Source organism: Culex pipiens, chromosome 3 (assembly GCF_016801865.2).
Source record: "Culex pipiens pallens isolate TS chromosome 3, TS_CPP_V2, whole genome shotgun sequence".
Classification (NCBI taxonomy): domain Eukaryota; kingdom Metazoa; phylum Arthropoda; class Insecta; order Diptera; family Culicidae; genus Culex; species Culex pipiens.
Window position 1 is genome coordinate 138,612,208 of NC_068939.1, and position 576,716 is coordinate 139,188,923.

At 36.9% G+C, this 576,716-nt stretch overlaps 19 protein-coding genes, 1 long non-coding RNA gene and 3 pseudogenes across 29 annotated transcripts in view; 15 read left to right on the plus strand and 8 right to left on the minus strand.

The window, feature by feature from the left end:
- Window positions 1-272: 272 nt before the first annotated feature.
- Window positions 273-3,522, plus strand: LOC120417346 (uncharacterized; annotated as a pseudogene).
- A 2,957-nt stretch (window positions 3,523-6,479) lies between these two features.
- LOC120417337 (leucine-rich repeat-containing protein 20) lies at window positions 6,480-33,744 on the plus strand. 2 transcript variants are annotated; one of them, XM_039579339.2, is made up of 3 exons: window positions 6,480-7,122; window positions 29,526-29,669; window positions 32,619-33,744. In XM_039579339.2, exons 1-3 carry the CDS (start codon window positions 6,858-6,860, stop codon window positions 32,951-32,953), a joined length of 744 nt encoding a protein of 247 aa, XP_039435273.1. In that variant the 5' UTR covers window positions 6,480-6,857; the 3' UTR covers window positions 32,954-33,744. The 2 variants fall into 2 exon arrangements, with proteins under 2 accessions (XP_039435273.1, XP_039435274.1); XM_039579340.2 differs by lacking the exon at window positions 6,480-7,122 and adding an exon at window positions 29,005-29,402.
- A 13,383-nt stretch (window positions 33,745-47,127) lies between these two features.
- LOC120417316 (GTPase-activating Rap/Ran-GAP domain-like protein 3) lies at window positions 47,128-339,698 on the minus strand. 7 transcript variants are annotated; one of them, XM_039579280.2, is made up of 13 exons: window positions 339,200-339,698; window positions 126,508-126,577; window positions 104,785-104,871; window positions 103,395-103,476; window positions 103,161-103,279; window positions 98,880-99,111; window positions 97,858-97,956; window positions 93,854-93,957; window positions 93,083-93,197; window positions 75,564-75,673; window positions 75,172-75,324; window positions 49,054-49,969; window positions 47,128-48,951 (listed from the first exon to the last, which is right to left on the minus strand). In XM_039579280.2, the coding sequence occupies exons 1-13, from the start codon at window positions 339,679-339,681 to the stop codon at window positions 47,741-47,743; spliced, it is 3,780 nt and encodes a 1,259-aa protein (XP_039435214.1). In that variant the 5' UTR covers window positions 339,682-339,698; the 3' UTR covers window positions 47,128-47,740. The 7 variants fall into 7 exon arrangements, with proteins under 7 accessions (XP_039435214.1, XP_052567253.1, XP_039435217.1 ...); XM_052711293.1 differs by lacking the exon at window positions 339,200-339,698 and adding an exon at window positions 318,684-319,479 and having other exon boundaries at window positions 47,140-48,951; XM_039579283.2 differs by lacking the exon at window positions 339,200-339,698 and adding an exon at window positions 149,058-149,445 and having other exon boundaries at window positions 47,140-48,951.
- On the plus strand, window positions 58,287-58,829 carry LOC120417320 (cecropin-B1). The gene is made up of 2 exons (XM_039579286.2): window positions 58,287-58,465; window positions 58,658-58,829. Exons 1-2 carry the CDS (start codon window positions 58,367-58,369, stop codon window positions 58,736-58,738), a joined length of 180 nt encoding a protein of 59 aa, XP_039435220.1. The 5' UTR covers window positions 58,287-58,366; the 3' UTR covers window positions 58,739-58,829.
- LOC128093664 (uncharacterized) lies at window positions 61,904-63,527 on the plus strand. Its single transcript, XM_052711297.1, has 2 exons — window positions 61,904-63,046; window positions 63,282-63,527. The coding sequence occupies exons 1-2, from the start codon at window positions 62,207-62,209 to the stop codon at window positions 63,486-63,488; spliced, it is 1,047 nt and encodes a 348-aa protein (XP_052567257.1). The 5' UTR covers window positions 61,904-62,206; the 3' UTR covers window positions 63,489-63,527.
- On the plus strand, window positions 66,215-67,264 carry LOC128093665 (uncharacterized). Its single transcript, XM_052711298.1, has 2 exons — window positions 66,215-66,946; window positions 67,151-67,264. Exons 1-2 carry the CDS (start codon window positions 66,215-66,217, stop codon window positions 67,262-67,264), a joined length of 846 nt encoding a protein of 281 aa, XP_052567258.1.
- LOC128093663 (odorant receptor 67d-like) lies at window positions 68,593-70,316 on the plus strand. Its single transcript, XM_052711296.1, has 3 exons — window positions 68,593-69,598; window positions 69,654-69,809; window positions 70,065-70,316. The coding sequence occupies exons 1-3, from the start codon at window positions 68,627-68,629 to the stop codon at window positions 70,116-70,118; spliced, it is 1,182 nt and encodes a 393-aa protein (XP_052567256.1). The 5' UTR covers window positions 68,593-68,626; the 3' UTR covers window positions 70,119-70,316.
- LOC120417319 (uncharacterized) lies at window positions 85,742-87,307 on the minus strand. Its single transcript, XM_039579285.2, has 2 exons — window positions 86,771-87,307; window positions 85,742-86,700 (listed from the first exon to the last, which is right to left on the minus strand). The coding sequence occupies exons 1-2, from the start codon at window positions 86,844-86,846 to the stop codon at window positions 86,312-86,314; spliced, it is 465 nt and encodes a 154-aa protein (XP_039435219.1). The 5' UTR covers window positions 86,847-87,307; the 3' UTR covers window positions 85,742-86,311.
- Window positions 120,744-122,054, plus strand: LOC128093666 (uncharacterized). Its single transcript, XM_052711299.1, has 2 exons — window positions 120,744-120,995; window positions 121,053-122,054. The coding sequence occupies exons 1-2, from the start codon at window positions 120,864-120,866 to the stop codon at window positions 121,296-121,298; spliced, it is 378 nt and encodes a 125-aa protein (XP_052567259.1). The 5' UTR covers window positions 120,744-120,863; the 3' UTR covers window positions 121,299-122,054.
- On the plus strand, window positions 133,180-134,519 carry LOC120417317 (uncharacterized). Its single transcript, XM_039579284.2, has one exon. It carries the CDS (start codon window positions 133,443-133,445, stop codon window positions 134,373-134,375), a length of 933 nt encoding a protein of 310 aa, XP_039435218.1. The 5' UTR covers window positions 133,180-133,442; the 3' UTR covers window positions 134,376-134,519.
- Window positions 246,730-248,525, minus strand: LOC120417318 (60S ribosomal protein L7a-like; annotated as a pseudogene).
- Window positions 274,469-281,020, minus strand: LOC120417321 (uncharacterized; annotated as a pseudogene).
- A 56,954-nt stretch (window positions 339,699-396,652) lies between the features above and the next one.
- LOC120417339 (adenosine 3'-phospho 5'-phosphosulfate transporter 1) lies at window positions 396,653-398,699 on the minus strand. Its single transcript, XM_039579341.2, has 4 exons — window positions 398,515-398,699; window positions 398,370-398,442; window positions 398,187-398,311; window positions 396,653-398,131 (listed from the first exon to the last, which is right to left on the minus strand). The coding sequence occupies exons 3-4, from the start codon at window positions 398,216-398,218 to the stop codon at window positions 396,730-396,732; spliced, it is 1,434 nt and encodes a 477-aa protein (XP_039435275.1). The 5' UTR covers window positions 398,219-398,311; window positions 398,370-398,442; window positions 398,515-398,699; the 3' UTR covers window positions 396,653-396,729.
- Window positions 398,700-399,797: 1,098 nt separating this feature from the next.
- On the plus strand, window positions 399,798-404,260 carry LOC120417334 (uncharacterized). Its single transcript, XM_039579335.2, has 4 exons — window positions 399,798-399,823; window positions 401,875-403,007; window positions 403,082-403,333; window positions 403,386-404,260. Exons 1-4 carry the CDS (start codon window positions 399,798-399,800, stop codon window positions 404,258-404,260), a joined length of 2,286 nt encoding a protein of 761 aa, XP_039435269.2.
- Window positions 404,261-404,325: 65 nt separating this feature from the next.
- Window positions 404,326-411,187, plus strand: LOC120417342 (uncharacterized). Its single transcript, XM_052710648.1, has one exon. The coding sequence runs from the start codon at window positions 404,326-404,328 to the stop codon at window positions 405,103-405,105; it is 780 nt and encodes a 259-aa protein (XP_052566608.1). The 3' UTR covers window positions 405,106-411,187.
- A 1,040-nt stretch (window positions 411,188-412,227) lies between these two features.
- LOC120417335 (probable glutamate--tRNA ligase, mitochondrial) lies at window positions 412,228-414,059 on the plus strand. The gene is made up of 2 exons (XM_039579336.2): window positions 412,228-412,453; window positions 412,510-414,059. Exons 1-2 carry the CDS (start codon window positions 412,309-412,311, stop codon window positions 413,937-413,939), a joined length of 1,575 nt encoding a protein of 524 aa, XP_039435270.1. The 5' UTR covers window positions 412,228-412,308; the 3' UTR covers window positions 413,940-414,059.
- A 2,719-nt stretch (window positions 414,060-416,778) lies between these two features.
- LOC120417336 (serine incorporator 1) lies at window positions 416,779-422,175 on the minus strand. 2 transcript variants are annotated; one of them, XM_039579337.2, is made up of 4 exons: window positions 421,993-422,175; window positions 420,318-421,332; window positions 417,038-417,203; window positions 416,779-416,976 (listed from the first exon to the last, which is right to left on the minus strand). In XM_039579337.2, the coding sequence occupies exons 1-4, from the start codon at window positions 422,026-422,028 to the stop codon at window positions 416,838-416,840; spliced, it is 1,356 nt and encodes a 451-aa protein (XP_039435271.1). In that variant the 5' UTR covers window positions 422,029-422,175; the 3' UTR covers window positions 416,779-416,837. The 2 variants fall into 2 exon arrangements, with proteins under 2 accessions (XP_039435271.1, XP_039435272.1); XM_039579338.2 differs by having other exon boundaries at window positions 417,038-417,194; window positions 421,993-422,173.
- Window positions 422,176-425,225: 3,050 nt separating this feature from the next.
- On the plus strand, window positions 425,226-426,772 carry LOC120417329 (probable N-acetyltransferase san). The gene is made up of 2 exons (XM_039579316.2): window positions 425,226-425,442; window positions 425,747-426,772. The coding sequence occupies exons 1-2, from the start codon at window positions 425,435-425,437 to the stop codon at window positions 426,375-426,377; spliced, it is 639 nt and encodes a 212-aa protein (XP_039435250.1). The 5' UTR covers window positions 425,226-425,434; the 3' UTR covers window positions 426,378-426,772.
- A 3,697-nt stretch (window positions 426,773-430,469) lies between these two features.
- On the minus strand, window positions 430,470-435,688 carry LOC120417328 (hormone-sensitive lipase). Of its 2 annotated transcripts, none has more exons than XM_039579315.2 (6): window positions 433,204-435,688; window positions 432,861-433,138; window positions 432,662-432,799; window positions 432,368-432,605; window positions 432,180-432,305; window positions 430,470-431,905 (listed from the first exon to the last, which is right to left on the minus strand). In XM_039579315.2, the coding sequence occupies exons 1-6, from the start codon at window positions 434,941-434,943 to the stop codon at window positions 431,792-431,794; spliced, it is 2,634 nt and encodes an 877-aa protein (XP_039435249.1). In that variant the 5' UTR covers window positions 434,944-435,688; the 3' UTR covers window positions 430,470-431,791. The 2 variants fall into 2 exon arrangements, with proteins under 2 accessions (XP_039435249.1, XP_039435248.1); XM_039579314.2 differs by having other exon boundaries at window positions 432,861-433,141; window positions 433,204-435,685.
- A 4,143-nt stretch (window positions 435,689-439,831) lies between these two features.
- Window positions 439,832-440,364, plus strand: LOC120417331 (uncharacterized). Its single transcript, XM_039579317.1, has 2 exons — window positions 439,832-439,948; window positions 440,020-440,364. Exons 1-2 carry the CDS (start codon window positions 439,942-439,944, stop codon window positions 440,304-440,306), a joined length of 294 nt encoding a protein of 97 aa, XP_039435251.1. The 5' UTR covers window positions 439,832-439,941; the 3' UTR covers window positions 440,307-440,364.
- A 36,599-nt stretch (window positions 440,365-476,963) lies between these two features.
- On the plus strand, window positions 476,964-477,938 carry LOC120417340 (uncharacterized). The gene has a single exon (XM_039579343.1). The coding sequence runs from the start codon at window positions 476,964-476,966 to the stop codon at window positions 477,936-477,938; it is 975 nt and encodes a 324-aa protein (XP_039435277.1).
- Window positions 477,939-518,100: 40,162 nt separating this feature from the next.
- LOC120417343 (uncharacterized) overlaps window positions 518,101-576,716 on the minus strand; it is a 226,774-nt gene continuing 168,158 nt past the window's right edge. Inside the window, exon 4 of the mRNA XM_052711044.1 lies at window positions 518,101-522,260. Within this exon, the coding sequence (XP_052567004.1) occupies window positions 518,537-520,951 (2,415 nt within the window). The 5' untranslated portion in view covers window positions 520,952-522,260 and the 3' untranslated portion in view covers window positions 518,101-518,536. The remainder of the gene's footprint in view (window positions 522,261-576,716) is intronic.
- LOC120417345 (uncharacterized) lies at window positions 526,545-527,515 on the plus strand. The gene is made up of 4 exons (XR_008212624.1): window positions 526,545-526,684; window positions 526,739-526,822; window positions 526,882-526,952; window positions 527,017-527,515. It is a non-coding gene; the product is annotated as an uncharacterized LOC120417345 (long non-coding RNA).

The window sequence follows — 576,716 nt, forward strand, 5'->3', positions numbered from 1 at the left end:
GTTCCAGTGCTTACAAAGATCATAAAATGCAACAAAGTTGTAGCTTTTGTAGTATCCATTTGAAGGATAGAGTAGTTATTAATGCATGTAATTAATTAATAATCAATGCATACATTATCCAGAAATTAACTCTTTTCAATAATTAATCAACTGAAAGTAAAGCCATTTAAACCAAAGTGCCAACTCATTACCATCCCATCATTCAAACCTTTGCTCTCATCCAGCACACAGAGGTGCTTTTAAAACCTTGACGTTCAGTGCGCTTATCCGAAATGTCTCTTCAAGAACAGTGGCATGCCCACAACTTCGTCATCATTTGCCGTCTGCTCGAGGTCATTGGAATAAATGCACTCACCGGCAGTTTTCGTCCCAACTGGTGGACCGTCTACACCGGATTAATGATCTCTCTAGCTATGGTCCAAATTCTGTACCTGCTATGGTGCGAACGTTCGAACCTGTTGAGTTTCTTGATAGTTTTACAGAACTTGCTGTTTGCATTCCAGGGACTGTTCAAATTGATGCTCAAATTTGCGAAAATCTGACAAGTTGCTCTCACTGCGTTCAAAGCAGGGTTGCGAATGAGCGAGCGAGCCAGAATCCGTGCTCGCTCATTCATGAGCATGAGGACTTAACAGGTAGCTCGTGCTCGCTCATGCTCAACGCATGCGCTCGCGCTCAATGAGCGCTCATCAGCAAATCAGGTAGATTTTTAGTATTGTTTATGAATCTGGCACAGGCCAATTGGATTGCCACTTTTGAAGATAATTTCATCGCGAAAAAGGGACATGAACTCATCAAAGTTGCATTGGTAATTTAATTTTGGGTAACCGCGGTAAATTCATCAAATTATTCGTTGGCGTCGAACTGTCAAAAATTGATCGCGGTGGATTGCGGGGGATACTTTTCTACCCCAGTTTTTTGTGTGATCAATGTGGTAATGGTAAATTTATGAAACTTTAATGTTGTCAGCCTATATATTTTTTTCAGAGTTTGATAATTTAGAAAACTAGTTTTGATTAATTTCCCGATAAATGAAAAATGGCTGACACGCAAGTAAAGTGTCTTAATTTGCTAAGAAGCTGTAAATAGGATGGTAATCGATTTTTTTTTATATTAAAACATGTTTTTACTTGTGAGCACGCTCATTTCTCATTTATTTATTTGGATCGAATCAGCATATAAATAAGATAATTGATGTGAAAATTATCTAAGACACAGATTTGACATTTCGTCAGCTGTGTGCTATCTTGTGACAACGACCATTTAGTACTATTCGAGAAAATCGATTTTTAAAGTATGAAGATAAATATTTTCGAAACTATGAATGGTAGAGCCAAACTTTTTGAAGCAATCGGTTTGTATACTATCGCTTAACAAACGCTCCAAGTTTCAATTAATTTGGTTACACCAGTTAAAAGATATAGTAAATTATGTAATAAAAAATCTGAAAAGCACGTGTCACAAGTGTGTTTCGAAAGTAAAATTGTACTACGTGTCACAAGTGTGCACAGAATTCCCATACAAACTAAAATATGCTTAAATCAATAGATTAACCGACTTAATCAGTATATTTTCAAAAACAAAAGATTGCATTGCCTTCAGAAAATGTGTATCAACATAAATTTGTGAAAAACAAGAATTTTTTTCCACATTTTCCAACAACATGTATGACGTGTCACAAGTGTGCACGATCATTTTGATGATAAATTGGTCTATGTCACAAGTGTGTATTGCGATATCCGGGAAACGGAAGCGAGTTTCCAAAATCGGGTTAAAGCATATTGTAGTGTTTGTTAAGTATAGCAAAACGCCATCATTAACTCATTTTCGACCAAAATGGTCAATGTCACAAGATAGCACACAGCTGACGATTTGTTATGCAAAATTATTTACAAATAATTGACTAAACAAGATGAGGTGCCCAGGAATTAAAACATGACTAAACGTATTACCAAGAAAACATATTTGTGTTCCTTAAAAGATACTTTTCAGCTTTATTAAATAGTTCACTTTCACGTGTCACTCTATAATATTTTTTTTTTATTAATCGAATAATTTCTACACAGTAAAAAAGTGTACATTTGGAAGTTGTAATTTTGTAAGTTTGAATATTACCTCTTGAATGTTAAAATTTTACCTCGATTTAGACTGAAAAAGTTGCATTACACCAGATAAGTTGCAAAATTACACATTTTCAGAAGTAAAATTACGCATTTTTCTAACATAAAAGGCGTACTTCCCAGATGTAATATTTCTATGTTTTTTTTTACTGTGTACAGATCTTAATGTAACACCTTAACCCCTTAACTCTGACTCCAAAACAAGTTTCAAAACAAAAAAAAATATGACAAATAACTTCATCCAATATTATTAAGATTAGCCTATTCAAGCCTCCATTAAAAAAACAACCTCGAAGCTCTGCTGAAAAAAATGTTACTATCGTTTACCCGCTACAGGTAAAAAAATACCGCTCATTTTGCTCAATGAGCAAAATGAGCGCGAGCGCGAGCAATGAGCATTTTCGCTCATAAAATAAATGAGCAAACACGAGCACGAGCAAACGTGAGCTAGCTCGCGTCACGCTCCTCCTCACGAATGAGCGAAAAATGCTCGCTCATGAGCGGATGAGCGCTCAAAATCGCAACACTGGTTCAAAGCTATCCGAAATTCAGCAGATGTTGAGCGAAAATGAGAGTAATAGCTCGATCATCTGTGACGTGCTGAAAATGTCGTACTTTCTACAAAAAATAATATTCATGTTTTACTTATCATCGGTGTTGCTTGTTATTTTAATGCCATTTGTGTTGTGGCTAGTTTTGGGGAAAAAGATGCTCATGTTTGTGTTTTTTGTGCCTGGAACCGACGCCAGTACTAACGAAGGATTTTTACTTTGTATGGCCATGCATGCCCTTTTGATGCCTGCAGCATTTTTCGGTTATACGAGCCATGAATGTATGTTCCTAGGGTTCGTCATGCCTGTTGGAGCTTACGTGGACGCAATTGCAAACGAGGTCCAAGAATTAAACTCGGTCATGACGCATCCAAAACCTGATCAAACTGCCATCCGAGATCATCTGAACCGGATCGTGAAGCTGCATCAACTGTTGAACGAGTACGAAGCCATGCTGGAAGATCTGTATAACGTCTTGATCCTGGGAAAAGTTGGACTCAACTTTTTCGGGATTATCATTACAATCGTTGTAATCTCAAAGTCCAACGATCGCATGGCGTACATTTTCGGACAATCGTCACGGTTAAGGTGAGAACGTTGTGGTACTTTAGACATTTTATACCAATTAGCCATAATTCAAGAACGAACAACTTTTAGGTCATATTTATGACATCAACTGGTATCTACTTCCGGCTGACCAGATGAAACATGTTGGAGTCATGCTGCATCAGGCGCAGAATCCCACTAGCGTTACAATCGGAAAGTACGCACCACTGAACGTTGAAAGTTATATGACCTTGTTGCGGTCGATCTTTTCATATGTGATGGTTCTGGTCACATTTTTCGAGTGAGAATGACGTGAATTACACAGCTAAAAATACTCAACATGATCTAGTCAAATATAGTTATAATATACTAGATGCCACACACACATGAACCACACCACGAAACCACATTCGACCCGTTCATGTTAAGCGTAGTAGATTTCATTTATCCTAAACCCTCTCGTTGGGAGCTGATGGATTATCCGCTTACAAAGCGTTTCCAGTCGAGAAGGGCAGCTCTTCAATTGTATCTTGACATACCCTGGAAATGCAACAACTGGCCAAAGGGATTTCAGGTCAGAACATGTTTGACACACGTACACGCCCGACTACCGTAAACATTAGTTACTAAAACTCGGGACTCCGGCAACCAAATTCATCCAAACTTCGGCACAATGCACAGAATAGCCAACCAAATAAAACGTGTTTGTTATTGTTTACATTGCGGTTTTCTTTTTTTGTTGATTCAAGGTCAAACGTCGTCGGTCAAACACTGAACGCGTTTCTTTCTTGGAAAGTCGAAAAGCAACTTGCGACAAGATAGCACGACAGCGTCGAAATGAATGGTGATGTGACATTCGGCATATTCTTGACGCATTTATTTTACAAAAATAGCTGCGCCATCTACACTGCCGTTTTAGGGTGAGTTTTAGGGAGTCCTTGGATGACCCAGGACATCTCAACACATCTGGAAAGTAGTCTACCATACTCACTGAAGCTATGCGGGTACGTTCCGGGGTCAAAAACCGTCGACCTCTGGTTTGTTACGGCGGTAGACCTGCAGATCTTAACTCCAGGGAGTCCTTGGATGACCCAGAACATCTCAACACATCTGGAAAGTAGTCTACCATATTCACTGAAGCTATGCGGGTATGTTCCGGGGTCAAAAACCGTCGACCTCTGGCTTGTTACGGTGGTAGACCGGCAGATCTTAACTCCAGGGAGTCCTTGGATGACCCAGGACATCTCAACACATCTGGAAAGTAGTCTACCATACTCACTGAAGCTATGCGGGTATGTTCCGGGGTCAAAAACCGTCGGCCTCTGGCTTGTTACGGCGGTAGACGCACAGGTCAAAACTCCAGGGAGTCCTTGGATGACCCAGATCATCCCAATAAGTTGTTGCAACCATGTACTGTAGCCTACCGCAATCACTGAAGCAGTCTGGGTAGGATCCGTTGTCAAAGTTTTGAAGTTTCGACTAGTTTCTTTGGTAAGCCAGTTGCACAAAATTCCCGGAAGTTTCGGATGGACTAGAACATCCCAGGTGTTCCAAAACCATGCTAAAATGTTTTAATAACATAACTAAATAAAATACAATTGATACATTTTGAAAATACTCCGACAAATTACGAAATCCCAAAGATTCTTGATTTAAGTCAGATTCTCAATTTAAGTCATGGACATTCTCATTTTAAGTCATGACTTAAAAAAAGTTGTGTAAATCGAGAATCGTTTAAAAAAAGGTGACTTAAAAAAAGAATATGGTGTGTACATTGAGAATTGATAGAAGTCAAATTGTTGATTTGAGGTGTTGGGACCAAATCAAGACTGGGCAATATTTTATTACATTATTTCGATTTAATTCTTAAGGGGACGTCCATTAGGCGTCATCCATAAAGTACGTCACGTTCTGAGAGAAGAGGGGGGTTTTGAGCAAGCGTGACATTGCGTGTTAAAAGCATAGGGAAATCGTGACGAGGGGGGTGGAGTAAATTTTGGCTGATTTTAATGCGACGTACTTAATGGATGACACCTTATCCACATCCACGTAGGCACTTTTTTGAAAATTCTAAACCCATCCACCTCCCTTGCGGACAATTGTTAATGCAAATGTGTTTATGGAGCGTAGACAATCGCTAAGGCAGCGTTCTTTTATTACGTAACGCAAAAAATCGGATTTTTAGAATCCCTCCCACCTCGTAACAAAATTTCCATACAAATTTTAAAAAAAAATTTATGGAGCGTAACGCCTCCGATTCCCCCCCCCCCCAACTGCGTTACGTAATAAAAGAACCCTCCCTAATACCCTCCCCCCCTTAAAGTATCCACGTGGACAATGCACTAAGGGATCCGCTCAGCTGTCAAAATAGCTGGCACAAAAAATATATCCTGCTTTGATCGAGCAATGTATACATACATCATTGGGAAGGAAAAATAGTGATTTTTTATTGCAATTTTTCGGCCAATTGATTTTTGTGGTTTAAAATCGTAGAGAATAGGAAAAAACAAGAAATTTTGTAGGGGCCACATTTTTATTGTACTTTTTAACAGTTTCTACAGAGCAGACCTAAAATTAGTCATTTTAAATTGAAAAAATTAACAAAACCAGAAAATCGTGTCTACAGCAAAATCACCTCAATGGCGTATACATCATATCGCCGTAAAACGGCAGTACAGGTAAATCACTGAAACAGTAGGCTTTCTCATTTTGAAAATTTTTCCCTTACAAACTTCAAGCGATTAGAGGGACGGGTTCCCGTGGTCAGAATCAGCTCAAATTTGAAATTTAGCCTAGTTATGGGATAATCTTTGATTTCAGGGGGTAGCCCAGAGGAAGCCGTGATTTAGACCATCCTAATGTTTACTTAGCAGAAAATGAAAAAAAAACCTAGTGAATTGCTGTTCTATAAAGGAGATATTTTTTTCAATTGCTCTTAAAAGCTATCTATTCATAACGTAATTTAAGCTATCCACTTATTGACTGCTTTCCCTTATCTGATGAAAACAGGGCATACATACTTCGCGGTCTTCGCGACGACCCATTAAGGTATACACACATACACGTGGTAGACGGGGTACGACCAAACGGATGGTTCCTGGTCGACTCAAGTGCAGGCTGCTTACTACACAAAGCACCGATCAGACGTTGTAGTCGAGTTGCATTAGTATTCTACGAGGTACTACTACATGCTGCTCTTACAACAGCGTCGCGACGCCGTCTCCGTCGTGCTGCTTGAAGAACGTGAACGAAGAACGGTTTGGAGCAGGGGCAAAACTTGCTGCCAGCGCAACGGCGTGCCAACCAACGAGCAGTCATTCGCTGGTCAACGGTGAAGCAGTGAAAACAACCTTTCCGCGGTTTTCCCCCCTTTGCGAGGAGTGATCGGAGTGCTCGGAGTATCTGGAAAAACTGTCTAGTTTTCGGTGGAAAAGTTTTCCAGATCCAGAGTTGTTACGGAAAAGCGCGATCGTGAAGTTTTGAAAAAATTTCTTTGTTTCACAAAGATTTTTGAAAGGAAAAAAAACAAGCAAAACAGTGCGAAAACCGGAAGTGCTCAAAGTTTGTCGGAGTGAATTTATCAAACTTTAACTGTGCAACTTAAAGTGTGACCAAAAGCAATCCCCAACCCAAACCCAAAATGAGGCCTCCATCGCACTTTGGCAACGACATCACCAACACCGCCGCCAACGACGGAAATAACAACAGCAGCAACAACAACAACAACAATAACAACTCCGGAAGTGGTGGTGGAGATGACAATAACAACAACAACAACAACCGGAACACGATCGTGGCCCGGCTCACGGAGATGGGCGCGACGATGATGTTCCCCAAGATTGCAGGTCGCGGAATCATCCGGGTCGTGGAGCGGTGCGACGACGCCAAAGAGAATAGTAATTTAGGTAATTTGGGGGTGAAGTGATGAGCAGTGTCTTTTGAAGCAGATAAAAGTGGACTGACTGACTGTAGTCAGAGCCGTACCTTGGGTCTACGGCGCCCTTGGCAAAACATCAATTTGGCGCCCCTCCCAAATTTACAAGCATTTGGATAAATTGATATTAATTTTCAATGATTGCTTCAATATGAGTTTTGATTTTATAATTGCAATTGGAGACCTAAATATGGTCAAATTCATAAACACAGTTATTTTATGTTTTATTTTTCAGATAATATAAGATTGGTTGAATTGAAATTTTATTATAGGAGTTAAGTTGGCTGAATATTTTCTCAGATTTCATAAAATCGATAATGATAGCAGGTTTTTGTTTTTTTTTATTTATTTTTCCAGACAAATTCACAGAATTAAATGCTCAATAATGATAAATTTTGTTATAACTTGTCAACTAAATTTAAATATCTAAGCCTGCATAATTTGATCTGATCTAGTATTTGATTGTATAAGCAAAGAACTTTCCCGGATTCGTAAAATAATTAGCTGATTTAGCTTTGGATTTTATTTTGTTAATTACAACGAAAAAAGAAAAAAATCCTTCTTCAAATTTGGAAAAAAAATAATAACTCGATGCCCGTGAGCTATCTTGTTCTATCTAGATAGGAATCCCAGCAAGCTTAGTTCATCGAAGTATAAAATTTCGTCAAAATCAATTTAGGCCTTCGCAATTTTTTTTTTAAATTTATGGTCCTCAAGAAAATAAAAAAGTAAAAAAATTGAAATTACAAGCTACGGTTCCAACATTTGAATTAAAAAATGTGTTTTAAAATGCATTATGCACCTGTCCAGTTGTTTTGTAATTAGAAGTTTCCAAAATTTCTAAGGATTGACGAGTAATTTGTCCGCATTTCATAATTTTATTTTTTTAAATTATGTTTTGCATTGATCTTTTTTTCATCAGTATTCATTGATTAATTTTTAATTCGTAAAATTAAATTTTTTATTTCAGAAAAATATGTTTTGCGCAAAACTATACAAATGTTTTTAAACCTCGATAAATATTATTTTTTTGTTTTTACATTTGCCGCGCCAACAACTCGCCACAACTCGCTCTGAACAAATAATGTTGGTCTTATCGGTGAAAATTTACAGCAGTTTTCCACATTAAAAACTCTAGCTTTTTGAAAAAGAGTTTGTAAATTTCTATGCACGAAGTTTATTAAAAAAGGGGAAATCGAGCTCAAAATATTTCAAAGGCCATTTTTTACTCGAGAACAAGGGTCCTGATTTTCAGTTCAATGAACAGAAACCACTCACTCATCGCCTATCCATTCGTCGCCTATTCTAACCAACTAGCATTCATGAGCGAATGATACTCGCAAGCAGCCAGCGAGTGGCCCGAACTGTTCACTCAGCGAACAAATACATCGTGAATACATTTTTGCCTACTCCGTCGCTCGACGACACTCACACATTACCATTCTCACAAAATGCCAGCTCGGCAGTCTTTTTGTCTTCACGCCCTCAGTTTGCCATCAATTTGATTTTTTCTTGGTGGAAGTTTCTTTGAAAGGTGTCTATAATGTTATGAAATCAAAATGAATGCACAATTTAACTTATAACATTGATTTTAGGCAACCCAAATCAATGAGTATAACGCAGCTCATCAGAGAAAAAATGTTTTCAGTTCAGAGTGATCGGTGACGTTCGAACTGCCTGAGCCGTTCGGAGACTGAGCCGATCAGAGAGAGAAAGAGAGTAGAAGAGAGAGTGTACGGGAGCGAATGGTGTGAAAGTGACAAACAGTAGGAATTCATCAGGGCAGTATCGCGTCGCCTGCTATTTGTGCTCGCGAATGGAGTGGTTGATTTTGAGCAATCAGGACCCTTGCTCGAGAGCGTAAAAATTTCAAAAGAAAGGTATATATTTTAAGGTTAAAATAATTCCTATTTAAAAGAAGCTCAAAATATGACCTAATTTTTACTCAATTTGGCTGATTGTGATTCACTGCCAAATTAACGTGAAAATAACGTATAGTTGGACATTTTTTTAGTCTGGAAGGTATGATTATACAACGGTCCAAACTTAAACGTGTATTTATTTTGAGAAGCTCTAGGTACTAGAACATCTTTAACTTTCTGCCACTTGAGCGCCCCTTCTTTGATGAAAAAATAAATATAGGTATGAATTTTCAAAAAACATTTCGATAGAAATATTCATACAATTGATTTTGGCGCCCCTAAATATTTTTTTTTTATATTTTAAACCAAATTATCTAGTTATTTGTAATTCTATTTCATAATTCGGCGCCCTTTCTGTTTCAAATATCTAATGAGGATGTTATAGTTGACATGAAAATTTTGTACAATCATCGATTTCGGCGCCCCCAAGGGCTGGCGCCCTTGGCGGTCGCCAACCGCGCCAACCCCTAGGTACGGCGCTGACTGTAGTAAAATAATCTGGATTTCAAAAGTTGCATTTCGGTTCGGATCGGTGAATTTTTGAAATCTTGTTTCAAGACTTGATTAAGATCATTTTTTGAAAATAGTTTTGGTAGTCACCAACTGTTATCAAGTCTCAATCATTGAAGGTTGTTGTTTATATCATCTATACTTTAAACAAAATTTGGTCATTCGTCACCGAACATTTAATGATTTGTTGACATAAAAACATGGTCTTAAAGCAATTTGTAAGAAAAGAAAACCCACATAATTTCTCCATGCTTCCTTTAAAAATTACATGATGCCAAAATACACCTTTTATTCAAAGCCTATAATTTTATAAATAGCTTGTAAATTTTGACTGTCTTAAATTTTAATATTTAAGTAAGTGAAAAAGGTTTTGGGGTTTTTGCGTATAAATATTGTGCAATTTATGTATTTTCACATTTTTGATCGTTCAAATTACAATTGTTCATATTTTCATGGTTTATTTGATGGAATCACTTCACAGATGACCAGTGAACATACCTTTTGCAAAACTTTGAAAAAAATATTTATACAAGTCGGCCCGCGGGCCGGATCAATTTTGCTTTCCTCACTGAGGTAAAGCTATAATCCTGCTCTAAAAATGAACTTTTTTATTACAAGCTCGAAGACAAATCTATTTTGTTTATTTCATAATATATTTAAACTTTGTTTAACCCTCTACAGCCCTAATTTTTTTTCGATTTTTTTTATTTTTCCCTTGTTCAGGAGGTCATTTTGAGCAAATTTTGTTCTACGAAAAACTTTACTTCTCTTGTTTCATTTTTAGTATTTTAATTTACATTTATCTTGTTTAGTTTATGTTTGTTTTTGGTAGTATTTGGCCTATTCCATCACCTCCTGTCATTACATTTTGCCTATCTATTTTTATCATGTTTTTAAAGCCACTTTTTTTTTGCTTGATTTTCACATTTTCTGCTGTAAAATGGCACCCTTATTATTAAACTTGGAAAAAAATGCGTAGAGGCATAGTCTGGGACAAAAATACTGTATACTTCTTTTTACTTAAAATATTGGAAATGTTAGTAAAAACACAGCCAAAGTTGACCCCTAAAAAAACATTTTTAAAAACATTGGCAAAGTCACAAAAAACACGTAAAACTTCCAACCCATAAATTTTCTAAATTTTTAGAATTCTTCTTTCCAATGCTTTTTAAAGATCAAAAATTGGTTGAAAATTGGATTTTTTTTGCGATTTTTTTTTAAATCGAAGCCCTTTTGTGGCCTAGACTTTTCTATTAACTTTAATTTCATTGAATGCTCAATTCATTGTTCCAATTCTTCTAGCAGAAGTTTAATTCGGATGTACATTGACATCATTCAAAATATCATCAAATTTAGATTAATGGATAAATAGCAAAGAAAAAAAAAACTAAAAAAAACTTGGTTTTGGTCTGGGCAGAAAGAGTCAAAACGGATTTCTCCGCTTAACCTTCCGTATAAACACCACAACGAACCCTGGCACACGCAATGCCCAACCAAACCGTTCCATTTCACACTACAAATCTTAGCAGCACAACAACAACACTTCACCGGCTCAGATCATTGACATTGGCAAGCCACGGCATGACACACAAAGAGTTTACAACAACAAAAAAAGTGCATCCCCCCCTGAAGGGTCACTTTTGTACCACCATTTCTAGTGACCTTCGCGCCCCAAGTGATTGCTCCTCCCTCTCCACCTTAATTACCGATTTTCAGTTCTCCAAATATCTGCGCTTGTTCGAAAGAGACGCGGCGCTTCGAGTGTTTTCGACGCGCAAGTTCGAAATCGTCGTCGTCGTCGCCGGTGACCTCGGCAATCCACCGACTGCGTGTTTTTCGTGGTTTTCACAACACACCAGACACGGCGAAGGCGCACGAGGTTCTGCAACATGAATGCTCTTGGTTGTTGTTGGTTGAGCGCTATGCCGGTTCGAGATTAACCAGTTTTTGGAGAACTCGATGGTTCGAAAATTTTGCACAATTTAGTGCTTTTTGAGTTTCAGCTCATACACAGCAAAAAATCCGATGGTAAAATCGCATGCAAAAGCATACACACATGTACAATTTTTGCAAACACAAAAATAAGTTGCAACCGGCGGGATTCAAACCCAGCACCAACAGTATGGACTTGCGCCTTAGCCCACTCGGCCATCAGACCGATGTAAAGATGTAAGGATAAACGCATCTATGAGGTTGACATTTCGGTCAAGTAGGTTTCCCATACTGATGGGCTACATATTTCAGGGAATAACATTGCATTAAATAATGCAATATTTATTTTACACCTAGGCCTTTTACACGCAGCTGGATTATTACTTTTTTAGCTGTATACAACTTGCTATGCTAGAAGAATTTTAGTTCAACTTGAATGTTTTTGAAATGTGATTGGATTTTGTTTGAGAATATTCTTAAAAATTTCATAAATTCTTCATTTAATTTGAAGATGTTTTGTAGATATCTTCACAAAAGCAAATCATTGTTTTATGAAAATCAACCATAGCTTACAATAATTAGTATTTTTTTTCTCAGCGTCATCTTCAATCAAATTAAATCAAATAATTCGCTCAAAAGCATTGCCTTGGCGTTCTCGAGTGCGAGATTCCGTCTCGAAACTAGGTGTCCGAAGGCTTGATTGTTAAGGCAATTGCAAACCTCTTTTTACACCTTAGCTTCCATCCACCCCGGGATTCGAACTGGTGACCTTTGGATTGTGAGTCCAACTGCCTACCAGCGACTCCACCGAGACAGGACCCAGGGTGACGACCTAACCTCTAGGATAGATCGGGGCCAACATTTACTTCCCCATCCGACGGAAGGCGTGATCAGACAAATCTCGTCTTGAAAAATGCCACCGGGACCGGGATCGAACCCAGGCCGACTGGGTGAGAGGCAATCGGCCCCAAAGTCAGGCCCAAAATCAGACATACGTAATTATCGCGGAATTGCCCTTTTGTCTTGCATTCCAAAACTTTTCGAATCTATTATAAATGAAAAAATCTTTCAGCAAGTAAAAAACCGCATTACATGTAAACAGAACGGCTTTTTTAAAGGCCGCTCTACTAGCACCAACCTTTTAGAATTTGTTAATTTTACACTGAATGCAATGCATAATCGCAATTTCGTAGAAGCAATTTACACAGACTTTAGTAAGGCATTTGACAGAATCGACATACCATTATTAATCTTCAAACTGCAGAAAATTGGAATTCAACCGAATCTTTTGGAATGGCTTAAGTCATATTTGACTAAGCGCGAACAAATTGTTCGCTTCCAAAATGTACTATCGGAATCAATTCACGTCACCTCTGGGGTTCCGCAAGGATCCCATCTAGGACCTCTTCTTTTCATCTTGTATGTAAACGACATTTCCTTCATTCTTAACAAAATTAACGTACTTGTATATGCAGACGACATGAAATTGTAAATGGAAATAGGAAATGCCAATGACAGTCATGTATTCCAAAACGAAATTAATCTTTTCTACACATGGTGTAGTAAAAGCCTACTCCAATTGAATGTAAAGAAATGTAATTCCATTGCCTTCAGCAGAAAACATGAAACACCAAACATAACAGTATTATTAGGAAACCAACCAGTAGAAAAATGCAAAGTAGTACGTGATCTAGGTGTCATCCTAGACTCACAACTAACTTTTGTAGAACACTATAACACAATAATAAACAAGGCAAAAAGTACATTAGGCTTTATAAAGCGCTTTGCATTCAACTTCCAGGACCCGTATACTATTAAATTACTCTATATAACGTATGTCAGGCCACTCTTGGAATACTGTAGTATCGTCTGGAATCCATACTATGCCGTACACCAAGCACGAATTGAATCTGTCCAAAAACAATTCTTACTGTACGCACTACGTAAACTTAACTGGACTGCATTTCCTCTCCCATCGTATGAAGCACGCTGCATGCTCATAAACATACAATCATTACAAGAACGTCGTAAATTTGCCATGCTCTCTTTCATCAACGACATTATTTCTCAACGCATACAGTCAGCAGCATTATTTTCAGTAATACGCAATAGTATTCATGAACCAAGCCGTACTCTTAGACATTCACAACTTTTTAGAATAACTGCATACACGACAAATTATTTAAAAAATTCGCCATTAAATCAAATGATGCGCTTTAATAATGAAAATTCACAATACATACATTTCGACATGTCTAAACCGGAACTACGAAAAAATCTGTACAATAGAAATAATATCTAGTATGTAAGAAAATTGTAAGTAGTCTACATAAGCTTGACGAATAAACAATAAACAATTTGATGAATCACGCTTACCTCTACACCATCCTTATTAGCTTTAATTTTCAACTCGCGTTATCTTGGAAACTCTTGGTTACGTTTTCAATACTCTTTTCTAAAAAAAAATGTTCAGAAATTGTTGAATCAAGATTAATGTATTGAAAGGGCTATAGCACTCATTATGGACATTTTCAATTACGTATTGGAGAAATTCAACTTTTTAATGAAAGAATATCGTTTTCATGGAATTTCTGAAGTTTTTGGAACAAATATGTTTTGTGCTACCTAAGTTTTCGAGCCAATATCGAAGAAGGACAATATAATCCTTGAAAATATTTTGCTGTGGAAAAAAAATATTAAAAAAAAAATACAAAAAGCACTTAAAATTTTACCAGTTCCAGATTCAGAAAAATTACTTTTTGGTAGCTAAAAACAGCCTTGAAAGATTCGTACGAATCGGAACTAGTGCAAAGTTGGACTGGTCGATTTTTAGATGACTCAAAATTAATGATGATTCTTTTCAAATCAATTTTTCTAGTAGCTTGTTGAATTTATTAAAGCGGGTAACCACGTTTTAAAAAAATTAAAAGGATACAACATGTAAAAACAAAAAGGCGAGGCGATTTTCATGACTTGTATGGGACCATCCATAAACCACGTGGAGTGTGGCAATTCGCCAGGCCCCCACCTCCTAATGTGTCTACGTGGTTTATGGATGACCCCTATGCTCGAATCCTCAATAGCACCAGTATCAACGCACAACATCATCATTTCGTTGACCCGCAGCGTAAATACTGTTTGTTTGCTGCCTTTGGGTGTACCTACTAAGAGTACCTCGAGCCGACTAGGCAGAGCATTACCCATAAATGGCAAACCGTGGAGGACGTCCACAGGTGATTCGCGGGCTTCCTGTACTGCCTCAAAGGCACGATGCCTGGCTTCATGGCGCCATCACAATCGGGTGGCAGAGTCAACGTCTTTAAGGCACCCCGACAAATCGTTTGCAAATAGCCCCAACGAGCTTTCGACTTGATGTCGTAATATTTCAGCACAAATAAACTTTTTATTTCTGTTGAAAGGGAAATTTTGTCCTCATTGACACCCTAAACAATGGGACCACCCTAACGAGAAAGGGGTTGGGAGCCCGTCACAACATAAATTAATATGTTCAGTTATAATTCTGCTGCCTTTTAAGGGAGCCGGAGAGTGATGTATGTGCTGAGTTTGCTTTGGCTGGATGCTGGCTCTACCTCCCTTGATAGACACTAAATGAGCCGTTTTGGAAACCAGGAAATTGCTTGGCCATGCCATGGTAAACACACACAAAGTGACACGCGAGACGTAGATTTTGCTGGTTTGAAGTTGAGAGTGATTTGCACACCAGAATAGAAGAAAATTTAGAAAACGTGACTGAAATTGAAATCCACTCAGCTGTGAACTAAATCTGTCATGAGATTTGCGCGTTTCATGTCTTAAAAAAAATGCGGTCCAATTTTAAAAATAATCTTGTGTTTGGAGCGAGTTGCTTTCCACTCTTTCAACGTTTTTTTTTTATTTTTTAATCAGGATAATCTTCACATATTATTGTGTTTTTTCTTGTTTCTGCTTTTATTGATTTAATACATAACGTTCAAAAATTGTTATTTTCAGCTTTAGAAATCACTCACTTAAAATTTTGAATCCGCTTTGCTTTAAAATTTAAAATTGATAAATAAGTTGCAACTAATTGTCATAAAATTAAGCTTCTGCTTAAACTAGCTGTTGGAACGTTGAATAGGAAACTGAATTCCAAAATAAAACAAATCTGCCGAATCAGGTTTAAAGATAGTGAATGAAGGTCCGTTGAAGTCCATGATATTTATGATAATTCTTTTTTAAAACCCACATTTCGACGCTGTCGTGCTATCTTGTCGCACCCGCCATTTCGACGTTCCGAGAAAAACGCAACTAAATATTTGACCTTGAATAAACACAAACTAGAGCACGCAATGTAAACAATAACAAACACGTTTTGTTTGGTTTACTATTCTGTGCACTATCCCGAAGTTTGGTTGAAGTTTGTTGCTGGAGTCCCGAGTTATAATTACAAATGTTTACGGTAGTCGGGCTTGTACGTGTGTCAAACGTGTTCTGATCTGAAATCCCTTTAGCCAATTGTCACACTTACATCAATTTTCAGGATGTGACAAGATAGCACGACAAGATTGAAACTTCTTTCATATGAAAAGTGACAACAATGCACGGAGTTTTTTCGGTTTTTATTGAATATCTCAGGATTGAAATCGAATTTTGGGGATCTGTGAAGGTCAAAAGGTGAGGCATTGTTAGCTGCACAATATGACGTTCTTAACTCAATTTGGCCCAAAATGCACGTGCGACAAGTTAGCACGACGGCGACGATTTGCAGCAATTCAGAAAATATGAAAAAAGTGGAATTAAAAAAATCCAAGATTGGGAAAACTTGCAAGAACCTTGATACTACCTTTAATTCTAGGCAGTTCAAGATTTATAAAAAAAATCGTGATATTAGTTTAAACAAATTATATTTGGTCAATCATAATCGTCTGCATCCGCATGAGGGTTGATTTTTTAAGTATACAAGGAGTTATTTAGTTGAATATTTGTAGCTTACTGTTTTCAAATTATATTTTTAAAGATTTATTATTGCATAGAAAAATGATCATAATCTTATATTCTTTTTTATTTTGTAGATAAAATTCTGATATAACAATAAAATTTCATTTGATATAAAAAAATAGGAAAAATTGTTTCAGATTTAGAAAATCTGTCATTCATTAAAAAAATTATAACACTTTAAAAGAAAAGTTCAGGACTGAGACTCAGAAAAAAAGTACAACTTTCTGCAATTAACTAAGCATGAATGGTCCGATTCGAAAGCGTCATTGGCTGCTTGCTCGGGTGCTTGCCAAATCCCAATAGTCGATCACACCAGTTCGATTGCTGAAATCATTTTGCCATTACTCATCGCAGTAGTGTTTGAAGCACATTAATAGCCCGTGGAACCAGTTTTAAAATACGTGCCAAAAGCTCTTTGCCCCGTTAATTTGTGGCGAGGAATTACAGTAAACGTAGTTGATTTGTTTGGTTATACTTTTATTTAAAACCTCGATGATGCTTCAAAATATTTTTTTTTAAATAATTAGTAATTTTGATATTAATATTAGCTTTGAACAAATAACTTAATGGATAAAAGGTAAAACAAATGATTGTTGAATTAATTTTTAATTAAAAGTTTAAAGAATCCAATAAATAATACTAGATATTTTTATGCAACGCTCATAAAAATTCTCCAACATTGTTAAGACACCATACTAACAAGAAGGTTGACTGTACCAACAAACCCCCAAAGGTTGTGGCCATTGACCCACCAGAAATGGTGCCGGCAGACAGGCCAGCACATGTCGTTCCGAAATCGTGAGTAGTGTTGTTATCAAGTTTTGTTAAGCTTTTGCAGCTTTGACGTACTTCACAAGACTGCGATATATTTAGCGAAACCTGTACAGTGACACAATCTCATCCATGACAGCAACATTGTATTTTTGACTAGCTGATTTGACATTGTTTGCGGGGCATGTGTTTTCAGAAATTGTTTTCAAAATTGTGATTATATAGAACTAATGCATTTTGACTTTTTTTGTTTTTTTTTTCTATTATCTCCAAAACAGGGTTTGTTGTTTTCGACAACTACAAAAACATCAAGTTTCAATTAATTTAAAACAAATCTCACTTTTATTTTCACACCTCACGTGCCATTCGTCACGCGACCAGGGGTGTCGGATTTCCCCACACGACACGACCTGGGTCGTGCTCCGACGTCCTTCGTTGTGACAGATTACTGCCATCACCGACAAATGACAAATTGTCCCCACTTTACATTTAATCCCTTTCCCTTGTTTTCAATAAAGGGTAGGTAGCGGCGGAAAGTGGCACAATGTAGCGGAAAATTCATAAATTAAATTTAGTTTGAAAGTGTGCCAATTTTCCGCCACCAACGAGCCAACAACAAATACAACTCAACCAGAGAGAACGAGAAGGCACACGTTTGTTGACGTTTTGTCTCGTTTTTTTTTTTGCGCAGCAGCTCTAGAAGGATCGTGCGCGCGGAAAACTGCGCACTACGCTAAGCTGCGTCAACGCTGACGATGACCCGCTTTGGTCCAGTCAACAAAAAGTACGCAAATTCACGCGCCGGTCGGAAAATACGTTGACTCGATTTTCCGCAGAAAATCTTTGTTTGTTTACCTTCCGAGAGTTTACGCGAGGCGGTTTACAAGAGTGGTGGCGATGATGGCAAAAAGACCGAGGCTGTGAAAACAAGGAAGCAAAAACGGGGAAAATGAGGAAAACAATATTTGCCGGTTGGAAAAATGCCATGCGGGAAAATTTTATGGTGGAAATTGACGGCGTAAAAAGAGCGTAGGGTCAGGAATCACTTGTTGGTCTTTCGACTTTAGAACATTTGAAATTTTTCGAAAAAATGATCAATTTTTTTTCTTTATATGGATTAAAAAAATTATGTTAAAGAAATAAACAAATTTCTGACAACAAGTCACTTGACCTGACACTATAAGAAACGTGACAGACACCCAATGAGGGTGTGTTTACAGTCTAAAGCAGTAAAACGATTTCCATTGCACCACAAAGCTTGCGGCAAAAGGATGGCATCATGATGCACGTGTGGAAATAACTGCGTTGAAGGTCATGGTGAAGAATTTCCCCCCACTGTCTGCGGTGCAGCTCAGAGTTCTTTGTGAGGAAAGAAAGAAAAATTCTAGCGGAAAACGTTAGTCAACTTTGTGTTTACATTTGAAGCAAACATAGTTCTTGATCGGTATAATAAGCAAAACACAAAAATCTACTTATTTAATGAAAATAACATGAAGCAATTCAGTACGAAATCGGCTGATTTTGCCCATTTTTATTTTTATAAATTTTATATTTTGCTCAAACCTTATGGTGCCCTCCCTATGACCAACTATTTTTGTCGTTGGTTCACCCATATATATCTCCCTAGAATTTTGGCTACTGTTCATACAAACATAGTACGAAAGTATTATTTAATTTGTATTTGTTGAAGAAATTTTCTAATCGATTTGAAATACTAAATATAATGTCCTTTTAAAATGTAACTCTTGATTCCAATATTTTCAAAATATTTTTTCGAATAGATCATAATTTTTTACAAATGTTTAATTTTTTTCATAGAAAATTGGACCAATGGTTGAGATATTTTTCGAAAAAAATAACCTAAAAATGTCTTAAAATTGGAAACGGTACACTTTGTCAATAAAAATGTTATGGTCATTTACGATTGCTAATCTGATTTTATAATAATATTTTTTTTTAATAAATTTGCTCTGACCATATGTTTAATATTTTCCAAAATTTATCTAAAACTAAAGCATCAAAGTTGTATTTTTTGGACTCATAAAACATTTAAAGCAAAATCGGGCGAGTTGGACCAACTGTGGTCTTAACCTTACCCCCCAAAGGAAAAAAAAAGCAAAATCGAAAATTAACCATTTGTTTAGTCTAGTTCAAAACCTTAAACTGTACATCATCAAAACGATCAGAAAATTATTTTTCTAGATACATTTTTCATATTCATTTCTCATTTTTGTATGACCATCCTTTTATACAAACTTGGATGCGAAAACTTATGATGCAAAATGGATTTTTTTGACATATCGTCGCTTGTGTGCAATCTTGTGACACGTCTGCTGTAGATATATAGGACGTGTCACAAAATAGCACACAAGTGACTATATGGAATGCATAGAACAAGCCTTATCCAACTAAATAAATCAATATTTAAAATTTTAAATTTCAAAATTTCGCATAAAAATATAGTTTTAAATCATGTGTTTTGCTTGGCTTGGTAACGTTTTCAACTGTCACTCATGCTTATGCACTATGGTTAACAATTCGTAAGAAAAATGTGTTTTGGTGCATTTTTAGATTTTGTACAAACATTTTTTTGTGCAGATCGTGGAAAATCGCAACCCACCCTTCCCTTAAAGTAATGGACCCTTGGAAACGGCCATAAAGAAAATTCGATTGCGTGAATTTCAAAATTCAAAATTTACATATTTAAAGAGGTATTTGCAAAAAAAATTCGATGATCTCAAAAAAAATTTAAGATCTATCAACCCTTTCCTAAATTGTGAGCCTTTAAATGATATTTATAGAATTTTTTGTGACCATGTGAAGGCTGGATCTTCAAATATGTTAATAAAACAAAATATATATCATGTGACCTTTCGTTCCATCAGTTATCGGAAACCTTCGCGATATGTCATTATATGTTTAGATCAGAAAACCTTATTCAAAGTTATGGGTACTTAAGTAAACCTTTAAGAACATTTCGTCACCGTCGTGCTAACTTGTCGCACGTGCATCTTGGGCCATTTTGTGCAGCTAACAATGCCTCACCTTTTGACCTTCACAGATCCCCAAAATTCGATATCAATCCAGAGATATTCAATAAAAACCGAAAAAACTCCGTGCATTGTTGTCACTTTTCATATGAAAGAAGTTTCAATCATGTCGTGCTATCTTGTCACTCCCTGAAAATTGATGTAAGTGCGACAACTGGCCAAAGGGATTTCAGGTCAGAACGCGTTTGACGCACGTACTAGTTTTTTTTTTGCCACTGCGACCAATTATAGGAATATTGTGGACTGCCGTAAACATTTGAAATTATAACTCGGGACTCCAGCAATCAACTTCTACCAAACTTCGGGACAATGCACAAAATGGTCAGCCAAAAAAACGTGTTTGTTATTGTTTACATTGTGTGCTCTAGTTTTTGTTTATCCAAGGTCAAACATTTAAACGCGTTTTTCTCGGAACGTCGAAATGGCGGGTGCGACAAGATAGCACGACAGCGTCGATTTGAACGGTAGATGTTGTTATTTTGGATCAAGTGTAAATGAGGAGGTCCAAATTTCTTCAGAGTGGATCAAGTAAAACTGAAAGGTACATTTTGTATTGACTCAAATGCGTTTAAAATTTAAAAAAAAAATCGAGACCTTTTGTTCTGTTTGCCCTGTTTCTTGAAGATTGCATGTTTTTAATATTACCAGCACCATTGCATTGTATAAATTTTATTACATTAGTTGGCAACTCCAAATCCGACATCGTCTGGTAAACGGAGCGATTTGCCGCACAATGCAATACGTGATCGGTGCAATTAACCGTGGCGAGTGCGGTGATGTACATCATCATAATGGTGGGAAGTATTGCACCGTTGCACTGCACGATGAAAAGCTACAACTTCATATCGATTGCAACTTTCCCACGAAAATTAGTGTTACCATTTTGTTCGCCGCGCTCTTCAACCGGATTAGGACTTCGTTTTCATCCGAAGAGATGAACCACTTCTGCGATTAAGCTCATTCGCTTAAGATTTTGCACGTACGACGACATCAAGCTTTACGACTTGCTGGCGGTGCTACTTTTCACGCAACGCATTTATTGTTGCCAGTGTGCCGGTTTCGCAAAAACAAGTCGAAACCGCCGTGGAGCAAAAACAACGCCGCGGTGCAACATCGGGCTGGCAAATTGGCAACCACCCCAAGAAAGTGTTGTGGACTCGACTTTCGGTTTCGCCACGCCAAGTTGTCGAAGAAGTTGCTGGGCCTTCCAATTAGCGGCGACTACAAATTGACGATCAAATGTTGATGAGTCAAACTTGACTTTCAAGCCCGAAAAAAAAAGCCGTTGGAAAAGTTTCAACCAAGTGTCGACGGGGGTAAATCAAGCGAAAAACTTTGCTCGTCAATCGAGAAATCGGGCAATTACCCGGTTCGGCTGGCAGCCCAGCCGCGATCTGGCCTTTAAATGTTGCGTCACGATGAACCGCGAGGTCTTATCGCGGCTCAAAGTCGGTGAAGAAAGACTTCACAGCTGGTTAGATGTTGGGATAGGTCGCGGAACCGTGTTGCTCAGATAAAGAGGAGATTTTTTTTTGACGCCGTTTATTTTTCTCTTTCTCTTGCGTGAAATGCCTTTTGGCAACGAAGCAGAAAGTTTTTATTTTGTTCGAATGACCTTGAAGTTGGTGTGATGGAGTGCAATTGACCACCCGGCATGATTCAGCGATTTGCTGCAAGATGGTGTCAAGGAGATTGAAGAAGTCGTTGAACTTAACGAGCAGCTTTGAGAAATCGATTAGATTTGTTTTTAAAATGATTTAAAATGTGCTGTTTCGGGTAACTTATACCATATTAGTTATATTAGTTAGTTATAAACCTATACAACCAAACCTAGGTATATAGTAAATCTCATTAAAAGTTTTTTTAGATTACTTTTTTCTTACTTTTCTTTATGACCAAAGAGGTGTCTATACAAATCTCATTAAAACTGGAGCTGCTGAGCAAACTTATCAAGCTATCAAAATATTGAAGTTTTCTCATAGATTTGATGTATTTGGCAATAGTTCGGAACGGGTGCTGAAAAGTAGAAATTTTCAGCACTTTTGTCGAAAAGTAACATATTTCAATATTTTATTGTTTTGAAAGGTTGAATCACTTAACACACGGATGTTTGATTTAAAATTCAATTCAATAAGCTTTTTCCATATTTGCAAAAAAGCTGTAAGCAACTCGTAGCAAACTTTACATTTTCAGCACGCGTTTTCTCGACAAACCTCGTTGCATAAATGTACGACTCGTGCTGAAAGATCAATTTGTGCAACTAATTATCTGTAACAAAATTTAGCCATTTTAAAAAATAATTCTAGTTGAAAAGAAGTTATTTTTTTTAATTTAAATTATAACTTAGCTTAGTAATTTTTCACGCTCATAAATTACAAGTTACGAGGGGTCCTTAATTTCAAAACACAAAATTTCACGGAAATTTTGTGGAACGAGCCTAATTTTAAAATAACTCAGCTAAACTTGTGTTAAAAAATACAGAAAATACTTTTTATGCTTCATTTTATTTTATTTTTCAATTAGGCCGTTGCAAATATTTTTTGAAGTTTATGTCCCTCGACTCTGACCAAAGTCGAGGGGGGGGGAGAAGGGCAAAAAAATAAAAAAAGTATACAAATTGAAATAACGAGCCATGGTTTCAAAATTTAAATGAAAAAAGTGTTTTAAAATGCATTATACACCTGTCCAGTTGTTTTGTCATCATTAGTTTCCAAAATATCTAAGATTTTATTTTTGGCGAAAAAAAAAAATTTGCCGGTGCTGTACATTGGAATTTCATAAAAAGAAAAATCATTTTTAAACAAGCCCAAATATGCTAAAAATGATTATCAATGCAGAAAAATGCAGTTTTGTTTTCAGTTGATTAGACTTCTTTTTTCGTGGAGATTTTGAAGTTTTTTTTCGGAAAAATATATTTTTTGCCCCCTGGTTTTTCAGACCAATTTTTAAGGGGGGGGGGCGACATAAACTTTGAAAAAATATTTGCAATGGCCTGAACTTGAAAACAAAAAAAACAAAGTTTTCGTAATTTAAAAAAAAATACCTGGTTTATCTATACATTTTGAAACGAACTGTAAGGCATTTCATTTCATGCTTATTTATTGAACTATTTTTTATATTCGACTAATTTTGCTGAAAAGTTTTCGCTGATTTGCTTCTATTTTATCTTTTAACATTATATTGAATTTCATAACAAAGCAAGACTTAACAATCTTGTCCAGCCATAATGATTTAAAAAAACTTGCATTTATTTTTAAAGGTTGTCTTCTCATTTCTCGAAAACAAGATTATTAGGCAAAGATAATTTAATATCTTTTGATTTTTATGCAAACTCAAAACTCATATCAAAAAGGTTTTTTTTAAATCCACGGGAATTATCCACCCAAATTATCAAACATCGTGAAAATTATACAGGACTCAGAAAAAAAAATCTGAAATTATCTTAAAAGGTGGCTGAAAAGATCAAAAATACCATTTATGAAATCTTGAATAAACCAAGCTTGTATCTATTAATTTCTTAGATATAATGTTAAAATAAATTAATAGATTCAAACTTTCAAGCCTTTCAATTAAAATAGGAGTCAAATTATAGCAAATGTAAATATTACTAAAGTTAATTAGTTTATTAAAGAAAACTGTTAAATGGAATGGAATTCAATTTTACATTCTGTATTCTTTTAGCTTGCTCCCCCGGTCAATAATAATTGACTCAGGGAAAGACGACTGTGTCTACTGAATGTTACTTTAACATGAATGCTTGGTTTTAATTGATTTCTGAAGATAAATCAATTCAATTTAAAAAAAAATCAGTGCAATCGTTCAAAAATTAATCTCAATAAACATGTTCAATAGGGTGACAAGAAAAAATGAAAGTGTTTGAAAATCGTAAGAGATATCTAGCTCGATTCTTTAGGTTAAAATAAGTAACTGTTTCAATTTTGAGCCAAATCGGATAAGGGTTAAGGGTCGCTTTTTATCGTTAAAGTTTGTATGGGAAAATTCGAAAAAATTTAGGGGAAAAAGCTAAAATTTCAAAATTCCGCCAAAAGGTGGCGTTAAATGCGTCAGATCATTGTCAGAGTGGGATTCTTTCATGACAAACAACTTTGTCCGAGTTAACCCTGACGAGTTATTAACTATTCAAAGAAGACATTTAGGATTTTGTTTCACCTAATTCAACGATAAAAAGCGACCCTTAACCGATTGCGCAAAATTTTCAATTTCTTTTTTTTTGCCAAAGAAATCGTTATCCCTGATTTCGATATTTTTAATTGTCACCCTACTGTATAGTAAATTTTAACATGTTTTGGTTGAAAAAGCAATAACTTGCTAAAAAAATGTGAATCACTGTAGTCAAATGAGTAATGATATCATCCTGGTGACTTGATGATTCCTAGAATATGTTTTATAGTTGACTGTTTTTTGTTAACATTATTTAATACGCAGCAATCACTTCGAATTAAATGCTGAAAATGTATGTTTAACTAACAATAATTCTTCAAATTGTTCATATCACGCTTTTCAAAAATCAAAAACTAATAAAATTTACTTCTAAAGTCTTTATGAATGAAATATTTATAATGATGTTATTTCAAAGAAATGAATTGAGAAAATTGATAAATTTCACGAGATTTCTCGGAAATCTTCAAATTTAACGAATTTCACGCTTTCCACGAAATCGTAAAAATCACTAATCGTATTTATAACTTAAAACTTCACCGAAGACATTAAACTAATCATAAAATTTATTTTTAGATATAGATTTACGGAGATTAACAACTCAAGCCAAGCTTGCAAAATTGTATGGAGACTTATACGAAAAACGTATGATGTAAAATTCTTCTACTGAATGTATGATAAATTTCATAACAAAACTAAACTAAACTAAAAAAAATATATTTTTACAATTCCGTCGTAGAACTACTTACTTTTCCTGTCATTTTTGAACGAAGAAATAGCCTACTTTTCTGTACCAAAAATAACAGATTCAAATAGCAACACTTTTCAAAATAATTGCTGAAAAGTTCTACTTTTCAGCACTTGTTTCGAAAAGTAACAATTATCAAATTTTTTTTTTATTTAAACGATTTATTGACAGAATACATGAAAATTTGACTTAAAATTTCACTCAATGGGTGTTTTTCGAAATTGCAAAAAAATGTTGTATGGAACTGGTTGCAAAACATGATTTTTTCAGCACTCTTCTTATTTATCCAACTCGGTGAAACTCGTGCTGAAAAAATCCTCTTTTTGCAACACCCCCTCAAAAAAACATTTTTCAACAGTTACAGCCATCTTCTTTACAACAGCATTAAGCCACCCTAAAGTACACTATCCAATCAATAAATTTGCCACCAAAACGTTGCAATATGTTTTGATTCAAACCGATTACAGTGAGACAATCAACACACCCTGAAGTATCGCAACCTTTGCAGCGCAATTTTTTCTCCAAACCCAAACAAAAACAATCAATGACTCAATCGAAATTGCCACAATCAATGATAGCGACTACGGACCAGCAATAGGTCAAGATAACATTTGTTTGGTTTGTTTTTTTGCGACTGTTGAGACTTTTCCTTGTTGCGACTGCGCTTATGAGGTCAAGTGGTCTGATCAAATCTGAAACAGTTGCCCAATATAAAATTTAAAATGCATTTGTTTATCTGCTATTAACTAGTTTCAAGCTTTTCTACTAAATAAATTTATTGCAAGCAATGAAATAATTATAGGGCAAAAATAAGCGAAAGTGATGGGGCGGTTTTCCGTGACCATTTTCCCCCCAACCCAACTCAACGGTCGTCGTGAGTCGTGGCCAAGGCTGAATTCACCAGCAGAGATTAACGATCTTCGAGAGGATGGACGCGGCGGCGATGTTTACTTTGGATAAAATTGCGGAAATTATGCACCATTGCTGCTGTGTGGTAGCATAAAAGAGTGGTAAAATTAAATTGTATACAACAACCACGAAAAAAAAAAAACAGAACACAAAGTTCGCGAGGAGGTTCAGGAAGAAAAACAGTTTTCTTCGTGGAGTTTTTAAGGGTGGAAAAGGGGGAGTCGGGAAAGTGGTACGTGATTAGATAATGTCTTTGCCACTGTGCCGTTGGCCGTTGTCAACGGGTTTTTTTTTCTGGTTGGGAGTGTTCAAGTGATGAAACTTGAATAGTGAGGGGAAGGAGGCAGGCAGTGGTGAACCGAGGGTTAATTGCAGGTCTTTGCTGGCTGCTGGTGTCACTTATCATGTAATTCGTTTTTACATAAACACAAGTTCGGCTTCAGTGCATGCCATAATTGTGAAATAGATGGTTATGGTTTAATGTAAATTTAATTGAAATTCATAAATTTAAACAACAGTATGTTGTTTCTTACCTGTGCTATCAATAATTTACAAAAAATCTCTAATTTGTTAAAAGAAACACTTTTAAAATATCAACCAGAGAAATTGAAAAATTACCATACTTTATTATGCATTACATTTAGCATTCTAAAGTATTTTTAAAAAATATTATGGATTTAGGTTTTATTTTGAGGAAATTCTGGAAGGAAAATGAAAGCAAAAACTTTAAAAACACCGTAAACCGAGAATGACTTTGACCTCAAGCCTCAACCTATTGAGATTGAGATAATGATTCAAATTTTGAAAATGGAATGCATTTATGAATTCTTTGGACAATTTTCATCTAGAAGAAAAAATAATTCTACATGTTTTTTTTTAATATAACCAAAATCATAGACATTTTCAGTAGTTCAAATTTCATTTAAAATGTTAACAATTTTGATTTGTGTTTCGTATTCAGGTTACAATGCAGTTTTAAGGAATTGTAGGCAAAATTCTAACTTTTCATCATTTATTTCTAAAATTTGTATGAATTTTACTAAAAAAATAGAAGGCTGGTACAAATATCTTTAAAACTTTGTGTGGCCTACCCCAGTACATATTTTTTAAATTATAACTTGAGACAAATTTTGCCAGTTGAAATAAATTTTTCGTACACCAATTTATCAATAATAAATTAAAAACTCATCAATGAAACCCCGGTTTACGGTATTTGAAAAGGCGATACATTACCGTATAAATTTTAAAAACTTTGGAAACTTGTGTTTATTTATTTGAACATACAAAATAAAGTTTTTACTTATTTGTTCTATTATTAATTGTCATTATTACAGTGTATCAAAAAATTGTCCGTACAGCCCTGTACGGAAACATTATTCGCTGTTATAATCCGTAATTTTTTAGTAAAGTTTCAAATCTTATATATCGATCGACGCGGGAGATTACGACCCTGACATTGATTTGCTAAAAAAATGTAATGAAAAAATTACAAAAATAATATACTAATAAAAGTCCTAAATTTAGGCCAAAAATTTGTCCGTACACCTCATTAATCTACTAAGTTTTATTGAATTTGATAAAGCAACTAATTAAATATTGTTAGTTTGTCATTTTAAAGTGCCTCCAACATACTTGAAGCGATTTTGAACTTTTGATAACTTGTTAGGTAAGTTTATATGAAAATATAGTATAAATTTCCTTATTTATGTAAAACTTTACGAAACATAAGTATTTCAAACCACTATTTTTAGAAAATTGTTTTTTAGTGTTAAAAGAACAGCAACTAAACATTTTCTATCAAAAACCGTCGAAAAAAAATATTGTTTACACATGTTTTATTGTCATTTTGAAGTAAAAAATAGCGTAAAAAAACGGTCGGATAATCCGGATCGGTCCGGAACCAGAATGGCCGCTCGGGGGACACTTACCTATGGTCAAATAGAGAATAAAAATACCTTTCTTTTGCACTTTGAAGCGTCCCAATCCGTCCACTACAGCCCGATTTAGACAGATTTTTTTGCCAAAATTTGAGACTTTAATTAGTAAATTATTTTTGTAATTTTTTCATTACAATTTTCTAGCAAATCAATGTCAGGGTCGTAATGAGGACATTCTTCCGCGTCGATCGATATATAAAAGTTGGAACTTTACTTAAAAAAATGGGATTATAACAGCGAATAATGTTTCCGTACAGGGCTGCACGGACATTTTTTTGATACACTATATAATATAATGTTTCATGAATTAATTTAAAATGTGTTTTTTTTTCCTTGACTGAAAAATACCTGTGGATAAAACTTAGTAATACTTGTATGACGACATTTAGTCTTCCCAATTTAAATTTTCTTTGAATTTTGGGTTTTTAATGTAGCTCAAAAACGAAAACAAAATAGTACAATCATGAATGTGCGGAGGACAGCTACCCGCTTGGATCGAGAATAACCCTGTCAGAAAGTGGGCAATCAGCTGTTGACCAGTCAATTTACCTGCATAACTTGTAGTGTATTAGTGGCAACCTACCGGGTAAACAAACGATGGCAACGGTGTCACGTCGCATTTCTGCTTGTTTCACATACACTAGAAAGCATGCGACAAATAAATGTTGCGAAAAATGTTTCAATTGTTCACAAAACTATGTTAATTAACTTTTAAAATACGAATCAATTCTACTTTTCAAATTTTGTTTTTTAATTTACACGAAAAAATGTTTCGTCAATTTTAACTGTGCACCTACTGTAGCATTTCTCTACACCCCATGCGACGCAACACTTTTCGTGTCACGCTACAAGCTAGTCGCAAGCAACTTTTTTATTTTTAAAACTTTCGCGAGCAAGTGACGCGCGAGCGCTGGTGGTGGTCGACTCAGTCTGTACGGTACCTTTAGGAATCTGGGCAATTTTCTTCCGGCGATTCCCGTAGATTTTTTTTTCTTCAGTGGTGAAAGAAAATTCGAATCACAATTGCGAGCTAAACAAATCGATACATTGTTTCGTTTGATTGACCCGCGTGAACTCGAGAAAAGTTGCCAAACTTGCGTCTTTGAGTAGTGTCCAACAACGCAAAGGTGTCATCGCGCTTAGTCATCTCTATAATTAGCCGCTGTACGATAGTCGGTGTTTTAGCGTACGCAACAGCTGCTGTTTGACCAGTACGCCAGAGAGACTGACGAGTTGAACTCCGCTGTGCGTAATGGCTTCGTTCGTCGCCAGGGTTGTGAACCGCTGCGAAGAGGCGAACGAAACTAAAAACTTGAGTAAGCTCTCCGGTGACCTCCGTTTAGAAGGCTGAACGCTGAAATCTAGTTTCAAATTTGAAGATGATACTGTAATTAAATTAATTTAAACCTAATCGTATTCTTCCATCTTTCCATTTGCAGATCTCTCCGAGTGCGAGCTGATTCAGGTTCCAGATGCGGTCTACCATCTGATGAGACACACTGAGCTGAAGACGTGCGACCTCAGCGGCAATGTCATCACGAAAATCTCGCCCAAGTTTGCGGTCAAGTTCAGCTTGATCACCGGTAAGTACAATGATGAAGAAAGATACCTTTGATGTTTGAATATTTTTTTCTTTTCGTTTGAAGTAGGATAATTTTGTTTATCATATTAGTGAGGATGAACCACATGATGATTCAACAGAGCAATACAGTTGGCAACTTATAAGTATTAATTCCTACTGGTTTTTGTTGGAAACATTTCCAGCAAGTATAAATAAAAATTCCAAAGCATGACTGTAAAAATACTTTAAGACCTGTTGCAACATTGTGTATTTGATTAAAAAAATCTATTCTTGAAAAACAAGTCCACGAGACAAAAGAATTAGCTTATTTTCAGGGACGTCGTTATAACCACACCAATTTGTCTGATTGATTTTCAGTTTATTTTTGTATATATGTAGCAAAATATAAGAAAACATGGTGACCTAATTTTGCAGATCCAAAACCGAAAAAAAAACTCAACACTTCTGTTATTTAAATTTTTGTTTTAAAACGAGAAGACCGTAATTCTGAACATTCGAATAGTTGGATGGGGCAAGCACCCAAACTTAAATCTAGAGTTTTGGAGAAAATTACTATTAATTTTACAAAATTGCGTTTATTTCTGCTAAAATTAAACAAATTTTATTATGAGAAAATGTTCTGTGAACTCTTTTCTACATTCTTACTTAATCGTATTTAATCAAAAAGTCTATAAATGCCTATGTTAAATTGGGCAAGAGGAGTTAGGATATGGTTATTTAGTAGTTTTTCAGCAAAATTGCCAAGTGAAGTACGGTATGCAGATCGGAAGGAACGCGGTCAAGAAACGATGCGTGTTCTATTCGTTAGGAAATTTAGATATTAGGAAATTTGGAAATTAGGAAATTAGGAAATTCTCGGATTAGTTTTCAAAAAGCCGTAAAAACCATTGGTAAACAAAGTCCTTTTTCATCGGTATTCGACCTACTTATGAAAAACCAATATCAAAAATGCTTGAGATTGTTGATCTACACGTCCTTCAAGCGCCCCAAACTAAAGATGAATGAAATTTTGTTTCATTTTGGAGAAAAACGAAAACTAGTGTCAGAGGTCACAGTGGCTCTTACGGCTTTTTGAAAACTCACCCGAGAATTAGAAAATTAAGATCTTAGGAAATATGGAAATTAGGTAATGAAGAAATTAGGAAGCCAGGAAATAAGAAAATATGGTAATTAGGAAATTAGGAAACAATGATATTATGTAATAATGAAATAAAGAAATCATGAAATAATGAAATTAAGAAATTAAGAAATTTGGATGTTACAAAATTGAGAAATTTTAAAATTAGAAAATTAGGATGTTAGGAAATCAGATAATTAGGAAATTAGGAAATTTGGTAATCAGGAAATAAGGAAATTAAGAAATTAAGAAATTAAAAAAGAAGGAAATTAGGAAATAAGGAAATAAGGAAATCAGGAAGTGAGGAAATTTGAAAATTAGTAAATGAGGAAGTTAGGAAACTTGGAAATTAGGATTTTATAAAATAAGTCTGGTACAAATGTTTCAAAGTTTTTCTTAAATCCTTAAACTCTAACATTCTTAAATTGCTAAATTCTTAAATTCTTAACTTTAAAATTTCTAAATTTTATTGTCTTTTGTTATTTTTAAATTCTTAAATTTTAAAATTTCTGAACTCCCCATTTTTAATTCTGGAATTTTGAGTTCTTTAAATTTCTGAAAAATTGGAGTTTTTGAATGTTAGAATTTCGGGTTTTTCGTAAATATGTGTTTTTAAATTGCTATATTTTAGGTTTTTTAAACCTTTGACTTGTAATTTCTGAAATTTCTCAGGTTTCGAATTTTTAATTTTTTACGCTATTGAATTTATAAATTCTTTAATCTCGACTTTAATATTTTTTTTTTTCAATTCTCCATAATTTTTATTTTGAATCTTCAAAATAAAGATTTTAAAAATGGTTGGAACTTCCCTCATATATTTTTTTTTTTGTTATTTGATATTTCTGAAATGTTTGTTTTTCCATATTTTCGAATTTTTCAGTAAGATAATAGATATTTGTATGATTATTGTCAAGTTTATTTTCACTCCGGTTATTTCATTTCGGTCTCGCCAGGATAGATTAATCGGACAGTGCAGTGAACTCACAATCCAAAGGTTGCCGGTTGGTACTAAAATAGTTGGCGACATGTGGGCCAACAGCAATAAAAACAGCTTCTTACTCCGTTTCGACCAAAAAACTAAATCGATCTGCCCTTTTAATTCATGATTCTGCGTTTTGAGATTCGCCGGTATTTTCTATTATTCTCACGAATATATAATTATTAAAACGTTTGTAACTTTCAGTCCCATTCAAAAAGTAAAATTCAAATTCTTTGATTTTTTCATCAAAAAATATTACAAACAAGCACCGCGCGAAGAAAAGTCAAACTCCACTTTCCGTTTCTGTTCCTTTTCAGCTGCGTACCGCTTAAGACAAATCTTTTCGTGACCCTTTCCTTGACCGTTTCTTGAGCGTTTTTTTATATGGAGTGTTGCGTTCCTTCCGATCTGCATATCAGTCTTGAAGCATTTTGAAATGCTCAAACTTGTTCTCTGATAATTCTTTAATGTGTCTGATCAGTTGAGCCACGAATTTTTTTTATTGTGTTTAGAAAATCATTCACATTTGAAGTAATTTGAGAACATAAAAAAGTTCACCGTGTACACAATTCGTTTGCTCTTTTTAGTTAACCGGTTCTTTGAGCGGCTCGCTCTTTTTTTGCTCACCTCTACGGTGTACTAATGTTGCTTTTCTGTTCTAGTTTTAACCGATATCAATTGAAAATATCAAAACATTGTGCAAAAAAAAAAGATTGGGAAAACTGGGAAAAAAATAAAAATTCCGGGAATCAGAAAATCCCGCAAAATTCTGAAAATGTAACCAAGGGTTCTATCATTGTTGACCTAAGCCTGTTTGCAATTTAATAAAAAAAAAATCTCCCTCTCCTCCCCAGAGCTCAACCTGTCGCACAACCAGATGGCCAAGCTGCCGGACGAGCTGGCCGACCTGCACTCGCTGCAGCAGCTGGACATCTCGCACAACTCCTTCATCACGCTGCCCGCCGTCGTGTTCAAGATGCCGAAGCTGCGCGAACTGCGCGCCCACAACAACGCCATCATCGACATCGACCGGGACGAGATCATCACGTCGGACTCGCTCGAGCTGGTCGACCTGCGGCACAACCCGCTCACGCCAATGTGCCACGAGCTGCTCCGGAACGCGAACGTCTCGTTCCGGATCGAGCTGTCCGAGCGGGAAAAGGAAGAGTGGGAGGACCTGACGATCTGATCGGAGTGTTTGGAGCGCAATGATCTTCCTGCCCGCGGGTCGTCTCGCCAGTTGCCCGCCAAGTTAGCTTTTAGTTAGTTTATACGGTTTACAAAGATCGTACCAGAAACTCTCTGTTTAGCGTTAAGACACTCTGTTCAGAACTCCTTGTGTATTCTTTTGTGTATTCAGCGCATCAGCACGCGCCAACAGTTATACTTAATTTAGTTTGAGACTTGAGAGTGTTTATTGATTAGGACGTGAGCAGTGAAAACGCAACTCTATTAGCCAAGTAAGACACGCATACGTATAAAGAGGAATGCAAACTTGTATTTAGTGACTAACCCGTACTTACCGTGTATTATACAAAACGAGAAACAATGTAAATCTACTGTAAAAAAATGAGAATTGCTTGCGAGATTGTAAAAAAAAGAGAAAATTTTGATCTAGTCATTCAGAGAGCAACTTAAAGGAAAAAGTACAGAGTAAATGCAAGTGAGGCATGTGAAGTTGATCAAAATTTTATACGCACAAACACACGCACTAAAGAAAAAAGATGTTGCATCCGACCGATTATGCGTAATTTATGTAAAATAATGCGAGTGATATTACCTACTAGAGGAGTAAGTCAATATAGTTAATATATTATATACAGTGTTTTTGTCTTTCCGGAATGGTAACCGATTAGAGCAAAGTTTGTGTGTTTTTGTCGAGGGAAACAAAAATAACGATGTGATGTGCAATAGCAGCGTTTGTACGAGATTTCGAACAAAATTTACCCAGAATGATGCAATAAAACTATGTTGAAGGAACTTGGTTGAATGACTTTTTGTTGGTGAAAATCGCTGCCCTACCTAAAACCTTAAAAAAGTCTTCAACATCTTGGTCTTAAGGTGAAATGGGACGCCAGTTTTTGAACAACTTCTGTTAAACTTAAATCAATTTCTGAACTCGACAGATTGCTTACTAACGCAATCTCCCAGAGTCTCCATAAACATATAGGGAGAGAGGAGGTAATATGCACCCCCGGGGCAAAATGCACCCCCAGCATTTCTCGATGCCGGGAAGAATTTTCCGGGGAAAAAATCATAGAAATTGGATGCTTAACATTGTAAAACTAGGGGAAATATACCCATTTTAATCACTCTAAGCCGTTCGACCAATTCTCATCACTTTTGCCGTTTTCCGCTATTAAACAACTTTTTCAAGTGTATCAACAATGGAGAGTTGTTTGCTCACTTTTATTTGAGCTATTTATTACTTTGGACCAGTCAAAAACACTTTATGAAAGCTCTAATTCATGAGCAAAGTGCTGATAGGCCGATAATAGAAATAGGCTGAAAAAGGGTATAGTTCCCCTATGCTGGAAAAGTTTGAGCATGGTAGGATAAAAACAGCCAAAGTTATTTGCAAAACTTAAAAATGTTGTGTTTTGATTTAATTTTTATTGAATTTCCAATATGATTTTTGGACAATACAGGGGAAATATACCCTTTCTAATCAAACACCTATCTTCGTCATATGAAGAGTTTGATGCTCGATTAAAGCTCCAAAAAATACTATTTAGGCTATAAACATACCAGCAACAGCAACGCCTCAAGTAAGCACGCAAATTTATGCCATTTACTGGCCAAAAAGATCAAATTTAATGCACTTTTGATCATAATTTATATTTTGCGAGACCATTTCTCATCATTTTGGTGGCACACACATCCACACGCAAGATCAGAGGTTAACTGCTTAACGAAAGTCGCCATCAATATCTTTTTACTTGCGCTAACGTTTTCAAAACGCTTAAGATAGGAAAATGCGTCCAACTACCGGCAACATGTTCTTTTGCACATTAGTTAGTCACTCAATTAAAAAATAATCCCGAAACATGTCAATAATTAGCAAGCGCCATAAAAAAACAAACGCGCCAAGTCTTTTGACGTTTGACTTTAGACGACCCATTCCAATCGGAGGCTGAAGAAAACCCAGCGAGAAGCGAAGGCAAATAAAGAACAAAGGGTGGCCACCAACACCACCAGCAGCGCCTGTTGGAGTGAGCCAGTGATGCCAGGAAATTTTCTCTGTAAATGCTATTTTTCGTGAGTTTCCGCTTAAAATTTTATCAATTTTGGCAGCACTAAGCAGACCCAAAAGAGCGCTGGAGGAAAAAAAAGAACTAAGCTGAAAATAGGAAAATGGGCGTGGCCCAATGCACTCGACTGATTAGAATGCATTTGGGAAATATTTTTTTGAATGCTTGTACAAGGAATAGCATAACTTTTAATAAAAGTGAAAATAAACAGAAATGTTCACAAAAAGTTGCTCTACTCGTTGGTGTACTTGGTTTTAGTATATTTCAAGGAACACTCCAGATTATCCAGCATCATTCAAACACGACCGCTTATTAGGCTTAAAATGGGTATATTTTCCCTAAAAAGGATTTATTGATATTGTAAGTGCTGATTTATATTGTTAGTTACGGAAATTGCTTTCCGCATAGTTGATCGACGCCACCAACATCGTCAGCACTGCCAACAACAGTTATCAAAACTGCGAACAAAGCTAAACTTCATTTACCTCGCCGTGATTAAAGCAAGAAGCTCGATTAATGCTCAATAAGCAAAACCTCAGTACCTCATGTGTGAGGCTCTGGGGGACTTTTCGATTACAATAAAATCAGAACGTTTTGGACAGTCAAACTAATCGCGTCGGCGTATTTAATTTCGTGAAATCTCCCCTTCGATCATGGAAGTTCCATAACTAGTTTTTGCCAAAATCTTCATTATTCTATAGATGGATGAGTTCAAAAACATTAAAAAATGTATTTTTAATTGAATTTTATGTAATAAGCGTGGTCGGGGCAAAATGCACCGCTGCACAGAGGGGAATAATCGAAATTTCACGCAATAAATTAATAACTTCTCGGGAACATTTTTGGGAATTTTGGTGTCTTCTGCAAAGTTGCTCCTATCAATGGTGCGCATCTTTTGGTGCTAATTTTTAGTTCCAAACTCCACCGCATAGGTGGCGCTGGAATCTAACTTTTTACAGGAGGGTTGTAGAGCTTTGGTTTCTTGAACAAAGTTGTGTAATTTTTTATTCTGAGCAACTTTGTAGAACATTTCAAAATTCCCAAAAATATTGGTAAAAAGTTACAGCACTTTAGAAAAAAATATCCATGAAAAAAACGTTTTTTGTACTAGAACCATCTCAAAACGTATTTATTCATTATTCCAATCATGATAGTTGGTGGAAAATAAATATTGAAGAAGTTTCTGCCATATCTCAAAAAGTTTTGATGTCTTATTCTACAAATTATGGTAAAAATCATTGAAAATATGGTAATTTTGGAAACAACGGTACTAAAAAAGGCGCAAATATGCGCAAACTTTTTCAAATGGGTTTGAAAGAACAGGTTTTGCTGAATAAGAGCCAGCAAAAGGATTTGCTCGGAACTGCTCGGAGAAGTTTTGCCGAGCATATTGCGAAGAAAAAAAATGCTTCAACATTCCAACGCCCAATGCCCAAAAAATGTTGGAACGGTAACTTCAACTCAATGTTTCTCGGGCATAACTCAACCAATCAAGATGATTCTTCTTTCCAGCGATTTGTTAGGATGTCTAGATGATTCTAGAACTTTGCAGAACTTAATTTAATCAAATCTGGAATTTTTGCGATCAAAAACATCGTTCCAACTTTTTTTTTCACATGTATAAAAATTCAACGAAAATTTCGCGGAGCCAGTCGTTTTTAAAAAGGTGGAACGATGTTTTCGGTCGCAGAAATTGCAGATTTGTTCAAATAAATTTCTGCATTTTACGATCATCTAGACATTCTCACAAATCACTGGAAAGTATCAGTTTTAGTTCAATATAAGCAGAGATTTGCCCAATTTCCTGAAATAATTAGGGTCTTTCTCCAAAATTTTTAATTATTTACCTTTTACATGATGGGTACTGTCTATGGTGTTTTATAATGAATGCTAAAGAATAAAATTCATGAATTTCGTCAAAACTTGTTATAATTTGTATGTTTCAATAAAATATTATCATCATAAAATATATCTTAGTAGGCAGTACCCATCACGTAAAAGGTAAATAATTAAAAATTTTGGAGAAAGACCCTATTTATTTCAGGAAATTGGGCAAATCTCTGCTTATATTGAACTAAAACTGATACTTCAATTCAATTTGTATTTATTAGTTGTGCTTATCAGTTTACAAATGTGGTATTTAGTTTACAAATTATAGTGATATGGGATTCCTTGCAGCTATGGCTAAGTACTTTAGAATCTATGGATGTTGTTAGAAGGAAAAAAGGTGAAGCGGAAGCAGGAAAAACTAGCAAAAAAACCTACTGATATAACTTGAGGATGGGGATAGGGAGAGGAAAAACTTAATTCTAATTTACAAAGCTTGTCAGGTTGCTTCTGACGTCGAAGGTCCACGATGAATACTTAGGATGTTCCAATGTATTTAATAATAAGTTCCCCAAGGGCCAAGAATTGCTGTTCCTTGTTCTGGCAAGCTCGGAAACGAGTGAACATTTCCCTTGCCAGCGAAAGAAACTCCGAAAGAGTGAAAAGATCACCACCACCATCAGCAACTGCGTTGGAGCTCGAGGCTGGATCGCCTGACGATGCTGTCACGCTAGCGTAAGTACGACCCCATCCAGGCGGATGAGTCGTAACCGGAGACGTCGGAGACGGGGATTTTGCAGGTTGTCGGCTCGCTGGTTTCTTCCGCTGCTTCTCCAGCACCTCGAGGTAGGTCTTCCGGGCGGAGCACCCGCGAAAATTTGCTGTGTGGTTCCCTTGGCAGTTAACACACTTGATCCTAGCTTTGTTCCGCTCAGCATTGTTGTTTTCCCCCAGGGTTGACTTCCGGGGCAGCGAACACTGGTCCGTGGGGTGAGTTTCCCCGCATTTCACACACTTGGGAGGAAGTGTGCAATTGCGGGAACCATGGCCAAAGCGTTGACACCGGTGGCATTGAGCTGCATCAGACGGCCGCTTGACAAAGTAACGCCAACTAACCACGAAACCGTCCAATGTTTTTATTCGGCAAAACTGATACTTTTTCAGGAACTTGTTCAGAAAACTGTTTTCTACAATGTGATTGATTCTTAAATGATTTTAAATGTAATTGTGTAATGTGGCAGAGGATTGAAAAAATAATGTTCGGAACCCAAAGGGTAATTTCATGACAAATTGTACAAAAATGAGATTTACTTTCAGTCGTATCGGGGTTTCCAGCTTGGATATTGAGGTAATTTCAAATAATTCTAGAAATCTGGTAAATTTGGTTCGATTTTTTTTGGGGGAGGTCAAATATAGTTGGTTAGAGTCCCCAAGGCATATTCACAAGAAATTTGAGTGATATCAACATGAATGAACCGATTTTCTGTGATTTTTTTTAACGAATATCCCATGTATGCATAAAATCGAAAAATAATCTTTGAAAAAAAAAGTTGCTCTAGACCCCCGACGAAATATTTCGGTAAACCCCGCAAAATGTCGGGAAAGAGCCCTTCTCTCACGGTGCCAAATATCAGACATACCGATTTTTTTATCATTAGTTTGTTCTTAAAAATACACCGTGCGGTAACTTCAACTCGCTGGTTCTCGGACATTACTCAACCAATCGGGACGATTCTTGTTTCCAGTGATTTGTAAGAATGTCTAGATGATCGTAAAATGCAGAAATTTATTTGAACAAATCTGCAATTTCTGCGACCGAAAACATCGTTCCACCTTTTTAAAAACGACTGGCTCCGCGAAATTTTCGTTGAATTTTTATACATGTGAAAAAAAAAGTTGGAACGATGTTTTTGATCGCAAAAATTCCAGATTTGATTAAATTAAGTTCTGCAAAGTTCTAGAATCATCTAGACATCCTAACAAATCGCTGGAAAGAAGAATCATCTTGATTGGTTGAGTTATGCCCGAGAAACATTGAGTTGAAGTTACCGTTCCAACATTTTTTGGGCATTGGGCGTTGGAATGTTGAAGCATTTTTTTTCTTCGCAATATGCTCGGCAAAACTTCTCCGAGCAGTTCCGAGCAAATCCTTTTGCTGGCTCTTATTCAGCAAAACCTGTTCTTTCAAACCCATTTGAAAAAGTTTGCGCATATTTGCGCCTTTTTTAGTACCGTTGTTTCCAAAATTACCATATTTTCAATGATTTTTACCATAATTTGTAGAATAAGACATCAAAACTTTTTGAGATATGGCAGAAACTTCTTCAATATTTATTTTCCACCAACTATCATGATTGGAATAATGAATAAATACGTTTTGAGATGGTTCTAGTACAAAAAACGTTTTTTTCATGGATATTTTTTTCTAAAGTGCTGTAACTTTTTACCAATATTTTTGGGAATTTTGAAATGTTCTACAAAGTTGCTCAGAATAAAAAATTACACAACTTTGTTCAAGAAACCAAAGCTCTACAACCCTCCTGTAAAAAGTTAGATTCCAGCGCCACCTATGCGGTGGAGTTTGGAACTAAAAATTAGCACCAAAAGATGCGCACCATTGATAGGAGCAACTTTGCAGAAGACACCAAAATTCCCAAAAATGTTCCCGAGAAGTTATTAATTTATTGCGTGAAATTTCGATTATTCCCCTCTGTGCGCTGTGACGCTCCTTTGTAAAATCAGCGGTGTCATCTATAGATCTATAGATCTATAGTAGTGACTAGTGAAAACTGTTTTACCCGGTGCATTTTGTCCCATTGTTGTGGTGCATTTTGCTCCGCATGATTGTTTTTGATTGAATCAAAAATATTTTTAGAAACTTGCATTTTTAAGCAATTTTGAAGGTTTTTTAAGATTTTTTACACATGGGTGACGAAGAATAATAGTTGTTTTAGAACATCTAACAAAATTCTTCCACAGAATTGATGTTATGGTTGAGAAATCACAGTTTTCCCCTGGGTGATGAATAGAGAGAATGCGCAACGTGATTTTCGAATGATCCCAATTTGTTTACATCTACAAAGTAGCAGACTGTTCTAGCACAAGCATGACTTTTTTCTTTCTAGTGAATGAGCTGTTTTATTATCAATAGCATGTTTTTTATTTTGTCTAGTTTTTTAATTTTTTTGCTGGAAAATTGTGTGTTTTCAACTAGGTTTTCAAGTTTTGATCGGCTATAAGAGGTTTTTCTTTTTACGGGTGACGAAGAACTGCGGCGAGAGTGTCATTCTGCAATGTCGCAGATAAATTCCCTGGCTGATTCTGGAACCCTGCAGCTCTTCCTGGTTCAGCGAAAAAGCTGATCCAACAAGCAGAGAAGATTTTCACTAAACCAGTAGGGTTTCAAACGGAATCAAACAATAAAGACAACTTCTGGATCGATACAACCGTATCGACTCCATAAACAACTTTTATTAATAATTATAAAAAAATAATGGTTCCACTTTGACAGTTCGAAATTGAGGCCGTTTTGCGAACCACTATTCAGCACCCAGGTTTTCCCTTAGGGGGTGCATATTACTCCCTCTCCCCCTACATAAGCATACACAGGAAATAATATTCCTGTAAATTTTCATTATTTATCATGTACCAAAGAGTATCATGATAAATGATGAATTAGATTCATTGGAAAATTATATTAGTTTTGTTGGAATATTTCAAATCAACTAATTCTAACTGGCAAATGGGAATTAGAAACTCGACTTGGATTGTAACATGAAAAGGGTGTGGCATATGTTCTATTTTAAAATTATTGAAGCGGGCAGCAAAAGGAAATTCTTATTTAAAAAAGATGTTTCACGGGTAGGGCTAGCTTTCTCGTCGATGGCCAAGTGGAAATATGCTGGACTGGAATTGAACGGACGACGGGTAGGATGTTCGGTGTATTTGCTGCTACAGTAATTACGTGCTGTGTAAATTTACATGTTTTTCTGTGTAGGCTTGCTACTCCGTTACTGACCAGGACCTCCAGAAGTTGCATCCACGAGCCGTGGAAGATGAGTGGGAGCTATCTTTCCTCTTTTCGCTCACATCCCAAAGGCCCCTATCATGCTGATTAATACCGGCGCCGGCTACTACCAGAGGCAGAGTCACTGGGAAGTGGATGGGAAGAAAATACCTGCAGAAAAGTACGGGAACAGTTTTGCTGCTACTTCTGCTTCTCTTTTTGCATTTTTTTTGTGGAAGTGATAAACGGTAGGGAACGGTCAGAGCAGTTTTCGTCGCGTTCGATTTGTGATCGCGAGTGAATGAGTCTTTTTCAAGCAATCAAGACCCTTGGCTCAAACCCTAATAACATTTTTAAACTTGCAGGTTTTATTATGGCTCGGAAAACTAACATACAACTTATAAAGGCTTTTTTTATGGCTTACTTAAAACCTAAAATGTTACTAGGGAAGTATTAAAGAACAAATTAATTTTCGAAAAAAAAACGTTACTTAATCTACCTTTAGGTGGTTGCTGCCTTCCTCACATTCAGAAAGTCAATAACGAAAACGAAGTTGACTTTATAGCTGTCGGCCACTATTGCTAGTACCAACCACTAGTGTCTTCCTTTTCATTACAAGGACTTCGCCGCCCTGGGCTCCTAAGTGTTTGAGTACGGCACGGAGCGACGGCGCCGGATACCCATATTTACACTTAGAATTTTAGAGCACCCGCCGCGGGATTCGAACCAGCAACCTCTGGATTGAGAGTCCAGTGCGCGGTCCGATTGATCCACACGGGCGGGCAGAAAGTCAATACATTCAGTAAAAATAGCAACATTCTCCCATAACATGTTTAACAAATCAATTTTATTACTCATTTCTTTTGATAGGGTTCGCAGACCTTCAAAACCTATCCAACGATAGTTCGCATGGAAGATTCAGACAATATTTCTATCACAATATCTTCAATCCGGCCTCCAAAAAGTGTATAAATAACACTTAAGTGCTAATTACTTTTGATAGGATTATCAGATCTTCAATGTTTTGGGCTCATTGGAAAGGTCTTTTCGATACCTTTCTGAAAATGTATAACATGACTTCTTGCAAAAACCACCCTTTTTACAATCTTCCGAACAAACGCCAATATCGATTTTTTAGCAAAACTTTTGAAGTACTTAACTAAACTTGCTGATTTTAAATAGAGACCTATTATATGGGACCCCAAGACGGATCGAATAAGACTAATACGGTCAAAATCCGTTCATCCAGTCCGGAGATAATCGAGTGACAATTTTTTTGTCCACCCACCTACACACATCCACACAGCAATTTGCACAAAACATGATTCTGAGTCGATATGTATACGTGAATGTGGGTCTAGGAGGTCTAACTAATAAGTTCATTTTTCGAGTGATTTTATAGCCTTTCCTCAGTAAGGTGAGGAAGGCAAAACCCATTTTTTTTGGGGTAATTCACAAAATATTGTTGAATTAACTGAAACATGTTGAAAATGATTATTTATTTTAAACTTTAAATTGTTTTCAGCTGATTGCACTAAAATTATATTGAAATTTTGATGTTATCTGAAAAAATATTTTTTTGCTGCCTGATTTTTCTGATCGTTTTTGAAGGGGGGAGACAAAAACTTTGAAACATATTTGCAGCGGCCTAATCGTGTATAAAAAATCATTTTGAGTCTTATGACTCCCAAAAATGCTCCAATATTCTTTGCACTTTTTAGCTCCAAAATGGCGGTCAATAATTAATGCAATAGGAGTAAATATTTTGAAAAGGCTCTGTCATCATGGAAACAACGTTTTAATAATATAAAATATAAAAACACCAGTAAAGAAAACTCCATCCCTTAGATTCAACAAAACCTTTATTTTTCTCAAGTCCTTAAAGTTTTATACAGTTTCACAATTCAACGCTATAGAGTAACTGTACACACACGCACTGCTCGGTGAGGCGCGCCAGTGTTAGGTAAAATTGTTCCTCGCAGAGACGATATACTTTCGTGACCGTTTTAGATTTTGCCAGTCACTCAAAGATGATATATTTTAGTTTTTTTTGTTGCTTTGTTCAGCGGGTTCTTGTAAAATTCCAATAGTAACAATAGTTTGCTAAACAGTTTCAAACTGTGTGTGTGTGTGTTTGTGTGTGTGTGTTTGTTTGTTTGTTTGTTTGTTTATGCTCGAATACTACTGGTAAATATGGTTCATATTTTTTGCTACTAGTTTGTTTTTTGTCTTTTTTATGTTCAATTTATGTTTAACACTTAGGTCTTAAATGCTCTGTGTTTTCTGCTATAATACTACTTTTGAATAATGAACGATGCTGCTTTGGTATATCGCTAATGATATTGTAAAATTCACAGTTAGTGAGGAAACGACCAACTTTTCCGTACCGAACATGGCGCAATACTCGTGGGACTATTTGGAGATAAGTGTTTAGAGAAAGCAAAAAAAAAAAAATGTCTGAGAAGAACAGGAAAACCTTTTCAAGATTTTATCAACGCTAAGGGGCTCACTTGATTGATAAGGGGAACGACGCGCGTGTATGGGCGGTTCGATAAAGGTTTAGCTTTCTTCACGTTTGAGTTTGATCTGACAAATAGTGCACCCATCGAGTATTGCGCTTTTGAGTTGAACTGCTCTTGGTGCTTTCTTGTTGTTTTGCCATTTGGTTGCACTTTGTTAATTGATTAATTTACTTAGAAATCAATTTAAATTTCTAACAGAATCGGTGATTTCAAAAGAATGTTTTGTAACAAACATTTCAAATTGGACTTCAGCTACATGATATGTAAACACTTCAATCAATAACAATTCTTGGAAATGCAATTTTCCATGATCACGACGCTTCAAACTACAATCTATCTTTATGCATCCTTCCTCAATCTAAAAACAGTGCACAGACTCCGGGATAAATTACAGCTAATGAACTCAGCGTAAATCATCAACAAGAGCCATGATGCTTTCAAAAACAGCGAAAGTAATTTCTCCAATCTGCAAAACTCTCTTCCCCCTTTCTCCTTGGGGTGACATCAACAAAGTGCATCCTGGGCGCAACACACTCCTCCTCTTCGTCATCACCATCACCGTCAGATTCACAGCAGTACATCGAGTTGCTCGTTGTTTCCTCGAGTTTTATTTTATTCTTCTTTTTTTGTGTTAAATTCCCTGTCTCCGACATCTCTCTCGAACTTGAAACTCAATCATCTACCCCACCCTTAAACCACCCACACTCTATACGCAACTTCAACAACATCGACGCTAAAACGATACTTTTTCTGCAATTTAAATCCTGGCCAGGAGGCTTCCAAAAGGATGAAACGGGCGAAGATGCGTTCCGATACACTTTGTTTCTTTCGTCGCGATCGGTGTTGGGCTGATCCAGGGCAATTTGCAAATCGATTTTTTGCTTAGGTCCTAATTTTCAATTATTGAAATAAAATATTAAGGTTCGCTCTAGAACATTATGTAAAACGAAACTTTTTTTTGAGTTTTAACAACAAGGTAAAAAAAACTGGAGAGTAATTCTCTACAAAATTTTATTTTTTTTTTATTTTGGATGAAACTTTGTCCATATGGCCATGAATTCCCAATTTAAAAAAAAAAAACATTTTGCATCATAAGTTTTTCCATACAATTTTGGGGGCTGGTCATACAAAATGGGAATGTAAAACTAAATGTATGAAATTATGTATCTTGAGAACGGATTTTCTGATCGATTTGGTGTCATCGGCAAAGTTGTAGGTTATGATCAGGACTTTCCGGAAAAAATAAGTACACGGAAAGAAAAAATCCTTTATTTTTATTTTACTTTTTGCCACTGAAAGTAAAATTCCCAAAACATGTATATTTTAATTTTAAAAATTTGTTGATATGTTTTAGCAAACAAAAAAGGTTGTTCTCGTTTTTTTTTGCATTTAAAAATACTTCTTGAAGGAAAGCCAACCCTGAGAATTTTCTACAATTTCTCTCTGGAACTTTGAAAACCGGGCAAATAAATTCAGAGTGCCTTATAAAGAATTTGAATCGATGACAATAAATTTCACCTAATCAGCCTATAATATTCAGTTGACGATATTTCGGAAACTATTGGTCCGATTTCAATGTTAAAAAATGAATCTTGAATGAAAAGAAATTTTCTGATCTTTTCAGTAAACATATTTAAACAAAAATTGAGTACTAGTAGAGCAATTAACTACGAAATCGGTAATTTTTTTAAGAATTTTAATTTTTGTATTTTTTAATCCAACTGAAACTTTTTTGGTGCCTTCGGTATGCCCAAAGAAGCCATTTTGCATAATTAGTTTTTTCATATTATTTTCCATACAAATTGGGCAGCTGTCCATACAAAAATGATGTATGAAAATTCAAAAATCTGTATATTTTGAAGGAATTTTTGATCGATTTTGTGTCTTCGGCAAAATTGTAGGTATGGATACGGACTTCACTGACAAAAATGATACACGGTAAAAAAAATTTGGTGATTTTTTATTTAACTTTTTGTCACTAAAACTTGATTTGCAAAAAAACACTATTTTTATCAATACTGATTTTTTCAAAAAATCGAATTATTGGTCGCAACAATTTTTAAACTTCATTTTTCGATGTAAAATCAAATTTGCAATCAAAAAGTACTAAAGTGAAATTTTGATAAAGTGCACCGTTTTCAAGTTTGGGCCATTTTTAGGTGACTTTTTTGAAAATATTCGCAGTTTTTCATTTCTTTTAAATTAGTGTACATATTTACCCACTTCGGAAAAAAATATTTGTGAAAAGCTGAGAAAATTCTCTATATTTTGCTTTTTTGAAATTGTTGATACGACCCTTAGTTGCTGAGATATTGGCATGCAAGTGTTTAAAAACAGGAAAATTGATGTTTTCTATGTCTCACCCAAACAACCCAGCATTTTCTAATGTCGATGTCTCAGCAAATAATGGTCCGATTTTCAATGTTAAAATATGAAACATTTATGAAATTTTCCGATTTTTCGAAAACAATATTTAAAAAAAATCAAGATCAACATTTCAAAAGGGCTAAACATTCAATATTACGCCCTTTTAAAATGTTAGTCTAGGTTTAAAAAAATTCAAAAAAAATCGAAAAGATCGAAAAATTTCACGAATGTTTCATGTTTTCGCATTGTAAATCGGACCATAAGTTGCTGAGATATCGACATTAGAAAATGGTGGGTTGTTTGGGTGAGACTTTGAAAACATCAATTTTCCTGTTTTTAAACACTTGCATGGCAATACCTCAGCAACTAAGGGTCAACAAAGTTCAAAAAAGCAAAATATAGAGAACTTTCTCAGTTTTTCAATAATATTCTTTAAAAAGTGGGCAAACACTCAACTCTTGCTGAAATTCGAGATACTTGCATGTTTTGATATTCGATAGCCGAAAAAGACGATTTCGAATTTGTTCGATTTTGTGTAAAGTTGGGGTGAAATCATTTTCATTTTCAGTTGTAATTTTCATCTCAGCAGTGAATGGTAGAACTTAACATGTTTTTGAGAAAGTTCGAAACTATGAAGCTAAATTTGTGTAGTGAAGTGGTGCAGTGTAGTGGCATTGATCAACCTAGTTAATCAAAAAAGTCAACAGTTTCTGTAGGGGAACTCTGCTTCAATTTTTTTTCAAAACACAATTATTGTTTATGTCACGAAATTAAAAAACAAAATTAACCTTGCCCTGTCCAATTTTTTAAAATTTTAGGTGTTCTGCTTTCCAATGCTTTTTAAAGATCTAAAATTGGTTGAAAAATTGATTTTTGGCAAATTTTTAGATCAAAGCACGTTTAGAGGCGGGTTTGGGTTGTAGAAGGTTAAAAGATTTCGCCACTAAACCAATAAACCAACAAGAAAGTCCCCAGAAACAGTACAGTTATGGCTTGGAACCAGCACAAGTAAAAAATCTGACAGTTCATCATCAACTGCGCAGAAAAAGCGATTAAATCAAGTGGACCAGCGGGTTGTCCACCGTAACTAGCAGACAAATCATCTAGTTGGGTTGGAAAATAGTAGTTTAGGCAACAAGTTGCAAAAAGAGGATTTTTTCAGCACGAGTCGTACATTTATCCAACGAGGTTCACCGAGTTGGATAAATACGAAGAGTGCTGAAAAAATCAAGTTTTGCAACGAGTTCCATACAACATTTTTTGCAATCCCGAAAAACACCCATTGAGTGGAATTTTAAGTAAAATTTTCATGTATTTTGTCAATAAATCGTTTAAATCAAAAAAGTGCTGAAAAGTTCAACTTTTCAGCACCCATTTCAGTGCTGAAAAGTAGAACTTTTCAGCATTTATTTTGAAAAGTGTTGCTATTCGATTCTGTTATTTTTGGTACAGAAAAGTAGGCTATTTCGTCGTTCAAGAATGACAGGAAAAGTAAGTAGTTTCACGACGGAATTGCAAAAAGAATGTTTTAATGAACCAAGTACTGATTGATCACATTCGGTTCTTAAGCTCTTTTTAAAACGAAGTTTGAATGTGTTTTAGTAAATAAATACAAGTCACAAACAGAAACCTTTTTCGCAAATTGCTTTGGATCAGCTTTGCAGTTAAGGAACCATCACCCCAATCGCAGTATCGTGTAAACTTGGCCGACGACGCAAAATTGAAAATGGATATTTTCGCCTGTAGCAGAAAAAGTGTGCGAAGCGCCGCGTTCCGTCCCTTTAACATTTTGGTTCATTTGGCCTAACTTTTGAAACCTTGTTGCGCTCTGATCAACGAAGATTTTTTTTTCTTACGCGTTTTATTTTCCGCCCTCCTCCCGATATAGAATCTCTTCTTTAAAGTACTAAATAGCCTAGAGTAACAACGTGAAAATGCTTTCCTGTGTCCTGTTTTGGATGGCCTTGCAACGGTTTTTTTTTTTTGAGCGATTCAACGTCTCCTTAAAGTGGGGTCAGCACCGAACTCAGCAGGTCACCCTGCTGCTGTTGCTGCGACGTTCCGTCCACTTTGTCCTTCAAGCTCAGCTCCTGCAGATCTTGCTGGATCTGGTCGAAGATGCTCATCTTTTGCACGGGTGCCTCGCCGGAACTGGCCGCGTCCTCGTCTTCTTCGCGCGACGAACTCAGCGCAGGTTTGGCGTCGTTCGTCGAGGGTTTTGTCGTCGTCGCCGGAGTTGGTTGCGTCTGCATTTTGGTGGCGATTGCCGTGGGCTTTTTCGCCGATCCGTCCGCACTTGGGTAGTGATAGTGGTGGGACTGGACGTGCGTTCCGGTGAGATTCGTCAGCGGAATTCGGTAGATTCGCAACGGCTTGGTGTTGCCATTCGAGGGGGACGTTTCGCCTTCGTTTTGCTGTGAGTTGCTCAACTTTAGCGTAGGCTGCCGAATGAAGGACTTTCGGGTGGGCGAACTGGGCGAGCTACCCTTGGCCATCGTGTTGTTTTGGGGTGAATTCGGTGGCACTGAGGCTTCGCCAAAGTGCTTGCACAGGTTTTTGGTGTTCGGCTGAGGCTGTGCGCCAAAGTGCTTCGCCAAGTCCTTGCTGCACGTGGTGGTCGGTATCGTAAACGAAGATCCACCTTCGCCGTACGAATTGCTCTTTGACATCGATCGCTTCAGGTCGTCCACCGTCAGCACGCTGTCCTTGGCCCGTTCGCCCTGTCCCTCCGGCTTTGAGTTCTGTAAAGACTTGGCACGCTGAATCTGTGGCGTCACCGCCAACCCGGAACTCTCCTCAACCCCCGTACTCCCACCACCGTTGTCCTCGTCCGAACTCAACCTGCTCCGTCCAGCGGAACCGTCCCCCCGTCCCTCCTCCTCCTCTGGCGCAACCTTACTCTCCTCGATGCGAGGCTTGACCAGCTCGTGGTCCTCCGAGTCGGGACCACGCAGTTTGGCACCTTTCGGGATGAACTCGGGCGCAGTCGTCACGAAGTAAATGTCCTTCTTCGACGTGACCAGCTGCAGCTCGGCCATCATGACCGTGTGCACCAGGTTCCCGTTCACCAGCAGCCGGATCTCCATCGAGTCGGGCGTGAACGCGATGATGTACGGGAAGGCGCACACCACCGAGCTGGGCGGGGTGTTGAACTGAAAGTCGAACTCGGTGCTGCTGTTGCACTCGTCCGACAGCTTCTGGAAGTGGCAGGTGTCTGAAGAACGAGAAGAAAGTTTCAGTTAGGAATCAATGCATAGAGGAAACACTTAAATAATGAGAAACCTTATTAAATCAGTATCAGTCCCCTCAAACTTACGATTATAGCATAACAGCAGCTCCGTGTCCTGTCCGTCGTACAAATCCAGCGCCGCCACCAGGTGAATCCCGGCCTGCTTCTTAGTGTCCGCTTCGTGCAGCTTCGTCGAGTGTCCCGTCGATTCCGACACCACCTCGAACGTGTGCTTGAACCCTACGCAAATCAGCAGTCCCGCGTTCGGACACGAACCCTCCAAAATCGTCATAATCGACGGCAGATCGTGCAGTGTAATTTCCTTCAGAAAGATGAACCCCTCGACGGTGTCGTTGTCACTGTTTGGACACCACGAGGTCCACGCGGCCGTATGTTTCCACTGGAATATCAACAACTTCCGGCCAACGGCCACGGCCATCCTCAGATGAGCCTCCCCGGCTCGTGAAATCGCGTACAAGTGACAACCTCGGGTCTTATCTATCCGACGATCCTTGACGTCGATCCGCGACCGCTGGCCCAACCGATCGTCGCTGAACTCGCTCAGTCTAAACACGTGCACCCGGTGGCCATCCTTCTGCATCGCTGACCCACCCCTCACCAGCATGATCCCGTGATCCTCGACGACGCTCAGCTGCTTCACGCACAACGTCCGGTCGAACACAACCCGGTGCGTTTGGTCCTCCTTGATCAGATATGTTCCCTCGTCCGAGGCCAGAAACAGCTGGTCCGGGCCCCAGCTGTCACCGACCAGGTCGTTCCGCGGTGAAAACGTCGGAAAGAAGCACTGCGGCTCCCAGGGTGGCCGCTTGAACACGGTCCCCGCCGACGCTATGCTCGTGGGGGCGTCCCCCCGCACGATGGCCTCCAGCTTGAGGGCCTGGCCGATGCGCACAAACTCCACCTGGCGGGCGTCCTCCTTCAGCTTCGAGGTTCGCGGCGCGTCGTACAGCACCTCGGAGAAGGCGCGCCGGTTCAGCATGTTCTGGGAAAGGGAAAAAGTAACCTTAAATTAGATTATATGTATCATTCAAATGTGTAAATTCATGAATATTCGAACGCATTATAGAGTAGAGGATCCAGTTTTCGCCCACTTACTGGTTCTCATCTGTATTTAACTAACTTATACTACTTTTTGCTTCAATTAATTAGGCAGATATACATATTTTTTCATATCTAACACTTATTGAAACTTTACTACACTCAACCCCCGGTGGTTGGTCACTTTTTCGTTTGATACTTTTTTAGTTTGTTGGTCAAAGTCAAACTAAAAAGTGACGAACTGTCACTTTTTACACGGCGCTAATGCACACTATCAAAACAAACGTTTGGTAGTGTGTCTGAACTCCGTGTAAAAGGGGTGTCAAACTAAAAAGTGACCTCGCTTAACAATTTTTATCAGCACTTGAAAAATAGCCTCTTTACAGCTGCCATATTTTTGTCAAACTCGACCAAAGCGGGTTATAATGTCAATGTGGCAAAACGCCCGAAAAAAAAATATAAATAATTCAGTGCTTCACTTCATGTCTTAACCCTCTACTGCCCAAATTTTTTTTTCGAAAATTTTTATTTTTCCCGTGTTTAGAAGTTCATTTTGAGCAACTTTTGTTCTACGAAAAACTTTACTTCTCTTGTTTTATGTTTTTCTTGTTTCATTTTTAGTATTTTAATTTGCATTTATCTTGTTTAGTTAATGTTTGTTTTTGATAGTATTTGGCCTATTCTACAACCTCCTATCATTACATTTTGCCTATCTAATTTTTTCATGTTTTTACACCCACTTTTTCAATTTTTTGCTTGTTTTTCACATTTTCTGCTATAGATTGGCACCATTATCATTTAAATTGTAAAACAATGCGTAGAGGCATAGTCTGGGACACTACAAAAATTACTGCATACTTCTTTTTACTTAAAATTTAAGAAATGTTAGTAAAAAACACAGCCAAAGTTGACCCCTAAAAAAATGACATTTTTTAAAACATTGGCAAAGTCACATAAAACAAGTAAAACTTCCAACCCATAAATTTTCTAAAATTTTAAGAGTTCTTCTTTCCAATGCTTTTTAAAGATCAAAAATTGGTTGAAAAATGGATTTTTGGCGATTTTTTAAATCGAAGCCCGTCTAGAGGCGGGGTTTGGTTGTAGAGGGTTAATTTGAAAACCAACCAACCAATTTGACACAACCAACTTTTCCAAAACATTTTTTTCGTAAAATAGCGATAACTCGTGATGGTTATAAGCAAACCCAAAAACTTATCAAAATTTTTGTAATTGTCTAATCTACAACTTTGTATCACATTGTTACACTCTAAAGAAAACCCTGCAAAGTTAGAAAAAAACACGAAATTTCAATATGAAAAAATGACCCTTCTGGGTTAATGTAGATTCGAAAAGAACATTAAATTTCCCTTAAAATGACATGTTCCAAAACCTTTTACAGTTGATTAACGAAAAATGACAGACCTTTTAAAACTTTTTAAAGTGATTTTTTCGATGAAAAATCCGTTTTTTTTTTGAATTTTGAGAACGCCATCGAATCGAGCGTCCAATTTTACATAAAAGTCCTTTTGACACCGAATTTCCATCTCATCACCATTTCTGGCTGCAAATTATTGAAAAACACCTCTTTTTAAGCATGATCAAAAATTCAACGGGTCATACCGCCCCTCCGTCACGAGTTATCGAAAAACGGACATCGGATTCGTGATCAGGGACAAAGGTTACCCCTTAGGACAAAGTTTACGCAAATCGACGAGGGGTCGAGGCAAATTTTTCCGATTTCGTGTGAGTTGGTAGAGAATTACCCGCTTGGATTTTTATTTTGTAGAATGTTGTAGTGATATAAATTATAGTCAATAGCTATTTTTTTTAATTCTGATGATTTAAGCATAACAAATTTATTATCAAAACTTTGTTTCTTAAAGCCTTGCATCGTGTTTGATTTAAGAGTAATGTTTATCAAACATTGAACTGGGTCGTGACGTTTTGAAATTTTTCTCCGCGGATTTTTTATGTCTCATTTTAATATTTTTAGTATTTTTAGTGAAATTTTAGTTAAAAATGTAGATAGTCCGGGAAGTGGAGAGTCGGTTTTTGAATGCTGGATTGAAGAGGCACTAGGCGACGGAATATCAAATTGGTGGTGGAGAAAAGTGTAGTTTCCGACTGATGAGCGTCGTCTTTGGCGTTGGAATTACGGTGGCAGCTTTGGACATATCTTCGGGTTTCGGCTCGGAGTGTTTCTGGGGCTCAGGGTTTCTGTGCTGGAACACATCTAGGTTCCATAAAAGTGGAAATTGTGATTTTGTGAATTAGAGTTCTTTGATGAAGCTCAACGCAAAGAAAACAGAAGAAAAGGACCTCTACTAAGAAGCAGAGCCTTTAGAAGCTGTTGGTGGAAATTCCGGAGCGGTAGAACGGCTGTTTTGATTCCTGTTGTCCTATCCCGGTGAGCTCTTTCCATTTTGGGTCCTTATTAAGTGTTAATTACATAAATGAAAAAAAATATTTGAAGTTGTTGTTATCAATGTCATGGCAACGTTCTTTTTCCCGAAACTTATAATTTCATGGCTACATTGTTATTCATTGAAATAATTATTTCACTTTTCACTGATTTTTTATTTTCCCTAATTTGTGCAAGAAATAGCTTAAGTTTGGTTATTATTTTTTTTCATAGCCTGATGGATGTTTTGAAGTTCTTTTTCGTTTTTTAGTTTTAGTTTGAGATCAATACTTCTTCTTTTTACTAAATACTTCTAAACAGTTTATTTTATGGGTTTTTCAACATATATGTTGTCACACAATGGTGTGAACAAAACATTTTTAAAACTTTCACTTCTGTTTTCTATAATCTATTTAAAAATTGAATTCAACAGTTTTTGGGTCCATCTGCTGTCCATACAAATATTCTCTGGAGCTTTGTTTAGTTTTAGATATAAATCATAACATTAAATTTCAGCCCCGCTTTTGGAACTATCTGGGAGATTACAAAAAAATAAATAAAGATATATCCAAGATATATCTGTTGTTATTTTCCAATTTTGGCATCAATAACGTTTTTGCTAAGTTGTTGTTGTTTATTGATTTTATTTGAGAAACATTAACCCATTCATTCGCTTCCGTTTTTTTAGTGTTCCAAAATTAAACTAGCACATTAAATGTATAGCGCTTTTAAAACATTTTTTTTTTCAATTTTTATTCAATCTTTCTTTTTGTAAATTCAAAGTTAATGCTGCCAAGATCGGGACGGATTATAACATTATATTGAAATTAGGTCTTGACAACTGCCCCGATTGAAAAAAAAACTATTATTTTTGTTTAATAATCCATTTAACCATTTAACCTTTCATTTGTGGCTAAATTTTAATGTATTTTATAAATAATCTTGGACAAGTAACAGGAAATGATGTTTGCATTGATTTTCAGGAATACTTTCGGAACCATCTGAAAGACTTTAAAAATAAAATATTTAAGTAGTTATTTCTTGCAATCTCTTGGTTTTGGAATCACTAATATTTTTGGATAGTATTTTCCAAGATATAATAAATCAATTGGATAAATTACCCTTTTTAAGCTTTTTTGATAGTTCTGTATTTTGTCTAGTTTTTTTGTAATATTATTTTTGTTTTGAATGCCAATATAAAATTAGTGTTTCCAAAATTAAGGCAGTTGTTTAAAGTTTAAACCCTAGGCCTTGACAGCTGTTTCGAAGCTTTTGTCATCTAGCCCCCATTACCATCAGTTTTTTTTTTGATTATTGTGTTCCACGATCATCAAAATTTTGTTCTTTTTATATTTTGGTATTATGAATTGATTTAAGTTTTCTTCCCAAAATAAACTTTTCCATATAATTATGTTGATTTTTTAAACTTCTTTCTCCGAATTAAACAGATAGAAGCTTCGAAACAACTTGTTAAGTTCTTATTTATTTTGTTGATATTTGAACTATTACTTGTTTTACATTATATGGGAGCGGCCGTGGCTGACTGGTTACGGTGTTCGCTTTCTAAGCGAATGGTCCTGGGTTCGATTCCCATCTGCTCCCAATGAGAAATTATAGGAAATATTAATGTTGAAACTCTGAACATAAAAACGAAAAGTCGCCCGAGTCGGGGTTCGATCCCCCGTCCTTTGGATTGGTAAGCAAAAATGCGAACCACTACGCCATCACAGCTTGGTGAGCGATGACTGGAATTAGGAATACTGTTACTATCAACTATATACGCGCTGGGTCCTTGTCCATTTGACAAGGGTTCGGAAGTTCTAAATAACGTTTGAACCCGATTGGTACAAACGTTCTTCAGGGCGGGGCTTGTCGATAAAAGCTGAAGTACCTCGCGCTCGGCTAGCCAGCGTAGAAATGGGTCACCGAAGCTCGACAGAGCTAACACCTTCCAAATGCCTATGCGAGTTATTTGCATGTATAGAATGAAGATCTAAAAATACATGGAAACAACTCAATTTGTAAGAAGTGACCGCGTGGTCCCGTTTGGTTGGTTGCACACACACACACACACATGTTTATCAAACATTGAACTGAAGTTTCAGTATTCAAGAAATAGTCTAGCGTGACGTACTTTATGGATGGCGCCCTACAAGCTAGCAGGTGCAACAGCCGGTCAAACTTTCCGGCTCGCATGATGATAGTCGAGCTTAAGTATGATACCTAAACTCCTCCAAAGAGACAAAATAAAAAAAAATGCATTTTTCAATTTAATTGGCAATGACACATTCTCCGGGCAAGTATACCAGAGGGAAAATATCGGGTTTTCAGGCACCTCAATCAGCAAAAAAACCACCTCAAAACTACCTCCGGAAACCCGAAATATCTCCGGTGGTCAGAAACTATTTTTCCCGTCGAATGCAACTGGGTAGATCGAAATTTAGCAATTTTTCGCAGAGATATAGCATCTAGAATTTCCGTGACGTTACAACTAGAGCGTCCAATTTCCCGTCCCTGGAAAAAATTTCCCGGGAATTCCCGGGATTTCCCAGAAAAAAATATTTCTCGTTTCCCGGGAAATTTGTAAATTTCCCGGGAATTCCCGAAATACAAGCGGAAATTTACATTTTCTTACCTTTTTGGCACCAATGTTTTGAAGTCATGCAAAAAATAATAATTAGAGAATCTGATTTGATTTTATCCACTTCAATCTACTGTTCATATTGAACTAATCAGCTTGTCTGTGAATTTCATGTCAAGGTTTAATTCTGATATTTTTTTATTCATGAAGCATTCACAACTAAGAATATTGTTTGCTTATATTTTGGGCAACAAAAATTACGCTATTATCGAATGAATATTACCTATTTTATTTTCGACAACCTATTTAATCGTTTTTTTTTTGTTATATCATTTGAAAATAAGATATCCACCATTTGTGTTTACCTTGACCAAATTTGATGAAAATTTAATCTATATAATTATTTTTTTCAAAAAAGGTTGTTCGAGAAGAATTTGTTCAAAAGTATTCGAGAAATAACTGTTTGAAGTTATAAATTTTAAATATGAAACTATATCGCTAAATTTCAACCACTTTTACACTATGAAAATTATTTTAATCTAATTAATTTATTAGGCCATATAACCATATAACTAAAATCATACCATGAATGGAACCATGAAAATCATTAAAAAACAACTTCGTATCATATAAAATTTACCAAAAGAATGCAACCATATTTCAAAAACTTACTTCAAATATTGTAAAACTTTGAAATGTGATTTCATGAATTAGTGTTTCAAGTTAAATAGCGCTTGAAATTAGATGTTTAGGGCAGGTTCAATGATTATCTATTTATTCACAAGTTGAAAATAGTTGTTCTGAAATAAGTAATTTGCCATGAAAAACATTATTTCTGCATGATTTTTTCCCATTTCACCTTTATGATCACTGAGACAAATGTAAAAGCAATTTTGTTTTTGTGGAGCATAGATTTTCACTGTCCAAACACTTTGATTAAAAAAATACTTCTCAACAAAAATACTAATAATATTTTATTTTGATTTGGTACGATTTGAAAGACAGCATAAAAAATTAGAAAATTTATAATATTTTCTCAAAGTTGCATGATTTTTTACAAGCTTTCAAGCCATTAATTGATCCTTACACTCATTTTGACCATTAAAGTTGCTGTTCTGTACAATTCTGTTGCAAAATATTAATCAGAAACAGGATGAGAATAATTTTTGTTAAATTTAAAATTTCCCGGGAATTCCCGGGATTTCCCGGGAAATTTGTTGAAAATTTCCCGTTTCCCGGGAATTTTGTAACCCCGGGAAATTGGACGCTCTAGTTACAACGCAAGCAGAACACCATTTTTGTAAAAGTATGCATTGTAACGTAACGAAATGTGTTGGTATTCGATTCAGCAGTCAAGTTTAAGTTTAAAAACAAAAAAAAAATTTAGTTTATGTTGATTATCAGAGCAGAATCAAAGCCTTTTCTGAAAAATATTGAGGGAACAAAATTCTCCATCGTTGTAACGTCACGCTACAAATTCGCTCTTAAAACAGCAACCAAACCGTTAAATCATTAGCTCATTGTTGATTATTTTGGCAAAATACCATACTTTCAGGAAACCTGTAAAAATATTGATGTGTTTTCTTTGAAATTTCCTAGTTAAAGCAAAACAAAAACTGAAAGAAGAAACGTCAAACCGTTGTAACTCCACTGCAGAATGTGTCCAATCCACCGTTCAAATTTGACTAAAATGGGGTCGCAGAGCTCGAATTTGATGTTAAAAATAAAAAAGACACGAAAAAAAAAATTTGTGCATGATTCGAATTTTTGAGGTCCTAAACCTTCGGTTAATCGAACTTTGGATCACTAGCGTGCCCAGCTCTTTGAGGAAGGTGGGGCAATAATGGACGTTTTGAAAAATACGTCATTTGTGGACACCCCCTGACCAAATTTAAAACAAATTTCTGAGGATGGTGGGGCAGTTGCCCCATGTTGTTCCACCCTGTGCACGCTAGTGCTTCGGATACTCAAAACTGCGGGTAATCGAGTCTTCGGATAATCGAGTTTGAACTTTACCAATAGTTTAATTTATCATTTTCATTGAATTTAAAGCTAAGCTCTCTGAAACCAGTAAAAAACAATTAGCTCGTCTGGAATCGGTTCCGGATAACCTGGAAAAGGACAAAATTTCCTTTATTCGAAAATATAATAACGCAAATAAAAGTATGTTACCCAAAAAATTTTAATTGATTTTTTTTTCTTTATTCTTTTCATTTTAATAGGTTGCTTTAAAAATTACATTGGTGCAGTTGTTATCCTGAGCTGAGATATGGACTACCTTTCAACAGCTGATTTGTTCGAAATGGGGAGGGAGTTTACTGGTACTAAGGAGAACAAATTGGACAGAGAAGGAAAAAGGCATTACTTATTCTAATATCACAGCTCAAGGGGACAACCTGTTTAATTGAATTTAAAAACATAAGATGCATTATTACAAAAAATGCTTCATTCGCCTTTAAGCTGACGGTTTGTCTTAGCATCACACTAATGGCATTGCAGATTCGCTCTGAGGAAGCAACTTGAGCAATAGCACACACATAATACACAACGGTCAAAGCCCTGCAGCAGAACTTACAGCTTATGCTCGTGCCACCGAGCCGTTTTGTAGTTTACTTTCGAGACAACCTTTGCTACTCATTTTAAAAACTAATAAATGATAAAATAAGTTTTTTTATTTTTCCCACAAATATTTGGGAATTTTCGTAAACATAGCTACTTTTTCATGAAAAAGATTATATGTTTGAAATTGTGACTTTTCTAGCAATCTTAGTGCATTGAGGGTTTACTCCGGAGTGAGTACAGTTTGTTCCAGCTTCCGGCCACAAATCCGGTTCTGAAGCCAAACCCAGCAGGACGGCAGCCACCATGACGACTTTATTTTGTTCGTGGTGTTGTTGTTGCAAATGAGTTTTCTAGGTTAGTGCGTATGTTGGAGAGAATGTCAACTTTTTGCAGATAAATTGTGCGGTATTATATGAGCTCATGTAGTCGCTTCCCATTCTAAGAAATTAAAATACAGTTGGTAAACACTATTAAGTTTCTTGCAAATTCAAATATCTTGCTAGACGAACTTATCTTCAGGAAACCGCATACTTGAAAGCTAACATTGAACCTCCGAATGACAAGCTATTATTTAACTCATTGTCTCGGTATCCACTTTCATTGACAAAGTACGTCCTATCGGAGGCAAACACGGTTGCCAAAGATAACAGCCCCGGGGATGTACCACTGCACGTGCTTTTTTATCGTGTTTGAAACGATAGGTATATAAAACAAGAGCAGTTCATTCAGAAATCAGCCAGTACCAAGCGAGTTGTAAGCATTAAGACAACCGGTGTAAGCCAACTGCATCCGCCATCATGAACTTTAACAAACTGTTTTTGATTGTCATTCTGGCAGCCCTGTTGCTGCTGGGCCAAACCGAAGCCGGAAGGTTGAAGAAACTTGGCAAGAAAATTGTAAGTTGTTTAAGAAATTTGTAAGCAAACCAAAACCATTGAAAATCTTATTCTCTCCAAATCATTCCATAACGTGTCACGACTAAGCGTCAGTTAAGCGCTCCAATAAACCATGAAATTGATCGCCCTGGTGGGATGTTTAAATATTGATTAGCATGGCTAACAATTTATGTTTCTGTCTCACACACACAGGAAAAGGCTGGCAAGCGAGTGTTCAACGCTGTCCAGAAAGGACTCCCGGTTGCAGCAGGAGTGCAGGCCCTCGGACGATAACGTTGCGCTGGTGTAAGTTGATTTGCTATTCAAAAAGCAAGAAACTTGTGCATTTTCATATTTCAAATAAACAATGTTTTGAAAAATTCAATCTTGATTTGCGTGAAACTTTGTCCTATGGGGGAGATATCACGAATCCGAGCTCCATTTTCCGATATCTTGTTACGGAGGGGTGGAACGACCCCTTCCATTTTTGAATATTTGAAAACAGACGTGTTTTTCAATAATTGTACCATTTTTCGTTACTCGACTTTATTTTTTTTTGCACATATTATTTTTGGAAAATTTAACGTAATTTTCGAAACTGCAATAACCCAGAAAGGTCATTTTTCCATTTAGAATAACATGTTTCATTATTCAAATTCAAATTTGGTTTTATTGGTGAATGATCAGATACAATAAGTTCTTTTGAGGTACAAAACAGAGTTTTGGAGTTCCTTTCAGCTGTGTTTTACATCATAATCCATTTTGGAACAGTTATTGCTTGTAAATAAAGGTAAGAGTAAGAAAAATTAAGAAAAAAAACTTACTAAACTTGCTAGGAAAAGGGGATAGAAAAAGAGAAAGCTTAAAACTAGAACATGTTTCATTATTTGTTGCTCGAAACAGTGACGAGTCGGAAGTTTAGTTCCAATTGATAATACGGGGAAAAAATGTTTCAAGAAAGCTAAACTAAATTAATTTAGAACCTGTTGTTCTTCAACAGTCTACATGGATACAAAACCTGTAAGCAAATCCGGTAACTCTGTGTTGTTGAATTCGAAAACATGGAAATGTTTCCAAAATAGTCAAAAAAAAAAAACCAATTTTGAACAACAATATTGTCGATTTTGAAAACATTTACAGCAAAATCGTGAAAAATTTTGACGATTTTGGAAAAATTTCCATGTTTTCGAATTCGACAACACAGAGTTACCGGATTAGCTTACAGGCAGGGTTGCCACATATACAGGTTTATCTGTATTTTACAGATTTTTGAACCAAACAAATTTGTTATAAAATGTCAATACAGATTGCAAATACAGATTTTTGTCCCCATGATACAGATATACAGATGTTTGACTCTCGAAAATACAGAATCAAATGTGGCAACCCTGCTTACAGGATTTCTATCCGTGTATTATCGATGAACCTCAAAACAGAGCAAAAATTCACTCGATATTTTTGACACTGGCTTAACGTGACGACAGCCATCAATGGCATGATTTTTTCCATTAAAAGTATAATTTATGTTTCCCTTGCAATATTGTGTCTAAAATCCTCCCTACAGGTTGTTTGGAATAGTAGCTTACTGCCCTACGTCGTGATACTTTTTTGGTGACGATAATCCCTTTTCCTTGTCAAGGTATGAAATCAATTATTATCTACTAGGACGTTGCATCACAGAATTATATAAATTTAGAGACACATTAACTTCAGAACAAAAATTCCTTCACTTTCCTTAAGATGGTTACAAACAGCACATTCTGATTCATTTTGGAGTGACTTTTCGTTATTCCGAATTAAATACCTACATATTTGAATGATTATCAGATTGCATTGAAAATGATTTACAGGTTTGTCCAGGGCTGCGGATTCGGGTAGCATTTAAATCTACTTAAAAATCTTAATATCGAATTATAAGCTAAATTTACAATATTTTAAAGAAAGCAGTATCAACATGTCCTTGTAACGAAGCTAGATTTATACTTCTGAGAAAAATATCAATAATTTCATGAAGATATTTTGTCCCTAAATGTTACGTCGACTTCTAATTTGTGATCTTAAAATTTAAAATTTGTAAAAAATCTTAATAATACTCAATTCGCTTTGAAACGAACAATGCATCACAGTAAAAAGTTGGGTAAATTTGGAAGGTGTAATTTTGCAAGCTTGAATATTCTCTATAATGATTTAATTTTATCTCAATTTATAGTAAAAAAATGAGATTACACCAGGAAAGTGATAAAATTACTCATTTTCAGAGGTTAAATTACAAATATTTCTGACATTACAGATGTACCCCTTCCCAGATGTAATATTACCATGATTTTTTATACTGTGATCACAAATTCCGGCAATTGGGGTGAATCGAGACACATGGGGCAAATCGGGTCAGCCGTTTCAACACTGTTTTTCCACAAAATTTTGACATATTTGTGAGATTTAGGCAGTAAGAGATACAGTGAAACAAATTTTATATTTCCAATTTTAAAGCATTTAACTGCCCATGTTCGCATAAATGTCCCATATGTAAAAACAGCAAGCTGAGAAAAACGCAATTGAAGTTTGTCCCATACATAAGGCTACGTAGTAAGTTTTCACGGAAAAACTGCATTTTCTCCTGATTTCTAGAACAAAGCACTGGATGTTATAGGCTTTTCGGAAAGAGCACACGATTTTGAACGAAACTGCATCAATAACTTAAAAGTGATGAAAATGCATATGGGACATTTATGCGATCAGGGGCAGTTAAGTTCTCCAAAACCAGCTGGTATTTACAGTCCAGACTCGATTATCCTCGCAAATATTTCACTTCGGATGATCGATTGTCAACGCTCCATACAAAAAATAATATTAGTATGGAAAATGTCCACGGGGGGAAATTGGGGGGGGGGGGGGGTGATATTTCCAAAAAAAGTGTCCACGTGGTTTGTGGATGGTCCCCTTCGGGTAATCGAGTCTGGACTGCATAGCATATCGTCGTGCTCGTGCTATCTTGCCGCATAGGCATTTTGGGCAAGACACTTCACAGATCCCCATATCTCGAAATCATTCCTGAGATATTCAACAAAACACATAAAACTCCGTGCAATGATGTGTATCTTCATGAGTAACTAGTTGCGATCTGTCCGTGCCAAAGAAAATTTTGTCCGACGACGATTTGTCACACGTGCTTGCGCATCTCTGGCAACTTAATTAACACTTATTTTTGACCATATCAAGTTTTACGGTTGATTAAAAAATGTTGCATTTTTCTAAATAAATTTTTTTCAGAGATGACATAACTTCTACAGGTAAAAAAGTCATGTTTTTAACACAAAAAAAAACAATAATTTGATGTGACTTTACTTGAAAACGGTGCACAATATCACATTTTATGCTAAGTACTCTTTTATGGAAATATTTTTTACAACAAAAAATAAAGTCAAAAAAGGTTATGACTTTTTTCAAAAAATATGAGAGTGTAACTTTTATTTTTTCTTTAAGAAGCCTTGTCTTCAGAACACCCGTACTCAAGATACATATTTTTGAATATTTCAAAATCGTATGAAGGCTTGTATTTATGAATTAATGATGCGAAATTACTTTGCACAAACTGTCAGAGAATTGCTGACCTGTATCTATTGTGTCTTACAGAACACAGTAAAAAAAATAGCCCCATATCAATATTTAATGCTGCCATATTTAACAGCTCCAACTGGTTAAATGTAAACCTTAACCGTACTGGCTTGCAATACTGATCATCAGTTTCACGGAAACCGTTAAATGGAACGTACCGCAATGCACAACGTGGTGAACGATTCAGCAGCCGCCAACGGAGGTTCCCTGCCGGAGTTCCGCAAATCGTTCGAGACGGTTCGCAAGGCTTCGTACTTGGTTGGCGTTGCTCTGTTCACCCGTGAGTCAGACCTGAACGTGCGCTTCTTCGGAACTTCGACCATAATCGCGTTAGTCTACGTTTTTTGTTTGTACTCGGGTTGGTTTTTGCGGTCGGATTGGAATCGGCTGCTGGAGTTGTCTGTTTGTCTCTTTCTAAACTTGCAAGGCACTAGCAAGCTGTGGACTGGATTCGTACATAAATTGCGCTACTGCAAACTGTTTCAAACTACAGAGCGAATTTATGAAAGCTTTGATGACGATGAAAGGAACAGGCCCATCCTGAGGGAGGTTGTCTCTAAGATGAATCTTTTTATTAAGTGGATTGTAATTGTGTATGTGAGTTGTGGAGTTATTATCGTGACTCTAGTTGTTCTGTACATATCACTTACTGGACAAAAATTTCTTGTCCTCACAATCTTCGTTCCATATGTGGATCATACAACTTTGGTTGGATACATCATACATAGCTTTCTTCATCTGTCAATGATTGTCTTTTGCGTTATTGGATACCTCGCATCTGATACTGCATTTATTGTCACCGTGGTTCCAATCATAGCCTACGGAAATTGTCTACAAAACGAAATAAGAAACCTCAATTTGATGCTTCAAATGCCCCAGAGAAACGAAAAGTTGATCACTGAAAAACTTTTACGGATCTGCAACCTGCATCAGATGATAGTCGAGTTTGAGCAAGATGCTGTTGAACACTTCAAGTACGGTTGCGCGGTTCAAATTCTTTTCCAAGCTGGCACTCTTCTGGTCACTATCTTTTTGAGCTACATTTGTGGTTACGTCCAAGCTGCTAGTATTTTTATGGCATTATTTTTTCAACTGACTCAATATTGTGCGCTGGGAACAATCGTGACCGCAAAGGTGAGGATATTTTTAAACTGTTTGTTCACATCCAAGGCCCTTTTAAAAAGTTTGTTTTGATATACTAAAGAAAATCTGTTTCACATAGAATGATCAAATGACGATCGACATCTACGGAATCGAGTGGTATCGGCTCGGCAATACACAGCAGCAAATTGTGGTGTTCATGCTTCATCGGGCCCAAACCGCAAAAGATTTATCCGTTGGAGGAATAGCCCCACTTAATGTGGAGACATATGTGAAGGTAAGAACAAATCAAGCAAAATGGGGATCAGCGTTTGAAAAACGTAAGTAACTTCTGACATATTTTAACAAATATTATTATTTTTCAGATCATGAAAACCACCTATTCTTTTCTTGCCTTGTTGATAACATTATTTAAATAAAAGGAAAAAATCAACATATTAACTTTAGTTGTTCATTTATTCCAGATACACAGTAAAAAATGTCTCAATTTGGAAGGTGTAATTTCGTAAGCTTAAATATTACCACTTTTATGATGTAATTTTACCACAAATTCGACTGAAAAATTACATTACACCAGAAAAGCGGTAAAATTCAAATTTTCAGAGGTAAACTTACACTTTATTTTCTGACATAAAAGATGTACCCCTTCCCAGATGTAATATAACACATGTTTTTTAACTGGTATAAGTCGTCGCTGTCGTGGTATCTTGTCGAACATTGCTTTTTGACGTTCCGAGAAAAAGCGTTTCGATGTTGTACCTTGAATAAACAAAAAATAGAGCCCGCAATGTAAACAATAAACATTAAAAAAAACTCATGGTAATTTTAATTTTTAATTTACCTCTTTTCTTTCTTTCACTTTTTCATGCTAAATTGAGGTTAAATTACAACATAAATGTTGTAATTCAATCTTCTTAATTTACACTACTTTTAACTTTTTTTAACTGTGTGTGTAACGAACATGATTTGTTTGGTTGGCCATGTCAATCAAAACTCGGTCAAAGATTTTTTGCCCATTCTGGAAATTTCTGAAAAGTTTGCATTTGATGTCCTCTAAAACATATAAAAAAATAGTGTTTTTTTGCAAATCAAGTTTTAGTGACAAAAAGTGGAATTAAAAATCACCAATTTTTTTTACCGTGTATCATTTTTTTCAGTGTAGTCCATATCCATACCTACAACTTTGCCGAAGACACCAAATCGATCAAAAAATTCTTCAAAAGATACAGATTTTTGAGTTTTCACGTATCATTTTTGTATGGACAGCTGCCAAATTTGTATGGAAAATTATATGAACGGACTAATGATGCAAAATGGCTTCTTTGGGCATACCGAAGGCACCAAAAAGGTGCAGGTGGTTATGTTCTTCATGACCAATATGACAAAGAACTTTGTACAAAACTCTAAAAATTATCTATTTTTTTGTATTTTTTAATTCTTTGCCAATTTATTTAATCATTAATAATTAATTCTAATTTAATGTTTTCAATCATTGGCACCTCTGTGGAAATAAGTTGCCAAAAAACGAAAATATTGCCAAAACGAGTATTTTTCGGAAAATGAATTTTTACACCCATATTGCCCCAATTTGTATGGTTCCGTAAATGTCCTCCCGGGAGAACCTTCCCCAGGGCAATGGCCACTCCGGGTGTGGCCAATCCTGTCAAAATGGCCATTTTCATTACCAGTATCAAAAACCATGAATTTTGATACCAATATTGCCCAAATTTGTATGGTTCCGTAAATGTCCTCCAGGTAGAACCTTCCCTCAGGGCACTGGCCACTCCGGGTGTGGCCGATATCCTACCAAATTGTTCCCAATCATTTCGGTATTCCGGTGACCGTTCTGGCAACCGTAAATAACTTCTTGGACCTCCTCTCAAGTTCGTGCACCACCTGTTTCTTTCAGCGTGTGCGTGTGTGTGTGTGCAATAAAATTCCCAACGTAAGGTCCGTCTTTGATGAAAGTCTGATGGACACTAAATCCTCCAGAGGCTAACTTTTAGCTTAAATAGTTGGCACGGCATCCACGCAACAAAAACAGAATGTCACGCCGAGGGCATGCGACGGTAACGCTACATTTTCGAAAATGTTTGCATTGACACCGCAGATAGAGCTTTAAGACAAAGTCCTTTGTCAAAAAGTTTCAGCCGGATTAAAAAATACAAAAAAATCGAATGACCGAAATCTCAGAGAATTGCTCGTGTGTCAAACGCGTTCTGACCTGAAATCCCTTTGGCCAGTTGTCGGCACGACCTTTTTTGATCTGAAGAGTGACAACAATGCAGTGAGTTTTTCAGTTTTCATTGAAGATCTCAAAATTGAAATCGAATTTTGGGGATCTGTGAAGGTCAAAAGGTGAGGCACTTAGAGCTGCACAAATGGCGTTCTTAACTCAATTTGGCCCAAAATGCACGTACGACAAGATAGCACGACAACGACGAAGTACTAAGGAGAACAAATACTTGATACTTGGTCTGATGTTCGGTAGAGTCACCTGTCGGTATTTGGACTCGTAATCTAAAGGGTGTCAGTTTGAATCCCGCAGTAAAAGGAGGATAACTTGTATGAGCGGTTTGGATTGCCACACCAATCAAGCCTTCTAAAGCCGGTTAGTGTTGGTGTAGATACTATTAAAATTTTCTGTTAGCTTGGATTAAGCAGATCAAAATTAAAACTAGACTTTAGTAAAGTACGCACTCCAGCATGTTTTAATTTTTTTTTTTAAAGGTATGTTAATAAATTATGCATTAATTAATCCAATATTAGTTCTAGGCATCACTAATGCATACACCATTTAATAATTGATAAAAAGAGTTAATTGTTACAAGTCATACAATAGGAGTCATATAAAATGCATATTTAATATTTCATTATTAAAGAAGCATAAATAGCCAACATGACTATCAGCATTGCATTGAAAGGATCGAGTTCCCAGAGAATCGTTGAATGGCAAGTTCCAACATGAAGTGTGAATCAAACAAACCAGCAACCAACGGAGGATCCATTTGCGAATTCCGCAAATCGTTCGAGACGGTTCGCAAGGCTTCGTACATGATTGGTATCGACACGTCCACCCCGGAACGAGGCACGAACATCCAAATCATTGGCTCCAACTTGTTTCTAATGGCACTTTACGTCATTTGTCTCTATTCTGGTTGGTTCCTTCGTGCGGACTGGTACAGCTTCCTGGAAATGTTTATTTGTCTCTTGCTGACTTTACAAGGCTCCAGCAAGATGTGGACCGCAGTCGTACGTAAACCGCGATATGTCCAGCTGTTCCAAACTACGGAACGAATCTATGAACGGTTCGACAGTGATGAAAGAAATCGACCCATTCTCAGAGATGTTATCGCTAAGATGAATCTTTTCATCAAAGGAATAGTGATCGTATATGTGAGCTCCGGGCTTTTGATTGTTGTCCTAGTTGTTCTATACGCATTAGTTACCAGGCAAAGGTTTCTCGCCTTTACAGCATTCATCCCGTTTGTGGGCCATACAACGTTAGTTGGATACTCGCTGCATAGTATGCTTCATCTCTCAATGATTGTAATCTGTGTTAATGGATATCTTGCAGCGGATGTAGCATTTATCATCACCGTAGTTCCAATCATAGCCTACGGAAATTGTCTTCGGAATGAGATAAGAAATCTTAACTTACTGCTACAAATGTCCCAGAGAAACAAAAAGTTGATCACTGAAAAACTAGTACGGATCTGCCAACTGCACCAGATCATTGTCGAGTTTGAGCAAGATGCTATCGAACTCTTTAAGTTTGGTTGCGCGGTACCAATTCTTTTCCAAGCTGGCACTTTTCTGGTCACCATCTTCTTGACCTACATCTGTGGTTACCTACAGGCTGCCTGCATTTTCATGGCTTTGTTTTTTCAACTAACTCAATATTGTGCGCTGGGAACAATTGTAACTTCGAAGGTAAGATCCTTTTTCTAGAAATTGATGAAAATTTATGTAACATTCCGTTCCAAATAGAATGATCAAATGATAATCGATATCTACGATATCGAATGGTATCTGCTGGACGAATTGTTTCCTTCATGCTTTTTTCGTCACAAACCGCAAAGGATTTATCCGTTGGAGGAGTAGCACCACTTAATGTGGAAACATATGTGAAGGTAAGTAGCAGTCTGCCATATTGTTTGGCATACTTTTACCAGGTTTGTCATTTTTACAAACACCACTCTTTTAGATTCTGAAAACAATATACTCTTATCTTGCAATGTTGATGACGTTTGTTGAGTAGGAAGATGCATTTTTTTTTAATAAAGGTTGCATAATATATGGGATCACGCTTGGCTGGAACAAATTCTCGAAGATTAATATGTAGAAAATTGTGCTTCACCAGCCTGTATCAGAATCTGTATAAATAAAAATATATAAACGAAGTTGACTTTATAGCTGTCGGCTACCATTGCTAGTACCAACCACTAGCAGGGATGGAATAATCGCAAAAAAATCAATTTCGCTTGCGAACTTACTTCACTCGCGAAAGAGAGAGGAGGCAAATCACGCAAAAGAAAATCGCTCCCGAACTTCTCCAAGAAAATCAATCTGCTGATGATTTTTTGTGAATTTCCTTGTCAGCACCACTTAAAAATAATTATTTTACTTTATTTACACACATTGTACGTCTACAAATAGTGACAAGTTATTTTTCGACGTGTGACGTTACACTTGCAAGTGTAGTAGTGAAAAAGATGTTCCGCCGAATAATCATGATGATGATTTTTTCAGCTTCCTGTTACCGATCTTTCGTGCGCGAAAGAGGAGAGCCATGCTCCCTTCAGATTTTTTTCTCTTGATGAACGTCCAATGATTTTCTTTTCATGATGATTAATCCATCGCTGACCACTAGTGTCTTCCTTTTTATCTACAAGGACTTCGCCGCCCTGGGCTCCTGAGTGTTTGAGTATGGCACGGAGCGACGGCACCGAATACCCATATTTACACAAAGAATTTTAGAGCGCCCGCCGTGGGATTCTAACCGGCGACCTCTGGATTGTGAGTCCAGAGCGCGGTCCGATTGATTCACACGGGCGGGAAAATAAAAAATTATTCTATCGGCGAAAATTGCATTTTCAAAAATTTATGATTTTTAATTATTTGTACAGATTTTTAACTGACCAAGCCTTATTGGTGAATCAGCCTCTGAAAAATATGTTCTATGAGAGATTTTTTTCTTTATTTTAAGGGGCACATTTTTGGTCGCCATCTTGTATTACACATAACAGGATCATTTTAGAGCAAATTTGGAGTCGATTATCCTGGAAATAAATCATCCGAAGTAAAATTTTGGCGACGACTTCAGGTAATTACAGATAGGTTGCAAAATTACACCTTCCAAATTTACACATTTTTTTACTGTGTTGAACGTCATGAATATAAGATCAACTGCAACCCACCGTAATCAACCAGTCTCCCCCGAACCTCCAAACCATTCGAATCATAATGGAATCCCCAGGTGTAAAACCTCCCAAAGCTAGTACATCGCTGCAAGAGTTCCGCAATTCGTTCGAAACGGTTCGCAAAGTTACGTACATGGTAGGTATCGATCCGTTCACCATGGAATCGGACCTAAATGTTCGCTTCTTTGGATCCACGATGTTCATGGCGTTGATCTACGTACTTTGCTTCTACACTGGCTGGGAACTGCGAGATGCGGAAGGGTACCGAATCTTGGAAATGGCAATGATTCTCGTTCTAAACGCGCAAGGTACCAACAAGATGTGGATTGGATTTGTGCACAAACCTCGGTATTGCCAACTGTTTCAGAGTTCGGAACAGATCTACGAAAGTTTCGATGGCGATGCAAGAAATCGTCCCATTTTGAGAAATCTCGTTGCCAAGATGAATCTTCTCCTAAAGTGGATCGTGATCGTTTACGCTAGTTCGGGAGTGCTAATCATGGTTCTGGTCGCACTCTACGCAATCGTAGCGAGAGAAAAGTTTCTCGCTTTAACAGTCATGGTTCCATTTGTGGACCATACGTCGTTAACGGGGTACTTGATCGTTTACTTAACCCACATGGCAATGGCTGCTTTCTGCGCGAATGGATATCTGGCCTCGGATACCGCATTCATAGTTACCGTCGTTCCGATCATTGCCTATGCCAACTCGCTCCAGAATGAGATTCGGAATTTCAACCTGCTGCTCCAGGCGCCGGAAAGAGATGAGGCTCTCATCGCGGAAAAGCTTCTGCGAATCTGCCAACTGCACCAGATGATAGACGAGTTCGAGCAGGAAGCCATCGCACACTTCAAAGGTGGCTGTCTGGTGCAGGTCGCACTACAAGCCGGCACCTTGCTTCTGACAATCTTCTTAGCCTACATTTGTGGCTATGTTCAAGCGTTGAGTATTTTCATGGCATTGATCTTTCAACTGACTCAATATTGCGCACTGGGAACGATCGTTACTGCAAAGGTAGACTTAGTTTGAGAAAAAAGTCAGCTCAGCTCATTTTCTCTTTTTTCGACAGAACGATCAAATGATTCACGACATTTACGAAATCGGATGGCACAGGCTGGACAAACCGCAACAGCAAATGGTAGCTTTCATGTTGCATCGAGCTCAAAACGCCAAGGAATTGTCCGTGGGAGGGGTGGCACCACTGAACTTGGTCACCTATGTGCAGGTTAGGGGTAGAAGTATACTGCCGTTCTACGCATAATTGTCGCATGTTTAAAAAAAGTGTAACTGAGAAAAACGCGATTGAATTTTTTCGACCGTTTTCCGTGTTTCTACGCATAATTGTCCCATATTCACCCCATAAGTCCCTTATCATCCCAGTTAGCAGTTTATCACTCTTGTTAGTAATCCTCTTGTTATACAATAGGTAGAACGGCAGTATAATTAAGGCAATTATACCAAAATTTGCTTCTTTTTTCAGATTATGAAAACAACGTACTCATTTTTGGCAATGTTGATAACACTTTTTGGTTAAAGTTTGGATCCAACAATAAACATTATGATATAGTAGAAAACATTATAGCGATGGAAGATCATACATCAAAAGCTTTACCTTGACACCAGCAGCGATAGAAATTGAAGAGATGAGCCGAGATTATCGGACAGCAATACGATTTCACCACTACATTTGAAGGGAAAACGTCACAAGTCAAAAAAGGCCTATCACTTTACGTAGATGGACAGTGTTTTTGGAAAAAAACGATGCTAAATTGATTATAGTGGTGGTTCAAATAAAACTTAAAGTTAATATTAACTGATTGATATTCTTTTGATGGTTACGGGCGACTTTCATCACCTGAACAAAAAATCAATGTTTGAGAAAATTATCTTACTGAGACATAATTTATTTGAGACATCTCTTCTCACCGTTTTGATTCTTGTGTGAGAACTAAGCTTTGTAATTGCATCTTTTTTGCCAAAACAAAAATCTAGACATTGACAGAAGGCGTTCCTGTCTCAAGTTATGACCAACTAACTGCCCATGTTGGCATAAATGTCCCATATGCATTTCCTGCAAGTTGAGAAAACGAGCTTAGAAGTTTGAAAAAATATTTGTCATGAATTTCATATATGCAATCATTTCCCTTAAAATTTTCTCAGCAGGGATCTCACACATGCTCTTGTGTATGATTTTGTTAAGAAAATTATTCTGATTTATTGCTATTGATTTGGAATAGTACAACAGGTGGGACATTTCTTTCATAGTTCATCAAAATGTTTGCAAACCATCCCGATCGAAGCATGCTGTAAAGGCAACCCCAGTTGTAAACAAAATTTTGAGTTGAACAGTTGTAAGGAAGTAAGGAAGTTCTGCCAATATTCACGAGACAGGGTTGTGAACATATTCATATTCTTCAAGGGTGTTCCCCTCAGGAACTGGGAAAGATTTACTTTTCGAATAATCGATTCTGAACTGTGTATAAAATTAAACCTTTTCTCATGCAAATATTTATTTAATTTTCCTCGAAATCGAATCGTCTGAAAAAAAAAATATTGCGAGTGGCAAAACAGCATAGTTTAGGTTTCAACGATTTAACTCGCCTCAATAGACTCACATTCGGACTCACTCTGGTAAATCGTAAAAGTTTAAATATTCAACGGCATAATAATTAAACAACTTTCTTGCAAAAAAAAAGGATAACAAACGTAACATTAATCAACGTCACATTAAAAATTTAAAAAATGATAATCAACACTTGTATTTAACAGTCACTTCCCTTCCAACGAGATTCATTATGCGAGGTGAAACGATTCGCAATGGAGGTCAAAAATAGCAAGTCAAGTAAGAAAAATAAAAAAGTTGCAACAGGAAGCTCTTTAGGCGAGTTTATCAAAGCCTTCGATACACTTAATAAGGCAGCTTACTACGTTGGTCTGGATTTCCAAACCCTCGAAATGGATCTAAACTTCCGAATGTTTGGATCAGCACTGTTCATGATCATCATCTACGTACTGTGCATCTTGACTGGCTGGAAGTTACGTGAAGATTGGCAAGGATTCTTGGAAACCTTGGTCATAATCGTACTGAATATCCAGGGTACAAATAAAATATGGATAGCCGTCGTGCATAAACCACGATATTGCAGACTTTTCCAAACTTCGCAGCAAATTTACGAAAGTTTTGATGCGGATGAACGGAACAGACCGATATTGAGAGATATGGTGGCTAAGATGATCTTCTTCCTCAAAGGAATGATTGTAGTTTACGCGACTGCCGGAGGAGTGATCATAGTATTTGTGTTTCTATATGTAGCATTTACAAGACAGAAATTCATGCCAATTTCAGTGCTCATACCTTACGTTGATCATTCGTCATGGATCGGATATATAATCACATTTGTGGCACACAGTCTAATGATTGTGTACTGTTGCAATGGCTATCTAACATCGGACACTGCCTTCGTGGCCACCGTTGTACCGATCATAGGGTATGCAAACTCGTTTCAAAATGAAATCTCGAATTTCAACCAACTACTGACGATGCCAAAAAGGGACGAAAAACTAATCGAAGAAAAGCTAGCTCGAATCAGCAAACTGCACCAGATGATAGTGGACTTTGAACTGGACGCCATCGAACATTACGCAGGTGGCTGTTTGGTGCAGATCTCAACCCAGGCCGGATCCGTTCTTCTATGTATCTTTTTGGGCTATATTTGTGGCTACGTTCAGGCCTTCAGCATTTCAATGGGCCTAGCTTTTCAAATCACACAGTATTGTGCTTTGGGAACGATTGTAACTGCCAAGGTATGTCATTAAAGCTGAATTCAAAATTACTGAAAAATTAATTTGTTACTACGCCGTAGAACGAACAAATCACTGCGGACATCTACGACATTGGGTGGAATTTGCTGCAGAAGCCACAGCAGCAGATGGTCGCGTTTATGTTGCATCGAGCTCAGATTGCCAGAGATTTGACCGTGGGTCAGGTGGCTCCACTAAATATGGTCACTTATGTTAAGGTAGGTAGAAAAGAGTACAGAGTCACTCGCAACAACTACAACTCTTGAACCATTTTGCAGATTATGAAAACCATGTACTCCTTCTTTACCATGCTGGTGACAGTAATGAGATAATTTATGATGTTCCTGGAAACGCTTCGTTACACACTATGAGATTCAACCTGCGGTCATGCATACGATTTGATAATTAAGTATTTGAATGTTTATACTTATAGATCGTTTATAACCATCTCTATCTATTCAGCTAAAACTCAAATTAAAAAAGAAGTGTTCTGTGGTAATATGAATGGCCACTTAGGACAATGGTCAATATCAAGACTTTTATGAAAAACCATAAGAAGAATTGAATTCTACAATCAATTTATAAAAATTTTGATGTGTAGACTACTTTTCATAAATAGATTTCATTGATGATTTATGTATTTTTAGGAGCTGTTGGAGCTGTATACCATCCTGCATTTTTTTTAGATTTGTTTCACTCATTCTACAACTAATTTAAAGCGCTTTTCTCTTAATCTTTCTAATACAATTAATATGACATTTCGAACAAGTATGATTCCATACTGATGGGCTACATATTTTTGGATTTTATAAAATAATGCAAAATAATGCAAAATGTTTTGAAATGTCTTTTTTTCTAATCGTGCGGCTTATTTCAATCATGTATAAGTTGTTTACCAACGAAAAAAAAGGCAAAAAAAGTCGTTTAAAAGGCTGTCCAGTTCTTTTTGTTGTTATTGGTTGCATCGTAGTAAATCCTCCAAATGTTTGATTTTTGCGAAAAATACTCAAATATTGTTTTTTTTAAAGCGTCCAAGGTAGCCCAAAACTGAACATAGTTTTCCAAAAAGTTCAGAAAAATTTCTTCAAAATTTGTCATAGAAACGCTGAAGATTGGACCTCTATTTGCAGAAATTCAGCCACAGAATCAAAAGATGCAGAATGAATTTGATGTTTTGGTATCACCCAAATGGAAAACAATTACCTGAGCAACACTGTTGATCCGATTTTCAATGTCAAAAAATGAATCATACGGGAAAAATGTTATCAAAATTTTAAACTTTAGACCATTTTTGCAAATTGAAAATTGGCGAAATTTAACATCTTAGGATGATACAATTTTTATTTAAAGTGTTTGTCAAAACCGTTAATAGAAATAGGCTGAGAAAGAGTATAGTTCCCCTACTTCAGCTTTTATCGACAAGCCCCACCCTGAAGCACGTTTTTATCAATCGGATTCAAACGTTTTTTAGAACTTTCGAACCCTTGCCAAATAGGAACGTGGCGTTACATCTTGCTGCCATCTGGTTTTTTTTAGTGCAAGAGTGGAAAAGTGCTGAGTCATCGTCTAAAAATAGACGGCGCCATCTCCCTATGGCGTCGCTTTTTTTAGACCACGTATTCCACTTTTTCTCCATCGAAACCAACTACTTTATCGACTTCATTTTGCTGGGCGAGATAGGACGCCGTCTATTTTTAGACGATGACTCAGCTCTTTCCACACTTGCACTTTAAAAAACCAGATGGCAGCACGATGTAACGCCACGTCCCTATCTCCCATGGACAAGGACCCAGCGCGTATATAGTTGGTAGTACAGTGAAACCTCTTTTTACGCGGTGCGTTTTGGCTCAGAAACATTCTTTAAAGTAATAAAATTATAATTATTGATGTTCCTGTAACAATTTGAACTATTCCAAATAACGTAACATGATGATTTTGTAATAATAATGCAATCGATGCTTCTCCACGTGTTCACCGTCTGACATGGGGCGTCGTAATTTTCAGCTAGCCGTCATAGCATACTAAGGACAATGCGTACATTTGAAGGGTGAATCGTTGATTCTGGAGACACCGGACGTCGATCCAATGCGCACCTTGGGGACAGAATGGACAACCCTAATACCTTCTGGAATTTGTTCATTGGACCATCCCCTACACACCCGTCCTTATTCCGAATGAATCCATGTTGTCCCCAGACCTGTAGCAACGATTGAACGAAAAACATAAAAATCTCATAGTAATTTACATTTAAACTTTGAACCGCTGGGGACAGGCCAATTCTCAACCAAATGGGCTGATATTTGGTATGAGAGTCCCTATGGGTATCCTCTACTAGGGGAACCTCGGTTTGCCTGATTCTGAGAACTTTTTTGTTTGGATGAAACACCCTAATGTTTATGCTACATAGAGCGCAAACGGCCCGAGATTTGACCATAGGCAAGGTGGCTTCCCTAAATATGATAACCTTCGTTAAGGTTAGATTTTGTTTATGCATGCGTGTTATTTAAAATCATGCTCTTCACAATTTTTTTTTTTCCTCAGATAATGAAAACTACGTATTCTTTCTTTGCCATGCTGGTAAAAGTAAAAGAGTAAATCAGCTGTGTGTTTCAAAAGCAAATTGGAACGAGACATAAAACTGTATTCAACTAGAAACTTTTTCAAAACTTTCATTTAATTCATTGCTAAATGTCAAAATCTTGCGTCAAATAAAAACAACTTTATTTTTTTCCTTGAGCTCAGAAAAATCTGTTTGTCTCAAACCCCATATTGCAATCTGTACTCACCATCTTATTGTCGTGCACGTACTCCTCGTACAGGTCCTTGATGAGCATCTCCAGCGTTCGCTCGCGCTTCCGGGAAAAGGTGGGCGTCTGGAAAGTGGCCTTCTCGCCGTTGATCAGCTTGACCAGCAAAAAGTCCCGGAACACGGCCGGGTCCTGCAACAAAAAAGAAGCAAACCAAACGTGGCATTGTGTTTGTCTTTTTTGGCAATATTTGGCACGTGTGTGACCTGTTTGTTGGGCCCAAAAACACCTGTCAATCAATGGTTTGAAGGGGACTTTTTTCGGTACGGCTTGAAAACGTGGTCATTTTTTTGGGTCAATTGAATCAAGCGGATTGGGCTTCAATCAAACTGTTTCGAAAGGTGACACACGCTGAACGTTTGTTCACTCACCTCAAATTCCGGTGGATTGGGCAGCGTAGGTCCAAACGGTGGTACAGTTTCATCACAGTATACCGCTAGCCGATATTTTCTACTTCGTCTAGTAACAACGGCGAAAACGTCTGGAAATAAGTAAAGGAAAATTGTCAGCAAATTGAAATCGAGCAGTCCCTCACGACCAATAAAACAAGTCCCAAAAATAAAAAGAAGAAATCAAAAATAACCAAACAGAGTACTATACCAAAATTTTGATAAAGTGCTCTGCTCACAATATAAATCAACGTTAAGTTTGATACATGAGAATATTTTGTTTTGTTGCTAAGATACTTTGAAGATTCAACCTTTGGTACATGGAATGTTACTACAGTAGTACATGAAAAATAGTTTTTATTTTTTTCATATTATGTAGGTCGATTTCCCGTTTCAAAAATGAACCATTAGTGAATTTTTTTGATCATTTCGATGAAATATTTCCTGAAATTTAAATTCCTAAGCCTTGAATTTGTAGTTATAATTTAAAAAAAAGTGTCATAAAAACCCTTTTCAAATGTCATATGTCCAAATTTTGATAATGTTTGGAAAGACATAGAAAATTGGCTGTGAAGTTGCTTAGCAAATTTATGCGTGAGTGATTACCAAAATCTCATCCTGTTTTTTTTTTTCATGTGGTTGTATTTCAACAACTCAGGGTCTAATATCAAAGTTTTACAGACAATTTTATAGAATCCTTGGGCACTTTCCAAATTTACTAAATAGATTTTTTTTCGCTTTATTAAAAATTTTGGCAAATACATTTCGATTAAAAATCCGTTTTTTTTTCTAGCTAACAAAGCTGCCAAATATGTTTTGTCATTTGTGATCCACTAAAATAAATCAAAAAATCAACATTATCAAAAATCGTCTTTTTGCACAAATTATTTTTGTTTGTTTGTTAAAATGATAAATATAAATAAAGAGTAAGTGCACCTTCTTTTCCTGAATTGTTTTTACCTTCACCTTGGCCAAAGACACAAAAAAAACGAAGTTGACTTTATAGCTGTCGGCCACCATTGCTAGTACCAACCACTAGTGTCTTCCTTTTTATCTACAAGGACTTCGCCGCCCTGGGCTCCTAAGTGTATGAAAGCATGGCACGGAGCGACGGCGCCGAATACCCATATTTACACAAAGAATTTTAAAGCGCCCGCTGCGGGATTCAAACCGGCGACCTCTGGATTGTGAGTTCAGTGCGCGGTCCGATTGATCCACACGGGCGGGACGAAGAAACCAACTTTATCAGAAATTCTTTTCTCAAAATACAGATTCTAGAATATTTATATATCAATATTGTAAAAACATAAAACAAAATATAAATATTGAAACAACATACCATGGTTTGAACATTTCACTTCTTACATTCAATTTAAAATTCGTTTTATACCTGTCCAGTTGTTCTGCAATCATCAGTTGAGCAATTCTCTACGAAATCGATCTTTTGACGTAGACTTACGTCTTTGTCGAAGGTACTGGGGTGTCACTCCAAAAAACCCGGGCCGAAGGCCCTGGATTACTGCGTCATCCGTCAAACGCTTATATCTTCCTTCCCTCTAATCGAATCGACACGATTTATGTGCCATTCGATTCGAAAATTATTCAGCAATTTGCTATAAAACTTTCATTGTTGGCAAAATAGTTTAACTATTGAAACAATTGAATGTTTTAAAATGTTTTCAAAATGCAGAGATTTTGCAAGCAAAATGAGCGCTTCCCACTCACGGACGGGAATGTCAAGTACCTATTTTGAGGGGAAAATCATCCGAGCAACGCGACCGAGTGTCGGTCGCGAAAAAGGAGGAGAAGTAGCGGGCCGAAATCATTTATAAGAACGCGCGCCAGAGCCCATTCCATCATTCACGTCTCAGACGTCGGACCGGCAGCAGCAGCAGCAGCAGCAGCAGCAGCAGCAGCAGCAGCAGGAGGAAAGCTCAGCCCAGAGCAGCAGCAGCAGGAGAGACCAGAGCAGCAGCAGCAGGAGAGAGCAGCAGCAGCAGGAGAGACCAGAGCAGCAGCAGCAGGAGAGAGGGACCAGAACTGGAAAAGAAGCGCGCATCGCCTTCTCGACGTCACCGTCAGCCAGTTGCCTCTCGATGGCCGGACCGTTTGGATCTTTCGTGGTTGCCGTGGTTCGGAGTTGCATCACTCCCCGTCCCTCGTCCCACCCGGGACGAGGCATCAACGAGATGAGGCGCGCGCCTGCTGCCTTCCGCTGAAGAGCCTCTCGTGGGTCAAGCCGTGGTTGTGAAACAACAACTAGCTCGTCGCATTCGCGGCGAGCGTTTCTGAAAGAATTGCGTCGTGTCCAATTCCAAACTGTTGAAAGAGTTGCCCTCATCCCTCGTTCCACCCGGGACGAGGCAGCGAGCTAATTTGTTTGAATTTAAATTTCAGGAACAAATTTTGGTCTGGGGGGGCGACGGAATGCACAGCTTTCTGAGGCTGCTCTCGCCCCCAACCCCTCCCCCCATTCGGCTCGCTAAAATTCCTTCGTCTCTTTTGACGTAGACTACGTCTTTGTCGAAGGTACTGGGTTGCCATTCCAAAAAACCCGGGCCGAAGGCCCTGGTTCCCACATAGAAAAATGGGCGGAAAACGGCCAAAAAGCGGGGACGTTTTGCGTGAAAGCGGGCCCGATTTTCAGCACGCTTTTTCCCCTCGTTGTGGCCCATTGCGTGCCAGAATGCAACATTTAGGCGGGCGTTACGCATTTTGGCCGCTGTGTTACGCCCGTCTGTGGCACGCTTTTGGGCCCGTTTTGACCACGATAACGGGCCTATAAACGGGGGACCGACGTGCCGGAAACCGGGGGGTTTCTCCTTCCTGTTTACTTCGGATTTCAAGTTAGGGCGATTAAATAAAATAGGGTGACAAAAAAACGACATTTTTTTATTTAAAAAAATATTGAATTAACAACAAAACTTAAACTAACTTAACCTAACTAGCTAAAAAAATATAAGTTGGGTTAGTAAGTTAACAGGACTTAAAATTGATTTTATTGGTAATTTTGTCAAATTTAGTTAAATTTTGTTAAATGTAGTTAAATTAGGTAAAATTTAGTTAAATTTATTAAGATTTAATTAAATTGAGGTGAATTTAGTTATATATAGTTAAATTTAGTTATATTTAGTAAAACTTAGTTTATTTTGGCTAAATTTAGTAAAATTTAGCTAATTTTAGTTAGATTTAGTAAAATTTATTTGAATTTAGTAAAATTTATTTGAATTTAGTCAAATTTAGCTAGACTTAATTAATTTAGTTAAACTTAGTTAAATTCAGTTAAATATATTAAGATTCAATTAGATTTTAGTGAATTTAGTTAGTTAAAATAAGTAAAATTTAGTTAGATTAAGTAAAATTTAATTAAGTTTCGTAAAACTTCGCTTCATTAATATCAATTTAGTTAACTTTGGCTAAATTAAGCTATATCAAGTTAAAATTAGTTAAACTAAGTTAAATTGACTAAAATTGAGTTATATATCGTTACATTTAGTTAAATTCAGTTAAACTCAGTCAATTTAGTTAAATTTGGCAAAGTTTAGTAAAATTTATTTAATTTTAGTTAGATTTAGTAAAATTCATTTGAGTTTAGTCAAATTTAATTAAGTTTAGTTAGACTTAATTAAATTTAGTTGAATTAAGTTAAATTTCGCTTAATCTATTTCAATTTTGTTCACATTGGCTAGTTATATTAAGATAAAATTAGTTAAATTAAATTGAGTTAAATTTAGTTAAACTTAGTTAAATTTAGTTTAATATATCAAGATTTAATTAAATTTAATGAATTTAGTTATATTTAGTCAAAATAAGTAAAATTTAGTTACATTAAGTAAAATTTTATTAAGTTTCGTAAAATTTCGCTTCATTTATTTCAATTTTTATAACTTTGGCTAAATTAAGTTATATCAAGTTAAAATTAGTTAAACTATGTAAAATTGACTAAAATTGAGTTAAATTTAGTTATATTTAGTTAAACTTAGTTCAATTTAGTTAAATTTAGTAAAATTTAGTAAAATTTAGTTAATTTTAGTTAGATTTAGTCAAATTTATTTGAATTTGGTTAAATTTAGTTAAATTTAGTTAGACTTAATCAAATTTAGTTGAATTAAATTACATTTCGTTTAATTTATTTCAATTTGGTTAACTTTGGCTAGTTATATTATGTTAAAATTAGTGAAATTAAGTTAAATTGACTTAAATTGAGTTAAACTTAGTTAAATTTTGTTAAATATATTAAGGTTTAACTAAATTTAGTTATATTTAGTTAATATAAGTAAAATTTAGTTAGTTTAAGATTTCATTAAATTTTGATGAATTTACTTATATTTAGTTAGAATAAGTAAAATTTAATTAAGTTTCGAAAAATTTCGCATCATTTATTTCAATTTAGTTAACATTGGCTAAATGTAGTTATATCAAGTTGAAATAAGTTAAACTAAGTTAAATTGACTAAAATTGAGTTATATATAGTTAAATTAAGTTATATTTAGTTAAACTTAGTTCAATTCAGTAAAATTTAGTAAAATTCAGTTAATTTTAGTTAGATTCAGTAAAATTTATTTGAATTTAGTAAAATTTAGTTAGACTTAATTCAATTTAGTTGAATTAAATTACATATCGCTTAATTTATTTCAATTTAGTAAACTTTGGCTAGTTACATTAAGTTAATATTAGTTAAATTAAGTTAAATTGACTTAAATTGAGTTAAACTTAGTTAAATTTTGTTAAATATATTAAGGTTTAACTAAATTTAGTTATATTTAGTTAATATAAGTAAAATTTAGTTAGTTTAAGTCAAATATAATAATGTTTCGTAAAATTTCGCTTAATTTATTTCAATTTCAGCTTTGGCTAAATTAAGTTTTATCAAATTAAAATTAGTTAAAAAAAATTATTTATATATAGTTAATTTAGTTATATATAGTTAAATTTAGTTAAATTTAGTTAAATAAAGATTTTTTGTAAAATTAAGTTAAATATAGTTAATTTCAATTAGATATGATGAAAAATAATGTTAAGTTAACTGAAATTGAGTTAAATTTTGTTAAACTTAGTTAAATTTACTTAAGTTTAGCTTAATTTAATTAATTTTAGTTAGATTTAATCAAATTTACTAATATTTAGTTAAATTTAATCAAATTTACAAAAAAATAGTTAAGATTACTAAAATTTAGTTAAATTTAGTTGGATTTAATTGAATTTAAATGAATTTAGTTACATTTAGTCAAAATAAGTAAAATTTAGTTAAATTAAGAAAAATTCAATAAGGTTTTGTAAAATTTCGCTTAATTTATTTCAATTTAGTTAAATTTAGTTATATTTAGTTTAACTTAGTTAAATTTAGGTAAATTGTGTTAAATTCAGTTGAATTTAGTTAGATTTAGTTAAATTTAATCAAATATGTAACAAATTAGTTAGAATAAATAGTCAAATTTTGCTAAATTTAGTTAAATTTCGCTAAATTTAGTAAAATTATGTAAAATTCGTTGAAGTAATTTGAATTTAGTTAAAATGAATAAAATTAAGTATAATTTAGTTAAATATGGCTGAATTTATTGAAATTACTTAAATATGGCTAAATTTAGTTAAAATACGTTAAATTAGGAAAACTTACAAACTTAAATTTAGTGACGTTTAGTAAATCTATGTTTAATTTTGTTAAATTCAGTTAAGTTTAATAGTTTTTAATAATCTTTGTGTAATTTAGTAAAATTAAGTAAAATTGGATTAAATTAAGATAAACTAAGTTAAAATTAGTAGAATCAAGTAAAATGAAGTCAAATTTAGTTAAATTATATTATATTTTGTAAGATTGAGTTAAATTTGGCAGAACTTAAGTCAATTAAATTAAATTTAGTTAAATTAAGTCAAATAGTTGAAAAAAGCTAAGTTAAGAAAAAAAATAGAAAAATTTAGTTTAATTTGGCTTCAATGAGTTAAATTTGGTTAAATTATGTAAAATTTGGTAAAAAAATGTAAAATTTATTTATGTTTAGTCAAATTTTGCTTAATTTAGTAAAGTTTGACTCAATAAAGTAGTATAAACCTTAATTAGCTGAATTCGCTTAGATTTAGTTAAATTGAGTTAAATTTTCTTAAATTTCGCTAAATTTAAATAAAATTAGTAAAATAGAGTTTAATCACTTTCAATTCAGTCAAATTAAATTAAATGTAGTAAACCTAAGTAGAATGTAGTTACATTAAGTAGAATTTAGTAAAATTAAGTTAAATTATGTTTAATTTAGCTAAATTTTGGTAAAATTTAGTTGAATTAGTCTAATTCTAGTTAAATTTGGCTAAATTTAGTTAAGCTTGGCAAATTTTTGTTTCAAAAAAAAATTTTTTTGTTTAATTCTGTTGAATTCAGTTAAGTTTAAAAAAAAATTAAACTTCGCAAATTTGATTTAAATTAGGTTAAATTGAGTTAAAATAAGTTAAATTGGGTTAAATTAAGATAAACTTAGTTAAAATTGGTAGAATCAAATGGAAAAAAGTTTAATTTCGTTGAATAAAGTTTTATTTAATAAAATTGAATCAAATTTGGTAGAATTTGATTAAATTAAGATAAATTCAGTTTAATTTAGTTAATTATGTTAAGTTTAGCAAAATTTTGTAAAATTTTGTTCAATTTGGCTAAAATGATTAACATTAAGTTAATTTAAGCTAAAAAAAAGCTCAAAATAGTAAAATTAAGTTAAATTTAATCAAATGAGGCTGAATATAGTTTAATTGAAATAATTTTGCCTTAATTTTAAATATTATGTTAAATTTTAATTGAATTTACTTAAATTAACCTTAATTCAGTTAAATTTAGTAAAATTTTAATAAATTCAGTAAAATTTAGTTAAACATAGTTAACTTTAGTTAAAATTATTTCATTGTTGTGTGTTTGTATATCTTTGAATTTGTTTGTTTTTTTTTGTGTTTGTATTTTTAAATACAAACATTTTTGTGTTTTGGTATTTTTGTATTTTGGTATTTTAGTATTTTAGAATTTTAGAACATTTTTTTTTTAGTATTTTAGTTTTTTAGTATTTTAATATTTCAATATTTTAGTATTTTAGTATTTTAGTATTTTAGTATTTTTGTGTTTTTGTATTTTTGTATTTTTGTATTTTTGTATTTTTGTATTTTTGTATTTTTGTATTTTTGTATTTTTGTATTTTTGTATTTTTGTATTTTTGTATTTTTGTATTTTTGTATTTTTGTATTTTTGTATTTTTGTATTTTTGTATTTTTGTATTTTTGTATTTTTGTATTTTTGTATTTTTGTATTTTTGTATTTTTGTATTTTTGTATTTTTGTATTTTTGTATTTTTGTATTTTTGTATTTTTGTATTTTTGTATTTTTGTATTTTTGTATTTTTGTATTTTTGTATTTTTGTATTTTTTTATTTTTGTATTTTTGTATTTTTGTATTTTTGTATTTTTGTATTTTTGTATTTTTGTATTTTTGTATTTTTGTATTTTTGTATTTTTGTATTTTTGTATTTTTGTATTTTTGTATTTTTGTATTTTTGTATTTTGTATTTTTGTATTTTTGTATTTTTGTATTTTTGTATTTTTGTATTTTTGTATTTTTGTATTTTTGTATTTTTGTATTTTTGTATTTTTGTATTTTAGTATTTTAGTATTTTAGTATTTTAGTATTTTAGTATTTTTGTTTTTTTTGTATTTTTGTATTTTTGTGTTTTTGTATTTTTGTATTTTTGTGTTTTTGTATTTTTGTATTTTTGTATTTTTGTATTTTTGTATTTTTGTATTTTTGTATTTTTGTATTTTTGTATATTTGTATTTTTGTATTTTTGTATTTTTGTATTTTTGTATTTTTGTATTTTTGTATTTTTGTATTTTTGTATTTTTGTATTTTGGTATTTTTGTATTTTTGTATTTTTGTATTTTAGTATTTAAGTATTTTTCTATTTTTGTATTTTTGTTTTTTTGTATTTCTGTATTTTTGTGTTTTTGTATTTTTGTATTTTTGTATTTTTGTATTTTTGTATTTTTGTATTTTTGTATTTTTGTATTTTTGTATTTTTGTATTTTTGTATTTTTGTATTTTTGAATTTTTGTATTTTTGTATTTTTGTATTTTTGTATTTTTGTATTTTTGTATTTTTGTATTTTTGTATTTTTGTATTTTTGTATTTTTGTATTTTTGTATTTTTGTATTTTTGTATTTTTGTATTTTTGTATTTTTGTATTTTTGTATTTTTGTATTTTTGTATTTTAGCATTTGAGTATTTTAGTATTTTAGTATTTTAGTATTTTGGTATTTTTGTATTTTAGTATTTTAGTATTTAAGTATTTTTGTATTTTTGTATTTTTGTATTTTTGTATTTTTGTATTTTTGTATTTTTGTATTTTTGTATTTTTGTATTTTTGTATTTTTGTATTTTTGAATTTTTGTATTTTTGTATTTTTGTATTTTTGTATTTTTGTATTTTTGTATTTTTGTATTTTTGTATTTTTGTATTTTTGTATTTTTGTATTTTTGTATTTTTGTATTTTTGTATTTTTGTATTTTTGTATTTTAGCATTTTAGTATTTTAGTATTTTAGTATTTTAGTATTTTGGTATTTTTGTATTTTAGTATTTTAGTATTTAAGTATTTTTGTATTTTTGTATTTTTGTATTTTTGTATTTTTGTATTTTTGTATTTTTGTATTTTTGTATTTTTGTATTTTTGTATTTTTGTATTTTTGTATTTTTGTATTTTTGTATTTTTGTATTTTTGTATTTTTGTATTTTTGTATTTTTGTATTTTTGTATTTTTGTATTTTTGTATTTTTGTATTTTTGTATTTTTGTATTTTTGTATTTTTGTATTTTTGTATTTTTGTATTTTTGTATTTTTGTATTTTTGTATTTTTGTATTTTTGTATTTTTGTATTTTTGTATTTTTGTATTTTTGTATTTTTGTATTTTTGTATTTTTGAATTTTTGTATTTTTTGTATTTTTGTATTTTTGTATTTTTGTATTTTTGTATTTTTGTATTTTTGTATTTTTGTATTTTTGTATTTTTGTATTTTTGTATTTTTGTATTTTTGTATTTTTGTATTTTTGTATTTTTGTATTTTTGTATTTTAGTATTTTAGTATTTTAGTATTTTGGTATTTTTGTATTTTTGTATTTTTGTATTTTTGTATTTTTGTATTTTTGTATTTTTGTATTTTTGTATTTTTGTATTTTTGTATTTTTGTATTTTTGTATTTTAGCATTTTAGTATTTTAGTATTTTAGTATTTTAGTATTTTGGTATTTTTGTATTTTAGTATTTTAGTATTTAAGTATTTTTGTATTTTTGTATTTTTGTATTTTTGTATTTTTGTATTTTTGTATTTTTGTATTTTTGTATTTTTGTATTTTAGTATTTTAGTATTTTAGTATTTTAGTATTTTAGTATTTTGGTATTTTTGTATTTTTGTATTTTAGTATTTAAGTATTTTTGTATTTTTGTATTTTTGTATTTTTGTATTTTTGTATTTTTGTATTTTTGTATTTTTGTATTTTTGTATTTTTGTATTTTTGTATTTTTGTATTTTTGTATTTTTGTATTTTTGTATTTTTGTATTTTTGTATTTTTGTATTTTTGTATTTTTGTATTTTTGTATTTTTGAATTTTTGTATTTTTGTATTTTTGTATTTTTGTATTTTTGTATTTTTGTATTTTTGTATTTTTGTATTTTTGTATTTTTGTATTTTTGTATTTTTGTATTTTTGTATTTTTGTATTTTTGTACTTTTGTATTTTTGTATTTTTGTATTTTTGTATTTTTGTATTTTTGTATTTTTGTATTTTTGTATTTTTGTATTTTTGTATTTTTGTATTTTTGTATTTTAGTATTTTAGTATTTTAGTATTTTAGTATTTTAGTATTTTAGTATTTTTGTTTTTTTGTATTTTTGTATTTTTGTGTTTTTGTGTTTTTGTATTTTTGTATTTTTGTATTTTTGTATTTTTGTATTTTTGTATTTTTGTATATTTGTATTTTTGTATTTTTGTATTTTTGTATTTTTGTATTTTTGTATTTTTGTATTTTTGTATTTTTGTATTTTTGTATTTTGGTATTTTTGTATTTTTGTATTTTAGTATTTAAGTATTTTTGTATTTTTGTATTTTTGTTTTTTTGTATTTCTGTATTTTTGTGTTTTTGTATTTTTGTATTTTTGTATTTTTGTATTTTTGTATTTTTGTATTTTTGTATTTTTGTATTTTTGTATTTTTGTATTTTTGTATTTTTGAATTTTTGTATTTTTGTATTTTTGTATTTTTGTATTTTTGTATTTTTGTATTTTTGTATTTTTGTATTTTTGTATTTTTGTATTTTTGTATTTTTGTATTTTTGTATTTTTGTATTTTTGTATTTTTGTATTTTTTTTTATTTTTTATCAGCAATTGAGAAATTTGAACAGAACAAGTAAAACTACTTTCCTGCAAGAAGTTAATTCTCTCTCTGAAAATGAAGGAAAAAAAAGGAACAAATTCGCAGCACTCTAAGCTGGTCAGTTGAGGTTCCAGGTGACGGACCGGCTCCGGCGGCATGACGTCCCAGGGGTTGCAAGAGATGCATCCTCTGCTGCAGCGAGTTGGACAGCTCGGCCGCGGTTGATCCGCCGGGGAACATTGGGTTAGCAGCCGACGGCGCGGTAAATTTGTTTGCTCCGGCGGTTGTTTGGATCTGCCTCGACAAAAGGACTGGATAAATTGGCAGCGGTCGGTTCGACGGCCTACTCGTACAGCATCCTGCGCTGGTCTTGCAGCAACACGTTCTGTGTGTTGCCTTGGATGTGGAACTGCAGCTCTTGCGGGATCGGAATGCGCGGCTGTTGACTTGCCAGCTGCTGTTGCAGTTGGTTTGTGTCGGCCTCAACGTTCTTCATGCGGTGCAAGATCTTGCTCTGCTGGTTCTTGTTGAGCAGCTGGCTCCGCAGATAGTTGCTGGCATGGTTTTGGGCCACTGTTTCGACCAGGCACTTGACGTTTGTTCTGCTGCTGGGGGAAGCGACTGTTGCTGGGGGGAGAAAGCTCACTCTTGTACAAATTCGCACCACGGCAGAACCATTTGCGGAAGCGCGATCCGGATAGAGCGCATCTGTTGCCGGTGCAGCAATCGGTCCTGAAAATCGAAACAAACCCGATTAACTCCTCAGGTTGCGTTCAAGTTTACCTCGTCCCGCTGGCCTAACCTCTGCTTCTCATCCTCCTTTGGCAGACATCCGCGCTGGATCCTCCTTGATGACCGTGCCCTGGAGGACGAACCATTATTCCTCCTTGGTTTGGCCAGGGCCACGGTGGCCGTTTGGGTCTTCGGGATGCGCCACTTGGAAGAGGTGGCGGAGGAGGAAGCGGCAAAGCCGTCCCCGGGGGTTGTTTCACAATCTGGGGAAATATACAAAACCTGTTGCCGGGAAATTAAGCTTAAATGGCTTGAATGATAAATTAATGTAATCACTTACCTTCAATTTCACTTGAATAATGTAGAACGAAAAAAAAAACGCGCTAACCAACGAACTATTTTTAAAACCTTTGTCAAAAGCAAACAAAAACGTTTGACAGTTTGCGCGTTACGATAATTGAGGCAGTGTGCGTGATGGCGAGCGCGATGATATTGGTGTGAGTGAGCAACACAAAAATTTAAATTTTTAAGGTGTGTGTCTTTGCTTAAGCGTCTTAACTGGCACTGGCGATGCCCGTTTCTCGCCCGCAGCCCCCCTAACGTTAGAGTGGGTTAACTACGTCATCCGTCAAACGCTTATATCTTCCTTCCCTCTAATCGAATCGACACGATTTATGTTCCATTCGATTCGAAAATTATTCAGCAATTTGCTATAAAACTTTCATTGTTGGCAAAATAGTTTAACTTTTGAAACAATTGAATGTTTTAAAATGTTTTCAAAATGCAGAGATTTTGCAAGCAAAATGAGCGCTTCCCACTCACGGACGGGAATGTCAAGTACCTATTTTGAGGGGAAAATCATCCGAGCAACGCGACCAGGGTTGCCAGGTTGCCAGATAAATCTGGGAATGCCAGATTTTTCAAGTGTCTGCCAGAATAAAGATTCGCCCTTCTCTGTGCCAGATATTGACAGATTTTGCCAGATTTTTCACTTTATGTCAACTTTGTACAACTTTTTGATTAAAATGAACGAATTTTATTGCAAATAAAATAAAATCGATTGTGTTTTACTTAAAGATATTGCAACTTATCATTTTTGTGGCCATACAACCAGTAAAACCATCTGAAATAATTCTACAAACTTTTGGATTGATTTATACCCTCCCTCTCCTTCACCATTCTGAATTGTTAGATTTCCGTCTGCCAGATTTTGCCAGATTTTCATTCGATACTTTGCCAGATTTTTCAAATTTTGACCTGGTAACCCTGAACGCGACCGAGTGTCGGTCGCGAAAAAGGAGGAGAAGTAGCGGGCCGAAATCATTTATAAGAACGCGCGCCAGAGCCCATTCCATCATTCACGTCTCAGACGTCGGACCGGCAGCAGCAGCAGCAGCAGCAGCAGCAGGAGGAAAGCTCAGCCCAGAGCAGCAGCAGCAGGATAGAGGGACCAGAACAGGAAAAGAAGTGCGCATCGCCTTCTCGTCGTCACCGTCAGCCAGTTGCCTCTCGATGGCCGGACCGTTTGGATCGTCCCACCCGGGACGAGGCAGCAACAAGATGGGGCGCGCGCTTGCTCCTTCTCGCCTAAAAGTTGCCTCTCGTGGGTCAAGCCATGGTTGTGAAACTTCCAAATTCTAGTTGTTAATCTTTCCAACTCTTCGGAGTTCCCTCACTTCCCGTCCCTCGTCCCACCCGGGGCGAGGCAGCGCAATGAATAATTCTAGATTAAATTTTCAAAACAACCTATCCCTCATGGGTTTCCTATGCAGATAGGGCCTTTTGAAAATTTAATCGAGAATTACAGTTTAAATTTCTGGAACAAATTTTGGTTTTCGGGGGCGACGGTCTGCACAGCTTTCTGAGGCTGCTCTCGCCTCCAACTCCTTAAAACTCGGGCCGAAGGCCCTGGAATACTGCGTCATCCGTCAAACGCTTATATCTTCCTTCCCTCTAATTGAATTGACACGATTGACTTCGGGGGTGACGGATTGCACAGCTTTCTGAGGCTGCTCTCGCCCCCAACCCCTCTCCCTCCCCCTCATTCTGCTACCAAACATTCATTCGGTTCACGAAAAAATCGTTTTTCGTTCTTCTCTTTCCTTCTTTCATTCGATGTTGTCTAGTCAAAGATTTATCAACACATTCAAAGTATGTTTACATGGTAGCTGCGGTTTTGTTCGCATTAGATTTGCCATCTCTTTCTAGTAAAAATCAACTCTATCGGAATTCAATTCGAATCGTATATAAATTCCGTTTCAACAACCGGTACGTGAATTTACTAGGTGTCGGGGGGTCCATCTCGCGTTCACGATCTTATTCCGTTAGTGTATTCCAAGTATCTAGCTAATTCATCAAAATTAAGAAATGGAAAACTCTGTGTCAACATATCAAAACTTTACGTAGTCTACGCCATTCCGGTTATGTCTGTGACATAACTACTTTGACTTTTTTTTTTTAATTTTAGTTTTTGTATTTTATAATCTGGCTGAAACTTTTATGATGCTTTCTGTATGCCCAAAGAAGCCATTTTGCATCAATAGTTTGTCCATATAATTTTCCATACAAATTTGGCAGCTGTTCATACAAAAATGATGTATGAAAATTCAAAAATCTGTATCTTTTGAAGGAATTTTTTGATCGATTTGGTGTCTTCGGAAAAGTTGTAGGTATGAATAAGGACTACACTGAAAAAAAATGATGCACGGTAAAAAAATTGTGATTTTTTATTTAACTTGTCACTAAAACATGATTTGCAAAAATAATCTATTTTTTTTTCTATTTTTTTATATGTTTAAGGAGACATCAAATGCCAACTTTTCAGAAATTTCCAGGTTGTGCAAAAAATTTTGACCGCGTTATGAATTTTTGAATCAATACTGATTTTAAAAAAAAATCGAAAATTGGTCGCAAAAATTTTTCAACTTCATTTTTCGATGTAAAATCAAATTTGCAATCAAAATGTACTTAAGTGAAATTTCATAAAGTGCACCGTTTTCAAGTTATAGACATTTTTAGGTGACTTTTTTGAAAATAGTCGCAGTTTTTTATTTTTTAAAATAAGTGCATATGCTTGCCCATTTTTGAAAAAAATATTTTTGAAAAGTTGAGAAACTTCTCTATATTTTGCTTTTTGAACTTTGTTGATACGACCCTTAGTTGCTGAGATATTGTCATGCAAAGGTTAAAAAACAGGAAAATTGTTGTTTTCTAAGTCTCGCCCAAACAACCCACCATTTTTTAACGTCGATATCTCAGCAACTAATGGTCCAATTTACAATGTTCAAATATAAAACATTCGTGAAATTTTCCGATCTTTTCGAAAACAATATTTTCAAATTTTTTAAACAAAGACTAACTTTTTGAAATGTTAGTCTTGATTTGAAAATTTTGAATATATTGTTTTCGAACAGATAGGAAAAATTCACGAATGTTTCATACTACTATTTTCACGATTATTTTCAAAAAAGTTACCTTAAAATGGCTATAACTTGAAAACGTTGCACTTTATGATAATTTCACTAGAGTACTTTTTGCTTGCAAATTTGATTTTACATTGAAAAATTAAGTTGAAAAGAATTTGCGACCAATATTTTAATTTTTTGAAAAAATCAGTATTGATTCAAAAATTCATAACTCGGTCAAAGATTTTTTGAACAACCTGGAAATTTCTGAAAAGTTGGCATTTGATGTCCCCTCAAACACATGAAAAAATAGCGTTATTTTATAAATCAAGTTTTAATGAGAAAAAGTTAAATAAAAAATCACCTTTTTTTTTAAACGTGTATCAGTTTTTTTCAGTGTAGCCCTTAACCGTACCTACAACTTTGTCGCAGACACCAAATCGATCAAAAAATTCCTTCAAAAAATCCAGATTTATTGAATTTTCACATATCATTTTTGTATGGACAGCTGCCAAATTTGTATGGAAAATTATATGGACAAACTAATGATGCAAAATGGCTTCTTTGGGCATAACGACGGCACCAAAAAAGTTTCAGCCGGATTAAAAAAAATACAAAAAAAATCGAATGACCGAAATCTGAGAGAATTGGTCAGTTTTCAAAAATTCTAAGTATCAACAATTTTGTTTTACGCAAACAATTTTTTGTAGAATTAAAATTATTATTTTTCTTGAAAAAAAAAACAATTTCCTTTCATCTGTTTTGGTTTAGGGGACAAAAACCCACAACTTTTAGAGCATAAGCAACTTCAACTGTGTTTTTTTTTTTTGGAAAAATATATTTTTTCCCTATATTATTATTGACTATGGATTTTATTGGAAAGTTGATTTTGCAATCGTATGTTAAAGAGTTTTTAAAGGTGCACAATTTTCGAGATATGGTCAGTTAAAGTTTGATTTCAATCAAAAAATTGCATTTTTTTAAATTTATAAGATAGTGCTCATCAGGGACCTTTTCTAAAAATCTTTTTTTTTTCAAAAAATTCGGGAAACTTCTGAAAATTTGGTCTTCTTTAAATATCGGATATTTAAAGTTTTTTAAGTCTTACAAAAAAGAGCACCCCATTTTCTAATGATTATGCCCCAGCAACTATCGGTCCAATTTTCAATGTTGATTTAGAGTCAGTTTTTGTAAATATTGCTCGGTTTGTTCTAGAGGTCATATCGAGGTGCTCCGATTTGGATGAAACTTTCAGCGTTTGTTTGTCTATACATGAGATAAACTCATGCCAAATATGTGCCCTCTACGACAAAGAGAAGTGGGGTAAAACGTGGGCTTTGAAGTTTGAGGTTCAAAAAACATAAAAAATCTTAAAATTGCTCGCCTTTCCGTAAAACTTCATCAATTCCAACTCTCTTAGATGCATTTGAAAGATCTTTTGAATCACTTTAAAATGGCAATACCCAATACTTCAAACTTCCGTGAAATTTTTCCGAGGATTTCGAATATGTCAAAATTGAGACCAAGAAGTCCCGCTATGGAGGTCTACAGGGTAAAAACTAACGTTGCAAAATGTTTGTTATAGAAAAATCGAAAAACAATGAGAAAAACTGCGATTTACCAAAAAGTTAATACCGTAGGCTTATAGTCCATGAAATTCCCTATCTTTTGATCTATAGGAGTATGGAGGTTGGAGGCTGTTGCAAAAAGATATTAAGGTTATAAAAAAATCCATTTTTAACAGTAATTTGCAAAAGCTGTGAGAAAAAGTTTAACAAATCCTGGATGTCTATGGCACGTTTTGAAGTGCATCAAAAGACCTTTCGAATGCATCTAAGAGAGTTGGAATTGATGAAGTTTTACGGAAATGCGAGCAATTTAAGGATTTTTAATGTTTTTTGGACCTCAAACTTCAAAGCTCGTTTTACCCCACTTCCCTTTGTTGTTGAGGGCTCACATTTGGCATGAGTTCATCTCATGTATAGACAAACAAACGCTGAAAGTTTCTTCCAAATCAGAGCACCTCGATACGACCTGTTACACATTGGTGAAAAACTCGCTCTTAACATTCCAACGCCCAAGGCTCCAAAAAAGTTGGAACGGTTACTTCAACTCAATAGTTCTCGGGCATAACTCAACCAATCAAGATGATTCTTCTTTCCAGTGATTTGTTAGGATTTCTAGATGATTCTGGAACTTTGCAGAACTTAATTTGATCAAATCTGTAATTTTTGCGATCAAAAACATCGTTCCAACTTTTTTTTTCGCGTGTAAAAAAAAATTCGCCAGAAATTCCGCGGAGGCAGTCGTTTTAAAAAAGGTGGAACAATGTTTTCGGTCGCAGAAATTACAGATTTGTTCAAATTAAGTTCTGCAAAGTTCTAGAATAATCTAGACATCCTAACAAATCCCTGGAAACAAGAATCGTCCCGATTGGTTGAGTAATGCCCGAGAACCAGCGAGTTGAAATTACCGTTCCACCTTTTTTGGGAGGCTTGGGCGTCCGTGTAAGTTGGACATGCGTTGGGCGTTCCAGTGTTAATGAAACATTTGTGAAAGTTTCTGATCTTTCCGATTAAAATATTTTGAAAATGTTTAAATTTTCCAAGGCCTGATATTGAGTATTTGATGCTTTTGATATTTTTAATAAGTTTCGGTTACAACAGATTCTGTCAAATGTGTAAATCGATCGTAGAATCGCGTGTAGACGATTTTTATTTTTTTAAATAACTTTTTTCTACTTTTTTGGCTAGTTTGGCATGCAAAATAAAATCATTAACCCTTCAAAAATTGCTTATGCTTTTAACAAGATCTAAATTTGATTGTGGAATTGAATTTTGGTGTTTTTTTTACATTAAAGCATAGAGCCAATCCCCCAGGAATCGCTCACAAAACAAATCGTAATGAACGATAATTAACTTTACCCTAGCGCTCAAAACGCAATCACCACACTGCACTATAACTACTGTTCCACTTACGTGTAAATTGACTTTTGATGTTGTTTGGGTTGAATTCCGTTTCCTCGCCGTTCGAGTCCTCGTCCACGAAGATAATGTTCACGATGTCGTTCCCGATGTGGCGTTTGCGTTCCACCTGTACCATAAAAAACAAAAAAGGATTTTGAATTGAAAAGTTTAATAAAATTGAAAAAGAATTGGAAAATTATGTTTCGGAATAATTTAGAGTGGAATTTAAAAATGTTTTTGGACAACTTTTTTGTGTGTGCCAACCCCAACGCAAGGTGGAAAATCCAGCAGGTACACGTGGGCTGTTTTCCACGGAAAAATACAGCGTTACCCACCGATAGGGAAAACATGCAATAGATAAACGGGGCCTGTTTTACGACGCTGTGGAAAATTCCAACCCCCAAGGTAAGGATATTTGAGGTATCTTGGAAGCACGTCATGGGAGCGATTGTGGGCAAGGTCTAACATGCCACTGGACACCCTACAGGTCATTAGAATCGACGGGGCCGGGTAGATAGGATTTGATTCACGGCAGCTCGGAGCTAATTAACCATTTGCACGATATGTTTTGAACATTAACCCTCAACAGAACGAAAATTAAATAAAAGAAGATTTTTAAACTTTTAGAGAATTACTGTTTAAAACAATCAACTTATCAAAATAATGCAAAACTTTAAGATTGACACAAAAGGTCCTGTTTATTCGAGGGTTAACGCTGAACTGAAACACCAAGTACGCCAACCTGTCCAAAGGGGAGGGGATCAATTTATCTTGGCCACTCACCTGCTGCCGGTTGTCACGGCTGAACGGGAGCATCGTCGATACGTGGAACATAATCTCGTGGCCTTCGTACAGCGTGTAGACCGAGTATTTCCCCGTCATGTCACCTGGAATCAGCGGCAAATGGGAAAAACAACTCTCAGTTGCGAGGAAAAGCAGTACGACGGTGAACTGCTTTCGGAAGTGGAAATGTATGCAGGATTCGTTTTGTTGGTGCGATCAAAAATTATAGAAAATATTGATTGCGACGAAGTGGAAGTTTTCTCTCCAAAATAAATACTTTTACTTCAACCAAGTTTACCGAACTCATACATCTGTTTCTGGCAAAATCGTTCTCGTAATTCTCGATGCAAATGCTTTTAACAAACTTAAACAATCCGTAACGAAAAATATTTTCCCAAGCCATAGAACCCACGCACACTTTTTTCAATTGAGCATACATTATGGTAACACGAGCCAACAAAAAAATAAATAAATAAATAATTGAAACTTTTTGGAGTCATTTCTTTAAAAATGCTCTGAATAAAATAAATGTAGAAACTCAACACTCAACAATTCAGTTTATTGTTAAGTTCATCAGATGACAAGAAAATTCGAAATCAATCTTTGTTTCTGATAATATTAGTAACTGAAGCATCAGGATGAAATATAAACTATTAAATGTTAGGTAAGCTTTTTAAAGAATAATTGGTGCTATTCTATTTTAAAAAAAAAAGATATTACCCACTTTCCACCAAAGCCAAACTGAGATTTTTTTTACCCCTCTGTTTACCATGATCAAATTATTTGAAAATTGAATTGGTATCATTCAATATTTCAGGTAGGTTTTTGCAAGAAGAATTACTTCAATAAGTTTAATACCTAGTATACAAGAAATTACAATTATAAGTACAAGAATGATGGAAGACTGATTCTGGAATGATGTTAATTTATCGTATAATTGAAATCATGTTTTTTGCTATGAAAACACTTCCAACCGAAGTCAATCCTAAATCGAAAATCATAAGTCATAATAAAACCATAATAAAATCATTGAAATATTTGAAAACATTGAGTTGTTTGAAGTAAAACAAATACGAGAAGATAGATTTTAAAATTGAAAATTACTAAGCTTTACCATTGTTTCAAGAGTTGAAACTAGTATTACTTGTTTTAGAAAAGTTTTTTGTCATTAAAAACATAATTTCTGCTTTTTTCGACATTTTAACTTTTTATATCAAACCACACTCCCAAGGATCAAACCAAGAATTTTTTTTTTTGATATTCTACAATTTGAGCTGCTTAAATTAGATAAAATTAAATATTTACTTGTAGTTGAATGATTTTTTACATGCAGTTAAGCTATTAATTAATCTTCTCAGTTATTTAAACCATAAAATTGGCTGTCATATACAGTTTTGTTGCAGAATATTAATAAGAGCACGGACCAGAAAATTTTTCAATCAATTTAAAAATTTCCGGGAATTCCCGGGAAATTGGTTGAGTATTCCCGTTTCCCGGGAAATTGGACGCTCTACTTAAGTGATTTCAACTTGAGAACTGGGTTGTCAGATCATCGACCTTTTGGAATCGTTTGAAAGGTCTCAACCATAACTTTCGAACTACTTATCGAAACTTAAATTTTGTTGGAACTCGATCTATGGAACGCTAAAACGAGTAAATTGCAAGCACAAAGACAGACATTTGTTCAGTTTTCGATTCCGAGTCGATAGGTATACGTGAAGGTGTGTATATGAGCCTTATGTAATAACTTGCCTCGGTGATGAAGGCAAAATAATACAATCAAAAATCCCGATTTTTCAATTTGACTTTTTATCATTAAAAATTAAATTCCCAGAAAAAAAAGAATTTATATTTTCAGTTTATATACGTTTAAGTAGACTTAAAAAAACATCTTTTGCGCTTGAAATTTCACATTTTGCAAAATCTAGAATGTTCTCAAACAAAATTTTGAAAATATGTTTTTATACTAACTAAGATTTGCAATCGAAAATTATTCAAATGACCGTTATTGAAATTTTCTGTGTTATTGTTTTCCTGTGAAACTTTCTGAAATTTCTTCAGTTTTTTTGCAATAAAAAAAACTCCAAGAAGCAAAACCACTCCTGCAAAACATATTTCAGAAGAGCTGGTAGAACTTCAAAAAAAATTGACTTAGATGATCGAGCCAGCAGGTTTGCCAAAATAACAGATCTATAGTTTTTTTTAATCAAAAGAAACTTTTTGAAAGCATGTGTCAAAAGGACATTTTTAAATGTTGGTCATCTTTCATATATATAAATTACAATTTTCGCTTTTCCCCACACAGCGATTCCATTTGAAATGGGCATAAACCGGAAAAAGTTTTCCGATCGGGTTCAAAAATTTTCTTGGTGTTCCTTACACGAAATAATTAGACCCGTATTTTTTGTTAAGCCATTAGGGTGACCTATGTCATGATAGGATGGTCCAAAAAATTGTAATTTTCGTCATTAAAAAAAAACACTTTAAAAAAAATCAAAGTTCCGCGCCAGGTTACCGAATTAAGCTGTCTTGGACGCAAATGAAAGGTATTATTTGGCATTTCAAGAAATCATAGTTTCGGGTCTCAAAAATCTAGCCTAATATTTGAAAGAATCGTATGAAAGCTTGAAATGACATTTTGACCGTGCCTGGACCAAAGAGCCTGCGCCTGAAAATATATTTAGGGGAAGGTGGGGCAAGACGACCATATGGGGCAAGAGGAACAATCGCTCCTAGGGCCGTAATTTTTACAATTTTGATTATTTCCAGTATGAGGAATTGTTGCTAGCAATGCAATTAGCTGATTCTACTACCACATAACCGCCAAAATGACGTAAACGCCACGGGGCATAAGATTTAATGAAGTTTTTTTCAAAACCTTTGTTTTCTTATAATATTTGGAAAGTACAAAATAAGGCTTAGGGTTCGTTTTAAGGCTCATTTTATCAAAATGCTATTTTTCCTAGATCAGTAGTGTCCCTACAAATGACATGCACCTATTACAAAGTACCTATGATTTAAATTTTGGTTATTTTTGTTGAGAGCTTTTAAAAAATCTTGTTCAGGTGGGGCAAGTGTACCATATGGATTTTTAGTATGGAAAAAATTACGAATTGCTGCAACAACATATTTTATTGGGAAATAAATACATGAAAGTACTTAAAAACTGGTAAACAATCGTTAAAAAAATTGTCCATACAAAGTATAGTGATATTATGAAAATTTACTATTTATCATCGAAGTAGTATTTTTTTCGTAAAAACGATAAAATTTTTAGTAAAATATTATTATTTAATCTAAAAATGGAAGAAACCATTCAAATACATTCTAATCTGATGTATCTAAGTGATAACAGCTCAATTGTTAGCAAATTAACATGTTTTTTCATGCATTGTTCCTCTTGCCCCAACGGGTTGTTCGTCTTGCCCCACTAGTTGAGTAGAACGTACGGAAAATCAAAAAAATTAAAATCAATTTTTTACATTAAAAAACAGGATTTTTTAAAAACTTGTTCTAACAAAGTCTTAGTCAAGACCTAGAATAAGATGATTATAATAAAATCCGACAGATTTTTTAACTTTTTAATGGGTTATAACGAGCATTTCCTTAGCTTGTTACACTTGCCCCACTTTCCCCTATTGGATTCCTCGGGAAATCATATGTAACATACTCAAAAATGGGAGGAGTTCAATAACAGGATTCCGAATTATGACTTTTTGAAAATAAGAACCAAGTTTTTCGACCTGTCATTGTAAAAACGAGAAAAATCTACTTTTTCAAAAACTTTATTGTTTTTAAAAAACCCATGGCGCATTGGTTCTTTTGAAGAAGTAGTCTAGAATTAAAAGAACCTTACACATAACCACGAAACCAATCATCTTATATAACCTTATTGCCGAAAAATCGACCTCAACTGGCTCTTTCGAAGAAAAAAAAAAAAAAAAGGTGGAAACTTCCCGGAAGGTTGCAAAATTGCAAAAAAGTAAAACTCTCAAAATACGCACCTTTTACGTCCAGCCCGCCCCGGTACCGCTCCCAGTCCTTGAGCCGAATCTTCTCGCCGAGCAGCGCCATAAACTCGTCAAAGTCCGCACTTCCGTCCTCTGCCGAAATAAAAGGAAGCATGTTACGAGAAAAGTTCAGCTTGAGCAAGGGAAAAAATTGAATATTGATTCCATCATCGATGGTCGGCCAATTTACCCAAAAACACCCACGCGCGAATACACCCAAACGAAGGAAGTTGAATGATTTAAAAATAGTAGTTTATGCAACAAGTTGCAAAAAGAGGTTTTTTTCAGCACGAGTCGTACATTTATCCAACGAGGTTCACCGAGTTGGATAAATACGAAGAGTGCTGAAAAAAAAAAGTTTTGCAACGAGTTCCATACAACATTTTTTGCAATTCCGAAAAACACCCATTGAGTGAAATTTTAAGTCAAATTTTCACGTATTTTGTCAATAAATCGTTGAAATCAGAAAAATGTTGAAAAGTGTTACTTTTCGAAACAAGTGCTAAAAAGTTCAACTTTTCAGCACCCATTTCAGTGCTGAAAAGTAGAACTTTTCAGCATTTATTTTGAAAAGTGTTGCTATTCGATTTTGTTATTTTTGGTGCAGAAAAGTAGGCTATTTCGTCGTTCAAGAATGACAGGAAAAGTAAGTAGTTTCACGACGGAATTGCAAAAAAGTTGTTATGCCTCATCCGAGAATCGGAAGAAAGCTCTTTGAAAGTTATTTTGTAGCTTTACCTCTACGCAACAATCGCTTGATGGAAATTAAAAGGCATAATGCAAATATGTTTTCTATGTCAGAAAAAATCCGTTTGGGTGTAGAAAAAAGTTGCAGAAATCGACGGAAAAGACCTGACCAATTGTTACACCTGAGTGGAGTTTCAAGAACGGTTCAGGATTAAATTTCGATCATCACGAATTCTGCCACGGAAGTCATACTCAACGGTTTCACATTTCACCGTGGCGTGGTGGTCAGGAGTAAAATTTTAATGAACACAGCCCAGACTTGAACTCACCATTGCTCAGCATCTCGTCGTCCATCTTCTGGCCGGCCTTCATGTAGACGACGCCGAACTTGAAGTTGACCGAGCCCTCCTGCTCCTCCAGCAGCAGCAGGTCCTTCTGGATGTCGGCCGAGAAGACCTCCTTCGGGGATTTGCTCGCGTCCATCAGGGCGAAATTCGGCAGAATCTGCTTCACCGTCAGCTTCTGCTGCGGGTTGTACGGCAGGGCCAGCTTTTGGGCGCCCTAAGGGTGGGTCGCGTGGGTGGTTGCAGGCATGGAATTAAACCAACAGATTATGCAATCATTAGCACAGCTGGGAATCCAAAACTCTGTGTGGGGGGTGGTAAATTGGATGATGTAACAGTTAACCGAAATATAACAACTTCCCGAAATCAGAAAGCATTACATCACGGTGGATAAAAAGGATAATCAAAAACTTAAATGAACTGGCTCTGGGAAGGTTCAGAGTTTTCATTTCAATGCCTGTTTTAAATGGGTTTGACAGCGATTTGGGAATTCTTTTGGTGCTGGGCAATCAACCGGCTCCGGTGTCGGTGGATTGTCTGCCTACGTAGTTCTAGGTTTATTAGACATTTAAACGAAAAGTCCATTCGATCTATCCAAACAGCTCATGTTATTCATTTTAGATTATTATATGATACTAGGTGCTCACTTCTTCAATGATAGATTATGATGCTAGGAAAATCGGCCCCAGCAAAAAATATAGGTGCCACACCTCGCGACGCCCGAGACGCTATTTGAATTTGTTGGGACTGAACTTTAAAGACCAGAACCAGATGTGAGCAGAAACCTTTTCGCGACGGAATTGCAAAAAAGGTATTTTAAGCATGGAGAGTTTTTTTTTAATGTTTATCAGGCTGGTACAATCTTTATTTAAACTTTTTGTCACCCCCCCCCCCCCCCCCTCTTTCTTAATCGGCTTAAAAATCAGGGGACAAAAAAAATATGTTCTCAAAAAAAACAATTTTTTTTATTGGGAATTCAAGAGCAATCAACTAAAATCAATTTGAAATGAATTCCCCTTCGTAATCCTTTTAAGCATGTTTGGGATAATTCATTTTTTTTTTGAAAAAAAAGGGGTTGACTTTATAGCTGTCGGCTACCATTGCTAGTACCAACCACTAGTGTCTTCCTTTTTATCTACAAGGACTTCGCCGCCCTGGGCTCCTAAGTGTATGAAAGTATGGCACGGAGCGACGGCGCCGAATACCCATATTTACACAAAGAATTTTAGGGATCCCGCCGTGGGATTCGAACCAGCGACCTCTGGATTGTGAGTCCGGTGGGCGGTCCGATTGATTCACACGGGCGGGACGAATTTTTGTGAATTTTCGTTGTAGAGTACCGCAAAAAGTTTTTTTCCCACAATTTTTGTTTTCGTCAAGTCTTAATTTTTTTGAAAATCAGAGCCGAGGGACAATTTTCAAAAATATTTGCATCGGCCTAATTATTGGATTTTTATAAATTACTTGATCAAAAATAATACTAAATACGAGAACATTCGCTAGCCAACCGTAGGTCTTGGCAGTCTCTCTATGTCAGGATTTCTACACAAACCTAAAGTTCGAATGTTTTGATGGGAAGGGCATCCAAACTTAAATGATGTTTGAGTAAGTTGTTATTAATTTTACGAAATTGCGTTTAATTTTGAAAACTAAACAAATGTTGATATTTCATAAATAAAAATAATTCCAAACTATTCTCTACATTCTGATTTCATTGTTAAAGTCTAGAAATGTCAGAGTATTTATTTTTTTCCAAAATCTTCCGGGCTATTTAGTAGTTTTTTCGGTGAAATTTTCATAGTTGAGCAACTCTCTGCGAAATCGGACGGTTTCGACCATTTTTATTTTTTTGTATTTTTTTATTTGGCTCAAATTTTGGATTTGGAGGCCTTCCCTATGACCAAATAAGCTATTTTGTGTCATTGATACACCCATACAAGTCTCCATACAATTTTGGCAGCTGTCAGTACAAAAATGGTATGTAAATATTCAAACAGCTGTAACTTTTGAGTGAATTTTCTGATCACCAATTCGGCAAAGTTGTAAATATTGTTGAGGACTATTGAGAAAGAAATAGGCACACGGAAAAAAAAATTTGCCAATATTTTAATCAATCTTGAAACCAGAGTCATTTATCAAAAAAATTGTAAAGTAGGGGAACAGCACCTAATTCCAGCGTGCCTCTAATGTTGGCAGGTCAGAACTTTGACATTCAATTAAAGCTAATTAAAAGCGTTTTCAACTGAAATCGAGTGATAAATAGCTCAATAAGAAGTGAGCAAGCAAGTTTCTATCAAAAGTTTTGCAAAATTAGTTGTTTAAATGGTGAAAATCAGCAAATTGGATGGAGTTAGGAACGAGTGCTTAACCTGCCAAACATACGAGAATTTCCCCTACTTTTCGATTGAAAATCCAATTTTACATTAAAACATGACGTCAAATTTGATTTTGCATAAAATTTCGATTTTTCCCAAAAATCACTATTTTTTCAAAAAGTCATAACTTGGCGGCAGATTTTTTGACCATGTTTCTCTATGGCTCAAAAGTTTCGGGTTTTTGTCGCATAAAACAAATCAAAAAATAAGTATTTTGGGAAATTGAGTTTTTGGAAAAAAGGTTGATTAAAAAATCTGCAATTTTTTTTTTTTCGTGTACCTATTTTTTTTCTCAATAGTCCTACTCAATAGCTACCAAAATTGTATGGAGACTTGTATGGGTGAACCAATGACGCAAAATAGCTTTTTTGGTCATATGGAAAATGCCTTTTAAAATTATTTAAAATTATTTTTACCAAATTTCGAATTAGGTATAAAACAGGTTTTCGCCTACTTGATACAGCTTTTGACGTATTGATCCCAGGGTAAACGAGATCTATATTTTTTTTTCAAAAATGTTTTATGTAATTATTTTTTAAATCAAATTTACAACTCCAATACTTTAAACTTACGTGGAATTTCCCGAGGATTCCGAATATGTCAAAATTGAGATCGAAAAGTGCCGTCTTTTTGGCCTACAGGGCAAAAACTAACGTTGTAAAATGTTTGTTATAGAACAATCCAAAAACTATGAGAAAAACTGCGATTGGCCAAAAAGTTAATACCGTAGGCTTATAGTCCATGAAATTCCCTAACTTTTGCTTTTGACCTATGGGAGTATGGGTGTTGGAGGCTGTTGCAAAAAGATATTAAGTTTTAAAATAGTAGTTTATGCAACAAGTTGCAAAAAGAGGACTTTTTCAGCACGAGTCGTACATTTATCCAACGAGGTCCACCGAGTTGGATAAATACGACGAGTGCTGAAAAAATCAAGTTTTGCAACGAGTTCCATACAACATTTTTTGCAATTCCGAAAAACACCCATTGAGTGAAATTTTATGTAAAATTTTCATGCATTTTGTCAATAAATCGTTTGAATCAAAAAAATGTTGAAAAGTGTTACTTTTCGAAACAAGTGCTGAAAAGTTCAACTTTTCAGCACCCATTTCAGTGCTGAAAAGTAGAACTTTTCAGCATTTATTTTGAAAAGTGTTGCTATTCGATTCTGTTATTGTTGGTACAGAAAAGTAGGCTATTTCGTCGTTCAAGAATGACAGGAAAAGTAAGTAGTTTCACGACGGAATTGCAAAAAATCCATTTATAACAGTATTTTGCAAAAAAAATAAACCAATCCTGGATGCGCATGGCGCATTTTGAAGTGCTTTAAAAGACCTTTTGAATGCATCTAAGAGAGTTGGAATTGTTGAAGTTTTACGGAAATGCGAGCAAGTTTAAGTTTTTTTTTATGTTTTTTGGACCTCAAACTTCAAAGCCCGTTTTACCCCACTTCCCTTTGTCGTAGAGGGCTCATATTTGGCATGAGTTCATCTCATGTATAGATAAACAAGCGCTGCAAGTTTCATCCAAATCGATCGCACCTCGATACGACCTGTTACACATTGGTGAAAAACTCGCTCTTAATTTTCAAAATTAAAAGCCTCCGCCGTAGGATGCAAATAAAGCTCACGCAAAGTTGTGAACTTGATTCATTTCGCAAATTGCCACCCCCAGAGCCCAATTCGTCCGACCTAAAGGTGTACCCCGTAATGGGCCCCAAGTAATCCCACATCAGTGCGTTCATTCGTGCGGCCGGTAACCCATCTTCGTTTAACCTCACCCACCCCACTGGGAGGGGGAGGGTCAATTCGGGCGGTGCTTTCATCACGGAACGCCGAACAAACAGCCCGTAAAATGATTCCTCCTGGGAGAGCGGGGTGGGTAGCGTACGTACCTGCTTGCGGAACAGCATCACCCGGTACAGCGGCATACACTTGCTGCCCGAGTCCTGCGAGACTATCGACATAAAGTACGGGTTTTTCTCCGAGTCGATTCCGACGTAGTTCTGGTGCACTGTGGGGAAAAGGGGAAATGAGGAGTGAAAATAGGTGAAAAGAAAACATTTACTGTCATCAGCCGGGAAAATTTGTTACGAGAAGGGGAAAAATAACACCGATTGTGTACTTACATTTTCCGAGGAAATATTTGAAATACCACCGCGTCTGGTGCTCGGGGTTTTCCAGGATGGGCATGCTGGGCGATCCGAAAACCTTTTGTTTTGGGAAGAAGAAAAATGCCAGTTAGTTTCGAAGAGGTGAAGCTTTCGATATTCATGGTATTCTAGTTTCATAAACTAGGAGGCTCTCATGCAATTTCTTGGTTTATGCAACTGCAACATGACAGGATATTTTAAGAAGTCATTTGTAATCTTTAAGAATCATTTTGTCTTCTTGTCTTCTTGTCTTGTTGTCTTGTTGTCTTGTTGTCTTGTTGTCTTGTTGTCTTGTTGTCTTGTTGTCTTGTTGTCTTGTTGTCTTGTTGTCTTGTTGTCTTGTTGTCTTGTTGTCTTGTTGTCTTGTTGTCTTGTTGTCTTGTTGTCTTGTTGTCTTGTTGTCTTGTTGTCTTGTTGTCTTGTTGTCTTGTTGTCTTGTTGTCTTGTTGTCTTGTTGTCTTGTTATCTTGTTGTCTTGTTGTCTTGTTGTCTTGTTGTCTTGTTATCTTGTTATCTTGTTGTCTTCTTGTCTTCTTGTCTTCTTGTCTTGTTGTCTTCTTGTCTTCTTGTTTACAATTCAAATATTTTTCTTCTCATCACTTCAAAACCATGCAAATCATCCGTCAACAATGCTATCAAACCCACCTTTTGCTTCCAAGTCGTTTAATGCATAATAATTTGCTCATCCCACGACACCGTCTCTCACTTACTGCTCACTGTTTTCACAGGCTAGCAATAACATTACACTTCCCAGCTGGTTGATTTCCCACACGTCCGCGGGGACAAATCCCGTGCCGATGGCGCTAAATTAGTATTTGCTTAGTCCGTGCTTGGTGCGCTAATCGCGTCAACAAAGTTTGTCGGAATTTTGCGAACCCTTGCAAAGCTTAGTTGGTAGTGTCATGTTGAGTAACTTTTCCTAATTACATGATATTGACGCTGAGACGACCTTTTGCCACTTTTTTTTTTATTCCGAAAGGGTGATTTGGAACAGTCCCGAGGTCAAACATGGGACGTGACTGTGAAAAGTTTCTCGGGTTGGCCCACGGCGAGGGAAATGAACTTGAACTGATTGCTGAACGGTGATGAGCTTTGGGAATAATGGACACATTTTTATGTTGAAAATCATTGAAAAATATTTATTTTTCAAAATGGGACAACGTAAAATGTTGTAAAAGTCTGCCTAAAAACTGCTGAGATGTAACATTTTCTGCTGACTAAGTGTTGAAGTCAACATTCTCCTCAGTGTTCAAACATTGCGACTATCAGCACATTTTCAAACAAAAACGTCATGCGCCTCCTACCAAATTTGCATTTCAAAGAAAACCTCAGGACCATCAAATAGTTCAGAAAGGAATCTGCTTACCTCATCTTTTTCCGCCAGTGATTCACCATTTTCCAGCCGAAACCGTCGACAGTTTGGATCCAGGCCGTCAATCTCCGACTGGGGCAGCTGAAAGCAGAGAAGGAGACACACACACAAAGTGAACAAAAATGTACTTGGAGACAACAATGTTTTGTGTCGTTATTTTCCGCGGCGAAACAATCAAAAGAGCATAATCTCGCAGTTAATGCCAGCAATTACAATACGGATCATCATTTGGAGTCTGGTGGTGGGGCCATCTCGTAGAAAAGCAAACCATGGTATAATGATAGCGCCAAGTAGCAGCTACTAACTAATGACTGAGAGGAAAATGTGAATAATTAAAAACGTGGTCGTAATTGTCCTTTCCACTTCTAGAATGTCGCTGGAACAATGAACAAACAGTGTACATCTGCGAGGAGCACACTTGTGGAGGAGGGCGAACGTTTTTCTTGCCAGAACTTGGCTTGATAGGCTCTGTTGAGCAAAGTGTTGTATTCGAAAGAAATCCATTCAATTTAATACAGTGGACTCTCTGGCTGTCGATCTTCTCGATACCAATATTTCTCCAGCTGTCAATAAATTTTTCAGTCCCTTCAAATAGATTGCTTTGATTTTTCGTTCCATAATTTGATAACTCCCGTTCTCGACGGTCCCTTCAATATTGACAACGAGAAAGTCCACTGTATTAAGCTTTCTCTATTTCTATCAGCTTAATGTTAACATGTTAAGGTTAATGTTAACATTCCATAGGTTGTCTTCCTAAGGTTTCTTGATAAGGTCCAGTTTGTAACGATACACTACCTTCCCTTTACTAAGCAATCAAATCCAGAAGGGAAAAGATCACCAGTTGTGTTGATCCGAGCCGGGATTTGAACCCCGAACCGCTTACGAGGCGGAAGCGTTACCACTGGGCTACGTGGCTTGGTCTTCTATCCCCTTTCCCTAGCAATTTTAGATTTTTTTTTTTTTCTAAATTTTTCTTAATCTTGGTAACCCCTTAGTTTCAAGCAATAATTGTTCCAAAATGAATTATGATGTAACACACAGCTGAAAGGACCTCCAAAACTCTGTTAATAAAGTACTCCAAAAGAACTTACTGTATCTTGATTATTCACCAATTCGGAATTGAATTGAATTGAATTGAAGTCCTTTAGAATCAAATGTACGATTGATGATTTTTTAAATCAGTATCTTGTGCCATTTAGTATTTTTCAAGAAAGTATATTTTTTAAATTTGATGTTTAATATTTTTACAAAAGAAGAATATAATTATTTATATGAAGGGATTGGTTATTTTATTACAAAAATACAGTGTAGAAAGTAAAGAAAAATCTATAAAGCAAATATTACATGTGATTGTAATTAATTAATTAATATTAATTAATCCTCATTTTCCATGATTTACTGGCTGACTTCATGATTGCTGGTAAAAATATAAGTAAAGGCTCTTTAAATCAAATAAATAAACATTCAAAAATAATAAAAAATGAAAACCATTGAAAACAATCAAACATTCTTTGAAAAAAAATTAAAAGTGGGAAAATTTAGGAATAAGCTTAAAACTCAATGGGTTTTCTGCTATTAAACAATGCAAATACAATAACCAGGGTTGTAATTTTATTTCATACTAGATACAAACCAGTAATAATTCTCTAAAAAGAAATTCAGAAAAAAATGCTTGGTTTAGAAATGACCAAAAATTTCCGCATATTTAATTTTTCAGAAAATGTGGAAGGTCGAAAAAAATATGAGACAAAGATTAAGAAATCAATGAAATGAATTTTTACAGTACTGTTGCGGTTAATCTAATCTAATCTAATCTAATCAGACCCTAGCGCAGCCAATCTTTCGAAGGGATCCTGGAGAGTGCCTTAGGTTAGATGACGCCTAGCACTCTTCTTGTCATTTATTAACATTTGTAGTGCGCCATTGCATCGGAATGCATTGAAACATCACAAGCGTTAAAGCGGCCAGGCCTACTGCGTAAAGCCGTATCGCAGAGATGACTCGTAATTGGGTTGAGTTTGAGCACTGAGTGTTCGAACAACAACACAATTCTGAATCGACAGGGGAGGAAGAAGCGTGGGGACACACCACCATACGCTCCGAGATTTTGGTTGTATTCGTTGGGAGCACCATGCTAAGAAGGTTTGGTACTCCGGGACCCTCTGGGATGGGACATTGTATTTCCACGAATGCCCTGGACACTATTTGCCGTGGTTATAGCGCCACAACTCGCTCTCTGTAACAGTGTTCCTAATTCCAGTCCAGTCGAAGTCGTCATGGCCCAGTGGTTAGCATTTTTGCTTACCAATCCAATGGACGGGGGATCGAACCCCGCCTCGAGCGACTTTGATTTTTCGTTCTTATTCATGATTTCAAATTTATGTGTTGAATCGATCCCAGAACCATTCGCTTATAAAGCGAACACCGTAACCAGTCAGCCACGGCCGCTCCCATCAGCCGTTAGCCACCTGTAAATAAAAACTTGTTTTGAACAATGGATTTTTTCGAAAAAATGCCCTAATTTGGAGAAATGATATCTCCCAAAATACATTACCAAACATCAAAAAGTTATATATCGTTGGAAAGGTAATCGCGAGGGCTTTCTATCGCACTTTGATAAACATTTCAAAAAATGTTTTTTCAGGGGTAATTTTAAGGGTTTTTGAGAAACTTACTCCTAATTTTGAATTTTGACCGTGTTCGCAACCACTTATCATTACGCAACCATTTTCATTGGAAAAATTGGATGATTTTGCATAAAATTAACTTGATAAAAGCAAGGGTCCTGATTTTCGGTTCAATGAACAGAAACCACTCACTCATCGCCTATCCATTCGTCGCCTTTTTCAACCCGCTAGCATTCATGAGCGAATGATACTCGCAAGCAGCCAGCGAGTGGCCCGAACTGCTCACTCAGTGAACAAATACATCGTGAAAAATTTTGCCTTCTCCGTCGCTCGACGAAACTCACACACTAACATGCTTAGCGAAGAGCCATTCTCACAAAATGCCAGCGCGGCAGTCTTTTTGTCTTCACGCCCTCAGTTTGCCATCAATTTGATTTTTTCTTGGTGGAAGTTTCTTTGAATGGTATTATGAAATCAAAATAAATGCACAATTGAATTGATAACATTGATTTTAGGCAACCCAAATCAATGAGTATAACGCAGCGCATCAGAGAAAAAATGATTGCAGTTCAGAGTGATCGGAGCCGGTCGGCCTGCCTGAGCCGTTTTGAGACTGAGCCGAGAGAGAAGAAGAGTAGAAGAGAGAGTGTTCGGGAGCGAATGGTGTGAAAGTGACAAACGGTAGGAATTCATCAGGGCAGTATCGCGTCGCCTGCTATTTGTGCTCGCGAGTGGAGTGGTTGATTTTGAGCAATCAGGACCCTTGGATAAAAGTAGTGTAATGAAATAGTTTTCGTATAGTTATTAGCGAATGAAAGAAATTGGTAAAATTTCAGTTAAAAATAACCAAATCTCAGACTTTAGAAATGAGCCTTATTTACAGTCAAAACAAAGCAGGATTGTATTTGAGCCGAATGTTCAGTCATCTGAGGCAAATCTGGACATATAGGATGAATAAGGACAGTTTTTTCAACAATGCTTTCACTCATCAGACCATATTTTTAAATTGTTTATGTAAAAACATACATAAACAAACAAGTTTCTAAATTTTATGCTTTTAAGTACTCTGAAAACTAATGTCCTTACTTAGAATGTAGTCTCGATTCGCCACATTTCACTGAAGTTATATTTTATGTACAGAATTTGTTTTGGGAAGGTCTGCTTTATTTGTATAACCTCAATCGTGCACAAAAAAGTGCTAAGTTGAAATCAATATTTTTTTATCAAGAAATCAAAATTTGTTTTTTGCATAAGAGTTTAAAAACAGTATATGTTATCATTACAAAATTTGATATTGGTCTGATATTGGTTGAAAGCCAAAACAACTTTGGAATAACATTTTTTGTTATGGAAGAATACCTCCAACTGTTGTTAGGATGATCGGATTAGTTGTTAAAATAACAAAAAATAATAAAGATTTGTTCGAAGAAAAACTAAAAGTGTTATTAGTCTGTTATTACAATAACAATCCAATAACAAAAGAATCATAACGACGAATAACATATCTTGTTATAAATAACATAAAATGTTATTGGCCTAGTATTTTCAAATATCAAAAAAATTTATTCCCAAGTGATTTCCGTCTGCTCGGGCCACTAATTTCAAATACTTTTGGTTGGGTTACTCTGCAGATACTTATACATATTTTTTCACCGAAGAGCAATTTGTCGTCTAAAGTAAAAACAAGCCACCAAAGCACGGCGTTGTTTGTGGTCTCGTTATTTTCATGCCTCATGGGCGCGGAACGCGCTCGAACAGCACAAATTTATAATTCACCAAGTGGTCCACGTCGCCGTCACCGAGGTCACATCTCATCTCTGCTCTGCTTCCGTTTGGCCGCCGTAAGAAAAAGTTTGAAGCCACGGCTCAGTACGATTATAATTCGTTTGAAAAGTGTGCCACCGAAATGTATGGCATAAAAAATGAGGATGAAAAAACAAGGCACTTTATTTTAATCATTTGCAGTCATTTTTTTTCGATGAAATTTTTAGATATTTCTTCTCAAAGTTCAAGGTAACCCCAGAGCTGCAATCCACGGCAAAACTAATCGGCCAGTTGACAACGCCAGTGAAGTCAACGCTTCCAGCCGCGGTACAACCTCACTTTGACATTTTTATTTTCGCCTTATTGTATCTAGCGGTTCCAATCTGCATGTGACAATGCATGCGGGAATCGTGGGACAATAGGGTAACCTTTCAATTGTTAAAATCCAGAGTTTTTTTTTTGAAAAGGACCAATAAACCATTGTCTTTCATATGTTTATAGGACCTAATCAAAAAAAGCTCTAGAAATATTGTTTGAAGTAATGCTTTTGTTTTCTTATAATAAGCATGAAAGAGGAGCAGGTCCTCAAACCTTTTCATTGTTTTATCTTTTGCAAACAAAAAAATACTGCCCGAAATTTAATAACAGTATGTTAAATTCCCCGTGCAGCAAAACAATAAGGCACATTCTAGCACGCAGAACGAGAGCGGGCTCCGTAAGAGAGGGTGACTTGTTGAGCATGCAATAAAGTGAAGTTTATAAACAATCAAAAACTGTCAAACGGCAACGAAACATTGTTGTTTGTGCAAACAACTGTTTGACACTCAAACAATTGTTTTGATAGTGTGCGTGGGCACCGTGTAAAAAGGGACAGTTCGTTACAGGAACTGTCTTTAATTTTTGAACTTTAATTTTTGTATTTTTTGGAATTTTCAATCAAAGCAGCTTATATGAAACACAAAAAAGAACATCAGGATCAAATCCTAGAGAAATGTGATGGATTGATGATTGGAACAGTTTTACCTGCGACCAAAGTGCTGGTGATGAAATATTGAATCCATAACCAAATTAGCAGAGAGATTTTCCTGGTTTGATTTTGCTAATATTTGCCAAATATTTCCCGAGACCAGCGAAATTTTACGTTTAAATCAGCAGCAGAGCAAAATTAAAATCAGTGACTTGGTTCTGCTGGTTTGATTTCGCATATTACTGGCAAAAATATCAGGGCAGACGGTAATAACAAAATTCATGCCATTTCAATAACAAATACTGTTAAAAAACAGAAAGTGTAATGGAATCTTCTTGAAAAATCTATTTTTGCATAACGGTTAAATAACAGTGTATGTTATCATAACACAATTTGTTATTGGTCTGATATTGATTGAAAACCAAAACAACTTGGGAATAACATTTTTTGTTATGGAAGAATACCTCCAACTGTTATTGGGATAATCGAATAAGGTGTTTAAATAATAAAAAAATGATAACAAAGATTTGTTCAAAGAATAACTAAAAATATTATAAGTCTGCTATTACAATAACAATCCTATAACAATCTGCTCGGATCGCGCTGCTTCTAATGACCATTTTCAGAATGGAAGAGATCCTGGGCATTGTCTGGCCCGCCTGAACTTTCTAAATCTTTAAACTTCCAATCCCATCAGGCAAAACAGGGATCTGCGCGTATAGTGGTTAATAAGTGGCATTTGTACAACATTTTTTTTTTCATCCTCCGATGAAGCTTGCAATCAAACTGATTCGAGGTCGGACCAACTCGTCGGATTTTTCTCCTTTTTTTCTTTTTTTTTCACCAGAGGACGCACAGGTTCAATCAGGCTTCACTGAAACCAAGATCTGGTATGTCGTAGAGCGGTTTTCGTGTCACCCAAGCACCCAAACCGAACTGTTTATTGTCACATCATAGCAACTGTACCGAAAGCACATTGGTACACCAAGATGCAACTCAACAGAATGGTTGATCCAAGTAAACCGGAGGCGACATTCTTTTCAAAAACCTACCATGGGATTTGAACACTTTGTTCGTGGTTCCCATATTCATGAACGCATGTTTACGATTTTGGGAACTCTTTTTTCTCCGTGTATTCATTGGTTTAATAAAGTCACTTTGCAAAAACTATATTTATTGTCAAAATTACTGATTATATATGTTCATTTTTTAAATAATTTCTTCGAACCTGTGACGCTTTAGTCAAAGGGTTAAAAAAAGATGCAGGTGGTTATGTTACACATGACCAGTATGACAAAGAACTTTGCAAGATGATTGTTGAAATTTTCGATTAGAATGTCCGGTCCAAATTTCCCCAAGATTCCCTTATAATTAACGGCCTATCGAACTAACGGGACGGAAATTGCAAGTGGAGCTGAAATAGAAATCGAGGTGAAATCAATTGACTTTTCTTCACCACTCGAAAGTTACCAAGATGCGGGAATGTTTTAGCATGGCTGTTGCAAGCAATCGGCGGCAGTACAGGAAATTTGAACAGCAGACATTAGAACTGCCCTTTACAGTGCTCTAATTAATTACGGGATAGTTATTCTAAATTTCCAGAAACAGATTTTCGCAGCGGCACAAAAAAAAAGTGCATCGCAGTAATCTATTTATTACTTCCTGCCTAATAAGCAATTTATTTTAACTGCTTAACTTCAGATAATGGCCAAATGCAACTTTTTATGTCCAGTTTACAAAATCATAACAATTTATTTTAACTGCTTAACTTCAGATAATGGCCAAATGCAACTTTTTATGTCCAGTTTACAAAATCATAAAGTTTGATACCCATATTGCCCCAATTCTTACGGTCCGGCAAATGTCCCCCCATCGGAACATCCGCGGGGCCTCCGGCCACTCCAGATTGTGGCCACTATTGCCGAAATGTCAAATTTCATGTCCATTATCAAAAACCATAAAGTTTGATACCCATATTGCCCCAATTCTTACGGTCCGGCAAATGTCCCCCCATCGGAACATCCGCGGGGCCTCCGGCCACTCCGGATTGTGGCCACTATTGCCGAAATGTCAAATTTCATGTCCAGTATCAAAAACCATAAAGTTTGATACCCATATTGCCCCAACTCTTACGGTCCGGCAAATGTCCCCCATCGGAACATCCGCGGGGCCTCCGGCCACTCCGGATTGTGACCACTACTGCCGAAATGTCAAATTTCATGTCCAGTATCAAAAACCATAAAGTTTGATACCCATATTGCCCCAATTCTTACGGTCCGGCAAATGTCCCCCCATCGGGACATCCGCGGGGCCTCCGGCCACTCCGGATTGTGACCACAACTGCCGAAATGTCAAATTTCATGTCCAGTATCAAAAACCATAAAGTTTGATACCCATATTGCCCCAACTCTTACGGTCCGGCAAATGTCCCCCATCGGAACATCCGCGGGGCCTCCGGCCACTCCGGATTGTGACCACTACTGCCAAAATGTCAAATTTCATGTCCAGTATCAAAAACCATAAAGTTTGATACCCATATTGCCCCAATTCTTACGGTCCGGCAAATGTCCCCCCATCGGAACATCCGCGGGGCCTCCGGCCACTCCAGATTGTGGCCACTATTGCCGAAATGTCAAATTTCATGTCCAGTATCAAAAACCATAAAGTTTGATACCCATATTGCCCCAATTCTTACGGTCCGGCAAATGTCCCCCCTTCGGAACATCCGCGGGGCCTCCGGCCGCTCCGGATTGTGGCCACTACTGCCGAAATGTCAAATTTCATGTCCAGTATCAAAAACCATAAAGTTTGATACCCATATTGCCCCAACTCTGACGGTCCGGCAAATGTCCCCCCTTCGGAACATCCGCGGGGCCTCCGGCCACTCCGGATTGTGACCACTATTGCCGAAATGTCAAATTTCATGTCCAGTATCAAAAACCATAAAGTTTGATACCCATATTGCCCCAACTCTTACGGTCCGGCAAATGTCCCCCCATCGGAACATCCGCGGGGCCTCCGGCCGCTCCAGATTGTGGCCACTATTGCCGAAATGTCAAATTTCATGTCCAGTATCAAAAACCATAAAGTTTGATACCCATATTGCCCCAATTCTTACGGTCCGGCAAATGTCCCCCCATCGGAACATCCGCGGGGCCTCCGGCTGCTCCGGATTGTGGCCACTACTGCCGAAATGTCAAATCTCATGTCCAGTATCAAAAACCATAAAGTTTGATACCCATATTGGCCCAACTCTTACGGTCCGGCAAATGTCCCCCCTTCGGAACATCCCCGGGGCATCCGGCCACTCCAGATCAGGTGGTGGCCAGTTCCAATGATCGACTCCCGCGACTGGCATGTCTTAGCTGGTCCTTGCCTCCAAGCCATCTGCTCCCGGACCTCCAGGCGGTCTGCTACCGGGCCACCAGGCCATCTGCTTCTGATGTGTTCTCGTCGACGTCCAGCAATAGAATGAATTTTCGGGACCGACCGAGCCGAGTTTTGTTGGCTCGTCGACGATCCGAAAATTATGAGGTGGAGTGGGGGTGATTTTAGATACATCAATCTCACGTCTCTCGATTGACTGATTGGGAAACGTTCGCTCATCCAACCAGCGTGCACCAAAAAGAGGGGAAATTTGCCGAGAGGGAAATTCGTCACGTAACGTTTTCGCTTCGCGAAAATTTTGGATTGACACCACGTATAGAAACCTTAGGACAAAGTTCTTTGTCAAAAGAATGATTTTTGCAGTGGAATAGAGAAAAATTCCTTTAATTATGCAAGCAACCCGAGCAGACGGAAATAACGTGGGAATAAATTTTTTTGATATTTCAAAATACTAGGCCAATAACATTTTATGTTATTTATAACAAGTTTTGTTATTCGTCGTTATGATTTTTTTTTTGTTATTGGATTGTTATTGTAATAACAGACTAATAACATTTTGAGTTATTCTTTGAACAAATCTTTGTTATTATTTTTTGTTATTTTAACAACTAATCCGATCATCCCAATAACAGTTTTAGTTATTTTTCCATAAAAAAAATGTTATTGCAAATTTAAGTTAAGTTAAGTTGTTTTGGCTTTCAACCAATATCAGACCAATAACAAATTTTGTTATGATAACATAAACTGTTATTACATTCTTATGCAAAAATGTATTTTGCAAGAATGTTCCATAACACTTTTTGTTATTTTAACAGTATTTCGTCAGCTGTGTGCTATCTTGTGACAACGACCATTTAGTACTTTTCGAGAAAATCGATTTTTAAAGTTTGTTGGTAAATAATTTCAAAACTATGAATGATAGAGTCAAACTTTTTGAAGCAATCGGTTCGTATACTATCGCTTAACAAACGCTCCAAGTTTCAACTAATTTGGTTACACCAGTTAAAAGATACAGTAAATAATGTAAACAAAAATCTGAAAAGCACGTGTCACAAGTGTGTTTCGAAAGTAAAATTGTACTACGTGTCACAAGTGTGCACAGAATTCCCATACAAACTAACATAAGCTCAAATCAATGGTATAATCGACTGAACCAGTATATTTTTATAAACAAAAGGTTGCATTGCCTTTAGAAAGTGTGCACAATCATTTTGATGATAAATTGGTCTATGTCACAAGTGTGTATTGCGATATCCGGGAAACGGAAGCGAATTTCCAAAATCGGGTTAAAGCATTTTGTAGTGTTTGTTAAGTATAGCAAAATTTCATCATTAACTCATTTTCGACCAAAATGGTCTATGTCACAAGATAGCACACAGCTGACGATTTGTTATTGAAATGGCATGAATTTTGTTATTACCGTCTGCCCGGGAAGTTTCAGTGGAAATGACTATTTCAGGATTATGTGCACGAGAAGTAAGAGATTTTCATTCCCCTGAAAAAATCTACACAGAAAAAAAATCAATTCCCGTAATCGTGAATTGGGTTCCCGGGCAGACGGTAATAACAAAATTCATGCCATTTCAATAACAAATATTGTTAAAATAACAGAAAATGTTTTTGAATCTTCTTGAAAAATCATTTTTTGCATAAGAGTTTAATAAGAGTTTATGTTATCATAACAAAATTTGTTATTGGTGTGATTTTGGTTGAAAGCCAAAACAACTTGTGCATAACATTTTTTGTTATGGAAGAATAACTCCAACTGAGCAATTCTCTGAGATCTCGGTCATTCGATTTTTTTTTTTTGTATTTTTTAATCCGGCTGAAACTTTTTTGGTGCCTTCGGTATGCCCAAAGAAGCCATTTTGCATCATTAGTTCGTTCATATAATTTTCCATACAAATTTGGCAGCTGTCCATACAAAAATGATATGTGAAAATTCAAAAATCTGTATCTTTTGAAGGAATTTTTCGATCGATTTGGTGTCTTCGGCAAAGTTGTAGGTATGGATATGAACTACACTGAAAAAAAATATACACGGTAAAAAAAATATTGGTGATTTTTAATTTCACTTTTTGTCACTAAAACTTGATTTGCAAAAAAACACTATTTTTATTTTTTTTATTTTTTGATATGTTTTAGAGGACATCAAATGCCAACTTTTCAGAAATTTCCAGAATGGGCAAAAAACTTCATTTTTCGATGTAAAATCGAATTTGCAATCAAAAAGTACTTTAGTGAATTTTTGATAAAGTGCACCGTTTTCAAGTTATAGCCATTTTTAGTTAAGTTTTTTGAAAATTGTCGCAGTTTTTAATTTTTTTAAATTAGTGCCCATGTTGCCCACCTCTGAAAAAAATATTTTTGAAAAGCTGAGAAAATTCTCTACATTTTGCTTTATTGAACTTTGTTGATACGACCCTTAGTTGCTGAGGTATTGCCAGGAAAATTGATGTTTCCTATGTCTCACCCAAACAACCCACCATTTTCGAATGTCGATATCTCAACTAATGGTCCGATTTACAATGTTAAAATATGAAACATTCGTAAAATTTTCCGATCTTTTCCAAAAAAATATTTTCAAAAATTTAAAATCAAGACTAACATTTCAAACGGGCCAAACATTCAATATCACGCCGTTTTAAAATGTTAGTCTTGATTGAAAAAAATTGAGAATATTTTTTTCGAAATGATCGGAAAATTTCACGAATGGTTCATAATTTTACATTGTAAATCGGACCATTAGTTGCTGAGATATCGACATTAGAAAATGGTGGGTTGTTTGGGTGAGACTTAGAAAACATCAATTTTCCTGTTTTTTAACCTTTGCTTGGCAATATCTCAGCAACTAAGGGTCGTATCAACAAAGTTCAAAATAGCAAAATATAGATATTAGATAATATTCTCAGCTCTTCAAAAATATTTTTTTCAGAAGTGAGCAAACATGTGCATTTATTTAAAAACATGAAAAACTGCGATTATTTTCGAAAAAGTTACCTAAAAATGGATTTAACTTGAAAACGGTGCACTTTACCAAAAATTCACATACGTACTTTTTGATTGCAAATTTGATTTCACATCGAAAAATGGAGTTGAAAAATTTTTGCGACCAATATTTTGATTTTTTGAAAAAATCAGTTTTGATTCTAAAAATTCATAACTCGGTCAAAGATTTTTTGCACATTCTGGAAAGTTCTGAATAGTTGGCATTTGATGTCCTCTAAAACATATATAAAAAACGTAACTTAATCCACCTTTAGGTGGTTGATGCCTTCCTCTCATTTATAGAGTGATTACAATCCCCTAAAGTGTCCACATGGTTTATGGATTTCCCCTAACGTGATCGCACCTAAGAGGTCCTAATAAAAATAAGTGACGAGTAAAAAAACAGATTTCCTACAGACTTTTTGTCAAGATTATACAGACACCGCCTTTCAGGAAAATGGCATCCCTATACAAGGCTTTTTTCGTGGCGACCAGACGGGACCATTTGAGGTTATGAAAATTCAGACCATTTTTTAAACTGCTTGTAATTTTAGATAGGTAAGTCAGATCTTGAAAATTCTTAATCCACACGAAAGGTCTTCTCATATGCTTTCTAAAAATATATAACATGTGAGGGTTTCATGAAAAAACCACCCTTTTTACCATAATTTTGATTTAATATGAAACAGTCTTTTAACATAACTTTTTAAATACATGAGAAAACTGCATGAATTTAAATAGCAACTAAGGGGACGTTAAGACGGATCGATTAAAACCATTCCGGCCAAAATCGGTTGAGCCTGTGAAAAGATATTCCAGTGACATTGATTTGGTACACATGTCTACATACAGCCAAACACACAGACATTTGCTCAGCTGGTGATTCTGAGTCGATTTGTACAAATGAAGGTAGGTCTAGGAGGTCTAACTAAAAAGTTCGTTTTTCGAGTGATTTTATAGCCTTTCCTCAGTAAAGTGAGGAAGGCAAAAAGGGTTTTTTTTGCAAATCAAGTTTTAGTGACAAAAAGTTAAAAAAAAATCACTAATTTTTTTTACCGTGTATCATTTTTTTCCAGTGTAGTCCGTATCCATACCTACAACTTTGCCGAAGACACCAAATCGATCAATAAATTCCTTCAAAAGATACAGATTTTTGAATTTTCATACATCATTTTTGTATGGCCAGCTGCCAAATTTGTATGGAAAATTATATGGACAAACTAATAATGTGAAATGGCTTCTTTGGGCATACCGAAGGCACCAAAAAAGTTTCAGCCAGATTAAAAAAAACAAAAATTAAAATTTAAGTAAAAAGACCGATTTCGTAGAGAATTGCTCATCTTATTCATGTAATATAAGCAAGCCTGCATATAGCAGCCTTTGAGAATACATCAAATTAAAAATGCGCTCGGCTTAGTAGGCCCAAAATAGGGACAAATATTCTACTTCGCACATTATTTTAAAAATTGGAGTGAATGGTCAAACACTTAACTTTGTGTAAAGATGGTTTATTCGAAATATTGTATATTTATTACAATCCAAAAAAATACAGTTATCATTCTGAATTTATAATTGGTTTTTTGTAAGGACATTGTGCTTAGACCACCGGCAAATTATATATTGCCAATTCATGCTTTTTTATTGTGCATTAAAGTTTTATTCGTAATTGTTTTTGAACTGAATAATACATTTCATGAACTTCGGATGTCCTTTATGTTTCATAGGAAATATACAATTAGTCGTCACAGTTACGATGCACTTTCTGGTAGCATTATAAATGGCTTCAATGAACTAATAAATTACAAGTCAATGGGAGGCAACAGCGCGAACATGATACGAAAAACTTCGCAGTATTTATTGCAATTAGTAGAATTCAATGCTGAATCAAACTATTTTTGTCTGGTTGATAGGCTTCACGTGCTTTTTGGTTGGTTTCTGTTCTGGCAAATACTCAAGAGTATAAATAAAACATATTTAAACATTTCAGGTCTCTCCATTCCCCCCTCGACCGGGCCGTTGGCTCGAAATGTTTGGCTAACAATCAAAATTCTCACTTTTCTTCAGTACACCCATCACATGGTTCAGCTTTTCCGGACCGCGTTCGACTCAACGGCTACCGCAGAAGAGTTCATAACGATCTTCAACATGTGCATTGTGCTAACTACAGCCCTCGGCCGAGCCGCCTGTCTAGCTTACCATCGGAGTACCATTTTGTCACTGAAGGGTTACATCAACTCGAAGAACTGCCTCCGGGACGATCCTTTGTCTTTCGAGCTGCGAAAGGCGACTTTCGTGAGAAATATAAAGTTGACCGCAATGTTCACATGCTACACCACGCTTAACGCTACGTACTATTACTTTACGGAGTTTCGCACGGCGTCCGTTTTTCGGATGCCCCTTCCTCCTGAGGTGTTCCCAGCTCGTCTGAGCTATTGTATCGAAACGCTAAGCTCGGTAGTTGGGATCAGCTGGAGTGTTGTTCTGTTTATAAGCCTGACTCAGTTTGGCACCTTGCTAAACAGCCTGTGCACGGAGTTGACTGTAATTGTGCAGCAGTTTGATGGAATGTTTGAACAAGTCGTTGCGAACTGCGCTCTGAATACCTTTGAACTGGCAGAATCAAATGAAAATGAACGAACCAAGTTTTGGAGCAGGTTGGATTCGACCTTTACGAACGCAATTTCGCACCATTCTTCGTTTGTTAGGTTGGTATACACAGAAAAAAAAACATGGTAATATTACATCTGGGAAGGGGTACATCTTTTATGTCAGAAAAAGGTGTAATTTTACCTCTTGAAATGTGTAATTTTACCACTTTTCTGGTGTAATGTCACTTTTTCAGTCTTAAGGGGTTACATACATGTAAATCGGCAAAAATGTCAGATGTCAGTTTGAGCACACAATTAAACTTTTTTCAAAATCTGTTTTCAGGGCATTAAAATATACATTTTTATCTATTAACAAAACAAATTTGAAGACATTTGGTTGTATCATAGCCGAGATATAGCTATTTAAAGTTAGCAGTTTCAGAAAACGGGTGCCACGATATCTCAACATTGCTTCGACCAAATCGGCTCAAAATTTTGGTGAAGACTCGTTAAACCGGTCTCGTGTGCATGACGAAGGCCGATTTTCAAAAAAAATATTTTAAAAAAAGATAAAAATATTTTTCAGTTTTTCATGTAAAAAATCGCCAATTTTTGATTTTTGTATTTTTATTAAATTCATAATTTCTTCTCGAACAAAAAGTGGTATAGAATGTCTTCGAATAGATCAATCCATTAGATGAGGATAAAAAGGTGCGGAAGGTCAAGTGCAACCTTAGCAACGTTGACTGTGTGCAGGTGTGTCTGCATGTGTTGCATGGTCAAGACGAGAACCGGAAACCTGAGCGCAGCACAGCGGCTTGCTGAGTGTATCATCTTTTAGGTGTATGGTCCGCCAACAAATGTTAGCAGCAGAGGATTATCTGGTGAGATCAAACCATAAAACATGCAGTACGAGACAGTTAAATTTGAAATAACTAAATACGCGCCGAATTGCAATCGGAAGTCAAAATATAACGTTTGAATCAAATTGGTACAAACGTTCTATTGGGACGGGGCTTGTCGGTTCAGCTGAGGTACCTCGCGCATGGCTAGCCTGCGTAGAAATGGGTCACCGAAGTTCGGCAGAGCTAACACCTACCAAATGCCTATGCAAGTTATTTGCATGTACAGTAAACAATAATACTGAGAACCATGGAAACAACTCAATTTGTAAGATGCGACCGCGTGGTCCCGTTTGGCTGGTTGCACACACACACACACACATTCATAATTTCAAAATCGGGTTTCGTCATGCACACGGGACATGTCTTGGGAGTCTTCACCCAAAATTTCAGCCAATTTGGTCCATCCCATCTCGAGATATCGTGGCACCCGTTAATTAACTCGGTGTTTCGAGAAAAAACGCTCAGAAAGTTTGACAGTCCGCTTTGCGCACGGCAAAATGTTGAGCTTAAAATCGTCTCTAACTCAGTTTAATCAATTAATATCTTCATGAAACTTTCAGGAGTGATTGAAAATCATCTTTTTAGTGGATTCAATAAATTTTCTGTAATATGAAATTTTGTGATTTTCTACATGTATGTAACCCCTTAATTGAGGTAAAATTACATCATAAAAGAGGTAATATTCAACCTTCCAAAATCACAGCTTCCAAATTTACATTATTTTTTACTGTGTAGTCCAAGGAGGTTGGATGCATAATTATGACCATTTTCCATTTCTAGCTACCACCAACGACTCAAACCCGTATCAAGTGCCAACTTTTTCATACTGTTGACCTCGGCCGCACTGATGATCACGGTGAATACTTTTATGTTTATCATAGAACCATCACTTGGCCGGCTGCCGCTGCAGGTGGTTGCGATTCAGTTTATTTTGGAAGTTTACGTGTGCTGCCACCTGTTTGATAAGTTGGAGAAAATGGTAACTGAAAGTAATTGAGTTATCTGTTGAGCAACGTGTACCTTTATTGCCTTTCAGAACAACAAAATTGCCCGCTACGTATACGTCATCGATTGGTTCAACGTTCTACCAAGGGATGAAGCCAACATGATACAGGGCAAATGTCGGAAGTCAATATTGCAAAATGCTCTGCTGCTACAACGCCAGGTTCATGGAGGATTCAAGGTTCGGGCTGGTGGAATGTTTGATCTTAATTTGGTCACATTTGCCAATTTAATTAATTTGGTTTACTCAATGCTAACGTTTTTGCTGAAAATGTACTAAATATGATGCTGTGTCAAACTTTATAACTAAAATAAGATGGAAAAATTACATTCACAATTAATTGAATAAAATGAAAACAAGCTTTACCAAGCTACCCAATGCATGATTTCTCCTTTGAATGGTTTGACCTCTGCTGACAAGTCTGCACTCATTCTCTGTCCCGCATCCCACTCGGCAACAGCACCAGCCGCTTCAGTCAACCGACCGTCAATTGAGTCCGCGCCCGAGTTATTAACGGTAATTGATTGAATCTTGATTTCCGCAGTGTGTATATAAGACGCTGCGCTTGACACAGACCGTCGCTAGTCCCGCGAAACATCGGCACCGTTCTGGTTGGTACGGATTCCTTCTGGCTGAGTGGACTGTGATATCCAGGTGAACCACGCACATTGAGTTCAGTTCAGTGAACACTTTGACCGCACATTTCCTGCACCTGACTGATTTGGGTTATGTTGTCTTAGTGCGTAACGACGTGGTTGAAGTGTAATGCTAGTGCTGAAAGGTCGTAGGAAGATTTGGGCTCACCAGAAGATGGCCAAGACCGGCGGAAGGGTTTCCCGGTACGGGCTGTGGACTGTGTACTCGCTGTTGCTGTTCAAGTGCACGTTTGGTCTGCTGCCGGGTAGTGACGGATACGATAGCAGCGATTCCAGCGCTTCCGTGGAGGAAACCGTTCTGAAGTACGATAACAACCTTAACGTATCGCAGCACTTCAAGTCGTTGAACGACAAGCAGCTTGGTGTGCATCGGCGGCACTACGATTCGGAGGATGATCTGAAGGCCACGTACAGTGGCCACTCCCGCTTTGAGCAGCACCAGTTTCACTGTCCAGCCTGCCAGTTCCGGAGTGTGTTCGCGAAGGCATCGCTGAAGTCCATTAAGGCGCACGTACTGCTCAAGCTTGGCTTCGAGTATCCACCCAATCAGACCAACTACCCGAAGGTACCGGAGGACATCCTGAAGAGCTTCAACGAGAAGATTGGCCACAGCCAGCACAACAGGATGAGGGATGCCGGTGATCAGCAGTACATGAGCGACGATCCCAACGCGCACGACCGGATGGACGAAGTCGAGGAGGACTTTGACTATTACCAGATAACGAACAAGATTTACATTCTGCCCAATCGTAAGTTGTTTTCGAGAAGGTTCTAATGAATGTTTTTGCTTTTGCTTTGTCTACTTCGCAGGGATCAAACCTTTGCTTCCACAATCTACGATATTTCGATTTTTCATTTTCTTAATAAATTTTAACTTTTCAGATTCACGACCAGTTATGAAGACTGTAAAACTAAAATAATAAATATTCTATAATTTCAGCAATTATTTTTTTTTCAGGATTTAAGTTATTAATGCTCACAAATAAATTAATTTTTGATCACCAGTTTTAGTATAATTTCAATCAATATCCGATAGTTGAATCCACCTCTGAAAATGTAAATCTCCCCTAATGTTCAAACAACAAAGCTGAATTTACGCTTGTCCGCATCTTGTTCACCTTCCCAAAAGTATCAGTTCACATTCCATCCCCCATTCAGACGAATTGTTTCAGCGTTAGAACACCCACACCCGAACATGGAGTTCAACATTGGCTGAAAACTAATAACACAACTTTTCCGTGGTTATCATCTCCAGGCGAGAAGTGGTTTGCCAAGTCGTTCAAATTCCTTCGTAGAAATTACAACACGAATATCTCGTCGACTTTCAGACACGCCAGGGAAACCACATTAAAATTCATGTCAACCAGATCATTCCGGAAAACTTGTCGTTATTTTGCACTTTCCCGAAATGGGGAACAAAGAAAGCGTCCAGCGTTTTTTTTTTTTGTTTCAGTCTTGCGTAACGCTCGCCTTAAATAGCTGCTGCTTCATTCATAGCCGATTATATCCGGACAATGATTACATAATTACAACGATTTTTGGGGCGAGTTTGCCTTTGCTTGCTGAACACAAAGAGAAAGAAAGCCTCAAATTATCGCGATGCCCCGGGGGATTGTACGGCTCCGCAGCGAAAGTCACGTGGTGTGTACTGAGCGACGATGACAGGTCCCTTACCAGAAACAGCACGGGCCAAATATCCGAGTCCGGAGCCCGGACCCAAAATGAACAAAGGAGAACGTTAATTTTAATTGTGTGCATATTTCGTTCTATGAATCTTAACAAACTGTTAAAAGTAGTAAATCCAACTTGAAATAGTAGTTTATGCAACCAGTTGCAAAAAGAAGTTTTTTTCAGCACGAACCGTCACCTTTTGACCTTCACAGATCTCGAAAAATCGAATTAAATCCCTGGGACATTCAATGCAAACCGATAAAACTCCGTGCATTTTTGTCACTTTTCAATCATGTCGTGCTGTCGACACAGCCTGAAAATTTATGTAAGCGTGACAACTGGCCAAAAGGAATTCAATCAGAACGCGTTTGACACACGTAATGTCATGATTCGAAATCCGGACACTTAGTAGCATATCATTTTTGTTATTGCTGGCAAAAAATCATGTAATAAGTAGGAAATGTAGAAACATCATCACGATGTATGTCTTTTCTAACAATTTTTCATAAGAATTTTAAAATTAAAATGACTTGTTGTGCTTCGAATCCCGGACACTGATAAAAGCTGATTCGAAATCCGGACACTTTTGCTTCGAATTCCGGACACTCGATTTTACTTATGAATCGCACAAATTTGGACTGAAATGTTAGTGAATGGCACTCTTTAGATCTCAAATAAGCTGTTAACATCAAAACAATCGATAATTTATATAAAAAATTGCTAGAATTTAAGGAAATCGAAACCATAAATTTCTGCTTTGCCTTCCCGGTGCTTCGAACGCCTATGAAATATTTCACGTGAAATGTTTCGCATTTTTGGTAAACTTATAATTTTATTGTATTTAATTGTTTTGGCATTAACTACAGCGTTCAAACAAACTTTAAATGAAAGTTCATGTTGAAATTCATCAAATATCACAGTTTTGACATTCATAATGCGAACTTATATCCAAATAATTGATAAATCAAGATGAAGTGTCCGGGTTTCGAAGCGTCCGGGAATTCGAATCATGACGTTACATGCTCGACTACAGTAACTAACCATTTGTAATTGTAATAAATTTCCCTTAAAATTAGATGTTCCAAATTTTTTTACAGTCGAGTAACGGAAAATGGCATAGTTTTTAAAACTTTTTTTGTGTTTTTTTCGATGAAAAATACGTTTTTTCGGAATTCTGAGTACGCCATCAAATCGGGCGTCTAATTTTACATAAAAGTCCCTTTGACACCAAATTTCTATCTCACCACCGTTTCAGGCTGCAAATTATTGAAAAACACCTCTTTTTTCGCATGTTCAAAAATGAAAGGGGTCGTACCGCCCCTCCGTCACGAGATATCAAAAAACGGACCTCGGATTCGTGATCAGGGACAAAAGTTACACCTTAGGACAAAGTTTCACGCAAATCGAAGAAAGGTCGGGTCAACTTTTCCCCATTAATTTTCAATACTGTTATTTTTGGTAGAGAAAAGAAGGCCATTTGGTCGTTCGAGAATGAAAGGAAAAGTAAGTTGATTCAAGACGGACTTGCAAAAAAATAATATTTCAGGTAAATAAATATCAATAACATTATTTAGGGAGATGAACTATACTGTGATAGTTTCTAAAACATGTTATGATACTTTTTTTTTTCTCTTCTTTGTTCTAGAAGTGCTCAAGTCCCGAGTGTACCGACAGCATTTATTCTCAGTGTACGCGTAAAGATTTTTGTTTTCATTTAAGGAAAACTGGGGTGATATTAATAGTTTTGAGTTATATTTTGCGAATTGTGAATTAAAAACGAAGAAAATGGTCTGATATTATATCATGCTTGGTAAAGAAGTGTTTAAAGAAGAAAGAAACTAAAAAAAAAATATTTTTTGCAATTTCGTCGTTAAACTTCTTACTTTTCCTGTCATTCTTAAACGACGAAATAGCCTACTTTTCTGTACCAAAAATAACAGAATCGAATAGCAACACTTTTCAAAATAAATGCTGAAAAGTTCTAGTTTTCAGCACTGAAATGGGTGCTGAAAAGTTGAACTTTTCAGCACTTGTTTCGAAAAGTAACACTTTTCAACATTTTTTTGATTTAAACGATTTATTGACAAAAAACATGAAAATTTAACTTAAAATTTCACTCAATGGGTGTTTTTCGGAATTGCAAAAAATGTTGTATGGAACTCGTTGCAAAACTTGTTTTTTTCAGCACTCTTCGTATTTATCCAACTCGGTGAACCTCGTTGGATAAATGTACGACTCGTGCTGAAAAAATCCTCTTTTTGCAACTTGTTGCATAAACTACTATTGACGTGCAATTACCGCTTCTGAAAAGCGTTTTCATCTGAAATAAAGTCGTCGTTTTCTGCTATCTTATCGCACGTGAATTTGGTGGTCAAATTGAATTAAGAACGACATTTTGTGTAGCTCTGAATGCGTCACCTTTTGACCATCACAGATCTCGAAAAATCGAATTAAATCCCTGGGATATTCAATGCAAACCGAAAAAACTCCGTTCATTTTTGTCACTTTTCAAAAATTTCAATCGTGTCGTGCATCTTGACACAGCCTGAAAATTTATGTAAGTTCGACAACTGGCCAAAAGGGCATGTAAGTTTTTCTCAAAAGTTTTACAAAAAGTTGTAGGAATTGTAATCGGTGAATTGGAAAGAATTAGGAACGAAACCAGTCTAACACATAGGAATTGCCACTTACTATATTTACGAAACTGTTTTTTGCTAAGAAAACAAGTTCAAATCGGAAAACGGTCTGCATTCTCGGATTCTTTGAAAATTATCGACAGAAGTTTGCACTAATTGTGCTGTTATCACCTTGTAAACCAAATAGAAGCATGGAGAAGTAATCCAATCAAATCCGATTAACAAACTGCTAATACTGTCTCACCTTGTGGGTGGCGTTATGGTAAACAAACAAACGAAATCATTGCTCTGCTTTTGGTTAAATAAATTACAGTTTTGAACAAGTTAATGGAACAAAAAGTTTTTTTTTTATTTAATTGAGCAACAGAACACCAACTCAAACAGGGACATTGTTACATTGTAAGTCCATTCTGGGCAAATCCCTTTCACTCAGTTACACCTGGAATAACAATGCAAGCTAATTAAGCTTTATGACATGGACGTTTGATCCATCTTCCTGTAACCTGGATGTTCAACCTAACCTACCTGATCCACTGAACCATAGTGACGCCGCGAGAAAACGCCTCTCCGCGAAATGAGCTCGGTGGCAGAGGTACTGGAAAAGAAATATTTGAAAAAAAGAAGAAAAAAACATAAAATTAGCATCTGCGCGTTTTGGAGTTTAAAGATAAGGGTTTTTTACGTTACAAATATTCTTCGACCACACAGGGCAACACCTTGAAAAAAAAAAAAGGAGCTAGATTTAAGGCAGTGATAAATGGGATGAATTTGCTCTCGTCTTCTTTTCCGCTTATCTTTGCGGGAAAACCAACTCGTGCTCCTTTTAATCTTTTTTTTTTTTGGATGGCGAATATAGACATAATTGCTGCTTTATCGCTATCAACTGTTGCTGCCCGCTGTTGAAGGAGGTTTTGGAAGGGTTGGCGTTTTATCTGTTTCAATTTTTGCGTAAAATAATCGAGTCTGTTTTTTGCACGTTTTTTCGGGTATTTCGGCACTGAATTTAAATCGTTATTTATGCAATTTGAACTAGACCACATTTTTAAAAACAATATACCCTAAGGATTAGATTAAGAATGAATTTAAATTTTAAATTTATACAACTAGTATGGACGTTGCCACTGCCTCACCGTTTCAAGCCTTCAGACCCCTAGTTTCAAGTAGGCATCTTATAGTAGAGACTGCCAAGGCCATGTTGTAGAGCGAACAATTTGATTTGAGAAAGAACCACCCACTGTTGCAAAATGACCCCACAAAGTTCTATCCAAATATAACAAATATAAAATAAAAATCGATGACAGAAGTTCTGAAGAATTGCTCAACTATATCGCTTATTCACAGTCGTTATTCATAGTTAGGCTCATTGGTTATTTTTTCCAAGATATCCTCCTTTACTATTTAACTAGTTCCGTTTCTAGTCTAGTCCTCAGCTCCATTATAGCGTCTATTCAACAAAGTTATGAATTAATAAGTTTTTCCCACGTTCAGGTCATGATTGTTTAACGAGAGATAACTGAGAACAAAATAGAAGCGATGATATTGATTATCCAATTTATTGACTATTGAAATTAATTTAACAGGGTGGCCACTCTAGTTGGGAAAAAGTCGGGAATTCGCCAAAATCCGCCTAAAATCGGGAAAACGTCGGGAATTTGTGATTTTTTGTCAATAAGTTGAGAAAAGTCGGGAATCCCAAGCATATCTGTTGGAAAATTATTTTCTAACTTTTGAATAATTTTGTAATATTTTGTATAAATTTCAAATTAAATTCACTTAATAAATTTTTAGTAACTTGCTTAAAATTTAAGCATTTCTTTTTGAGAATAAAGGCTATTTAAGACATTGAAAATCTTAAATAATATTGAATGCATTTGACACAGATCTGAAACAAAAGATTTTTTATTATTTTTTGTTTATGATTTTTTGTTTATCAAACATTACGTAGCATTAACTCAAAACAACAACAAAGGTAATGAAATACTTTTTTTAAAATAGAGCCTAATTTTAAAGATTATAGCCAGCGTAAAGTTATAAGTCTGCACAGTAATAAAAATCATGGCATGATTGAATTTTTGATAATTTTTTGAGTTTGGCAATGTTTCTTTTTGTAGTAAATATTTTTAATTGTTTAAGCCATTTCTTTTTTTTTCGAATGTTTTTCTAGAACTGTTTTTGTAAGTATGTGTGTATGAGTAATTATTTCATATAAAACTTGATTTTCAGTCATCGGAAAACTTAAATATGCGTTCGTTCTCGAAACATATTTTTACGATTTGAAAACATGAAAAAATTATTTAAATTGCAAAAAATAAATCCAAGAATTGTTGAGGTATTGCAAACATGTTTAAATTGTCTCTCCAAACATCTTGCATAAATTAAAAAATTAAAAGGGTTGCCAAATTTCATTTCAAAACTTTTTTAAACGATTTTTTTTAAATTCAGGTATTTTCAACATTCCATTTCTAGTTTAAACAAAGTAACAAAAACTATACGTTTGCCAATTTTAAAAAAAAAAAAAAAAAAAACATTGAAATAATAAGTTTTTTGAGTTTTTGAATATTTTTGAAAGACTTATTGTGCTTTCATTCTGGAAGTATTTTTGTTTTGAATTTGTTGTTATGTTTGTTTTTTTACGAAAATTGTTAAAAGTTTGATTTTTTCAAATTCTTTTAGATTTTATTCTATGGCCAGGGTTACCAGTTCAAAATTTGAAAAATCTGGCAAAGTTTCGATTAAAAATCTGGAAAAATCTGGCAGACGAAAATCTAACAATTCTGAATGATGAAGATAAAGGAGGATATAAAGTAATTCAAAAGTATGAAGAATTCAGATGTTTTAACTGATATCATGGCCTAAAAGATGTTGAATTTTCATTTACTTTAGGAAAAACTAATTCTAAATTTTCTGATTTTCAATTAAATTCGCTCATTTTAATCAAAAAGTTGTTCTAAATAAGCATTAAATGAAAATTCTGGCAAAATCTGTCAATATCTGGCACAGAGAAGGGTAAATCTTTATTCTGGCTGACACTTGAAAAATCTGGCATTCTCAGATTTATCTGGCAACCTGGCAACCCTGTCTATGGCTGATATTGACATTTTTTCATTAAGACTTTTTTGTTTGAAATCATTCTTTAGATAAAAAAATGCCTATTATTTGAGTTTCTGGAAAAGTCGGGAAAAAGTCGGGAATTTGAAAATAGGATTTGAGTGGTCACCCTGAATTTAATTTGATGGCCCAGGTGTAAACTACAAAAGCAAACAGTGTAACTTGGCACTCAAGGAGGTTAAGATACGGTTTGTTACAGCAATGGAACATTTTCAACGGTTCAAGCCACGGTTTCCCAAGTTTACCATCGATTCGGACTACTTTTGGTTGGTGAACAAAGTTCATGAGCTGTTCGGTAGGTGTTGTCCCGCAGAGTTGAACATTAATTTGGTTTAATTTGATGATATTTTCTATCATTTCAGAAATATCTGTTCCGATTACTACGAACCGCTATGTACGGCTTTTATGGTTAATGATTAAGATTTTTTCCTTTCTTCAGTACATCTATTTGATGATTCAGCTGTTTCGTCTAATCTCCCGTTCCTCCAGCAGCGTAGAGGAATTCATGGCCAGTTTTAATCTGTGCCTTACCCTGACGGCATCACTTGCTCGATTATTTTGCCTAGCTTTCCATCGTCAAACTATGCTGACACTGCAGCAGTACATCAACTCGAAAAATTGCCAACGTGACGACAGCTGGGCATTCGAACTTCGGAAAGCAACATATGAAAGAAATGTCAAGTTCTTCGCCAGATTTCAATTGTATGCCTTTTGTAACTCAGCCTTTTGGTGTTTCACCGAATTTCGCAAGGTTGAGGCGTTTCAGATTCCCTTCGTGCTGGATTGGATGCCGCCAACGCTCAAGCATTGCGTAGAGATATTCAATTCGTTTGTAGGAATCGTGTGGAGTTTTGTATGCTTTCTCAACTTTACCCAGTTTGCAACCATTTTGAACAGTCTCCGTACTGAGTTGGCGATTATCGTGAAACAGTTTGAAAACATATTTTTCCTATCCGTTTCAAAGTATGCCCTTGATCCAACAGAAATTGCCAACTTGAACCTGCAAGGGAAGGATCTTTTCTGGGAAGAATTGGATTCCGATTTGAAGCATGCAATATTCCATCACTCAAAGTTTGTCAAGTAAGTAATTAGGTCTGTCTTTTGCTAGATATTATATGACATACTATTTTCAGACATTATCAACAGCTCAGAGCAGTTTCAAGCGTCAACTTCTTCATACTTTTGTCATCAGCAACGGTGATGATCGCTGCCAACGTTTACTTGAACCTTATACAGCCATCCCTAGATAGAATTCCTCTGTTCATAGTCGCTGTCCAGTTCATGCTGGAAGTAGTCGTGTGCTGTACGATGTTCGAGAGGCTAGAACAAGAAGTACGTCACCTTAAAATACCTCCTCAAGTGCTTCAAATAATCTGACCCTGATCTTTTCAGAACGACAAAATTGCTCGCCACGTCTATGGCATCGATTGGCTGCACGAGGCGGGAAAAACAACAAGTGCTGCCCAGCGCAGACACCGCAAGTCGATATGGCAAAATGCTCTGCTGGTGCAACGCCAGGTTCACGGCGGCGGGCTGAAGGCAAAGGCAGGCGGAATGTTCGAGCTTAATCGGGAAACGTCGCTGAGGCTGATCAACCTGGTTTACTCCATGCTTACGTTTTTGCTGAAGGCGCACGGGAAGTAGAGTTAGTTTTAAGAGTAGCCGTAGTATAAGTGCTATTTTGCATACATCTTAAAATACATAAACTATGCGTTTCTGATATCCCATAATTAGATCACTTTCCCGTTGATTCCGAATCAATTCCAACTTTGCGTTAACCCCTTCCGACCCAGAGCAAAGTTAAGATTTTTTTAACGTTTTTCACTAGACGTTTGGCAGGCGTGACCGAATGGTAACGCTGTTAGCTAAGCGCATCTGCTCTTGCCTTCCATCGGATGGGGAAGTAAAACGTCGGTCCCGTCCTTAGCTTTTGTTAGGCCGTTAAGTCATTCCAGGTGTGGGTATAAGAACAACCATCACACCAAACCAAGCCGTTGGTGGAGTCGTTGGTCGGCGGTTCGACTCACAATCCAAAGGTCGTCGCTTCGAACCCTGGGGTGGAAGGTTCCTTGGAGTAGAAAGAGGTTTGGGTGCTCTCCCCATTCAAGCCTTCGGACTCCTAGGTTCGAGCAGAAACTTGCAATATAGACCACAAAAGACCCGGGGGTCGTTAATGTGGATGGTTTGTTTTTTTTTGAGGCGGGTATCAATGGGTTAATCTCAACCAATTTCGCTCAAAATTTGCATAGATGCTTAAAATGACCCAAAAATCGTTTTTCGCTTGTGGAGCAGGGGTTCATTTTTTCTGGGCACCCTACTCTGTACTCATTCATTATGCTGAGGTGTTCAATTGGTCATCCACTGATTCTATTTTGTTCCTGATGAGATGTTTTAAGTTGTCCAAAACTTCCGGAGGTCGGTGGTTTTTGACAAGGGACAGGGACTAGTCTACCGGTACAAAAAAAAAAGAAACATTAAAATTCTTAAAATTGCTCGTATTTTGCACAACTTGATGAAATCCAATTCGCTTGGTTGCATTTGAAAAGTCTTTTGAAGCACTTTTACCATCCTTTTTTCCATTAAAATGGTTGGCATGTAATGTCACATTTTCCATTGTTTTTGCACCAGGAACAATAATCCGATGAATAATCGCACTGCACGGACCGGTGGCCGAAGTACAGGCCAACGGAAGATTCGGATTTTTGAAAAAAAAAAGTGTCAGATTTATCCAATTGTGAACTGATAAGCTTTCTTCTACCATGAACAGTCACGCAAAACAATCCTAGAATAATATTAAATACCATAGGACCCATCGGAACCGGTTCCACCGATCTCCGGTGGCCAAATCCGGAACTGCATTAGGAAACAGCGGCAACTAGTCATGCGACGTATCAAACTTCTTGATTTTGGATGGAGAGTATCCTTAAAATGTATTTTTACCTCCGGTGACCGGTTCCCAGGTTATCCGGTGGTCACATCCGAAGATCATTTTTGGCAAATTCCTGAAACCACTCTTGCGACATATCAAACTTCTTGTTTTTTTAAGAGAGGAGTGTGTAACTCATGTCCCCATCCAAAATCAAGAAGTTTGATACGTCGCATGACTGGTTAACACTGTTTCCTAATGCGGTTCCGAATGTGGCCACCGGAGATCGGTGGAACCGGTTCCGATGGGTCCAATGGTATTTAATATTATTCTAGGATTGTTTTGCATGATTATTCATGGTAAAAACAGCTTATCAGTTCACAATTGGAACAATCTGACACTTTTTCCAAAAATCCTGATCTTCCAGAGGCCGTTACTCCGGCCACCGGTCCGTGCAGTGCGATTTTTCATCGGATTATTGTTCCTGGTGCAAAAACGAAGCTTTTGGTGTATAGCAATCGATGGTTTGCGCGAAATAATGTTGCGATAATTTTTTGGGCCCTTTTTTCCCACTGTGCAAAGGTCGTCAGTTCGAATCCCGGGGTGGATGGAAGCTTAGGTGTAAAAACAGGTTTGCAATTGCCTCAACAATCAAGCCTCCGGACACCTAGTATCGAGTAGGAATCTCGCTATCGAGATCGCCAAGGTAATGCTGTAGAGCGGACAATTTTTTTTTTAATTATCAATGTAAAAATATATTTTTGAAAACAACATGTAAGTTATTCTTTTTAAACTGAATATCTTTTTCTGAATAATCTGAATAATTTTACGAAAATTTATTCTACCACAAAAAACTTTGTTGGTTCAAAGAATTTTACGCTTTGTTTCATATTCATTGGCATTAGTATCTTTAAACGTCAAGAATAAAGATCAGACTTTAATCGTTTCCTATCAGGGCTAGAAGGGTTAAAAAAAACGTATGATAAATAATCAAGAAAATGACACGTGCCGTCGTTTCAGAAGAAAAAGTTTTCTTTCTCATGGCAATTATAAAATTGGAACTTTTGCTTAATTGGGAAACTTTCTTTATAAACCAATCATGAGACACTTCAGGTACATAAATAATTAACTGGATTTCAATTGATTCTGATCAGCTGAAACCACCGAAAAGCAACTTCACAAATGTTTCCCGACCATAGTATTGTACTATCAAGTCCAAGGAAAACATCTAGTGTTTGCAGTATGGAGATATTTCAATCTTTTTGGGATCGTTTTACGGTGTACGAAAGTGAAACCGACAATTTCCGCTACATCGATTTGATGCATCTGCTTTTCGGTAGGATAACAGTTTGTTAAACATAGTATTGGTATAAATCTTAAACTTTTTATTTGATTAGATCCAGGTGTACCCGAGTCGAAAAATCAAACCATTCGCGTAACTTGGGCGGTTTTGAAAAGTTTAATCGTTACGCAGTACTTTTTCCTCATGTACCAGCTGTTGAGAATTTGTTTCCTCCTACCAATCGACATCGATGCCTTCATGGCGGTGTTCAACATGGGATTCATATGGACCGTGGCACTTTCGAGAGGGATTTGCTTCGCCATCTATCGACGCGAGTTGAACCAGTTGAAGAAGTACGTAAATGCAAGAAGTTGCCAACGCGATAATCCTGTGGCAAACGAGTGTCGGAAGAACACCTACAGGCAGAACCTTAAGCTGGCGACAATCTTTCAACTTTACACTGTAATCAATGTGAGCATTTGGTGCTTTACCGAGTTTCGTACGAACGACAACTTTGATATACCACTACCGATGCATCTGCTTAACGATAAGCTTAGACTTTCAATTGAGTTCTTTTACATGTGCGTTTGCACAACTTGGAGCATCACCTGTTGGATCAACTTTTTGCAGTTTGGAATGATTTTGAACTGTCTGCGTACGGAGCTAAAAATCGTAGTTATGCAGTTCGAGGAATTGTTTCCTAAAATAAGAAATAAACTTGAGATTGATGATTTACGGAACTTGGAACCGATCAAAAGACGTCGTTTCTGGATAGAATTGGATGATGCCTTCATTAATGCATTGGCAGATCACGCAATGTTCTTAAAGTATGAACAAATCTTAAATTGCAAATTTCAAAGCCACTCAATATCTCAAAATTCCAGACACCACAAACAACTGAAGGCAGCATCCAGCACCAACTTCCTCATCGTATTTTCATCAGCAATGGTCCTCATCTCGATGAACATGTTTCTGTTCATAATCGACCCTTCCGTGAAACGAATCCCCCTTCTGGTAGTCTCGTGCCAATTTGCATTCGAAGTGTTCATCTGCTGCTATCTGTTCGACTCGCTGGAACAAGAGGTACTCGTGCATACTTTGATTAAATTCCAACTGATTAAAACCCCATCCAATTAAAGAACAACCACATCAAACACCACGTGTACGCCATCGATTGGATGACCAGAAGGGACAACGTCCTGCAACACAGACGGTTCCGGTCGATACGCCAAAATGCACTGTTTTTGCAGCTGCAAACCAACGCGGGCCTCAAAATCCGGGCCGGCGGCATGTTTGACCTGAATCTGGTGTCCTTCTCGACGCTGATTAACCTGGTGTACTCGATGCTGACCTTTCTGCTGCGGACGCGGCAGGTGGAGTTCTAATGGTTGGGAAAGTCCACATCAAACCGATGTATTGCTGTTGAAATTTACTGAGCAGAAAAGAAAAACTCATGAAGTTGATGTAATGTTTGTTTGAATAAATGGATTCAATTAGAGTGCACAAATAGAAACATTAAATGTGCTGGTAATATGCTCATAGTGCTGTTTTGCATTTTCCGAATAATGTAACAGATTTTCATTTGTTTTAAATAGAAAGGAAGGGATTTACTCTGGTTTACTTATTCAAATGATATGAAATTAAAATAAATTATTATTTTTTACGCTAAAAATATATTTGAGAATGAAAACAAAGTTGACTTTATCAAAGACTCGGAAATATTAAGTTGTGTTCTACACCTTTTTAATGTTAAAAATGAAGGCAGCGCTATATTGAAACCACGACTCCAATTTTGGAAGCACCTTTAAAAAATGCCACCGGGAACTTCTGGAATCGTACCCAGACCAACTGGGTGAGAGGCAACCACGCTTACCCCTACACCACCGGTCAAGGTCCCAGTTTATAACAACTGCCGTCCCAAAAACAACTCACCACGACTCAAGTTTTTGGAAGTACTTTTAAGGAAAATGCTTTAATTTGTCAGCCGTCTATGTGCTATCTTGTGACATAGACCATTTTGGTCGAAAATGAGTTAATTATGACGTTTTACTATACTTAACAAACACTACAAGATGCTTTAACCCGATTCTGGAAACTCGCTTCCGTTTCCCGGATATCGCAATACATACTTGTGACATAGACCAATTTACCATCAAAATGATCGTGCACACTTGTGACACGTCATACATGGTGTTGGAAAATGTGGAAAAATTTTCTTGTTTTTTCCCAATTTATGGTGATACAAACTTTCTAAAGGCAATGCAATCTTTTGTTTTTGAAAATATACTGATTAAGTCTGTTAAACTATTGATTTAAGTCTATTTTAGTTTGTATGGAAATTCTATGCACACTTGTGACACGTAGTACAATTTTGTGACACGTGCTTTTCAGATTTTTGATTACATAATTTACTGTATCTTTTAACTGGTGTTACCAAATTAGTTGAAACTTGGAGCGTTTGTTAAGCGATAGTATACGAACCGATTGCTTCAAAAAGTTTGGCTCTACCATTCATAGTTTTGAAAATATTTATCATCAAACTTTAAAAATCGATTTTCTCGAAAAGTACTAAATGGTCGTTGTCACAAGATAGCACACAGCTGACGAATAAACGAAGTTTTTTTTTGCAGACGTCAAATAGGTCGATAGCAAACAATCTGTCGAATTCAGAAATTGATTTAAGGGGTTACATACATGTAAATCGACAAAAAAAAGTCAGAGGTTGGTGTCAGCACACACTTAATTTTATTTAAAATCTGTTTTCAGTGCATTAAAAAATACATTTTTATCTATTATCAAAACAAACAAGAAGGCATTTGGTTGTATAATTGCCGAGATATAGCTATATGAAGTTAGCAGTTTCAAAAAACGGGTGCCACGATATCTTAACACTGCCTTGACCAAATCGGCTCAAAATTTTGGTGAAGACTCGTTAAACTGGTCCTGTGTGCATGACGAAGGCCGATTTTCAAAAAACTTATTTTAAAAAAAGATAAAAATATTTTTGTGTTTTTCATATAAAAAATCATCAGTTTTTGATTTTTGCATTTTTTTTAAAAAGCAAAATTTCAAAATCGGGCTTCGTCATGCACACGGGATATGTCTTGAGAGTCTTCACCCCGAATTTCAGCCAATTTGGTCCATCCCATCTCGAGATATCGTGGCACCCGTAAATCAACTCGGTGTTTCGAGAAAAAACGCTCAGAAAGTTTGACAGTCCGCTTTGCGCACGGCAAAATGTTGAGCTTAAAATCGTCTCTAACTCAGTTTAATCATGTAATATCTTCATGAAACTTTCAGGAGTGATTGAAAATCATCTTTTTAGTGGATTCAATAAATTTTCTGTAATATGAAATTTTGTGATTTTCTACATGTATGTAACCCCTTTAATAGATGCCACGAGTCAAAACGATATTTTTTATGATTTACGATTTATGATTTATGATTTATGATTTATGATTTATGATTTATGATTTATGATTTATGATTTATGATTTATGATTTATGATTTATGATTTATGATTTATGATTTATGATTTATGATTTATGATTTATGATTTATGATTTATGATTTATGATTTATGATTTATGATTTATGATTTATGATTTATGATTTATGATTTATGATTTATGATTTTTGATTTATGATTTATGATTTATGATTTATGATTTATGATTTATGATTTATGATGTATGATGTATGATTTATGATTTATGATTTATGATTTTTGATTTATGATTTATGATTTATGATTTATGATTTATGATTTATGATTTATGATTTATGATTTATGATTTATGATTTATGATTAATGATTTATGATTTATGATTTATGATTTATGATTTATGATTTATGATAAAACCCCTAAACCAAATAAGAGATTTCATAAATATTTGAACATTTAAGTTGCAATTAATTACTACCGTCATCTGGGGTGACATTAGGTCTGGGGGTGAGATTGGGTCATACAAAAATCCTAAAATTTTTAAGACTTATTCTCACCCCCAGACCCAATGTCACCCCTGATGACGGTACTCGAAGTTTCATTTGAAATTAATTACACAGTCTTTCATGAATGATTGAATATAATTTGCGACATGTGGTAAAGAGAACAATCAAATCGTTTATTTTAAACTATGATAGAGTTATCATCGTAATGAATTAAATATGACCAATTTTGCGCGAACTTCAACCCTCTATTATTCAGTCAATCGACCGCATATTACATCGATAACGGACCTCGGTGACTCCTGATCAGTTGTTACCAGCCTGTTGAAAGCAAACAATGCAAACCTTAAAGACATTCATCACGCAATTGCGTGAGTTCAACGTCAACTCGGACTATTTCTGTTTGGTCGACACGATTCACACTCTTTTCGGTAAGTATTGTAATTTTTTTAATTTTGCTTCAAAACAAAGCGAATTTTTCAGATCGTGGGCCACCGCTATCCAGGAAACGCATTGTAAGGATCCCTTGGGCAATCATCAATGTTTGTACAGTTCTTCAAGCTTGTTGCATGATTATTCAATTCATCAGTATATTAATCCAAGATTCGATTGACATCGATGAGTTTATGATGGTGTTCAATCAAACCTTCATACTGACCATTACGGTTTTCCGCGGAAGTTGCCTCGCATATCACCGTCACTCCATCCAGCATCTTAAAAAGTTCATCAACTCAAGGGTCTGCCTGTGGGATAATGTCGAGGCTTTTGAAATGCGTAAAGCTACCTATCGGCGTAACATCAAATACATGGCGATTTTTCAGCTAACTTGCATCCTCAACGCTATCGGTTGGATTTCAACCGAATTCTGGAAAGCTGAAGTACTGCAAATACCGTTTCTTCATGATAACATACCTGAAAGATTGGAATTTTGGATCAAACTCATGTACGCACTCATGTACCATTCGTGGTCCGTCTTGGTTTACGTTAGCGTGACACAATTTGGAACAATTTTGAACAGTCTGCGGACAGAGTTGATGATTATTGCGTTGCAGTTTGAAACTTTGTTTGAAAGTGTCGTCACGAATTACGTTGTTAGAAAAGAAGATTTAAGCAGTCTCAATCAAACTGAAGCCGATGCGTTCTGGAAAGAGCTGGCTATCACGTTCAAAAGTGCCATTTCACACCATGTGTCGTTTATCAGGTATTTTAAAATGGACTAATCTAAATCATATCTTATAATTTAAAAATTCCAGACAATACGAACTTCTCAAAAAGGTATCCAGGCTGAACTTTTTTATGCTGCTTGTTTCGGCTGCAGTCATCATCACAATCAACACCTTGATTTTCATAACAGATCGCTCGATAACACAAATTCCCTTGCAACTCACTGCTTGCCAGTTTATGTTTGAGACATATCTTTGCTGCTCCATGATGGACACTTTACAAACCGAGGTAACGAATCCAGCATTCAAATGGTGACCTTAATTTAAAAAACAAATCCCACTTCCTAGAACAAGCGGATCGCCGAGTATGTGTACGTCATCGATTGGCTGAGTGTTTGCCGAAGAACGTCCGACGGTCAGCGTAAATCGGCGAAATGCATTCGACAAAATGCGCTCCTTTTGCAGCTACAGATCCACGATGGGCTAAAGATTCGCGCAGGAAACATGTTTACTGTCGAACGGGAAACATTTGCGAACTTGATGCGAGTGGTTTACTCCCTGTTGACATTTATACTGGGGCAAACGGGTTAAGGCTGGTTGACATTAAATTTAACCAAAACCCATTCTAGTTTCTTTAACATATTTAAATACAGGAAATTAAAAAAAAATCATGTGTTCTTTTAAAATTGCACTTAAAAATAAATTAAATACTATGTAGTAACAGTAAATTACAGTTCAAAATGGTGATGAGCTTCCCGGGAAGACGGTAGTAACAAAATTCATGTAATTTCAATAACAAAAAGTGTTATAGAATATTCTTGCAAAATCCATTTTTGCATAAGAGTCTAATAACAGTTTATGTTATCATAACAAAGTTTGTTATTGGTCTGATATAAGTTGAAAGCCTAAACAACTTTAGAATAATTTTTTTTGTTATGGAAAAATAACTCGAACTGTTATTGGGATGATCGGATTAGTTATTAAAATAACAAAGATTTGTTCGAAGAATAACAAAAAATGTTTTAAATAACATAAAATGTTATTGGGCACCTCCGTGTACGCACGAGTGCAAGCAGCAGTCAAGTGCTCAGTGCTCCATCGTTTTTTCGAAATTTTTCGCCGTAATTTACCGTGATTAGCCGCGAGTTTGCTCCACCAGCATGCCAAGGGCCGGCCGTGGCCGTGGCAGTTCGAGTGCGGCCTCGAAAAATCCGCAAAGTTCGTCTGCCGGCCGAGTGCAAAAAGGTAAACAAAACAACGCCGCGTCGTCCGCCATTGCGCCGGGGAGTGTGTGCGCCAAAGGATTCGACCCGAAATTATTACACGCTAATTACCGCGTCCAGGATCGCAGCCCTATTAGGCTCCGTTCAGCTACTTCCGGCAATCCGTCGACGGATGGCGCTTCAACATCCGCCAAAATTCCCACCAGTAACAAGTTCGCGAGACTGAGTGACGAGGAAAGCAGCTACAACAACACCGACGGTAGCACTACCGACGACGACGATGGTCGTGCACGAAAGAAAGTGATTTCGCCAAAAAAAATTACTCCAAAGGAACGACGACCACCACCAATTTCCGTTTTGGACACGTTGGCGGACGATGTTGACGAGCAGCTGGAAGGCCTCGTGTACTGCCTCAAAATAGGTAAATCGTCAGTGCATGTGTTCACGTTTGACCAAAAGAATTTCGACCTGGTTGTGTAGAAATTGAAGCGTAAAAACTTCAAATTCTACACATTCGACCCCGTGCAGAAGACCGCTGTTAAGATCGTCTTGCGGGGTACCAAGACCGCCCGACCTCCGTCCTCAAGGAGCACCTCTCGGGTGTCGGAATAACGCCGCGAGACATAAAAGTCCTCTCGCGGAAGACAACCGTCACAGGTACACACACACTGTACCTGTTGTACTTCGACCGCGGCACCGTCAAAATTCAAGACCTGCGGCGGACTAAGGCGTTGGACGGTTTTTGGATAAACTGGCGGTTTTACTCAAAGAACCCGTCGGACGCAGCGCAATGCCACCGTTGCCAGAAATTTGGCCACGGCTCGCGGAACTGCAATCTCCGACCCCGCTGCATGAAGTGCTGTGAGTCACACCTCTCGGAGGCGTGCGCACTGCCACGAAAGGCGGACTTGGGGGAAAACGCAGAACAAACCAAGTCGCGCGTAAAGTGCGCGAACTGCGGCGGTAACCATACCGGTAATTACCGCGGATGCGTCGCGCGGAAGTCCTACCTCGAGGAGCAGGAAAAGAGGAAGAAGAAAGCAGCAGCGTCCCATCCTCCTCAGCGAAGTACGAGCGCAGCCGTTCCTGCAGCTGGCCAGCGTACGGTTCCAGCGGACAATTCAGCGTTCCCTCCTGGCTGGGGGCGATCGTTTGCAAGCGTGGTCGCTGCCGGAAGCGGCGATGCGGCCCAGCAAGGAGTCACCGGGGAAGATCTCTTTACCCTGCCGGAGTTCTTTGCTCTCGCGGGGGAGATGATGACGCGGTTTCGGAGCTGCCGTAACAAGGCGGAGCAATTTCTAGCCCTCGGGGAATTAATGATTAAGCACATCTATAAAGGATAAAAAACTGTGATCTAGTTTTAAGCTTTCTCTATTTCTATCCCCTTTTCCTAGCAAGTTTAGTAAGTTTTTTTTTCTCAATTTTTCTTACTCTTGGCAACACCTTTATTTACAAGCAATAACTGTTCCAAAATGGATTATGATGTAACACACAGCTGAAAGGAACTCCAAAACTCTGTTTTGTACCTCAAAAGAACTTATTGTATCTTGATTATTCACCAATAAAACCGAATTTGAAAAAAAAAATTTATTGGTCTAGTATTTTAAAATATAAAAAAATGTTATTCCCACGTTATTTCCTTCTGCTCGGGTTAAAAGAAATAAGTCACACAGCCCCACCGTCGTGAGATATCGAAAAATAGACCTTGTGGTCAGGGAACAACACTACAACCTTGAAAAAAAACTTTCAGAAAAGGTCGGGGCTCTTTCTTAAACACTTCTTTAAATTGATATATGATTTGAAAAATTAATGATTTTTTTTTCATTTTAACGGAATATTTTATGACTGCTAAGCAATTCTTTACGAAATCAACCGACCATTTTTTTTCACTCTAGCTTTGTGAGGAACTCCCCAAAGAAGCCATTTTGTGTAAGTGGTTCACCCATACAAGTCTCCATACAATTTTGGTATTCAGAAAAAATAGGAAATTTCGCCGACTTGTACACAGAAAAAAAGTGGTAATATTCATCAGGAAATGGTGACAGATTTTGTGTCAAAAAACATGATAAATTTTACCCCAGAATATGATTAATTTTCATCAGTTTTTGATGAATATTCATCAGGTTCACATTTTTACTTGTTTTTTATGTAATATTACTCAAGAAAAGAGGTAATATTCAATCTACCAAATTTTCAACATTCCAAAATTAAACTTTTTTTTTCTGTGTAGATAATGTTTTTCTCACGAAAAATTCAACTTCCAAAAATCCGAGCAAGGGCGAAATTTTATCCCGAGCAAACGGAACTTACTTGAGAATAACATTTTTTGATATTTGAAAAAAAAACTAGGCCAATTACATCTTATGTTATTGATAACAGGATTTGTTATTCGTCGTTATAATTTTTTTGTTATTGGACCGTTATTGTAATAACAGACTAATAACATTTTTAGTTATTCTTCGAACAAATCTTTGTTATTGTTTTTTGTTATTTTAACAACTAATCCGATCATCCCAAGTTGGAGGTTTTCTTCCATAACAAAAAATGTTATTCCAAAGTTGTTTTGGGTCTCAATCAATATCAGACCAATAAAAAAATTGTTACGATAACATTAACTGTTATTAAACTCTCATGCAACAATACTTTTTGTTATATAACAGTATTCGTTATTGAAATGGCATGAATTTTGTTATTACCGTCTGCCCGGGATATTACATATTGTTTATATACATGTTTTATTTTTTGTTGCTAAAAGATCGGCTTTAAGACTTATGATTTATCGATTTACGTTTTATGAATTATGATTCCTGATTTGGCTGAAATATATATTTCTTCAAAAAGATTAAAAACTTCTATGGAAAAAGACGTGCAATCAACTGAAAATAATTCAAAAAGAATTTTCTAGTGTTGACAATCATTGTTATGCATAATTTAACCATTTTAAAAACATTTCAATTCAGAATGATACGAACAATGTGTGCAAGTATGAATATAATTTAAGAGAAGTTCCTTTGATCTTCAAGGAAAATATGTTTTTTAAGCTTTTGGCATACAATGTTTTGACTTTAAACTAATTTTAAAAAAGTCAATCATAATTTACATTTGTAAAGCACTGCCTATTACTATTCTAATGATGCAGTGCTCACTGTATGTGTACAATAATATAATGTACAGTGCTGACTCGACGCGCCGATGTTTCGAAACCCGAAGCTATCCATAACAAAATCGGATAATCGAAGCAGGAAAAAAAATGGTTGAGCAAATTATTTTTTTTTTTGTACCTCGGCCAAAAAACCCACTAACTATGAAGACTTTCAAAATTAATGTATTATTTTTTATTCTAGATTGTTTGACCGCCATGTCATATCTGAGCTCATAAACAACCAGTTATTTTGTGATCGATTTTGATTCGATTACCCAAGGTGTTTGTTTTGCAAGGACTCCAGATATTCGAGTCTGGACTGTACACAAAAGTGGTAAGTAATTTGTAACGCGTGGTAAAGATAAAATGAAATCATTACTTTTTAAATGTGACTGAGTATTTTATCGCAATGAATTAAATATGACCATTGATGCGCGAGCTTCTACCCTCTATTATTCAATCAATCGACCGCTTTTTCCTCCATAAATACCGCACTACGACTTTTGATCAGTTGTCAGGCAGGTAGTGACAGCAAACAATGCAAAGCTTAAAGGCATTCTGCACGCAATTGCGTGATTTCGACGTCAACTCGAATTATTTCTGTTTGGTCGACACGATTCACACTCTTTTCGGTAAGTATTGTAACTTTTTTAATTTTGCTTCAAAACAAAGCGAATTTTTCAGATCGTGGGCCACCGCTATCCAGGAAACGCATTGTAAGGATCCCTTGGGCAATCATCAATGTTTGCACAGTTCTTCAAGTTCTTTGCTTGATTGTTCAATTCATCAGTACATTAATCCAAGATTCGATTGACATTGATGAGTTTATGATGGTGTGCAATCAAACCTTCATTCTGGTCATTTCGGTTTTCCGCGGAGGTTGCCTCGCATATCACCGTAACTCCATCCAGCAACTTAAAAAGTTCATCAACTCAAGGGTCTGCCTGTCGGATAATGTCGAGGCTTTTGAAATGCGTAAAGCTACCTTTCGGCGTAACATCAAATACATGGCGATTTTTCAGCTAACTTGCACCCTTAACTGTATCGTTTGGATTTCTACCGACTTCTGGAAAGCTGAAGTTCTGCAAATACCGTTTCTTTATGACCACATACCTGAAAGACTGGGATTTTGGATCAAACTCATGTACGCACTCATGTACCATTCGTGGTCCGTCATGGTTTACACTAGCGTGGCACAATTTGGAACAATATTGAACAGTCTTCGGACTGAGTTGAAGATTATTGCGTTGCAGTTTGAAACTTTGTTTGAAAGTGTCGTCACAAATTACGTTGTTAGAAAAGAAGATTTGAGCAATCTTGACCAAGCTGACGCTGATGCGTTCTGGAAAGAGCTGGCTATCACGTTCAAAAGTGCCATTTCACACCATGTGTCGTTTATCAGGTTTGTAATAATATAAGGATCTAAAATATTCTTAAACCTTCCACAATTTCTAGACACTATGAACTTCTCAAAAAGATATCCAGGTTATCCTTTTTTGTGCTGTTTATTTCGGCTGCAATCATCATCACTACCAACACCTTGCTGTTCATAACTGATCTCTCGATAGCACGAATTCCCTTGCAACTAGTGGCGATCCAGTTTATGTTTGAAACCTATCTTTGCTGCACCATGATGGACACTTTGCAAACCGAAGTAACGAAGCCAGTACTCAAATGGTGACCTTAATTTTAAAAACAAATCCCACTTCCTAGAACAAGCGGATCGCCGAGTATGTGTACGTCATCGATTGGCTGAGTGTTTGCCGAAGAACGTCCAACGTTCAGCGTAAATCGGCGAAATGCATACGGGAAAATGCGCTCCTTTTGCAGCAACAAATCCACGGAGGGCTGAAGATCCGTGCTGGAAACATGTTTGCTGTCAATCGAGAAACATTTGCAAACTTGATGCGAGTGGTTTACTCCCTGTTGACGTTTATACTGCGGCAAACGGGTTGAGGCAGGTAGAATATACTTTTACCGAAAATTTGCTAGTTTAAGCAGCATATAGTGCAAATTGCAATAAAAATAAGTAAAGTACAATGTAGCAACATGTTTATGAATAATTTATTGGAGCAGTTAATCATGGTTTAGCTGAGTACTTTGTAGTGCACAGAGCACATAGATTTTTAATCTAAATGAATTTAACGTTTGATTGGAATAACCTAGCAAGAAAAGGGAAGTTTTAGGGCAGGCCTGCCCAATAGCGTGGTTCACGTTTCTATGAAAAAGACAAAAGTTGTTATTTTGTCTTGCATCAACCGGAATTTCGTTCTTTTATGTCCCCAGAAGCACTCCTGAAAATTTGAGTCCATTTGGTAAGGTCTAGGAGCTCCAGTTTTAATTTGAAATTTATATGGGATTTTGATTTATTTTCCATGGGAAACTATCTTTTTTTACATTGTATTAGGATTTTTTTTTTATAAATCGATGAAATGACTTGATTCTTATAGTAGGAGATAGGTTTTGAACTGGGGAACAACTTTGTAGAACATACCAACATGCTAGGAAGTGACCCTTTAAAGATACAGATACTTTTAGATGGTGGCTGGCCCCTTCAAAAGCCATCATCTAAAAGTATCTGTATCTTTAAAGGGTCACTTCCTAGCATGTTGGTATGTTCTACAAAGTTGTTCCCCAGTTCAAAACCTATCTCCTACTATAAGAATCAAGTCATTTCATCGATTTATAAAAAAAATCCTAATACAATGTAAAAAAAGATAGTTTCCCATGGAAAATAAATCAAAATCCTATATAAATTTCAAATTAAAACTGGAGCTCCTAGACCTTACCAAATGGACTCAAATTTTCAGGAGTGCTTCTGGGGACATAAAAGAACGAAATTCCGGTTGATGCAAGACAAAATAACAACTTTTGTCTTTTTCATAGAAACGTGAACCACGCTACTGCCCAACCTTTTTCGCTCAATTTTCACATTTTTGATCGTCATAATTACATTTGTTCATTTTTTCATGGTTTATTTGATGGAATCGGTTCACAGATGTGAACAGTGAACATAACTTTGACAAACGTTTGAAAAAATATTTTTGCAAGTCGTTTTTATGTAAGTTTTAAGTGAAAAAATGGTTCGGCCCGCGGGCCGGATTGATTTTTGACGTAAAATGTAGATAAAAACGACTTGTATAAATATTTTTTCAAACTTTTGGAAAAGTTATGTCCACTGGTCATCTGTGAACCGATTCCATGAAATAAACCATGAAAAAAATAACAATTGTAATTTTGACGATCAAAAATGTGAAAATTGAGCCAAAAAGGTTGGGCAGGCCTGTTTTAGAGGAATAAACTTGTACTAGCACTCGTTTCTTACTCTTGTTAATTATGCACAACTTTGATATATCTAGATCAACTATACTAACAATTTCTTGAAACATGAACATGAAACATGAAAAAAACTCTGGTTCAATCTCATGACCTGGGTGTTGAATATTGGTTCGCACAGCGGCCTTTTGAGCTGTCAAAGTGGAACCAATTTACTGTTCGCCAAAGTATCAAGTATTGTAATCGATCATAAAATATAAATCGATTCTAAAAAAAAAATGTAAATTTCGTGGCATGCGAATCACTAAACATTTCAATGCAATTGCACGGTACCCAAATACTGTTTTGAAAGAACCCAAAAAATATGTTATTTCAACACTTTTATTTAAAGTTACACAACCCAATAACATTTCTGCACAGGCTCAACTCGAGGGGAAGCATGAACTTTCGGGTTCCCAGAAACACATGCACTTTGAGTTTTCAAAAATATCAGGCAGGGCCAAATGGTTTTTCTCCAAAGTTCTGAGAAATTTTGAAAAAAGTTTAACTTTTTTTGGATGGTACCATGCCAATTTGTAAATATGAATAAAAAAGATTTTTTTCTTCAAAATCAATTAAAAACGCTTCCGAAATAAGCAAATAAAACAAAGCACTGAGTAATTGAAGAGTTGTTGTAAATTTGATGTCTTGTATAGAAAGACAATGAAGTTTGATTCCCAAATTGCCCAAACTTGTTCGTATTGGACATAGATCTTCTTCATTTTTTTTTCATGTAACTCAATTACACCCTGATGGAGCGTGGACTGCCTAGAATGAAATTCTACTATTTTTGGATTTAATATGTAATTTTTCCCGGAGAATCCGATAAAAATACTTTCAGACAAACGCCTTCTGGTCCCGGCATCATAAGTCTTCACACGACATTTTCAAATGTAAGGCGTTTTTTGAAACTTTAACGTAGTTTTTTTTTTAATAAAAAAACCCTGAATGCTAAAACAGGTTAAAATTACGGGGAGTTCGAAGTATTGAAGAAAACAGTAATTTTGCTGGAAACGACAAAAAACGCAATTTTTAAAGGCACCGCTAACAATTTTAGGATCACCATAATGTTTCAATCAAGGAATCCAATCTTGAATCGGATCAGCGCACTTTTTTTCAAACTGCTGTTTTTGTGAGAAATTGCTGGTTGATTAAAAATTTCAAAATCCAAAACTACCCGAAATTTTGTTTGTGTTACTTTTTGATAGAACGATGATTTCGCTTTAAAATTTTTAGAATTTAATTTAAAAATTTAAAAGTGATTTTGTTTTTTTTTTACGTTGATTCAATCAACAATTTCGGGAATGCCTTGCATTAACCGTTGAATAAGTTGTTTGGCAATAAGAATTGGATTATCGTGCTGAACAAAAATTTAGGAGGAAAAAAATCTGTAAAAAAATATGACTCCATCAGTAACCCAAATCAGCTTAATGAATCTTATCCAATTAGGGCGTCCAAATTTCCCGGATTTTGAATTTCACGGGAAACGGGAAAAATATTTTTGGAATCCCGGGAATTCCCGGAATCCCGGGAAATTTTTTAAACAGTAATAAAACCTAAGTTTTCATTTTATTTGTTATGTTTTCAAGCATAAAATCATAGAATAAGCTCAATCATATAAATTGCTGATAATCTACACTTCAATCTTTACAAGGCCGACAGTTTTTAAAAAGCCTATATAAAATTAAAATAAGTTTTTTTGTTCTTTGTTGTGCTTTGGATTTAAAATGAACTACAATGTGATTCAAATTAAATAAACTTATACAAATATATTTCTTTTTTATTTGACACGATCAGAAAAGCTAGAAATTTTTTTTTGAAAATATCTTTTAAAAACAAGAGGCGACAACAAATTAAATGACACCAGCCAATGTAAAATTTAAGATAAGTTTTGAATTTCATGTTTTACATAGTAAAATTTTTTGCAACAAGTGGCAAAAAGAAGATTTTTCAGCACGAGTTGTACATTTATCGGATAAATCTCGATTACTTTTTCAAAAGGTACTATGTACATAGGAAACTCTTGGCGCATTTGTTGTTTTGAAAAAGTTATCTAGAAATACGACAAGTGCTGGAAAAATCAAGTTTTACAACAAGTTGCTTACAACATCTTTTGCAATCCCGAATAAACGCCTTTAGAATGAAATTTTTGCAAACATCCATGTGTTAAATTAATTCACCGTTAAAATTAAAAAAAAATTAAAATTTTACTTTTTGATACAAGTGCTAAAATGTTTAACTTTCACAAAAAAAAAGGTTTGCAAAAAACATATTTTACAAATTATTTTTAAGTTACTACCGCCAACTAGGAAAAAACACTCTAAATAGGTTAGGAGATTTTAGAACAATAAATTAAAAAATCGGTGTTCTGTGAAATTGTTTTGTTCTGTTCCTGTTTTAACCAAAGTAATTCAAAACATCATGCAAAAAAAAATACTAAATAGCTGTCTTAATTCGTTTCATTTGTCCTGATTTGCCCCACATACCAGTGCTTGATGAAACATAATTTGATTTGATTTTTTTTTCAACTTTTAAATCATAAATATAAGTAGATATATCAATCTTTTAAAAATATATAAAATCAAGTATGAACACACAAAAACACACAAATTATAATGCTTTAACATTATTATCGATTCTGAGGTATTCAACTGTTCATATATTTCCACAACCAAATCAGAATTTCCAGACCAAAATTTGTTTTTTTTTTTGGGAATTCCCGGGACAAATTATAAAAAAATCTTGGGATTCGGGAATTCCCGGGATGGACGCACTATATCCAATGCTGTTTTTTGATGAAATTATAATGATATTTGTATTACTAAATGTATTTTCGATCATTGTAATAAAATCTTGTTTTATTTCAAATGATTGAAAGGAAAGCAATAAGGCATCAGCAAACAATCGGAAAAAATCACCATTGAAAAATCGCAACAATAAAGCCAACCCACCAAGGTGCAGTTTGTTGCCGATTCACGGCTGACTCCCCCAAGTGCTGTTATACCGTTACACGGAAACCAACTTACATCACGCTGGACGCTCGCCGCTGCAGTCCCCGCAGGGCCCCAATGTCCCGGTGGGGTGCCCGGGGCGGGGGCGTGAACAGGCTCTGGCTGCGGTCCCGAACCGGGTCGGTCGACTCCGGCCGGTACGTCCGGAAGATGGTGGCTATTTTCAGGTTGAAGCACAACATGGCCACGACCGAGGCACCGCCACCGCCCTGCTTTGGCTTCTTCCTTGGCTGCCCTGGCTGGTGTTGGCTCCTTTGGGAAGCAATCCTGGCGGTTGGGGCAGTGTTTAACCAAAGGAAATCTTTACTCTGCTTCTTCTTTTTGCTTCTTCTTCTACTTATAGGGTGTGTCGTTGCACTGACGATGGAAAAGCGATTTTCCTCACTCTGGTGGCACCGTTTTCCTCATGTTGATTTTTGCACTTCACTGTATCACGGTTAATCTGTACTGTTTACATGATTTATAACTCATGGCTTAATCTAACGGAAGATTATGTTTTACTTCACTTTTTTCTCTTTGGAATTACTCACATCAGCAACAACAACAAAAAGTTTGCAATACACTTGACTTACGGAAATGGTATAAAATTATTCACAATAAATGTTAAATGAAAAGGATTGTAATTAATTATGTCCTCGTTAAGCGCTGCTTTATCGCATCAGAGCTTAGATAATCGAATTTATTAGTTTTCAACTCGACGTTCCCCCCTTCCCAAGGAGCGACATAATGCTTTGGCTTGACAACATTCATCAATCTGCCCCGGTGAACGTTACGACGACGACAGGGAATGGCGGTGGTAACGGCGTCGGTAATATCGTTTACCAATCACCCAACAGTTCGTACACTCCACCCCCACTCACCACCATACTCAACTCCGACAGTTTGTTATTGCCACAGGTATAAAAGAGCAAGTGGGAGCGTGTCACGTTTCCTTCGTGCGGGAGGAACGTCCTTGTGGTGCATTTCTGGGGTATTTGGCTTGTGTTGAGGTTTTGTACTTAGGATCTTTTATCATTTCCACTGACAAAAAATAGAATTTAACTGATTGTGACATGTTTTTATACACATTTTTACAACTATTTATTTGAAATTATATAATATTTTCAGTGTCTTGTCGATAATGTTTATGTTGTTTCGATCATATTTTTTTAATTGTTGGAAAATTTTGATTTTTAACTCTTTTGTTTGTTAAATCGAATGAAATTGATAGGAAGAAAAGGATAATACATGTTTCTTAACAATGCTAAAATCTTATAAGAATTATATAAAACAAACAGAATTGTGGTAAAATATTTGCAAGAAACAAGAAAATTTTATCGTTAACAATCAAAAAACTGTATAGCATGTATTTTATAAATCTAAAAAAAATAATTGATATAAATTAATGTTGGAAAATTTTAAGTTTCCTAAGTGTAATCCAAACTGCTCTTAGTTTTCATAAGTCGATTATTTAGGAACAAATGGACTGATTCTCAAAAAAAATAACCGTCGGTGATTTTTTTCTAATATGTCTAAATTTTTTTTAGTACTTGAAATTTTCAAAAGGGCTTGGTACAGGATTTTCGGCACTTTCAAATCGGAGTTTCTGGAATACCAGTTTCAAAACACTTCGTCAATACAGCTTTGTTGTTATTTCTAAGACTAATTTTTGCAAATTATATCAGCCTTTATTTTTTGCTGAATGAACAGTTCACAGTGACTGTTTTTGAAAATAAAAAATACTGATAACATTTCTACAAAATCTAACTTTTCAAAGATACAGCCGCTTAGTATCTTGAAAACGGTGGTTTTTTAATTTGTTTTGTAAATAGCTCTTTGATTGCAAATTCAAATTATTATTAAAAAAAATATTTAGAATCATTTGTTTGATAACTTTTTGCCTTCCTCACCTTAGTGAGGAAAGGCTATAAAATCAATCTAAAAATGAACGTCCTAATACGAGCTCCTAGACCCACCTTCACGTATACATATGGTATGGACACAGAATCAAAAACTGAACTAATGTCTGTGTGTGTGTTTGGATGTGGATTAGGGTGCCCAGAATATGAGACTTTTTTCAAAACCTCGCTCCACAAGCTGAATATTGATCCTTGACCTATTTTAGGCCAAATATGATCTAAATCGGTCATCATTTTCCCATTGATACTCGGAGGTAAAGTTTGTATGGAAAAAATCGAAAAAAGGTATGGAAAACTCAAGTTTCTTAGGAATTGGTCTGCCAGTGAGCTTCTTTCATCAAAATATTCCCAAAAGTGAGATTCTTTTTGAAAATGTAATGCTCTACAACTTTGAAGTTGTTTGAAAAGTTATTAGTGATTTAAGAAAGTCATTTTTGTATGAAAAACATTTTTTTCGCCAACTTTAGGTTCGGGTATCATTGGTGGTCTGGGACGCTAAGCAGTCGGCCATCAGAAGGCTTACACTCTAGCAGTGAAATGATCCGTAGTGTTGAAACATGTTATCTTCTCATATTAAATACGCGCTGATCCCTGATTTGCCTGATGGGATTGGAAGTCTAAATATAGATCGAGTTTCCTTCAGATGCTTGCTTCTATGTTCAGGCGGGGCCGAACAATGCCCAACGACCTCGGAATTGGACCGCAAGGAGCTCTGTCATTCTGAAATGGGTCGTTGGAAGCAGCGCGAGGGCTGTCACCACCTAATACCCGGGACTGAGATAAGCTGTATCAGCATTCGGCATATACACAGTCTGATACAAATTATACTTTCCCATAATTTCGCTACCGGTTAGCGGGTATTGGATTGGACTACACACACACCACACACACTTTAGGCTCGGGTATCAATGGGTCAATCTCAACCAATGTTGCTCAAAATTTAAACAGATGCTTAAAATAACCCAAAAAAAACGTTTTCCGCTCGCGGAGCAGGGGGTATTTTTTTCTGGGCACCCTAATGTGGATGTGTGCACTGAAAAATTGTCACTCAATTATCTCAGCACTGGCTGAACCGATTTGAATCGTTTTGGCGTCATTCGTTCCGTCTTGGGGTCCCATAAGTGCCTATTAAAAATTATGAAGTTAAGTTTAGTATTTCAAAAGTTATGCTAAAAAAACCATTTTGAGGAAAGTCCGGAAGATCGTAAAAGGGTGGTTTTTGTAAGAAAATGTTATACAAAGGTATACGAAAGGTATTTAAAAGACCTTTTCAACGAGCTCAAAACATTGAAGTTCTGTTAACCATATCAAAAGTTATGAGCACATAAGTGTTATTTATAAACTTTTTGGGACCGGATCTCAGATGTTTCGATGAAAATTGTGTCCGGGTCCATCAAGCGACCCATCGTTAGTTAGATAATTGAAAGACCTTTCAAATGAGTTTAAAACATTGAAGATCTGAATACCATATCAAAAGTTATGAGCACTTGAGTGTTATTCATACAATTTCTGGAGATTGGATCACATTTATTTCCATAAAAGCAATATCCAGATCGATATTGCGATCCATCGTTTGTTGGATAATTAAAAGGCCTTTCAACGGATACTATATGATTGAAAATCTGCCAACCCTATCATTTATAGGTTGAACATTTTCATTTTACGAAAAACAAAACTATACAAAACTTAACATGTTATTGTGAGAAAGGCATCGGTGGATTAAGTAACGGTTTTTTTTCTTCAAAATTCAATATTTTTTCAAAACTTTACATGGCTGTTATGTGACTTAAAAGTTGCCTTTTAAGATTATCTAAAATAACAGGTCGAGGGGAGGCATAAATAAAAAAAACAAAAACTTTGCAAAAAATTAGCAACAGCCTTATTGTTGTAAGAAACAGTCGTTATGCCGGGGAATGTTTTTTAAATCAGATTTCAAGCAAAACTTAAGAAATTTTTAAACAAAATGAATCTTCAAATGATTTTGCGCTGGGTTGAAAAAATTGCAAAAGTTGATTTTATGATTTTTATTGAATACTAAACATTGCAAAACAACTGGACTGGTGTAAAATGCATTTTAAAAGACTTTTTTTTTACATTTGTTTGACATAACGTTGCAAAACTACTTGATTTTATTGCCCTTCTCTAATTACGAATGGCCTATATTCATCGCATAAACAGTACTGAAAAGTACTTTTCAGCATTCATTTGAGTGCACTGGTATTGAAAAATAATGCTTTTCGATACTGATTTATAGTTTGACTGTCTTACTCGTGCTGAAAAAAAAATCATCTTTTTGAAATTTTAAGAAATTGATATGTTTTGCCCTCTGATTGGAGGGTGACGAGCGGGAATTCCCGGGAAATCGACCATTTTTGGACCTCTCGATTCCCGGAAAATTTGGTCGAGACTCCCGGGAAATTTTAATTTTATAAATATCGAAGCAAAATTATATAAACTAATCAGAAAAACATTTTAAAATTTCAAATTGTTTAGAACATTGTTAAATGTAAGATGTTCAAGTTCGAATGAACCAATGCTTCTCTTATCTTCTTATTCAGAAAGTGTAAATTTTAACTTATCAAAAATTCCAATAACTATTATTGAGAGAACTTAAAATAATGTGGACCCCAAAACCGGCTCCGTGGCTTAATGGTTACGGCTTCTGCCTCACAAGCAGAATGTTCAGGGATCAAATCCCGGTCGGTTCCTTTGAAATTTGGAATCATGAATTTGAATATGAATAAAAACTAAAATGAATCAGGTGGGATTCGAGAACTCACACCTTTGGATTGGTGGTCTGGGACGTTAAGTAGTCGGCCATCAGAAGGTTTACACTCTAGCAGTGAATTGATCCGTAGTGTTGAAACATGTTATCTTCTCATATTAAATACGCGCTGATCCCTGATTTGCCTGACGGGATTAGAAGTCTAAATATAGATCGAGTTTCCTTCAGATGCTTGCTTCTATGTTCAGGCGGGGCCGAACAATGCCCAGCGACCTCGGAATTGGACCGCAAGGAGCTCTGTCATTCTGAAACGGGTCGTTGGAAGCAGCGCAAGGGCTATCACCACCTAATACCCGGGACTGAGATAAGTTGTATCAGCATTCGGCATATACAAAGTCTGATACAAACTATACTTTCCCATAATATCGCTACCGGTTAGCGGGTATTGGATTGGACCACACACACACACAATTTAAAATAATGTGGACCCCAAAAGTTACCTTAAAGCATACTTAGCAGTTAGACCGTTAGATGTTTTTTTTAAATATTTTTTTAAATAAATTATTTCTTAGAGGGAGAAGTCTTTTCAAGATAAGTATAATTTCCATATTCTCAAACAAGCATAGCAATCCTAATAATCTAGTTTTTTTTAATTCTTTTTAGTTTAATTTCGCTGTATCAAGGTAATTTCCTTTTTTGATGTCAATAAGTCATTTTGTGTTTCGCTTCAACCTCAATATTAAATTATATTTTGGAATTAAGGTCCGCCAAATGTGAACATTCGGATTTTTCTGATTACTATTTCTTCAATGAAAATTTACAGTTAACCTTAAAAAAAACAACTTTAAATTGTTGTTTTGAGTCGCTAAACAGCAAAAAATCCGATGGTAAAATCGCATGCAAAAGCATGCACATCACCTTCGTCAAAAAAGACACTTAATATTACACGCTGCATGTACAATTTTGTAAAAAAAAATAAAAAATTGCAACCGACGGGACTCAAACCCAGCACCAACAGTAAGGACTGGTGCCTTAGCCCGCTCGGCCATCAGGCCGATGAAATATGGAAAGGATAAACGTATATGTCAGCTTGACATTTCGGTCAAGTAGGTTTCCCATACTGTTGGGCTACATATTTCAGGGTGTAATATTACACAGAATTTCATAAAATAATGCAAAACTTATTTTACACCCAGGCCTTTTACACGCAGCTGGATTACTACATTATTTGCTGTGTATTTATCATATTGCCAAAATCCCGTTACTGGGAAATTATATATTAGCTATTTTTTACTTCACAAAAATCTAGTAACAAGTTCATACAACAAGTTGTATTCAGAAAAAAAAAAATCAAAAGGTAGATCATAGTTTCCAAAAATAATGAGGCTACTAATTGACGTTTCATTGAACAAGTATAAATAAATCGTAACTGAATTCATTGAAAAGATACATATTTATAACTTTTCTTTATACATTGTTGGCACTATTGGCATAATTAAAAATACTCCCGGGTCCCGGGAATTCCCGGGAAATTTCCGAATCCAACTCTCGATTCCCGGAAAATTGAAAATCTCTGATTTTTTGAGAAAGAAATTGTAGAATTCGTGTCATACGTCGACTTCTAACCACTCCTTGGCCGAGGCAGTTGAGTCATTTGGGTTAGTCTGTCAAAGGTCTCTGGTTCGATTCCCGTTGTCGACACTTTTGGTTTTTTGTTTTGACGGATGAACTTTTTTTGCAAATGAACCTTCAGAGAATAATTCTCTCACCCAACTCGAGCTGTGTCCTCTGTGTCCGTAAATGGTGCCACTATTCTCTCGGCTCGAAGCCATTATTTTCTCGGACGATCGCTGCCCAATTTTGGGTGTAATTAATTAGCATACTTATTTCTAATAAAAAAATGTTTTTTGTCGACATGAATATGCCTCTTCTAAATACGAATTTTGTGCAAATAAACTGTAATTTTGACGGGTTAATGTGTTTTTTAAGGCTAGCTCTTCAGTTGGATTTGTCACCTGAGTCAACGTCTCAACACGCCAAATCATCGTATTTCACAAGCTGCTTGCTGGTCCCGTTATCTGACGCAATGCTACGTAATATTGATTCCCTTGAAGTCTCCCTTTAGTCTACTCTCTCCGTCCCATGAGTGAGTCTGCACTTGAAGGGATATACACATACCACAGCCTGTAAGTGGCATGATTTGGTTTCCCACGTGGAAAACTTCGGTGGCGTCGGTAACACGGCTGTGGAAACGTTACGTTGCTTTCAGCAGAATTTTTCACTCACTCGACGAAAGTCAAAGTTCTCGGAGGGGATTCCAGACGAGATGATGCCACCACGTTCTGGCACTGCTGCAGTCGAAGGTTTCGTTTTTTTTTTGTGTACCATCAGCATCGTTTGGGATAAAGAAAAGTGAGAGGCGGTAGAAGGGTGGCAGAAAACGATATTAAAATTTTCTTCGCCGAAGATTTCGCCTCACCTTTCATGTGATCGTGAAAGTTGCTCGGGTTGTTATGCAAGCAAGCGTGACCGGGGTTTACTCCGAAGGATGAGCAATACAGCACTTCTGACAGGGGCAGTAAAACCGACCGGATGTACATAAGTCCCGGACTTTTCCACCGAGTGGGAGAAAACTTGGCAAGACTTGTTCAAATCGAAAAGTGGCTATCAAATTGAATAATAAATTATGTCATGCTTGTGTTTCACGCTGGCAACGGCAACTTCAGTCCAGTTCCCAGAGGAAATTTGCCGGGAAAATCCAAGTCTGTCACGTGGAGCTTCGCTTGCGGAAAATTACCACCCTAGAAGAAATTTAGCTTCCAACTGATTAAATTACAATCAGAGTGGATACTTGCCAGTAACATTTTTCAATATTGTTTTTTATTCGAACGGTGAATTTACTCAACACGTGGAGGTTGGCCATAAATTCAATCTAACAAACGTTTTTGGGAATTGCTAAAAATGTAGTAGCAACTCGTTGCAAAACTTGATTTTCCCAGCACTCGTTGTATTTATTCAACCCGGTGAACCTCGTTGGATAAATGCAATACTAGTGCTGAAAAAATCTTCTCTTTGCAACTTGTTGCATAAACTATCAATTCAGTACTGTTATTATTGGCGATGGAAAGGCAGGAAAAGTATGTTTGGTAGTTAATTGAGGTAAATTAGTCAGGAACAGGTACATCTTTGTTTTTTTTTTTCTCGCAAAATGAAACACTTCCACAAAACCTTTGGGTAATTCTCTACCAACTAACACGAAATCGGGAAAAGTTGTCCGACCCCTCTTCGATTTGTGTGAAACTTTATCCTAAGCACAGAAAAAAAAATGATGGTATAATTCATCAGGAAATGGTGACAGATTTTGTGGCAAAATAAATGGTAAATTTTACCCCAGAAAATGATGAATTTTCATCAGTTTTTGATGAATATTCATCAGGTTCACATTTTTACACATTTTTTATGTAATATTACATAAATAAAGAGGTAATATTCAACCTACCAAATTTTCAACATTCCAAAATTCAACTTTTTTTTTCTGTGAGGGGTAACTTTTGGCGTTACGACCCCTTCCAATTTTGAACAATCGAAAAAGAAAACGAAGTTGACTTTATAGCTGTCGGCCACCATTGCTAGTACCAACCACTAGTGTCTTCCTTTTATCTACAAGGACTTCGCCACCCTGGGCTCCTAAGTGTATGAAAGTATGGGCACGGAGCGACGGCGCCGAATACCCATATTTACACAAAGAATTTTAGAGCGCCCGCCGCGGGATTCGAACCAGCGACCTCTGGATTGTGAGTCCAGTGCGCGGTCCGATTGATCCACACGGGCGGGACATCGAAAAAGACATGTGAGCAATTCTCTACCAAAACCGGAAATGGATTTTATTTGTATTTTTTGATTTGGCTCAAACTTTGTGGGGGCCTTCCCTAAAACCAAAGAAGCTATTTTGTGTCATTGGTTCACCCATACAAGTCTCCATACAATTTTGGCAGCTGTCCATACAAAAATGGTACGTAAATATTCAAACAGCTGTAACATTTAAGTGATTTTACTGATCAATTTGGTGTCTTCAGCAAAGTTGTATGTATTGATGAGGACTATTGAGAAAAAAATAGGTACACGGGAAAAAAATACAGATTTTTTAATCAACTTTTATTTTACAAAAACTCAATTTCCCAAAATAAATATTTTTTGATTTCCGAGATTTTTTTACTTGTTTAAGGGGACAAAATCCCGCAACATTTGAGCCATAGAGAAACATGGTCAAAAAATCTGCCGCCGAGTTATGAATTTTTGAATGAATAGGGGAACTATACCCTTTTTCAGCCTATTTCTACTATCGGCCTATCAGCACTTTGATCTTGAATTACAGCTTTCATAAAGTGTTTATGACTGTTCCAAAGTAACAAATAGTTTAAATAAAAATGAGCAAGCAACTCTCCATTGTTGATACATCTGAAAATGATGATTTAATAGCAGAAAACGGCAAAAGTGAAATTTCATGCAAAAACAAATTTGACGTTATTTTGCCTTCCTCACTGAGATAAGGCTATAATCCTGCTCTGAAAATGAACTTTTTATTAAAAGCTCCTAGACCCACCTTCATGTATACATATCGACTCAGAATCGAAAACTGAACAAATGTCTGTGTGTGTATGAGTGTGTGTATGTGTGTGTATGAATGATTAGGGTCCCATACATCGCTATTGAATTGTTTGAAGTTTCGATAAGTAGTTCAAAAGTTATGTATAAAAATGTGTTTTCACAAATATCCGGATCTCAATTATATGCATGTAAACGATGTCCGGATCCATCATCCGACCCATCGTTGGTTAGGTAATTGAAAGGCCTTTCCAATGAGTCCAAAACATTGAAGATCTGGCAACCCTGTCTCGAGTTATGACCACTTAAGTGATATTTATGTACAATTTTGAAGCCGGATCTCACTTAAATGTATGTAAACTATGTCCGGATCCATTATCTGACTCATCGTTGGTTAGGTAATTGAAAGGCCTTTCCAATGAGTCCAAAACATTGAAGATCTGGCAACCCTGTCGCGAGTTATGACCACTTAAGTGATATTTATGTACTTTTTTGAAGCCGGATCTCACTTAAATGTATGTAAACTATGTCCGGATCCATCATCCGACCCATCGTTGGTTAGGTAATTGAAAGGCCTTTCCAAAGAGTTCAAAACATTGAATATCTGGCAACCCTGTCTCGAGCTAAGACCACTTAAGTGATATTCATGTACTTTTTTGAAGTCATATCACACTTAAATGTATGTATACGATGTCCGGATCCATCATCCAACCCATCGTTAGTTAAGCAATCGAAAGAACTTTCTAACGAGTCCAAAACATTGAAGAACTGAAAACCCTGTATCGAGTTATTACCACATAAGTTATATCTGTGTTTTTTTTCTGGATCTAAAAAAAGCTGAAATGTGTGTCCAAACCACTCATATTACCCATTTTTGGTAAAAAGTGAGGAAGGCATCAACCACATAGGTGGATTCGGTTAGTTTTTTAATGTAAAATTGAATTTTCATTCGAATAGTTGGCCTAGAATTACGCGTATTTTTTTATTTGGCTCAAACTTTGTGGAAGCCTTATCTATGACCAAAGAAGCTATTTTGTGTCATTGGTTCATCCATACAAGTCTCCATACAATTTTTAATGTAAAATTGAATTTCCAATCGAAAAGTACTTTATAGATTTTTTGATAAAGGGTTCTGTTTTTAAGATATAGCCACTGAAAGTTTGATTTTAACGAAATATTTGTAGTTTTTCTTTATTTAAAACTAGTGACCATGAGTGACCATTTCTAAAAATATTGTTTTAAGGTTCAGAAAATTTGCTATAAAATTGTCTAAGAGACATTGAAGATTGGACCTCTGATTGCTGAGATACAGCGGTTTTAAGAAAAAAAAAAAAAAAAACACAGGAAAATTGAAGTTTTCTAAGTCTTACCGAAACAACCCAATCATTTTCTAATGTCGATATATAAGCAACTAATGGTCCGGTTTTGCAATGTTAAAACATGAAACATTCGTGAAATTTTCCGATCTTTTTGAAAAAAATATTTTGATTTTTTTTAAATTAGGAAAAAGTTTTACGTAAATCGAAGAGGGGTCGGAACAACTGCTGTTGGGGACCTGGTTGCCTTCGATGAGTGGTCCGTGGTTCCGTTGGTAGGTCCCAACATAGACCGATGGTAGATTGGGCGCAGATCCTTCTGCGCACACACACACTGGTTGAGGAGGTCCAATAAATCCGCGGGAACAACTCCCCGGGCTTCCAAATGACGGTTTCGTGGTCACCGTATTAAATAAAACACGCGAATTATCGTAAACTACACGAATTCTAAATTGAACGTTTATTTCTAGGACTGTACAAGTAATTTACAAGCGCCGCGCCGCGGGCGCGACGGTCACCCCGTGACCTTTCCCCTTTGGGGACCTTTTAACAACTTGAGTTTGGTTCTAATTTGTACGATCGCTGAACCTAGTGCGATGTTTTCATCTTCGGCTAGAGAGGAAGTTCTAGGAGAAAGTTCTCTCCGCTCTGTCTACCTAAACCCTCAACAAATGACCTTCGGTCATTGATGATCGTTCGTGTTTGGTCCAGTGGAAGTCAACCTGACTCTCCAACAACTGCTGTGTTAGTTATCGGAAAATTACATTTTTTTTATTATTAAGCATTTTATTGAGGAGCAGTTCTCTACGGAATCGGTCTTTTTTCTTTAATTTTAATTTTTGTATTTTTTTATCCGGCTGAAACTTTTTTGGTGCCTTCGGTATGCCCAAAGAAGCCATTTTGCATCATTAGTTCGTTCATATAATTTTCCATACAAATTTGGCAGCTGTCCATACAAAAATGATATGTGAAAATTCAAAAATCTGTATCTTTTGAAGGAATTTTTTGATCGATTTGATGTCTTCGGCAAAGTTGTAGGTATGGATATGGACTACACTGAAAAAAAATGATACACGGTAAAAAAAATTTTGGTGATTTTTTATTTAACTTTTTGTCACTAAAACTTGATTTGCAAAAAAACACTATTTTTAATTTTGTTTATTTTTTGATATGTGTTAGAGGACATAAAATGCCAACTTTTCAGAAATTTCCAGAATGGGCAAAAAATCTTTGACCGAGTTATGATTTTTTGAATCAATACAGATTTTTTCAAAAAATCGAAATATTGGTCGCAAAAATTTTTCAACTTCATTTTTCGATGTAAAATCGAATTTGCAATCAAAAAGTACTTGAGTGATTTTTTGATAAAGTGCACCGTTTTCAAGTTATAACCATTTTTAGGTGACTTTTTTGAAAATGGTCGCAGTTTTTCTTTTTTTTTTTAAATTAGTGCCCATGTTTGCCTACCTTTGAAAAAAATATTTTTGAAAAGCTGAGAAAATTCTCTATATTTTGCTTTCTTGAACTTTTTTGATACGACCCATAGTTGCTGAGATATTGCCATGCAAAGGTTAAAAAACAGGAAAATTGATGTTTTCTAAGTCTCACCCAAACAACCCACCATTTTCTAATGTCGATATCTCAGCAACTATTGGTCCGATTTACAATGTCAAAACATGAAACATTCGTAAAATTTTTCGATCTCTACGAAAAAAATATTTTCAAAAATTTAAAATCAAGACTAACATTTTAAACGGGCCAAACATTCAATATTACGCCCATTTGAAATGTTAGTCTTGATTTTAAATTTATTTGGAATGATCAGAAAATTTCACAAATGTTTCATATTTTAAATTGTAAATCGGACCATTAGTTGCTGAGATATCAACATTAGAAAATGGTGGGTTGTTTGGGTGAGACTTAGAAAACATCAATTTTCTTGTTTATAAACCTTTGCATGGCAATATCTCAGCAACTATGGGTCGTATCAAAAAAGTTCAAGAAAGCAAAATATAGAGAATTTTCTCAGCTTTTCAAAAATATTTTTTTCAAAGGTGGGCAAAAATGGGCACGAATTTTAAAAAATGAAAAACTGCGACTATTTTCGAAAAAGTTACCTAAAATTGATTATAACTTGAAAACGGTGCACTTTATCAAAATTTCACTAAGTACTTTTTGATTGCAAATTCGATTTTACACCGAAAAATGAAGTTGACAAATTTTTGCGACCAATATTTCGATTTTTTGAAAAAATCTGTATTGATTCAAAAAATCATAACTTGGTCAAAGATTTTTTGCCCATTCTGGAAATTTCTGAAAAGTTGGCATTTTATGTCCTCTAAAACATATCAAAAAATAAACAAAATTAAAAATAGTGTTTTTTTGCAAATCAAGTTTAAGTGACAAAAAGTTAAATAAAAAATCACCAAAATTTTTTTTACCGTGTATCATTTTTTTTCAGTGTAGTCCATATCCATACCTACAACTTTGCCGAAGACACCAAATCGATAAAAAAAATCCTTCAAAAGATACAGATTTTTGAATTTTCACATATCATTTTTGTATGGACAGCTGCCAAATTTGTATGGAAAATTAAATGGACAAACTAATGATGCAAAATGGCTTCTTTGGGCATACCGAAGGCACCAAAAAAGTTTCAGCCGGATTAAAAAATACAAAAAAAAAAAACGGATGACCGAAATCTCAGAGAATTGCTCTGAGGTCTAATCAAACTACAAATACAAATTACTTCCAACTCCCAACCACTTTACTTTAATTTACTGCACAGAAATTTTCGAATTCGTTTTCCTTCAAAAATCAATTAAAGTTTTTCTCGTGCCACTTTTATCTCGGTGAAATCAATTATGCTCGTGTCTTCAACCGAACCAATCTTCCCCGAAGCAGTCGGGCCAGGTTTTTCACCGTGGCGGGTGCCACTTTTCATTTTCCGCTCGGCTGGACTTCACTGCCCGGTGGGACTGGGTCAGTGTTCTCGAACGAATCTTTCCAGTTTGATCTAGCTTATAAAGTGATTCTCTGATTCCAGGTGGAAAATTACACTGAAAAGGTTTTTATTTGTTTTCTTTGATTTTTAGTTTTCATGAAAAATTCTGATTATTTTCAGATGCAAAACGCTGCAGAATAAACAACAAAATTTAGCTCAAACGAAAATGTTCCAACCTAATGAGCATAATTATGCAAAAAGCATAACTTTACGCTTCCCAAAGCTCGCAAAATTCCCCCCCTAGCATCAATTTCAATAACAAAAACCACCCTCCCCCCAAAAGCTAATCCGTTGGGACCGGATTCGCTAAAAACGTATCACTGATGCCAGGTTTTCCTTTTGCGTTTTTCCCCCTGACAGCTCAACCGGAGGAAAAACGGTGCCACTCTGTGCACGTTTCTCGGTGTGTATGTTGTATTCTCCGGAATGAAATTTGTGGCCATCACTCACACTCGCGGCAGCCACCGTCTCGTCACCGGATAATGGATTTGCGGTTAGGGTGTGTGTGTGTGTGAAAAACTTTTCAATTTTCAACACATTTTCCAGTAGGGGGTTTTCCCGAAGGGAAGTCACAAAATGAGTTTGGAAAGTGTTTTAAACTTTGAGCTTATAAGTTAACGATATCATTTGGAGACTGTTTACGGAGCAATGGAATAGTGCCATGTTATTACAAAACAGTGGCAAAACAATGATTTAAAAAAATCCTTACAGCGATAAGAGACCCTCTGATCTTTTCAAAAGTCTTGCTCGTTTTCTTAATTGTCAACACTGTCATTTTATTATTTTACAATCATGTCACATTTAACAAAAAAAGGTTAATGTAATTTCTAATAAAAATTAATAATTTTGTTATAAAGAGAAATAAAGAACTGGATCGAACGTCACAAAGTCATTGAAAGGTACAGAGTTTTCAATATGAACAATTCTCTGAGGTTTCGGTCATTTGATTTTTTACGTATTTTTTAATCCAACTGAAACTTTTTTTGTGCCTTCGGTATGCCCAAAGAAGCCATTTTGCATCATTAGTTTGTCCATATAATTTTCCATACAAATTTGGCCGCTGTCCATACAAAAATGATTTATGAAAATTCAAAAAATCTGTACCTATTGAATGAATTTTTTGATAAATTTGGTGTCTCCGACAAAGTTGTAGGTATGGGTAAGGACTACACTGAAAAAAAAGATACACGGTTAAAAAAATTGTTAATTTTTAATTTTACTTTTTGTAACTAAAACTTGATTTGCAATGATACACTATCTTTATTTTTTTCAGAAAATTCCAGAACGGGCAAAAAATCTTTAACCCAGTTATAAATTGATTTTTTCAAAAAATCGGAATATTTGTCGCACAAATTTTCAACTTCATTTTTCGATTTCAAATCGAATTTGCAATCCAAAATTGCTCTAGTGAAATTTTGTTAAAGTGCACCGTTTTAAGTTATAGCCATTTTTGGGTAACTTTTTTGAAAGTAGTCGCAGTTATTCATTTTTAAAAATAAGTGCCCAAGTTTTTCCACATTTGAAAAAAAATATTTCTGAAAAGCTGAGAAAATTCTCTATATTTTGCTTTTTTGAACATTGTTGATACGACCCATAGTTGCTGAGACATTGCCATGCAAAGATTTTAAAACAGGAAAATGATGTTTTCTTAGTCTCACTCAAACATCTCACCATTTTCTAATGTCGATATCTCAGCAACTAATGTTCCAATTTCAAATTAAAATATGAAACATTCGTGAAACGTTGCGATCTTTTCGAAAACAATATTTTCAATTTTTTAAATGTTTGGTTCTTTTGAAATGTTAGTTTTGAGTTAAAAAAATAAAAAAATTGAGGAGATCATAAAATTTTACAAATGTTTTATTTTTCACCATTGAAAATAGGACCATTAGTTGCTGAGATATTGATGCAGTATTTCAGCAACTAGAGGCCCAATACTCAATGTCTTTTAGACAATTTTAATGGAAATTTTCTGAAGTTTTCGAGAACAATTTCCGAAATTTATAACCATGGACAATATTTCAAAAATCGACAACGGGTATTTTTCAGTTAAAATTTAATCTGTAAAGTATTTTTTACGTTGAAAACTTATACAGTAAAAAATAATGAAACTTTTGGAAGGTTGAATATTACCTCCTTAATGTTGTAGTTTTACCTCAATTTACCTCAAAATTGGCATTACACCAATAAGTGTTAAAATTGCACAATTTCAGAGGTAAAATTAAAATATTTCTAACATATAAAATGTAATGATAGGGGAAATATGCCCATTTTAATCCTAATAAGCGGGCGTGTTTGAAAGATGCTGGAAAATTTTGATTGTTCCTTGAAATTCACTAATACCAAGTACACCAACGAGTAGAGCAACTTTTTGTGAACATTTCTGTTTATTTTCACTTTTATTAAAAGTTATGCTATTCCTTTTATAAGCATTTAAAAAAAATATTTCAAAAATGCATTCTAATCAGTCGAGTGCATTGGGCCACGCCCATTTTTCTATTTTCAGCTTAGTTCTTTTTTTTCTTCCAGCGCTCTTTTGGGTCTGCTTAGTGCTGCCAAAATTGATGAAATTTTAAGCGAACACTCACGAAAAGTAGCAAGTAGAAAGTTTCCTGGCAGGTTTTCTTCAGCCTTCGATTGGAATGGGTATTCGAAATTCAAACGTCAGAAGACTTTTTTTGATGGTGCTTGCTAATTATTTACATTTTTCGGGATTATTTTTCATGTGAGTGACTAACTAATGTGCAAAAGAACATGTTGCCGGTAGTTGAAAGCAATTTTATATCTTAAGCGCTTTGAAATCGTTAGCGCAAGTGAAAAGATATTGATTGCGGCTTTCGTTAAGCAGTTAACCTCTCATCTTGCGTGTGGATGTGTGTGCCACCAAAATGATGAGAAATGGTCTCGCAAAATAGAAATTATGATCAAAAGTGCATTTAATTTGATCTTTTTGGCCAGTAAATGGCATAAATTTGCGTGCTTACTCGAGGCGGTGCTGTTGCTGGTAAGTTTATAGCATCCCAAGTAGCAATCCAAATGCTCCTAAGTTTTATCAGTTTTTATAAAACATTTGAAAAAAGCTTCTTGCTTTTATAAAAGCTTTTATCAAGTCTTTTTGGGCTTAGCAAAATACTGTTCTAGAAATATCTTGGAAAAATCTTGAAATGTTCTCGTAGAACATGGAGCAAAGTTTTATTAATCTCTTTTTTATTTACTTACAGTTATCTTGAAGAAGTTATTCTCAGAGCAAATTGACTTCACCAAATCAGTATTAAACCCAAGTTGTTTAGGGAAAGCTTTATTCGAAATCTTTTTGTCTTGACCTTTCAAATGTCAAACTCAGTCTACTTTTAGCAGCAAGAAGATCGGACGTTTCCAATGTGCCGGGCAAGCTCTTTTATTTAATTTATTAAGCAAAAAGATCAAACTGCTTTCATAATTGTTATATGAGTTAGTGATTGAATTGTGTCAAATTAAGATTCGTGTGGTGATCAAACAAGTTAGTGTTGTGTTTCTTTCTGAGCTTCCTACATTGAAAATTGGAAGACGGTTCCGAATCATCAAGTGAAAAAAAGTGTCAAGTATTCTTTTCAGTTGTTATAAATAAATATAAATAAATAAAAACGGTGAATTGAACGTAACCCTAGTTTTATTCAAATATAACGAAAACTCGCTATTCATAATTCACAAAAATGACGAAAATGTGTCAACACATGTTTTTTTGGATCTACCTCCTGTGGGCTAAAACATGCATGCGCTACGGTCGCAGTATTGTGCATTTTACTCTGGGTTAAAACTATATCAAAGCTCACTTCAGTCTAGAACCCCTTGGTTAATCTTAAACAAGAGCTTTTCAAGAAAATTTATTCTTGATCAAGAGCATCTCCAGAAAAGATGTTTTTCAAATAGCTTTAAGTAAGAACAAATAGATTTAAAGAATTTCGCCATGTTTTTATGAAAAAATAGCGACCTAGATGGACGCCATGACGGTGTTTACAGCTAAACAAGAAAAGTTTGCTTCAATTTTATGAAAAATGAAAGTTATTCTGATAGAATATTGTATTCGGTGTCTATTTTTTCGAGGTATCTCTTGAAATTGATTGGTGTAATTTTAATGGCATGGATTTTCTCGATATGATTGGATCGATAATCAAACACTTATTTATATAATTATTATATTCTTGTCGCCGAATAAAGTTGACCATTTGTCGTGTAAAGTTTCAAAGAAAAGTTGGATAAAGTAAATCTTGCACCCATATTGTCTAGATAAAATATAATTTATCCCAATCAAGAATAAACAAGTTTAAATTATGTTTTATTGCGGCTACCAAGAGATCTTCAATAAAGCCATAAATTTGATTAGCTTTAGAGTAAGTTCTACTAGATCTCTTGAGAGTATCTGGAGAGTCCGTTAAAAATCAACAGCAATACTGTTTGGCTCTAGAACTCTCCTGAAATACGCTCTTGACAACCTCCTAAAATGGTCCATTTTACACTTAATGCTGCTTTAACTCTTCTTTATTGCTGCTTTCAGGATAAATCGGTTTTTTGCTCGAATCTTTACAGAGACTCTTGAAATATACTTCCAGAGTGAATTAAAACGTAAATTGTTACTTGGGATAAATAGTATTTTTGGAGCTTTAATCGAGCATCAAACTCTCCATATGACGAAGATAGGTGTTTGATTAGAAAGGGTATATTTCCCCTACCATGATTTTTTTACTTTGTATGTCAACAAATTTAAGAGACTAAAATTTTCTGTTTTTATTCTAAAAACACATTTTTTTTATCATATCTCGGCGGCAAGATTTTTGTCTATTCTTCTCTATGGCTTAAAACTTGTAATTATTTGTCCCCTTTAAACAGAAATTAAAAAAAAAAACTACTGATTTTGGGAAAATTTATTTTTTGTGATGGAAAAGTTAATTGCAAAATCGGTATTTTTATATCCTTGTAACTCAGGGTGCCCAGAACATGGGACTTTTTTTTAAAAAAAAATCTCGCTCCACAAGCTGAATTTTGTTCCTTGAGCTATTTTAGGACTCTGGGCCAAATATGAGCAAAATCAGTCAACATTTACCCATTTATACTCGAAGGTGAAGTTTGTCTGGGAAAAATCGAAAAAAAAATAATGAAAACCCCAAATTTCTTATGGTTTGGTCTGCGCGGTACGCTTCTTTCATCCAAATATTCCCAAAATCGAGATTTTAATTGGAAATTTAATGCTCTACAACTTTGTAGAACATACCACAGCTATTAAACTCGATCGTGAAAAGTTATTACCGATTAAAAAATGTCATTTATGCATAAAAAAAATGTTTCTGACTTCAGGCTCGCTTATCAATGGGATTATCTTAACCAATATCGCTCAAAATTGGCACTGATGTTTAGAATAAACCAAAAATTTGTTTTCCACTTGTGGAGAGTCATTTTTTTTTCTGGGCTCGTAAAATTTCTATGGGGGATGTAAACAAAGTATGATCATTCGAAAATTACGTTACGCATTCTCTCTTTTCATCACCCACATTTAAACCACAGAGTAACACAGAGTTACCACTGCTTTTTCTGCTATAAGCATGGCCCCTTATGGAGCCAAAACATGATATGACTTTTCTTCCGACTGTTCACTCCGAGTTACTCTGTGTTTAAACCATGTTAACCAACCAAACTGTTTTCGTTTAAAAATTGCAATATTTTACCCTAATCTATTTTTATTTCTCCTCAAACAAACATAAATTTAATGTTAAAATCTGACCTCCAACCGAATCGCCCCAACCGGGGCGGCCATCAATTTCCCGCGCCAACTAATTAATTGTCCCGGTCGCTTCCGGCGAGGCACAAAAAGAATTTCGGAATTAATATCACCTTATTGAGCAGGAAGCAGAAAAAAATCCTTCCTCTCTCCCTCCCCGAAATGGCACTTTTCTGGTCACAATCTTCATTTGTCTAATGGCCGTCCACTTGCCTCGGCATTTTGGTGCAGTTTGTCCGATGTTTACGGTGTTTGGTTCGGGAAAAAAGGCACCCAAGCCCTGCTAGTTGGGAATAGGTCAGCGGCTTAATATTGATCGAGAAAACGGGCGCTGTTGTTTTTTTGTTTCCCAAAATGTTGTTAATATTATTCAGTTCGTTTTTGTTTGAAAATCGCTGTTTATGTCCTTTTTTCCCCATGATGACCTGCAAACCTTTATGGTGACCTAATATGTTTCGGTTTGAAATACATTTTTATGCACGCTTTGTTCGATGTCCAATTTGGGTATAAAAAGTGAGTCTTGTGAACTAAAAAAGTATACCAAAAGAGCTCACCATCGGTGAACTCTGTAATTCGACATCTGACCGGCGTGTGCTAAAAATATTTACCCCAGCCCTAAGGCGACGTCGTGTACGCCAACTTAAATGCTGATTTATGACCACCAACCAGGTCACTGAAAATCGCTACCTTCCAGCTGTAATTTCTCATGGGGACGGACGCCCTTCTGCAGAGTATTGTCCTGGAAAACCCAGCGACGCTCGGTTAATTCAATATTCATAAACAACCGTCCGTGTCAAAGTTTCGCAGACTATATCTAGATGAACCCCTCTTACCAGTGGGGAAGAAAGTGCGTATTGTTCATGACCAAACAAGCGTAAGTTCAACATTTTCAGTATCGCGCACCGGAAAACTTAAGCAAACATATACTAGTTGGAACACTGAAGCTGTATTCTTTTTTTCACTCAATAAAAAGTAAAACATGATTGAAAAAAATTCTAACAACCATCAAAACATTGGTAGCAAATAACTTCCGATTCAATGACAAGCCATTTTTTACAAATCTAATTCACACTGAAAAGTCAAACTCAGATCCAATGGGTCTAATAAAATGCGTTTGGAGTAAAAATCACTTTCTTGTTTGTTTGACCCATGAAAGAAAAGTTTTGCGCGTGCTCAGTTGAAAGTTTGCTTAGTGTTGATTTTAGGGGAGATCAATAACTGTAGAAAATTTAAAGAGTTGTGAAGACCAACAATAAGACGGTATCAAAATTTTATTGTATTTAGTAATACTGTTTTTAATAGCGGTCACGGTGTATTTTTCACAGAAAAAAAAATGATGGTAATATTCATCAGGAAATGGTGACAGATATTGTGGCAAAAAAAATGATAAATTTTACCTTAGAAAATGATGAATTTTCATCAGAAAATGATGAAATTTACCTCAAATAATGATGAAATTTACCTAGAAAAATGATGAAATTTACTGCAAAAATGTTGAATTTTACGAAAGAATGTGTATTATTGCATTAAAAAATGTGTAATTTGTGGCTGAGAAAGTGGAAGGATAGGTATTGAACTGTCATCCATTTCAGAGAACGTAAATAAAACATATGATTCAAACGAATATTTTTTTCATGACTTTCAGGGTACTTTGTGGGTGGCAATCAGTTAGCGGCCAACTGCTTGATCGCTCTAAGGACCCGAGTTAGTTTTTTAGCAAATATTACTTTAAGGTTAGACGGAACGCCAGTTCTTGGACAACTTTTGTTCAACTTTAATAAATGTCTGAACTCGACAGGTTGCTCGCTATCGACCTATTTAGCGTCTGCAACAGACAGAACATGTTTAAGTTACGGTGTTTTCTTTAAAGGTGCTTCCAAAAATGCTAGTCGTGGTATCAATATGGCGCTGCTTTCCCGTTTTACCTTAAGGTATATCGTTGGAATTCAATAATTATTCAATTAATTATTTGTTTTTAAACATTGCACAAGATTGAAAATAATTTCAGCAGAGCTGCTAAGTCAGAGCCTTCGTAGGCGGAATCAAACCTTTTTCACGATTTGCAGTCGACAAATTTGGAGAAGCAGAAATCGGAAAATTATTTAAGCCAGAGTAAATAATTTTGCATAAATTGTACGACTTAGGATTGAGCCATTTCTTTAATAGTATACAAAAAGTGAAAGCACTGATATAACTAGATATTAAATTATGTGTTTGCTTAAAGCCAACTTCGCTTTAAAATTGTATGCATTACAACTGAATTGTTTTAACACTTAAAACAGAGAGAAGGGAACAATGTTGGACATAAATTTGTGCGATTGCAGGAAGTTTGATAGAAAATTCTGACAAATTTTGAACCGAATGTATAATACGTGCATTTTAGATTCGTCTGGACCGAAATATTAGCGTTTGAAATCTGAAGCACTATTCTCTGCGAAGTGGTACCCCAGCACCTTCGAGTAAGACGTTATTCATCGTCAGTACAATATTGAGTCCAAAAAGGAGGAGGATCCTGAATAATGAAAACAAGATACCATGCAATTTACACAGCAAAAAAAGTATTAATCTGACTGCGTGTAAAAAGCCTGGTTGTAAAATATATTTTGCATTATTTTATGAAATTTTATGTAATATTACACTCTGGCATATGTAGCCCATCAGTATGGGAAATCTACTTGACCGATATGTCAAGCTCATAGATTCGTTTATCCTTTTAATTCTTCATCTGTCTGATTGCGATCGGGCTAAGGCGCCAGTCCATACTGTTAATGTTGGGTTTGAATCCCATCGGTGGCACCTTTTTTGTGTTTCCAAAAATTGTACATGCAAAGTGTAATGATAAATTACTTTTTTCATAATGCTGATGTGCCTGCGATTTTACCATCGGATGTTTTTGCTGTGTACTTACAAAAAAATGCTGCAAGCAGTAGCTACCTTCCCACACGAAGTTTCACCAGTTGAAATCCTTGAGATATTATCCCACATGAAATATCCACCTGCAAAAAAACGATTTTTTTACAAAGTGTCATATTCTTAAGAAAACAAAACTTATCTAAAAGTGGAAATAGACGTCGACTAATGGTGATTAGATCCGAAAAAACAAATTCTGCACAGTTATGGCGGCTGCTTTTTCCACGTTGGCTTTGGCATTTCCCAAGAGTCGTTTGTTCTGAGAAGCTGTAAAGATAAGTTGATAATTATGTTTAATTGTGAAGAAAAAAAAATATGTTTAATGATATTTAAAATTGTCATTAGGACTCTTAACTGTTGCGGTGTCAATCCAGAAACCGAAAAGTGATGCGTGTTACGCGAGAGGGGCCATCAAAGAATGCTTCTCACCAAGCCAATTTGATAACACTCAGAGAAATAATTAAAAACAATATATTAGGAATTTATTAGTCCTGTTTTTACTTACAAAATGAACATGAGGTAATTTACTTCAAATTTAACGTTTGTTGAAAAATTCAATTTTTCATTATATTTTGGATGAATAAGTACAATAATCAAATCATCCCGACTAACCAACTATCCTGAAATAAATGGATCGTACATCAGATTCTTCGTGAACTGTTCAAACCCCAAAACTCGACAAGCAACTTCCTTCAAACTTAACCAAAAAAGCACCACTTTTCAAGGATTCTTGGATGCGCAAGTGGCCAAAACACCCGGACTCTTCTTCCAAACCAGTCCGGAAGAAGCACTAACACAAACTCACCAAAACAAACGTCGACGGCGGCACGGAATCAGCGACGATTCCTGGACGTAAACACCCGGCACCTTCCTCCAGACCGATCCGGAAGAAGCACCAACACAAACTCACCAAAATAAACGACGACGGCGGCGCGGAATCTGCGACGATTCCTGGACGTAAACACCCGGACGCACTGGCACCTTCCTCCAGACCGATCCGGAAGAAGCACCAACACAAACTCACCAAAATAAACGACGACGGCGGCGCGGAATCTGCGACGATTCCTGGACGTAAACACCCGGCACCTTCCTCCAGACCGATCCGGAAGAAGCACCAACACAAACTCACCAAAATAAACGACGACGGCGGCGCGGAATCTGCGACGATTCCTGGACGTAAACACCCGGACACACTGGCACCTTCCTCCAGACCGATCCGGAAGAAGCACCAACACAAACTCACCAAAATAAACGACGACGGCGGCGCGGAATCTGCGACGATTCCTGGACGTAAACACCCGGACGCACTGGCACCTTCCTCCAGACCGATCCGGAAGAAGCACCAACACAAACTCACCAAAATAAACGACGACGGCGGCGCGGAATCTGCGACGATTCCTGGACGTAAACACCCGGACACACTGGCACCTTCCTCCAGACCGATCCGGAAGAAGCACCAACACAAACTCACCAAAATAAACGACGACGGCGGCGCGGAATCTGCGACGATTCCTGGACGTAAACACCCGGACGCACTGGCACCTTCCTCCAGACCGATCCGGAAGAAGCACCAACACAAACTCACCAAAATAAACGACGACGGCGGCGCGGAATCTGCGACGATTCCTGGACGTAAACACCCGGACACACTGGCACCTTCCTCCAGACCGATCCGGAAGAAGCACCAACACAAACTCACCAAAATAAACGACGACGGCGGCGCGGAATCTGCGACGATTCCTGGACGTAAACACCCGGACACACTGGCACCTTCCTCCAGACCGATCCGGAAGAAGCACCAACACAAACTCACCAAAATAAACGACGACGGCGGCGCGGAATCTGCGACGATTCCTGGACGTAAACACCCGGACACACTGGCACCTTCCTCCAGACCGATCCGGAAGAAGCACCAACACAAACTCACCAAAATAAACGACGACGGCGGCGCGGAATCTGCGACGATTCCTGGACGTAAACACCCGGACGCACTGGCACCTTCCTCCAGACCGATCCGGAAGAAGCACCAACACAAACTCACCAAAATAAACGACGACGGCGGCGCGGAATCTGCGACGATTCCTGGACGTAAACACCCGGACACACTGGCACCTTCCTCCAGACCGATCCGGAAGAAGCACCAACACAAACTCACCAAAATAAACGACGACGGCGGCGCGGAATCTGCGACGATTCCTGGACGTAAACACCCGGACGCACTGGCACCTTCCTCCAGACCGATCCGGAAGAAGCACCAACACAAACTCACCAAAATAAACGACGACGGCGGCGCGGAATCTGCGACGATTCCTGGACGTAAACACCCGGACGCACTGGCACCTTCCTCCAGACCGATCCGGAAGAAGCACCAACACAAACTCACCAAAATAAACGACGACGGCGGCGCGGAATCTGCGACGATTCCTGGACGTAAACACCCGGACGCACTGGCACCTTCCTCCAGACCGATCCGGAAGAAGCACCAACACAAACTCACCAAAATAAACGACGACGGCGGCGCGGAATCTGCAACGATTCCTGGACGTAAACACCCGGACACACTGGCTCCTTTCTCCAAACCGATCCGGAAGAAGCACCAACACAAACTCACCAAAATAAACGACAACGGCGGCGCGGAATCTGCGACGATTCCTGGACGTAAACACCCGGACACACTGGCACCTTCCTCCAGACCGATCCGGAAGAAGCACCAACACAAACTCACCAAAATAAACGACGACGGCGGCGCGGAATCTGCGACGATTCCTGGACGTAAACACCCGGACACACTGGCACCTTCCTCCAGACCGATCCGGAAGAAGCACCAACACAAACTCACCAAAACACACAACGACGACGGCACAGAATCTGCAACGATTGTTTGACGCACGAGCGACCAAAACTCCCGGACACGCGACGATTGAATCACGATCCGACAGGCTTCTGCCAACCACTTTTCAAAACGTTGCGTTTGACAGTTGTCAAAGTCCCTGGGTCAAAAGATGGTTGAATATTGTACCTAAATTTGATGAATATTACTCAAGTATACGAGTAGCAAAAATAATGTTGAATATTCATCAAAAAATAGGTAATATTACACATTTTTTGTGTAAAACCTGTTTGACAAAAAATAATTTCGTTATTCAACAATTATAGAGGTAAAATTCATCATTCTTTTTTTCAACATTCTGTTTTCAACCTTCCATTTTTACATTATTTTTTGCTGTGTTTTCTTAATTCGGCAAGTCTGATTTTTTGCACCATGAAAGGAGGGCTTTTCCGGAATTTAGCTGGGTCAGGTGAAATATTTTTTCGGCGGTCTAAAGCAACTTCTTTTTTAAAGATTTTATAAGATTTTTCGTCAAAAAAGACAATGGAAATCGAGGGACTCATGTTCATATCCATCGAATTCCTTATAAACATGCCTCAAGAGACTCTTAATTACATATTTGACCTCCAATTAGAGCGTACAATTTCCCGTCCCGAGAAAAAATTTCCCGGGATTTCCCGAAAAAAAATTATTTCCCGTTTCCCGGGAAACATCTAAATTTCCCGGGAATCCCTGAATTTCAATCGCATTTTTATAATTTTTTAAATACATTTTTTCAAAGTTACAAAAAAAAAAAGAAACAACTCAATTTTATTTTATTAATTTCAATTTACTGTTCTTATTGAGCTTATCAGTTCGTCTGAAAATTTCATGTCAAAATTTATTTCAGATGATATTAATTTCTGAAGCATTCACAACTGGGAATATAAACATATGAAAGACAATGGCTTATAGGACCTTTTTATAAAAACTCTAGATATCTTGTTCATTTGTTGGGCTTGTTGCGATATTATGGAATGAAAATAAACTATTATAATTTTGGTAAGCTTTTTAAACGAAAATTCTTGTTATATAATTTGAAAATAAGTACTCTTCTAATTAGGTTAATTTGTTTAAAAGTGTTAAAGAAATTACAATTAAAAGTTGAAAATTTATAGAGCGCTAAAAGTTTAAGTATTAAATTACTAAACTACTTTTTTTTGGCAATGACAATTATTTTTACCGAAGTCATTTATTAGGCCAAATCATTAAAAAATCATTAAAAAACTACTTCGTATTAAATAAAAGGTGCCCGAAAAATGCAAACATATTTCAAATACTCGCTCCAAACATTTGAAAATTTTGAGTTGTGATTACATAAAAATGGTATTTCAAGTAAATAGCAGATTTTTAAAGTAAATTCAATGCTTTCAAATCTATTTATTAATGAACTCAAATCAGTAAGATTAGTTTTAGATAAAAAAAATTGCCATGAAAAACATATTTTCTATAATATTTTTGTTTCATTTCAATGTTTTGCCATGGAAAATATATTTGCTGCATGATTTTTTTTTATTTCAACTAAATCATTCTGTATCATATTCTCTCAAACTGGTCACCGAGACGTATCCAAAAGCAATTTTGTCGTTTTGGAGCATGGATTCATTTTACTCACTTTCCAAACACTGTGATTAAAAAAATAATACCTAGCTACTTCTTATCAAAACAAAATACTTATAATATTTTTTTGATATTTTGAACGAATTGAAAGACAGCTTATATATTTAGAAAATTTATATATTTTCTTGAAGTTGTATGTTTTTTTACAAGCAGCCAAGGCATTAATTGAACCTTACATTTATTTTGACCATTATAGTTGCTATTCTATACAATTTTGTTGCAAAATATTAATCAAAAACCAAGATCAGAACAATTTTCGATAAATTTCAAATTTCCCGGGAATTCCCGGGATTTCCCGGGAAATTTGTTGAAAATTTCCCGTTTCCCGGGAATTTTGTAACCCCGGGAAATTGGACGCTCTACCTCCAATACAAAGTTTTCAAACCAAACATACCAGATTTCTAGCTTTCTTTAGAATGATTTTAAAATTCAAACTGGAAACCTCATTACGTCCGAATCTATGACATTTTAACACATTTTCTTTCTGATTTTCTGAACAATTTTCATTAAAAAAGTATCAATTTTGGTTCAACAACTCAATGTCGTTAAATAAAAAGTGACTTTCTCCAAATTTTTTGAACTTAATTCACATTCAAACGATGACCCCTAACTAAGTTTACCGAGTTGGATAAATACGACGATTGCTGAAAAAATCTAGTTTTTTAACGAATTGAATGCAACTTTTTTACAATTTCTGAAAACCTTGCATTGGATTTTTCTTAGTCAAACGTTTGATTCTCCGCTTGAATGTTATTTGCCATCAAACTCAAGTTTCAAACTCCAAAACAGTTTCGAAAAGTGAATTATTCTCCGCCAACTCACACGAAATCGGTAAAGTTGCCCCGACCCCTCTCCGATTTGCGTGAATCTTTGTCCTAAGGGGTAATTTTTGTCTCCGATCACGAATCCAAGCTCCATTTTTCGATATCTCGAGACGTCTGGGCGGTATGACCCCTTTCATTTTTAAAAACGAAACTATTGGCACTACGCCCCCCGGGGCATGGCCTTCCTCTAACGTGGGATTTCTGCTCCAGCGCCTCTGACGAGACAGGAGAAACCGGGACCGACGTTTTACTTCACCATCCGATAGAAGCTCAGTGGATAAGGCGGGAATCGAACCGGCGTCTCATAGCATCATCGGGATCGGCAGCCGAAGCCGCTACCCCTGCGCCACGAGACCCATTTTTGAACATGCGAATTAAAAGGTGTTTTTCAATTATTTGCAACCTGAAATGGTAATTATTTGGAAATTTGGTGTCAAAGGGACTTTTATGAGCAATTCTCTACGAAATCGGTATTTTTTCTTAAATTTTAATTTTTGTATTTTTTTATCCGACTGAAACTTTTTTGGTGCCTTCGGTATGCCCAAAGAAGCCATTTTGCATCATTAGTTTGTCCATATAATTTTCCATACAAATTTGGCAGCTGGCCATACAAAAATCATATGTGAAAATTCAAAAATCTGTATCTTTTGAAGGAATTTTTTGATCGATTTTATGTTTTCGGCAAAGTTGTAGGTATGGATATGGACTACACTGGAAAAAAATGATACACGGTAAAGAAAAACTTGGTGAATTTTTATTTAACTTTTTGTCACTAAAACTTGATTTGCAAAAAAACACTAATTTTATTTTTTTTTTATTTTTTGATATGTTTTAGAGGACATCAAATGCCAACTTTTCAGAAATTTCCAGGTTATGCAAAAAATCTTTGAGCGATTTATGAATTTTTGAATCAATACTGATTTTTTCAAAAAATCGAAATATTGGTCGCAAAAATTTTTCAACTTCATTTTTCGATGTAAAATCTAATTTGCAATCAAAAAGTACTTTAGTGAAATTTTGATAAAGTGCACCGTTTTCAAGTTAAATCCATTTTTAGGTGACTTTTTTGAAAATAGTCGCAGTTTTTCATTTTTTTAAATTAGTGCACATGTTTGCCCACCTTTGAAAAAAATATTTTTGAAAAGCTGAGAAAATTCTCTATATTTTGCTTTCTTGAAATTTGTTGATACGACCCTTAGTTGCTGAGATATTGCCATCTAAAGGTTTAAAAACAGGAAAATTGATGTTTTCTAAGTCTCACCCAAACAACACACCATTTTCTAATGTCGATATCTCAGCAACTAATTGTCCGATTTTTAATGTTAAAATATTCGTGAATTTTTTTTTTAATTTATGATTCGATAAGTATAAATTAAGGTGGATCGAGAAGGTAAAGTTAAAAAGTTCATTTTCCGAGTGATTTAATAGCCTTTCCTCAGTGGGGAAGGCAAAAAAGATAAAAAAGCCCTGGCATTTTTCGTTACTCAACTGTAAAAAAAAGAGTCGAACATGTCATTTTATGGGAAATTTAATGAACTTTTTGAGCAACTGCTGTGTCAGTTTGCGGAGAGTTTGAGTGCGAGCTTTGTCGGTTTGAGTCTGCGCGTCCTCTGGTGAAAAATTCAGTGAAAAAGGGAAAAAAATAATAAGAAAAAATCGTCGAGCTTCATCAGTGGACGAAAAAAATCAAAGAACTGTTACACAAATGCCTCTTATTTACCATTATATACGAGCTGATCCCTGTTTTGCCTGATGGGATTGGAAGTTTAAAGATAGTTCGAGGATCCGTCTGGTTCTTGTTCTATGTTTAGGCGGGACCAGACAATGCCCAATGACCATGGGATTGAGCCGCTAGGATCTCTGCCATTCTGAAATGGGTAATTGAAGGCAGCGCGAGGGCTGTCACCACCGGCAATGAGATATGTTGTATCAGCATAAACAAGTCTGATACAAACGATACTTTCCCATAATTTCGCTGCCGGCCAGCGGGTATTGGATTGGACCACACACACACAACACTGCTGTGTCAGTTTTCAGAGAATTACTCATAAACAGCAATTCCATTTGAAAAAAGCATTAACCTTAAAAAAGCTCTCCGATCGGGCTCAAAATTTTTCGGGGGATTCCTTGACCAAAATAATCATGTCTTTATTCGCATGTTCAAAAATGGAAGGGGTCCTGCCGCCCCTACGTCATGAGATATCGAAAAACGGAGGTTGGATTCGTGATCAAGGACAAAAATTAAAAATTACAGAACTCGAAGAGGGATCGAAGCAACTGCTGAGTGAGTTGGCGGAAACTTACGCATATACCTATATCAGAAATTATTCTTCGAATTTTCAAAGTCTAAAAATTTAAATTTTTGTTAGTTTGGTGGATTTTTGATTTTTTTGCTTTTCCCCATACATTATTTCAATTTTTTCATACAATTTTCATACATTTTTTCATTCAAAGATTAAAAGCGACCATTAACCCTTAACTGATTTCGCTCAAAGTTTTCACAGAAACTTATTTTTGCCTAAGGAATCGAATCAGTGGGTATCTCTGATGTCGATTTTTTCAATTGTCACTCTATTTCCCAAAAAGCAGATAAAAAATCGAAAATTGTGTTTTTGTGTAACTTATTACTTAATGACAAAAATTTAGTTAAAATCAGCAAAAAAAAAATGTAAATAAAGTCAAACTTTGTTGTAAATAACTTTGAAGAAAGTATGATTAAAACATTATATCGAAAGTGCCCGTAGTTTTGAAGATACTAAAATGTCTGTAACAAAAATCTTGGTGCAAAAGCTCTGATTAATGTATACCGTTAATTTTAAAAAGATTTAAAATTTACTAAATTTAATAATACGCACTCGATTACACAGTACTTTCAAAGCATTTTTATAACTTAAGAATTATTTACTGCCCAAAATATTGGATCCGCTCAAAGTCTCTCACAACTTGTCCAAATGATAACCCATTTCTCTAACGATTTACAAACAGCACGCTTTCAAAGCACCGTCCAGCTGGCGCTCGGGCCGGCTTATTTTCTAATAATGATAAGTCAACTTCCACCATGAGTTTGCCCAAACATTTGTTCAATTACATCCATCAAACATTGACCGAGGCCCGGTACTCCAAATTCTATCCGGTGCTGCTGCTGCTGCTGACAGGACTTTACGTCAAGTCTTTGTGGTTCTCTTTGAATACAAAGACGGATTCGTTCAAGTACCGCTTCGGTATCGTTTCAAATCTTCTTGAAGTACAACTTCCATCAATCAATCAGCCCGTTTTCTGCTTGTCTGAACGAAGCTCAGATGATGGAACTTAGATTTCGTCATAAATAAACTGTAACGATTCATTCTCTAGATTGTTGCAACTGGTTTGATCCCGAGCATTGAGAACATTCTGGCTCCAGACGAGAAGGCCAAACTTTGTTGAGAACTCGGTTCAAGCTCAGTACTAAGCTGTTTACTCGATATTTTATCGCTCTCGTGAAGAAACGATACTCCGGTGGCACCTCCACCCCGAGAAACATCAATTTTACGATAGCAATCTGGCCCAGCTGCTGGACTCTCCAGCGGGTTTTCTCCACGGGATCAAAACGATCATCACTGGCACGGTGCTTCTACTTTGTGTACAGAGTGAGGGAAAACACGTTTTCCAAGTCATCAATGAGCCGTCAAAAGGGGAAAACTATCGATTCATGGTGCGATGTGATTTATCGTTTATGTGGTCATGAATTTCCAAAGCTTCTCAAAAACCGAAAAGGAGCAGCAGCAGTTCCTCTTTAAGGGGGAAAACTCCGGTTGACCTACATTCTCCACCATAAATAACAACTTTCGCTCCAGTTCCGACGACGACTTCTAGAGCAAGCTAGCTAGAAGAAGCACCCAATTTCGGTTGCGGTTTCGTCTGCGGTCGCCGCCGCCCCAGCCAGATGTGTAGAGTGCACATTTGTTTGCAAAATTTTCCAATTTTGAAGCAGCACGAAGGCGAAACCGCGAATCGATTTGCATAGTCGATTTCGGAATGCTGGATGGTGGAGAGGCATGTTTAACGTGACAAATTTGACGTGTTAACATTTCTTTTCGGTTTTTTTTTTATTAAATTCAATGTAGCTTTCAGAAAAAAAGTTAATAAAATGTTGATGAAAATTGCTTTTTTTTAAAACACAATCCTAAGGTCGTCAGTTCGAGTCCCGCGGTGGATGGAAGCTTAGGTTTAAAAAGAGATTTGCAATCGCCTTAACAATCAAGCTTTCGGACACCTAGTTTCGAGTAGGAATCTCGCAATCAAGAACGCCAAGACAATGCTGTAGAGCGAATAATTTGATTTCGTTACAATTTTTTTCAATTGCACAGGTATTAGGTATTTTTTATTTATTTTTGCAGCAGCAGCAGCAGCAGTATAACTATAAACAAGCCTTCAGTTTTTACAGTATTTGAATGTTTTAAATTTGGAAAACGATGCATTTTTTTTGTTTTTATGTGTATGTACTAGCCGACACCATTAAAAATTATCCAAATATTTCCAAAGTTCATTAAATTAACAAAATCATAAAATTGCACTCTTAGAAATAACTTAACACATTTTTTGAAAAAGTGCATCAATTTGGAGTAAACCATTTCTAGAGCAAACCTTGAAGTGTTGAGAGGTGGCTGGGAATGCTAACTATTGTTTTACACTTCGAGTTTTGTGAAAAAGTTTCCAGAAGCTTGAAAATCAGCAAAATAGTTTAAACTGTCAAAATGCTTATCCGCCCTTTTCTCGTATTGTTCCAGACTTCAGCATTTTTCCGAAAAATGTTCAGTTTTTTTATTTCAAAATTTAAAAATATTCGAAGGTAAAGTATCCCTCTGATTTTTTTTTGCGAATAGCTGAGAAATGTTTACTACACTCTTTATACAATTTTTATGTTTCACTTTACACCAGTTGTGCCCAACCTTTTCGCCCTGCGGATGTATTAAAAAATATATGTAAACTGCTAAAATTCTGATCATCTGTTACATTTTTAAACTTTCTCAATTTTTATTTTCAATATAAAAAGTGGAAAAAGAACAGGAAGCTTAAAATCTAAAATAATACCAGTTCCCTTTTTTTAAACGTTTCATAAAATTCTCTTAAATATTTTGAAACGACAAAAAACTGTGATTTTTGTTTTATTTTGTATTTGTAAACTTTTGTAAATAAGTAAAATAAGGTAAAGTAAAAATAAGTACAAATGTAAAATCATCAAAAATCATGTATCATTAAGACTTTTTTCATTTTATAGTGTCACTGAAATGTAAAGATTTTTTTCAAATGATGATAAGATTTTTTTTTAATTTACGTATACGTTACACTGTATACCAGTGGTTCTCAACCCTGACCGTTCCATTCCCCCCTCAACTAATTTTTAAGACCATAATTCCCCCCCCCCCGCCCCTTGAATTTTGAAAAAAAAATGAATATCATAATCTTAGATTCAATATTTACCATAAGATTGAAGTTATCATTAAAAGCAAAAAAAAATATATTTAAAAAACATTAATTTTCAATTAGTGAAATAAATTGAACAATGAAATTAAATGAATTGTTCCTGTTTGAATTAATGCTCATGGTTTTATTAAATGAATCCCCATTTTTTTTTTTAAATTATATGCTGAATTTAATAAAATTGTAATGGAATTATTCCTGAAAGCATAAAATATTTGAATTTTTTAAAATTAAACAATTTGATTACAATCAATGCTCCTTGAAAAAATCTAAGGGTCTCGTGTTTGGATCAACGCAATGTGAAAAAATTTTAAAAAAATATTTGGAGAAGTAAGACTGGCGTAAATAAAATAAAAAACATTAAAAAACTCAACATTATAAATATTATCAGAAATTTAAGCTTAATTTATTATTAAAGAACTGGTAATTTTTAGAAATTTGCACAAATAATCTCTTTAAAAATTAACTCTTAACTCTAATTTTAAGGAAAACCTTTAAAAAGGTAAGATTCGGTACTATTTGAAATAAAATCCAAAGTCAAACAGAAAATGTACAAACCTTTTCTATTTTATATCTTAACCACTTTTGTTTAGAAGCTTACAAATATCCACAAAATAACATTTTCAGTATTGCTAAATCCTTCCCAACTCGATACTTTTAATGAAAGTGATATGGATATGGATACGCGTTTAAAGGCATTGGATTTCTATTGCAACCTCATTCCCCCTCAAGAACGACAAAATTCCCCCCCAAGGTGGAATTCCTCACCGGTTGAGAAACACTGCTGTATACGAATACAAATTCAAATTAATTTACCCAAAAGTAAGGGAGAAATAAAATAGAACGTATTTCTGAAATTTTCAATGAAAAAATCCACTTCAATAGATAGATTATTCATGGAATGTGAGAAGTTTATTTTGATTTTTTTAAATACAGAAGTTTTGAAATAATAATAAACAGACTTTAAACTTAAGAGAAACAAATGAACATGAATTTTTGAACATTGACAAAATTTGCTAAAAAGCTTGGAATTTGCAATGTATTGATTTTAGAAATAATTCTTTATGGCAATGATAGGAAAAAAAGATTAAGATAACTTTAAAACACTTTTAAATATTTTTTGAAATCATGAAAATGTTTTTCCAAGTAAAATCAACATAATTGTATCAATTTTATTGCATTAAATAAAAATAATAGTTTTCATGAAGGGTCTAAAGGGCCAGTTATTGAACCGTTTTTAGGGGCCGTCGCGGGCCGGTTTTGGCCTGTGGGCTGGAGGTTGGGCACGCCTGCTTTACACTCACTTGAACTTTAAATTCTTTTTTTGGAATAAAAAATAATGTTACAAAAACGTTTCATTTTTGAACACTGCAAAAAAAAAACAATTTTTTCAAGAAATTTAAACTTTGAGAGGCTGTGTCTTAGCAAATTGCATTCCGATCAACAACTAAAAAAAGGAAAATTATAGGAAATCTGCAAAGCTTTTAGAAAATATTTTTTAGGTGTATTTCCCATGATTAACCTTCCCTTGGTATTAAAAAAAATCACACATAAGGTACTGGGGTCCTTTTCGACCCCAAACTTTAAAAAAATCGTCAAAAATCCAGTTTTGACCGATTCCGGTTCTTTTGGTCAAAAATTAAAGCTTAGAACGTCCCCTTTCCGAAACCGACCCGGAAAACCGGATTTGGTCACTGTGGCCACCGGGATCGGCTACAACCGAAAAAGGCCTTTTTGAGACCCCAACTTTGACGACCTGTATCTTAAAGTTAACTTCATCATCCCGGTACGAGAATCGAACTCACGACCTCTGGTTTCTAAACCCAGCACGCCGCTAGTCGAAACCCATCCCCTACCGGTCAGTATTCCCAGTGAGCATATTAACTCTTTTAAGGGATCTGACTTTGCCGATCCAGACAGGAATCGAACCCATCACCTTCCGCTTACAAGGCGAAACCCGTAACCTCACGGCCACGGAAGCTTTGTTTTGTGAAATCTGTATTTATACTATAAATTTAATGTCAGAAAATTTGAAGGCTCTAGCATGTATATAGCAAAATTTATTTAATTTTCAAAAAGGCCGAAAAGGACCCCAATACCGTAGGAAGGTTAAGGTTGTAAAAGGTATCATTCTTGGTCGGCCATTTATCCAACATATTTGCTTTGAAAAACAAAATTAATCAAAAGGGTTTAACATAACCGTAATCATCATTGTAGTCAGTGCTCCAAGAGAAAATTTAAAAATCTGTTACCCTAAGTATTATCCAATTAAACAAATTAAAGTTTTCAGAAAAAAATCTACATACAAATGCGTCAATTGACATTCTTCAAATCTGGACAATATCTCAAAATCAGTCACTTTCCCACGCTACAAATCTCCTAAGGAAGCCCGAAAAGAGCAAAGTTATGCTCCCACACCCACACACCCGCCACCCACGCTCCCAAACAACGGAAGTCGGCGTCAAAGCATCCCCCCGGCAGATTCAAGCATTAAAGTGCGCCGGCAAAGTAAGTGTTTGTAAGCGAAGAAATTTTCGATTTGCTTGCCTCCACCGGCGGCATCCGGTCGCCGACGAATGTCAACGGTTTAGAAGTGCTGCAAGGTATGATTGATTTGTCATCAGCCAAAACATTATTTGGAAATAATAATGTGAATCCAAATTATCTAATTGAACAAAATATTGCAGTGATACTTTATTCTGAGAACATGTATGGGAGTAAAATTACGATCAAAAATTTAGTCCCACCTGGTATTATTTAAACACTTTTACGACTGGAAGCTTGGTGCTTGGGAACTGACATTGAGATCTGTTGAAGATATGTCAAGATACTGTTATTGATAGCAAATCCGTATATTCGGAAGCTGCTTTACGAGTAGTTAAGGGAGAGTAAAGTTTTGTGAAATAAGAAAGCCGTAATTGGCTAGCTATTTGCAAAAGGAATACGAGCAAAAAGTTCTGCCAGGAATGTTTTCCGGAGAGTCATTCATATTGGTGCAGAAAAGTTTGAAGCTTGACGCCTTCCGATCTTTTTGATCTTCTTCCTTAGGATGTGTAGGGGGAACGAAGCCATAGCTGGCATATTTCCATTTGAGGTGTATTAAAAATTTTAGATGGATCATTTAGAAATCTTAATAATAAGCAAATATTTACAATTTAATTCCCGACATCGAATTTGTTTCCAGAAATACAAGGTCAAGAAAAGAGCATTTTCCCCTTGTTGAAGCAGTTTCCCATCATCCAGTTTCCTTGTCCTCAACAGCAATCGTCACCGACCGGAAGTTTGCTCCAGAAATAGGACACTTTTATGGTTGAAGGGCCTCAACTCCCCCATTTTCCGAGTAAGAAAGACAAGGCTGGACCACTCAACACCCCAGCATCGTTCACGTTGTATTTACAAGATAAAGGGATAAGCTGGATTAGCTTGCATCACAAGTTTTCTACAGTTGGCTTGGAGAAGGAGTCAATTGAATGAAGAGATAATCGTACCGATAAGGATAACCCCTGCTCTAATCGGAATGTTTTTCAGTATCTACCACTTAGAATTTTTTTTTTAAAAAAAAGCTCTGGTGACTTTATTTCTTATGGAATAGCTTGATTGTTAGAAATTTATATTGGACAAATTTGCTTCTGCGAAATACAAGCCAAATACAATATTACATGCTACTGGTATAACCAACGTATTTTTAGCAAATCTTCTTATAAACTGCCATTATACCGGTTGTTGACTGCCACTGAGTTTATCCTCATCGGACAAGTTGATTGCAATACCAAACACAGAGCTGCTATCTGTCTGATGCAATTGAGAAAAATCGTTTCACATCGGTACGCGCAGCGTTCAGTTATTTGCCAGATGCAGAGTATAATTTTACAACACAAATTGTTTTCATACAACGAGTTATCTTACCTAACCAGAGTACAGTTGAAACCAAATTTCTTTGAAATCCTCTGGCTTGCTCATTTAAATTGACTGTGGCGCACCTGCAAAATGAAGGGCAAGAGCAGCAGATGCTGGGCTTTGTTTTCCTGGCTGCTCTGCATGGACCTAACCGCGAATTCACCAGGATGCAAGGATTGATTCCTCTTGCTGGGTATGACAGGTTATCTGAGTAAATCTGTTAACGCACAATTGAAGAACCGTCCTTGGAAACGAGTTGTTTGCGAATGAGGATGAAACCGCAGATTTTTGCAGCTCGTATCATATCCTACACAGTAAAAAAAAGTTGTAATCCAGCTGCGTGTAAAAGGCCTGGATGTAAAATAAAATTTGCATTATTTTATGTAATTCTATGTAATATTACATCCTGAAATATGTAGCCCATCAGTATAGGAAACCTACTTGACCGAAATGACAAGCTCATATATGCATTTAACCTTTTCATTCTTCATCGGTTTGATGGACGAGCGGGCTAAGGCGCCAGTCCGTACTGTTGGTGCTGTGTTTGAATCCCGTCGGTTGCATTTTTTTTCTGTTTACAAAAATTTTACATGCAGTGTGTAATATTAAGTGTCTTTTTCGACGAAGGTGATGTGCATGCTTTTGCATGCGATTTTACCATCGGATTTTTTGCTGTGTAGGGTACATTATGACGTTTCTTAAAATAAGGGTTTGTTGTATCCACCAACAGGTCTCATCTAATCGAATCTAATCTTATCTACACAGAAAAATAAACAGTTCCCAATTTCATGGACGCTTGTTCATGATTAAGGATACTGATTTTTTTCCGTGTAACCCAAGCGCTGCCAGTTCGACGAAACATCTTTGAAGAACTTGTTCTTTTTTGAAAATATTAGTAATTGAAGTACATTATAGCTTCTTCGAGACGTATCACTCCTCATTAAAGCGGCCAGGCATTCTGAGTTGCATAAACCGCAGAGGAGCAATTCTCTACCAAAACCGGAAATGGATTTTATTTGTATTTTTTTTATCTGGCTCAAACTTTGTGGGGGCCTTCCCTATGACAAAAGAAGCTACGTTGTGTCATTGGTTCACCCATACAATTCTCCATACAGTTTTGGCAGCTGTCCATACAACAATGGTACGTAAATATTCAAACAGCTGTAACTTTTGGGTGAATTTTCTGATCAATTTGGTGTCTTGGGCAAAATTGTAGGTATTGTTGAGGACTATTCAGAAAATAAAGGTACAATGAAAATAAATTGCTGATTTTTTTATTATTTTTTTTTCACAAAAACTCAATTTCCCAAAATACGTATTTTTTGATTTTCGAGTTTTTTTATTTGTTTTAGGGGACAAAAACCCGTAACTGTTGAGCCATAGAGAAGTATGGTCAAAAAATCTACCGCCGAGTTACAATTTTTTGAAAAATAGTGTTTTTTGAAAAAAATCAAAATAGTGATCAAGATTGACTATTTCAAAAAAAAAATTAAAGTTCAGAAAATTTGCTATAAAATTCTCTAAGAGACATTGAAGATTGAAACTCTGGTTGCTGAAATACAGAGGCTTAAAGAAAAAGAAACAGGAAAATTGAAGTTTTCAAAGTATCACCTAAACAACACACCATTTTCTAATGTCGATATCTCTAGCAACTAATAGTCCAATTTACAATGTTAAAATATGAAACATTCGTGAAATTTTTCGACTTTTTCGTAAACAATACTTTTAAAAATTTTGAATGAAGACTAACATTTTAAAAGGGCCAAACATTCAATATTACGCCCTTTTGAAATGTTAAAATTGAAGTTAGGTAAATTTTTTTTGTTGTATGAAATTTAATTTTTTTTCCAAAATCACTGTTTTTTTTTTTAAATTTATAACTCGGTGGCAGATTTTTGACCATACTTTTCTATGGCTCAAAAGTTGCGGGTTTTTGTCCCCAAAATAAAAAAAAACGTATTTTAGGAAATTGAGTTTTTAAAAAAAATCGGCAATTTTTATTTCCCTTTTACCTTGTACGAAACCAACAATTTTGCTGAAGATATCAAATTGATCAGAAAACTCATTCAAAAGTTACAGCTGTTTGAAAATTCACGAACCATTTTTGTACACAGCAAATAAAGTAGTAATCCAGCTGCATGTAAAAGGCCTACACAGCAAAAAATCCGATGGTAAAATCGCATGCCAAAGCATGCACATCACCTTCGTCAAAATAAACACTTAATATTACACACTGCATGTACAATTTCTGCAAACACAAAAAAAAAGTTGCAACCGACAGGATTCAAACCCAGCACCAACAGTATGGACTGGCGCCTTAGCCCACTCGGCCATCAGACCGATGAAAAGCTGTAAGGATAAACGCGTATATGAGCTTGACATTTCGGTCAAGTAGGTTTCCCATACTGATGGGCTACATATTTCAGGGTGTAAAATTACATAAAATTGCATAAAATAATGCAATATTTATTTTACACCCAGGCCTTTTACACGCAGCTGGATTATTACTTTTTTAGCTGTGTAGGTGTAAAATAAATTTTGCATTATTTTATGAAATTCTGTGTAATATTACACCCTGAAATATGTAGCCCATCAGTATGGGAAACCTACTTGACCGAAATGTCAAACTCGCATATACGTTTATCCTTTCCATTTTTCATCGGTGTGATGGCCGAGCAGGCTAAGGCGCCAGTCCTTACTGAAGGTGCTGGGTTCGAGTCCCGTCGGTTGCAACTTTTTTTTTGTGTTTAAAAAAATTGTACATGCAGCGTGTAATATTAAGTGTCTTTTTTGACGAAGGTGATGTGCATGCTTTGGCATGCGATTTTACCATCGGATTTTTTGCTGTGTATGGACAGCTGCCAAAATTGTATGGGTGAACCAATGACACAAAATAGCTTCATTGGTCATACGGAAGGCCCCCACAAAGTTTGAGCCAAATAAAAAAATACAAAAAAAAATGGTCGAAATCCGATTTCATAGAGAATTGCTCGGAGAAGATTCTGTGGTCGGAACAGATTTCACAGTACTTATCTATAGGGGAGGAAGAATGGGTGGGTATACCGTACCAAAGGCAAAAAAAATACTTTATAAATTTTAGACAAACAAAAAATCTCTTCGAGCGAGATGGTGTAAACCGAACAAAGAAGGCGCAAAACAAAACAGAGGTACATGTGAACCGCGTTTGCCGCACGGTGCAGGGAAGCTTGCCATTCAGCTTTTATGAAAGTGACAGAGTCAGAGAAAGCTATTTTTAAAACCGCACCACTACACACTCAATCGCGAGTACCTTAGGTAGAAAGCCATTGGCGTCGCGAGTATTGAAAATTTTGAAAACGATGTAAACGATAAAAAGCTTTAAGCTCTAAGAATTCTATTGGAATCCAATGTACTCTTTTAAATAAACTTACGAAATCACGGAAAAACTATGCCTACTTTTAGGCGATTTTAGGAGCACATAGGAAACAAATTGATTTTAGCCCGATAAATGTCCTATGTCACAAAAGTTTTTGCATTAACTTTGAACAGTTATGCACAAATGGACAGGGCAAAAGAATCCGAACAGCTACGATATCTTACAAGCTGTAGGAAACATCGGTAGGCAAGCTCCTACATTACGAGTATATCTCGAGCCACAAACTATATGCGCCAGCATTCTCGCGCCAGTATTCGAAGTTCAACTTGACAACATGTCGACTTGGCGAGGAAGCGTCGAAAATCGATGCAGTGTGATTTTTTAGCGTTTTTTCCGATGAAAATTCATGCTGAATTGTTATATTTACGAAGATGGAAATGATGTCCAGCCAATAAAGTAAAACCAAAAAGTAAATCGTTCTAAAAATTGATCGGGATTGCCGATAGATGTCAAATTTGTTTCAGATGCTCACTCATGGTCTGTACTATGAATGTAGAAAAAAAATCGGATAAAATTAGAAACGAAAAATGTTGGCGAAGGTGACCAGGTCCCACCTACCTTTTTAAGATTTTTTTTTCATATGGTAGGTTAATCAAACGGCTCCAACTCCAGAACCAAATTATGAATCTTGGTGAACATTTGGGAGGTGAGACTTGAAAAACCTAAATTTTCTTGTCTCTTTTTTTTATTCGCTGTATTTCGGCAACCAGCGGTTAAATCTTCAATGTCGCTTAGGCAATTTTATTGGAAATTTTCTCAACACTTAAAAAAACATGTTTTAAGGAATGGACAATAGGATGACCATAAAAAGAGTCCTGGGTACGTTTTGGCTCGATGCTTTAGGTAAAAATAATTAGCTGTGTCAATTATGAGCCAAATCGGTTAAGGTTTAAAAGCCACTGTTTTCGAATTTTCCCATACAAACTTTTTGTCCCCTAAAACATATCAAAAATTCAAAAATTGAAAATTATGTATTTTGGGTAATTGATTTTTTTGTGAAAAAAAAATTAAATGAAAAATCGGAAAAATAATCGGAAAACTCAAAGTGTTTATAGTGTTTTGGGATGGTCTTCATCTATTTTTTTTTATTATCAATGTTTTCTTATTTAACAATGTTTTCATAGATATAGTTGATTGACTAATAAAACGTAACAAAATTTAAAAAAAATCTTGAAGTACTTTTAAAACTTCCCTACCAAGTTCAGTATGATTCCATATCAGCCCATTCGTATTTAATACGTATCTTTCATACTTCAAAAAAAAAAAAATCTTCAGCCTATCGAAGTCACCCCGTTTTACGGTACCATTTACGTGTGGAGAGCTGCCAACATTTTAAGGAGCTTGTACGGGTTAACCAATGACAGAAAAGACCCCCAAAAAGTTCGAGCCAAATAAAAAAAATAAATAAAAACAATAAAAATGCACAAAATTGGCCGATTTCGTAAAGAATTGCTCTGGTGTGTTTTTAGCTCGCAAACTAGAGGATATATTCGGGTCCAGCGACCCCAAATGAGTTAAAATCGAGTTGTCAAACTTTCCATATTGACCGCCATCTTGAACAACTCGCTTCCCTTAAAGAAACCGGCTTCGAGAACGGGATATTCGTATCCACCAGGGATTTTGTCTGGATCCCTCATAATTTGGTCTGTTACATGATTTTCCATTTTGCACAAAAATAGGCCCCTTTTTTGATTTTGCACTGACTACAGCCAGACTCGATTATCCGAAGCCTCGATTATCCGAAGCCTCGATTATCCGAAGTTTCGATTACCCGAAGGTTTTGTAAGGGACTTCGGATAATCGAATCAAGAACAAAAAAAATCGTGTTTTTTATTTTTTTGCTTTAAACATCAAATTCGAGATCTGCAACCCAATTTTAGTTAAATTTGAATGGTTGATTGCCTGTAAAATTAGCATAAATCATTTTTCAATATTCCGTAACCGCCAGAACGGCCGCCATCTTGGATTTAAAATTTCTAAATCACTTAAGAGTGGTTTAAGGGTCAAACTAAAACTCAACAAAAAAAAAATAAGACAACGAAAAAAAATCTTTTTTCGTGATTCGATCATCCGAAGTTTGGATTATCCGAAGTGAAATTTTGCCAAGGCCTTCGGATAATCGAGTCTGGACTGTATAAGGAAAACGCCATGTTTTATGTATTAAATTGAATATCTCAACCTTGAAATTAACCATGAGGTTTTTTTGGGAGCAATTAGATACCAAGGATTTTTTAAGTAATGATGATATCTTTAACATTCTATTTATTTATTTTTTACGCAATTATGTCATATTTCTGCGCAACTCTCAACATATCAAACCGAACACTGTTGTACGATAACAAGACCACATCTATTTGAACGCGCGAAATCACGCATATTTCCCACACCTCTAAACCAAAACTGCACACTTCACCCAGATAAACAAACCAAATCACCACCACCGACCGGGTGCGTGCGTGCGTGTCAACACCTGAACATAACAAACACGTCACTCCATAGACCGGCACAAACCCCAACTGGCATTGACCCAGACACGCGTAGGTTGCGCCATTGACAAATAGCGCGTACTGCAGCTTCCGGACTCGAATCCGATGTGATGTGGACTTCACGGCCACGGATGTTATGAATATTTTAATTTGAAATGATTTTTCCTCTTTGTTCAAGCCGTGGTGTTGTGAAAGCATTCGGATTGCGTGCTTGTCTGTGGTTTCGACAGTGATAAGCAAAAAATTGATGGGAAAGCTCGAAAAAAAAAACGATTTTTTATGCAGTTCAATTAAGCTGGGTGGATAGTTGGGCAGAAGTTTCTGATTGGATGAATTGTGTTCGTTGAGCTGATCTCAATCCGATGTTTACACCGCAGGTCATCGAAATCCACTCTGAATGATATTAATTTCCCACCCTGTATCAAGCAGTTTTCGTGCATCGAATAACCCCGTTGATTAATTAATTCACTTCGTCTGAGGCACACTTGTAAACGCAAAAGTTAGTCTTGTAGCATTTTGACGCTCAAGAATCCAAAGGGCAACAAGGCTTGAGGTTGTGAACATTTGACATTTCCACCCAATTTGTGCTAATAGGAGGACATCAACCAACTTGTTAGCAAGCAGGACTGGTATTGTACAGTTTGGGATGATCAAACTCAGTTTATGTACTGCTTAAAAAAAAAACAAATAAATATAAATATAACTCTATCCAACTGTTACTCATCGAATCATAAGTCGCTCTTATACGGTTCCAATCTTCGTTTCCAGGCAGCCATAAACATCGATCAGAAATAAAAAGTTTTTCCCTTTTATTATCTCAGCCAGTCCAAAGTTTTCCCTCCCAAATAAACTCGAAAAAGGTACTAGAAATTCAACTTTTTATCACCCCTCTGACTTTTCCGACATGATAATGAAACGTGAGAAATTGATTGGCGTCACTGGTGCATGCAGCACGAAGCTGCTGAGTTTCTGCCGAAAGTTTCTCAATTTCACGAGCTTCAAAGGCGTCGTCACCAGAGAACAAAATAAGGACAAGGAACTTGAGACCAAGAGACAACAAAAAAAACAACGAAAATATTGCTAACCTAGGGAAGCAAAGTGTGTCACCCGAATGATTTGGGCGGAAACTAAAGCTTTAAACTCAGTTGAGATCTCAAAGAAAAGTTAGATTATTCATTTTGAACAAAGCCTTATTTATTTCAAAATTTTAACAGATATCATTTTGGCAATGCTATCAATACATCAAGCCCTCTGTACTCTCTCTCTTGATGAGATTCCTATGTAGTAACTATAAGAGAGTACAGAAGCATTGATATATTGACAATAAAATTACGCTCTAAATAACACTAACCAACAAATATACTGTGTATGCTCAAGCATAACATTTGGGATTCCCACGCGCTCTTTGAATTTTTCAAAAATATTGGGCTGAATTTAACTGATATTTCTCAAAAAAGTTATCAGACCATTCATAAAACATTACTAAGCATGAGTTTTATTGGTTTCAGAGTGTGAAATCTTTATTTTTTGAAAAACTCCTGGAGAAAAAAAAAAGTTGGTTTACATCGTAAGAAAAAAGTGTTACGAATATTTGGATTTCAATGGTCAAAGTTTTTCTTTAAAAACTTGATATAAAACGTAAAAATGTACAGCCGGTCTTAACAACAATCGAAAGATCGCAAGAAAAGCATTCACATGTAGGGAAAAGCAAATCATCACGTTCAATAATCGATTTTCTATGATTTGTTAAACATTCCCAGGCAGACGGTAATAACAAGATTCATGCCATTTCAATAACAAATACTGTTAAAATAACAGAAAATGTTATGAAATCTTCATAAAAAATCCATTTTTGCATAAGAATTTAATAACAGTTTTTGTTATCATAACAAATTTTTTTATTGGTCTGATATTGGTTGAAAGCCAAAACAACTTTGGAATAACATTTTTGGTTATGGAAAAATACCTTCAACTGTTATTAGGATGATCGGATTAGCAGTTAAAATAACAAAAAATAATAACAAAGATTTGTTCGAAGAATAACTAAAAATGTTATTAGTCTGTCATAACAATAACAGTCCAATAACAAAAACATCATAACGACGAATAAAAAATCCTGTTATGAATAACATAAAATGTTATTGGCCAAGTATGATCAAATATCAAAAAATGTTATTCCCAAGTTATTTCCGTCTGCTCGGGTTGGCCGATCTGTAAACTGTTCCGAATATATGGGATGACTGTACTGAAAATAAGCATTTTTTTGTTGTTGTTGATTTCAAATAATTTTAGTTTTTAGTATCTATTTTTGTTTTTTGTTTTTTGTTTTTTGTTTTTTGTTTTTTGTTTTTTGTTTTTTGTTTTTTGTTTTTTGTTTTTTGTTTTTTGTTTTTTGTTTTTTGTTTTTTGTTTTTTGTTTTTTGTTTTTTGTTTTTTGTTTTTTGTTTTTTGTTTTTTGTTTTTTGTTTTTTGTTTTTTGTTTTTTGTTTTTTGTTTTTTGTTTTTTGTTTTTTGTTTTTTGTTTTTTGTTTTTTGTTTTTTGTTTTTTGTTTTTTTGTTTTTTGTTTTTTGTTTTTTGTTTTTTGTTTTTTGTTTTTTGTTTTTTGTTTTTTGTTTTTTGTTTTTTGTTTTTTGTTTTTTGTTTTTTGTTTTTTGTTTTTTGTTTTTTGTTTTTTGTTTTTTGTTTTTTGTTTTTTGTTTTTTGTTTTTTGTTTTTTGTTTTTTGTTTTTTGTTTTTTGTTTTTTGTTTTTTGTTTTTTGTTTTTTGTTTTTTGTTTTTTGTTTTTTGTTTTTTGTTTTTTGTTTTTTGTTTTTTTGTTTTTTGTTTTTTGTTTTTTGTTTTTTGTTTTTTGTTTTTTGTTTTTTGTTTTTTGTTTTTTGTTTTTTGTTTTTTGTTTTTTGTTTTTTGTTTTTTTGTTTTTTGTTTTTTGTTTTTTGTTTTTTGTTTTTTGTTTTTTGTTTTTTGTTTTTTGTTTTTTGTTTTTTGTTTTTTGTTTTTTGTTTTTTGTTTTTTGTTTTTTGTTTTTTGTTTTTTGTTTTTTTGTTTTTTGTTTTTTGTTTTTTGTTTTTTGTTTTTTGTTTTTTGTTTTTTGTTTTTTGTTTTTTGTTTTTTGTTTTTTGTTTTTTGTTTTTTGTTTTTTGTTTTTTGTTTTTTGTTTTTTGTTTTTTGTTTTTTGTTTTTTGTTTTTTGTTTTTTGTTTTTTGTTTTTTGTTTTTTGTTTTTTGTTTTTTGTTTTTTGTTTTTTGTTTTTTGTTTTTTGTTTTTTGTTTTTTGTTTTTTGTTTTTTGTTTTTTGTTTTTTGTTTTTTGTTTTTTGTTTTTTGTTTTTTGTTTTTTGTTTTTTGTTTTTTGTTTTTTGTTTTTTGTTTTTTGTTTTTTGTTTTTTGTTTTTTGTTTTTTGTTTTTTGTTTTTTGTTTTTTGTTTTTTGTTTTTTGTTTTTTTGTTTTTTGTTTTTTGTTTTTTGTTTTTTGTTTTTTGTTTTTTGTTTTTTGTTTTTTGTTTTTTGTTTTTTGTTTTTTGTTTTTTGTTTTTTGTTTTTTGTTTTTTGTTTTTTGTTTTTTGTTTTTTGTTTTTTGTTTTTTGTTTTTTGTTTTTTGTTTTTTGTTTTTTTGTTTTTTGTTTTTTGTTTTTTGTTTTTTTGTTTTTTGTTTTTTGTTTTTTGTTTTTTGTTTTTTGTTTTTTGTTTTTTGTTTTTTGTTTTTTGTTTTTTGTTTTTTGTTTTTTGTTTTTTGTTTTTTGTTTTTTGTTTTTTTTTTCTTTTTATTAATTAAAGCATGTTTGAAAAAAAAACTTTGCTGGCTCTAAAAATCTAGATTAAATTTTCAAAACAACCTATCCCTCATGGGTTTCCTATGCAGATAGGGCCTTTTGAAAATTTAATCGAGAAATAATAATTGCTGCGACAGAGCGCGTTCCTCGTACGGCGCCGAAGCAATATGAATATTTGTGTGATTAATTGACTAAATAAAATGATTGAGTTTTGTAGCGAGTGGAAAATAAGTGTTTTTATTCCGCCACTCCGCTCACAGAACTGGTGCCCGGTTCGACATCACCCCGCGACTCAACAATAATAAATTTAAAAAATGTGGTTATTTTTTCAATGGTATCACTGTTTTTTCAAGAAAATTTACAAAAAAAATAAAATGAATTCTTTTTTTTTTTCAATGATATTCACAAATTGACAGTTTTGTTTAAATCCCGAATTTTTTTATCTCGGGATGTTCCGAGATTGGTGCACCAAAATTCCAATCACAGCAAAAAATAATGTTGAATGGTCAAACTACCTTGATGAATTAAAATAAATGATTTTATTAACCCTTTTAGCATTTGAAAAAAATAACCTGTCAAAAAGCACCCTTGTAAGCCACTGATGTGAGTAATTTTAATTTAAACTCCTAGTAAAAATGCCTTTCATCAACACAAACGACTCCGAAAAACCACTTCCCTTTGTGGGGATCACAAAGGTAGTAATGCGCCATCCACAATAAAAACTAAAGTCAATTAATTCCACTCGAAAAAGTTCACTTTCCACCGGCAGAGTGCTTTTCAACGTTCAGGATTCGAAGCTGTTCTTTTTGTTCTCGGCAATCCGTCACCGCCGAACAAAGCTTCGCGATAAAAATCACGACACATTCACCAATCTAAATTTTTCGTTTGATGGTTTTTGTGCGTCGCGTGTCACGAATCAATTTACAACAATAGAGAAGACGGGAGAAGCTGAAAAAAAAACCGCTCAACACACTTACACACCGGTGCGATTTAGGCTTTCGTTGAAAAGGTTTCACTAGCAAAACACCGTTTAAACACCGGTAGTAGCACACACCCCCAAAAAGTTATCCAAGAGTAAGGTAAGGTCACGCCAAATTACCACCACCGAGAACGGAACCGAACTGCAAAACAGGCGTCCAAACCGCGCGAAAGCTCAGCGAACACTGAGTCCAAAGTTCGCCGCGATAAGCAATGTTTCTGCGTGTTTCTTCCATTTTCACACACGCGGGGACCGACTTTTCCGATTCATTCATCATTTCACACATTCCGATGGTCCGGGAGGAAGAAGGGAGGAAATTCCGGTTCAAACACACGCACACTAACGCAGCACCGTGAGCACAATGTAAACAAAGCGTTCGGCTGCACACGTGGAGCAGCAGAGCTTTCCGAACGGGGAAGCTATTTGAAGGGAGAAAAGGGCGCATGCTCAACAAGAGAAGGGATTCAGTTCGAAAAAAGGAAGTTTCAGAGAAATATTCGAGGATTTCAGGATAAAAGCGCACTTGTTGCACAAGCTCTCCAGTTTTCGCAATTGAGCTTTCATGAAAAAGGAGTGAAATATTTCAGCGTTAGAAAAGCTATCAGATATTTTAAAACACCATGCGCCTGCATGAAATGCTTTGAGGAGCTTTATATTGATGGAAACGCACGGTTGTTAAAACTAGATTGTTGTTCTGAAGTTTTTTTTTCAATCGAGAGTAATTTTTCACAAATTTGTTATTTCACTTCTAGAAACAAAAACAGTTTGAATTTACTTTTTAAATGCTGTTTTTGAAATTTAATTTGGTCATTCGTTTCAACTTCTTTGCATGATTTAACAAAAAAAAATTTATCCTAACTCATAAAATTGTGTTTAATTCGGGAAAGTTGTCCAAAATTTAATGAAGGGCCTACATCGGAGAGTTGATAAATTGAAACAGTTGCATCTATCCATATATTTAGACGACAAACTTCAAGTGCCGAGGAGTTTCCGTGGTCAGAATGAGAGCAAAGATAAACAACACCTTCGAGTACGATTGTTTAAAACAGGGATGTCCAAAGTATGGCCTGCGGGTCAAATGTGACCCACGTAGTGAATTTTTTGTTTGCCGACAGCTAACCTTTTTGAATGATCTTTAAGGATCGGTCGTGGCTGAATGGTTACGGTGTTCGCTTTATAAGCGAATGGTAATGGGTTCGATATCCATCTGCTCCCAACGAGAAAATTCTGAATTCATCCAATAAGAGATGAGAAGAATTGAAAGAATTCGAACAACAATGCAAATGGTCGTTACCACTCGCCTAGCGTGGCTCCTCAGACCATTCACCTTACCAATAACCGTCCAACTCCAAGCGAAACTTACTTGAGGATACCGTGGAGATTTTCCCTTAATACTCTGAAAAAAGTGGAGCATCAACACTTCCTGTCTTCCAAATCCCTCCTCCGTCGGCAGTCCCCGTTTTTTATGCTTATTCTTTAAAACGATTTTTTTTTTAAAATACGGATCGAAAACGCGTCCGCAAACCACGACTACTACGATCACTCCTTAAGTTAAGAAAAACAGCGACTTTTCATATTAAATCGTATTTTAAATAGTCAAACTCGGCCTCAATCAAGCACTGCAAACTCTTTCCTCTTCTAATTATTTTTTAAGAATTCACAGACTTTTGCTGAGTTCACACAAACATAAGGAAAACGACTTTATATTTTTTGGACTGCAGAATGCACTGAAAACACGTGAAACTGAATGGAACATGTCGCACATTCATATTTTTTCACAATTTCACAACTAATATTGCAAAACAAATTCAAATATTTAACAGCAAAACAAACATAAACGAAACACAGTTTGACACTTCATAAAACATCGATCCCTGCGGGAATAACGAACAGCGAGAAGTTAGCCTCGAAATTTTCTTCACTTTCCTGCAGGCCCATTCCGTAAAATGAAAGCCCAAAATCAAAACAATGTCAGCCGCGGCTTTTTCAAATCGCTGATTTACACCATAAATTCCTCAGAAACTTAGTGATTCCACTAAAACGCGGCGGTACGGGACTTAACCAATCCCTTAAACACTAAATTGTCACTCGCGGACTGCAAAACCCGGTAGAAAATGCAGACAAACTCGGACCACAAAACGACCAACCAGTCACTAGGCAGTCTATTTCGTTAGCCTTAAAATGCTTTAAAACGCATTTTCTGATGGATTTCCATGACTGTAAATTGATATATTTGAATTTCAGACAGATGCACAGACATACAAGGACTTTTTTACAGACATTTTGAAAAACCAAGTAGCATCCCTGGACGAAACACTACCTTCGCTTTACTAAGCAATCGAATCCAGAAGGGAAAAGATCACCAGTTGTGTTGGTCCGAGCCGGGATTTGAACCCCGATCTACCGCTTACGAGGCGGAAGCGTTACCATTTCAACTTCAACTTCATTTTTTGGATCTAAAATCGAATTTGCAATTAAAAAGTACTTAAGTGATTTTTTCTATAAAGTGCACCGTTTTCAAGTTATAGCCATTTTTAGGTAACTTTTCATTTTTTTTAATTAGTGCCCATGTTTGCCCACTTTTAAAAAAAATATTTTTGAAAGGCTGAGAAAATTCTTTATGTTCAGAAATTTGTTGATACGACCCTTTGTTGCTGAGATATTGCCATGCAAAGGTTTCAAAACAGGAAAATTGATGTTTTCTAAGTCTCACCCAAACAACCCACCATTTTCTCATGTCGATAACTCAGTAACTAATGATCCGATTTTCATTGTTAAAATATGAAACATTCGTGAAATTATCCGATCTTTACAAAAACAATATTTTTATTTTTTTAAGTCAAGACTAGCATTTCAAAAGGGAATAATATTGAATGTCTGGCCCTTTGAATGTTAGTTTTGATAAAAAAAAATTCGTTTTAGAAAAGATCAGACAATTTCACGAATGTTTCATATTTTAACATTGAAATTCGGACCATTAGTTGCTGAGATATCGACATTAGAAAATGGTGGGTTGTTTGAGTGAGACTTATAAAACATAAATTTCCCTGTTTTTAAATATTTGCATGGCAATATCTCTGCAACTAAGAGTCGTATCAACAAAGTTCAAAATAAAGAGAATGCTTTTCAAAAATATGGTTTTTAAAAGTAGGCAAACACGAGCACTTATTTAAAAAAAATAAAAATTGCTGCTATTTTCAAAAAAGTTACCTAAAATGGCTATAACTTAAAAACGGTGCACTTAATTAAAATTTCACTTAAGTTCTTTATCATTATTATTGCACATCAAAAAATGATGTTGAAATTTTTTGCGACCAACATTTCAATTTTATGAAAAAATCTGTATTGATACAAAAATTCATAACTCGGTCAAAGATTTTGTGCCCATTCTGGAAATTTCTGAAAAGTTGGCATTTGATGTTTTCCAAAACATATCAGAAAATAAAAAAGCAGTGTTTTTTTGCAAATCAAGTTTTAGTGACAAAAAGTGAAATAAAAATCCCCAAAAAAAATTTTACTGCGTATCATTTTTTGTCAGTGTAGTCCTTATGCATACCTACAACTTTGCCGAAGACACCAAATCGATCAAAAAATTCCTTCAAATGATACAGATTTTTAAATTTTCATACATCATTTTTGCATGGACAGCTACCAAATTTGTTTGGAAAATTATATGGACAAACTAATGATGCAAAGTGGCTTCACTGGGCATACCAAAAGCACACAAAAAAGTTTCAGCCGGATTAAAAAATACAAAAAAAAATCGTATGACCGAAATCTCAGAGAATTGCTCAGACACAAAATTTGCTCAAAATCCTTATCAAAATAATTTCGCGCGTTGAAATGTGTGTAAAATAGTAAATTTCGTAAAAATTTGCATATTATTTTTAAAGATTTAGCTCATTTTTGAACATGCGAAAAAAGAAGTGTTTTTCTATAATTTGCAGCCTGAAACGGTAATGAAATGGAAACATGGTGTCTTTTAAGTAAAATTGGACGCCCGATTGATGGCTAACTTAAAATTCCGAAAAACGTATTTTTCATCGACACTAAATAAGTTTTAAAAACTCTGCCATTTTCCGTTACTCAACTGTAAAATTTTTTGGAACATGTCATTTGGCGTCATCCATAAAACGCTAAAATCGGCCAAAATTTAAACTTTTTTAAGTGTTTATTCGATGAAAAATAGGTTTTTTCGGAACTTTGATTACGCCATCAACATAAGAGTCCCTTTGACACCAAATTTCTATCTCATCACCGTTTCAGGCTGCATTATTGAAAAACACCTCTTTTTTCGCATGTTCAAAAATTTGATGGGTCGTACCGCTCCTCCGTCACGAGATATCAAAAAACGAACCTCGGATTCGTGATCAGGGACAAAAGTTACCCCTTAGGGCAAAGTTTCACGCAAATCGAAGAGGGGTCGGGGCGACTTTTCCCGATTTCGTGTGAGTTGGCAGAGAATTACCCTTCTAAAAACCAATTTTCACGCAAATTGAAAAAAATGTGAAGTTCACCAAAACTGTCTTAGTTAGAAAAAATGTGAAAAAGTTCACCGCAATCAGGAAACATCGATTCAAAAACTCCACTCAGTGCTGATCCTCTCTGTAAATCCCCATTATCTGTGATGAATTTCATCATACCGTAAGGTACTGACTCTGATTGTGCCTAACTTTCCAGGTGAATCACTTTCTTTTCGCCCCCACCCACAACAAACACAGAGGTCAAAAACACTCCACTCTTGAACTCCAAGCTCCAACCAATATATTTTCATCAAAAAAGTCGGAAGAAAAGTTTTGCGTATTTTCGGGCGTACTTTCCCGGCTCGATTTCATTCTCAAATTCCGTCCGCTTCCCATTATGAGCAAAGTTTCCGCTGCGAAACTTTCGCTCGCCAAGAATTGCGGGGCAGAATTTCGGTTTCACTTTGCGTCTTGCGGGGAAGCTGCTCATGCTTTTTCTACTCCCGTATCCCGGGCTCGAATTCAAACGATTTCCTTAAAGTTGTTTCACGGTTGACTTGACACCAAACATAACCTACATTTCCCGGTTCGTCTTGTTTCGTCGTGGCTGGTGTTGTTGTTGATCTTGGGCTCGCTCAAACGGATGTTGTTTTGCCACTAGTGCTCACGAAACGGAAATAAATCAGTCTTGTCAAGGCTTGTCGAGTCGAGGACTTTGGTGGGTTTGTGCGGTTTTTTTCCTGGAAGGGCAAGGATTTTCCCTCTCACGAAAAAAGAAGGAATTCAATATGTTAGGAAGCAATCCGTCAGCTTTATTGCTGACAGAAGCGTTGTTTGAGCTGACACCGGATGGTACGGTGATAGAAGTAGGAGAAATCTATGCTTACGTCTGTAGTATGTTTGAGAAAAGCTTTTTTGCTATTTTTTACTAACAATATTACACTGATTTTTTCATATAACTAAATTCTAGAGTTTTTTTTTCAAAAGGACCTATGAGCTATTGTCTTTTATATGTTTATTAGGACTTTATCAAAAAAAACTCTGGAATTGTTCCGGATTTATAATAGATTTTGTTGGATTTGTATACCTTTTCAGTGTTAATTAATTCATTATTAAAAGAAAATTGTTTTCTAAACAGCATCTTTTTAAAGATATGATTATTTTTGTTAAATGCTTTAAATACTTACGACGAAGTTGACTTTATAGCTGTCGGCCACCATTGCTAGTACCAACCACTAGTGTCTTCCTTTTTATCTACAAGGACTTCGCCGCCCTGGGCTCCTAAGAGTATGAAAGTATGGCACGGAGCGACGGCACCGAATACCCATATTTACACAAAGAATTTTAGAGCGTCCGCCGCGGGATTCGAACCGGCGACCTCTGGATTGGAGTCCAGTGCGCGGTCCGATTGATCCACACGGGCGGGACAAAAATAAATAAATACTTACGATTGGGTTTAATAGAGCTGAATAAGTGAAGATTTTATGTGTTTTCCAAATGTCTTACCTATGGAAGAAAAAAAAGCATTGCTTAGTTATATCGTAACAAGATCCTTTGAAAAAAAAAATACAAAAAATTACAAAAAATATCATCACAAAAAAAAACAAATAAACAGAAAAAACGTTGCTAAATCCACCTTTAGGTGGGTGGTGCCTTCCTCACAAAAATAAAGTTAATACACTACAGAGCCTCAAAAAAGAGTATAAATAACACTTATTTTTATCAAAATATCCGAGATCCAGTCTTAAAAAGTGTATAAAACACTAAAGTACTTATAACTTTTGATAGGGTTGTCAGATTTTCAATCTTTTGGACTCTTTGGAAAGATTTCTTGATTACCCATCCAACGATATGTCGCATGGTAGAATCAGACAGTCAAAATATTGAGATCCGGCCTTTAAAAAAAGTATAAATAACACTTCAGTGGTTATAACTTTTGATAGTGTTGTCAGATCTTCATCGTTTTGGGCTCGTTGGAAAGGTCTTTTAAATACCTTTCTAAAAATGTATAGCTCGGGTTTTTTTAAAGAAAAACCACCCTTTTTACAATCTTCCGGACTTTATTCGAAATCGTTTTTTGAGCATAACTTTTGAAGTACTTTTCTAAACTTCACTAGGGTCTTATTGAACCCCAAGACGGAATGAGATCAAAACGGTCTAAATCGGTTTAGCCAGTCCGGAGATAATCGTGTGCATATTTTTCGGTGCACGAACTGAGGTGAGGTGAGGAAGGCAAAAAAACTCCAACTTTTACTTCCCACAACAATTTCGCTAACAATCGACCATCTATCAGTAGAACAAGTATTTTTCCATTATCACATTGGAATTAAATTTTTGACAGCATAATAATTAATCCCTTGACCGGTCCATTGGTGAGAATCAATTATACGAAATCGATTCCAGCCGTCAGACACACTCGTTGCACTCAGTTTTTGGAACTTTGGCAGTTGGGATGTCCGAAAAATATTGTTTTTATTTTTAGATACCTAATGCTTTCGACTATCAATATCATAATTAAAACTTTTCAAAAGAACATCAAAAACATTTTTTTTTGGGAAAGAATATCGTGACAGTGGGAACACCCCCATCAAATCCAATGCATGCAAAACCAGCCCAATTCCCGAAACCATATTCATTGGTTGACCTAATTTTTGGCCCATACCCACACGGGATGAATTGCAAATTGCTGTCATCCCGGTTTGGCCCCAAATTGGTTATCGTGATCCCGGGTTGTTGTTCCAGAAGCTTTAAGCTCAGCCGGCGTGTTTCGTCGATAAGGGATTATGCAAAGTAGATGTTAATGAAACCTGAGAGCGAACATCGAACATCGAGGTATAGTTTCAATCATACAAAAAAAAATACAAAAATACAATTCGTGAAAAAAAATCCTACAAGCTTCACATCAAAAGGTCACTAAAAAAAGGATTATAAAAGTAGAAATCCAACAGTTGATAAGTTTTAAAAATAGAATTTCCTTTGATCAGAATATTTTAAGGCCCAACCTCAACAACAATCACAAACAAATTTCAACACACAAGCAAACATACTATAAATCATCATGTTTCACGGAGCTGTCACATCACCGTGCTCAAGGAAACACACAGCCAAACACATCACACGGAACGGAGCTGGGAGACAGCACGTCAGTCGGCCAGCTTCAACAAGTGCAGAGTGGTAGAAAATCACATTACGAGTGCTTCCGTCAAGTTCGTATGGTGTCGTTGTTGTGCTTTGGTGACGCGGAGGACTATTGTCAAAAGAAGTCATCTAGCAGTATTATATTATCCATAGAAGTCTCTATACTATTTTGCGGGCTGATCATACAAAAAGGAGAAGTGAATGTGTGAAATCAGTTTATTGCTGATCGATTTGGTTTCTTCGGCAAAGTTGTGGATTATGATCAGGACTTTTTAGAAAAAAATAGATACACGAAAAAAAACAGAATTTTCAATTCAACTTATTTTGACTTTCCAAAAAACATACTATTCATGTTTCGCTTTTTTCACATGTCTTTTGTCATGACATCTTTTAATCCATAGATTCTAAAGAAGTTTTTGAAAATTTCGAAAACACGGTTAATTTGTTTAACATTCAAAAACGAACTTGATTTACAATCGAACAACTTTTTTTTGGTAATAGCGGCTTTTGAATATATATTTCCAATTTCTTTTTGTTTTTTTTTTTGCATTTTAAAAATACTTCTTGAATGAAATCACCTCTAGGAACAAAAAATTTTGAAATTTGAAAAAAGTCCTGATTTTTTTTTTTTTGTTAAAAAGGGTTTTATTCTTTGGATTTTTTTTACATTCGAGCAATTCCAGCTCAAATCAGGAATTTTCTGGTTCTTTTGTACCCGACCCTCTCCGATTTCAATGAAACTTTTTAGACATGTTATCCTAAGCCTATATAAGCCATTTTTGTGTATATCGAGCCAATTGTACTCAAAAATAACATTTAAGAAGGGCATAAGTTATTTAAATATTTTTGTATTTTGTAATTTAAAAATAACTGCATCTCAAAGCCGTTGCATCGTATCAAAAAGTGGTCAAAGACAAACTTGTAGGAAATTGGACGGGCTTTCTTTAAAAAATATATTGAAATAAAAATACACGCCACTTTTATGAGATTTTAACTCACGCCCTTCTCAAATGTCATTTTTGAGTACAATTTGCTCCATATACACAAAAATGGCTTATATAGGCTTAGGATCAAAATTAAAAAAAGTTTCATTGAAATCGGAGAGGGTCGTTTGCAAAAGTACCTCGTTTAGCGTTTTTTTAATGAATGAAAGAAAGCCAACCCGAAAAAAAATCAACAGTAATTTTATAAAATACTGCTTCCCAAAGAATTCGCATTAATGAAAAGTTAAGGTGCCTAATGGGATTTTTTAGTGTCACTTAATTCGATTTTCAATGTTAAATAAAAAAAACTTTTGTGAAATTTCATAAAAAAACACCTTAATTTTTTTTCAATCAAGCATAACTTTTGAAATAGTCCACAAAAACATTTTTTATTCATTTTATGTTCTAGACCAAATTTCAACATTTTTAAATTATTTCTGTTGAAAAGGTCAGAAAAGTTTCATTCCATAACATTGAAAATCAAATATATTGTTTTCGAGATATAGCCCGTTTAAAATAACAGTATGATTAGGTGAGACTTATAAAAACTCATTTTTTTCGAATCGAATTCCTTGCTGTATCGCAGAATCTAAATGTCCACTTTTCAAAATTGTAGGAAATGTCAGGAAAATTCAGTTGTTCAAAAACATTTTTTTCAGAGTTGGCTTTCCTTCATAGAGTCATTTTAAAACGAAAAATATTGAAATTTCCGAGAATTATTACCTAACAATGACTTTGACTCCAGAACAGTGAGCTTTTTCAAAAATTCTGTAAAATACTTTTTGCTTGCAAATTTGAAATATGGGGAAAATCGCGAAAATGTAGAATGTTGGCAGCAGGTAACGCAGGTCTCGCCCAATTTTGTTCAAGTGTGAGATTCTTGTAGGAAATTCTATTCCCTACAACTTTGTCCAAGCGTGCAAGAAGATCCGAGTTGATCCTGATGAGTTTTTAGCAAAGCTTATATACTTAAAAGTATATAAGAGGTATATAGGAAGTATATAAGCAAATATATTTCCTGAAAAAATCACCAAAAATCAGGATCAACTGCGATCGTTTTGCACCCTTCGCCAAAGTTTAGGGAATTGAATTTCCAACAAGAAAACCTGCTGCCAAAATTCTGAAGCGATGTTTTTCCCCATACATTTTTTGCGATTTTTCCCATATAAACTACAACGAAAAAAGTGGCCCCTTAACCTTAACCGATTTGGTTCAAAATTGGCACAGTTACTTATTTTTGCCTGAGGTATCGAGCCAGGGGGTATCCCTGATGCCGATTTTTTATTGTTACCCTCAAATCGATTTTTCGACACTTTAGCTCAATTCTGAGGGCAGATACAGATTCAGCGGTCAAAATTACATGGAAAAACATACATTTGGACAATTTTCTAATTTCGGTAGGGTGGTCCCATATGGTTTTCCCTTGAAAATAAGACTTTTTCAAATGAAGATATCTCGAGTTTGCAGAAAAACACCCCTGAGATTTTTTCAGCGTTTGTAGTGCTAGAATTTAAAATTTGGCTTACTTTTACCTTAAAATGGCTGTAACTTTTGACCCTTAAGTCCAAATTGACCTGTCAAAAAGTAAAAATGTTTGTTTTTTAGAGCTCTAAAAGTGTTACCAATATCACTTTTCTCTAAAAGTTAACCCTGAATTGCCACGTTCAAAAAACTGATTTTTTAAAGTTAGCTCAGATGCTTTTTAAAAAATTGGTCGTAGAAGGCGTAGATTACGAGATAAAATTTTGGTGTCTTGGACAAAGTTACTTGGATTGGCAAGCCCAACATTTTTTTAGAAGATGAAAAAAATCTCAAAATTGTTCCTGAAAAGTAAAATTTCCAAATTACGAACCAAATTTCTACCAAACCAAAATTTTCCCCATTTCATTTACAACAACTCTTCTGAAAACACCAACTTCCAAAACTTCACAATTTTTCGGAAAATCCAGCTTCCACTTAATTTCGCGATCTGGACAACTAAGCATTGACATATTCGTTTGTAAGAATGGCTCTATCTCATCCCAAAAAGGATTAAACCGGTTTTTTTTGTGTTTGATATACACAAAATAAATAAAAAATAAAACACAGAAAAAATTGCTTATGAGTACACTTATCACTAAAAAGTGATATAAAAATTAAATTTATTTTTTTAATGCAATCTTTTCAGAAAATTTCAGAATAGGCTAAATATCTTTAGTAAAGTAGAAAAAATTGCAATAAAGAAGTATTTTATTGAAATTTTGATAAACTTAACCGTTTTCAAGTTAAAGTCATTTTTAGGTAACTATTTTGAAAAAAATTACCCTTTTGAATTGGCAATGTTGATTCTAAATCTTCAAGATACTTTTTTGGCGAAATCAGAAAATTCCACGAATGTTTATGTTTTTAATGATGAAATCGGACCAGAGATATCGGTTATCAAAAAACAAAGGGCAAATTGGGTAACACTGCGAAATTTCATTTTTCTTTTTAAAAAAAAAGAAAATTGTATGGAATTTTATCAGCTTTTCGAAAAATATTTGTTATCAATAATGGGTAAACATCAGAACTTATTTATGAAAAAAAATTACGTTTTTCAAAAAAAAAATTTTAGATGGCTGTAACTACAAAACGATTTATTAAAAAAAAACACTTAAGTACTTTTTGATAGCAATTTTTATTTTACAGCGTACCCAGTTTTGTTTAACCTTTCTTGATTTTTTATTTTGCATTTCCTAGATTTTTTTTGAAAAGAGGGCAATTTATGTTCTCTTAAACTTACGAAAAATCGGGTTCAAAAAATGTTGACAGTTCGACGATGGAATTTTGTAAATTTCCAAATTGAACCAGAGTATGAACATGAACTTATAAGGTATTGTTTGCCTTACAAGGTATTGTTTTTAGTGATCGACAGATAGATTATTCAGAACTGAACAGTTACTGAAAAAATAAACTGAGGAGTCCAGCATTGTTTCGCCAACACAATGGGACAACAATGCTTTCCGTTGATCACCGTGTTGTAGAAAGGAAGTATCTGCACTTGACAGCGTGTTACTTATTGTTTGCCGTCTTGTCTGCTGGAGCTTTCGAAGTTGGTGGGGCTGGTGGTCAGCAGCTGGTGTTGTTCTGTCGAGGTGATTGATTCTCCAGTGAAGCAAGAATTATTGCTTTGACGTGACGCCCCGAGCGGGAAGTTTTTCATTTTTCAACCAACATTTATAGAGGGCGGAGGGAATTGGAATTCAACCAAGTGTGAAGTCGTAAAAGCAAAAGGTGACGAATGTGTAATAAAGCAAAAATAAAACAAAATCTCATAGCTTTTCCATTTGATTCACGATTAAATTGATGAACAATTTGAAATTTGAAGTTTTTCCGATAAATTTATCTCAACATAATTATTCAATTTCATAATGATCCCTGAAAAATAAATATTTTTCAACTCTCCTTCCCAATCATAATCGAAAAGTAGTAAGGCAAAGGATTTTACCTCTTTTTCCAGCAGTTTTAACCTGAGGGGTGCTTTATTATAAAACTTACTTCCCACGGTATTGAACGAAGTGCTGCTCATCTCACGAGGAAGCTGCACGCCATAACTAAAACCGGAAACTTTTCCCAGTTCTTTTCGTGGTTCGATTATGGCTACGCAGCAATGTGCTTTGCTTTGCTTTTATGTTCGTATATTTCCTTGACTTATGTTTCGCCATTTTTAGCAGGAGCAACTCCCATAAAAAGGAAATTTTTATGAAGTTTAGTCGACCAGAAAAAAAAAACGTAAAAGTTTTCCAATAAATTTGACTCAACGGGTTTTATGATCCATTTTCAAATCAAAGTAATTTATTTGAAAATTGCCTATAAAACATCAAAATATATAATCAAGTTTAATATTGAAAATATAAAATAAAAATTTTCTATACTAACAATATCCGCCCATTGCACAATCTGCTGAAAACCATTCAACGTTTAGTTTAACCTATCATGGATTCGTACCCATGGCAGTCACTTACATTTGCAGAATCCGTTTTGGGCTGAAAGTTTCCCTTCTTAATGAGATCAATGGCTGGATAAAAAAAGTTTCCCGCCCATCTGGCAGTGACTGCTGGAACTCTTCAAACTTTCCCGGTAGGCTTACTGTCATGGACAAAAAGATTGATCTTTTTTGCAACAAAAAAAAAATCATTTCAAAAATGTCTGCTTCGTCAGTTCAAACGCAGTCGATTTTTTTTCAGTTTAATATTTCATGTCTCCATGTCTGTGGCAAAAGCCCAAGTAAGCCCGCCTAGAATAAGATGGAACCAAAGCAAATGTTTACTTTTTAATTTGAGGAGAGACTAATTGCTTTATCTTTCACCAACGTTGTCGTAACCGACGTCGTCGTCGTCGTCATCTGGTGGCGGTATTTTAACAGGACAGCCATCCTGATTGGAAGGTAAACTGAGTTAACGGAATACTTTGTCCTTCTCTGAGAGGGAATGTACGATGGAATGCCTTTGTTTTGAAAGTTTTCCACGACGATATTGATTCCATTAATTGAGTTTGGAGTGGAAACTTAGAGATTCTTCCCCAAATGGAAAAGTTTCGATTTCTCGTTGAAGAACGTGTCAAGGAAATGTACAAATCAACTATCGACTCTTCGAAATCTCGAAATAAATAAGGTCAATGCCAGTCAAACAACCCCTCTCATCCAAAGTATCATCGATAGGTGGTGTGCGGTGACCACATTAATATCGGCAGCTAGTATCGTTTCGTTTGATCGAAATTGTGAATCCGAAATCGCCCCATTTCAGAGCACAAAATATCTTACCGTGTACATAAACATCCCCATTATGGCAATTCTGCACATATTCATTATGTCAGCTGGCAGGGTTGCAAAATTTTACACAAGATCTTTAAGAAAAATATGTGTCTAAGAGGGCTAAAATTCATTTGGTTTTTAAAAAGCTTAATTTTTTATCTGATAAATTTCATTCAATTATTTCGGATATTATATAACACATAATTTAACTTTGAAAAATGGTTTTCGGTTTTTTAAAGTGCACTTTCTATATTAACAAAAAAAAAACAACAGTTAAAAAAAATCAAACCCCCATGAGAAGCATTACTCAAAGCATGATTTTAAAACTAATTTTCAGAAAAAAAAAAAACATTTTATTCGATTCGAATTCTTTGTGAGGCTGTTTATAAGAAAAAAAATGTTCGAACTTTTAAGTTTCAGAGAAAAATGAATTGGAAATTTTCTCAGCTTTTCAAATATATTTTTTCAAGGGTGCTTTTATTTCAAGAAGTATTTTTAAAACGCATAGAATGAAAAGAAATCGAAAATTTATAAATTAATGTACTGTCCCTGATCGCATAAATGTCCCATGTAAGCAATTCTCCACCAAACCCGGAAATGGATTTTACTTATTATTTTTGTGAGGGCCTTCCCTATCACCAAAGAAGCCATTTTGTGTGAACCAATGACTAGGGCTAGTGATTTTTCACGGCGAAATAAATGAAATTACGCGGCATGCCATTTTCAAAACATTGAAATTTCACGGCACTTTCGCGGTACTCAAAAATCTGCCTAAAATTAACGCAAAATTGTGTTATTTAAGAGTAGTACTGTACAGGAATGTAATTGAAAAAGTAAGCAGTTGTTTAAGATATAAATATTATCCCTTGACACAAAGTATTTAAGACAGTAAAAAATTGTGAGCTCAAATTCGTGAAATTTTGCAAACTTTTTACTATAGGAATTTACGGTTCAACCATCCCAATTTTACCGATAATTGAATTTAATTTGCTAAAATATCTTCAAACGAAGTACATCCTTCAATATAAATAAAAAAATAGTCACAACTATTCGATAAATCCACCAAAAGTAGAATTGGTAGAATAAGAGATATAACATTTTGTTTGGTGGATGGTTTTCAGGAATAGTGAAATTTGAGTATTTAGCCAAAATTTCATCTAAAATAGTTTTGTTTACCATTTCGCCGCTTGTATGCTATATTGTGACGCGTCTGCTGTAAAATGATAGGACGTGTCACAAGAACGCACACAAGCGACGATTTGTTATTGATAAGTCCAAAAAATTAGAAAATGTTGCAAAGTGCTTAAAACAATTTCTAAAAACGTAAACTACGTTATTTTTGTACAAAATTTCCTTTTTACAGAGATTCAAAAATAAATATCAAAACTGCTCTGCAGTTTCTTTCTTTGCAATTTTGAAAATCGTCCGTTCATATTTTTTCTGAAATGTTAAAAAAAACCATGCTTTAAACGTGAAATTGTATTATCCAAGGCATGTTACACCAAAGCTTATTTCGCTGGAACTTTACGTAAAACATTGTAATAAACAATATTTTCGAAAATTTCGTAATGCCTGTGAAATAAAGCTCGATGTTCAAAATCACTCAGGTACAATTGGTTAACTAATTAATTAGAATTTCGTGCCATTTCACGGTATTTACGAAATTTCTCGGTCAAGGGCAAATTTCACAGTTTACGCGGCTTTCGTGAAATCGCGAAAAATCACTAGCCCTACCAATGACCCATACAAATCTCCATACAATTTCGGCAGCTGTTCATACAAAAATGGTACATTAACACGGAAGGAACACGGAAAAAATATGCGAAATTTTTAATTAACTTTTTTCACAAAAAATCAATTTCCCAAAATCCAGATATTTGATTTTTGATTTATTTTTTAGGATATTAATGTTTTAGGGGACAAAACCCCGCATCTCTTAAGCCAATCAGAAGTATGAACCAGAATTTTACCGACGAGGTATGAATGTTTTTATAAAATAGTGATTTTTGTAAAAAAAATGAAAAATCATGTATCCAAAATTTTGTGACCTAATTTTTTATGTAAATTTGAATTTGTAATCAAAAGTACTTAATTTTTTTTTAATAAGTGCACCGTTTTAAAAATAAAGCCAAACAAAGTTAATTTTTTTCCTATAAATTCGGTTTTTTTTTTTTTGCTCTTGAAATAGTGTCCATGATTGTCCATTTCGAAATATTTTTTTCGAAAAGTTCAGAAAATTTCCTACAATTTTGTCGTGTAAAGTACGAATTCGATTACAGTTAAAAAATGAGGTAAATTTTTTAAGTACATTTTTTTACGAAAATCAAGTATTTTCTTACAAAAGTCACTATTTTAAAAAATATAACTCGTCGGCAAAATTTGATCCTTACTTCTGAATGGCCCCTAAAATATATTAAAAAAAATAAAAAAATACTGATTTTGGGAAATTGATTTTGAGCATGAGCATGAGCATGAGCATGAGAGATCACCCATGGTTGCCCCTCCGTTGCTGAACAGAACCGTAATATCCTTTCAGCACTACTGATTATAGGCTTCGACGATCTAGTGGTGTTTCTCTTATCAACAGCATGTATGAATGCGCTGAAAAGATAAAACACCATGATTGCTAAAGCTAGATCAGTTGCGAATAGGTAACAGTCATTGGCCACCAACGGCGCCCGCCATGTCAGTTTGTAGACCTCGATTTTAAGGGACGGGAATGTTAGTTAGCGCAGGTTGCTACTAGGGCAGCTGATTTACTCTGTGCTTACACCCCACAAGCGCCAGGAACCTGAAATTTTTTTTAGTAGGATAGGGTGCTTGGTCAGGATTCATCATAGAAGATGATGATGCGACCCAAAATCATAGTGTTTGTTGAAAGGTTTTATATATTATTCTCAAGGCAAACAATCGGATGCTGCGGATGAGACATTTCCCGTTTAACTGTTGTTTAATTTTAAATGAAATGAATTCATCTTAGACAGCCGGCTGTGGAAAGATAAAGCCAAATAATGTTTATTTATAGAATGAGGTGTTAAACGCAATGCTGCAATGATAGCGTAGTCTGATTTTTAATCATATAACCATTTAATTCATAAATTTGTTACGGAAACGACGCGACGAACTCAACCATCAAGTGCCTTCCGATCTTCTTTCTGTTAGCTAGATGAGGTATTGATTATCGTTGCCTCTCGAGCTACGATGCTATGGAGAGGGTTTAACACACAAACAACCGACGTCGAGCCCTCCGAGCTACGGAGCTATGGGAAGGTCTTTTCAACACAAAAAAAAAGACTCGCGCACCACACAACGTTCTTGATGAATCAAAATATGTTTTACGCGATAAAACTAACGAACTCAACCGTCAAATTGCCTTCCAACCAGCGATGATGAAGAAAGGGCACTTTGCACACAAACACAACCACCCGCTTGCACTGACGGAACATTACACACAAACAGCCACACAAAAGAGACGAAAATTATCGCGAAAAAACAGGACTGCGCGTCCCCAGAAGCACTGCACTTATGACGGTATTATTCAATTATACTGACCAATCACCCCAGCCACACAAAAGAGACGAAATTATCGCGAAAAAACAGGTCTGCGCGTCCCCAGAAGCACTGCACTTATGATTTTGGGAAATTGATTTTCTGTGATAAAATGTAAATTGAAAAAAAACATTTTTTTTCCGTAAATATTTTTTTCTGAATAGTCCTCATCAATACCCACTACTTTGTCGAAGACACCAAATCAATTAAAATACTCCATGAAAAGTTAGAGATTTTCGAATATTTACGTTCCATTTTTGTATGAACAGCTGCCGAAATTGTGTGAAGTTTTATATGAGTGAACCAATGACACAAAATGGCTTTAAGATCAAGATCAAATCAAGAGCTAAAAATTTCGCATCCTTCACAAACTTTCATGAATTTTTTTTCTCTTTAACTTTCCAAAGCCCTAAAACATCATCCAAAAAAGTGAGATTTTGGTTGACACCCTGGAGAGTCGTCACCCTGAAAGTCAATAATTTCAGAAGATAGTCCTTATCATGTACAATAACACTTCTAAAGACACTATTTGGCTAGTCCGTCAAATAAAGAAGTTAACAATTTATTCTACTTAATTTTGCTATGTTATGCACATTAAAATCTTACGCTTGGCAAAATTTCCACACACCCAACAGCAAAAAAATTGGCCTTGATATTTTTTTAAATTCAACTAGCATTAAATTTCACTCTCCCGTGAAATTTTGCAGCTCTGATCAAGCCATCTTTCCCACCTCTCTTTGAGCTTTTCCTTCGTTTCGTTGTGCCAGCGTTGCATGTCACAGCTCGGTTCCATTTTGCCAGTTGAAACAACACCCCATTTTGGTTGAGCTTTCCTTGCCGAAACCAAGAGGCAAGGACTCCAAACGCGCTGCATTCGAAATGAAGTTGCCACTTCGTAGACATAAGCAATTCTGGCGGTATTCCGGGGTCCAATTTCGCCACGACTACGGAATCTTCGACCTCCACGCCAAGAAACAACATCATCATTTTGCAGAAGAAGCGGAATTCGGTCAGAAGTTTTCGCTTTTTTTTCGATTCTGACGGTGCGGATTCCGGCGAAGGAGGGCAGATTGTCTAGTCGAAAGCCCCGAAATGACACTGTTTCCATCAGCAGCGCCAACTGTGTTTCTGGAGTCCTTTTTGAAGGGGGATTGAATAAATTCCAAAAACTGATGAGCAGGATGCCTTCTGAAATTTAGATAAAATTGTGCAGAGCAAGGCATGACTTTGCACGAAAGTGAAATTCCAGTTTCTCATTAATTTTCGATCCAAATTTGGCTGCCAATTTGAGTCATTGGAGAAAAAAGTTTGTAAATTCCCACGAAACTCATCGAGAAATTCCCATCACTGTGTCGAAGACGTTACATGGAGTGCTGTTTGGGTTGTTTCGTTTCTAATATTGAATGCAAAATGTGTAGATGTCAAGGCAGTCGTTTCTGGCGGAGACTTCTAATTTCTTTTCGTAATATAATTGCATTGAATTTCAGCTGAACTGAATTCAAATGTTGTGTTATTGTATTTTTGATGATTGAAAGCCATTTAAAAATAAGACTGAAGACTTAATTTTTTCATCAGTAATACATTTGATCCAAATACTTATCTGAATAATATTATCATCTATCTATGTCAACAAAAATGTAATTCTAGCTCAGAATGGAATCTGGAAAGATGCAAACCACCAGCGCTAAAAATAATGCCAAGCCAGCAAACTGTCCACCTGCATTTTCACGGAACCCAGACCAGGATTTTCATTAGAGAAAGTGCTGCGACCGCCTGCATAATGAACAAGTTTCAGAGTTGCATTGCAAAACCCAAATTACTCGCTCTAATTTCGAGCAACAGGCAAACCTGCTGACGAACGCAAAAGAGTTGGATTTACCGTGTTCTGGGGAGGAGAAAGCATCAGCTTGAATGCAAAGATAAAGGGGACAATTTTCATCGGAGCAATGCAAACGTGCACACTTTTTGCAACTGAGAGGTGAAGGACGAGGTTGAACAAATTTGACTAACATTTGTGTCCGGTTGGAAAGTTTCCTTTAAGCTTGACAAATGCAAATCTCCGGAACAGTGGAAAACTGTCGTTATTTCTGAAAGTTTTCATTGATGGATTGCGTAGCGCAGGTAGAGAAGCTGCAATTTCGGTGAGAAATGGCAGTGGTTATAAATCTTTCTGGTACTTTGCTGTTTTTGTAGCATTATGCCACTTTCACATTATTTTTGTAGTTCAGTCACCCAAGTAAGACTAAGACCAGTTTTTGTTTCGACAACTTTGCAACAACCCATTTCGTTTTGTAATCGAAACATATTTAAAACTAATTGGTTACATTGTTGCAACGAGTAACTTTGCTAATTTGTGCTGAAAATAATATTGAAATAAAAAATCTGCCCAACCATCTTTCCTTTCATCAATTTAAAGGCAAGAAGTGAAAATCTGAAGGTACCAGTCCAAAATCCCGACTAACAGCAATTTTTTTTTCATAAAATTATTTTTATTAGGTCCTTTACGGTACTGGGACCTGGTTTGGACCGAGTCGCCTTTTGGAGTTACATTTTACTTAAAGCTAAGAGTTATTACAGATGATCTTGTGTGTAAATGTTAGTGGGAGGGGAGCCGATTACCCGCGGCGTACTCGGGGTTAGTAGGGGAGGGATTGATGTTAAAAGACAAGGCGTTGGAAGGGAAGGGGAATACAACGGCAAAATGTTGCCAACAAAAACTTCTAAAACTTTTAAAAAATTGAAAGACGCAGCTTTTGGTACCTCACTTTTACCCGGGTTGTCAGATCTTGAATTAATGGGCGCGATGGAAAGGTCTTTAAAACACATTTCTAAAATTTAAAACATGACGGGTTTTCTTACAAAAAACAACACATTTTTAAAATCTTCCAGACTTGAGTCAACATAGTTTTATAGCCTGTCTTTTTAAGTACTGTGCTAAACTTAGGAACTTATTTTAACCTCAGACGGATCGATTAAAATTATTAGGAAAAGAAAATACATTTTTCGAGTGATGAAAACTAGCCTATATTTTTCATATGGTCGTAAAATCATTTTCCCATCATTAACTAAAAAATTTTTTTTTTTGAAAATTCAGGCTTTAAAGAGTTTGATTTAAAATAGAATTTTAAATCAAAAAGTAATTTACACATTATTGAAAAATTTCAACGTTTTCAAATTAAAGCCGCTCTAAGTGTGATTTTGGGAAATAAAAACTTATATTTTTGAATAGTTGCCATAAGTTCCAATTCATAATTACTGATGAAATTTTCTATAAGTTTGTCTAAGAAACAATGAAGATTGCTATAAAGTTTCTAAATGTTACCCTAACTGCACTCAATTTAACAATTAATTAATGACAACCGATGATAATCCGATTTTTAACATCAATACTGAAACATTCGTGAAATTTTCTGATCCTCATAAAAATATATATTTTTAAAATTTAAAACTCAAAACTAAAGTTACAGGGAAACGGAGCTCAAGCTGCTGCAATATTAGTTGGTCCCTTAAAGTTTGACCGAGCCACGTAGCCTAGTGGTAACGCTCCCGCCTTATAAGCGGCAGATCGGGGTTCAAATCCCGGCTCGGACCAACACAACTGGTGATCGATTCTTTTCTGGATTCGATTGCTTAGTAAAGGGAAGGTAGTGTACCGTCACAAACTGGACATTATCACGACACCTTAGGGAGGCGACCTATGGAATGTTAACATTACCCTCACATGTTAACATTAAGTTGAGAATGAAAATTGCCACTGAATCCGCTTTGTAAATGCCGGCCCCGATACTCTTCAAGGGTGTTCCCCTCAGGAACTGGGAAAGAAGATTTACTTACTAAAAGTATGCAACTGCCTCATTTTTGGCAAGAGCTCTCCATTGTTTTATGTTAATTTTTCTTTTGGTCTAAATTCGGGCTTACTAAAGACTACCCCGTGAAATCCAAGATTGACCCCTAACTAGGCTAAAATTTGGCACAACTTGTCCAACCTGTGACAAATTTGAGCTCATTCTGACCACGGGAACCCCTCCCTCTAAGCTCTTAAAGTTTGTATGGGACAAATTGTCAAAATGTATGCAGGAAAGCTACTGCTTAAGTTTTTTAACTTGTAGAAGGCGCAGTAACTCAACAATTCTTACCAATACTCTCGGAACTAAGATCTTTATTTAATTTGGAAAAACTTTCCCTAAGATACCATATTTTTAGGTTTTATTTCAAAAAGTTCTTAGCTTCCAAAAAAAAAACAAACATGCCAAACTTAGCTTAATGCAATAGTTTAACAGTCTTAATCAGTACAAAAGATGGAACTGATTTAAAAAAAAAAACGTTACTTTAAACCACCTTAGTGATTGATGCCTTCCTCCTAAAATCAATTGAAAACGCTTTCTGCTTGTATTCAAATGCGCCTGAATACATGCAAACAAATGCTATAAAAGCGTTACTTACGTTTCTGCTATAAAAAGCCATAACATGAAAAAAGCTTGGGCAAACGAGGCCGATTCCATAAAGCTTAGTGCTGCCTCAGCCGGATCTTTTGCAATGTTCACCATTTTTGGTATCTGTCACAATTATGTTTTAGCACAATTACTCATAACTTTTGATAGCGTTGTCAGATCTTCAATCTTTTGGGCTCGTTGGAAAGGTTTTTTGATTACCTATCTAACGATGGGTTGTATGATAGATCCGGATAGCTTTTTCATCCAAATTTTTGAGATCCGGCCTCAAAAAAGGGTATAAAAAACACTTTAGTGACCATAACTTTTGATAGGTTTGTCAGATCTTCAACATTTTACACGCATTGGAAAGGTCTTTCGAATACTTTTGTAAAAATGTATAACATGACGGGTTTCCTTATAAAAACCACCCTTTTTACAATCTTCCGGACTTTAGTCAAAATTGTTTTTTTAAGCATAGCTTTTGAAGTACTTAACTAAACATCACCATTTATAGATAGTGACTTAGGGGACCCCAAGACGGATCGAATGAAGCCAACAAAATCGGTCCAGCCAGTGCCGAGATAATCAAGTGCAATTATTTTGATCAACATCCAACCACCCACACAGACATTTGCTTAGAATTTGATTCTGAGTCGATATGTATACGTTAAGGTGGGTCTAGGAGGTCAAAGTAAGAAGTTCGTTTTTCGAGTGATTTTATAGCCTTTCCTCATTGAGGTGAGGAAGGCAAATAATGTGCATCAACATAAATTTGCGATTAATTTTTTTTTTCGCATTTTCTACAAATTTGTATGGCATGTCACAGCTTGGACAATCATTTTGATGATAATTGGTCTACACAGAAAAAAATATGTAAACTTACACAGCATGTAATTACTGTTTCTTTTGTAAACTCACTCAATGTAATGTTGAAAAATGATGTAAAGAGTAAAAAGTCATGGAAATTACTCCAATGTAAATCTAAATCAAATGTAAATCATGAATCTAATGGAAACGTTGAGCATGGAAACTCAAATCTGATGAATTTCTACCCGTGTTCGGCTTCCTGTAAATTCCTATTTAATGTAAATCATATATCCAATGTATTTCTGCCAAACGTTGGCTTCAAAACTACTCGAACTAAAAATAGTTATCGCTCTCATACTTCGCTGGCCCACTGCCTGAGCCTCGACCAGAACAAGTTGATGCTTTAGCCGCTCGTTTATAAAATGTGAAAATGGCTCAGTCGGCAGCGGGTAGCAGCAGTAACACCGAACATCCTACCCGTCGTCCGTTCGATTCCATTCCGATTCACTGTGAAACAACTTTTTAAAATCAGAATTTCCTTTTGCTGCCCACTTCAACCATTTTAAAATAGAACATAGGCCACACCCTTTTCCTACTGCAATCCAAGTCGAGCTTCTCATTCCCATTGGCCAATTAGAATTAGTTGATTTGAATTATTTTAGCAAAACTCATGTAAATTTCCAATGAATCTAATGTGTATTTTCAATGAATCTAATGTAAATATACATCATTTATCATGTTACCTTTTGGTACATGATAAAAAATGTAAATTTACAGGAATATTATTTTCTGTGTCTAATTTGCTTTTTTGAAAAAGAAAAATTAAATTTCGCAGTGTTACCCAATTTGGCCTTTGTAAATTCCAAAACTAATGTAAATTCCAAAACTAATGTAAATTTTCAAAACTAATGTAAATTTCCAATGAATCTAATGTAAATTTCCAATGAACCTTATGTAAATATACATCATTTATCATGATACCTTTTGGTACATGATAAATAATGTAAATTTACAGGAATATTTTTTTCTGTATAGGTTATAAGTGTGTATGGCGATATCCGGGAATCGGAAGGGAATTTCCAAAATCGGGTTAAAGCATCTTATAGCGTTTATGAGAATAACAAAACGTCATCATTAACTCATTTTCAACCAAAATGTTCTTTGTCACAAGTTAACACACAATCAACGATTTGCCAAATCACAAAAGTTATGATAACGTTCAATGTCATAATATCATATTAAAAAGAAAGATATTAATGTTAGCAAACGAAAACCGATTTTACTGCATACTTCTGCTTCCAAAGCAAATGTCACTTTTCTCGTTACATAAAAAAAACGTTTAACTTATTCCTTTGATCACTGTTTAATCAATACATGACTCGTTCAATGCCTTCCAACTGCGGCAAAATCCACTAGCTTTCCAATACAAATTAACAAACAAATAAACCACCATGATGATAAGTCAACATCAGCAGCATGAATGAACTTCCACCGCGTTTATCCGCACCACCATCAGAATGGAGTGTGTCATTTGAATGTCTCACTAATGAAAATAAACATTTACTTTCCATCGTCCAATTACCATCGAAGCACCACCACCACTGACTGACAGTGGCGCTGCTGCTGCTGTCACACTAATAGTGACTTATTTGGCCAATATATAAAGCCGTGCCTTCTTTCCGATCCAGGTCGAGGTTAGTCCAGGCTCGCTGTCCACGCGCTGTTGCTGGGTTATCAGACTTTATGGTTTCTCATTATGTTGCTATTGTAATTTTTGTGTGACGCAAGCAGAGTCGAATATTGAAGAAAAAAGTTTGAGAACGAATATTTTTAAAAGAGCAGATTTATACATTGTTGAAATTAAATGCAACCAATAATTAAATGAGAATTTTGCAGAATTCACACTTCACCTCAGCCCAAGTGAAGCTTACTTTGAAGCACACAGCTTGATGACGGTTTTGTAATCTGGTCAGAATGAATAATGAAGTAAGTTTTTGCTGCAATTTTGGCGAATCGAGGAAAAGCCAAACTTTGCCATTTTTAATCATCTTTATGCAGTTTTTAGCACTACTCAAGTTTTGATTAAATTTCCCAATTTTGTTTTGAAAATTATAGTTAAAGAAAAATGTGAAATTGCCCTCAAAATTTATAAACGATTCCCCATTATTCGCCGATCGCTGCTACCAAACACGTAATAATGGATTCTTCCCAAAAGCTCCCCCCACGTGATTCAATTTGCAAATTCATTTGGTTTCTGCTTCCCCCTTTCAACAAGAAATATGTTCTGCCTTGTTGTATTTTCCCTGGGAAGGGTGGAAAATATTCGCCATCGGCGCACGTGAATACATAAAAGCTGCATCTCAAGCTGCTTCAGCTTCCAAAGCTTGCGGTAGAAATTCCAGGATTTATGATGATTTTTGTCGTTCGGAAAAATTTCAATATCAAGCGGTGGAGGAACGGAAGGCGAGTGAGGGGATGAATTTCCATTATCGTGTCGAGCGTGTGGAAAACGTTGAAAAGACTGTGTTTGGGTTTCGAGAAAAGAACACCTACAAGAAATGGTTGACGATTTCAAGCAAAACAGCTCTTGTTATCATACGACCAAGAATTCTTTCGAAACCCGAAACAGTGAAATGACATTTAATTTCCATATTATTTCCTTTCGTCAGAAATGAGCAAAGCTACACAATGTTTCATAAGATTTTAATTTCACTCAACCCAACCACTAGAATGTCTACCATGGTTGTGAATGAGAATGCTTTGCCTTTTGTTTCTTGTTTGCTCATTCTGCTGCTGACCATAGCAAGAATAACCTGGAGAACTTCTATAGAGCCTTGCAAGTCAGCTGCACTCCATCTCGGTTGATTCATTGAAATTACAATGGAGAGAAATAGAGCCACAGCAATGTTTTGCCACGACAACAGCTACAACTGTGCTAAACATCGCTGTGTTTCTTGTGCTATTATATATTTTTCATTTAGGTATGCTCAGAGCACGGCCATTAAATTGATTGCCATAGTTGCAGATGCGGTCATTTCATTTCAAAGTCCACGGTTAAGGGGTATTCCACCGTTTCTTTGTCTTGAAAATAATGGTTTTCGTTGATGTAATTTCAATGTGAATCATTTAAACATAAACTTTAAAAAAAACAATAATATCACTGAATTAGGTAACATTAATTAATTGGCCTCTAGGTTATTATTTGGGTTTTTCATAAAAGATTTGCTTTGGCACTAGAACAAAATGATCAGCACTTGTAATGTAAAATTCAACAGTATTTAGAAATTTTACTCGACAGTTAATCAAGTTGTAATCCAAGTTGGTTCAAAAAAATGCTAATTAATCTTACTTTTTATCAGTTTACCTTCTAAAACCAAAATATCTTCAAAAGCCATAGCATAGAAATAAACAGTTAATTAAAAAACTAACTTGATCTACCTATGTGGTTGGTGGTCTTCAAACTCTTAGAATTGCTGGGAAAGTCTTTTTGAATAAAGATGCGTTGGATGACTGATCCGTACATACTTTGCATACACATAACGATGCTTGTGTGCTCTCTTATACTAACTGACATTTTGGTAGTTACGAGAAAATCGACTTTTTAACTTTGAATTACTGTTTCTGGGAAACTATTCGACAAACAATTGTCCTAATAATTTTAAAGTATGCTCCTGACATAACTTAAAGACATGGTAAAATATGAAAACTTTTGAAATGCAAAAAAAAAATTGGCAGAGAAATTACGAAAAAAAATCATGCTTGCAATTAGCACAAGTGTGTCTTGAACAGTGATTTGTATGAGTTAGCACAAACGTGCACAGGGCAAATTTTGCAGTTGAGCTAAAATGCTTCTTCGATGGCAGAGTCGTGTATACTTCCAACGTGACACTTGGTACAAAAGTGCGCAGAGTCATTTTATTGTTAAAATAGTAGTTATTGCTTGTTTCAATGTTTTTTGCGTAGTAACTTTGAATTGTTGCTAGTTAAGGAACATTTTTCTCAACAAAACATTTTCAAAAGACTTGTTTATCATTAAATTCATTGTGAAAATTGCAGTTTTTGAGAGCAACTACCGTTAAAACATGAATTTTATTAAGAAAAACTTAGTGAAGTGTGAGGATTAATAAATATAAGTATGATAATCCATGAAATAGCTTCAATAAGACCAACTATGACGAAAACCGAATAGTTCTACGCTTACAAACAGAAGAAAATGATTTTGTAAAAACTTTGAGCTAGTTTATTTTATTTCCCTCATGTCATACGACCTTTTTAGAAATGCAAGATATCCAGGACACAAACCATAGAACTGTTATGGTAGATTGCAGTTAGAACAAGTGTGTCTCTTGCAATGAATTCTTAGTTTGTATCGAATAGAACAAAAGTGCTCCAAAAAAAATCAATACTTAGTCTTTGATCATGGACGACCCCTACAGTTGTGCTAAGCGTGCACAGCTACGTGAATGATGTTGTTACGTGTTTTTTTTAATTGGACGACCCCTGCAGTTGTGCTAAGTTTGCACAACTTCTTGAAGGGTGTTTGAGTTGGATATTTGGGTTAGGCTAAGTGTGACAGTGGTAAGTGGATGATGTTGTTACGTAATTTTTTGGATAGGACGATCCCTGCAGTTGTGCTAAATGTGCACAACTACTTAAAAGTGTTTTAAATTGGATATTTGAGTTAGGCTAAGTGTGAGATTGGTTAGTGGCTGATTTTGTTACATAGTTTTTTGGATTGGACGACCCCTGCAGTTGTGCTAAATGTGCACAACTTCTTTAAGAGTGTTTGAGTTGGATATTAGGGTTAGGTTAAGTGTGCCATTGGTTAGTGGATGTTGTCGTTACGTAGTTTTTTGAATTGGACGATAACATTACCTACCAATGTCACACTTAGCTTAACTCAGGGGTCATCCTATTAAAAAAACTCTGCCACTAAATAATTATTTGACACACTTCTTCTAACTTACAACTTCTTCACGTATCCAAATGTGCACACATGTGCTAATTGCCTTCCAAAATAGTGCTCCATAATATTGCTTAAACTAGTAAGGACACCTGGCAATTTACCATAATATTATAGTGTAATCGTATTTTTATGGATTTGCGTGTTTTCAAAAGGTCAAGCCATGATGAAAAATAAGAGAGCACATCCATGATGCGTTCGAAAATGTCAGTTAGTACAAATGGTTGCAGGGCGATATCTCCGCGTAGGAAACGAATTTTTCAGATCTCTTAGAAGCGTTTTGTAGGGAATTTAATTAGCTAAAAGATGGCATCATTAACTCATTTTGGCCCAAAAGTCAGTTAGTACATCAGAGCACAGAGGCATCGAATAAGTGAAATCCGGCTTCAAAAAAGTACATAAATCTCACATTAGAGAACATAACTCGAGACATGGTTGCCAGATCTTCAATATATAGGATTCATTGAAAAGGTCTTTCAAACAGCTAGCTAACATGCTGGGATTCAAGTTGTTACCTGGTCACCTTTCTGACATTGCACAACATAATGAGAAACCATAAAGTCTGATAACCCAACAACATAGCATAAATTTGTTCTATACCTACTCCAAAAAATATCATTACTGGTTTAATTCCTAACGTTTTGCGATGGTCTACAAAGTTGTTCCCCGGATCAAAACCTATTAGAAACACGGAGAAGGAAAAATGATACGGCTTTGGGAATCTTTCTCTATAAGAGGTAAAAAGTGAAAATTCCCCATAGTAAATTTTTAGTAGTTTCATACTAACTTCAGGTAAATGGTGGAAGCACTAAACCAGTTAACCAAATGAGCTCAAAATTTCAGGCCAGCTTTTGGGGCCATATTGCGTGAAAATTCCGGTTGAATTGCTCAAATTAAACAATTTTGTCAGAAATACATTTGTCCGGTTTTCAATTTTGAGTCGATAAGTATACATGAAAGTGGGTCTCCGAGTTCTTTAGAAATAGTTCATTACAGTCTAGACTCGTTTATCCGAAGGCTTCGGAAAAATTTCGCTTCGGATAATCCAACCAAGAAAAAACTTCTTATTTTCGTTGACTTATTTTTGATTTTCGAGTTCAAGTATGACGCTTAAACGACACTAAAGTGATTAAGAATTTTTAAATCCAGCATTACGGCCAGAAGGGCGGCGATCAAATGTAGAAATAACACTTTTTGTAATTTAATAGGCAATCAACTGTTAAAGTCCGACTAAAATGGGGTCACAGAACTCGAGTTTGCTGTTAAAAGTAAGAAAATAAAATAATACGAACAAAACATGGTCATGATTCGATTATCCGAAGTCCCATACAAACCTTTGGATAATCGAGTCTGGACTGTTTAGCCTTACTTCAGTTAGGAAGACAAAACTCTTATAACTTGTTTTAGGAGCTTTTACAAAGTGAAAAGTGATTAAAATTTTAGACAAAAAACATTCGTGTGTTTTTGAATCACCTTTTATGTATAGACAACTGCCAAATTTATATGGAAATCATTAAAAAAAACTAAAATTTAAATTTAAAACGTTACGTTACGATTAAACGGGATTCGTGGCTTCCTCAAATTATAATATTTTTGATAGGGTTGTCAGATTAGCAATCTTTTGTACTCATCGGCAAAGTCATTTCAAAAACCTCCGTGGAGAGTTATATGCTCAATTAAAGCTCCAAAAATACTATTTAAGCTACAAACTTACCAACAACAGCACCGCCTCGAGTAAGCACACAAACGAGACCATTTCTCGTCATTTTGTTTAGGGTAGAGTAGTCATCAATGAGACACGGGGAACAATGATAAAATGGCTCTCACAAGTCGTAGTTTCGACCAATCAGGCTCATATTTGGGGGAAAGTTGTGTCTACTGGATACACGGACGCTCCCTTGAAAAGTTTAAAAATAAAAAAGTTTAAAAATTGAAATAACGAGCCATGGTTTAAACATTTTAATGAAAAAAGTCCAGTTGTTTTGCCATCATCAGTTTTCAAAATAATAAACTTTGAAAAATATTTGCAACGGCCTAAAAGTCAAAACAAACAGAAATGTTCAAAAAAAGTTGCTCTACTCGTTTGTGTACTTGATTTAAGTAAATTTCAAGAAACTCTCCAGATTATACAGCGTCATTCACCCGCTTATTAGGTTTAAAATGGGTACACTGAAATAAAAAAAAAAATACCAAATTCCCAAATTCTAGGAATTTTGGCTTCTTTCCTTATTTAGTAATTGGGTTTTTTGGATTACTTAATAAGAAAAGGAGGCAAAATTCCTCGAATTTAGGAATTTGGTACTTTTTTTTATTTCAGTGTATATTTACCCTAAAATTAAAACTAAAACTAAAAACACTAAACAAGTTTTTAAAACTCTGCCATTATCCGTTACTCAACAGTAAAAAAAGTTTGGAACATGTCATTTTAAGGGAAATTTAATGTACTTTTCGAATCTACATTGACCCAGAAGGGTCATTTTTTCATTTAGAACAAAATTTTTCATTTGTGTAAATATAGTACATTAAATTTCCCTTAAAATGACATGTTCCAAAAATGTTAACAATTGAGTAACGGAAAATGGCAGAGTTTTAAAAACTTTTTTAGTGTTTTTTTCGATGAAAAATACGTTTTTTCGGAATTCTGAGTACGCCATCAAATCGGGTATCTAATTTTACATAAAAGTCCCTTTTTCACCAAATTTCTATCTATTCACCATTTCAGGCTGCAGATTATTGAAAAACACCTCTTTTTCGCATGTTCGAAAATTGAAGGGGTCGTACCGCCCCTCCGTCACGAGATATAAAAAACAGACCTCGGATTCGTGATCAGAGACAAAAGTTACCCCTTAAAACAAAGTTTCACGCAAATCGAAGAGGGGTCGGGGTAACTTTTCCCGATTTCTTGTGAGTTGGTAGAGAATTACCCAGTGAACAATGAATTTTTCATGGGTCGAACCTAGGTTATGAATAGAGAGAATGCGTAACGTGATTTTCGAATGATCCTACATTGTTTACATCTTCAAAGTATGAGACTGTTCAAGTACAAGCATGACTTTTTTCTTACTGGTAAATGAGCTGTTTTATAAACAGTAGCATGTATTTTATTTTGTCTAGTTTTTGTCATTTTTTGCCTGAAAATTGTGTGTGTTTTCAAATTTCGTAGGTAGGCCAGTAGGTTTTTAAACGGAATCAAATAATAAAGACAGCTTCTGGATTGATACAACCGCATCGACTCCACAAACATCTTCCATTCATATTTATAAAAAAAATGACGATCTCGCCTTCAATTTCTTAAGATTTCTTGACATCAACTCCTGGTTCAAAAAGCCACACGTTTTATATTCTTGCAAAAAAAAAAAACAATGTTTAATGATCGATTAAAATACTCTCTACCGTTTGAATGCGTTCTGAGCATTGTCTCGAAGATTGGTTGAATTTGGTCGCAGGAGTACCGAGTTATAATTACAAATGTCGAGCTCGTACTTGAGTCAAACGCGCTTTGACCTGAAATCCCTTTGGCCAGTTGTCGCACTTACAGCAATTTTTAGGCTGTGTCTAGATAGCACGATAAGATTGAACCTTGTTTCATATGAACAGTGACAACAATGCACGGATTTTTTTTTCGGTTTTTATTGAATATCTCGTGGCGCAGGGGTAGCGGCTTCGGCTGCCGATCCCGATGATGCTATGAGACGCGGGTTCGATTCCCGCCTTATCCACTGAGCTTCTATCGGATGGTGAAGTAAAACGTCGGTCCCGGTTTCTCCTGTCTCGTCAGAGGCGCTGGAGCAGAAATCCCACGTTAGAGGAAGGCCATGCCCCGGGGGGCGTAGTGCCAATAGTTTCGTTTTTTTTTCGTGAATATCTCAGGATTGAAATTGAATTACGGGAATCTGGTATGGTCAAAATGTGAGGCAATGAGAAGTGCGAAAAGATATCATGACCACGACGATTTGCTGAAAATTTCACAATATTTATTTGAAACCTGAGCAAACGCCAACCAAATGATTCTGAGAGAAACTTGATAAATTTTCAATGTCATCAACTTTACACCACAGCTCTAGCCTCTAGTTAAAAAATGATGAATGAACTTCCGATTAGAAATTTGTTCTTTGAATTATGTCTGTTTGTCTGTGGTGTCAATTTGCCAGTAATCAGCTCTCGCACGTGTCACCATTGAATCCAAAAACAGCCCTTATTCAGCACGCAAAAAATGCCAATCCCAATATTGCCCAATTTCAAAAAGGGAAAGCAAACCAAACCCAATCAGCACTCTCTCCCGAACACACGCCAAACTAGTGGCCCAAATTAATGGATTGTTCCCCACATCAGCGCCAACCAACTCATTTCAGCGAAACAAAACGAATCCCGCCATAAATTTACCTTGTTTCAACGCCAACCGTCGTCGCTGCTCCTGGTGCTCCCTCCGTGGACTCCATTGTGATGTAACCGACTTCCGATCTGCCAAGCTTCGATTATTAAGAAGCAACAGCTCGCTGCGATGGCCGGATTCTGTCAGACCGTTCGCACGACGGCCGGAAGTATGTTTTATGCATGAGACAAACGCACACACCAATTGTGACACACTCTCACCCGACGAGAAATGCTCGTTAGTAATCAATATATTGACGTTTGACTGTTGCTGCTGTAGTGGGGGGTGGTGCTGCTGCTGCTTTGTGCCAGGTTTTCAAAACTGGGCCAACCAGCAGCATCCAGCATCCAGCACTGGTCCGTGACTGAATTGGGGAGCACTCGACCGTGTTCTTGGCATGTGTGCTTCAAAGACAACGATGCCAGAGATCCACAAACCAGGCCACACAAGGAGAGCCGACTTTTATTTGCCCCAGGCAAAATTCTACAATTTTATTGCGCCTTTTTATGACACACCACTTTTTCCGCAAAGTCCCATTTTGAGGAAACCACCAGCACAATCACATCACAGTTTCTGCATCAGAATTGCGTCCAGCTGGAAAAAGAGCGTTCCGAACGCGTTGTTTTTACTACTAACCCTCGTCCATAACTAATTCACAACCCCCCACCACCCTCCAGGCGACCGTTTTCATTCACAAAAACCCCGAACCGTTTGCGTGCTTTTCCACGCGTCGGCGATGTTTCGCTCTGCTTTCCTTCCACACCAACAAACAAACAAAACTCCGTAACCAGGAACGCGATGAGTTCCGAACCGACCCATGTGACTTGTCACGCTGGACTGTTTTGAAGGAACCGTTATGCCATCGTCCCCGATTGTTGTGGTTAGGCTAGCGAAAACAAAGAGCGAAATAACGGTACACCGAGGTGTGCGAGAATGAGTGCCGAGAGGAACTCATTGGCACGAGGAGAGAGAGAGTGAGAGCGGGATGTAAAAAGCTCGCAGCATCATCTCATCTCTGGTGAGTGGCGGTTGTAAGAACTCACCCACGGGTGCTTTTTGGAGGAAAACAAAGAAAAAACATCTCGAGTGTTACGTATTACAATGCGCTGATGATGGCATTAGTAGGCAGCTGGACGGCTCAACAATCAAAGAGTTTGGATTTGTTTCCAGATCATTTAATTAATTTAATCTCAAAAAAATATTTTAAGCGAAAACAATACGTCAGATTTGTGTGAAATAATGTTCTAAAAGGAAAATTCCTATTTTGAAGGTTATTTTTTAACTTTTTTCCTTCAGTAGATTTACTCGATTCTTCAAGCACCCGCAAACTCTGTTCCCAACTTTGAATTAATCAGCTTTTAATCAGCTGTTGAAAGGTAGTCCACATCTCAGCTTAGGATAGTAACTTCACACGAGTAATACTTAAACAAAAAAAAATTAAATGAAATAATGGGATAATTGGTGTCCCTGATCACGAAACCATCACGTCACTAGATATCAAAAAATGGACCTCAGATTCGTGATCAGGGACAAAACTTACCCCTTAGGACAAAGTTTCACGCAAATCAATGAGGAGTCGAGGCAAGTTTTTCCGGTTTCATGTGAGTTGGCGTAGAATTACCCAAGTGGTAGAAATTGTCTCAATCATCTTCGTAAATAGTAAAAAGAATCATTGAGCAGTTACAGCTTAAAAATGAGTTCTAAAATATACCATTTCACTCAACCCCCTCCGATATCAATGATACTTTGTAGAAATGTTATCCCAGACTCATAAAAACCATGTTTGTGTATACAAAGCCAGTATCTTATTCAAGTGGTCCTATTTACATAGAAAACCTATGGCGCTTTCGCTGTTTTGAAAAAAAAAATAGTCTAGAATTTAGGTATTACTATACGACAAAACCGTTACACTGCACAGTGAAGTAAGATTGGACAAAATACGATTGCGTCCACAAAAAAATAAACTCGATTGGAGGGGGTTTAATTTTGGGTGGACCATGCGATATTGCCGGCACCTGAACATAAAACCTGAACCTCTTGACATGATACGGCGTAAGAAAATCACCCAAGTTAAAACAGAATTGGCCACAAGAACCACGTTCCGGTGGAAGATTGACCAGGACGGTGCAGTAATTTTGACAAACTGCATCTCAATAGTCATGATTTCAACAGAGTAGCCCCCGGAGGAGAAATTGGCCACGTTGGCCAAGATGCATGACAAACTTCATGATTTTTCAAAATCAATATGTAAAAAGTGTTTTAAAGATCAATTCTAGAGTTTTTTTAAAAGGTCGTATAAGCTATTGTCTTTCATATGTTTATAGGACCTATTTAAAAAAATGGCTAGAATTGAAGAATTTGAATATGTTCAATAAATCAAAAGTGTTTTAAAGATCAATTGAATAATTTGTTTTTTTTTATTCAAAAAATACAGAAAATTAAGAACGCTTTTTAACATTCCAACCGATTCTTAAAATTAATTTTTAAAAGTAATCCCATATTATCCTTTTTGTTTTGCCTAAAATGTTTAAAAAAGTTTAATAAAAAGAAAGCTTTGAACATCCTTCCATAAAAATACAAAAAAAAAACATTTTTAAAGCCAGACTTTAAAAAAGTGATGTAAATGTTAAAAAAGGGATCAAAAATTATTTTCCAGATACACAAAAGTGTCGAATATGATTGTTCTAAGTAGAAACCTTCTGTGGAAACAGCGGCATAAAAAATATTATTATTTTAAAATCCCCCCCTTTTTGTTACGATGGCTTCCAGATACAGCTTCCAGATACAGCAATATCTCAATTACAAGAACAGAAATACTAAAATAACTTTTACGCTCTTTTAAAACGCCCCTCTGCAGTGCAACTAGCTCCGTATAAACAAAAATGGTTTATATTTGCCTGAGATATCAAGTCAATACAACCTCACTAATATAGGACAGGGTCGGGTACAACTGATTACCTATTGGGCATGGAGTTGTTTTCTTTGCTCTTATTTAAATGGCTGGAGCAATCATTTTTTTAAAGTTTATACCTCTAGACACTGGGCGAGGCTCAGGCCATCTTCTTGCGATAAAATGTGCTGTTTCAAAGAGGTTATTGTGGTTTCCTGCTTAATTGTTTTAATTAATACAAAGTTTGTGAAATCCTCGTTTACTCACGAATCATTGATTATCACACAGCAAAAAATCCGATGGTAAAATCGCATGCAAAAGCATGCACATCACCTTCGTCAAAAAAGACATTTAATATTACACACTGCATGTACAATTTTTGGAAACACAAAAAAAAGTTGCAATATTACATAGAATTTCATAAAATAATGCAAAATTTATTTTACACCTAGGCCTAGTGCGTCCATCCCTTGAATTCCCGGGACAAAAATCCCGTGATTTTTCCTTAATCTGGAATTCCCGAATCCCGGGATTTTTTTATAATTTGTCCCGGGAATTCCCGAAATTGACAAAATAAAATTTTATTATGGAAATTCAGATTTGATTGTGGAAATAGATACTTAATACTCAGTAATCGATAAGATTTTTAAAGCATTAAATTTTTTCGGCATATACAGAGAATTCTCTTTTTACGCGGTGGCGTTACGCTTTTTATTTCGTCGATTTCTCTAAAACCATACAACATTTTTGCAAGCTTCAAAAAGCGTTTTGTAGATCCGAACAAAACCTACAAATTGTTTTTAAAAGATTGCAAAAATGTTGCGTCGTTCCGGAGAAATCTACAAGTTAAAAAAAACGTAACGCACTGCGTAAAAAGAGGTTTCTCTGTATCAGCTTTCATTACGATTATTAGGGAATTTTTTTAAAATTTAGTTTACATAATGCCTGTCCCGGCCTTGGTTGTTAGGCCGTTAAGTCATTCGAGGTGTAGGAGTCGTCTCCATGCCATAAGTACAAACAACACACCAAACCAAACCTACTCCGGTGGAATCGCTGGCGGCGGTTGGACTCGCAATCCAAAGGTCGTCAGTTCAAACACTGGGGTGGATGGTTCCTTGGAGTAGAAAGAGGTTTGGGTTTCCTCCCCATTCAAGCCTTCGGACTCCTAGGTTCAAGCAGAAACTTGCAATAGAGACCACAAAAGACCCGGGGGTCGTTAATGTGGATGGTTTGATTTTTTTTGATGCCTAGCGCTTGAAATAATTTCTATTTACTTTATATATTTTTCAAAGACTGGGTATTATTTTTAACGTTTATAAGGATTTTGAATTTGAAAAAAAAATATCATATAACATTATTTTTCATCGAATCAAGACAGCTATTCGTGCCATTTTTTGCATAATGTTTTGATTGAAAAATCGAAAAAATAAAAAGTAAAAAAATGAAATAGGGAGCCATGGTTTCAACATTTTAATGAAAAAAGTGTTTTAAACTGCATTATGCTGTCCAGTTGTTTTCCAATCATAAGTTTCCAAAATATCCAAATGTTTGCGTTGCTGTACATCGGAATTTCATTAACAAAATCAAAACATTTTTAAACTAGTCCAAATATCCTAAATATGATTATCAATGCAGCAAAATGCATTTTAGATTGTTTTCAGTTGATTAGATTTCTATTTTCATGGAAATTTTAAAGTTTTGTGAAAACATATTGTTTTGCCCATTTTTTTCGGGCCAATTTTGAAGGGGGGCGACATCAACTTTGAAAATAATTTGCAACGGCCTAAGCTATCTAAAAACTGCTGTCCTTGTTTCGATTGAAGTGTAGATTATCACCAATTAATATTGTTGAGCTAATTCTATGATTTTAAGCTTGAAAACATAACCAAAATAATGAAAACATAGATTTTATGACTGTTTTAAAAATATCCCGGGATCCCGGGAATTCCCGGGATTTCAAAAATATTTTTCCCGTTTCCCGGGAAATTCAAAACCCGGGAAAATTGGACGCCCTACCCAGGCCTTTTACACGCAGCTGGATTACTACTTTTTTTTGCTGTGCAGTTGTAATCAACCTCGAGGACTTCGGGTAATAGAGTATGAACTGTTTATTTTTTATTTTTGAGATCGTTTTAATGGAAAAATGCTGTAAATCCAATTGAAAAATATAATAATATAACAATAAAAAAATATTTAAAGGTATTTAATTCATAAAAAAGTTAATTTTACAGATGTAAGCATGCTTGCAAAAACGTTACTCAATCCACCTTTAGGTGGTTGGTGCCTTCTTCTCATTCATAGAGTGATTCCAACCCCCCTAAAGTGTCCACACGGTTTATGGATCGCCCCTAACGTGATCGTAGCACCAAAGAGGTCCTAATAAAAATAAGTGATGAGTAAAAAAACAGACTGTGTTTCGGTTGACCATCCCTATTCCCCCAACTGGCAATGCACACCCCTGTGCATTTGACAGTTCCCGGCGTGCACCGTGACAGCGGTTAAGTCGCAATCAAACACACGAAGAAGTCGGACGTAAATAAAGCGAGTTTTAGTTTAGTTGTTATCCGGCGTGTTTTCTTTACTTCTCGATTCTGCGTCGTCGGACCAGTCCAAGGTCCATCAAAACAGACTGCCTACATACTTTTAATCAAGATTGTACATACACCACCGTGGGGAAATAGATTGAGGTTATGCAAATTCAGACCTTTTTTAAAACTGCTTGTAAATCCACAAGAAAGGTCAGTTCAGAACCTTTCTAAAAATATATAATATGGCCTTTTTTGCAAATTGTGATATTTATATGCAGCACTTTTTTAAGCACAACTTTTGATGTGCTTTACTAAATCTTATAAATTTCAATAGGGACTTATGGGACCCCAAGACGAATCTAATGAGACCAATACGGTCAAACTCGGCTCAGTCAGTGACGAGATATTCCAGTGACATTGATTCGGTACACATGTCTACATACAGCCAAACACACAGACATTTGCTCAGCTGGTAATTCTGAGTCGATATGTATAAATGACGGTGGGTCTAGGAGGTCTAATTAAAATGTTCATTTTTCGAGTGATTTTTTAGCCTTTCCTCAGTAAGGTGAGGAAGGCAAAAAGCATTAAAAAACCTCATTAATTTTCGCATACGGTTTTCCGGGGTGAATCAACAAATTTCGTCGGGTGCTCTAGAACAACCTTTTTTTAAAGTCTTTTTCGACGTTAACTTTATAAATTTCATCAGTTCAATTAGTAGCACCTTTAGAGACTCACAAACTCCCTCTGTTGGAAGGTAACCCATATTTCAGCTTTGAATAACTACTGCACTTATGTATTGCTAATACAACGTAAAAATTGAAGTGAAATGCACCAATTATTCAATTCTTAATTATTGCTACTGTTTTCAAATCCATGAAGTTGATTTTAGTACAACTCCCGTTTTTTAGCATGTCGAGCTTGGATGTTGCTTTCCATTGATGTTAACTCATGAATACAAATTTACACACCGTGACCTAAAATAAACACGGTCATACACAGCCAACACAGCATGCAAATATACCTAACAATGTCTAATAGCATTTCCAGAAATGAGTAAATTTCCAACCCATCACAACAGTAGCAACGCAATGCTTGCTTACTTATTTTTCGAGAATGCATCGTTTCAATGTTTTCAGTTGATATTTGCTAAGCAAGAGCGCTGTCACATCAAAATCAAACTAGTGAGTTTGCTTTAAATTATTTATTCACAAGGATTTACTCAATGTCAGTTTGTTTACTTTTACTTTTACTGTTCGTACAGTGCCTCCGGGTCATGAGCTGTCTCCAGATGCGCTGCCACTGGACTCGGTCCTGGGCTGCTACTCTCCAAATCCAATTTTCAAATGACTTGTAAATAGATTGTTAATTGATCTTTAACTATTTGCTTTTCTTAATTGCTCAAATATTTCAACAAAAAATGTCATTTTATCATAAAACAACATTAAATGTTCAGAATCACACCCCATGTGAAAACAAATTATGCCTTCCCGTTCCATAATTATTCGCCACCATTTAGTCTCCTGCTCAGATAACGAGCCACGAAAACGTCAAATTTTGCTCGGCATGAGAGTGGTTTTCGCGGCAGGGTGATAAAAGTAATTAACAGCATTATTTTCGTTCCCACAAGAAAGAAAAACAAACCGCTTTAAATACTTGTGGGCGTGTCGCTTGATGGGACCAATGTGGTGGATAATTACTCACAACTTATTATTTATGTCACAACGCTCGACACTCGCTGTGGTGAGGCAGAAATTTGTGGTTTGAGGGTAATTGCTATTTTTTCCTCGAAAAAGTTAAACGACCAATCTTTTAAAGCAAAAATTAGCACTCGAGACATTAAGTAGATTTAATATAGCCGTTGCTTAGCTTCTAGAACCGTTCAAACAGCAAGAGAAGTCATCACTAATGAGTGCATATTTCTTTGAAGTGGTTGCATGCACGCTCAGATGCACTTACTCAAAAGCACTGCAATGACTGCCTTACCCTTGTTGGTTCCGGGGTTACCGAGTGGAAAACAGGAAACAATTTCAGTGCTCACCAGACCGTTACAAAACGGAACATGTTCTGGAGATTGTTGTAAACAAGAACCGTTTTGTATATGCAAAAATACAAAGGAAGTCTTGAATTGCTTTGTGAGTGGACTTTTCAAGTACAATGTTTTGGGATCTATTATTTCTATTTTAATTATTAATTGGCCTAAAAGGCTTTTGAATAGAATGCACCGTTTTGAAACAATTATAAATTGGATCCAAACACCTTAACATTTAAATCAAGCCAAAATCAATTTTTGATCATTTATTTAAATTTGTAAACGCACAGAACTTTTTTCAGAGTTTTAAAATTTGGTTTACGGTTTGTTTTTTTTTATGTTTTTGAAAAGAATCATTTCCGGAGATCAACTTCCGCAGAGTTTTTGACCTAGGGGAAATATACCCTTTCTAATCAAACACCTATCTTCGTAATATGAAGAGTTTGATGCTCGATTAAAGCTCCAAAAATACTATCTATAAAATAAATATATATAGTCTATATATATAAAAAATTTCGACGGTTTTGTTTGAAAGCGAATCAGTTCAATACGGAGCGTCGGATCGAGGTTCTCTTTGTTGCGTTGGGTTCGTATAAGCCCAAGGAAGGTTTATACGCTAACTAATTGACACTTTGGCCACTCTGGAACCGATTCCGGAGCATCGGAAAATTGTATGGAGAAAGTTACGTAAAATCAAATTTTGATCACAGGAGGCTGAATAAGCAAAAAAGCAAAAAACGTCAACAAACGAAAAAAAAAGGCAGAACGAAGTTTGTCGGGTAAGGCTTGTTTAGGCTATAAACATACCAGCAACAGCACCGCCTCAAGTAAGCACGCAAATTTATGCCATTTACTGGCCAAAAAGATCAAATTTAATGCATTTTTGATCATAATTTCTATTTTTCCGAACCATTTCTCGTCATTTTGGTGGCACACACATCCACACGTAAGATTAGAGGTTAACTGCTTAACGAAAATTGACATCAATATCTTTTCACTTGCGCTAACGTTTTAAAGCGCTTAAGATATAAAATTGCTTCCAACTACCGGCAACATGTTCTTTGGACATTAGTTAGTCACTCGTCTGAAAAATAATTCCGAAACATGTAAATAATTAGCAAGCGCCATCAAAAAAACAAACGCGCCAAGTCTTTTGACGTTTCAATTTTGACTACCCATTCCAATCGAAGGCTGAAGAAAACCGAGCGAGAAACGAAGGCAAATAAAGAACAAAGGGTAGCCATCAACACCACCAGCAGCGCCTGTTGTAGTGAGCCAGTGATGCTAGGAAATTTTCTCTATAAATGCTTCTTGTCGTGAGTGTTTGCTTAAAATTTCATCCATTTTGGCAGCACTAAGCAGACCCAAAAGAGCGCTGGAAGAAAAAAAGAACTAAGCTGAAAATAGGAAAATGGGCGTGGCCCAATGCACTCGACTGATTAGAATGCATTTGGGAAATTTTTTTTTTTTTGAATGCTTGTGAAAGAAACAGCATAACTTTCAATAAAAATGAAAATAAACATAAATGTTCACAAAAAGTTGCTCTACTCGTTGGTGTACTTGGTTTTAGTAGCACTGGCTGAACCTATTTAGGCCAAGGCATTCGACTCGGCTTAGGGTCCCATACATTGAGTTCCATCAAAATTTAAATTTCGATAAGTAGTTCAAAAGTCATGTAAATAAATGTGTTTTCGCAAATATCCGGATGTTAGATAAATTACCATAAATCGTACCAAATATCATTATGATATATATCGTTGGATAGGTAACAAAAAAACCTCAAATGAGTCCAAAAGATCGAAGACCTGGTATCCCTGTCTCAAGTTGTAACTATTTAAATGATATTTATGTACTCATCTGAAGCCGCATCTCACTTATCTGTAGGAAAACTATGTCCGAATCCATCGTCCGACCTACCGTTGGATAGGTATTCGGAAGACCTTCCATCGAGTCCAAAAATTTGATGATCTAGCAACCCTGCCTCATGTTTTGACCACTTAAGTGATATTTATGTACTTTTTTTAGGTCGGATATCACTTAAATGACCCATCGTTAGTTAGGTAATTGAAAAGTGTCTAAAAGTTTTAAGATCTGGCAACGCTGTCTCATGTTAGACCACTTAGCTTTTTTATTCTGAATTTAGAAAATTAGATGAAATTGTGTCCAAACTATTTATTTTTTGGTAAAAAGGGAGGAAGGCATAAACCACAAAAGTGGATTAGGTTATTTTTTTCTATATGGTACCCAGGTATTTCAAACTTTGCAAAGATCTTTACTTTTTTTGAAAAATTTACTGTTTTTCTATCTTCACGGATATAAATTCTGTAAGCTTATTCGGTTTAGAAGCTATTACACTACGGCAAACACACAAACAAACTCGCACTTTTTGACAGTTTACCTGCTTTGCTGGGATGCCACATTTGAAGATTTTCGAGCACAGGCTCAATGCTCAAACGTATTGTTTTGCCATGTTATTCGAAGGTTTTAATTAAATGAATTACTCACGAAAAAGATAACATTGTTTTGCTTATTTTGCCAAAAACAGATTTGTAAAATATTATTTTGCCATCAAGTTAAAATCATTTGCGTTTTTGTGATGTGCCCGAAAATCTTCAAAATCTGGCATGCCTGCTGCTTTGTTTGTTGGCCTGGATTTGTTTGTACAAACGTCATTTTGCCTTGTTTGCGAGTTTGCCGCAAACAATTTTGCGAGTTTGGCAAACTGTCAAACACGAAAAAGTACGATTTTGTTTTTTTGTTTGCGGTAGTGTAATAGCTCCTTAACTCTACGTTGTAGAATTTGTAAACAACACATGAATGTATCAAAATCGTCAAAAAAAAATTTTTACTCGCAATGTTTTCGATTTTTTCGAAAAATCAGGGGACGAAAAAAATATTTTTTTCAAAAAACATTAAAATTTTAATGGATTTTTTAGTGCAATCTGCTGAGAACAATTTTAAATTCCCCTGCGTTTGTAAACATTTAAATCAGGTTTGAGTTAATTTGAAAATATTTTTTAATTTTTATGAATTTTGATGCACAGTACCGCAAAAAGCTCTTTTCCGCAATAAAACTTAATTTAATTTAAAATTCGATTTTTTGAAAACAATTGATTGCCAAACGACTGCACTGCTGCATAATGCGTTTTATGTCTTTTTTAATCAAATATTGAAATTCTGGTTTGTTATTTTAAAATATTTTTTTTTGCATCGGCCAATTTTTATGAAATAAAAACACTGTTTTAGGCTGGATATAGGAAAGTGAATATTCACTGTCAGTATTTCACTTAACACCATAAATAATAACGTTTCCAAAATATTTGAATTTTTTTTGAAAAAATTAAGAATCTTTAAAAAAGCATTCACTAGATTGCTCACCTATACATATTTTTTTTAAATAAACAGCTGCAAACTAATCACAGTTGACGCAGTCCTCACCGCAAACCTACCTTACATCACTCGAAGCCGACGAGCAGGCCCCCGCATCGCCAGCACTCAGCTGTATCGGCAGAAAAACATTCCCAAAACTGTCCCGAATCAGCGCTTCCACGCTGGACGAGCGCACCTCGTGGGGACCACCCTTCACCTGGGAGGGTGCCCTGCGTCTCCGTCGGGTAATCGATACGTGCCGCGTCAATCCACTTGCCAGCCGATTCCGGTTGACGACACTGGCGTCTTGCGAACCTTCCATGGCTGCGAAGATTTAACTTCACAAACAACAGCAAATTTTCAGAACCAAAGCTTAGAAAGCCGCACGTGCCCCAGAACTTCGAGGAAAAACAAAAACACGTTTCAGTTGAACGACCTTCTGGGCACCAAATTCCAGGGAACCGGTATCCGGTAAACACGGCACTCGATTTGGCCACCGGGACCTTCTCCGAAAAAAACGTTCCACGCTGGAGGACGACTCGTTTTCAAGTGCCGCACCAACGCCCGGTTTAACGTGGTTTTACAACCCAGGTCAATACACAAAGAAAGCAGCACCCAGCGGGTTCATCCTCGTCGAAGAGAGAGAGTGAGGGAGCGCCCAGTCCGAGACGAGACGGTAAACATAACCGGCTAACCAACAGCATGTACTCCAAAACTGATGAGGGCAGATCACGTGCTCCAACGTTCAACGAAGATGATGCTGGCAGTGTTGGCCCCTGTTGCACGTTGGTTCGATTTTTGGTCCGAAATGAACGCGCCTCTGTCACACGGAGAGCGAGAAATGACAGCATCGAGCAATGTGCTCCTCTCCGTTTTGGACAGGACAGCCGGATTTGTGAAACCGATTCACCGCAATTGTACAGGTACAGAGCGTAGCCATGGTTATGATGGAATGAACAGCTCAACAATGCGATGGTCTCATGTTCCGAGTAAAAGGTGGAACAGTTGAAGCATAAAGCAATTGTTTGTGCTTTTTTATTCTCAGAAAACACGGCAGATACCAGGCCAATGGTGAGCTTTCATCAACAGTTGTTGCATTTTGGGCTGCAGTGTTATCCTTGCGAAACAATAAGGGACTGTAGACTATGGTGCTCACTTTGGAGCTATGGTTGCGATTGAGGCCATGGTAATCTGGAAAACATACACACACGAAATAAACGAAGTTGACTTTATAGCTGTCGGCCACTATTACTAGTACCAACCACTAGTGTCTTCCTTTTTATCTACAAGGACTTCGTCGCCCTGGGCTCCTAAGTGTTTGAGTACGGCACGGAGCGACGGCGCCAAATACCCATATTTACACAAAGAATTTTAGAGCGCCCGCCGCGGCATACGAACCAGCAACCTCTGGATTGTGAGTCCAATGCGCGGTCCGATTGATCCACACGGGCGGGATAATATACAAACACACACGTTCGAGAGTAAAAAATGTGTTGGCTGGAAGAGTTAGTTTGGATATTCTAAAAGTTGAAGCGGCGGTTGGACTCGCAATCCAAAGGTCGTCAGTTCGAACCCTGGGGTGGAAGGTTCCTTGGAGTAGAAAGTGGTATGGGTGCTCTCTCCATTCATGCCTTTGGACTTCTAGGTTCGAGCAGAAACTTGCAATAGAGTCCACAAAAGACCTGGGGTCGTTAATGTGGATAGTTTGATTTTTTGATATTTTTAATTTCTCGCGTAGAAGTGTTTTTATTATTTTATGTTTCATAAGGGTTATTTTCAATCAACACCCACAGTAGTTGCCGCTACCGCTGAATTGCATGAAACTTTAACCAAAGGGATAATTTTGGTTTCCCACGAATCCAAGGTCCATTTTTGGATTTTTCGCGACGGAGGGGCGGTACGACTACTTTTATTTTTGAACATTCGAAAAAAAAACACTTGTTGTTCAATAATTTGAGAGTAATTCTCCGCCAACTCACACAGCAGTTGCCCCGCCCCTCTTCGATTTGCGTGAAACTTTGTCCTAACGAGTACTTTTGTCCCTGATCACGAATCCGAGGTCCATTTTTTGATATCTTGTGACGACCCCTTTCATTTTTGAACATGCGAAAAAAGAGGTGTTTTTCAATAATTTGCAGCCTGATGAGATATAAATTTGGTGTCAAAGAGACTTTTATGTAAAATAAGGCGCCCGATTTAATGACGTACTCAGAATTCCGAAAAAACGTATTTTTCATCGAAAAAAACACTATTTTTTTTAAATTCTCCAATTTTTCGTCACTCGACTGTAAAATTTTTTGGAACATTTCATTTTATGATAAATTTAATGTACTTTTCGAATCTTTATTGACCCAGAAGGATCATTTTTTACTTTCAAACAAATTTTTTCATTTTAAAATTTCGTGTTTTTTTCTAATTTTGCAGGGTTATTTTTTAAGAGTGAAATAATGTTCTACAAAGTTGTAAAGCAGACAATTACAAAAATTTTGATATATATAAACATAAACGGTTTGCTTAAAAACATCACGAGTTATCGCGATTTTACGAAAAAAAAAGTTTTGAAATAGTTACTTTTAGCGTTTCTCTTTGTTTCGTCGTCCGTGTCTGTCGCGGGTGACGATGAACGGCCATGATCGACGACTACCAACTTTTTCAAAACTTTTTTTCGTAAAATCACGATAACTCGTGATGTTTACATACACACCCCTTATGTTTATTAATCATTTTTTTTTGTAATTGTCTGCTCTACAACTTTGTAGAACATTATTATACTCTTTAAAAATATCCCTGCAAAGTTAGAAAAAAACACGCAATTTTAAAATGATTTTTTTTTGTCTTAAATGAAAAAATGACCCTTCTGGGTCAATGTAGATTCGAAAAGTACATTAAATTTCTAATAAAATGACATGTTCCAAAAAATTTTACAGTCAAGTAACGGAAAATGGCAAAGTTTTTACAACTTTTTAGTGTTTTTTTCGATGAAAAATACGTTTTTTCGGGATTCTGAGTAAGCCATTTAATCGAGCGTCCAATTTTACATAAAAGTCTTTTTGACACCAAATTTATATCTCATCACCGTTTTAGGCTGCAAATTATTGAAAAACAACTCTTTTTTCGCATGGGGCAACTTTTCCCGATTTCGTGTGAATTGGTAGAGAATTACCCACTATTAATTATCATTTCAACAGTTAGTAGACTAAACACATGGACGATTGATTGAAAATCCTATTCAAAAACTGTTTTTCGAATTTGCCAGAAATTTTGGTTTCAACTTGTCTGACGAATTGCAAATTTATGGATTTTTTCAACACGGGCCATACATATTAGGGTGGGTCATTTATTTCGAAAGTGCTCGGATCCGGCTGAAATAAAGTCCATCTTGTAGAGGGTACCCATAAGGACTCTCATACCAAATTTGAGCTCATTTGGTTGAAAACTGGCTTGTCGCTCGGGGGTTAAAGTTTACATTGAAATTACTATGGAAAACGCGTGCTTTAACTTCAAACGCTCCTACAGGCTAAGCGACAAACTTTAGTCCACACTTACACTAGGTAGCCGTGTCGGGGGTGTTCTAAGGAACATTTTTCTCTAAGGGTTCATGGTCATCCGTTCAACCCTGAGCTTGCGCAAAGCCGAAACATCCGGCGACGCCGGATTCCTTCAAAATCTCAGTTTTAACGGTCAACGCAAACTACGAATCTTTAAATGCATCGTGTGAATGAATGGAAAACACGACGCCAAACGTCATCTCACTAACCAGTGAGGAAGGCAAAAAAGAAACAACAGTTCGTCGGCTATTCCACTGGCCCGCCAGCAAATTAAGCGCAGGTCGAGACGTGACAAGCTGACCACGCCAGAGCGAGGAAGGGAGGACTGCGACTAGTCCAGCGTGGGAAAGCATCACCGGCAAGAAAGGCCATCTGGTCTCACGATTTGAGTTCGTCACAAAGGCGTTCCCGGGACTACCGTGTAGGAACGACGACCTAAATCTCACCGGGGGAACCACAATGAAGGACCGCGAATTGGAATCCACTTCAAAGCCACTTTTTCAATTTTTTGCTTGTTTTCCACATTGTCTGCTATTAAATGGCACCATTATCATTAAAATTGTAAAAAAATGCGTAGGGGCATGGTCTGGGAATCTAGAAAAATGACTGCATACTTCTTTTTACTTCAAATATAGGAAATGTTAGTAAAAAACACAGCCAAAGTTGACCCCTAAAAAAATAAATTTTCTAAAATTTTAAGAGTTTGTCTTTCCAATACTTTTTAAAGATCAAAAATTGGTTGAAAAATGGATTTTTGGCGATTTTATAAATCGAAGCTCGCCTAAAGGCGGGGTTGGGTTGTAGAGGGTTAATTTTTAAAGTTATCCCGAGCAGACGGAAATAACTTGGGAAGGTCAGTTTTTGATATTGTGAGAAGATCAAAATCCGTTATTGGGATGATCGGATTAGTTGTTAAAATAACAAATTTCAATAACAAAGATTTGTTCGAAAAATAACTCAAATTGTTATTGCTCTGTTATTGCAATAACATACTAATAACATAGAATCCAGAACAATAGAATAACGAGGTTAGATATTCTGAGCGATGGATGGGGAGCACCCAAATAACAAAAACTGTTATTTATATGGATTGATTGCATAACAAAAAGTGTTATTATTTTATCACATGGATTTTGATCCCAAAAATAATTTCATTCGTTTTAAATGCACCCTCCCCATTTAGGACCCTTCAAACACCCCTTCCACTCCTCTGAGACATTTTTCAAGTACTGAATAAAATTATTACCTAAAGATTACAAAGATTACTACGGTAAAAGGCGTTATCATTAATCCCAAAAAAATCAAACCATCCACATTAACATTAATATTGGCATGCATTGCTCAGTGCTAAATATTTATAATATTTATAGATATTGGCGATTATTCATTGTTGTGAGGCAGTTTGTTTACATTCTCCGTGTATTCTTTGCCTAGTTTGATTTTGAAAAAGAATTTTGATTGCCATTGTGGGGTAACAGCATCGAATTCCATCGTGCCTCTTATGTTGGCTTCAATTTGACATTCAATTTTAGCCCATAGAAAGCGTTTTCAACTGAAATTAAGTGATAATTAGTCCAATAGGGAGTTATCAAGCTAGTTTCTATCAAATGTTTTACAAAATGAGTTGTTTAAATAGTAAAAATCAGCAAAGTTGATGGAGTTGAGAGTGAGTGCTTACAGCCCTGTTTTAAAAATATAATAAAAAGTGATATAATCACTGAGGCATAATATTAATTAAACATACCTGATAATGGTTGAGCATCCATTTGTCGGCGTTTTCAGGTTTGATTGTTCTTCTACCGTTCAATCAAACAGCATACTTTGACGATCTTGTTCTCCCATCTATAATCGTCATTTCTTCCGGTTTGCGTTTCGCGATTCTGAAAATAAAAATGACACACAAAGTATCAATTTAAAAAGTAAACAGGAAGAGTCTAGTAAATAAATTAAATGTTGAAAAACTTTTCCTACTTGTTTTAAAATTCATTGTGAAGTATTGAGTATTTTATTCTTAGAAATTTTAAAAAATGCCAGTCTTTAGTTTATTTTTTGGTTTGAAGCAAAGCTCATATGTTTTTTTAAAATCTGGATGAAATTTTGCTAGAAATTAGTTCATATTATTCATTAACACATACAAAAGCATTTCAAAATATTGCTACATCTCTGAGAAAAAATCTAGATTACTTTTTCAAAACAACAAATGCGCCATGGGTTTCCTATGTACATAGGATCTTTTGAAGCAGTTAGCGAAAAATAATGATTCTCGCTTACATTTTCAAAAGGTTAAAACGTTTTGAAAATGTATTCTAGAATTCAAAGTTTTGAGGGTTTAAATTAAAAAAAAGTAAACAATACTTATCTGAACGACGTGTTGCAGTTTTGAATCAGATGCTCCACCGCCCATCTCTGGGCCACGTAGACTCCAAAACATTCTGGAATGTGACAGCACATGCTGCTGGACAGATGCGTCCCACGAAACCCAGCTGCCCGAAATGCACCGATGTTGCGTCCTCCTCCTCCATAAGACGCTGTTAAAAAAGTGGAAATTATTGCCAGATCGACAAACATAGATTTGAAACTTAGTTATACTTACCTGCCGGTAGCAAAGATCCTACACCGCGTAACGCACCTGTTTAGCTGCAACAACAACATCATCCGTAATCTCCCAGAGCTTTTAGAAGTTTCGCGGTTGCAGAATTGACTCCGCTTGCTATCCATTATCCATGCTATCTAGAACTTGGTCCTGCACTTCCACTGTCGCTTCATCGGCTCGAACCAACGGAACTGAACGGAACAAATTGTCCGGACACAAACGAATCGAAAAAAAAAACAAACGCGACCGTCCGACCGCGCACAAAAACCAAAACAAAACAAGCTTTTCATCACAAGTGCGGCGAATTTGAACAAAGATGTAAACAAAACACACACACTCACGCGCGACTTGCACGATTTTTCTGTCCGGACTCCGGGCGGACAAACGCGATCGCCCAACGCCCACCACAACAACAACATTTCGCCTTCTTCGATGATGTCGTTTGACGTTTCAACTTTCAAGCTGTGTTGGGGGGCGTTCGAAAACAACGTTTGCGCATAAAGTAAAAACGATTGTTTTTAAATTATTATTTGGCAGTCGCATAATGAATATTGCGGGTTTCTTAGTTTATGTTTTGTTTTAATTACTAAAATTAAACGAAAATATTTCATAAAAACCGAGAAAATCCAGAGTTTTTTTTGAATAGGTCCTATAAACATATGGAAAACAAAAGCTTATTGGACCTTTCAAAAAAAAAATCAAGTCTTTAATTGTACTTTGGAATGTTAAATATTTAATGAAACGTCATTTGGGGAAACCACATACGATGGGGGTCATTTTTTTTTTTTTTTGCGTTACGTAACAAAAGAACGTGCCCACTACCGTCGCACCGGCCTTGCTCGCAAAGTCAGCTGTTTGTTTTGATAAATATTCAGAAAAGGTTTTGGCGGTTTTGGTTTTGGTCATCGTTTTTGATCAATGACAGCTCAGTTTTTGAGAGCACAGCGGCAGGAGCAACGATTGTTCGCAGTGATTTCGGCGGCCCAGAAGCGTCCGAGCGACGCGCTCGTCGCGGTTCCACAGAGCGATAAAACCCGCACCGATCTGAGGAGTTGCACGACCAAGGAAAAGTAGCTCATCGAAGAGCAACTCGAGCCTGTTTACGCCAATTATGCTGCTGGAGGGTCACGGCGGGGAGGAATTTTCCACCGAATTTCATTCGAATGAGCAGTATCTGGTTTCGACAGGATTTGACCGACCGATTTACCTGTGAATCGAGTACAATGCGACAACGTCGGGTTGATGAATGGCCACACGGGTGCCGTGCGAACAAGACGTTCGGACGTGTACGAGGTTCCGGAAGATGCAGGGTCACGCGAACATTATCAACATCTGACAGGATGCGCGGTGGGGATTTACGTTGATCTGTGATTCACTCGTTTGACAGCGATTTCATGCTAACGGCCGTTTGCTTTAGCGACACACCGAAGCAGATCATGTCCGGTAGGATTGGAAACGAGATGAAGATGTGGGACGTCCCAAGCGGGACGTGATTTTCAGATTTCGAGGACGCAAGGCCACGATCACAGGATTGGCAACGGGCGGGTCTTACGTTCTGTCCAACTCGATGGACAACACGCTGCAGGGTTCAGACTTCCGGCCGTACGTTTCAATGGCACACTGCATCAAGGTTCTCCCTGTTCATCAGCACAACTTTAAGAAGAACCTGCTAAGGTGCGCTAAGGTTGCCACATCCAACGTGACTCTTTCCATAATGAGATAAAGCATAACGTTAACTGTTTTATATTTTGTTTCTCTCCGCGCGTTTTTCTCTTAAACCGTAAGAATCTTTACACCTGAGAGCTCTCAGCCTTACTCATACAAGATTTTTTGATAAACCACACACACCCGACTCGAAGATTTACGCTGTCTTCTGCGTCAGCTCACGCGCCTTTGCCTTCTCGACCTTGGTGATGCGGGCCATTCTCTTGGGCCCAGCAGGTCATCTCCCAAGTGCATGCGGATCATCTCGTACCGGTCGTTGAAGTTGGTTTGCTTTCCGAGGTTGGCACGGTCCGATTTGTCGATCTGGGTGAGGGCAATGCAGCGTTCCCAGGCGGGACTTGAACTTGATGATGCGGACGGGATGCCCATCTTGCGGCACAGGGCCGGCCGGTGATGATGACCACGAGCTGGAACTTCTTCTGTCACCAAACCAAGGTGTTGGCACCCTGGCGTAGCTGGTTCATTTTCCTGGCGGGCGGGTCTTCCGCCTTGGCCTAGAGGCGCTGGATCTTGACGGTCGGCTTCTCCGGGCGGTACTTCTCGAGCAGCTAAAACAGCTGCAGAGGCACTTCTGCAGCACGCCCAGTGCCGCTAGATGCGGAAGTACGTGGGCCAGCGCACAAACTGGGACTGATTTCGCTTGGGTTGCACATCCTGGCCGATTCCGTAGTTCTTGGTGCGCGGGTTGGCCACCTTCTTGCCGGGGCCCTCTTCTTGGAAGGCTTCTTGTTTATCATTTTCGCAGGCTGCCTGTGAACTTGCGGAGTTAGAAGTTGTGTTTCGTGAAACCGATATGGAACTTCTGCGCCTTGACCACCTGCTACACCTTCCCGTTCTGCTCGCCGTTACCATCCTCCTACAATCAAACGGCGTTCGGTTCCATTTGGGCGGCCGTTGATAACTTTGGATCACCACCAAAACGAACTTATTGCAAATCGCGGGATCGCACGGGTTAAAAAATCCATTTGGCACGGAGCGCTAACCTAAACAAACGATTTTGACAGTTCATCCAAGCAGGCCATGCAGCGGCAGGTGCCGTTCACAAACAACAAAACCACAAAAAAAATATCGAGCAAGCACACTAAACCCCCAGTTGTTTGACACTTTTTAGTTTGAACCATTTTAGTTTGTAAACTAATCCCCGGTCGTTTGACACTTTTTATTTTGTAAACCGTTGGTTTAATAGGTACTTATGTTATATAATTTGTAACAAACACACCCTGAAAACTAAGATAGTAGGAAAACCTGTTGCATTATATAATAAAAGCAAAAAATAATATGTAGGTACTTTCATTTTATCCTTATTTAACACAAAAGGAGACTTCAAATTAAAAAAACATAAGGTTTGATTTTCCTTATTTATTCTACTATCATAAAAAAATGAGTGTGTCCTCGGGTATGAAAAACATAACTAAAACTGTTATTATCGTCTTTTTTCTCATTCCCAATGGAATATCAAACCAATAACAGTTTTTGTTATTATGCAATAAAATGGAAACCCATAACTTAAACTGTTATTATCATCTTATTTCACATTTCCAATGTAATATCTAACCAATAACAATTCTTGTTATTTTAGAATTAAATGGAAAAACATAACTTAAACTGTTATTATTATCTTATTCCACATTTCCAATTGAATATCATCCCAATAACATTTTTTGTTAAAATAACAGAAACTGTTATTATTTTTTCTTCGAAAATTTATTTACAAGAATATTCAATAACAGTTTCTGTTATTTTAACAAAATCTGTTATTGAAATGACATGAATTTTGTTATTACCGTCTGCCCGGGATCGCAGTTTTAATGACAAAAGTTGATTTTTACCGTTTCCCGAGCAGACGGAAATAACTTGGGAATAACATTTTTTGATATTTGATAATACTAGTCTAATAACATTTTATGTTATTTATAACAATATTTGTTATCCGTCGCTATGATTTTTTTGTTATTGGATTGTTATTGTAATAACAAACTCATAACATTTTTAGTTATTCTTCGAACAAATCTTTGTTTTATTTTTTGTTATTTTAACAACTAATCCGATCATCCCAATAACAGATGGCGATATTCTTCCGCAACAAAAAATGTTATTCCAAAGTTGCTGTGGCTTTCAACCAATATCAGACCAATAACAAATGTTGTTGTGATAACATAAACAGTTATTAAAGCCTTATGCAAAAATGGATTTTTCAAGAAGATTCCATAACACTTTCTGTTATTTTAACAGTATTTGTTGTTGAAATGGCATGAATTTTGTTATTACCGTCTGCCCGGGATTTCGTCATTTTCAATTTTTGCACGTGGCGCGTCGAAAAACCCACTTTTTATTGTCAAAAAATCGTATCTTGGAACCCTGTTATAACAACTTCACCATTTTTTGATATTTTATGTAAAATTTTCAGAGGAATCCGATGAAAATATTTTCAGACATAGGCTCTTTGGATCCGAGACCTTCAAAACAGCATTTTAAGTTTTCATTTGACCTTTTCAAATGTTAGGCAAGATATTTGAAACTATTAACTATTTAATACCCTTCCGTTTGCGTCCAAGACAGCTAAAATCGGATGAAAAAAGGGTGCAGAGTTAGGATTTTTTGAAAAATGAGGTTTTTGCGAAAATTGCCGAAAATGGCCATTTTTTTGGATCACCCTAACACGGCGTAGGTCACCCTAATGGTCAAAAAACATATACGGGTCTTATTATTTCGACCAAGGAACCCTCAGAAAGCCCAATCGGAGAACTTTTTTTTTCGAATGATGCTGTTTTCGTGGAGAATTGCTGAAAATTGAACTTGTCACTTCTCAAATTGAGTTGATTTCTTACATTGGAAGATATAAAGAAGAAAGTTTCGCTATTCATCAGGGAGGACAGAAGGTTGGCTTCAAAAAAAAAGTTGCAAAAAAAGATTTTGTATAATTTTGTAATACGTAAATTCAACTCATAGCTCAAAAACAGATTATAAAAATACCAGCTATTACAGTGTTGTTTCGAATAGTTCCATCTTATGGCAGTATTTTCTCACCTCAACCTACTCACATTTGCATTCCCTCAGCCTGACAAGCCAATAACTGCCTGCGGTTGTAATGTTCATTCCGAAAACCTAGTCCCAGTCAAGGTACGGCAAGGTCCTGTTGGTACTGTAGTGCACGAGCACGATGAATGATGCTGGCTTTCATCAGAATCTACCGGAAGTAGTGTGTAACTACTAGTGGATTGGATGGAGTAACCTGCAGTAGTCCTGTGTGTTAGGATGCCATTTGGATGCTAAGACACAAAATTATAATAGTGAATTTACTTCAACTTCATGTATTTAGCTCACTTTTGGAATGAGCATGAAAAAATTCTCAAACATTCAAATATTTTCAAGTCACCCTAGTAAACCTTGGATCGAGACCGGAGAAATGCACCGATTCGAATGGGAGTGCACTTCACGCTTGGCTGGTGATTAATTCGTTGCTGGGTCTAGTCATCAATCGAAATGGTAATGCTCAACAGAACGTGATAATTGCCGGTGTGGGTTGCGAGAGGTTGCGAGTGGCCCTTGTCGAATGCAGCAGAGCAGTCTCAGCTGGAAATAAGGACTCTTAAGTGGTACTTTTGAACTCGACTTGCTTCATTTTTGATGAAAACTGGGTTGGGAAGGTAAACAATACCCTAATCGATCCTCTTGGAACAATGCATTTACGGATGACTCAAATCTACTGAAGTAGGGGTGGTATGACGCAAACTTTCCTGCATTATCAAAAGTAAAGGTTCTCTGATTCTAACAGTCATTTGTGATCTGTGAATTTTGTATGTTTTGATAAAAAAACTAACTTAATCCACCTATGTGGTTGATGCCTTCCTCACTTTTTATCAACAATGGGTAATATGAGTGGTTTGGACACATATTTCAGCTATTTTTTTTAGATCCAGAAAAATATGTACATAAATAGCTAAGTGGTCATAACTCGAGACAGGGTTGCCAGATCTTCAATGTTGTGGACTCGTTGGAAAGGTCTCTTGATTACCTAACCAACGATGGGTCGGATGATGAATCCGGACATCGTTTACATACGTTTAAGTGAGATCCGGCTTCAAAAAAGTACATAAATTTCACTTAAGTGGTCATAACTCGAGACAGGGTTGCCAGATTTTGAATGTTCTGGACTCTTTGGAAAGATTTTTCAATTACCTAACCAACGATGGGTCGGATGATGGATCCGGACAACGTTTACATACATTTAAGTGAGATCCGGCTTCAAAAAAGTACATAAATATCACTTAAGTGGTCATAACTCGAGACAGGATTGCCAGATCTTGAATGTTCTGGACTCTTTGTAAAGGTCTCTTGATTACCTAACCAACGATGGGTCGGATGATGGATCCGGACATCGTTTACATGCATATAAATGAGATCTGGCTTCAAAAAAGTACATAAATTTCACTTAAGTGGTCATAACTCGAAACAGGGTTGCCAGATCTTGAATGTTCTAGACTCTTTGGAAAGGTCTCATGATTATCTAACCAACGATGGGTCGGATGATGAATCTGGACATCGTTTACATACATTTAAGTGAGATCCGGCTTCTAAAAAGTACATAAATTTCACTTAAGTGGTCATAACTCGAGACAGGTTTGCCAGATCTTCAATGGTGTGGACTCGTTGGAAAGGTCTCTTGATTATCTAACCAACGATGGGTCGGATGATGGAACCGGACATCGTTTACATGCATATAAATGAGATCCGGCTTCAAAAAAGTACATAAATATCACTTAAGTGGTCATAACTCGAGACACGGTTGCCAGATCTTGAATGTTCTGGACTCTTTGGAAAGGTCTCTTGATTACGTAACCAACGATGGGTCGGATGATGAATCCGGACATCGTTTACATCTAATTAAGTGAGATCCGGCTTCTAAAAAGTACATAAATTTCACTTAAGTGGTCATAACTCAAGACAGGGTTGCCAGATCTTCAATGGTGTGGACTCGTTGGAAAGGTCTCTTGATTATCTAACCAACGATGGGTCGGATGATGGAACCGGACATCGTTTACATGCATATAAATGAGATCCGGCTTCAAAAAAGTACATAAATATCACTTAAGTGGTCATAACTCGAGACACGGTTGCCAGATCTTGAATGTTCTAGACTCTTTGGAAAGGTCTCTTGATTACCTAACCAACGATGGGTCGGATGATGAATCCGGACATCGTTTACATCTATTTAAGTGAGATCCAGCTTCTAAAAAGTACATAAATTTCACTTAAGTGGTCATAACTCGAGACAGGGTTGCCAGATCTTCAATGTTGAGGTCTCGTTGGAAAGGTCTCTTGATTATCTAACCAACGATGGGTTGGATGATGGATCCGGACATCGTTTACATACGTTTAAGTGAGATCCGGCTTCAAAAAAGTACATAAATTTCACTTAAGTGGTCATAACTCGAGACAGGGTTGCCAGATCTTGAATGTTCTGGACTCTTTGGAAAGGTCTCTTGATTTTCTAACCAACGATGGGTCGGATGATGGAACCGGACATCGTTTACATGCATATAAATGAGATCCGGCATCAAAAAAGTACATAAATATCACTTAAGTGGTCATAACTCGAGACAGGGTTACCAGATCTTCAATGTTGTGGACTCGTTGGAAAGGTCTCTTGATTTTCTAACCAACGATGGGTCGGATGATGGAACCAGCAATCGTTTACATACATTTAAGTGAGATCCGGCATCAAAAAAGTACATAAATATCACTTAAGTGGTCATAACTCGAGACAGGGTTGCCAGATCTTGAATGTTGTAGACTCGTTGGAAAGGTCTCTTGATTACCTAACCAACGATGGGTCGGATGATGGATCTGGACATCGTTTACATACATTTAAGTGAGATCCGGCTTCAAAAAAGTACATAAATTTCACTTAAGTGGTCATAACTCGAGACAGGGTTGCCAGATCTTCAATGTTGTGGACTCGTTGGAAAGGTCTCTTGATTACCTAACCAACGATGGGTCGGATGATGGAACCGGACATCGTTTACATGCATATAAATGAGATCCGGATATATGTGAAAACACATTTTTATACATAACTTTTGAACTAGTTATCGAAACTTCAAACAATTCAATAGCGATGTATGGGACCCTAAACCAAGTCGAATGAAACCGGTTTGATCAAAATTGGTCCAACCAGTGCTGAGAAAACTTGGCAAGAATTTTTAACACATACATACATACACACACACACACACACACATACACACACACACATACACACACACAGACATTTGTTCAGTTTTCGATTCTGAGTCGATATGTATACATGAAGGTGTGTCTCTGAGCTCTTAATAAAAAGTTCATTTTTAGAGCAGGATTATAGCCTTACCTCAGTGAGGAAGGCAAAATCTTAAAGTTCTTTAAGCCATAAAAGAATAAAATCATTGAGCGTATTATTAATTTCATAGCACATCGTTCCGCACAAGTAAGTATTCTAGCTTTATGTGTTACTTGACTAAATTTAACCCAGCACTGTTTATGTAAACAGCTCATGTCGCACTGCTGCCCGAGCTACCAATTAAGCCTCGGAATAAAAGCAATAGTCGTCTTTCCAGACAAGAAAGCCGGCCCAGACAAAGTGTCAGTGTCGGACGTGAACCTGAATCCTTCCCTTTTCACTGCCAGCCAAACGCTCCAACTCTAACCTACAAACGGACGGACGTGACAGTGACGTGACATCGTCGGCGAAGAAAAAAGGCCAAATAAAAATGTGACTTCCTTCGGCGTCGCCGGTTACAGCAGTGTGTCCTGGTGTCAAAGCTAGAGCTCCTGAGTTCATTACAACAGAACACAACACCCGGAGACCGTTCTCGTTTACTATCATGTTCCACTTTGATTAACATCGTTTGGGCTGGCCATGCCGGGAAGAAAGAAAAAACGGAAGTTTGGGTAATTTTTGGGGGCCAAGAACGTGACTAGGTTAGCGTTTCAGGTCATTTTTTCAAAATTAAAACGCAAATTTATACTTATTTAAAAAAGCAGCAGAAAAAAAAAGAAAAAAACACCCATAATTCCTCAAACAATCGCCTTTAACATCTCCACGAGAAAAAAGTTTTCGAACAACCCTAACCACGGGAGTTCGCAGTAACCCGACTTTAACCCAAACTCGCTCTGTGAAATCCGAGTCGAGATTACATTCCTCTGCAGGAAGGAAGGACGGCACTGTAAACTTGCGAAAGTGAAAAATGGTTTCCCGAAATGCTTTTCATTTTCCTTCGAACTAAATCCACGAGCTGGTCGTTGTGGGGATTAGCATCAGATGATGCTCAAAACGGATAGTGATCTGCGTACCCTTTTGAGGTCTGAATCCGGTTTATTGACGTGGCAAAATTGATTGAACAATAATTTCCAGGAACGACAACTGATGTAGAAGCACTAGAAACAAATAATCTCATAAATAAGAGGTGAAATGGGAAAAAGTCAAATCAACTTTTTCAATTTGAAAATTGTTTGTTTCAATGTTCCAGAAATTTAAAAAAAAGACGGGTTTGTTCTTCCCGTTTGAAGAATGAACAAAATTTAATATGACTTCCATCGCCCAATTGATCACAAATAGTTTCAATATGGATCATTTTATTCGAAGCTCACCTATCTGATTCGTAAATGAATTGAAATTTTAAAGGAAATTCTTAATCTGATCATTTAACACCATGTCCTTCCACATCAAACTCGTTCAAACCAACCAAGAGATCAATTTGTAAACTTTTCAAATCAAGCGTAATGTTTTTAGCTAAGGGGTCGTGCATAAACCACGTGGCCTTTTTTTGGAGAATTTTTGACCCCCCCCCCTCCCCCCTCATGGTTTTTCGTGGTTTCACGCCAACCCCCCCCCCCCCCCCTATATGACCACGTGGCTTTTTCCTCCCAGGTGAAAAATCTTAAAAAAAAAACAAAATAAGTATAGATTTCAAAAATGTTTACCCACAAATGATGTACCGTCAGTGGTGGTGACTTTTGGTCAAAAAACGATATTACTGTTGTTATTTTAACACAATAAAAACATTTCAAATTATATCGAAATAAATAATGTTGAGGAATGCTCCTGAATTTACTAACATTTTCCCAGAATATGGCTAATATAATCACACCGTTCATAAATGCCAATCGTTTTAAAATTAACTCAAACTCACCCTTTAGAGGGGGTGACATTGGGTCAAATAGAAAACATTTTAATTTGTGTAGGTGCTATAACACCATTAAAACCAATTTAATAATATATATAAAAAAAAACATAAATTCACTTAAAAGTGTGAAAAAAGTATGATATCTCAAAGTTTAAGGTAAATAATAACAGTATAACAATTTATTGAAATGGTACAGAAAGTAAAAAATACTCTCAACAAAACAAGCAACTTAGTAAAACATATGTATTCAAAATTGTGGAATTGCAGTGCAATTAATTGCATCCAGAATAAATATGCTTTAAGAATTAAAGCTATTTTGATATATAAACAGCATTCATGATTTAATATAAATGCGCTTTTAAATATTTTCTTAAAATCGAAATTAATTAAATAGAAAAGTTTTGTTTCAGGAAAAAAATATTTTCATTTTATTTTAAGGAAAATATCTAGTTATGAAAGCTCCTAGTTAATATTTATTTTATTCCAAACATTCATAAAAATCCAAACTAAAACAACTTTTCTTTTTAATTAAGCATGATTGATTCCAATGATTCAGTGTGTCCAAAAAAGTCGAGCTGTTTAATTTTTTTCTCCATACAAGAATCAGAGACAGGGACAAACATTCAATATTACGACCTTTTGAAATGTTAGTCTTATTTTTTTTTTTAAATATTGATTTCGAAAAGATCGGAAAATTTCACGAAAGTTTTATTTATAAACATTCGTTTATTTATAAACATTGAAAATCGCACCATTAGTTGCTGAGATATCGACATAAGATCATTATTATGGGTTGTTTGGGTAGTAAACATCCATTTTTCTGTTTCAAAATCTTTGCATGGCAATATCTCAGCAACAAAGCAACAAAGAATTTTCTCAGCATTTCAAAAATATTTTTTTTTCAAAATTGGGCAAACATGGGCACTAATTTTTTTAAATCATTAACTGCAACTATTTTTTAAAAAAGTTACCTAAAAATAGCTATAACTTGAAAACGGTGCACTTTATGAAAATTTCACTAATGTACTTTTAGATGGCAAATTCGATTTTACATCGAAAAATAAAATTGAAATTAAGCTGCGGTCAATATTTCAATTTTTTTTTAATCAGTATTGATTCAAAAATTCTTAACTCAAACAACGATTTTTTGCCCGTTCTGAAATTTTCTGAAAAGTTGGCAAAATTCAAAAAAAAAAAATAAAAATAGTGTTTTTTGCAAATCATGTTTTAGTGACAAAAAGTGAAATTAAAAATCAGCAAAGTAAATTACCATTTATCATTTTTTTTCAGTGTAGTCCTTATCCATACCTACAACTTTGCCGAAGACACCAAATCGATCAAAAATTTCCTCAAAAGATACAGATTTTTTAATTTTCATTGCTGCCAAATTTGTATGGAAATTATATGGACAAACTAATGATGCAAAATGGCTTGGGCACCAAAAAAGGTATCAGACGGATTAAAAAAATCAAAAATTAAAATTTAAGAATAAAGACCGATTTTGTATACAATTACTCGAAAATCGATTTCGTGTCTTTGGAAAAGTTGTAGACAACGCGCTAAAAATCATTCTTTTAGTCATGGACATCCAAATTGTTTAAGTCTTACTCTTACTTTTTTTTTTTTTTTCAATTCAATTCGGTTTTATTTGTGAATAATCCAAGTTACAATGAGTTCATTTAGGTATATAACAGAGTTTTGGTGTTCCTTTCAGCTGTGTTTTACATCGTAATTCAATCGAAAAATTATTACTTATAACTATGGAATTGACAAGAGTAAGAAAAAGTTTTCAAAAAACTTACAGTTACTCTTACTTTAAGAGCTAAAATTTGGAATTTATTTTACATTTTTTTTCAGTTGTTTAAATAGGCAATTATCTACGATTTAAGATTTTTGATCCAACTTTTGGTTGCTGAGATATTACCTCAAAATAAATACAAAAAATATTAAATAAGTTAATTTTTCAATCTTTTCAATATCTTTGAAATTATTAACACTGGGACGCCCAACGCATGTCCAATATACACGGATGCCAAAGCCTCCCTAAAACGTTGGAACGGTGACTTCAACTCACAGGTTTTCGGGCTTGTCTCCGCGGATTTTCGTGCGATTTTTTACTAGAGCAAACAAAAGTTGGAACGACGTTTTTGATCGCATAAATTACAGATTTGATCAAATCGAGTTCTGCAAAGTTTAAGGATCATCTAGACATCCTTATAATTCACTCATAAAAAATGTCCCGGTTGGTTGAGTTATGCCCGAGAACCAGCGAGTTGAAAATACCGTTCCATCTTTTTTAAGGAGTTTTATTTATGTTGATCTTTAACGTTATTGTTTTGAAATTTATTTCACAAATTGATATCGGCATTTAAAAATTAAGTGACTCTTTAAAACTTAAATTATTTTAATGTGTCTATATATTTGAGTGGTTTTATCTCAAATATGAAGTTGAGGGTATAGTATATTTTCTCAGCTTAAAAAAACTAATATTTTCAGGAAAGGGCACCTTTGGCCCCTATTTTTTCAATCTTTAAATTAATTGAGAAACAAAAACAATGTTTGCTTGAAGCTCGTTTTTTTTTCTCTAAAAATCTAAAATGTTTGCCCATGTTTCTCTTTGGCTCAAGAGATGGTCCCTATTAACATAAAAAAAAAACTAAAAAAAAAATACCTGCAACTTTGACGATGGATAGTAAACGTGTATTTTATGAAATGTTATGTAATATAACAATCCGAATTGTGTAGCCCATGAAATAAGGAATATATTTTAGACCAAAATATTCATCAAATTTTTTGGTGAATCTTAAAGTATGTATCGTTCGTTTTTTCGTTACTGGTTATTTTTTAATGTTAGACGTTTCACTTGCAAATGAGGTAGTGAAACTGAAATTTTGCGCGATAATCCTGAAATTGGGGTTTTTAGTTTCTTTGTACCTAAAAAATATTGAATGAGAGAGGAGATACAAGATATCTTGAGTTTGTTTTAAGCGTCAAAAGGAAATCTTTCGATTAAGATTCTTCGATTACTCATAGGACCAGCTACGGTAATTAGCTAAGATCTGAGATTTTGAAAATAATTTTTTTTTTTTGCAGAGAATCATTTTTAGACACTTCATTTATAATACATATTTAGTTTTTTGCCTTGTTACGAAAATCTTATAAAATTGTCAGCAATATTTATTTTTTAAAGTTGTTCCAAAATAGAACTATCGAAGACTACATCAACTTTCAATGCAAATTTGCAAGCACATTTTTAGCTACTTGATACCATCAACAAAAAAATGAAATTGTGTTTACATTTTGGTACGCATTTTTTAGGGTATATTAACTTTGGATACTGTCACTTTATTTTTTAACAGCTTTTAAACTTTTGCAAGACGTAGTTACATAAGTATTAAAAAGTGTACATTCAATAACAGGCTCAAAGTATTGATATGAATCTGCCGAAATATATAATTCAATATTGAATTGGAAAATATTATGACATTGAAATATAAGTAATAATTTTAAACACAATAATTGTATGGCTTTGAAGTGTAACAAAAAATGTATGCATATAGATAAATTCAAAGCGCGTATTTTTTTGTTTTTTTTTTAAGAAAAGTTTTTTTTTAAAGGCCACGTGGTCAGCCGTCGACCCCCCCCCCTCCCCCCCATGGCTTTTCATGGTTTTTTTCGGTCGGATTTCGGACCCCCTCCCCCCCCCTAAGGAGACCACGTGGTTTATGCACGACCCCTAAGGCAAGAGATCAACAAAAATGTCAATAAAAAAGATAACAAAAGCAAAAACAAAGTCAATGAACGAGAGCGATGCGAGAACTAAAATGTATGGGATATAATTTTTCAAGCGACCAAGCCCAGTTTATTCTATTCTTAGATATTTTTTTGAAAGGGTCCTGTAAGCAATGGGATTCCCTATGTTTATAGAATCTTTTCAAATAAAACTCTAGATTTATTGAAAATGCATATGGGTCATTCCAAAATCAACTGAGTACACTTTTGGACTCGACCTTCACCGATTTGGACCAAACTTGGAGGGAACGTTCATCTATCGATAGTTAACAGAAATCCCAAGTTTGGTGCTGATTGGACCATCCCTCTATTTTTGGCACCGCCACTTTTTTTGACGATTTTCTAAAAAACTTTTTTTTCTTTTATTCATATTCATTCATCATCATATGAGCAAAAGACTTTCTACAGGTTGCATTTTATAGGAAATTGTCCAAGGAATTCGTTAAAAATTAAATGTTAACCCTTAAATGCCCACTAATATTATATTTTAACGTTTTAAATATTAAAATTTAGTTTTAACGGGTTCTTTATATTTTTATTTGTTCTATTTTATCACTATCGTGTTCCCCGGACAATTTTACTAAATAATCAATGTAGACCTCAAACTAAAATAAACTCTTGGTGAGATACAGCGATTTTACTGAAAAAAGTTTCATTTTGCGCAGCACTCGGAAGTACATGGTGTACTTTTCAACAAAAAGGGATGAATCCCGCATAGTTCGGTTTTTATATGTGAGAAACTTATTTCGGATTTGAATTCATTGGACAGAGTGCAGCGTGAAATAAAACTTTTTTCAGTAAAATCGCTGTATCTCGCCAATAGTTCATATTAGTTTGAGGTCTACATTGATTATTAGGTAAAATTGTCCGAGGAACACGAGGGTGATAAAATAAAACACATAAAAATATAAGGAATTGGTCAAAACTGAAAAAAACTTAAAACGTTAAAACGTTAAAATTTTAAAATATAATATAAGAGGGCATTTAAGGGTTAAAATTTTATTTTAATGGAATTCCTTGGACAATTTTCTATAAAAAGCAACCTGTAGAAAGTCTTTTGCTCATATAGTTGCAAAGTGCAAGAAAAAAAAGTTTTTTTAGAAAACGTCAAAAAATAGAAAACGGTGCCAAAAATAGAGAGATGGTCCAATCAGCACCAAACTTGGGATTTCTGTTGACTATCGATAGATGAACGTTCCCTCCAAGTTTGGTCCAAATCGGTGAAGGTTGAGTCCAAAAGTGTACTCAGTTGACCAGGAATGACGCATATAGGATATTTTTATGAATATAAACAATACTATTAAAAACAATCCTAAAAATCAAGGGGTAAAAACAATTATTTCTTCAAAAGAAGTTAAGCATACTAAAAAAACTGATACCGAAAAAAAAATAAGTTCAAAAATAAAAAGAAGATGATTAAATCTAATTTTATGTAGTAATTGAGCAATTCTCTACGAAATCGATCTTTTTTTTAATTTTAATTTAATTTTATGTAGTAATTGAGCAATTCTCTACGAAATCGATCTTTTTTTTAATTTTAATTTTTGTTTTTTTTTTAAATCCAGCTGAAACTTTTTTGATGCCTTTGGTATGCCCAAAGAAGCCATTTTGAATCATTAGTTTGTCCATATAATTTTCCATACAAATTTGGATGCTGTCCATACAAAAATGATATATGAAAATTCAAAAATCTGTTTCTTTTGAAAAAATGTTTTGATCGATTTGGTGTCTTCGGTAAAGGTGTAGGTATGGGTAAGGACTACACTGCAAAAAAATGATGCACGTTGAAACATTTTTGGTGATTTTTAATGTCATTTTTTGTCACGAAATCTTGATTTGAAAAAAAAACACACAATTTAATTTTTTTTTTTAATTTCTGATATGTTTTAGGGGTTATCAAATGCCAACTTTTCAGAAATTTCTAGAATGTGCAAAAAATCTTTTAACGATTCAAGACTTGTTGAGCCAATACTGTTTTTTTCAAAAATTCGAAAAATCGGTCGCAAAAATTTTCAATTTCATTTTCGAAGTAAAATCGAATTTGCAATCAAAAATTCTTTAAGCTAGTACAAATTTTTCAATTCAATTCGGTTTATTTGTGAATAATCAAGTTACAATGAGTTCATTTAGGTACATAACAGAGTTTTGGAGTTCCTTTCAGCTGTGTGTTACATCGTAATTCAATTGAATGTGTTATTACTTATAAATATTAAATAGAAGGCAAGAGTAAAAGTACAAATTTTATTAAAAGTTTTTGTCACCACCACCCCCCAAACTGGCTCTGTGAACTAGTCTAAAATGCATTTTAAAACACTTTTTGCATTCAAATGTTGGGACTTTGGCTTGTTATTTCAATTTTTACGGCAGGACAAAACTCTCCTCAATATCTCTTGCCTTTGCAGGAGGGCTTTGAGGAGAATTTAATCCCGCCACGGCCCGAACCGCCACGCTTTGTCCATCCCGAAGAGCTCATACACAACAGCTCGTTGAACATGCTGCGAATCAAAACAATACCATCTACAATCTTCCCACCCGGGCAGACGGTAATAACAAAATTCATGCCATTTCAATAACAAATACTGTTAAAATAACAGAAAGTGTTATGGAATCTTCTTGAAAAATTCATTTTTGCATAGGGGTTTAATAACAGATTAGGTTATCATAACAAAATTTGTTATTAGTCTGATATTGGTTGAAAGCCAACACAACTTTGGAATAACATTTTTTTTATGGAAGAATACCTTCAACTGTTATTGGGATGATCGGATTAGTTGTTAAAATAACAAAAAATAATAACAAAGATTTGTTCGAAGAATAACTCAAAATGTTATGAGTCTGTTATTACAATAACAATCCAATAACAAAAAAATCATAACGACGAATAACAAATCTTGTTATAAATAACATAAAATGTAATTGGCCTAGTATTTTCAAATATCAAAAAATGTTATTCCCAAGTTATTTCCGTCTGCTCGGGCATTTCCACATCGTTGCGCCCCTTTCTTTCAGCCGTCTCGAATGTAAACCACGGTGGTCAAACAATTACGAGCCGTTTTCACAGGCCTCCAGCTAGGTCACAACTTGTCATCATGATGACGCAACCAAACCAACGTGGAGGTAATAAATGGGACACTTACTAGGAACCTGAGGTATACTGTTCCGATCAAGATAATTCGAATGATCTAACGGAACTACGGATGTAGATGGATATGCTCTTTCCAAGATGTTCCTTACCTGTATCCTTGGCTTGCTAATTGAATTGCAATGATTCATTTTGATAACTATTCAAAACTATTTAAACTAGAAACTTTAGCATTTCCACTTTTAATAAAACTGAGAAGCTCTATTTATAATTCTCTCGCTCCAATTCACTTCAACATTTCAGCTAGAACCCCCACAACCACACCTCTAAATTGTAAAGTGCCAAATTGTACATTCCAAACAAAACATTCTAGTTTGAAGTGCCAGCAATCAGCAAAACTTTCCGGCAGCTCGTAGAAGCCCGTACAAATGGTAGCGCAATTAAATTCCACAAGCTCACCTCTGAATAGCACACCAACACCTACACACTAACATCAATTCCATACCAATTTTGTTCTGTTCCCGGAATCACCCGCGAATCGTGCACGTTGGGGGCTGTTAAAAACAGTACTGAAGCTAAAAGCTTCCCGAGCTGTCGGGGATTCATCAGTAGAAATGTTGCTTACCTAACATGTCGTCGTGGTCGTGCCATCTTGTCGCAAGTCAATTTTTGGCGTTCCGAAAGAGCACGTAATGTAAACAATAACAAACCCGTTTTGTTTGACTGACCATTCTGTGCATTGTTTCGAAGTTTGGTTGAATTTGGTTGTATACGGAAGTCGGACATGTACGTGTGTCAAACGCGTTCTGACCTGAAATCTCTTTGGCCAGTCGTCGTACTTACAGCAGTTTTCAGGGTGTGTCAAGATAGCACGATCTATTTTGACATCCAGTGCTTTTTATGTATCCTTATGGAAATGCTTGAAATTATTTATTTTTAAACATTGACCAAAGGTTAAAATCTGCATAATAAATAAATTTGGACTCCAGCTTCAATGCACTTTTCCAGTAACTCAGTATGCAACCAACTTTAGAGTAGCTGAAAAGCCATACAAACCCATTAAAATTTGAAAAATATGGCGACGCTCCGTAATCTCGATTCCTAAAAAGCTGGGTTGGTTCAAATTTTCCCTATAACTTACTTCCACTGAATCGCTCATGCTGCAGAAATTAAATTATGCTCGCGTCGAGTGGCAAAAACAAAAGCGTTCCACCTCCCCCCCCCCCAGACCTTTCCGGTGCCCCCCCCCCCTTTCACGTGGCTTTGATTGATTAGTCTCACGTAACCCGCTTGCGGGCTAACCCGTTCGGAAAAAAAAATCATGGGAAAAGACGCCAGAAATCTGATGAAAGTTAGTAATAACGGTGCACCACCGTCGTCGTGCCACACGTGTGATTTACGGTCCTCGGAAGCAATTCTCGTTAGAGTTGGTGGAAGTTTTTTTTTTCTTCTACGATTTTACACCCAAGCGAGATTATTTTGACAAAAAAAATAATATTCGTCCACTTTTGTGACAAATTTGTGCATTCTGAAACAAACTGTCCATTATAAACCTCACATTCTAAAATGTCACATTTTCCAGCAATCCCCAGTTGAGGTGTCTTCCACGAAGGTCACGGGTTGACGCGCTGATGGTGATGACCTGTAACAGCAGCAGCAGCAGTAGTGTGCCACGCGGGACCGTTTCCGACCTTCCGTGGAACCTGACGTTGCTAATGGGATTCGTACATTTCTTTGGCTAGGACGACTCGATTAAGGTTGAGCTGAGGAAAAGCAACTGGTCAGCAGAGTTTAGGTCATTTTTTTTTCTTATCTGACCTCACGTGTGACCGGATTACATGGTAATTTTCTGAATGAAAGGGTTGCTTGGGCAAAAAAAAAGAAATAGAGGGAAATGTTTGTTATATTGGTGGGGAAGGTGGTTGTCAAAGTTGTCAAGTCATCGTCAAATCGATTTTATAAGCGTTCGGAATACAACAAAAAATGTTCTGATTTTGGGCTAAAAAATCAAATAATATTCTACGATGAGTCATTCTCTACGTTTTCACTGAGGGGCTATCCATTAACCAAGTGGACAAATTTTAACTAGTTTCAGAAATTCTTAAACGTTATAAAAGAGCAATTCTCTACGAAATCGGTCTTTTTTTTAAGAATTTTAATTTTTGTATTTTTTAATCCGACTGAAATTTTTTTGGTGCCTTCGGTATGCCCAAAGAAGCCATTTTGCATTATTAGTTTGTCCATATAATTTTCCATACAAATTTGGCAGCTGTCCATACAAACATGATGTATAAAAATTCAAAAATCTGTATCTTTTGAAGGATTTTTTGATCGATTTGGTGTCTTGTGAAAAGTTGTAGGTATGGACTACACTGGAAAAAAATGAATACACTGGAAAAAATGATAAACGGTAAAAAAAATTTTGGTGATTTTTTATTTAACTTTTTGTCACTAAAACTTGATTTGCAAAAAAACACTATTTTTATTTTTTTTTTCATTTTCTGATATGTTTTTTCAAAAAATCGAAATATTGGTCGCAAAAATTTTTCAACTTCATTTTTCGATGTTAAATCAAATTTTCAATCAAAAAGTACAGCAGGGAAATTTCGATTGAGTGCATCGTGTTCAAGTTATAGCCATATTGAGGTAACTTTTTTGAAAATAGCCGTAGTTTTTCATTTAATTGCTGAGATATTGCCATGCAAAGGTTTAAAAACATGAAAATTGATGTTTTCCAAGTCTCACCCAAACAACCCACCATTTTCTAACGTCGATAAAAATCAAATCAAATTATTCGCTCTACAGCATTGCCTTGACATTCTCGATTGCGAGATTCCTACTCGAAACTAGGTGTTCGAAGGCTTGATTGTTGAGGCAATTGCAAACCTCTTTTTACACCTTAGCTTCCATCCACCCCGGGATTCGAACTGACGACCCTTGGATTGTGAGTCCATCTGCCTACCAGCAACTCCACCGTGGCAGGACCCAGGGAGACGACTCCTACACCTGGACTGAGCTAACGACCTAACCTCTAGGTTAGTCCGGGGCCAACATTTACTTCCCTGTCCGACGGAAGGCGTGATCAGACAAATCTCGTCTCGAAAAATGCCACCGGGACCGTCTGGGATCGAACCCAGGCCGACTGGGTGAGAGGCAATCACGCTTACCCCTACACCACGGTTCTAACGTCGATAACTCAGCAACTAATGGTTTGATTTTCAATGATAAAATATGAAACAATCGTGAAATTTTTCGATCTTTTCGAAAACAATATTTTCAAAAATTTTAAATCAAGAATAACATTGCAAAAGGGACAAACATTCAAAATTACGAAAATATTTTTTTCGAAATGATCAGAAAATTTCACGAATGTTTCATAATTCAACATTATAAATCGGACCACTAGTTGCTAAGATATCGACATTAGTGTAGTCCTTATCCGAACCTACAACTTTGCCGAAGACACCAAATCGATCAAAAAATTCCTTCAAAATATACAGATTTTATATTTTTATACATCATTTTTGTATGGACAGCTGCCAAATTTGTATGGAAAATTATATGGACAAACTAATGATGCAAAATGGCTTCTTTGGGCTTACCGAAGGCACCAAAAAAGTTTCAGCCGGATTAAAAAATACAAAAATTTAAATTGAGGAAAACAGACCGATTTCGTAAAGAATTGCTCTATACAAAGTTGTAGAGCAGACATTTGATGTACAAACATAAGGGGTTTGCTTGTAACCATTACAATTTATAACAATTTTACGAAAAAACAGTTCTGAAAAGATGGTTTGGTTTTTGGTGTTGTAGCTCGAAGACATTTCCAGAAACTAAAAACACCCAACAATTATTATTTTGAGCTATTTTTTACTAGACAGCTGCCAAAGCTGTTTTTAGATTTTTTTGAATTCTAGATAACTTTGTCAGAACAACAAATGTGCCATGGGTTTTCTATGTACAAATGACCTTTTGAAAAAGTAAGCGAGACTTAACTGCTGATGCAAGATCAGATTTTTGTCAAAAAGAAGTTATTTACACAATGATAACCAGTTGTATTTCATTTCATTTATATCGTTATTGTAGAATTATACGTATCCTGTTTCTGTCTAAGCTGAAACATGAGGAACGTTTCAATCAGACACCCAGAACAAGGCATCGGTATACGAGAGCATAAAGAGCATGGTTCGGTAATAAAATGGCACTGTGAACGAACGGAGAAAAAAAAACTACCCGTCAGAAAAAAAAAGTACCGGTATCGAGACACGAACCCAAGACCTTCGGCTTATTGAACCGTGCCTTTGCCGTATGGGCCTCCATAATTCGGTGATTATGTGGCGGTCATTTGTTCATATAAGCCACTCAATGGGATAACCTGTTTTAATGAACGAATGAACACGATTTGTTGTTGTTGTAGCGCTAGAGGTCTTTACCCTCTACAAATAGTACTCCTCACGTTTCTTTTCTATCCGCATGGACTTTAACTTTGGGTGCAGGCATAACTAATTTGTAAGGATGTCTAGATGATCCTAAAATTTGCAGGATTCGATTTAATCAAATCTGTCATTTTTACAAACAAAAACATCGTTCCAACTTCTTTTTCGAGTGTAAAAAAATCACCCAAAATTACCTGAAATCAAGCATGATACAAAAATGGAACGATGTTTTTGATCGCAAAAATTACAGATTTGATCAAATCGAGCTTTTCAAAATTTTGGGATCATCTAGACACCTTACAAATTACTGGAAAAAAGAATCGTCTCGATTGGTTGAGTTATGCCCGAGAACCAGTATGTTAAAGGTACTCTTGTTTTGCTTTTTGGTTTTCCAAAAAAATATTGTGAAATTCAATCACCCAAAACATCAAACACCTTATGGAAAATCTCAGTTTTTTTTTCTTTCCTATGAAATAAAAGTGATATGGTGGAAATCTCTGGAAATTCAGCCTTGATGTAGTGTCTCATTACTTTCTGCTGAAGAGCTCGTTCTAAAAATCTATTTCCTCCAGTTTAAGTTCAGCTCAAAGCAAAAGGTTATAAAAAAACCTTGTCAAAGCCGTCTAAAACAAACCGAGATGACGAAACTGACCTAAATTGGATCCAAAACCAGGAAATTCAATTTCTTACTGACTCACCAGTAGAGACTTGACTTGCAAGTGAGATTCCTTCACCGGTATAAAGCAGGGTCAACAACAGTGAAAGCTGCCTCGCGCAGGTCATGTTTCTTCAAAGATAACTGATCTTTGGGGCATGATTCTGCTTCCTTTAAATTGGTTGTGCTAGCAAGGAAAGCGACACTGAGTGAGGATGCTTAAAGCTTGCTTATGGTTGATAGCAGCAGCAATTTTATCTCGGTCGAATCCAATGGAATTTTCGTGTTTAACTCAAGAGTGCTTGACCCACCTTTCAAAAATAAGGATTTCAAATGAAATTCGTTTATACAAATGTAAAGTTTAACAAGTGTGTATTCCGAAGAAAAATATATTTTTTTAACCTGATTGCAATCATTTCAAAGTACTGGTAAAATTTTCCGAATTTATCATCTACCAGACAGAACATTGGCCTGGTCTCCGATGCCCTCTTCTAGAGGATATAGCTTTTTTAAACGAAAATCAATAACCAATGTCAGAATGCGAGGGTGCGATCGTAAAAAGTTTAATGCCGGCTCATCCAAAAAACAGAGAAAAAGAAACATTCTTACCCCCTCGAATCGCAACAAATTTTGACATACCTGAAAAGAAATAAAAAAAAGAAAAGTTGGTTAGATATATTTAACGATTTCTGAGAATGAAAAATTACGGTATTACTTTAAGTTTCGCCAGGATTGAAAGTTCAAAAAGAAAAACAAACAGATTTTGCGTGAGACACTGTAAAATGTTATTGAGCAGTTCTCTACGGAATCGGTCTTTTTTCGTCAATTTTAATTTTTGTATTTTTTAATCCGGCTGAAACTTTTTTGGTGCCTTCGGTATGCCCAAAGAAGCCATTTTGCATCATTAGTTTGTCCATATAATTTTCCATACAAATTTGGCAGCTGTCCATACAAAAATGATATGTGAAAATTCAAAAATCTGTATCTTTTGAAGGAATTTTTTGATCGATTTGGTGTCTTCGGCAAAGTTGTAGGTATGGATACGGACTACACTGGAAAAAAATGATACACGGTAAAAAACATTTGGTGATTTTTTTATTTAACTTTTTATCACTAAAACTTGATTTGCAAAAAAACACTATTATTATTTTTTTTTTTGATATGTTTTAGAGGACATAAAATGCCAACTTTTCAGAAATTTCCAGGTTGTGCAAAAAATCATTGACCGAGTTATGAATTTTTTAATCAGTACTGATTTTTTCAAAAAATCGAAATTTTGGTCGCAATTCGCAAATTTTTCATCTTCATTTTTCGATGTAAAATTGAATTTGCAATCAAAAAGTACTATAGTGAAATTTTGATAAAGTGCACCGTTTTCAAGTTATAGCCATTTTTATGTGACTTTTTTGAAAATAGTCGCAGTTTTTCATTTTTTAAAATTCGTGCACATGTTTGCCCACCTGTGAAAAAAATATTTTTGAAAAGCTGAGAAAATTCTCTATATTTTGCTTCTTAGGACTTTGTTGATACGACCTTTACTTGCTGAGATATTGCAATGCAAAGGCTTAAAAACAGGAAAATTGATGTTTTCTAAGTCTCACCCAAACAGCCTACCATTGTTCAATGTCGATATCTCAGCAACTAATGGTCCGATTTTCAATGTTAAAATATGAAACATTTGTGGAATTTTCCGATCTTTTCGAAAACAATATTTTCAAAATTTTCAAATCAAGACTTACATTTTAAAAGGGCGTAATGTTTGTGCACGAATTTTAAAAAATGAAAAACTGCAATTTTTTTCAAAAAAGTCACATAAAAATGGTTATAACTTGAAAACGGTGCACTTTATCAAAATTTCACTAAAGTACTTTTTGATTGCAAATTCAATTTTACATCGAAAAATGAAGATGAAAAAATTTTTGCGAACATAATTTTGATTTTTTGAAAAAATCAGTGTTGATTAAAAAATTTATAACTCGGTCAATGATTTTTTGCACAACCTGGAAATTTCTGAAAAGTTGGCATTTCATGTCCTCTAAAACATATCAAAAAATAAAAAAAATTAAAAATAGTGTTTTTTTGTAAATCAAGTTTTAGTGATAAAAAGTTAAATAAAAAAATCACCAAATTTTTTTTACAGTGTATTATTTTTTTCCAGTGTAGTCCGTATCCATACCTACAACTTTGTCGAAGACACCAAATCGATCAAAAAATTCCTTCAAAAGATACAGATTTTTGAATTTTCATACATCATTTTTGTATGGACAGCTGACAAATTTGTATGGAAAATTATATGGACAAACTGATGATGCAAAATGGCTTCTTTGGGCATACCGAAGGCACCAAAAAAGTTTCAGTCGGATTAAAAAATACAAAAAAAATCGAATGACCGAAATCCTAGAGAACTGCTCTATTGTATGAGTGAATACACTTAGAGATCAAATGAAAACTATGTTTACTGATTTGAAGATCTTGGGACCATAATGCTCACAGCTAAATATATTTTCGTATAATTTTTCAATATGTTTTACGTACCTATCGTATCCATATATAAATTCGTTCGACTAACTGAACACAAAGCACCATGCGTCTCCAGCTAATTTTACCTAAAACTCATTTCGATAGACAAGCATGGTAATTTTAGTTCGATTGATCTACTGAAATCCACTTTTTTTTTATTTTCAGCAAATCATATCTCAGAATCATATTGGGTAATTCTCAACCAACTCACACGAAATCGGTAAAAGTTGCCCCGACCTCTCTTCGATTTGCTTGAAACTTTGTCCTGAGGGGTCACTTTTGTCCCTGATCACGAATCCGAGGTCCGTTTTTTGATATCTCGTGACGGAGGGGCGGTACGACCCCTTTCATTTTTTAACATGCGTAAAAAGAAAAGTTTTTCAATAATTTGCAGCCTGAAACAGTGATGAGATAGAAATTTGGTGTCAAAGGGACTTTTATCTAAAATTGGGCGCCCAATTTGAGGGCGTACTCAAAATTCCGAAAAACGTATTTTTCATCTAAAAAACACTTAAAAAGTTTTAAAAACACTGCCATTTTCCGTTACGCAACAGTAAAAAAAATGGGAACATGTCATTTTAGGGGAAATTTATTCTTTACGAATCTATATTAAAACATTGAAGGGTCATGTTCTCATTTAGAAAAAAAAAAATCATTTTAAAATTTCGTATTTTTTCTAACTTTGCAGGGTTATTTTTTAGAGTGTAACATGGTCACCCGCGACAGACACGAACAACAAAACAAAGAGAAACGCAAAAATTAACTTTTTCAAAACTTTTTTTCGTAAAATCGCAATAACTCGTGATGTTTATAAGCAACCCCATTATGTAAACATATCAACATTTTTTTAATTGTCTGCTCTACAACTTTGTAGAATATTGTTACACTCTAAAAAATAACCCTGTAAAGTTAGAAAAAACACGAAGTATTAAAATGAAAATTTTTGTTATTAATAAAAAAATTACCCTTATGGATCAATAAAGATTCGAAAAGTACATTAAATTTCCCTTAAAATGACATGTTCCAAAAAAATTTACAGTCGAGTAACGGAAAATGGCAGAGTTTTTAAAATTTTTTTAGTGTTTTTTTCGATGAAAAATACGTTTTTCCGGAATTCTGAGTACGCCATTTAATCGGGCGTCTAATTTTACATAAAAGTCCCTTTGACACCAAATTTCTATCTCATCACCGTTTCAGGCTGCAAATTATTGAAAAACACCTTTTTTTTCGCATGTTCAAAAATAAAAGGAGTCGTACTGCCCCTCCGTCACGAGATTTCAAAAAACGGACCTCGGGCAACTGCTGCGTGAGTTGGCGAAGAAAAGGATATTCACAATATCACCATTTTTTAAATATGTTACATAAAACATTCTAAAAAGTCATAGAAACTTACTTTCAGCTATGAGCTCTTTGGCTTCGATACCTTCGGAAAAAAAGTTTTTATTTGATATGCAAGTGTTGATACGTGAAGAGCTTAAATTGGGTCAGCCTTTCCTGATCTAATTATTTTTAACCAAGGAACTCCTATGCCAAATTTGAACCAAATTGTAGTACTTTTGATCTGGATCTTTCTATTTTGACGTGGAATCCCTGAATTAAGAAATGTTAGCCATATTTTTTAGCAATGATTATTGCAAACAGAATTTAAATTTTATAACATAACAGGTACAATAAAATTCCTTTAAACATAGAAAATCCATCACAAAAAAAATCCCACCAGAAGTTCATTCTCCGAACGATTTGATCAGTTTGCGATTGCCAGGTCCCTGAAGCATTTCCCAAAATTTTCAAATTGATACTCCAATTTCCTCGAGGGTGCTCGCTCACACACAAACACACACACACACGAATTGCGAATCCTGTCTGTCCAACGCTGATGTTTACTCGAAGTAAACCGATACAGAGCAGTGGGAAATTGAAAAATTCTCCCGGGTCTGGTTGAAACAGAAAAAAAAGAACTTCGATGCGCATCTGGTGTCAGAATTGGCCCCGAGCATGAGCTGTCTGTTGGCACGTCAAATCAAGCGTGGGATATCAAGTTCAGCTTATTCATCGTGTTTCGATTTGGCATCTTTCAATATTTACTTTTTTTTGTGCAAACTGCACCACGTGATGGAAGTCATCAGTTACGTAAATTAATTTCAATTAAACCACTCATTAAAAAGGTCCCCAAACGACAGTAAAAAAAATCAATTAAAATTTAATAACTGGACCTGCCAGCGGCAAGACGGTTGCCACAAGACCCCAGGGTTCGGAACGTCCCAGAAGAGCCAAGAAAGAAAAAAACCTTGGCAACTTCTACGACCCTCTCCGGATCCGATTAATTCACCCGCATCCGGTAAACCGGAAGGGGTTAAAATTTGCATTCTACGAAGAGGAAGGTTACTTCTTGTGGAGATAATTCTTTGCTGAATTCTGTGAAGAAAAACTGGTCGAGCGCTCCTTAAATATTCATGCAGGTGAAGATTTTTGCCGCTCATGTTTTTGTTTAAAAATTAAAAGTTTTGACTAGCTGGTTCTAGTTTGATGGTTTTTCTTAGGTATCTAAATCGAAAAATGTTACAAAATGAGAATATTTTGGGTTGTTGTAAGGTGAGATGGATAACCGTCAGTATCAGCATGACTTTTTAGTCAAGAAGATTTCTCATACAGAAGAGCTACATATTTCTGCATGTAATATCACAAACAATATTATGATTTATGTATTACTTTGTTTTGCCCTAGTTGAAACCAGTCCAGCATCCAAAAAATACATAAAAATTGATTCAATGATACGTCTGTGATAAAACTTGCCCAAAACAAGTGATTTAATTGCTGCTTAAACAAGTGATTTAATCACAAATTGAATCACTTAAACAAGTGATTTAATTGCTGCTTTCACGAGAAGTAATCCAACTTCCGGCTAAAATCCCCACAAATCACTCACGGGATAAAAATAACGATTTCGCTAACAGAAACATGTAGGAAAACGGTGCTGGAACCTGGAAGTGCCCACACCTGGATCGTACCGAGAGCCACTCGAACGGATACTTCTGCTGCTGCTGCTGCTGGCAAACTCCGGTACAAGATTGTGTACGTGTCTCGTCACGGTAAATTTCTCCCACGGCGCGCGTGACAGGTAATAGCTGCCAAACATGCACACGCGACCACGTGACTGCTTTATGTCTCCTGTTTTTCCTCCCGCAAAAGCTTTTCCGTTTATTTTTCCGTGCGAAAAAGGAAAGATTTTTCCCAGGAAATCGACACCAGTTCGAGCAAGACGAATTGCAATTCAGGTAGGTCACGTGGAATATTGCTAGATTATGTCGTCTGAATACATTTTGTGTTAAATTTGACAATTATTTATTGTCTTTCTTGACACTTTCTTGTTTTCCCTCCGATTTTTATTGTGTTTTTGGTTCTTTCCATTACCAAGTTTGCCATTAAACCAACACACCCATAAAGAGAATATTCCCATTTTTCGTCAGCAAACAGATGCAAATTTATTTATTTAACAACAAACACACAATCTATTTCTGCAATCCTTTCTACAGCAGTGACCCATTCCCATGATACAACGTGGTACTAAACTATCACAACATATACGGCCAGCAAACATGCTAGAGTTGGTCCATGTAGGTGGATAACAACAATCAGACCATTCGGGAGGGCAAATTTACCGACTGCATGCACTCGGTGTGAACCCCCCACCACAGTAGCAGTAAAAGCAGAGCCATTTTAATTTGCCGTTTATCGTTCTTATCACCACATAACCAGGGTAGGGTTACCAGTGTTTTTGTGTGGAAAATTCAATTTACCTTTTTCAAGTTTTTACAAGGTTAACAAAAGTAGTACAAGATAAAGTTTAAATAAAATTAACTGCAATGACATACTTTTTCCCAAAAAAAATCTGCTTGTAATGCTACAGACATGATCAATACGACAAAGAGCAGTATTAGGTGATTTAAGTACAATGGAAATATCAATCATCATGCTCAGTATTGAAAACCGAGAATTTCGATAATCCTGACGATGTTGCCCAAACACGCATGTTGCAGTAGGGTGTAATAACAAACTCGATTTTCCAGCAAAGCAATTTTTTGGTTCCTTTTGGGGTCCTAAACAACACCCCAAAGTTTGGGAACGATTGGTTCAGTTCTCACTTTGCGCAAAGCGATTCAATTTTCCATATAAATTTGTATGGGAAACATCTTTTTTTTTTAATTTTGATATTTAAAAAATCCACGTTTCACGCTATGTCAAAAAAGAATTCATATTCGGATACTCTGGAAGGTGCTCTATAACTTTCCCGAAGAGAGTATGGTGCTAACTTGCTCCTGAAAGAATATACAGCGTCCTCAAAACTCGTCTAAAACGTGTTTTTCGAGAAAAAAACAAGTTTTAGACGAGTTTTGAACAAGCTGTATCTTTTTATAGGAACAAGTTACAACATTCCAGAGCATCCGAATATGAATTCGGTTTTAATATAGCGTGAAAAGTGGATTTTTGAAATATCAAAATCCAAAAAAATGGTTTTCCCCATCCTAATTCCCATACAAAATTGAATCGCTTTTCGCAAAGTGGGGACTTAACCAATCGCTCCCAAACTTTAGGGAGTTGTTTAGGACCTCAAAAGGAACAGAAAAGTTGCTGTGCTCACTAAATTTGGACAAATTTTTTTTTTTCCATACAACCATATTACCACATGGTTGGAACTCCAAACATCCTGTTAGCCCAAAAAGTGTGACGATTGTTGAGTTCTGTCGCTGGTATAGTGTAAATTTGTCCAAGCTACCCACTCAAAGCGTTCCGTTTAAATTCCGTTTAGAATTCCGCTTGAGCGAAAAAAGTTCGATTCGAATTCTAAACAGTGTTCGTTTTAGATTCTAAACCGCATTCCGTTTCAAACGCAACAACCGGTTCCGTTTGAGTTTTCGCCGCAAATCGGTTCAAGCGGAATTCAAACGGAATCGAAACGGAATGGACGGGTTACTTTTGACAGCTGCTTCTTCTTCTTCATCTTCTTTTATCTTTCTGGTTTTCTTTTTTTTGGTTGAACCAAACTTCAACCAAAATTAATAATTCAACCTTTTTTTCATTCACAGCTAATTTTATTTGTTTTAATTATAATTAATCATGAAATCAAACGCTTCCCAACCCCGGCTCCCCTTTGTTTTCAATATATTTTTAAAGATTAACAGTGAACATATTGCCCTATAATATATAGCGATTCAGTGCACTCCGTTTCCCCTATATCGATCGGAACTTCTTCATAGACTTCGTTAGATTCCGGGACTGTGAACCTTGACCTTGTCCGGTGATGACGATCCCGAACGGTGATCCAGGAATGTGCTCCTCAGAAAATCAAATCGTAGTTTCGTTCTCTCCAGATAAGTTGGCACGCACCTACTCTACGTCACACGAACCGTCCCGAATGACGGTGAAAGCAGGTTGTTAGTCCAGGCTGTCCAGCTCTGGCCTGAAGTTACGACAACGCGACGGATCACATCCGGATTTGACGTTCAAGAAGAATGGCGATCCCGGCACGGGGACACTGTCATACAGCAGGTTAATCGTGTTACGACAAGCTCCAAACGGAGTGTACATGATCCGGATGATGTCACTGTTGTCACTGGGCATCTGCTTGGTCGGAACCTCGTTACAGCGTGGATCGAAGATGTTACAGGACAGCACCGGTCGGTTGGGGCATTCATAATGACATAATGAAGTAGAAAAAACACCGTTGTCAGCGTCCCTAGAAAATGTTTAGGGTTTTAAAAATCGTTTTAGAAAGTAAATTCAGATGGTAAGGTACCTGGCACAAACGCTGACTACATTTCCGGATCCAGTGGCGTTGAGACGTTCACACAGAACGGGTAGCCCGGGATGGGACCTCCACCGTAATTGACCTCGACGGACACAGGGTTGTCGGTAGATGTCGTGGAGTGACCATTCTCGTTCTTGGTCATATTGTGCTGCAGCAGCGTGTTGACGAAGACCTCTTTGAAATTTACTTCGAGCGGTGCTTCACCAGCGTCAACGGTGAACTCGGTTGGTTTGAGTTTACTGCCTACCGCGACCTGTTCTTGGTATGAGCGTGAGGCAAGGCGGCTACTACCGTTACTCCCGACATGCTGCCCCCACTTCCTATCATGCTTAGGCCGCTGCTGCGGAAGAGGACGACGATGACGAAGTCATGTACACAGCGGCCGATTCCCGCTGGCCACTGTAGTGGTGCAAGGACGATCCAGACGGGGCCCACGAGAAGCGTTTGTCCGCCTGGGATAATCGTACGCGACGCGGTCGGTTCCTACGGAGGCTGTTGTTGCTGCTGCAATCCATGTTGACGCGCTCTTGACCGGCTTCTTGTCGCGGCACCCGCTCTGGGCCAGGCAGCGTTCAGTTGAATGGCGTTCGTCAGGAGCATCAGCTGACTGGACGAGAGTTCCACCATCGAGGCCGGCACCGGCACGTTGAAGTCCTGCTGCGGGGGCTGCATCGACTTTCCGCCTACGACTTAGTGCTTGATCGGGCTGGGTATGGTTTGATAGTCGGGCAGCCAGAGATCCGGTTTGCCATTACTGTACTGGTCGGTAACGTTACGACCCCGGTAGGTCTGGTAGAGGTGAATATCGTAGGTAGGTCCACGCTCACGGACGATTCGCAGCACCTGGCTGTTGAACGTGATTCTTATGTTCTCAGTGGCTTTCGGGACAGAGTTCGTCATCAGCGTGCCGAGCAGCTGCCTCTGGTATTGCACCCGTACCTTCAACAGAATTAGGTTCTGGCGAAGGTGCAATCTCACCGGTCATGACCTTTTATCCTTCGATTTGACAGCAGACTCTTTATCACGAAGATATCCTTTACCGGCTCCTGCTCTTCCTGCTTAGCCGGTTCATTCACATACAAGCCATGAATGAGAAGAATATATTTAGATTATAGTACATTTTTTTAAATAATTAAATTCTTACCTGTCCGAACTGGATCTTTTTTTATCCAGGAATGCTCAGGGACCTGGTTGCTTCGGGTACGTTCAAGAAATAAATGTACTCCATGCCGATGAGCTCGTCGCAACGCAGAACAAGAAAAGATAAAAATAAAATAAGTTATTAGAAAAGTGTAATTATTCATATACAAAACCCTTTTTTAAAAGCAGGTAATAAAAAAATCTGAGGATCTAAAGATATAAGTCATCTATTACAATAATATATACATAAAAAAAGTTAAGATTATTAAAACTCAAGAAGTTAGGAACTGCAGAAGTATGGAACTTAAAAAAATTAAATTTAAGAAACAAAGAATGAAAAAAAGTTTGAAAATGTTCAGAATTGAAACAGTAAAGAATTTTAAAATTTCAGATGTTTAGAAGTAATGTTTTTTTAATAATTTGAGGATTTTAGAAATTAAAATGAAGCAGTAAAAGATTTCAGAAATCATGAATTCTAAAAAAAATCGCAATTTAAAAATGATAAAATTTATAATTTAGTTGTTATAACCATGGTAATAATTGGACAATTAGAAAAATTTAAAAATACAAAAAAAAAACAAAAGCTGAAAAAGTTTATTTTGATTATTTTTTATTTTAAAAATTCATGATGAATGAATGAAATGATGAAGTTTAGAGTTAAAGAATGGATGAACTCAAAAACCAAAGAATTTAAAAATATAAGAATTTTTAGTAAATTTCAAAATTCAAAAAATCAAGAAGTTGAAAATTTGAAAACTGAAAATAGAATTCAAGCATTTAACAGCTAAGAAGATAAAATTTAAGGAGTCAAGAAGAAAATTTTGAAATCTTAGATTTATAACATTTCATAATTCAGGAGTAAAGAAGCCAAGAATTTTATAATTCTAGAATATAAGAGCTTTTGAATCTAAAAATGCAAGAAATTCAGAATGCAATTTTTATTTATCTAGAGATTTTAGTATTTTAAATTAAGAAGTTTTGAATATGAGGAGGTACGAGGTTAAAATTTTAGAATTTTCGTTAAGAATTTAATAAATTATGATTTCTAAAGAATATACTTTTAAAATATAAAGATCTTAGAATTTATGTATGTATGTGTGTATGTATGTATTATGAGCTTAATAATTTGAAAAGTTTTTTTTTAATTTAAAAATTATGCATTTTAAGCAAATAAGAAGTAAACAATTCAATGATTGTACGATTGTAGGATTTAATGATCTTTAGATTTAACAACTTAAAAAGTTGAGAAATCTAGATTTTCAGAAGTTTAGAAGTCGAGAATTTTATTTAGAATTTTTAAGAAACTATGAATTTCAAAGTTTTGGAATTCTAAAATTCAACTATTTAAGAGGATATAAATTGAAAAAAAAAAACATTAAATAAAAAAACTGTTTAGCAATTTAATAATCTACAGAGTTTGAATTTAAGAATTCAAGAAATTTAGAACAATAGAATTTATAATTTAATAATTTAGAAGTTAAGATTAAAAAAAAGGTAAACAAATTAGGAACCTTAATTTTTTTAAATATCAGAATTCAAAAAAATTAGGAGTAAGGAAGCCAAGCATTTAACAATTTAAGTTTTTGAGAGTTTAAAAATTTAAGAAATTATAAAGTTGAGAAGTTATAAATTTTTAATTTAATTTTTTTAAATTTTATTTTTTTTAAATATCAGAATTCAAAAAATGTAGGAGTAAGGAAGCCAAGCATTTTACAATTTAAGTTTTTAAGAGTTTAAAAATTTAAGAAATTATAAAGTTGAGAAGTTATGTTTTTTTTTATTTGGAACTAAGAATTTTTGAATTTAAATAGTGAAGAGTTTAACATTTTAGAATAAAAAAAAAAAGTTCAGTGGTTAAGAATTTTAGAAATAATGAATTCGAAACTTTTAGATTTTTTTAGGAATTCAAGAATTAAAAAAAAGAAATTAAGAATTTCATAAGTTGAATGTTTTTTTTTTAATTTCAGTTTTTTTTAGGAATTCAAGAATAAAAAAAAAGAAATTAAGAATTTCAGAAGTTAATTTTTTTTAAATTTCAGAATTTAAAAATTAATATCGAATTTAAGAAAATAAAAAGCAAGGGATTTAAAAATTTCAAGGTTTTAGAATTTTGAATCTAAAAAATCTACAATTTAAGAAATTTAGAATTTAAGAAGTAATAAATATAAAAAAAATAAAATTTCACAAATGAAACCTTCATAAATTTTAGAAAATATAAATATAAAAATTGAAGAATTTTTGAAAATTTAGAACTCAAAAAGCTCAAAATTTCATGATATTTAAAATTTTAGGCTTTAAGAAGTTAAAAATTAGAAGGTTAAGAGTTAAAAGTTAAGAGAAAAAAGGAAGAGAAGAATTTTAAAATTTACAAATTCTAGAATTTGAGAACTTAAAAATGTAAGAAACTGAGAAATACAAATTTAGTGGTGATTCCAGTCCCTGTCTTATTTACCCTGTCCACGCCGTCTCGATGCCTGCTGACCGATGGCGACGGCAGCGCCGCTTTCGGAGATCTCGCATGCCTTGTTGATCTACTGCGTCTCGTTCAGGTACATGACAGAAGACGTCACTCACCGATCCAGACCATTTACGGCACAACCAGCCGTCTTGGTTTACCGACGGTTCCGACTCAGCATGCACGAGTGAGTCCGGTTTCTGCTTCTTGACGCTCTTTTGGAATGGTTCCCTCGCTGCTGCTGCCCTCCCTCGCTGCTCGACCTGATGGTCTTGACGTCGTTCGTACGGATCCACGTTCCAAAGCTGCGGTTCCCGATTCTCAACGCCGGCAGAAAGAATGGCCACCTCAAAGGAACGGCACATGACCGATTCGGGGTTGTCGCTGTCGTCAAACTAAATGGACAGGCTGGACTGTTTGTACAGGATTTGGTGGTTCTGACACTCGACCCGGTAGGATCACTGAATCGTCCTTTAGTCCCGACTTGGCACAACCGATGTACTGGTCATTCTCGACGATTTTTTGCACCTCGGTCGGCTACATCAGCAGCATGCGATGCGTTTCTCCACGGGCTCAACCTAAAACGGAAACCGGAGTTAAAAATCAATGTTGCCAAATCCTCTACCATAACTTACCTTTCTGTTAACAGATTCCAATCGCCGTCGAGTCGAGCTGCGGCGGAAGTCTGCCAGCTCCAAGGCAACTCGCCTACACCACTTAGCATCCGGTCAAGATCACGAGCCGACTCGTCTAGGATGTTCATTCCAAGGAATATTGAATTGATGAGCGCTCCGTTTAAGTCCTCCGGTTCAAGGTACTCTGCCAGATCGGAGGAACCTGGGCGAACCGTTGATTTGTGCCCTGAAGTTGCCTTCAGCTGCTTTCTCAGAAACCAACGAATCGCGTCTTAACCTGCACCTGCGACATCTTCGATCGAATGCCGTGCTCGATGAGCTTGGCGTCCGCTTTGCTGATTGAGCGATGTTGTTTGACGCTGGTCTACACCCGCCCATATTCGACGTAGTCTAAAAGATAGTAAATCGTTATTTTGGGGAAAAGATTTATTAAAAAGTTCAGTTCTCACCGTACGCCACGCTCCATGCTTTAAGCCTGTTCCTTTTCCGCTGGGTTGGTTCTCGCTCGTCGTCCATTCGCTCTGGTCCTCGTCGTCCCACTTGCCGCTTGCCAACGGGCTCTTGATTGGGGCATCCTTTAGGCCGCCCTGCATTCCTTGTTTGTGCACTTGGCGTACCCTCGCCGGTCGAACCACGTGCGCTGATGGTTTCGTTCCGTCTGCCTTCGTCGAAGCAACCAGCCTCGTTGGCATCTCCTCTGGTGAGCTCGTGTACGGCGTTCCTTGATTTGTGGCGCTTTGGGGTGCCTTGCTCTGGTCCAGTGGTGACACAGTCATCACTAAGACCAGCTGGTTCCGGCCGCTCGTGAAGCTCGTGAACGCACTGGAAGTCCTTATCAGTTCCGTCTTCCGCCAACCAGCGTCCCACTTCCGGACCCAGCGCCTCACTTCCCAAATGGGGCTCTCACATTCATCTTGAAACTGGAACCTTGGAACTGGAATCTTGAACCTGGAAATGGAAAAGGAGATAAAATTCTGAAATCAGTTTAGTTGAGGTTATGTCACCAGAGAGTTATCGTTGACAGTACGGAATGATCGGAACCGCAGCAGGCTTTCCGGAACATGAACCACCAAGGCATGCCGTGACCTAAAACGGTCACACGAATCCTTGAGGCCGGAACAGGTGGATAAGGGGAAAGGGCACTTATCGTGCGATGGTAACCCAGCAGCGAGTACAGGAAGTCGGCCAGGTCTCCCAGCGGAGCACTACGATTTGAAAAACGTCGAAACACCTAAATAAATTCATTGTTTGATGAATTATTTATCGAAAACTAGAAAGATAACTATAATTTTTACTCACCAGTCCCATTCCGAAACACACGCGACAGGACTGAACATGTTTCGGGCTTTCTTTTTTCTTAACACTTTGACGTTTGGTTCGCACACTTATGTCAAAAATCAACAACAAAACCGCTTCGGCGAAAATTGGCGAAATGTCATCGAGGTTCCACCATACACCAGGTGTCGCCCCTGTACAAAAATTGCTCAAACGGAATCGAAGCGGAACCCAATCAGATAATCCGCTTAGAAAATTTCGAAGCAATTTTCGAAGCGGAATTCGAAGCGGAATGAACCCGTCATGCGGAAAACGGTTTGATTGGGTAGTCACAGCCTACTCAGCATAAACAACTCTCAAATCTGAATCTCTTATATCACTCGCAGATTGACAGAAAGACCTTGTTTTTGCTTTATCTACCAATTCTGCGTAATTCAAGTAATGTTTTCAAACATAATCGATTTGTGGATATTATGTAGCTTTAGTGACGCGATCTCTTTGCCAGCACTTCATTTTTTATGATTTCACTGATGGGTTGAGAAAATCGTGCTTTTAAAAATGAAAGGAGCAGATTTTGAAGTTGCAAATGGGGGATGGGAGGAAGATGACCTCCCATATTTTTGTTCGATGTCACAGAATCCAAGCCAGCACTAGCTAAATACCTGTTCCCAAACGAATAGAATGATGACTCATGATTATTGAACATTCAATTTTTAACTGCACAGATTTTCCGGCATTTTGGAGCATGAAAAGTATTTATATAAATTGCAAAAACAAACGGCTGACACGAGAGGCGCGCGAGAAGAAAAATGAAAATTCAAATCATGGCATGCTGCGATTTTGTTTACTTGAGGCATCTTCTCAGTATACCAGTTTTGATCGGATGAGGGGTCAATGCATACTTCATGTAGTCGGTATCTGTTTACGATTAAATTTGGAGTTTTTTTAAAAGGTCCAATAAACCAAATTTCCAGTTTTTGCTTTTTGAAACCGCCTTGAGTCAGGGGTATTAAAGAACACCCAACAAGCAAAAACATTAAATTTGGTTTATTGGGCCTTTAAAAAAAACTCCAGAAATGACATTCTACAAATCAACCAAAATTTTGTAAAAAATTATTAATTAAAAAGTTGAACGAAAAATGGGATGTTGTCGTTTGAGTAACTTTTAAAAATGTTGAATATAAGGAAACTTACTAGAAAAACAAAATTTGGTTTAAAGTAAGTAAGTAGGAAAAGAAAAACTCATAGGTTACATAATGAAGCCAGCGTGACAAAGTGTGACATAGTAGGGAGGGGGGTATTTTTGGCCGATTTTTAGCGTGACACACTTTATGGCTGAAGCCCAAGGTCACCTAAGGCCCTTGAAAAATTTTCCGAGTTTTATTACAAGGGTTCAGTCAAAAATGGTGAAGTTAAATTGCACACCGAAGTGCCGTTGAGTCAATATTATGTGCTGGATGGAAATACATGCTGTTATCCAAAACTAAAAATACATAATTTGCTACTTTTAATAATTTTATAAAATTCAAAATATTCTTAATACACGCACTATGGACGACCCATCGGTGTGCAAAACTGCCATAAAAACTGGTAAAAAAGTTGCAGCTCTCCACCGCGAGAGGCAGCACCTGTCCTGTCCTCGTTTTTTAACCTTAAGTTCCACATATGTGATATTACACCCTAATGTTGCAGTCCTCTCCGTGTGTGCTGGGTTTGAATCCCGCAGGATTAAATTATGTTTTCTATTGCAGAAAAATTTACATTCCATCTGTAATATTAAATGATTATGTGCACGCCAAATTGCTTTCAAACATTTTCAACTGGCTTTACATTGAAAATATTGTTACTTTTTATCTTAACACTTTTTTATGTTTTTTCAACAGAGAAACAAAATGTTTCAACAGAAAACTTTGAACACAGATTTCAAACATTGTTTTTCCTGGCTTATATTCATTTACGGTGTTACCTCGTTACGAGCTCGACTACTCCTCAATTGTATAATTAGCAAAAAAAAAATCACATCGGAAAATTATGCAGCTTAGTAGGGCGTAAAATTTTGCAGGGTTTAAAATTTTCCGGAAACGGGATTTTTTTTACCTGGGAATTCCCGGGATCCTGGGAAATTTTTGTAAAGGTCTTTAAACCCATTTTCAATACATTTGTAACGATTTTAAAGCTTGAAATCATTGAATAAGTTGATTACTGGGCTTGATGATTTTCCACGAAAACACAAAATTAGAGTAAAACTTCACAGAACGTGAAAAATACCTTCCATCGGATGAGGAAGTAAAATGTCGCTCCCGGCCTTGGTGTTAGGCCGTTAAGTCATTCCAGGTGTAGGAGTCGTCTCCATGCCATAAGTACAAACAACACACCAAACCAAGCCTACTCCGGTGGAATCAATCGCTGGCGGTGGTTGGACTCGCAATCCAAAGACGACCTTTCCGACCGTTCAACTGGGGTAGAAGGTTCTTTGGAGTAAAAAGAGGTTTGGGTGCTCGCCTCATTCAAGCCTTCGGACTCCTAGGTTCGAGCAGAAACTTGCAATAGAGACCACAAAAGACCCGGGGGTCGTTAATGTGGATGGTTTGATTTTTTGATTTTTGAAAACTACCTAGATAGAAAAATAAATCTTACGTTAGAGATTTAAGATTGATGTATGCTTAATTATCAAGTTAATTAATTTTCAATCTGAAAATTTCCAGTTTAAATGGAGACCATCGAATCAAAACATCAAATCTCGTGGGAATTTCACGGAACTATGTAAAAATAAAAATATTCAAGAAAAATACTGATTTTTAAGATTTAAATGTTCGAATGTTCTTTAATGATTAAACTTAAAAATTACATTACGAAGAATTTGTATTCAAATTGTCATGTTACCCAGCAAAATAAACACTATAAGACTTTACAAAAAAAGAGTGCTCATGAAAAAATGGTGAACAACTTTTTGTCACGCTGTTCATGGAAGGATGGAAATTTCACTACAATTCAAAATTATTTTAAACGAACCCAATAGCAATTAGTGCAGGACAATGCATTTGTTTCAGTTGATTGAACTTTTATTCGCACTAAACATTTAAAAGTATTTTGAAATACAATATTTTTTTGTGCTGAAAATTGATTAAAAACAAAAAAACAAATTATAAACATTTTTGAAAATTTAAAGCAAAAACTATTCATTAATGCAGAGGTGCAGATGATGAAATAAAACTTTCTTAATTTTTTGAAGTTACAAGAAGAATTAGAAGTTGCAAAAAAAACACTGACGAAGAAGGATACACTTAAACAACAAATAAATCTAATTTTTTTCAATTCGAAATTTGAGTCGATTTGGGACGGTTGAGCAGCGCGCACGCCTTGCAGCATTATTCGTGTTTCGGGCGTCATTTTTTCAGTGTTTGGTGTTTTTTTTTTTTTTTTATTATTACGCTTCCGCCTCGTTTTTGGTAACGCATCCGCCTCGTAAGCGGTAGATCGGGGTTCAAATCTCGGCTCGGATCAACACATCGTTTGTGATGTGATGTGATCGTTTCTCTTTTGGATTCGATTGCTTAGTAAAGGAAAGATAGTGCATCGTCACAAGCTAGACCTTATCAACGACACCTTAGGAAGGCGACCTATGGAATGTTAACATTAACCTTATCATTTTAACATTAGTTAAGTTAAAAACTGCCACAGAATGCGCTTTGTAAATGCCGGCCTCGATACTCTTCAAGGGTGTTCCCCTCAGGAACGATTTACTTTTTTTACTTCTTTAATAAGATTAAATTAATTGTTTTGTGATTTTAAAAGCCTTTCCTATACCATCGTTGATCAGAAGGCACGGCGTCGGGTAAATTGTGCATTAATTTTTCAAATATTGTGTTAAATTTTCACGGTGAAAAGGTCATTTCTATAGAATCGTTTATCGAAAGACACGTTTACATTTAGGATAGGAAATTAGTGCGCTGGCCACGGGGACGCCAAGACTCGTTTTTGCATTTCCATCCTTTCCACTTTCGTTGAATCGCTGTTAAGATTCGATTGTGAGTAGCGGGACCTCGCGGTTACTCTGCATCGTGTTTTTCGGAGCTTTTTATTTGATATTTTTTTCATAAGTCCATATTTTATCATCGTTGATCGGAAGGCACACCGCTGGTTTAGTTCGTTGGAGTTATTGTTTTAATTCTATCACAATCGTTTAAGCGGTATGGTCGCAAAAAAATGTGTTTATTGGTTATTAATAGGGTTAGTGAAATTTCACGACGGTGTGAAATTCTTGAAATTTATTAATTTTCTCTATAATTATTATTTTTAGATTAGATCATAATAAATATTTCAACCATAAAGACTATTTAAGTAAATTTATTTAGTTTTCAATTGAAAAGCTTGATATAAACCCCATTTGAAGAATTGTTCAGATTTTGCAGTTTTTATAGAAACTAACTAAATTTAATAATATTTCATTCGCTGTAGGAAAACTTCTAATACTTTTTTATTTCAAAGGTATAATTTCAAAAGAATTTTTTTGAGTCCTGTTGAATTTTAACGATAATTGATTAATTGTGTGGATGATTCCCGTGAAAGTATTTTATATTTAGGTGGATTTTGATATTTAGGCGAAATTTGGATGGATGATTCTCGTGAAAGTTAAAAAAAACACCTTTTTTGTTTTCTTTTCTAATTTTGAATAAAAATTTCGATTTCATTACAAATTACATTATTTTTGTCTAATGTTTTAAAATTTAGTTTTTGAAAACAGAGATGAAAACCTTTTAAATGGGCTAAATGTCGCAGAAAATTCAAACCATTTTACTCATTTTGTCTGGACAAGATTATTAAATTTTGCCTCGATATGAAATTTAATAAAATGTAAACTGATAAAACGTTGAATATAAAAAAAGCAGTTCAATAAATGAGAATACGCATGCTCTACATTTTGCTTCAAAATATAAGTAGAGTCCATCCATAAACCAGGTGGAAACTTTTTTGATAATTGAAAGTTTTTTTGTGTCGTGTTCAAATTTAGTGAAGTTTTTTTTTTGTTTATTTAAGATTTTTTTTGTTTATTTAAGAATAATATATAATGAAGCATAAAAAGAAGTTTCTGTGATTTAAACATAAGATTTGCAGAGTTATTTAAACATTTTTCAAGTTCCGCGAAATTTGCGTGAAATTTGGTGTTTTGAAATTGAGGTCCCGTGAAATTTGCAATTCTCGAGCGTGAAAAATCACTAAGCCTAGTTATTAATTGTAAAAGTACTAATTTGTTCATTTTTGAGATTTTAAGAGTTCAGATTTATAAGTTTTCAAATAATAATGAATAAAAATCCAAAGCTTGAGGGAAACAATAATCATAAAATCTCAAGGATTTTACATGTTATCATGTCCATTTTCATGTCCAACATTCATTTATTGATACTGCTTTTGATAGTTTAGCCCAAAATTTTAAATGTATTGGTTTAGTTTTGGTTTGTTTACCAGAGCTTTAAGTTACTTTGAATGGCATTGGAAAAGAAAAACAATTTAAAATTTATTTTGAAGGCTTGAAAGTTTTCCAAGCAAAATAAACAACATGTTGATGAAAAATACAAATTTCAAAAAAGCCTTAAGAAAAATCCGGTTTGCTACGGGTATTCAATGCTGAAACAACAAAATACAATATTTATAATAAAGCGTACGATTATTTTTCAAAGAAAATTCATATTTATTGCATATATACGGGATTTTGCGGAAATTTATGAAATTTCAGGAATTTCAAACTGCTTGCGAAATCGTTTAAATCCACTAACCCCTTGATGACCATTACCAAAGCATTTCAAATAAGGAAATGTTTATGTACTTTGTTGTGCTTTGGATTTTAAATCAACTGCAATTCTTTGTCCGATGAGATTCTGTTAAAATGAGTTTCGAAATAAGAAAAAAAAATGAATACAAAAGAAACAAATACCTACAGTGTTAAATTTTAGGTTCGTTCAGTACATAATGATTTATTCAACAAATTTTTTTTTTTTAAATAATCTATTATCATCATTTAAGTCATTACCACTAACTAGGATAAATTTAGACTTTTTGTCTGAATAGGAAAAAAAAAGATTTACAGCATTAAATTTGGAAATCTGTGTTCTAATTTTGTTTTTCTGTTCCTGCTTTAGCCGGAATGTGTGTGTGTGTGTGCAACCAACCAAACAGGACCACGCGGCCGCTTCTTACAAATTGAGTTGTTTCCATGTATTTTTAGATCTACATTCTATACATGAAAATAACTCGCATAGGCATTTGGAAGGTGTTAGCTCTGCCGAGCTTCGGTGACCCATTTCTACGCTGGCTAGCCGAGCGCGAGGTACTTCAGCTATATCGACAAGCCCCGCCCTGAAGAACGTTTGCATCAATCGGATTCAAACGTTATTTAGAACTTCCGAACCCTTGTCAAACGGACAAGGACCCAGCGCGTATATAGTTTGATAGTAACAGTATTCCTAATTCCAGTCATAGCTCACCAAGCCGTGATGGCGTAGTGGTTAGCATTTTTGCTTACCAATCCAAAGGACGGGGGATCGAACCCCGACTCGAGCGACTTTGATTTTTCGGTAATGTTCAGAGTTTCAAGATTTATATTTCCTAAACTTTCTCGTTGGGAACAGATGGGAATCGAACCCAGGACCATTCGCTTAGAAAGCGAACACCGTAACCAGTCAGCCACGGCCGCTCCTCTGTTCCTGCTTTAGCCGGAATCAACCTAAAATATCAAAACATTGGGCAAATAAATGGCTTCAACTGTCCCAAGTTGTAACATTTGTCCTGATTCCCGCACCCACAGGAAACATTATATAATAAAGAAATTTACTTCAAATAAAAAACGTAATATATGTGGTTGTAATATTTAACAAATTTTTTAAACATATTTAAAATTACAAAGAAAATATTTAAAGAACAAGGCGGATGGATGCACTAAAGCTTAGATTCAGTTCCAAAAATAGCAATGCGCTTCCAATTGCTGTCTGGTTGGAATCGTAATTGGTAACTTTTTAGTAGAGGACGAACATTGAGATGATTCAACCACCAGTAGAGTGTGAATTGAGTCAATTTCATGAGTGTAGTGTTATTGTGATAAGACGGCTTGTACTTGTAACGGTCTCAAAATTTTGTTAGTAACCCTAATGTTCGGCCCAGATCCCACGCCAAAAGAAGAAACGGTCCGTAAAAGTACTTCTCGGTAAACAGGACAGTTGATTCTGGCTGATGGTGTCCTCGACAGAACCATTTTTACCATAGAGGTGGGGCCGCACACTAGAACACCGTTGCCGTTGACCTGCCCCGCATCATTTGTGTAGATTCAAGATGTTAAGGGGGAACTGAGCGCACAAACTCCACCGGGACGTCAAATTTTATGTTCCGTCATAAAGTGCTCTGTCAGATGGTAGATTATGGCACGTCTTCTCAGGAGAGCAAACACACACACACGCCTGACATCAGAGAAGTGAGTTGTTTACCCCCAACTCCCAAAGTAGAGTACAAGGGGGAGTTCTGACTGGATGGGAACTTTCACACGCCGCACGCTGACATCTGAGGGAATCTGAGAGGATTATATTTCTGCACACAAACACACATCAACGTGAATGGAACGTAATCCCGCAGGTCGTAAAAAAACATCCAATAACTGTCAGGCTCCACTCGAATAGGTTTAGTTTTTCATTGCGATGATAGACGACCGGTTTAGGAGTTTGATGCGCTGCTTATGGTTGATTTTATGTTGTATGGTTTTTGATTAGTGGTAATAACAGGATAAACTTGTCGATTTAATTGAATCCGTCCTGAATTGGGATCTGGATCATTCATATTATTTTGAGTAATATTTAAGAACGAGCCTACAAAATATAAACATCTTATCACACGTTGGTTTTGGCCCTTGTTTGACCTTTTGTCCTTTCGACTGTAAAAAAATAACAGATTTCATTGAATAATAATTCAATGAGCAATGACGTGAATCCCTTTACCACCCAGCCAAAAATTAATTAAACGACAAAACAGTCCAGTACAATGTAACGAAACGAAATCAATTCTCGTCGACACTTCCTCACTGATTGCTGATACCGGTCACGTTTCTGACTAGCAAAACTCACCAAGTCACGTGCCCTGCAGTAGATTTTCCCGCAGAACTGTACCGTCACACTATCACCTGTTGTGCGGAGGAAAAGTTCGCTTCCCCTTGAAAGGCTCTTTAACGCAAGTTGATTCGGCGCCAAATTATGTCAAGTGCACGCAAGGCTTTCCCGAAAGTTTTCGGGACCTAACGACGTTAATCAATTGCTGCGAGGACTTATACCCCCTCCACCCCACTTTTTCCAGCATAAAACAGATCAAGTGACTGAATTTCTTTTGTAGGAGTTGGCTGCTTTATTCAGACGCAGTAACTTTTGCTACCTGCTGGCTCCAAAATTGGACTTTTTTCCGCAGTATGGATCAAAAAAAGTCCAACTTTCCCCCGAACCGTAACTGTAATAGCTTTTCACAGCGCGATTTTGAACACCGTTAGCTGGCACCTTCAGGTAGTTAAGGGTGATGTATTGTGAGTAAAAGCGCTGAGTGTGAACCACGGTGACCGGTGGCGTGGCCTCAGCGAACATGGGTTTGACTGATTTCGGGAGCGTAAAAGGTCTTTCGAAATGACTCAGCTCGGGAAGCTTCCTGCAGTGCAATTTAGATTTGTTGAACCGTAGTGGTCAAGGTTTTCTTGTTTGGTTTTGATTGAAAATGTAGTTTCCATAAATTGTTAAAAATGTTTTGATCGCAAGTTTTCAAACAAATTTTAAGCCATAGTTTTCATATAAATAAGCTTTCCTGGAAACTCTGAAAGTTATCTGAAACATGTTAATCAATTCAGCTAGGTGTCGACATCCACGTCACAGGTGCTATTCACGACCTGTAGCGCAAAGTTAACCACTCTGTCGAATGTATAATGAACCGTAACCCTTGCTCACTGCCTAGACTGGTTCAAAAAGAGTACCAAGAGCAAGAGAAAACCGAAGAAATCCATTTAAATAATTTAATTTTTGAGATTTTTTTAACAATTTACTTTGGTCCAGATCGGAAAATGAAGTGGAAAATTGATTTAAAAAAAAAATGTTTTGGTTCTTTGGTGTCTTCAGAAAAGTTGTTGCAAATGGAACGGGTCAACTTTTGGTTTAGTTGAAAATAAGGGTGGTTAGGATTGGGATGATTTTGAAAAACTTATTTTCAGAAATATTTTTGGGTTTTCTTTGTCTTCTGGAAAGTTGTTGGGCTTGCCAATTCAAACAACTTTTTTCAAGACACCAAAATTTAATCTCGCAATCTACGCATTCTACGACCAAATTGAGAGAAAGCATCTGAGCAAACCTTCAAAAAACAGTTATTTGAACGTTGCAATTCAGGGATAAGCTTTAGAGAAAAGTGATGTTCGGGGCACTTTTAGAACTATAAAAAAATATATATTTTTTCCCGTCTTGAAAAATTACAATTGTTTAGTTTGCAATGGTTCGTGAAATCGGATTATAATCATATTTTGGATTCTCTTCGTATTCAAAAAACCCTTTAAAATGCTTTTTAGAAATCGAAAATTGGTCAAAAGGAACCATAGTTACGACTGACGCAAGTTTGCGTTGTCCCGTCACGCCAATTTATTGGTCAAGTCACAAATTCAAAAAAAGGGTTCTCGTTTTTCTTGTCTAGAAGCAAATCGTGTTACAGTTCAGTTTTGATATTTAAAAAAAATTAAAAAAAAAATGACGAGTAATATCGCTCTGAGTGTTTATACAAGAAATAGTGTGGATTCAGATTTTTACTGGTTTTTACAAGCCTTTGAAAGTTCTTGGATATTTTATTAAATTTGATTTGTAAGGAATTCAAAAAGAATTATTGATAGTTATGTTTGAACTACCCCAACTAGCCTTTTAAAATCAAACTAAGGCCGATGCAAATATTTAAAAAAGTTTTTGTCCCTCGGCCCTGGCCGAGGTCAAGGGGGGGGGGCAAAAAAATAAAAAAATATAAAAATTTAAATAACAAGCCATAGTCTTCACATTTAAATGAAAAAAGTGTTTTAAAATGCATTTTACACTAGTTCAGTTGTTTTGCAATCATTAGTTTTCAAAAAATCTAAGATCTGACAAAAACAAAAATTGTATCGAAAAAAAAGATTTTGCATCGAAAATTTTCAAAAAATCTTAAGATTTTTTAATAAACCCAAACATGCTAAAAATGATTTTAAACGCAGGAGAATGTATTTTAATTTGATTTCAGCTGGTTGCACTTAAGTTTCATTGAAATTTTGAAGTTTATTGTAAAAATATTTTTTTTGCCCCCTGATTTTTCGGGACAATTTTGAAGGGGGGGGGGTGACAAAAACTTTAAAAAATATTTGTACCAGCCTAACAGTTGAATAAAAAATGTATAATTATAAAAGCATTCGCCAAAGCTTAAAAGCAATGAAATCTGAAGCAATAAAAACCTGAATTTTACAAAAAAATCCGTACAGAAAACCAGTCGCTCCTTACTCCATCTAATTTGCTGATTTTCACTTTTTAAACAACTAATTTTGCTAAACTTTTGATAGAAACTAGCTTGTTCAATTCCTATTGAGCTATTTATCACTCGATATCCGTGGTTTCGACATGTATTAGAGTAAATTTTATACGTTTACAAAAAAAAATAAAAAAAATAGGTATGTGCATGTTATTGAGAAAAGTAACTTTTTGGGCATTTTGATCTAATATTTGAAATTTACAAAATAAGGTTTATAAAACCTCAGGTTCACGAAATATGTGAAACAATTTAACAGTGTCGTAGGATTGTTAACGGTTTTCTTTGGTTTAAATTCGAAAACGTTTAATTGGCCAGCATTGGTCGAACTTAAAGTACCATGCGTCTCCTGAAAAATGTTCTTATCATTCTTATTTTTTATTTCTATGGAGAGCAACATGCTCATGCTCATGATTCTTATTTTTATTTCTATGGAGAAGCATGGTGCTTAAGGTATTGCTTGAACTACCGGAATTCGATGAATTATTATCATAAAATCTATCTTGGAATCCAGTTATAGGAAATTCATTTTTTTGTTAATCATATATTAGGGACCATCCATAAACCACGTGGACACTTTAGGGGGGGGGGAGTATGGCGATTGTCCACGATCCATAAAAAAAAGTTTTTTTTTGTATGGTCAACTGTCCACGAGGGGGGGGGGGGATTTACAAAAGAGTGTCCACGTGGTTTATGGATGGTCCCTTAATGATCCTCCGCCAACTCAAATGAAATTGGAAACAATAGAGTATAACAATAACCTACCAAATTGTTGAGCAGATAATTACATAAATTTTGATATATAAACATGAAGGGTTTTCTTACAACCATCACGAGTTAACTTTTTCAAAACTTTTTCTTCGTAAGATCGCGATAACTTGCGATGTTTACAAACAAAACCCTTATCCCACCGGAGGTCGCGTACGTGTACTTTGTACACAGTTTGTAAGGGCACTTGTAAGAAAGGCGAAAACACGCAACTTCCCGAAGGTTATGTTAATACATCCAATTTTTTTACAGTTTAAACTCTAAAAAATAAGCCTGTAAAATTTCAACAAAACACCAAATTTTAAAATGAAATTTTTGTTCTAAATGAAAAAAAATACCCATCCCAAAAAATTTCTACAGTTGAGTACCGGAAAACGGCTGAGTTTTCGAAACAATTTTAGTTTTTTTTAAATAAAAAAAACTTTTTTTTAGAATTCTGAGAACGCCATTAAATCGGGTGTTTAATTTTACTATTTCATGCTGCAAATTATTGAAAAACACGTCTTTTTTCGAATGTTTTTAAAAATGGAAGGAGTCGTATCGGTATCGAGTCGAGTCGGTATCGAAAATGGAGCTCGGATTCATGATCAGGTACAAAAGCAACCCCTTAGGACAAAGTGTCATGCAAATCGAAGAGGAGTCGGGTCAACTGCGGTCACCGCAGTGCGGTGTGAGTTGGCGGAGAATGACCCACATCACAAACATAAAATTCCGAGAGAGGAGAGACAAAACGACTTTGAACCAGTCTATTCCACTTAGTTTACTCATTATAATTACCACGTCTGACGACTTGAACGACAGCTTGCCGACACGGTGCTGTCGTACTCGCCGTTCTCGTCGTGCGTTTCCTGCGGCGAATTGAATTAATTTCAGCAACCATCTGGTTCCGTCTTACATTTGCATCCGTCCTCTACTCTTCTTTTGCCGGTCTGGTGAGGGTTTTTTGTCGGCATTTCACCACCGTGATAAAATCAACGGAACGAACCCAACCAACAAATGACGGCCCCGGGAAATGGCTTTCGACATCATCTGCCATTATATATTATCACCCCTGCCGAAAATGTCCCCGGGGAGGAACGTCAAACAGTGGGGGAGGGAAAGACGTTGAAAAACCTTGCGTGGCGAAGAAGAAAAGCGGTTCGACATCTGGATACCCGAGTAACCTTAGACCTGGACGCGGGACACCGTGTTTGTCCCGTCCCCGATGGAAGGCCGGTGTGTTGCTACCTTCATCAGTTTGACGGTCCGACCAGATAAGCGAAGATTGATTCCATGATTCAGTACCGTAATGATGATGTTACCAGGGGTAAAATTTCCACCTCCATTAGACCTCCCGGTTGAGATTTGTGTGGTAAATTAGTGATGATGAAACGCCACTTGAACCGGATAATGGTGGCACAATGGTGGCGTTTTCGTTTCTTAGGAAATTTGTGAAATTTTCAGCACGTTTTTTGCATGAAACATGAGAACTTTTATAGGAAACGGGAATGAATAGCTTCAATTCTGCATCTTCAGATTAGTATCAATTGAAATGCATATTTTTTTCGATATTTCATTTACTGATAACTTTAACAAATACTAAAAAGCCCTTAACTTTACTTTCTAGAAAAATATTTCTACAGATTAATTCCCAACCATGATAGTCAATCCCTGATTTAACCAATAATAAAATCAAACCTTACAATCAGTTGGATTTTGCAAAGACATTATTGTTGTCCAGTCAAAGAAAAAAAAGATTGTCGCATGCGAAAGCTCATGTTTTTCCTCAAGTTTATGATACCGGTAAAGTTTATCTGTTTAAAATTTGGAATTTAATTGAAGAATCATATATTGATTAAAATTTTCATTTCAGAAATGAGTTATTCTTTGAAAAATGTGCCGATCCATCTTTTAAATCCTAATTTAAAAAAATTATTAAGTCACACAATTCTCTTTAAAAAAAATGGCAAAATGTAGCTTCCAATTTCCTGGGGAATGGAACTCCGGCATACGAGCAGTTTTTTGTCTAAAATGTATTGCTTATGGGCAAACTGTCATTTCTAAAACTCGAATCTGGTACCGTCAACTAGGGTGAATCGGGACTACAGTTTGATTAGGGACAGCACGTTTGGGAGGACTTATTAGCTTCAAAATTAGGAAATGAATGTATACATTTTGTTGAACTGTTTCTTGTCTAATCGAAACCACTCAAAAATATCAAAATATTTGGCTGCAAAATTGGTCAAACTGCTGTTCCAATTCGCCCCAAATGATGGTACTTCATTAAAAAAAAAGCTGGGAAACAGGATTGGAAGTTTTACTTGTTTTATGTGACTTTGCCAATGTTTTTTAAAAAAAAAATTTTTAGGGGTCAACTTTGGCTGTGTTTTTTACTAACGTTTCCTATATTTTAAGTAAAAAGAAGTGTGCAATAATTTTTGTAGTGTCCCAGACTATGCCTCTACGCATTGTTTTACAATTTAAATGATAATGGTGCCATTTTATAGCAGAAAATGTAAAAAACAGGCAAAAATTGAAAAAGTGATGGTAAAAACATGAAAAAATTAGATAGGCAAAATGTAATGCTAGGAGGTGGTGGGAAATGCCAAATACTACCAAAAACAAACATAAACTAAACGAGACGAATGCAAATTAAATTACTTAAAATGAAACAAGAAAAACATAAAACAAGAGAAGTAAAGTATTTCGTAGAACAAAAGTTGCTCAAAATGACTTCCTGAACAGGGGAAAAATAAAAAAAAAATCGAAAAAAAATTTGGGCAGTAGAGGGTTAAGGAAGCAATTGGAAACAGCTTTCTAGGCCTGACTTTTTGAACTGTACAAATCCCAAAAACTCAATCAAAGTTCAAACATATTCAACAAAACCGAAAAATAAAAGTTTAAAAACATATAAAAAAAAGGATAAAATTATTTAATAATTTTATATAAAAAAGTCAGTATTTTTATTACAATTAATTTTAAAAAAAAGTTTCAAACCACAGCTAAATAATTCACGCGGGAAATATTTTGAAAGTCATTATCCCAAATTTAAGCCAAATTGTTTTATTTGATTCACAATGCAGGTTTGAAAAATTGCTTTGCACGTGGCAAATGGAAAATAGAAGAGAATCAATTTTCTTAAACAATATGTAAACAAAAGTTTGTTAACATCTAAGGCACATACTAAACAAGCCTATGAAAAAAATATTTCTATAAAATAAAAACCAGAACAAATATTTTAAAAATTAAACACGTGCAAAAAATGTGCACATCTTTCTAAACATTATTTAAAATAAAGTTTTTTGTTGATAAATCATCATAATTTGGAAAGTCCAAACCCAAAATAGTAAGCTTAATCGAGTCTGGACTGTATAAACCAAACCATGAATGGAAAATTACATTAATTTCATTTCCAGTTTTCAGAGTAAAGAGTGAGAAATCAAAATCATGATTTTTCCATTTTTAAGTACACTTTAAAAATGATTTAAAAATTTAAATGCTACTAGAATTTTTCGCTGACACCAACCTTCATCAAGCTGCAGAACTCTCAAACAATTCAGCGAAAATAAAATTCAAAAATGTCTCCATTTTCACGCTGCAAAAAATAAAACCATCCACGCAAAACTCAACGCAATTGCTGCGAGTGAGCCATATATTTATGCAACACATGAAACATAAACCGTAGTCTTTAGTACACCCACCGCACGGGGATCGTAAATATATGTGTCTCTTCCAGCAGAATCAAGAAGGAGCTTCCAGCAGATGCACAGTAAAAAAACTATTTTTTCTTAGTTGTGTTTCCCAGTTATTTTAAAAAACGTTGCAGATCTGAAAGAAACAAAATAAAATTACAACGTTTTTAAAAATTAGGTTATATTTCTCTCTGTGACAATCTGAGCAAAGCAGGTCCTTCAGGGCAAATAATCCTTCTTCTGCAGAGAAATGGAAGGAAAGACGATAAAGTCAAAAGGCGCAACGAGTGTGATTCTCGGGAGAGATATAATGAGCGACTGGATAAATATTTGATGTTGATTACAGTTTTGAGACAGATTCCTTTGGCAAATGAAAGTGATCAACTGTGTGAATGCACAGTCATTTGTGGAGTTGAGGCTTACTGTGAGATAAATATTCGTAATGTAATGTGGTATTTGAGATTCATCTGGAGGAGACACACAATTAAGCATATATTATTGTTGCTTTATTACTGTTGTATCTTCATAACATTTTTGTTTAACATTTTTTTATAGAATTATACTTCTTTGCACTGAATCTTACCTTAGATTAATTGACTAAACTTCAGAAACATCGTCATCTCCAGTCAGATTACAGTTTCCCATAATGGGCGGCCCCCCCATTGTGCTTCCAAATTATCCCCATAATTACAGTATAAACGGTCATTCCGTAAGGCAGTGTACCCAAACAAACAATTAACGAAATTAGTGTCTGCAATGACAACCGCAGGGACTGGCTGTTGTTGTGGTGCTCCGACTTGACTGATATTGCAAACCCAAACACACACACAACAACAACAACACACAAACAAAAAGCTGGCGGCTATCGTGGTGGGTTCAGGACACGTGCGTTTGATAGGGTGGTCATTGAATGGAGATCTCAATCAAAGCTAGTGGCAGAGTTGCAAACAACACAAATACAAATTTACAAAATATCAACACAATTTGCCATAATTTGTCCACAAAATAACAAACAGAGAAATCTGAAAAAGACAAACCACCCTAATCAAGGCAACACAGACACAATAGGCCACTGTCAAGCGCACGAGAATGACCCAATTTTCCGCTGACAACGCAATAAAATGTAAATTGACGTCTGATGGTGAACTGCGAGCGTGCCCATCAGCATACACGGACACACGTACGCGTCACGCACACACAAACACACACACATACAGACGCATACTTGTGTAACGGTTTGCATAGCAATGAAGAGTGGGTAGTGCTGTCTTGGGAAATGCTCAATATTATAAGTAAAGTTTTTTTATTATGTGAATGACTTTGTAAATACTATTTCTATGACCATAGAAGACATTTTGCACCATTTGTTCGCCCAGAATTACAGGCTGTCTATACCAAATTATTCAAAAATTCTTAATCTTGAGAACGTATTTTCTGATCGATTTGGTATCTTACGCAATCACTCTAAAAATAACAATTTTTCTAATTTGAACTGATTTTATTGCGCATAAAACACATTTTAGAAAGTTGTAATTTTTGATTATGTTTTTAGGCCGATAGTCTAATCAACTGAGAACAATCTAAAATATCTTTCCTTGCATTGATAATCATATTTAGCATGTTTTGGCTCGTTTAGAAAAAAAATGAAGTCTTCTAAAATTCCAATGTACATCACAGCAAAACTTTTATTTCTCGCAAAAATTAAATTACGTCAATATTTAGAAACTTTGGAAATTAATGATTGCAAAACAACTGGACTTTTTTCATTCAAATGTTGACACTGTGGCCTGTAATTTCAATTTTGTTTTTGCCCTCAAGTCAGAGTCGAGGGACATAAACTTCAAAAAATATTTGCAACGGCCTTATGATTAAAAGAAATCCTGTTTAAGTCACACAGAAAAAACATCAGGAAATGGTGACAGTTTTTGTGTCGAAAAAAATGTGTAAAATTACATCAATAAATAGTGAATTTTCATCAGTTTCTGGTGAATATTCATCAGGTTCACATTTTTACACATTTTTTAGGTAATATTACTTTAAAAAAATGAAAATATTCAACCTACCAAATTTTCAACATTCCAAAATTCAACTTTTTTTTGCTGTGTAGCATAAAATAATCATGAAAAAATTTACAGTGCTGCCAATTTTTCAGAAAAAAAACATGATTTTTGTGAATTGTTGAAAATGCAGTCGATATAAAAAACAAATTTAGAAAGTGTTATGGGATTTTTCAACAGTCAGGGTTGATTAGAAAATGTCGAAAATATTTGCGTTCGAAGATCGAAAATTGTAAATTGGAGCCATAGTTGCTGTACACAAAATTTCGATGCTAAACCTATTTTTCCTGTATAATTTTCTTTCTGAGGATTTATCCTGGCAACAAATGATATTATCTTCAATGCTATGGCAGCAAATTTAGAGATTTTTTTCTGATATATTCGAAAAAAAAATACTTCTAGAAATTGACAAGCTTGGTCACCTGTCAGGAATTCTACAGTTAAAAAAAACATTTCTAATAGAACTATAAAATACCTTTCAATTGACAATTTGATTTTACATCTTAAAAAGAATACAAAATGTGTCGATTTTTTTGCATTTTTTTTTTTTAAATCTCGTGTTATCAAATGGCAACACTGGAAAAAAATTGACCAGCTAGTGCTATAGCTCGAAAGATGGCATTTTGTCATCTAAAATATATCCAAATTAAAGAACATTCAAAAATGGGTTTTTTGAGCAAGTTTTTGGTGTCAAAACTCAAATTTGAAAAATTGATAAAACATAAACTTTTCCGAAAAAATGGGTTAAACTTAAACTATTCATTCAGAAAATCCGTTCTCAGGATACAGATTTTTAAATATAATAAAAGCTTTTTTATCTGGACAGCTGCCAACTACTACAAAATGTTTACATTTGTCATAGAAAAGGTACACACAAATTTGTATTCATTTAAAAAAATACAGATATCAACTTTAAAATAAATTTGATAATTATTGGGAGAATTGCTCTGATTTATCAACATCGATAGCGAAGTCAAAAAAAAATCTTACACGGTGCATTTTTAGTCGTTGATTCTGATCCTTTATATGTAAAAAACAAACATTTTGTTTTTATTTAAAAAAAAAAATATCGGTGCTGTATTGAATCACACCATTGAATTATCCTTAAATCATTCAAATTTATTAGAGATCAATCTTTTTAAATTTCTTTATAATTTAAAAAACTATATGTTTTAGGGTCTTCTCAAAAGCATTAGAAAAAGAATAACTTTGGCGATTAGATTAACTGTTGCTACAAACAAGAGCGTTTAATAGCATAAAAGCCAAGCCAGTTTTGTGACTTTTTGATCAATGATAACCGTTATTTATTTATTTTAATGAATTTTAGTACAAACTTCATGGATTTAAGAAAAACTCTTAAATACCTTTACCAAAATAAAAAAAATTAACCCGATAATTTCTGAAAATTTACGAGTTCTTGTTTCTTTCGCCTTTTAAGCTAGAAAATTGGTATAACAAATTATTTTGGGCTAATTATTGGAAGAGAGGGCTTATTATTCGAACGTTGAAGTTGATTTGCTAATTTCTGTTATCTGAATATAAATAAACACAGATTATTTGAAACTGGTGAAGTTTCTTTAAGGGGTTACATACATGTAGAAAATCACAAAATTTTATATTACAGAAAATTCACTAAATTTACTAAAAAGATGATTTTCAATTACTCCTAAAAGTTTCACGAAGATATTTCATGAATGAACTGGGTAAGAGACGATTTAAGTTCACAATTTTGCCATGCCCAAAGCGAACTGTCAAACTTTGTGAACGTTTTTCTCTAAACAAGGAGTTGATTTACGGGTGCCACGATATCTCGAGATGGGATGGACCAAATTGGCTCAAATATTTGGTGAAGACTCCCAAGACATATCCCGTGTGCATGACGAAGCCCGATTTTGAAATTTTGCTTTTTTTAAAAATACAAAAATCAAAAACTGACGTTTTTTAATATGTTAAACATAAAAATATTTTTATCTATTTTTTAAAATTCAGTTTTTGAAAATCGACCTTCGTCATGCACACAGGATTGGTTTAACGAGTCTTCACCAAATTTGAGCTGATTTAGTCAAAGCAGTTTTGAGATATCATGGCACCCGTTTTTGAAACTGCTAACTTAAAATAGCTATATCTCGGCAATGGTACATTCAAATGTCTTCATATTTATTATGTTAATAGATGAAAATGTACATTTAAATGCCCTGCAAAAAGATTATTAAAAAATTGAAATGTGTGCTCACACCAACCTCGGACATTTTTGACGATTTTCATGTATGTAACCCCTTTATTTAAAAGGAGCAAAGAAACATCTGGAGCAACATTCAAAAAGGGTTTTTTTTCTGTTTGAGTATTAAGACACGGAATCCTGATTACAAGGACTATTGTATCGTGTTACCCATTTTTACTGATATTAAGCATTTCCAGATCTATAACACAGTTCCTATTGAGAGGAAAAGTGCTGTTCCATCCAGATGCTGTAAACTCCATTCCTTGTGCCTTGTGCGCTATGTATCGCTAGAACTGCGGTGACAATTTTTTGTGTCATTTTTCAAGCTCTTCCCAGCAGCTATTATTTGCCGCGCGGGGTCTTGTAAAGACAATTGTGTTCCCTTTGCTCTGATCTGGACAATGCGACTGGACTGCAGTGCAATACCGATCGGCTGGGCATTATTTACATGCGAAGACACGAGGAAAGTATTTTGGCAAGAGGCGCAAAGGAATATCCCAAGATTGATCACATGCTAGAAGAGCACGTGAAGCAACCGTTTTATACTCATACGGTTGCTGCTACCTCTGAACTTAAACCTAAGGCTGCCACCCTGAGAAGAACCCATGACTTTCCGCTTATGAGGCGAAACCCGTAACCATTCGGCCACAGGAGGTTGGCTTTCAAAAAGGTTGCATAAGCATTTCATCAGCAAGAACTATTTTGCAAATTCCAAGACAACAGGTAACTTTTCAGCAAAACCCCGGAGTGTGATTAGCTATTTTTTACACCTCAAATTTTGGGAAAAAATTACATAAAGATTGAATAAGTAAAATAGTTGAAACTGTCAAGTTGCTTGTTCCCCCTTTTCTGGTGTTAGTCCAGAACCATTTTTTAAACAAATAATTTTCTGAAGGGAAAGAGGCTTGATAGAATATATTAATATAACAAACTTGAGATATTTTACCCTAGCGAGGCCTCCAGCTACATTTCAATGTCCATCTCTCCAGCTCTCATCCCCATCAGATTGCCAACGGCTATACGTTTCGCAATATTACGTTATTGTAATTCTGTATGGGCACGGACATGTGGTTGCTTGCGCTTGGGCTGTCACAATATGTAGCTGGATGTTACACGGCCTAAAGGTTGTACCCGAAGGATCAACATGACGTATCTCATCTCGTTGTTCGATATTGCGTTGTTCAAAATTGTAATTAAATTCGCTTCAAAAGTTTCGTACTTTTCCGTCATGAAAGCAATAAATTGAAACTGAAATTAAACTCAATAAACTCATATCCGACCCACCACATGGATGTCATCCATCAACCGGAACGTCGCCCTAATGGTCACTAATTTCTGACCGGTCTTCCGTTCAAATGGTCATTCACTCGAACCATCCCCTAACCTTCCTCACCCTGCTGGTCAGCCCACAATATTTTCCCAGCGAATGAACCACCATTAATTTCACTCGACCAGCAATGCTTGAGCAATGTTTGGGGGGCGAAATCACCGCCTACACACTTTGTGACACATCTGACGATTTCATTATCCGGCGGCAGCAGCAGCAGCTCACGAAATGTTCAATTATTACTTTCTTGTGCTTCGTGCTGATAAAGTTTTTGGAGCTTTTCGTTGTGTTCATCACCCACCAACGACATTTTGCTTCACCACTTCAATTATACCGAGCCAAATTCTACGTAGCTTACGGGCAGGCCCCCACTCTGTTGACTAGGATTAATTATTTCGTTGTGAAAGTGTGATTATCGAGAAATGAACTTTCTTTCCACTTAGTCCAGGCGACGCAGATAACAATCAGTGAAACTAAGTTTTGTAGCTTTATTTTTTGTAAGGTAATGCGCTCGGCACGTTGCACGAGTTTCTATTGTGAAATTGACTCAGGAACACGAATATGATAAAATTATTACTAGAAAATGGGATCTAAGGGGTCCCCCGAGCAAAGATTTACCACCAAATAATTCACTAAGAGGAAAAGTGTCTATTTTATGTGGTAAACTGCCATACCCAAAGCATTATCAGTCTCAGATAATAGTCCCAGAAGTTCCCTGCAAGATCCGGGTCGAATCGAGTTGATATCGGGACCCGAACAGACGGTAATAACTTAATTCATGCCATTTCAATAACAAATTTTGTCAAAATAACAGAAAGTGTTATGGAATATTCTTGCAAAATCCATTTTTGCATAAGAGTTCAATAAAAGTTTATGTTATCATAACAAAATTTGTTATTGGTCTGATATTGATTGAAAGCCAGAACAACTTGGGAATAAAATTTTTTTGTTATGGAAGAATAACTCCAACTGTTATTGGGATGATCGGATTAGTTGTTAAAATATCAAAAAATAATAACAAAGATTTGTTCGAAGAATAACGTAAAATGTTATTAGTCTGTTATTACAATAACAATCCAATAACAAAAAAATCATAACGGCGAATAACAAATTTTGTTATAAATAACATAAAATGTTATTGGCCTAGTATTTTCCAATATCAAAAAATGTTATTCCCAAGTTATTACCGTCTGCTCGGGGATGGAACACAATTTTATCTGAGTTTGAAAATTATACTATTTTTTCACTAAAATGCCAATAACTCCCTTTAGATTTAACCAATTCACCCCACTTTTTGTTGCATTTTTTAAGCCCTTTCAGATGCATTTTTAAATTAAAAAAAAATAACTGAATTTTACCTAAGCCTTTTTAAGATTTTTGACGTTTTTGAACCATTAAACTGTGATTCCCGATTTACCCCACTTTCCATTGACCTAAAGTGCTCATATTTTGGCCAGATGCTAGTTTCATATGTACAAACGACCCCTGAAAATTTCAAGCAGATTGGTGAGGTCCAAACGACGTCCTATACAAAGGGGTATGCACTGTACGTGAACTCGCTCTTAAAACCAACGGTGTCTACTGCAGATCGCTTTGAAAAATGTTTAATACAAATCACGAAATTCGTTTTAAAATGTTAGTGTCTTATTTTTAAATTTCAATCATATTATGAATTGTAAACTTTGAAGGGTGATAAAAAGATAAGGTTTTGAATAATTTCACAACCCAATCATGTTAATTTATGGTGATTTTTGATAAATTTACATGATAAAAAATATGTTTATGATTACCTGCAGATAATTAAGAAACAAATCAATAAAAACCTTTTTTAAAAAAGGCAGACAAAATTGACCGTTAGACAAAATATGAACCTTGGTAAAAATATGTTGGGTTAATTTATTAAATTGGCCAAGGAGTATGGACAAACCAAAAAAGTTTGAATAGGTTAAGTAGTTTTGGTATAATATGTAAAAGTTTCCAAAGGCCGGTTGGCACTGCCTTAAGTTTTAATTTTTGAGTGTTGGCAAATAAAGTTTTGCAGGAATTATATGGCAAAAAAGTGGACAATTTTTGTTGAAGGGGGTTGCTTGGACGATGCCTATGGTATGTACGTATAAATATTGTGCATTTTATCCATTTTTACCATTAAAAATTGCAATTTTTGATAGAAAATGCTCTGGGGGTAATTTGGACATGGCTTGTGGGGTAATTTGGACATACCTGAAAGTCTACCTGCCAGGCAACAAAAAAGTAACTTTCATGGTTGGTTGAGTTTTTAAAGGGATTCAGATAAATTTAGAGGGATTTAAAATGTCAAAACACTCAAAAAGGAACGTGAACAATGAGAACTTTCACAGAACCCCTATTTTTTAATTTATTTCAATATTCGAATGGATGGAAATCTGATTACTGCACATTTGGCGTTCAACTAGACTCTAATGTTGATTGTCCCTGGGCCTTGTAAAGTCAAGGGGCATGATTTGATCCTAGTGCATTAGTTTAAATTTGGGTATAAATTCTTTTTTTATAAGCACTATGGACACCACTTCATGCTACGAGAACTCGCTTTGTCGCAGCCCCAGGGCTTAAGCGTTGACCGATAAGCTGTCTTCGTGAACTAGGTAGTTCTCCGATAGTGAAAATATCACAATTGCACAAGACACTGCTGCTTCTGTGACTTTTTCACTATCACAATGTGGGATTTAGGTGGGACTTTAGGATAGTACAATTGATTTGTTGCTTAGCATTAGCATTTAAAATAAATCTGTATGCTTTCCAAATCTATTTGATGATAAATTTAGTTGCAATTGTTAAGATAGAGTAATGCTGTCAATAAACTTTGAATGATGTAGAATACTAGGCATTCTTTTATGTCAAATTGTCCATAGAGTCTCGATCAATCAATAATGTAATGATATCAGACAAAATTCGTTAATCTGTTGAACTAACGGTTTTCGGATTATGATTGTATCTACCATTGTTGCGAATCGAGGAACTACGGATCTTTTGACGTAAATGGTCATTTCTTTTTCAAATCGCGGTTTCTATTCTATTTGTATATCAGTTCATAACTTTTTTATTGTTTTTGATAGAAGTAGTACTACAACAGTAAAAGGAATGTTTAGTTTTGACATTAATTTAGAGGATTTTAGATTAAAGTTAAGATTTTCAATCTAAAGTAGTTAGAAAATGAACATTTGGACTTAAATGAATAATTGAATTAGTTGGACTTATGAATAAAACACACCTGTACATTTATTCTAGAGTCAGATCCATACAGCGTCAGTGTTTATTTGGTCGAAGTGTACTAATTCATTGGCAGATCTGATTCTAGTTGTAATGTACGACAAGACTACAGACGGACGTGACAGGACGAGGGCCCAGTTTAGAGGTTTCAACATCAACGATGTGCGGCTGGACCACCCTCCCAAAAAAAAAAAAAAAAACTAGACTCTAATGTTGATTGTTTTTAATTAATTACTTTTTTTAAATTAATTTCTATTTGCTGGTTTACAATAATATTAAAATTTGAAGGGCTACGGAATGTAAAATTTAAAAAATGATAGTTTCAGGTTATTTAGTTCTACATAAAGAATGGTTTGGATAAATCTAAACGATACCTTAATCAATAAAAACTATACCTGTGCTAGATCCAGAATCAATGTTTAAGTCATTTCAGAATGAATGATTAAATTATGTATACCACACTGAACTATTTGTTATCTTCCTATTGAATTATAGTTCTATCACAAAATCATTGTGAATACAATACATTCTGCTAAAACGCTGAACCAAACCACAACAAAATCATTATTTAAAAATTTGATGAAATATTGTGAGCAAAAAAACACTTAAAAATATAAAGCAATCACAAAACCAGGTTGATGGATATAAAACATGCTCAAAAAATCAAATGATAAACTTATTTTCAACATGTGTCCAAATTACCCCAAAAAAGGTTACCCCACAAGGTATGTCCAAATTACCCCACAAGGCATGTCCAAATTACCCCATAGGAGTGTTCATATTACCCCCACACAAAAATGTGGGGGTAATTTGGACACCTTTTTTTTTTGCGAAAAAAATGTGTTTTTCATCAAAATTTATCGAAATAAATGACATTTTTCCATAAAATATGGTCTCTATTATCGTCTGGTGTCATCCACATTCCTTTAAAATATCAATACAGCCCGTGGCAGAGCAATTTCCTTAGGATGTCCAAATTACCCCACGCTCCCCTAAGTCATCTTGTGTTGTCCCCTACACAACCATTTTAACAGAATTTAGTTTCATTGAGAAGAACCTGAAAAATGGTAAAATCCCTAACAAAAATCACTTTGACCCAATCTCACCCCCCAGACCCAATGTCACCCCCACTGACAGCACATAACAATTGACTGAATATCGTCGCCGTCGTGCTAACTTGCCGCACGTGCACTTTGGGCCAAATCGATTTCAATCCTGAGATATTCAATAAAAACCGAAAAAACTCCTTGCATTGTTGTCACACTATATATAAAAGAAGTTTCAATCATGTCGTGCTATCTTGTCACTTCCTGAAAATTGATGTAAGTGCGACAACTGGCCAAAGGGATTTCAGGTCAGAACGCGTTTGACGCACGTACAAGTTAGACTACCGTAAACATTTGTAATTATAACTCGGGACTCTATCAACCAACTTCAACCAAACTTCGGGACAATTCAAAGAATGGTCAGCCAAACAAAACGTGTTTGTTATTGTTTACAATGCGTGCTCTAGTTTTTGTTTATTCAAAGTCAAACATTAAAACGCGTTTTTCTCTCAACGTCGAAATGGCGGGTGCGACAAGATAACACGACAGCGTCGATATGTTGTTGCAGGTTTTGTTTTACAAATGACACTCCGTTCAGAATGATTTACCGATTCTGTTGATTTTATCATGTTAATAAACAATTTGATAAACCCTACATGCATCTACCACTAATAATTCATTTAAATATAGTTTACCTATTTGGCGCGTCCTGTCCAAACGTATCCTTGTCCGTTTCCATAATGACCCCTCCTTGCCCAAGTCCGGTCAGTGGCGGCGACTGCACTCTGCACTAATAACTATAATTACAACCTCTAACCAATTTTATCGCTCATTCAACTCTAGCGAGGCCTGGCGTTTACCAACTAGCCCCAGTGTGAACCATTCACAGGTCCTTCCTCAGAAGTACCTTCCTGCTAACTCAACAGACCAGAACCGCGCTACACCTTGTTTGGAGTGGCTCTCCAGAGAGGACGAAGCACTTCTCCTCAATCGATAGCTCAACAACGGAACCTGCTGGGCTTGTTGACATTTCCCGTTCCGCGTCCTCGATGTTGCCACCGTTGTTGTTCGGAAATTGGGTCAACACCACATCACATCCAGAATCTGGGAGTTTTATTTGACTCTTAAAACAAAAATAACATTGGCCCTCAGGGCATCATAACTTTTTTTTCTGTTGACAAAATCACACAAACACCACGAGAACAATTCGGAAATCTTCCTCGAACAAACCATCAATCACGCGGAAAACTTTGGCTAAAACCGCGAAAAATCTCACCAAACACGATCAAAGCCCTCCCCTCGGAGGGAAAATTCCTAAACCGAATCATGTGATTTTTCACACCAGACTGACTCTGGCGGCGAGGAGTTTTCGGAAGTAATGCGTTACAATTAGGATTTTTCCGTTGACCAAAGGTGAGTGCCCGTGAGAATGAGTGTGACTTGAGCTCACTCTCTCCGGGAGAGGAGTTGCGTAACGCCGGGACACTCAATCAGCTGGTTTTGGGGGGGACGCTCCCGAAATATGCCGGCATGCGGGAGCTTTTTCCAGGAAACTCACGTTCGTCGTAGTAAAGAGGGTTGAGCACGGGAGCTTTCGGTCTGAAGGGTGTGTGGAGTTGTTTACTTTTATGTTATCCCGAGTAGAAAAGTTTTTGTTGAAGAGATTATTTTTTTGTATTTAGAGCAATTCTCTACCAAAACCGGAAATGGATTTTATTTGTATTTTTTGATTTGGCTCAAACTTTGTGGGGGCCTTCCCTATGACCAAATAAGCTATTTTGTGTGATTGGTTCATCCATACAAGTCTCCATACAATTTTGGCTGCTGTCCATACAAAAATGGTATGTAAATATTCAAACAGCTGTAACTTTTGAGTGAATTTTCTGATCAATTTGGCGTCTTCGGCAAAGTTGTAGGTATTTTTGAAAACTTTTGAGAAAAAAATAGGTACACGGAAAAAAAATGCAGATTTTTTAATCAACTTTTTTTTTCACTAAAACTCAATTTCCCAAAGTACGTATTTTATGATTTTCGAGATTTTTTGATATGTTTTTGGGGACAAAAATCCGCAACTTTTGAGCCATAGAGAAACATGGTCAAAAATTCTGCCGCCAAGTTTTGAATTTTTGAAAAAAAATAGTGATTTTTGGAAAAAATCGAAGTTTCATGCAAAAAACAAGTTTGACATTATTTTTTAATGCAAAATTGAATTTGCAATCGAAAAGTACCTTACAAATTTTTTAATGAAGGGCTCCGTTTTCAAGGTTTTAAAGCACAAATATCATCATTTTTGATATCAAAAGTAAGTTTACATAACAAGGACAAATCATCATGCAAACCACGGGACCATCCATAAACCACGTGAACACTTTTTTGAATTCTCAGACCCAAATAATTTTTCAATCACAAATGTTGAATCCCCCCCCCCCTCGCTCCTTTGGTGACTACGTGGTTTATGAATGGTCCCCAATTTGTGGAATAAAAATAATTATTCTTTGTTGAAATGTCCTAACATACTCGCAATTTTTTTATTTCAAGAAGAAATGAAAGCAGTAAAATTGCGTAATGGAATGACGTTTTTAACAAAACTTATTTTATTACAGTCCAAAATCGATTATCTGTAGCCTCGATAATTCGAAGTTTGGATTATCCGAATTTCAAATATCCAAACGTTTGTACGAGACTCCGGATAATCGAGTGAAATTGAAAAAAAAGTGTCAATTTACTATTAACTTCCCAAGTCTCAGCTCTCAAGTCAATTGTTAGAAAAAATTGCCAATGCAAAACATAGTGATATTATGAAAATTTACTATTTATCATCTTAGTTTTTTTTTTGTAAAAATGATCAAATTTTTAGCTAAATACTATTATTTCATCTAAAAATTAATGAAACGTTTCGAATACATTCGAATCTGATGTGTCTAAGTGATAACAGGTTCAATTGTAAGCAAATTAACATATTGTTTCATGCATTGTTCCTCTTGTCCCAATGGGTTGTTCGTCTTGCCCCAGTTGTTGAGTAGAACGTACGGAAAATCAATTATTTTAAAATTATTTGTTTTACAGTACAAAAAAGGATTTTTAAGAAACTTGTTCTATCAAAGTCTTAGTCAAGACCTCGAATAAGATGATTATCAAGAAATCCGACAGATCATTTATTGTTTTAATGGGTTTTTTTTCCTTAGCTTGTTACACTTGCCCCACTTTCGCCTATTTAAAAGACATTGAAGAAAATCTAAGAATCTTGTGGTTGGAAGCAAAATGGTTTATTGAAAACTTGCCCAAACCGTTGAAAATATTTTTTAAAGATTATGTCCCTTAACTCTAACTAAAGTCAAAAATTAAAAATAAAAGCCATGGTATCAACAATTGGATAGAAAAAGTGTTTTTTTTATCTAAAATGTATTTAAGCCCAGTACAGTTGTTTTGCAACCATTATTATTATTTTTTTTTTTCAAAATATCAAAGTAATGATAAAACAAATTCAAAAAAAAAAACTTTTTGCGGTACTACAAATCGAAATTTCATACGATTCAAATTCAAACATTAAACAAATTTAAACAGGCCCAAACATGCTAAAAATGATTTTCAATGCAGGAAAATGCATTTCACATTATTTTCAGTTGTTTTTGAAAAAATATTTTTGTCCCCTGATTTGCAACCTTATTTTTCAGAGAAATGTGCATGTCCTAAACAGTACAAAAATCGCAGAAAATTATAACAAGAATTTTCTCAAAAAATCGTTAATATTAAAAAAAAAACACGAAATTCAATTAAAAAATCATTAACTTTTTAAGAATTGCGCAGACTGGTACTAGTTATATTTAAAGTTCTTGTCTCTCAGCTCTGGGAAAGGGGAAGGGAAACAAAAAGAAATTTTAAATATTTAGCCTGAGTTAAGAAGTTTCGAAACAAAAATATATCATTAAATGTATGAAAAAAATAAAGTGATATATTTTTATTTTTTTCTAACTGAACCCTAGAATAAAAATTTGTAAAAATAATTTAAAAAGATATAATTGCAATAACAAGCCAGAATTTCACCATTTTAATGAAAAAATGCATAGAAATTTCCTTATACAGCAGTACAGTCTGTTTTAATCATTAGTTAAAAAAAAGTTTTGCAACAGTCTTATTAAAAACAACAGCCTTATTAAAAACTAAACTAAAAAAAAGTTGAGACAAAAAATCTTTAAATTCAAACAGTTGATTATTTAAACCCTCATCAATTATTTATGAAACCCCTTTTTTAAGAACTTATCATGTGAAAAAAAATTTAAAACAAAAAGTTTAAAATTATACTTTTTTAAATGTGGAAAAAAAACTTGATAAAATATAAACTTATTTCATTGAAAAGTTTAAAAAAAGAACAAACAAAAAAAGTAAATAAAATCGACAGCTAATTGTTTGTTGGTAGATAAAAATAAAATCACCTTTCCCCGCATATCTTTTTCATGCTTATAATGTTAACACTTCAATTTCAAATATTGATGTAATTGTTTTACCCACATGCTGACGAGATACAGGCTTGGGATCAAGTGTCCCCGGGGATCAAGTCTCCCCACTCTCCCCTATGTCCCCTCCTTTCAATACATGCTCAAAAAATCAATGGAGAAAAAACCAGTTTAAAAAACTTCAAACTTTCAATAATGTTCGATAAGCAATCAACTGAAAACCACTTAAAATGCAGTTTCCTGCGTTGATAATCGTTTTCAACACATCGACGCTGTCGTGCTAATTTGTCGCACGTCGCTTTTTGACGTTCCAAGAAAAACGCGTTTTAATGTTTGACCTTGAATAATTCCCATAGAAAGAAAAGGTAATTTGAATATAAGGGAATAAACGACATTCAGATAAAAGTTAAATCTTACAGAAAACACAATTCTGATTTGATTCTGCAGACCAACAGAAGCCAATCAAAATTGCTATTCTCAATTATTGTGACTTCAGTTTCAGTTAAGTACGAGCTGACGCATTGGCAGCTTGAGATATTTTACGCAAAAAAGAACTTGCAAAAACAGCGCCACCACCAGCAGCGATATATTTTCCCTTACAGCAGGATGCTGCTGACACCCGCGCCGTATTTTATGAGACGACATGGCAGTCGCAATTGAAGCAAGTCTCTGGTCACCACATCAACTTCGGGCCAGCACCAGAATTGTAACTTGCAAAGTGCTTTTGAGAAAAGCTTCATTATTAGAAAAAATTGGAATGACATGTTGTCACTTCAATAGTTCCAGTAATATATGAAGCAAATTGATTTATTTCAAATAGAAAAGTCCAATGCTCGTTATAATCCATTTATCACAAATTCTTTGTTCACCTGACTCAATTCATTTTGTACATAGCACATTACAAAACAATGCTATTTCCAATTTCATATTAGAGGTATCTTAAAAAATAATGGCCATCTAAAAAATAAATGTTCTTTACATAACAACCAAAACACCAAAAACTTGTACCCACACCATTAAACTTCACAATATCATCGATACACGTGGCCACCCTAAGCGCAGTCCCGCTGCTAAATATGCATGAGATTCAGTTTCAATTTCAGCATGCAATTCCCGATGGTCCAATTTATTCACGCATACTGAACCTTTTCGGCAAATAATCAGGTGAAACTCAGCGCAATTCTCTATAACAAAGTTGAAAATACCATCAGCTGAAACCATGGGTGTTCTCGCCTCACCGGCCACAAAATTCTTTCTACGGAAAATTCTCATAGAAACTCTACGCCCGTCATCGAATCCATTTCGCGACCACTACTAATTCACGCTTCAAAAGGATTTAAACTCATCTTTTCACTTCATAAAGCAGTAATTATCGGGTGTATCACGTCGTACCATCGTCGTCGTAGATCATGTTCTCGTTGGCGTGCTACCTCGTCGCACGTGAATTTTGGGCCAAATTGAGTTAAAGGCGTCATTTTGTGCAGTTTTCGATGCCTCACCTTTCGACCTTCACAGACTCCATTAAAGCTATCAATTCTGAGATATTCAATACAAAACCGAAAAATCTCACTTTTATTACGAATGAAGCTTCGATCTGATTGAAATTGATGTAAGTGTGGCAACTGGCCAAAGGGAATTTAGTCAGAACGCGTTCGACACAAGTACATGCTCAAATACGGTAAACATTTGTAATTATAACTCGGAGCTCCGGCAACCAAACTCAACCAAACTTCGGGACAATGCACAGTTGTGTGTTCTATTTTTTGATTATTTAGGATCAGCCATTAAAACACATTTTTCAAGGAACGTCAAAACGCGACGTGCGACAAGATAGAACGATCACGTCAATGTACAAGTAAGTAAAAAAGTAAATCTTTCCCTGTTCCTGAGGGAAACACCCTTGAAGAGTATCGGGGCCGGCATTTACAAAGCGGATTCAGAGGCAGTTTTTAACTCAACTAATGTTAACATGTTAAGGTTAATGTTAACATTCCATAGGTCGCCTTCCTAAGGTGTCGTTGATAAGGTCCAGCTTGTGACGATGCACTACTTTCCCTTTTCTAAGCAATCGAATCCAGCCCGGGCAGACGGTAATAACAAAATTCATGCCATTTCAATAACAAATACTGTTAAAAAAACAAAAAGTGTTATGGAATCTTCTTGAAAAATTCATTTTTGCATAAGGGTTTAATAACAGTTTATATTATCATAACAAAATTTGTTATTGGTCTGATATTGGTTGAAACCCAAAACAACTTTGGAATAACATTTTTTGTTATGGAAGAATACCTCCAACTGTTATTGGGATGATCGGATTAGTTGTTAAAATAACAAAAAATAATAACAAAGATTTGTTCGAAGAATAACTTAAAATGTTATTAGTCTGTTATTACAATAACAATCCAATAACAAAAAAATCATAACGACGAATAACAAATCTTGTTATAAATAACATAATATGTTATTGGCCTAGTATTTTCAAATATCAAAAAAATGTTATTTCCAAGTTATTTCCGTCTGCTCGGGTAGAAGAGAAACGATCACCAGTTGTGTTGGTCCGAGCCGGGATTTGAACCCCGATCTACCGCTTACGAGGCGGAAGCGTTACCCCTAGGCTACGTGACTCGATTGATGTACAAGGGATGAAAAATATAGAACGTTGTATAAAAACTAAACTAAAGTATCAATGTTTCAAATCACACCAATTCCACATTCCTTACAATTTTGGACTAGCATAGTGTCAAAAGTTGTTTCAAACTTATCATAATTAATTATGAGTTATCATTATCTTATAAGCTTAAGTGTAACACATTCCAAATTTATACTTTTTGTCTCCAGATTTATATTTGTCATGTACTTGGGTTGGTTCAACAATGTCCATGTGAGTAGTTCTCTTCGAGTTCAAAAATCGACTTTTCTTTGTATTTTTTGATTTGGATGAAACTTTGTCCATATGCAAAGCAGATTTTCCATAAAAATCTCTATTTGCAGGATGGTCATGCAAAAATGAAAATCTTTATCTTTAGATGGGTTTTTCTGATCGATTTGGTTGCTTTGGTAAAGTTGTTGATCATTATTAGAACTATTCAAGAAAAAAAAATACACACTGCAAAAAAAAACATTTCTTTATTTCACTTAAAGTTGGATTCCAAAGATATGAAATTTATCATTTTTCAAAAATTTTACATGTTTTACATATCAATTCCAAATTTTGAGTATTCCTGAGCCCTTTAAAATTTGTCTTAAGGATTATGCAAGAGCAAAATTTGGTATCATACCAATTTAAGGTATTTTGAGGTTTTGATATTGCAAAATTGCAGAATTTTTCAATGGCCGGACACCACAGTTTGGTTTTCTTTTGGTATTACAGTATTTTATCACATTTCTCTGAAACTATGGGAAAATTTTGACCAATTTTTACAATATAATTAATTTTGCGCTAAAATGATGTCTCAAAGCGAATGCTTTCATTGAAAACCGGAAATTTCAAACTTGATTTTAAACATTTTTGATATACCCCTTAAAGAAATGACTTGAAATTATGGAAAAAAAAATTAAGTCAGGATGCCACATTTTGGTATTATTTTGGTATAGAAGGATTTCATAAAATTCCTTTGAAACTATGGGAATTTTTTTTATAAATTTTGACGAGATAATTAATTTTGCGCTAAAATGACTTGAAACCCAAAAATGTTAAAGCTGATTTTAATTTTTTTTTCATATACCCACCAAGATTTTTTTTTAAATCTTTGAAATTTCTTTAAGTCGGGATAACAAAATACTTTGAAAAACGAGTCAATCGACAGATTACTGAATTTTGGTGAATTTCATTCTAGTTTCATTTTAATAACACTTATTTTTCAATCTTGTTATTTTTCAGAAGAATCAAGAACTTCAAGCACAAGCCGTTGGTGAGTAAATTTGGCTGTTGCATGTGAATCATTTCAAAAATGGCATGAAAATACCAAATTTTGGTATTACTTGTGCAAATACCAGCGACCAAAATGTGCCCTTGGTTGCCTAGTAAAAGATGGTAAAATACCATGAAATCATACCAAAATCATGTATGTGGCAGACCACAGGAATACCAAAATCTGATTTTCCAAGGGCGCGGGAATACCTTAAAATAAAACCATGGCAATACCAAGTTTTGGTATTCAAGCAATGTTCAAAAATCCAGAAGACCTCAACTTGGTATTGAAATGGTTTTATTTTGTGGTATTATTTTACCCTTGGAATAACGAAATGGCTTTAGGCTTCATCCATAAAGTACGTCACAATAAGTTCAGCCAAAATTTACCCCCCCCCCCTTTGTCACGCTTTTCCTATACTTATAACATGCAATGTCACGCTTGCTCAGACCCCCCCCCCTCCCCCCCTAGAGCGTGACATACTTTATGGAAGACGCCTTACCTTAGCAACTAATTGTCCGATTTTCAAAAGATCAGAGAGAAATTGTAGGATATTTTCTCAGCTTTTCGATATTTTTTCAGGGGTGACTTTACTTCTCATAGCATTTAAAAAATGAAAAATGTCTTCGTCATATCTTCATTTTTCTGGGTTTAAAAATTTTAACCAATCACTGAGTGAGCCAGAAAATAGCTCGATTAAATTTTCAACTATCATTATTTTCCTTTCATGTTTTTTTCCTCATCTCCATGTCTACAACAGCTGGCTAGACTACAACCAGGCGGCCGCCTGCTGCTAGAAAAGCACTACTCTCGAAGCCAAGAAGTGTAGTGCTTCAGTAAACCAGGCGGCAGCGAGGACATGGCATTAACAGCACTTGTTGCATTCGATGCACAGGATGGTTTGTATGAGGGAGGGCTGGGTTGCTCGTTCCACGGGCAGGTCTATCACAATGGCAAGGAAATTAAATTTTAATGATCTCCATAAATTACTCGCTCGGCAAGAAAACTTTGGCACTGGCTTAAAAAAGTGGGACGAATATTTGCAAGGCATGTGCAAAAGTTTTCACCGGAAGTGCCTTTGATTCATAATGATTTCCAGCCGGGGTGAAGCCTTCGTTGTAAGAATCGCTAATTAGGTTGCACCTTTACAGTGAAGGACCGAGCCACGTAGCCCAGTGGTAACGCTTCCGCCTCGTAAGCGGTAGATCGAGGCTCAAATCCCGGCTCAGACCAACACAACTAGCAATCTTTTCCCTTCTGGATTCGATTGCTTTGTAAAGGGAAGGTAGTGTATCATCACGAGCTGGACCTTATCACGACAACAAAAAGAAGAAAAAGCCACTAAATCCGCTTTGTAAATGCGGCCCCGATACTCTTCATAAGTCATGGGAAAATTTATTAACTTTACAGTGAAGAGAATTTGGAAAACAAGCTTTAAAAAAAAACAGGAGCTTTAAAGAATGTTTAGACAAATTTTCAGAAAGAACGGGAGGAATTTTTGAAATTATTCAAATGCAGTGCATGATTTTCCAAAGTAAAAACATTGCTCAGCGAAACCGATAATCCAATTCACATACTGGGCAATTAGCACTTAATTGTAAAGCAATTAGTGCAACAGCGTTAAAGTTTTGCGGGCGATTTCGATGGTTTGCTGTGGATCGGAGAAAAAGTTTTGAAAAAAAGTTGTGGGTACTTTTGCAAATCAACATTGAACGACTTGGTTCAGCAACTTCATTAGAAGGATTCAAGTTGCTTTTTTGTTCAGTTCAACAAGATTGATGGGTTTTTTGTGCGGTAATTTTTTTTTTTTGGTAAAATCATGAAGGATTTAAGATTGAAATACATTCATGAGAAATAACAAACGAATTTCAAGCACTTTTTTTTCAATTTTTTATAAAAAATGCAATTTTACTTAAGTTTCCTTAAACTGCAATTTGTGGACGTTTATCATTTTAAATGAACCCGTCTTTACTAAGTCATCTTGAACAATTAAAGAATTACAAAAACAAACCATCCACATTAACGACCCCCGGGTCTTTTGTGGTCTCTATTGCAAGTTTCTGCTCGAACCTAGGAGTCCGAAGGCTTCAATGGGGAGAGCACCCAAACCTTTTTCTACTCCAAGGAACCTTCCACCCCAGTGTTTGAACTGACGACCTTTGGATTGCGAGTCCAACCGCCGCCAGCGATTCCACCGGAGTAGGCTTGGTTTGGTGTGTTGTTTGTACTTATGGCATGGAGACGACTCCTACACCTGGAATGACTTAACGGCCTAACAACCAAGGCCGGGACCGACATTTTACTTCCTCAACCGATGGAAGGTTGGAGCAGATGGGAATCGAAAATAACGGAAATCGAAAGTAACGGAAAATGACAGAGTTTTGAAAACTTTTTCAGTGTTTTTTTTTCGATGAAAAATACGTTTTTTCGGAATTCTGAGTATGCCATCAAATCGGGCGTACAATTTTACATAAAAGACCGTTTGGCACCAAATTTCTATCTCATCACCGTTTCAGGCTGCAAATTATTGAAAAACACCTCTTTTTTAGCATGTTCAAAAATGGAAGTGGTCGTACCGCCCCTTCGTCACGAGATATCAAAAAACGGACCTCGGATTCGTGATCAGGGACAAAAGTTACCCCTTAGGACAAATTTTCACGCAAATCGAAGAGGGGTCGGGGCAACTTTTCCCGATTTCGTGTGAGTTGGTAGAGAATTACCCTTATATTTGAAAACGTTATAATGAATACAAAAATGTAAAGTTACATTCTTTGCAAATTGATTATTCCATCTAAAATTGAATGATTTATGACAATTTGTACGATTGTTTTCTTCAAAATTCATCACTTTTTTCAAAAGCTTATCACTCTTTCATCATATTTTGCACTATCCTAGAAACAAGCAAAAAAGATGTTTTTTAGTCCCGTAAAACATAACCAAAAAAACATATTTTTTGGGAAATAACTTTTAGTGATAAACTGTCAAATGAAACAACGTGATTTTTTTCCTTCCGAAGACATAAAATCGGTCAGAAAATTCCTTCTCAAGATACAAATCAGAGTTTTTCTGATTTCACATGCCCTTTTGTGCATGTATGAAACAAAACTACAATGATGCAAAACGGCTTCTCGTCCAAATTTAACCCTCTACTGCCCAAATTTTTTTTTCGAAAATTTTTATTTTTCCCGTGTTCAGGAGGTCATTTTGAGCAACTTTTGTTCAGCGAAAAACTTTACTTCTCTTGTTTTATGTTTTTCTTGTTTCATTTTTAGTATTTTAATTTGCATTTATCTTGTTTAGTTTATGTTTGTTTTTGGTAGTATTTGGCCTACTCTACCACCTCCTATCATTACATTTTGCCTATCTAATTTTTTCATGTTTTTACAGTAACTTTTTAAATTTTTTGCATGTTTTTCACATTTTCTGCTATACAATGGAACCATTATCAATTAAATTGTAAATAAATGCGTAGAGGCATAGTCTGGGGCACTAGAAAAATTACTGCATACTTCTTTTTACTTAAAATATAGGAAATGTTATTAAAAAACACAGCCAAAGTTGACCCCTAAAAAAATTACATTTTTTAAAACATTGGCAAAGTCACATAAAACAAGTCAAACTTCCAACTCTAAAATTTTCCAAAATTTTAAAAGTTTCTCTTTCCAATGCTTCTTGAAGATCAATAATTGGTTGAAAAATGGATTTTTGGCGATTTTTTAAATCGAAGCCCGTCTAGAGGCGTGGTTGGGTTGTAGAGGGTTAATAGAAAAATACAAACAATCACCAAATCAATAGGCATTTTCAGGAGAACAAATATCATATGAAATGTGAAAACTTTTAGTTCGTGCTTCGGCTGACACTCAGTTAAAAATGCAGTATGAATAAACCATTTTGTAAACAAAACTAGCTTTGAACAAATTTATAGAAAATTCTGACTTTGTATGTATTTTGTTAAACAGCATATAAACTTAATAATCTAAATAAAAACATTGATATTACATCTTAAAAACTATAGAAGCAACCTACATTAGACGTAGACATAACATGTGAACATATAATCTGATTTAAACAATTTAAAAATTTAAACAGCATGTGAACATATAATCTGATTTAAACACTATCCTAAAATCAAGTAAAAAAAAATTTTTGTTCTGTAAAACACAAAAAAAAAGATTGAATAATAAGTATTTTTGGGAAATTTACTTTAAGTGATAAACTGTCAAATGGAACAACGTGTTTTTTCCTTCAACTTTGCCGAAGACACAAATCAGAGTTTTTTTTTTCCAATTTCATATGCCCTTTCGTGGCGTTTCATCCAAATTTAAAAGAAAAATACAAATCGACTATTTGCGGAAAAATAGAGATTTACTCAATTTCTGTAAGAAACGACAATGTTTTTTTAATAACAAATAATATAAAGTAAAATTATTCTTAGCTCACACAAGCCGTTGAATCTGACACCATAGCACTTTTCGTATCCAGTGATAAAATTTCCCATGCTGTAACATCGAATCTATATCGAATACCAACACCTGATACATTGTGTGTGTATCAGTATCATCATGATGCGAACAAGAATCGATCAACTTGTAGCACCTGACACCCGAGTGCTCCTTCTGAGAGCAAACCTCCGGAGTCCTTCGTCCTTCAGCCTCACAGGAAACCCATACACAATTCAATTACTTTCCAATACTACACAGTGTACTACCCTTACGAAGAGCTGATGCTTCTCCTGCCCTCTTACCTCGGATTCATGAATTCCCGCTGGACGGCCGCATTGTTCAGCAGATCCCAGCTGGTGATACGGATGGGCCAAACAATCTGGCCGAAGCTATCGCGGATCAGCGCCTCCAAGCTGGAGTAGGAGGGATTCTGGTGCTGGGACACCGACGCGGAGGAACCATCGGACTGAAGTCGTTCCGAGCGTTGCAACCGGCCCCGGCGCCTGCACGGGATCGAAGCCTGTCGGGCAACTGTTGCTGCTGGTGTTGCCCCAGTAGCAATGGATGCCGCTGGAGAGGGTGATGGACTTGACGGTGATTGAATATTCTGCTGTGCGGAGCTAACTGGATGACGTACTTCTGGAGCAACCAGGGATTCTCCTTCTTCCACTGTTTCCATTGTGAGCAACACTCTAATGTAATCCAGATACAACTATCCCTTAACTGCTTTGAATGGATGTTTTTTTCATTTATTCAATTTCATTACATCACCCCCAAGAGACTGGAAGCTACAAAGCTCTTGAACAGGATGATTAAAGATCCTCTAGCCTCCACACAAAAAGCACTGAAAATTGAAAACAAACTTCAAAGAAACCACAAAGCCTTAAGCTGTAAGACTTCCTCGAACGACTTCTTCACTGAAAGCAGCGCCACCACGTGGTTCAAGCCCCCTTGAAGCAATCGACGTTAGCCTCAACGTCGTAACACTCGTATTAAAGAGGCCCTCTCCCGAGCACTGTGGTAACATCTGCAGCACAAACAACCCTAATCAACACACTCCAGCGACCAGCGAACCCGCGAAAAAACCGGAAACTGTTGCAAATCACGACCGACACCGAGCAGCAATTCACGCGCGACTAGACGGGAACGGCAAACTCCAGACACTGGCAACCCCGCCGCGCTAAGGTCCAGAGTTTTGCAGACTGAAAGACAGACAGCCGCGGAGGCTGTCAATCTCCGTCGATGGGAAAGGGTGACAGGCGCGTGGTGGTTCATGGATGTACCGGGATGAAGGAACTGCTGCTGGGTGGGGTTGGGCTGCTGTAGCCAGAAAGCCAGCGCGAGAAGCAGCAGGTGGAAGCAGTGGTGCCAGCTGGGCAGAAATGGAAAATATTGTTTTGGTATTTATTTAAAAAAAAGAACATATTCAAGTGTGAAAATGTTTGAATTAGCTAAAAATACATATTTTGGACGTTTTCAAATGTTGTGATAGATTGGTTGAGCTGTGTTGGAAAGCAGAACCTGATTTTGCATTGATTGATTTGGCAGCATCAAAAATCTTAGTGCAAAAAACTTCCAACCTGGCACCACTGCCATCCAGCATAAAAAAGAGAGCACACACACCCCCCCACTCGGATGCTGTGAGAGCAATCCGATAAAAGAGCGCGAAAACTGCCAAGTTCAGTGTGTCTCTGTGTGCAAGAGGAAGTTCAAGATCACGTGCTGCTGCTGGCTTTGCTGCCAAACCCAGAAAGAGCGGTCTCCTGTTGCTCCATTTCGCGCGCGTTCACCGAAGCTCTTGGGCTGACAAATGAACAACTGACAGCATTTCCGTTCCCCCCCCTGGGTGAAGGCTGTGCTCACGTGGGGCAGTCACAGGCGCTTTCGAGTTACAACAGAAATCAATTCACTGGGGAAGGTAAAAGTGAAATTCCAGAGTTTTTTTTGAAAAGGACCAATAAACTATTGTCTTTCATATGTTTATAGGACCTAATCAAAAAAAACTCTAGAATTGGAAAAAGGGTTTTTCTTTGGCTTTGGATTGCTCTGCGCGACTACAAGGATAATATTATCGCTGGCGGGCACTGTTTGGAGTGTAAACAAAGAAGTTTTCTCTCCAGTTTACTTTACGATAAGTGTTGCCTGAGTGAAAGTTAGATTGAGGTGACACTTACCTGGGACAAGTTTTGAAAGCAATGTTGATTTTTTTTTCGGTGGAATAACAGTTTGGAATGTGTTTTTGATTGTGGATACATTTTGCATCAATTCTCTTAAGGCTCTGAAAGGCATCATATCTGGTCGGCCATTTGTCGGTCATGTTTGTTTTAGAAAAACATTCAAATCTTGATTCAGAATGTATAAATCAAAAAATGGTTATCTCTGTGTTATTTGTGAATAATTTTTAATTTCAATTTACTATATCTGGGTCCTGAATCCAGAACCATCTTTGACAGTCAATTCCCTAAAAGTGAATGACACCATCTACGACCCTATCAGGAAATTACTATTTCTTTTTATTTATAGTTGACTTTTCTTTTGTCTTGATGACCATATTCATCATATTAAAATTATTGAATTTCAAATTCAAATTCAAATCAAAATAAAATCAAAACACTTCCATTCCAAGAACTACAACACAACCAGCGTTGCCACAAGTACAGATATTTTTGGCACAGACCAAACACTCAAACTTATTATTTTTACAGTTAAAATATACTTGAGTAGTTTTTGTAAACTGCACTAAAAAGATAAACATTTTTTGCATATTTTTACTTGTTAAGTTTTTGATAAAAATGTTTTTCTTTAAAGTTATACTTGATTGAGTGTTTGGTCTGTGCCAAAAATATCTGTACTTGTGGCAACGCTGAACACAACTTGTGTACCGCTGACAGCACAACCACGATAACCAGCAATGGCGTGATAATGACAATCGACTACTAATTGGACAGAAGAATTTTAATTAGCGGTGCTTTGCAAATTGTCGCTACTACTGTTTTCAAGCATCCACTCGTTTGCAAAACAAGCTATCAAAATCACCACGTGTATAAGAGCAATTATAAAATGTACATATTTATTTATGAACTTTCATGCATGGCATAAAAACAACAGCAAACCATAATTCAATTCACACTGTAAACAACCATGACCTCCTTCAAGCATAATACTTTTGTTTTTGGGCTGTCTGAGCTAAAATCCCAAACGTGAGCTTGTTTGGACGAAACAGAAGCAGTTTAAAAATAAACCAAGCGTTTCCTCCAAATTATATGAGCCATCCACAAGAATATGGAAGCGCCTGGTTAGAGGGTGACGAGCGGGAATTCCCGGAAAAAATTTGGTCGAGACTCCCGGGAAATTTACTTATACTTATAAATAAGAAAGCAAAGATTGGCCAATGGTGAAAAAGATTTGAAAAATTCGTAATTGTTTAAAACATTGGATGTTCAATGTTCTTTGTTCAAGTTCGAATAAATCAATGCTTCTCTTATCTTCTTAGGGGGGAAAAGCCTTTTCAAGATAGGTTCATTTTCCAAATCCTCTCTCGTGCATAGCAATCTTCTTCATCTTGTTTTTTTTTTATTCTAAGTAAGGTAATATTGCTGTATCAAGGTAATTTCATATTTTGATGTCAATAAGTAACGTTTTGTTTCGCATCAACCTCAATATTGAATTATATTTTTGAAAAAAAAAAACTCTGGCAATCTTTGTAAAGTTAAGGTCCGCCAATTGTGAACATTCGGGTTTTCCTGATAACTGACATTTCTTCAATAAATATGTACAGTTGACCTTAAGAAGGAAAAACAACTTAAAATTGTTGTTTTGAGTCGTTAGTCATCATATTGCAAAGATCTCGATACTGGAAAATTATATACTGGCTATTTTTTCACTTCACAAAAATCTAATAACTAGTTCATGCCAAAAGTTTGTGCAACTTTTGAAAAAATCACTTGGTGCGAATGAAGATTCGTAAACATTTAAAACTGCAACTTAGAGTCCCAAAAAGCATGTATTTGCAGATTCAGTTAAAAAATAATCAAAAAGTAGAAATAGGGGAAATATATCCTTTCTAATCAAACACCTATCTTCGTCATATGAAGAGTTTGATGCTCGATTAAAGCTCCAAAAATACTATTTAGGCTATAAACATACCAGCAACAGCATCGTCTCAAGTAAGCACGCAAATTTATGCCATTTACTGGCCAAAAAGATCAAATTTAATGCACTTTTGATCATAATTTCTATTTTGGGAGACCATTTCTCATCATTTTGGTGGCACACACATCCACACGCAAAATGAGAGCTTAACTGCTTAACGAAAGTCGCCATAAATATCTTTTCACTTGCGCTAACGTTTTCAAAGCGCTTAAGATATAAAAGTGCTTCTAACTACCGGCAACATGTTCTTTTCCACATTAGTTAGTCACTCACTTGAAAAATAATCCCGAAACATGTAAAGAATTAGCAAGCGCCATCAAAAAAACAAACGCGCCAAGTCTTTTGACGTTTGAATTTTGACTTCCCATTCCAATCGAAGGGTGAAGAAAACCGAGCGAGAAGCGAAGGCAAATAAAGAACAAAGGGTGGCCACCAACACCACCAGCAGCGCCTGTTGGAGTGAGCCAGTGATGGCAGGAAACTTTCTATATAAATGCTACCTTTCGTGAGTGTTCGCTTAAAATTTCATCAATTTTAGTAGCACTTAGCAGACCCAAAAGAGCGCAGGAAGAAAAAAGAACTAAGCTGAAAATAGGAAAACGTGCACTCGACTGATTAGAATGCGTTTGGGAAATATTTTTTTAAGTGCTTGTAAAAGGAACAGCATAACTTTTAATAAAAGTGCAAATAAACAGAAATGTTCACAAAAAAATGCTCTACTCGTTGATGTACTTGGTTATAGTAAATTTCAAGGAACACTCCAGATTATCCAGCATCATTCAAACACGGCCGCTTATTAGGCTTAAAATGGGTATATTTCCCCTAGTTCCTCAAAATAATGAGGCTACCTCAATTCCCGGGTCCCGGGAGTTCCCAAGATATGGCCAAATTAAACTTTCGATTCCCGGGAAATTGAAAATCTCGAAAATCGACGACCTCTACGCCTGGTTCATAGCCATTACCTTTGAGCACAACGGAAACAAACAATACAAATGCATACAATTGTTGTCAAGTTCGGGGGGTCCACAACTAGCATTTTTTTTATAGGTTTATTAAAATAAATATTAAAAGTTTGATATTAAAATATAAAAAAGGTTTTTTGAATTTATTTTTTGATTTAAATTTAATATATCTCAAAGGTTTATGTGTACTTCGGGATGTCCAATGTCATCCGAGAACTCCCTGGAGTTAAGATCTACGAGTCTACTGCCGTAACAAGCAAGAGGTCTTCGGATTTTTACCCCAGATCATGAGCTCATCAAAACTGTATGATTCTAGAGTAAATTATCATTCCCACCGATCAGTAGATTGCTATGGGTTTCAAAATAAAGAGGTTGAAATGAAAATTAATCTTAAAAATTAAACTGACTAAATATTACAATGGTCAAACCAGTCAAGTCAAACTAGAACAAGTTTTTTGTCGTCGGAACTTGGTGGTCAACATTTTGCGAATTTCTTTTTTTGTTTTGTTTTGTGATTTTTAACTAAAATTTTAATTTTACCGTTGGTTTGATGAATACTGTAGAAATCATAAAAAAAAAATCAAAAAATCAAAAAAAAAAATCTAAGGAAATGCGCAAAGTATTTACCATTAGGGTGTAATATCAAAATCGATAATGACCCACATTTGTATCTAATGAATTAACCTATCAATTAACGCATAAAAAAGAGAATTTGTGTGATACTTAACGAATCAAAACAATAAAATGGGTTTTTTAAAGCACTTATGACACTTTTTGTTTCTTTTCTACAGTGAGTTTGGATCAATTCCACAAAAAAAAGCAAAGTAATCCACTTTAACGACCCCCGGGCCTTTTGTGGTCTCTGTTGCAAGTTTCTGCTAATTTCTAGGCGTCCGAAGGTTATGTGTGGTGAGTCACCCAAAACCTCTTTTACGCAAATGGACCGACGTTTTACTTCCCCATCCGATAGAAGACCAGGAGGATAAGGCGGGAATCACACCCGCGCCCCATAGCAACTTAGGGATCGGCAGCCAAGCCGCTAACCACCGCGCCACGAGGCCCTCAAAAAAAAACATCAATTCCACACAACTTTCTAAAACAAAGCATCAATGGTATCAATTCTCACTTATATGTGCCAATGAAAACAGACATTACAAGAATAAACAACGAATGTTTTAAAACAAACTAAGAACATTTGTGTATTTCTCTATGAAATTTTTTTAAAACGCTTTTCTGGTAAATAAAGCATTCAAGTTTCACAGTTTGGACATAACCAATAACAATCTTAGCATCCGTAACCGTACGAAGAGTTAATTGAATTAAGATGAAACAACTCATTACCGTCAAACACGTATTAACTTTATCATTAAGCCTATTTGAACCAATCCGTATGAACACTTAACCATCCTGGTACAAGTTAATAAAGACCCTTCCCTCCAGAAATCATAAACAGTGCTTCTCCACGGAAAACAATCACTTTCCGCTCGGGTGGATAATTTCAATCAATCATAATAGCTTTGCACTAAAGTGACATTATGATGGGGGATTGCCTCCCGTACATGAGCTCCGATCACCACCGATGGTGATGATGATAGTGACATTTATCCCACATACACCAAACAGCACAATGTACGGTGAATTCCGCTCTGAACGGCAATTTATGCTGTTATAGTTATTAGCTAGATATGTGTGCTTGGTAAGTGGTCCCCCCGATGATAACATTAGTATTATCCGTATACTGCTAAAGTGAATATAGCGTGTAATGAATTTATACTATCGAGGCAAGAAATCTCGCCGTCATTCGATACGAGAAAACTTGGAAAATCTCAGCACACTCACACACGTTCACAAAATCTCAACCGGAGAGAAATGCACGTCCGGACACTTAACACGGTGCTGCCACAGAGGAAAATCCTCGACAGAAGCATTGACCCGATTCGCCACAGGAAATCTAATTTGCCAGCTTGGTTGGCTCCGACAAATGGACTCTGGACTACAAAATCATTGAATCTTGCAGTCTTGCTACATCTTTCAGTTCTTTTTTGTTCAGGGTGATGTGTGTTGGCGGGGGTTCCCTTTTTTCTGCAACGTAAACTCGGCCAACGCTGGTTGGATAGTGGATGGACCCGTTCAGAGGGAAGTTCAGTGAAGCCGTCTTGTAAATAAGAAAAATAAGAAAAAATAACTTTGATTAAATTACGTATTAAGATACAAAGAGTAAGAAATATTGAAATTCCAACAATACAGCTGACTACCCTACACCAGGACATGTAACACGATCACCGGACCTTAAATAGAGGGCAGCAGAAGACAAAAAAACGGAAAGCATATTTTCAGTAGTCTCTAAATTGCGGACCGTTGTTTCCGATGGTGAACTCTTGTCTCTCACATCGTACTAGCCAGTAGTCGGGGGCTGGTAATCGACTTTCCGATGGCGTTAGGGGTGATGCAAACAGGATTTAGATTGGCTTATCCTTTTATAATTTTTCACCCGGATTATCTGTGCATAACGGAGTGTTTTTTTTTTGTGTGTGGGAGTTTGGAGTGAGGGTTGAAAGTGGACAAGATCTATGGTGGTCAAGCTTTCGAAGCATTTGACCGTAGCGTTGGGTTTGAGATTAACGATCCGTCGGAGATTCGAAAGAGAAAAATGGTATCAGTTTCTGTCGATTCGTTGATTGGAACTGGGTCAATTTATTCTGCTCTTCAGGAAACGTCCCATCACAGATTGTAAACAGTAAATTTTGAGCAGCAAAGCTGACGATTGAGAAAAGTGGGAAGAAATGGGAAGAACTCTTTTCAATTTAGCTCAAACGAAGATTGGACAGGCAAGTCACGTATTTTTCGTTGCTAGCTGACGATTGTTTGCAGTTGATATAGATGTAAGGTTCGCCTTAAGAAGAAACGATCAATATTCAATTTAAGTATACTTTTCTTTTTGTATTTTATTCCTCAAAGTACAGTCTCTATTTGTATTAAAGATCAGCTTTCAAACGTTTAAATTTACTGAAATTGAAAACAAATTGATATACAACCCAAACAAAACGGAAATAAGATAAACCAACAAACTTGCCAACACGACAACCCGTCCAATTTAGAGTTGCACCATCTGCAACTCTATCTTGGAAAATTTCTCAATGTTTAACCGTTCACTGCAAGTCAAGTCTTTTCTTAGCGGAACAACAACAAAAAAATACAAGATCAAAACGAACAATGCAACATTAAGTGAAAAAAAAGAGCACAATAAGAATCAGTGCAGAAGAGCAAAGTGTTTCCCAAGTACAAACAGTTTTCCTCGGAAAAAAGAGAAAAAAAATCGTAGAGCGTTGCTGGCTGACCTACCCAGTGGACGACACGTACTACAAAGATTTTTTATTTTCCTGGACCTTTTATCCGCTCCATTCAACAGAGATTTTTCCTCCAGTACAATGTCAACCGGAAGCCAATGTTGTGTGTGTGTTTTTTTTTTCTCTCTGCAATACGGTCCTCTTTGGAAAATCATTTATGTTGTGATACGAGGAAATACCTCCTTAACGTCATCTTACACTTTTGTAGATGTTTATCGTTGTGCTGCAGTAAAGTGATGCTAGTGAAATGAAACACCTTCTTTGAATTTCCAATCAGTTCTTTAAAGGTCAAATTAAAATAAAATTTCAAAAAAGACTACTCAGAAATAAGGGCAGTTAATTCTGAAGTTAGCTGGAACATCTCACATTAAAGAAAAATAGAATTTTCAAATAATTTAGAATCGTTAAAAATATCATTCACCAAACAAAAAGGTAAATAAAAGTCAAGCCAAGCCTGTGGGCTTCCGCATAGTCAGGCCCCCGGCTCGAGTAATAACGTTTTATGGGAATTATTGTGCTGAACATTGCGTTTTTACGAGCTTTTTGTTGGTCCGACACCGCTGGCGTTCGACACGGACAATTTCGGCGCAAACGCTTGGAGTGTTGAGTGGTAAACCACCAATAAATGGCGACAATAAATGTACAACGTTCAAGTTGTTATTGCATTTGACGGCTGTGGATTGCTTTAAAGTTGTAATTTGAATCCATGATCAGATATCGTTTCAGATGCGTTTTAGATAATCAATAATTCGGTAGTCCTAAATGCAAACTCCAAATAAAGTAAGACTCAAAATTTCATCCCACCAATAATATCGATCCAACTTTGAACATACTAGCAAAAGTGTCACGTAGGTTGTTCCCTTACTTTTTCTGTGGCTTTCAGGATTGTCTGTTGACACACCTTTTCCCCAGCAAATTCGGTCCAAAACCTTATCCTTCTGAAGTGGTGTTGCCCACGTTGGCACCGGATTGTTGGTAAATACAAAAAAAAACTACACCTCTTTGTGGTTTTATGATTTGTCACCCCCTCATAAAAGGGCTGACCAAGGCTTCACAGATGTCAGTTTTTCATCTGATGGGGTTTGGAACTATGTGGGGAAGAAGAAAGCAATCAAGTCGAACCGGGCCAAAATTGACGACGTGACGAGATAACATAAGTTTATAGTTTTTCGTCTCTAAAAGATCTCTTATTTAGATATATACACATACGGTATGTATGGCACCTAATATTGAGTATTTGAAGCAGATAAAATTTGTCACAGCACTTTTATGTCTATTGTCGTCGTGTTTTTACTAGAAAAATATTGAAAAAAAATGGTTCTCGATAACACAAAAAAATAAAGACTGCCCGGGGCTCAATTCTTTATAGGAAAAATAAGTATTTATGCAAATTTTGAGTCAAATTGGTTAGATTGGGGGATCACTTTTGAGCATCGCGAAAAATATATGGAGAAAACATCGCTTTAGGATTTTGGCAGTAGGTGGCGCAAATCTCGCACAAATTTGTCCAAGTGTGAGATTCCTGTAGGGAATTCAATTATCTACAACTTGGTCCAAAAGCGCAAAACGATTCGAGTTTCCACCCCAGTTTCACAACCATTTTCAATGCTGGAGATTCAAGTTCACCGAAACCATCATTGAGAATAGCTACTATCGTGTAAACTAGCTATTCTCAACGAAGTGGAAATGAATTGTAAATTTTGTTTGAAAAAAATCATATAAACTTAATGTTTGCATCTTCTCAAAACTGACAAAAAAAAACAAAGATCTCAAAAATGACAGAAAGCTGCATTTATATGAAAGTTCCAAGCCAATTTGGATAATAGGCTAACCTATCTGTTCTGTTGTATACATTATAAGGCCGTTACAAATATTTTTCAAAGCTTATGTCGCCCTGCCCCCCCTCCCCTTGAAAATTGGTCTGAAAAATCATGGGGCAAAAAATATATTTTTCCAAAAAACTTCAAAATTTTCATGAAAATAGAAGTCTAATCAACGGAAAACAATCTAAATTGCATTTTCTGCATTGATAATCATATTTAGCATGTTTGGGCTTGTTTAAAAATGTGTAATTTGCAAGTTTTGACAAAATATTATCATCATAGAACGGAAAAATGTGACATATCCTATAACACTTAAACTACCATCCTCAATATTATCCCGCGAACTACCAAGCTAGCGAAAAAAGGCGAAGTCCAACTTAACTTTTTTTCAGCCCTCTATTTTCTAGTTGTTATGCATGTTGGATCGAATGTTGAATGACAAGTTACAGTACAATTATAATATCCAATACCATATTGGACCGATCTGGCCACATTGGGACCGGTTCCAGGTTCTCCGGTGGAACCCGGAACAACCCCAATAACGGAGCTTTTCCAAGATTTTTTTTTTGAGTGGCAATATGGGTATCAAAATTCAGCATTTTCAAAATAAAGTTATTATTTGACACTCGAATTATTGTTTTGGAATGATTTTGAAAATGCTAAATTTTGATACCCATATTGCCACTCCAATAAAATTCTTGTAAATACTCTGGAATTGGGGATATTCCGGGTTCCACCGGAGAACCTGGAACCGGTCCCAAAGTGGCCAGATATGTCCAAAATGGTTTTTAGAGTCATCAATGAGCTTGTTTTTGAAACTACTGAATTTTGATACCCATATTGCCACTCTAATAAATTTCTTGAAAATACTCCGTTGTTGGGATATTCCGGGTTCCACCGGAGAACCTGGAACCGGTCCCAAAATGGGCAGATATGTCCAAAATGGTTTTTAGCGTCATCAATAAGCATGATTTTGAAAATGCTAAATTTTGATACCCATATTGCCACTCTAATAAAATTCTTGAAAATACTCTGGAATTGGGGATATTCCGGGTTCCACCGGAGAACCTGGAACCGGTCCCAATGTGGCCAGATCGGTCCAATATGGTATTGGATATTATAATTGTACTGTAACTTGAGTTATGATAAAATTTTAAACAGATTGTCATTCAACATTCGATCCAACATGCATAACAACTAGAAAATAGAAGGCTGAAAAAAGTTACCTGGTTGGTTTTGGGAATAACTTAGGGTAAGTGCCTCTGTTTTGGACTTTTAAAAAAGCAAAATAATCTAGAGATCTGCCCGCATCTTTTGCTTCTTGAATTTTGAAAATCCGTCCACAGGGAGCCGAGATACAGCTGTTTGAAGTTGGACTTCGCCTTTTTTCGCTTGCATGGTAGTTTAGGTGTTAAATTTTACTTTTGATTATAAAAAATGTGACGTGTTTTTTTATTTAATTGTTTTTTTTTTTCAGAAATCCCGTCCATTTTCCTACAAGATTGTCTTTGGCCACCTTTTTGATACGATGCAATGGCTTCAAAATACAGCAACATTTAAATTACGATACCCATTTTTTTAAATAGATTACGGCCCTTCTCAAATGTCATTCTTGAGAGCACCTGGTTCCATATACACAAAAATATTCTTGAAAAATTCCTGTTTTGGGCTGGAATTGCTCAATAGAGAACTCCGAAGCAATGCTGTAGAGCGAACAATTTGATTTTTTATTAGGGCGTCCAATTTTCCCGGGTTTTAAATTTCCCGGGAAACGGGAAAAATATTTTTTGAAATCCCGGGAATTCCCGGGATCCCGGGAAATTTTTGAAGCAGTCATAAAATCTATGTTTTTATAATATTTTATATGTTTTCAAGCTTAAAATTATAGAATTAACTCAATAATAATAATTCGTGACAATCTACACTTCAATCGGAACAAGGACGACAGTTTTTGAATAACCTAAAAGAAATTAAAAATGTTTTTTTTTTTTAGGATTTAAAACAAACTACAAATTTAAATTACAATGTGATTCAAATTAAATTAAAGTATTTTATAAATATATTTCTTTTTTATATTTTTTCATATTCCATAACTAGAAAAGCTTGAAAAATTTCTTCAAAAATGTCTACAAAAACGAGAAGCGACAAAAATGTCTACAAAAACGAGAAGCGACAACAAAACCAGAGTTTTATTTAAAAATAGTTCCTATGAGCTATTTTCTTTCATGTTATCAAAAAAAAATCTTTTTTTTTCATAAAATTATTTTTATCAGGTCTTTTTTGGTACTGGGACCTAATTAGGACCGAGTCGGCTTTTGTAATAACATTTTTCTTAAAGCTAAGAGTAATTACAGAGGTTTAAAAAAAATATTTAGAAATAAAATGATACCAGTCAATGTAACATTTTAGATAAGTTTTGAATGTCTTATTTTATATAAAACATATTTTACTAATTTTCTTTAAGTTACTTCCGCCAACTGGGGGAAATCAGGACTGCAGGCTGAAAAGGTACAGGATATTTCAAAGCAATAAATTTAGAAATCTGTGTACTAATTGTTTTGATTCCGGTGTTTGATGAAAAATAATTTAAGATGATATTTTTTTCGAATTGAAAATCCTGAATATAAATATAATACCCAGTCTTTTAAAAAACATAAAATTAAATAGAAAATATTCAAAGCGCCAGGCATTTTGCGGATCTGTGAACTAAAATTTAAACCATTTTCCCTAATAAGCCAAATTAAAGCTGATATATGTCGATGCCGAATACACATTTTAATTCTTCAAAATTCAGATTAATTAATATGTATTCAGCTGTTCGTCTATTTCTACAACCAAATCTGAATTTCCATACCAAAATTTGATATTTGTTTTCAATTTCGGGAATTTCCGGGACAAATTATGAAAATTCCCGGGATTCGGGGATTCCTGGTTTTGGAAAAATCCCGGGATATTCCCGGGATGGACGCACAATTTTTTATGATAAAGAATTCAAGTATCGGACTAAAATGCAAGTTGAATATTCAGAACTATACAAGATTGGCAAAACTCGTAGCATTTGAAATTGTATCTACATAAGAATTCGAACGGCAATGCAAGCGGTCGCCTTTCCAAAACTGTTGAACTCCAAGCGAAAAATACATGATGGATACCTTGGAGAATTTCTATATCTTTTTAAAAATGTAGAAGAAGTAGAAAATCTGGTTCAAGAGCCATGAGTTCGACTCGTAATTCTTAGTTAACTTGGATAATCATCGCATAAACATGACAAAATCCAGTCTGCAATTCGCTAAAATCACTGTATCCGAGCGAAGAAAATCATAAGAATTTCTTATTTTAAAGATTTTTGAAAAGTACACTTTGGCTTACATAGAGATTCCTCCATTGACAATTGAAAAAAAAAATGTAGGACTCCCCTTCAAAGCGGCTCAATACTCAATAGGTAATAATGAATTGGATAGTTGTGTGTCTGTTGATTTATTTTTAATTATTTACAAAAAAGAAGCCGATTTTCAACAAATTTGAATGAAATGTTCTCTACGAAGAATTGAATTTGCAGTCAAAGTATATAAATACTGAGAAACCAAAGTAAGAGTTGTACAAAATCTCTACTACCCAGTCCTAAACTCTGTAAAGATCGTCACATTTTTTGTCTCACCCCTCAAACTTGAACATCAATCAAACTACCAACTATTCCGTCGATTTGCACGTGGGACACCACACCGTCAGAATTCCATTCAATTCTCCGCGATAGAGCCCCAAGTGCTTGCGATTCCAATTCCAGATCACAAATCAACAAGCCGGGTTCTGATGTGGCATATTTGCTCATTGTATACGCAAATAGAAACGCGCCGTGGAACAACTTTTCCATCCGATGGCGGATCCGGGCTCGCCGGGGGAAAATGTTTTGTACCATTGGTGGGTTGCGTTGTTGTGTGGCTTTGCGTGAAATGCTGACAAAACTTTTCGGTCGTGGTAGGTTCTGCCGAAAAGTGAGAGGGTTCTGCCTGTATGCTTTGTTTCAAAACTAATTGAAAAGTTATACGGAATGAAAAGTAAGCTCACCAATTATGCGAGTTGAGCGGAAATTGATCACCCATAGATTAGTTGAACGGGTTATGACACAAACTACTTTTTGCATTGTTATAACTGTACCTCAGAGGTGTCGTATTTGGAAGTTGATACAATAAACTCAATTAAAATAAAATGATAATAAAATGGTTCATAACAATTTCAGCACTTGGTTTGCATTCAACTGTTAAGTGTTATACTCTCTTCGCTTTGCAATCTACTAGCTTGTTAAATATTCGAAAATGAAACTCTATTCATCAGGTTTTGTTACATATTTGCCCGTCCAGAAAATTGATAACCAGACCGTACAGCTTCATAATCCACTCAATTTAAGTTTCACGGTGCAACATTTTAGCTTGCATCTATACTTTCCCAGCAACTCTCGTAACCTATTTCGCTCGGGTGCGCTCAACGAGTGCCAATCGCCTGTCGATTTAGCGCAAACACCCGCCCACTCCGTGTCCCTCTCGACATGGAATCGTTTCCATATGGTTCCCCATCTCAGCAGCATCTCGCTAGTAGATAAAAGCAAAGCGCCCGATCATTCGTCACTGTCAGCATCATGTCATGCATGTTTCATTGATGTTCTCACTGCAAATCAATACCCATATAGCAAACGAACTCTGCTATTTACTTTTTATTTTATTCATGATTGGTGAACATTTCCCGCCAGTTTGACTTTTTGAACTAATCAATCAAGGTTATTTACAAAATTTGCATCAATCCAAAATTTTACAAAACTTCACGAGGAAAATTGCTTTCAAACCAATTCCATTAAATTTTCTTCAACAAATTGATACCCATCAGAACCGAAGTCCAGAAAACTGCAAATTCCAGCTAGATAGAACAATCAGTTCAAATAACCTTCATCCATCCATGGTTGTCGAAGGAGGGGAAATCCTGACTAAATGGGATCAATGGGCTATTTGCAAAGTTGAAAACACCATTTATTTGTCGATTGAAGCATGATTTCCTCACTGGATACTTTATTTCGTTGAGCTTCAAGCAAATTTGATGCAACCCTGGCGTAACCAGCTGGTTGGGTAGATTAAATGGTAATTTATGGCCACATGCTCTGCCGTGGATCCGAGCGATAATTCACTGATGGTTGACCTTTATCCGTACAATCCAACCGGTATGAATATTCATAACCATAGTTCATCGCCGACTAGCTGCCCAAAATTAAAGCGAATTCACAGAATCGTTGAATTTGAGCAATTTTCAGACATTATTCTGTTTGAACAATTCGGTCCCAAAATTTAGCTAAAATTGATGATTTTATTGTTCCCGACGATAAACTTTTCGATTTTCACGCAAAAAAACACGTTTTAGACTGGATACTGTACATTTGATATGCTCAATAAATTTGGACAACTTTATTGTTTCGTGCTTTTTTTATTAAATTAATTTACCAAATTCAATTTTATTTTCAAAAATTCATATCTCGGAATCTTGTCATTTGATATTAACCATTTTTTTTATACGAGTAATTCTCTACCAAAACCGAAAATGGATTTTATTTTTTTATTTTTTATTTGGCTCAAACTTTGTGGGGGCCTTTCCCATGACCAAAGAAGCTATTTTGTGTCATTGGTTCACCCATACAAGTCTCCATACAATTTTGGCAGTTGTCCATACAAAAATGATACGTAAATATTCAAACAGCTGTAACTTTTGCATGGATTTTCTGATCAATTTGGTGTCTTCGGCAAAGTTGTAGGTATTGTTGAGGACTATTGAGAAAAAAATAGGTACACGGAAAAAAAATTGGTGAGTTTTTAATAATCTTTTTTTTACAAAAAATCAATTTCCCAAAATATGTATTTTTTGATTTTCGAGATTTTTGGATATGTTTAAGGAGACCAAAACCCGCAACTTTTGAGCCATTGAAAAGTATGGTAAAAAAATCTGCCATTGAGCTATGATTTTTTTTTTTTGAAAAATAGTGATTTTTGGAAAAAATCGAAATTTCATGCAAAAAAAAATTTTGACCTGATTTTTTTATGCAAAATTGAATTTGCAATCGAAAACTACTTTAGAGATTTTTTGATAAAGGGCTCCGTTTTCAAAATACAGCCACCAAAAGTTTGACTTTAGCAAAATATTTGCAGTTTTTCGATTTTTAAAAATAGTGACCATAACTGACCATTTCTGAAAATATTTTTTTTTTAATTCAGAAAATTTTCTATGAAATTGTCTAAGAGACATTGAAGATTGGACCTATATTTGCTGAGATACAGCAGCTTAAAGAAAAATATACAGAAAAATTGAAGTTTTCTAAGTCTCACCTAAACAACCCACCATTTTCTAATGTCGATATCTTAGCAACTAATGGCCTGATTTTCAATGTTAAAATATGAAACATTCGTGAAATTTTCCGATCTTTTCGAAAACTATAACAATGTTTTAATCAAGCCAAACATTTCAAAAGGGCCTAATATTGAATGTTTGGTCCTTTTAAAATGTATGTCTTTATTAAATTTTTTTAAATATCGTTTTCGAATAGATCGCAAAATTTTACAAATGTTTCATGTTTTAATATTAAAAATCGGACCATTAGTTGCTGAGATATCGACATTAGAAAATGGTGGGTTGTTTGGGTGAGACTTCAATTTTCTTGTTTCTTTTTCTTTAAGCCGCTGTATCTCAGCAAGTATAGGTCCAATCTTCAATGTCTCTTAGACAATTTTATAGCAAAATTTCTGAACTTTTCAAAAAAAATATTTTCAGAAATGGTCACTCATGGTAACCATTTTTAAAAACCGAAAAACTGCAAATATTTTGCTAAAGTCAAACTTTCGGTGGCTATATCCTGTAAACGGAGCCCTTTATCAAAAAATCTCTGAAGTAGTTTTCGATTGCAAATTCAATTTTGCATAAAAAAATTATGACAAAATTTGTTTTTGTTTGAAATTTTGATTTTTTCCAAAAATCACTATTTTTTCAAAAATTCATAACTCGGCGGCTGATTTTTTTACCATACTTCTCTATGGCTCAAAAGTTGCGGGTTTTGGTCCCTTGAAACAAAAAATCTCGAAAATAAAAAAATAAGTATTTTGGGACATTGATTTTTTATGAAAAAAAAGTTCATTAAAAACTCACAATTTTTTTCCCGTGTACCTTTTTTTTCTCAATGGTCCTCAACAATACCTACAACTTTGCTGAAGACACCAAATTGATCAGAAAATTCACTCAAAAGTTACAGCTGTTTGAATATTTACGTATCATTTTTTGTATGAACAGCTGCCAAAATTGTATCGAGACTTGTATGGGTGAACCAATAGGGTGTAATATGGTTGTATGGAAAAAAATTAAGTTGTCCAAATTTAGCGAGCACAACCATTTTTCAGTTCCTTTTGGGGTCCTGAACAACTCCCCAAAGTTTGGGAACGATTGGCTCAGTCCTCACTTTGCGCAAAGCGATTCAATTTTCCATATAAAAAACCGGATTCATATTCGGATGCTCTGGAATGTGCTCTACAACTTTCCCGAAGAGAGTATGGTGCTAACTTGCTCCTATAAAAAGATACAGCATGTTCAAAACTCGTCTAAAACGTGTTTTTTGCTCGAAAATCACGTTTTAGACGAGTTTTGAGGACGCTGTATCTTCTTTCAGGGACAAGCTAGCACCATACTCTCTTTGGGAAAGTTGTAGAGCTCATTCCAGAGCATCCGAATATGAATCCGGTTTTAGTACAGCGTGAAACGTGGATTTTATAAATATCAAAACTCAAAAAAATGGGTTTTCCCATACTAATTTATTTGGAAAATTGAATCGCTTTGCGCAAAGTGAGGACTAAACCAATCGTTCCCAAACTTTGGGGAGTTGTTTAGGACCCCAAAAGGAACTGAAAAATTGCTGTGCTGGAAAATCGATTTTGATATTACACCCTAGTGAACCAATGACACAAAATAGCTTCTTTGGCCATAAGAAAGCCCCCACAAAGTTTGAGCCAAATAAAAAATACAAAAAATAAAAATGGTCGAAATCGGCTAGTTTCGTAGAGACTTGCTCATATGTTACGTGAAACATCCTGAAACGTCATAAAACAACATTTTCAGCTGTAAGCTCTTTGGTCCCGTTACAGTTAGGAGAGAGTGAGGAGATTTGATCCCCGGGGACACTTGATCTCTAGCCTGTATAAGCCACCGAATGGGTAAAACAATTAGTTTTGTTGTAGAAAGTTGTGCGAAATTGACTCAAACTCATTGAAAAAAAAAGAAAAAATAATTTTAAAAATGTTCGGGTTGAGTTACACATATTTTTTTTAAAGTGCTGCAAAAAAACTCCAAGAGATCTGTTTTCTTTGTTTTTATTTGTATGGAAAACAATTAAAATATATTCAAAACATTTTTTTTCTATACATGAATTTTTTGATAAACTTATCAACTACAAAATCCTAGCGTATTGACGTTAATTAATCGTCCTACTATTTTTAACAATCCATTGTTTAAAAAAGTGCGTTTAGGGAGTCTTGATCCCTGCATTTTTAATGTCACTGAAGTCAGCTTTAAGTTTAATTAATTAGTTATTTTTCTTACTTGGATTCCTTAAACCTAGTTGAAGATGACTCGCTGCAGTTTAAACCATTTTTCAAATGCTTTGTAAAAAAACAATTGTCATAATGTCTAAATATTCTTGAAAAATTCAAAGTGCACGTGTTTCAGGGGACCTCAAACTTCATGTTTACCCTCGAGTTGAGGCTGCGCAGAAATTTTGTTGATCGGTGTTATTCGTCCTATTAATTTCCTATTAATCATATTAAATAATTTTTAATAAAAATCGAAAATATGCTAGATAAAATCACACGCACGAGGCGAACAAAAACTTAGAAACAAAGCACTCTTCTTTAAAATAATGTTAATAGGGGAAATACACCAATTCTCTACCCATTTTAAACATCAGCCACCCAGAACTTTGATCATGAATTACAGCTTTTATAAAGTGTTTCTGACTATTTCAAAGTAATAAATGGCTCAAAAAAGTGAGCAAGTAACTCACTATTGTTGGTGTATCTGGTAATGCTGTTTGGATAGCAGCAAACTGCAAAATTGCAAAAAGCTTAGTGTGACGAAAATGGGTATAGTCGTATAGTGTATAGTTCCTTTCATTCAAATCACAACAAACATCGAAGGGGAGATGCGGGTAAGACGGCCACCCTAAGGGAGAAGTCTAATAAAATTTACACAACAGATTATTTTGATCTCAAATTACGTACATATTGTTCTACTACTAGTCCATTATAGAAATGACATAAATTAGTTGGTCTAAAAACCAATTTCAATACTTTTCAGCATTTTTTAAAAAATTATTGAAATCGTATATATATGAAATACGCGGGGTAAGACGGCCACCCATGTGGGGTAAGACGGTCAGTGCTATAAATTAACTTAATAACTTTGCTAAATCCACCCAAATACCTACATGGTTGGTTGAACAGACTTCTCTGAACATCATAATTATTTTGATTGAAAAAATTCAAGTTTCAAATGTGAAGAAAAATGCTGTTAAAAGTTTGTGTATTTCGCTTAGAATAAGTAAATCAAAATTATGTAAATAATATAAAATTAACGATTTTTATGAAAAGTTTGATAGGATTTCATACTATTCAATGAGTTTTGCTATATTACAGTAAAGAATGTTGTCGAAACGGTAGTTAACAGCATTTTGATTAAAAATGGATAGTTTTATTGAAAATGCTTTTCCTTATCTACAAATATGTCTTAACAGTCAAAAACCGTCAAAAATATAACCTATATCAAATAAAATTTACAAATTACGGGTGGCCGTCTTATCCCCGGAGAAGGTGGCCGTCTTGCCCCCAAATAAATTATTTTTTGAAACATTTTTTGTAAATAGCTCATCGCATTTTTTAAAATTTTCCGAGGGACATAATCTAGGGAAAACTTCAATTTAACATGAAAAAATATTTGAAGACAGGAAAACATATTGTTATCTAACAAAAATGCCTAAGTTGTAATCCATGAAAATTACATCCAGTTTCAAGTTCAAAAATTATTTGTTTATTTTGAGCTATTTTTATACTATTTCAAACAATATTTTTGACAAAAGTGACTCTATATGCATTATTTAGCATGAGGAACAGTATTGCTAAACATTTTAGTAATATTCATTAGTATAATTATTCAAAAAAACAGAGGGGTGGCCGTCTTACCCCGCCTGGCCGTCTTACCCCCAGCTCCCCTACTCGTAATAGATTGAAGCCCGTCAACGGTGACTGCCTTTGATATCTAATTACTGGTCCAGATTTATCCGGCATCCAGAAAAAAAAGAACATCCGTCTCAATGTTTTCCCAGCTCGTTCTTTTAACCTAATTTCACCGTTCCCTTACTGGACATCCATTCTCCCTCCCCTGCACGATACCCTTGGAATTAAAATCCTAAACATACAAATCCAATCTACTGTCCAAACCCCATCGTCCACCCTCCGAACACTCTTACCTTCCTTCCGCGGCCAGAAGTTGCTCATTCCACTTGGCCACGCAAACGCTGGTGCTCCGACTCCGCAACTTCCGACTGCTGCTCTGCCGCTGTTCCAGCAGCACTTCATCCCCGGCAGATCGATACGCAGCACCACTGGTAGCACTGCCACGTCTGCCGTCCTGAGCCATGAGCTGCTGCTGCACCCCCACCGCCACAACGACCGGAAGCATTTTCTTCGATTTTGCAAATTTTGGCGAAGACGCCCCCAGCAGTCTGTCACCGAAACTTTGGGCGCGCGAAAATTTAGGCGATTTTTTACCCGAACTGGCACCACTGCCACCGCCATAGGTGCCCCCGGGCAGTAAACTGTTCACCGCGTCCCGATGCTCTTCCTGGGACGGCCGTAGCAGCCGCGTCTCGTCGAAGCTGGTGCCGTGGAAGTTCGACGCACGGCGTGGTTGAGGATGAAGGGTTCGCGAGGAGGGCCGCTTGTCGGCCATTTTGAATGGTTTTGGCGGCAACTCGAAGAAGGGAGTTTTTTTAATGCTGCTGAAATGTTGTTTTCACTTTGGTTCACACATTCAATGCTTTTCAAGATAAATTTCGTTTCCTCACTTTTTGAATTTAAATAGTTGATTGCCTATTATCAATATTATCAAATGCGTGTTATCATTATTTCATCACCATTGTATGGAGAATCGATTCCCACTTTCGGTTTTTGAAAAAAAAAATACGTTCAAACCACTTTTCAAAACACAGTTTTAATAAATGATAATTGTATTTTTTGGAGAGGCATACCATCCTGCATTTTTCATGAGTCTTTTTATATCATCTCAGCCTAATTCCTCAAAAATTTTGAATGAAAAAAAATCCTTAAAATTGAACTTTAAATTTAAAATCCAAAAATCTTACAGAAGTAGCGTGTATTTTTCTTTCAGTGTTTTTTCTTTTTTTTTCAGAAAGCCCGCTAAATTTTCTTTGCACATAACCAAACGTTTCCCACGTCAGAATATCTAGAAAATCCATTTCTGGTGACACGGCGGGCGCTCTAAAATTCTTTGTGTAAATATGGGTATTCGGCGCCGTCGCTCCGTGCCATACTTTCATACACTTAGGAGCCCAGGGCGGCGAAGTCCTTGTAGATAAAAAGAAAGACACTAGTGGTTGGTACTAGCAATGCACAGTGTTCGGAATGGCTAAATTAAGTGGAATAAAGTGATAACTTCTTTATTTGACGTCCTAGCCAAATGATGTCTTCGGAAGAGTTGTTGTACTTGATAAGGGCTATCTTTTGAAGTTATTGACATACAGGGTGACGACCTTCCAGGGTGTCAACCAAAAACTAACGTTGTTGGATGACGTTATAGGACTTTGGTGTCTTCGGCAAAGTTGTAGAGGAGAAAATTTCATGAAAGTTTGTTCAAACTGTTTGTTTTAGTGGCCTACTATGTTCTGAAAAGTATTTTATGACATAAAATTACACATCTTTGCCCAAGACTGCAAAATTTTTTGAGCCTTTATTGAGGAGTTATAAAAATTTTTAAGTAATTTTGAGCCTATTTTCAAGTTGCTATGTTTTGAAAATGGCGCATTTTGGCGCAAAACCGAGCAATGCACCTGAAAGTACACACTTTCAACTACATTTCCTGAAAATATCTCCGTGTCTATCGGTGTCTATTTTTAAATATCTCAATTTGAATTTGACGGTTTTTAATCAATTTATTTATAATTTTTAAGCGGAATCTTATAAATTATGACACACATTCTAAAAAAAAAATAAAAACATGTTTAGCCCAAAAATAATGTATGTTAAAATTTAAAATAATTGTTCGTATTTAAAATTAAGTATTTCCTTTTATATTTGGTCACTTAAGAACGGTTGACGTATTTTTCATAGACAAAGTTTTTTTCATAAAAAATGATCAATTTAGCCTTCAATTTACCGATTTTCACCTCGTATTCAATATGATTTCGAATAACATTTATAAATAAATTTATCAAAAACGGTCAAATTCAAATTGAGATATCTAAAAAAAGACACCGATAGACACGGAGATATTTTCAGGAAATGTAGTTGAAAGTATGTACTTTCAGGTGCATTGTTCGGTTTTGCGCCAAAATGCGCCATTTTCAAAACATAGCAACTTGAAAATAGGCTCAAAATCACTTAAAAATTGTTATAACTCCTCAATAAAGGCTCAACACATTTTGCTGTCTTCGGCAAAGATGTGTAATTTTATGTCATAAACAACTTTTCAGAACATAGTAGGCCGCTAAAATGCTAACATTTTGAGTTATCACCAAAAAAGTGCTTTTTTGGACCTTTTTTGCAAAAATGGCGTATATCTCGAGTAGATTAAGAGCTACAAATTTGGTGCCTTCGACAAACTTTCATGACATTTTTTCTTCTACAACTTTGCCGAAGACACCAAAGTCCTACAACGTCATCCAACAAAGTTAGTTTTTGGTTGACACCCTGGAAGGTCGTCAGCCTGTATGTCAATAACTTCAAAAGATAGCCCTTATCAAGTAGAACAACTCTTCCCAAGACACCATTTGACTAGGACGTCAAATAAAGAAGTTATCAATTTATTCCACTTAATTTTGCCATTCCGAACACTGTGGCAAAGGTGGCCGACAGCTATAAAGTCAACTTCGGTTTCGTTTGAAATATTTCAAGAATGACTCTATTTTACAAATAATTTTGAATTATCTTTCAACGTGTGTATTACCCTTAAAAATTACCGTTCAATTTATCTAAGAATAGTTTGATTTGTACTTATCAGACCAATGAAGTATTTTCTATTTATTTATTTTTGGTATTCTGAATAAAATTAATTTTTTTAGTGAAGTTGAATTAAAAATTTTAATTGATGCTCAAGTTAATGCTTTGTTTAACCTTTTTTACATATTATGTTTGCTTTGTTTTCACAGCAAAAAATCCGATGGTAAAATCGCATGCAAAAGCATGCACATCACCTTCGTCAAAATAAACACTTAATATTACACACTGCATGTACATTTTTTGCAAACACAAAAAAAAAGTTGCAACCGACGGGATTCAAACCCAGCACCATCAGTAAGGACTGGCGCCTTAGCCCACTCGGCCATCAGACCGATGAAAAGCTGTATGGATAAACGTATATATCAGCTTGACATTTCGGTTCCGTTCACTTTTAAAAGTCGCATGGGTTCCCTGCACTTTTGCCACTAGTGAACAACAAAACATCCCCTCCCAAATCCCCACGGGACTGTATGGGCGTAGCCTTGGAGCACAGTGTGGAAATTTACGTTCTTAGATATTCTTGGTTGTACCGGGCAGCAATCAAATTGTATATGAATATTGAATTGACCATTGTGGCACCCCCTACAGCGTGGTGCAGACCCGTTATGCTATGCTATGCTATATCAGCTTGACATTTCGGTCAATTAGGTTTCCCATACTGATGGGCTACATATTTCAGGGTGTAAAATCACATAAACTTGCATAAAATAATGCAATATTTATTTTACACCCAAGCCTTTTACACGCAGCTGGATTACTACTTTTTTAGCTGTGAATTCAGTTTCCTTTAATTCAAAATAATTTCTTTAAGTTTTTATATTAAATTAATTCATTGGGAAAATAGATTGACGTTTCTGCATTGATCAATTCCAGCTCAAATCGAGATTTTTTCAGATATTTTTGTACCCGACCCTATCCAATTTCAATGAAACTTTGTAGACATGCTAGGCTTATACGCTGAAACCCCGTTGGTTTGACACCAATTGTTGTCAAACGAACGGGGTCACTTTTTGTTTGACACCATCTGTACACAGAGCTTACACTTACCACCAAACGTTTGGTTTGAAAGTGTGTGTGAGTCCCGTGTAAAAAGTGACAGTGCGTCACTTTTTAGTTTGACTTTGTCAAACCAACGGGGTACAAACTAAAAAAGTGTCAATCGAAAAAGTGGCCAACCAGTCTAAGCCATTTTTGTGTATTTGGAGCTTATTGTACTCGAAAATGACGTTTGAGAAGGGCCTAAGTTAGTTAAATATTTTTGTATTTTGCTATTAATTACTGTATCTCCTATATCAAAAAAAAAGGTCAAACATAAACTCGTAGGAAATTTGTCGGGCTTTTTGAAAAAAATAAAATAAACTGAAAGAAAAATACACGCCGCTTCTGTGTGATTTTTTAATCAATTTATAAGTTTAAAATTTCAATTTTAAGGTGATGTCTAGATTTTTTTCGTTCAGTATTTTTGAGGCAATAGCCTAAGATGTTACGAAAATTCTATGATGTGTGCAGGGTATGTCTCTCCTAAAAAATACAAAAATCACTTACTTAATCTGTTTTTTAGAAAAAGTGGTCTAAACGTCAAAATTTTCAAAAACCGATAGTGGGAATCGATTCTCCAGACAATTATACATTAAAGTATCCATAATGACCAGTGTCCTGTTTCCTTTAAGAATGTTAAAAAATAGGTTTTTTGTTGGTTTTTGGCAATTTCTTTATGATAGACTTAATTTCTCATTCTTAAAAATATTTTCATCGGTAAACCCGTCCAATTTCCCATAAGTTTGTCCTTGGGACTTATTTTTTGACTAGTTCAGAGTAGATTATACAAAGGCCTAGGAAAAAAAGGTACTTCGGATAATCGAAACATTTTGTTGTTTTCTTCCGATTTCTCAAAATGACGGTGATGAAATATTCAGAAAATGCATTTTGTAATTTTTAAGACAATCAACCATTCGAATTTGACAAAAATGAGGTCGCAGAGTTTGAATTTGATGTTCAAAGAATGAAAATTAAAAAATCACCCTAATTCTCCATACAAACTTTGTAGGGAAACTATTCGGCCCTGTTTTAATGTTTAAAAAAAATCTAAGTGCACGTTTTTCTGGGGATCCCAAAGCTTATGCTGCACCTCGAGTTGAGCTTGCGCAGTCATGTTTATCAATTTTCGTAGGTCGGTGTTATCAAACACAATTATTGTATTCATTTGCTAAAACAATACTATAAAAAGTAATGGTTTGTATTGAGAAACACCATGCCCTAAACATAAATTACACGCTAGATAAAACTAAACTGCATTAAAGCTCTGGCCCATATTAATATTAGAAAAGTACCGCTACACCACCTATTCCCATACATCCTGATAATCTGTACATGGCCCTAATCCGTGTATCCACTGCTGTAACTACACTCTCGGTGAGAATTTCTTCAACTGCTACAACAGCAATTACAGCACCACACTCGCTGCTCCTTTCACCTGTGTAACCGTATCCACCATTAGAAACACCCAGCACCAGCAGATCTAGGCTCTCTCCACCGAAGCGCAAAAACATCCGCACCGAAGAAGCACTTACGCCGTTATGTTTCTATCGCCCTAATCGGATTACACAACCCTCGCGCGGAAAGTGGGGATTCAGCAAAACAGCACTCTTGAGCTGCAGTTCACCGGAGTGCATACAACCGCAACCGATGACGACGACGTCGACGACCGAACCGCGAAACCGGGAAATGCTTCTCCAACCTGTTGTCGCGTTGAACCTCCGTACGGTACTGAGGCATCGGGACTGTGAACTTGATGGAATACCGTTCCCGCTGCGCTGGGAAAGCCGCATCTCGCCTAGCTGGCCCGCCGTCCTGAAAAGTGTCCCCGGCCCGACGACGACGACGACAGTTGCGGATGATAATTTTCGTTTTCCTCTATTTTGATTTTTTACCTTGTTGCTTCTGCTGAACCTCCCGAGGCGGTAAAGTCTAGTCGGCGCTATAGCTATAGCCGTACGTATAACTTCTAAGCCGCTGCATGTAGAGGTCGGGTCTGGGTCGACGACGGAATACCAACGTTGACCAGGTGGGTGAGGATTAGTTCGCCGAAAGTCGTTTCGTGGAATCAGTGCGATTTGGGTGTGGTCAAATGGAAAAATCGTTAACTCATAGGAATTACATGCTCGATATAAGGGAGATGAAAGGTGTTGAATCCTAATGAAAACTCGTTTCCGTGAACGAAACAAAATCGTGAGGAAAATCTAATTACCGTAAAACGGGGTGACTTTGATAGCCGGGGTGACTTTGATAGGTTTGCGATTTTTCCGCAAAATGAAGAGTACAATTAAAATACGTAAGGAATAATTTAGAAACATACTGACCGTGGTAGAGAAGTGTTCAAAGTACCTCAAGAAGAACTTTTCATAAAATTTTGACATGTTTAAAAAGTTAGTTAACTATAGTTAAGAAAATGTTGATGAAAGTCATTATTTTAAACTTCTCAAAGTGTCATGATTTTCTCAATGAACATGATTTTTAAGCGGAAAACGGAATGAATTTTCGGATTCTTTGGACAATTTTCCACTAGCAGAAGGTTAAAAAGTTTGTAAAAAATAAATAATATGTGTTTTTGAAACACAATCATAAAAACTCTCCAAATTTATAGGCGATTTCAGTTGAACAAATGTCATGTAAAATGTGAAAACTTGTGATTCGTGCTTCGAATTCAGTATAAAATGCAATATAAATCGATAATTTTATAAACAAAACTAGTTTTAACAAATTTCAGGCAAAATTCCGACTTTTTAACAATTTTACCTAAAATTTATATGTATTTTGCTTAAAAGCTTATACACTTAGTTAACTAAATATAAACATTGATTTTTTTTCTTAAATACTATATCAGCTACTTAAGTGATGGTACATTTAACGAACAAATGAAGTTTGAACATCTTAAATATGATTTTAACAAGAAAAACTATGACTATCAAAGTCACCCCGGAATTCAAACTAAGAATTTTTAACGTAACTATTTTTCTAAACATTATTGAAAAAACTTTTTTTCCGAAATAGTGCATGGACTTTGTGTGGCCTACCCCAGTACATGTTTTAAAAATAATAATCTTGAGAAAAACCTTACCTGTTGGAAAATATTCTAAAAACAAATTGAAATCCTATCAAAGTCACCTCGGTTTACGGTACGTTACTGAAACAAAAGAGTTCAAAAATCAAACCATCCACATTAACGACCCCCGGGTCTTTTGTGGTCTCTATTGCAAATTTTATGCTCGAACCTAGGAGTCCAAAGGCTTGAATGGGGAAAGCACCCAAACCTCTTTCTACTCAAAGGAACCTTCCACCCCAGTGTTTGAACTGACGACCTTCGGATTGCGAGTCCAACCGCCGCCAGCGATTCCACCGGAGTAGGCTTGGTTTGGTGTGTTGTTTGTACTTATGGCATGGAGACGACTCCTACACTGCCACAAAACAAAAAGAAACAAAAGAGTTGCAAGATGTTTAACCATAAGGAAGATCCAATTCCGTTACGCAAGGTTAAAATATTCCGTTATCTAAGGGTCGACGCTGAATTGATCGAAACTTTAACAGAAGAAACAGATATTTCACCAATTTTTATTTGTCAGAACTACACAATCGACGAAACAGTCTTTCGACCAAATGTTCCAGGCTCGACCCAGTCTCCAGAATCCGCTTCAGTAGCATATTTTTATCGTGCTCGTCCAGCCAAGGATTCTTGCGGTACATATTACAGGAATCTGATGTAGGGGAAACCCACAAATTTCAACCAATTTCAACCATTGTTCTTCAGTAATTTGGAGTCGAAAAAAAGATTTTTTTCGTAGAAACGTAGAACAATAATTATCGGTCTGTAATTGAAAAACTGCGAAAGGATAAGTCACTAAGCATGACCTGTATAAAAACAGGTAGCCTTCCCCTTTAAATACCGACTGCTCAGCTTTCAGCCACTTTGCGCCGGGAGGTCCCGTCTGATGTGGTGACAGCGAGCTTTGAAGAGCAGAGCTTTCTCTTATGGCTTGCATAGAAATGGAAAGGGGTTATCCTAGGTTCCCAAAATAGCATTACTGACCCTGCGGTGGTGTGGTGGTGTACAAAGCCGCTCTTCACAGTAAAGAAAATGTCGATAAAATTTCTCTTAAAATAAGGAAAATTTTAAATAATCAATTCTTTTTGAATTTTTGGGTTTCTTCATAAAAATATAATTTTCATTTTTAACTGTGCCCACACCCCAACTATTAAAAAACGTATTAACATTCAGCTTACGGCGGTCGGTGTCAACGGCCCTGGGCCAGAACGGAACCGGCTCGGGTTGACATCAGATGGACGAAAGGCGGAAACGGATAGAAATCCGCTGCACAGTCCGGTTAGCATGGATGGTGGAGAATAAATTACCCGCATCTGGATTGGGCGGGCTTCTGTTTGCGCTGCAATTTGGAAAAATGGAACGGGATCCGGTATCCTTGGCAAATTATCTTTCTGTGAAGATCAATGCTTGCAATTTTAATGGACTTAATTAATTTAATTTTAATTAAAACGATCGAAAATAGAAAGATATAAATCAGCTTCATAAATAAGATTGTTCAATTTTAATTCAGTTTTGAGTACAGTCCAGACTCGATTATCCAAAGTTTCTATTATCCGATGGTTTGTATGGGACTTCGGATAATCGAATCGCGACCAAAAAAAAATTATTTCGTATTTTTTTATTTTTTTTATGTCAAATTTGAGTTCCGCATCCCCATTTTAGTCAAAATTTAATTGTTGAAAGCCTATTAAATTAGAAAATGTATTTATTCAATATTTAAACTCCGTTGTTTTGACCGCCATCTTGAAATTATACATTTTTAGAGTATTTTAGAGAACAAACAATCAAGAATAAGACAACGAAAAAACTTTTTTTTTCTTGGTTCGATTATTCGAAGTTTCGATTATCCAAAGTGAAATTTTGCCATGGCCTTCGGACAATCGAGTCTGGACTGTATGAAGAAATCCTAAATACTGTTCATAAGAACTTAAAATATGTGAGCAATTCTCTACGTAATCGGTCTTTTTTCTTCAATTTTAATTTTTGTATTTTTTAATCCGACTGAAACTTTTTTGGTGCCTTCGGTATGCCCAAAGAAGCCATTTTGCATCATTAGTTTGTCTATATAATTTTCCATACAAATTTGGCAGCTGTCCAAACAAAAATGATGTATAAAAATTCAAAAATCTGTATCTTTTGAAGGAATTTTGTGATCGATTTGGTGTCTTCGGCAAAGTTGTAGGTATGGATATGGACTACACTGGAAAAAATGATACACGGTAAAAAAAAATTGGTGATTTTGTTATTTAACTTTTTATCACAAAAACTTGATTTGCAAAAAACACTATTTTTAATTTTTTTTATTTTTTGATATGTTTTAGAGGACATAAAATGCCAACTTTTCAGAAATTTGCAGGTTGTGCAAAAAATCATTGACCGAGTTATAAATTTTTGAATCAATACTGTTTTTTTCAAAAAATCGAAATATTGGTCCAAAGATTTTTCAAATTTATTTTTCGATGTAAAATAAAATTTGCAATCAAAAAGTACTTTAGTGAAATTTTGATAAAGTGCACCGTTTTCAGGTTAAATCCATATTTAGGTGACTTTTTTGAAAATAGTCGCAATTTTTCATTTTTTTAAATTAGTGCACATGTTCGCCCACTTTTGAAAAAAATATTTTTGAAAAGCTGCGAAAATTTTCAATATTTTGCTTCTTCGGACTTTGTTGATACGACCTTTAGTTGCTGAGATATTGCCATGCAAAGGTTTAAAAACAAGAAAATTGATGTTTTCTAAGTCACCAAAACAACCCACCATTTTTCAATGTCGATATCTCAGCAACTAATGGTCCGATTTTCAATACTAATATATGAAACATTTGTGAAATTTTTCGATCTTTTCGAAAACAATATTTTCAAAATTTTCAAATCAAGACTAACATTTTAAAAGGGCGTAATATTGAATGTTTTTTTTTGCGACCAATATTTCGAATTTTTGAAAAAATCAGTATTGATTCAAAAATTCATAACTCGCTCAAAGATTTTTTGCACAACCTGGAAATTTCTGAAAAGTTGGCATTTTATGTCCTCTAAAACACATCAAAAAATAAAAAAAAAATAAAAATAGTGTTTTTTGCAAATCAAGTTTTAGTGATAAAAAGTTAAATAACAAAATCACCAATTTTTTTTACCGTGTATCATTTTTTTCCAGTGTAGTCCGTATCCATACCTACAACGTTGCCGAAGACACCAAATCGATCAAAAAATTCCTTCAAAAGATACAGATTTTTGAATTTTCATTCATCATTTTTGTTTGGACAGCTGCCAAATTTGTATGGAAAATTATATAGACAAACTAATGATGCAAAATGGCTTCTTTGGGCATACCGAAGGCACCAAAAAAGTTTCAATCGGATTAAAAAATACGATAAAAATCGAATGACCGAAATCTGAGAGAACTTCTCTTGTGCAAAACACGGCTGAAGCCATTTTTTTTTGTTGAAAAAAAAACCGCAAAAGATTAATTGTTGCAAAATGCATTTTTTGTCCATTTCAAATATTTTAGCAATTACACTTTGATTTTTTTAATTTAAATGCAAAAAGAGCAATTCTAGCCCAAAACAGGATTTTCTTAGACACTTTTTTCTCGACCCTCTCCGGTATCAATGAAACTTTGTAGACAAGTTATCCTACGCTTATATAAATAAGCCATTTTTGTGTATATGGTGCCAGTTGCACTCGGTAATGACATTTGATATGGGCTTAAGTGTATTAATTTCTTTTTATTTTGAAATTTATATATTGGTGTATCTCGAAGCCGTTGCATCGTATCAAAAAGTGGATAAAGATAAACTTTATAGAAAATTGAATGGTCTTTCTGTAAAAAAAAGTACACTGAAAGAAAAAAAATACGCCTCTTCTACGAGATTTTTATTTATTTTTAAGTTTTTAAAGAAAAAATATTTAAAAATATTATGCTCTAAAATGTTTTAATATTTAGAAAATTTTATGATTTTAGCAAAGTACTAATAGTGAACCATTATTTTTCACTATCTTGGCAAAAAAGATGATTATTTTTCATAAAAATACTTTCTTTTTGTGTACTTCATAGCTTCTTGCCAGGTGAGCCGACTCAAGGGGGGGGGGGCACGGGTCCTTTTGATTGTAAAATGCAACGCACGCATTTTTTGTATATTCTGTAGAAATGAAATCTCCTAATCTGACTACGACTTCAACTCGAGTTCTTATAGTTTAGCCGACTCCGACTGCGGCTATTCGAGTTTTGACGACTCCGGCTCTGACTCCAGGTCCCCAAAAAGACCCGACTCCACCGACTCCGACTACACAGCCCTTATAAATACTGTGAAATTATGTTTGATTTTAACGATTTTGTTAGCTCCTTAAAAATTAACATTCAAGATTAAATAGTATTAAGACTCAGCGATTGAATAATCACCAAAAAATTCCATATTTTTTGTCTGATATAATAACCAACATTATTTGCTTATGAGCTTCTAGTGTAAAAACGAAAGTTATGCAAAAAGGGTCTAACGGAAAAAAACTCGCACTTATAAATGCATTGTTCTCAAAGCAATGGTTGTAAGCTTTTTCTTTTTCATCCGGGAAAAAAAACAAACCAGTGAAAAACATGCTCATGGAGGAAAAAATAAGCACCTTACTTGCAATTCTTAAATGCAACCTAATTGGGTCCTAAAATGAAGCTTAGATTGCTGATATTATTGTTTACAGCGATAAAGCTTATTTTTCTGAGTACAATGACCCTTTGTACGACCATAAAGAGTTTAAAATGGATTTTTAAATCAATTTTGAAAAATTAACCTCGCGGTCCTTCTTGACAGAAAAGCTCCTTCTTGACAGCTCGTTCCAAGGGGACCATAGTTGATCCATCGAAAAAATGTTGTCTTGTCAATTTTTTTTGCATTAAAATGAAAAAAAGTGATCAGAAATGGTTTTTAATCGTGTTTTTCACCATTGTACATAAATATTGACATAGGGCTTTAGTACCCAATTAGCAAGAAACTCTCCGTTTGTTGCATCCTCCTCGACAGCTAGTAACGGTATTTCAAAAGCCTCTTTTCAACTTATTTCTCACGATTCCGCAAATTTCAGCCTCGCTACGGTTCATTAACTTTTAAGCGGAATTTTCAAAAGCCCTTCCGCACATAAACAGCCAAAACCATTGCAACGCTAATCCAAAGCTTTTTGCAGGCTTCTACAGAGCAAGTTTTATGCTGCTGTGGACTCTGGCGGATCCATTTGCGGAAGGGGGTTGGACGTCGGACGAACACGTGCTGAAAGTGCAGCGACCCAGTTCATGGCCTGGACCCGAAGTTATGGCTGCACTTATGTAACCACGCTAAGTGGTAAAGTGGGTGGACGAGTAGTGGAGAGTTCGATTTTGACCAGTCAGGATCAAAGCATTTCCGTTGAGTCAGTTGAACTGGTTTGCACACTGAGTATGACGTGGTGATTCCCAGGACCAATTAGTGAAGCAATTTGGCCATTTAAGGTTTTGATCGATTAGGGGAATGGACGGAATTGGTTTCGATTCGACATGGTCATGCAAATAACTCGATTTATGAAAAGCATTACTTTTATTGTGAAATTGATTAAATCTTAGCTGAAATAACAACATCTTTTTTGCCATTCTAAACAAATCCCTTAACTTGATCACGTTGGGTCTAACATTTCCCAGCGAAAGCCCTGAGGGCAGCATTTCAAGAATTTCAAATTACCAAAGCAAACTCACACACACACACACCAGTAGATTCGACAGCACCACCCACTCAAAGAAGAAAACCGATATGACAAAGACCGGAAGGAAAATATTTCCATAGCATTTTCAAGTTTTGGAACGAAACCATATACTTCCAGAGGAAAGAATCTGCTCTTCGACATGCCGATCTCAAGCAGGGGAAAAACTTGTGGATACATTGAAATTCACTATGGCTTGGGAAAATACTTGCTTCACATAAGTTATCTTGGATAACATACTTGAAAATTTTCTTTGGCTATCTTTATATTGTTTTCTGAATATATTGACTTTAGCAACATTCTTATCAATATGGAATAAGTTCAATCATAAAAAGAATCCAAGTGGTTATAATCAAAATTAGATTTAAAGCTTAGACATCCTCATAAACCGCCACAAACAAAGCTTCCAACCTTTTCTGAGAATGTAAAGCTTCACAAACAAGACCAACAAAAAAAACGTGCCCCCAATTAGCTCGTTAATATGATAACTTTGTCTCGTCACCCCCAATTTCCGTCGTCAAATAGCGAAAGTTAGCTCGTTCTAAAATATAATTTCATTCCCAACCTTCTAAACGCGGTTGTCACGAGTAGGTACGTTTGAAAAACGTAGAGTAAGTTGGGGCCAATTGTTTGAAGCAGAGATTTGTTCAAAATATTTTTTTGTCAGAAATTGGAAATAAAAAAATGTAAAAGTAAAATAAATATAAAATTTCTATTGGACCAGATATTGTACAAAAAATAAGTTTTTTTTATTTTGAACCAGATTTGAAAATAATTATTCATTAATCCATAAATTTCAATGTTCTTTATATTTAAAATTTATGCCTTACAAATTTTTAAGCAAACAACGCTTCCACCCCACCATCGCAAGACCTTCATCACTCACAAAATGCCCTTCGAGAAATTGACCCACAAGAATCTTCAAGAAGAAAAGAAAATCCGTTGCGAACAAAAGATTGCAGGAAAAGTTTGCCGATAGCCGGGAAGAAGAAACGAAAGAAAACAGCTTCTTCAAAGAACGCTTTCCTGAATCCACTTCAAGCCTCTTTGGCATATTTTCTGCGTTTTTTTTTTTCTTTCTTTCCCGTTTGCCGTTGCCCTGAGTAAATAATAAATTAGCTCCATTTTCGCCATCAATTTTGGATAACGAGAACCCGAGTTGTGCGATATGCCCACCGGGGGAAAACATATGTGAACAATGATCATGTGTGGTATCATAACGCTGTGAAAGATGAAACAAACTTCTGCTCGTTTTACTGATGAGATTACCCTTTCAAGTTCTTCGCATCAACCGGAAAAATCGCACTCAATTCATCGGATGATTCCATTGTGGGAAATTGGCGCTGGATTACTCGTCATGGCGATAAATGTTGCCCTGGAGATGAAAAGCTTTGCATTGAAAAATAAATTTGAAGAGAAATGATCATTTGCGTTGCACTTGGAAAGGAAACATGGATATAACAAAAAAAAATATCCAAACCCACTGTCGTAAACAAAAATTTACATAACCTGGAAACCAAGAAAAAGCGAAAATTCACGTTTTCCCGAGAGAAACCATTTAAATTGAATTTAATTCCCAAGAAGCGTTACCATGAAGATTATCTGGAATCGTTATACAATGCAAAGAGTGTGTTGCAAGCTCAACATTACACATTATATCCAATATATTTTTCAATCTTTCTGAAAGTCACTTTGCATGAGTTATTTACTTGTTTTTTTTTTTGTTTTTTTGTTTTTTGTTTTTTGTTTTTTGTTTTTTGTTTTTTGTTTTTTGTTTTTTGTTTTTTGTTTTTTGTTTTTTGTTTTTTGTTTTTTGTTTTTTGTTTTTTGTTTTTTGTTTTTTGTTTTTTGTTTTTTGTTTTTTGTTTTTTGTTTTTTGTTTTTTGTTTTTTGTTTTTTGTTTTTTGTTTTTTGTTTTTTGTTTTTTGTTTTTTGTTTTTTGTTTTTTGTTTTTTGTTTTTTGTTTTTTGTTTTTTGTTTTTTGTTTTTTGTTTTTTGTTTTTTGTTTTTTGTTTTTTGTTTTTTGTTTTTTGTTTTTTGTTTTTTGTTTTTTGTTTTTTGTTTTTTGTTTTTTGTTTTTTGTTTTTTGTTTTTTGTTTTTTGTTTTTTGTGTTTTTGTTTTTTGTTTTTTGTTTTTTGTTTTTTGTTTTTTGTTTTTTGTTTTTTGTTTTTTGTTTTTTGTTTTTTGTTTTTTGTTTTTTGTTTTTTGTTTTTTGTTTTTTGTTTTTTGTTTTTTGTTTTTTGTTTTTTGTTTTTTGTTTTTTGTTTTTTGTTTTTTGTTTTTTGTTTTTTGTTTTTTGTTTTTTGTTTTTTGTTTTTTGTTTTTTGTTTTTTGTTTTTTGTTTTTTGTTTTTTGTTTTTTGTTTTTTGTTTTTTGTTTTTTGTTTTTTGTTTTTTGTTTTTTGTTTTTTGTTTTTTGTTTTTTGTTTTTTGTTTTTTGTTTTTTGTTTTTTGTTTTTTGTTTTTTGTTTTTTGTTTTTTGTTTTTTGTTTTTTGTTTTTTGTTTTTTGTTTTTTGTTTTTTGTTTTTTGTTTTTTGTTTTTTGTTTTTTGTTTTTTGTTTTTTGTTTTTTGTTTTTTGTTTTTTGTTTTTTGTTTTTTGTTTTTTGTTTTTTGTTTTTTGTTTTTTGTTTTTTGTTTTTTGTTTTTTGTTTTTTGTTTTTTGTTTTTTGTTTTTTGTTTTTTGTTTTTTGTTTTTTGTTTTTTGTTTTTTTTTTTTGTTTTTTGTTTTAATATTTTGTGCACATTATTTTTAAAGATTAACTTTTAAATATATTTTTTTTGTTTTTTGTTTTTTTTTTTTTTGTTTGTTTGGCGACATTTGTTACTAAATCAATGTTTTGTGCACATTATTTTCACCAGAATATTATTTTTAAAAGATTAAAACATGACTTTTAAATATGTTTTTTTTACAGAGAATCACTCGCACGTGTATTACGTTATCTGTCATACGCCATTACCCCCGAGGATTTTTTTCCAGTTTGATCCCCTGTTATTTATCTTGATTGAATTAGGAGCATCCCTTTCGAAAAGAAAACCCTACCATCAGGCCCGTATCCAGGATTCTTCAATGGGGGGTGTTTCCCCCCATAAGGCGTTTGGGGTGCATGTGTGTTATAGGGAGGGCGTATATAGTCAACAAATGCGTACCAAACAAAAACGTGAAATTTGCTTCATATATTTTATATTTATATATTGAAGCAGTAATGCTAAAAAAATATCTAAACATCAATAAGTTCATGAAAATATTGTTATTCTTGCATATATTATACATGTGACATATGTGATAGAAAATATTGAATTAACGTTATTGAATCCTTGATAGTTTAGATTGTTTTGTTTTCAATTAATTTTTTTCAGTAATTTGTTTTGCCCCTTAATTTTTCGGGAAAATTTTACAGCAGGGCATTTTTTATCTACACACAGCTTAAGCCCGATTGGTAACGAACTCGAGCATCTCAAGCCAAATCAATTCAAAATGGAAATCAACTCGTATTAGCTATGCGTTTTGGTTTTCGCCGTTTTTTTATTTTTCAAACATATCATGAGCTTTTAGTTTGTGTTTTAAGGAACAAGTTTGCCGAAGACATCAGCGAGATTTGCTTTGGCACAAACATTAATCCCTTAGTTTGATCTTAGTTTGAAAAAAAATAAGGCTATGTAGACGTATCTCTTCGATGTTTTCAGCATAGTTGTTCTTTAAAACCCAAACTATAAGCTCAAATCAACAAAAAGTTTTCGTACCAAACTTACCAGATTTCTAGCTTTCTTTGAAAGAACACAAACATCAAAGCTGACGGGTATTTTTTTCTTGTCAAATGTAACATACCAACCAACAACTTTTTTTTAAATCTTCGGTCATATCACACAATAACATTTTTAAACATTTTCGAATCAATCACATTTCAGAGAACAGTTTGTAGTTAAAAAAGATAATATCGTCAAAAAAACATTGATTTGTCCGTACAAGTTTCCATAGAAGTTTGACAGCTGCCCATACAATTGCTTACGAGGCCATTTCACGCCACTCGAAATTGACTTTTTCTGAACATGCCTAAAATTTAGCGGAGCTGTTTATCCTATCGAAACATGCAAAATCCCTTCTTTTTGGCACCGCCCCAAAGTTTTACGATTTTCATCTATTTTTTTAAATTAGTTTTCAAATGGCCATGTCGTGGATAGAAAAAAGCAGAAATCGACTGTTTTTTTAAGAAACGCTGAATTATATGGCGTCATCAAATTTTTTATTCGAATCAAACTTTACCTGTTAGGACAAGTTGAAATCTCTTGAGAATTTCAAATTTATAAGCTTAAACTAGCAGAATTTACCTACATCCATCCCTGCATCATTTTTTCTAGTTGCTCAAAATGCTGCCATGTTTGATATTAATCAAAATGATGACGCTGAATTGAATCAGCGTCAAGTTTCTGTTAAAAATTGCAGTCGAATATTACTCTATCATTTTTCACCCAAAATATTTGACAATGTTTTTTTAACTGGCGAAAATCGTAAAACTTTGGGGCATTGCCAAAAAATAGAAGATTTTTTCATGTTTCGATATGATAAACAGTTTCGCCAAATTTCAGCAGGATCAGAAAAAGTAGATTTCGAATTTGTACTTTTTTGTTTCCAGTTGGGGAGAAATGACCCTAAATAAAAAAAACTTTGGCGTACATAGTCAAAGTTGGATTTGGATCTGGTTGATAACGATCTAAGTATTTAACTAACAAAATCCAGGAGAGCCTATCCAGTTAGTCAATTTCGATTTTTCGAGATTTTAATGAGGCCTTATTTCGATTTTTCAAGATTTTAATGAGGCCTTATTAAGCTAAACTTCAGTTTTTTCAAGGCGTCAACGATCAAAGTTTTTTTTTAATAATTCTTATGAAGGCGTAAGCGAGAGTTTAGTTTTTTTCAAGGCGTCAGCGATCAAAGCTTTTTGCCTTTCTTACAAAAGAAAGGTTTAAGGTTTGCTTTTGGAAAAACGCTAGTTTGAAGGTTTAGATGCGTTCTCTCGATTGAATTTCGGCCCGAAACTAGGAACTAAAAGGCTGATTTTTGAGAGCTCTTTTTCTGAAATACTTGAGCGATGTCGCTCTTAAAAAATTGTGTCTTCCATCATTGGAAAACCCGGCCCCCCCCCCCCCCCCCCCCCACTAACATTTACACACAAGATGTAATTATTAAGTCAAATGTAATTACAAAAGCCGACTCGGTCCTAACCAGGTCTCAGTACCGAAAAAAACCTAATAAAAATAATTTTATGAAAAAAAAAATCATTGGAAAACCGCTCGTAAAACCCACAATTTTTATATTTCAGATTTGTAGCCGTGGGGTCGGAAACGAACATTTTATTTTTCGATTTACAATTTTCGACCAGTAAATGTGATCAAAGCCATTTTTAGAGGTATTTTTTGGACTATTTTACAGATAACACTATCAAATTTAAAGAATTCAGTTTCAAACAAAAATCCATTCGAAAATATGCGCCACAAACTGCTTGGGCCCAAAATTTGAAGCTTTTCCAAAATGTATTTCCAGAGATATAGCCATATTAGTGTTTTAAGTCTTATTTTTACCCTATTTTTTCCTATTACATTTTTGGTTTTATACGGAATCATAAACTGAACATCAAATTTGAAGTCCCGGCTCATTCTCGCTCAAAAGATCGACAAGTCGTCAAGTCGAAGCATAAACGCCAGCACATTTACGCTTGCGCGTGAAGGTGTCTTTTCTGGCTTCTCATAATAGATCGACAAAGTGCAATATCGATACATATTTTTTAAGTTAATCATAGACTAACATCAAAGACTGAGTACCCTTTATTTTTTTCTAATAATGTCAATCAAATAAGTTTTTCTTAATTAATTATAATTAGGACCCATAATGTACCTCTAAAAAAAAAATGTTCAAGGCGTCAACGATCAAAGTTTTTTTTAATATTTTTTTATGAAGGCGTATTGTCCCGCCCGTGTGGATCAATCGGACCGCGCACTGGACTCACAATTCAGAGGTTGCTGGTTCGAATCCCGCGGCGGGCGCTCTAAAAATTCTTTGTGTAAATATGGGTATCCGGCGCCGTCGCTCCGTACCGTACTCAAACACTTAGGAGCACAGGGCGGCGAATTCTTTGTAGTTAAAAAGGAAGACACTAGACTAGTGGTTGGTACTAGTAATGGTGGCCGACAGCTATAAAGTCAACTTCGTTTTTTTTTTATTAAGCGAGAGTTTAGTTTTTTTTTTCAAAGCGTCAGCGATCAAAGCTTTTTTTATATTTTCTTGAGGGCGTATTTAGTGACAGTTGAATGTTTTTTCAAGCCATCAACGATCAAAGTTTTTTTTTGTAATTTCTTGAGAGCGTATTTTTTGGGCGTTAACGATCAAAGTTTTTTTTAAATAATTTCTTGAGGGCGTATTTAATGAAAAAAAATTTCAAGGCGTCAACGATCAAAGTTTTTTTTAATATTTTTTTTTGCAATTTTGTCGTGAAACTACTTACTTTTCCTGTCATTCTTGGACGGCGAAATAGCCTACTTTTCTGTACCAAAAATAACAGCATCGAATAGCAACACTTTTCAGCACTTGTTTCGAAAAGTAACACTTTTCAACATTTTTTTGATTCAAATGATTTATTGACAAAATACATGAAATTTGACATAAAATTTCACTCAATGACTGTTTTTCAGAATTGCAAAAAAGGTTGTATGGAATTCGTTGCAAAACTTGATTTTCTCAGCACCCGTCGTATTTATCCAACTCGGTGAACCTCGTTGGAGAAATGTACGACTCGTGCTGAAAAAATCCTCTTTTTGTAACTTGTTGCATAAACTACTATTATGAATGCGTTTTAAGCGAAAGTTTAGTTTTTTTTTCAAGCCGTCAACGATCAAAGTTTTTTTTAAATAATTTATTGAGGGCGTATTTAGTGAAAGTTTTTTTCAAGGCGTCAACGATCAAAGTTTTTTTAATAATTTTTATGAAGGCGTATTAAGCGAGAGTCTAGTTTTTTGTTTTCAAGGCGTCAGCGATCAAAGCTTTTTTTTTGTTTTCTTGAGGGCGTATTTAGTGACAGTTGATTTTTTTTTCGGCCTGGGTTCGATCCCAGAAGGTCCCGGTGGCAAATTTTGAGACGAGATTTGTCTGATCACGCCTTCCGTCAGACGGGAAGTAAATGTTGGCCCCGGACTAACCTAAAAAGGTTAGGTCGTAAGCTCAGTCCAGGTGTAGGAGTCGTCTCCCTGGGTCCTGCCTTGGTGGAGTCGCTGGTAGGCAGTTGGACTAACAATCCAAAGGTCGTCAGTTCGAATCCCGGGGTGGATGGAAGCTTAGGTGTAAAAAGAGGTTTGCAATTGCCTCAACAATCAAGCCTTCGGACACCTAGTTTCGAGTAGGAATCTCGCAATCGAGAACGCCAAGGCAATGCTGTAGAGCGAATAATTTGATTGATTTTTTTTTCAAGCCGTCAACGATCATAGTTTTTTTTTTAATATTTTCTTGAGGGCGTATTCAGTGCAAGTTTTTTTGCAAGGCGTCAACGATCAAAGTCTTTTTTTAATAATTTTTATGAAGGCGTATTAAGCGAGAGTTTAGTTTTTTTATTCAAGGCGTCAGCGATCAAAGCTTTTTTTATATTTTCTTGAGGGCGTATTTAGTGACAGTTGAATTTTTTTTCAAGCCGTCAACGATCAAAGTTTTTTTTAATATTTTCTTGAATGCGTATTTAGTGTAAGTTTTTTTTGCAAGGCGTCAACGATCAAAGTTTTTTTAAAATAATTTTTATGAAGGCGTATTAAGCGAGAGTTTAGTTTTTTTTTTCAAGGCTTCAGCGATCAAAGTTTTTTTTTTAATTTTTTGGGGGCGTATTTAATGACAGTTCAATTTTTTTTTGGCCGGGACCGTGGTGTAGGGGTAAGCGTGGTTGCCTCTCACCCAGTCGGCCTGGGTTCGATCCCAGACTGCCCCGGTGGCATTTTTCGAGACGAGATTTGGCTGATCACGCCTTCCATCGGACGGGAAGTAAATGTTTTTTTTTAATAATTTATTGAGGGCGTATTTAGTGAAAGTTTTTCTCAAGGCGTCAACGATCAAAGTTTTTTTTTTAATAATTTTTATGAAGGCGTATTAAGCAAGAGTTTAGTTTTTTTTCTTCAAGGCGTCAGCAATCAAAGTTTTTTTTTTTTTTTTGGGCGTATTTAGTGACAGTTGATTGTTATTTCAAGCCGTCAGCGATCAAAGGTTTTTTTTAAATAATTTATTGAGGGCGTATTTAGTGAAAAAAACATTTTCAAGGCGTCGACGACCAAAGTTTTTTTTTTTAAATAATTTTTATGAAGGCGTATTAAGCGAGAGTTAAGTTTTTTTTCGAGGCGTCAGCGATCAAAGTTTTTTTTTATATTTTCTTGAGGGCGTATTTAGCGAAAGTTTTTTTTCAAGGCGTCAACAATCAAAGTTTTTTTTAATTATTTTATGTAGTTAAATACGCCATTATAAAATAATTAAGAGTATAGTTTTGTTTCAAGGCGTCAACGGTACAAGTTTTTTCAAAATATATTCTTGAGGGCAAATTTAGTGCAAGTTGAGTTTTTTTCAAGGCGTCAATGATAAAATATTTTTTTGAAATGTTTTTTTGAGGGCGTATTTAGTGAAAGTTGGGTTTTTTCAAGGCGTCAGCGATCCAAGTTTTTTTTCAGTTATTTTTATGAAGGCGTATTAAGCGAGACTTTAGTTTTTCTCAGGGCGTCAAAGATCAAAGTTTATTTTTTTAATTTTCTTGAGGGCGTATTTAATGAAAGTTGGGTTTTTTGCAAATATTTTCATGAGGGCGTATTGAGTAAGAGTTTAGTTTTTCTCTTGGCGTCAACGAACATAGTTATTTTAAATATTTTAAGAAGGGCGTGTTTTGTAAAAGTGGAGTTTTTTCTTAGCGTCAAATGTTTTTATGAGGGCGTATTTACTGAGAGTTGAGTTTTCACTTGATGGCGTATCTAGTGAGAGTGAAGTTTTTCCCTGGGTGTCAAACTTTGATAGTCATAAAAAATGGCGGCCCTTCGGGCCGTGTCTTTATCGGGGCGTTAGGGGTGTAAGCCAATTTTTCCATGGGGGGTGTTGAACACCCATAACACCCCCCTTAGATACGGCCCTGCCTACCATATGACTATACATGAATTGCTAAAATACAAAACACCTTGCAAAACATGAAACCGCACACGTGTAATTCGATAAGGTCTCACCTCGACAAACGTCCCCCCCTCCCCCTGATGGACTCACCTTGAGCTTTGGCTTTGACTCGTCGTCAGGTCCCAGCTGGTAATGCGAATTGGCCACACAATTTGTCCGAAGCTGTCCCGTATCAGGGCCTCCCAGGTAGAGTACCCGGACGAGGACGCTGGCTGCTCCGGCTGAAGTCGGGTCGACCGTTGTAAACGACTTCGGCGCTTTGGGGATATTTGAGCTGTTGACGTGAGCGGCGGTGGCGCCGGAGGTTGATGGCTTACTTGGGACAACGTAGTCCCTTCTCGATTCGGCGGTGGCGGCGGATTTTCCCGGCTGCCGGATGGTACGGCTGATTGAACTGCACCAGCGGATGACGCATGGGACGAGCTGGGATTTTCCATTGCTTTGGCATGTATCGAAATTTTCCAATCTTTTTTGTAGTTCAGACGCTAGGAAACCCAATTTTCACTCGACCCTTTTGGGGGGGAAATCTTCACTGGAGAAGTGTTGATGGCAGTGCTGTTCAGTGCAGATTATGTTTCACAGAAGCATTTTTTTGTGTTCTGGCTTCACTATTTGGCAATATCTCAGAATCTCATCTAAGCTTTCATTCTGAAACAGGTTTTTACCAGTTTTGTAAAAAATTAGGGTATTCATAAATTAATTTTAGCTCACTGCGTTGCAAAATAAGGTGATTGGTTGGTATTTACTTTGATATTTTGAGAAAGTTCATATAGGGAAAAAACAAAAACTTTATTTGCTAATTGGTACCAAAGAGCGAATCGCTAAATTGTTTTGAAATTAAATTTCAGCAAGTAAATAGTTTTTTTGAAAATAATTTATCGGATTTTGGTATTTCAGTCGAACCACCCTAAAGTTCGTACCGAATTCCGATCGGTAACTACTTATTTGACATCAAATACATATCAAATATTTGATGGATTTGTCTATGAACCCGTCGTTTTTCATCGTCATTTTGAAGAGAAAATACTATAAAATCGAAAAAATAGATTTTAAAAAAGCATTTCAAAATGTGTCTTAAAAATCCCGGATTTTTTCAAATTTTCTCACAGGTTTTGCAAAATACACACAATATATTTTTGCAACAGCCTCCAACACTCATATTGCCTTCCGTAAAAAAAAAAATAGAGAATTTAATTTGAAACCCAGAGTCTGGTAAATCGAGATTTTTTTCAGAAAATATGTTTATTTCTTATCCATTACGGAATTTGTCAGTACTTTTTTAATTCAACTCCTTTTTTTTATCGGAGGCCCTCGTGGCGCGGTGGTTAGCGGCTTCTGCTGCCGATCCCATAGTAGCTATAGGGCGCGGGTCCGATTCCCGCCTTATCCTCCTGGACTTCTATCGGAATGGAAAGTAAAACGTCGGTCCATTTGCGTAAAAGAGGTTTTGGGTGACTCACCACACATAATCTTCGGACGCCTAGAAATGAGCAGAAACTTGCAACAGAGACCAAAAAAGACCCGGGGGTCGTTAAAGTGGATTGCTTTGCTTTTTATATTTATTTTTTTGCCTTTCAAAAAAAAAGTTTTTTTCTGATTTCAAAATTCAATTGGTCTTGAAAACTTTTCATAACCATTGTTTTTGAAAAATCTGACTAGACCTGATCAATTCTTCCCCGCGGGCACCTGGAACCGGTCAAAGTAGGTCACACGGAAAGGGGATCGATCGCCAAACCAGCGACCGAATTTTGCTGGGTTGGTTTTGCTGATATCAGCGAAATTTTTCTCTAAACCAGCAAAATTTTTCGCTGAAAAAGGTGGCTGCGCGAAATCAAATCCAGCAACTTGGTTTCGCTGGTTTGTTATTTCCGAAACGGTTTCTTTTCCAGCGAAAGTTTTCGCTGGTTTGATACACATCCTTCCGACAGCCGTCATAAATGTTTTTTATTGTTCACGTTTGGAAGCGATTTGTGGCAATCGAATTGCTTTAGGGGTTTTTTCAAAACAAAAAAGCATGAAAAAGTTCTGCATCAAGTGTTCAGCATTAAAATACATACTCAACAGGTGATGGTTCTTTTCAATGAAAAGAAGCACGTTTCCATAAAGTTCTCGCAGCAGAAAAATACGGTGCAGTGAAGCTGGAGATGTATTTGTACTGCTGCATAGATGAGTGCACAAATTGTCGCAGGTGGCAGCAAGAATCGTAGGCGAGGAACTTGACCATGGCCGCGGAACAGTTTGTGCTGTGGCAAGTAAGTACAACCTGGCTGGACTTTCTTTTAATTCTGCTTCCGTTACTGCGAAATCTTATCTGACGATTGTTCCATCCGTAAACCAAAACAAAAAAAACAAACGTCGGTGATAAAAAACGCTGATCCAGTGCAAAAAAAAACACTGGTCAACATTCGCTGATAATATTTCGCTCGGATATATGCAAAAATATCTTTGCAGTGATGAATTTTTAATATGATGGGACAAAGAGGACGACAAGGAAAGCCAAATACGCACAGCTGCTAGCTTTGTTCTTTGCTGAAACGTGGTTCCCAACACACATTTTGTCTGTACGCTAAATATGGGTGCTTTGGCATGAGTGTCATTTTGATAACACACTTCACACTAATGCAGCAAGAATAATTCAGTATGGGAAGTTTCTTCGATTAAATTGAATACCACGTCATATTTGAACAGTTAAGCGTTCGTGAAAAAATGTTACAATTGATCTCTATCACATCATGACCTGGATAAAAATTGAACGTTACAATATCATATGCCAACACTACCAACACTACCGGCAACCCAAATCCTTCATAATCTGTCGGATCAACGGGAGTTCGAAATAGCTTCAACTGTGTGCACCAGAAACTACACTGTATGAGCATTCACTCGTAATCCCTTGGACAAACTTCCTCCCCGTTCACTAGCCACATCTGACAAAACTTTTCGGCCACTCTCCGCCGACTCCCATGCACCATGGCCACCCCCCTTCATTCCAGGGCACTTTGCACTGCAACACGGAACAACTTTCCAACTCACGTGTCAGCTTCGTGTAGCTATTTTCCAGCTGAACTTGCCCAGCGGGTTGCAATTTCCATTACTGGGCCAGACCACCACCACCGGAGTTCCAGTTACAGTAGCATCAATTTTGCTGGCGGTTTTACATGGTTCCGACGAAACTTGGCGTCCCCGTTTTGTTTGCAACACGCGTGCGACAACAACAATGTTGATGCAGCCAAATCCCCACACCACCCAAATTTTCACTGCGAGCACGTGTGTATTTTTTGTTCAGAACAGACACAGAAAACACGACATTCCTTATCGCGCGACCGACCGTGAATGCCAACCTGGTGTGGAGGTGGTGGCCAGCCGAACCAACAGTTGCTTCTGCCAGACTGTTGTTGTTGTTGCTGCTACTGCTACGGTTTGGGATGGTTGTCGAAAAAAGAGAGGATACCGGGGAAAAATGTTGGACCCCAGGGTACAGTTGAGGGGTGGTTCCTTCCAAATATTGGTATGTTGTGCGTAAAAAATCAATTTAAAAAAAAATGTGGACTTTGCTTTTACATTTCATTTCTTTGAAGGTGTGTTCTCATAATTCTTGACTTTACGTACGAATAAACGAATTTAAGATTTATATTTATTATTAACACGATCTCCGACTCCAACTCCAGCTCTCCAAAAATACCCGACCCCTGCTCCGACTAAATCGATAACATCAATTTAATGTTGTTAGAATTTAACCGACTCCAACGGTGGTTCTTCAGAATTTGTCGACTCCAAATCTCGAGGTTCCATCTTCTGAGTATTATGTAAACGTTAACTTTTTTTATAAATTGATGTTAAAATACAGCTCCGATTTGGCTCAAATTTGCCACGGAATTTCCTAGGCCAACATAATTTTATGTTTTGCAGATTTCAGAGATTTTGCAACAATCGTGAAAGTTGTAAAAAGCTCTCTAACAAAGTGCACACCTCAAACTACAGCAGAAAAAAAAAACTATCTAAGACATACTCCTTAGTTTCGAAAGCATCAAAGCTCAGTCGAGACACGCACCACTCTGGGCGAGCTGGGGGGAGAAGGGATATGATTTTCAGTGTGCAAATATTTTGTGTGCAGTTATGATTTGCACAGGGGGAGAATTTGGTGCAAAGTGTGCAATATCTATTCTGTTGTTTAACGAAAAGGGTACACACCAAAAAAACGAGTAATATTCGGTCAAATCAGATGCACATGACTGGAGCGTCGAATCTGTCGTAAACTTGCGTTAAATTTGACGTAAAATTACACGACTAACAATCATCCAAAAACGTTCCTCTAGACAGGCTTCGATCTAAATTTACCAAAAATCATTTTTTCAACAAATTTTTGATATTTAAAAAGTATTGGAAAGAAGAACTCTTAAAATTTAAGAAAATTTTAGGGTTGACAGTTTGACTTGTTTTCCCAAGTAGCACTCATAACTTGTCGACTGTTGAATAATAGTTAGATAGTTGTTTTTGAATAACATACGAGCAAAAATCGCAACATTAGTTAAATAACAGTTTGTGTAACTACTTGTGTAACTGGCTTATATAACTATTTAGCTCTGTGCCACACAAGTGTTAAAACACAGTCAACTTCACTCTTTTCCAACTTTAACACACAACATAGGAAAAATACTCACATGTTTGAGAGGTTAAGCACTCGCTCCTAACTCCATTCAATTTGCTGATTTTCACTATTTAAACAACTTAATTTGGAAAACTATTGATAAAAACTTGCTTGCTCACTTCCAATAGAGGTATTTATCACTTGATATCAGTTGAAAACGCTTTTTTTGAGCTGTAATTAAACGTCAAAGTGCTGATATGCCAAGATGCTTTCCCTCATCGGCAATGTTATCCTCGAAAACAGTTTGTTGAATAAAAACAATATTGCACTGTTTACTTTACTGCTTATCTAACATTGTCATGTGACGGCATCTTCTGAAAATGGGCGTGGCCTATATTCTATAAATAACCTTAGATTTTCTAGCTTTGTTACATAAATGTTTTTGGAGATCATTTTTTATAACTGATAAACAACATACATATTCAACTTGACATTGCGTGTTGTTATGTGGTGTAAATTTGTACGTGAGGAATTTAGAGTTTAAATAATGTTTATTTATCGATGATTGCAATAATTTTAATTGTTGACCGATTAGTTTGTAAACATATAGCCGGTAAAAGCTACAAAAATTATCAGCTTATGATTTTATGACAAACAACAAATTTAATTCACTCCGATTTTCAATATTACTCCGTGGTACGGTAATCGAAATGACAGTTGAAACGATTTGTTATAACAAAGTTATATAATACAGTTATAAAAACTGTCATGAAACAAACATATAAAACTTCGATTTCGATTCCAGTCACTGTTGGAGTCAAGTTCTTTAGCTCACTGCTGCATAACAAAGCTGACAGCAGCCTTCTTATTGACGATTAGGTCAGCTTATTTATATAAAGCCCCGTGGAGCGATGCGGAAGGGCGCCTGGACCTGCCGTGGAGATAACAACAAGTCGTCGAAGTCGTCGGATCGAATCTTGGGGAATAGGAAGTTCATCTAAAAAGGAAAATCTAAAAGTTCGCTATGTTATCCTGTCCAAATGAAGAGAGATTAACAGTTCACAGATAGAGGGCGCTAGTGTTCGTTTTTTTATTCAATTTTAAATTATTTTTGAACGAATCGGCCAGAAACAAGCTTTTCAACATAAACAGATATTCTATTCTTATTGGCCTCATCGAAATTCCAATAGGAAATGTTTGTTTACATGTAGGTTGGTCAACGGTTAGACAGTTGATTTCAATCTAACTTTCCTTTTCAGTGTGCGCTTTGATTTGACAGCACTGCCGCAAACCACGCCCCTTTTTTTCGTTGAATCTCTTGTTAGATAGCACAGTGTTGTCAATTACATTTATACAACTTACTCTGATAACTTGCATCTTGTTCTGACAAGTTATACAACAAAAAAAAGTGCGCTTTTTCCAGTTCACAGGAGTTGTAGAACAAGTTGGGGTAACACGGCCTATCGGTTATACAACCAGTTAGGAAATAGGTTTATCTGACAAAGTGTGTTGCTTGGGTTATGTAACTTTGCCAATGTTTAAAAAAAAATCATTTTATTGGAGGTCAACTTTGGCTGTGTTTTTGCCTTCCTCACCTTACTGAGGAAAGGCTATAAAATCACTCGAAAAACGAAATTCTTAATTTGACCTCCTAGACCCACCTTCACGTATACATATCGACTCAGAATCATGTTCTGAGCAAATGTCTGAACGGATTTTGACCGTATTAGTCTCATTCGATCCGTCTTGGGGTCCCATAGGTCTCTATTTAAAATCAGCAAGTTTAGTTAAGTACTTCAAAAGTTATGCTAAAAAAACGATTTTGGCGTATGTCCGGAAGATTGTAAAGGGTGGTTTTTGCAAGAAACCCTATCATGTTATACATTTTCAGGAAGGTTTTTCAAAAGACCTTTCCAATGAGCGCAAAACATTGAAGATCTGACAAACCTATCAAAAGTTATTACCGTCAGTGGGGGTGACTATGGGTCAAAAAACGATACACCTCTCGAAATTTCTTAATAACAAAAACAATTTAAATAGCATCGAAAATCTTTCAACGTAGATTTGTTCTTAGATAGTTTACTAACATTTTCCCAAGATATGGTGGATTTTGATGAACACTACCTAAAATGCCAATAGTTTGAAAATTGACCCAATCTCACCCCTTAGAGGGGGTGAAATTGGGTCAAATGAAACTAAAATGATGCTCAAATACAACGATATGGTAAAAACAAGTCATCCAAGAGCGTTTCTTGTTCGAGGGAATCGTATTGACACGCTACAATGTTTGAAGTGAAGATTTTCAAACATTTGGGTAGTTTTCGAGCAATTCTAACAAAAATATTAGAAAAATGATTTTTCGAGAGGTCATTTTTGGCCAAAAACGTACCCCAACTTTAGACATCTGTCAAAATAACAGGATTTGTTCTAGGAACGAGATTTTTTCAGCGAAGTCATCTTAAGATGTCCCCTACACAACCCCTTTAACAGAATTCAGTTTCATTGAGAATAACCTGAAAAATGGTAAAATCGGTAAAAAATCACTTTGACCTAATCTCACCCCCCAGACCCAATGTCACCCCCACTGACGGTATACACTTTTTTGAGGCCGGATCTCAGATATTTCAATAAAAATAATGTCCGGGTCCATCATGCGATCTGTCCTTAGTTAGATAATCAAAAGACCTTTCAAATGAGCCTAAAACATCAAGGATCTGACAACCCTATCAAAAGTTATTAGCACTTAAGTGTTATTTATACAATTTTTGAAGGCCGGAAATGAGTAATAAAGTTGATTTGTTAAACATGTTAAGGGGGAATGTTGCTATTTTTACTGAATGTATTGACTTTATGAATGTGAGGAAGGCACCAACCACCTAAAGGTGGATTCAGTAACGATTTTTTGCTAACATTTCCTATATTTTAAGTAAAAATAAGTATGCAGTCATATTTGTATTGTCCCAGACTATGCCTCTATGCATTTTTTTACAATTTAAACGATAAAGGTATCATTCTATACCGGAAAATGTGAAAAACAAGCAAAAAATTGAAAATGTGACTTAAAAACATGAAAAAACAAGACAAGCAAAGAGTAATGATAGGAGGTGGTCGAAAAGGCCAAATACTATCAAAAACAAACATAAACTAAACATTATAAAGGCAAATTAAATACTAAAAATGAAACAAGAAAAACATAAAACAAGAGAAGTAGAGTTTTTCGTAGAACAAAAGTTGCTCAAAATGACCTCCTGAACACGGGAAAAATAAAAAAATTCGAAAAACTTTGGGCAGTAGAGGGTTAAGATAATCTCGACGAAAATTGCTTCTGCATCAATATTTTTGCGACGTCAAACATGGTGAACCTAAAAAAGTGAAATTTAAAGTGATTGAATGCTAGTTTCATTACCAAATAAATATCCAGGGCTGAGCTGTACGATTTTGAACTAGTTAGTCGCTGTTGGCGGGTTTAGGGCGCCAATGTTCCTGTCGAGGGCGCTTCTCCTCGTAGGGCGCCTATATTTGTACAAGGGGCGCCAACTGCTGAGCGGGGGGGGGGTGCAATATGTTATTCGTTTTTTGCTTACAAATAATAACAACTACGTCAATACATTTTAAAAACCTTTTGATATGCAACATTCCAACCTGATCTATTCGACTGTCATTTTCATACAACAATATTTCAATTGAAATACAAATTATTGTACCTAAGAAGAAACTATAGCGTGTCGGGACAACATCGTAATACTAGACATTACAAAATCACAAGAAAATATTCGCTCAAATTAAGCAGTTTTCTAAAGTATTTTTTGAAATTACCCTATAAACTATTGTGTTTCAAATGTTTACAGAATCTTCTAAAAAACTATGGGTTTGCATATTTTTCCACTGATGCTCTTTTAGATGTAACCACCATCTGAAAAAAAAAACCCTGTTCTCCTTCATACGAACGATTCGGTTAAAATCTATCGCATTACAATTATCTTCCCATAATGAAATCTTACTAAAATATAAATCTAGCATTTTTTAAATTACATTGAAAATTGTATCAAGTTAAAATTTATGTACCGCTAGTTTGGGTGACTATGGGTCAAAAAATGATACATCTCTCATTACTTCTAAAGAACCAAAAATATTTAAATGATAGCGAAAAACTTTTAACGAAGGATTGTTCTTAGATAATTTACCATCATTTTCCAAAATTATGTTGGAATTTGATAAATCGATTGAAAAAATCAAAACTAAAATAATGCACAAATACAAAGCAAGGATCAAAACAAATCACTCAGCAATGTTACTTTTTCCAAGGAATCGTATTGGTATGCTACAATATTCGAAGTGGATATTTTTAAACTTTGAGGTACTTTTCGACCCATTTCAAAAAGTTTATTAAAAGGTAGATTTTTTGAAAAATCATTTTTGGTGGAAAAAAGTACCCCAAATATATATAGCTGCCAAAAACATAGTTTTTGTTCCAGGAAAGTGACATTTTCAGCAGACGTTTTTTAAGATGTCTCCTACCCAACCCTTTAAACAGTATTAAGTTTCATTGAAAAGACTGAGAAATTGTAAATGCCATGAAAAATCATTCTAACCCAATTTCACCCTTACTGAAGATAAGTTTTTGAATGTTTTGGCAATAAATAGCCACTCCAGCCGCAATAAATTTAATCATCGCAGCGAACAAAAATGTTTATTTCAAGCACAGACCAGACCCTGCTATACCATAACACCGGTCATTGTATGCTAGCGATGCATAAAACGAACAGCGACCCAGCAACGTATTTTTTTTTTTTTTTCTCATAAAATTATTTTTATTAGGTCCTTTTCGGTACTGGGACCTGGTTAGGACCGAGTCGGCTTTTGTAATTACATTTGACTTAATAATTACAGAGGATCTTGTGTGTAAATGTTAGTGGGAGGGGAGCCGATTACCCGCGGCCTACTCGGGGTTAGTAGGGAAGGGATTGATGTTAAAGACAAGGCGTGGGAAGGGAAGGGGGATTGTGTAGGGGTCTTGGTTGGCTCTGCTGGCCTTTGCGTTTTGTCCTCAGCCGCAACTCGGTGTCCAGCTGCTGGGGCGTTCTTGCTTTGCTTCCGGTGCAACCAGAAACGACGGCTTTGTGTGAAGGCGAGTTATACTAACTGAAGGAAAACTAACTGAAGGAAAACTAACTGAAAGAAAAACTAAATAGATATATTGGAATCTAAGAGGAACTGATAGATCGGATAGAGAACATCAAGGTCTAGTTGAGATAACGCGTCTCGCATCGGAATTTCTGGTGGTCTTCCTCGGGCCCTGAGGGTAACTTTCAACTTAATTCTGTGAGCCTGGTGATCTGGACACGCCCATACGAGATGGTCGATGTCCTGATAACCCTGCCCACAGTCGCATAAGTTCGTATCACTCATGTTGATACGGTACAGATGAGCCTTGGACGAGTAATGGTTCGACATAAGGCGGGACATCGTTCTGATGAATCCACGCGTCAAGTCCATTCCCTTGAACCAGGCTTTTCTTTGCACCTTAGGTCGTATGGAATACATCCAACGTCCCTTGGTGTCTCCGTCCCATTGTGTTTGCCAATCCAGAAGCGCACGCTGCCTCGGAAAACCGTAGCATTCTTGTAGGCTAATTGGCCTTTCAAAAATGTCTCCACTCTCAGCACCCTTCTTGGCGAGCAAGTCCGCTTTCTCATTACCCGGAATCGAGCAATGAGCGCGGACCCATACCACCGTGATGCTGAAGGACTGAGCCGCCAGGTTGTTTAAAGTCTTGCGTATTTCCGTGAGGAAAAACGCAGACTCCCTGGTCGGCTTCAGAGACCGGATAGCCTCAACAGAGCTAAAGCTATCGGTGAAGATGAAGTAGTGGTCAGGTGGCATGGTCTCGATGATTCGCAGTGCGCAGTAAACCGCGGCTAACTCTGCGACGTAAACCGAACTCGGGTCCTTCAGCTTAAAGAACAGCTGATAAGATTCATGATGAACACCGAAGCCCGTACAGCCGTCGAGCTTGGAGCCATCGGTGAAGAATCTGTTGTTTGGAGGAACATGGCTGTACTTTGATGCGAAGATCGACGGTACAACTCCCCGCAGAAGATGGTTTGGGATACCGCGAGTATCGGCTTTCATGGACGTGTCGAAGCCAATCCGGGTGCTGCTGGTTAACGGAGGCGTGCGCTGTACCGTTGTGCTCGGGCTCCACTCCCACGATGACATAAAGTCATAATATAGAAGCATGCGCCGAGACTCAACGTGAAGGTTCAGCAACGTTTCAAAATTGTCAATTACCAGTTTATTCCTGTAATCACACCGGATCAGGAACCGGTAAGACAGTTCGTAGTAACGAGTTCGCAGAGGCAACACTCCCGCCAAGACCTCGAGGGTCATGTTGTGAGTTGAGTGCATGCATCCCAAGACAATGCGAAGACTTCGGTACTGTATCCGCTGGAGAACCAACAAGCGTGATTTTGCAGCTGTTTGGAAGCAGAAACTGCCATATTCCAGCACCGAGAGTATCGTTGTCTTGTACAGTCGAAGCATGTCAGAAGGATGAGCACCCCACCGGTTGCCAGAGACACTGCGCAGAAAATTAGTTCTTTGCAGGCACTTTTGTTTCAGGTAGTTAATGTGCTTCCCCCATGTTCCCTTCTGATCAAAGATGGTACCCATGTACATGAAGTGGTCCGACTGCTCGATAGTCTTTCCCGAGAGAGAAAGATTGAGCTGCGGCGGTTCATGCTTCCCCGTAAAAACGACCAGTTCCGTCTTCTCCGGAGAGAATTCAATACCCTTTCCAACTGCCCAATGGGCCAAGTTGTTCAGAGTATCTTGCAAGGGTTCTAGCAGATCGACTTCTTTCTTGGCAGCGATTGAAACCACTGCGTCATCTGCGTACTGTATAAGGGTGCAGTCTCCGGTCAAGCAATCATCGATGTCGCTGACGTAGAAGTTATACATGGATGGACTAAGGCGTGAGCCTTGTGCCAAACCCATGTAACTTATCCGGGTGATTGCCAGATCACCTTGCACAAAGTGTATGTGTTTTTCTGACAACAGGTTGATGAGGAAGTTGCACATCGTCGGATTGAGACCGCTCCGCCGCAGCTTTACTCCCAACACATCGATGGAGACTGAATCGAATGCACCCTTGATGTCTAGGAAGACAGAAGCCATTTGCTGTTTTTTACCACGGGCTATGTCGATTCCTGTGGCCAGCAAAGCTAGACAGTCGCTTGTTCCCTTGCCTCTCCGGAAGCCATACTGCGTGTCAGACAGCAAGTGCTCTCGTTCCATCCATGGTTCGAGGCGGTCGAGGATCATCTTCTCCAGCAACTTGCGTAGACACGACAGCAAGCTGATTGGACGATACGAGTTGTGGTCGGATGCCGGCTTACCGGGCTTTTGAATGGCAACCACCCGGACCTGTCGCCATTCGTGTGGAATTACGTTCTGCTCCACCAACGTGTTGAACAGTTTCAACAGACGCTGCTTGGCGACGTCCGGAAGATTTTTCAGCAAGCTGAACTTGATCTTGTCCGGACCAGGAGCAGTGTTATTGCCCGTCAATAGTGCTATGGAGAGCTCTACCATCGAGAAGGGAGGATTAGCATCGCTCCCATCAACAACGTCGAATGATGGTTGTGTCGGCACCGAGTCCGGGCACACCTTCTTGGCGAAATCCAATATCCATTTGTCCGATTTTTCCACACTCTCGTTCGGAACGGAACCTCTACGCATGGCCCTCGCAACGCGCCACAGAGTGCTACCCAGCAACGTAGCAGCATCTAGAAAAAAGGAAAGAATCATCAAAACGGAACACGTCGAAAAGCACTGCTAGTTGATTCAAAACAAACGCGGCAGCGTTTCGCGGCGCAACTTGGCAACTTAGCAAATTTGCAAAATGCAAAGTGTCTCTTGGGCCCTGCTGAGGGCGCCAAATTGTTTAAGGAGGGCGACATTTTTTGTAAAGAACTTGTTAGTCGACGACTAACCTCGACTAACCTACAGCTCAGCCCTGATCTCCCTTAGGCATTTTTTTGAAATTTGCAAAAAATGGCATTTTGGGCGCCCTGGGGCCTCCTGAGGGGGCGCTATATCTTTTTCGTGAAGGCGCAGCACAAATCGGCAACTTGGCAAATTTGCAAAATGCAAAGTGTCTCTTGGGCCCTGCTGAGGGCGCCAAATTGTTTAAGGAGGGCGACATTTTTTGTAAAGAACTTGTTAGTCGACGACTAACCTCGACTAACCTACAGCTCAGCCCTGATCTCCCTTAGGCATTTTTTTTGAAATTTGCAAAAAATGGAATTTTGGGCGCCCTGGGGCCTCCTGAGGGGGCGCTATATCTTTTTCGTGAAGGCGCAGCACAAATCGGCAACTTGGCAAATTTGCAAAATGCAAAGTGTCTCTTGGGCCCTGCTGAGGGCGCCAAATTGTTTAAGGAGGGCGACATTTTTTGTAAAGAACTTGTTAGTCGACGACTAACCTCGACTAACCTACAGCTCAGCCCTGATCTCCCTTAGGCATTTTTTTGAAATTTGCAAAAAATGGCATTTTGGGCGCCCTGGGGCCTCCTGAGGGGGCGCTATATCTTTTTCGTGAAGGCGCAGCACAAATCGGCAACTTGGCAAATTTGCAAAATGCAAAGTGTCTCTTGGGCCCTGCTGAGGGCGCCAAATTGTTTAAGGAGGGCGACATTTTTTGTAAAGAACTTGTTAGTCGACGACTAACCTCGACTAACCTACAGCTCAGCCCTGATCTCCCTTAGGCATTTTTTTTGAAATTTGCAAAAAATGGAATTTTGGGCGCCCTGGGGCCTCCTGAGGGGGCGCTATATCTTTTTCGTGAAGGCGCAGCACAAATCGGCAACTTGGCAAATTTGCAAAATGCAAAGTGTCTCTTGGGCCCTGCTGAGGGCGCCAAATTGTTTAAGGAGGGCGACATTTTTTGTAAAGAACTTGTTAGTCGACGACTAACCTCGACTAACCTACAGCTCAGCCCTGATCTCCCTTAGGCATTTTTTTGAAATTTGCAAAAAATGGCATTTTGGGCGCCCTGGGGCCTCCTGAGGGGGCGCTATATCTTTTTCGTGAAGGCGCAGCACAAATCGGCAACTTGGCAAATTTGCAAAATGCAAAGTGTCTCTTGGGCCCTGCTGAGGGCGCCAAATTGTTTAAGGAGGGCGACATTTTTTGTAAAGAACTTGTTAGTCGACGACTAACCTCGACTAACCTACAGCTCAGCCCTGATCTCCCTTAGGCATTTTTTTTGAAATTTGCAAAAAATGGAATTTTGGGCGCCCTGGGGCCTCCTGAGGGGGCGCTATATCTTTTTCGTGAAGGCGCAGCACAAATCGGCAACTTGGCAAATTTGCAAAATGCAAAGTGTCTCTTGGGCCCTGCTGAGGGCGCCAAATTGTTTAAGGAGGGCGACATTTTTTGTAAAGAACTTGTTAGTCGACGACTAACCTCGACTAACCTACAGCTCAGCCCTGATCTCCCTTAGGCATTTTTTTGAAATTTGCAAAAAATGGCATTTTGGGCGCCCTGGGGCCTCCTGAGGGGGCGCTATATCTTTTTCGTGAAGGCGCAGCACAAATCGGCAACTTGGCAAATTTGCAAAATGCAAAGTGTCTCTTGGGCCCTGCTGAGGGCGCCAAATTGTTTAAGGAGGGCGACATTTTTTGTAAAGAACTTGTTAGTCGACGACTAACCTCGACTAACCTACAGCTCAGCCCTGATCTCCCTTAGGCATTTTTTTTGAAATTTGCAAAAAATGGAATTTTGGGCGCCCTGGGGCCTCCTGAGGGGGCGCTATATCTTTTTCGTGAAGGCGCAGCACAAATCGGCAACTTGGCAAATTTGCAAAATGCAAAGTGTCTCTTGGGCCCTGCTGAGGGCGCCAAATTGTTTAAGGAGGGCGACATTTTTTGTAAAGAACTTGTTAGTCGACGACTAACCTCGACTAACCTACAGCTCAGCCCTGATCTCCCTTAGGCATTTTTTTGAAATTTGCAAAAAATGGCATTTTGGGCGCCCTGGGGCCTCCTGAGGGGGCGCTATATCTTTTTCGTGAAGGCGCAGCACAAATCGGCAACTTGGCAAATTTGCAAAATGCAAAGTGTCTCTTGGGCCCTGCTGAGGGCGCCAAATTGTTTAAGGAGGGCGACATTTTTTGTAAAGAACTTGTTAGTCGACGACTAACCTCGACTAACCTACAGCTCAGCCCTGATCTCCCTTAGGCATTTTTTTGAAATTTGCAAAAAATGGCATTTTGGGCGCCCTGGGGCCTCCTGAGGGGGCGCTATATCTTTTTCGTGAAGGCGCAGCACAAATCGGCAACTTGGCAAATTTGCAAAATGCAAAGTGTCTCTTGGGCCCTGCTGAGGGCGCCAAATTGTTTAAGGAGGGCGACATTTTTTGTAAAGAACTTGTTAGTCGACGACTAACCTCGACTAACCTACAGCTCAGCCCTGATCTCCCTTAGGCATTTTTTTGAAATTTGCAAAAAATGACATTTTGGGCGCCCTGGGGCCTCCTGAGGGGGCGCTATATCTTTTTCGTGAAGGCGCAGCACAAATCGGCAACTTGGCAAATTTGCAAAATGCAAAGTGTCTCTTGGGCCCTGCTGAGGGCGCCAAATTGTTTAAGGAGGGCGACATTTTTTGTAAAGAACTTGTTAGTCGACGACTAACCTCGACTAACCTACAGCTCAGCCCTGTAAATATCTGAAATAGCCATATTGGCTTAATCGACTATGGACTGTATTGTTTTTTTGAATTGCGCGCTCTAGGCGGCTTCGATCTAAAAATTCTTAGAAATCCGAAAAAAATATTTTTTTAACTTCAAAATGCATTGAATATAAAACTCTAACTCTAAAAATTTCAAAAAATAGGGTACGAAGATTGACTTATTTTATTGTAACTTGCCCAATGTTTTTAAAAGTGATATTTTTCTGGAATCAACTTTGGCTGTGTTTTTCACTAACAATTCCTTTAAAATTTATATAAACGTAAGTAGGCAGTTATTTTTGTAATTTCCTAGACTTTGCTTTTACGCATTTTTTTACAATTTAAACAATAATAGTATCATTCAAAAAATTGTGGAAAAGAATAATGAGTGACTTTTTTCAAAATATTTGAAAACTAAAAAGGCAAAAGGTGGTGGTAAAATAGGCTAAATACTATCAGAAACAAACATAAACTAAACAAGATAAATACTAGGATGTAACAAAAATTACTTTTTGGCGGGCATTCAAGGGTTTGTTCCGGTGGGCATACTAAGCCCAAATCCAAAATATGATGGCGCTCCACCCTTCAATTTTAAATGGGATTTAACCGGAAAAAAATATTTTTTCAAAAGTGTCACTTTTTGAGGCATTTGGCCACTGAAGCGTTTATTTTAAACATCATTGGCGTGTAGGCCAGATCCTTGCGCATCTTTTGGTATATATAACATTGAAATTTGGAGCACCCTGGAGCTCGGTACAGGCCTTCAAAGTTTTACATTTTTTTTTTTTCGAAAAATCGGCCCCGGCAAAAAAATATGCGTCGCGCCTCGCGACGCCCTAGACGCCATTTGGACCCCAATACGGATCGAATGAGACCAAAACGGTCCAAATCGGTACAGCCAGTCCAAAGATAATCGTGTGCATATTTTTCGGGGCACGGACTTACAGACATACACACGCACAGACATTTGTTCAGAATTTGCTTCTGAGTTGATAGGTTTACGTGAAGGTGGGTCTACGAGAGAAGTTCATTTTTCGAGTGAACCAAACTGATAAATTTTCTTATTTTCTAACAAAAAAATTTTTGATACAAGGAAGAAAGAAAAAACTTTCCATTTCCTCAAAATACTTTAACCCCAAAAGGAACCACTCTAGAACGCGATACTCTCGATCCCCGATAACATTCTCAAACTGCGACGGCAGTAACAGTACCCACAATAAAAAAAAATGGGTGGTGGTGGTGGTGATGGGTAGATGCGGAAAACCACGCTTACAAAGACTGGAAATGTTTCGCCCAAAGTGATGAAAACCCGTGTACTACTCGGGAATGGTTCGCAAAAAAAACGTTAACCACAAAAATGATAGTTGAATCGTCTGAATTACAGCATGGCGTTCTAACTGATGTATCACGTGTCGGTAGTACGCGCCATTGTGGGAGGGGTGTGGATCGCGATGGGGTGTGAGGGTGGTTGTATCCTGTTGCGCCTCCAAGAGAGAGAGGGCATGAACAGCAGCTATGCTGTCAGTTTAGGGTTCACGATGAATGGAAGGAGAGCTTTCTCTCACTTTGAAATGTTCACCGTGAAAAGCAGAGTTCATCAAGCTGTTTCATGCTGTGAAACACGTTGAATTGCTAAACAGTTGATTGTTGAGAGGGGGGAAATTCCTCAAGGAATTATGGGATACATAAATTTAAAAGGATTCTAATTCCACGAATGAAGATGTCGATAGCGATGGTTTGAAATTAAATTCTAATGAATTGGTTCACACTCCTCTGCCAGAACCAACTAACAAGTTTTCCATGAAATTAAATAAAAGTTTAAAAGAAACTCAGTTCAATATAAAAAACAAAAGTTTTTCAATTCAAGCAAACACAACAGCTGTTCAATAAACAACAAGAAAAATGAACCAAAAACACAAACAAACTTTATCCCAACTTTATTCAATTTCCTTACCGGCGTGGTTGTGGCCGATGATTTCCCCGTTGAGAAACATCTGGTTTCCACCGAGCCGGAAGCTGGATGAGGAGCTACGGTTTAATGCTCGTTTCATAGCTAGCTGTGTGTCCCTGAATCCGGAAGGATGAGAACCTGGAGACATCTCGGAAGGCATCAACTCAACGATGGGTCAGCAGCAGCAGCAGTGTCACTTAAGGTCTGACGTACGCAAACTTGGGTTGTCGAGCAAATGGGAAAAGTTTATGACACTTTATGATGTGTTGATTGTGCGAAACTTTATGCTGAACCTATGAGGTCGGTCTGGCTTTTTTTTTTTGTTTCTGTACAAGTTCCAGATGGCCGTATACCGTATAGTGAGCCATAAAATTATACTTCAAGTGCCCAGAAGGGAAAATTTTGTAGCTGGATTTCTGTTTTCCAAGTGATGAGTGAGAAGCTCTTATTTGAAATTAAAAATTTTCAATCATGAAATGGAGATGAAAAAAAATTAAGTTTAAAATCATAAATGTTATGTAATAAAATAGTTTATCCATTGAAATATCATTAAATGAATTAGAAACAATAATTATCCAAATTGACCAACAAATTAACAAAGTCATACTAATAATTCATGTCAAACCCAAATTAACTGAAAACAAATTCCAACCAAACCGGACAGCGCTGAGATTATTTCATCAGCAAAATAAAAGCAAAACACCAATCGATCGCAAGCACCAGTTCATCTCAATGGCAAAATAGGGAAATCTCTTTCACGGTAATTGAATTTATGTTGATTAGATTGGCGTAAAGCGAAGAAAATACGAGCGGTTAAAAATTTTCCTCGTAAACACTCGCCGCCCACACAAAGACAGACAAAAGGCGAGCGCGACCCGTCATAACTCTGAGCCTGTTGAAGAGGCCAAGGTCCTGCGTTAGGGTAGACTGTTTGATGTTGGTTCTTTCAAAAATCAAAGAATTAAAAAAGAGTAAAAAAGAGTTTAAAAAGAGTAAAAAAGAGTATAAAAGAGTAAAGAGTAAAGAGTAAAGAGTAAAGAGTAAAGAGTAAAGAGTAAAGAGTAAAGAGTAAAGAGTAAAGAGTAAAGAGTAAAGAGTAAAGAGTAAAGAGTAAAGAGTAAAGAGTAAAGAGTAAAGAGTAAAGAGTAAAGAGTAAATAGTAAAGAGTAAAGAGTAAAGAGTAAAGAGTAAAGAGTAAAGAGTAAAGAGTAAAGAGTAAAGAGTAAAGAGTAAAGAGTAAAGAGTAAAGAGTAAAGAGTAAAGAGTAAAGAGTAAAGAGTAAAGAGTAAAGAGTAAAGAGTAAAGAGTAAAGAGTAAAGAGTAAAGAGTAAAGAGTAAAGAGTAAAGAGTAAAGAGTAAAGAGTAAAGAGTAAAGAGTAAAGAGTAAAGAGTAAAGAGTAAAGAGTAAAGAGTAAAGAGTAAAGAGTAAAGAGTAAAGAGTAAAGAGTAAAGAGTAAAGAGTAAAGAGTAAAAACAAGATTGAAAAGGGAAAATCTATTAAGAAAATGTTGAAAAAAGTCAAACAACAGACGCCCTACCCTATCCCAATCCTGATGCTATATCAGCGCTCAAACAGGAAAATTTTCCACTTTTTGAAGCCTTTGGCTTTCCACGAGCTTTTCGCCGCTGCCGCCTTAACAAAGCAAATGACAAAGAAGACTCAACACAAAAACACTCCAAATCCCGGTGCGGTTGGGAAAATCTTGCCGTGCCTCTTGCAGGACATCCTTTTCATTCATGGTGGGTCGCATTTTCCGACCCAATCCCAAGAATGCGGTTTGTATGTTGAAGACCAAAAGACCAAACGAATCTTGAACAAACAGAGACACGAACCCCCACCTTTAGGGGGAGGGTGGCGATAAAGTGGTAGCATACTAGCTCTGGTGCAGTAGATGGGGTAGGAAATGAATTTTTGAGCAACTTTATGATAATCGTCTGCTAGGCTGAAGCACACGTGGTAAGTGAAAGTCTTAGCAAGCGACGAGATAATGGGTGAAATTTTCCATGAAAAATTGAGTTTATGGAAGCTTTTGTGATTGGGAGTGTAGTTTAGTCCCCAGTTACCTGGGGAAAACGTTTTTTGAATACTGATTAGCGAATATAATTTGATAACGTGCTCAAAGTTCGCGATAAACGCATGTTGAGTTGAGTTGAGTTGAGTTGAGTTGAGTTGAGTTGAGTTGAGTTGAGTTGAGTTGAGTTGAGTTGAGTTGAGTTGAGTTGAGTTGAGTTGAGTTGAGTTGAGTTGAGTTGAGTTGAGTTGAGTTGAGTTGAGTTGAGTTGAGTTGAGTTGAGTTGAGTTGAGTTGAGTTGAGTTGAGTTGAGTTGAGTTGAGTTGAGTTGAGTTGAGTTGAGTTGAGTTGAGTTGAGTTGAGTTGAGTTGAGTTGAGTTGAGTTGAGTTGAGTTGAGTTGAGTTGAGTTGAGTTGAGTTGAGTTGAGTTGAGTTGAGTTGAGTTGAGTTGAGTTGAGTTGAGTTGAGTTGAGTTGAGTTGAACTTATGACAAATTTTATACTCAGCCATACGACATGCCTCAAAGAGTCACATTTCCGCTGCAGGAATTAACTGGAAGTGCATCGTCTTAACTCTCAACTGCCTCCATTTGGCTTGCCGGAACAAACCGGATAAGTGCTCAAGTTAACGTTAAAGCCTCGCCACTTCCCCGAGAGTGCCTTTGTACGGGACACGTTCCGACAGCTGGGCACACTTGAAATCTTGATCTTGGTCCACGTCCTCGTTCTCCTTCCCGGCTGTATGTCAAGTGGTGCTTAACCGCATCAGCAGCAGAAGGGCTGAGCTCTCGGACACCATTCACTCTCACAGACATACAAAGTTTGGGGCAACCCTCCCCTACACTGTTCGACAATGTTTCACACACGCCTACGCCCAAGTTCCAGAGAGAGAGACCATGAAGTTGGTAATGTTGTTTTGCTTGCAATAAGAGTTGCCGAACCGTCCCTCTTGTTGGTTGACCTTCGAACGTCAACCGGAAAATGGGACACATTTTGCTTCTGGAGACAATCAACACACTTCTGGCTGTCCACATGGTTCTTAGCTAGGAAAGAGCTTTAGAAAGGAAGGAACGACGAGGAAGTTTGGTTACAGTCAGCTTTCGTAATGACATGGTTACAAAAAAGTATCAAATCTGAAGAAAGTGTTCCTATGTTGCAACACTTGTGCATCACAAGTGCAACAAACTACCTTATTTTGTTTTGACAGGTTGCCCAAGCTTGTTTCATAATAAGTTACAATAACAACTTCAATAAGTTTTTCATTTTCTTTTTGTAAAGGGATTTTGCCGAACTATTGACAGTTCAAGTATACCTTATTTAACATAAACCAACTGTGTGCATTCAACCAGAAGAAAACTTGTCCTATCTTGCATCGGAAATTAAAGTTGGTCTTCACTAACGAACCATAATAGACTCTTACTATGTGCCCTCCCAAAGTAGTGTCAGTGACCTTGCTTCATCCACTCTGAATGACTGCCCCGCCCTCTAATTTAGATCCGGTAATTTCTGCAATTCATCACACATCCGCCCTTGAGGAAGGTGGTGGAATACATTGATAAATGAGTATCCATTATTGCATTGCCATCCTGGCTGTGACTTGGAACAAAAGCGTAAACAATGCTAGTCTCATTATCTTCGGTGTCATGGCTGTCTATCAGGGCGGATGACAGGCCATCAACACTTTAAGGGGAGGGGGTAAATCAACTCCCCCCAGCAGATCAAAAGGCTATGCTTTCATTGCTTAAAAAAGAAGTGTTTTGCGAAAATGCCTTCCAGACGATGTCAAACTGGTCGATGACAGAGTGGTTCATCAACTCTCAGGAAGCAATTCATCATCGGTGGCGATTCATTGTGTTTTGCGTACTCTTATTTTTTTTTTGAAAAAAATTTGTGCTTTCAAAAAATCAATTGCTGAAATAACTTTAGAGCTTCTCATTTTTTTTTTCGAGGCTTTGAATTTTGTACTTTTTGAGATGGATTAAACTTTGTCTCTTTGTCAAAAGAAGTAAATAGTTAGGGGACCATCCATAAACCACGTGGACTCTTTTTTGGAAATCTCAACTCCCCACCCCCCCCTATAAGTGTCCACGTGATTTATGAATGGTCCCTAGTCTCCACACAATTTTGCGAGTTAGTCCTCAAATTGAGTGAATATTCGAAAATCTGTATGCTGAGAAACTAATTTTGATTAATTTAGTGTATTCGGCAAAGTTGTAGGTTATGACTAGGAGTTTTCAGGAAAAAATAGAAACTCGGATTAAAAAATTGCCCGATTATTTCACTTTTTAACACAAAAAGCCATGCAAAAATTTTAGTTCCCAAAATATATATGTTTTATTTCCTTTTTTTTTTTTTTTTGATAAGTTTTGAATACCAAAAAGACATCTCTTGCTATTGATATTAAGATGATGAAAAATCTGGTACTGAAGCCCATTTTCTTTTTTTTTTGAAAATGAAATATTAAAGCCTTTGCAAATATTTATCAATATTTTTCCTTGAAATTTGCAATCAAAAATGGCTTTATATTATTTTTTGATAAAGTAACCCGTTTTTCAAGGTTATTTGTTTAAGTTGTTCAGTTTTTTGCACTTTAATAACTTTTTATGACAGAAAAGTACACCTGCAAAATAAAAATAATCGAAAGGCTGAGAAACTTTCCAACAAATTTCCATTTAAGACATAGTTTTTCAGACTGCTGGTTGTTGCGATATAGTCGCTTAAAGTAAACATTTTTGAAAAAAATGTTTTTCTCGGTGTCTCTTAATGTTAATGAATGATTTTATTGTGATACTTTCTGCTCTCTTTATTGTTTATAATGTATTGTTTCTTAATCAAACCTGCCACATTAAAAAAGCTAAAACAGCTATTACATTTTCAAATGAGAATTGGGTAACGTCATGATTCGAATTCCCGGACGCTTCGAAACCCGGACACCTAATCTTGTTTTATCAATTATTTGGATATAAGTTTGCATTATGAATGTCAAAACTGTGTTATTTGATGAATTCTAACATCAACTTTCATTTAAAGTTAATTTGAACACTGTAGTTAATGCCAAAACAATAAAATAAAATTATAAGTTTACCAAAAATGTGAAACATTTCACTGAAATATTTCATAGGCATCTGAAGCACCGGGAAGGCAAAGCAGAAATTTATGGTTTTGATTTCCTTAAATTCTAACAAATTTTTATATAAAATATCGATTGTTTTGATAGTAACAAGTTATTTTAGACCTAAAGAATGCCATTCCCTAACATTTCAGTAAAAATTTGTGGATTCATAAGCAAAATCGAGTGTCCGGATTTCGAATCAGCTTTTATCAGTGTCCGGGATTCGAAGCACAACAAGTCATTTTAATTTTAAAAATCTTATGAAAAATTGTTAGAAGAGACATGTTTTGCATGCATTCCCTTAAAACTAACTATTAATACTACATCCTGATGATTTTTCTACATTTCCAACTTATTACATGATTTTTTGCCAGCTATAACAAAAATTATATTCTGCTAAGTGTCCGGATTTCGAATCATGACGTTAGTTGTGTAGCGCACTAACATTACAGAAAGGTCAAATATTCAATAATACGCCGTTTTGAAATGTTAGAGTCCATTCCAAAATTAAAAAAAAAACATTCGAAATGATCAGAAAATTTCACAAATGTTTCATATTTAAAATTGAAAATATGACCATTTGTCCCCTTAAACATATCAAAAACATTATAAAATATGGAATTTAGGAAATTGTTTTTTTTTTTTTGTGAAAAAATACGTCAAAATACTGCAAAACCTATTCCGTGAGTCAATTATTTTTTAAATAGTCCTCATTAATACCTTTAACTTTGCCGAAGACACCAAACCGATCAGAAAATTCCCAACTTTAGTTAATTTTAGTTATGAAATTATATTTTTGAAACTAATATGAATCAATTCAAGATCAAGAGGTAATTACATTGAAATAAAACTAAAGAATAAATAAATAAAAACTGGTTTTAGCTATTCTCGTGAAACAATGACAATGATATTGGCACAAAAATAAAAAGGCTTTTTAAAAATGATTTTATAGTTTTCAAAGTATCATTTGTTTAAAACGCATACTTACACATATTTTTTTCTAAAGTTTTTTTTCTACCCATGACATCTTATACCCCCAAAAAATGTTATCACAAATAACAAATAAATATCAAATATGGGGTCTGAGGTCAATGAAAACCTGAGGTTTCTTGGGACCCATTTTTTTAACGTTTATTGTTTTAATTTGACTTATTTTGGTTGAGTTTCACTCTTGTAATGATAAAGCTAAAATTAATGAAGCAAACAAACTCCCAACTGGTAATTTCCTTGTCATTTTATGGTTTCACTAAAAGCAACGTTAAAATCGATACGTCAAAGAGTCCACCTGAATTGAAATCAGCCTGAAATGCCATAAATTTCATGACATAAAAGAGGCGAACGTATAACAAATTGTGCTTACTCTCGTTCACAGGAATGAAATACTTAAAGCTACTTAAAATCCTTCCTTCATGCGGCGCCGTTCAATAAATCCTTCTTCGTTTCACCTGCCATCGTCGTTGCTGGTATCGATGATGATATCCTGGCAGGAAGCGTTTTGAAATCACTCCGGATGAATGGAAAATGTATTGGCGTAATCGAGACGCAGCTTTTTCCTTGGTTTCTTTAAAGTTATGCTTTGTTACAGATTATTTTCATTTGCTGCACCGTTTAATAGTAGTTTATGCAACAAGTTGCAAAAAGAGGATTTTTTCAGCACGAGTCGTACATTTATCCAACGAGGTTCTCCGAGTTGGATAAATACGAAGAGTGCTGAAAAAATCAAGTTTTGCAACGAGTTCAATACAACATTTTTTGCAATTCCGAAAAACACTCATTGAGTGAAAATTTATGTCAAATTTTCATATATTTTGTCAATAAATGGTTTAGATCAAAAAAATGTTGAAAAGTGTTACTTTTCGAAACAAGTGCTGAAAAGTTCAACTTTTCAGCACCCATTTCAGTGCTGAAAAGTAGAACTTTTCAGCATTTATTTTGAAAAGTGTTGCTATTCGATTCTGTTATTTTTGGTACAGAAAAGTAGGCCATTTTGTCGTTCAAGAATGACAGGAAAAGTAAGGAGTTTCACGACGGAATTGCAAAAATATACTTTCAGTGGACTTAATGTAATCAATTTCAATATTTTAAACAAATTTATTAAATCTGTTTATTTAATTTAAAATTTCATGAGTTTTAGCATCCACTTCAAACTGTAACATAAATCCATCAAGAGACACGTGTACCATCCTCAAACAAAGACTTTCCCGCACTTTTTATCCACCACTCACAATATACCATTCGATGTCAGCCGGAAAACCCTATCTGAAACAAAAACACACTAAAGCACATACGCACAAATATAAACAACACTGAAACGGAAAAAAAAGTTGATGTTTTGTGATGGACAGCAGAAAAAATGACACCAGCCTCTCATTCCTTTCGAGCCGTCGTGATGGATCTGGCTCAGTCAGCAGGACCGACCGTGTCATGTGATTTTCGTCATCGCACACTGCTGACACAGAATCAGGACAGAAGGCCACTGTTGGCTTTGAGCCTGAGTGGTGAAGCCCTTTTTTCATTTTCCAGCTCGTGTGATTTTTCCAACCCGTTTGCTTTTGTTGCGTTCAGCTTATTCCAGAAGTTGTAAGTTACTGATGTTTGGAAAATGTCATTGAAAAAAAAACAAACAAAATTAATAATATAATTGAAAAATTGCACCAATTTCACTTTTTTTAAGTGAAAGAATAGCAGGATGGCAATTAAAATAATATTTTCTTTAACCATTCGTTCAATTAATTTGAGCAATTCTCATTGAAATCCGTAAATAGATTTTATTGGTAATTTTTTTATATTATTCAAACTTCTTGGGAGCCTTCCATATAACCAAAAAAGCCATTTTGTGTCATTGGTTTACCCATACAAGTCTCTATACAATTTTGGCAGCTGTCCATACAACAAAAATACAAGGAAATTCAAAAATCTGTACCTTTTGAAAGAATATTTGATCGATTTGGTGGCTTCGGCAAAGTTGTAGGTATGAATGAGGACTACACTGAAAAAAATAATACACGGTTAAAAAAAATTGGGGGATTTTTAATTTCACTTTTCGTCACTAAAACTTAATTTGAAAAAAAAAAACACAATTTTTCTTTATTTATTTTTGTATGTTTTAGGGGACATCAATTGCCAACAGAAATTTCCAGAATTTGCAAAAATCCTTTGACCGAGTTATGAATTTTTGAATCAATACTGATTTTTTCAAAACACCGAAATATTGGTTGCAAAAATTTTCAACTTCATTTTTCGATGTAAAATCGAATTTGCAATCAAAAAGTACTTTAGTGAGTACTTTTGATAAAGTGCACCGTTTTCAAGTTATAGCCATTTTTATTTAACTTTTTTGAAAATAGTCGCATTTATTAATTTTTAAAAATTAGTGTCCACTTAAAAAAAATATTTTTGAAAAGCTGCAAAGATTTAAAAATAGGAAAATTGATGTTTTCTAAGTCTCACCCAAACAATCCACCATTTTCTAATGTCGATATCTCAGCAAGGAATGGTCCGATTTTCAAAGTTAAAATATGAAACATTCGTGAAATTTTACGATCATTTTTTGAATCTAGAATCAACATTCCAAACGGGCCAAACATTCAATATTACGTGTATTGAATTTTCCACCGTTTTAATTGTTAGTCTTGATTTGAAATTTTCCAAATAACTTTTTTGAAGAGTTCACAAAATTTCGCGAATGTTCATTGTATGGATTATTATGAACTGATCATTCAAATCCCCCAAGTTACAAACAGGTTTGGCAACTGGGAATTGACAGGGAACTAAAAATCGATTTCGGTAATGAAACGGTGTTAAAATTTGTTCCGGTGCCCATCCCGATAAGCTTTACAGCAGATATTTATAGCCCATGAAATGGAACTGAGCATTTTAATGACTCATGAAAACAGCCTTTGTTTTTTCTAGCATCAGTGCCAATAAAAACGCAATGAGAATTACCCTGAAATTAGACTGAAAATAAGAAACAAACCCAAAACCCAGCTTAAAGTCAAGATTATTGCTTACGTTACAACGCTATTTTCCAACGACAATTTCTCCGAACCTAAACTGGGTCATTTTTTTCATTATTCCCACACTGAAGCGGCACAACAACCAGAGAGAAGGGGGTTTCCCTTTTTCCTAACAGCCAACCGATTACGTGCCTGCATGGTTTTTTTTTTTGCGAGAAAAAAGGGCTAAATTCACTGCAGAAGTGGCGCACAAGACTGGGAAAGTGGTATCATTACCATCTTCTGATGCTTCCCAGCAGCAAAACGGCTTGAACGCAGAAAATAAAAACGTTTTGTTTGTGGCAAGAACGGAACGACATTTTAACCGGAAGTGGCGGGAAATTGTTGAGTTGGATGATTGTCTGTAGTTTAGCAATTCCCTGAAATTTCGTTCATTCGTTTTTTTTTTGTATTTTTTAATCCAGCTGAAACTTTTTTGGTGCCTTCGGTATGCCCAAAGAAGCCATTTTGCATCATTAGTTTGTCCATATAATTTTCCATACAAATTTGGCAGCTGTCCATACAAAAATGATATATGAAAATTCAAAAATCTGTATCTTTCGAAGGAATTTTTTGATCGATTTGGTGTCTTCGGCAAAGCTGTAGGTATGGATATGGACTACACTGAAAAAAAATTTTAAACGGTAAAAAAAATTTTGGGGTTTTTAATTTCACTTTTTGTCACTAAAACTTGATTTGCAAAAAACACTATTTTTATTTTTTTTTTAATTTCTGATATGTTTCAAAGGACATCAAATACCAACTTTTCAGAAATTTCCAGAACGGGCAAAAAATCTTTGACCGAGTTATGATTTTTTTTGAATCAATACAGATTTTTTCAAAAAATCGAAATATTGTTCGCAAAACTTTTTCAATTTCATTTTTAGATGTAAAATCGAATTTGTAATTAAAACGTACTTTAGTGAAATTTTGATAAACTGCACCGTTTTCAAGTTATAGTCATTTTTAGGTAACTTTTTTCAAAATGGTCGCAGTTTTTTCATTTTTTAAATTAGTGCCCATCTCCGAAAAAAATAGTTTTGAAAAGCTAAGAAAATTCTCTATATTTTGTTTCTTTTTTTTTGAACTTCGTTGATACGACCCTTAGTTGGTGAGATATTGCCATGCAAAGGTTTAAAAACAAGAAAATTTATGTTTTCCAAGTCTCACCCAAACAATCCACCATTTTCTAATGTCGATATCTCAGCAACTAATGGTCCGATTTACAATGTTAATATATGAAAACATCGCTAAATTTTTCGATCTTTTCGAAAACAATATCTTCAAAAAAAAATAAATCAAGACTATCATTTCAAAAGGACCAAACATTCAATACTACGCCCTTTTGGAATGTTAGTTTTGATTTAATTTTTTTGAAAATATTGTTTTCGAAAAGATCGGATGATCACGAATGTTTCATATTTTAACATTGAAAATCGGACCATAGTTGCTGAGATATCGACATTAGAAAATGATGGGTTGTTTGGGTGAGACTCAAAAACATCAATTTTCCTGTTTTTAAGCCTTTGCATGGCAATATCTCAGCAACTAAGGCGTCACCCGAGCAGACGGAAATAACTTGGGAATAACATTTTTTGATATTTGAAAATACTAGGCCAATAACATTTTATGTTTTTTATAACAAGATTTGTTATTCATCGTTATGATTTTTTTTGTTATTGGATTGTTATTGTAATAACAGACTAATAAAATTTTTGGTTATTCTTCGAACAAATCTTTGTTATTATTTTTGGTAACTTTAACAACTAATCCGATCATCCCAATAACAGTGGGAGGTATTCTTTCATAACAAAAAATGTTATTCAAAAGTTGTTTGGGCCTTCAACCAATCGTCAGCTGTGTGCTATCTTGTGACAACGACCATTTAGTACTTTTCGAGAAAATCGATTTTAAAGTTTGATGATAAATATTTTCAAAACTATGAATGGTAGAGCCAAACTTTTTGAAGCAATCGGTTCGTATACTATCGCTTAGCAAACGCTCCAAGTTTCAACTAATTTGGTTACACCAGTTAAAAGATACAGTAAATTATGTAATCAAAAATCTGAAAAGCACGTGTCACAAGTGTGTTTCGAAAGTAAAATTGTACTACGTGTCACAAGTGTGCACAGAATTCCCATACAAACTAAAATAGACATAAATTAAATAATTTTTTTTTTAAGTATTTTCAAAAACAAAAGATTGCATTGCCTTTAGAAAATGAGTATGAACATAAATTTGTGAAAAACAAGAAAAATTTTCCACATTTTCCAACAACATGTATGACGTGTCACAAGTGTACACGATCATTTTGATGATAAATTGGACTATGTCACAAGTGTGTATTGCGATATCCGGGAAACGGAAGCGAGTTTCCAAAATCGGGTTAAAGCATCTTGTAGTGTTTGTTAAGTATAGCAAAACGTCATCATTAACTCATTTTCGACCAAAATGGTCTATGTCACAAGATAGCACACAGCTGACGCAATATCAAACCAATAACAAATTTTGTTATGATAACATAAACTGTTATTAAACCCTTATGCAAAAATGGATTTTCAAGAAGATTTCATAACACTTTCTGTTATTTTAACAGTATTTGTTATTGAAATGGCATGAATTTTGTTATTACCGTCTGCCCGGGCATCCATAAAGTATGTCACGCTAAAATCGGCAAAAATTATTGATTCAAAAAATCATAACTCGGTCAAAGATTTTTTGCCCATTCTGGAAATTTCTGAAAAGTTGGCATTTGATGTCCTCTAAAACATATCAGAAAAAAAAAACTTTTTTTTTTTTGCAAATCAAGTATTGACAAAAAGTGAAATTAAAAATCACAAAAAAAAATTTACCGTGTATCATTTTTTTCAGTGTATCCATACCTACAACTTTGCAGAAGACACCGAATCGATCAAAAAATTCCTTCAAAAGATACAGATTTTTGAATTTTCATATATCATTTTTGTATGGACAGCTGCCAAATTTGTATGGAAAATTATATGGACAAATTAATGATGCAAAATGGCTTCTTTGGACATACCAAAGGCACCAAAAAAGTTTCAGCCGGATTAAAAAATATAAAAATTAAAATTGAATAAAAAAGACCGATTCCGTAGAGAACTGCTCAGTTTTGATGCGATATGAACGTTATGGAACACTTTTGTGATGCTCGGAGTGTGAGACAAATTAACCACCATGCGCCTCCATGAAACATGTTTTTTTTGTTGTGATTTTTGATGGAGCAGCATGTTGCTTTTACTTTTAGGTTGTTTTTATCAGAACTGAATTGAATGGCAACATTATCTCCTAAATGAGTATGTGAGTTACTACTTAATTTTATTAAAACTACCACAAGGCTCGGAAATTTTTTGAACGTTGTTGAAGTTGTAAAACTAAATTCACACTTTTAAATTTGGCATAAAATTTGCAGAAGAAATTGCATAAACGTTAAACATAAAGAGGTTTAAGTATTAAATTGACAATTTAATCTATCTCCAGTAGAGTTTGTTCAAGTGATCAAAATGATCCGATAAAACCCCGTCAATCTTAACAATCCCAACTGACATTGCTCAGAATAGCCCAAAAAGCATTAGCACGAAAACACCCTGCCCGCGAGGCTAAAGTTTGAAATCCTGGCCTTAAAAATCCAAAACTTCTACCCGTCTGGGTGACATTTTGGGACCTGATAATAGCTATCCCAGAGACCAGACCCAGAACCAAACACCGGTGGACTCGCCGGTCGACACTTGAATAAACAGTTTTTATCAGATTTGGTCCAAATCCCATTGCTAACGTGGCTTCGACTGTTGTCCTGCCCACAGTGGAAAGTTTGCGGGATTTTTTTAGTCGTCCCAGGACTGTGGTATTGCTCTCTGAATGGGGAAAGTGGGGTTAAATCAAGAATAGTGAACAAAACAAGCCTAAAACAAGTAAAAGAGAAATCGGTCAAAACATCAAGAAAAAAAATCCAAAATGCTAAAAAGTTCATTTTTCCCATTTTTCCCCGAACTGCCTGGTACAAGTTTTTATTGGTTTTTCTCTGTTGGAACAAAACAGATATGATAATATAATATCATAATAAAAAGTCATTTAACGATGAGATGGGTCAGGACGGGAAGCTGCAGCTTCTGCGCTGATGCTATCTGCTCTGCCGTTCGAGGGGTTGCCCGACGGAGAACCGACCCTGAAGTGGCTTGACCGGCAGAACTGTTTACATTCCATTTGTGGGTTTTGCTCCGAAAACCGAGCCACACTCGCTGTGTGTGTTCTCTTTTTGGCACAGCTTGGGCTCGATTAACCTTTGGAGCTTGTTTGAAAGGGGAAAGCTTTAAGTGCTGTTGATCACGAGGGACTAAAACTAAAAAAATAATTAGGGGAGAGGGGGTAATATGCACCCCCTAAGGGAAAACTGTGATTTTTCAACCATTACAGCATTACTGTGGAAGAATTTTGTTCGATGTTCTAAAACAACTATTATTCTTCGTCATCCTTGTGAAAAAAGTCTTAAAAAACTTCAAAATTGTTCGAAAATATCGAATTTCTAAAAACATTTTTGATTCATTTCAAACAACCATGCGGGGCAATATGCACCGCAACATTGGGGCAAAATGCACTTCAACAACGGGGCAAAATGCACCACAACATGGGGCAAAATGCACCGAGTAAAAGTAGTTTTCACTAGTCACCACTAGATGACACCGCTGTTTTTACAAAGGAGCTTCAGAGGAGTGCATTTTGCCCCGACCACGCTTTTTGCAGAAAATTTAATTAAAAATGCATTTTTTGATGTTTTTGGACTCATCTATCTACAGAATAGTGAAGATTATGGCAAAAACTATATACCTCAATACTTACAATAACAATAAATGCTTTTTATATTGTCCAAAAATCATAATGAAAGTTCAATGAAAATTAGATGAAAACACAACATTTTAAAGTTTTGCAAATAACTTAAGCTGTTTTTATACTACGATGCTCAAATTTTTCCAGCATGGTTTATTAATGTTAAGCTCCAATTTCTATGATTTTTTCCCCGGAAAATTCTTCCAAATACCGAGAAAAGCAGGGGGTGCATTTTGCCCCGGGGGTGCATATTACCCCCTCTCCCCCTAATTTTGTTAGGGATCTATTTAATCTTGCCACAACCATGTTCAAAGTTTCCAAGTTTATAGTTTCCCAAGTATCGACAACACTCCATTTCAGAAGACGAGGGTAAAAATGTTATGTTGACCTGCCCCTCGTCGAAGCGCTTTTTTCTCTAGCAGAATAACTTGTTCTCAAAATGTCGACGAATGAGTGGTCAGAGGCTAAAGTGTGTTGTTTTTGGGAAGAAATGGGTCTCCTTCCGATCAGGACCAGCTAGCAGCAAAGAAGCAACGATGACCAAGAAAAGTCACCCAATACAGATGGTGTTTATTTTCGGCCGAAACGACCAAACAAGCAATTCAATTTATGGAAAGAAGACTTTATTAGCGGAGTAAGAGAGAGAATGAGGTCTTGCTTATAAGGTGGAAGGGGAAATTAACAAGTACTTTTGGATTTATTTATTTTCAAAAAGGTAAAAAGCACCATCATTTAAAAATGGCAAATCTAACCTGAATAAGTTTTTTTAATAGGAGGCAAATGAGTGATTCTATGATTCCATGACTAAAGAAGCCATTTTAAGCCATTGTGTCACCCATACAAGGCTCCATACCTTTTGACAGCTATCCATACAAAAATGGTACTTAAATATAAAAAATCTGTATCTTTTGGAGGAATTCTCTGATCCATTTGATGTCTTCGACAGAGTTATAGGTATCGATGAGACCTATTAAATAACGGTACAACATTTCTAAATTATCTTTTTTCACAAAAATGTATTTCCCTAAATCCGTTTAGGGGACAATAACTCGCTACTTTTGAGCCATAGAGAAGTAATGGCCGCCGATTTATGTTAAAAGAAAGTTTTTTTTTTTAAATCGAAATGTTGGCAACATTTTTTAATGTAAGTCAAATTTTCAATCGAAAATACTCTAACGAAACTAAGCTGATTTGATAATGTTAGTTTGATTTGTTCGATTTTTTTTTAATTTGCATCCAAAATTCACCTAGCCACGTAGCCCAGTGGTAACGCTTCCGCCTCGTAAGCGGTAGTTCGGGGTTCAAATCCCGGCTCGGACCAACACAACTGGTGATCTTTTCCCTTCTGGATTCGGTTGCTTAGTAAAGGGAAGCTAGAGTATCGTCACAAACTGGACCTTATCAAGACACCTTAGGAAGACACCCTGTGGAATGCTAACATTAACCTTAACACGTTAATATTAAGGGAGCACAGCAACCAAGGAAGTTGTTGTCTTCTTATTCCAAAGTTGATAAACTTACGGACTCAATCCTACAACAATCTGATTGTAAAAATAGGCAAATTTTGTTGTAAATTGCTTAGCAGACAGTGCTCTAGGGGATGAATAAAAAAAAAATATCGATAGTTCCCGTAGTTTCGAAAATACTGAAATATCTGTAACAAAAATCTTGGTGCAAAAGCTCTAGTTGATGTGCACCGTTAAGATTATTAATAAACTGTCACTGAATCCGCTTTGTAAATGCCGGCCCCGATACTCTTCACGAGTGTTCCCCTCAGGAACAGGGAAAAATGTACTTACTTTTGCAAATTCAATATCTCGTGAAAATTAATATTTAAAACCAATTTAAAATTTTCTCACGATTTCGATGATAAGGTCAAAACTTTAACCAAAAAATGCGCTTATTGTGAAAATTAGCAAAAAGTTTTCATTTGCCCAAAATATGCTGAAAACTATTTTTAAGGTCGATGCATACACCGGAACCCGTGGTGTAGGGGTAAGCGTGGTTGCCTCTCACCCAGTCGGCCTGGGTTCGATCCCAGACGGTCCCGGTGGCATTTTTCGAGACGAGATTTGTCTGATCACGCCTTCCGTCGGACGGGGAAGTAAATGTTGGCCCCGGTCTAACCTAGAGGTTAGACATCCAGATGCTGGAGTCGTCTCCCTTTGTCCTGTCTCGGTGGAGTCGCTGGTAGACAGTTGGACTCACAATCCAAAGGTCGTCAGTTCGAATCCCGGGGTGGATGGAAGCTAAGGTGTAAAAAGAGGTTTGCAATTGCCTCAACAATCAAGCCTTCGGATACCTAGTTTCGAGTAGGAATCTCGCAATCGAGAACGCCAAGACAATGCTGTTGAGCGAAGAATTAGATTTTTTTTATTTTGATTTGCAAACATTTAATAAAATTTGATTACAGGCCAAAATGTTTAAATTTCAATGATAAAATTGTTGGAAAATGCATTATAAGCCCGTACAGTTGATGTAAGAATGTAAGATTCAAATAAAAAAAAAAATGACAAAAAAATCTTTTTGCGGTACTGTACTTGATGTATGTATTCACTAAAACTAAGACGATTTTGAAACGCAGAGGAATACATTTGAAATTGATTTCAGCCAAATTGATTGCCCAATTGATTCACCAAATTTTAGCTTGACCAGAAAATATTGATTTCGAGTGCTCTGTTCTTTTGAGTTTGGAATAACCCATATATAAACATATTTATTAAATATTTAAATTTTTGAAAATTTAATTATTTTGTCATTAAAAGGTTAAAAGTTTTATCACGCCTTTTTAAGATTTGATCGAACTTTGACCAGCCATGCCAGATATACAGATAAATACATATTTTACAGATTTTTCGATCCCAAAAATCACAAAAATCTGTAAATACATATTTTTTTAAAATGATTATATTTGAAAATTTTAACAATTTAGCAATTGATTTATACTTTTAAATGATTAAAAAGCTTAAATCTTTTTAAATTTCTTCTATGGCTTCGAGATCAACATGATATAGATAAAATACAGCTTTATTTAAAAAAAATTACAGATCTCCTATTAAATAATCTGGCATCGTTGCTTTCGACTTTTCAAATTTAAACAATTATCGCGCGCTATGTGAACTTAGTAATTATCTACGCTTTCGCAAATCGACTCTTCATCATTTTTCATTGATTTTTTTTTTTTTTTCAAAAATCTGTAGATTAATGATTTTTTTATCGGTTTGGTGCCTACGGAAAAGTTGTAGGATTAATTATGTAATTATGATTCGGAAAAAAATCACTGTTTATCCCTTAAAGTTCAAATCCCAAAATATTTTTTTTTTAATTTTAGAAAAACCCCCCGATTTTTTGAGACATGGTAAGAGGGAAGAAGAAGAAAATTTCTTCTTCAAGCTTTCAATACAATTCACATGTTTCAACAACATTATCACAGACAGATTGTCTGTGATATTATCATCATATTCATTTCCAGAGATTTTGGAGAAAGTCGTTTTTTTTACGAAATTGGAATATCTCTCCTTATATTGCTTCCCTTCTCTTAATAAGGCTTAATTATCTCAGCTTTTCATTAAAAAAAATTACCGGAAAACGTGTCAGAAAAATGGTTTGCCTTCTAACACAACTTTTTATTTCAGCCTAAAGTTCTGATGAAATTTTTATATTTTTATATGAAAATATTGCTTTGCAATTGTGTTTTGCTATTACTTAGTCTGTCCCTACGGAGTGACAAAATCATTTACTTTTAATCTCCCAAAATAGTCCCAAAAATTCGTTTCGTTGTGTCGAAAGTTATGCTTTTTCACAATCAACTTGAAAGCTACACCACTACATTATCCCATATAGGGGTACTGTGCCCGAATCCTAAAAATTAGCTCAATTGACTATTTTTCGAAGCAAAACTCGTTTTCGTCAGCACTCATCATATTAAATGAACTCTGCAGAACCTCGGTGGATAAATGTACGACTCGGGGGTGTGGCTGCCAATCCTCCGTAAATCATTTCATCACTTTATAGCATGACAGGAAAAGTTTGTATTTTCAAAACGGAATTACTCATAAATTGTAGAATATGTTTTTATTTTTTTTTTTCTCCTTTGAAACAGTCTATCCAATATAAAAATTAATTTAAGTCGATCTAGAAGTTTTTTGGCAGATGCTAGATGTCCAGTTTCACCTTAAAAAGGATTTAATACAAAATGGAGAAAAACCAACACTTTATTTTTCACTTGCTTTATTCGTTCTTAATTCGCTTGTTTGGTTTCCTCGCTGATGAAGCATGAAACGATACCGTTTCCTTTAAAATAAAACTAGTTCAATTTATTAAATACAGCAATACGCACGGGCTTTCCAGTTCATAACTGGGACTGCCCAACTAATAAAACTCTACATTTTACACACTCACATAGAATTTGTACAACTGAAACACTGTTTCCCTTTCGTTAGGCTCTTAAGATATCTAGTTCGCGTTAAGTTAACTCTTCCTTGTGCGATTTTAAGTTTAAAACTAAAACGTGGTTAAGTTTTTTTTTTCTTTTTGGTACGTTCAAACGTTGAGTCGCGGCTTGCCAACGAGGGCCGAGGACCCTTCCGTCGTTCCGGCATGCCTTCGCTTGATGGCCTTTAGCCGCTGGTTGCAGTAGACACGGAGGAAGATTGCGAGAAAGACGATCATCACGCCGACGATGCCGAGGAAGGAGATGCTGTGCTTGTAGATCAGACAGGAGAGCAGAATGGCGATCGCCTGCCGGAGGGTCATGATGATGGTGAAGACGACCGCGCCGAAGGTGGCGATCGTGTAGAAGATGAAGAGCTGGCCGATGGCGGAGGAGATTGAGAGAACGACGCAGTCGAGTACGAATTTTGGGTGTTCGGCGGCGAATTCGAGCGAGGATGAGAAGCCGCCCTGCATGGAGAGAGAGGCGGCGGTGAAGAGTGTGCTGAACAGGTTGACGCCGCACATCATCTGGATCGAGGACATGGAGTACGTTTTGAACAGTTCGCCCTGCCAGTTGGAGGTGAAGCTGTCGAAGGTCATGTAGCAGATGAGGAGCAGGACACCGGTGAGCGTGGTCATGGCGGTTGTTTTGGACTCGTCCGTTGAGCCGGTCAGGAAGAAGATCATTCCGACGGAGATCATGATGGCGGTGAGGTACTCGTAGAACTCGTACTTGTTGCGGGAGATAATTTTGCCCATCATCATGACGGGGATGATTTTGCAGGACTTGGCTAGGACCTGGGTGGGGAAGTTGACGAACTTGAGCGCTTCGTACTGGAACCACGCGCTCATGATGTTTGAAAATGAGGCGTACGAGAATTTGTACAGCGGAGCACGTTGCTTGAGCTGCTTCCTCACGGTCAGGTAAACCGCCGTGATCATAAATCCTAGCACACGGTTCGTAAACACCAAAAACTGCGAATCCTTAAAGTGAGCCTTCTTTTTGTCCGCATTCTCATACTCTTGCGTCATGATCTTTTCCTGCAGGACGCCCCACGTCAAGTAGGACGTCATTAGCCCAAACAGGCACCACAGCAGCAGAATAAAATCCCGCATCGAATTACCCGACTTGCCACCCTTGTCCTGGCCCCGTCCATCAGCTCGTTCCCCATCGCTCGCTCCTCCAAAACAGAACCGGATCACGTTTGAAAAAGGTGACTTGTCCGACCGCTCCAGATACTTGATCCTGCGTGTGTACTTGTAGATCAACACTCCCGGAACAAACACGCACAAATACCCGAAAGTATTCACCGATAGCCGAATCAACCAGGAGTATTCCTTCGAGCGGCGATCGATCAGCTGCGAAAGCGTCAGGGTCTGCTCCTCCCGAAACACTGCGACCCCATCGACGACGATGGCCGCCGGAATCGTGCCCGGTCCTACTCCGAGACTCTCGTGCAGGATGTTGGACACGAGCCGCACCACCGTAACCGTGACGATCACGATGAAGCTGAAACGAACCACTCTTTAGTTGAGAATCAAACAAAAGAAACAAATTAACCTACCAGATGATCAAATCCGGTACAACGTTCCTCATGTTTGGCAGCTGTTCTAGGGGGGTGACAAAACAGCAATCTAATTCCTCCCTCAACAGCTGGCCATTCTCCGGCGCAGCGGATGGTCGACCTTCCTGCAATATAGACCAGTTTCATCCGCTCTATTGCGTGCGCTACCAAATTTGACCTTACCTAACTAAACTAGTTATTTCTCGTGTTGCAAAAGTTCCTTTCTCTATCGACAAAATAATTGCTGCTGGAAGTGCTGAGTTGGACCAAAAATATTCATGCTTACGAATTACAATCGATGGACACGCTGTCACTTTTTGCTACTTACCAATTTTTTTCTCGATGAAATTTCGATAAACTTTAAGTTTTCTTTTTCCAAAAATCGATTTTGATTGCGGACGAAAAACTAGCTAGCAAAATAGGTTCGGAACAAAACAGCTGTTTCACGGGTTGACACCTGCAGCAGCGCAGTGCGTATACGTCAAAAAGTACCGTTCGCTTTGATGGTGTGATTTTTATGCTACAGTTGCAGTGATGTTTATGCTGGTTTGTTTACCTTCGTGAGGGAACTTGCGCAGTGCTGCCAAAAGCGACGACAAAGCTGGACGAAGACGATGAAGATTGCGAACCGGTTCAGATTATCAAAGATTTAATTTTGTGTGTTATTTTTGTATGAATTTTGAATTACAAATTAAAGCTAGATTAAAAGCATATTTTTAATGGATTCTAAATGAGAAACAATAAAATGACGCAAAAAAATCCTGATTTTTTTTTCATTTGTATAAATATTTCTCAATCGATTTCTTATGTCTAAATAAGCCATTTTGCATCATAAATTTCTTAATACAAGTCTCCATACAAATTTGGGGGCTGTCAATAGAAAAGTGATACAAAAACATTCGAAAATCCTCGCGGAGATCTGTTTTCGAGATGGGATTTTCTGATACATTTCGTCGTGCTGTCTTGTCGCACGCGCATTAAGGCAAATTGAGTTAAGAACGCCATTTTGTGCAGCTCACAAAGCCTAACCTTTTGACCTTCACAGATCCCCAAAATTTTATTTCAATCCTGAGATATTCATTATAAATCGAAAAAAGACTCCGTGCATTATTGTTACTATTCATACTACAGAAATTTCAATCTTGTCGTGCTATCTTGACCTAGATCTTGACACACCCTGAAAATTGATGTAGGTGCGACAAAGGGCAAAGGGATTTCATGTCTGAACACGTTTGACACACTTACATGCCCGACTACCGTGAACATTTATAATTATAACTCGGGACTCCGACAACCAAATTCAACCAAACAAAACAATGCACAGAATTGTCAACCAAACAACACGTGTTTGTTACTGTTTACATTTTAAACGAGCGAGTTGTGGCGCTATAACCACGGCAAATAGAGTCCAGGGCATTCGTGGAAATACAATGTCCCATCCCCGAGGGTCCCGGAGTACCAAACCTTCTTAGCATGGTGCTCCCAACGAATAAAACCGAAAATCTCGGAGCGTATGGTGGTGTGCCCCCACGCTTCTTCCTCCCCTGTCGATTCAGAATTGTGTTTTTGTTCGAACACTCCGTGCTCAAACTCAACCCACTTCAACGAATCATGTCTCTGCGATACAACTTTACCCAGTAGGCCTGGCCGCTTTAACGTCTGTGATGTTTCAATGCATTCCGATGCAATGGCGCACTACAAATGTTAATAAATGACAAGAAGAGTGCTAGGCGTCATTTAACCTAAGGCACTCTCCAGGATCCTTTAGAAAGATTGGCTGCGCTAGGGTTTGATTAGATTAGATTAGATTAGATTCAAGGTCAAACATTGAAACGCGTTTTTCTCGAAACGTCAAAAAACGACGTGTGACAAGATAGCACGACAGCGTCAATTTGGTCTTCGGGAAAGTCTACATCTTTGCCGAAGACACCAAAACGATCAGAAAATCCCTTCTCAAGGTACAGAATTGGGTCCTGAAATGAAGCTGAGATTGCTGATATTATTCTTTACAGCAATAAAGCTTATTTTTCTGAGTACAATGACCCTTTGTACGACCACAAAGAGTTTAAAATGAATTTTTAAATCCATTTTGAAAAATTAACCTCGCGGTTCTTCTTGACAGAAAAGCTCCTACTTGACAGCTCGTTCAAAGGGACCATAGTTGATCCATCGAAAAAATGTTGTCTTGTCAAAAAAAATTTTGCATTAAAATGAAAAAAAGTGATCAGAAATGGTTTTTAATCGTGTTTTTTACCGTTGTATATAAAAATTTACGTAGGGCTTTAGTACCCAATTGCATAAATTTACATAACCATTTTGTATGAAAAGCCCCAAACATTGAATTGAAACTTGTTTGGAAAAAATAATGCTAATGATTGCTTCTTTTGACATTAGGGAATGCATAAACAAAGTTTCATCCAAATCCTAAAATTCAAATTTAAAAATCGTGAAAAAAAATTGCTTGGCTGTTGAGAATTACTCTCATCTGTTAGTATTTTTTTCTGAGTAGAAAGCCTTATTAACGACTGACAGCTGTCAAAAATTTGAATCTACGTGTTCGGAAATGGGCAAAAATTTCAACATCAGTTTGATAACTGGTTTAGATGTTTGAGTGCTTTTTAATTCGAATACATTAAAATTAGCAGTGCGTGGCCGAATGGTTACGCTGTCCGCTTTGTATGCGGATGATTCTGGGTTCGATTCCCATCTGCTCCAACCTTCCATCGGATGAGGAAGTAAAATGTCGGTCCCGGCCTTGGTTGTTAGGCCGTTAAGTCATTCCAGGTGTAGGAGTCGTCTCCATGCCATAAGGACAAACAACACACCAAACCAAGCCTACTCCGGTGGAATCGCTGGCGGCGGTTGGACTCGCAATCCAAAGGTTGTCAATTCGAAGCCTGGGGTGGAAGGTTCCTTGGAGTAGAAAGAAGTTTGGGTGCTCTCCCCATTCAAGCCTTTGGACTTCTAGGTTCGAGCAGAAACTTGCAATAGAGTCCACAAAAGACCTGGGGGTCGTTAATGTGGATGGTTTGATTTTTTTTTTTCAAATTGGCATTCGAAGTAGCGAATTCAACTAAACCAGGGGTGACCAAAGTATGGCCCGCGGGCCAAACGTGGCCCGCCAGGTGATTTGTTGTGGCCCGCGAACCCATTTTGAATGATAATGTAAAATGGCCCGTTGACCAGTTGTAAAAAGATTTTATATTTTTTCAAAATGAAGGTTTATTTTGAACATTTTTTTTACTAAATATTATTTTATAAAAATATGGATCATTTTTCGAACCTCATTTTACGACACAAATCAAGGTTGTCAATCGATAAAACTGTCGTCGATAATATTATCGTCTGACGATAACGACAATGGTTATCGTTATTTCGATAATTCTATCGACGATAATCTTATCGCTGATAATGAACGATAACGCATTTTTAAAATCTTTCTAAAATCGATTAATTAAACCAAATCATGTTAAATTTTCAAAGCTTTCACTAAGAATATATTTTTTGAAATTGTAGTAAGTTTAAAAGTATAAATATGTACTCAAAATTGTTCACAAAATACCAGGGGGTGGCTCATAAAAGATGCATCCGATGTGTTCGGATGCATTATAATGCATTTAAACTTGCCATTTTATTGCCTGCCTTTGCTAACCAAACGTCTTTCTCCTTTCCTTGCAGACTAAAATAGTGCCGTTGTACTGACTATCACAATAGCAGCAAGGATGAATGCCGAAGAAAGGGGGCAGATAAAGGAGCGGTTCTGGAAACGTGTCCAGAAGGTGATCGGTCTCGTGCCGCATCGAGTCATGGCCTTGCTGGATATGTTCGACCTGTCAGCATCGCAAGTCATCGCTGAGGCAAGTGTGGAATGGCCGAAACTCATCGAAGATGATATCAGAAAGAGTGGTGTCGAAATTTTCGATGATGCCGTAAGCCGAGGGCTCGCAAGGTCAAAGTACGATGTGTTTGGCCGGCAACAGAACGACCTGGCAACATTCAGTTTGCATGCCGCTGAAGAGGTTTCGATCAACAATGTAGGCAAATTGATCCAAAAGTACGGGATACGCCAATTCATCGAGGGCTCACCTGTACTAGCGAGACGGTGCCAAGAAATTGGTACAGACCAAGTAAATCCTATTGCTGACGATTCGAAGAAAATGCTTCTAGAGAAGTTGGCCAACTACTACCGTCAGCACGAGGAATGTGGAGTCGACCCCGACTACTTCGTAGACTTGCCAGTGCTTACCATTTCAAACACCGGGGACCAAGCGACAGTACGTGTTACGTGCGCAGTATGCAAGAAAACACGTCCCATGTGCAAGCGTTCTGGTGGCAATTGGGTTACGAATAATTATTACCAGCATGTTCGTACACATTTACGGGGAGTGGTCCGTAGAAGAGAAGAAGAACTGGCAAGTCTAAGTTCAGAAGAGGACACGGATAGCGATGGAGATGGCGCTCACGGGGATCGCGCTGTTGGTGGTGGCAGTGGAAGCGTTGAGGAAGCTGATGTTGGCGGTGGCAGTAGTGTAGCTTCGAGAAACGATAGCGTTGACGAAGCAGCTGTTGGCGATGGCAGTGGTGGAGCTTCGAGAAGCGGTAGCAATGAGGAAGCTGCAAATGATGGTGACAGTAGTGAAGCTGCTATTGTCGATGGTGAAACTGTTGTTAGCAGTGGCGATGGTGGACCTGCGGAAAGCGGTAACGATGGTACAGCTCCTGTTAGCGCTGGCGGTGATGGAGCTGCTGGTAGCGGTGTATGTCAACCGAGCAGAAAGTCGGTGGCAGACTTGATCAATCAGTATCAATACGCCGGCGAAGGTAGCAGCCGTCACCATCATCACTTGCGGGGTGGGCATTTTCTGAGGAGTGACAACAAAACGTCGGGAAACTAGAACCACGGGACAGTGCAGCCGAATGTCCTGTGGCAACTTCCAAGGCTTATAACCTGATTAAGCTCTATGAGACCATCGCATTTAAGAGTGCATGCAAGTTACACTACACCGATGAAGAAAAGGACATGTCGTTGTATCGATACATAATGGCTGGGAAGAAGTATCATGAGTTCATGGTTGGGAATGTTCCCGGCATAAGCCGAGCTACCCTTCTAAGGCACATGGACAAACATACAACGGACATTAAAGATGGTAAGAATGTTTGGTTTAATCTTAAACCTTCATTAACTTCCTATTTTTTCAGGGGTGATCGACGCGGCGGGTCTGAAGCGTTACCTGACCGAGAACGGCTATCCGCTGACGGTGATGCTTGCGGAGGATGGGACGAGGGTTACCCCGCGTGCCCAGTACGACGAGCGAACAAACACTTTGACTGGACTAGTAGCTCCGCTTGACCACACGGGACTTCCCAAACGAAACTACTTTGACGCCAGCAATGCGCAGGATATGGCTGACAAGTTGAAAAATTGCCGACTGGCAAGCACTGCATACGTTCAACTAGCAGTACCTCTAGATCCAAATGCGGCCCCGTACGTGCTGTTCTACATGGGTACGGACAACAGCTTTACGTATGCAGATGTACTCAAGCGTTGGCTTCACACCATCGACTTGCTGAAGAAGCATGGCATCACCGTTTTTGGTATAGCTTCAGATGGGGACCCAACTCTCCTGAAGGCAATGCTCAGCATCATGCAATTGGCAGATGTACCGTGTGATGAGCTAGGTGTTAGATTTCTTTGGAAACTTGTTCAGCGCACCTATCTGTACCAAGATATAACGCACACAGTGAACAAACTAGCGCGCAAGTTGTTCAATCGCAAACGAGCGTTAATGATTGGTACATCGGTGGCTAGCGTTACCCACCTCGATGCCCTGTTGGATAAGGTTTCGAAGGACAAACACGGTCTCACGTACGGTGATCTTCACCCGACCGACCTCATGAGCTTTCGACCTACGGAAAAAGTAATGGAGGAAGCCGTTATCAACCTGTTGGAGGAACATGTGCCTGGTAGCGAGGGCACGGTAGTGCTGCTCCGCTACATGAGCGCTATATACCGAGCATATACTGATGTATCGTTGGCGCCGATTGAAGCCATCTCAATGCTCTGGTACAGTTAATCTATGGCACAATTGTTGGGTTTAAATTAAACACCGTTTATTTCCACAGGGAGGCGTTGTTTTTCATGCGGGCGTGGAGGAACTGGACATTGAAGAATAGAACAAGCAGCTTCCAATGTGTGACAGCAAACACGTACGCTTGTCTTGAGATAAATGCTCACAGCCTTGTGCTGGCAGCAAGAGACTGCCGCGATCGTGGCCGACCCGAGGAATTTTTAGTGAGGTGTTTCGGCAGTCAGGACGTCGAGGCGACATTCCGGAATCTTCGATCGATGACGACAATGAACCATACCCAGACGAACCTCACTTTCAAGGAAATCGGCGAAAAGCTGCGGCGAGCTCACATGCTGCATCAAATTCAGCACCGTAACCGTATTAAGTTTCGATTCCCTGGTCACACGGGTCCGACCAACGTGTCCGTGCTACCGACACTGCCGACGGATGCTGAAATAAAAGCCGCACTAACCAGTGCTGAGGGGAGGGCATCTGAGGTCTTGGGCAAGCTTGGCCTCTTGCAGGCTGAACAATCTTTCGAGTTTAGTGTACATGCCCTCGGGGACCGGAACTGGGAAGACTTGATCGTTTCCGATAGTGAGTCTGACACGGAGGACCATGAAGACCATGAACCCGGTCAGGAGGTGTATGAAGCTAAGCATCTGTTTTCAAACTTTTCGGGCCAGATCGCGCTGCCTAACAGCACGTCCGATAAGCACATCTACCTGATACGAGATGACCACGGGAAGGTGTTTCACGTTAAGAAGAGTAGTGTAGTGTGGATGCTTACTGCGTCTAAGGTTCAGGAAAAAGCTCGTATGATACGTTACAAACAGCCCATGCCTAACTAGGGCAAGCTAGGTTGATTAGGTTCATAAGTAATACATATTATATAATGTCCGTACTCTTAGAGTGTGCTTTACTATCCTTGATGACACTCTGACTATTCAGCCTCCAAGGTGGTGGTTGAATAGTCAGGGGGGGTGTTATACCCGGGTGTTTGTAGTAGCCTATGTACTGGTTCCTACAAACACCCGGGTTATACTCTTTGAAAAATGTTGCCCCTAAATGTATGCAACCCATGAAATGGAAAAAGTTTCAAAATTCGTCTAAGTCCCGGAAATGGGGAAGTGTTCTTGCCTGCGAAGGCACCACTGAGCTGAGGTGAGATGAATACGTACCCACAGTTGTCTGAGTTGGGGCAGCGTAACGAGTGAGCTATGATGAGCGCGCAAACATGCGTGCGCTTCATATACGTGTACCGTACACTGTGTACGGACGCGGCGGAGGATGGGTCGCGGTACATTGACTGAGTCGGTGACCATTTCGGTGGTAAAGTGGTTAAGCCAAATTGGCTTGCACGTCGCTAAGCCAAATTCGCTTATGGGATGCTAAGCCAAGTTGGCTTAAGAAGCAAAGTTGGCTTGGATTGAACATGTGTCCGCAGTACAAGTAGAAAACGCATGCGGCTTCAAGTGATCATGACCAGCGTACGCCCCGTATATGCTTACTGGTGTACGCGGATGATCTCTGGTATCGGCATCCACCTTTAGGCAAAGTTAATTTAATGGTAGGCGAAGTTCGCCTACATAGAGAAAAAAGTTTGCCTCAAGTAGGAAATTTGACTAAGTCTGGGAACGGTACAAGTGGGCAACGCATGCAGCGTCAAGTGCGCAGACCATCCACCTCTCGGTATGTACCGTCTAAGTAATGGGGACAGTGATGGTGGCAGTATGCATCGTCGAGTGCGCATGACCAGCGTACCAGCGTACGCCCCATATACACTGACCGGTGTACGCGGATGATCTCTGGTATCGGCATCCACCTTTAGGCAAAGTTAATTTAATGGTAGGCGAAGTTCGCCTACATAGAGAAAAAAGTTTGCCTCAAGTAGGAAATTTGACTAAGTCTGGGAACGGTACAAGTGGGCAACGCATGCAGCGTCAAGTGCGCAGACCATCCACCTCTCGGTATGTACCGTCTAAGTAATGGGGACAGTGATGGTGGCAGTATGCATCGTCGAGTGCGCATGACCAGCGTACCAGCGTACGCCCCATATACACTGACCGGTGTACGCGGATGATCTCTGGTATCGGCATCCACCTTTAGGCAAAGTTAATTTAATGGTAGGCGAGTTTCGCCTACATGGGAAAAAAGTTCACCTAAATTGGCAAAATTTGCCTAAGTCTGGCATATGAAAAAGGTTGACATGGTAGGCAACCTCGGGTGCGCATCCGTCCACTTCGAAGGAATGTACCGTCCTAGGACTGGGAACATCGTGTGCGCAAACCCGCGTACACTCCATATACATGGACTGGTGTACGCCGATGAGCTTAGGTACCGGTATCCACGCTGAGACAAGGTTTACTTAAGTGGAGGCCAAATTGGATTACTTGGAGGCGAGTTTCGCCTACATGGGAAAAAAGTTCACCTAAATTGGCAAAATTTGCCTAAGTCTGGCATATGAAAAAGGTTGACATGGTAGGCAACCTCGGGTGCGCATCCGTCCACTTCGAAGGAATGTACCGTCCTAGGACTGGGAACATCGTGTGCACAAACCCGCGTACACCCCATATACGCGGACTGGTGTACGTGGACTGGTGTACACGGACTGGTGTACGCCGATGAGCTTAGGTACCGGTATCCACGCTGAGACAAGGTTTACTTAAGTGGAGGCCAAATTGGATTACTTGGAGGCGAGTTTCGCCTACATGGGAAAAAAGTTCACCTAAATTGGCAAAATTTGCCTAAGTCTGGCATATGAAAAAGGTTGACATGGTAGGCAACCTCGGGTGCGCATCCGTCCACTTCGAAGGAATGTACCGTCCTAGGACTGGGAACATCGTGTGCACAAACCCGCGTACACCCCATATACGCGGACTGGTGTACGTGGACTGGTGTACACGGACTGGTGTACGCCGATGAGCTTAGGTACCGGTATCCACGCTGAGACAAGGTTTACTTAAGTGGAGGCCAAATTGGATTACTTGGAGGCGAGTTTCGCCTACATGGGAAAAAAGTTCACCTAAATTGGCAAAATTTGCCTAAGTCTGGCATATGAAAAAGGTTGACATGGTAGGCAACCTCGGGTGCGCATCCGTCCACTTCGAAGGAATGTACCGTCCTAGGACTGGGAACATCGTGTGCACAAACCCGCGTACACCCCATATACGCGGACTGGTGTACGTGGACTGGTGTACACGGACTGGTGTACGCCGATGAGCTTAGGTACCGGTATCCACGCTGAGACAAGGTTTACTTAAGTGGAGGCCAAATTGGATTACTTGGAGGCGAGTTTCGCCTACATGGGAAAAAAGTTCACCTAAATTGGCAAAATTTGCCTAAGTCTGGCATATGAAAAAGGTTGACATGGTAGGCAACCTCGGGTGCGCATCCGTCCACTTCGAAGGAATGTACCGTCCTAGGACTGGGAACATCGTGTGCACAAACCCGCGTACACCCCATATACGCGGACTGGTGTACGTGGACTGGTGTACACGGACTGGTGTACGCCGATGAGCTTAGGTACCGGTATCCACGCTGAGACAAGGTTTACTTAAGTGGAGGCCAAATTGGATTACTTGGAGGCGAGTTTCGCCTACATGGGAAAAAAGTTCACCTAAATTGGCAAAATTTGCCTAAGTCTGGCATATGAAAAAGGTTGACATGGTAGGCAACCTCGGGTGCGCATCCGTCCACTTCGAAGGAATGTACCGTCCTAGGACTGGGAACATCGTGTGCACAAACCCGCGTACACCCCATATACGCGGACTGGTGTACGTGGACTGGTGTACACGGACTGGTGTACGCCGATGAGCTTAGGTACCGGTATCCACGCTGAGACAAGGTTTACTTAAGTGGAGGCCAAATTGGATTACTTGGAGGCGAGTTTCGCCTACATGGGAAAAAAGTTCACCTAAATTGGCAAAATTTGCCTAAGTCTGGCATATGAAAAAGGTTGACATGGTAGGCAACCTCGGGTGCGCATCCGTCCACTTCGAAGGAATGTACCGTCCTAGGACTGGGAACATCGTGTGCACAAACCCGCGTACACCCCATATACGCGGACTGGTGTACGTGGACTGGTGTACACGGACTGGTGTACGCCGATGAGCTTAGGTACCGGTATCCACGCTGAGACAAGGTTTACTTAAGTGGAGGCCAAATTGGATTACTTGGAGGCGAGTTTCGCCTACATGGGAAAAAAGTTCACCTAAATTGGCAAAATTTGCCTAAGTCTGGCATATGAAAAAGGTTGACATGGTAGGCAACCTCGGGTGCGCATCCGTCCACTTCGAAGGAATGTACCGTCCTAGGACTGGGAACATCGTGTGCACAAACCCGCGTACACCCCATATACGCGGACTGGTGTACGTGGACTGGTGTACACGGACTGGTGTACGCCGATGAGCTTAGGTACCGGTATCCACGCTGAGACAAGGTTTACTTAAGTGGAGGCCAAATTGGATTACTTGGAGGCGAGTTTCGCCTACATGGGAAAAAAGTTCACCTAAATTGGCAAAATTTGCCTAAGTCTGGCATATGAAAAAGGTTGACATGGTAGGCAACCTCGGGTGCGCATCCGTCCACTTCGAAGGAATGTACCGTCCTAGGACTGGGAACATCGTGTGCACAAACCCGCGTACACCCCATATACGCGGACTGGTGTACGTGGACTGGTGTACACGGACTGGTGTACGCCGATGAGCTTAGGTACCGGTATCCACGCTGAGACAAGGTTTACTTAAGTGGAGGCCAAATTGGATTACTTGGAGGCGAGTTTCGCCTACATGGGAAAAAAGTTCACCTAAATTGGCAAAATTTGCCAAAGTCTGGCATATGAAAAAGGTTGACATGGTAGGCAACCTCGGGGGCGCATCCGTCCACTTCGAAGGAATGTACCGTCCTAGGACTGGGAACATCGTGTGCGCAAACCCGCGTACACTCCATATACATGGACTGGTGTACGCCGATGAGCTTAGGTACCGGTATCCACGCTGAGACAAGGTTTACTTAAGTGGAGGCCAAATTGGATTACTTGGAGGCGAGTTTCGCCTACATGGGAAAAAAGTTCACCTAAATTGGCAAAATTTGCCTAAGTCTGGCATATGAAAAAGGTTGACATGGTAGGCAACCTCGGGTGCGCATCCGTCCACTTCGAAGGAATGTACCGTCCTAGGACTGGGAACATCGTGTGCACAAACCCGCGTACACCCCATATACGCGGACTGGTGTACGTGGACTGGTGTACACGGACTGGTGTACGCCGATGAGCTTAGGTACCGGTATCCACGCTGAGACAAGGTTTACTTAAGTGGAGGCCAAATTGGATTACTTGGAGGCGAGTTTCGCCTACATGGGAAAAAAGTTCACCTAAATTGGCAAAATTTGCCAAAGTCTGGCATATGAAAAAGGTTGACATGGTAGGCAACCTCGGGGGCGCATCCGTCCACTTCGAAGGAATGTACCGTCCTAGGACTGGGAACATCGTGTGCGCAAACCCGCGTACACTCCATATACATGGACTGGTGTACGCCGACAGTGTTGGTGGCAGCATGTAGCGTCGCTTGCGCTCGACCTTGCCAGCGTACGCCCCATATACTTTATCCGATGTACGCTCATGAGCTTTGGTCAAAAAATGAAGAAGAAGAAAAAAAAAGAAAAAGAAGAAGAGAAAAAAAAAGAAAAAGAAGAAGAAGAAAAAAAAGAAAAAGAAGAAGAAATGAAAAAAAAAACGGGTTAAAAAAAATATTTGCATGACGAGTCGGGGTCACCATATACGCTTACTATTCCAGATGCAATTCCACACGGACAGGGACCCTGGGGTCGGGAAGTGCGAGATCGTCGACCCATGTAGTAGAGCACGCGTGTATGGTGGCCCCGTCTACGGGCACGGAAGAGGTCCCGCAGAGCATGCCTACCTTCGGGGGAAGCAATCTTTACCGGTTCCGGGAGTGGCCAGGACGTGACCAAACTCCAGGCTGGGGGGTACGGGGACTTTCGTTCAACACCGATGCATACGTCCGCGGACATGATGTCCCGATTTGCCCCGACTTGTGATGCAGGCGGTTGGAGATCATTTTTATTGCATACAAATTTTAAGTCGTCTTTTGGGGAACGCTCTGCTTTCTCGTACCTATGGGGAGTCAAGTTTGGTAATGGAGGCCCTTCATGAGCGTATATGAAAACTCCATCATTGAACCGGGATCGTCATACGCGGTTTTACGGGAGGTGCGCACTCGAAGATACATACACGTATCTACCACCGAGAGCGCGAGCCAACCGTAGACCGGTGCCCCCGTATGAGCGCAGGCCCGCAGAGAGGACCCGACGAAGGTGGGCGAGAGGAGATAGGGACGGAGACGGAGAGAGGAATCGGATACGGGTTCGGCTGTTCGGCGGGAGCTCACGAAAGTGTACGAACGCCCGAACAGAGAGGTGAGGTGTGGTGTGAGCGTGACCGTGTTGTTAACATGGACGTCATACGTGGTTCTTCGGAGCGGTGCGCACTCGGAGATGTGTCGGAGATGTATCTACCACCAAGAGCGCGCGCCCATCCCAGACCGGTGCTCTCGTATGAGCGTACGTCCACTGAGACTACCTGACTGTAGAGGGTACGGACACGACGGGAAAAGGAATCGGAGAGAGGTACGGCTGTTCGGCGGGAGCGCACGAGAGAGTGTACGCGAACGCCCGAACAGAGAGGTGAGGTGAGGTGTGAGCGAGACCGTGTTGTTAACATGGACGTAATAGGTCAGTCAGCGATCGTATCGTGTATTACGTGTGACTAGTGTTCTAGTACGAACGAATGGGAACCTATTTGGGAACCTCCAGTACGAGGGTATCGAACCGTGGCTTTGAATGAGGTGCAATGCATTGGGATGACATTTGACTACATTTGGTTGACATTCGGGTGGCATCCGATGTGGTGAGACACCCTTGCAAAATACCGTATTTTTTCGAAAATACTCAAATTTTCATAATTTGCAAAACAAACGAATTGAAATTTCGTATGCGTTTTTTAAATACTAAAAATTTTAACAAATAGCCGTATTTTTTCGAAAATACTCAAATTTTCTTAACATGCAAATTTGAAAATTTCAGTTTTTTCGAAAATATGGTAATTTTGAAATTAAAAAAAAAACTCTTATAAAGTGAAAAAAGAAAACAAAATTTCGCTTCTTTTGAAAACAATATTGCATATTTTGAAAATTTGAGTATTTTCGAAATAATACGGTAATTTGTGAAAATTTCAGCATTTTCCAAAAAAACTCTAATAAAGTGAAAAAGCATACCAAATTTCGCTTCGTTTGATACCCATATTGCAAATTATGAATGTTTGAGTACTTTCGAAAAAATACGATAATTTGTTAGTACATATTTTACTTTGAAACTTACTAGATTTTCAAAAACATATTTTCTTATTGAATGCATTAAAAATTTAGCACGATATGGTTGAATTAAGTTGATTTTAGATAGATTTTTAAAACGAGTTATCGTCCATTATCAACTGTCATATTCTGTTTTCTATTATTTTCAATTTCCAAAAAATTTCAAAAAAATGCACAAGTTTAAATAAATTTCAAGTGAATTTCTTAGTCTAGTAAGGTTATTTCATTTAAAAAAAAAAAACAATTTTATAAATTTGGCCCGCAAGCTCATTTGAGCTTCAAATTTGGCCCGGCATCCAAAAACTTTGAGCACCCCTGAACTAAACGAATTACAGTTTATAACTTGCATAAACAAACATAAATTTTACTAAAAGCTTTCAAAGCCTTTTAAAACAAAATTTTCCTCGTGAGATCTTTCAAAAGCAGAATTTTCATTTGTGTTACTCGTTCGGCGCAGTCCGCCGTACTTTTTCATGACTGGGTTGATTCTTCACCGCTTGGTAAAACCCATTTTTGCAGCATGGGCCCCAAACGAGGGACAACCCACCACTTTGTTTTTGTTTTGATTCTCCCATTCCGTCAGTGACACTCGCGCGATGTGAAATCGTCACCCCCCGAAATCGTTACGAAATTCCGCACAATCTTGCTTCAGCGCAGCCTGAAATGCATTTCTACCGCAAAATACTGCCCAAACGCCTGCCGCTGCAGCTGTGGACGCGGCGCCAGCTGTGCAGCAAGCTTCCGGAGGAGGCGAAGGAACCGCCACCCGCGAACGTCGTCCGCGTTCGGTTCGCTCCCAGTCCAACGGGTTGGTGGAAGGTTTGAGGTGCTTGTTTTTGAAGCTTTAATTTGATTTTCTTTCAGGTTTCATGCACTTGGGCGGATTGAGGACAGCGTTGTTTAACTATCTGTTTGCGAGGTCGCGTGGTGGGAAGTTTATTCTGCGCATCGAGGACACGGACCAGGAGCGGTTGGTGGAGGGGGCGCAGGAGCGGATTTACGAGGATTTGCGGTGGGCGGGGATTGAGCCGGATGAGAGTCCGTGGAATGGGGGGGAGTACGGGCCGTATGTGCAGAGTGCACGGTACGAGGTTTATAAGCGGGAGGTGCGGAAGCTGATGGAGGACGGGAGGGCGTATCATTGCTTTTGTTCCGAGCGGAGGTTGGATCTGTTGAGGAAGGAGGCGGTGCGGTTGCGGCAGGTTCCAAAGTATGACAACAAGTGTAGGCATTTGACGCCGGGGCAGATCGCGGAGCGGTTGGCGAAGAACGATAAGTTTTGTATAAGGTTTAAGGTTGCTCCGAAGGCGGACGATTTTCACGACTTGATTTACGGGAAGATTGTGTACTTTTTGGCGCAGAACGAGGGCGATCCGGTGATTATCAAGTCGGACGGGTTTCCGACGTATCACTTTGCGAATGTGGTTGACGATCATTACATGCGGATTACGCACGTGTTGCGCGGCGTTGAGTGGCAGATTTCGACGCCGAAACACATTCAGATGTTTGAGGCGTTTGGGTGGCGGCCGCCGCAGTACGCGCACCTGCCGCTGGTGATGAACCCGAACGGGTCGAAGCTGAGCAAACGGCAGGGGGATGTGCAGTTGGATTACTACCGGCGGATGGGAATCTTCCCGCAGGCGTTGCTGAACTTTATCACTCAGAGCGGGGGTGGATTCGATCGGGATTTGGTGGAGGTCACGGGCGTCCAGATGGCGGACTTGATCGGGCACTTTGACATCAAGAAGATCAACGCTCACTCGAGTCGGTTGAATCCGGACCTGTTGAAGCAGTGCAACCGGGAAGAGATCGCCCATCAGCTGAAGCATTGCCCGGAGAAGGCGGCCGCGTTGGTCCAGGAAGTGATCCGGATGGTGCGCGCCGAGTACAAGGACAACCTGAAGCAGCTCGATCTGGACGAGAAGCACGTGCGGGCCGTTCTGGACTGGTCGGTGACACGAATCGACGCCATCCAGGACCTGGTCAAGGGGAAACTCTCCTTTTTGTGGGTCCTGCCGAAGGGCGCTCGCGATCGCAACGTCGACGGAGACACGCTGGCCGTCCTCGCGAAGAACCTCGCCGCCGAGTGGGTGCCCACCTTCACCAAAGCCGACCTGAGTCGATTCCTCAAGGCGTTCGCCGAACGCAACCAGCTTGCATTTGACGTGCTCATGAAGTCGCTACGAAGCTGCCTCAGCGGCCTGGACGAAGGTCCCGGAGTCGCGGAAATGATGGAGATTCTGGGCCGTGATAAAACGCTTGAACGGATGCTGATCGCGGCGAAAAAGAGATAAACTTCCGGAGGGGAACGCAAGACTTTATTAGATGTACGAATTGGTTGGTTAAGATCAATGCGTGTTGTGAGTAATTGTAAATACGTTTAGTTAGCGGATTAAATTTAAGCTACACCGTTACGGGGTCCTGCCTTATCTTTCCTCCAATCTCACACTTCCCTCAACCTTTTGCCCTTTTCCCTAACGATGAAGTAAAACACCTATTTTCTGTTGCAGCCAGCGTTGCCACATGTACAGATTTATCTGTCATGGTACAGATTTTCAGCACAGATCTGAGTACAGAATCTGTACGTACAGATGACAGATATTTGGGTCACCGTACAGATTTGTACAGATTTTCAGATAAAACAGATTCCTACTCAAAATGAAATTATTGGATATTTAAGTTATTGCAATTATCTTAACATTTAAGAACTTTTCATTGATTAAATCTAGTTTAACTTTTGAAACATTTAGAAATGGATCATGCTTATATTTTTTAAAGATCTTAGATCCAGTTGTGCTGGAATATTTTGAACTAGCAATCTCTCTCAATACTAACCCCCAGTACGCCGCGGGTAATTGGCTCCCTCTCACTAACATTTACACACAAGATCTCTGTAGTTACTCTTAGGTTTAAAAGAACTGTATTTACAAAAGCAGACTCATTGCTAACCAGGTTTCAGTACCGACAAAGACCTAATAAAAATAATTCATAGCATAGCATTTCGTTCTAATAAAGTTATAACATAATTTCCAGCATTTCCCATTCTTCTCAAAAATGATTTTAAAATGAAGGAGAACACTGGTAGAATAAAATCTAAAATACCTCAAAAATTTAATAAAAGTTGTATTGGATCCAACTGAAAATACTTAGGCATAAAGTTTATTGTATTTTTTCTATTAATTTGAATATATTTTTAAATAAAATGAAAAAAAACATAATTGTTTTTAAATCTGTAATCTTGCTGATTGTATTTAAGGCAATTTTTGCCAAAAAATGAAAATAAAAAAAATGATAATAAATATTATTTTGCTAGCATTCCAAACTGCACATGCACTAAATTAGAAAAATATTTACAACCGACTTGTAGTTGCCTGAATATTGAGATATGCTATTCTCTTTTTTCAAAACATTATTGCGACATAAAATCACTTTTCTCCTTCGCTGTGACTGACAGGAGGTTACAGCCGTCGAACTACCGCTGTGTTAAAATCAGCAGGTTGAACTGAAATTCTACGTCGATTTGGCTGTCAACCTGATTTGTTTTGAATATTTTCCAAAAAGTCAGCAGAAAACTCAAGGCTACCTTTGACAACAGCCAAAAATTTGTTCTGCGGCTGTGATGCATTCTTCTGCGGTCATATCAGCGCGCGTGAACTCTAATTATTAACGCCCGCGATAATATTATTTGTTTCTTGAAAGGTAACGTCATTATGTCACATTTAACTATTTAATGGATGGACTCTGGACAAAGTAATTTTGTTTTGAAGTTTTCGATAAATTTTGTTTTGTACCGTCAACTGGGTCGATCGGGACTTTAGTCTGAATGGTATGAATATGGATTACAGTCTAACTTAAAAGCTTAAAATTTGGAAAACAATGTTTTGTTGTTTTGTGCCTGTCCTATTCGAAACTTATTTCTGAATATTGTGCAGTAGCAGAACTTACACATCTGTCCCAATTCGTCCTCAAAAAAATCTTAAATTCTTAAATTCTTAAATTCTTAAATTCTTAAATTCTTAAATTCTTAAATTCTTAAATTCTTAAATTCTTAAATTCTTAAATTCTTAAATTCTTAAATTCTTAAATTCTTAAATTCTTAAATTCTTAAATTCTTAAATTCTTAAATTCTTAAATTCTTAAATTCTTAAATTCTTAAATTCTTAAATTCTTAAATTCTTAAATTCTTAAATTCTTAAATTCTTAAATTCTTAAATTCTTAAATTCTTAAATTCTTAAATTCTTAAATTCTTAAATTCTTAAATTCTTAAATTCTTAAATTCTTAAATTCTTAAATTCTTAAATTCTTAAATTTCTAAATTCTTTGATTTTTTTTAAATTTTTAATTTTTAAAATTTAAGATTTTTGTTTTAGAATTTCAAATTTTTTGGATTATAATTTTGAATTTGAAGGATTTTGAATTTTTGAATTGTTTAATTATATTTTTTTGAATTTAATTTTGAATTATTAGAATTTTATAGCTTTTAATTTGTTAATTTCAAATTTTGTTTTGAATACATATTTCTTTAAATTTTTCTAAGTCTAAGATTTTTTTATTTCTCAATTTTAAAATGTTGTTTTTGATATTTGTATTTTTAAATCTGTGAGTTCATGGATTTTCTCTTTGGTTTACTTCTTTTCAAGCAAAATACAAAATTCGTCCTTTTAATTTCAAGATTCTGCGTTTGAGATTCGGCATCATAAGGCAATTCGGAATTTTCAATATTATAATATTTATCAATAATAAAATTATCGTCAGTTGCAATCAAATAAACACATTCTGAATATTTAATTTTTTTTCAACTAAAACATTTTGCAAATAAACATCGCGCGAAGAAACGTCAGACACCACTTTCCGTTTCTGTTACTTTTCAGTTGCGTAACAGTTAAGGAAATCTTTTCGTTACCCTTTCCTTGACCGTTTCTTGGGCGTTATTTTTATAAGGAGTTTTGCGTTCCTCCCGAGCTGCATATCAGCATTTAGTGTTGTCATAAGATTGTTCAAAATGCATGTTTAAAAAAAGTATTTTACAAAAAAATATACCGTACAGATAATGGTACAGATATTCGCCATGCTTGGTGCAGATAAGACAGATTTTTGGACCCTCTGATACAGACGAGCATGTGGCAACACTGGTTGCAGCAAATCGCTCTAAGCCTACAAAAACACACTTTGGAAACGACGAGATTAGTGTTTAGTTGAACTCGCGATCGACGAGCACCATCGGCGCGACCAGCGTCCACGCGTACAACCCGACGCAGAACCAGCTCGAGACGATCTTGACCCACATCGAGGCGGCGTTCGCGTTTAGCGTGTCCAGCGATGAGTTCGGCCTGAAAAACAAAGTTTGAATTTAAATTTTAACCTCAAAAAAGCTTCAAAACTAATACTCACTGGTACCAGTTGGTGAGCGTCATCATGACGTAGAGCGTGGCCGTGACGAAGACCACGTGGAACAGCGACCAGGAGTAGGCGACGGCGTCCTCCTCGTTGTCGCGCACTGCGTTGCCGTCGGCGTGGCCGGAAGCGGACCCGTCGTCGCTGAGCGTGGCTGCGAGAACTGAACGGGTTAGAAGTTTCGCGGAAAAGGGTTGTGCAAACATTTACCACACCGATACAGAGTTAGTTGGAAGAAAGTGCGTGGAGTTACGTAGAGCAGGGTTAGTAGTGCGCGGTTGAATAATCGAGAAAGAATAATAAAAGAAAGCAGTGTTTTTGTTAGTGACTAGAAGTTTTACATTTCACTAATTAGTATGGTGAGTGAATTGCTAGTCTTGAATTGACACAAATTAAAAAATGCCAGTAGGCGGCGGAATCGAGTGTCATCGGGTACGAGGAATGTCAGGCGATTTGGGACGAGAAGACAGCAGCGCTGGACAAGTGGCTGCTGCTCAACACCCGTGGGAACAAGCGGTCGTACAAACAGTTGCGAAGACAGCAAACCCATCTCTTCCGGGATAAGAAGCGCCGCTTGGAAGAGTTGGAGTGCCAGGACATGGAACAGCTGTATCGCTCCAACGAAACGTGTAAGTTCTACAAGAAACTCGGTCAATCCCGGAACGGCTTCATGCCGCGAGCCGAAATGTGCCGGGGGTAAGGATGGGGGAATCTTGACGGACGAGCGTGAGGTGATCGAAAGGTGGAAGCACTTCGACGGCGGACAGGGGAAATGACGTCAGCGGTATGGTGGACGGCGAGGACGAGTCAGCACCTAGATGAGGGAAGTTAAGGATGCCATCAAGAAGCTGAAGAACAACAAAGCAGCGGGTAAGGATGGTATCGGTGCGCAACTCATCAAGATGGGCCCGGACAAGCTGGCGGCCTGTCTACACCGGCTGATAGTCAAGGTCTGGGACACAGAACAGCTACCGGAGGAGTCGAAAGAGGGAGTTATTTGCCCGATCTACAAGAAGGGGGGCAAGTTGGAATGTAAGAACTATCGAGCCATCAATATTCTCAACGCGGCATACAAAGTGCTGTCTCAGATCATCTTCTGTCGTCTGTCGGAGCGAGCAAAGCATTTCGTTGGTGCGTACCAAGCCGGTTTCGTGGAGGGGAAATCGACGACGGGCCAAATCTTTTTGCTACGTCAAATCCTCCAAAAATGTCGCGAGTACCAGATCCCGACGCATCACCTGTTTATCTATTTCAAAGCCGCGTACGAATCGGTCGATCACGATGAGCTCTATGGAAGATCATGTACGAGAACGGCTTTCCCGGGAAGCTGATCAGACTGGTGAAATCAACGATGGACGGGGCACGGGACTGCGACAAGGCGACGGTATCGCCGGCTTCTGTTTCACCATTGGGCTTGAAGGTGTTATGAAGCAGGCGGACTTCAACATGCGAGGCACGACTATCAACCGATCCAGTCAATTTATCTGCTTTGCCGATGACATGAAAATGATCGGCAGAACGTTCGAGGAGATGGCTAGGAGGAACAGCGATTAGAAGCGGGAAGCGGAGAAGGTTGAACCGAGTCCCTTAGGGCTCCCTAGGACCGAGCGTGACGATCGACGGCGTCGAGTTCGAGGTCGTGGAAGAGTTTGTGTACCTCGGATCGTTGATGACGTCGGACAACAACTGCAGCAGAGAAATTCGGAGGCGCATTATCACCGATAGTCGTGCTTACAATGGACCCCACAAGACCTTAAGGTCTGGTACCCTTTCCCGACGTCGTTCTCTACAGGCACGAGACGTGGATGATACTCGAGGAGGACCTGCAAGTGCTTGAAGTTTTCGAACTGCGAACAATGTTTGGAGAAAAAGGAAGAACCACGAGCTGGCGCAACTCTACGGCAAGCCAAATATTTTTTTGCCTTGGATGGCCCACCATACACAGTTTTTGTAGTATGGAAGATTATCGAGCAGATATCTTTCGATCATTCTTCGTTTGTGTTTATAGAGTGTTGTAATCTTACTCCACTTCCGTGTATGCCCATCCCTATATCTCTAATCTCGTCTCAAGGCGCTCTTTCAAATCCTATGTAGAGTCTTCTATCACTCAGATTACATCAATTTTAGGGTAATGCTATCCTTTTTTATACGATAACAAACATAAGGGTGTTGTACTCGATTTGTTGCTTCACCGACATCCACTGTAAACATTCGAGCAAACTCCGTGGAGGTGTCAGTCGATCACACTTCAGGATCAGCCGCATTATTTTACTTTGTAGCACCTGCATCCTTTCCAGTTGTCGTTGTGTTCCCAAGAACAAAATCGATGAACAATAGTCGAAGTTAGAAGCGATGAGCGAATTGTTCTCTTGCACTTTTGTCTAGGTACCGCTGTTGTACCTTTTCACTTGCGTCCGGTTTTCTAGGCTGAACCAGAACCAACTTTTGTTTAGAACACCTATTAGTTTCGTCCGATCATTGGTTTCGAAGGCCCGCTTCATTGGTTCCCTGAAGACTGATAAAACAACTCTTCCCTCTCCAATACACTGCTTCCACTTCAACAGCAGCAGGTTCAGCGCCGATTCACAGGAGTGATGTTTTCGAAAACTAGATGTTGATAGGTCTGTGGTCCTCCGGGTTCTTGGATTTCGGAATTTATGGGATGGGAATCACCAAGGTCCTCCTCCATGCGTCTGGGAATTCACCTCGAGACAGCAACTTGTTCACTTACTCAACAACTCCTTGTGTTCCTGATATCGGCAGCGTTAATGCCGTTGGTGGAATCTTTGCATGGTTCTCCTCCACACTCTGTACAAAGAACTCGTTCAGAAGGATCGCCATCTCAGCTGTTCTCCAGGCGGGATCAGCGATTTCAAACACCTCCATAGCTTCATTGAATCACCAAGTTCTTTGATATCCGGATTTGGTTCACGTAACGGGTCTCTTAAACTTCCGGTAGGCATCGTACTCGCAAGGTCGCCTAGGCTGGCCGAATCCTGTGGGCTGGACACGTCGAAAAAATGACAGACGCGCGCCAACCGAATCAGGCAATTAATCCGGCGAAGTTGGTGCTTTAAGTCAGAGCCGGTTGGAGGAAGATTAGGAAAGTGTGGGAGTTCCGTGTCGAAATTGGAGAGAAGCATCCCAGAATCGAGTCAGATGTCAACGCGCATAAACAAAAAACTAAACTAAAAATTAACAACGGGTTAGTGCAAACAATAGCATGAAAATTGTGTGGTGCGATGGAAAGAATAAACCTACAAGCCTTCAAACCTACCTTGCTTCTCGGGATCGGCCAGCCGGGACACGTTATTGGCGGAACGCAGCGTCGAGTACAGAATGCACAGCATCCAGATGACCAGCCCGATGATGCTGGTCTTGTCAAAGTGCACCTTGTTCTGCTTATCGCCGATGATGGCCAGGAAACCGGGGTTGCACTCCGCGTCCGGATTGTTCGCTACGGCCGACCAGGTCAGATAGACCGTGTACAACGTGACCATCGAGCTCTGCAGCAGACCGGACTTGGGGGCGAATTCCTGGACCTTGGGCCAGATCGAGAGGACGCTCACGCCCAGACAGATGAGCATGTTGAACGTGATGAAGAACTTGTTCAGCGAGCAGTCGTCGGCCTGGGTAAAGTACACGTAGAGCAGGGCGATTCCGGTGAGGGACAGCAGGTACTGGAGACCGGTGGCGCAGCAAAGGGCCGCGAACCAGCCGCGGGATTCCTCCTCTTCGTAGTTGCTGACCCAGGCTTCGGCCCACTGATGGGCAAAGTCAACGATGTAAACCAGCTGCACCAGAATAAACGCAAATCCTCCGATCAATCCGACCCACATCCAGGCCGGTCCGAAGCCCGTCTCCGGAATGAAAAACGCCCCGATCGCAATTCCCGTCACGATCATAAACTTGATGCCCCAGAATCCGTTCTGCAGCGCCGACCTCGAATCCTTGGATGATCGCACGCCCACCATCAGCACGGCCCACAGTGCAAAGAAGCAGCACAGCGCGAAACAGATCCGGTAGACGGCCAAATACCCCACAGCCGAGCTGCAGTCGATCGTGTCCGAGTTCGGTATCAGGTGGCCCGCCGTCGAGGTTGAGTTCGCACAAAATGGGACCTTCTGCAGGAAGTCCTGCAGGCCTGGGGCGAGCATGATGGCGCCCACGATGGCCCCCAGCAGCAGCATCAGCGCGTACATGAAGCGCGTCGCCGTCGAGTTGGACTTGAGCGAGGACGGACATAGCGAGCAGCACAGCGAACAGGCGGTTCCGGTGCAGCAGCAGGCCAACTGTTTGCGGGGGGAAGATAAAAGAGGTTGTTAGTTGAGGCTTAAGATCGTCAGAGTTGTTTGAACGCATTTGTCACAAAGGAGGAGATTCTTTATCAGCACTCAACTTATTTGATAACCTTCGAGTGACTAAATATTAACGCTCTTCTCAGCAAATCTCGTTCTGCTCTTTTTTCTTAATTTTAGGCATTTTTTACTTGCTCAACATGCAAGAGTAAAATAAAGTCAAACGCCAATAGACGAACCAAACTCGGGAAGGTTTACGTTACGCTAATCAAATTATTTGTTACGAGATTCTTTCATTTCCTTGTCATGGAATTGTACTTCCCCGATGACTAACTTTTAACACTATCTACTTTTCTAGTTAGTTTTTTTTCCTTTTTTGAGAAATTGAATGTAAAAAAAATTGCAAAGTAAATAAAGTAAGTAAGAAAATTTTCGTTAAGTTTATATAAAAATAAATAAACAGCAAACAAATATCTTATTTATTTACCTTTATTTACGATTGAAAATTCATTAAAAACATTGCTTCAAAAAACAAACATTCCATCAGCAACCTTCAACTTTTGTGTGTTTGTCTTCCCAGCTGAAAAATCAATAAAGCCAAACAAGAAAAAAAAATCCCCCCTCATCTTGAAAAAGAAACGCCAAATTACTCACATTGGCCGCCGAAACCAGCCCTAAAACGGCTCCCATCCTGCGGAAAGCTCACTGGGACAACTTTTACACGCGAAGAACACCCGAATTTGACGAAAATACCGATCGAAAAGTTAAATTTTCACCTGATTTGCGTTTCAATTATTTGTTTTTTTTTTTCTTTTGGTTTCACAACAAAGCAAAGCAGCGAAAAGCGACCCGAACTGCACTGGCGAAACGACAACGAATGAATGAGGCATGAACAAGTGCGAAGGTGTGAGTGAGTGAGAAGCATAAATGTGACGGGAGCATAAAACGCAGCATGACGTTTGTTTATGTTGCGTTGATGCTTGGGGAGCGAGGGAGTGGACACTTGTATGGCAGGGATTGCGTACCGGTTCACGTTGTTGGGAATCGGTTATTTATATTATTATATTTTCTTAAATTCATTTTTTTAAATGTTGTGCAACTGGTTCCATAAACACAAAAATCGACGCCAACATTTCAAAAAGCATCATGTACAAACCATGCGTTTTGAGAAAAACGCATTTGAATGTTGAGCATCAATTTTCAATTCCCATTTTAATATAAAAGCAAAATAAGATGTTCTAATGATAACAAACGATGAAAAACGTTGCTTTTATTGATAATTGACCATCCAAATTCAATAAAACATTATTTCCGTTATTTTATTTGAGAAAAACAAACATAACTTCTTTTGAAATCACCAACGTCTATATCACCCTGCTGTCATTGAGGGGGACGCTTTGTTATGATTCGGTTTTCTTCGCCGAATGTACATGGCGCTTTGTTCATGTTGCTTTTTTTCCGTCACGAGGTTCATGTAGTCTTTTGTTTGACAGGTTGACAGGGCTATATAAACAGGGACTGCTGATGGCAGAGATTTTGTTTATGGGAGCGTTCTTTTATTACGTAACGCAGTAGGGGGGGAGGGGGGGTCGGAGGCCGTGTTACGCTCCATACAAAATTTTTGAAATTTGTATGGAAATTTTGTTACGAGGGGGGGGGGAGGGGGTCTAAAAGTCCGATTTTTCGCGTTACGTAATAAAAGAACGCTCCCTATGTTACTTTATTTAAAATCATGATTAAACATACTTTACTGAAGTAACTTTTGCTCATTTTTGGTGGAGAGGTAGCTTATTAGGAGTACTTTTAGAATATGCAATAACCCAGAAAGTGTCAAAATGTACATGATGCTTTTTGAAATGTTACCGTCGAATTATGCGTAGAAACACAAAAAACGGCCGAAAAATTTCAATCGCGTTTTTCTCAGTTGCACTTTTTTGAACATGGGACAATTATGCGTAGAACGGCAGTATAGGACTTATTTGTAAAATGTATTTATTTATTTTTTATATTTATTACTTATTTCCAGAGTTTTTTTTTGAAAAGTACAAATAAACTATTGTCTTTCAAATGTTGATAGGACCTAATAAAAAAAAAACACTAGATTTATTGCATTTTCGTTTTTTTTTATTTCTGATTTCCTAATTTCTGAAATTCATAATTTTGGAGAATCTCAAGTCCAGACTTCATTTCTTTCAAAATAAATTATTTCTGAATTTAACACGACAAACTTATAAATTTATTTCCGAAGTTTTGAATTTATCATGTTTGAATTTATAATATTTGAATCTAGGTTTGAATCTATAATTTTTAATTTAAAATTTAAATAATTTAACTTTTTTTATTAAGTGATTTTTGTATTTTTGCCTCCATCACCTTTCTAAGGAAAGGCTCTAAAATCACTCGAAAAATGAACTACTTAATACGAGCTCCTAGACCCACCTTCACGTATACATATCGATTCAGTATTCAAAAACTGAACAAATGTGTGTGTGTGCTTGGATGTGGATGAGTGCACCGAAAAATTCTCACTCAATTATCTCAGCACTGGCTGAACCGATTTTAATCGTTTTGGTCTCATTCGATTTGTCTTGGGATCCCGTAACACTGTATTGAAAATTATGAAGTTTAGAAAAGTATACTCAGTATGCATACTCTAGTTCAATTTACTTACCAAAATTATATATAGGCCTATATGCCTTCTTCCGAGGCAACTTCAGAAAAAAGTAAACTTGCTTCAACAAGTTCAATTACAAAATGGTAATGCCAGGTAATGCCCAGTAACGACGTCCTAGCAGCATCCTGGCAGCGTTCTCACAGAGCTGGATATTCTTACAGCATTCTAGCATGAATTTTGCACCGTTCTAGCAGGATTCTGACAGAACCAGCTCTGCTAGAATATTTCGTGAGTTTGGAACCGATCATAGTTAACCTAATGTGTAAACCTAGTTGAATATGTAAACCATTCTGTACTTAAACTTCTTAGAAGCCAGTCCAGTCATGACGGTCTAGCAGGATTCTAGCAGAGTTCTCACAGAGCTGGATATTCTTACAGCATTCTAGCAGAAATGTTCCACCATTGTAGCAGGATTCTGACAGAATCAGCTCTGTTAGAATATTTCGTGACTGGGAGTCACCTCTTTACTTCGCTCTCCGACAATTCTAACAGAATTTTTACTGATTCCATTCTGATAGAATATTTTAGCAAAATTCTTAAAGAAATCTAATTTTATAGAACTATACTGCCGTTCCACGCATAATTGTCCCATGTCAGTTTTGGACGATTTTGACTTTATTACATTTTTAAGTTTAGTTTGATGTGTACTTTAAGAAAAACACATAAAATCTGGTACTTTATTCGGAAACTCATTAAAAACAACACCAAGTCTGTTTGTCCCATCGTTGTACTTCTACGCATAATTGTCCCACCAAGTATTTTCTTTCACGAAATCATTAGTTTTACGAAGCATTATGTCTTGTTAACCTGTTGTATAGCAAGAGAATCACAAATAAGGGTGATAAACTGTTAACTGGGGCGATTAGGGACACATAGGGCGAATAGGAACCCACGGGACAATTATGCGTAGAAACGCAGAAATCGGTCGAAAAATTTCAATTGCGTTTTTCTCAGTGGCACTTTTTTGAACATGGGACAATTACGCGTGGAACGGCAGTATAGTTCATAGAACTCTGCTAGAAATTTCCGTGGCTGGGCGTCCGTTGTAAAATGTCTTATTCTCAGTCCAATCTATTTGAATTCCGAAACGGAATTCGTATACGAATTCTATTTCAAAATTCAAATTGAACTGACTAGGTTGGGTCACCCTAACTTCCCCACGCCCATGCAGCAAAATTCAAAATTGTCCAAACGTCACTCGCGCTGCACCGATCAGTCTTCTTCGCGCTGCTGGTCGTCTCTGCGTGTGTGAGGTCGAGCTGCGGCGGCTGCCAACTTTTTCTTCGAGCTGCGAAAATTGCTCCCGAAATATTCGGATTTTCTCGTACTTTCCCGGTAGTTTAGAGCTCGTAAAACCGCTTCCGCGCGGCCGCGTCTCGAATTTTTTAAGCAGTTGAACGGAAACTTTAAAGTGCACGCATCATGACCAGGTGAGGGTCGAGAGGGTTTTCTCTTGGGTCTTTTTTTCTTCCCTGGTTGTTAGGCGATTATAACCTCAAATCCAGTTGGGACGATGGAGAGGGATCTGTCAAAATCTGAGTTGTGTCCTTTGTTGATCTTCCGAAGACCTGGAATACTAGATGATATTTTTAAATTCAATTTGTTTATTTAATTTTGCTAAAGACTTAACTTTGAGTCGATTTTGAATTAGATAAGTGTTGCTTGTTTATCTGTTTGGATGCAAGTCTAGTGATAAGAGTAAAAATTATTAACATTGTTTCGTTACTTCCGTAGAGCCAACATCGAGCTGGGGGACGTGACCCACCACAACCTGAAGCAGCTGAAGAAGATCAACACGGTGGTGCTGCCGGTTCTCTACAATGACAAGTTTTATCTGGACGTGCTGGAGTCGGGCGAGCTGGCCAAGCTGGCATATTACAACGACGTCGTGGTCGGTGCCGTCTGCTCGCGAATCGACACGTCGGAAAACATGCGCCGGCTGTACATCATGACGCTCGGTTGTCTTTACCCGTACCGGAGGCTCGGCATCGGCTCCGTCATGGTCAAGCACATCCTGAACTACGTCGAGAAGGACGGCAACTTTGACAGCATATTCCTGCACGTGAAGGTCGACAACGAGGGCGCGATCGATTTCTACAAGCAGTTTGGCTTCGAAATTGTGGAAACCAAACAGCACTACTACAAGCGCATCGAGCCGGCCGATGCCCACGTGCTGCAAAAAACTCTGACTAAGCGCTCCGGAAGCCAGCAGCAGCAGCAGCCCGCTCAGCCCATCGCACTTCCGGCCCCGCAGCAGCAGCAGCCGCACCACCATCAGAACGGAATCGGACCCAACAACAACGGCAGTCAGAGCATCCAGAACTCGACCTCGCAGCAGCAGCAGCAGCCCGAGAAGAATCGATAAACCCTCTCCGAGGGGGACGTCGTGAAACCCACTTTTTTCTCGGCAAGCGGTAGCGCGCGTGTTCTTTTAACTGTTAATTTATTAGAAATCAACAAAACAAGCAAGAATTACTTCACGGTGTGCACCTGCCCCAAAACTCACGCAAAAGCAAACAGAATTCGCAAATTAATAGTTGGAAAGCGAACAGAACAGAGAGAGAGAGGGTGGTATTTTAATTTCTGGCGAAAGTCGAAACGACTCAAACCACGCAGCGGCCAGTGAGCGAGGGAGAGATATTGTGGCGCTTTTTTTTTTTTTTGGAAGAACGAACAACAAAACAAACAACAAATTTAAAATCTTGGATGTGTTTCTCCTAGCATAAGTCGAATAAAAAGGTAAACAAGTGAAGCAGTGCAGATTGAAGTTTTTGAAAGTTCGTTAAGAATATCACAGTTCCTTGCTGCAGGTATGAGTCAAGGCCGATGCTTCAAAAGTTTTAGTTCATCTACTAACCAAAACTGTGTTTAGGGCTGAGAAACTTGAAATCCAAGTGATGGCTGGCATGGATCTCGGATGGAATGCAAAACTCTCAAGAAACGACCAAGGTAAGGATCAAGAAAAGATTTTTCTTATGCGATACGCAGCTGAAAAGGAACAAATTTCGGATAATCGATTGTTAAGCTCAAGTATAAGAGTATGGCCTCCAAACTACTCAAAAGTGATTAAGAATTTTTAAATCCAAGATGGCGGCCAAAATGGCGGTGATGAAATATTTAAAAAATGCATTTGGTAACTTTTACGGGCAATACACCATTCAAATTTGCCTAAAATTGGGTTGCAGAATTTTAATTTGATGTTAAACATCAAAGTAAGTAAGAAAATAAAAAATTACGAAACATGTTTTTTTGTTCGTGATTTGATTATTCGAAGTCCCTTACAGACCTTCGGATAATCGAAACCTCGGATAATCGAGCCTAGACTGTTGTAGTATTGTAAATTCCGAATTGCCTTATAATGCCAAACCTTAAAACGCAAAAAATTAAAGGACAGATTTAGTTTTTTGCTCGAAATGAAGTAAACCAGCGGGAAAAGCCCATAACATTTCATGGATAAAAAATTCAAATATTAAAAAAAAAAACTCAAACATTTAGAAACACAGAAATTAAAGAATTCAAAAATGCAAATATCAAAAAAAGATCTTAAATTTTAAAATAGAGAAATTACAAAAAATTGGAAATTTACAAATACTAATTTGAAAAAATCTTAGATAAAAAAAAATCAAAACATAAAAATTAAAACAATAAAAAAAAAATCAAAATAAAATGAAATAAATTCAAAATAAAAATCAATAAATTCAAATGCCCGGAAATTCATAAAATTTAAAGCATATTTCAAAATTGTAATATTTAAAAACTTTAATATTGAAAAAAATCAAAATTCACAAAGTCAAATATTGTAAAATTTTAAAATAATTTTTTTTTAAATTTTTGCTTATTAAAAATTATGTAATTTACTTTTTTCTAAAATTAAAAAAAAATTTAAAAGCGGTTCATACTCGATTGTTTGAAGTCCTGGTCATAATTTCACTCCGGATAATCCAGTTAAGAATATTTTTATCTTTTTCAAAATCAGGGTTTCTAACCTAAATTATGACTCTAAAAATGTCTTGTTTTCTGTAATTGGAAATGGTGGCATTTAAAAGATTAAAAAAATAATAATAATTTTCTAGTAAGTTTGCAATACGTTGTAACAGCCATAACGACTAGCATTATGACCTTCGATGCATGTAGAATTTTTTTCTCAAAAAAAAAAGCAAATTTTCAGTGATTTTCAGTAAAAGAGCATTTAAACCTTTCAGGCCGGATTAAAATAAGGCCTGAAAGGGTTAAGGGACGTGCAGGTGATCAGTATTTTTAAAGTTGATTATTCAAAAATTCAACGCGAATTAATCGAAACTTGCTTTGTTTACAAATGGCGCTTGAAACCTTTTGAAAAACTTAGAATTTAGGAACTGAACAATATAGCAATTTAATAACTCTCAATTACTTTTTCAAAAGGTCCCAACTAAATGAGAAACCTATGGTGCATTTGTTGTTTTGAAAAAGTACTCGAGAATTTAACAATCAAGCCATTTTTACAATTTAATAGTTTATCAATTTATCAATTGAACAATTTAAAAATTTAACAATTTATCAATTGAACAATTTAACATTTTAACAATTTAACATTTTAACAATTTGACAATTTAACAATTTAACAATTTAACAATTTAACAATTTAACAATTTAACAATTTAACAATTTAACAATTTAACAATATAACAATTTAACAATTTAACAATTCAACAATTTAACAATTTAACAATTTAACAATTTAGCAATTCAACAATTTAACAATTTAACAATTTACCAATTTAACAATTTAACAATTTAACAATTTAACAATTTAACAATTTAACAATTTACAAAATCACGGACTCTACTTTATGTGATAAAATGAGTAAAGTGGTAATTATTTTTTCCAAATAGCCCCAAATAATACATTAAATCCCCGGTGGTGTTCAAGATCGATAATTTTTTTGAGTAAATACCCGTTGGTGTCGAACTTTTGATTTCTACTCGGCTATACTGCAGTTCTACGCATAATTGTCCCATGTTCAAAAAAGTGCAACTGAGAAAAATGCGATTGAAATTTTTCGAGCGTTTTTTGTGTTTCTACGCATAATTATCCCATAAGTCCCTAATCATCCCAGTAAGCAGTTTATCACTCTTATTTGTAATCCTTTCGCTATACAAAAGATAGACGATACACAATACTTCGTAAAACTGATAATTTCGTGAGAGAAAATACTTGATGGGACAATTAGGCGTAGAAATACAACGATGGGACAAACAGACTAGCATTTTAAATGGGCGTAATATTCAATGGTGGGTTGTTTGGGTGAGACTTAGAAAATTTAAATTTTCCTGTTTCTTTTTCTTTAAGCCGCTGTATCTCAGCAACCAGAGGTCCAATCTTCAATGTCTCTTTGACAATTTTATAGCAAATTTTTTGAACTTTGAACTATTCAAAAAAAATATTTTTAGAAATGGTCACTCATGGTCACTATTTTTAAAATTCGAAAAACTGCAAATATTTCGCCAAAATCAAACTTTCGGTGGCTATATCTTGAAAACGGAGCCCTTTATCAAAAAATTTGTAGAGTACTTTTCGATTGCAAATTCAATTTTACATGAAAAAATGACGTCAAATTTGTTTTTGCATAAAATTTTGATTTTTTTCCAAAAATCACTTTTTTTTCAAAAATTCATTTATCGGCGGCAGATTTTTGACCATTGTTCTCTATGGCTCAAAAGTTGCGGGTTTTGTCCCCTAAACATAGAAAAAATCTCGAAAATCAAAAAATACGTATTTTGGGAAATTGAGTTTTTGCGACAAAAAAGTTTATTAAAAAATCTGCAATTTTTTTTTCCGTGTGCCTATTTTTTTTTTTCAATAGTCCTCAACCATACCTACAACTTTGCCGTAGACACCAAATTGATCAGAAAATTCACTCAAAAGTTACAGCTGTTTGAATATTTAAGTACCATTTTTGTATGGACAGCAGCCAAAATTGGGTAGTAAAGCCCCATGTCAATTTTTATGTACAACGGTAAAAAACACGATCAAAAACCATTTCTGATCACTTTTTTTCATTTTAATGCAAAAAAAAATAATGACAAGACAACATTTTTTCGATGGATCAACTATGGTCCCCTTGGAACGAGCTGTCAAGTAGGAACTTTTCTGTCAAGTAGGACAGCGAGGTTAATTTTTCAAAGTTGATTTAAAAATCCATTTTAAACTCTTTGTGGTCGTACAAAGGGTCATTGTACTCAGAAAAATAAGCTTTTATCGCTGTAAACAATAATTCAATTGTATGGAGACTTGTATGGGTGAACCAATGACACAAAATAGCTTATTTGGTCATAGGGAAGGCCCCCACAAAGTTTGAGCCAAAACAAAAAATACAAAAAATAAAAATGGTGAAAATCGACCGATTTCAAAGAGAGTTGCTCATGTGTTGCTGCATGGACAACTGAAAAAATATACTTTTTTTAAATAAAACAAATGTCTTTGGTTAATCAGAAGTAGTTTTATTCATTAGTTCCATGTAATGTTTGTTTCACAATGTGTAAATTTACTTCAACACTTGAAATATGTAACCGTTACCCTAATCGCTTTACACTCTAACAAATGAGTAATATCTGAAATGTTTAGTTAATATCTAGGTACACACAGTTTAGTTAAATTTTATCTTGCTTTCTTCCCCTCCCCCTCATAATGTGATGTGTTGCGTCTTTTGAATCTCAAATTCACTGAACCTTGTAAATATATAGGTGTATGTTCATTTCATTATTTAGGAAGGATTAATTTTATATTTTTCACACATCAGCAAAATCATACCGAAATACCCAAATCAGTAGCGTTTCGTGTTCTTTGGTTCGTTTAGCACCCCGCACGTGGTAACAAATTAACAAGCCTCAACTCTAGGTAACAGCCAATTGCACTGGAGATTTTTTTTTATTTGCTAGTCTACACTCAGTTATTTTTTTTTGCTAAATATAGCTAGTGATTTGTTAAATAATCTGAAATGAAAGAACATCACGTTTAAAAATAGTTTAACATCAGACTGATTCACTGCAAAACACATTTTGAATCAACGTACAGGTGGATTGTTTTTGTTCGGTATGTTGTCGCTATTGTTTTCCTTTTTAATACTTGTTGACATTCATAGTTTAACGGATCACACATTCGTAACAGAATGTAACACATTAACAAATAATAGTAAAAAAACATGATTGTTACAAACGAGATTGCTTCAAGTGCCTCTAATTGAGTATGTGTTAGTGAATGTTTCGTTTACTTCACTGGCGTTATTGCTTCACCGATTTCGTGAAAAGTTGAGCTGATTCTTTTCTTTTTGTTAATAACATGTGAGTGTGTTTTCCTTCTTTCGTTACAAGCTAACAATAACAAATATTTTAACGCGTTTGTCGCGAAGCGGCACGCAAACAATGTTGGACCCAAAACGGAAGGCCAATTTTTGTTATCTTTTCAGGGGCGGGAAATTAGATTTCCTTAGCAAAAATGTGTTTTGTATAGGTTATAAAACGGTACAAAGCTGCCGGAAATAAGATTTGTCGAAAGGGTAAAAATGCGGTGTTGTTTTTTTTACACGTGTATAATTTATCAAAGCGAATGTTTGCGTAAAAGTACGAAACTTTTCAAGTTTTCTCAAAAATAGCGTCTTAAGAAGCTGTTTGTTTACTAATAAAAGCTTTTGTTTTGGTTTGTCTTTCCTCTTTCAGGGACGTTCTCTACACGCTGGCGATGCTTTCACTACCCTTCCGCAACAAGTTGGTCGTTGGTCGGTCGAGGCAGCGCCGCAACTGCTAACAGCAGTTCCTCGGCGGAATCTCGTCCTCATCCGTGAGGACGGGACGCTCCAGCAGCTCGGCAATCCGCCGGACGCACGTCTTGGAACCCTCGTGGGCCTCCTTGGAAATCTGGAGCGCGAAAAACGGTAAGTTTCGAAATAAACTAAATTGTAAACAAACAGTTTTTTTGCGCATATGGCAGCATTGACTGTTTGTTTACATTTTTATTGGTGCCACGACGTGCTTTATTTGACAGTTCCCTTCCCCGTTAAAACTTTTCGTTACCTGACTGTTGAATGACCTTAGAGTGCCTTGAATCATGCCAGTTAAATGTCAATCAACTTTGAGGTAACGAAAAATTTCAGGCTGCAACTGTCAAATCTGATGGAGTTCCGTTACTTACAGAAGCAAAGTTGAGAAAACCGTGCGGCAACCCGGGCAGAATATCCAGCGTGACGGCATTGTTCAGTGCCTTCAGTCTTTTGGCAAACATGACGCAATCGTCCAGGCAAGGATCGAGCACCACCGACTGAAACAACAACAACAAATGTTCAAACAAAGCTGTCAAAAATAATCAACAACAAATCTCACAAGTATTTTCGTGGGCGGAAATTGACTCAGCACGGCGTCCGTGGCCCAGAACGGTGACAGATGGGAATCCTTGGGCACGTCAAAGATAAACTCGTCCGACGGGCTGCGCGCAATCAGCGCGTCCAGGTTGCTCTGGAACTCGGACTGCGAGCCGCTGCTCACGATCGGCTTTGACGTCGTGATGGCGCTGAACGTAGAGGAAACGCGGTTGACGAGGTTGCTTGCCACGTTGGAGACCCTGAGGAAAGAGGTGAGTTATTTTGATCTTGTGACAAAGAGATAAAAAGTAGTTACTTTTCCTGCAGGTTCTGCACGCTGATGGTCTCCTTGCCAATGTCCAGCACGACGTTCTCCTCGGAAGCCGAAGGCGATAGGGCCCTCAGAATGGGTTCAATTTCCCCTGCGGCATTTGTGGTTGTGTCCAGTACGTATCTACAATAGACAAACTCTAAAGTTTTCTTCTCTCCTTCCCAGCCAAACCCAAAACCCTCACCGTTCGATGAAGTCCGACACGTTCTTGTTCGTGTTCTGCTCCGAGCTCATGTCGCTCGGTAGGTCCAGGTCCAGATCGTCCATCACGGTGACGTTGCTGTGCTCGGTTTTCAGCGCGACCTGCTGCAGCGTGATCGGCTGCGAGTCCTCCTCGAGCGAGGTGATCGTGTTGCTCTCGTCCGGGCTGAGGTCGATCGTGTTGCCGGCCACGTTCAGGCTCTTGAGCGCGAGCGTATCGCTGACGGTGTCGCTCACCGGGCTCAGATGCTGATTGTTCAGCTGCTACGAAACAAATAGGGTAAGTTTGCCTTGTAAGGCCGAGACAATATCACAAACAAAAATACCTGCGGCACGTTGTTGAGCGTATCCCACGCGGAGTTTTCGGGCGACTCGGAACGATCGGAGCGGTTGTCTTCCTCAACCTTGCAGACGACCTTTTTTGGTTGAGTCCCAGCGTTGACGATCGCCAGTCGTTCCTCGAGTCGTTTCCGGTTCAGCTCCAGCACTTCCTTTGTGGGACAGGCGTAAGCCTTCAAGCAGCGCATCATGAAGCCGAACGGCAGCAGTGGATCCATCAGGCAGAGCATGCGAGCTGGACTGGGCACGAAGCTGATCAGTGTTGGACAATACGCTAGGAAGATACCGTCCGGGCGTCGCACTCCCATCTCGATGCACTTCATTGCGCAGCCCAGGTTCAGATTGGCTCCGGCAGAGTCTCCCGCAAAGACGATTCGCTCAGCTGTGGTGCCCAGCAGTTCACAGTTCTTCAGCGCCCAACAGTACGCGTAGAAAACCTCCTCCAGCGCCCGTGGGAAAGGGAACTCTGGTGCGAGACTGTAGTCAATCGAAAGGATGGGCACGTTAAGCGAGACGGCCCACTCCCGAAGATAGCTTTCGTGGGATTTGGAACTCTGCGCGACGAAACCACCTCCGTGACAGTGGAAGATCAGCCCGGCAGACGGTGGATGAATCGTACTGCGGGTGTTGACCTTTTCACCGATCATTCCCTTCCGTTTGACGGCGCTGATCAGTCGAGCTTTGACCGGACCTGCCCCGCAGTGGCTCTGCGGTATCGGAATGCTGATCATGACATCGGATTTCTCCGCTTTCAGCTCGATCGGTTCGGGAGGAATCGTGATGACTCGACTCACCTTCACTTTGAACCCGACAAAGGACGGCAGGGAATGCATCAGCTCGGATTCGGCGAGGAACCAGAACGCTTTGCAGAAGTCAACGTTCGAGTGCTGGGAGATGTTGACGATGCGACGCGCTCGAAGCTCCGGATCAAGCATGTACTTTGTGCTGGTGAACATGAGACTGGTTGCTTTGGAGATCTTTCCCCCTTCTGAGTAGTAACCCTCAGAAAATCCGGCCATCCCGATCGAGATGAACTTGAGCAGTGGCTTCATCGATTCACAAAACTGAAACCCGAGACAGCGTCCGTAGAAGCAGAACTGGTTGATGGTCTCCGCCTTGCCCAAAAGTTCCTCGACGGTACGAGAATCCGGAAACAGGTGACCCGGCTCGGTCCATCGACGCAACGTGTGACAATGCTTGAGGCAGGTGCACAGACTTGCCAGCAGATGGTTGTAAGCCTCCACTTCCTTCACGTACATCGCCTTCCGGAACATCATCGTGCCACGGTTCTCCATCACGTACCTTGCCAGCTTCAGCGTCGTCTTTACGCAGCATTCCACCACGTACAGGAAGCTTCGAAACCCATTCCCGGGTGTATTCTCGTCAAAGTCATACTCGTGGGCAAAGTCGTGAACCTCCTTGACCAGTGGCTTAGCCGTCACGACGTGGTCAATCAGCCCGACAAACGCCCCATGGATTCGCAGCCCATTCTCCGACTCATCGTCCTCAAAGTACTTGATGTTGTTCCTGCACAGCTCGATCAGCGTATCAAACAGATACAGCTCATCCGTGTTGACCTTGAGCGTTCCATCTGCTTCTACTGCGAGCTCATCCGGTAGCTGCTGCTGCTGTTCTTCCGGTGAACCGGAAGTGGTCGGCAGAACCGCACTGGGCCGACCACTGTCGTCACCATCTTTATTGCTATCGATTAGCTGCTCGTTCGGCATTGTAATTGTAATTGCTACTATTCGTCTCTACCTAAGGCTTCCAGCAGCTGTGCGGACTAATAGGTGGACTACGCGATAAGGTGTACGGAATCGAATTGAAGCTCGCTCGCTGTGCCTGCTGCTGCTGCTGGACTATGACCGGACGCTTTCTTTTCTTATCATATTATTCGCGCGGAACGAGGTCATCGACGGCGAAGAACTTTGATTCCGCGTTATTGATTCATAGACGGCCGTGTACCAAAAGCTCTAAGCAGCGAAGCAAAATATTTCAATCTAGTTCTCCAGGTGTTTACACTCGACTTGTCACCGTATCGAGCGCACTGAACTGAGTTTGCTACAAGTGACAGTCCTCCTTCTTGTCGATTTCTATTTTCGCCTTCCCATCATGAACTGACACAGTTATTATAAATATCGAAGAAGGCCCTTTCCCCTGTATTGGCCCTTTGAACACGCAGAATCACGTTTTCTTCGCCAAGGGCGGACGAAGGCCTGTCACACTAAAGTCACCCGTTTGTTATTATTAGTTTAGAGTTGGAACCTGTTCAGTTCAGTTTGGAACATAGTGTGATGCAATTTTAGCCGAAAAATACCCGAACTCGGCGGTATAGGTGCTTCTCTGTATTTGTATATGACTAATACCAGCCAATTTATTGACCCTAGCGCGATAACAGTGCGTTTGGGACAGGTTGTTTTGGTACGGTTTAATAATGTAAACATACACAAGTATATACACAGGTAGCTGTCACTGTGACAGTGCTTCGGTTGTCAAACAATGTTGAGGGTATGGTGTTTTTATTGTATGGAGGTAGACTTGGTAATGGAGCAGTGATGTCAGTTTGTGCCGTTTGTGGAGCTTTTTGGTCTTTGGTTAAGATTGTCTTTTACTAATAATGTTTTGTTTCCATTGCTTAAATAAACCATTTTTTTAATTTAATTTCCAATTGGCGAATAGGTTTTGCTTATAATAAGGCAATTCCTTATTATATTTCAAGCTTTTATCCCGAATCTGTTTATATTTATACAATTTCAAAAAAATCAAGGACACAAAATGTAATTGATACAACAAAAAAAAAAAAAAACAGGTAAAACGATTGAGATGTTTTTTTAAGTAAAAGAGGCGGTTTAAGGCTTTTTAAAAATTTAGAATTTTTGGATCCCAAATCGGAAGAAAGTCGTATTTTTTATTGAAAAAAAAAACATATTGCGCATTTTGCACTTTACTAGACTCTGTATTTTTCAGCACAGTGATGATGAGGAAACCCGTTGCTAAGGCAAATTGTTGATGTTTTTTTATTTATTATTTTTTTATTTTTTTATTCGGTGCCAAGCACGGATGACACAACACTCTAGGAATTGCTGAAAGGCGCTTTAAAGTGATTGGTTTTTGCAAACTTTTGACAGTAACATATGAAAATTTATTGGGGAAATATACCCATTTTCGTCACACTAAGCTTCTCGACCTATTGTCGTCCAAGGTTGTTAATCGATAAAACTATCGTCTAACGATAACGATAATGGTTATCGTCGGGACGATAAGGATAATCTATCGTAATCGTTATTTCGATAATATTGTTCTAAAGCCCTATGTAATTTTTTATGTACAATGGTACAACACACGATTAAAAACCATATCTACACTCAAAATCAGAAGTACCCCTCAAAAAGGTTTCTATCTACCCTTTATCTGTCAACACAAGGAAAACAAACCCTTTTTAAGGGTTACTTCCACCCTTCTTTCAAGTTTACCCGTCGTTACCCTTTTGCAAACGGTTACTACCGATAAATTTGAAAAAAAAGCGTGAAAGTAACTAACCCTCAAAAGGGAGCGTTCTTTTATTACGTAACGCAAAAAATAGGATTTTTAGACCCCCTCCCCCCCTCGTAACAAAATTTCCATACAAATTTTAAAAAAATTGTATGGAGCGTAACACGGCTCTGACCCCCCCCTCCCCCCTACTGCGTTACGTAATAAAAGAACGCTCCCTAAAAGGGTTTGTTTTTCTTGTGATGACAGATCAAGGGTAGACAGAAAACTTTTTGAGGGGTACTTCTGATTTTGAGTGTAAACACCTTGTTTGATTTTAAAACAAAAAATTAAATATACGAGACGAGCATTTTTTGATGGATCAACTACACCCTTACCAAAAATCATGATTTTCTGAGTTCAATATCCCACTTTTCAAACGACTTTTTGAGTTCAGGTACTACAACCATAAAAATGGTTATATGGGTTGAACTGAAAATTTCGTATGAAGAGTGGGATATTGAACTCAGAAAAGCATGATTTTTGGTTAGGGTGTATGGGCCTCTTGGAACGAGCTGTCAAGCTGTCAAGTAGGAAATTTTCTGTCAAGAAGGGCTGCAAAGTTATTTTTTTAAATTGATTTAAAAATCAATTTTAAATCCTTTGCGGTCGTCCAAAGGGTCACTGATATCAGCAATTTAAGGTTCAGTTTAGGACCGCCAATAATCGACGATAATGCATTTTTTTTTTCTGAAATCGACTTAATCGTGTTAATTTTGCAATGGTTTCATTAAGATTATATTCTTTGAAAATGTAGTAAGTTCAAAATTCATCATTTAATACTATATTTTCTCGAAAGTACACAAATTTTCTTATTTGCAATATGGGTATTAAATAAGCAGAAATCTGTATGTTTTTCACTTTATAAGAGTTTTTTTTGAAAATACTAATTTTTTTAACAAAATACCGTATTTTTTAAAATACTAAAAAAATAAATAAATTTGTAATTTGGGTATTTAACAAAGCGAAATTTTGCCTGCTTCAAACATACATTCAAATTGTGTATGCTTCATGTAAAATTTTGTGTTTGATACCCATTTTGTAAATTTTGAAAATTAAAGCATTTAAGAAAAAAATACGATATTTTGAGGAAATATTATTCCAAAAAAAAAACATTAATAAGGCGAATAAACAGGCGAATTTGCAAATTTTGAAAAGTGTAGTATATTCGAAAAAAAACGTAATTTTGTGAAAATTTTACTATTTTTCAAAAAAAAACTCTAATAATTTTGACCAAATTTCGCTTCATATGGGTATCAACCATATTGTAAATTTTTAAAATTTGAGTATTTTCGAAAAATATGGTATTTTGTGAAAATTTCAGTATTTAAAAAAAACTATAGATAAGTGAAAAGCAAACAAAATTTCGCTTCGTTTGATACCCATATTGCAAATTATAGAAATTTGAGTACGTTCGAAAAAATACGGTATTTCGTGAAGAATTTTGAGTATTTATACTTTGAAACTTACTAAATTATCAAAAAACATATTCTTAGTGAAAGAATTATCAAGGATAAGATTATCGCCGATAGAATTTTCGAAATAACGATAACGATAACGATAGATAGAACTATCGTTATCGTTATCGATCCTCGATAGTTTTATCGTTAACAACCTTGACATCTTATTATTTTTATGTTCCTTTTTTCTGTTTTACACCCCCTCTCTTTTATTTTGGCCAGATTCGAAGAGCATATAAAAAAAATTGCAGAGGCTTTATTTTTTAAGCATTCAAAATAATGTTGAAAACTTTTTTTTCTATGAACACTATACTCTACCAACCTCAGTATGGTTTCATTACGTTCGTATTCTATATTTTTCATTAAAAAAAAACATCTGCAACTTATCAATCCCAGCTACCAATGTCACCCCGGTTTACGACATTGATTAGGAATATTCAGAAAAAAATGCTACATTCTAAATCAAATTTACCCTCTACAATACATTCGCGCCTCTAGGGGGGCTTCGATCAAAAAAATCGCCAAAAATATTTTTTTCTGCCAATTTTTGATCTTCAAAAAGCATTGAAAAGAGAAATTCTTTAAAAAAATTAAAGGTTTCGAAGTTTGACTTGTTTTTTGTGACTTTGCCAATGTTTTAAAAAATGCATTTTTTTCTAATATTTTCAATATTCTAAGCAAAAACAAGTATGCAGTAATTTTTGAAATGTCCCAGATTATGTCTTTACGCATTGTAAAACAATGCAAATAAAAATGGTATAATTTTTTAATAGAAAATATGAAAAACAAGCAAAAAAAATGTCTGTTAAAACATAAAAACAGAAAAATAAAGAGGCAAAAGGGAAACTTTCATTTCGTTATTCAATATTATTTCCATCCAATTTGCCGAATATCTTCACCGTCATCTGGGGTGAATCGAGACACATGGGACGAATTGGGACAGCTTGGTAAGCCAGGATCTTGCACTATATTTTGATATTTTTGATTGATTTCGGTTAGAACAGACACAGATCAACTCGTTCAGTGCAGCGATTTCTTAATTCAACGCTTTTAAATGCTTTAAAAACTGCTATCCCTATTCAGACTTTAATTTATACAGTTTATGTTTATTTTACTGATAAGACCAGATTATTAAAAATAGATCAAAAAGTTCAAATAAAATAATGGCTTTTCAACTTGAATTGTCTTGAATGTGAATTATAAATAGCTTGTTAAGTTGTTCACAATTCTAAGAACCAACTGCATTTGTCATAATGATGCTCATTTCTAATTTTAGATGATAACTTTTTTTCGTCCTTCATTTGTATCAATTTGCTGTCATCAGTTGTACGATTTTTTGAAAATGTTTTCCGATTTAAACATGAGATGCGAATTTGAGATGCGCGTGGCCGCTGCCGATGTTATTTTCCACTGCCTTCGCAAATTAATTTTGGAAAGCATGTATCGTGCCTTTGGATATTTTTCTTTATCGTGAGGCGTTCTTGAAATTTGAAAAAAAGAATCACTGATAAAAATGACTGAAACTGACACCGGAACATCGTGGCTGCTTGTTATCGATAATGAAATTTTTATCGAAATGTGCGATTTTCATTGTTGTTTCTTCTCTTTTTGGGGTGCAATTAAGTTAGTATAAAACATGTCTTCTAACTGGAGAAGAGCATTCAGTTTTGCAACTTGCTTCAGTACACGTTGACCGACCGGAACGGAAAAGTGACCAACCCAACCAATTTAAAAATGAAACGTAAGTGACGACTTGAAACTGTTGATTTGTGCAAATAGTGAGTTTAACCTTCTCAAATGTGTGCTTCCCAGTGATCATTTTCTTCGCTGCCCTGATCGCCGCCGTCGTGGCCCAGAACGGTTGCGTCCGGGATGATTCCGACGGACGTCCGGCCTGTAACGCCGCCGAAGTGACCCAGGGCAGATGGCGCAACAACTGGGACCCCACCGCGTACTGGGTGTGCACGACGGCCGGAACTGCCGCCACCCTGGTCCGTTGCCCCACCGAGGGAATGTTCGACCCCATCACCCTTAACTGCATCAACTGGTTCGACTGGCAGTGGCAGCCAACCTGCAGACCCCCAAGTGCCCTGGCTTAAGCTGTGCTTGTTCGAATTAATGCGAAATAAACGGAAATTATACTAGTGAAAAGCATAACGAATTTGTTGATTGTGAATTGGTTAAATGTTTTTTCATTAGAGCAATACTGAACAGTTAAACACTGTAAACATAAATTGGGATCATTTTTCAGGACATAGGGGCATCTTTCATAAAATACGTAATATTTTTTTGAGTGCTTTTTTGCCTTCTATGATTTAACTTTTAAAAATTTTACGGGTTAGAATTTGAGACATTTTGTAGTAAGGATTTAAAAATCGTTACTTTATCCACCTTAGGGTGGTTGATGCCTTCTTCACATTAATATACTTTTGATAGGGTTATCAAATCTTCAATCTTTTAGGCTCAATGAAAAGGTCTTTTGATTACACACCTTACGATGGGTCGCATGATAGATCCGGACAACGTTTTCATGAAAATATCTGAGATTCGGCCTGTATAAAGTGCATGAATGACACTTAAGTGCTAAAAATGTTTGGTATGGTTATTAGATCTTCGGTATTTTGGAATTGTTGGTCTTTTAAATACCTTTCTAAAAATGTATAACATGACGGGTTTTCTTACAAAAATCACCCTTTTTACGATCTTCCAGACTTTTTTCAAAATGGGTTTTTTTTAGCATAACTTTTGAAGTACTTTACTAAACTTCATAATTTTCAATAGGGACCCCAAGACGAATCGAATGAGACCAAAACGGTCAAAATCGGTTCAGCCAATGCTGAGATAATTGAGTGAGAATATTTCGGTGCACACATCCACATCCAAACACACACACACACACTGAGTCGATATGTATACGTGAAGGTGGGTCTCGTATTAAGAAGTTCACTTTTCGAGTGATTTTATAGCCTTTCCTCAGTAAGGTGAGGAAGGCAAAAAAAAAAAACAATGAAATTGCCAGCCATGGAATCAACACTTCAATGGATTGTTTTTTGCAAAATGCATTGCAATCAATACGGTTGTTTTTCAACCATAAGTTTAGAAAAAAATAAAGAAAAAATAATTGCGAAAAAAAAATTTCTGTGATACAATACTACACCCAAAGGAAAAATATATCTCAAAATCTGCAACATTGGATTTGCTGCAGAAAATGTCACATTTTATAACATTTTTTGCAGCAAGCCCGTAGATCATTTTTGCCCGCGTGTTAACATGTCAGCGATCTGCAGTTCTCACCAACACATATAATGCTGGCCCGTCCCCGAGCAACACTCCAAAGAGAAGCATATGTTGGTGCTCTTTCACTCACTTTTCATCAAGTGTCCATGGCGCGGTGGTAGCGTGTCGGATCAATATCCAAGAAGTTGGTGGTTCAATCCTCGTTCTGATAAGTGTTGTTTTTTTTGTGAAATACAACCAAAAAGCCGTCGGTAATGTCGATAATTGTCGGTAACGGGCAAAAATGTCATACCCCTATATCGCAAAAAATGCATGAGGACAGATTTCATGCAGATTTTGATATACTTTCATTCCGCCATGCATCACAATCATGCGACTGCCAGTTGGGTGTAGTTTATGCAACAAGTTGCAAAAAGAGGATTTTTTCAGCACGAGTCGTACATTTATCCTACGAGGTTCACCGAGTTGGATAAATACGAAGAGTGCTGAAAAAATTAAGTTTTGCAACGAGTTCCATACAACATTTTTTGCAATTCCGAAAAACACCCATTGAGTGAAATTTTATGTCAAATGTTCATGTATTTTGTCAACAAATCGTTTGAATGAAAAAAATGTTGAAAAGTGTTACTTTTCGAAACAAGTGCTGAAAAGTTCAACCCATTTCAGTGCTGAAAAGTAGAACTTTTCAGCATTTATTTTGAAAAGTGTTGCTATTCGATTCTGTTATTGTTGGTACAGAAAAGTAGGCTATTTCGTCGTTCAAGAATGACAGGAAATGTAAATAGTTTTACGACGGAATTGCAAAAACATTTTTTCGGAATTCTGAGCATGCCATCAAATCGGGCGTCTAGTTGTACATAAAAGTCCCTTTGACACACAATTTCTATTTCATCACCGTTTCAGGCTGCAAATTATTGAAAAACACCTCTTTTTTCGTATGCTCAAAAATGAAAGGGGTCGTACCGCTCCTCCGTCACGAGTCATCAAAAAACGGTCCTCGGATTCGTGATTAGGGACAAGAGTGTCCCCTTAGGACAAAGTTTCACGTAAATGAAGAGGGGTTGGGGCAACTGCTGTGTGAGTTGGCGGAGAATTACCCCATTCTAAAACTTCACACAATAATTAATCATTTTGAGAAAAACGTTGAGCTTTGGCAAGCAGTAATGTTTGAAATATTCTTGTTGCCAAAAAATCGGGAGGGCACTGTACAACAAAATTCAACCAATTAGGGGAAGGTGGGGCAAGACGACCATATGGGGCAAGAGGAACAATCGCTCGTTAGGCCGTAATTTTTACAATTTTGATTATTTCCAGTATGAGGAATTGTTGCTAGCAATACAATTAGCTGATTCTATTACCACATAACCGCCAAAACGACGTAAACGCCACGGGGCATAAGATTTAATGAAGTTTTTTTCAAAACCTTTGTTTCCTTATAATATTTGGAAAGTACAAAATAAGGCTTAGGGTTCGTTCTAAGGCTCATTTTATCAAAATGCTATTTTTCCTAGATCAGTAGTGTCCCTACCAATGACTTGCACCTATTATAAAGTATGATTTAACTTTTGGTTATATTTGTTGATAGCCTTTAAAAAAAATTGTTCAGGTGGGGCAAGTGTACCATATGGATTTTTAGTATGAAAAAAAATACGAATTGCTGCAACAACATATTTTATTGGGAAATAAATACATAAACGTACTTAATAACTGATAAACAATTGTTTAAAAAAATGTCCATACAAAATATAGTGATATTATGAAAATTTCCTTTTTTTTCATCTAAGTAATAATCTTTTTCGTAAAAACGATCAAATTTTTAGTAAAATAATATTCTTTAATCTAAAAATGAAAGAAACGTTTCAAATTAATCCTAATCTGATGTATCTAAGTGATAATAGTTCAATTGTCAGCAAATTAACATGTTTTTTCATGCAATGTTCCTCTTGCCCCAACGGGTTGTTCGTCTTGCCCCACTAGTTGAGTAGAACATACGGAAAATAAAAAAAATTAAAATCATTTTTTTGCATTAAAAATCAGGATTTTTTGAAAACTTGTTCTATCAAAGTCTTAGTCAAGACCTGGAATAAGATGATTATTATAAAATCCGATAGATTTTTAACGTTTTTAATGGGTTACAACGATCATTTCCTTAGCTTGTTACACTTGCCCCACTTTCCCCTACCTATCTAACGATGGGTCGCATGATAGATCCGGACAACGTTTTCATGAAAATATCTGAGATCTGGCCTATAAAAAGTGCATAAATAACACTTAAGTGCTAAAAACATTTGATAGGGTTATCAGATCTTCGATGTTTTGGAATCGTTGGTCTTTTAAATACCTTTCTAAAAATGTATAACATGACGTGTTTTCTTACAAAAACCACCCTTTTTACGATCTTCCGAACTTTCTTCAAAATCGTTTTTTTAGCATAACTTTTGAAGTACTTTACTAAACTTCATAATTTTCAATAGGGACCCCAAGACGAATCGAATGAGACCAAAACGGTCCAAATCGGTTCAGCCAATGCTGAGATAATTGAGTGAGAATATTTCGGTGCACACATCCACATCCAAACACACACACACACAGACATTTGTTCAGTTTTTGATTCTGAGTCGATATGTATACGTGAAGGTGGGTCTCGTATTAAGAAGTTCACTTTTCGAGTGATTTTATAGCCTTTCCTCAGTAAGGTGAGGAAGGCAAAAATAATTTAAAAAAAATTGAAATTGCCAGCCATGGAATCAACTCTTTAATGGACAATTTGTTGTAAAATGCATTACAACCAATACGGTTGTTTTTCAGCCATAAGTTTAAAAAAAATTAGAGAAAACAACAACAACAAATAACAAAGATAATCAATGCAGGAAACGCACTTTAAATTGTTTTCAATCACGTGAAGTTTTTTGAAAAACTATTTTTTGCCACCTAATTTTTTGGACCTAATTTAAAATATTTCATAAATTTTTAATTAGACTACATACTCCGATTAACATTTTGAGGTTTTTTTTAAATTTCTGTTGGCCCTTCCATTTTATTGGCCCTACATAAACTTCAAAACTTATTTGCAACAAAAATAACTGGAAACAGTTGGAATTCATTTACGTGCGTTTATCATCATAATCAGCATGTTAAGACTTGTCTAAAAATATTGTGATTTTTTGTGTGGAATCCCGATGTACCGTACAGAAAAAAGCTTGTTTTTAGCCTTCCTTCTATACTCAGATATTTTGAAAACTAATGATTGCAAATCAACTGGACTGGTGTAAAATGCATTTTTAAACAATTTTTTCATTAAAATGTTGAATCCGTGACTTGTAATTTACATTTAAGTATTTTTTTATTATTATTATTAGGAGTGGCTTTGCAAGAAAAATGTTGTGATAATTTTTTTTAAAGACGATCAACATATTTTTTTAGTATCTGAACAATTAAAGGATTTGTATGAAACAAGCTATTCCCGGCAAACTTCGTCCTGCCCTTTTTTAGTTTCTTGACGTAGTGGCCAAAGTGTCAATTAGTTAGCGTAAGAACCTTCCTTGGGCTTACACGAACTCAACGCAACAAAAAGCACCTCGATCCGACGCTCCGTATTGAATTGATTCGCGTTCGAACAAAACCGTCGAAATTTTTTATATATATAGATATCATAGGGTACGTTATCCATTAGTGGACCCCTTTCCTATAGTGGACCCTCTGAAGGGTTTTTGATGAAAAATTCAATAAAAGCACAATTTCAAGCGTGTTGTTGTCTACAAATCTTTTAATTGGCATGTTCAGCATCATTTAAATCAATGTTGACTGATATTGAATTGTCCTTTTCACCAAAATAAGTGTTTTGAGTTTGACATCTGAAATCAGCCATGGCCACTAGCATTTTCACAACAAAACTGCATTTATATTTTATGATTGAATTAACTATCCAATAATTTTTTGACTGATTATTTAACTTCAGCAAGTCGAAATAATGTAAGTTTAAAGATCTTTACAAAAATAAAGTGAAGAACTGCTCATTTTCGAGCAAAAATAAGGGGGGCCAATGTAAGACAACGAAAATCCAAACTTTTCCAAAAGTGGACCCCTGTTAATTAAACCTTCAAAAATGAAGAAAACTGTGTATTCAAGCAAAAGTTTCTCTTAAACAAACAATACATGCTTGTTGTTATCAACCTAAACGCATATTTTTTTCAATTATGAGTATAAATAAAGCTATTTCATGTTAAAAGTACCAAAAATGCTGAAGCCGTAGAAAATTATAATAAATCAAAACTATAGTCAATTGTACTTAACTGAAGCATCATAATTGCAGTTTGAAATGATATTTTATAATAATAAATCAAGAACAAAACATTTTTTTTAAATTAACATGCGTGATTTTATCAGCAACTGTAAACAAATCTTTTGTTCAGTTTCGGTCAACCATTTATGTAATTTATATTTGAAAAAATGTGCATCAAAATTACTTTTTTTAAATTATTTTTATGTTTACAGTGGTTTTTCAAACGTTTTCTCTGATCTTTTTCGGAAATAAATGTGTTTAAATGTCTGTTAGGTTTTTTTTTGTTGTTTAAAGCCAAATTTGTTAACAAAACATATTTGTTTATGATGAAAAGTGAGCAAAATCCATCTTTTATTCATTATATCTATCATTAGACCTACACCATGCATCAAAACATCAAATATCGGTTAAATTTGGTATAAAATAACAGTCGGATTATGGACCCGGGTCCACTATAGGAAAAGGGGGTCCATAACAGGCAAAAAATTTTTTTTTTTCAAATGGCTATTTTGCTGCTCAAAAACAAATAAACTGATGAAACAAATAGTCAAAATTGTTCAAAAGATTTCAATTTTCATTGTTTTGTACAAAGGGTTATGAAAAAGTGCTTAAAATATTGAAAATTTGTGAAAAATGTGCTTCGGCTCTACTAGGGGGTCCACTAATGGTTAAAATAACCTACAAATCCAAGATTTTTTTTTAAATATTTTTGCTTAAAATGTTACGTTTTCTTAAATTTAGATTAGTAAGATAGTTTACTTATATTTTCTTAAAATATGGTGGAATTTGATGAAGCCTACCTTAAATGCCAACCGTTTGAAAATTGACTCAATCTCACCCCTTAGAGGGTGACATCGGGTCAAATGAAACTAAAATTATGCTCAAATAGGGGAAGGTGGGGCAAGACGACCATATGGGGCAAGAGGAACAATCATTCGTACGGCCGTAATTTTAACAGTTTTGATTATTTCCAGTATGAGGAATTGTTGCTATCAATGCAATTAGCTGATTCTACTAATACATAACCGCCAAAACGACGTAAACTCCACGGGGCATAAGATTTAATGAAGTTTTTTTTCAAAACCTTTGTTTTCTTATAATATTTGAAAAAAAAAAACAAAATAAGGCTTACAGTTCGTTTTAAAGCTCATTTTATCAAAATACTATTTTTCCTCGATCAGTAGTGTCCCTGCCAATGACTGGCACCTATTATAAAGTATGATTTAACTTTTAGTTATTTTTGTTGAGAGCTTTTAAAAAATCTTGTTCAGGTGGGGCAAGTGCACCATATGGATTTTTAGTATGGAAAAAATACGAATTGCTGCGACAACATATTGGGAAATAAATACATAAAAGTACTTAAAAACTGATAAACAGTTGTTAAAAAAAATCCATACAAAATATAGTGATTAGGGTGTTTCATCCAAAACCATAAGTTCTCAGAATCAGGCAAACCGAGGTTCCCCTAGTAGAGGATACCCATGGGGACTCTCATGCCAAATATCAGCCCATTTGGTTAAGAATTGGCCTGTCCCCTGCGGTTTAAAGTTTAATGGAAATTACTATGGGATTTTTGTGATTTTCGTTCAATCGTTCCTACAGGTCTGGGGACAACATGGATTCACTCGGAATAAAGACAGGTGTGTAGGGGATGGTCCAATGAACACATTCCAGAAGGAATTAGGGGTGTCCATTCTGTCCCCAAGGTGCGCATATGGATCAACGTCCGGTGTCTCCAGAATCAACGATTCACCCTTCAAATGTACGCATTGTCCTTAGTATGCTATGACGGCTAGGTGAAAATTACGACGCCCCATGTCAGACGGTGAACACGTGGAGAAGCATCAATTGCATTATTATCACAAAATCATCATGTTACATTATTTGGAATAGTTAAAATTGTTACAGGAACAGCAAAAATTATAATTTTATTACTTTAAAGTATGTTTCTGAGCCGTTTATCAAGTTTAAGTGACAAAAAGTGTAATTAAAAATCACCAAAACAATTTTTTACCTGGTATCATTTTTTTTTCAGTGTAGTCCTATCCATATCTACAACTTTGTCGAAGACACCAAATTGATCAAAAAATTCCTTCAAAAGATACAGATTTTTGAATTTTCATTTATCATTTTTGTAATTTTTTTCGTTTCGTTGTCCAAACTGTGAAATTTGTATGGAAAATGATATGGACAAACTAATGATGCAAAATGGCTTCTTTGGGCATACCAAAGGCACCAAAAAAGTTTCAGCCGAATAAAAAATACAAAAAAAAAACGAATGACCGAAATTTCAGAGAATTGCTCATTTAAGCAAATGTGTCTCAAATGTTATATAATTTTGTGAAGTAATAATTCATTAATAATGATTTTCATTTCATAACAAAGCAGAACAAGATCGTTACCAAAAAAATATCAACACGTATTGGGTTGTTTTAACAGCTTGTTGAAGAATTTTAACAATTGTTGAAGAATTTTGTGAAAATATTGTAAACGAAGCAATGTTATCGTCTAGCGAAAAATCATGGTAATGATGGTAGTCGTCACTTTAAACAAGGTTGATTTAAAACAATGTAAATGGGCAAAAGACGAAAAAACTTAAGCGTAACCAAACAGTTTATTAGGAATTATCAGGATGATCTATTTGTTTACAAATCCACAGAGGTATCGGTAGATTGTTCGATAGCAATGAAATGATAACCATTGCATTTTAAAAATATTTTTGTTGAGTAATGAGCACATTAACATTACAGGTTTCAAAATGATTATTTTTAAAATTACTCACCTTCATTGTTGCTTCAAAAAAAAAAAAAAAACTAAGCCTACTATGCGTCTCCATCATCTTCGGGTTGGCAACATCTGCCCCGTTCCAGCAGCTCATATGGCCGGGAAAAGTTGCCAGTCATCGCGGCGAGAGCAAATTGTTGACTTAAATCGCCACTTTTCGAGACGATAGGGTTGTTTTGTAAGCAAACAAATCTCTCAGCGGTGGCCAATTTTCAAAAACAACACATATTTTGATCTAAAAGTTGGCAAGAGAGAGAGGGTGTAATGAAATTTATTAGCTCCCTCAATTTACTCGGAAGATCCCACACACTTTCATCTTTAACTTGTCGGTACGATTTGACGTTTTTGGAATTTGGTTGCGAGGGTGATACCCATAGCATCACACCGTAACTGATTCCGAAAAGATGAAATGTGCATTTTCGCACCAACAAAGAAGATTCTTTTCCCGGTGAAGAAATTCCAGGACCTGATCACACATATTTCTGGTCCCAAAGCCATCGGGAATGCACAGCATGTCCACCTGCAGCAGCAGCTCCTTCCGACCTACAAAGCTAGGTTTATAGCCGTTTGCAAGTGTTCAAATATTCATTGCACGAACGAATTGCAATCCGGCTACATCTTTTCTAGCTCTGTTCAACTGTTGAGTGTGTGCTGTGGTAGCACATTTGCGAGTTAGGGAAAAAATCGATGTCTTCTTGAGAAATTTTAACATATTTTTACATTTATCTTGGTTTATGTTAAAAATTCATAAAAGTTTAAAGTTGCATAGACAAAAATGTATTTGCAACAAAAGATTATGACACCAAACCTTCGAAAGTCCAGAGCATGCAAGGTCTGTCTCATAAGCATATTGGGTTGAGCTCAAAATCATGAAAAGAACCTCCAATTTATTAAATAAAATTATCAAACAAACCGAAAACATCTACTTTGCCTTTTTACATATGTGATTCTCATGCAAAGAGCTGAAAATTGAGATTGTTAGAAAGAATGTATGAGAATGCAATTCAACTTCATTGCGTTCTTTAGATTGATTGCATTGAACGAGCTGGTAAAAGCTTCTGTAACGATCGGATAGCCGAGGCATGCAGAGTGGAAAATATTTATTCATATTTGATTTGTTTCATAGGAAACGGAGACACTTCAACGATCGGAATCCGTTTCTGGAGCGCAATGTTGCCTCGAAAATTTTCTGAGTATTTGGGTAAAAACGAGTTTATGATTTAGTGGATGTTTTTTTTTCGAAAATTTTTGATTAGTATTGGGAGGTATTCAATGGAAGTTTGAATTTGTTTTTTAAATACTTATAGCAAATTTAGACATTTTCGAACACAGATCAAGAAAAGTAATAAAGTTCAGGAATAAATAAAATTCATAGCTTTTTTAAAGATATCCTCTTAAATTTAATGATTTTTTTTTTGAATTAAATATACTTTATTACTTTATTGAAACTTTCTTATAATAATAACATTTGGTTTACATAATAAGTGGTCAGCTGTAGCTCTTCAGCTTTAGTTTGCTTTTCGTGATTTAAACACTGTTCATTTTGATAACTTTAAAAGTATATGATTTATCATTTCTGTAACACTAGGTATAATGCGGAAAAAAAAGTTAAGAAAACATAACCTAACCTAAAACTAACTTAAACGTACAGTAAACTAAACCAATCCTTGAATCAAGGGGTATTCAGAAATAGCACATTTTTCCCTGAATTTCAAACATTTCTCTTGAATCTTCTGATCCAACATATTTACTTCTGCTAATTCATGAACCTCACTTGATCTTGTCCAGCCAGGAACATTCAAAACCATTTTGAGTACCTTGTTTTGGACACGCTGGAGCTTCAATTTATGAGTTCTAGCGCAACACTCCCAAACAGGTACTGCATACTCAATAACGGGGTAAATTATTTGTTTGTAAACTGCTAGCTTATTTTTCAAAGAAAGCTTTGATTTTCTGTTAATTAAAGGGTACAAGCACCTGATGAGAATGCTGCACTTGTTCAATATTTTGTCTACATGCTGCCGAAACAAAAGTTTCGAGTCAAGTATGAGACCTAAATAGACAACTTCCTTTGACCAGGGTATCGAAACATCATTCATTTTGATCAAAACATCATCCTTTGGGGTAAATCTGGCCGATTTGGAAAGAGGAAAAATGATGGTTTGAGTTTTTGCTGCATTTATACGAATTTTCCAGTCGCCAAAGTATTCAGAAAGAACGTCAAGACCCTTCTGAAGACGGCCAACTAAATATCTGGTTATTTTACCCTTATAAATAACGGCAGTGTCATCAGCAAAAAGTGACAACACACCATTACCAGGAAGAGTAGGCAAATCAGATGTAAAAATATTGTACAGAAGTGGGCCAAGAATACTTCCTTGGGGAACCCCAGCATCAATGTTGAATAGCCCAGAAGCAATCCCATTCAGAAAAACCCGGAACGATCTCTCCGAAAGATAGTGCTGGATAATTTTGATAAGATACATTGGAAAACCGTACAAATACAGTTTATGTATCAAACCATCATGCCAAACATTGTCAAAAGCCTTCTCAACATCCAACAAAGCCATAGCAGTTGATTTAGACTCAAGCTTGTTCTGCTTGATGATTTTAGTTACTCTCGTAAGCTGATGAGCAGTATTATGTCCCTTACGGAAGCCAAACTGCTCATTCAAAATTATATTATTATCGTTGGTAAAACCCTAAAGCCTTGAATAAATGACCTTCTCAAAGAGTTTGGACAGACTACTCAAAAGACTAATGGGACGATAACTTGTTGGCGATGTTGGATCTTTTTGAGGCTTCAAAATTGGTATGACTTTGCCCAGCTTCCAATTGGTGGGGAAGTAACCAAGTTGCAAACATTTATTGAAAATATTGGCTAGATGTTGAAAGAACTGATCACTCTGTTTTTTCAACACTAGATTAAAAATGTTATCAAAGCCAGGAGCTTTCATATTTTTCATTTGTTTCACTGCAACTTTGACTTCCTCACCAGAAACATGGGAATCGGCAGGAAATTCAAAGGAAGAGTTATTGATTGTTGAAATACTATTGGCAACTGATGTTTCTTTACGACTGGTCATGGAAGCGCCAAGATTATGAGAACTAACAAAATGAAGCCCAAGTGCGTTCGCCTTTTCCTCGGATGTAATCAAAGGAGAATCCTCAACAATAAGAGGAGGAATAGGCTTTGGTTTGTTTTTAAGAACTTTTGAAAGTTTCCAAAATGGTTTTGAATAATTCCCCAGCTGGCTTACATGTTTTGAAAATTCTTGATTTCTGATATTGTCAAGTCGGTCTTGTATGATTTTGTTCAAATTGTTCACTGAAATCTTTTTGTCATAGTCCCCAGTCCGTTGATATTGTCTCCTATAAACATTCCTAAGTCTTATCAAGTGTTTAGTATCTACGTCAATATCAGTTACCTTAAAATTAACAGGAACCTCCCGAACGTTGGCAGCCTCTGCTTGGTTGATAGCCTGCTGAATCACCTCCAGCGAACGATCAATATCGGCAGAAGTTTCCGGGTGTTGATCATAGTCGATGTTGCTGTCGACCACTTGCTGAAACTGCTGCCAGTCAACGTTGTGGTAATCTTTCCGGGTTGGTTGCCGCTGCGGAGTAACGGAAGCTCCAACCTCCACAACCCCCGGATAGTGATCAGAACTCAACTCTTCAAACACCTCAGGATGAGCCACGTTCTCAGCCATATTGGTGATGAAGAAGTCGATGATTGAGTGATTCCCAGACCGAGCCACCCTCGTTGGTCGATCTGGACTCACAACGTTGTAGTATCCGTTTTGCAGATCGTTGTGCAGAATCACTCCGTTCCGATTCCTCCTACTGTTGCCCCAAACTTCATGCTTCGCGTTGAGGTCACCAGCGATGATGTACTTTGCACTCCGCCGTGTCAGCTTCTGGATATCGCTCTTCAGTTTTGCTGCTGAACCATCTCTGGAATTCACCTGACGTGGGCAGTATGCAGCAATGAAGAGTACTGGGCCAACAGAAGTGGGAATTTCCACCCCAACGGCCTCGATGATGTCCAGCTTGAAGTGTGGCAGCCGGCGTGGCTTGAGATCACGATGAACAGCGACAAGCACACCTCCTCCTCCAGAAGTGGTCCTGTCAAGCTGCGTCGCGATCTTGTAGTTTTGCAGATAAACTTTTTCACCGGGCTTCAGATGAGTTTCCGTGATGGCAGCTACGTCGATCTCCTTCTCGCGAAGAAAATCCACCAGCTCTAAGTTCTTCCTCCTAATGGAGCAAGCGTTCCAATTCAGCAGCTTGAGGGACCTACGATCCATACTGGATGATGAACGAGGTCAGCACTTCAATCTGCTGGGTCTTGGTTTTGCATCCACGCAGTGCAGCGGACATCTGTTTGAAAATATTGAGGAGTTCGGTTGAGGTGTAAAGATCATTACCATTTTCCTCAACTGCTGGTTCTTGGGTTGGTCTTGGCTCCTGGATGAAGCCCGGTGCTGATGGTCTCGGTTCCTGGCTGAAGCCCGGCCGCGGTTGATTCAGCTCTGCTCTCTTCCTGGGATCCAACGGCAACGGTGCCAGGTTCGGGACCTGCCGTCGCGGTTGAAGAGGTGGAAAATTTTGCTCCACCAGGGCTGGAGGAGTTCTACGACGCTGAGGCTGATTCTTCGTCGATGCTTGCTGCCGAATTTTCACGAACTCAGCTCTCTTGGGGCACTTCCGGTCGGTTGACGAGTGCTCACCGTTGCAATTGAGGCACTTCACCAGCGAATCTTGGATGCACTGGGATGTGATGTGCGCATCGGTACCACATTTGGCGCAACGACGCTTCAGGTGGCAGTTCTTACCTCCGTGCCCGAAGCCCAGGCAGTTGAAGCATTGTGTGACGTCACGGTGCACTGGTCGGTATCGCTCCCACGACACGATAATGTTGAAAACCGCTCGGATTGCCTTCAGCTCAGGAAGCGTCGTCGATCCCTTAGCTAAATGCAGCAGGTAGAGCTGGTCACGGTACTTGATGTCTTTGTTGCGTCGGCTCATTTTGTGCACGGCCAACACATCCAGTTTCAAAACTTTTAACTCGGCAGCTAATTCCTCCACTGGCATGTCGTACAGACCTCTGACGACGATTTTGTACGGCTTATCCATGACGACATCATGGGTAAAGTACTCCGCCTCGTTTTCGGTCAAGTAATCCTTGACCAGTTGATAGTGCTGCCTGGATTGCACCAGCACCTTAAATTCGTCCTGACACAGACGAATGTTGCCTTGGACTTTCCCAGACTTGATGAGTTCAACCAGCCCCGCTCGAAAGTCGATCGTTGCTGCTGATTGCCGTACATAAAAAGGAGGCAGTTTCTCCTTTCGCTGTTTAACTTCATTCTCCTTTGCTTCCGCTACCTGGTCCTCGTCAGGCAGTCCAGCGAACTTGTTGTTCTTCAAAAGCTGCTCCTCGTGCGACGAAGAGTTCTCCTCCTCCTCATCCATGGGTACAGTACCGTCGCTCTTTTTCGTCTTTTTGCTGTTCGATGTCACTTCCAAAAGCACCTTCCTTTTGGAAATCCCCGGTTTTTGGCCATCAGTTGAGGCCTCTACCTTCCTTTTGGAAATTCCCACTTTTTTGCCTGCTTGAGCCGCAGGTAGGGCGATATTTCCGGCGTTTTGCGCCGGGACGCGACGAGTCATGTTGAATCAGACAACCTTCTTCAACGAATGCTCGAATAACAATGAGGATTTTATTTGTATTTTGATTAAATTTAATGATATTTAGCTTATTTTGGTTGTAGCATAACTGATATAATTTTGAAGCATTTTGTGATTCTTTATGCTTAAAAACTATGAAAGTTGGGTTAGAAATTTAATTTATTTTTGTTTTCTGCTATTCAAATCAAATTCAGCCTAACATTTGAAAATGTTCAAACTAAGACTCAAAATGAAAATACAAAAACTATGTTTGAACCACAGTTTTTAAACAAATATGATTCTTATGAATTGGGGTGCATGGGCCGCCACAGTTTCTTATTGATATAATTCTTTTATTTATTTGTTTATATGACATGTCTACAAAAACTTAACAAATGTTAGACATGTTTGGAATTTGATGTTGAATATAAAACATATTTTACAATAAAGGTAAAATAGTTTTGCAAATAATACATACAATGTATTTTTGAAACATAACTTAAAAAGAATCTCTAGATTTATAGGCATTTTTAGTTGAACTAATTTCATATAAAATGTGAAAACTTTTGATTCGTGCTTCGATTCAGTTTAAAATGCAATATTATTCGATAATTACATAAACAAATCTAGTTTTAACGAATATCATGCAAAATTGTGACTTTTTTAAGGTACACCGATTATCAAATGTATTGCTCTAAAATCTCCTGCTTGTATTCAGACTGTAGTCTCGATTTTCCCTATTGACTAAAAGATAATTTGCAAAAAATTGCCTTAAATAGCTGTTTTAATTCGTTACTTTTGTCCTGATTTGCTCCAGATAACGGTGAAGAATAATCAAATATGATATTGTTTGAAGTTTAAAATCATAAATATACGAACGTATTTAAAAAAATTAAAATTAAACAGAAAACATTCAAATAGCTAAGAATTTTGCGGATCTGTAAACCAAAATTTCATCAATTTTCCCTTAGAAGCCAAATTAATGCTGATATATGCCGAATACAAATTTTAATGCTTTAAAGTTCTTATCGATGACTAAGTATTCAACTGTTTATTTATTTCTAAAACAAAATCTGAATTTTCAGACGAAAATTTGTTTTTTTTTCGACATTAAAAATTGGAGGGTTGTTTGGGTAAGACTTCAATTTTCCTGTTTCTTTTTCTTTAACACTTGTAGCTCCGGGGTACGGGGTAAAAAAAGTTGAAAATGCATTTTCACCGGCTCTTGAAATCTTGGAAAAAAAGTTGGAAATGCCTTTTTCATTATAACTTAGGTAACCTAGACGCATCTGTTTCGGATCTACCTTTAAAATCAAACCATCCACATTAACGACCCCGGGTCTTTTGTGGTCTCTATTGCAAGTTTCTGCTCGAACCTAGGAGTCCGAAGGCTTGAATGGGGAGAGCACCCAAACCTCTTTCTACTCCAAGGAACCTTCCACCCCAGTGTTTGAACTGACGACCTTTGGATTGCGAGTCCAACCGCCGCCAGCGATTCCACCGGAGTAGGCTTGGTTTGGTGTGTTGTTTGTACTTATGGCATGGAGACGACTCCTACACCTAGAATGACCTAGAATGACCTAGAATAACAACCAAGGCCGGGACCGACATTTTACTTCCTCATCCGATGGAAGGTTGGAGCAGATGGGAATCGAACACAGAATGATTGACAGCTCGAGCAATATTGATATCGAAAAGATTGACAGCCAGAGAGTCCACTGTATTTTGAAAACGGTGCACTTAATCAAAAAAAATTGTGAAGTACTTTTCGATTGCAATTTAAATCTATATATATAAAAAATTTCGACGGTTTTGTTCGAACGCGAATCAGTTCAATACGGAGTCTCGGATCGAGGTGCTTTTTGTTGCGTTGGGTTCGTATAAGCCCAAGGAAGGTTCTTACGCTAACTAATTGACACTTTGGCCACTCTGGAACCGATTCCGGAGCATCGAAAAATTGTATGGAGAAAGTTACTTAAAATCATATTTTGATCAAAGGAGGCTGAATAAGCAAAAAATCAACAAAACGTCAACAAACGAAGAAAAGGCAGAACGAACGTTTTACATAAAAAATGAGATAAAAAAAATAAAGTACGGGATTTTTTTTTTAATGAAAATCACTATTTAAAAAAAAAATATCTCATCGGCAAAATACTGGTCTATACTTCTTAATGGCTTAAAAGATGCGGGTTTTGTCCACTAAAACATATAAAGAAAATAAAAAATATGTATTTTGGGAAATTGAATTTCTGTGAAAAAGCTAATAAAAAAATCACAATTTTTGATCCGTTTAACTAAGACACCAATCAATTAAAAAATTATTTGAAAAGTTACAGATTTTCGAATATTTACGTACCATTTTTGTATGAACAGCTGCCAAAATTGTATGGAGATTTGTATGGGTGAACCAATGACACAAAATGGAATGGGAAGGCCCCCACAAAGTTTGAGCCAAATAAAAAATATAAGTAAAATCCATTTCCGGGTGGGGTGTTGCCAATTCGGCGCTGTCGTGCTAACTTGTCGTATGTCGATTTTGGGCCAAATTGAGATAAGAACGCCATTTTATGCATCTCGCAATGCGTCACCTTTTGATCTTCACAGAACCCTAAAATTCGATTTCATTCCTGAGATATTCAATGAAAACCGAAAAAATCCGTGCATTTTTGTCACTTTTCATATGAAACTAATGGCGACAAATGGCCATACGGATACCAGGTCAGAACGCGTTTGACACAGGAACGAGCTCGACTACCGTAAACATTTTCAGTTATAACTCGGGACTCCAGCAACCAAATTCAACCAAACTTCAGGAAAATGATTCTGTAATACCAAAATGGGGTTTTTTTTTCAAATTCTGTACCACACAAAACGTGTTTGTTATCGTTTTCATTGCGTGCTCCCGTTTTTGTTTATTGAAGGTCAAACATTTAAACGCGTTTTTCTCGGAACGTCAAAAATCGACAAACGAATGGTTAGCACGACGGCGTCGAATTGTTGTTAGAAAATCTTGTTAAAAAACTGTTTAATAGAGATGTTTCAATAGTGCTCTTGTTTGTCCACTGCTCAAAATATAGTTTTCAGGTTGCGCTTTTGTTATGCCAGTCTACATTTTCTAAAGGTGCCACATTTTTTTCTATATGGTCCTCGTAATTACCAAAAACTTAGTACAAGACAAGATTAGATCAGAGAACCAAGTCGCCAAAAAATATATGGAGACTTGTACGGTCAAATCAATTATGCAAAATGCCTTATTTGGATATAAAAAAGTTTAAGTCAAATAAAAAAACGAATTACAAATTAGAATTTTCAAGTTTTTTTGTCTTAATTTGTATTTTTTTAATGGCCCACCACACTCCCCCATACCAAAGAGTTCAATTTGAGCCCCTGGTAATGGACTCCTTACTTTAAAAAAAATCAGATCGTTACAAAGTATTTAACAGAACTTTGAAAATCTGTTCGCTTAAAATTGATCTTACACATAATCTCACATAGTGTGCTTTAAAATACCCTGCATCTAAAAAGTCATTTGAAACCAACTCAGAGATTTGTTTTCATTTTTGCAATCATTTTAAATCATTTTATATTTTAAATGAGTTCATAGAGCGCGTGATTTCAATGTTATCAAAATTGTTTTGTTTAAGTTTATCGCACAAACACTGCTCGAGTCTAATTGAATTCCGAGAAACTTTCTCATAACGCGTGTGCCATAAATGAGAAAATGGTCGCTTAAATACTCGTCAAGGTGTTAAAATTGCGTCAAGAAGCTGGGGCTGCAAGCCACAAACAGCAACATGCACTCCGTTTAACTTTTGCCATCCCAACAATCCAACATCGTCGTTCTGGCCTTGCCACCGAAGAAGCTTGTTTGCCTTGCACTTCCGGCGTTCCGACCGTTAGTTGAAGGTGGCAAAGAGTTTCTTCTTCTACAAGTTGCAGGGTGGAAACTTTAGATATGCAATTTGAAATCAAATTATCTGGCGCTGTTAAGGGTGCCTGTACCTGGTGGTGGAAGGTATTTGGATTTATTCCCCACCTCACAAGACATAAGACTTTGGACGGGATGCATGTGTGAATGGGAATTCTGGTTATGGAACGTGCCCAAGTGGGACAGAGAGTCGAAAACTTGGACTTGGCGCGGAAAATTGGTTCAGACTTCCTTCCATGTTCAGGTGCACTCTGGAGTGAGTAAGAGCAGCTCTTGTGTTGTGGATTACACGCCAAGGAATCCGGCTTGGCGTGAGCTCCACCTACATATGTTGAACACGTGGGTTATATGTTCCAGACTTTTCTGGAGATTTATCATGCATATGGTAGAATCTGGTCTTGAGACTAATTTGTACGAATTTCAAGGTTTTGAAGTTGAGGTACGTGGTATTCCAAATTAAATTGGCCTAATCAAAGTTGAATTATATTTGGCATTAACATCATTATTAAATAATCACTATCAAATGACATACTTGTCAACCACCCTCCTCGAGTGATATCACCTTCTACAGAAAAAGCGAACCAATGTCATGTGCCCCTGGTGCCTCCACCAACCAACCAGCAGAGCCACCATACCTCAGTACATATTGATCGATTTCTTCAATTTGCACTAATGGATTTCCGCATCCTGCTTCATGCCAAAGGGCACTCCCCCCGTAGGTGACACACTCAACTCAACTGGTTGTCGCTGCCTTCTGCTACCGTCGGTGACATTGAGAACGCTAAGTTTGACTTTGGCCTGAATTGGTTCGTAGAGAACAGTTAAGCCATTAAAAATTTACGCATAATTGCAGCGAATGGTGCATCGTGGTGGGCCCACCCGCAGTGCTTCCGGGCAAAAAAGGGTTGCGAATAATTTATCATGGTCGTTGCGAGACGAAACCGTCTATTTGTGAGGTACTTTTATTGATTTAAATTTACTGGAAATAATGGCAAATTGGTATCAGTGATTTGGTGGAGGTACTCTGCAATGCTATGTTTCACTCACAGAAAGGTTCAATGGAGACGCATGATGATATATATTTTTGAAAATTCATTTATTAAAAAAAATCCTATTTCCGTAAAAAATGTCTGTGGGTCAAAACAAGCGTTTTTTGGTACCCCAAAAACAGCAAAAGGCCCTTTAAAAATGTTAGTCCTGACTAAATTTTTTCGAATGTTTTTTGATCATATTTTTTTTTTAAAGTGTTTCATTTTTCATAATTGAAAATAGGACAATTGTTTGCTGCTGAGATATCAATGTAAGAAAATGTATGAATGTTTTTTCTTGTTTCTTGTTTATTTCTTTTATTCGCTGTATTACAGCAATCAGAAAATCTAACCTTCAATGTTTCTGAGGCAATTTAACTGGACATTTTTTTAACCTTACGAAAAAAATATTTTTAGTAATGGACAATCATGCAAGGGTTTCCAGCAAGGCCTCAGACTGGCAAGTAATTATTAACTAATTGGATTTTAAGCTGGGAATTTTGTAATTCATTAATTATACTTCGCTTCGCTTCGCTTCGCTAGGAGACGGTGATTTTAGCGGATTGCAGACTGGATTTTCGCCATGTGATGTGATGATTGTCTAAGCCCAAGTTGCCTAGGAATCGATAATTGGGAATAGAACCAATTCTACCTGAACCAGATTCTCACCACCATGGCAGCCGTCCATTGCCGGCCGCTCCCATCTCCACCGCGCACCAGGGACAAGGATAGGGGATTTGGAAGACGGGAAGTGTTGATGCTCCACTTTTTTCAGAGTATTAAGGGAAAATCTCCACGGTATCCTCAAGTAAGTTTCGCTTGGAGTTGGGCGGTTTTTGGGAAGGTGAATGGTCTGAGGAGCCACCCTAGGCGAGTGGTAACGACCGTTTGCATTGTTGTTCGAATTCTTCGTGTGTTCTCATTTTCTAATGGGAAATCTTTCAATTCTTCTCATCTCTTATTGGATGAATTCTATCAGTCGCCCAGGCTATTTATAGCGAGGTATTTTTAGATTCAATTTCAACTGCGCTTGCAATCTTGCATGCAATCTTGTTTGAGTTCTGATGTTCAACTTGCATTCAATTCTGATTCTTTGTCCGATTCTTGGTTTCAACTATACCAGTCTAATTCCTCCTCAAGCTACCAATGCTCCACGGTTAAGTGGAAAGCATTTTTGCATGCCAATCCTAAGGACAGGGGATCGAACCCCGCCGTGAGCTTTTTCATGATTTTCCATTAATTCCAAATTTAATGAGTCCAGAACTTTCTCGTTGGGAGCAGATGGGTATCGAACCCAGAACCGTTCGCTTATAAAGCGAACATCGTAACCATTCAGCCACGACCGCTCCTAATTCTGTAATTCATTAATTACTTAGTGATTAATGGTAATTAGAATAATTTAAGGTAATTAATTGGTAATTAAGGTATTTTTTGAGTAATTAAAGTATTTTAATAATTAAAAAAGGGACTTGTGTCACACAATGATTTGAAAAAGACTGGCGCTGTATGTAGAGAGTCTTATTAACCAAGGTCTCTCCTAAAACTTTTGTACAAAGCCGTCATTTTTTTCTAATCCAAAAGAAGTTGATTCTGGTGACTTTAAACCGCATGCTTTCACTTCACTCGTCTTGAAGCGCAAATTTGGGTTATAAACTACATATAAACACAACAAAATTAATCAAATCATTCAAACATTAAATTGATTTTGGTCATTGTTAATCTTGCAAGAATTACGCTAGAATTGTTTCAATTTTGATGCTTTTCACAGTTAAAAAAATCCGATGGAAAAATCGCACATCACCTTCGTCAAAAAAGAATTCTAATATTACACACTGCAAGTACAATGTTTGTATACACAAAAAAAAGTTGCACCCGACGGGATTCAAACCCAGCACCAACAGTAAGGACTGGTGCCTCAGGCCACCCGGCCATCAGACCGATGAAGATTGGAAAGGAAAAAGGCATGTATCAGTAGGGTGTAATATGGTTGTATGGAAAAAAATAAAGTTGTCTTAATTTAGCTAGCACAGCAACTTTTTGGTTCCTTATAGGGTCCTTAACAACTCCCCAAAGTTTGGTAACAATTGGTCAAGTCCCCACTTTGCGCAAAGCGATTCAATTTTCCATACAAATTTGTATGGGAAAAATCATTTTTTTTGAATTATGATATTTAAAAAATCCTCGTTTCACGCTATATCAAAACCGGATTCAAATTCGGATGCTCTGGAATGTGCTCTACAACTTTCCCGAAGAGAGCATGGTGCTAACTTGCTCCTCTAAAAACGATACAGCGTGTTTAAAACTCGTCTTAAACGTGTTTTTTGATCGAAAATCATGGTGGATTTTGTCATTGTGAAATCGATTATGTTATTATATTTGTTATAAGTTTCCATCATTCTATTCATGGGCCCGTGTTTAGCGTAGTCAGTTCTGTGAAATTGCAATGCGAAAGGCTCACGTGCTCTCAATACGCGTGTGGGTTCATAGAAATTTAATGTTTGTAACAACTCTGGAGAATTAATTCGGTTTGCAATAAGATCATTTACGAACGAGAGAGAGGCAAATTCACGACGCTTTGCAAGTGTTTCTAAGATTATTAACATACAGCGTGCAATATACGAACGAAGGGAAAACACTGTCCACCCTAGTTTACGAAGAGCAAATAGTAAAAATTGTTTTTGCACTGATTCAATACGGGTTTCGTGTGTTTTGATGTGTGGACTCCACACGACGCTACAATATTCAAGAAAAGAGCGAACATAAGCTATGAACAATGTTTTCAATGTATAGGGGTCCTTAAAGTTATAACTGAATCGTTTTATGAAGTTGAGCATATTAGTTGCTTTGAATACCATCGTGTTGTAATGTTCGATGAAAGTCATTTTAGAATCAAGTATGACTCCTAAATCTCTAACATTTGAACAGGTTTCAGCTGTCTGGTTGTCTAGTTTTACGTTTATATTTGGCTTATTTATTTTTCTGCTGAACAAGATCGATGTACACTTTTTAATGTTAAGTTGTAAAAGGCTACGACAGCACCATTCATAAAATATGTTGATTTCGTTCTGGAATCTTGAAGCGTCAGTTTCGTCTTTAATTTTCATAAACAATTTCATGTCATCTGCGTAAATCGAAACGTTGATATGCTTAAATATAAAGGATATGTGGTAGGGTGGTTCAGGGCTCCTTGGAAATGCAAAAATGTCGTCTAGACCGTTGCATTGTTGATAAAATCATTGCTCTATGTCCACAGAAGCTCTCCTGAAATTTTCAGCCATTTTGGTTCAGGTTTCGTCACAGCTCTTTCGCTTTTAAGTTTGCATGCGTTTTCCATGGAGAATATTCACTTTTTTACATTTTCTCACCGCAAAAATCATCCTCCGAACCAAAATGGCTGAAACCTGAGATATATATCAATTATAATATGGGGAACAATTTTGTAGAACACTTTAACTTAATCTGAGCAGAACTGACTTAGTTATAAGTGGATTAAGTGAAGGTGTCGAAGTTGTATTTTCCAAAGGGCCTCTTTCGCTAAATTTTCCCCTGATGGCTCACTTTGATCGATGGCAAATCGTTTGACAACTTGTTTGTTGTTGATGTCAGAAAAAAATGGGCATGATGGTTTCAACTTCGGTGGAACAATTTAACCAGATTTCTTTCGTCTTTTTCAGGTTCCAGTTGAACAAGAGCTTTTGGCCAGAGAAGTACATGACTCGGACCGGGCTAGGTTATCCCAGAGAGATGGAGATCGATGCGGAAAACACGACGAATTTAATGATTTGCAGCTTCCGTTTGCTCGACCGATGTTTGCGCTCCGGCGATGTTCGGACGGCCAGTGGAGCTCCAGCTCCACTCTGTCGCTTCCATACAACTGGGAAGGGTGAAAGGGGGAGGGGGATTTTTTGGTTGATTGATGCCTACGGTTGTGTCTGCGGTCTTCGACACCGGTGCATCTTTTCTTCCCAATTCTTCCGTGTCCGATGGCATCCCGAAAGGTGTGCCTCCTGTGCGATGCAGGCCAGCAGACTGAGGCTTGTCGTTCTTAACAATTATGGCGGAGGATATCGCCAACGACGGGGGAAGTCATTATTGGACGTAGGCAGATGCCGCAAGGGACTCATACTGCTTTGACTGTCCACACTTCCGAGTGAGTTCCTGTGGGGCTACCTGTACTCTATCCAGCGTGAACTGTCCACTAGAACCTATGGCGAGTAAAAGAGGTCTATGACTTGGTCGATGGTCCTCATATCAGATCTTTTATAAAACCGTGTTCGGGAGTAGTCCTTAGACACCCTCGGGACTGAATTCCACGTATCTACTAATGCTTAGCTCTGGTCAATTTGGCGATCAGCTTGTCCACCATTGGAACAAAACGCAGACTCGAGCATGGAAGAACGTAGGGGGGGGGGGAGGGAGGGAGCGAGAGGAGAGAAGTCCACTGATAAGGGCTAACATCGCGATCATTATCAACGGTCTTCGGGACATCAACGATCGAGGAAGCGGACATCTTCTCCGATTTTCTCTGAGAGGATCGAAGTAGGGCCGTCGCACGACCCGTCTGCTCATGGTAGTTGGGTTCTTGATGATCCACAAAACGGAATCGACGTAACACCTTATAATGTGGCCCTCTTAAACCTTGCGGTTTCGTCAACGGATCCACAGGCGTGTATCGTTCTTTTTGCGACAAGACTCCGCCTCCCGGGTCTCCTAAGTGTGAAGGTATGGCACGGGGAGAGGGCACCGAATACCTATATTAACACTTAGTAGGAGCTAAGCAGCTTTGTTCTGCTTTTTTTTTATAATCTGACTTCTAGTTGATGTCAATTGAATTATGACGAGATGAATAGCCGGCCTCTTTTACTCGCCATAGTTTCCTGTGAGGCTACCTGTACTCTATCCAGCGTGAACTGTCCACTAGAACCTATGGCGAGTAAAATAGGCCGGCTCCCCGGTCAACGATGACGCACTGGATGGCAAAGATTAACTAGATTTGTGGATCATCAAGAACCCAACTACCATGAGCAGACGGGTCGTGCGACGGCCCTACTTCGATCCTCTCAGAGAAAATCGGAGAAGATGTCCGCTTCCTCGATCGTTGATGTCCCGAAGACCGTTGATAATGATCGCGATGTTAGCCCTTATCAGTGGACTTCTCTCCTCTCGCTCCCTCCCTCCCCCCCCCTACGTTCTTCCATGCTCGAGTCTGCGTTTTGTTCCAATGGTGGACAAGCTGATCGCCAAATTGACCAGAGCTAAGCATTAGTAGATACGTGGAATTCAGTCCCGAGGGTGTCTAAGGACTACTCCCGAACACGGTTTTATAAAAGATCTGATATGAGGACCATCGACCAAGTCATAGACCTCTTTTACTCGCCATAGGTTCTAGTGGACAGTTCACGCTGGATAGAGTACAGGTAGCCCCACAGGAACTCACTCGGAAGTGTGGACAGTCAAAGCAGTATGAGTCCCTTGCGGCATCTGCCTACGTCCAATAATGACTTCCCCCGTCGTTGGCGATATCCTCCGCCATAATTGTTAAGAACGACAAGCCTCAGTCTGCTGGCCTGCATCGCACAGGAGGCACACCTTTCGGGATGCCATCGGACACGGAAGAATTGGGAAGAAAAGATGCACCGGTGTCGAAGACCGCAGACACAACCGTAGGCATCAATCAACCAAAAAATCCCCCTCCCCCTTTCACCCTTCCCAGTTGTATGGAAGCGACAGAGTGGAGCTGGAGCTCCACTGGCCGTCCGAACATCGCCGGAGCGCAAACATCGGTCGAGCAAACGGAAGCTGCAAATCATTAAATTCGTCGTGTTTTCCGCATCGATCTCCATCTCTCTGGGATAACCTAGCCCGGTCCGAGTCATGTACTTCTCTGGCCAAAAGCTCTTGTTCAACTGGAACCTGAAAAAGACGAAAGAAATCTGGTTAAATTGTTCCACCGAAGTTGAAACCATCATGCCCATTTTTTTCTGACATCAACAACAAACAAGTTGTCAAACGATTTGCCATCGATCAAAGTGAGCCATCAGGGGAAAATTTAGCGAAAGAGGCCCTTTGGAAAATACAACTTCGACACCTTCACTTAATCCACTTATAACTAAGTCAGTTCTGCTCAGATTAAGTTAAAGTGTTCTACAAAATTGTTCCCCATATTATAATTGATATATATCTCAGGTTTCAGCCATTTTGGTTCGGAGGATGATTTTTGCGGTGAGAAAATGTAAAAAAGTGAATATTCTCCATGGAAAACGCATGCAAACTTAAAAGCGAAAGAGCTGTGACGAAACCTGAACCAAAATGGCTGAAAATTTCAGGAGAGCTTCTGTGGACATAGAGCAATGATTTTATCAACAATGCAACGGTCTAGACGACATTTTTGCATTTCCAAGGAGCCCTGAACCACCCTAATGTGGATGGATGTGTGTGTATGTGTGTGTGTGTGTGTGTGTATGTATGTATGTGTCCGGGTCCATCATCCGACCCATCGTTGGTTAGGTTATCAAAAGACCTTTCCATCGAGTCCACAACATTGAAGATCTGGCAACCCTGTCTCAAGATATGGCCACTTAAGTGATATTTATGTTCTTTTTTATTCCGGAACTAAAAAAAGCTGAAATTTGTGTACAGCCATTGGTGGTAATGGGTGAGGAAGGCTCCAACCACATAGGTGGATTAAGTTAGTTTTTTTTGCTATGTTCCTTCTAATAAGTAGTCAACATTATTTGAAGTTTATGTGGAGCAAATAACCAAAATGTTCTTTATTATCATTGATAAAAGCAACGTTTTCAAGTGATAGCCTTTTTAAAGTCCATTACAATAAAAATTAATATTTATATGCAGAAATTTAAAGCCCTGTTATGTCTCTTTTTAAAGAGCTAAGATATTGTTCTGAAAAATTTCTGAAATATTTCTGAGACAACAGTTTACAGTTTTCATGATGAGCTAAAACAACAAAAAAAAAAATAACAAAGATTTGTTCGAAGAATCCCTTAAAATGTTATTAGTCTGTTATTACAATAACAATCCAATAACAAAAAAATCATAACGACGAATAACAAATCTTGTTATAAATAACATAAAATGTTATTGGCCTAGTATTTTCAAATATCAAAAAAAATTATTCTCAAGTTATTTCCGTCTGCTCGGGTACGGCAGTTGTAAGCAAAATCCATGTTGCGTACGGAGCTTTTGCTTTTATCATAATACTCATCTAAACCGAACCAAACAAGAGGAGTTTCAACCCCAAAGTGCAATATTTTCAAGAAAAATATACGTGGCGACAATATTTGTTCTAAATAATGGGTTTTCCTTTTCGCCGTTGCAAACTTTCCTCAATTTGGAAAGCACAACAAACCAAGCCGGCAACAATTTCCAACAAACACCACTCAACAAAACTTTTCGGGACAGACAGGGCACTGCCAAAGGAAATTACAAAACTGGAAAGATCTATTGAAGACACATGTTCCGCCCGGAGATCCTTTCCCACATCCTATGGCTCTCCGAAATGTAAACACAAACTTTCTTGAAATACTTTTTCAGGGTGGTGAATTTTACCCCTTTTTTCTTTATGCGGGCCACTTTGAGGGGGGGCACGAAAAAGGGCATATCAAGAGTCTTATATTAAGGCGAAGGTGGGAAAGAAAAAAATATGTTGTCGAAAAGAACAAAGCTCGTAGCTGGGAAATGTGGCCCAGGTCTAAAAATACGCACGAAAATTACACCCGAAGATCGGCGACTTGAAGCAACAACGGGGTATTCCCAAGGTGGCCATTAGTTTTTCCCTCCCTTTTCCTCGACAGGGTCACTGGAATTCGAGTTGGCCGGAGTTGTCGAAGAAATTATAGCCTTCTTCTTGTTCGTCGTTGGCGTTGTCTTTGCCAACCTCCCTCCCACCCTACCACCCTTAATATAGACGATGTGTCATGAAATGATGGCCAGTCGCCTACTTCGCTCTGGACGGTGCCAAGGACCTTAAGTACAAGAAAACGATAATCACATGGCATTATATATCTCGAGTTTTTTTTGAAAAGGTCCTATAAACAAAATTTTCACTTTTTGCTTTTTGGGTGTTTTTGAATACCCCTGACTCAAGGCGGTTCTAAAAACACCCATTAAGCAAAAAATAAAAATTTTGTTTATAGGACCTTTTCAAAAAAAAACTCTAGATATTTTGTTCGGCTGTGGCATTTGAATCGACATTGATTTTAGCTTTCCAAGTTTTTCTGTTCCTCGTTTGGAATTTCCTCTGGGTGTGGGAGCCAACTTTTTGGTTGCCAACCGGGCGTCGATGTGTCTGCATATCTCGAAGCCAATGATACGCGCGTATTTATTGCATCATTTAGATAATCTGTTGATTTTTTCAATAAATGCGAGCAAACAAAATAAACAGAATCAGTTCTCAAATGATTGATAATCATGTTTGAAACATCTCTTCCATGCATGAAAACTTTCGGAAAATCGTTTTTCTTGTTCCAAACCTGTATTATCTTTTCTCAAACAAAAAACAAATCACAAAATTAAAAAAAAACAAAAAACAAAAAACAAAAAACAAAAAACAAAAAACAAAAAACAAAAAACAAAAAACAAAAAACAAAAAACAAAAAACAAAAAACAAAAAACAAAAAACAAAATCTAATCTAATCTAATCTAATCTAACCCTAGCGCAGCCAGTCTTTCGAGGGCATCCTGGAAAATGCCTTAGGTTGATTAACGCCTAGCATCCTCTTGTTATATTAACGTTTGCAGTGCCTCTTTGCAATAAATTGCATTGAAACATCACAAAACGTTAAAGCGACCAGGCCAACTGCGTAAAGTTAACCGCAAAGATGATTCTTTGAAGTGGATTGAGTTTGAGCACGAATGTTCAAACCACAATACAATTCAATACAATTCTGGATGGGACATCGTATTTCCACGTATGCCCTGGACACTATTTGCCGTGGTTATAGCGCCACAACTCGCTCACTGTTGGAGAAATATCAAAATTAGTACAGTTTGGAATTAACATTGTAAGATAGTATAAGTGACTTATTTTTAATCAATTTTAATTCAAAATGTTTACAAACTAAACTATTAATAGAGTGAAACTAAAATTCTGTATAATTTTACATGGACTGTACAATCCATTTTAATGCTATGAGAAAAACGAAGGCACAGCATGCTACTTCTTGTAGTTGGTATCTAATGGCATAACAATAATTAAATAAATGAAGACTCACCTTTATTAAAATTCAAGTGCAAGGTTCACTCACACAAGCTCTGAAAAATAAACGATCCTACCTTAAATTGATGATACACTTCCGAACCTCTCAATTTGGTCCGATTAAAATGATCCACCCGAACACGACGGCAACATCTCTTCACTGTGGTCTTTGAGGCGGCTCCCGTTTCCCAAACCGCCTGATAGGCTTGAGAGCGCTCTCCTCGGTCAGCGCTCACGAATACCGCAGCCACCTCGAAGTTTTTCCTCACCAGTATCGCAAAATTTATTCTCCGAATCAACAAACTACTATTTTCACAAGATCACAACATTGCTCCTTTTCTGCAATGAACCACCCCCCCCCCCCCTACAGCTCCTAAAATTTCCTGTCACTTCGACAACAAAAATTATTTGTTTTCTTTTTTTGGATTCCACACCCTTACCAAAAATCATGATTTTTTGAGTTCCAAATCCCACTTTTCATACGATTTTTTGAGTTCAGGTACTACAACCATAAAAATGGTTATATGGGTTGAACTGAAAAATTCGTATGAAAAGTGGGATTAGGAACTCAAAAAATCATGATTTTTGGTAAGGGTGCAATAGGATTTTTCCTTCGCCTCTACGCACTTGACGTTTCAAAGATGATACCGTCTGACTTTTCTGCGAAGCCCATGCAGCACAACAAAAATGACATCCGCTCTCAGGAAAAAAGAATAAAACAAACTGAACAAAGAACAAGAAGCGCCTAGCAAAAACTATTGTTATACAAATTTTCACTCAAGCTTCCACAAAATTCTGTCAACTCCATATAATTTCGATAGCAGAACCACTCACGCTTACCAGGGGAACTCAAATTTGAGTGGATCCAATCAAAACGGCGCAAACCGTAGCCATACAAATTTGACATCGAGTACCCGAACTTAATTTTAACATGGTGAAGCCGATCTCCAATTTGACATGCGTGCGGTACCGGAAAAATCCTCCAGAAATGCAGGAAAACGGTTCCGGGGATAGAAATCGGTTCGGAATGATAGTGAGGAGGAAAATAATGTTCTGAGCTCCTTTATTTGTTGAACTTTATTAAAATTTTATTTTTGTTTAATTTTATTTATTTTTTAATTTGAATGCGCGGGTTGTCGATTTGGACTTTTAGCTTCCGGATCACTTGGAACCAGGTGGGGCGTCAAAGACCGGTATTGGCCAAAGTCAAACCAGAGTGTGAGGAGGCGGTTGGTGTTCTGGTTGGCCGAGTGGGGGCCACGGTGGGGACGGCCTGTTTTTTTTGTCTTCGCCAAAGTTCTTCTGGAGGTCTTCCTACACCGAGCGCCGCCTCAATGGCCAACCCAAATCGTTGCGGAACTCGGGGTAGCTTGCACTTTCCAGCAGCTTCTCGTTGGCGTCGACAGCAGAGATCGAGCCGGATCTGCGACGGCGTTCCGCCGACGGGACAGCGGACATTTTTGAGCCCGTCACCTGAAGCAGTTTGGGAGCCGGCGGCGTGGCCAGCATTTCAAACGCGTTTGTGGAACTGGTCGGTGCCGAGGGAAGGTCAACGGGACGAGATGGACAGCATCTGGAAGCGGGAGTTTAAGTGAGATTTGAGCGATTGAAATTGCAAATGAGCCTTTGGCCACGATAGACCAGCGCCAGCCGAAGTATCGGGGGATGCGTTTGGTCCGTTCCTGGACAGGTTCCTAGGGTGGTTCCATAGAAAGTCGTAGCTTCCGACGCTTCCATACTGAAAGATTCAAAGTTTTAATCTTGACTCAATTTATGGATGTTTGCAATGTGGGAAACGCTTGTTGGGATCGATCTGAAACTTGGCGGGTCGAGTCATCGATTTTTCTAGCTGGGATTTAAAAGAATTGCTTCTCGCGGATTCACTCGGCAGGCGCGCGCTTTTGGCTAATTTCCAGCGATCGTTCAATCTCAAACTGGGTGCAAATGGGGTGATGCTGAAGATACTTCCGCAAATCCTCCGACATCGAGCAGCTGTCCTTTAGAAAAATGTTCACGGTAATCTTCAGCGAACCCTTGTCCAACCTCCGTACATGGCTTGCAGCATGCGGATGTTCATCGAGTTAAGATACAACGGTTGGCCGTCGGTGGCCTGATAGAAATAGAAGCAGTCGGAAGTGGCGCACTGTCGATGTCGCTCAGTAAAAAGTTGCTGCCCTCAATGATCAGGATGTCCTGCAGCGGTTTACCGACGTCGGCGAGTGCAGTTGCCAGCTGTTCTGGCCGATATCCGTTCGGTTGAATAATCGGAGCAGCTGGTTCTGACAACGGTTCTTGCTCGCCACTTTTCCCTACGCTCCTTGACCTGCACGAGGACTTGCTGCGTTCTCCGGGCAGTCCATTGCGTCGACGACAATCTGATTGTCGAGTTCCTGCTGTTCGCGATCAATTAATTCAGGCCGAATCGGCAACGAGCTGTGTTTGGGAGTAGCATCCACCCTTGGATGTACCCCTGGTCAACCTTATATTCACCACTTTTGATACCTTCGATCCTCTCTGGAGAGATCAATGACGTCACCTAGGATTAGCTCATTATCTCTGGATTTTGGTGCTAATGTGCGTGATATGGATCGACTTGTGGGTTAAAGGTGACCTGCAGGGGAATTAGGTTTAAACACACACAGTCCAATTACACAAGTTGAGCCGATAGGAGATCGCCAACAGGAGGGCCTCTGGCCCGCGCTGCGAGCGCAATTTACTTGTACTTTTTGTTAGATATTAAATGTTAATAAAGTGACGATTTTTACTCGGTTATTTTACTTAATTCCCGCGAGTTATTACTGTGCGATATCCGGTGTGGTCTAACGAGTCCTCGGTGGACTCTGGGAAGAATTGGCCGCTGCTGTTCTTGGTAAATCGACTCCGAGTGTGCACTGGACGTGTACCCCCCCCCCCCCCCCTTCCTGCCGCACTTACCGGTTCGTGTTGGGGTCTGGTGAACGCTGCTCAGGTTCTATCGAAGGAGGATTTCACGGTGAGAAGGACCAACCCCAACATTTGGTCCTTCGAACCGGATAAGGTGCCTACGGACAGTCTGGACCAGGTGGGGGTACGGAAACCCGCGGAAAGGATTCGCACAAAGTTGGAGAGTCGGTGCAGCAGTGATGGTGGAGGTCGCCATCTTCTCGCGGAAGGACAAAGGTCATAAGGACAAAAGGACCTTCGGAAATGGACGCCATCATTGGAGGTTGGCGTACTTCAGGACTGGACATCGGTACCGGAAATGGTTTGCCAGGTTAGTAGAACCAAGAACTATATGTCCAGCCGAAGCATTACATCCAGTCGCTTTACTAACACCCACACCTTTTCCGAATTCACTTGGACGGCAATCAATCAACCCATCGTCAACGGTGACGGTAACGAACCACTGGTAGTGGTGGTCATGGACATCTACGGTGCGAAACGGGAACATCGCACTTCCGGAAATCGTCTGGTTCGTTTTGGCTACTCGAACCACCAACCAATCAATGGAAAATGGACTCGCCATTCATCGGCAATCTACAATGGACATCCGCCATTGTCCGTGTGAGAGTAACCACGTGTGGAACGGTTGCTACCTGGTACGAGATTCGACGGCTCGGTCTCAACAATCACCAACGACCTGGAGCGTCGTGAAAGGAGCGGATTGGCAAGCTCGGATTTCATCAACTAACTTCACCCGGAACAACTGATCCCGCGAGGATTCCTGTTTTCTCAGGTAATTTAGCATAGATCAGTATATGTTTCCGCCGAAGCTTGGGCAATCACCGCATACTCACACAAATCTTCGTTCTACAACTCATTCCGAACGCGAACGACCTGGAAAATGCCATCTTCCTCGGGCGAGGAATCGATGACGTCAATGGAGCACTACCACGTGGTGAACCGCTTGGTACAGCGGTGGACGGGGCCTACCCGAGGTTACCTGTTATCATCAAGCCACACCCCATCACGTGGACATCACCACCTTATTCACCACTCCACGGAAGGCTGGTTCGCTCTGACGAGTCCACCACGCGATCGTCACCCGACAGGATCACCACAACAACCCCACGAAGGATGAGGCTACAACCTGCCAGAGCACCCACGCTGGCAACCCACTCAACCAACCATGCATCGGAGTCGAAGAGGTGGCACCATGGACTTTTCTTTAAGGTAAATAGCACGTTGCACGGTATATGCCTTGCCGAGGCATTACACTCTGGATATTACACCAAATCCTCTTCTCTCGATTGCATCATCAACCAATTTGGAGGCACGTCTCGGAACGGAGATTCCCGAGATGACGACGCAACTCGCTGATGACGTCAACCCCATCGAATCAGCTGATCGCGGTTAACAAAGGGATCGCCAGCCAGGGCAGCGAGGACAAAAGGCTACCACCCCGCGGCAAAGCAGTGGAGCAATCAAAAATTGTTTGTCTATACCATGACGTCATCAACAATCGGTTTGTTGTGAGGCAGTAGAAAAGGTAGTTGCGAAAGGCACTTGGATAGGGCCAGGAACACATACACACTTGTAAGCTGTAACATTTACACTTGGGATCAAGCTCTGGCATGCTTACACAAACCAAAACCAACTGTCGATTGCTACCAATACACATGAGGGTTGATGGGGATTCAACCACACACAAGCGTGACGTCACGGGACGTCGCCAACCATCTCGGGCCGGCGAATGGTCGCCGAGTGTTACGTCATCGGGACGAGACACACCTACCACAGCGTGACGAGGGACGTTACGTTGGTAACCAAGGAAGGATGCAGTCAACGGTGCACTGCGAACTCCATGAAGCAGGGGCTTCGGTAACAACTACCAACTCAACTGTCGACAGACATGGTCTCCTAATCCAACGAGCAGCCTAGGATCTTCCGTCTGGGACGACGGAGCAATGGTTTTACGAAGAAAGCAATCTCGGATGCACTGCGGGTTACAACAAGGCGTCACTGGGACGTCAGACCTACGGAACGGTCACCCTAACCAAGGATCTTCATCATCTTTCGGAGCGTGACGTCATCGGTGACGTGCATGCATGTTCAACACCCATTTGGATCAAACTACTATCCCAAGGCCGGAGCAATGGGCTCCATCCACGGCCTATCCGGAGCAGGGCTCCAAGGAATCACCGGGACCGAAGCATAGGGCTTCAATCATGGTCAAGCTGGAGCAGAGCTTCACATTCCAACCAAGGCCGGAGCAACGGGCTCCACCCACGGCCAAGCTGAAGCAAACCTCCACACATCCCAACCCAAGGCCGGAGCATAGGGCTCCACCTACGGCCAAGGCCGGAGCAACGAGCTCCATCCATGGCCTATCCGGAGCAGGGCTCCACATGGACTATCCAAGGTTGGAGCATCGAGCTTCTACCACGGTCAACCCAAGGTCGGAGCATCGGGCTCCTCCCACGGTCAACACCGAAGGAACTCACCAGCTGGAGATGGTCTCCACATTTCCAACCAAGGTCGGGGCAACGGGCTCCATGTACACACAACCTGAAAGCTGAAGCAGGGCTTCACAAGGGACCCACGGGCGGTCACACGGAGGTGCAGAGATTGTGCGCATTCTCACACCTAGCGGACGATGCAAATCGTCACAAGCACTCACTTTGAGTCAATGCAATTGGTTTTTATTTTGATTCACTCGGAACGCTGAACACCAAGATCTTCCAGGCGGACGATCAGGCAAGGTTGGCTTTAGACAGCAGGACGGCATCACTCCAAGGTTGACGTGGCAAGGTCACGCAGGTATCGCGGCAGATGTGCAGGTGTGCAGGTTTACAATTCCAAGACGGTCTGCTTCCAATTATGATTCCGATCACAATAGTTGCGTGGCAAGCACAAACGATCGGTAAGACCACTTCAACTATACATCTCACAACCACATAGGATCGGATTACAACGACATCGACAGCGGTTTGTCGATGGTGGGTGAGCTGGTATGCACACCACAGGAACGGTTTAGACACGATCGCAACGATCAACACGACGGTTTGCGCGACTGCTGTTTGCAGTTGGGGTTCGCCATGGGCACGCTCACATCCAGGATCGAGCACGGCGAACTGGACTTCTGTGTGTAGGATACATGCAGAAGTACTCGGCGATGGTCAACGGTGGGTGAGGTTCGGAGACACTCACACACTCACGCAGGACACCAATCCAACCAAGAAGATCAACTCAGCGTAGACACGATCTGCTGGAGCTGGTCAGCAGTACAAGGAAACAACAACATCCCGGGCAAGCAGGCAGCACATCACCATTTGGTTTGGTTTGGTCGACAATTGGTATTGGTTTCGGGGTAACCCTTAAGCTGCCATGGAATGGAATTTACACAAACGACACATGGTTAGGTAAACACCAGTTTGGGAGTTTTGGGTGCTTGGCTTGTCGTGGTCCCCAATCGCGACAGTCAGTACATGGGAATTTTGGTTATTCAGAAATTTTAGAAATTTCAGGGTGGGTGAGGATGTTTGGGAGTAGCATCCACCCTTGGATGTACCCCTGGTCAAACTTATATTCACCACTTTTGATACCTTCGATCCTCTCTGGAGAGATCAATGACGTCACCTAGGATTAGCTCATTATCTCTGGATTTTGGTGCTAATGTGCGTGATATGGATCGACTTGTGGGTTAAAGGTGACCTGCAGGGGAATTAGGTTTAAACACACACAGTCCAATTACACAAGTTGAGCCGATAGGAGATCGCCAACAGGAGGGCCTCTGGCCCGCGCTGCGAGCGCAATTTACTTGTACTTTTTGTTAGATATTAAATGTTAATAAAGTGACGATTTTTACTCGGTTATTTTACTTAATTCCCGCGAGTTATTACTGTGCGATATCCGGTGTGGTCTAACGAGTCCTCGGTGGACTCTGGGAAGAATTGGCCGCTGCTGTTCTTGGTAAATCGACTCCGAGTGTGCACTGGACGTGTACCCCCCCCCCCCCTACCTGCCGCACTTACCGGTTCGTGTTGGGGTCTGGTGAACGCTGCTCAGGTTCTATCGAAGGAGGATTTCACGGTGAGAAGGACCAACCCCAACAAGCTGCTTGGTGAGGAAGTTGTCGCCGACCTTGGGATCGTACAACGTAGAAATCAGTGGCGAGTGCCATCGAGGTCTTTTCACGGCGCATCAGCTGGAAAGTAACGTACTCTCCGATCCTATGCCGCTTTTGACCTCGAAGTTCATGTACGCCCTGAGATGTCACGCCTTGTACAAGTTTGAGTCGTGCTTGATGGCCATTTCCGCTTTTCGTAGCACGCGAAGTGGTTATGCCGTTGGTCGAGTTGCATGTAGCAACGGGCGAGAAGTCGGCGGATTTCGGTTCCTCTCCGCTTTGAAGATCTACTCTGTTTAGCCGGTCGCACGCTCGCTTTTGCTGGCCGGCCATCCACATGTGCTTGGGGTACGCGAAGCTAATGTCCAGCTCGCTGTGCTACAAGTATATTCCGGTATTTGGAGGGATTGTACCGCAGTAGCATGCGACAGAGCTCAGCGAACTTGAGCCAGGGATGGACGTCGATGGCCGGGTTGGATTTGCCGCCAATCTTCGACAAACAGTTGCCCTGGACGCACACCTCCGGTCGTCGCTGTGAGTTCCATATCGAGCAGTCCTTGGGAATCGCCCAATCCCCATTAAACTAGACGGCAGCTCCTCCTTCAAGTCGGTCTAGCGGGCACGAACGCCGCGTTGAACAGGTCCTTCAACAGATGTTGGTAGTTATCGAATAGCGTGTAGCTTCACAGCGTCATACTCTTGGATTTTGTGTTGCTGCTGAGCCACCGCATTCACTCGAACCACTCGTCCTATGGAAAACGTTCGTGGCCAACCGCACGTCCAAGAATCTGCAGTTTCTGTCGCGCAAACACTGGCTCAACGTGTCGTCCAAGAACAACCCGGCCAACTGCGAGTCCCGGGGAATCACGCCGCTTGAGCTGCTGATGCACCCCCTGTTTTACGGCCCCAGCTGGCTGAAAGAGATCAAGGATTACTGGCGCATTGAACCACTGGGCGAGGTCGAAGAGGATGAGCTGCTGGAGATGCGGACTACGATCACCTGCCTGTTCGCGAGCGCCGTGCCGCCGCCCTGGTGCGACCACGAAACGCTGACTTTCCTGCTCAACCGCTATCCGGATCTGGCTCACATTCGGCGCATCTTGTGCTGGATCAACCGTCTGCGGCTCAACTCTCTGGCTCGTCGCACCAACGCGCCCAAACTGGAAGGACCGCTGACGCCGAAGGAGATCAACGACGCTTGTTTGCAACTGGCGCGAGCGGCTCAACACGACAGCTTCCAGACGGAAATCGATTGCCTGGTCAAGAACGCACCGCTTCCAGGCAACAGCAAGCTCAAGGCTTTGTTTCCGTTCGTCGACGCAGATGGCACTCTACGGGTTGGTGGCCGACTCTAGAACTCCAACCAGCCGTACGACGTGCGTCATCCTGTGATCATCCCGAAAGAGCACCGGTACACGAACTTGCTGCTGTCAGAAGTCCACCTTCGCAACCTGCACGCAGGGCCAACTCTGATGATCGCCACACTCAACCAAAGATATTGGATCGTTGGCTGCCAAACTGGGGTGCGTGGCTACGTTGCGAACTGCAACGGCTGCTGCAAAATGAAGGCGAAACCCGCGACGCAGCTGATGGGAAGCCTGCCTTCCGTACGGACGAACCCGGCTCGTCCTTTCGTGCACTGCGGTGTGGACTTCGCGGGTCCAATCCTCGTCCGCACCTCCAACCTTCGGACGGCCAAGACAGTGAAGGGTTACGTCGTTGTCTTCGTTTGCCTCGCGACCAAGGCAGTGCACCTAGAAGCCGTTTCCGACCTGTCCACGAGCGCGTTCTTGACCGCCCTCAAGCGCATGTTCGCCCTTCGTGGGATAAGCAGCGAGATCTGGTCCGACCGCGGAACCAACTTCGTAGGCGCGGACCGACACATCCGAGAGCACCTGCAGTCACCTGAGTTCAACCGAGCTGTCAACCAGTACCTGTCGGACCTCAAGGTGAAGTGGACGTTCATCACTCCATCCGCCCCCCACATCGGAGGAATCTGGGAAGCGGCGGTGAAGAGTATGAAGAAGCACCTCCGAGTGGTGCTCGGGAACACGGCGCTGACGTACGAGGACCTTTCGACCGTCTTGACGCAGATCGAGGCGTGCTTGAACTCGCGTCCCTTGTGCCAGCTCTTTGCGTCTCCTGACTCGTACGAGGCCCTCACGCTGGGCCACTTTATCATCAACCAGCCGCTCAACCTGCTGCCGGAACCGGACATCAGCCACATCAAGGAAGGCCGTCTGGACATGTGGCAACGGATTCAGCGCCACGTCGACGAGATCTGGGCACGCTGGCGTGACGAATACGTGGCCACACTCCAACCCCGGAACAAGTGGCAAACGGTGCAGCAGAATCTGGATCCGGGACAGCTGGTCCTGATCAAGAACGAGAACACACCACCTGCGTCCTGGGAGCTCGCAAGGATCGTCGCAGCACATCCGGACCCGTACGGCGTCGTTCGCAACGTCACCGTGCGCAGAGGAGAGAAGGAGTATCAGCGGCCGGTGCACAAGCTGGTCCCGCTTCCGATAAATTGAGGCATACGCCTCAAGGGCCGGGAGGATGTTCGCGCGCAGTCACCCTGTGCGCAACGGACGTTGTTGGTCTGGCGTCCTATCCCCCGGCACGAGCAGCTGTCAAGCTGTGCCTCCCGTGGAACGACGGCATAAACTCATGGCTCGAACCGGACGTTTCGATCATCTTAACCTCTTGCTGAAATGAAAAAAATACCTTTAAATCAATTTAGATTTAGTTCCAACCGCTGATTCCAAGATGAACCTCGGAACAGCGGGCCAGCAATATTTTTGGCCGCATTGTGCGCCGTCCTTTAGAACCACTACTCCGGACCCCATGGAACATTCAAAATAGTTCTCTCGCAAAAATGCTTCCCCCTTTTCTAGTATTTTTGAAAATCCGAACAATGTGCAGCTTATGAATATTTTTTCGGACTATCGGCATCGGAATCTGCATACCGGAGAAAAGTTACCGGCGAATTCATGTAAAAAATGCACTACGGAACGTTACCACGAAATTCCCGCTGGGTTCCTATGAAATAAAAACTCCCCCTAAAAAAACTGCCTAAACGGACGAATTCGCAAGCATGATAATATCCGTCAGTGAAATCGGCTTCACTGTCTCGCAGGTTCCATTGACCAGCTCTTTCCGCAACGTTAAGTTGGCACCCTTCTGCATCAGCTCATTTCACAGCCTTCCGCCCGACCAAATACTTGTTCCCCAATAGCACGCGGCCCGGAAGCATAGATGCCGAAAGTCAGCTCCGGTTCCGATTCCCCCTGCGTCTTCACCGTCACCCAGTCCGTCGGTCGTTCAAACACCACCGTCTTGCCGGGTCCCCCCCACCAAGGTCGTCATGCTGACCAACGACGTGGTCCGGAAGTCAGCGCCTCCGATTCCGGTTCCCCCTCCGTCTTCATTCCCACCCGGATGGCCTTAAACGGTCACCGTCCTACCAGGTCCTCCGCACCAAGGTAGTCTTTGCAAGCCCGTCCAACTTTTACCAGCAGGCCACTCCGAGGGAATGGAGATGGTTCCGGCGGGACGGTCATTTCCGAGTGGACCATCGTCGAGGATCAAGATCTGAAAATGCAAAGATTGTAAATTTTAGAGAAAATCGGGAAACATTTGTTGACCCTCTTGGAGGGCAACCTGGCAACGCCCCGTGGAAATTCCTTTTACTGCTCCTTGGTGTCTGGTTCCTCTCCGACACGGCACGCCACAAATAATGCTGTAAAACTAAAAAATTAGAAGATAATATAAATTATAAATAAAATATTCCTTTTAGCAAACTCACCAAAACACCTGTGAAAACGCTAAGTCCAAAACTGGCACTTCTCAGATTTCGGCAAAGTTGCCAAGCAAAATGAAGTTCGGTTCAGTGATCTCAAATTTGACAAATAAAATCAAAACAAACCCATCTCAAAATTGACATCGCTGAACCGAACTTCATTTTGATTGAACGAACTTAAAAATTGAGTTCCCCCAGTAAGCGTGCTTATCTTCCTTTAGACACCCGAACAAATACTTTTCGCGATTGATTTCACACACAAAACGCCTGAAAAATGTGCAAGCTCCGAACCGACGAACCGTAGGCCCCTTTGCCCAGAAAATTTCTTTTCAAAAACAAAAAACAAAAAACAAAAAACAAAAAACAAAAAACAAAAAACAAAAAACAAAAAACAAAAAACAAAAAACAAAAAACAAAAAACAAAAAACAAAAAACAAAAAACAAAAAACAAAAAACAAAAAACAAAAAACAAAAAACAAAAAACAAAAAACAAAAAACAAAAAACAAAAAACAAAAAAAAAAAAAAAAAAAACAAAAAACAAAAAACAAAAAAACAAAAAACAAAAAACAAAAAACAAAAAACAAAAAACAAAAAACAAAAAACAAAAAACAAAAAACAAAAAAAAAAAAACAAAAAACAAAAAACAAAAAACAAAAAACAAAAAACAAAAAACAAAAAACAAAAAACAAAAAACAAAAAACAAAAAACAAAAAACAAAAAACAAAAAACAAAAAACAAAAAACAAAAAACAAAAAACAAAAAACAAAAAACAAAAAACAAAAAACAAAAAACAGAAAACAAAAAACAAAAAACAAAAAACAAAAAACAAAAAACAACGCTATAACATTATTTCTGCGTAAGAAGTGTCACAATTTGTGACGTTTGAGTAATCCCCTTTCAGCGGCGTACCCCATGTCCCTTCTCGGAACAATAACAGAAAACGTCACTGAACTCGATAAATCTACTACGAAGGACACCATTTGCGGAAGTTATGGCCAATGAAGCCCAACCCTGGAACGATCCGACGAACTTTGGCCGACCTTGGACCTCCCTCAAACACTCACTAAACCCCGGGGAACTCTAGTGTTCTTTTTTTATTTGCTGTATGTGTAGTTATGTAAGTATGCTCGATATAGAGTGTGTGGATTTCATAGTATCTGGCAGGCGCAACGATAAATCACAATGAGGAATAGGCTGGGAGGCAGCGGGAATAAGTCTATCTGGAAAATTCGCGCTTCACAGCATCAGAATCAGCTCGACATTTTGGTCTGGAAGGTGCGGTTTTGAAGGTGGAACTAATTTTCATAGTTTTTGTTGAAATTTATTGTGTTTCTTTTTATTTTTGGAATTGATTTGTTTTCCACAAAAGCCAAGTAGAAATAAAAGTTTTTTCATGTTTTTTTTTATCGAATATCCCAAGATTGAACCTCTTACCCTAACCATACTGAATGTTCCATCTGAAACAGAATGAACTCTGTATTTTTTTTCGTTTTTTCCTGCAACAGCAGCAGCAGCAATGGGCGCTCTCTGCTGATTTGAATGATGATCTCGATTTGACTTTTATTGCTCGTTTTCAGCGCGGTGAGAGCGGGTCGGCTAAATTTGGAAAAGCGCAAACATTTTCTATGTGTTTGGAAAGCTAATTTTGGAACTCCTTAAACCTCGAGACGGTGAAACAAAAAGCAGCACCAAGAACGAGTGGTTGATTTACAAATTGATTAAATTATGGTTGGCCTCCTCCCTTCAATAATGGAAATTAGCCACGTTTGACTGGGTACTTCCAACTGAAAGGAAGAAAAACCGCCGTCTGATAATATCACGTTCCTGAGTGGTTTTCGGGGTGAGACTAAATGGAACTGAGTTTTATTTTTGAGATCGATCATTTATTGATTGCATTTGCATATTTGATAGAGATTTGATTTTTACACGGAGAGACCGGCCGGGGCAAATCTAAGAAAATCTTGGTTAATTTAACTAAAAGTATGGGTTAATTTTTTACACAGCTATTTTTCAACAATCGATTGTTGATTTTGTTAACCCGAAATTGCTGACCACCAGTAACTAAAATTAACTAAAAAAATAGTTGAAATTGCATTTTTTGTTGGTTGAATGGCCGAAAAAAATTCTAGCAGTAGACTGCTAGAATATTTTTTTCAGAAAATTAACTAAAAATTTCTTGTTTTCAGCTGAAATATTGTGGAATATTCTGTTAAAAACTGGCTGAAACATATTTTTCAACTATTTTTCAACAATTTTTTTCGTTGTATCAACCGAAATATTTTTGCATGCAGCAAATTATTAGTTGTTTATAACAAAACATTTCTTAATTAGACATAATTTATGTAAGTGTTGATATATATTTTCTATAATTATCTAACGATATAGGCTGGGCCGATTTTCTAGCTATATTTTAACGAATGTCTTACTTGTATACAGAAAAATATTCGTACATGTAGTCAATAATTAGCTGTTGTTAGCAATATTTTTATTGAATTTGCAGTAAATTTTATAATAATGCCTCACCAATTAATGCTGAGTTTTTTTTTATTTTCGCATTAATTCTGCCTAAAAATTTAACGTATTGTACTAATTTGTTTTTTTTTGCATTAAGTTGTTAAATTACTGTTAAAAAGCATCAAAACAATTTTTTCCAACTGTTGTAATAAAACATGTAAAGTTTGACTAATTTAAAAAAAAATACATTGCATTAATCTAAAAAAATAATAAAAAGCATATTACAAAATTCTCGTGAATTCCTTAAAAATAGAAACCGAGCAAAATTTTCACCAAGTTTTAAGCTTATATTTTTATTATGTTGTATGAAATTAAGTGTTGTATTCACTTACCATCACTGTTAAATCATCCGATAAGTCATCATCATCTACAACGGTCTCAGGACACAGAATTTTCACCAAAGTGAACCTTTTGCTGCAAATAGACATTTGGAATTTATTATTAATTTAATACAAAATTCTTCATTTCGGCTATTAACAGAAAAAGGAACGTAAATAAATGTAATTATACACGGAGAGACCGGCCGGGGCAAATCTAAGAAAATCTTGGTTAATTTAACTAAAAGTATGGGTTAATTTTTTACACAGCTTTTTTTCAACAATCGATTGTTGATTTTGTTAACCCGAAATTGCTGACCACCAGTAACTAAAATTAACTAAGAAAATAGTTGGAATTGCCATTTTTGTTGGTTAAATGGCCGAAAAAAAATCTAGCAGTCGACTGCTAGAATATTTTTTTCAGAAAATTAACTAAAAATTTCTTGTTTTCAGCTGAAATATTGTGGAATATTCTGTTAAAAACTGGCTGGGAAATGTTTTTCAACTATTTTTCAACAATTTTTTGTCGCTGTATCAACCGAAATATTTTTACATGCAGCAAATTATTAGTGGTTTATAACAAAACATTTCTTAATTAGACATAATTTATGTAAGTGTTGATATATATTTTCTTTAAATATCTAACGATACAGGCTGGGCCGAATTTCTAGCTATATTTTAACTAATGTCTTACTTGAATACAGAAAAATATGTGTACATGTAGTCAATAACTAGCAGTTGTTAGCAATATTTTCATTGAATTTGCAGTAAATTGTGTAATAATGCCTCACAAATTAATGCTGAGTGTTTTTATGTTCGCATTTATTCTGCCTAAAAATTTAACGTTTTGTACTAATTTGTTTTTTTTTTTTCATTAAGTTGTTAAATTACTGTTAAAAGCATCAAAACAAAACTTTTTTTTTAACTGTTGTTATAAAACATGTAAAGTTTGATTTATGTTTTAAAAAAATTACGTTGCATTAAACTAAAAAATAATAAAAAAAATTTTTACAAATTGTTTTAAACATATTTAAAAAAGATGTTTAATTTAACATGAATTCCTGAAAAATAGAAATCGAGCAAAATTTTCACCAAGTTTTAAGCTTATATTTTTATTATGTTGTATAAAATTAAGTGTTGTATCCACTTACCATCACTGTGAAATAATCCGATAAGTCATCATCATCTACAATGGTCTCAGGTTTAGTTATTTTTCTTGTGGTTGGACACAGAATTTTCACTATAGTGAACCTTTTGCTGCAAATAGACATGTGAAATGTATTAGTAATTTAATACAAAATTCTTAATTTTGGCTATAAACTGAAAAAAGGAACGTAAATAAATGTAATTATATTGAGGAAAGAAGACATATCAATAATGCTACTTACCAAGGTTGCATTAATTTAACAATTACTTTTGGCAACAAATTTTCATTGCATTTGATTCAATTTATTCAACGTACTCCGATTCCTGAAAAAAATATTTTGAGTTTTACTTACCAGTTTATTGAGCAGTCGAATTTCAACAAAACTTTCAAGATAATAATTATCTTCTTTTATATATTTTTATTTTTTGATATTTTACTTCATCTCTATTTTTTATGTTGTCATGTGTACGCATTTCTATGTATTTTATAATTGATGATTCTGAAAAAAAAATGGTTCATTAAGATTTTATCCGTCGTAAGCACGAAGCTTTTTAATGATTCAGTTTTCTAATAAGAATCACGTAACATAAATTATTGAGCAAAAATAAACCCATACTTACTTGGATTAACCAACATTTTGTTAAATTTGTCCGGGCTGCTCTATCCGTTAAGAGTTGGTCCGTATCTCCCTTCTACTGCCCTCTCTTTCCATCAAACATTCTTATAACGTGTTCAACTCACTCGCAATAGAGGTTCTCATGGCGAAGGTCGTCCTCTTGCTCTTCATAGTTTATCACCTGCAAAGAAATCATCAACAAACCTACTCACCAATTCCACCTCCCCAGTTGCAACACTTTGATTTGCCAATTCAACATTAGTTAAATAGTGTAATTTTTACCTTTCACATCCTCTCACTTCATAATTAACAACACAAACTCAACAAATCGACCGCTCTCGTTCGAATCCTGACTTCAAATGACAGACGTAAACAAACCCAAGTTCATCTTTTAAATATTCATCCAAATGTAAATTATATTCAACCAAAAAAAAATTTGATTTTCCTAAAACCAAAGCTAACAGTCGAGCACGTTCATTCGAGTTCGGGAAATCTGTTAGCTTTTTGCCTTTAGCATTTTCAACAAACAGGTTATTAAATTAATACTTAATTTTGGTTAATTTAACAGAAAATTGGCAGTGACAAGTACGTTTTTGTTAAAATTTACGAAAGTAAAATCAACAATTTTAATTGTTAAAATTTCTGGGCACGGTCTCTCCGTGTAATGAGGAAAGAAGAAATATCAATAATGCTACTTACCAAGCTTGCATTAATTTAACAATAACTTTTGGCAACACACTTTCACTGCATTTGATTCAATTTATAAAACGTACTCCGATTCCTGAAAAAAAATATTTTGAGTTTAACTTACCAGTTTATTGAGCAGTTGTATTGCAACAAAACTTTCAAGATAATAATTATCTTCTTTTATATATTTTATATATTTTTATTTTTTGATATTTTACTTCATCTCTATTTTTTATGTTATTTTATAATTGATGATTCTGAAAAAAAAATAATGGTTCATTAAGATTTAATCGCGTGAAGCGTGAATCATTTAAAAGATTCAGTTTTCTAATAAGAATCACATTAGATAAATTATTGTGCAAAAATAAACCCATAATTACTTGGATTAACCAACATTTTGTTAAATTTGCCCGGGCTGCTCCATCCGTTAAGAGTTGGCCCGCATCTCCCTTCTACTGCCGTCTCTTTCCAAAAAACATTCTTATAACTTGTTCAACTCACTCGCATAAGTTGTCCTCATGGCGAAGGTCGTCCTCTTGCTCTTCATAGTTTATCACCTGCAAAGAAAACATCAACAAACCTACTCACCAATTCCACCTCCCCAGTTGCATCACTTTGATTTGCCACTTCAACATTAGCCAAATAGTGTAGTTTTCACCTTTCACATCCTCTCACTTCATAATTAACAACACAAACTCAACAAATCGACCGCTCTCGTTCGGAGCCTGACTTCAAATGACAGACGTAAACAAACCCAAGTTCGTCTATTAAATATTTAACCAATTGCTAATTATATTCAACCAACAAAATTTTTGATTTTCCTAAAACCAAAGCTAACAGTCGAGCACGTTCATTCGAGTTCGGGAAATCTGTTAGCTTTTTGCCTTTAGCATTTTCAACAAACAGGTTTTCAAATTATTACTGAATTTTGGTTAATTCAACTGAAAATTGGCATTGACAAGTACGTTTTTGTTAAAATTTAAGAAAGTAAAATCAACCATTTTAATTGTTAAAATTTCTGGGCACAGTCTCTCCGTGTAAATTAAATTCAGTTTTAATACTGAATGACAATGTGGTTGAAGAAAACCAGAGGAGCAATGTCTTCAAAATGACCAACAAAATCAGTTGCAACGATGTAACTTGCAAATATCTCAGTAAGACCCTGAAAATTCAATAAGTACACACAGCAACAAGCCCAGGACTGTTTCTCAACCGCAGAAGGAAAAATTGAAATCTCACCCTCCTACCCCATCATTTACAAACAATACCACCATCTGATGGAAAAAGCGACGACCATGAAAGAAGGAAAAAATAGTAGAATGTTGATATTTTTTTTTGCTGTGGCATTCCCTGCTCGTGATTAATGTATTTCATATTTCAGCCATTGTTTTTTCTTATGGTACTTTCTTTTTCTGTCGCGAAGCAAACAATAGCAAGATCCAAGAATCGTGAGAGAAATTGGATCCTAAGGCGATTGGATTCCTGGGTGGTTTAAATCGGATCTTTCAGAACGTAAATTTTTCAAGAGTACATAGCTCGCTTTGCGTATTTTTGTTACTGTTATTAATTTTAATCTCTCGGAGCAATAACTTCCAACATACTTTTTTTTCTAAACGGCCAGGCCAACTACGTAAAGTTAACCGAAAAGACGATTCATTGGATTTAATTGTATTACGTTATCTGGCTGAAAACAAATAATGTCAAATTTCTATGCCAAAAACTGCTTCGCGGAAGATGAATACACCGAATGATTGTCAGGAAAACGATTTCCAAAAGATGAATCAGCAGTATAACAATGAAAGAAAATTGGTTAATTATTCACGGGGTCTTTTCTGGGGGAGTAGTATTCTTTGAAAATCCACAATTGGGTCCTAAAATGAAGCTTAGATTGCTGATATTATTGTGTACAGCGATAAAGCTTATTTTTCTGAGTACAATGACCCTTTGTACGACCACAAAGAGTTTAAAATGGATTTTTAAATCAATTTTGAAAAATTAACCTCGCGGTCCTTCTTGACAGAAAAGCTTCTACTTGACAGCTCGTTCCAAGGGGACCATAGTTGATCCATCGAAAAAATGTTGTCTAGTCAAAAACAAATTTTGCATTAAAATGAAAAAAAGTGATCAGAAATGGTTTTTAATCGTGTTTTTTACCGTTGTACATAAAAATTGACATGGGCTTTAGTACCCAATTATCAAAAATGACTCACAGTTGAGCATAAAACTAACCAATTTCACTTTTCTGTGGTGATTTGTACACTCAATTGGCCCAGAAACATTTCTCAAAAGAGAATTTATCAAAACAATAAATTCAATATCACAAAAATTGCAAAATAGAAAGAGGGTGCGCAATTCTAACAGAAAATTTCCCAAATTTCCAATAAAACCTTTATAACTTTTTTTTCCTTCGGTTCCAATCACTTGCGTGCCTCAGGAAAACTACTCCCTGCGTTATCTCCCAAAAGAATGGGTATGGATTGAACCATGAATCATGATCCATGTGAACTCATGATAATACAAAATTAAAATAGACAAAACTTCGACCTACACAGAAAAAAATATGTGAATTTACTCGACCCCAGGGTTGTTAAAATATCAAAATATCAGCTCTCAGCAACTACAATCATCCCGCCTGAATGTTCATGCCTCAAATACAACTGCTCTTCTCTCCTTATTGAAACTCTCAGCGCCGAAGATAGCCGAACACGTTTTCGTGTTTACACACTCGCGATTGGCATTATCCTTTTCTCTCTCATTCCCGCTTCTACGATCATGCTACCGCAACAGCGTTTAACCACAAAAGCCGCCACAAAACCAATTTCGCAAACGCAGTTTAATGGGACGTCATGCGTGGTCGGCTCCCAATCGCCATCTCATTGCAGTTTTCGGAGAGATTGAGAGACTCAGCGGTGAGAGCGCAGAATCGAGGAAAAGGGAAGGAGTGATAGAGAGGGAATACCATTGCTGGGAATCACTAGACACAAGAAGAGAGTATGTTTTTGGAGCAGAGAAAATCAATTGATAGCTTTTCTTTCACTCATTTGCAACACTGCTCGACACGGAAAAAATAAATCACATGTAAACTAAGTTGATGTAAATTTGAGATTCGACGTAAACGGTTGAATCACACGGAAAATCATGTATTTACGTATAATTTGTTGCAAATTTACATCAAATTGCATTTAAATTTAAATGTTTAAGGAGGTGCAAAAGTGTTACATCATGAATGATGTAACATTCGGAATTATTTTTTTGTGTGTATGTATAGGAAAAATGTTCAAAAATTTCAAACAATTATAACTTTTTCGATCGCCCCGCAAATAAAAGGGGATGTTCCAAACTTTTCATTTGCTTTTTTTTCATTTTTTTCAGAAAATTTAAGCATTCTTTTGAGCAAGCATTTTAAAAGAAGGAATGTTTTCAATATAAATGGTTTCCAATATTGTAACAGTAATTGAGATTGAATTGTTTTTAAGATCATTCATAAAGATATATATTTTTTTATCAGCAATTCCCCACGAAAACAGCATTGAAAAAAACAAAAGTGCTCGGATCGGGCTCAAAATTTTTCTGGGGGTTCCCTGGCCGAAATAATTCGACCCGTATTTTTTTGTTTGGTCATTAGGGTGACCTACACCGTGTTAGGGTGGTTCGAAAAATTGCCGTTTTCGTAGAATTTCGCAAAAACCACTTTTTTTTTTCAAAAAATCATAGTTCCTCGCCATTTTAACCGATTTAAACTGTCTTACACGCAAATGAAAGGTGATAATTGGCCTTTCAAAGAAAAATAGTAAGAAGTTTAAAAAAATGTAGCCTAACATATAAAAAGGTATTATGAAGCTTTAAAAAGCCGTTTTAAAGTGTCTGGACCTATGTCTGGAAATATTTTTATCGGATTCCTTGGACAATTTTACGAAACATACTAAAAAATGGGAGGAGTTTATTAACAAGATTCCGAGATATGATTTTTTGAAAATAAAATTCTGTTATTCCAACGCGCCACGATGATGGGAACAAAGATGGGAAGATTAAGAAATTGCAAAAAATCAACTTTTATCACTAAAATTGCGATAATTTCAAAATTTCAGCGATGACCTTTACATGTTTGGGTATCAAAAATAGCGTATTTTTAATACGGAAATTTGTGGTAATGCAGTTAACCCTCTAATCAGCCAAAAATGGTAATGCAGTTAACCCTCTAATCAGCCAAAAATCAATTTTTCAATAAATTTTCGACCTTTATTGGAAAGAAGAACTCTTGAAATTTTAGAAAAATTTAGGATTGGAAGTATGACTTCTTATGTGTGATTTTGCCAATGTTTTTAAAAGTGTCATTATTTTAAGGGTCAACTTCGGATGTGTTTTTTACTAACATTTCCTGTATTTTAAGTAAAAGGAAGTATGCAGACTATGCCTCTACGTATTTTTTTTTACAATTTAAATGATGAACTAGAAAGGCAAAATGTAATGACAGGAGGAGGTAGAATAAGCTAAGTACTACTCTAATCTCTAATCCAATCTAACACAAACGCAACCAGTCCGATGAAAGCATGCTGGAAAGTCTTGTGATAAGATTACGCCCCAAGCACTTTTCTTGTCAATTTTAATAATTGCAATACATCCGAGAACACCCGAAAATGTAATACAAAAATTAAAGAGGCCAGCCCTACTGCGTTGTGTTTACCGCAGAGAGGATTCTGTGAACGGATCACATTTCACAGAATCTAAAGGGGATGAAGGATGCGTGGACATACCGTACCAAACGCTCCGAATCAGTTAGGTGTGGTGTGTTAGTGTAAATTTGGCAGATTAATTATATTTTTAGGGGGGAAGTGACATTCAGCAAAATGGGATTAAGAAATGGAAAAGTGAGGAAGGGGTTCGAGGGCTATTTACTTTATGGTTTAATAATATAGGGGAATAAAATCATTTAGCAAATAATGATGGAAAGTTCTCACCAAGAATCAGAAAATCATCAAATCTTCAAAAGACACAGCCAGATTGTGCCCCAATCGGCAGCTCATAAGTTATTATCCTGATCAACGGCCACATCAAATCAGCCAAGATCTCCTCGTCATTTGCGTGATTGAGGCTCTATCCAAGGTCAGCGACGTCTTCCCGGACATGCAGCAACAGCTCCTGGTTCTGCCAAATCCATCAAAGGAATCGAAACCCGGATATCTCCACCATCTCCAACTTTTCCACCACAACTCACAAGTTCGTCTAGAACTAGCCGATAAGACTTTGACGGAAATCCTCAGAAGACGAAACAACGCGGAGCGAAAAATCAAACCAACCGGCCGCGGTCATAGCTTGCTTCGATCTCGTAGTAGTTTAGTAATTTTTGTTTTTGGTAGAATAGGCAAATATTACAAAAAAAAAAAAACATTCTAAATCCAAACTAAAATACTAAAAATAAAACAAGAAAAACATAAAACAAGAGAAGTAAAGTTTTTCGTAGAACAAAAGTTGCTCAAAATGACCTCCTAAACAAAGGAAAAATAAAAATAAAACGAAAAAAATGTGGGCAGTTGAGGGTTAAAATCGGTTGAAATGGCGGGAAGCCATGATTTTTTGAAACAAGTGGTTTTTACGAAAATCGACGAAAATTGTCATTTTTCGGACCACTCTAACACGGTGTGGTTCACCCTAATGACCAAACAAAAAAAATAAGGGTCTAATTATTTCGGCCAAGGAACCCTCAGAAAAAGGAGCCCGATCCGAGCACTTTTGTTTTTTTCCATGCTGTTTTCGTTGAGAATTGCTGTATAAATAGGGACCATACATAAAACACGTGGACAATGCAAATTCCTGCTGATAATCAAACATCTATTTTGAACCTTCCCGCAACAGCTTTTAATTAACTTTTGTTTCAAAATGTGTCACTTTGTTATTAAACTTGTGCCAATCACAACCAACAGGGCTCCGGTAGTAGCATCGGTCAAAAGTTGAGCTCGGCCATTCTCCGAAGCTCACTGGCTCTGCATTGTCCTGCTGGAGGGCCACCACCGCTGTGCTGGTATGCTGCCTTATGCTCTTCGACCGTGATTTAATATTTATTTATATAAAGGACGATTAGTGCACGGCATTATGGCGTCCCTTTCTCCGTCAGTCAGCGTCGTCTCTGCTTCTGCTCCTACCAGAGCTGGGTTATTTCTATTTATTTTGCACTCCCGCCGCACGTAATAGTTTTATGTTCGTTATGAAAGAATCTCCACCTCGTGGGATCCTCCGGCCCAGCATGATTGATTGAGTGACACGTGCACTACTTATCTTCCACCTACCTACCATGTGTGTTCTTATAGAAGTGACACACACACATGTGGTGATATCCCTTTGCCCAGCAGGAGGTGGGACGGTTTGACCTCTTCTTGTGACGCTAATTTCTTTGGCCCGGATTCTCTCGAACTCCCTTGGGAGATTGCAGCTATAACGTCCTTTCGTCGTGGATGGCTTTGAGGAAATTAATTCCCTCTGCAGAGAAAAATAATGGATCAATCCTGATTCATGGAAGAGGGCGTCCCACACGGAGGTCATAATTTTGCCGTAAAGGGACACTTACGTCCAACTTACGTCAATTGAAGTAAGATGCAAATGGCTTACAATAGGAAAAAAATATTCAAAGTTAACTTAAATCCTAATAGCCTCCAAAGTACACATGATTTGGTAAGCAATGGAGCTGAGTATTGAAAAGTATTATTTTTTAAATTATTTATTGAAAAGTGACTCAAAATAGAATACGTTGTCTTATGTCACAAAAAAAAGCTCCATGACAAGGCATAATTTGTCAACCAACTATTTCTGCATGGGAAATTGTTTCATTCTATTTTAAGTCTCCAGCATATTGAATCTACGATGCTGTATAAAAATTCCACCTGGCCTTTTTTACCATCCAATAACGAAAAGAAAAAAACTCCTCGCGGTAAATTGCGATATGCCACAAGATTGCGCCCCGCGATAACTACTTTCTAGCATTTGAATATTTGATTGCGATTCTCGGTAGGATTCAATTTTCCTTCGCTTTCTTGCGCAATTTTCATATCCCAGAACCTTCTTCCCTGCTCCTCAGATTGGTGTGGTCGGCCGTGTGAAATTGTTTGCTGCCCTGCCAGCTGACTTGCACTCGTTTACCCTCATTGTTTTGCCTGGGAAATGAGTCTTGGTAGCCTTAAGAAAATATAGAGTGATGGTTTTTTTTATTGGAAATTAGAATTTTCTTATGTAAGGTAAACTTTAAATAAAAATGTCTTTCTAAAAATAAATTATCGAAAATATTATCCAACCACAGTTCTAATTATAGCAAATTGGGCAAAAATTATCAAACGTTGAAATTTAAATCTATAATTATTTTTTTGGTTTACATTTTTTCCCAAAAAAAAATTGTGGATTTTCAAAATGTGTTATTATGTATTTGAAAATGTTTTACCAGTGTGGGTATCAAATTACATGGTTTTGACAACTAACGAGAATATTGGCATTGGCATTTAGGAGAAAATGGACACAATCCCGATGCATATAACACCCGTTATTTGTTTTGAAAAGAACTTTTTGTATAATAATACAGCAATTCCCCACGAAAACAGCATGTTTCGAAAAAAGATCACCGATCGGGCTCATAATTTTTCTGGGGGCTCATTGGCTGAAATAATAAGACCCGTATTTTTTTGTTAGGCCATTAGGGTGACCTACGCCTTGTTAGTGTGGTCCGAAAAATGGTCGTTTTCGTCGATTTTCGCAAAAACTACTTTTTTCAAAAAATCATTGTTTTGAAGTGTTAAGCTTCCAATTCTCATGATTTTTTCCCCGAAATATTCTACCAAACAACGAGAAAAGCAGGGGGTGCATTTTGCCCCCTCTCCCCCTAAAACTATTTTTATCTGCAGCGATTCCACGTCAAACCTGGTTCAAATTTGGCATGGGAGTTCCTTGGCTTAAATAATGAGACTCGTTTTTTTTGGCGAATAGGGCGGTCTTATCCGAAATAGGGTGGTCCAGAATATTGCGTTTCATAACGAATTTCGCAAAAGCCCTTTTTAAAAAAATCAGATTTCCGGAACGGCTGAACCAGTTTTCGCTCGCCACATTTAAATTTAGGCTTTTAATAAAAAAAAATAATGATAGTAATAATAAAATACTAACACAAATTGGAGTCCTGTGGTCAAAGACAATCTTATGGGAAATTGGACGAGCTTTCCGGTAAAAATATTTTCGAGACTCAAAAATCAAGTCTGTCATATAGAAATTGCCAAAAACCATAAAAAAAACATTTTTTTCAACATTTTTTTTCAAAACCGCTGTAACTTCACAAAGATTGGACTGAGGACAATGGTCAATATGGAGACTTTTATGTAAAATTGTCTGGAAATCAACTCTCGTGTCCGGTTTTTAAAAATTTTGATGTTTAGAGCCCTTTTGAAAAAACAGTGTCAGTAAATGATTTTTGTAATTTTTTAGGTGAGTTGCTCCATCCAGGATTTTTCGTGAGTCTTTTTGTAATATCCTAGGATATTTTCACAAAAATTTTGAACGAAAAAAAAATCGTGGGCTCACCTTCAAATTTGACTTTTAAACTTAAAAATCAAAAAATCTCATAAAAGTGGAGTGTTTCTTTTTTCAAAAATCCCGTAAAATTTCCTACAAGTTTGTCTTTGACCACTTTTTGATACGATGCAACGGCTTTGAGATACAGCAATATTTAAATTACGAAATACAAAAATATTTAAAACACTTACGCCCTTCTCAAATGTCATTATCGAGTGAAACTGGCTCCATATACACAAAAATGGCTTATATAAGCGTAGGATAACATGTCTAAAAAGTTTCATTGAAATCGGAGAGGGTCGGGTACAACCGATTCCCTATTTGACATGGAATTGCTCTATATAAAAAAGGTAGGAATATTTTCGTGCTTTTCCATTCATTCAAATATAAACAGTTACGAAAAATGAAAAACTCTTGCTTCTTAAATCTAGAGTAAATTTTCGAACAACCTATGAGTCATGGATTTCCTATGCAGATATGACCTTTTGAAAAATTATTCTAGAAATATTGTTGTTTTCTATCTTTTTCAAATCTATCCTTCTTGGTCACATTGGTTCCTTAGACAGTTTAAATATATATAGAAAAATTCGATATATATTTTTAAAGATAAAATTCGTCCTTTTGTCCTTTCGACGTTTTGTCCATTCGACCTTATTTCTTTCGACCTTTTTTCATACATTATTACTTTATGATTTTTCAGGATGTTTTACTTTCCACATTTAAGAGGATTTTGATTTATGATTTATGAAAAAAAATCTGACATCGGTACAACAATCGAACTTAAAGTATACCATGCGTTTCCATTGAAATAGGTTCCCAGCTCACTGCATTTTGCTGGAAGCGCTTGGTGCATTGTGCTCGATTATTGTTCCGACTTTTATGTTTTTTTTAATAAGGCCATTGCAAATATTTTTCAAAGGTTTTGTCCCTCGGCTTTGGCCGGGGTCGAGGGAGGGGGGCAAAAAATAAAAAAATAATATAAAAATTGAAATAAAAGCCATACTCTCAACATTTGAATACAAAAAGTGTTTTAAAATGCATTTTACACTAATTAAGTTGTTTTGCAATCATTAGTCTTCAAAAAATGTAAAATTTGACGAAATCAAAAAACTCAACGAAAAACCCAAACATGCTAAAAATTATTCTGAACGCAAGGGAATGCATTTTAAATTGATTTGAGCTGATTGCACTTAAATTTCCATTGAAATTTTGAAGTTAAAAAAAATTCCCCATGATTTTTGGGTCAACTTTGAAGGGGGGATTGACAAAAACTTCAAATAAAATTTGTACCAGCCTTATATACAAACCTGTAAATGGATATTCCCATTTTTTTGGGCATGCTACGTAAAACTTCTTTAATAATCATAAAAAATGTTTTCAGCTGTGAGTTTTTTAGTCCTGAGACCTTCAAAGCAGTAAAAAAGATTTTCATTTGATGTGAAAGGGTATTCAGCTATGTTTTTAAAATGTCCTAACGATTTTCATCAAAAACCCCCTCCCCTCAGATTTTGATAGGAAAAAATACGAGTCTTATTATTTTGCCCATGCCAAATTTGAGCCAAATCGGAGCACTTTTGATCTGGATCCTGCTGGTGTGTCGTGGAATCACTGACTTTTTAGATGTACCTTTCATCTATAAAGTCAGTAATTCAGCAAAGAGTGCAATTTTTTTAGGGATTTCCCTTGAAACCATTTTTTTTTAACTCTGCACGATTTCGAGCTACAAATCATTTAAAAAATGTGGCTTAGTTGAAACTTTTAAAAAATGAAGGGTCCCACCGTTTCAAGATATCGAGTGTTTTTTTTTTTTACAAGATATTATAAATTTGAAACTTGAAACTTTTGTTTTGTATCAACACCCTGATAAACTCCAGGCGAGGTCGGCGATGGCTCAGCAACATTTTCTGTGGTGCATTATTCAGTAGGCAGGCAGGCATTGATATCACTAGAAAGTGAGAAAGAGAGAGAGCACCAAACCGCAGCTAAAAGGGCCAGACAATCAATTTTCCCCGATAAAATCCATTCGATGGGAAGTGCAGCCGAACCTAGCGCGGTGGCCTTTTGGATAAAGTTAAAGGGTATGAAAGGAATTATGGAGAAAATAATATTTTCCGTGCTGTGGAGACACTCCGCGGCGAACTTGACCTTGGTGGAGGTCTCACGCGAATGTTGCATGCAATCACCGATCGAAATGGGAAAAGTACTTGTAAGAAATAGATTTGAAAAGTTCGTTTGATTTTTGGTTCAGAATTCGAATTGAAAAAAAAAGGTTAGGTCAATACACAAACTAATGTTTTACTTAACAAAGTTAAAGTTTTGGCCTTGTACAAAATATGTTCAACAAAGCAAGGCTATTTCGCCAATTCACATCACAATGTTAACCTCAAAGCCCTTTGAAGTCTAAGAATTCGGCGTTGACTTTGCTTGCGGCTTCCGAAAAGATCACAGATGGTCGTCGTCTTTGAACTGAATTAAAACAACGCAAATGACGAGCACGCTGCTATTCACGAATCCTCGCCGGAGGGCATCCACGTGGGCTGCTCATGCTCAAACTCCACGTGGAATCAGAACCCGAAGGAAGTCCTGGTGGCATTCCCCAAGTGTACCGAGAGCAGCCAGGTACAGGGAGGTATTTGGATGGAAATTCTTTGCCTTCGTTTCATGGTTATGTGCTGGGATGGTTGTGTTATTGTTGAGCTGGATTACGGTTGAAATCGTTCCGAAGAATACTCTACATAGCAAGTGCAACAACTATTCCGAGAAAGAGAGAGCCAGGAAGAAACCATGGTCTGCAGCATAAGCACCTAGAGAAGATGTGCTCGTGGAGGAAAAGCCAGCAGAAAAGTTAATGTTTCACAACCGGTCAGCACTGCAAGCTTCTGATGTTTTTGCTTTGATGGCCAGCTTTAGGATTGTTTGAGGTTGTTTTTTATGAGGAAACGAAAATTAAATTTTCAGGATTTGCAACGGTAACGAAATTTTCTCCTGCCTTGGTTCACCTTTATTGAAATGAGATTTTCGCCGTAAACAATGAAATACATCTATCAGTAATGCTTCGGAGCAGAAAAATTTAAGGCAAATGCTTCAACACCAATATGACTCACAGACTTATCTAACAATTCAAAAAACTCTTGATAAAACCTAAATGAGGGAATCACCAGCGATAAATACATACCTATTAGCGGTACCTTGTCTTTTTGATAAGAATTTCGCAAAAGCAAAGCAAAGCAATCCACTTTAACGACCCCCAGGACTTTTGTGGTCTCTGTTGCAAGTTTCTGCTCATTTCTAGGCGTCCGAAGGTTATCACCCAAAACCTCATTTACGCATATCGCATGTGCCTTTTTTGACTTAAACTTTTCAACTTAAACTTTTGGCTCGGTTGAAATGAGGGGTGTTTTATAAAATCTGACTTCCTAGGCATATTTTTGAGAATTTGAGGAAAGGGTCAGAAGTTACGACCATTTTGGGGTAAAAAAGATGCAATATTATAACTCAGATATCTCGAAAAAGTGCAGGCCAAATCTCAGGGGCATTTATCTTAAAACTCGAGGTATCTGAGCTTAGTCTTAGTTTCTGAAATTTTAGAAATGTGTCTACGTGGCTCCAAACTATTGGTACAATCTTCAATATTTTTGAAGTAAAGTTTCAGAAAATTGTTCGACCTTTACGAATATATTTAAAGATGCTCAAGCTTGATCGTTATCTCCAGGAGTACAAAATCACCTTGTGTACAAAAATCACTTTTTGGTGGGTATAACTTAGAAACGGTGTACCTTATCAAACATTATGTTAAATACTTTTCGATTGAAAATTCGATTTTAAATAATAAAAAAATTAAAATGTAGTCATGTTGTCCAAAAATGTGTTTCGTCCACGTATTTAAATTCGTAGCTTTGTCTAAACTGTTTTGAATACTTTTTGCCATCGTTAAATTATTATCTTTTCTTGCAACTTTCCCGAAAACACAAATCATTCAGAAAATTGATTCTCAAGATACATTTCTATATATCATTTTTTTGTATGGTCACAACTTAAGTTAGCGTGGAAACTTATATGGATAAATGATGGTAATATTGGTTATGGTGACAGATTGTGTGTCTTAAAAATGTAGAATATTACATCAGAAACTAGTGAATTTTCATCAGTTTCTGGTGAATTTTCATCAGGTTCACATTTTTACACAATTTTTAGGTAATATTACTCAAAAAAGAGGTAATATTCAACCAACCAAGCTTTCAACATTCCAAAATTCAACTTTTTTTATATGTGGATGATGCATGGCAGATGATGGCAGACCGAGTCATGTAGCCTAGCGGTAACGCTTCCGCCTCGTAGATCGGGGTTGAAATCCCGGCTCGGACCAACACAACTGGTGATCGTTTCTCTTCTGGATTCGATTGCTTAGTAAAGGGAAGGTAGTGTATCGTCACAAACTGGCCCTTATCAAGAAACCTTAGGAAGGCGACCTATGGAATGATAACATTAACTTTAACATGTTTACATTAGTTGAGTTAAAAACTGCCACTGAATCCGCTTTGTAAATGCCGGTCCTGATACTCTTCAAGGGTGTTCCCCTCAGGAACTGGGAAAGAGTTACTTTTTTTATGACACAGAAAAAAAATCATGGTAATATTACATTTGGGAAGGGGTACATCTGTTATGTCAGAAAAAATGTGTAATTTTACCTCTGAAAATGTCGCTTTTTCAGTCTAAATTGAGGTATAATTTTATCATAAAAGAGGTAATATTCAACCTTCCAAAATAACACCTTCCAAATTTACACAATTTTTACTGTGAGTGGCTTTTTCGAGCATAGCAAACGTGTATGCAAAGTTTGATGCAAGTAAAAAATCCGAACATTTATCATTCAGCGAAATCCCAGATAGTTGCTCGTATAGTAAATCTTCTATTTAATTAACATGATAATATCATTTACACAGCTGTTTATGTGTTTAGTGGCTTAATTTTAAAGATATTATCATTAAATAATTAAAGATTTACATACATAGAAAAGTTAACAGCGACATTTTTTAAATTGGATTACTCGGCAAAAAAAAGCTTTTTGATCTAAAAAAAATGTTACCGCAATTAAATAAAAAAAATGCTGATAAACATTTTTTTCTGTGTCTAAACTCTGAGATTTTGTTAAATAGTCAAAGCTCCAAACGCAATGCAAAGAAACATTCGTGTAACTAGACAGATTTTGAAGGATATACAAAAAAAAGAAGGTCAAATAATACACGAAAAAGATATTTTACACAGCAAAAAATGTGTAAAATTTCAAGGTGTAAAATTTAAAGATTCGATATTACCTCTTTTATGATGTTACCTAATTTTTTATTGAAAAGTAGTAAATTCACACATTTTTAGAGTTAAAATTGCATATTTTCTTTCTGAAATTAAAGTTGTACTTATTTTCAGATATGATATTTTGCAAGTTTTAAATTTGGTGATTTATACAGAGAAACCTCTTTTTACGCGGTGCATTACGTTTTCCAAATTTGTCGAATTCTCTGGAACGACGCAACATTTTTGCAATCTTTTAAAAGCAATTTTTAGGTTTTGTTCAGATCTACAACACGCTTTTTGAAGCTTGCAAAAAATGTCTATGGTTTTAAAGAAATTTACGAAATAAAAAGCGTAACGTCACCGCGTAAAAAGAGGTTGCGCTGATAAAAAGTTTATTTCAAATGATATTTAATCATATTTTAAAATGAAAATATGTTTTTAAATCTTTATTATGGTGAAATTAAAAAAAATCGACCTCAGGGATACCCCCTGATTCAGTTTCTAAGGCAAAAATAAGTAACTGTGAAAATTTTGAGTGAAATCGGTTAAGGTTAAAGGGTAGCTATAGATCGTTTAAGTTGGTGAAAAAAAATCTTTTCATACAAAAACGTCTTCTTTCAATCACTAATAACTCGTTAACAACTCGGATCTCGGAAGCCACCTTTTGGTGGAATTTTGAAATATTTGCTGTTCTCCGTACATTTTTGCGTTTCTGTTTTCAAATTTCAACGATAAAAAGCGATCCTTATACCTTAACCGATTTGGCTTAAAATTTGCACAATTACTTATTTTTAACTAAAGAATTGAATTTGGGGGGTATCTCTAAAGATTTTTAAAATTTTTATTTTTGTCTTGTCACACAAGTTTTCATTCCAATTTTGTTGTTCTGTTCCTGTTTTAGCCGACAAAAATCAGAAATATTAAAACAGCGTGCAAAAAAAAACTGACTTCAACAGACAATTCGTTCGTAAAATATTTTAATGTATTTAGACTTTGAATATAATACGTAATCTTTTATCAAATATGCAATAATTTTTTAGTGGTTCAAAATTCCATTTTTTTTTTTGTTTTTTGTTATTGAATACCCCTGAAGCATGGCGGGTTTAAAAAGACCCAGAAAGCAAAAAAAAAAAAAATAACAAAGTTAAATTAAACTCCAGAAATATACAACTTATAATGTAAAGAATGTTCATAAGTAGGTCAAATTTATGTTCATATGCCAAATTCAAATTTAAATGCTTCAAAAAATCTATTGAAATCGATGTATTCAACTGTTCCACTATTTTCTCAACCAAATCTGAACCAAAACATTTTTTTCAATTATGAGAAACCGGGTCAAATAATAAAAAATCCGGGATTTGGGAATTCCCGGTTTTGGAAAGTTCCCGGGAATTCTGCACCGGGAAATCCGGGTAATATTACTACTTTTAATTTTACACCTTCCAAATTTATTCAAGATTTTACTGTGTTCTTCTATAAAAAAATAATTGCTTTGTTGGAACAACTTCATATGATTTCAGTTAGATCTTCAATGTATTTTTAGTTATGATAGGCGATAAGTTTGAAATCAAATAGAATGTATTTCAATAAAATTGGAATCATTTATTTCTATCGACAATTACAGTTTGTACTTGTCAATTTCAGTCGGTTAATAATGTTTCGCTTTGCACTATTAGAAGTAATTTGCGTTCGTGCGTGATTAATGGCCGCATAAATTTCCTCGCCAACGAAGCAAACGTGTTTCATTTCAATTTAAATGTACATACTCTTCACCGAATGAGGATGCGTAAATCAGCGCGGCAATTTCGAAGCACGAGAGCTCATATCCAAAAAAAAAGAACGCTTGCGATGTTCTATAAATCCACCTGTTTTCTTTTTGATCTAAAAAAAGCGCCATTTTATATTTGTAGTTAAATCTGCCCGTACAAACGTCTACCCACGGTGGGCCATGTTTTTTTTTTAAATTTGATATTTTCAGCTCTCCAATGTATGCTGTAGCTCACACATGAGCTGAACGCGTGATGCATCGTCGTTCTGAGATGGACGCTCTACTTGAAACTGTTAAGTGTCGACTATTCTCGGAGGAGACGCGTGGTACTTGAGCGTTTCCTAGAATGAGGCGCAAAATTGAGGTTTTGAAGTTATTTGGGATTTTTTTTTACCTTAAATAAAAAGTTATTAAATTTTTAGTTAAGCGAAAAAATAATTTGGAGAAAAAATAAAACAATCTTATAGGGCAAACTAAATCAAATTTCCTAGACCGTATCGATTGCCAAATTCTTATGACTGGTTTGGCGCGGTGTTGGCGCGGTTGGTTCTGAAAGTGCTCCTCGAATCGTGGATATTATTTATCTGCTCTAATAGCATTGCGGTTTTGGGCCAAAATGGGCAGATGATTGATGTGCTTCGTTTGGGGGTAACTATGCCTGCAAATTGGTCGACAAGTAGTAGCAGTTGTTGTGGCATTGTGATATTTTCATATTTTCATTAGATTTGGAGGGATTTGAAAGTTGATAGATTATTCAATCATTTTGATTTTAAATGTGATCAATAATATTTAACATTATAAGGTTGTCAGCAATATTTAGTTGAAAGAGCATTAACCCCATTTCCAAGCAACCCCAATCCACTTGAAAACAAATCACTGACAGCTGGCCAGGTGGTGATGAAAACTAATCCCGCAGGGAAAATTCATCTTCAAAGCAAATGTCATTAGCAATATCACCGTTTTCACTCTGTCACCCTCCCCCGAAAAAAAAAACACCTGCGAAACACTCGGAGGGCCCTCTATATGTACCGTGTCGCGATTGAAAGTGGCGGCCTGATGTCATCTTGACATTTTCGGTGGTGACACCTTTCCTGCTGTTGATTTTTCCTCTTTTCACCTTCGACAGCGAAAGATGCTTCCTTTATAAAATGTTGTGTAGGGAAATTCTATGTGAAATCAGCAATAAAGTTTACATTTTAACGTGATTTTTGAAACAGTATAAATTTATGAAAAATATGTTTAAAAAATTGAACAAAAAAATCTAAAAATTTCATTCTTCAAAATTCCAGAGAATCAAGATTTTTATCGCACTCGATAACAACTCAATTGCGGTGTCGCGTCGCACAAGATAAGATCTCATCTCTCCTGCGATGTGACACGCGAAGGTCAGGTCTTGGCTGTGTTCACTGTCACAGAAGGCACCGACAGCGTTGGCGGCAGCTTTGGATGCGATATCGAGCGTTTGAAATGTCCTTCTTTCAGTTATCGAGTTATGATGAACGACACGCAATGATTCAATCAGTCGAAAGCGAGCGGACAAACTGGATGGAACAGCTCAGCAGTGTGTTGAGTGCAGAGTGAAACGCTTATGATTATTGGTTGTGAAATGTACTATTTTTGCGTTATAAAATGTAAATAAAAAAATCTTTTGATTTAATTTTGTTAAAAATTATCCTTGTTTTTCTCTTAAATTGCCTTTGCCTTGAAAATGTGTCCGGAGTGTATATAGCTCACTGTAAATTATTGTCTTTAACATTTCAGAACAAGTCTTTCTGGTTTCAGTTCTTGCATAAAATAGTGAAGCATTAAATGTTTTCCTTGAAAATCATAATTTGCGTATTTTTTCTAAGTGTAAATATAGGTATTCTGTGCCCTCCTTCGGTTAAATGTGATTCAAAGCAAAAAAAGTTGTTTTAGATTAAATGATAAATTAACATCAATCAGCAACCAGGCATCCCTTTTTTAATCTTTCTATTTATCCCTCTAAACTATAGTCCATGGTAGCACTAGTGCTCCATATTATTTTTGCATCAAATTGTTATTTCTTAAAAATCATACGCCAATCGAACTATATCTTCTTGCACAATCCTATTTCAGTTGTTTAACGGTACCAATTCATTTTCCATCCAATTTGGTCATGGTTAACAAAAACATAAAAATCTCGATATTGTTTTTGGCAGAAGGGGTTAATACCTTTTTCCAAATGATATGGGCTCTGAGAAACCCCCTACAACAAAATTAAGCACTTTTTTGAAACACACGGACGTCACGCGTGCTCTACGGTAAATTGATCCCCAAAATTCGAATAAATTAAAGATAGACGAATTCTGTCATCGTCAATCGATCGGACGTCGAAAATCGATCGTCCATGATTTTTTGCAGATTTTTCGAATGAATATTTCTCGAGAAATGATTGGATTACGAAGCTTGATTTTGAGTCGGAGCCAAAAGCAAACCCTATACCTTTCTTTAGTAAGAAAGGCAAAAATGAAAATTTTCTAAAATATGAACGGTAAATTTAACTCCAATTCTTGAGTTTTTTTTTAAATGGTCCAATAATTAATTTTTATTTTAGCTTTTTGGTATTGATAATTGGTACTTTTGCATTCAAAACGCCCAAAACGCCCAAAAAATAAAATTATATAATTATTCTTTAAAAAGCTTGTCAAAAAAACAAAAATTTATTTTTATGCCATAATATCGGACTGTCTGTTGCTCAACAAATTAGCAAGAGCTAATCTTAGTTTTTTTGCTTAAAACATGGAGATTTTCTAAAACAAATCTTGCATTGAATTTGCAGAAGAGCTGATTATTTTAAGATTAGTTAATTGAATTGACTTTAATCAAATTAAGTTCTTGCATTTTATATATTTTTCTTATACATTTCAAAAAACTTTGCCATAATGTTCAGAAAATGTATACTTCCACATGAATTTCGGGAATTCCAGGGACATTTTCCCTGAACTGGAAATGTTATTCTCTAGTTGTGAAACGCATTTTCAATTCATTTTTTTCATGTTGAAACCATGGTCGTTAAATTTCACTTCTATATTTTATTATTTTTTTGCCCCTCACCCTTCATTTTGGTTGAAGTCGAGTGACATCACCCTAGAAATTGACTTGCAACAGCCATACTAAAAATTAATAATTTATTCCCCTTTTCACAATTTTCAAAAATGTCTTTCCCCGAGCAGACGGAAATAACTTTGGAATAACATTTTTTGATATTTGAAAATACTAGGCCAATAACATTTTGTGTTATTTATAACAAGTTTTGTTATTCGCCGTTAGGATTTTTTTGTAATTGCATTGTTTTTGTATTAACAGACTAATAAAATTTTAAGTTATCCTTCGAACAAATCTTTGTTATTATTTTTTGTTATTTTAGCAACTAATCCGATCATCCCAATAACATTTGGAGGTATTCTTCCATAACAAAAAATGTTATTCCCAAGTTGTTCTTGCTTTCAATCAATATCAGCCCAATAACAAATTTTGTTCTGATAACAAAACTATTATGCAACTTTTATGCAAAAATTGATTTTTCGAGAAGAATCCATAACACTTTTTGTTATTTTAACAGTATTTGTTATTGAAATGTTATGAATTTTGTTATTACCGTCTGCCCGGGTCTGCAATTGTTTCCATAGTTTTAAGATTTTGAAATTATCAGTGCTTTAATTGAAAAATAAATCAGATAGAACAATTAGGTTTTTATTAAATCTAGATTACTTTTTCAAAAACACTATTTTTTTTTTGTTGATTCATGAAGTTTGTTTTCAACAACATACTTTTGAATAAAAAAGAACAGAAAACTTTTAACCAAATTCTAATAAGGTTCGATTTCAGTTTACTGAAAACTGTATGTTTTTAGCTAGACTTCAGTTCAAATTTGCATAAAGTTATGGAGTTCCGCACGCTTGGTACTTCAACTTTTTTTTTATTGAAATTAACATAAATCCGTAACTGAAAACTCATTTTTATATTTTCTAAAGAACATGATGGTATTGTTAAGTTATCCCATTTTCTTTGAAATAAGTTCTGGATCGATTTGCGGTCCCTGCAATATATCAGTTAAAAAATTGAGGGTAGTCATAAATTCACAAAAAAGGCGAAACTTTGGGGAGGGGAAGGTCTGATTTGGATGAAGATCGAGATTCTGGCATGTTCTGATAGTATCAACTAGCCCCACCAAATTTTAGCTTGATTGTAGAATAAGTTTATTTCGAGTGCTGTTTAGACTCTCCTGTTTTGAGTTCACGTCGAAGAAATCTAGGTGCGCATTAACCCGTTCAGGTCTGATATATGCAGTCCAGACTCGATTATGCGAAGCCTGGATTATCCGAAGTTTCGATTATCCAAAGGTTTGTATGGGACTTCGGATAGTCAAATCACACACAAAATGTTTTTTCGTTTTTTTTTTATTTTCTTACTTTTAACATCAAATTCGAGTTCTGCTAGTTAAATTTGAATGTTTAATTGCCCATTAAATAAAAAAAATACATTTTTGCAATATTTCATCACCGCCATTTCGGCCGCCATCTTGGATTTAAAAATTCTAAATCACTTTTGAGTAGTTTAGGAGTCATATCATACTAAAGCTCAACAATCTAAAATAAGACAACAAAAAAATGTTTTTTTTCGTGATTCGACTATATGAAGTTTTGATTACCCGAATTGAAAATTTGCCAAGGCCTTCGGATAATCGAGTCTGGACTGTATGACCCAAATTTTAAAATTTTCAAAACTAGCCTATAATTTTCGTATGGTCATAAGAATCATTTTTTCATCATTAAATCATTTTTGTTTTGGAAATTCAGGCCTGATGTCAGGAACAATGTTTTTTAAGGTATATCAGTACTCAAAATCTTTCAATATGTTTTATTTCTTTGATGCACCTTTTTAAAAGAGTAGTTCATGCTACAAGTTGCAACTTGTACATTTGTCCAACGAGGTTCACCGAGTTAGATAAATACGAGGTGTGCTGAAAAAATCCAGTTTTGCAATGAGTTGCAAACAATTTTTTTTTGCTTTTCCGACCATTTGAATGGAATTTTAAGTCAAATGTCATGTACTTAGTCAATTCATCGTTCAAATCAACACAGTATTGAAATGTATTACATTTGAGCACTTATTTGAGTTCTGAAAAGAAAAACTTTTCGGCCTTGTATAGAAAAGCTGTACATTTCGATTCTGCTATATTTGTTAGAGAAAATTATACCGTTTCATCATTTGAGAATGACAGGAAAAGTAAGTAGTTTTACGACGGAATTGCAAAAAAATGAACTTACAATTAATCAATTTCTGAAATGCATTTATTTGTTCATCTCCAAGTCATTTAAATGCTATTATTTAAAAAAGCGAGCATTAAAATTTCTCCGACATGACCTTAAAATGGGACAGGTTGATAGGTTTGATGTGGAATGAAATGGTAATTTTAATTTTGAGGAACAGTCATTCTGGGTTATGTTTTGAAATACTCCGATGACACAATACCAGACGTCTTCTTTAATAAATTTTTGTTGAACAATACCAATGGAGACGCTTGGTTTTTTTGTTGAACCAAATGAAGGCGGAAACACATTAAAACTCACCTTGTTTGCTTAATCCCTATTTAAGAGTTTGTGAAACAAATCCAATACAAATCTATCCCAACGATTTTTAAACTTTTCAGCGACAGCGACTTGATGCAAGACGAAGGACCAGCCGGAAGGATTTTCTTTTCTGTCCCATAAAATTGATCTCTTTGTGACTCGAGTTGCTTGTGTACAGTTTTTGATGGGGTTTCTTTATTTCTGTCTCAGTTAATTAGTTGTTTTGCGAGCATAAAACTACTCAACATTCTTTCAGTATTTCTCTGCTTTTTTTCATATTCTTCCTCCTCTTCAATCCGTTAGAGTTACTTCTTTTTTTTCTTTCGCACATGTTCGATTTCGGTTCGGGAAAACAAGAGTGTCACTGTGTTTGTCTTACTTAAAATTAGGATTTTTTGTTGATTTTTTGGTACAAATTAACGTGCGCGTGTTTTTATCTTCTTTTTTGTTATAAATTAGTGTTTTACAAAACCTAATCTAATCCGCTGCCACTTAAACTGAGTGTGCTCGTTTTACACGCTAAAGGAAAATAAATAAAAAAAATATGGTTGGGCGGGAGGCTGGTGTTAGGCGAACCTACTAGGGCTACTTGTCTAAACGATGACGCTCGCTACACTACTTACACGCTAATTGTTTGCAGCAGTGATAGATTTTTATTTCTCTAGAGAGACAGTTTGCATTTTGTGTTGGGGGGTTTCGTTTTGGGAACATTTATTGTTCCCCAGTGAAATGGGGTTTGCATTTCTTTTATGTTTTCGGGGACAGGCACAAAAATAACAAAACAATCATGAACGATTGTGCTAACGAGGTCTCATTACCTATTCCCAGCATACTTCAGTTTGACCCGACCCGGGTCATTAGCATTCGAAATCTGGGGCAAACTAAATTCAACGACAAATCGATCGAGTTGTGCGTGTCCCTTCCACGAAGTGTGTGTGTGTGTGTCAAACGCCTAATAGAAACGATGATTGACGCACGGGTTTGCGTTAAATTTAGGACTTTTAGCCAACCAGGAAAAAAAAGTTGATTTAATCAAGTGGCACTCTTCCTGTCTGGAACTTGATTTCATTCAGTCCTATCGTGGGTTACTCTTTAATTGGCCTTGTTTGTTTGTTTTGTTTTGTTTTGCAGCGTTTTATTTTTGTTTACACATTTCAGGTGACGCAATGTAGAAATGCTTAAGACAATGATGAGTACTCAATTTTGAGTAATCACAAACATTGACAATTTTAATGTCTCAAACTTTCCTTCACTGCCTCACCAAACTTGCTGTAACTTTACCGCAAAATTGTTCAAGTCCGCGCTGGTTGCCTTACTTTTGACAGGTTCGTGTGTATGTTTATGATTTAGCGTGCACTTGTTAATTGCTGTCTCGCACACACACTGAACTGCTTTTGCACAAAGGTAATTGAAGGTTGGTGAAAGCCGATCGGCAAATTGTGTGTGATGGTGTGTCAGTGTGTGCGGCGTTGCTTTGACCTTGTGCAACTTTTCATTTGTTGTTCCTTCGTTTGCGTTCTTGCTAGGTGTGTTGCACACACCCCAGTTTTGTTCTGTTTGGTTTTTTTGTGTTGTTTGTTTTGGTGTGGTTTTGTGGAATTTTGCAACACTGTTTTGTCGTGTTGCACTTTTTTTTGTTGTTTGTTTGTTGGACATAATTACCGTCGTTAAATATTTGCTGTTTTACTAACTTTTTTATGTTGTTTTGTTTGTATGCGTATGTGGGACTATTTTGATTATGACTACATAGTTTTTTGTTGTGGTTGTGTGCTGCCGTACAATTTACCTCTTTAACAGAGGTGGGGGTTTTCCTCTCATACCGTACCTAAGTTAAAATACTTATTTAGACACCCTGCTTTGCGTTAATTAATCATTCTTGTGTTCCTTGTTCTCTCTTATGTAAATATTAGTTTTTTAGTCGGTAAATACATCCATTTTGATAGGCTTTTTTTTTTAATACAGTGTGTTACAATGTGTAGCTTCACTTCCATTCATTTCACAATCTCAAAACACTTAAATGCAACCATTTAAGCACCAATTTTAACAAGTGTGATCCATCCTAGCGACAGGCTCTTGTGTGATTTCTCGCGTCTCCTGCTTGTAGCTAACTTTTAGTATACAGATTAGAGTTTCCTAGTGGATTAAAGCATCGGTTTAGCGTGTAAGATTTACCGCTCTCTATTCGTCAGTTCCTCCAAGAGTAACTGCAAATCAACAAGCTGCCATGGGTGATTAAGGATTGTTTTTTTCCAGATTTGTGCGACTTTTCTACAAAATGTGCTACCGCGTTCGCCACACTAACAAAGGTATTGTTTTCATTTTTTTCTTGTCTTAGAAAAGTATCGAGTTGTACCTGCCTACCATGCCCTCTTGATTCACGACAGTTACCGGAAGTGCCTCTCCAGCAACTTGATCTTACTTTTTCTTTGTGTCACTCGTCAACGTCATTAGCCATCAAATGATTTCAAATCATTTCATTAACATAGAACAATTGTGAAAACCAGACACGTGAATCCGGGCTCAAAAAAATTTCATTTAAATGTCCAATTTGAAAAAAAAAAAATTACCCGTAAATCTTTGAAAGATGAGTATTCTTTGAGTAGAAGTTAGCCAAATTTGAGGTTTACCCCAAACCCGTTTTCTGAGCAATATTTTTTTTTTAATGAAATCAGTGTGTAGCCAAAAATTTAATCGAAAAATTTATTTACACACTCAAACTGTAAGCAGTTATGCTTTTAATCAAGTTAAATCAAGTGGTGATATTCCATGACAGGGTTGCCAGATCATCAAAACATATGACTGATCCGAGGGTTTGTCAAAACACCTGTCGCACGATGTGATGCAATTTTCATCAAAACTCACGACTAAATAAAGCTTTGTAAAACATACTATAGAATTCATAATACTAGGCAATGTTGCCAAATCGGCGATAATATTTTCTCTTTGAAAATCTCACTGAAAATGAAACTTTAATTGAGTGCAACCTTGTCGCTTTGAAACTGTGTAAAAGAATCACGTGTGTGATTCTTTTATATTGAGACTGAGAGATAAAGTGGCACCAATACAGCAGTAAAAATGTGTGTAAAGATAATTAAGTCACATTTAAAAAAAAACAAAACATTTCCGCGTTGTCTTAAAATCGGTGATAAAGAGATCGTACCACCACCACCACACTTGGGTGACCTTCGGAAGGGAACCGGTCGCTGTCCGCATCTACTTACAAAATCTTGCGTAGAAGGAAGAAGAATCGCGTTGTTCAGCGTTACAAGAATCCACTGTTTTGTATCGGTCAGTCGTCTAGCGAGCTAATTTTGGCAGTGTGGCCACAGTGGCTGGTGGTGGCCATCGTGTGCTGTCTAGTCGCTTTTTGGAACAAAGTGTTGCTTCTACCAAGATTCGAACCTAAGCTCTTTGCATGAAAGTCCACCGCTTCACGTCTAAGCCACAGCGGCTTATTGTAAAGCAGGTATTACACTATGGGAAGTCAGCCTGCATATATTTTGAGTAGTTTGGGAGTTTGGCAAACTGTCAAACACGAAAAAGTGCGAGTTCGTTTGTTTGGTTGTCATAGTCTAATACCTGCTTAAATTAATTTGAGAGGCAGAACGTAAAAATGTCTATTCAGTCAATTCCAATTGACTAGTTTGACACTGATGCTTTCACTCCCTTTGTTGGTCGATTTCCGAGTAACTACCCATGCTCTTGACAGCTATCAGTGGCTCTGCTGATCAAAATGAGATCTTTCTTCAAAGAACATGTGACAACTAAGCACGTTGTCTACGCCGTTATAATTGCTGCAGGTGGGCGCTTCTAGGTTATGATTTATTTCTAGCACACAATGTGTATGTGTGTATGTCTGCGATAGAGAGCCTGGAGCTTATTAGAGAACGGACATCTCAAACCAAAAGTACCAATCGAAGCACGAGAACTGTCAAACGGAGGTACCAATCGAGCAAAATCCTTTGTCTTATGCTCGATTGGTACCTCCGTTTGACAGTTCTCGTGCTTCGATTGGTACTTTTGGTTTGAGATGGCCGTTCTCTAATAAGATCCAGGCTCTCTAGTCTGCGACAAGACAAACGAGATTCTTCTCATACAATTTTTGGCTGTCGTTAGCGAAAAGAATCAACCAACTCAACACTCTCGACGAGCATTACTCACTTTCTGTTTGTGTTTTAGAACCCGAAGGGGAATTTATTATTTTTACTCTTTTTTGCTGTTGCTGTTGCCAAACCCGCTCCCTTAATCAAGAAGTTTATTTTCTTGTTCACCTCCCCGGCACGGTGGAGGATGCCGGCGTCGGAATCGATTATGCAAAGCAGCAATCGGACGCGGGCATTTCCTTGCGAGGTGACAGCACTTGGATATTTACCATGCACATTGTCCGGGCACAAGAACCAACGTGGTGGTTTCGACAATTGACGTCAAAAGAGTCCCGTCATCGGGTTCGTGTTTACTTTCACGTGGAACCGAACGCGTGTAATCAGTTCAGGAAGGTAAACATCCTCGAAGGTTTTCAAGTGTTCAAAACCGTGTGCTGGATATTCTGATTTTTTAGTTTTTTAATGCGCACCTCCATGTTTTGACAGTGAGGCTTTGACGTCATTTGACAACTCGTCTGCATTGTTTACATTGTCGAGGTCGACTTTTGTCAATATCCCTAAACATAATCGACGATGGCATCGAACTTGGCTAAGTCCATGGGGGCAACATTGCAAGTTTTCTAATATAAAAAGAAAAATCAAAACAAACTAGTTGATAGTATTGTCATATTCAACGATGCATTTTTGTCAAACTACCGATGTTTCATTGTAGCAAAAATTTTCAGTTGACATAACCTCATCACAACTGTCATAAAGTTTTACGCCGACCTGGTTGAGAGGTTAGAATTTTGACAGCTCGCGATCACTGTTTACATTTGGTTCACACGAGCTGTCAAATGACGTCATGTCGTAAAACCTAACTGCACTATGCTCACGCAAACTGCGAAACCAAAATCAAAACATCGCTTAATAGTGTGAGTGAGAAAAAACCAACCAAAATTAAGTCTAAAATTAAGTGACACTTTTCGTCACACTTTTCCCCCTTGGGTGTACTCCAAACTCCAAGCTCCTCCAACGCGTCCTGTGCTCGCAATTAGGTCGCAATTTGACGCCGGCGGCGTCGTCACGTTTGTCACGGAAGAGATTGATTTTGTTTAGTAATTCTGCTCTTGCTCGGGCGTGATTGACGCGAAAAAAAGTAAACCGCGGAAAATTTCAATGAAAAATTGTAAATATTCCCGCGCGCTCACTGACATCAACACTGTCTGGTTGGCCACATTGGCTGACTGCAGAATCTCCGACGGGTTCCGAGGGAATTGCTATTTTTAGCCGCACCAATACCGTCACCGTCGGCGGTTGGAGAACGACCTTATGTCGCGATCACATCTTTGTGGATAAAGTCTAGTTTCTTTAAAATTTGCAGTATTGGATCCGATTGCCCTGTAACAGCTTTACGGCATAGAGCGGGATTCAAGACGTGACACCGCTTAAGAGTGTTTGGAAAAGTTTGGAGGTGTAAAGTTTGACAGTTCGCGAGCAGTGTTGCCAAATCTTTTAAAAGGTTATTGTTTGAATTTTTGACAGTTCAAACTTGCAAAATGTCTTTAAAATCGGTCCACAGCTGGCAACACCGGAGGCGATACGGTTCTTGACATTAGCATAACCGGAATAGAGTCAACCCGGCGGCACTGCGAAATGGAGCGAAATAATAACGTTCAAGACACTGCCTGCCTGCCGGTAAGTCGCATTCAGCCAGGGCCAGAAGTCGCACGTGCCAAATTCATCGGGGCTCGTTACGCGACAGTACTTCGTTGTAGCTGTGCTTTGTAACCGTTTTCTTGTTTCTGACATTTCAAGCAGAATGGTGTTTGGATAAACAAAAATAAACAAATGATTTGTAAACAATTACAAATGAGTTTTGTTCATCGTACTTTTATAAATTTGGTCATGGAATTTGATCAGATTTGGTACATGAAGTCATGAAAAACAAAGAAAAAAACGAGTTTTGAGGATCTGTCATGGCCATTACATCAAGCATGGAGTACATGCGTCTACAAGGCACAACCGCGACGACTTGTCATTAGTGACACCGAAAAATTCGCGCGTTATCAGCAAATTGTGCCATTTTGGAGTTACCTCAACGAGTTTGAGCTAGCTGAAGGGCACCGGCGCCAATAGCTCACGTACCGTAATGAGACAGACATCAAGGTGTCATGTTTCGGTGACAATCGGACGAGGAATTGCAGAGTCGGACAGGTTGGTCTTCTTTGGTTTCTAGAAGATTCAGACTTTTTTGAACAGATGACTCAAGAATTTTTTCACCACACTTGAAAATCTTGAACATGTTCGTGTTTATCAAGCAACGTCTTCGGGGCAAATCCCCGACCTGTCTAGGAGCACAGTGGGGGGTTCACCATATTGGAAAAGAACACAAGTCTCAGAGTGCACGGGGCTTATCTCTCGGTGCAGACACCATTGGATAGTAATTGCCCTGGTGAGCAAAAAATAAACTAAAGAAACACGTTCCCCTGGCGTTGCCGGGGTCCGGTTTTGGCTCGAAACCACCAACTACCCTGGGGGCGAAGAGAGAATCGCCCATTAGTACTAGACCGGCCGGCTTTGGGGGAACGAAAATTAGCATCGCGCTCTCGGAATTAATGCGACTTTTATGTAAATACAGCAGCCGGGCTAGGAAATTTCCTCTCATTTGGGGTGGCCTTAGGTCGAGGCCAAAGAAATGCCGCTGCCAGGAATCGAGGGTTGAGCTTTCTTGGACGCTGTAACTACATGATATCACGTTCTTGTAGTCTGTGAAAGTGTCGGAGTGTGGGGAGCAACCAGAAGCAATTTAGAAATTTTCAATTATAAAAGATATAAAATAAAAGAATTTGGCCTCGAGTTATATTTAAATAGTATATATCTAGGTATATATTAACATTAATTTATTCTATTATACCAAAAGATTTATTAACATGTTATGAAAAGGATTTAAAAAACTTGTAGTCGAAAATATAACTTTATATCTAGGCAGTGTTCCCAGATCAAGGAGCTATCTTTTAAAAGTAAACCACAAACAAAATTGAAAAAAAAAATATGAAGTATTTAACTGCTCTAAAAAGTGCTGTCCCAACTCAGACTGTAGTCCCGATTCGCCCAGATGGTAATCTTCAGTTAGACAAGATAGAAAATTAAAGAATTCACCATTGAATTATTAATCTTCTCATTGAAAAGTGCCGGCGACAAAATTGGGCGAAAAGTTCACCGCCCGGAGATCGCGAGTTGGCGCGAGCGAATGAACACCGCGAAAAAAGATTCGGGGGTGCATTGGGGTTAAATGATCATTTCGTCATTCGGTTTAATTAAAAAATAATTATGTTTTCGTAAATATCGCTACTTTGATGCGATGTAATTCATTTTTACAGTAAATTAGGCATTGTTACATCAAATTTGACCTTTCAAACGCACTAGAATGGCCAAATTTTAAAACATCAATGTTTGCCAATTTGACCGTTTTACCCCCAATTCCCCTTGTAGAACAAAAGAAAAGTTCATCCGCGGTCTGTCAGCAGCGCGCTGATGTTTTGTTTGCTGGATCAACATTTGGAAATGTCGAACGTTGAAGGAAATCGCTCAAAAAATGGAAATTAACCGATTTCAAATGTTATGGCCGCAAATGAAAGGTAAGGGTGGCTAATTTTTTATTCCGATCTGTAAAACTAGTTCTGGCGAGGGTTCTGGGCACTGCGGCAATCGTTTTTACCGGTGGGTTGCTTCCGGTTGCATTTGATTTGAGGAAAAGGTTTTTCAATCCACCAGGGGCTTATTCGGGGGCAACAGTTTCGGTAATCCGAAACTTCCGGTAAGTTTCATAATTGCAGTGTTTAGCATGAAAAACAAACTTAGACCAATCTTTCAAGTGTGCGCTCTTTTTGAGGAGGGGGCGCAAACCGAAGAAGAGCGCAACTCGGGGGAGCGTTATTTCGGGGTTTCAGCGCAAATCGAAGGAGCGTTATTGCAGGGTTTTGGCGTAAAATGGAATTTTCTTTTTTAATTTTATTTACAATTAAACGAAACATTTATATAAGGGGTCATCCACAAAACACTGATAATGGGCCATCCTCAAATCTGGGTATCCAAGAACTTCCGGATGTCATGGCCTAGATAGCTACCTGATCAACGGAGGTCTCGACGGAGGTCTATATGGGTGAATTAACCATCGGTATAGCTTCAGATAGCTTTAGTGAACCACGATGGATACCCGTCGCCATGTTGGATTATTATGGGTCCTCCAGGAACTCCCGGGAGTTATGACCTGATGATTTACCTGACTTCCGAGAGTTCCTGGGAAACCCATAACAATCCAGCATGGTGCAAAGTGTCCATCATGGTCCACTGAAGCTTCTTGAAGCGATACCGATGGTTGATATACCCATATAGTTTCGCGTTGATCAGGTAGATCATCAGGTCATCACTTCCTGGAATTCTTGGATGATCGATAACAACGTACCTATCGTTGTTCACTGAAGCTACCTGAAGCCACACCGATGATCAATTCACCCATATAGACAATAGGGTCCTAAAGCCCTGAATCAATTGTTATGTTCAACGGTAAAAAACAGATTAAACCCCATTTTTGATCATTTTTTTTTCATTTAAATGCAAAAAATAGGACAGGACAACATTTTTTTGATGAATCAACTAAGGTCCGCTTAGAACGAGCTGTGATTTTTTTTAAATTGATTTAAAATCGATTTTAAATCCTTCTCGGTCGTACAAAGTGTCATTGTACTCAGAAAAATAAGCTTTATCGTTGTGAACAATAATATCACAAATGTGAGCTTCACCTTTGGGCCCAATTGAAACATCACTAGCGTGCACAGGGTGGGGCAACATGGGGCAACTGCCCCATCATCCTCAGAAATTTGTTCTAAATTTGGTCAAATGACGTATTTTTCAAAACGTCCATATTATTGCCCCACCTTCCTCAAAGAGCTAGGCACACTAGTGTGAAACATATCAAACGAAATATTTGAAACCAAACCTGCACAACAACAAACAAACAGAAAAATGAGGCGTTAATTTGGATTCAACAAAGTATTTAATTCCTTTCGTTATTGCAAATCGACTTTTGATTGCATTTTCAGATTTGTATGAAACCTTATCCATTGATGTTTTTTTTTATGACCAAAATAGTTATTGTGCACTACTGCCTCATATTCTTCATACAAAATGGTGTCTGTCTATACACAAGTGCTGTGAATGTTTTCGCAAATCTGTATCTTGAGGTAAGATTGTCTGAATACCAAACATTGGCAAAGTTTTAAGTTATGACCAGGTTTGAATTAAAAACTTTTTTTAGTCTAAAAAAGATTATAGTTACAATGGTTAATACACCCATATAGACCCCCGTTGATTAGGTAGATCATCAGCATGGCTTTCTACCTAAGGTACTCGCGAGTGTGTAGTAGTGCGGTTGTCAAAATCGTTATCTCTGACTCTCTCACTGCACTGCCACTGACATTGTTTATGTTTTGCTTTTCCTGGCACGGTCCATTGTTTGATTGTTATTGTTTTGGTTTTAGTGGCACGGAGTCATGCACTCACACTAATGCAAAGCAAGATCGTGAGTACCTATGATATATACGGGAGTTCCTGGAGGACCCATAATAATCCAACATGGCGAAGGGTATCCATCGTGGTTCACTGAAGCAACCTGAAGCTATACCGATGGTTAATTCACCCATATAGACCTCCGTTGATCTGGTTGATATCCAGGTCATAACTTCAAGGAGTTCTTAGAAGACATATCGAGCCAAACATTTCATTAGGGCACAAAACCAAAACGTAAACATTCGGGATTATTCCACTATTCCATTCATTAGTACACTCCCTACATGCCCTCCAAGAATCAGATTGATAACAAACAATTTCCTATTGAAAAAATCAAAAACTCAAAAGGGCCCATAACAATGTTCACTCAAAACCAGAAAAAAAAATCAATTGTGCCCTTTTCTTTTTCGTTAGTTTTTCGTAGTTGAGGAACTTTCTATGTTATAAAGTAAAGTTTTCATACATTCTTAACACTAATTCACTTCAAAACAACGTTTGGTTTACGTTTCACCAAAGATTTCTGCAGAAAAAAACTTCGTCGAAACACAATATTGAATACGGTCCCGCGGATGCTGTTCAGTACACCTTTGAAGATTTTTTATGTTTCACATGCCTTATTCACACCATTCGATCACAAAACTTCACCAATTACCATAATGTTCGCTGAATTCCTCATTATTTCTAACTGAACAAAAGGTCCCATAAACATCATTCAAAACAACAATCGAATGACAGCGCTTTAGTGCCCTTTCAATTCTCTTCGAAATTGCATCTAGAAAGGGCCCATTATGAACAACAGTTGGAAAGTTAAAAGGGCCTAATAACGAGATTTTTTTAAATTATGAGTTTTATTGCGAAAATCAACATAAATTAAGAAGCATTCAAGCAGAGTTGAGGATAATGATGTGTTTTATCGTATCATAAGTAAAAATACCATCAGTCAAGCTTCTTTTTTAAATAGGAATTGAAACAAGTTGTGCACTTTTTGCAAGCGATTTTCTCGAATCGCGGTTTTTGGTTTTGTGCCCTAATGAAATGTTTGGCTCGATATAACAATCCAACGTACCCCAGTGTGTCCATCGTTGTTCACTGAAGCTACACTCAAACCCCGATGGTTTGACACCAACTGTTAACAGACGAACGGGGTCACTTTTTAGTTTGACACCCCTTTTAGACGGAGTTCACGCACACTACCAAACGTGTGTTTTGATAGTGTGCGTGAGCGCCGTGTAAAAAGTGACAGTTCGTCACTTTTTAGTTTGACTTTGACCAACCAACGGGGTACAAACTAAAAAATGTCAAACGAAAAAGTGACCAACCATCGGGGGTTGAGTGTATACCGATGGTTAATTCACCCATATAGACCTCCGTCGAGACCTCCGTTGATCAGGTAGCTGTCTAGGCCATGACATCCGGGAGTTCTTGGATACCCAGATTTGAGGATGGCCCATTATCAGTGTTTTGTGGATGACCCCTTATATAAATGTTTCGTTTAATTGTAAATAAAATTAAAAAAGAAAATCCCATTTTACGCCAAAACCCTGCAATAACGCTCCTTCGATTTGCGCTCAAACCCCGAAATAACGCTCCCCCAAGTTGCGCTCTTCTTCGGTTTGCGCCCCCTCCTCAAAAAGAGCGCACACTTGAAAGATTGGTCTAAGTTTGTTTTTCATGCTAAACACTGCAAATGTGAAACTTACCGGAAGTTTCGGATTACCGAAACTGTTGCCCCCGAATAAGCCCCTGGTGGATTGAAAAACCTTTTCCTCAAATCAAATGCAACCGGAAGCAACCCACCGGTAAAAACGATTGCCGCAGTGCCCAGAACCCTCGCCAGAACTAGTTTTACAGATCGGAATAAAAAATTAGCCACCCTTACCTTTCATTTGCGGCCATAACATTTGAAATCGGTTAATTTCCATTTTTTGAGCGATTTCCTTCAACGTTCGACATTTCCAAATGTTGATCCAGCAAACAAAACAGCGCGCTGCTGACAGACCGCGGATGAACTTTTCTTTTGTTCTACAAGGGGAATTGGGGTTAAAACGGTCAAATTGGCAAACATTGATGTTTTAAAATTTGGCCATTCTAGTGCGTTTGAAAGGTCAAATTTGATGTAACAATGCCTAATTTACGTAAAAATGAATTACATCGCATCAATGTAGCGATATTTACGAAAACATAATTATTTTTTGATTAAACCGAATGACGAAATGATCATTTAACCCCAATGCACCCCCGAATCTTTTTTCGCGGTGTTCATTCGCTCGCGCCAACTCGCGATCTCCGGGCGGTGAACTTTTCGCCCAATTTTGTCGCCGGCACTTTTCAATGAGAAGATTAATATATGAAAATATTATACATTAACATTTATCTATTCTATGATACTTGTTGTCGAAAATATAACTTTATATCCAGGCAGTGTTTCCAGATGACAAGAATTCATCTTTCATAATTAAACAATAGCATAGTTTTGATGTAAATTTCTAAGCCAAAATTAAGCCTGACATTGAGTCAACAAAAAGTTAACAAATGAACGGGGTGTTTTTAAGAAGTGACAGCTGTCTTTTGCAAGCAGTAACATAATCAAACTTTTTGGCACCCTCAGCAAACGTCAAATCATACAAAATTGCTGCTGGATCTCTGCCGGGAAAGATCCGTCAGCAATTTTATATGGTTTGACGTTTGCTGAGGGTGCCGAAAAAAGGTAAACAAATCACTTCGTTTATCAGCCAATAGATAAACTTTATAGTTTTTTTTAAAAAAAAGATCCTATAAGTTATTGCGTTTAAAAAAAAAATCTAGAACTAATTTTAAAAAATCGCTCGCATTTTTTGCAGCACTGAATGAGATCAAAATTAAAGATTTAACTGCTAAAGATTTAAATTCTAATCAAACTTATCTCAGCACGTGAGCTGACAACAAAATCAAAACTATTGATCAGCTTCACTTTCAGCTAAAGATTCCAATCTATTTTTACGACTTGATTGATTCAAAATAACCCGCTATCAGCCGATCTGTTTGGCCAACGACGTACGATTCCCGTTTCCAAGAGAATCATTTCCAGTTTGTTTTGCCGCGCCTATTTCGCATCAATCAAATCACGTTAAAGGCGAGCAACGTTGATTGAGTCAGCTGACGAGTGGCACAAAGAAGTCTTAAACCATACAACACCCTCTTAAACTAGCAATCCCTTACAGTTACACCTCGGTCTGCTCGCCGTCGTTGCTGGTGCACGAGTTGGCCGCAAAGTTGCAGCCCCACTTGCGCGAGCTATCACAGACGCGTTTCAGGATCGACTTCTTCTGGATGCACAGGCTGTTCAGCTCGTCCGACGGGTACCGCTCGAACTCGACGATGAACCCGTTCGCGACGGCGACGGCGGCCGCGTGGTTCGGCGTCAGGTACTTGCACGAGCTGTTGCTCCGGGACAGCATCCCGCCGGCGGCATTGGCGGCCGCGGCGATGCGCACCTTGTGGCATTTGTGGTGGCCGTCGTCAGGACCGCCGGCCGCCTGCACGTTGTGAAAGCTGATGTTGGCGTTGTAGTTGTTGTTGTTGAAGTGGGTGTTGCTGCTGGTGAGCTTCTGGAGGCGCTCGTTGGTCTTTTTGTCGATGCCGAGAAGGCGGCGGGCGCCGCGGCGGACCCGCTTGTTGCGGTACGCGAAAATGAAGGGGGAGCTGAGGTTCGCGATGACCACGGTGAAGATGGCTAGGAGGGCTTGATCGGAGACCAGGAACAGGTCAACGTGGCCCTGCATGAGCACCAAGATGCCGTACGGGAGGTACGACACCAGGAACATGATTATCACCAGAATACTGATACGGGCGGCGCGGGACTCCTCGCGGTACTTGAACAGCGAGGACGCGTTCGAGAGTCGATGTCGGATCGATGTCATGTAGCTGAGCGCCTTGGGCGGGACGTGCACGGCCGGCAGCGACAGGATGTGGTGGTTGCCAATGTGGTCGAACTCGGCCGAGGCCAACTGCTGAAAGTTGGGCGTCGAGTGGACCTGGCGAAGGCCCGGTCGTAGGGGCTCATCGTTGAAACTGACCAGCCGACCGGCACTGCTGTGATTGCGACGGATCTTGCGAGGCATATCGGAGGTGGCAGCTGCGTTGTTGTTGTCCTCGTCGTCGTCTTCGTTTGGTGGGGCCAACATGCAGTTATGGTTGCGGTCCTGCTTCATGGACGTTTTCAGCCGGGGTAGTGGCGTGAGCTGCGGTGATGGGGCGGTGGTATTGTTTGCAATTTGTACTATTGTCGGCTTGTCAGCTGCGTCCGATTGGTGCTTGTTGGTGGGTTGGTGAACGGGAGTTGGCGCCGGTGATGGCTGTAGCAGCGGCTTCAGGCAGGATTCTTTCTGCTTAATACTATTACACGGTTGAATGCTGCTCACGACGATGGTTTCATCCTCGTAGTGGATCTGTTTATCGATTTTCATCGTGAGCCCGTCGCACCCGTCACGGTCTGCTAAGTGGCGCTGCTGTTCGGCTTGTTTTTCCGCCTGTCGCTGGGCGGAGGCAGCGGCCAAGTTGAGCGCGCTCTGCAGCAGTGGCGAGGACCCGTTTTGTCGCATCCGCTGGCCACTCTCCCGTGCCTCGGAAAATATTCGCCAGTACATGCCGCAGACGAGCGCAAACGGCAGCAGAATCACAATCACAAAGTACGTGTACGAGAAGATGGTGTTGTACAAGTCCTCCGAAATGTTGAGATGATTTATTAGGCCAATTTCGCTGGCCCGCTGGGTGGCGGACAGATTCCTATTTAAATGACTAGTTTCAAAAGCGGCCACCACTTCGGCTCTCGTGAGCCGGTTGTTGAAGAGAGTTATGTTTTTCTGGTCGCCGCGGAAGCCGGAAGCGATTCCGAACGCGATTCCCAGCAGCCACGTTGTCGCGATGAAGGCCCACGCCTTGAGCTCGGAGATTCGCGAGTGGTAGCGTAGTGGGTCCGTAATGGCACACCAGGTATCTCCCACCACCAGTAGCACCGACAGGGAACCCAGGGCAACGACCAGGTCGAGCCCCCAGCATCTTATCTTTGTTAGTGTAAGCTTCGAGCCCGTTGCATCATCGTCATCGGCATCGCCCAGATGCGATGACTTCACGTGCAGCACATTTTCTATATTAACATTACTTCTTATCAAAATAGTATCACATTCGATGGTGGTGGTGCCGTTCCAGCACTTGACTATCCTATCGGTTCTATTATGTACACTAGTAGCACTATCGTCACTGGCCGCGGTGGATTTCACTACGATCGTAAATGGAAGCCCAGTCGAAGAGCCTCGACTGCTGCCTCCGCCGCCGACATTTCCGGAGGTCGCCGCTGAAGACGCCGCAGTGGTGGAGGTCGACACAGTGGTCGCGGCCAGTACCACCACCGTCGACGGTGGATGCGCCCCACCGCCGGATTTCGCGGTAAATGCATTCAGCAGCAGCGACGGGCCGAGAATTATGCAGCATACCAGGTTCACAATCAGCAGGTTGATCACGAACCGATTCGCGGTCGTTCGCAGACTTGGGGTGACCCAGAAAGCCCCGAGCGCTAGGATATTCACACCGATCGAGCTGACTAGTAATCCACCGACCAGACAGTCTACGGCTAACATTGTGGAGTTTCACTTTTCGTCGTCACTACTTGAAGCGGTGTCGTCATTTTTTGCTCACTTCTCACTTTTGTGTGTGTACAAATTTTTGTTTTCAAGCTTTTCGGCTTTTCTTTTCGGCTAGACACTGAACGCGGCGCGTTCTTGCCGCTTCAGCTGTCGCACTCCATGGCAGTTAGCAATCAACGTTGTAATTGGTACCGAAGTTTCATTGTTTCGACAACTGTCGCGCGCGGCTCAACGCTTCACTTGTCACACTCTTTTCCCCTAACACACACAATATCTGATTTACGTATGCCTCACTTCTTGTGGCACTGCACTTTGGGTTTCTTCTTCTATCCCAAGAACCGTTGCTGCACCAAGAACTTTTTGCACCGATTCTTCCAGATGTTCGCGCGAGTCCGTTCGCCGCTGACTTGGCTCGCTACCAGCTGATATTTACACGGGAGATTTAGGAGGGTTGATGTGTATATCCTTGTTGTTTCTTCCTTTCAAGCACTGCTCCTCGAGAGAGAAAACACTTGCTCGTCGCGCGGCAGTCTTCCGCTGAATGAGGCAATGAATCAGCACCGACCGCTTGCTAACCACCGACTAAACCGACTGTCTCTCGTCCGTTGCACCGCACTCGTCGTGTCCGCAGCACGCGGAAGAACGAACACGACGACGACGACGACGACGGATTTGCCCGAAGACGAGTTCGGCTTAACCTGTTTGCTCTGTGTTCTACACTCTGTTCTTTGCACACACACCTTCGGTGTGCCAGCTTCGGCTTTCACAGCTGTATTCTGTACGCGTAACGTGCGTTTCTGTGTTGTAGTAGTGTTGTCGGCTTTGCAGAATCTGATCTCGCAAAACCCACCGTCAGTGTTGTCGCGGAACGTCGCCAACGGTGGACGTGTCTGCGTTGGGAGCGTTCGGAAAAGCCCGACAACTTACGTAAATTCCAACTTTAAAATTGTTTATGTTTTCCTCACACGCGCACAAACTGCAGCTTCTTCAACATTTTTTTTCCCTCAAACATTCTTCGACCTCGGCGGGGCGGCTTGAACTCTAGAGCCGTGGTCGTCTTGGTCTTGGACGACGTCTCGAAAATTCTCCAACAAGCCGCCGAACGCCTTCTTTTTGCATCTTGCGATAGTTTTGCAACAAATCGGCTCGCTAAAAATACAACAACACACACACTCTAAACCATTCGCTGGTCGCGCGCTTCAGTTGGTTTGCTAGTTTCGAGCGTCAAGTTCAAGTTCGCCGCGGGTCCTCTGGCGATGGTGAAGGCGGATGATGGTTGCCGGTGGTGAACCGTCGTTAAAGTCTGTAACGAATGGATGGGATTGAAAGGAGCGATTGTTAATCGATTTGAAAGGATTTTTTTTCAATTTTATTGCTGAAACGCGTCGGCTTGGGAGAATCAATTAAATGTGGGGTTGCACGGGAATTGGGACATATTAAATATAATGTCATTAAAATACTCTACAGAGCAGAGAGATTTTTCTGTTGTTTCATTAATAGACACTTAAAATCAATTGAATTATTTTGTCAAACTTGCCACATCAGTCACTCCGTGCCGTTGCAACAGAGCGAGAATCAGTGAATTTTTGAAATATGAAAATCAGTGAATTTAAAAAAATTAAAAACATAAACTTAATCCTGAGATATTCAATAAAACCAAAAAAAAACTCCGTGCATTGTTGCCACTCTTCATAAGAAAGAAGTTTCAATCTTGTCGTGCTAACTTGACACACTATGAAAATTGCTGCAAGTACATCTACTGGCCAAAGGGAATTCCGTCAGAAGCAGTTTGTCACACGTACATGCCCGACTATCGTAATCATTTCTAATTATAACTCGGGACTACGGCGACCAAATTCAACCAAACTTCAACAAACGACAAGCTAGCATGACAGCGTCGATATGATAAAAATTTGTTATTGATTATCGAGCTGCGATTGATGATAGAATCAAAAATAAATCTAAATTTTGAGCAATGACGACAAGAATAAATATAAAACATGTACGACCTTATCAACCAAAATGTTTCATTTTCCTCGCTGGAAAGTAAACTGAAACCCCGATGATTTGACACCAACTTTTTAGTTTGACACCCTCTTTACACAGAGCTCACACTTACTACCAAACGTTTTGTTTGATAGTATGTGTGAGTCCCGTGTAAAAAGTGACAGTTCGTCACTTTTTAGTTTGACTTTGTCAAACCAACGGGGTACAAACTAAAAAAAGCCCAACAAAAAAGTGACCAACTATCGGGGGTTGAGTGTAACACAATAATATCACAAATTTAAGCTTAATGTCAGGACCCAATTGGCATAAATTAGGTGATAGGTTAAAGATTCTTTTGATTTGATTGAAACCGAATTATTTACAAACATTAAGGTATGGAATCATACTGAATTTGGTAGAGAAGTGGGTTGTTAAACAAAGAGTGTATCTTGCTCACACTAGAGGTTGTTTACATCTTTCAAGAGTGAAAGGGATACACTCTTTGTTTGCAAACCCCCAACGGCCCTTTAGCATTGTTTTGCTAGAGTAGTTTGAATTTAAAGTTCTTAGTTCCGATAAAAAAATTCTTTGTACACTGAACTGTTGTCAAATGAACGGGGTAACTTTTAAGTTTGACACCCCTTTTACACGGAGCTCACACATACTATCAAACGTTTGTTTTGATAGTGTGCGTGAGCGCCGTGTAAAAAGTGACGTTTCGTCACTTTTTAGTTTGACCTTGACCTACCAACGGGGTACAAACTAAAAAAGTCTCAAACGAAAAAGTGACCAACCACCAAGGGTTGAGTGTAGCTGTGATTAATTTAAGAACTAAATGTTTAAAAATAAATTCACTGTCCAGCCCTTTAGAAATTAAGTAGATTATGTAACAATAAAGAACAACAACAAAAAAACTAGAAAAAAATAATGTTCCTTTTCTGACAAATTCGGTATCCACCTCCTGCTCAACGTTAATTACGTGCTATTAACTAAAGAGGATTAAAGACAACTACCTCTTGCCATGTTAAAATAAACGCGTTTACCTGGAAAATTAAAAAAAAAAACTTTTTTTTTAATTTTACGCCCATAATAAATTTGTTTCTGTGTGGGCTGTATCAGAAAATAGGTAGTTTCACATGATTAGAAATATGTTACTGTCAACAATTGGCAAAATATCAATGAATTTATGGACACATTTTTTTATTGGTTTTTTAAATACTTTTCGATCACTGGTCACAAAATTCAAAATTTACAAAGGCGTCCAAGAATGAATATTGAAGATTTTTTTATTCCGAGATAAACGTACCCTTTTCTGAAAATGTCAAGCAAAATATGGCTTTAACTCGAAAACGGAGCAATTTTTATCAAAATTATCAAAAAAACCAAAAATAATTTCTCGAATATTTTTTGGGGAAACTTTCAATACATTACAAAAATCATTATTAAAACCAAAGATTCATAAGGCCGTTGCAAATATTTTTTGAGCGCCTCAAAACTCGCAAAACGATTTTTTTTCATTAAATGTTTGTTTCAAAAGGTTTACAAACAGAAAATTTTCCTAATTTCATAGTTCTGACCAAATTATATTTTTTGAAATATTTTTATTGAAAAGATCAGAACATTTTGAAAAGTTTTTAATAGTAAAATTTCCATATTTAACATTGAAAATTGGACCAATAGTTTCCGAGATATCGTTATTAGAAAATTCCAGGATAATTTGGTGGCACTTACAAAACTTCATTTTCATTGATGAGCGGCCGTGGCTGACTGGTTACGGTGTTCGCTTTGTAAGCGAATGGTCCTGGGTTCGATTCCCATCTGCTCCCAACGAGAAAGTATAGGAAATATAAATCTTGAAACTCTGAACATGAACGAAAAATCAAAGTCGCTCGAGTCGGGGTTCGATCCCCCGTCCTTTGGATTGGTAAGCAAAAATGCTAACCACTAGGCCATCGCGACTTGGTGAGCTATGACTGGAATTAGGAATACTGTACCTACCAACTATATACGCGCTGGGTCCTTGTCCATTTGACAAGGGTTCGGAAGTTCTAAATAACGTTTGAACCCGATTGGTGCAAACGTTCTTCAGGGCGGGGCTTGTCGATACAGCTGAAGTACCTCGCGCTCGGCTAGCCAGCGTAGAAATGGGTCACTGAAGCTCGGCAGAGCTAACACCTTCCAAATGCCTATGCGAGTTATTTGCATGTATAGAATGTAGATCTAAAAATACATGGAAACAACTCAATTTGTAAGAAGTGGCCGCGTGGTCCCACACACACACACACACACACACACACACACACACACACACACACACACACACACACAAACACACACACACACACACACACACACACACACACACAAAACTTCATTTTCATTGATTCACAGGCTTTGTGAGGCTGTTTCTCAGAAACTAATAGCCCGATTTTCAAAGGTCCAAAGAAAAATTGTAGGAAAATTTGCAGCAATCTTTCAAGAAGTATTTTTAAAATGCACAAAAAAGAACGAAAAGTAATCAAAAATGTATATCTATAACTACTTTTAACCTGAAAACGGTACATTGTATCAAATCCGATTTTTTGCAATGTTTTTCAAAAAGTTCATATGACCAGCCCCCAAAATAAGCAAGCGAGCAACTCTCTACGAAATCGGCCGATTTCGACCATTTTTATTTTTTGTATTTTTTGATTTGGCTCAAACTTTGTGGGGGCCTTTGCTATGACCAAATAAGCTATTTTGTGTCATTGGTTCACCCATACAAGTCTCCATACAATTTTGGAAGCTGTCCATACAAAAATGGTACGTACATATTCAAATAACTGTAACTTTTGAGTGTCTTTCTGATCAATTTGGTGTCTTCGGCAGATTTGTAGGTATTCTTGAGGACTATTGAGAAAAAATAGGTACACGAATTTTTTTTTGCAGATTTTTAAATCAACTTTTTTTTTCAAAAAAACTCAATTTCCCAAAATAAGTATTTTTTGATTTTCGAGATTTTTTGATATATTTTAGGGGACAAAAACCCGTAACTTTTGTGCCATAGAGAAACATGGTCAAAAAATCTGCTGCCGAGTTATGCTTTACGTGTTATGATACGTCGCATGACTGGTTAACTTTGATTCCTAATGCAGTTCCGGATGTGGCCACCGGAGATCGGTGGAGCCGGTTCCGATGGGTCCTATGGTATTTAATATTATTCTAGGATTGTTTTGTTAGACTATTCATTGTAAAAGAAAGCTTACCAGTTTGTAACCCTTAACTACCCCATTAGAAATTATTATGCCTCAATCGTGGTTTTTTGCTAATCATAAAAGCTTTTGCATTTGAGAGCGCCATCTCTTGCCGAGTAGAGGAAGCAATTGTGGTTCATTTCTTTTCATTTCGGCACTCACGATCGAGATCTCATTACCCTGGCCGTGGCTATCCGTAAAATTGTTAAAAGATGGGCAAAGCGTGTCTTAAACCAAAATTTGGTGCAATAGAAAAATGGGAAAGAAACGGGAAAACCCGATCGTATCCACTCAATGTGTGTGATAAGGATGCCCCTATTGATTGCCATATGAGAAAAGGAGATGTAATGACGATTCGTTCGTGTAGCAAGAATTTGCTGTAGAAATGTTCTACATCGGGGATTAGAATATTCAAGTGGAGACTGTTGGCCAGTTAAGTTCAGCGGATGCAAGTCAGTGAAAGTGTGATTAGTGGTGCGACTAGTGGTGCGATTAAAGTCAATCTATAGTGAGTGTTTTGATTGACAGACTTAGGAATTTCTTCTAAACTAATATTTTTTAGCATTTTTTGTATTAGTTCGTGAGCCGCAACGTTACATTAGGTTCGCAAGTGGTTAGCACGTGCTTTCTGCTGACCAAGGGCAAAGTAAGAATTCCTAAATCATAGTAAAAGCTTAAAATAAATTGAATTGTGTTCAAATATAGGGCTTAGCCAATTTCAAGCTTTTGAAGTCGCACACCGATCAATAAAATCTAGTTCGCAGAAAAAAGATCAGGTAAGCAGCGCTGGCTAAACGATTGTAAACTGCTAGAAAGTGAGATTACTTTGCTGTTGAACAGGTGAAAACCCACTGTTCAACGTGGGAGCGAGTCTGGAGCGGTTTCTGGAGCGGCGCGAGACCGAATTCGCGGCTCGAAACATCCGTTCGAGGTTAGGTTGAACCACCCTAACCACGTGACTGGGCGTCACTCATTGGGAAAACCGACGCCACCCCGTAGTGAACGCTGGGATCTCCACAAAAACATCGCGCGAAGCAAGCACCCGACGCTCGCAAGCAACTGGAGCGCACCTCGTGGCGGTGCTACGAACTAACGCACTGCTCGACCGGAAGTGTGTCTCCGCTACGTCAATCGCCAACCTCCAAAAGTGTGGTGAAAAACGTCGCCGCGGGAGTGTCCGTGCTGTTGGATTACGCACGCGCGTGGTGAGTCCACCTGGTCGACCGACCGTACGCGTGAACGTGGGACTACGCGAAAACTGTCTACAAAGAACCTGTTCATGCTTCCTGTCCTGCCGATCCTGCCAGCCAGCTGAATCGCGGTGGAACCGCCAAACAAGGTCAGATCTGCACTTTTTAACCTGATTTTAAACTGAGCTCGAAGAAAACCCCTGTAAGAGAGAAGAAACGTGGGCCCCAAATACACGGAAATACAAGCAAATTTGAGTCTTTTCGCATATAAGCTGGCTTGTGTTTAATGGATTGAGCTGTGTCACGTTCTTTGCTTGGGTTGGGAGAATTAGTTGAACCTTCTTGCGCCGGTAGAACTTTTGTTTAATCCTTTTCTTTGCGGTAAATCAATACAATAGTAGTTTAGTTTTGGGAAACGGATAAGCCACTTGGAAGTGTCATGTGATCTCGGATGTTTTGCCCTATTAACCCGCCCTGTGAGAGAGCCTCAAGCCGGGACTCGAAACACGCTTCAGCAACCTCTTCTTGGAAGAGTGGCGCTTAAGTTGCTGCTAGTTTGAGCGCAAAAGAATTCGTTACAAGTTCACAATTAGATAAATCTGACTCTTTTTCCAAAAATCCGAATCTTCCGGTGGCCTGTACTCCGGCCACCAGTCCGTGCAGTGCGATTTTTCATCGGATTATTGTTCCTGGCGCAAAAACAAAGCTTTTGGTGTATAGCAATCGACGGTTTGCGTGAAATCATGTTTTGGTAATTTTTGAGGTCCTTTTTTCCCACTGTGCGGTGGTTGGTCACTTTTTCGTTTGACACTTTTTTAGTTTGTACCCCGTTGGTTGGTCAAAGTCAAACTAAAAAGTGACGAACTGTCACTTTTTACACGGCGTCTACGCACACTATCAAAACAAGCGTTTGGTAGTGTGTGTGAACTCCGTGTAAAGGGGTGTCAAACTAAAAAGTGACCCCGTTCGTTTGACAATAGTTGGTGTCAAACCATCGGGGTTTGAGTGTAGTCCTCAAGAATACCTACAACTCTGCCGAAGACACCAATCACTTCAGAAAATTCACTTAAAAGTTACAGCTGTTTGAATATTTACGTATCATTTTAGTATGGACAGCTGCCAAAATTGTATGGAGACTTGTATGGGTGAACCAATGACACAAAATAGCTTCTTTGGTCATAGGGAAGGCCCCCACAAAGCTTGAGCCAAATCAAAAAATACAAATAAAATCCATTTCCGGTTTTGGTAGAGAATGGAGTACTAAAGCCATATGTCAATTTTTATGTACAACGGTAAAAAACACGATTAAATACCATTTGTGATCACTTTTTTTTTTCATTTTATTGCAAAAAAATATTGACAAGCCAACATTTTTTCGATGGTTCAACTGTGGTCTCTTGGAACGAGCCGTCAAGTAGGAGCTTTTCTGGCAAGAAGGACCGCGAGGTTAATTTTTCAAAATTGATCTTAAAATCAATTTTAAACTCATTGTGGTCGTACAAAGGGTCATTGTACTCAGAAAAATAAGTTTTATCGCTGTAAACAATAATATCAGCAATCTAAGCATTCACATTGTATAGGAAAAGCTTGGCAAAGGGTTGGGGGGGGGGGGGGGGGGGTTTGGCTGATTTTAGCGTGACGTACTTTATGGATGAAGCCTAACATGAATTGTAGGAGAAACTGAATTAAGGATACTTTAAAGTTCTTACCAGAAGAATACAAAGTAAATCTTGCATCATTGCTCACTTTTTTTGTCGCGAGCAAAAATCTTTCCTTTCACGCTTCATGGGTGATAAATTTCCTATTCAAACGCAGCCACCAATCGAGCCATCTCGCTCGCTGTTGGCATTCAGCGTTGGCGTCGCTTGATGATGCCCTCGAGCGCAACCGGAAGCTATAGCCGAATCAAGTTCATCCCGTGGAAAAGGATCCGCCCGCGAGATGGTGGCCGTTGCGCGGTCACGCCATCGTCAGCCGGCCCCCCGAGTAAGTATCCATTGCCGGATCGATGAACAGACGGGAAGTAGATACACTCATAATTTATTCTACACCTAATTGATTCCAGTGAAGTGGATTGGAAGAGGCCATTTTTCCTGAAATCACTTCTGCGTTCAGGTTCGTAAAATACTCGGAATGAAATCCATCGTGATTTAATTAGTGAACTGCAGGCTCTGAATTCGATTCTCATTTTGCAGTGTACTCGGATTTGAGAGGTTCCTGAAATTTTGAACAATTTTTAATTTTTTTATTATTTTGTAAATAAAAAAATTGGTGAAAATATCACAACCAAAAGCAGTTATTTTCAGTGACCGTGTAGACTCGGTTGGGATTGCTATATACTCAGCTTCAGCAAAGACAGAGAACAAGCGCGCCACCAACAGAAGTGGCAAGCTCAGTCAACTGGAATGTGAAACTTTGAAAGTTGTTCATACAATCGACGGTCGGATGCCGCAACGTCGAAGAACTTTTTTTTCCCTAGATTGGAAGGATAAATGCCATCGTGGATCTCGATAATCATCGCAGAATAGTTTCGCAGGACGACGTCGTCGCCGCCGATCTAGATGACTACTCACTGGAAACAAAGAAGAGCTGACAGCTTTTTAATCGAGTTTGTTTTGTTTTGTAGGGGAATTATACCCTTTTTCAGCCTATTTCTATTATCGGCCTATCAGCACTTTGATCATGAATTACAGCTTTCATAAAGTGTTTTTGACTGTTCCAAAGTAATGAATAGCTCAAATAAAAGTGAGCAAGCAACTCTTCATCGTTGATACATCTGAAAATGTTGATTTAATAGCAGAAAACGGCAAAAGTGATTAGAATTGGTCGAACGGCTTAGAGTGATTAAAATGGGTATATTTCCCCTACCACCTTCTCGTCGGGGAGGGCCCTTCATCGTAATGAAGTATGGCGAGCGAAGTGTGCAGATTGTAATTTAAATCACACCGACCGATAGTGAGGCGAATTTTAATCGACACTTTGAGTTTTATGGAGCTACTTGCTGATGAATCACTTCGGCAAAGATCAGAGCAGATCTCTTTGAAAAGGGAAAACGGTGCTACCGGTTTTGATCCAGGCACTTTAACACTTTAAAAAGAGATGAGGAGGAAATTTATTCGAATCGATTGATGTAGCGGTATTATTGGGAGCAACAACATCGAATTTAATGTTTTAGGAGTATGTAAATGTTGAAGTTATTGCCATAACTTATTGCAATGCATTGAAAAGATTTCGAAAAAAACATTATTTTAAAAGAAATTGCGTGTATTTCACAAAAAATGCTTTCGCTAAATATATTTATACATATTATTTTTAAATGTGATTAGTTTTGAAGTATAGAAATAATCAAAAAACATCACAAAATACCTTATATTTTGAAAACACTTAAGTTATCATAATAAGCATTATGGATATCAAGCAAAGTGAAATTTTGTTTGCTTTTCCACTACTATAATTTTTTTTTGCAAAATACTGAAATTTTCTCTAAATATCGCATTTGTTGTTGTTGTTTCATTATAGAGGTTTTACACTCCATGTGCATTCGCCTCTTACTAAATACCGCATTTTTTCTGAACACTCAAATTTTCATAATTAGCAAAATGGGTATCAAACGAAGCGAAATAGTGTATGCATTTTCACTCACTTGAGTTTTTTTTGTATAATAGTGAAATTTTCACAAAATACCGTATTTTTTTCGAAAACACTAATATTTTCGTGATTCGTAATAAGGGGTCGTGCATAAACCACGTGGCCTTTTTTTGGAGAATTTTTGACCCCCCCCTCCCCCCTCATGGTTTTTCGTGGTTTCACGCCAACCCCCCCCCCCCCTATATGGCCACGTGGCTTTTTCCTCCCAGGTTAAAAATCTTAAAAAAAAAAACAAAATAAGTATAGATTTCAAAAATGTTTATCCACAAATGATGAACCGTCAGTGGTGGTGACTTTTGGTCAAAAAACGATATTACTGTTGTTATTTTAACACAATAAAAACATTTCAAATTATATCGAAATAAATAATGTTGGGGAATGCTCCTGAATTTACCAACATTTTCCCAGAATATGGCTAGTATAATCCTACGTTCATAAATGCCAATCGTTTTAAAATTAACTCAAACTCACCCTTTAGAGGGGGTGACATTGGGTCAAATAGAAAACATTTTAATTTGTGTAGGTGCTGTAACACCATTAACCAATTTAATCATATATTTAAAAAAACAGAAATTCACTTAAAAGTGTGAAAAAAGTATGATATCACAAAGTTTAAGGTAAATAATAACAATTTATTGAAATGGTACAGAAAGTAAAAAATATTCTCAACAAAACAAGCAACTTAGTAAAACATATGTATTCAAAATTATGGAATTGCAGTGCAATTTATTGCATCCAGAATAAATATGCTTTAAGAATTAAAGCTATTTTGATATATAAACAGCATTCATGATTTAATTTAAATGCGCTTTTAAATATTTTCTTAAAATCGAAATTAATTAAATAGAAAAGTTTTGTTTCAGGAAAAAAATATTTTCATTTTTTTTAAGGATAATATCTAGTAATGAAAGCTCCTGGTTAATATTTATTTTATTCCAAACTTTCATAAAAATCCAAACTAAAGCAACTTTTCTTTTTAATTAAGCATGATTGATTCCAATGATTCAGTGTGTCCAAAAAAGTCGAGCTGTTTAATTTTTTTCTCCATACAAGAATCAGAGACAGGGACAAACATTCAATATTACGACCTTTTGAAATGTTAGTCTTAATTTTTTTTGTTGAAAATATTGATTTCGAAAAGATCGGAAAATTTCACGAAAGTTTTATTTATAAACATTGAAAATCGCACCATTAGTTGCTGAGATATCGACAAAAGAAAATTATGGGTTGTTTGGGTAGTAAACATCCATTTTTCTGTTTTAAAATCTTTGCATGGTAATATCTCAGCAACAAAGCAACAAAGAATTTTCTCAGCATTTCAAAAATATATTTTTTTTTCAAAATTGGGCAAACATGGGCACTATTTTTTTTAAATTAATAACTGCAACTATTTTTAAAAAAAAAGTTACCTAAAAATAGCTATAACTATGAAAATTTCACTAATGTACTTTAAAATTGCAAATTCGATTTTACATCGAAAAATAAAATTGAAATTAAGTTGCGGTCAATATTTCGATTTTTTTTAATCAGTGATTCAAAAATTCATAACTCAAACAACGTTTTTTTGCCCGTTCTGGAAATTTCTGAAAAGTTGGCAAAATTAAAAAAAAAATAAAAATTACCATTTATCATTTTTTTCAGTGTAGTCCTTATCCATACCTACAACTTTACCGAAGACACCAAATCGACCAAAAATTTCTTCAAAAGATACAGATTTTTTAATTTTCATTGCTGCCAAATTTGTATGGAAAACTATATGGACAAACTAATGATGCAAAATGGCTTGGGCACCAAAAAAGGTTTCAGACGGATTAAAAAAATCAAAAACTAAAATTTAAGAATAAAGACCGATTTTGTATAGAATTGCTCGAAAATCGATTTCGTGTCATTGGAAAAGTTGTAGACAACGCGCTAAAAATCATTCTTTTAGTCATGGACATCCAAATTGTTTAAGTCTTACTCTTACTTTAAAATGGTTTTGCTATCGACTACGTGTTTTGATAAATTTAAAAAAAATTGAGCTAAAATTTGGAATTTATTTTACATTTTTTTTCAGTTGTTTAAATAGGCAATTATCTACAATTTAAGATTTTTGATCCAACTTTTGGTTGCTGAGATATTACCTCAAAATAAATACAAAAAAAAAATAAATAAGTTAATTTTTCAATCTTTTCAATATCTTTGAAATTATTAACACTGGGACGCCCAACGCATGTCCAATATACAGTCATCCCACATATTCGGAACACCCACAAATTCGGAACACTTTTGTGATAATCTGTCAATAGCATACCAAATGCAGCTTTTCTCTCGACCTTACTATTTTTAGAACCTTTATTTGGACATTCTCTTGCTATTTCACCAGTAAAAGTAGTACTTTTTGAACAAAAAACTTCATTTCAAGACTATTTTATCCTGAGCAGCAAAACACTGCCTCCAAATTGCCTGTTCCATAATTGTGGGATGTTATTGTGCCTCCCACAATTGTGGAACACCTGAATTTAACTGATATTTTCACAAAAAAAGTTATCAGACCATGGATAAAGCATCACTAAGCTTGAGTTTCATTGGTTCCAGTGTGTGAAGTCATTATTTTGTAAAAATTATGTACTCATGGAGAGATCCAAAGTTTGTTTACATCCGTAAGAAAAAAGTGTTCCGAATTTGTGGATTTCAAAAGTAAAAGTTTTTCTTCAAAAACTTGATATAAAAGTTAAAATGTGTAGTTGTCCGATACAGCATTCGAAAGATCGCAAGAAAAGCTTTCATATGTAGGCAAAAGCGAATCATTAAGTTCAATTATCGATTTGCTATGATTTTTTGAACATTGGCCGATCTGTAAACTGTTCCGAATATGAGGGATGACTGTACACGGATGCCAAAGCCTCCCTAAAACGTTGGAACGGTAACTTCAACTCACAGGTTTTCGGGCTTGTCTCCGCGGATTTTCGGGCAATTTTTTTTACTAGAGCAAACAAAAGTTGGAACGACGTTTTTGATCACATAAATTACAGATTTGATCAAATCGAGTTCTGCAAAGTTTAAGGATCATCTAGACATCCTTATAATTCACTCAAAAAAAAAAATGTCCCGGTTGGTTGAGTTATGTCGGAGAACCAGCGAGTTGAAAATACCGTTCCATCTTTTTTAAGGAGTTTTATTGCTGTTGATCTTTAACGGCATTGTATTGAAATTTATTTCACAAATTGATATCGGCATTTAAAAATTAAGTGACTTTTTAAAACTTAAATTATTTTAATGTGTCTATATATTTGAGTGGTTTTATCTCAAATATGAAGTTGAGGGTATAGTATATTTTCTCAGCTTAAAGAAAAACTAATATTTTCGAGAAAGGGCACCTTTGGCCCCTATTTTTTAATCTTTAAATTAATTGAGAAACAAATACAATGTTTGCTTGAAGCTCGTTTTTTTTCTCTAAAAATCTAAAATGTTTGCCCATGTTTCTCTTTGGCTCAAGAGATGGTCCCTATTAAGATAAAAAAAAAACTTTAAAAAAATACCTACAACTTTGACGATGGATAGTAAACGTGTATTTTATGAAATGTTATGTAATATAACAATCCGAATTGTGTAACCCATGAAATAAGGAATATATTTTAGACCAAATATTCATCAAATTTTTTGGTGAATCTTAAAGTATGTATCGTTCGTTTTTTCGTTACTGGTTATTTTTTAATGTTAGACGTTTCACTTGCAAATGAGGTAGTGAAACTGAAATTTTGCACGATAATCCTGAAATTGGGGTTTTTAGTTTCTTTGTACTTAAAAAAATATTGCATGAGAGAGGAGATACAAGATATCTTGAGTTTATTTTAAGTGTCAAAAGGAAATCTTTCGATTAAGATTCTTCGATCACTTATAGGACCAGCTACGGTAATTAGCTAAGATCTGAGATTTTGAAAATTATTTTTTTTTCGCAGAGAATCATTTTTAGACACTTCATTTATAATACATATTTGGTTTTTTGCCTTGTTACGAAAATCTTATAAAATTGTCAGCAATATTTATTTTTTAAGTTGTTCCAAAATAGAACTATCGAAGACTACATCTTCTTTCAATGCAAATTTGCAAGCACATTTTTAGCTACTTGATAGCATCAACAAAAAAATGAAATTGTGTTTGCATTTTGGTACGCATTTTTTAGGGTATATTAATTTTGGATACTGTCACCTTAGTTTTTAACAGCTTTTAAACTTTTGCAAGACGTAGTTACATGAGTATTAAAAAGTGTACATTCAATAACAGGCTCAAAGTATTGATATGAATCTGGCGAAATATATAATTCAATATTGAATTGGAAAATATTATGACATTGAAATATAAGTAATAATTTTAAACACAATAATTGTATGGTTTTGAAGTGTAACAAAAAATGTATGCAGATAAGTAAATTCAAAGCGCGTATTTTTTTGTTTTTTTTTTTTAATAAAAGATTTTTTTTAAAGGCCACGTGGTCAGCCGTCGACCCCCCCCCCTCCCCCCCATGGCTTTTCATGGTTTTTTTTCGGTCGGATTTCGGACCCCCTCCCCCCCCCTAAGGAGACCACGTGGTTTATGCACGACCCCTAAGTTAAATTTTGTATGCATTTCTGTTTTATTTAATTTTTTTTGGGAAATACTCAAATTTTCATAAAAAAAACCGTAGTTTTTTTCGAAAACACTCAATTTTTTATAATTATCAACGAGGATTTGAACGAAGCGAAATTATAATAAATGATTATCATCATAGTTTTTTTTTGTAAAACACTCAAATATTCACAAAATACCATACTTTTAAAATACTGTATTTTTAATTCAAATTCGAACATGTTTTATTATTTTGTAAAAATTTGTTATTTTAAGAAATAAAACTATAATATTAAAAATGCATGCTAAATTTGAAATTTCTTTATTTATTGGGAAAGATAACTTGTTAATTAAAACTTTTGATCAGGTCAAGAAAGACAATATTTCACTTTGTTTGATTTATTTCTAACAAGCCTTACCCGACAAACTTCGTTCTGCTCTTTTTTTTGTTGACGTTTTTTGATTTTTTGCTTATTCAGCCTCCTGTGAAAAAATATGATTTTACGTAACTTTATCCATACAATTTGCCGATGCTTCGGAATCGGTTGCAGAGTGGCCAAAGTGTCAATTAGTTAGCGCAAGAACCTTCCTTGGGCCTATACGAACCTAACGCAAAAAAGGAACCTCGATCCGACGCTCCGTATTGAACTGATTCGCGTTCGAACAAAACCGTCGAAATTTTTTATATATATATATATAGATTATGAACATTCGAGTATGCGCGTATTTAAACAGAATTTGTGAAACATAAGACACATTCTGCCGCGACGTTACAACGGTTTGACGTTTCTTTTTCAGTTTTTTTCGCTTTAACTCGGAAAACACCTGCACATATTTTTACATATTCTTAAATTAAAAAAAAACAAGACTCAACATTGGGCTAAGGATTTACCGTTTCGGTTGTAGTTCTACGAGCAAATATGTACCGTGACCAGGGTGACCACTCAAATCCCATTTTCAAATTCCCGACTTTTCCAGAAACTCAAATAATAGGCATTTGTTATCTAAAGAATGATTTCAAACAAAAAAGTCTTAGTAAAAAACGTAAATATCAGCCATAGAATAAAATTTTAAAAGAATTTGAAAAAATCTAACTTTTAACAATTTTCGTAAAAAAACAAACATAACAACAAATTCAAAACAAAAATACTTCCAAAATGAAAGCACAATTAGTCTTTGAAAAATATTCGAAAGCTCAAAAAACTTATAATTTCAATGTATATTGAAAATTGGCAAACGCATATTCAAGTTTTCCGATGACTGAAAATCAAGTTTTTTATGAAAAACTCATACTCACATACTTAAAAAACAGTTCTAGAAAAACATTTGAATAAAAAGAAATGACTTAAACAATTAAAAATATTTACTACAAAAAAAAAAACATTGCCAAACTTAAAAATTTATCAAAAATTCAATCAATGTGACAAAATTAAACACACAGTAAAAAAAATGTGTAAATTTGAAAGGTTGAGTATTAACTTTTTTTATGAACTAATTTTACCTCAATTTAGACTGAAAAAGTGACTTTACAACAGAAAAGATGTAAAATTACTCATTTTCAGAGGTAAAATTACACCTTCTTTCTGACATGAAAGGTGTACCCCTTTTCAGATGTAATATTGCCATAATTTTTTATTACTGTGCAGACTCATTACTTTACGCTGGCCATAATCTTTAAAATTAGGCTCTATTTTTAAATAACTATTTCATTACTTTTGTTGTTGTTTTGAGTTAATGCTACGCAATGTTTGATAAACAAAAAGTCGTAAACAAAAAATAATAAAAAATCTTTTGTTTCAAATCTGTTTCAAATGCATTCAATGTTATTTAAGATTTTCAATGTCTTAAATTGCCTTTATTCTCAAAAAGTAAAGGCAATAAATTTGCCGAAACGTCGGAAATTGAAACAATACATTGTTTTCACTGCTATATGACTGAAAGCCGAAAAACCAAATCCAAAATTGTAGAGTAACAGTCGAGAGCATAACTACTGTAGTACTTAAATTTTAAGTAAGATGCTAAAAATGAATTGAGTGAATTTAATTTCAAATTTAAACAAAAAACGACTTATTGACAAAAATCACAAATTCCCGACGTTTTCCCGATTTCAGGCGGATTTTGGTGAATTGGTGAATTTTGGTGGAGAATTTTGCTCCTTCAATATTTTTTAGAAAAAGCTGTAATTCTGCTCTGATAATCAACATAAACTAGACTTTTTCAAGTTTTTAACGTAAAATTGACTTCTGATTCGAATGCCATCATTGTTTTTAGCAAAAAAAGCTAAGATTTTTTTTTGCAGCCGCTGTACATTTCGTGACTTTACAACGCAGACTTTTACAAAAAGGGTGTTCTGCTTGCGTTGTTACGTCACGGAAATCTCAATGCTGTATCTTTGCAAAAAAATTGGATATGATCAGCTTTGGATAAATGGTTGCTGATCACCGGAGATATTTCGAGTTTTGCTGATTGAGGTGCCTGAAAATCTTTAAATGTTTGTAAAAGTTGGATTTACAAGCCTGAAACTATACAGAATCCAACCACAACCTCTATTTCGCCACTAAATCAAGTTTTAATTTTTTTAACTATACTAGCCTGGAGAATGTGTCATAAACAGTTTCGCTTCGTTTAGTACTCATATTGCCAACTATGAAAATTTGAGTATTTTCAAAAAATATTATATATTTTTGAAAATTTAAGTATTTGAAAGAAAATTTATAAAACCAAATCGCTTCGTTTGATTCCCATATTGTCCCGACAATAACTATAGAACTATCGCAAGATTTTTGAAATATTTTTAAATGTTCTCATTCGAACCATTCGGTCAAGTAGGTTTCCCAAACTGATGGGTTACATATTTCAGGGTGTAATATTACATAAAATTCAATAAAATAATGCAATTTCTATTACATTCAGGCCTTTTAAACGCAGCTGGATTAACATTTTTTACTTTTCTAACTAGTCCAAAAAATGTAAGATCTGACAACCCTTTCTAAATTTATAAGCACTATACTGCCCCTGATCGCATAAATGTCCCATATGCATTTTCATCGATTTCGAGTTATTGATGCCGTTTGGTTCAAAATCGCGTGCTCTTTCAAAAGAGCCTATAACATCCAGTACATTGTTCTAGAATTCAGGAGGAAATCCAGTTTTTTCGCGAAAAATTAACACGTAGCCTTATGTATGGGACAAACTTCAAATGCGTTTTTCTCAGCTTGCTGTTTTTGCATATGGGACATTTATGCGAACATGAGCAGTATAGTTTACTGCACCCAAAGGAAAAATATATATCAAAATCTGCAACAGTGGATTTGCTGCAGAAAATTTTACATTCTATAACAGTTTTTGCAGCAAGCTCATAGCTCAATTTTGCCCGTGTGTAAACATGTCAGCGATCTGCAGTTCTCACCAACACATATAATGCTGGCGCGTCCCCGGGCAACACTTCAGAGAGAAGAATATGTTGGTGCATGTCCCTCACAATTCATCAAGCGCCAATGGCGCGGTGGTAGCGTGTCGGATCATCAACCAAGAAGTTGATGGTTCAATTCTCGTTCTGTTAAGATATTTTTTCTGCAATACAATCAATCAGCCGTCGGTATTGTTGATAATTGTCGGTAACGGGCAAAAATGTCATACCCCTATATCGCAAAAAAAATGCATGAGGATAGATTTCATGCTGATTCTGACATACTTTCATGCCGCCATGCATCACAATCATGCGACCACCGTTAGGGTGTGGGATTTTTAAACAAATCTAAACATTGAGTGTTTCCCCCTCACATTTTACGTCATTGTCCATCTAGGTAAACGAGATACTCTCAATGTTTACATTTGTTTATAGGACCTGATAAAAAAGGCGCCATGAAAAAAAATGAAAAAAATGCAGGTTTGTTTCAGCTCATGTTTACAAATGACCTCCTTAATCAGCGCATTTATGCCCTTCAGGGTAATACTAACTAGAGAGTCGCAGTTTAGTAACGCAATGCGGAGTGAAACATCCGAAAACACTCATCCATATTTTATGAGAATCCAATTCCAGAAAGCATCACGCCAAACTTCTAAGCATTCCAGGCACGGACCCGTGTTGTTGATCCGTTCATCGAATTGACATGAAACGGCGCCGGCCGGTGCTTCCGGGAACCCCGGGTGGACACGCGCTTCTTCTGGGCTGTTTTTTCGGTAAATGTATTTCTAAGAGCTAGGAGCAGGTCAACAACCACGTGACGGAAACCTCGGGGATGCACCGCTTTGGGAGGAATTTTGTGTGATTTTCTGCGTCGTTTACGGAAATAGAACAAGGCACGCAAATTTGCTATGAAGCTACGAGACTGGAATGTTTGATTTTGACAGACGGGGGGCGTTGCGCGATGTTAATAATGGAACAAGTGACTAAACAAATGCTTGGATAAAGTTATGCAGCGTGCTCTGTGGAGGGGAAAGTGAATTACGACCGTGATTCACTGCTGACCAAAACAGACGAAACATGCCGTGGGGACATGCTGCCCAAAGTTGGGCCGGAGATAACACCCAGAAGCCATCAAACGTTGGTGAATAGTCTTCCCCAGTGCTGCCCTAGTGATGTATGCTTATGAAGTTGCTGTTATTGAATTTTCTCGTCTCGTTTCATCAAAACAATCGCGCAGCCTGACCTGACTCAGTCAGTTGAGTCCGAACTGGCTCGATGCGGTTCTGCCAGTGGCATTGATACGAGCCTCCAACTGCGATAGGGTGGTTCAAGGGGTCGCCATCGTTTGATAATTGCCGGTTCGCGGTTGGAAACACGCGTTTTCGCTGTGAACTTGATGAGCTCATAGAGACGCGTGGTACACTGCAGTAACATCTTCAAGCTCCAGTTGTGCTGAACTGCCCTATTCAGTGGACCCTCAACGTTGGCAACAGCACATCAGGCCACAGTTACAGCCTCTAATCACGCCATGGCTTATTATCAATTAGTAGAACACGGACTTCTCAACGAGAGGTGCAAAAAGTAACATTTCTTGACAAAAATTGTTATGAACACCCGTACTTGCAGAAAATTTAATCATAGAGGTTTCGACGAATATTTTGCATCTTCTCTAAATTGTCGATGGTCAGCTTGTGTTGCCACGGTGGAGATCAGTGTTGTCCGTGGCATGATTTTTGATAATGGCTGAACTTCGATCGTGACCGCAGGTCAGACAAAGGAATTGTAGAAAATTTCCACGGAAGATTTGTGATTATAGTTTTTTTTTGTTTTTTTTTCTGTTTGTTTTTTTTGTTTTCTCTTTATTGCTTAAAAATGTAATTTTACAGTCAGATTTTCGAGTCTCGATTTCTCAATATTCTTTCCTACTCCGATGAATTATTTAGTCCCTTCCTCGATGGAAGTAGGAGTCGACTGTATGTTGCATTTTTTTCTCGATTGCTTCAATATTTTGCATATTTACCATCCTCACCTCAATGAAGAAAGGCTATAAAATCACTCGAAAAATGAACTTCGTAATTTGACCTCGCAGACCCACATTCACGTATTCATATCGACTCAGAATCAAAAACTGAACAAATGTCCAGATATACCTATCGTTGGATGAGTAATCAAAAGACCTTTTCAAAGAGTCCAAAAGATTGAAAATTTGAAAACCCTATCAAAAGTTATAAGCACTTCAATGTTTTTTAATAAACTTTTTTAGACTGGATCTCAGATATTTTCATAAAAATGCTGTTCGAATCTATCATGCGACCCATCGTTGGATGGGTAACCAATAAACCCAAATGATTGAAAATCTGACAACCCTATCAAAAGTTATAACCACTTAAGTGTTATTTATACACTTTTTTGAGGCTGTGTATTCATTATTTAATGTGAGGAAGGCACCAACCACCTTAAGGTGGATTAAGAAACGTTTTTGTTACTAAGCTAGCAATAAAATTGTATTGAGCGAGTTGTTGCGCTAAATCCACAGCAACCCGAGCAGGAGTAAATAACACAGGAATATCAAATATTGGTATTACTTGAGCAAATAACAGCGACCAAAATATGCCCTTGGTTGCCCAGTAATAGATGGTTAAATACTATGAGATTATTGATGAAAACACGGAAATGATATCACAATGCTCCATATATGGAACAGCAAAATCTACTCACCTGATGATAAGATTGTTCTTAGTGATATTCTTCGCCACATCGAATACATTCGTCATTGATCCTTGAAGTTCTTGAAGCTTCTGAAAAATAACAAGATTGAAAATAACATGTTTTTAAAATGAAATTGGATTTCAGTCACCAAAAATTCAATAATACTATCGATTGACTGGTTAATCAAAGTGTTTGGTTATACCGACTTAGACAAATTTCAACGATTTTACAAATTTTCTTAGTGGGTATAGCAATAATATAAAAAAATCAACTTTACCATTTTTGGCTTAGAGTAATTTTAGCGCAAATTACCTTGTCAAAATTGGTCAAAATTTTCTCATAGTTTCTAAGGAATTTGATAAAATACTATAATAACAAAAAATACCAAAATGTGGTACCTTGACTAAGAAAATTTTCCACGATTTCAAGTCATTTGTTTAGGGGGTATATAAAAAAAATTAAAATCTGGTATGAATTTTTCGGTTTTCAATAAAAGAATTCGCATTGAGACATAATTTTAGCGCAAAATTAATTACCTTGTCAAAATTAGTCAAAATTTTCCCATAGTTTCTAAGGAATTTGATAAAATATTGTAATACAAAAAAAATACAATACATGTGGTATCCGATCATTGAAAAATTCTGCAATTTTGCAATATAAAAACAATACCTTAAATGGGTTTGATACCAAATTTTGCTCTTGCATAACCCTTAAGACAAATTTCAAAGAGTCCAAGAAAACCAAAATTTGGTATTGATACCAGAGCAAGGTATTATTTCGCATTTCCCTTGTTGTTTACCCATACTCGAGATGCGCAAATATACTTAGGCAAAATCAGAAAAATCTTTCAGCAGATTTGACGATAAAGCCTTTTTCCGTGTGATTACACAACTCGACATTTTTGAAGTTGATGTAAGTAAACGTTTCAATTTTGTCAAGGTATGACAGATTTGGGCTCCTCGAATACACTCTAATCGACAGAACTGAATGTTAGAGAATTCCCTGCAAATACATTAAGTTGTAAATTTGGGTATATAGCAAAAAAAAACTCCCTTTTCTCGAGCTTGGAAGTTTAGGTTAAAACCTAGTCTCTTTTCAAATGTTGTGTTTAATTGGTACTTAACAATAAATATAATGTTATGAACCAACGGTATCATTCTTTAACACATAAATAAAATAAAAAATCAATAATGAAACCAAATGAAAATAAATTGCCTTTGAATAATTACCTGATTTGTCAATTATCTGAATATTCGATGCATTTTTATTCTACATGGACAACCCGCAAACTGCGCACAAAGTATTCCCAATTTAACGTGATGACTGTGTGCATTTCGCATCTTGCGATTACGTGTCTCAGTCTGTGATTACGTTTGAGGTGTAATATTTCTATAATTGCCATTATTTAACCTGTACCAACACGCAACGCGAAGTGATCTGCCATCAAATGTGTTTTACTAAAAAGGTGCTAAGTTATTTTAAATCATGTTTAAAAGAAATAAATCAGGGGTGCCCAACCTTTTGGCCCTGCGGGCCAGATCTGATTTTTATGAAGCAGTGGCGGGCCGGAACTCAAAATCAAATCAAATTATTCGCTCTACAGCATTGCCTTGGCGTTCTCGATTGCGAGATTCCTACTCGAAGCTAAGTGTCCGAAGGCTTGATTGTTGAGGCAATTGCAAACCTCTTTTTACACCTTAGCTTCCATCCACCCCGGGATTCGGACTGACGACCTTTGGATTATTAGTCCAACTGCCTATCAGCGACTCCACCGAGGCAGGACCCAGGGAGACGACTCCTACACCTGGAGTGAGCTAACGACCTAACCTTTTTAGGTTAGTCCGGGGCCAACATTTACTTCCCGTCCGACGGAACTATTATTTGATAAAAGTTGAAAAAGTAAAATTTTATTAATTTGTTTATGATGCAAATAAGATTCATATATCTTGATTTAAAGAATGGAAATCAAAGATAACTTTCAAAAAGTTGTTTATTTTTATAAAAACAAATATTCAAATTTCTATGATCATTGCATTTTTTTTTAAACTTTAATTTACTCAACACTACAAAAAAATCAATGAGATATGATAAAATTTGTTCAGACTAAATGTGGATTCGAATATCCTTTTTGCGTTGTTGTGTCCTTTATTCAAATATTTTAAACTGATTTTAAACACAAACAAAATTTAAAAAGTATTAAAAATATATATTTTATCATTTTCAATTTGTTATTCTTTGAATTTCAAAGTTTATGAAAAAATATATATTTTGCTCCCTAATTTCTTGAATCAGTTTGGGAAATTTTTTATATTCTTAAAATATTTGCAGCGATCTTTTTTCAGTATGAATAATTGGCTTTTTTAAGCTTTTTTTTTTCAAAAAAAAAAACACTTTATCACTAAAAAGTTGTTTTGGAAAAATACATTAGTTTTTGCTTAAAGAAATTTAAATTTAGTGTCTTTTTGTACATTTTTAAACAGCAATTCAAGTTTTTTCATTAATTACACAATTTTACGAAATGGAAAATTTTCATTGCTTGCACAATTTTTCAGCTTAAAAATATCAATATAAAAATTATAAGAATTAAGTTCAAACATGAAGAATATTGTTATAATATTTTTAACTTTTATCTCAAGCTTATTTTTTTTTTAAATTCAGACAATCAATTTATTTATTAAATATTTCATGAACAGCCTTAAGTGCCGGTCATAGAACTATTTTTAAAAGCCATCGCGGGCCGGATAAAATAGCTTCACGGGCCGGATCCGGCCCGCGGTCCGGACGTTGGGCAGGCCTGAAATAAATAATATAATTTGTAGAATTTCTAAAACCAAGTGAAATTACGGGACAAACAAGCCCCCGTCATGATTCATTTGATTGTTCAAAGGCCTTCGGCGGTAATGCGTGATTTCACCGTTGTTCATCGCTCGCACTTCACTAGTCAAGTTTTTGGGGTCACTGAAATAAGTAAATCTGACGAAATCGATCTTCACTTTCTGATGCAACTTTCCTATTGAGTTACTTCAGTAGGACTGAAAAAGAATGTAACTGTGACTGACTTGAACCGAAATGAGAAATTGATTCCAAACATTTCTTCCGTTGAAGAAATGCCTAGTCATCGTTGGAGGTTTCCAGTTCGAACCACTTAATGAATTTTATTTCGATGCAATCCAAATATTTTGCTGGAGGAAGTGAAAAACAATCTCAAGTGGATCAATCCATGCGCCACGCGCTGTGTCTTTCAGCAAATCTCGAATGAAAAGTCAAGAAATAAAAACAAAAACAAATCCATTTTAAGTCGCACACTTTGCGTTCGCGCGAACGTAAGCGAAATTCCCCGCTCATAAAACTTTCGAATGCCTGTGGCCAGAGGCCACTTGCGCAAATCTTTCATCCAGAGTCAGGCGCGTGGACTGTCGAATCTTCCAGTACGCGTCAAACCGACGTAGGGGAAATCTACCCTTTCCAATCAAACACCTATCTTCGTCATATGGAGAGTTTGATGCTCGATTAAAGCTCCAAAAATACTATTTGGGCTATAAACTTACCAGCAACAGCACCGCCTCGAGTAAGCACGCAAATGTATGCCACTTATTGGCCAAAAAGATCACATTTAATGCACTTTTGATCATAATTTGTATTTTGCGAGACCATTTCTCATCATTTTGTTGGCACACACAGTGACACACACGAGAATCCCTCAAACGCTTAATGAATATCGCCAAAATTACCTTTTCACTTTCGCTTACTTTTTCACGGCGCTTAAGATATGAAATTGCTTCCAACTACCGGCAACATGTTCTTTTGATCATTAGTAAGGCACTCACTTGAAGAATAATCCCGAAAAATGTAATAAATTAGCAAGTGCCATCAAAAAAACAAACGCGTCAAGTCGTTTGACGTTTCAATTTCCACTTTGCATTCCAACCGAAGGGTGAAGAAAACCGAGCGAGAGACGAAGGCAAAAAAGAACAAAGGCTGGCCGTCAACACCACCAGCAGCACAGCCAGCGATGCCAGGAAACTTTCCCTATAAATGCCACTTTTCGTGAGTGTTCGTTTGAACTGTCAGCGCAAATGGCAACACTCGACAGAGTGTTGGAAGAAAAAAGAACTAAGCCGATATTAGAAAAATGGGCGTGGCCCAATGCATTCGCCTCGATTAGAATACCCTTGGGAATTTTTTTTTGTTAAATGCTTGGTAAAGAAATAGAATAACTTTTAGTGAAAGTGAAAATAAACAGAAATGTTCACAAAAACTTGCTCTACTCGTTGGTGTACTTGGTTTTAGTAAAATTCAAGGGAGCCTCTAGATTATCCAGCATCATTCAAACACGACCGCTTATTAGGATTAAAATGGGTAGATTTCCCCTATCAACCTTTGAGCCGTCGCGCAAAAGTGCTGACTAATGGCGTGACGTACAAACACCACCCAGCAGTAATGAAGCCAAAACAATCTCGGATCAACTATCGCAAATGCCAAGATATTATAGTGCGGTGATACCAGGATCCATCGCCCGCCAGGGTGATGCTTGTACACGGAGAGACTGTGCCCAGAAATTTTAACAATTGAAATTGTTGATTTTACTTTCGTAAATTTTAACAAAAACGTACTTGTTACTGCCAATATTCCGTTAAAATAACTAAAATTCAGTAATAATTTAATAACCTGTTTGTTGAAAATGCTAGATGCAAAAAGCTAACAGATTTCCCGAACTCGAATGAACGTGCTCGACTGTTAGCTTTGGTTTTAGGAAAATCAAAAATTTTGTTGGTTGAATATAATTAACAATTGGTTGAATATTTAAAAGATGAACTTGGGTTTGTTTACGTCTGTCATTTGAAGTCAGGATTCGAACGAGAGCGGTCGATTTGTTGAGTTTGTGTTTTTAATTATGAAGTGAGAGGATGTGAAAGGTGAAAATTACACTATTTGATTAATGTTGAAGTGGCAAATCAAAGTGTTGCAACTGGGGAGGTGGAATTGGTGAGTAGGTTTGTTGATGATTTCTTTGCAGGTGATAAACTATGAAAAGCAAGAGGACGACCTTCGCCATAGGGACCTTTAATTCGAGGGGACTTTATGATAATGTTTGGAGGAAAGAGAGGGGCAGTGGAAGGAAGAGGCGGACCAACTCTTGCACGACAATACTTGCACGGGCAAATTTAACAAAATGTTGGTTAATCTAAGTAAGTATGGGTTTAATTTTACACAACAATTTATCTATTGTGATTTTAATTAGAAAACTGGATCATCAGGAACCTTCGTGCTTACGATGGATACAATTTAAATGAACCATTATTTTTTCAGAATCATCAACCATAAAATACATGGAAATGCGTACACATTATATCAAAATAAAAATTCGATGGTGGGAAACGTCTAAAAAAAATAAAATTTATAAAAGATATACAAAAGAAGATAGAAATATTTTAAAAATGCTGTTAATAGAAGACTGCTCAATAAACTGGTAAGTAAAACTCAAAATATTGTTTTCAGGAATCGGAGTACGTGTCACTAAGTAGGTGTCCATTTGTCTGTGAACTCGACAATAACAATGCGTCTAAAAATATACTTGATCCGTGTGTCAGTATTCTAAAGAAGCCTTTGAGAACAGAATAATAGTGTTGTGGAAGAAGCAACCGTACACTGGTACGATCGGTGGAGAACGGTAGATCACAAAACAACTAGCTGAACTTGCCTCGGCAAGCACGGCGCGTTGGCGAAGTGGTGTACGCGCTCGCACGGTATGCGAAAGAGCGAGGTTCGATTCCCCGGCGCGCCAGATGTGCGGTAGCTTTTTCCTCGCACTGTTAATTTCTGTACTCATTCGGCTTGAAGAATTAGCATGATAAATTAACGTTGAATAAATTGAATCAAATGCAATGAAAGTGTTGCCAAAAGTAGTTGTTGAATTAGTGCAAACTTGGTAAGTAGCATTATTGATATTTCTTGTTAATAATTACATTTATTTACGTTCCTTTTATCAGTTTAGAGCCGAAATTATTTTTTTTATTAGATTTATAATAAATTTCATATGTCTATTTGCAGCAAAAGGTTTTTCCTTGGTGTAAATTGTGAGTCCAACCACAAGAAAAATAACTAAACATGAGACCGTTGTAGATGATGACGACTTATCGTATGATTTCACAGTGATGGTAAGTGAATACAACGCTTAATTGTATACAACATAATAATAATATAAGCTTAAACCTTGGTGAAAATTTTACTCGGTTTCTACTTTTAAGGAATTTACGAGAAATTAAACATCTTTTTTGAACATTTTTAACAAAACTAGTAAAATGCTTTTTTTATTATATTTTTTAAAAACATTAATCAAACTTAACATGTTTTATAATAACAATTAAAAAAATACGAATAATACAAGTACAACAAATTAATTTGTGAGGCATTTTTACATAATTAACTGCAAATGCAATATAAATATTGCCAACAACAGCTAATTACTGACTACATGTATGAATATTTTTCTGTATTCAAGTAAGACATTTGTTAAAAATATAGCTAGAAATTCGGCCCAGCCTGTATCGTTAAATAATTAAAGAAAATATATATAGACACTAACATAAATTAGCATAGCATAGCATTGGTGTCTACCCGTAGTTGCTACTCTGTTATTGACCAGGACCTCCAAGAATTGCTCCGTGGACCACAGATGAAGAGTAGGAACCAATCATCACCACTTCGCAACTTTCAAATGTCCCTATCATGCTAGTCAATCACAGCGCCGGCCACGACCAGTGGTAAGACACGGGGAAGTGGATAGGAATTTTAGTCCGATACTTGAGTGATGAAGACCGCTAAATCGGCTGCGTCTTCGACAAAGTATCACGTGAGGTTTGAGGGTGTTAGTAAGACGGGTATGAAGCCAGGATTCACCGTGGTAAGTGATGCGGCCGGTCAAATCTATTTAAAGTCCTTATTTCTTCGTATGTTCTTGGATTCATTTTTGGAAGCTTTCCAATTTGGTTCACCAAGCTTTTTGTGGTGAATTCTGGTCGTGTAGAAAGTTCAATATTCACCTAACGCGTATGCAGCCGAGTAAGTTCTTGAATTCTTGACTTTTTTTTGATAAGGTCCTATAAACAAATGTAAACATTGATTGTATCCCTTTCACACCTTATGTCAAAGTCCATCGGAGTAAGCGGGATACACTCAATGTTTACTTTTGTTTATAGGACCTTATCAAAAAAAAGTCAAGAATTCAACTTTGCAATCAATATTGCATTGTCTGTTCTATGGTTCTCAGATTCCCATCAAGTTTCTTGGATTCTTATAGCATTCTTAATCCTTCTAGTCAACTAAACCTCGATTGTATGGTGGTTAGCATTTTTGTCTGCTGACCCAAAGGACGGGGGATCGAACCCCGCCGCGAGCTAATGAATTTTTCGTTCATATTCAAGTGTTCAGAATTCCTTCTTTCCATAATTTCTCGATAGGAGCAGATGGGAATCGAACCCAGAACATTCCGCTTACAAAGCGAACAGCGTAACCATTCAGCCACGCCTACCCCCATATATAGACACTAACATAAATTATGTTTAAATAAGAAATGTTTTGTTACAAACCACTAATAATTTGCTGCATGCAAAAATATTTCAGTTGATACAACGAAAAAATATGTTAAAAAATAGTTGAAAAATATTGTCCAGCCTGTTTTTTACAGAATATATAACAATATTTAAGCTGAAAACAAAAAAAAATAGTTAATTTTCTGAAAAAAAAATTCTAGCAGTCGACCGCTAGAATTTTTTTTCGGTCATTTAACCAACAAAAATGGCAATTCTAACTATTTTTTTAGTTACTTTTACCTACTGGTGGTCAGCAATTTCGAGTTAACAAAATCAACAATCGATTGTTGAAAAAAAGCTGTGTAAAAAATTAACCCATACTTTTAGTTAAATTAACCAAGAATTTCTTAGATTTGCCCTGGCCGGTCTCTCCGTGTACTTGGACATGGCTTTGTCCTGAGTTGAGACTGGTAGATGACCTTCTCAACGGGAGGTCTCTTGCTGCTTTTAGGGTTGAAATCAAAACAAGAATAAAGAGAAAATTACAAGAGTAAAGCTTCAAAGACCTAAATGCGGACATTCCGCCCCATTTACGAGGTTCCGCAAGAGCAGTGATATCTTACACCCCGTTTGTTAACACCTCATTCATCAGTCGGTATTACGATCTGAACAATAACAGCTTAATTGTGTTCTGCCGCTTTCAGCGCGGCATCATATATTATACGTCCAAACAGCAAGTATATCTTAGTCAATGTGGTCTGATACGGAAGAGGATACCCGGAGTTGAAGATTGCCGCTGCGTGCTAATTATAGATATCGCCGGAGTTATTTTTGGAAAACCCCGCAAAACGAGTCGTTTTTGACGTCGGTGACCTGTTGCTGTTGTCGTAGTTGGATTGTCCAGAAGCTGACGGTGGTTAGCGAAACTAGCGTGAGCAAAACAAACCTGTTGGGGGTCAACATTACGAGCGCTATCACGAGATTCGCAGTGAACCGGAGAAAAACAACAACATGGGCACCTGTTAGGTTGTGTTTTGGTAATTATTTTGATAGTTTATGGAAAAATGCTTCGTGTTTTTGAATGTTTTATTTTTTCGAATGTTGTCTTATTGAGGGATTTTAAGGAGAGAGAAAGGGATGACATATTATTTCAAACTAGCAATTTCAAGCTCGTGTTTTATGAAAAGCGCAGAAATCGCCATTACTGACACGTGCAACTCGATGGCCCCTCCCTTGAATCCATTAAGAAGGAGTTCATACGACTCATTTCGTTTACGAAAATGAAGCCAACAGGACGTATCATCAAGGTGGTGTTTGCTTTGATCCTGGTCGGACCACTGTCAATCCGTTCAAATCCGGATTACACCGTCAATTACACCATTTCCGTAATTCAGCATTTGACCAACGTCGTTGAAAGTGGAGTTCCAAAGTTTGTGTTCATAGAACTACACAGAAAAAAAAATTATGGTAATATTCATCAGGAAATGGTGACAGATTTTGTGGCAAAAAAAATGATTAATTTTACCCCAGAAAATGATGAATTTTCATCAGTTTTTGATGAATATTCATCAGGTTCACATTTTTACACATTTTTTATGTAATATTACTCAAAAATAGAGTTAATATTCAACCTACCAAATTTTCAACATTCCAAATTTCAACTTTTTTTTTCTGTGTAGGCTCTATTCTGTTCTGTGCAGTACTATTTCCAGAGTGACATCCTGGACAAGGTTTTGGCCGTGCCCGAGTTGGCGAACGCTACCAAGTACGTGCTAAACTGTGACCTTCGGGTGGCCAGTCTGGTGAACCTACCTTCACGGGTTACACAACTTCTAGTTCATGGGAATCCGGAAGCGTGTTTCAACCTACTTTCCAAATGTCTTCGTATGTTTGATGCAAGTACTCGTGTTATGGTGTTCACCCTCGGTTTCATGAAGGTATTGTTCGAGAGTATTTTGAACGAGTTAAACTTCTACAATGTGATCTACGTGGACGTTGAGAGTGGAGAAATGGTCCAAGGCGACGTGACGGCTGAACTTCCTGAACCCAAACTTCTATACCGTCGATCTCCGTTTCGCCACCTAGGTCGGAACATGTCTGTGTTTATAAGAGAACATGTCGATTTTGAACACTCGATGCATTATTGGCTGTACGAAACAAGCAAATTATTGAATACCTCCATTGTTGAGGTTGTGAGTTCGTGTCCAGAAAAATACCATTTTGCGTACGATGATTGCTTTCATAGGGCATTCCACAGATATAAAGTGGACATTTTTCCTGAAGTTGTGCACCATGTGAAAAGCACTTCTCCGCGTGAAACATTCATTTTTAGAACAATACCAGACAATTGGGTCGTTGCAATACCTAGAACCGAGTTAAAAATTCACGAACTTCTTAGTTTACCGTTCCACTGGCAAGTTTGGATGAATTTGATGATACTGTTCAGTGTTCTTCACCTGCTGCACTGGTTATTTCCTACCTTTTTGACAAACAATCCCGTTCTTATGTGTGTTTGCGGATGCGAACGATTCGATCTACACAAGGCGAACAATGGCGGAAAGACGATTCTGTTTCTCGACGATAGTGTTGATGTTCTTTATGACCAGTGCTTACGAGTCTAAGCTGATGTCGCTTATAGCCAGCAGACCTTCCTCGCGACGCATCCGAACGCTGCAGGATTTGGCCGAGTCCAAGATGAAGATCAAGGATCGCAGCGTTTTCGCCTTGAACATTCCTCTCCTGGCCAATTCTCTAGTGAATGCCACCGAAAGCGTGGATGAATGGGACAAAATTCATGCCTACATGACGACAAAATCTATCGCCGATTTTTATTTGCAACTTTTCTACGATCCATCACAAAAGATCAATCACTACAGTATCCTCGAAGAGATGCTGCTGATGTTTGTCCCAGGATACGTTTTGGCCTACCGGAGTCCTCTGGTGGAAGTGCTCGAACATACGCAGGCTGTTTTCGTCGAAACTGGGTTCTGGCAGTATTGGCACAACTGTGACTTGCGATTTTTGAGAAGCCACTACAACGTTTCGTTTACCGAATCAAACGAAATATTGCATTTCCAAGATCTACTGTTGGCCTGGATTATCGTGGCGTTGGGTTTAACAGCAAGTGCGTTAGTTTGTATTGCTGAGCTCGCTGTAGAAATCTTCGCCAAATTGTTTCGTAGGTACTCCTGGATCTCAACGAGTTGGTCTCAACTGCCCATGTGTAACCATACAAATAAATCACGCATTTTGGTAAAATTCAGCAAAAAAGCGAAGGTAGTCTCGGAGTTCGCTTATCTCAAAATAGCTGAAAAATCCAGTTACTTTGTTAATAGTTTAGCGAAGGCGAAAAAATTAAACCGATATTTTAAACGTTCTAACTAGTTGGCAAAAACCAACAAACTTAAAATGCTCGTCGGATCTACTAGGGTGTTCACTAATGGTTAAAATACCTTAACTGTTTTAAATTCATAAAATTTAATTTGAATCGAAAAAAATTGGGAAAACTACCGGAACATTCATTCTACTTATTTGAAAACCTTCGAAAACAGGTACACTCAAACCCCGATGGTTTGACACCAACTGTTGTCAAACGAACGGGGTCATTTTTAGTTTGACACCTCTTTTACACGGAGTTCACACACATTACCAAACGTTTGGTTTGATAATGTGCGTGAGCGCCGTATAAAAAGTGACAGTTCGTCACTTTTTAGTTTGATTTTGACCAACCAACGAGGTACAAACTAAAAAAGTGTCAAACGGAAAAGTGACCAACCACCGGGGGTTGAGTGTATCATTAAAAAGATAGGTCATTAAATATTGAGCAACTCCCACTTACTTGGGATTTGCACTAAATTATTGCTATCGTTCGCACTATTGTCTTTTGCTAGCAGTAACATAACCAAACTGTTCGGCACCCTCAGCAAACGTCAAATTAGTACACATTGCTGCTGGATGTTTTTTTCCGGATCTCTCTCGGAAAAGATTCGGCAGCAATTTGTGCTGATTTGACGTTTGCTGAGGGTGCCGAAAAAGGTATACAAATCACTTCGGACGAAAGAGAAGAGGCGCGTGTTTGGCGGAATCCGGAACAGGACACGACGGAAGCGGACGTGAGGTCAATGGGTGGTTGGGAGGTTAATAATCGGCAGCGATGGTGCTGCGTCCGGAACGTCGTGTCTCAAGGAGTCCCGGTTGCGACTCTACATCTGGCGACGAGGAAAAAATAACCGTTTTTTTTAAACAAAGGAAGAGAAAGGGGACACGGTCTAGGTTTCGGGTGTCGTCAAATAATAAACGAGTGAGTGTGTGGTTATTGCAAAAAGAAAATTTGATCCTGCTAGTGAAGTGCTGAAAAAAAAGGGCTGAACAAAAACATCACACAAAACAAACCATATAAATGGTACGTTCGTTTGAAGAGCGGTGGGGCAATGAGTGCCGCACTTGTTAGTGTCAGTTTTGGTTCAATCGAACATCATTTTTCAGTGTGCTCGGAATCCACATGAAACTGAGAAAAAAATCGAGTGTGGCACTAAAATTTCAGTTCCAGGATGGCGGCAAACCTCGTGCGCAACTAGCACGAGTATCTCTCACATTGACAACTCTGAGTGTTGCTCTCAGTACGGAACTAGCCCTCAATCGAACGTACCGTAAGAGTCCGCTATTGTGTTTTCTGCAGGTTTTGACGTATGTTTGGAAACACTGAATTTTCGTTATAATTTAGCGAATTTTATACTGACAATGCTCAAAATTTATCTAAATGTATGTTTCTGATGTCTCTGATCAATATTCCACAATAAAACAGATCTGTATGATCCTAAACATACAACATTTTAATTTTAATTATCATAGTATCGGATCTGGTCGGGTTTCCCAATCTAGACATGAAGGTTCATAATTTACCGGTTCTTGGGACATCCGGGGATTCTGGGTCGAGCAGTTGCAGGACAAAAAATTACCATAAGGAGGTTGAAACTATGCAAAGATTGAGAAGGCGGGGTGACCTACACGTCAGCTGTCTTGCCTTCTACTTCCGGCGGGGACACGCCAAGAAACGTCACTTCTGCTTACGGTGTTCCCTAGCTCAACGAGTCTTGGCCTGAATCGGACTTCTTCTGAAGGCTGTCTAGACATTTTTTTTAATAGTTTCTTTTAACAAATTTGTCCTCAAATACCCCAAAAATGAAATCTACACAACAGGGCGAAACTTGTGTTTACTTCTGCTTTGTGGCGTAACCTGACAGGCGATACCTATGTTTTGGTTGGGTGGGTGGTTAATACGGTGGGGCGAAAAAGTAGGCACGCTTTTCAAAAGAGCGTAATTTCTTTTCCTCAATTTTGAATAGAAAAAAATAAATAAAAAAATGATTGCTATTTTTGTATTAAGTTTTGACAATATTGGTAGTTTTCATGCATTTTTGTGGAAATAGGAATTAATCGAAATTGTAGGATTGTAGGTTTCGCCCTTTCGAAATGTGGTTACTGATTTTTTCGAATGGCTGTAGTCAAAAGAGCGAGAGAAAAGTGCGGCAAAATTCAAGTCACAGTGCTTTCTTTAACTCTCTACTGCCCATTTTTTCGATTTTTTTTTTTATTTTTCCCTTTTTGAAGAAGTCATTTTGAGCAACTTTTGTTCTACGAAAAACTTTTTTCTCTTATTTTATGTTTTCCTTGTCTACTTTTTAGTATTTATATTTGCATTTATTTTGCTTAGTTTATGTTTGTTTTTGGTGGTATTAGACTTGTTCTACCACCTCCCATTACTACCTTTTGCCTTTTTCGTTTTTTCAGGTTTCACAGCCACTTTTTTTACGTTTTTTTTGCATGATTTTCACATTTTTTACTCTAGAATGAAACCATTGTTATTTAAAATTGTTTAAAAATGCTAAGAGGCATAGTCTGGTAGACTACAAAAATTAATACATGCTTATTTTTACATAGTATAGAAAATGTGAGTGAATAACACAGCCAAAGTAAACCACAGAAATTTTTTTTTCTACAAAAACATAAATTTTCTTCAGTTTAAAGAGTTCTTCTTCCAATGCTTTTTAAAGATCAAATATTGGTTGGCGTTGATTTTTGGCGAATTTTTAGATCGAAACCCGCCTAGAGACGGGGTTGAGAGGTAAAGGGTTAACTCTCAAATTCTAATAATTTTTCTTTATATATTTGAGGAAATGATTCTTGTTAAAAAACTAAAATTGCAATCAATTGTAAATTTGTTGTAATCTTCAAGATTATGGGTCTCACAATCTCTGTAAATTGTTGAATCACGTCAATTCCCTTTGTATTTTCCCAAGTCGAGTACGAGTACACATAAGTCGATTTAATCGATAAAGTGAAAAATAAAAAAATCTTGCAATAATTTCATTGAAAATAAATTGAACTGACCTAGTAATAGAAAAGTTGAAAAATTATAATCTTTGATAGCAAGGCGCGTGCGGTCATATGCCACTTTACAATCGTTCAACATGACGCCACGTTGTTACTTCCTCGTACGATGAATGTTTACATATGGGTATAAATGACAATATTGATAACCAACCACTCGAATCGATTATATACGTACGGACGCGTTGTAAGATCTGTTTACTCTTCCGAGCATTTCATTGACGGGAAGCTTATCTGTTGCCGTATGACGTGACATTACTCGAGCGGAAATTAGAAAACATCTGATAGTTTAGTTATTATTAGCATGTAGCAAATGGAATGTTTAATTAAAATATTATGAAATTATACGTCAACAGCGAAAAAACGTCGTCTGATAACATTTGAGCATTTTTTTCGGCACTTGCCAGCTGATTTCACAATTTGCAGCTGATTCGCACCAGCCAAACCCCCTGAATGTCATGTGTTTATGATTATTTGGCTGAAGCAACCAGTTACTTTTGCTGGACCACACAACCAAACCAAAAAAAATGTCAACAATTTGACCTGCAAATTTGCGAATCACGTCCGTTGGAGAGCGACAGCAGCTGATTGTGACGAACGATTCATCGTCCTCAATGGAGCTTCCATTGAGCAAACTGTTTGCCCCAACTGGCGCGCATAGTGATTTGGAGTAAATATTTTGAACATTTGGAAACGATCGCCACCGCCGGCGTAGTTTGGAGGGTAAATATTTTGCGCGATCTAATAAAACTTCGCGGGAAACTATCTGCGACTTCTCGAACATCTCGACTGTACTTATTCGGCACGACGTAATTTGGAAGAAAAATATCCTTTGGGTATTAGTAGGCTTAGTGATTTTTCACGCTCGAAAAAAGCAAATTTCACGGGGGCCTCAATTTCAAAACACCAAATTTCACACAAATTTCGCGGAAAGTGAAAAATGTTAAAATAACTCTGTTTTTTTTTTTGTTTAAATCACAGAAACTACTTTTTATGCTTCATTACATATTATTTTTCAATAAACTAAAAAAATCTTCAGTAAACTTGAACGTGACACAAAAAAAAATCTCATAATTTTCAAAAAAGTTAACACCTGTTTTATGGATTAGCTCAATTTATATTTGAAAATGAAATGTAGGGCATTCGTATTATCATTCATTGAACTACTTTTTTAATATTCGACTAATAAAGCAAAAACGTTTTCGCTGATTTGCTTCTGTTTTATCAGTTTGCATTTTATTGAATTTCATATCAAAGCAAGATTCAAAAATCTTGACCAGCAAAAATTAGTAAAATAGTTTGAATTTTCTGCGACATTTAGTCCGCAGCCTTAAAAATATTGTTTAAGGATTTCATCTCTCTTTTTAAAAACTAAATTCAAAACCAATAGGCAAAAATAATATAATTTGAAACGAAATCGAAATTTTTATACAAAATAAGGACAGAAAACAAAAAAAAGGTGGCATTTTTTTACTTTCACGGGAATTATCCACCCAAATAATCAAATATCGTTAAAATTAAACAGGACTTAGAAAAAATCTGAAATGTTTTTGAATGGTGGTTCAAAGATAAAAAATACTCTTCATTTAGTTTTGGATAAAACAATGCTTATTTCTATTGATTTCTTTTGAAATTTTAGAAATCAAATAAAATAGTAGTAAAATTTTTATTAAAGCGAAAAAAATATTACTAAAGGAGAATGGGCAAATTTGTATGGGAGCTGGTCCAAGGATGTACACGAACGGGACCAACTTTTTTCGAAAGATCTCGCCGAGACATGAAAAAAAGTCTTCTGGACCAACTCTCTAAACCCCGGGGTTCAAAAGTTACAAGCTGTTGAAGTTTGAGCATTTTGGGTAAAAATGTACGAAAAATCGAATTTTTGCTATTTCTAAAATCATTCATAAAATCTCTGTTTCATTATGGATTTCGATTTTCTTGACTTCATTCGATGCGTATCAGCAAAAACTATGAGTTCTGATATGTCTTAGCATGATTGAAACATGATTTATCTTGTTTTTATCCGTTTGAACCGTTTGTGCAAGAGGCATCCCATAGAAACAAGTCGAAACTTCAAGGTTTTGAAACCGGATCCGACCCAGACTGCTTCAGTGAGTATGGAAGGCTTCAGTGCAATGTTGTAACAACTTATTGGGATGGTCTGAGTCATCCGAGAACTCCTTGGAGTTAAGACCGGTGAGTCTACCGTCGTAACAAGCAAGATGTCGGCGGTTTTTGACCACGGATCATACCCGCATGGCTTCAGTGAGTATGGTAGACTACTATGCTGATGTGTTGAGATGTCCTGGGTCATCCAAGGACTCCCTGGAGTTAAGATCTGCCGGTATACCACTGTAACAAGCCAGAGGTCGACGGTTTTCGACCCCGGAACCTACCCGCATAGCTTCAGTGAGTATGGTAGACTATTTCAGATGTATTGAGATGTCCTGGGTCATCCAAGAACTCCCTGGAGTTATGATCTGCCGGTCTACCACCGTAAGAAGCAAGAGGTCGACGGTTTTTGACCCCGGAACATACCCGCATAGCTTCAGTCAGTATGGTAGACTGCTTTGTTAATGTGTTCGGATGTCTCTGGTCATCCTAGGACTCCCTGGAGTTTAGATATTTGGGTCACTGTAACAAGAAAAAGGTCGATGATTTTTAACCGCGCATCATAACCGCAAAGATTCAGTGTGTATGGCAGACTGTATTGCTGTTATGTTGGGATGTTTTGGACCATTCCAGGGAGTCCTAGGACATCCAGAGACATCCGAACACATTAACAAAGCAGTCTACCATACTGACTGAAGCTATGCCGGTATGTTCCGGGGTCAAAAACCGTCGACCTCCTGCTTGTTACGGCTGTTGCTCCACAGATTATAACTCCAGGGAGTCCTTGGATGACCCATGACATCCTAACACATAAGCAAAGTAGTCTACCACACTCACTGAAGCTATGCGGGTATGTTCCGTTGTCAAAACCGGTCAAAATTTTGCTTGTTACGGTAGTAGACTCACAGATCTTAACTCCAGGAAGTCCTAGGAGAACCCAGGACACTCCAACACATCAGCATAGTAGTCTACCATACTCACTGAAGCCATGCGGGTATGATCCGTGGTCAAAAACCGCCGACATCTTGCTTGTTACGGCGGTAGACTCACCGGTCTTAACTCCAAGGAGTTCTCGGATGACTCAGACTATCCCAATGAGTTGTTACAACATTGCACTGAAGCCTTCCATACTCACTGAAGCAGTCTGGGTCGGATCCGGTTTCAAAACCTTGAAGTTTCGACTTTTTTCTATGGGATGCCTTTTGCACAAACGGTTCAAACGGATAAAAACAAGAGAAATCATGTTTCAATCATGCTAAGACATTTAAGAACTCATAGTTTTTGCTGATACGCGTCGAATGAAGTCAAGAAAATCGAAATCCATAATGAAACAGAGATTTTATGAATGATTTTAGAAATAGCAAAAATTCGATTTTTCGTACATTTTTACCCAAAATGCTCAAACTTCAACAGCTTGTAACTTTTGAACCCCGGGGTTTAGAGAGTTGGTCCAGAATACTTTTTTTCATGTCTCGGCGAGATCTTTCGAAAAAAGTTGGTCCCGTTCGTGTACATCCTTGGACCAAATTTGCCCATTCTCCTTTGTTAGTTCCTAAAAAAAAAGAAAAATCTAGACAATTTAACTTATAAATTTTTCTTAAATAATCTTTATGGTTGAAAAATTGATGTAATTTGAAGAAAAAAATGATTTGAGAAAATTTATAAATTTCAAGAATTTCACACCGTCTACGAAATCATCAACCAAGAGTATTCACTCACTTAATTCTACAGCAGTTCTTTAAATTATTTTTATTCCTATTCGAGTGTGATAAAATATTTTGAGAATAATCGTTACAGTTTTAAACAAACATAACATTTCACGGGATTTCTCGGAAAAAGACAAATTTTGCGGATTTCACGCTGTCCGCGTAATCGTGAAATTTCACTAACCCTAGGTATTAGGTTTGTTTAGTGGACTCTTTTATGTGAAATTTTCAATTGTGAACAATTGTTCATAAAACTATTTTTTTTTGTATGCACGAGGGGTGAATATAATCCAAATTATGCCCGTGGGAGTCGCTGAACCTGCATTCCTGTCACACATGAGGTCTGCACAGCTGATCCCACGTAGATTTTTCCCGCCAGTAATGACAGGAAACGCTGACAAACGGAATATGTGCCAAAATCATAAGTGGTTTTTAACATATGAAGGGAAATCATCGTGAACTGGAACTGCCGGTCGTTAGCCCGGGTAAAGTGCAACGTTTCCAGATGATTGTTGTCCTCTGCTCTCATCTAGCAAAAAGCCATACAGAGAACCACGTCCCATTCAACCGGCTCCGTGGCTTAATGGTTACGACTTCTGTCTCCCAAGCAGAAGGTTCAGGTATCAAATCCCGATTGGTACCTTTGAAATTTGTAATCAGGAATTTGAATATGAATAAAACTAAAATGAATCAGGTGGGATTCGAACTCAAACCTTTAGATTGGTTGGTGGTCTGGGACTCGGCCATCAAAAGGTTTACACTCTAGCAGTGAATTGATCCGTAGTGTTGAAACATGTTATCTCTTCTTCTCATATTATTAAATACGCGCTGATCCCTGATTTGCCTGAGGGGATTGGAAGTCTAAATATAGATCGAGTTTCCTTCAGATGCTTGCTTTTATGTTTAGGCGGGGCCGAACAATGCCCAGTGACCTCGGAATTGGACCGCAAGGAGCTCTGTCATTCTGAAATGGGTCATTGGAAGCAGCGCGAGGGCTATCACCACCTAATACCCGGGACTGAGATAAGCTGCATCAGCATTCGGCATGTACACAGTCTGATACAAATTATACTTTCCCATAATTTCGCTACCGGTTAGCGGGTATTGGATTGGACCACACACACACACAGGGGTGAATATAATCCAAATTATTTTTTTAATCAGTCAAGGATGCTTATTTGGAGTTGGTAGACGGGATTCACGGTGATGTCAACAAATAACTTTATTTATGTTAATTTTCGAAAGGTGTACAAACTTTTTTTGCACCTTTTTATTATTTTTGTAATAGTATTTGGTATAGGTGTTTTTATAGAAATCATTTTTTCATGAGCTTTTTGTAGTAACATGTGTGGAAATATATAAATTTTAAGCCTATTAAGCGGTCGTGTTTGATGCTGATGATGCTGGATAATCTGGAGTGTTCCTTGAAACATACTTAAACTATGTACAACAACGAGTAGAGAAACTTTTTGTGAACATTTCTGTTTATTTTCACTTTTATTAAAAGTTATGCTTTTCCTTTTACAAGCATTTAAAAAAAAAATCCCAAATGCATTCAAATCAGTCGAGTGCATTGGGCCACGCCCATTTTCCTATTTTCAGCTTAGTTTTTTTTTTCTTCCAGCGCTCTTTTGGATCTGCTTAGTGCTGCCAAAATTGATAAAATTTTAAGCGAACACTCACGAAAAGTAGCATTTATAGAGAAAATTTCCTGGCACCACTGGTTCACTCCAACAGGCGCTGCTGGTGGTGTTGGTGGCCAACCTTTGTTCTTTATTTGCCTTCGCTTCTCGCTCGGTTTTCTTCAGCAATTGATTGGAATGGGTCGTCAAAATGCAAACGTCAAAAGACTTGGCGCGTTTGTTTTTTTTTATGGCGCTTGCTAGTTATTTACATGTTTCGGGATTATTTTTCAAAGGAAAGTGACTAACTAATGGGCAAAAGAACACGTTGCCGGTAGTTGGAAGCAATTTTATATCTTAAGCGCTTGGAAATCGTTAGCGCAAGTGAAAAGATATTGATGGCGACTTTCGTTAAGCAGTTAACCTCTGATCTTGCGTGTGAATGTGTGTGCCACCAAAATGATGAGAAATGGTCTCGCAAAATAGAAATTATGATCAAAAGTGCATTTAATTTGATCTTTTTGGCCAGTAAATGGCATAAATTTGCTTACTTGAGGCGGTGCTGTTGCTGGTAAGTTTATAGCCTAAATAGTATTTTTGGAGCTTTAACGTGAAGACTTCCATCATTGCCATGATTTTTCGTTCAAAGATATAAATTTTGCGTCGCTATCAATATTTTGACAAAATTCCTTCTACAAGTTGTTTAGAATAGTGCCCTACACATGCTGATTCCTTTTGGTAACGGTTATCACGTTCCTTGCAAAGTTATGGAAATCGCCATTCATCAATGATTGCCAACCAGGACGTCAATGATTGTACCACCAAATTATTTAAATTTTGAAAAACATTAGATTTAGACCAAAAATTCTTTCAGTGGCTTCAAGAAGGCAACAACCGACACGAGCTGATTCATTTTGGTGCAGAAATTCGTTAAAATGAATTCAATACAGAGCATTTCAGAGTGATGATCAATTTTCTTCGAAAATGATCAACGGCTTCACCTTAATCGAGCATCAAACTCTTCATATGACGAAGATAGGTGTTTGATTAGAAAGGGTATATTTCCCCTACTAGGTTTCTGTCAAACTTTAAATTCTTTACATGTTTTATCACAAAATAAGCACAGTGCCCTAGGGGTGTAAATACTTTTTTTACATACTGTACACGCTTAGTTTTTTTAACCGAATTCGGTAGTTGAAAATTCGGTTAAGTTAGATCGGTAAACCATCAGTCACAATGAACAAAATTTTACCAAATTTCGGTTGTAAGATGAACAATAATGAAATTTATTACCGAATTTTGTTTTTTTTTTTTTTTACAGAATTCAGTAATTTTCATTTTACCCAACTGTTCAGCAGTTGAAAATTTGGTAAACTATAACGAATTCGGTAAAAAAATCTAAGTGAGTAGTTTTTATCAAAACAGTTAAAATAGTTGTATAATCGCTGCCATATTTCGTAACTTTTGAGTAAAAATTAATGTACTTTTCGAATTAGGAATAACCTAGACAGGCCAAACACAAAAATTTAAATTTTAAAATAACGTGTTTTTTATAACTTTGCAGGGTTACTCTTACGTAAAACCAGTACGGATATGTTCAAAAATGTTAGAGTTTAGTATATGAAAACGATACAGTGGTAATGTTACAGGCATAACCAAAATGACGAAGAACGAACGAAGAAATCACAGCGCTGCCTTCCCGTTTCACATTAAGGTGAAACGGGAAGGCAGCGCTATATAAACTTTAAGTCTCGTGTTTTTGGAAGCACATTGAAGGAAAACGCCGTAACTTAAACATGTTCTGTCTTTTGCAGACGATAAACATAAAGGTAGCAAGCAATCTGTAGAGAACCAAAAGAGAGTTCAGTTGAACAGGAGAGACTTTGAGAAACATTTCCAGCGTCCTTTGGGAGGTTATCGGCATTATTAGCATCAGTTCTCAGCATGCAGTGGGCCCGCGCGGTTGTTTTATCTTACGGTTGAGTGAAATTTTGTATTAAAATCAGTGTAGTGAGCTGTGAACGTGTCTGCTAGTAAGATAATAGCAAGGCTACAATTTTGAACAAGTTTAGTTTAGATTAGTTTTGCCGATCGCAGTGCATACGGAACTACTCATTAACGTATATTGGAAGGCCCCTGATGGGTACGTTAAATGTGTTTTTTAATGTAAATATTAGAAAAGTCATGATGCCTGTTGAAGTCATATGAAGTGTACGATATCAGAAACGTATACCAGCCCTTTTCAGCATGCGTCAATAACAGGAATGCGTTCAACACTCCATCAAGCGCAATACCTTCTACTTGAGGTGGCACTATCAGACACTTCCTGCATTCCACTGGCCGCGACATCAGACTGTCGCCGACAAGAATTCGTCCAACTTGACTTTCACTTTCACACAGTCGGACTCTTCCGGACCGGATGGCGGATATTGCCTTTCTAAAAGAGGAGGTTCTAATTTGCAACACTCGGTTATTCCGCCTCAGCTCGTCTCAGATTCTGATTGCCACGCTAAAGTGATGTTTCCACCTTCGTATGCTTTAGCTAAGCAACAAACAGCAATTAGTACGTTTTACGTCAGCAGCATCAAGCCCCTCGTAGAATGCAGTTTCCCACCGTTAATCAGTGTATCGTTTGCGAGATATTTACTAAGAGGAAAATTACTAGACGATAGCCATCAGCATCGGCATTTCATCTGCCAGTGGTTCGGACAGACAGGTAGAACACTAAATTATTCTCGCCGAGCCGGTCGTCGTTCCACTTCGAGACTTGATGCTTTCTGCGCAACCGATCAATTTAAGAGTCACCATGGACAATCGGACGTCGGTTTCGTGCTGTCATTTCAAATCCTAGTTTAGTTGAGAAATTGACGTTTGCTAACGCTACTGCTCAAAAGATGGCGTTAGTGTTCACAGTCCCCCAAACTCCAACGTCTGCTTGTCCGTGGACCTGCTCTCCAGGTTGCATCGCTGAACGGTCGAGTACACCTCCGTCGTCATTGCATCACAGCCCTCGGCAGGTCTCCGGCATCGGTCGATTTGGTGGAATGCATCAATGGAAAGTGCTTCCACCTGGAGTGGAGCGGCGGCGGCTTGTTGTGGAATCGCCGAGTGGAATGAATTTTTCCACACAATTAAAACTAGCACTTCTAATGGCGGACGTGTTTGACTGTGTGGTGGTGGGAATTTACCGAAATGTTTGTTTGTTTGACTTCCCTCGAGAGGATGGACTGGAGGGAAGCGTGGGAAGAAAAGCGTATTGAGTTGTTTGTACTTGTCCGGTGATAAAGTAATGAAGCAAGCTTTTGGAAATGTACTCTGGTGGAAAGTTTCCGTGTTTTGGAATGGTCAGTTCGATCGAATCGATTGATTTATTTTACTTGTATTACACACTTGTTTACTGATTTAGCTTTGTTGTTTTGCATAAGAGTTTAATAACAGTTTATGTTATCATAACAAAATTTGTTATTGGTCTGATATTAATTGAAAGCCAAAACAACTTTGAAATAACATTTTTTGTTATGGAAGAATACCTCAAACTGTTATTGAGATGATCGGATTAGTTGTTAAAATAACAAAAAATAATAACAAAAATTTGTTCGAAGAATAACTAAAAATGTTATGAGTCTGTTATTACAATAACAATCCAATAACAAAAAAATCATAACGACGAATAACAAATCTTGTTATAAATAACATAAAATGTTATTGGCCTAGTATTTTCAAATATCAAAAAATGTTATTCCCAAGTTATTTCCGTCTGCTCGGGAAACCACATTTTTCAAAAGATCATAATTCCGCAAAATTTCAACCAATTTTAGTTGTCTTGGTCGCAAATAAAAGGTGATTAGTTTGCCTTTCAAGGAAAAATAATTTTAGATCCGAAATAACAGCAAAACATTTGAAAAAGTCGTATGAAAATAGCTAATTTTATGAACTTTTCAAAAGAAATGATCAAGAAACGTTTATTTTTTTAAATCGAATCACTGCAAATATTTCACTAAAATCAAACTTTTTTTTATGTCTTGAAAACGAGGCACTTTATCAAAAAATCTATTAAGTACTTTTCGAATTCAAATTTAGTTATAAAAAATCAAAAATACCAAATTTGAGAAATGAGCATGAGCATGAGCATGGTTGACTGCCAATGAGCTGCTACTCCGTTATTGACAGATCAGCTGAAGTTAAACAATGAATCAAAAATGATCAGTGGGAGCCAACCATCTGTTCACTGTTTAACCTCTGAAGATCCCTACTTTATTAGTCAATACCGGCGCCCTCCCAAGAAGCCGATAGTCCGATAGTTGAAGTTGCAGACTCATCAAGCACACAGATTTTCGCTATATACCTGTTGATACCGCATGAGACCGTTGAATCCACAGCATCTCCTTCAAGCATCACGTGATTTTTTTTTTTTGTTAGTAGGATAAGGTATTGGCTTTTCGATGCCTCCCGAGCTACGATGCTATGGGGAAGACTTTCATAACAGACCCGTCGGCGAGCCTTCCGAGCAACGATGCTATGGGAAGGTCTTTCTGTTTAACACACAAAGTCACTCACACACAGTTATTGTACTCCACTATTATCTCGACGATCCAAAATGTTAGCGCGTCTTTCGATCATATCATTACCCGACGCCGTGCCTTTCGATCAACGTTGATATGGAAAGGGCTTTGAAAATCACAAAACAATTAATTAAGATTACACAAGCACAAAAAACACAAATTACTCCACGAAAATGACGCTCAAGACGCAAATAATTCAGTAAGCAAGCGCGTGGCCTCGTCGCAGCACACAATTCTAAAATACCAAATTTGAGAAATTGATAAAAATAAAAATTGGGAAATTGAATTTTTGTGAAAAAAATAGTTAATTAAAAAAATGTTTTTCAATAATTTGCAGCCTGAAATGGTAATGAGATACAAATTTGTTACACTCTAAAAAATTACCCTGCAAAGTTAGAAAAAACACGAAAATTTAAAATGAAAAAATTTGTTTTAAATGAAAAAATTACCCTTCTGGGTCAATGAAGATTTGAAAAGAACATTAAATTTCCCTTTAAATGACATGTTTCAAAAAAATTTACAGTTGAGTAACCGAAAATGGCAGAGTTTTTAAAACTTTTTTAGTGTTTTTTCGGAATTATGAGTACGCCATCAAATCGGGCGTCTAATTTTACATAAATATTCTTATGACACCAAATTTCTTTCTCATCATCATTTCAGGCTGCAAATTATTGAAAAACACCTCTTTTTTTGCATGCTCAAAAATGAAAGGGGTCGTACCGCCCCTCCGTCACGAGTTATCAAAAAACGGACCTCGGATTCGTGATTAGGGACAAAAGTTACCCCTTAGGACAAAGTTTCACGCAAATCGAAGAGGGGTCGGGACAACTTTTCCCGATTTCGTGTGAGTTGGTAGAGAGTTACCCAGAGAATTACTCAATGTGCTTCAACCAAAATTTCCAAGCAGTGCAATAATATTAAAATTAGCTAAAATTTCCTGAATCTTATTATGGCAGTACTCTCCCACACACGGTGAAAGCGCCAAACCAACCAGGTAATTGAATCATCATACTTCCTGGCTGTACATTGTAGAAGGATTCTCTAATTAAACCCATCACCTGGAGGAGCATTCTTTGTGCGCTCCCACCTCGGCGCCGTGATTAATCAACAAATGAGCTGAATAATTAACGAAAGTTTTCCGTTTTTCCCATTAAAGGTAAAGCGAAAAAGACTTCAGAATGAACCTCCAGCGCGCCCTCGCCGTCACAACGACACCACAGCGGTGATGATCAACCATCATCGGAGACTGAGTTGAAGGGGGCGCTTTCTAATTAAATTACTTCGTTCAGCGAACGTGTCACCTTCGGAGACCTCCCCAGCTGGTGGACGACTCTATTCAGTCGCTCATGAAGTGTATCGCACTTTGATTGATGGCAAATTGCTTTCGTTGGACGCCCGCTCGTTCAGCTCTACGATGGACGATTCTACAGGGTAAAGGGTAAAAGTAGTTGCTGGAAAAAAAATTTGATCTTTATAAAATACATAAAAGGTGAAAAATTAATAAATTCAAAAAAAAAAAAAAATCAATTAGGTACAACAATATTTCAAATTACCCTAGCCATTTATTGCGTCCACAAGTCGATACCGGGCCACACAAAGTCACTCTGCTGGACGACATTCCTGCATATACACACTGCGCTGGTATTGCAAATGCGGTCCGGGGGTTGTGACCGGAGTGAGTACTGTTTTGTTTTGTGGCTAATCGCGCTTGATTTGGCCGGCACTTCTGATGAGTTCAAACCAACTGGGTCGTGACGTACTGCCGGACCACGCTCGCCAGACACTGTTTTACTAATGAGGCCTTGTTGGGAGCGTTTGTGTTCTAATTTGGGATATTTTCTTTGTGATACATTTTGTTGCAAAAGTTTGTTTTTGTTGCTACAAAATTGGCATTGATTTTTTTTAAACAATTTGTGGAATTTGGAAACCACTTTTAGGTTTGTTTTACAACCACTTGACATGCAACAACAACAGTAACACTGGATACCTTCATGAGGTGAAATTGGTTCATACAAAAATGCTGATATTTGTATGATCCAATTTCACCCCGCTCATTTTTGTCAGAATTAAGTAATATTGTTAAACAAATTATGCAAATAATACATCTAGTAAAGAGTACATATTTCATGTTAGAAACATGTGAAACTATAAATTTAAAAATGTGCAACTCAACCTCTTTTCGACTGTTTTTCAAATTTGTCAGTCTAAATTTGAGTAATATTCAGCTTGATGGCAAGATTTTAAAATTGTATGTATGGGCCGCGATACTCACATTGGTTGGACCGCGGCCCCCGCTATTTGGTCGCTTTACCCCTTTGATGCTAAATATAGGGTAAAAGAGCCAGCAAATGTGCAATTGAAAAAAAGTTGTTTTTTGTGTAAAATTATTTTAAATTTTGTTTTTGATGAACATTTTGGAATATGCTTTCTAAATAAAAAATAACTAGATAAAATAAAATATTATCCAGCCTTTCGAGAACGAAGTCACTCGTTAATTTTTTAAAATGTTAACTTATTAACATGTTTCAGTGTTAAATGTCAACATTCCAAGAAGATAACGTCCAGCTTGTGACTATAAACTATTTTTCCTTACTTAGAAATCGAATCCAGAAGGGAATCGATTACCAGTTATGTTGGTCCGCACCGGGTTCTGACCTCCCGTTTACGAGGCGGAAGCGTTACGGCATGGCTCGGTCTAAACAAAAAAAATAACTAGACAATAAATAACAATTTCAAATTATAAACCTAAATTTTAAAATTAAATATTTTCAAATTGACTCATAAATGTCCTGTATACCCTATTTTGTGCTACCAGTTTATGGAACGTTCACCCTATATGGACTGTCAAAAGCGAGGTTCACTTTTTGACAAGCTTGCCACCAGTCTGGTAATATTACATGATAAAAAGGTAGTATGAACCTTCAAACTTTACACCTTCCATATTTAATCAACTTTTTATTGCGTACGACACTCGAGAAGGTTTGGATATAATTCTAGAATGGGTTTCAATGTTTCATTAATCTAGTTTTATCATTGCTACTTTTTTGTTTTCCAGGCCTGGGTTTTGAAAAAAGAAGGTATTGAATTTATTTAATTGGTTTATTTATTATTTATACTAGCGAGTTTACCATACTTTGTTATTTCTCCGTTTTATTCATTTATTTTCAAGATTCTTTTTTAGGAAATTTAAGGACCTCCTCCCCTCCAAGTTATATATTTATTAGGGTTGCTCGACATGGTCAATTTTAACAAACTTGCTTTTTTCGCTTGCTTTTAGACCAGGAGTGCCCAAACTTTTGGCCCTGCGGGCCTGATCCGATTTTTCTTAAGCCGGAACATAGGTTTGATAAAAGTTGAAAAAGTGAACTTTTTTTTCGTAAAATTAGGGTCTTTTAAGATGACTAAAAAATGTGTTTAATTGATTTATTTGTATTATGTTTCGTTAAAAATTGTATTTAATTGTTTGTTTTGATTGCAATTAATTACTCTGATATAATTAACTTAAATCATTGGTCGTTGCAAGTTTTAAAAGTTCAATTTCCTCAACACAACAATATATAACAAAAATCAATGAGGCATGATAAAATGTATTGAAACGGAATTTGGATTCAAATCTTTAAAAAAAAACCCACAATTTTCGCGTGCACATTTATTCAAATATTTGTCAACATATTTTAAATGATTTTTAACTTACACAACATTTTAAAAGTGTTCTATTATTTTCAATTCGTTATTCTTCAAATTTCATTAAACTATTGGAGTCCATAAAAAATATTGTTGCTCCTTGTTTCCTTGACTAATTTTTATTTTAACAAAACTTTTTCACTGAAAAGTTGTTTTGAAAAAATCATAAAAAGGCTTAAGGAGTTATATACATGTAGAAATTTGCTAAATTTCATATAACAGAAAAATAATCATGTAGCCACATAATTTTTCCCTTTTTCAGAAAGGAAAATTGTCTTAAGGGCTTAAATTTTGATATGGTGTCAATCAAGCTTCCCTGCACCGTGCGGTACACGCGGTTCAACTGTACCTCGGGTTTGCTTTGCGCCTGCTTTGTTCGGTTTACACCCGTACCCGACTCACACGAACCGAGGGTATTTTGGTTCATCGTACCAGCACACCACGACACTCTCGGTTCGCCGCGTCGGTTTTGTGTCTGGCACTCACCCATGGCATGAACCCGGTATATGAGCCAAGGTGCTTCACTCGTTACGAGCCGAGGTACGTGCCGTGGTACGCGCTGGCGGTACAAAACGGGTTCAATACAACGACACGTACCACGGCACGCTGGGTTCATGCCATGGGTGAGTGCCAGACACAAAACCGATGGGGCAAGCCGAGAGTGTCGTGGTGCGCTGGTACGATGTACCAAGATACCAATACACAAATGGGTTCAGGCACGTACCGAAGCTAGAAAACCGAACCCGCGGTGTGCGTTGGCACTGGCGCATGGGAAGCTTGGTGTCAATCCATAGAAATCATTATTCTGTCGATATTTCATGTTGAAATTAAAATTTGGACGGAATGGGCCATCATTCAGTTTTTGGCGGTTTTTTATTATCTATCAATTATCTTAGTCACACAGGTCATGTCTGTAACATCCCGAACAGACGGTAATAACTAAATTCATGCCATTTCAATAACAAATATTGTTAAAATAACAGAAAATTTTATGTAATATTCTTGCAAAATCCATTTTTGCATAAGAGTTTAATAACAGTTTATGTTATCATAACAAAATTTGTTATCGGTCTGATATTGATTGAAAGCTAAAACAACTTTGGAATAACATTTTTTGTTATGGAAGAATATCTCCAACTGTTATTGAGATGATCGGATTAGTTGTTAAAATAACAAAAAATAATAACAAAGATTTGTTCGAAGAATAACTTAAAATGTTATTAGTCTGTTGTTACAATAACAATCCAATAACAAAAAAATCATAACGGCGAATAACAAATCTTATTATAAATAACATAAAATGTTATTGGTCTAGTATTTTCAAATATCAAAAATGTTATTCCCAAGTTATTACCGTCTGCTCGGGATAATCACCTGTACATTTTTGTTTTTTTAATCAAATATTCGACAAATGCTAGCAAACAAAAAATTTAAAAACCCATCTTATTTAAGAGTAGAAAAATATAAGGTTAGTGATTGTTTAATAAAACTTAAAAAAATAGAGATTGATTATAAATTTAAACTTGAAATCATTTGTTAATTTTTTTTTTTTGGATCCCGGGCAGACGGTAATAACAAAATTCATGCCATTTTAATAACAAATACTGTTAAATAACAGAAAATGTTATGAAATCTTTTTGAAAATCCCGGGCGGAAAGTGAGTTGGTGGATATAACTTCGAACTATCTTGGCTTGTTTATTCGCATCTTGCTGTAAACTCCTCGAGTTATGACGACTTTTGAAACCGACTGCGTATCATGGAAAGTATATTCCATGATCATACTGCATTGTCTACAGTTGATAGTGGTAGTTTTTTTGGACTCAGCAAAATTTTCGAAAATTTTATTTTTTCCAAAATTCTACCCGAACATCATGAAATGATTATTTTGACTTTATTTCAAATTTATGCTGGACTTAGAAAAATTAGCAGTCACTGACATAATTTTCAATTTCCGACACTTAGAATAATTTTCATGAGCTGATATTTTAAAGTTTGATTTTATTTATGCTGGACTTTGACATTTTTGCGTATATTTTTCAATTCTTTACTTTTACAGAAAAAGCATTTTTTTGGGACTTAGAAAATTTTTGGGAGTTTGGAAACATGATAAATTATTTTGATGTTTATTTCTGCTTTGAACCAAAATTTCGGAAAAATCGACGAAATTACAGGAAATTTTTGTCCGATTTTTACAAAAACATCAGTTTGTTCCTAAAATAATGTCCCTAACAAAACGTCTTCATTGAAATTTTGAAATTCGAAAGTCGGTTTTTAATAATTATTGATATACCCCCTACAACAGGGGTGACCAAAGTATGGCCCGCGGGCCAAACGTGGCCCGCGAGGTGATATTTTGTGGCCCGCGGACCCATTTTGAATGATCCTGTAAAATGGCCCGTTGACCACTTGTAAAGTGATTTTAAACTTTTTCAAAATTAAGGTTTATTTTAAACTTTTATATACTAATCTTTTTTATTTTTTGTTTATAAAAAAACTTATTATTTATCAATGTTTTGATCCCCACTTTAGGATACAAATACTGTGTTCAAAATATTTTATAATTAAAACAATTTCATACGTTTCAATGTGAGTGAAACTAGTCAAAATTTTCATCAAACATTTTAAGAAATATTAAAAAACGTTCAAGATTGACTTAGGTTGAATTCTGTAATAGTTGCAAAAATGTAAGTTTTCTTTATTAATTTGCAAGTCATAATGACACTTTTATGAACTGACCCTCAAACATACATTGCACTTCCTTCGGGATTCGAACTCATTACAGTTAGATAACGAATCTGATTGACTACGAATTGATTCAGGCAGACAAAATGTGGAAATCGGAGGATCAAGTTTGTTGCAAATATTTTACAAAGCTTTCGTCGATCAACCCACCCCTCCAACATTATAAAAAAATTGGCTCAAAAACAAGGAGCAAAAATATATTTTCAAAAAACTTCAAAAATTCAAAAAAATTAAATGTAAGTGCAATCAGCTGAAATTTATTAAATATGCATTCCATTGCATTAAGAATCAGTTGAGTTTAACGAAAAAAATAATTTTAGTGAATTTTCGATGAAATAAATAAATGTTTTTTCGCTAAAATGTTTTTTTTGTCGAATCTTTTTTTTTTTTGAAAATTATGATTGCAGTTTAACTATACGGAAGCTTAAAACATTTTCTAACATTTTTTCCATTGAAATGTTGAAATTCTGGCTCTCAACGATTTTTCATTAGCCACACTTAATTTATAGATAAAAATACGCTTTTAGATGAATTGTTCAACATATAATGTCACCATTTTCGAAATATAAAAACAAAAATTTGTTTTTTTTTTTGAAAACACAAGTACATTCAGCTAAAAACTTTTTTTCAAATACCTCAACGATACCAATAGAAAACCGTTATTTTGTGGTTTCTATTATTTTGAATTTAAATTTTATTAAAAAAGCAAATTAAATCGTTTAAATTAAAATAATGTAATTTATTTTTTTCAATAACCTTTTTTTTTAAATTTGGCCCGCAAGCTCATTTGATGTTCAAATTTGGCCCGGCCTCCAAAAACTTTGAGCACCCCTGCCCTACAAAAATCGTTCCGGCACTTAGAAAATTTACAGGATCCGTATCACGACAAGATTTTTGGTAGATTTTTTTTGATTTTTTGGACTTAGCAAAATTTTGGCTTTCGACCAGTAAAATATTTTCAACACTTAAAATTTTTCGAGAACAGGAAACTGAAAAAAAATTGGGACTTAGAAAATTTTTGGGAGTTCAGAAACATGATAAATTATTTTGATGTTTATTTTTGCTTTGAACCAAAATTTCGGAAAAATCGTCGAAATTACAGGAAATTTTCGTCAGATTTTTACAAAAACTTCAGTTTGTTCCTAAAATAATGTCCCTAACAAAACGTCTTCATTGAAATTTTGAAATTCGAAAGTTGGTTTTTAATAATTATTGATATACCCGCTACAAAAATCGTTCCGGCACTTAGAAAATTTACGGGATCCGTATCACGACAAGATTTTTGGTAAAATTTATTTGATTTTTTGGACTTTGCGAAATTTTTGCTCTCAGCCAGTTGAATATTTTTCAACATTTTCAAAAATTATTTTGATAAGAAACATTACCAGGCTTTTTGAAATTTTACTGTGGATTTTTGGACTTATGCAATTTTAGGAATATTTTCATAAACTTTTATTTTTAATGTAAAAAAAATGGAATATAGAGACTTTGGATTTTTCGTGATTTGGAAAATTATTGTGACATTTTGGCAATTCAACGCTTTCTCCACAATTTTTTAATGAGTTTTTAAAGTAAAATAATGTTTCAACTTTGAAAAATCTTGTTTTGATGTAAGTGCGTATATTCCTGCAATATTACTCATATTTGTGAAGAGGAAGAAGGGGGGGGGGGGGGGGGGTCTGAATTGTGGCGGGGTGCATTAAAAACCAATAAAATTATTTTTGGGATCAAAATCTACTTTATGAACTTGATATGATTTTTGGAAGATTTCAGTTGTTTGCTACTATAAACTCAACTTGATGTGGCATTGTTGGTCAAATAAACTCAACAAGATTTTTCGCAGATACGCCTCGAACAATTTATGTTCGTGGCCATGTTCGGTTATCTCTTAACCATACCCTGGGGTGAACTTGACTTGTTCGTGTTTTTACGAACATGGGTAGATTTTTCCAAGATGCAACTTTCTGCCCGGGATCATATTTTGCATAACAGTTTAATAACAGTTTATGTTATCATAACACAAATTGTTATTGGTCTGATATTGGTTGAAAGCCAAAACAACTTGGGAATAACATTTTATGTTATGGAAGAATAACTCCAACTAGTATTAGGATGATAGGATTAGTTGTTAAAATAACAAAAAATAATAACAAAGATTTGTTTGAAGAATAGCTAAAATTGTTATTAGTCTATTATTACAATAATAATCCAATAACAGACAATGCATAACGGAGAATAACAAAACTTTTTATAAATAACATAATATGTTATTGGCCTAGTATTTTCAAATATCAAAAACTGTTATTCCCTAGTTATTTCCGTCTGCTCGGGATTCCATTTTGCAAAATTTTTGCATGCAGTTTGGTATACCGTAAAACGGGGTGACTTTGATAGCCGGGGTGATTTTGATAGGTTTGCGATTTTTTCGCAAAATGAAGAGTACAATTAAAATACGTAAGGAATGGTTTAGAAACATACTGACCGTGGTAGAGAAGTGTTCAAAGTACCTCAAGAAGAACTTTTCATAAAATTTTGACAAGTTTAAAAAGTTAGTTAACTATAGTTAAGAAAATGTTGATGAAAATCATTATTTTAAACTTCTCAAAGTGTCTTGATTTTCTCAATGAACACGATTTTTAATCGGAAAACGAAATGCATTTTCGGATTCTTTGGACAATTTTCCACTAGGAGAAGGTTAAAAAAGTTTGTAAATAATAAATAATATGTGTTTTTGAAACACAATTTAAAAAAAATCCCCAAATTAAAAGGCAATTTCAGGTGAACAAATTTCATGTAAAATGTGAAAACTTGTGATTCGTGCTTCGAATTCAGTATAAAATGCAATATAAATTGATTATTTTACAAACAAAACTAGTTTTAACAAATTCCGACTTTTTAACAATTTTACCTAAAATTTATATGTATTTTTCTAAAAAGCTTATACACTTACTTAACTAAACATAAACATTGATTTTTTTCTTAAAAACTATATCAGCTTCTTTAGTGATGGTACATTTAGCGTACAAATAAAGTTTGAACATCTTAAATATGATTTTAACAAGAAAAACTATGACTATCAAAGTCACCCCGGAATTAAAACTAAGAATTTTTAACGTAACTATTTTTCTAAACATTATTGAAAAAACTTTTTTTCTGAAATTGTGCATGGACTTTGCGTGGTCTACCCCAGTACATGTTTTAAAAATAATAATCTCGAGAAAAACCTTATCTGTTGGAAAATATTCTAAAAACCAATCGAAATCCTATCAAAGTCACCCCGGTTTACCAAAAATCCTTTTTTTTGACTCCAGGTCGTCCATACATTCAAATTTGATGGGTGAATTTTGATATTTTTGATAGGATCTGAAAATCTTGCAAAAATTACCATTTTATGCATCGAAAATCGGACAAATAGTTTCCTAGATATCGTCGGTTGAAAATTACTGGCTAATTAGGTGACACTTAGAAGAGAAATTAATTTTCATCGATTGGAATGCTTTGTGAGGCTGTATCTCAGAAACCATATACCCGATTTTCAATGTTCCAGAGAGACAATCATAGAAAATTTTGATTTTTTTTTGAGGGTTTTTACTTTTACGAATTATTTTTTGAACTCAAAAAATCATAAAAAAACAAAAAGTTTAATCTAGGCTAGCTTTAACATTGAAACTGTTCAGTCAAAAAAAATTGTATGTACTTTTCTATTGCAAATTTAATATGGCTTTAAAAAACGGTTTTTAATTCAAAATTTTGTCCAGATTTTCGATATTTTCTAAAAAAATTCTATTTTCAAAATTTCATATCGCCTAAACTATTCCATGCACCATCATGAACTATGGCGCCAAAGATGTCTTTCTAGTCCTCTAAAATATATATATAAAAAAAAATTAATTTTTTTTTAATATTTTAATTTCAGTAACAAAAAGTTAAATAATAAAATGGGATTTTTTTTCCGTGAACCTATTTTTTTCTGAAATATCCCAGTCATAACCTACAACTTGTCTCAAGCCATTAAATCGATCAGAAAATCCCTTCTCAAGATACATAATTTCATACATTTACAAAGACTTTAAATTAAAAATTTTTAAACATTGAAAAGTAATCAACATTAAAGCAAGTGAAAATTTGAAGCAAATAAAATTCAATATGATCCAACCAAACAAATTCAATCAACCACTGCGTGGGTGTGCACAACAAACGTGTTTGTTTTAGCGGCTGGTCGAACACTCTTCGTCGTCAACCTGTGGGGACTGGTGATGACCATTCGTTGTCCATCCATTGTGTCTTTATCAGGCTGTGAATGATAGCTCAGCCAGCCAGCGCTGACCCAGTCTGCTTTCATTCCGCGTTATGTTGCCTTACATTTCCCGGAGCAGCCCACGAGGGGGTTCTGCTTTTCGTCACGTGACACCCACGCACCCACTATCACCAGCTAACTTTGCACTAACTTTAACTATAGACGTGGGGGTCGTCCGGGGATTACGTGACTTTTTGTAGATTTATGATTTTTTTTATCTTTTTTTATCGTTTTGATATGTTCAAATTTAATTTAAACTGAGAAACTAAAATTATATTTAAATTTGCCGTACCTCTTAACCAACCCTACTCAGCGTGCGTCCAGGGCTTAGTGATTCCCAGTGCCATTC

What these genes read in the sequence shown, in the direction of transcription:
- LOC120417340 (XM_039579343.1), top strand. Translation starts at nt 476,964, where the DNA reads ATGAAGGCGAAACCCGCGACGCAGCTGATGGGAAGCCTGCCTTCCGTA.
- LOC120417339 (XM_039579341.2), bottom strand. Translation starts at nt 398,218, where the DNA reads ATGAGGAACGTTGTACCGGATTTGATCATCTG. An exon ending in GTACCGGATTTGATCATCTG is followed by an intron (nt 398,132 to 398,186) that starts GTAGGTTAATTT and finishes GGTTCGTTTCAG; the next exon opens with CTTCATCGTGATCGTCACGG.
- LOC120417334 (XM_039579335.2), top strand. Translation starts at nt 399,798, where the DNA reads ATGTCTCTGCGATACAACTTTACCCA. An exon ending in CTGCGATACAACTTTACCCA is followed by an intron (nt 399,824 to 401,874) that starts GTAGGCCTGGCC and finishes AGACTAAAATAG; the next exon opens with TGCCGTTGTACTGACTATCA. An exon ending in GTATCAATACGCCGGCGAAG is followed by an intron (nt 403,008 to 403,081) that starts GTAGCAGCCGTC and finishes TCGGGAAACTAG; the next exon opens with AACCACGGGACAGTGCAGCC.
- LOC128093666 (XM_052711299.1), top strand. Translation starts at nt 120,864, where the DNA reads ATGATCACGGTGAATACTTTTATGTTTATCATAGAACCATCACTTGGC. An exon ending in TTGATAAGTTGGAGAAAATG is followed by an intron (nt 120,996 to 121,052) that starts GTAACTGAAAGT and finishes ATTGCCTTTCAG; the next exon opens with AACAACAAAATTGCCCGCTA.
- LOC128093663 (XM_052711296.1), top strand. Translation starts at nt 68,627, where the DNA reads ATGGAATCCCCAGGTGTAAAACCTCCCAAAGCTAGTACATCGCTGCAA. An exon ending in GAACGATCGTTACTGCAAAG is followed by an intron (nt 69,599 to 69,653) that starts GTAGACTTAGTT and finishes TTTTTTCGACAG; the next exon opens with AACGATCAAATGATTCACGA. An exon ending in ACTTGGTCACCTATGTGCAG is followed by an intron (nt 69,810 to 70,064) that starts GTTAGGGGTAGA and finishes TTCTTTTTTCAG; the next exon opens with ATTATGAAAACAACGTACTC.
- LOC120417342 (XM_052710648.1), top strand. Translation starts at nt 404,326, where the DNA reads ATGCGGGCGTGGAGGAACTGGACATTGAAGAATAGAACAAGCAGCTTC.
- LOC120417319 (XM_039579285.2), bottom strand. Translation starts at nt 86,846, where the DNA reads ATGGTTCGTCCTCCAGGGCACGGTCATCAAGGAGGATCCAGCGCGGAT. An exon ending in AAGGAGGATGAGAAGCAGAG is followed by an intron (nt 86,701 to 86,770) that starts GTTAGGCCAGCG and finishes TTCGATTTTCAG; the next exon opens with GACCGATTGCTGCACCGGCA.
- LOC128093664 (XM_052711297.1), top strand. Translation starts at nt 62,207, where the DNA reads ATGGAACGTACCGCAATGCACAACGTGGTGAACGATTCAGCAGCCGCC. An exon ending in ACTTCAAGTACGGTTGCGCG is followed by an intron (nt 63,047 to 63,281) that starts GTTCAAATTCTT and finishes TGTTTCACATAG; the next exon opens with AATGATCAAATGACGATCGA.
- LOC120417335 (XM_039579336.2), top strand. Translation starts at nt 412,309, where the DNA reads ATGCATTTCTACCGCAAAATACTGCCCAAACGCCTGCCGCTGCAGCTG. An exon ending in GTTCGCTCCCAGTCCAACGG is followed by an intron (nt 412,454 to 412,509) that starts GTTGGTGGAAGG and finishes ATTTTCTTTCAG; the next exon opens with GTTTCATGCACTTGGGCGGA.
- LOC120417317 (XM_039579284.2), top strand. Translation starts at nt 133,443, where the DNA reads ATGTACCAGCTGTTGAGAATTTGTTTCCTCCTACCAATCGACATCGAT.
- LOC120417320 (XM_039579286.2), top strand. Translation starts at nt 58,367, where the DNA reads ATGAACTTTAACAAACTGTTTTTGATTGTCATTCTGGCAGCCCTGTTG. An exon ending in AGAAACTTGGCAAGAAAATT is followed by an intron (nt 58,466 to 58,657) that starts GTAAGTTGTTTA and finishes TCACACACACAG; the next exon opens with GAAAAGGCTGGCAAGCGAGT.
- LOC128093665 (XM_052711298.1), top strand. Translation starts at nt 66,215, where the DNA reads ATGATTGGTATCGACACGTCCACCCCGGAACGAGGCACGAACATCCAA. An exon ending in TCTTTAAGTTTGGTTGCGCG is followed by an intron (nt 66,947 to 67,150) that starts GTACCAATTCTT and finishes CGTTCCAAATAG; the next exon opens with AATGATCAAATGATAATCGA.
- LOC120417336 (XM_039579337.2), bottom strand. Translation starts at nt 422,028, where the DNA reads ATGGGAGCCGTTTTAGGGCTGGTTTCGGCGGCCAAT. An exon ending in GGCTGGTTTCGGCGGCCAAT is followed by an intron (nt 421,333 to 421,992) that starts GTGAGTAATTTG and finishes CCCCGCAAACAG; the next exon opens with TTGGCCTGCTGCTGCACCGG. An exon ending in GGCCGATCCCGAGAAGCAAG is followed by an intron (nt 417,204 to 420,317) that starts GTAGGTTTGAAG and finishes TAACCCGTTCAG; the next exon opens with TTCTCGCAGCCACGCTCAGC.
- LOC120417328 (XM_039579314.2), bottom strand. Translation starts at nt 434,943, where the DNA reads ATGCCGAACGAGCAGCTAATCGATAGCAATAAAGATGGTGACGACAGT. An exon ending in CGCTCAACAACGTGCCGCAG is followed by an intron (nt 433,142 to 433,203) that starts GTATTTTTGTTT and finishes TTTGTTTCGTAG; the next exon opens with CAGCTGAACAATCAGCATCT. An exon ending in GTTTTCTCAACTTTGCTTCT is followed by an intron (nt 431,906 to 432,179) that starts GTAAGTAACGGA and finishes TTCGCGCTCCAG; the next exon opens with ATTTCCAAGGAGGCCCACGA.
- LOC120417316 (XM_039579280.2), bottom strand. Translation starts at nt 339,681, where the DNA reads ATGGCCGACAAGCGGCCCTCCTCGCGAACCCTTCATCCTCAACCACGC. An exon ending in CACTGGCGGAAAAAGATGAG is followed by an intron (nt 103,477 to 104,784) that starts GTAAGCAGATTC and finishes CCAAAACAAAAG; the next exon opens with GTTTTCGGATCGCCCAGCAT. An exon ending in CATCAAAAGTCAATTTACAC is followed by an intron (nt 75,674 to 93,082) that starts GTAAGTGGAACA and finishes ACTTATTTCCAG; the next exon opens with ACGTTTTCGCCGTTGTTACT.
- LOC120417337 (XM_039579339.2), top strand. Translation starts at nt 6,858, where the DNA reads ATGAGGCCTCCATCGCACTTTGGCAACGACATCACCAACACCGCCGCC. An exon ending in CAAAGAGAATAGTAATTTAG is followed by an intron (nt 7,123 to 29,525) that starts GTAATTTGGGGG and finishes TTCCATTTGCAG; the next exon opens with ATCTCTCCGAGTGCGAGCTG. An exon ending in CAAGTTCAGCTTGATCACCG is followed by an intron (nt 29,670 to 32,618) that starts GTAAGTACAATG and finishes TCTCCTCCCCAG; the next exon opens with AGCTCAACCTGTCGCACAAC.